This window comes from Typopeltis vanoorti, chromosome 11 (genome assembly GCF_054136105.1).
Source record: "Typopeltis vanoorti isolate ZY-2024b chromosome 11, IOZ_Tvanoo_1.0, whole genome shotgun sequence".
In the NCBI taxonomy this organism is placed as follows: domain Eukaryota; kingdom Metazoa; phylum Arthropoda; class Arachnida; order Uropygi; family Thelyphonidae; genus Typopeltis; species Typopeltis vanoorti.
This window is the reverse complement of record NC_143559.1, coordinates 32,232,975-32,809,690: the sequence shown is the minus strand read 5'-3', so window position 1 is coordinate 32,809,690 and position 576,716 is coordinate 32,232,975. Positions and strand designations below refer to the sequence as shown.

The 576,716-nt window shown below is 35.7% G+C and overlaps 3 protein-coding genes across 6 annotated transcripts in view; 2 read left to right on the top strand and 1 right to left on the bottom strand.

Moving 5' to 3' along the window:
* The window catches only part of LOC150101422 (uncharacterized), a 274,314-nt gene extending 231,891 nt beyond the window's left edge, over positions 1-42,423 (top strand). Inside the window, exons 28-31 of the mRNA XM_090400110.1 lie at positions 1,072-1,216; positions 12,028-12,252; positions 33,901-33,963; positions 39,453-42,423. Of these exons, the coding sequence (XP_090256236.1) occupies positions 1,072-1,216; positions 12,028-12,252; positions 33,901-33,963; positions 39,453-39,641 (622 nt within the window). The 3' untranslated portion in view covers positions 39,642-42,423. The remainder of the gene's footprint in view (positions 1-1,071; positions 1,217-12,027; positions 12,253-33,900; positions 33,964-39,452) is intronic.
* Positions 42,424-103,763: 61,340 nt separating this feature from the next.
* ena (ENAH actin regulator enabled) lies at positions 103,764-351,528 on the top strand. Its single transcript, XM_090400769.1, has 11 exons — positions 103,764-103,933; positions 121,863-122,028; positions 175,355-175,526; positions 200,569-200,665; positions 228,257-228,324; positions 253,935-254,296; positions 270,009-270,103; positions 295,226-295,259; positions 312,225-312,349; positions 342,826-342,962; positions 351,459-351,528. Exons 1-11 carry the CDS (start codon positions 103,929-103,931, stop codon positions 351,485-351,487), a joined length of 1,290 nt encoding a protein of 429 aa, XP_090256895.1. The 5' UTR covers positions 103,764-103,928; the 3' UTR covers positions 351,488-351,528.
* A 50,662-nt stretch (positions 351,529-402,190) lies between these two features.
* On the bottom strand, positions 402,191-575,724 carry LOC150101420 (protein dispatched homolog 1-like). Of its 4 annotated transcripts, XM_090400274.1 has the most exons (8): positions 575,574-575,724; positions 544,981-545,117; positions 440,183-440,282; positions 439,374-439,497; positions 438,836-439,226; positions 422,880-423,674; positions 410,908-411,106; positions 402,191-404,550 (listed from the first exon to the last, which is right to left on the bottom strand). In XM_090400274.1, exons 3-8 carry the CDS (start codon positions 440,188-440,190, stop codon positions 402,531-402,533), a joined length of 3,537 nt encoding a protein of 1,178 aa, XP_090256400.1. In that variant the 5' UTR covers positions 440,191-440,282; positions 544,981-545,117; positions 575,574-575,724; the 3' UTR covers positions 402,191-402,530. The 4 variants fall into 4 exon arrangements, with proteins under 4 accessions (XP_090256400.1, XP_090256403.1, XP_090256402.1 ...); XM_090400277.1 differs by lacking the exons at positions 544,981-545,117; positions 575,574-575,724 and adding an exon at positions 543,534-543,589; XM_090400276.1 differs by lacking the exons at positions 544,981-545,117; positions 575,574-575,724 and adding an exon at positions 507,194-507,243.
* Between the last annotated feature and the right edge of the window lie 992 nt (positions 575,725-576,716).

Sequence of the window (576,716 nt, the reverse complement as noted above, 5' to 3'; positions counted from 1 at the left end):
ATTTGAAGCTTCAATTCTATCAGGTGATAGAATTGAAGCTTCTTGAAGATTGTACTGCTCCTTTATGAAGCAGTACAATCTTGCCTTCCTTCCACTCCTTTGGAACTTAACCCAATGTAAGACTTATATTAAATAAATATGTCAAGGCAGATGTCAACTCCCTGGCACATTACTTCAAAATATACAGTGATATATCATGAAGTCCCACAGCCTTATTAATATCCAGTTTGATTAATTTCACATATACCTCTTCTTCTTCTTCACTCACAGTCAGTCTCTCCTCCTCATCATCAGCTGCTCTCAAACTCTCCATGATGGATGTCACATTCACAAGAATAAAAGATTTATATGAACTGCTCATTAAATATTTCAACTGTATCCTCCACAGCGGTTGTTCTAATACCATTTTCTCCAATCAATGTGATTTTTTTTTTTTTTTTTTTGGCTTCATTAGCTAACTGTTGCTCATACTGAACTTTAGCTACTCTTACCAACCAAGTCATCCTCCTTGCCTGTTGTTTGTATTCCTCATGGAATTGATTATTATCACTCCTCTTATGTTGCCTCCATAATGCTTTTTTTTGTATTGCATGCTTAATCTATTCATTCATCGATTTCACACCTACCTTATTTAACTTTCTTACCTTTGGATTACATTTAGACATTGCTTCAAGTAGATAGTTCTTGAATATCACCCAAGCAGCATTGATCTCCTTTCCACTCCACTCCTCATTCCATGCTACAGCTGCAAGCTGTCTCCTGAGCTTCTCATAATCACCAGCCTTGTAGTTCCACATATATCCTTTCCTCATGGAAGTCCTCACATAGCTGGCAATCACCTGATTCACCACAACTTTAGTAAACAGGTTTTTTTTTTGTTTGTTTGTTTTGTTATTTTTCAAAGTGTAATTATTGTGATAATCCTCTCCGTGTGTGTGTGTGTGTGTGTGTGTGTGTGTGTGTGTGTGTGTGTGTGTGTGTGTGTGTGTGTGTGTGTGTGGAAAGAGAGAAGTCTTCTGTAATGATATCTTCTGTAATTAAAGAATTTCATACTTATAAATAATATTTCAGGCTCTTAAAGAAGGTACTGGAAAATCTTTCTGCAGAAATGGAAGAAAATGATGTCAATCTTCACATTATGCCAAATATCACCAATATTAAGTTTACATTGACAGGAAATAATAAAGAAAATGTTGCCTTCCAATTAGAAGAAATGGTAATTGTTTTAATTTTCCAAAAATTTCAGATACTTGAAATTGGAATGTCTCTTTCCTTTTCTAAAAGATATATTTTTGTAATTTGTAGAATATTTTATAGATTTAAATCTGTATTCTGTGATATATTCTAAATGGATATGTTAATTTAAAAAAAAAATCAGGAATCAAGTAGAAACCTTCTGTGGGACCATAGGTACAAATAAGTCTCGTTGTCCAGTTCCCCATTCTCATATTTGCCCACATCACTCTACTTAAGACTGCCTGCCATTCAAGAAGATTAGCTTCGTATTTTGTGTTGAATACTATGGCTACTCCTCCTTTTCCTTGATTGTCATTGCCTGAATATAACATTTTGTATTTATTGCTCAGAAAGATCTCACCAGTTTTTGTCTTTTTTGTTTCCGTCACCTCTATTATGTCGATCTGGTACTTATCTAATTCCTCAGCTAGCTCTATTTCTTTGCGCTTCTTATGTTGATAGTACCGATCTTTAACTCTGGTGATGATGTTGAGTTGGGGTGTATTTTCAGATTTATTTCAGTAGCTGACTTTTCGCTGTTCGGCCTGGTTCCCTGGCGAAAACAACGGGGGCCTTGTTTAACTGGGAGACGCCCCAGCTGGCATGAAATTTTGTCATGTTGTACCATCAGTTTTTATTTTGGTTTAACCAATAAGAATACAATTTGGTCCGCTAAATCCCAAATTGCCAGCCCATCCTTGTTCGTTCAGTATTCAGGTAGATACCCAACAGGGTGCACCACGAGAAGGTGAGGATTGGACATTAGGTCAGAAGCCCTGGTCGGTTCTCTGCATTCCTTTAAAGGCTATGTGGAGGTCTCCTCTCAGTTATACAGCTTTGACCCTTAAGCATCCCGATCTTGAGATGTAGTTTTCCTTTTTCTGTTAGGAGAAAAGGTACTTCTCCCTACACCTCTTTAAAATTGCATTAACAGTACCAAAACCAACGCCACGCTCATTGGCAATTTGTCTTTAAGTCATGGATATGTGCTGAGAAAGAGTGCATATTTTTGAACACTTTCTTGAAGATGTATCGATTTTATAGCTACACAAAATGAATAAAACACTATGAATGTCAACCAGTTTACACTATTCAAAACGCACAATGCTATTAATAAGCATCATAGAGACAGTTAAAACATGCAGCACTTAACCAAAATAGTGAACTAAAACCAAAAATAGTAAACCAAAACCGTAATTATTGTGAATTGAAACAAAAACAAAACCAAAAACTTGACAAAAATTCAGATGGTTCAGATTAATTTTTCACTACTGTATGTTTTAATTAAGGATCAACATGAAACCAAGATTCAGGACTCCATTAAATACTTTCTTGTCTGTTTATAATTTACTTGATAACCAAGTGAAAAAGTCTTCTACAATAAATGAAATGTGTTATTTATGAGAGATGATAAAATTTATCTACTTTATTAAATTTTGGTTATAAACAAAGTATTTTTATTGGGAAAATTATTTGAGATTACAGTAAAATTCTGATCTGGTTGGATGGAATGAAATAAAATTTGGTATTTAGAATTCTAACTAAAAGTTGTCAATTCATTTCAATTTTGGTTTCAGTCAGACCATTTTTAATGGCAGTATTAGACAAAATAAAAGTATATGTTTATAGCCAAAAAAATTTCTGGGTTCAATTGTGGTAATGAATGACACTGCCATACACAAATACTATTCCACATATCTGTATGTAAAAGGTTGGGCATCTATTTTTTATTATTATTACCCAATACCCCATCGAGTCAGAGACTCATTCTAGGAAGTCCTTTTATCATACACACAGCTCATCTTGCCATGCTTTAAACACACTCAAATTTTCTGCGAACCACACTGTCAGGCAGGGCATTCCAATCATTCACAACTCTCCACAAAAAAAACCTGCTTCTGACTCCCCTACTCACACCCTCTATATACAGTTTCCAGGGATGACTTCTGGTTCTCCCCTGATCTCCCACTATTTTCTGTAGAACCTCTCCAGCATTGATCCTATAACAACCCTTATAACTTGGATGTCTCTATCATATCTCCCCCTCTTCCTCCTATCCACCAGACTCTGCAAATTGCATCTTCTCAATCTTTCCTCATACTTGACATTCCAGAGGTTAGAAACTACCTTAGTCTGTCGCCTCTGGACCCTTTCCAACATCTCTTCGTCCTTCTGAAAACCAAGTGACCAAATCTGGGCACAGTATTCCATGTGTGGCCTAATCAAAGCCTTATACAATGGAATAAGAATCTCCCTACTTCTACAAGTCAGTGTCCTCTGCATCATTCCCAGAAGCCTTTGAGTTGTTTTCACAATTTTGGCAATGTGTCGCCTAAATCTCTCTTTTTTCCTCCACCTCTGAAAATATATCCTCACCAAGCATAAATTCTGCATCCCATCTTTGTTTACCAAATTTTAAAACCTTACATTTTGCAACATTGAACTTGCATCCCCAATTCCATGCCCATTCACTCAATTTATTCATGTCTTCTTGTAAGGCCACAACATCTCTACACACTTCATCACATCTTCATCCAAATCTTTGCCAATATCATTAATATACAAGTTAAACAGTAATGGCCCTAAAACAGACCCTTGAGTCGCACCACTAGTGACTTTCCTTTTCCTGGATATCGCTCCCCCATACACAACTTGTTGATATCTATCAGATAGCCAGTCTCCAATCCAATGCACTGATCTAATATCCAACCCCAACTCTTCTGCTGCATGATAAGTTGACTATCAACTTATCATGCAGTAATCTATCAAAAGCCTTTGCAAAATCTAAGTATATTACTGTGTATCCTTCTCCTCTGTCCAAGGAAGCAGTTACCTTATTGTAATAAGTAGATTACTAAAACATGACCTCCTTTTAGCAAATCCATGCTGTCCATCAAAGATAATACCATTGTTGTCAACCCAGTTCTGGATCCTAGTTCTTATAAGCTTCTCTAACAACTTAACCACACTCCTAACACACAGATAGGCCTATAGTTTGATGCTTGAGTTCTATCACCTCCCTTATGAAGGCACAATCTTGCCCTCCTTCCACTCCTTAGGAACTTGACCCATCGTAAGACTCATATTAAAAATATGTCAATTCAAGTGTCAACTCCCTGGCACATTCCTTCAGAATACGTGGTGAAATATTATCACAAGTCTCACAGCCTTATTAACATCTAACTGCTCTTAATCTCTCCATGAAGTCACATTCACAAGATTGAAAGACCTTTATGAACTGCTCATTAAGTATCTCCAACACATCTTCTGCAACAGCTGTCTTTATGCCATTTTCTACAATTAGTGTCATCCTTCCATAATCATTCTTTCTTTTTGCTGGCTACATATCGAAATAACTCCTTAGGATTCTTTTTGGCTTCGTTAGCTAACTGCTGTTCATATCTCACTTTTGCTACCCTTACCAACCAAGTCACCTGCTTTGCCTGGTCTTTGTAATCCTTATGGAATTGGTTATTACCACTTCTCGTATTCTGCCTCCATAATGTCCTTTAACTCTGTATTGCATGCTTAATCTCTTTATTCATCCATTTCACACCTACCTTATTTAACCTTCTGACCTTGGAATACATTTAGACATTGCATCTACTAGATAGTTTTTGAAAATCCCCAAAGCTGCATTGATCTCTTTTCCTGCTAACTCCTCATTCCATGTTACACCCACAACCTGTCTCCTGAGCTCTTCATAATCAACCACCTTGTAGTTCCACATATACCTTTTTCTCACAGAGGTTCTCACACTGCTGGCAACCACCCAGATAATCACTTCATGGTCACTCTCACCAATTGGTGGGTGATTTGACACCTCATTTATAACTACATCCTCTGATGAGATGATCAAATCCAAGACCATCAATCCTTGCGTGCCCTCTGTTACATGGGTGGTTGCCAGCAGCATGAGGACCTATGAAATGTATAATCAAATTAGCCAAGCAAATAAGAAAAAAGTGATCATTATGGGCAGTTTTAATTATGGCAATATAGACTGGAACGATCAGATAGCAACTAGAAGTAAAGAAAATGAGTTTCTTGAGTTTCTGAGGTAGTTACCCATCAAAAACTCAAGAAACTCATTTTCTTTACTTCTAGTTGCTATCTGATCATTCCAGTCTATATTGCCATAATTAAAATTGCCCATAATGATCACTCTTTTCTTATTTGCTTGGCTAATTTGATTATACATTTCATAGTCACTACCATCCACATTACCAGGTTTATAACAACATCCAACCAAGTATTTCATTCTATTCGCCTCAATCTCACACCATACTGTCTCAAAACCACTGGCACTATTTCCCTCTTGCATCTCTACTTTGTATGGACATAACTCTTTCTCTATCATCAAGAGCACTCGCCCCCTCCCTTTTTATCCCTTCTATCCTCACAAAACACATCATACCCTTCCATCTCTATTCCTGTCAGGATGTCATCCTCATCTAACCATGTCTCACTTATTCCAACAATTTTTGGGTGAACAGACTCAATTAATGTAACCATTTCATCCGCCTTGTTTCTTACACTTCTAGCATTTGTATACAAAACACAGCTCATTCCTGAATCTACAGCTAGTTCCACTGATACCACTCATTCCATTGTATTATTCTCCTTGCTCAACTGGGACCATTTCCCTTTCTGCTTATTCATTTTAAAACCCCTCTTCAAGTCCAACTGTTTCCTGTTGATCCCAGGTCATCCCATTCCTTTCCCGTCTACACATGCATTTACATCCTCTTGGAGCATCCACCTTTCTCACACCCTGTACCCCTGTCCACCCTGAGCCTCCCCATTTTCCTGTTCCTCTTGCACACCCATTCTCTCATTTTCCATACTCATGCAACTCACTTCCTCATTCATAACCACCTTTTCAATCTCTCCTGTCTCACTCTCCTGCCCTTCCACATCACTTACCAGCAGCAGTCTCACCAGACTCACACCAAAATCACTCAAATGCAGTCCACTCTTATATAGTTTGCTTCGTCCTTCAAATGCATTCCACATATTAACCACCTAACGGCCATTATGGATCAAATACGCATCCTCATACGCTTCGTATCCATCATATATTTCAATGTAATATCAGTGTTATTACAATTTTAATATGCACTTCACATCCATGATAAACTTGACGTCTATAGATGTCTTGGCCGGTAGCGTGGTTAACAAACTTTACTCCTTTCTCCTCACACGTTTCAGCTCACATATCATTCATAATCCTTGCTCTCTGCCTCATCTCACCACTGTCATACCTAGGCAACATGCTTACTACCCTTCCTATCACACTATTCTCTTTTTATCCATGTAAGCAGCCTCCTGATATCCATTCTGATGTGCTCTTTGTTCTCTGTCAAGTCATTTGTACCTATTAAAACCATCAACTCCTTTGCTTGCTCCCTCCTCATATCCAGTGCCTCACTCATTTTACTGCCTGGAAAACATACCTTGTGCATCCTCTCATCCAGCACATCTTTAATAATGGAGTCGCCATGCAACGCCACTCGCTCGTCCTTCATTACCTCTTTTATACCAACATGATTTGTTTTAATCATTTTCACACTCCCATACATTTCCCAGATTTTCTTAACTTCATTCCGCATCCATTTCATCTCTTGCCTCATCCTACCTAACTCAATTTTCGAATCTCGCATCACATTCTCTCTGTCATTCAGTCTTTCTAATTTTCAAACTCTCGACCCCTGCTTCACACTTTCACTCTCATTCATCCTTTCGAGTTTCTGTACTTTCGGTCCTTGCATCCAACTTTCACTGTCATTCATTCTTTCGATTTTTCCAGCTTTCGAACCTTGTGTCACACTATTTCCAGTTTCATTCGTTCTCTCAATTTCGTTGCCTTCCACCACATTCCCATCACTTTTGTCCTTTTTACCATCCATTAAGGTTTTCAAATCGCTCGTTTTCTTTTTCAATGATTTTTAGCAATTTTTCACTGTTCTTTCACACCATCCTTCTCTTTTGAACAAGCACTCATTCTCCTCACGACATTCTCGCTACTAATACTTTTTGTCATCAACACATTAGCACTCATCAAATCCTCGTTCAGCTCACACTTTGCACACAGCTTCCCTCCATCCACCCTAAATATCCACAATTCATCAATGTAATCAAACGATTACATGTAGTACACCTTGCACTTCACAAAATGACTAAAGTCTAAGTTAAATTCCTGCAATGACAAAGCTGCCACCATTTTTTCTTTGCCGGTTACTCCTCTAAGATCTAATAACAATGAATTTGTAATTAAATTTAGACAAAATATCCCAGACACTAATAATACTAGTAGCGCACAACTTTTATAGCAGCTCTTACTCAAACACACACTCATATACAATTAATTATTTCAAGAATAACTTATCTGAATCCAGAGTTCTTCTCATACACTGCTACTTCTCTTGCCTCATGAGCACTCTCTATATTATTAGTTAGTTATTTCATGCTTCTGGTTGGATGAATTTTGATTGAAATTCTATATTTGGACTCTGCAAAAATTTGTCACGCCATCCAAATTTCGTTTAATCAGACATTATGTTTCATCAGTAAGTTATTTAAATTCTTTCCAGCCAAAGGAGAATTATATAATTATGTTGTGACTGGAATTTAAATGAAATTTATTATTTAGGATGGACTCTAAAAGGTATCCACTCAATTAAATTTTGGGTATGTCTACACATTTGTCTTTTAAAAATTTATAGATATCATTTCTTTTGGAATGATATCTATAATTCCATTCTAGCTTGATTTAATGGAATTTCATGAAATTTGTTATTTGTAATTTTAACTAAAAGATTGAGATTTAACTAAATGAGCCATCACAATTTTAGTTTCAGCAGAACCACTTTTAGTAGTAAAATTAGTTTAACTTGGGTAAAGATTATAGGCTGGGAAGACTTGGCCGAACAGAAAACGATATAGGAACAGAATGCAATGAATATAGTATTTTCAGAGAGGACAGAGGGAACAGGATCAGAAAGGAGATTGTGCTAATGATAGCAGAAAAATTGAAGCTGGGAAGACTAGGAGTTCAGTATGAAGAAGGAGATGCAGAGGGCTATGTATTTGAGACAATCTGGTGTAAGATGGAAACCAACAGGGCAAATTATACTGTTGTTGTTGTGAGCCAGGGTGCAAGGAAGAATGAGGATATGTATCAGCTAATTAGCACAATAAGCACAAAGGAAGTAGTTATTATAGAGGACTTCAACTATGGGAACATAGATTACTTGAGACAGCATGAAAGCATGCTAGGTTTGGCAATTTCTTTATTGTATGTTGAAGTTTCTGGAAAAGAAACTACATAGATGCTGGAATGCAAATAAATAATTTACTGACCAAAATTTACAAGCTGATGTTTCACTATCTCAAGCTAGCATTATCAGAAGCACTTTTAACAGTGCACACTCAGTGAAGACACAAAACAAATTGACCTCTATAACAAGGACAGTCACGTTAATGGAGGGGGACAGTGATCTCTCTGTGGCAATTCCTGTTATTAATGATAACAGGTAGATAGAGCAGCACACCGAAATCTATCCAAGATCGTACTGTTGCTTCTGTTACAGTTACCCAAATCCTAGAACATGTGCTGCTTCCAGGAATGCCAGTTTAAATCAGTTGCACTGATTTAAACTGGCATTTTTGAAGTAGCCCAGCTTTCTTCTAGCTGATGAAGTGATCTTTCTCCAGTTATATTGTGAGAGTCCACTTTTTGGTTGTCCATTGCAGATATTTTTTTATGTTCATTTTTCCTGACCAAGGTAGTCCCATCCTGTCTGTCTGAGTTCCACACTGGCAGGGATGCTGTAGATACCCAGGAAAGAGAGAGGATCCTGGATATTCTCAGGAAGGTAGATAATTTGTTTAGAGGTTTGTATAATGTTCTGATTCTGTGTTGTTTCAGGAGGGAGTCCAGTTTATCTGTTGTACCTTTGATGTAAGTTAAAGATATGGATGTATGTAGTCTGATTTGGGGATTTGTTGCTCTTTTAAGGAGTTTGGCAAGGTTTTTTTTGTCGCATCCATTTTGTTGGAATGATGTGAGTAGAGACTGTTGTTCCAAGTGCATTGTTGGTCCTGAGGACAACAAAACTTGCTCTTCCCTGGAGGCTAATGTTTTGAAAATTCCAAGTTTCTGGGCAAGATCATGATGTGAAGTGGCATGTAGATCAGCCTGTGCCTGGTGATAGCACCAGAAGATTTGGCTGTAACCAAGTTGGTGACCCCTGAATGGAGAGAAAGACCATCTTAACCTGAGAAATTTTCAGTTAAATGGGGATATATGTGGAATTGCAATACCAGCCTGGTTGGCTGGGTGGTTAGTATACTCACTCTACAACCAACAGGTTGTCGGTTTGAACCCTGTCATGGGCATGGATGTTTATGATTGTCTTTAAGCAGAAGATAAATTTCACTGTCCAGTGTGAAACCACTGTCCTGCTTATTGGAGGCTTGAAGTGGCATGAAAAAATTCCATTTGGTCTCTAGAGCAGGGTTTCTTACTATGTAAAAAATAAATAAATATAAATACAAAAAATATATAAAATTGATAAAAATAGAAACTGCCTATGGTACAAAATGTACTGTAGGTTTGTATATAACCCTTTTTGGGTGGAATCAACATAAAAGAAAAAAAGAGGCACTTATAACAAACTGAAGAGACATCTTGGAGCATTGCATGGGGGATGGTCAAGGATTATTTGAAGGAAAAGGATTCAGACTGTATACCCATAGTCAGGAGGATGAATAGCATCATTAAATAGGAGTGCAGAACAAGAAAAAGTTCTGGAGGAGATATAAAGAGGAAGGCTATTAACAATTCCACAAGCAGTACAAAGCACAAGCAAGAAAAGTGACCAGTATGATAAGGAAGGCAAAAGCCGATTACAAGAGAAAGGTGAGTGAACAGGCTAAAGAAAATTACAAGTAGCTATTTTGCTATGGTGAGTAAAAGAATAACTATGGAAGGATAACTTTTGCAATTGCTGATAGCAGAGAGAAACAGAAACAAATGCAATAGTAACATTATTGAATTATCATTTTGCAAGCATATAGATCTCTACCTGTGTGGAGATCTATATGCTTGCAAAATCTCACATCAGTAATGCCAGATGTGACATTACTGATGTGAGAATACACATAGGTGATTCGAGGTGCTTCAGTTACTGCTGAACCTTAATGCACAATCAGCTATAGGATTAAATGGGATATCAGCCTGAATAATGAGAATATGCAAAGGAATGGGCAGCTCCTCTGACTAAGTTGTTTAAGTATTAGCTTTGGAAAAAAGTGCCAGGGGAATGGAAAGAAGACGAAATAGTTTCATTGCATACAGGATGCTCCAAGACAGAGGCAACAAATTAAAAAACAGTCAGTATCTTAGAAGATACTGACTGGTTTTTAACTGGTTTTCCAATATCTTAACCATGTTCTATAATATTTGTAGAACATGGTTAAGATATTGGAGAAGTTGGTAAAAGGCAAAATTCAGGAATGGGTGGACAGGAATATGGTACTGCAGAAAAGGGGATAGCAGGATTTTGCCGAAACGTAAGGCTCTCCTTAATTCAGGAGAAGACAGGTGACCAGTGGTGTACTCTAGGGCTCTGTACTTTGGCCAGTGCTATTTAATTTGTACATCAGTAATATAGGAAATGATTTATTTGAAAATATCCAGTTTGCTGAACATAGCTTTTTTTGTGCTTGTCTTCAATGATTTCCTTGCTTGGTAATTTTAAATTTTCATATCAGTTAAATAAAACTATTTAAAACATCACACTTTCTCTGATGTTTTAAATATGTACAAAGCTGGCCTTTGTACTCATATTATTTGAATTTTTGTGGAGAAATATGAAAAAAAACTTTCATTTTTTCTTTGATAAATAGTTTAAAAACAAGATGCATATTAAATGTGAAATATTGTCATAATATGTAGGTATAGTTTTTTAGTCATGGATGACTGACATACTTCCTTTTTTTTTTTTTTTTTTCACAAATGATTATTATTATTATTCGTGACACCTCCAAGGAGTCCGAAGACTAATCGCAAGAGGACACCTACTCCACAACTCTCCTTCTTCACCACTACACTGAACTTCTACTACCAATCAACTACATCAGTGCCATCTACTATTCACCACCACCACAACTAGTATTTTTTGTCTGTATGCAGGATGAGAAACTCGAGTTTCTGGGAGAAAAACCCCTGATACCTCCGCGTATGAGATCGGCTAACTCACCTTCAAAATTGAAAAACTCCATATAAAGATTCCTCCCATCACGACGGGAATCGAACTTTGGCCTTTTCTAATTGAAGGGCACAACGTACCATCATTCTTCCAATTGCGCTACAGAGGTGCTTATGGGGTGGGAATTCCTGCATCTTTCCACATATTGCAATTTGCTGATTATTCCTTAAATTATCACTGCATTTAATAACAATTGGTAATCTTACTTGCTTATTTATGTATTTTACTAATTTATCATATGCTTTTATCTTGTTGTTTAAATTATTATGGTTAACTGTAATTTAGCTGATTGATGTTGCATGTTTAAATTACACAATTTAAAGGGGGGGGGGGGGGAACATTGTGCTGATGAGAATGTTAAGTTACAGAATTGATAAATGTCTCTAGATGTGCTTAATTTTTCAAGGTAATGTTTTAAAAGCACTATTAAACTACTTGAAATTTGTAAATTATGATATCTGTTTATGTTAAACCCATTTGAATTTCAATTTACTTATTTTTTTCTGTTCTTACATAGATGAAACATGGCGGCCTTAAATTCCAGTTACCAGACACAGTTCTTCAGGCCAATTATAAAAATTCTCATTTTTATCATGCCACAGATTATGCAGATATGAAATTATCCAGCAGTGAAAGTAAACAAAATGATAATAGCTTTAGCATATCAAGTGGAATAACAATAGTGGGAATTATTGCTGTCGTTATACTCTTTGCACTTATTCCTTTTATTATATCTGTTATTGTAAGTTTACTTGGTGTATTTGCTTATTAAAACTTTTAGTATTCAGTTTACTAAGTAAAAAATTGCATTTTTAATATTTTAATATATGATCTCTTTAGAAAGGAGATCACTTAAATATACTAAATAACACCAAAAAATCATTGTTAATAGACCACCATAGAAGTAAGACTCATAGTAAGAGATAAAGGTTAATAGACTTGATCAGCTAATTCAACATTATCAGATAAGATCTGATAATGTTGGAGTCTTGACAAGTAACAGACTGATTTGGAGGAAAATTGTAGATAGGAAGTTAGTGATGATGTAATTTTTTCATGTAGTACTGTCATATCCTGTACACCCCTTGAGGGTACAAGGCAGGAATTTGATGATGATGATGATGATGACTTGATCAGCAACATATCTATCATGTACCTTGAACTTGTTCACACTCTTCATATTTACAGTATGTTCTGGCACTCACTAACACTTCTTTTTAAAAATGCTCATTTTATACATCTTCAATTAAGAATATTTTTTTCTTCTTTTCTCTCTCCCTCTACTGTATGTTTAATCATCTCCCTTCATATTGATCTAGTAAAATCTCTTCAACTTAAAAGTCTGTCAATATCGCCTCCACTCCATCTATCCACTTATGCAATGTACATTTCCATAACCTATTTCCATAACCAACATTCTTGAGTTCTAATGTTGCTTTAATTATTTGTCTTTGGTCTAGTCCATGGTTTTCTAATAGACTAAACCAAAGATAACTAACTAAAGCTCTCCACACTACCAGCTTTTCTTATTGTGTTATCTATTTCCATCTTTAGTTGGCTGTCTGTACTAAAAACTATGTCTAAGCAATTGAAATGTTGTATTTGCATCTGTAGGTTTTTCCATTGAAAACTTTTGATGTTTTATACATATCTGCGTATTTTCATGGTTTTCATCTTTTTACTGTTGATTTCCATACCAATCTTCTGCACAAAGCAAATAGCTGAGTTTAATAGCTACTCCACTAAAGACCAACCACGTCCCCTAAACCTACCTGGTGTATACCAGGTCCCTTGCAGCTGTAAACTGTCTTACTTTGGCCAAATAGGCAGGACAGCAAATATCAGAATTTCGGAACACAAGGACTACATCCGTTTTCACAAGTACAGCCATTCTGGTCTTGCAGACCATGCTCTGGATACATGCCACAGAATACGGTGGAAGAAAGCTACAGTAATACACTGTAGCAAATACAAATTCAAAAGACTATTTATGGAATCAGCCTCAGCCCTAAGAAACTCTCCAAACCTCAACAAATTTGGTTGTATGAGACTGCCCCAAATTTGGGAGGCTTACATCAGCAGATCTTCAGCCTAATGGCCAAGAACACCTACTTAGCCTGCTAGGGGGGCACCATCAGGAATTTTTTGGAGAACAATAGCTTCATCACTTCATTCTCAGTTACTGTGTTGTAGTGCCGACGTGCACGTGCCTTTTTTGCAAGTTCCTTTTGAAAATGGCAACATGACGTTGGCGAAATATCGGAAATAGTTATTAAAGTGTAATTTAATTTATATTCGTATCTACGTTGTCAATTCCTTAAGTGATTTAGTAACAAATAGCATAAAACGTTGCATGTATTTGTTTTACATCAGATCATGTTTCTATACAGCCTTCCGTTCTGATTGCCACTTACACCTTCAGACAATTTACCGGTTTCAGCCTTTTTTTGAGGCTTCATCAGTGAGTAGCTAGACCTAATACCGAAGTGTATAGCGAAAAGAACTTATGTACTCTGCAAACGAGTTTCCCAAACAGGTGCAACCATTAAGTTACTTAAGAATAAAGAGCTAATAAGCTTCATTAGGTATTAGGTCTAGCTACTCACTGATGAAGCCTCAAAAAAGGCTGAAACCGGTCTGGGTAGTGACCTCCCTCCATAATGTAATAACAGCATACATTTCCAAGAAATGTGTTTTTACATTATGGAAAATACCTAAGAATAGCGATCAGAACTTTACCACCTTTGCAACGAGCTGCCCGGTATTGTACTACGTACTAGGATCACTTGCATTGGCTAACGCTAGTGTCGCCGATACTTTATAGTTTACTATATTCGGCAAGAAACTCTCTGATTCTGATCTTTGAGTTTCTTATTCGGTTTTAAAACTATGCAGGATTTAATATCCCCTTAATTTAAGTAATGTTTTCATTGCCGAAATGAAGCTTATTAGCTCTTTATTCTTAAGTAACTTAATGGTTGCACCTGTTTGGGAAACTCGTTCGCAGAGTACATAAGTTCTTTTCGCTATACACTTCGGTATTAGGTCTAGCTACTCACTGATGAAGCCTCAAAAAAGGCTGAAACCGGTCTGAGTAGTGACCTCCCTCCATAATGTAATAACAGCATACATTTCCTAGGAAATGTGTTTTTACATTATGGAAAATACCTAAGAATAGCGATCAGAACTTTACCACCTTTGCAACGAGCTGCCCGGTATTGTACTACGTACTAGGATCACTTGCATTGGCTAACGCTAGTGTCGCCGATACTTTATAGTTTACTATATTCGGCAAGAAACTCTCTGATTCTGATCTTTGAGTTTCTTATTCGGTTTTAAAACTATGCGGGATTTAATATCCCCTTAATTTAAATAATATAGTACCTTAGTACTGTGGGTGGGATAAGGATTCTTTTTTTTAAATTTTTTATTAATGTTTTTTACTTATTTTTTATTTGGTCCAGAAACCCTGCTCTAGGTACCAAACATGGAACTTTTCCAAGCCATTTCAGGCTTCCATTAAGCAGGGTGCTGGTCTCCCACTAAGTGATGAAATTCATCTTCCACCTGAAGACAATCAAAACATCCATGCCCATAGTGGGATTCAAGTGGTAGCCTGTTGGAGAGAAAATATGCTAACCACTCAGCCCATCAGTTGTTGTTATATACTTCTTATGTTCTTACAACCAGAATTTTAATTCTTGTTTCCGATTTATGCTGAATAAGTCACATTTTTATAACAATTGCAAGTAAAAAATATAAATTCTCTAATGCCTTTTATTCTTGACCTTGAAAATGTGACTATGATACATTGATAGCAAATATGCATTAATCAAATGTAGTATGTTATTCCTAACACTTATGATAGGATGTAATCAGGTCAGTTCCTTCCTTGACTACCTTTTAATATTCCCATGTAATGCTATATATATATATGTTAAAGATACCAAGCTATTTTAAACCTGGTTTTACAATAGCTTGGTATCTTTAACATTTATTATACCCAAGGTAAAATACTTTCTACGCACATATATATATATATATATATATATATATATATATATATTCATTTTTTAAATTAACTGACTTAAACCCGAGAATTATAACACAATGACATTTATTTGAAAAAAACGCAACATGTTTCGTCAAAAATGACTTCTTCAGGCGATAAGAACATAGAAAGACAATAAAAGACACTTAAATTAACATTGACACACTAAAGCTATACAACTATAAAGCCATAATATTCGACTGTAAATTACAGTTATGAGCTTGAACTACAGTCCGAGTTAAAGTTCTATTGTTGTACACCTGTGCGTGTGTGGAATCACGCGATCTCCAGTATCTAATAGTAGAGTTGAAAGAGTCTGCCAAATTATAGCTAAGATTATTATTCAAATGAAAAGGGTCTAAGGTGATTTCCCTTGACTCTACAATGCGGCGCTCTATTTCATCATGGCTGATGTGTAGGTTTGAAGTCAATGTCCAATCTATTTCATGTTGGTGGCCTTCGTTGTTCGTGTTTATTGAAAGCAGGACATGGCCCGACAGAGCAGTAGCTCTGGTTCTCTTATAGGCAATGTCTCTCTGATGCTCTTCGAGACGTAGTAAGATAGATTTTTCTGTCTGTCCATAGTAAGGCTTTCCGCATTCACAAGTAACCTTGTATACACCTGGGAATTGTAGAAGGTTGTGAGGTTGTTTATAGTTGTTGAAGCGTGATCTTATTTTTGGCAGAGTCGAGAAGCACGTTTTTATGTTAAACTTCTTTAGAATTCTGCTCAGCTTTTTGGATAGTGTGCTGATATATGGCAAGACGATATGACCTTTGGAGTCGTCCTGTGTCTCTACGTTGTTACGTTGGTGGCGGGATAATTGGTTGTTAATACTTTTTAGAGAGTAGCCATTGTTTTTAAAGGTCCATTTAAGATGTTGTAGTTCCTTTTTTAGTTCTTCTTCATCTGACAGTACAGATCTTGCACGATTCGCTAGAGTTGATATAATACCCAACTTTTGCGCTGGATGGTGATGGGAGGACGCATGCAAATATCTGTCTGTGTGTGTTGGCTTTCTAAAAATAGAGACTTTAATTGATTCAGGCGTCTTGGTGAGTTTAACATCTAGGAAGCAGATGGAACTATTTTCTTCAATCTCCATAGTCAATTTTATATCTTGATGGCGGTTGTTTAAGTGGTCGAGGAACTTGTTAAGATTCTCAGTACCATGCTCCCATATGAGGAATATATCGTCCACATATCTAAGCCAAATTTTTGGTTTTAAAGTAAAAGAGGAGATCGCCTTTTCTTCAAAGTCTTCAAAAAAAATGTTGGCTAACACAGGAGAGAGAGGGCTTCCCATAGCTAATCCTTTGACCTGTTTGTATAGTTTACCTTCGAATTCAAAATAGCCAGAGTTTACACAGTGAGATAACAGAGAGAACATTTTATTTGAAATCTTGTTTTTTAAAATATGGAGAACGTCCTGTGTCGGAACGTTGGTAAAGAGTGCTACCACGTCAAAGCTCACCATGATATCAGAAGATTTTAGTTTTAGGTCCTTTATTTTAGAGACAAAATCTGTTGAGTTTTTAATATAAGAAGAAGATTTTCCCGCATAAGCTTTTAACGATGACGCCAAATATTTGGATAACCTGTATGTGGGTGAGTCAATGCTGTCTACTATAGGTCTCAGTGGATAGTTTTCTTTGTGTACCTTCGGGAGTCCATATAACCTTGGAATGAGGGGGTGTAAAGAGCGGATGGAGAGCCGTGTATTCCGTGGAATTTCTGTGGTCTTTTGTAGGAGATTATTTGTTCTATTGTGTATTTCTCTTGTTGGGTCTCTCTCAATTTCCAAATAACTATCTGAATTTAACAGTGCTAAGATTTTTTCTCGGTAGTCTATTTTATCTACAACTACAGTTGCATTCCCCTTATCAGCCTTTAAGATGACAATGTCCTTGTTAATCCGTAGATTTTTAATTGCAAGTCTCTCACTAGGGGATATATTATCAGAAGGAGGTTTTGCATCGTTGATTGCAAGAATTGCTTCGATCCGAAGTAAACTCGCGTCTGCGGTAGGAAGTAGCGAAGCTGCCTTCTCCATCTTAGTTAAAAGTAATTCTTTAGGGATGCATTTCGGTGCTAACACAAAGTTTAGGCCTTTTTCGAGAATTTTCTCTTCATCGGGACTTAGCACGTATGACGATTTGTTAATTATTCTTATTTTTCATTCTTAAGACTGCCATAGCAGTCTTAAGAATTTGGTAATTAACAAATCGTCATACGTGCTAAGTCCCGATGAAGAGAAAATTCTCGAAAAAGGCCTAAACTTTGTGTTAGCACCGAAATGCATCCCTAAAGAATTACTTTTAACTAAGATGGAGAAGGCAGCTTCGCTACTTCCTACCGCAGACGCGAGTTTACTTCGGATCGAAGCAATTCTTGCAATCAACGATGCAAAACCTCCTTCTGATAATATATCCCCTAGTGAGAGACTTGCAATTAAAAATCTACGGATTAACAAGGACATTGTCATCTTAAAGGCTGATAAGGGGAATGCAACTGTAGTTGTAGATAAAATAGACTACCGAGAAAAAATCTTAGCACTGTTAAATTCAGATAGTTATTTGGAAATTGAGAGAGACCCAACAAGAGAAATACACAATAGAACAAATAATCTCCTACAAAAGACCACAGAAATTCCACGGAATACACGGCTCTCCATCCGCTCTTTACACCCCCTCATTCCAAGGTTATATGGACTCCCGAAGGTACACAAAGAAAACTATCCACTGAGACCTATAGTAGACAGCATTGACTCACCCACATACAGGTTATCCAAATATTTGGCGTCATCGTTAAAAGCTTATGCGGGAAAATCTTCTTCTTATATTAAAAACTCAACAGATTTTGTCTCTAAAATAAAGGACCTAAAACTAAAATCTTCTGATATCATGGTGAGCTTTGACGTGGTAGCACTCTTTACCAACGTTCCGACACAGGACGTTCTCCATATTTTAAAAAACAAGATTTCAAATAAAATGTTCTCTCTGTTATCTCACTGTGTAAACTCTGGCTATTTTGAATTCGAAGGTAAACTATACAAACAGGTCAAAGGATTAGCTATGGGAAGCCCTCTCTCTCCTGTGTTAGCCAACATTTTTTTTGAAGACTTTGAAGAAAAGGCGATCTCCTCTTTTACTTTAAAACCAAAAATTTGGCTTAGATATGTGGACGATATATTCCTCATATGGGAGCATGGTACTGAGAATCTTAACAAGTTCCTCGACCACTTAAACAACCGCCATCAAGATATAAAATTGACTATGGAGATTGAAGAAAATAGTTCCATCTGCTTCCTAGATGTTAAACTCACCAAGATGCCTGAATCAATTAAAGTCTCTATTTTTAGAAAGCCAACACACACAGACAGATATTTGCATGCGTCCTCCCATCACCATCCAGCGCAAAAGTTGGGTATTATATCAACTCTAGCGAATCGTGCAAGATCTGTACTGTCAGATGAAGAAGAACTAAAAAAGGAACTACAACATCTTAAATGGACCTTTAAAAACAATGGCTACTCTCTAAAAAGTATTAACAACCAATTATCCCGCCACCAACGTAACAACGTAGAGACACAGGACGACTCCAAAGGTCATATCGTCTTGCCATATATCAGCACACTATCCAAAAAGCTGAGCAGAATTCTAAAGAAGTTTAACATAAAAACGTGCTTCTCGACTCTGCCAAAAATAAGATCACGCTTCAACAACTATAAACAACCTCACAACCTTCTACAATTCCCAGGTGTATACAAGGTTACTTGTGAATGCGGAAAGCCTTACTATGGACAGACAGAAAAATCTATCTTACTACGTCTCGAAGAGCATCAGAGAGACATTGCCTATAAGAGAACCAGAGCTACTGCTCTGTCGGGCCATGTCCTGCTTTCAATAAACACGAACAACGAAGGCCACCAACATGAAATAGATTGGACATTGACTTCAAACCTACACATCAGCCATGATGAAATAGAGCGCCGCATTGTAGAGTCAAGGGAAATCACCTTAGACCCTTTTCATTTGAATAATAATCTTAGCTATAATTTGGCAGACTCTTTCAACTCTACTATTAGATACTGGAGATCGCGTGATTCCACACACGCACAGGTGTACAACAATAGAACTTTAACTCGGACTGTAGTTCAAGCTCATAACTGTAATTTACAGTCGAATATTATGGCTTTATAGTTGTATAGCTTTAGAGTGTGTCAATGTTAATTTAAGTGTCTTTTATTGTCTTTCTATGTTCTTATCGCCTGAAGAAGTCATTTTTGACGAAACATGTTGCGTTTTTTTCAAATAAATGTCATTGTGTTATAATTCTCGGGTTTAAGTCAGTTAATTTAAAAAATGAACATATCCCAACCCCGAGTTAATAGTACGTTTCATATATATATATATATATATGTATGCTGAACCCATAATACAAGAGATAGAAGAACTCATTATAAGGTTTAATGGAAACCTGTTACAGAGACATCATCAGGGATAAAATCTCAAAATCATATAAGCATACACGGAAGAACTCAAAACAATAAGTGGAAGAAAATAGAAATTTCCCTTCTGCAGAGAGAGAGAGGGGGGGGGGGGGCAGTAGTGGATCCATAGGAGAACAGATAAGGGGCAGCCAGCTTTAGATGAGGTTTGGATGCAGTACAGAGATTATATATTTATTTAGAGTACTGGCTATTTTTTTGTAGGTGTGCCCTGGATATAGGGAATAGTAATAGCATTACTGTAGTCTGTTTGATGAGAAGAATGTGAGGAGTAACGAGGAAAAACCAGTTTATTAATTTTCTTAGCATTGTAACCATTGGCTACGAAGATCTGGTGAATAAAGGAAAGTTCAGCCGACAGGGAAGCCTGGATGGAACAGAGGTTGGAGGGGCTGTTTTGACAGTAAGAGCCTCCAGCAACTCTCTCTGTTCCAGGTGTGTACAAGGTTCCTTGTTCTTGCAAATTATCTTATTATGATCAAACTGGGAGATATGCCAACATCTGCCTAGAAAAACACAAGAAATACTTCTGCTGCCATAACTATAGTCAGTCTGGTCTAGCTAAATTTTGGATACCGTTGCACAGAATCAAAAAAAAAAAAAAAAAACCTACTATGCTTTACTTTAACAAATATAAACTTGAAAGATTTTCTTAGAACTAGCAGCAGATTTGTTAAACCAGTCCAGTCTTAATAAATATGAATGATTTAATTCTTAGAACTCCCAACATCACTCATAGAGGGTGCTCCTCATAGAACTTTAGGCTTTTGGTCTATTTTCTTCACTTATTGTTTTGAGTTCTTTTGTGTGTGCTTATACAATTTGAGATTTGTATCCCTGACAATGTCTCTGTGATAGAGGCGAAATCGAGAAGTTAGCCACTAGAGGACTACATGGTGTGTAGTGTTTGTAGAGAACTCCTGAACAGATAAGTATTATTTTAAGTAATAATTGGTAAATTTGCTTGAATCTTACGTAGTATTATTTACTTTTTGTATCTTAGCATGTCTGGGTGATTTTTGTTCTGAGTTGTTTCAATTAGTAATTTGATAGATACGATTATTTGTGCACATGGCGCCGATAAGGAGGAATACAATGGCGTCCAGGTCGCCACCTTTGTATAAAAATTTTAATTTAAAGGATTTCATTCAGTGTACCGTTTGTGAAATGTATGCTTTGAGGAGAGTGGTTGGAGTCTGGTTAGACAACGATAGTGGAGTGAATGTGTGCAGAAAGTGTAAGGAATGTGAGGATTTAAAGAGTGTTTCAGGTCGTTAGAGTGATATCGTTGTTGAAAGTGAGAATGTAGAAAATAGTGATATGTGAGGTATGAATAGCGATATTTGCGAGGTAGTACCAGATAGCTATGAGAGTGGCGTTGAAAGTGAGAATGAGAGTAAACATACAGAACGAATGAATGAATTAATGGATAATAAAAATGATGACAGATGCAATGAATGAGATTGTACGGTTATGCGGAACGATATGCAGGGCAAATCGGCAGCTGGAGTGTTGGCAAAAATGTTTACCGAGCCTACTAAATAATAAACGGCAAAAGTATGATAAGAAAAATAAGAATATGATAGTGAGTGTACACAAAATGAAAGAGAGAGTGTTGTACGGAGATTCATTAGTAAGAGGTGTGATAGATGAGAGTTTAACAAAATTGTACCAACCTGGTGGAACGTTAAGGATGTAAGTAAGTCAATTAGAATGCAAAAGCAGAGGGTGAAAGAATTGATAGTGGTCAAGAACAAATGATTTGAAGGAATTGCTTGAGGTAGCAAAAGAGAAGAGTGAGAGAGTTGGGATGGTGAGTCTGTTGCTGTGGTATGACAGTGAAGAGTATAGAAGGAGGGCCAAAATTGCTAATGACTTTATGAGCGGATTATGCAGGAGGAGTGGTGTGGATGTGTGGAGTGAGTTCTATGGGCAAAAGGATTTATATATATAAGATGGATGGTTTATATTTGAATGGATTTGGTGTACGGAGACTTGAAAAGGTGTTGTTGAATGAAGTGGAAGTGCAGAATCAGGGAAACTAGAGTTATTAAGGGGTGGGGGGAGTAGATATGCAGAATTTAGGGAGACAGTTGAGTGTATGAATGTGTGTAATATGCAGAATTTAGGGAGACAGTTGAGTGTATGAATGTGTGTAATATGCCCAAGCAAGTATGAAGAACAACAAATCAGAATGGGATAGTTAGTATAACGCATCAAAATAGGGATGGGATAAATGGGCTTCTGAAATTCATGTATACTAATGCCATAAGTATTAGGAACAAGAAGGAAGAATTTTTGGCCTTGGTTGGCACTTCCAGGCCACAGGTTATTGGCATCAGTGAAACATGGTTGACAAAAGATCATATAGCTAGTGGGATAGAATGTGAAGGGGACGGTGTGTATTAGTGACAGGGAGAATAAAATGGGGGGAGGAGTGTTATTGATGATAGCTGATGAGCTACAGCCAAGGAGAATAGAAGTGGAACTGCAGGTTAGAGAAAATAGCACATTTGAGGCTATTTGGTGTGAGATTGAGACTAGCAGAACAAAATATATAGTTGGGTGCTGCTATAGACCAGGTGATGGAATAGATGGTGGAGATAGTATGCATAAGCAAATAGAAGAAATGAGTGGAAGGAGGGTAATTATTATGGGAGATTTCGACTATGGTATTGGAAGGAGGAGAGGACACATGGGAGGAAGGAATTGGATTTTATGCGGTTATTAAGGGATAACTATCTGCAACAGCATGTAATGGAAAATACTAGGGGTCAGAGAGTGCTTGACCTAGTAATTGCATCTGAGAATTTGGCTGTAATGAATATGGCCGCCTTGCCACCAATTGGTGAGTAAAGTGATCATAGGGTCTTGACTTGGGAGGTGGCTAAAGGTGTGGAATTTACAATTAAGACAGGCTACATGTGGAATTATCAGGTCGGTAAGTATGACAAGCTTAGGAGTGTGATTGGTTCAGTGCCATCGCATGTAAAACTACAAGGGCTGGATGTTGATAGTGCATGGGAGGCGGTTAAGAAGTGTTTGCATGAGGCAATGGCTGATTGTATACCTAGAGTCCAAATAATAAATCAAGTAGGGATTAAATGGATGAATAACACCATTAAGCTTGAGCTGCAAAAAAAGAAATAACTATGGCGGGAATTTAAGGAGAAAGATGAACGTTATAAAGCGCAGGCCAGAAGGGTAATGAGTGTGGTAAGAAAAGCAAAAGCGTATTATGAAAGAACATTAGCCATGCAGGCTAAAGAGAATCTGAAACGGTTTTTTCGATATGTGGCAAGTAAAAGAAAAAATGTATATGGCAGAATGATTTTAAAGAATGCCGATGGTAGGGAAGTAACCGAATCAGTTGATATAGTTGAATTACTGAGCGAGCACTTTGCAAGAGTATATCATCCAGGTGGTGACAGTGAAGTAGGATTGGGTTGTGGTCTGATGATAATTCGTTCAGTGCTTGAATGCTGTGCTGGTATTTGATGTTGTGTAGAATGGCGATGTCTAGGATGTCGGCTGTGCCAGTTGGGCTGTGGTGGGTTGTTTCAGTGGGTCCTGTTATGACAGCGTTGTTTAATCCTGTGTAGCTTAAGAGGATACAGCCATTTTTATTTGTGATTCTGCTGTTCCAGGAGGGATGTTTGGAGTTTAAGTCCCCAGCGACGATGATGGATTCATTTGTGCCTAGTACAGCATCCAAGTCAGAAAATAGCAGGTTCTTAGCAGGGGAGTTGTAGGCGGCGTAGATTTTAAGTCTTCCAGTTGAATTTGTGTGGACTTCTACACCGGTGAGTTCTAGGTTGGGGGGGGGGGGGGTATTCCATTGTGCCTGATGCAGTTCCTGATAAATATGGCTGTACCACCACCTCTGTAGTCCAGTCGGTCGTTTCTGTATAGTGTGTAGCCTCTCAGTTTTGGATTGTCTGCAGGTCTTAGATGAGTTTCATTAATTAGGATGACGTCAGGGTTGTATCTGTGAGAGAATTCTTGAAGTTCCAGAGTCTTGTTTTTTAGGCCATTGGCGTTACAAGCAACGATCTGTAGTGAGTCTGGGAGTAATCTAGTTTTATTCATTAACAAGCATTGATAATATGGTTTGAGTTTCTTTTAGAAATCTTTTTTGTGGAGTTTGGTAAAGGGTTTGACTTACTGAAGTCTTGAAGCATGTTTGCCAATGAGGCTGTGATGACTGTTGTCATTTTTGGAAGAATTTGGTCCTGCTGGATATATTTGGATGAGCGGGCTACTTCGGCGTATGTCCTGCTTCGACGGTGGCTTTCTAGACTGTTGGTATTTTCCACTTGTGAGAGCTCGTATTTTGTTGTCTTTTGTTGGGTGTCAGGCAACTGGGGCGCCGTCAACTCAGGTGCCTGTGGGCAGGGTTCAGAAATCTGCTTCCTTTTGTTGTCTGTTTTATTCTTAGGGTAGTGACTGCAGCCTCTGTAGTTTGCCGGGTGGGGGCCCCCCGCAGTTCGCGCATTTGGCTGGTGAGGTCCTGGGTTTTGAGCAGGTTGATTTGGGGTGGTTTTGCCCACATTTGAGGCATTTGTAGTCTGCTCTGCAGAGTTTCTGTGCATGTCCGTACTTCTGACATCTGTAGCACTGGCCTGACACGGCTCTTTTTCTTAATGGTTCTGTTGTGATTTTCAGACCACAGATCGTTGTTAAGTTGTATATGTTCTTGTGTATGTTAGGTATCTCACCGAGTACTAGGGGCATTGGACTCTTGTCAGCCCGTAGCATTCTGCTAACCTTGATAGGTGGGAGATCGTTGAAGTTGGAGGTCTTCAGTAATTTCATCTGTGCAGATGTTTTCTGTTACTCTCCTGAGTACAACTTTTAGGTTTTTCTCCGACTTCAGTGAGTAAGTATGATATTTAATATTTGACTCCATGGTTTTTGTGAGGAGTCTGTAGTCGCCTACTGTGGTAGGCTGGATTTTAACTCCGTCGTCTACGTTTTTTGCCCATGGATAGGCAATTTGGTGGTTTTGCATAATAGGCCTAAGGGCTGTCCAACGTTCTTTTTCCTGTAGAACAATTGGGGGAACTTTTTCATTGTTGGGGTATCTTCTTCCATCCCCTCGTTTATCCGAGTCTCCGCTGTTTTATGTTTTTTCCGTGCATGGGTTTCTGTATCATGTTTTGGAGTGGGAGCAGAGATTATCAGGTTCATCTTCCCTTCTTCCCCTGATGTTGAGTTGTCCCCTTCTGTGGAGTCGTCTGTTGCTGAATATAGGTTTAGAAATCTTGGCCACTCTACCTCATTTTTCTTCAATAGTTTTTTTGAGGAGGTCGAGTGCTAGCTTCTTATCCAATGATTGGATAAAATCATCGGGACTTAAACTGGTCATGTTTAAAATATTCAAATATATGCTTACCTGAGCTGGATCTCAAGGATTTCCATATAGCATATAAACACAAAATATAACACACTAAAGGACTATCATGAGACCGCAATCACTAATTAACAACACAATCATCAGCTACTTGTTTACCTTCGCTTTCCGCTTATATCAAAAATCTGAATCAACACTCCGTATTATTCATAACAACTATTTAAATCACTGATCACATATATAAACACTCGGCAACCGCCATTATGCACCCAAGTCTGTTCTGGTGATACTAAAGTTGAAGTAATGCAGAAGTCATATTTTCATATACAAGTAGCCAAAAGGTGTCACACCTTATTATTAAAATACTCTGGATTAGAGATAGTTGTTGGAAGTTTTTACACTTGGTAATATTATCAATTAAAGATACCAAGAAATTATATTCTTGTTTTAATCCTTTATCCAAGTGTAAGCAAACAAAGTTTGCACCTGAAGTATTTTCAGGACTGGGCAACTCATATATAAAAGCTAATGGCTTCACATCACTTGCCTTAGTATCCTATAATGCAAAGCACATATCCTTACGGTCATGTATAATGCAATGCATTATAGGAAGGGTGACTAACCAGACTGGTTTGAGTAGTTATTATTGGATATAATCCAATAATAACCCAAAAAATAAATAACCACCCTCCTACAACTCAACCCACACAAGAAGCCCACAGGACTCCTATACCATATATTAAAGGCATCCCTAAACAAAAATTATGTGTGTGGCAAAAATTATGAAAAAGATATCAACTTGTTGCTACCTATAAACCCATCAACCAAATTCCCAGCTTGCCACCTTCTCCAAAACACAAACTCTGACCAATGAGGCTACTTGGTGTATATAGAAAGTACCATGTTTGTGTAACTTGTCTTATTATGCACAAACAGGAAGATCTATAAATAAACATATCTCTGAACATCAAGACCACTTCCTTTTTATAAACATGAATGTTTATATAAAGAAAGTGCTGAAGCCTTACTTCATAGACTTAACCTTAATCGGAATGACTGTTACACTTTGAATTAAATTTCAGTTGTTTGATCATTATACTGATGATGTCTTATGAGTGACATAAGACAAAATATTTACATAATAAAAAAGTTATTTACTGTGGCATACATGTTATTCTATTGTTACGGATACTCCACAAGTTTCACTATATAAGAAAGTTTCTTAATGTATGGAGTAACTACTTTGTAAGACTGCTAAATGAAACTAGCACTGACAGCATGGTGTTGGAAAACACTCAACAGGAATGCCATCTGGAATATATATCTGCACTTGAAGTAGAAAAATTTCACAAACCTGAAATGTGGAAAGGCAGCTGGAGTAGATGATATTCGACCAGAAATACTAAAATATGGAGGGCTACACTGCATAATTCCAATGGTCTGTTCAGAAGGTTGAATTCCAAATGATTAGCCGTTTCTCTAGAATACCCACCGGCTAAGAAAAATTGTGGAGGAGAAGCTTAGAGAAGAACAAGCTGAGTTCAGGCCAAACAGAGGTTATCAGGATCAGATTTTTGCTTTAAAAGACAAACAGTTGAGAAATCATTTGAATTTAACAAGGATCTGTATTTAGGTTTTGTAGATTTGGAAAAGGCAGCATATGATAAGGTGCCAAGAGGAAAGCTGTTCAGAATGCTTCAGTTATATGGTGTAAATGGGACGTTATATCAAGCAATATATATAAAGCCTCTATTTCAGTTGTAAATCAGCAGTTAAAGAATGTTCAGGGAGATAGTAGTTTGATGTTAAGTCAGGTGTGCAACAAGAGTGCATATTATTTCCACTTTATTCATCTATATGATCACATTATGAAGGAAAGTGGTATTAAACCTGATATCAAAATTGGAGATGTTAATCTCAGCTCTTGAATTTATGCAGATGATGTTATACTCAAATGAATTCAGGACAAGTATTCAGGATTCTTTGACCATGAATAAACTGAAATTCAGCAATAACAAAACAAAGATAATGAAAAATGGCAGAAGCCTTGAAAATATCAACTGCATTGTGAATGGAGAACCTATAGAACAAGTAAAACATTTCAGCTACTTAGGCACGATTTTTAGTGAAGATGGCAAATTAAATTTGGAAATAGACTGTAGAATTAGCAAAACTGGTATGGTAAGAAGTAAACTGAATAAATTTATATGGAATAAGAGAGAGATTAGTCAAAACACTTAACTAGCTATATACAAGACAGTGTTCAAACCAATTTTAACTTATGGATCTGAGAGGTGGGTTAGAAATAAAACTTGAACAAAGACTGGAGAGCACAGATATGAGAGTCTTGAGAAAGATTAGGGGACTGAAAATATTGCATCTATTGCAATATCACGTTAAAAATGAGGATATTAAAAAGAAACTTGCCATTGTTAACATTAAGGAATGTGTTAGTAGAGCTAATCTCAGGTGGTATGGCCACTTAAACAGAATGGTAGAGGAAAGATTAGCTAAACAAGTGTTCTTTGCCAGGATGGCAGGAAAATGACCCTGAGGAAGACCACTTTTTTACTGTATTGATGCAGTAAAAATACCTGGTGCCTTAGAAGACAGAAATATAAGATCTGATGATATTGGAATATCGACAGATAACTGGCTAATCTGGAGGAAAATTGTTCATAGGAAGTTAGTAATGGTGTAAACTTTCATGTAGTACTGTCATAAGATCCGGTACAACCGGCCTCCTCCCTGATGACATATGTCAGAAATTTGATGATGACAGTGATAATTTATTATTATGCTGGCAATAAATTTATGTCCACATTTGGCTATAGTCATGAAACGTTTTTCATATACAGGTGAAAATGTAGTATTTCCTTACCTTTTGGCACCAGTGTAATAGCACTAGTGTGAAACAGAAAGAATTCACTCTCCATTTAGTTAAAAAAAAATACCATAACAACAATTAATTTAAGGTCAAAAAAACTGTTTAAAGTAGGTGTGAAATGGATGAGTAAAGGAATTTAGCATGAAATTTGGAAGAAGAGGATACTGTGGAGGCAGCACAAGATGAATAATGCTAGCAATCATTTGCGTGAGGAGTATGACTCAGTTGGTTATAACAGCAAAACTACAGTATGAGTATAAATAACAAATCCGAGCAAGAAAAACCCTAAAGAGTTTTTTAGATATGTCACAAGTAGAAGCAAGAATGATTATGATAAGATGATGTTAATGGATGAAAATGATAGAATGGTATCTGCTGCAGAAGAAATCATTGAGGTATTCAGGGGACAATTTATAATGATGTTTCATCCTTATCAGGGTGAAATCATGACAAACTCAAGTGTAGATGACATAGGAGAGGATGATTTAATCATGACTGAACAGGAGGTATATGAGGAAATAAGGCTTGATGTCAAGAAGGTGGTAGGACTTGATGACATATCACCTTAAGGGAATGTTCCAAGGAATTGACATTAGCATTTGCATGCCTGTTTAATAAGAGTATTACAATGCCACAGGTTCCAAGACAAAAGAAAGTAAAATTGTTCCTCTGCATAAAGTTCATGATAAGGCTGTGGCTACAAATTATAGGCCAGTCTATATATCCAGAGTTGTGGTTAAGGTACTGAAGTGATTGGTGAAAATTGGAATACAGAAATGTGTTGACAACAGCAGTATTCTCTGTGGTTGTCATTATGAGTTTGTTAAAGTGAGATCATGTTTTACCAACTTACGTATGTACTATAACAAGGTGACGAGTGTCTTGGATGAGGGAGATGCAGATACAGTAGTATACTTAGATTTTTCAAAAGCTTTTGATCTGCCACATAACAATCTGTTAAATAAACTGAAACAGATGGAAGTGGATAACAGACCAGTGAGTTGGATCTGTGACTATCTGTCAGATAGGTACCAGAAAGTTGTATATGGGGATGCATTATTCCAAAAGAGAGGAAAACCAGCAAACCAGATGGATCTTTCCATCTTGCCGCTGGTGTTTGAAGACAAGAAGAAGAAGATTATCCCAAAGAGGAAATCACTAGTGTGCCACAGAAGTCTGTATTGAAACCATTGTTGTTCAGTTTGTATATTAATGATAGCGTGTGAGTTTAACTGGTGATATACAACTTTTTACAAATGATGCAAAATTGGGGAGAGCAATGCAGAATCAAGCAGATGTTGTGGCCTTACAGGAGGACTTGAATAGATTGTATGAGCAGGCAACAGTATTGAACTGTCAATTCAGTGTTGCAAAGTGTAAGGTTTTGAAATTGGTAAGCAATGATGAAATGCAAAGTATACACTTGGTGGAGAAACTTTAAAACAGGTAGAGGAGATGACAGATCTGGAAGTGATGGACAAGAACCTGAAATTCAGGGGCACATTTCACAAGTTGTGAAGATGTCACATTGGATAATGGCAATGATGCAGATGACCTTGACCTTTGGAAATAGAGGTTATGATTCCATTGTATAAGTCTTTTATCAGGTCTCATATGGATTATTGTGCACAGATTTGGTCACCTGGTTTTCATGAGGTCTAGAGACGATTCACCAGGGTAAGTGGTCTTGGAATGTGGAGCATAAAGACAGATTGAAAGAATGTAAATTGCAAAGCCTTGTGTCAGAGATAGTTATCAGGTTAACATGGTAGAAATTTTTCATAGAATGAGAGAGGAGGAAGGTAGTAGAACAAGAGGCCATCCCTGGAAACTGTATAAGGAGGGTGCAAGCAGAGTAGTGAGGTTCTTTGCATGGAAAGTGAGTGATGATTGGAATGCATTGCTTGAGTGTGTTGTGAATGTAGAGACAATGAATCAATTTAAGGCATAGTTGGATGTACTCTGCATGTGTGAGTGTGTACCTGCCACAATGAGTCTGTGACTCCATGGAGGTCAGATGTTAATACACTGGTGTCCAAAAGTTAAGCACAGACTAAATTTTTACCTGTATATGAAAAAAATTTTCATGACTACAGCCAAATGTGTACATAAAGGTATTGCCAGCATATTAATAAATTATATTACTACACATAAAATGTGCTATGAATTTTGTACAAATTAAATTACGATATTTTTTGGCAAAAGTTACAGATTTCTTAAGGACACAGTTAGGAATTAACGTACAGAAAACTATGCAGAAAGACATTTCAGTATGGCAAATGTCCACCCCTGAACTGTGATGCAGCTCTCACAACGTCATACCATTCTTAGCACCAAGTGATTTAGTTTTTGAGTCAAACTGGCCTACTCCTTCAGAACAAGGATAAGGCCTTGTTTGTTTTCTGAAGTGTAATTTCAAGCAGCAGTGTGTCTCCCTATTGCATCCCAAACATTCTATGGGGTTGAGATCTGGGGAACGTGCTGGCCACTCGATTCAATTAATATCCTGGTCTCCAGACATATATCCAGTGCTCCAGTAGCATTAATTTTAATATCATCCATTAAAAATTAATTCTTCACCAACAGTATCATATAACAACCGATGATGAGGTTAAAAAACTTCATTGCAATATTGTTTACCAGTTGAAGTCCCTTTTTCCAGTACTTGTAGCTTGGTGTGTTTATTAAGCATAATGCTCTCCACACCATGACCACGACAGTGCTATATCTGTCCTTTCAAGAACATTCTTTGTGATGATAACAGTACCATTTTCATGCCAGATGAAGTGTCATCTAGAATCAGAATGAAAGACCCTGTTCCTTCATGAAAAGAGTTTCCTACAAACACAATTCACTTAGCACAGTCTTTTATCCTGTTTAGTGCTATCATGTGATCTCTTTGCGTGCAATTCGAAAATTTGAATGTGCACATGGTTTCTACTCATGTGTAAAGAGTATATTAGTCATTGGTGTCTTGTCCAATTTTTATGGATACATCACCTAATCTGAAAATGTGCTCTACAATGAGCTGAGGGGGATGCAGACTACAGGTCTTCAGACGTATAGGCCTACTCGTTACAGACATTTTGCCACAGTTTATCAAGATATCCACATACCTGTGTTTGAATGGAGCCGACTGGCAAGCTGACCTGCCATGGTGTGTCAATTACATTTTGCTACTATAACCAAAAATCTGTCTTCATGCTCTGTGATAGAGGGAGGGTGACCTCTCATCAAAAGTCTGGAACACATTCCATTGGTTTGAAATGCTGCCTAGAGTCTGGATACAACGCTATGTGAGATTCTAAACTCTCTCTCTCTGGCAATATCAGAAATTCTCTCTGTGGTCTTCTTCAAGTTTTCCAACAATTCTTCACCCACATGTGAAATCATCTAGATGATATTTGTGAGACATTAAAAGACATCCAAGTTTACAGCTCTGCTCCTTCATAAAAAGAGCTTCCTACAAACACAATTCGCTTAGCTCAGCCTTTTGTCTTTTATCCTGTTGAGTGCTATCGTGTGATCCCTTTGCATGCAATTCGAAAATTTAAATGTGTACATGCTTTCTACTCAAAATTGTCAGTTATACAAATTGCCACAAGTTGATTCATCTGAATTTGTGGTGGTAATCTTCAGAAATAATGTTCATCCTTAGGTTTTGGACACCTGCATAATAATAATAATAAACAATTAGAATGTATTCATGAGTTGATAATCTGAAAGATTTTATATGAGATGATATATGAGGGTTGTAAATTAATTAGTGACAGCATGTTCACAACATCTATAATAGCTTATTTATCAAGTCTATACAGTTTCAACCCTTCAAGGTTGAAACTGTATAGACTTGATCCTGCAGTGTTCTGCACCTGTTTCCAAATTTGTGGGAACTGATGGATATCATCATCTGAGTGTGGCCTGTTAATATAGGTTGCACTCTACTGCTCATAGAACCTCTTGCATATGAAAAAACTGCAGACCTCTGAAGGGTTCTTTCATTTTGGGGAATAAGTCAAAGTATCGAGAACTCATATCCAGTGAATATGGAGGATGTTCCAATACTTTTCATTGCCAACTGTCCAACATCTCTATCACCAATTGCAACTCATGACATCGTGCATTGTCATGCAGCAAACATGGTGGTGAACCAGTGAAAAAAATGTGGTCAATTTCTCCTTAAAGCCAGATGCAAATGGTGCTCAAAATGTTGAAAGTTTTTTACATGGTTATGCTATAAATTAAAGATGTCAAGAAATTATATTATTGGTTTTATCCTTTATCTGAGTATAAGCATACAAAGTTTGCACACAAAGTAATTTCATGATTGCATTACTTGCACATAGAGGCTTATGACTTCACATCAATTGCCTTAGTATCCCAGCTAACAACTGCTTACCTGTGACATTTTTGCATCTCAGTCAAGTGATATGACTCAATGAGGTACAAAATTTTCCACATACAGAGCCTCTTTTTTAGGATGTGCCAAACACTTTGGTGGCTTATCCCAGTTTTCTGGGCTAACTGGTGCACAGTCCATTGCTGATCAACTGTGAGAGTTCCCCTAACAAGCTCAATATGTTTATCTGAAATGACAGGTTGATTATCATCTGGGTGATTCCACACAAAATGCACTGACACATCTTGTGACAGTCCCATACAGTAGGGCTCTGTCACCACACGCTTCCCTAATGCCACGATAACAGTCACTCATAGTTTTATCTCATACAACCTTGATCTTGATCCAGGATCATTGTTCTGATCTTCTGAATATATTGTACATTACAGTGCTGTACATTGAGATGTTGACTTCTCCACTAACCACTTCTCCACACAAGGGCACTTTTTAGAAGTGCTAACTGTATATATACAGTACATACAATTAGCACTTCTATCTGTCAAGAATAGCATTTGAGTTACCAACTACGTGTCCTGAGGGTGTTGCCACTACTTTATTTACAACCCTTGTATTATGGTATGAATGCTGACTAGAGCCTTTAGTTAATGATACCCAAAAGCAAAAAAGGGAAACACATGATTATTATTCAAAGAATAACTATGTCTCTCTCTCTTTAGATCATTTACACCACTAAAAGTAGTTAGTGATTTTCAGAAATCAAATTTTATAAAATGTAAGTATATACACTTTATAGTCATCTAAACCTCTCTGATGCCTATTTGATATATATATTGCAATTTGAAAATAAATTGGTTCTCTAAATTTGTTTCATGTAACATTATTTCTACAGTTCTTGATATCTAGACAGCATGATTTACAAAAAAAAAAAAAAAAAAAAGTTGAGAGGAATTAATTTTTAGTATTCATATTCTGATTAAGTCATCCTTTATACCAAAAGCATAAATATGCTGTGCTCTAGGGAATTTACTTGATCCCATTAAAAGCATTATATATACATCACACTTGTATTATGTATAATGCTTTCAGTCTAATTTGTACATTATACATAATGAAAATGTATTATAATTTTAGCATTTGCTTACATTTTCATTATTTACATTTTTTATAATTGTTGCACATAAAAATAGCAAAAAATAAATTAGTAAATATGTTTATTATTTTTATACAGCACCAAAAAAGAAGGAAAAAGAATTCAGAAGCATCAAAAGAAACCTTATCACATGTAGTGATGGTAAGTTGCAAAACATAAAAAGTGACAAATTATTCACAAATATTGTTTTCAATGTCCATAAACAATTTTGAGCCCAAACAGATTCATGTTTAATTATTATTATTACCCTAAGACCCCATGGAGTCAAGGACTCATCTAGGAGGTCCCTTTGTCATACACGCAGCTCATCATACCACATCTTAAACACATTCACATTCTCTGCAGACACCACACTCTCAGGCAAGGCATACAATTATTAAAACCTCTGCAATCAATAAAACCTGCTCCTCATTCCACTGTTTACATCCTCCTTATACAGTTTCCAGGGATGACCTCTTTTTCTCCCCTGATCTCTCACCATTTTAATGAATTGCATCTTTTCAACCTTTCCTCATATTCAACATTCCAGAGATCAGAAACTACCTTAGTCAATCGCCTCTGGACCCTTTTCAACATCTCTTTGTCCTTTTGAAAACTAGGGACCAAATCTGTGCAGAGTCTATGTGTGGCTTAATCAGAGCCTTATTAATGGAACAAGAAACTCCTTACTTCTACAAGTCAGTGTCCATCATTCCCAGAATTTGTTGTGTTATCCTCACAATTTTTGCAATGTGTCTTCTAAATTTTACATCCTTATCTGCCACCATCACCCCAAGATCTCTTATTTCCTCCACCTCCAACAATATAACCCCACCAAGAGTGAATTCTACATCTCATCTTTGTTTCCCAAATTTTAAAACTTTACATTTTGCAACATCGAACTGGCAAACCCCCACTCACATGCCCATTCACTCAATGTATTCAAGTCTTCTTAAGGCCACAACATGTGCTCTATTCATAATTTGTCCCAACTTTTCATCATTTGCAAACAATTGAATATCCCTATCTAAATCTTCCCCAATATCATATCATTAACATACAGGTTAAACAGCAGTGGCCTTAAAACAGACCCCTGAGGCACACTACTAGTAACTTTTTTTCTTCCGGGGTATTGCTCCCTCATACGTAGCTTGCTGATACCTACTATCACATAGCCGATCTTCAGTCCAGTGCACTTTGTCATATATTCCTATTCTATCCACTCTAGTTTGACTATCAACTTTTCATATGATAATCTATCAAAAGCCTTTGCAAAATCTAAGTATACTACTGTCTTTCCATTTCCTTTGTCCAGTGAAGCCGTAAGCTTATTTTAATAAGTAGATTACTAAAACATGACCTCCCTTTAGCAAATCCATGCTGTCCATCAAAGATAATACCATTGTTGTTAATCCAATTCTGTATCCTGGTTCTCTCTCATCCTCTCCAACACTTTACCACAACTGACACACAGATAGGTCTATAATTTTATGCATGAGGTCTGTCACCTCCTTTATGAAGTGCACAATCTTGCCCTCCTTCCACTCCTTTGGAACTTGACCCAGTGTAAGACTCATATTAAACAAATATGTCAAGGTAGATGCCAACTCCCTGGCCCATTCCTTCAAAATATGTGGTAATATATTATCAAATTTCACAGCTTTATTAACATCAAGTTTGCTCAATTAAAGACTTGCTCACTTACAGTCAGTCTCTCCTCATAATAAACTGCTCTCAAACTCTCCATGATGTCATATTCACAAGAATGAAAGACCTTCATGAACTGCTCATTAAATATCTTAACTATATCCTATGCAGCAGCTGTTCTTATACCAGTTTCTCCAATCAGTGTCATCCTTTTATCATCATTCTTTTTTTTCTTTACTACATGTTGAAAGAATTCCCGAGGATTTTTTTTTTTTTTTTTGCTTCAATAGCTAACCGCTGCTCATACTACACTTTTACTACCTTACCAACAAGTGACCCTCCTTTCCTGTTCTTTGTATTCCTCATACAATTGATTATTACCACTCCTGTTATGCTGCCTCTACAATGCCTTTATCCTCTGTATTGCATGCTTAATCTCTTCATCCATTTCACACCTACCTTATTTAACCTTCTGATCCTTGGAATACATTTAGACATTGCTTCTGCTAGGTAGTTCTTGAATATCACCCAAGCTGCATGGATCTCCTTTCCAGCTAACTCCTCATTACATGCTACACATGCAAGCTGTCTCCCGAGCTTCTCATAATCACCAGCCTTGTGGTTCCATATATATCCTTTCCTCACAGCAGTCTTCATATTGCTGGCAACCACCCAGGTAATCACTTCATGATCACTCTCACCAAGTGAAGGGTGATTTGACACCTCATTTATAATTATTTATTTATTTATTTAGCGTATGATCATACAACGGCCATGAGGCCTTTTTTTTTTAAAAGGGAAGTATGGCACCATCTCAATTCCCCTAATTTTATCAGGGCTCAGGACCAGCATAGCTGACGAATGAGGCCTATGGCTGAATCTTAGGTATTCCTGACTGTAATCCATGTTGTTCACGGGGCCGGTTTGCCCCGTGAACAACAATTCCCTGTACTGGGGAACAAAAAACCCAAGTTTCTGGGTGAAAAAATCCCCTACCTCTATATGAGACTGGCTAAACTCACCTTTCTTCAAATGAGACCAGATAAAGGTTCCTCGCGTCATGGCCAGGAATCAAACCCAGGTCTTTCCGACCAAAGTGCTTTTTCTATACTGACCTAGCTACAGAGGTTCTCATTTATAATAACATCCTCTGATGAGATGATCAATACCAATATCCTCAAACCTCATGTGCATTCCACAATCTTGTAAACAAACTTGGTAGTTTTCCTCCAGACTCTCTCTCTCTATTTCCTTATCAATCATGTATCCAAAACAGATCTGCAGTTGCCTTATATAGTGGTACTCACCTCCTTATTTTTGCATTGGAGACAATGAGATGACCAGGTTGGGAATATCTTAGTGACCATGTCTGCATACAGAAATTCTGATATAGCTAGATAAAGCATTCCACATGTCTACAAGGAAAGTATCTTTTGCATTCATTTAATCTATTTAACTCCTGCTCTCGGGATATTTTGAACTATGACACCTGTTAATGGATTAATTAATGTGCAGTTTGCGTCCATTTTACTTCACTTTCTATCCACTTGTCCAGTCTCCAATAATTATTCAATGCTTTGATTACTCAGGACTGTATTTCTTGTCCTGAATAGGTCTTGTCTGTTGTTGAAATTGTTATAAACTGATAAATCCTACAGCTTGAAAAAATAATAAGTGCATTAGTTTCTCAAGCATAGTTCTAAACTGTTGTGATGAGATGACTTAATGCATTGAGTGCAGTGTAGTTATAATTTACAGTCATCCCTCGACTTACGTTGGGGTTCCGTTCCATCCAGCAGGACATAAGTCAGTCGGACATAACTCGATACATTAAATCAACAGTCATAGGGGTTAGGGACTCAACTATAATAAATATACTGTCATTTTCATTTTTAAAACTTATAAACTGTACTGTGCCTCCACAATCACAACCTCATTACCTTTGTTGTTTTTTTTATGAAAATGTCCAGTGTGTTTTGCTTATTCCTCTTCTTCTTTTGATCATAAATTTGTATATAGCAAACATACACACCATGTACTTTCCTTTCTACTAATGGATTAATTAGTACTAATAAATAGCGTTCAATATTGAGGTCCATGTCTTCAGCCATTTTGAGAACATTGCTAACTGCAGAAAACATTTCACTGTAAATTGTTTAATTACCTCTTCTTGTTTCTCTTTGGCCAACTCTTCAGGGGTACTTTCTATGAGTTGAACTATGTCATCATTATTCACTTTGAGATTCAGATTTTTTGCTAGGCCCACTATTTCTTCACTCAATTTCAAAACTTCCAAAATCGTGCACAAACCTTTTTAATGTCTTTTTCCATATGTTGCTCATACATTAAAAGGTCACTTTGCCTAAAGCCACAGCAATATTTTTAATAGCGTGATAAATATTAAATGCTTTCCAGAATTGCATGAGAGTCTGATCATTTTCTTCAGTGGCAGAAATGGCTTGTGAAAAAGTCCTCTGTAGATAATAAGCCTTAAACACTCCAAGAACTCACTCCCTGATCCATCAGTTGGATCAATGAAGTAGTGTTTGGAGAGAGAAACATGACCTTGATCTTGGGGTGAAGATCACTGGTGTAAGGTGGATGAGCTGGAGCATTATCTAGAATTAATAAAATTTTAAATTCTACGTTTTCTTTCACACAATAGCTTTCCATTTCACTCGCATAACATAAGGCATCCCCAAACAATTTTTGAGTCATCCATGACTTCTTATTGCTTCAATAAACGAACTGGAAGAGTATGCTTCCTAATATTTTTTTTTTAAGGCTCGTGGATTCTCAATGTGCCATATCATAAATGGTTTCAGTTTATATCCAGCCACATTACCCTTAACAGAATCGTAATACAGTCTTTAAGAGCCTTGAAACCAGGCATAGATTTTAGCTTTTTGTAGATGAATGTCTGCTTGCATTTTTTCTAAAGCAATGAGTTTTCACATTATGCAGCACAAATGCTACTTGAGTCTCACAAACCAACCGGAAGAAGTGTTGAATTCTTAGTCATAATTCGGCCCTGCTTTCTCTTTCAACATGTTGAAGAGACTTAGTGCTTTAGCAGTTATGGTCCTCTATCCATGATGCAAGTAGCTTTTCCATATCACCAATAGGACCTTGTTGTTCCTTCATCACTATCGTCAATTTAATGGAAGCAAATCCTTTCACAGCCACTATGATTTTATCCTTATTTTTCAAAATGGTCATCACTGAAGAATGAGACCATCCGAAATCATGTGCAATGACATTAATGGGCTTACCAGCATGTTGCTTTATAACTTGCAACTTCATTTCAAGATCGATTGCTCACCTCTTTTTCCATGATTCTTCACTAGGTTTTTTAATTGGGCATGTAGAGGCCATGTTGCACAAAATATCACAAAATATTTCACGATACACAAATAACCTATTTCTCAAACACAAAATCAATAGAGGAATTGCTGATTGCTGAGAGAGAGGTTGCCGTCGAATGTGCTGGTCCTACTGTGCATGATGCATTGTTGCTAAATAAAAAGCTTTTTACTTTACACTCACTTGCATCTTCTTAGAAAGTATAGTTGAAAATGTTATTTATTCCCTTATGGGATCACGGATGTATCTTTGAGTGGGTGTAAGTCGAGGGATGACTGTATTCTCATCTCATCTGATCTTCCTCTTAAATGCTATGTTCAGTAGCCTCTCACAGATGATTTTAGCTATGTAATAACTAATGCAGTCTGCTCTCACTATAGTAAACACCATTATAACAAACTTACTGAGCATAAGCTACCAAAAACAGTCCTGATTCTATAGAATCAGGACTTTTTTTGGTAGTTTCTCAAGGAAATGGACTATAGCTAGTTGTCTGTTATTTAAAGAAAATTATTTCTGTGGTACCTACAAGTTTGCTGTATTGAGGATTGATTCTGTATGTCAAGTGGAAGAAGGGTATAATTATATATTAATGTTTGATTATCTTTACAAATTGTTTAATACTATTAAATTGTTTATAGGCTTTCAGCAGTCCGATATATGATTTTTTTACAAGAAAACATGTACAGAATTTAGAAATGAAAAAGAATTCTTCTGTGGTTAGTGCAACTGTGGAAGCCCAGTTTGAAAATTTACAGAATGATATGAACAGCAAGATATCGCACATTGCTCTTTCTGAAGAGAAGAAAGATGATTTCACAAAGGTGTGAAAATACATTTTGTGTCATCGGTTTTTGTGTTCCTTATTTATACTGATACCGTTCTCAGACATAAATTTAGATATAATGCAGGAACTTGTATAAAATGACTTTGTATAGAATTTTTCTGAGGAAGTTTAGTCATTACATATTTTCACTGCTATTATTGATGTTGATAAAGGTTATATTTTGTATGTACTTATTGTTGAAATGGTTTTCACCTACTGAATTGCCATTATAGAGAAAGCATTTTGTTATAAAAATATATATGTAAAATAAAAACTGCCAAATACATTTGAAAATATAATTATACATTCTGAATGATGATTAATCTATATCACTGCATAAAAATGTCAAGAATAGTCAAAATAATGAATATAGAAGAGAAAAAAAAAAGAATAGTATATCTACATTTTTTTTTCATCTATGGCTTTAAAAATTAAATTTAACCTGAATATACTTCTTTCTTGAAAATATTAAACCTTTGGTAGTCTTTTAATAAAATATAGATATGGATGCAAAGCAGAAAATTATTATTAATGAATGTAACTAGGAAAGCTTGCCAGTTTAAATTTTTCATTAGATAATTTGGAATACAATAACCAAGAAATAAACTTTTATAATTTGGAATACAATAACCAAGAAATAAACTTTTATATTGTTACTGATAGAAAATTGCAATTTTCTACATACATTGTTAAGTAATTTGATCCCTCTCTCCGATCAGTCCTGAAATACATATATATTACATTATAAACTGTGAAAGCATTACTGTAAGCATTTCAAGTATGTTACTATTTTAGGTTGCTTTTATGTTTTTTTTCTCCCCTCACAGAGCTGCCAAAAGCAATATAATTCAACTTGTAGTTACTTGCATAATTTAACAGGTTATTGCATTCATCATCTTTCTTTAATTCCGAAAAATGTAAATTCGTTGTTGTCCATGATTTAAGAAAGAAAGAGTGATAAATTGACTCGAGTATTATTGTATTGATATGCTTTTGATAAATGGATAACTTAAAAAAAGATGATATAGACTTCATAGGCTGTACTTTACAGGTATTTAATCTCATCTTTGCTTAATTTATACAAAGGATAAAAGACATAAAAATGTAACTTCTGATGAGGCAGAATAGATACATGGAATATTATTCCTAATTATTATTATTATTATCTGAGACCTCCAGGAAGTTGAGGACTCATCAAGGGAGGCTATAAATCAGCCAAACTAGCTATCGTACCTTCCCTTAAATTCATTCACATTAGATGCACTCACTATCCCTAAGGGCAAATTATTTCACTCACTCACTGCTCTCTGTGAGAAAAACCTAGCTCTTATCCCTTTCTTGACTGCGAATAAATTTAACTTCCATGGATGTCCCCGTGTTCTCTCCTCACCTTCCATATAATGAAAAATTTCATCACTTGATGAAATTTTTCCAGATATAGTGTTTGTAAATCTTCTTTGCACCCTTTCCACATCCTCTTTATCCCCTGAACCCAGGAGACCAAATCTTTGCCCAATAATCCAGGTGTGGTCTTTTCAAAGCCTTATAAAGAGGTAAAATGTATTTTTTTCTACATGTCAAGGTTTGCTTCAACATCGCAATTATCCTCTGAGTTGTATTTGCAACTTTTGCTATGAACTTTTGCCTTTGAACTTTAAATTCCTATCCACCATTATGCCAAGATCCCTTGCCTCTTCAGCTTCTTGTAGCATAACCCGCTAATATAATATGCTGTTGGAACTCTAATCATGCCAAAGTGCATAACTTTATACTTAGTAACATTAAATTGACAGCCATTTTCGTTTGCCCAAATTTCCAGTCTATTCAAATCATTTTGTAATTGCTGAACATCAGTAGCATCCCTGATTGCTCTGCCTATCTTCACATCATCAGCAAACAATTGTACAGCTGATGTTGGAGATCCTTCCTGATGTTATTAATGTGTAGATTGAACAATAATGGCCCTGATCATTGGTCACCTGGCATATTCACACCCACTCTATACCACTTTTTGATATCTGTCTGTCACCCATCCCCTGATCCAAGTCAAGAGTTTATATTCTAATCCCATATTCTTAAGTTTATGTAACAGCCTTTCATGTGGTAGCCTTAGAAAAATCTGGCATTATCATACCATATCTATTCCCTTTATCCAACTCGGCCATAACATTGTTATAAAATATGAGCAAATTGCTAAAACATGACCTTCCTTTAGTAAATCCATGCTGTTTCTTGCTGAGTATAGCATGTTTGTCTACCCATTTCTGTATGCGAGTTCTTACCAACTTCTCTAAAATCTTCACTACCACACCAAAGATATTAGGTCAGTAGTTAGACACATCAGTTTTTGCACCACCCTTGTACAATGGAACTATCATACATTCCTTTCATTCATGTGGTGTCATTCCTGAACTTGAGACTCAAGTTATACAAACATATGAAAGGAGTAGCCAATTCGGCTGAACATTCCTTAGCAAATAGTCTGATATTCCATCTGTCCCTATGGACAAATTCTTATCCAGGTTATGCAACAGCTCTTCAACCTCATTTTCAAGAATCTCTAACTCTTCATCCAATGTAGCAGTAATCAAAAAATAAATGAAAAATAAAAATGATAAACAAAAATTTTTATAATGTTTGTTTATGTATTTTATTTGATTATTCATCCTGTGTTCATTGCTGAAAGAGATATATGGTTAAAATATGAAAAAATATTTACTTTGATTCAAAATGCAAGCATTGTGTTAGATTATTAATTTATTGCATCAGATTTGATACTGTGTATAGTATTTATAGTTGACTACATATGAGTTATTGTAATATATACATTTTGCAGTTAACTTTATTTTGTAATAAAGTTTATTTTTCATATTCCAATCTATTATCACAGTGATTGATCAGTTATTGTCCCCCTCTCCCCCCCCCCTCTGAACTACTTGATTTATTTTTGATATTTTTATAAATCAACAATATTTTTACATATAAGTAATAATATTATTCATTTTTCACATTTCTCAAGATGCATATGTGGTCTTCATATGCATCTTGTATTAATTAACAGTAACAAAAGTTGTTTTTTTTTTTTGGTTGCCTGGGTGCACTTTTCTCACAGTAAGTCAATTGTTGTTCAGATAATACCAAGGTTACTAAAGGTGTAAGTGGCATATGTACATAATTTAGAAATGCGTGTTCTCAGATCCACTTCTGTTTTTCACAGGTAAAAACTTGAGTTTATTTATTTATTTTTTGTTTGTTTGTTTTTAACCCACTACTTCCCATATTAGATCAGTCAACAATCAGGTGAAAGCCTTTATAACAGTTACTTACAACCTACACAACATTTGAATTCTGTTTATTTCACCAAAGTGCTTTCTTTCCTACTGGATTGTGGAGATGTGTTGTTAGTGAAAAACAGTGAATATTTTCCAAGTAAAATCAATTGCAATCAATCTTTCTCTAAATCCAGAGTAATTTAATAAAAAAAAGGTGGCACACCTTTTGGCAACTCCTATAGGTAAAGATGACCTCACTAGTGCTTCTGCCGGTTATCTCCACCACTGGGCCTGGCTCCCACAGAGACCTCAATAACGGTCGAAACTAGTCTGGGAATGTAAGTGAAATGTAAATTACACCTTTGAATATTCTTGCACTTATTTAAATAATGACGATTCAGTTGCCTGGATCTGAGCATTTTGTTGAATCACTAGACACCAAAATCTTTATATTCAAGTTATATTGGAGCCTCTGTAGCAGAATGGGAAGAATGACAGTACATTGTACCCCTCGATTCCTGTGGTTTCTTTAAATCTTAAGGAAGTGGCCATAAACAGATAAAAGGAATGTGTGTGCTTTGAAAACCTTGACTCCCATCCAAGTGTACATTAAAAGTAATATTCACATAAGTTCACTTTAGAAGGTTTAAAAAAATATAAAAAAATACATTTCTGAAACAAGCTGAATCTTTACATTTCTCTAATATCTATCTCAGCAAAAATATAAAAACATCAAAGATACCATTGTGATAACATATGTTTGATGCTTAGTAAAGAACCTTATCCATAACTTTATTAGTATTATTATATGACACCTCCAAGGAGTCCATGGACTCATCATAGAAGGGCACTCCACTCCACTACACATGTCTGACCATCTTCCCTATTACTTAATTCTTCTGCTACATACAATTACCGTCAACACCATCTATCACCAATCACTACCCACAACAGTATTTTTGTCTGTAAATTGTGTGTTCTGATGGTTGATTTGTCTGTGTGCAGGATAAAAAACTTGAATTTCCAGGAGGAAAAACCCTTTGTATGAGATTAGCTGCAGTGGTGTAGCTAGAGCTTTTGCTGTCCGGGGCAATTCCTGAGTTTGCCGCCCCTCTCAATACACACCAAAAAATTCTACAAAAAGAAAACTTTAATATCAACATTCTAAAATGTTTTTTTTTTTTTTTTTGCTTTTCTGTAAGCAATTGTCGATGACATTGGCGAAGTCTATTTCATAGTAATGTAGGTAATTCTTAATCACTTTTATTTATAAAAACTCCTCTCACAACTAGCAACACTTACAGCAATTGTGAGGAAATTAATTTTACAATTAACTGCAAAAGTTCAAAAAGGTTCAAAGTGCTGCCCAGGGCAGACTGCCCCCCTCCGCCTCCCCCTAGCTACGCCTCTGATAGGCTGACTTACCTAACAGTTGAAAAAGCACATATGAAGTTTTGTCTCGTCATGATAATGAGAATCAAACTCCAGCCTTTTCCAGTTTGAGGGGTACAATGTACTGTCATTCTTCCCATTCTGCTACAGAGGTCCAATATAACTTGAATATAAAGATTTTGGTGTCTAGTGATTCAACAAAATGCTCAGATCCAGGCAACTGAATCATCATTATTTAAATAAGTGCAAGAATATTCAAAGGTGTAATTTACATTTCACTTGAAGATTCTGATAGTCAGAAAAGTCAGAATCTTCATTTTATTGTTCCATTAAAGATAGTGTTGGAACGTATTTCCTAGTTTTGAATCCACCATCTTGTTGTAAAGTTGTTCTTAATAAAATCAATTAATTGCTGGTTGATTACTATTCAAAATATGGAGAAATTTATATTTATACTGCGCCACCCTATATTTAGATTAGTCTATGTAAAATAGTAGAATCAATCTTCATTTAATATAGCAGTCTCATTAATCATATAGGCTGAATTTAATATTTTACACTTAAGGCTCCCACAAGATCCGAACTTTTTATGAACGGTGCAATGAAAAAGAATCAGGCACACACAATATTGAAGTTAATAAAACAAAACATTTAATACAAGGTTATGTGACAAGTACATAAAATTATGACTCAGAAAATAATATAATACAATTAACTTAGTTCTTCAGGTCAAAACATTCACATAGAATCAAACATCATATCTTCAGGTACTAAATTCATAGTTCTCCTAATAATAAAAATTGTTCGTACAGTTCAAAACTTCAGAATTTCTTAGTAAATAAATTTACTAGTATCACTCAGTTGCATTCTATAATTTTACACTTAGTCAGCAAGCACTTATTGAATTATTAAAGGTGGCAGATATTACTTCAATAGGAATTACTTTTAAGCTTTTGACTTGGCTAAACTCAGCAAAACGCCACAGTAAATGTTAGGATATTTGAGACGGAGCTATCACTTAAATCTTCGCACTGAAATAAAATAAAGTAGGACTGTTCTTACCGGGATTAATCCTTAGCACATCAGATTCGATATGAGCACATTTCAAAACTGTATTCACTTATTACCCCGAAGCAACACTATTCAAAAAATGCTTCACGGAGATAACTGAATTATTATTTATCGTGCTGCTCAAATCTTGATGGACTTAATATAAGACAGAATAATTATTCCATGTTTACTACTGCATAACAGATTGAGATTTGCATAATCCTTCTTCAAAACGACAAAGGAACAAGTAGTAATTCTAGAACTAGAGGAATTATTCTGGATTGCCTATTAACCTTCCGGTCTTTTGTTAATCCTATTAAAGCACTAAAATTCCTATTACTGCGACCACTTGACTTTACTCTCAGCCGCCTATAAGTTTTCTCCTCGTCTCCGTAGTGTTCTGAATGTCCTGCCCTCAAGTGTCCTTCTTTACTTTCACCTCCATTTATATACATTCCTTTTTCCCGCCTAAACTTGTTCACTTGTCCAACTCATATTAATTCCTTACTTCCAATTACCGCAGCTCACGCATTCTATTTTATTTCTGTCTTCATGGCAACGATCAAAACAAAACATAAGCATTACATAAGATTATACCTTTATACTCGGTAATGAAATTTAATAAATAAAACATATGTTACAGTTCACATAAGGCACATAAAAGTTACATACATAGAATATCTTATAATATTATTGAAGGACAAAGTAATAAAATAAATGGCATTCACTACAGAGTCCTTCCATTATCATGACATATCTTAAAATTATATAATTAAATAATAACTGATAAAATTCAAGGAAAATACATGAATAATAAATCTTAAACAAAAGACTAACAAATAATATATAAGCATGTCTTGCTTAGGATATGGTAGATTATGTTAAATGTGAATGAAGAATAAAAACATACAAAATAATTTCATTCACAGTTTAACAGTAGTTTGCAACTTAATTCCAAATCAGCAGTATACTAAATGCTTTGTTTATCAGATAATTTTTTACAATAGATAGGTAGCTAGAACAGTTGAGGTTTGTCTCCAGGAGTACAGAGACTAGATACATTTCCTTAAATAGGTATATCTGGTTAGAATAAAAATAATAAAAATCCTGCATAAACATGACTTCTGCCTGTGAAGACTTTTCAAGGGTTACTGAAGTCTTGATAAAATCTTCCAGCAGTCGAAAATAAAAATGACTGTATGTGAGTAACACATCTGGGGGCTTGCAAAAGGACTTAAAAGTAATGTGTGTGTGTGTGTGTGTGTGTGGAGTGGGGGGGGGGAGAAGAGTTTCTCAACAGCCATATGTGCTTATAAATGTTCTTCACAGCTGCAGAACGTTTGTAACTGAAGGTAATAAGTTAGCTAATATCATACATAGACAAAAGGAAATTCTGGTTTTTCCTCTTGCAAAATAGTCATCAGCAGGAGAACACATACATTGATAGACATTGAAGACTATAGAGATAAGATTAACTACCCTGTCATTAGGTTTATAAGAATCCAAGTTTCCTGACTTCAACAAACTCTTGGGCCTAATATTCAGTAAAGGATATATATAGTATATATATACAGGGTGTTCGGGATAAATTTGACAGTTTCGTAAGGAAAAAGAAAATCTTCTTTGTATCTATTAAATTTAATGAATTGACAAAAAAACATTACAGGCAGAGTTAATTACAATACTATCAACAAGATTTACTCAAAATAACCACCATTAGCATCGATCACAGCTTCAATTCTGCTTCGGAACCTCGAACAAGCTGATGCTACAGTCTCCCTGGGAAGGGCCGCAAAAACTGTTTTAATTTTATCCATTAACTGGGCTTTTGTATTACTGGAAGTGCGATTGGTGTCTTTTTCAACTGCGCCCCATACAAAATAATCCATGGGGTTAAGGTCTGGGGAGTTTGGAGGCCAAACATTTGGACTGGTGAAGTCGTAGAAATTTTCAGACAACCATTTTTGACTTTTCCCAGAGGTGTGGCAAGGGGCCGAATCCTGCTGCCATACATACGGCCTACCATTGGCTACCCTTGTTATCCAGGGCTTGACAACAGTTAGCAACTCCACGAACAAAGCCCGAATTCCAATGCCAGGGTTCTTCAACACCTGTTCCTGCAGATTTGCGAGGAATTCTGCTGTACGAACGCAATCAGATCGTCTGCTAGGGATCTTTCTTCTTGCTACATCCTCGTAGTCACCATTGCAAGTCTCTAGTTCATGCCTGATTGTTTTTACTGTATTCAGGGAGCATTGGGCAGCAGTCGTAATATCCTTATTTTGATGGCGGGCACGAATCATCATGATACAAGTTATTCTCTTCCATGATTCAGGTGGGTTCCAGCTATCCATCCTTTCTGACATCTTGTATATGAATGAAGAAGGGTCCAAACTTTTAAATGAAGAGAAGTGTGTGTTAATACATGTAACTTACGGAAAAATATAATTAATTATAAATATGTCAAATTTATCCCGAACACCCTGTATATATATATCCTTTACTGAATATTCAAATACACGTGAATTCGTAATCCTAACAGCCTTTTTGTCACAAACTTTGCATGACAAAGTAATTATCAACAAGTTAGCACAAGAAAAGTATATTTAATATATTGCCAGATATTTCAGTTTGAAAATAACAAACTATCATCATGGCTTGACAGGAAACAGTCTTTTACAAGGTAGAATACAAACAATTGATCATTCAAAAGCCACGTGATGTTACATTGCTAATCATGATATCATTTCACTGAAGAAAGGTAAACATAAGAGTGAAGAAATAAATTGCATGTATGAATAAATTTACAATGTCATACAAAAAAACTTAATTTATAAAATCATATTAAAGATATCATTAGACAGATATAGTATCTAGAAGGTATTAATTAAAAAAAAAATTAATGTGTTATTCGGATCAAACTTTCCCATATTGTTGACAAGCATATGCAGTAATTCCGATTCAAGTTAGGACATTGAAGTAAGGCCTCAGCACTTTCTTTGAATAGGCGTGCGAATATATATCGACATCTGTGTAGAAAGCGAGTTTTAGACCAGAGAATGTTGTGGTTTTTCTCTATTCCATGTTTCTCCAAAGATTTGAATTTGTTCAAAGTAAGAAAGATGGCAGTCACATGGAACTTGGTATACACCAGGAAGAGACATAGTTGAGTGTTTATCATTAGGCGATGGGAAATAGGTGGATATTTTACTGATAGGAATATAAGTAGCTGTTAGATCATATTTCTTTAGAATTCTTGAAATTGGTTCTGAAATTCTGGAGATATATGGGGTTGGAACTCGACGTATTGATTCTTTGTTGTTTTGGTTTGGCTTGTAGGATTCGAACAGATATTGTGTAGTCCTTTCGGAGAAGCCATTTAATTTCATGTAATGACTGATAGTAGAAAGTTCTTTCTGTAAATGATGGAGAGTTCAACAATTAGTTCTAGCTCGTCAAATTAAACATTTTATGATTCCTGTCTTTTGAGAAGGATGATGAACAGATTGTTAGAGAATGTAATGTAGTGTAAGGACTACACAACATCTGTTCGAATCCTACAAGGCAAACCAAAACAAAGAATCAATACGTTGGGTTCCAATCCCATATATCTCCGGAATTTCAGAACCACTTTCAAAAATTCTGAAGAAATATGATCTAACAGCTACTTTTATTTATTCCTGTAAATAAAATAACCACCAATTTCCCATTGTCTAAAGAAAAATGCTCAACTACGAGGTTGGTCTGAAAAGTTCTCGGCCTAACAATGAAAAAACGAATTTATAATTTTGAAATTATTTTTATTTTTCGACATAATCTTCCTTAAAACTAATACATTTATTCCAGTGATGCTTCAGTGCCATTATCCCATCATAGAAATCAGAGGGTGCCAAATCTGGGGAATAGAATGGATGTTCCAACAATTCATAGTGCAGATCCCTTAATTTTCACATTGCCAAAACACCTTTGTGGGCAGGTGCATTGTCCTGACTAAAGATGATTTTTTCTTCTGCAAACTAGGTCTTTTCTCACAAATTTTTTCGTCTAGCTTGTTTAAAAGATTGGAATAATATTCCCTGGTTATTGTTTTGCCCTTTTCAAGATAATTAATAAACAAAATGCTTTAGCATCGCAAAACACCGATGCCATGACCTTTCTTGCTGATGGAACTGACTTTGTCTTCTTTGAACGCATGGATAGGTTTATGTGTTCGTCAGACATGTTGTAATAGATTTAATGGTATTGATATGAACACAGACGGATTTTAAGTTAATAAATACAATTTGCCTTCTTTGGCACTGAACAACCGGCTTCTGTCCACTGTTTTGATTGCTATTTGGATTCTGGTGTGTAATGGTGAATCCAAGTCACATCCATAGTAATAAATCGAATCACAAAATCAGTTTTATTCTTGTTAAAATGCCCCAAGCACTATTCAGAGATTTTCATGTGAGTGCATTTTTGATCTGCTGTGAGTAAGCACAGCACTCATCTTCCACAAAGCTTTTTCGTATGCAATTCTTCATGCAAAATATATTCTACATGTTCTTTTGTGAAATGTCTATAGTCTCAGCAATTTCACGCACTTTGACTCGCCGGTCATACAATACCATATCGTGCACTTAATCAATGATTTCTGGTCTTGTTACACTTTTTGGACATGGATCATCATCAAGTCTGGTACGGCCATGTTTAAACTCAGCAGTCCATTTCTTAATTGTTGAAAATGAAGGAGAAGAGTGCCCATAAACCTTTATGAACTTCGAATGAATTTCTTTTGCCAGTAAACCTTCTTTTACAAAGAATTTTATAACCACACGATACACAATTTGCTTCAGACAGCTGTATAAAACAAACTACTTGATAGAATGCAATTTCACATGGCTGCTTATGATAGATGTACCAACTCGGGAAAAAAAAATCTTGTTGATAGTGTTGCCATCTATAGTTGAGGCCGAGAACTTTTTGGACTGCCCTTGTATGTCTCTTCCTGGTGTATACTGAGTTCCATATGACTCCATCTTTCTTACTTTGAACAAACCGGACACTTTATAGAAAAAAGAATACAAGAACATCGATCTTATATTCTTCACAACAAATCCAATAAGTCTGAATAGGCATTCGATATAAATTCGAATGCCTATTCAAAGAGAATGCTGAGGCCTTACTTCAAAGCCCTAATTTGTATTGGAATGACTGCATATCCTTGTCAAAAATATGGGAAACTTTGATCCGAATAACACATTAATTTTTTTAATTAATACCTTCTAGATACTACATCTGTCTAATGATATCTCTTTAATATGATTTTATAAATTAACTTTTATGTATGACATTGTAAATTTATTTATACATATAATTTACCTTTCTTCAGTGAAATGATATCGTGATTAGCAATGTAACATCATGCAGCTCGTTCTAATTTTGAATGATCAATTATTTGTATTCTACTTTGTAAAAGACTGTTTTTTGTCAAGCCACTGATGATAGTTTGTTATTTTCCAACTGAAATATCTGGAAATATAGGGTGTCCACATATGTTTGCCCTGATTTCAACTGGCTATAATATTGAAACTAACTTAATAAATTTTGTTGCAGGTAAACTTGGGCACTCATAAAGTTTCCATACTGGTATCTTTAGTATTCTGCTTTTGCCACCAAGAGTGCTGCTGCTCATTTTCTTTAAAAATGGCTTCAGTACAAGAAAAAGTCCAATGTGTTCTGTGACTAGCAGAAACAAAATCTCCAGTTACAGTGCAGTGAATGTTTAGGGCACAGTATGGAAAGAACCCCACCTGATGTCAAGCTCATTAAGTCATGGAAGACAAAGTTTTTAGAAACAGGTTCAGTCCATAAGGGTACAAGCAGTGGCAGACCATCGGTTTCCAAGGGGACAGTTGAGGCAGTTCAAACATTTGAAATTATTTGCATATAAAGTCCAAATTATCCAGGAGATAAAGCCAGATGATCGTCCAAGGTGTGAAGAATTTGCTAACCTCATTTTGAACCGCATCGATGAGGATAATGATTTTTTTGCAGAGTGTTTGTTTCTCTGATGAGGCAACATTTCATGTGAGTGGAGTAGTCAACAGACACAATATAAGGATCTGAAACCCACATGCCATAAGAGAACACGTTTGAGCTAGTCCAAAACTCAATGTGTGGTGTGGACTAATGCATGATCGAGTGATTGGCACTTTCTTCTTTCTTGAAAAAGAAATTAATGGAAATGTGTACTTACGCATGCTCAATAATTATGCCATTCCCCAGCTACAGGAGATGCAACCCAATGTTATCTTTCAACAGGACAGTGCCCCCCCCCCCATTGGTCTCATGACTTTTTTTCTATATGTTATGCATTGAAGTCTAATTTCTTTCAAGTATCCACTGAAGAGTTATAATATATTATAATCAGGGTAATTTGTGGACGCCCTGTATATTTAATATACTTTTCTTATGCTAAAGTGTTGATAATTCTTAATTTCATGTGACAAGTTTCTTTCAAAAGTAGAACAAAGTAATTTATTTAATCTTAAGCTGCATTACATCAGTGGAATGTTAATCTACTAAATAAATAACAATTACAGGTATCCCTTGATTAATGAGGTTAATTAATCCCTCGATGTTACCGCGTATATCAAAATCGCGTTAATCAAATCTAATAATCAATGGTAAAAATTACATTATGTTAAAGATACCAAGCAATTCTGCATTACTAAATCTTGGTATTTCTAGCCTGGCTCCCCACTGATGAGACCTCAATAAAGGTCGAAACCGGTCTGGGTAGTGGCCCCTTGCCTTTAATACAAAACATCATACATCCCCTTCTTGGAGATGTGTTTTGGCATTAAGGGTAAATATTAAGATTAGTGATCAGAGCTTGCTCCACCTCTACCACGAGTTGCCTTGGTCTTGCACTGCCTGTGGGATCAGCTAGTCTTGCATAAATTGCAGGCGCAAACTTGACATTTTGTCTGTTTGCTTACTTGGAAAAAAATGGAGTAAAACCAGGTTTAAAATTGCTTGGTATCTTTAACATAACTATACCCAAGTTAAAAATACTTTCTACGGTAAAAATTACAATTCGCCCATGATCGATTACTGTATTAATAAAGCGTTTTATATGGTACTCTTTTAGGAAAGATAAAAAATGAATGCAAAATAAATGTTTAATAAATACTTGTACCTACATTATTTACTGCAATTTTTTTATCAAAAAAAAGTTATCAAGAGTGGTTTGAACAGTTTTAGTTTTTTCTTATCGGCATAAATTCTATGATAACAAGCAAAATGACTCTCTAGATCTCGGCAAACAAGCAATGAAACATAAAGAAAAAACACTGCAAATATAATACATGATGGTACAAATTAAGTGGATATTGAATCCAACATATATAGAAACTACAAGAGTTTCGTGCCGAATATATAGAAACTAAACGTTTTGGTGGATGCAAGCATAAGCAACCTTATGGGCAACTCATAGTCAAGGTGGAGTAAGCCCCAGATCACTTTCCCGAGTATTTTCCATAATGTAAAGCACATCTCCTAATAAATAAGCCTTTGGCTCTCTATTTCAGTAATACATAATGGTTTATTTATTTTCAGTCACAATCTAGAAATTATTGAATAAAGAATAAAAAAAACAACAACTAAACCATGCTATACTGACATCGGAGGTCGCGGTATCTCTCAGATACAATTTACTGTCAAATATCACAAACTACATGTGTTAAACCAAACTGACAGCAAAAAACAGTGCGGAATATCACTCATAACATATGAATGCACAGCTATTCATGACCTCCAAGCAATACACTGAATTGTGTAAGAATATTTATATTAAACATTTTGCATGTATCTGTCAGATCAGCTGCGAGCTCTGCAGGGTTAAAGGCACGTTAATCAAAACTCTTGACATGTATATCAAGGGATTGCCGCAATTAATTTAGCCGCATTAAGAAAAACTCCGTTAAGCAAGGGATACTAGTTTCTTCAACTCTGTGCTTCTGTATGCTCACCAAACAATACTTTCTCAAGTATTGTTTGGACTTATGTCCTTTCATCCCTAAACTCCACACTATCTTCCCTGCAAATGTGTCAATGCCTGTGCATCGACACATTTGCAATTATGGTCCTTCACAGCTCACTTCTATCATAGTAAACTCAAAATCTTTATGCTCTCAATCTTCTTATTCACTTAAAAATGTGAATAAACTCCCATATTTTCTTGCATACCACACTTGTCACCTACCAGATCATTTGCTAAAATGATTGTCTCTTTCAGTTACCCTTCTCAGCATCCTTAAATTATTGTTACCTAATCATGAAGTCTCAATACAGTCCCATTTACACCATATAGACAAATCGGTCTATATGGTGTAAATGGGACTGTATTGAGACTTCATGATTAGGTAACAATAAATACTAATCTACAAAAAAATACTAATCTACTGCCCGCCACTGGTGTTGCTGGACAGTGCATGTCATCGATGTAGGTGAGGATGGAAGTGGTGGTTCACTGTAGTTGAGACAGAGAGTTGGGGGGGGTGCCCTTCCTCTTTGGACTCCTTGGAGGTGTCACATAATAATAAAAAATAATAATATTATCCCATATACCCTATATAATGTTCTATTTACATCTACTGTAGCATTTTGAATAGTTTTTCTCTTGGCATCTTGTCATATGTCTTTTCCACATTTAGAAAACTTGCAGATCATTGTTATATTCCCATAATTTCTCAACTATTTGTGTTAAAGTGAATTATGACAACTGCTGTTTGGCCCATTAGCTTGTTCTCCAACTTTCTCTTCCACAATTTCTCTTAGCTTCTTCTCAAGCATGCTGGCATAAATCTTACCAGGAGCTGTAGTTCAATCATTTGGGATTTGATCTGCGCCTTCTGAAATATGCACTGAATCCACTGTAAAAGTTTTATACCTCAGTATCTGAGCATTTCTGGGTGAATGGAATCTATTCCAACTGAATTCCACATTTTAGATTTCTGATGGCTTTTTTTCCTCCCTCAGGCATTGATATGTACTTCTGATTTAATTTCTCTTAAATTTTTACTGTTACTGTTCTGTTACTCTCATTTAATAATCTTTCTGAGTTTTTTTATTGTCCCAGATATCCAGAATATTTTTATCTTCAGTTTTTATGTCATCCAGGTCATCTGTAATTCTTTTTATGGCACCCTTTTTTTTTTCCTAAGTTTTTTTTTCCCAATGGCCTCCAGAACATTTTGCCACCTTCATTATATTTATCTTCTTGCCGAAGTCCTTTCCATGAATTCAGTTGAGCTACTTTTACACATAGTTTATTTGTCCTGTTTTTTTTTTTCCCCTGTATTCTCTCAATTTGCTTTCTGACTTATTTGTCAGGAACTTTTGATATCATTTTTTTTTTCTTTTCCTGGATTGCCTATTTGATCAAATTAAATTAAACCTTGGAAATAAGTACTAAAAATTCAGTTGAGTTCTAATAATGTTACATTCTTCTTTTCTCTTCCATTCTCATTATGGGTTGAGGCCTACATGGATATGAGCCTTCCACCATCCTCTGTCTTAGCAAGCTCTTTCTTATGCCAACAGTTTTGAAAGTCCAATGCAGTTCTAAGGACTTTATGTTAACTCATGTTAATCTTGGTCTTGTATCCTCCATAATCTTCCTCTGGGTCTTGTATCCTCCATAATCTTTAATAATATCCTCAAGTAGCAAGCAAGGATTATTCACACAATGCAACCAAAGCAACTGAGTTGATGCTTTTTAGCTGTGTTAAGAACTGTTGAGTTAGGGATATTCAAATCTTGCCACACTTGTGTATTAGCCTTATGTTCTGTCCAATGAGTTCTGTTGATTTTTCCTGAAGCATTTCATTTCAAAAGCCAACATTTTCCTTTTTGCTTGTTTGATTCTGTCAATAGAGGACAACTTATTCAGATATTAACAAAGAAAAATAGACTTTGAAATACTAAGATTTGTTTCAACTATCATCAGAATACCAGTGCAGTAGTTCAGTACAAAAATATCACAACTAAAAAACTGGAAATCAAACAAGGAGTTATGCAAGGAAACCCACTCTCCCCATGTATTTTCAGCATAATGTTTCATAAAAATGTTATCTATTTCTGCAGAGCTAAAATAGGTGCAAACTTGGTGTGCACTACCCTAGTTGCCCATATACCTCTATTTCTTCTAAAGAGAAGCATGAGTACAGGACCCACTGAAAGCTGGTTACATGAAAATCTGAAAATTATACTTGCTCCTTTGTTGTATTCATCCTGTTCATGACAGTGGTTTTTGAGCATTGTTTTTTCTCTTTTCCTCCCTTTTCTTCTTCTTCTCCTTTTTTTTTAGAATATAAATACTCTGAAATTTTCTTTATATTAGTAAACAAAACAGCTCAATTTGATTTATGATAAATTGTATGATATATATATATATATATATATAGAGAGAGAGAGAGAGAGAGAGAGTAGCAAAAGCTAATAATAGAAGAAACTGTTAGATGGTAACAGAAGCCAATAAAAGGCATTCAGGATGAATGGATAACAAAATTTACAAATTTTCGATGAATTGTAGATGAATGATAACACGTACAATCAGTAGCGTGGCATGAAATCGTGGGGGCGCTGCAACTTTAAAAATATACATACACACTGTAAGTACAGTATATACATGTTTGGATAAAATATAAAAATTATGGTAAAAAATTAAAAAAAATTAAACATGAAAAAATATTGTTCATTATCCATAAAATTATACAGTTTGGTATAATTCAAAATTACTTAAAAATAAAATATATTCTCATTTTGTTTCATGAAAAAATATTCTTTATTATAGATAAAATTATACAGTTTAGTCTAATTCAAAATTACTTCAAAATAAAATCCATTCCTTTAATTACAATTAAAGGGATGGATTTACAATTTTTGGACATTACAATTAAATCCTTTAATTGTAATGTTCAAAAATGTAAAGAGACGGAGTAAACACGATAAGCACTACGAACACTCTACTACTGGCGCAAATTGCATATAAACAACAGTGGAACTGTGCGATGGACAGTGCCACATTACGCTAATAGCTTGCATCTCACTATGACGTGTATATGCTTGCGCACATAGCAATATGACACTGTGGTAAACACAGTGCTGCTAGCGTCCTTCGTCCTCCTAAGTACTACAAGATGGATTTTTATTATTTTTATACCAAATAAGAGAATTGTATAAAATTGTTGATGATAAAATTAAATATTACAAGCAAATATAAATAAATTAATAAATATATTCATATATCGAGAAAAATTGGGGATGCTGCAGTTCCGTAGTGCCTATGCATGAGCCGCCCCTGCATACGATGCACAAGTTTACATCTAATTACGAGTTCGTTCAACATAATTATGCTGAATATTTTATGAATGATCCCACCAAAAGGGCAGATCTATTTTTGCCAGTGCATGGGGAACACGGAGAAGAAATTCCTCTTACTCTTGACTCATGATGTTGACAATGCATTATCTATTTATTATTACACCCCAAATACTCACTGCAGGAGGGCACCACTACTGTACTATGAGTGTATATAGTCTGAAAGTGAGTATATAATCTGAAAGACTACATACTCACCGTTATCCCAATTACGCCGAAGCTGGAACTAGGCGAAATTGTACAATTAGAAAAACAGCAAGCCATGATATTCATAAGCGATTTGTTTTATTATTATTAAGCACTAGAATTTGAAAACAAAATCAGTATTTCTCATCCAAGTTGGGCTACTGTTATAGGAGTAAACAACTTTTATTTTTTTTCCATAGTTACTCTTGATAAAGACAGCTGTAACGCTGAAGCAAAACTTGACATAATTATTATTTTGTATTAGGGTGTTTTATATTGAAAATTTATATATTTTTATTATTATCTTCTGCTCTTTGGCCAATAATGTCTCATATTTAGAATATGTGCAGATTTATTCAATACTGGTAATAAATTTACATATTAAAAATATTTCATCCTCACCACGAACAAACACCAATAATAAAAGTTTCGTATCAATAGTAGCAATGACAAGTGCAAACGAATATCGGCGTTCGGCGTTAAATCGCAGTGCATTTGTTTCGTGTAGATAATTGAAAAAATATAATTCTTTTCATATTTTCAACAGTGACACTCGTCCTAATTCAGCCTTGTATCTATAATAAATAAATAATTATATGTTATTTTAACAAAATGAAATAAGATTTGCAAAAAATAGTTCACCACGAACATGCAGCAATAATAAACGTGTTTCATATCTCACAGAAATAACGCGCGCAAGCTTATGATATACTGCCCAAGCGGCAGTGTATCTAATGACGTAACATACAATGACAAGCGCAAACGAATCTCGGCGTTAGATCGCAGTGCATTTGTTTCGTAATCTAAAGCGTTAATCGAACAATTCCAATTATTAACTATTCAATCAATGTCAAAACGTAAGCTGTAACCTTTAACATGTTGTATTGCATTTATATAATGTAAGCATTGTTATTATGTATAAACACAAACAAAATTTAATTTTTTCATTTTTTCCTTGAGGGTGCTGCAGTGTCGCAGTGCTTATGTACGAGCCGCCATTGGTTGCCATGTGTTGATTTTGGAGAAATTCCAAATCAGAGTATGCCAGGACAAGGCCGCCAGTTAAGGTCAAAACCCTTTTAGAAGAATGATCAATATCCATTCTTTTACTTTGTAGAAATATAATCTCGACTTCATCTCGAATTGCATAACTTTTTATTGAAATAAAAAGTTATGCACCCTTCGATTGGAATAGGCCTAAGTTCGATTCTCGTCGCGACGGGAGGAATTTTTATCTGGTCGATTTCAATCGATGGTGAGTTAGCCGATCTCATACGGAGGTAGCAGGGTTTTTTCTCCCGGAAACTCGGGTTTTTCATCCCGTATACATACAAATCGGCCCTTCAGAACACACGCAATTTACAGACAAAAATTACTAGTTGTGGTGGTGTTGGAGGTGGGCGGTAGATGGCGTTGATTGGTAGTAGAGGTAAGGTGTAGAGACAGTTGAAGATGTCCTCCCGCGATGAGTCTTCGGACTCCTTGGAGGTATCAGGAATAATAATAATAATAATAATAATAATAATAATAATAGAAATTTCTCCTAACTTCAAGATTAAAGCAGACAACGTATCAATTCAACCATTGCTCACAAGGTATTTTTAAATTGGTAAGAGGAAGTTAACAAAATCCAGTATAGGAAAAAAAAAAAAAAGATTTAAACCACAGTTTAGTTATTCACTAAATATGTTCAGTGTGCCTAAAATGTTTAACCTTAAATAGTTTTTTTCATTTTTTGATCATTTTAAAGGTTTGAAGAGGAGAATGCAAAAGGAATAATAGAAAGAGACTGGTCCTGTAGTGGCGTACTAAACCCTATTAGACAAAATTAGGGAGGGAATGTTGCCAAATGAAATGCAATGGCTTTAAATAAGTTGGAAAATAACATTTGAAATGATTCATGACTTATTTTTTAACGGTATTAACAACACTAAACAAACTATTTTATAAAACGATGTTTTATTAATTGCTTAAATTTCGCTGAATTTCAAATCAGCATCATCAGAGCACAACACACTTGACAAAAGATCTAAAGTCCTATTTTGGCGCCCTCTAATATTGGAAAAAAATATATAGCTATGTGGGGGGGGGGGTTTGATGTTAAGATTGATCTACATTTTTGGCAAATTAATGGAACCATATTTGTTCACGTTAATTTGCCAAAAAATTTGAGAGACTTATCTTAAGAGCAACTCCCGCATAGCTGTAATTTTTTTCAACATTAGAGGGCGCCAAAGTAAGATTTTAGAACTTTTGTCCATTACAATTGTATTGTTTCACTTACTCACTGCTCTGACGATGCTGATTTGAAATTCAGCAAAATATATCAGCAGTTCATAAAACACCGTTTTATAAAATAGTTCGTTTGGTGTTGTTAATACCGTTGAAAAAAAAGTCATGAATAACCGTCAATCAAAGCTTATCTGTTAGAACATTTAAAATGGAATTAAATGAGAAAAGAAATCTTAAAATTAAAATTACCATAGTTAATTCAATTTTTCATAGAAATGTTAAAAAAAGTGATGTTCAGCCAAAGTAAAGGACACAAATTATAGGAATAGATCGACATAAGAAAATGCCGTTATAAGTTCGATTATAGTCGTTGACTAGAGAATCATTTTATACACCTCTTTTTAGGTGATTCCCAAGTTAGTCAATCCTTGGCACAGGCAGGTAGAGTTTTTTCTTTCCCACATAGAAACTCAAGTTTTTAACCACTATTCAACTTGAGAAAATCAGGCTGTAGAACTCACAATATATTTGGGCATTATTATATAGCATTACTTTTAGGGCCACGAGAATGGGGCAGTTTGTGTACTCTAGTCCCCAGATACCTATGAAATCATTAATAGCCTTGGATCTGCTTAAGGTAGAGTCGGGATCCAATCGTTCTTCAGAAAATTAGGACTAAACAGCCTCTCTCCTGCGGGGAATAAAAGGTGTTAGAGGATTTATTTATTCATATATTATTTTCCCTTGTGGCCAGAGGAGCAACAACCATACCGCAAAATCTTGCAATAAAGAAAGGAGTCAAATTATCAAGCAGATAAGAAAAAAAAATTCTCTATTCAGGAACCCTAGAACAATTTTGTTGCTTGTATGGAGGGGATTATTGTAGGCGGCCAAGTGGCTATAGATTATGATGCATAACATAAAAAAAAGGCATGCTAATACCGTAGGTGCATAGAATTCCTGCAGGAAAGAGAGAAGAGTATGTGACCCCGATCCCCAAATAAAGACATGAATAAAGTTTCCATCAGTGTACTACCAAGAAAAAAATGATGTACTCTTTAAACAAAAAGCTATTTATGTTTCTTTAAGTCGAAAAGTTTCAAACCCTGTAAATTACTCTAAGGAAGCATCTCTTCTTAAAAAGAGATGCTACCTTAGAGTAATTTATAAGGTTTGAAATATTATTACTTTAGGATTAAACATTTTTCATTACACACGGTTCAAATATTATTGGCTAGTTATTAAATAATTCATCAGGGAGTTTATTATTTTTATTACAGGACACTTCCAAGGGGGTCTAAGAACTCATCATGAGAAAGCTCTCTACTGCAGCACGCATCTTACGATCCCTCCAGTTACACAATGATACTATTACCGTCATCTATCGAACACCACCAACAATAGTATTTTTCGTTTGTAAATTGCGTATGTTCCTACGACAAATTTGCCTGTATGCGGGATGAAAAACCCGAGTTTTCGGGAGAAAAAAACCCTGCTACCTCCATATAAGAACGGCTAATTCATCTTCATTTGAAAAATCCCATATAAAGATTCCTCCCATCACGACAAGAATCGACCTCAGATGTTTTCCAATTCCATTTGAGCTAAGAAGGAAGTGTATACACATCTACTGCTGTGAATACTCGATATCCCTTATCGATTTCTGTTTCTGAGTAGGCTTTCAAGAATGCTATTCTCCTCTCCTGAGGTTTTTTTACTCCCCTCCTATAGCACCGAACTGTATTAAATGCATATATGCTCCTAAATATATATATATATATATATATATATAAAATGATAAGCCTTTTTATGTAACGTTTTTGTGTCACGTTTTTTGTCAAGTTATTTGATCAAGTCATCAGAATTCAAGGAGAACCGGCCTACCAGTCCGGAATTCGGGGGGAGCCGTAGGTGCCAGACCCCCCCCTTCGACTTTTCAAAATTCGAGTCATCAGAATTCAAGGAGAACCGGCTACCAGTCCGGGGGAGGGGGGCCGTAGGTGCCAGGGGGACGGACCCCCCCCTTTCGACTTTTCAAAATTCAAGTCATCAGAATTCAAGGAGAACCGGCCTACCAGTTCGGAACTCGGGGAGTTGGGCGCGAGGGGAAGAACCCCCTTTCGAGTTTTCAAAATTCGAGTCATCAGAATTCAAGGAGAACCAGCTACCAATCCAGAACTCGGGGGAAGCCGTAGGTGCCAGGGAGTCGAACCCCCCCTTCGACTTTTCAAAATTCGAGTCATCAGAATTCAAGGAGAACCAGCCTACCAGTCCGGAACTCAGGGGGTTGGGCGCGAGGGGGAGGAACTCCCTTTCGAGTTTTTCAAAATTCGAGTCATCAGAATTCAAGGAGAACCGGCTACCAGTCCGGGAGAGGGGGGCCGTAGGTGCCAGGGGGACGGACCCCCCTTTCGACTTTTCAAAATTCAAGTCATCAGAATTCAAAGAGAACCGGCCTACCAGTTCGGAACTCGGGGAGTTGGGCGCGAGGGGAAGAACCCCCTTTCGAGTTTTCAAAATTCGAGTCATCAGAATTCAAGGAGAACCAGCTACCAGTCCAGAACTCGGGGGAAGCCGTAGGTGCCAGGGAGTCGAACCCCCCCCTTCGACTTTTCAAAATTCGAGTCATCAGAATTCAAGGAGAACCAGCCTACCAGTCCGGAACTCAGGGGGTTGGGCGCGAGGGGGAGGAACTCCCTTTCGAGTTTTTCAAAATTCGAGTCATCAGAATTCAAGGAGAACCAGCCTACCAGTCTAGAACTCGGGAGGCCCCCTGGCAGGGGACGGAGGCCCCCCCCTTTTGAAGACTCGACACTAAGGGGATACTCTGAGTGTCGAGTCTTCGAAATTCGAGTCATCAGAATTCATATAATATATATATACTGTATATAATATATATATATATATAATATATATATAATATATAATATATATATAATATATATATAATATATATATAATATATATTAATATATATATATATATATATATATATATTGCACCATTATAATTATAATTTGGTAATTACACTTCTGTATATTATATAAAGAGCGTCCCATGTTTCTGTAACAGAAGATCGATACGTAAAAGAGATGTGCTGAACACCAAAAGTTTATTTAGAACTATATTCATATAATCTTCTTCAGGGGAGGCTCGTGCATAGGTATTACGGAACTACGCACCCCAATTTTTCTCGATAGATAAATATATTTATTAATTTATTTATATTTGCTTGTAATATTCAATTTTATCATCAACAATCCTAACCAATTCTCTTATTTTGTATAAAAAATAATAAAAATCCATCCTGTAGCACTTAGGAGGGCGAAGGACACTAGCAGCACTGTGTTTACGACAGTGTTATATTGCTACGCGCGCAAGCATATGCACGTCATTGTGAAATGCAAGCTATTAGCGTAATGCGGCACTGTCCGTCGCGCAGTTCCACTGTTGTTTATATTTGTTTTTTATAGTTTGCGCCAGTAGGATGTTCGTAGTGCTTATCATGTTTACTCCGTCTCTTTAATGGACATTACAATTAAAGACATAACATTTGTTATAGTAATTTTTAAATAATTTTGAATTATACTGTATAATTTTATCGATAATAAACAATATTTTTTCATGAAACAAAACGTGAAGAATATATTTTATTTTTAAGTAATTTTGAATTATACCAAACTGTTTAATTTTATCGATAATGAATAATATTTTTTCATGTTTAATTTTTTTTTTAATATTTACCAGCATTTTGATATTTTATCCGAACACGTATACACTGTACTTACAGTGTGTATGTATATTTCGAAAGTTGCAGCACCCCGCACCCCTCCCACGAGCCGCCACTGATCTTCTTTATCAGTATGATTACTGTTACAGTAATCGTTACTTTTATGTGAATGATGTTTAATAAAGTCATGTCAGAAAAGCAACTGATTTTAAAAATAGTGCAGCAACTAGTCTTTTAATTCAATAATCATTATTGTACGGTATTTGTGTCCTAATTAAAGACTATAGTAACCTATTTCGGAAACATGAACGCGAAGTTCTAATTAGAAACCACACTGATTATAGATGTTAAATTTTCTGAAACGAAAAAAAAAAAAAAAAAAAAAAAAAACACGTAAAGATGAAATAAAACACATGCGACATACTAATTCTAGTTTAGTTTAATTTATGTATAATATAGTGAAATATTTTAATATTAATTCATTACCCAACTCCCCCCCCCCCCCCCCATTTACACCGTTATAGATATGCTTGAATGATACCTTAGGCAACTACACTTCCGTCCACGACCATCTGTGCCATGATAAGGTCCAATTATTGTCAGTTTAATAGGTCCAGAACCGTTAAGTTCTTTTCAGGTTTCTGCCTCGCTTTGTTTCTTTTTTTAGGAACTGGTCTAGAGAGTGCTAACAATAAGAAGGAAGCCGAGAGAACAATAATACTCGTAGATAATGCATGTTATTGTTCTGTACACTTAAAAGGAATAATTGTCTGACTGCATTTAATTTCATTTGTATTATTTCAAAACGTTTCTTGCTCAGAAATACTATTTAAATATTGAAGTATGCTAGCATTTCTAAGATAACGACTAATTTCATTGTAAATACCGAAACAAGCGTGTCGTTTAAAGAATGAAAGAGAGATAGTGCTCCACGCTTAAAAGGGTGGAGTGCAACTACTCGAGTGAAGAAATGTAAAAGTCCTGAAGCATTAAAAGATTCAAAAAGAGTTTGAGCACGATCATAATCAGAGATTCAATTGTACTAAGTTGGCCATCAAAATTGTCAAATAAATAAATAAGCAAAAATAAAATTAATAAAAGCAAAAATGGGAAAGTTGTTAAAATAAATAAATAAAAAACATTAGGGATATCATAAGATTCACCATTATAAGACATGCCCATGTCTTACAATATCGATGGGCATTATAAGACATGCCCATCGATATTGTAATTATATAAATGGTCATGGGGAGAATGAGGAAATAAGAAAAACTGAAATTTAGGGTATATTACGATATGTTAATACCTGCTTTGGTCTTTAATTTTTTTCTTCTTCTTCTTTTAGTTAGTCAGCCTCAAATATATGTCTAAATACTTTTCATGTAAGAGTGAGTTACGGAAATGGTGAGGTTTTTGACTCTCTGAACTTCGAGACCTCCCCCCGTAAATGACATCAACCGACCAGAGAATTTACCGACTAGGGAGATAAGATTAACTGCTCTTATTACCAAAATTAGGTTTATAAGAAGTCTAGTTATTTGGCAGTAACAAATAACTTGCCATCTCTATAAAAAGAAGGTGGAATGGACCAAATCAATATTCAGCTTTCAAATTTCTAAAAAGACAGTTTTGAAATTTTTAGTATATGTTTATAGTCGAAGAATTTGCGTAAGGCTGGTTTTAAATCGTGGATAAGTAAGTCAATATGATAACAAGCTTATTATGTGTTAGGGACTCTTTTGTCAATCTCGTTAGTTTAGACCCTGTAGTTTTAGTGATTAAAACTTAAAAATATAATGACTGTTAGAATACAGCACTAGAACAGAAATAGCCAATTTATATTTTTAGTAAAGCATGCCTTAAGAATATACTAAAGGCAGAAAGTCATTCTTTCTTCGTTCTTCTAGTGTCATCATAAACAACTTTTTTTTATATAAATTAAAGATTCTAAGAAATTATATTCCTGGTTTAATCCATTATCCAAGTGTAAGCAAGTTTGCTCCAGAAGTATCTTCACGGCTGGGCTACATGTATATAGAAGCTATTGACTTTACATCAATTGCCTTCAGCATCATTTTTTATATACTGATGATGACTTAGATTGTGTTGAAGCGATATGCAAATGAAAGGCTAACCATATTTTAAAATCAAAGCGGAACTAAACCTCCAATATGAAAGCATAAGCTATGTGTGGGTTTAAAACGAAACGATAAACTGTGAAAGATTAAATGACTGGAAAACTTCATTTAATTCCATCTTTTATTCCTCAATGCGCAGTTAGACCAGTTAAAGTAGGTACAGGAAGATCATCCAATGAGAGTCCATTTGAGGCGGCTGAGTCCCCTGGTTAGAAATTTTTAGGCAATTTAATGCAGCCGGTTTGCTATTCCTCTAAAAGTATGTCTGTAAATATACGGGACCGGTCTGTCTGTTTGCGAGATGAATAACCCGAGTTTTCGGGAGGGAAAAAAAAAAACCCTTCCATCTTCGTATGAGACCGGCTAACTCACCTTCAGTTGAAGGTTCTTCGCGATTCGAACCTTGGTCTTTTCAACCAAAAATGCTTCGTTTGTATAGACAGCTACGGGGCTGCCTGGGGAAGATAGTTTAATGTAAAATCAGGAGGAAGACGAAATAGGCAACAGATTTGATTCCCTGCCATATCCACTTTGCTAATAGCAAAGTGGATATGGCAGGGAATCAAATAAATTTATATGGACTTAGAAATTAGTCAAACACTAAATTAGCTATACAAGACGGTGTTCAAACCAATTTTAACTTATGAATCTCAGAGCTGGGTTAGAAATAAAATAGTTGATCAGAATCTAGATATCACAGATATAAGAGTTCCAAGAAAAATTCGTGAAATGAACAAACGACATTAATGGAAGAATCATATTAAAAATGAAGATATCAGGAAGGAACTTAACACGTTAGCATTCGGAAATTTAAATGAGCAGAGCTGATCTCAGATGACAAAATGGAAAAGGAAAGGAAAGTTAGTGGAAGTATTTGATGTCAGGTAAAAGACACAGAGGAAATGATGAAAATCTTGGTGGACTGATGCAATTAAAAGTATCTTAGAAGACTGAAATATAAGATCTGGCAATATGGGAGTTCTGATAGATAACTTGGAGGAATAATAATATCCACAGGAGGTAGTTTTCATATATTATTATGAAATTATCTTATACATTCCTTGAGGGTAAATAATCAGGAATTCCATGCTGCTCCTACTGATGATGATGATGATATTATTAAATATTTTCCAGTTCACTAGATGTCTGCACTTTAAGTTTTGCACATAATGCAACATATAACATGTTATTATTATTATTACGTGACACCTCCAAGGAGTCCAAGGACTCGTTCCAGGAGGACACTCTACTCCACTCCGCTCTCACACATCTAACAATCTCCACTACTACTTAATTCTCTAACTACACACAACTATCTACCGCCCGTCACCACCACCAACAGTTTTTTTTCTTTTTTCTTTTTGTCTTAAATTGCATGTTCTGAAGACCGATTTGCCTGAACGCGGGATGAAACACCCGAGTTTCCGGGAGGAAAAACCGCATGAGATCGGCTAACTCACCTTCAAATGCCCATATAAAGAATCCTCTCGTTACGACAAGAATCGAATAAACAGTAAAATTTCATTATTGTTTGGAAGATCACGTACAGAATTTAGATTAGTGATACCACTTAACTGGAATTTTTTTTTTTTTTTCAATTTTATTCACGATATGCTACACTGCCCAAAATGTCGAGTTTTTCTTATTACTAAGCAAAGATGAACGCAGCCGTATGTATAGTGAATGAAGCGCATTGAACCTATGAGACAATACAACCCAGCAAAGACAAAACATGGCGCTACATTCCTAAAATATTTCTGTAACGTTCGTTAAGTTATCCTTCTTTGGTGCGTTGATGCATTTCGCTACGTAATTGTAGACAGCAGAACTTTTAGGTATAGTTATTGTTAATTTTCCTAGCTTGTATTGCATTGCTTGGTAGGTTTTGAAACGATGGGCTAAGAAAATATAGCGCTATATTTATATCTAATTAGTCAGTAGAGAATACGAGTCCGTTGTTTCTGGAGAAATTATTTTATCTTTAAACTTCCGCTCTATGAATGAAGCTGTCAACTTAGAAAGGCTATACTCTGACGCCCCCCCCCTCCCTCATACTAGTGAAAAGCTTGCAGAAAGGTATTTCCTACTGTACCAAATATAACACACAACCTGAGCGGAAGTAAGCAGCATGCATTTATACAGCGTACACAAACTCGCTGTGCATTTTCCGGGAAACGGAAAGCTCTTTTAACGTGTTCCATTTACAGTCGAATCGTGTATTGGTCAGAAAGCAGTCGGATTATAGGACTTCACTGTAAAAACGGATACTTCATGTGCGTGTATGGATTTGGTAGGTGACAACGGATGAGGAATATCGCCCGACGAATTTTGTTTTTACACTTAGATATAAACTCTAAAGTTCAGCTGTGCTTATCAAGTATTGCAACGTAATTTAAACTCGAGTATACGACAGCACAACGGTACTTGCTATCTGGCTATCTATCTTAAGAGTTAACGGAACTTTTATGGACTTGTCCATCAACTGAATAACTTTCTTTTAAGGGGTGGGGGAGGTAGTTTGTTACAAATACGTTACGTAACAGAAATGTTTGCACTTCTTTCTCATTTTTTTTAAAAAAATATATTCACATTTGTGTTTGTAATACAGTCAGTGAACAGAAAAATCGGATACGCTTCGATCTTTTAGAAGCGTATTCGTCTTACAGTCTAAAGATTGGGTATTAGCAACAGGATATTCTTAGTACTTTAACACGAAATACAGATCGGAATAATATAACTAATAAAGAAATAAAAGATATAACACTTAAAAAAATTCAGTAAACGCAAGAAACATTTCGATTCACCTGCACGCGTCTTCTTAGAATCAATCGTACCTTGACCTCCCCCTCCTCCTCCCCCAAAAAATGAAGAAAAATGCAAAACCGATTTTTAGTTTTGCGAACTAAGTAATGAATGTGGTGTCTTTCCTAATATATCACCGATTGATTATTTAAACCTTCTGCAGACAAATAAAGTATAATTTACTAATAATATTAAAATAAAAAATTATTACTGTAAGAATTTAGTCAAGTATCTCATAATACATGTCATTACCAGTATTAGTAATGATTAATTATTAAAGCATCATTAGCTGTAATTACAAATTTACAGGATTTTAAATGAAACATGCATTTTATTAAAATTATTTATTTAAATAATTATTGAAACAACCAAGTACAATTTCTGTAGATTTTCACCTTTTAATGTTTTGTGTTCAATAGTGTCTTTTTCGGCAGAAGACTTCGTTGTCTTGCATTTTCAACCGCTTATTGTACAACTACGAATTCCAAATGCATTGCACTTTCCTCTCTTTAACTAGTCTTATAATATTATCGTTTTTGTGTTGGAATTACACGTTTGCGTTGTCTTTTATATGATATTACGCAAATATAAACACCGTATTAAGTTATATCACTTTAAACAAAAATAAAAACAACTTTACCCTGTCACTGACAACGCTGAAACGCGCCACAGCAGGTTGATGCTTAACATAAATTATCCATTAACCTATAAATTATAAACTTATAAACCTTCAATATAAATTATACATACACCTATAGTTATGTATAATAAAATCAGGTTCTTAACTGACCAACATCGATGTGACTCAGTTCCACCGTTAGCTGACACAGATAGTTGAGCTCGTGGCTACCGAAGATTCTGAAGGCATCGGGAAGAGAGAGTACCTCAGGCCGCCATCACTTGATCCTAAACCCTAACTCGTGTTATCTGAAATACTGTGATTCCTACGATCCACTTCACTGAGTTGTGGGATTTCAAACACGAGTTATTTTCTCTTCTTGAATTTTGTGATTCCCGAAGAACGGGGAAGGTTGATGTAGTTGTTACGTAATTTTTGAAGAGTTTATTATATATGACAAAGCAGAGAGAGAGAGAGAGAGAGAGAGAGAGTATAAAACTATAAAATAGTATAGGATAACTTGTGGACAAGCCCTTAGCAATTTGCAATTTTCTAACCTGTATATATTTTAAATGCCGGCCTAGTTGTCCAGGTTAACGTACCCGTTTTCCAACCACTAGACTGCGGGTTTAAATCCTGCCATTGGCATGGAATGTTTGTGAATGTCTTTCGTTCGGAGATCACCAATCTACTTAATGAAAGCTTGAGGAGAGTTGAAAGTGTTTGGTGTCTAGAGCAGTTTCTAGACTATGTAAAAATAAATAAAAATACAAAATAAATAAATATTAAAAAATTCCCGTCGTATAAGATGTTCAGAACTGTTCAATGGACAAATTAAGTCATTAATTTGTTTTTCTAGATATTATTCTTCCATTTTGCGGGGGGGGTTCAAGTTGACTACAAGACACGATTTATTTTCGGTATGTGCCTTTTTTAATTAATAAACATACCTATATTATTCTGGATTCAAGAAATTTTTAACGTTTATTTCACAAAGTATCCCGTAAGTCCGATTCTATAGGAGAATTCGGGCATTTTTAAAATAGAGGCGATGTTGATAGAAAGAGAAGTCGTTGCAGTTGGCATAAACTGGATCAATATTATGAAGTTTTCAACCCAACAACATTCCATGTAGTGTGGTGTGTAGTGGTATCGCTTGCTGCCATTTTTGTTATTGATGTGAGTAGCGACTCCTTCTGGGTGAGGAAAAAAAACAAAAACATTCCAGATATTAAACGAATGCTCTGCAATAACTTTACAATACGATATTTCCCAATTCTGTTAAATAACATTTCTCGTAGTGCCCTGTTTATAATATAAAATTTTAATTTTTATAAAATAAAATTTAAATTAATATAAATATAGTAGGTTATGTAAAGTTGTTATATATATGTGTGTGTGTGTGTGTGTGTGTGTGTGTATATGTATTCCATATGTTCAAGGACTTTCAGGAAAAATAGCAAGACTTCTTCGACAGATTAACTTAAAAGTCTCTTTTGCAAACTTAATATCTCCCTTACCTCACCTAAAGACAAATATCCTCCTCTATCTTATCCTGGAGTTTACAGAATCCCCTGCTCCTGCGGGTTATGTTATTGTGGACAAACTGGTCGATCTGCACAGATTCGTCTTGAAAAACATCAGGAATACATTTCACTTAAAGAACCCAACAAATCCTGTTCAACAAACCACGTGTTATCTACAAAACACAGGATTCAGTGGAACAAAACCAAAGTGCTACACAAAAGTTATTTTCTTCTGGAAAGATTGCACAAGGAAAGCTGTGAAGCACACATTCACAACTCAAACCCGAACAAAAACGATTGCCTAAAATTTTCTCAATTTTGGGAAGTTATAATGACTACTATTCACCATTCATGTGTTCCTTAATTTGTAATTTTTTGTTTATATTTAAAAGTAATTTATTAGCTAAACTCTTTTGATGTAATTTATTTTGAATATCTATTCATGCAGATAGAACTATTCTCTTGCAACCGATAGTGCACGTAATATCACGCACCTCAACTGAATTGTTGCTCTCTGCATCCTATAATTGTATTAACAATGGCTGTGAAATTTAGTCGAAAATTTTATGAATAAAGACATTTAAATTAAATGTAAGCGATTCCAGTAATAATATTTTATGATGAATGTGTAAAGTTGGGCAGTACAGAATGACTTCCCGCAATGAGTCATAGGACTCGTGTAATAATAATAAAAGAAAACATTCGGTACTTTATACAGCTGCCCAATACGTAAACATGGCATTGTCATTATTATGAGATATTTCTGCAGTTGTCAATTGCCATCTGTTTGGGACATGCTTTATCTGAAAAAAAAAAAAAAAGAAAAAGAAAGCTTTAATTTCTTTGCTTCGTCGTATTATATTATTCACCTCTAAGAATATATTAAGGCGAATATTCTCGAGTTACTTTAGTTACTATCTTGAGTAGGATAAAAAAAACTGTTGCCATTTTTCTACAGTAAAACACCACAGAGTTTTAAAAGTAAAAACGTGTGGTATTGAGCGATTTTATTAAATAAACTTAGAAAAAAAGCAGTTTATTTACTTAGTGAAATCAAGAGCATTTATTAAGTAAGCAGCACTTAGTAAAATGCCACGCACACACGCCTGTGTGTGTGTGTGTGTCAGCAATAATTTCACGGTTTGCAACGAACCGTTCGCTTAGCCGAAGCAGAAACGCGTCGGATAGAATGCATATTTACTTCTAGCCTCTCCGCCCCTCCCTCCAAGCGAGAATTGACGATTCAGGCGCCAAGCTTAACATTTTGCGTGCAAGTTTCTAGCATTCCTCACTAACTGACTAATGCAGCAATACTTAAATTATCTAATAAAAATAAGAAGGAAGATAAATTAGAGAATTTATGTAAGTTATCATTTTAAAGCCTGTAACTACTATTCCATTGGTTTCAAATAATAAAAAAAATAATATGGAATCGTTTATTTAATATTTCTTCCCTTCGCTGTTCTTCCATTGCTATTAAAAGCACGACTTTGTCTTCAACAAGCAAATATATCGAAATAAATAGATCAAAAACTTAAAACAGAATAGAAATATTTTTTCTAAAAATATATATTTTGTTTTTTTCTTGTATATTTGTTTTAATATAATAATAAAATTCATTTTAATTATTAAAATTAAAAAATATTATGCGAAGATTATAGAAAAAAAGTCCAGACAAAAGGCTTTTAGCAATAACTAATTTTTGGAAATTGGTAGGTTGTGGACTAAACCTTAAATTGTCACAGATAGTTCAGTGCGTGAATGCCGATGATTTTGAGGACATTGGGACTAGCGTGCAGAAGACCGTGGACACTATCTCGTAATACTACTGTAAATCCTAACTGGTATTATTGTGAGCTGCATGTTAAAAACTGAAGTTTCCCTGATGGGGAAAACAACACAAACCTTACGTGCTATCCAAAGAATCGAATAACACGGGACTCCAATGAAAAAGTGCAAAAAAAAAAAAAAAAAGTTCCTTTAGTGAGCGATTAGAATCGAACCTATAACCGTCTTTCTTCTTGAAGTTTAGTATTATAAACACGTAAGTATTTGGCAGTTGCATCCCCCAACTGCCAGCAGCACTCGTGGGTACTTGAATTCCCTGGGTTCAAAGAGATTACAGTGATATTAGTAATATCACCTTAAAAAGCTCGTATCTTTCTTTTTCTCATACAAAAAAAAAAAAAGTACCATTCTGGTTTAGATTTGTTTCATTATTTGAAAAGATAATAAAATTGGTCAAAATTTTTATGAAACAATTTTTCGGTAAAGCTTAAGATATATTCCAAAAGTGTCACACTACAGAATTTTAGTATGTGAAGGAGTTGTTTTAGCAACAACTAAAAGCTATATGTTAAAAAAAAAAGCATGAGAATTAATTCACCAAGAGTTATTCAGCAGTGTATTTTGTTTGGCATTCAACAGTTAACTAATACTGAATCTATGGTATTAAAAAATAAATAAATAAATAAAGTCCAAGGAAAGATCTGCTGCCAGTGATGATTCAGTAGAGGAGAATTGTAGTAGTGTTCTTACCTATTTCTCGAAAATCGATCATCAGCACCTGTTTACACACATTACTGAGTTTTTGTTTAAAAATATCTCAGTTAAAGAGCTTACTTAAGTACAACTGTAGTATCGTATTACAGTACAGTGTTAAATGCTACAAGTTAAGATTACAGTATGCAGATGGGACTGAAACCTTCGCAATAAATAAATAATAAAATAAATAAATAAATAATATATAAATAAAAAGAAAATGCTTTTCATCTTCAGAGAAAGACAAATCACCATAGCATTCTATTGGGAAAAGTGAAAATTATTCATTCATACTTACGCGAATCTTTCCGATTTGCAGAGACTGATTTTCGGCAGTACATTGGTATATTTTCTGGAAAGATTCAATGTTGAACAATTAATTTCGATGTGTATGCTAATTAACTTATTTAGAAAATGATAAAATTTATAATATAGTTACATTGAACATGTTGAAAGAAGAACTATTTAATTAAAGCTGATTGCCATCAACGTTTTCCAGTAGATGGCATGCATTTGATTCATTGTCCCCCCCCCTCCACATTTTTCAGAAATAGAGAGAGAGAGAAAGAGAGAGAGAGCAACTGGCAACAGACCAGCCACATGTTAAAAGTTGCTAGATGTCTCCGCATGGGCTGCAAATCATATGTAGACTTTGGAGAGATTCCAAGCATCTAACAACCAACACAATAACGCACACAAGGTCATTATAGGTTCACTAGCCTTTTAGACGATCAATATCTTCATTTTTTGTTTTGTAAAATTTGCAGTGCCATACTTCAACACCGTCTAGGCTCCACAGTATAGTGTTGTTTCAGGAAAGTTGGTGCCAGCTCTCAGCAGAATGAAGAGGGGTGGTCTGCCTGTTAGACACAAACAGGCACATTTAGACTATGGGCGACTTGTTCATCTCACTTCTGAATCATCAGTGTACACAAGTCAAGGTCTCGAATTTTCCAAAGATTCACTTGGTTTTGAACTAAAGAGTTTTGGGCTATGGTCATGAAAGTGGCGGCTCGTGGCTTGAAATCGTGAGGGTGCTGCAACTTTCGAAATATACATACACACTGTAAGTACAGTGTATACGTGTTTGGATATAAAATATCAAAATTATAGTAAAAATATAAAAAAAAATTAAACATGAAAAACTATTGTTTATTATCGATAGAATTATACAGTTTGGTATAATTCAAAATTACTTAAAAATAAAATCCATTCCTTTAATTGTAATTAAAGGAATGGATTTACAATTTTTGGACATTACAATTAAATCCTTCAATTGTAATGTCCAAATATTTAAAGAGACGTAGTAAACACGATAAACACTACGAACACTCTACTACTGGCAAACTGCATATAAACAACAGTGGAACTGCGCGATGGACAGTGCCGCATTACACTAATAGCTCGCATCTCACTATGACGTGAATATGCTTACGCGCGTAGCAAATTCTATCAATATGGCACTGTGGTAAACACAGTGCTGCTAGCGTCCTTCGCCCTCCTAAGTGCCACAAGATGGATTTTTATTATTTTTTATACAAAATAAGAGAATTGTATAGGATTGTTGATGACAAAATTAAATGTTACAAGCAAATATTAATAAATATATTTATATATCGAGAAAAATTGGGGGTGCTGCAGTTCCGCAGTACCTATGCACGAGCCGCCCCTAATGACCTTTCTACTTGGAAAATCTCCGATTAAAAAAAAAAAATCAAAATTAATAATTGTTCATCTCATAGCACAAAACCATGACAACTTTTCTACTCTTCTAAGAGTCAGAGCCGGGTAATATAAGAAAAGTAGCCAAAATTGAATTTTTCGTATCAGAAAGTGCCGATTCTGTTAGTCCTTTAGCTTGTATAACAAATGATGATTTTTATGCATTTCATTATTTGAATATGTTTATAACTGTTCCTCCCCTTTTGATTATGTGAACTGTTTCACACCTTTACGCTTTATTTTGAATATTATTGTTATTATTATTATTATTATTTATGATTTTAAAAGATATTCTGTTGCGATGTGATTTTGTACAGTTAAATGGAAAATAGACATAAATTCCACTTGTTTATTAGGTTTTATTTATGTAAATTTCATCCAATAAATGTTATAAACCTATCATACATTTAGTAAGAAGCGGGAAGGTTAAAGGACAATCCAGTTCCCCTGTTCTAGAGAGACCAAACGTGGTTATTTAATCCAACCATTTCTGGTCTCCAGTAAGCGCGGTTGTTACGGTCTCGTATCGAGCGATGAAAGATGCTGGTCCAGAGTGATATCCCTTTATTGCTAAAGATAAAAGGATGGAGTTATATATATATATATATATATATATATATATATATATATATATAGCAAAGATAAAGCCATTGGCATTCTTTTATTTTATAAGATTTTAGATTTTTTATTTAAAAAAAAATTAGCAAATGCTGCCAAAAATGCATTTTAGGACATTTTATACTTTATAAATGGAAAAAAAAAAAAAAAGAGGTGGAAGAACGAAAGAAAACTTCCCTGTTTCTTATTTAGTACAATTATACGCTTATGAAGTGTTTTAATTATTGTTATTATTATTATTATTCAGTCAAAATACTATTCAGAGAAGTATTTTTGATGCGTAAATGATCTCATATTTAATACTTCAGAAAGAAAATAACGTTCACTGGCATCGAATTTAGTTTTTATCTCAAAGAATCCCCATCACATCTTTAGGGCTCTCTTGAGAAACATGAGTTAATTGCTTAAAGCAAAAGTGTGCGAACTTTTTGCATATAGGAACATATTTGCATTCGCAATAGCACAGAGGATGCTATGCGCTCGGATAAAAAAAAAAAAAAAAAAAAAAGCAACTTTGAAGCCTCCCAATCATTTATCACCATACATATGGTGTTTGTCTCCAAGCCAACAAACAAAAGAAAGCAAATAAATTTAATTAATCAAATTAAAATTTTCTCCCACCAACTCCTGCATCCGTTATCAATCTATTTCTCTCGTTTCCAGTCTTGAATGCGTACGAGTTTTTCGATCAATATTTACTCTTAATTGATCTTCTGATGTCCACTAATACTGGAATCAATTAGCTGATTATCGTATCATCATTTCGAACATGCTGGTCGAATAGCCCGGAAAGTTACATATTAGGATACGAAAATTAAAAGGGTTGGAGGTCAGTAAAATTTCAGGACCTTCGTGGTTGAGTCTGATGATGACGACCTTTCGTTGGAAAGACCTGCATTCGGAACTCATTTAGCACGCGAAGAACCTTTACAAGGCCACTGAAAGGTGAGTTAGCCGGTTTCATACGGGGCCTAAACTTTTTTTTTTCTTTCAATACACTGGTTCAATATAGTGGTTGTAGTTCCTTTGTTGTTATTATATTATTATACTTGTTACTTCCGCGGAGTTTCAGGACTCGTCGCAGGAGGCCTTTTTATCGTACATAACCCATCCCTCATCCTTTATGCCTATTAATTGCTTGCATTATTGCCTGACTTGCTTGTTTAGTGATAGAAAAACCTGAATTTCGGGGTGAGCAGCTAACTGGCCTTCAGTTGAAAAAAAGCACATATAAAGATTCTTTCCTAACGATAACTGAACCCACGTCTTTTGCACCTGAAGGATACTTGTCGAGTCGTTCTTTCAACTGAGCTAAGAAGGTGCTAATATAATTTTTGCATTAATATGTACATGAAAAAGAACGATGATATTAATGAAAGGTGATATAGTTGCCTAGCAGGAGAAGCGCCTTTCTTGGATAGTACAATAACCTGAGTGATTCACTATGGCGTCATGATTCGGAAATGTTGCGAACGTTCACATCTAACTTTACTCTTAGGTCAGAAATAAAGATATGTATCGCATTCTGGTTAAACAATGCCAAGCGAAAAGGAGCCTTTCAGATCTTCTTCCTTTTAAACCAAGTCCCACCGAGTTATTGTTTTAGTAACCTTCGTTTTAAACACAATGTCTTTCGCAGTTTCAAAAACAGAAAATCCACACGAAATTATACGTGTGTGTGTGTGTGTAGCGAGGGTGGGGAGGTTAAAATAAGAATTCACAATAACGCTTTTCCTTGTGTTTACGCATTTCCAGTAACATAATACAGAGGATATTTTAAAACTAAAATAGAAATAAACGAATAAATCCTCAAAGGTGTGATTTTATAATGAAGTCATTCTTTATTATGAATTGGAATTCGAAACGTAACTTGTGAATACCTTGTACTAACAGTATCTTGCTATCTTGTATTCCAGTTTCTTGCTATTTTCTGACTTTCTTCAATGATTAAGAACAAAACACAAAATCCAAACTGAAATTATTGATATATCAATGTTTACTTTATAATCCCAGTTATTTTTACTACTTGGATGACAAACAGTATTTTTCCCCTTTTAACGTACACACACATACATCGTGAAATCATTGCCTTTAGCAAAATAATGTATTTTTGCAGAAGGAACGCATCCTTTGCGAACTTAGCAACAATTGTCTAGCGTCTCCTCAAGGGATTCTCCTCCTTCTTTTTGCCTAGAATTATGCGTACAATTTCCTCAGAGCTATAATATAGTTCAACAGTTACTGAATGAAGCGTTTCTCTAGTGCTAATTTTCTCTCTGTGCGTCTCGCTTCGCGCGCGCGCGTGCGTTTCACTGTCTTCACTTAGAGGCATCCCAAATGGCCATAAACGAAATTATTATTTCGCGTACATTCTTGTCTGCTTTTTTTTTTTTTTTAATTTATTTTCTTTTCATTCTTATTATCGTCATTCTCGTTCCCGTAAGTCGTAAATCATCTAATTATTGGTACCCAGTGGAGACCTTAAAGTACATTGAACGATAATATATCTCTAAAACAATCTTTTAAAATATCTTTTGATTTTTAAAATTATTCTAACAAATCTTTCGTAAGTAATCAGAAGCAGTTAATTATATATATTCGGCCGATTCTTATCTTTTTTTTTTTTTTTTTTTTTTTTTTGCGCAGAGCGTGTGCGTGTCTGTTAATCATATATTCATGAACCGGTAAAGTTAACACCACCCACCCACCCACCCACACCCACAAAATGATGTGAAGTCAACTTCAACTTCCTCTATATAGTAGCCAAGACATTTAATGTGCAAACCTTTATTTGCTCAGCTTGAATGAAGACTGAAAAGAATAGCCTATCTGTTATTCCTATGCAGATCAAAACATGACCTTATCATGTCACGACAACTGCACATTTGATTTTTTTTTTTTTTAATGAAAATCCTATCCAGGGTGGTTGCAAACCTTTCGTGGTTGTTCTATCGATTTCTATAGTCTGGTTGTTTCTATCGATTTCTCTGTCTATATTGGTCCTATCCTAATAATGCTAGTTGACACTTCTTGCAAAATGTTAGCTTGTAATTAAGTACCACTCTAATATCTAATATTCAAATCGTCCGTTAAACGAAGAATTATGTTGGACACCTCCAAGGAGTCCAAGGACTCATCGCGAAATAAACAGTTATATAAATTATATAAGATCTATAAAATTATGAAAAGAACTACGATCTGTCGAGCTCTGATTTATGAAACAGATTTTTACAATATATATGGGGAAATAAGTTATTTGTTCGAATCCACATCGCTGTAAAAAGTGTAGAAGCATAATCACCAGAGGGCAGGCGAACAGATGCAGTAACAGTACTCGTATTTCGACCGAGTGGAATTCCCGATGAGTGTACTACTTACGTGACCTTATGATGCATTAAATTCTTTATTTATCTCTTAACGATTTTGTCTATTCTGGTCATTCCTTGAGGTTTTTGATGATGGCTTATCTGAATCTTCCATATTTACGGCTGAGTTCAGATTCACATTTTATGTGGGAAGAGGAATTAGCAGGAACTAACGGGGAAAATTAACATTCTTTGTTCGATATGTGGATCATCCTTAAATGATGCCACATAAAATAAAATAAATAAATAGAATAAAAAAAATTCAAATATTATCTTAATCAACAAATTAATTTTGTTAGATTAGAAATGCAGCATACAATTTTAAAAATTCATAGCACCTCTTATAAGAAAATTATTTAAAATGTTTGCTTATTTAAGGGGGGGGGGATGCCAACATTGTTTAAGGCCCGCACAATTTGGTCTCACTTTGACAAGTGTCATAGATGAAATTGAATATATATATATATATACTTTTTTTTAATGTGACTCACTGATGAAAGATTGTAAACTTATAGTGTATTAGTACTATAGGTGCACTAAGGATTTTTATTATATTCAATTGTATTTATTATTTTAATATTTTTATTTATTTTTTACCTAATCCGAAAACCCTGTTCTAGAGGACAAACATGGAATATTTTCAAGTCATTTCAGCCCTCCATTAACCGGGTAAGTGGTCTCAGACCAGCAATGAAATTTTCTCACACTCTCTCTCTCTCTCTCTGTCTGTCTCTCTAGTAGGTTTTCCCGATCTAACCTTATATACAGAATAGCTATACAATTACATTTTTAAAGGCTGATTTATAAAGTATTATTTAGTTGAGATCTAATTGCTTGTTTCAATACTAGAAAATCTCAATCCTGTCTTATTTCTGAGAGGAAAAAAAATGTAATTTTCTTTCCCTCTTACTTTTGACAATACTAAAATCAGTAGAAGGCGAGATTTTCTGCTAACTCTAGCCTCTAGTCATTTTCCATATAAACATATCATAAGAATTGCCTTTTCTTGGCATCCAAGAAACCAAGTTTTTCTCATTCCCCAGGCGTCACTTTACCTCCGGACAACTGTTGACTCTTTCCAAATCATATATTCATCCATCCATCGAATATTGTTCACAAGTTTGGAGTGGCGCCAGTAAGCTTCCTAAAAATCGTTGACTTTATGTTTAGGCACGTGCGGCGACAGCACAACCTTAGCAGTTCATCTCCAACATTCACGAAACTATTTTTTTCCCTTCCTTTTTTTTATTCCTTGTACTGCTATTCCTTGAAGCAACTTGCCTAAATATTTATTTCATAAAAAGCAATCTGATATATATTCCAATCTGATGTTAACAAGTGTTTTATTTATTCCTGAACTTCTACCCATCCAAGTCAAGGTACTAGTATACTACCATAAGTTCAACAACCTCTTGTCTTTTGGCTTACTATTAAAAAAAAAAAAAAAAGTGTTCGTGCTGATTTTATTCATAACACAATGCGAAATTGGCTCATTATCAATACCGACTTCACTTCAAATTAGTTGTGCGCCATAAAATGAGCATAGCTAATTAAAAAAAAAAAGGGGGGGGGGAATCGGTATTGATTATTAAAAAATTATCTAAGTATAAAATAAGTATATTTCATAGAGAAAATTAAAATTATCTCTATGAAACCTTCTTTAAACAGCAGTCTCGTAGTTTGAAATACAATAAACGAAATTGGTAATTATAAATACCCCATATCTGTAAAATTATATAGTTTTAGACGGATGTGTTTAAAACATTCATGTTAACAGAAAAGAAACAGATAATGTAAATTATAAATCAAAATAAACTGTAAATTGAAATTGAAAAAAAAAATACTATTGATTAAAAAAATAGCAATGTTAAAAAAAATAAACGAATAAAAAAATAAAAAATAAATGCTGAATGAATCCATTCAGCATTCCCTACTGATAACAAAAAAAAAGTGTAAATATAATTTGTGAATTAAAATGAACTGCAGATTGAAATATAAATGTAAATGATAAAATGTAGAAAAGAATTATGTGTATATTTATATAAAATTATTCCACACCCAATATCGTTAATATGAAAAATCTCTCTCTCTTAACATATTAAATGAATCATTGTAAATATATACGTAAAAAAATGTGTAAAATACATTGTTAGTATTTATACACATTTAAATAAGATATTCACTTATCCTGTACTGAATATTTGTAGTGAACAAAAATGTAATAGTAATACTTCCGTTGTATATTTCAAAATATTCTGCATACGTGAAGAGGATAATAAACTGTCAAAAATTATCATCTCACGACATCATCAGTTATTATCGCGCCTAAAATAATAGTTATTTAATAAAATACTGATTTATAGGGAGTACTGGTTGTCCTGTAAGGAATTTTTTTTTGGGGGGGGGGGGGTATGTCTATGTTTATGATCAAGGAACGAATGAGTATGAAAGTGGTTGAGAAAGACTTGGAAAGTTGGAAGAATGACCCTTCTTCTGGGGACTGTATTCATGCGAGGGATATTCAACGCGCATGTGTTTACAGCAAAAAAAAAAAAAAAACGAAAAAGAAAGATACAACTTCAGGCATCTCCACTTCTCAGGCTTGCCTTTTATTGCTAGTGGCAAATTTTCCTATTCGACTGTCTTTATTTAAATTCCTTTCTCTCTCTCTCTCTCTCTCATTGCTTATACTGTTCCTCCAGTGGTTAAATTCTAAACGAATAAGGAGCTTATTCATTTAGAATAAGGGCTTTACTTTAAGGGCTTTACTTTAAGGGCTTCTGGGGCCCTTAAAGTAAAGTTCATAAATGTGAGGCTACAGAAACATTGTCGCAACATTTTTTTAAATTTTATTTATTTATTTATTCTTGTGGAGTTAAAGCCACCAGGCCTTCTCTTCCACATCACCAGAAACATTAAATACAAATACAGATACAGATACAAATACAAAATTACAAATTAAGATAATACTTCTAACATATTAAAAGATAATTTAATTTAAGATAGACAAACATATGCATTTACTCATCAGTAAATAAATTTGAAATATAACTAGTGAAATGTACAGGAAAGTGCACAAAAATATCGGGCTTACCCTTAGTTAACAGTTGCAGGAGGCCTACAATAGTTTCCACAAGACTTCCTTCAATTTGTCTGCCTTTGCATCAAATCTCTTTTTACAATCAGCAAGGGCACTGTTTCTTCCTTGGGACATCCAGAGTTTAACAAATGGAAGAGGATCCCACTGGGAAATTGGTGGACCACAACTATTTACTGTCAGCAAAGGTGAGACATATTCAACCATGACGCATTTCTTGTTGGTGTCACGATATTGTTTATAATGCTGAACCCCAGCTCGCACTCTGCATTGCTCACTGGTATTGTTTCAACACACTTCAGAAGTTTCTTCATGGCGTCTGACACATGTTTCCCTCCACTGTGCTTAAAATCCCTATAAGACTGAATAACCTCACGATAACACAGAAAAAACAAATCGCACAGATCTTTCAATTCTTTTCACCATAGTCCACGGAAATATCATTCTGCCAATACTCAGGTAAAACTACTTTCGTTGTTTCTGAGTACTTTGTGTCCTTATCTGTCATGCACCGACTTGTCAAATTTGTGATTATACTCTCCTAAAATTGTCCTTTATTTATTTCCATTGTGTTGTTTCTATCCCCAAATACTTTCAAGGGAACTCCTTTGAATTGATTTGCTTCTATAGCTTTCTGAAATTATTATTATTATTTGATACCTCCAGAGAGTCCAAAGACTCATTGAGGGAGGGCACCTGCTTTACAACTTTGTCTCAACCACTCAATCCACCAACTGATCACAACTACACCAGCGCCATCTGCCGCTGACCACCACTACTAGTGTTTTCCACTGAAAATTACAAACATCCATGCCCACGGCGGGATTCGAACCCGCAGCATTTTGACTGGAGAGCGGATACGCTAACCACTCGGCCAACCAGGCTGGCCGAGTAGTTAACGTATCCGATAACTTCCCTCCACTAAATACCCCCTCTCTTTTTGTGACTTTAAATACTTCTCTTGTTCTGTGCAGGAGTTGGTTTGCTCTAGGTAACGTCACAGTTTGTTTTTGCAAAGATTCTGAGAGGCTAGAAAACTCAGATAACGCATCCATCATTATTCCTAAATTGTTTGCGAAGTATGTTTCTCCAAGTTTACCGGCTAGCCTTTGAAATGTTCCTCTTTCTTTTCTATCTCGATTTCCATCATTAGCTGCATGTGTAAAGAAACTGTGCAATGATGCATAGTTATTCCAAATAGAATTCACAGCCCGAAAACTTGATGCAACCCAACGAATTGACATCTTTCCCACATTGGTGAGACTGCAAAACGACTGTTCTGCACATTTCCTTAGTTCATGGAAGTTCTTTGGAGACATACTAAAAGTTGAATATACCTTATCAAGAAACACCACAAAATGATATGTTGTCGTAACATCTTTCACTGAATCGTGCACAGCAAGTTCTAAGCGATGCTTTTTTATACAGTGCCATGTTAAAATCTTTCCTCAATGCTGCCAAACCTGCTCGTTTCCCTGGCATAACTGAAGTCCCATCCGTACATAATCCAATTAGAATCTCCTGCAGGATTTATTTTTTGAGACCGTGCTTTTCAAGGCACTTCATAAGTGAGTTCTTAATGTCCATTGCTTTGCTGCTTTCTAACTGAATTAAATCAAAGAATAGTGTTGTAACATCACCACCATTTATTGCACCCTGTATGTATACTATTAGAACAGTCTAGTTAGATATGGATGTACTTTCATCCAGATTAATAGAAATTTTATTTCTATGGTTTATAATGTTGTCCGCAATTTTGTGTTTTATTTGTTTTGCAATGATTCACTGTCTCAGTGCAAGTCACATTACTATGTAAAGCGCACCCCACATCTAGCCCATTAAGAATCTGAAGATCAATTAATTTTGGATGATCTACAAAAGGACGATTATGCTTTGCAATATGATACGCAGTGCGAAACACACGGCACGTGATTTAGTGAGCTAAAGAGTTCTGTTTTTCTAACAATGTAAGGGCGCTCGTTCAGCCATATTGCGGTAGGCGCCTTATTAGGGCAACAAGATATTTTACATCTGATGTAGATGCAATAGATTTATTTGAAGAATTAAAAATTCTCTCAAAAATAATACAAGAGAAAAGTGGTCCTCGTCAAAATTAATCACACACACACACACACACACACACACACACACACACACACACACACACACACACACACACACACACACACACACACACATATATATATATATTATTAAATTTAATTAAATAAATTATTATTTATTTAATAATTTATTCAATAATTATTTAATAATATTTAATAAATTATTTAATAATTAATAATTTAAATTTATCCCAACGTAACCACCGCCCTAAGGATAGTGTTAACAATTCCTTAGCGTAGCATGTGCGGGAAGAAATTTTTCCAAGCTTAAACTGATTAAAAATTATTTACAAACAGCAATGATTCAAGAAAGATTGGTTCGTCTAGCAACTATATCGATAGAGGCGGACATAGCTTATAATTTAAATTTAGAAGAGCTTATAAACAGTTTTATTGTGCGATATCCCCGTAGAACAAACATTTAATTAATATTATTATGTAATTGTTTTGCATTAATGTTTCTCTTGTAATAAAAACAAAATAGCAATTGGAGATTTTCTTATATTATTGTCTTATAATCAATCAGGGGCGATATTTAATTATTTGCCTCAGGGTGCAATCTAATCTGCGGACGGCCCTGATTACTGGTAACTTTTGCTTGAAATAATGGGAAAGAAGATGACGCTATTTGAGTAGGATGCACACAAGGAAACCTAAAGAGCGGTTTCCTTGTGTGCATCCTACTCAAATAGCGTCATCACACAAGGAAACCGCTCTCTAGGTTTCCTTGTGGAAATAGCAGTAGCGAATAGGAGATTCTTGGTAAGTCATATCCATTTTCAGTTTCTTCCAGAAAACTTTAGTTTCCAAAAATTCCAGCATATATCTCGCACCCCGATTTTTTAGACTTAATTTTGGGGAAAAAAGTGCAAGTTATATTCGAGTAAATACGGTAGTAGGCTTACATAAACACAAAAATATTACACGATTTTTTTGTGCTTCCCACAATCACGAGCTCTGATAAACAACTGCTAATCTGCTGTTGGTTACTGACTGTTGCTGACAGTGTTGCCAACCAGGAAAGACAAAATATCGCTACGAGTCTGTCAAAATTCCGCTATACTACGCTGCAATAATGCTTGCATGTCAATCGCTGCAAGATAACGCATTACAGGAAGCTCCAAACCTCCCCGTCCCTTTCATCACGCGTTCGTAATCAGACGACTGTTGATATTGACTTTATATACACATTCAAAACTGTAAATAACTGTTGAATAATAACATAATAATGTAGGCATAATTACTGTAAAGGGAGAAACGTCACAAAACATAAAAATGTTCTGGGTCTAGGTCCGGTGCATAAAGTTCCTGGGCTGGGACCTGGAGGGCCCAGGGTGAATTTAACCACTGTGTTCCTCTTCTCCAAGTTACTCGAGGTTTCCAATGTTTTCTTCTACCAAAGAGATCAATCAAATACTTCCCCCCCCCTTGCCATCTCGTATCTAGCCTTCTAACTTGATCATGCAACCGTAAGGTTCTATTCCTCCAATCTTTTTACCGCAGAGTCGGCCTCTAGCATCTTTTTTTTTTAATGATTTCATTCCGACGCTGGATTCTAGAGATACCACAGCTTCTTTTTATGCCATCCACCTCTACTGTACATAGCCTTTGTTTCTGGCACTATGTTAGTGACTATCCTTCCTTTCCACATATCAGAATACTTTCGATGACGACCGTCATAATAGTCATCTCATGTTCCTTTTCTCCTCTTTTACCTTGCGGTATCGAGGGTTTATTAATCATCGGACTTCAAACCGTTCACAGGATAAGGTGGTCAGCCCTACGCCCCGGTGTATCCTATGTCCGTAGTGTTGAGTTCTCAAGGTCGGTTTGCCTGCTTTGCGGGATAAAAAAAACCAGGATAAACTGGGGAAAACCCTAATTATTTCCAGTAGAAATGTTCCGACTGAACCCAAAATTGAACCACACGAACACTTCTTGTGTATATCCTAAAATCTAAAATTTCTTAAATTGCATTTGCCAAGTGTGGAATTATTACAATGTATAATTTCAATAAATTTTTGTCCTTTTGTATCCTCTTCATTTGATTCTACTGAAAGAAAAACTGAAATAACTTCGACAGTTTTTTATAAGGACAAAACAAATTATTATTATTATAAAAACCTCCATGGAGTCAAAGACTCACCGTGGGCGGTCCACTGTTATACACACAGTTTATCATACCACGCCTTAAATATATTCATTGTCTCTGCGCTCACCACACTCTTGGGCAATGCATTCCAATCACTCACCATTCTCTCCATGCAAAAAAACCCGCTCCTAACACCCTCCTTATACAGCTTCCAGGGATGACCTCTTGTTCTCTTCCTATCTTCACCCATTCTGTGCAAAACCTCCTCGACATTAATCTGGTAATAACCTCTTAACAGCTTATATGTCTCGATCATACCCCCCCCCCACCTTCTATCCACCAATTTCTGCAAATTGCATTTTGTCAATCTGTATTCATACTCTACATTCCAGAGACAAGAAACCACCTTAGCCAATCGCCTCTGAGCTTTTTCCAACGCATCTTCATCTTTTTGAAAACTAGGTGACCAGAAATCCATATGTGGCCTGATCAAAGCCTTATACAATGGAACCATAACATCCTTACTTCTACAAGTCAGTGTTCTCCGCATCATTCCCATTATCCGCTGTGTTGTCTTCACAATTTTAGTAACATGTCCCCGAAATTTTAGGTCCTTGTCTATAATCATTCCCAGATCTCTCATCTCCTCTACCTCTTCCAAGATATTTGCACCGATTCTGTACTTTACATCCCTTTTCTGCTTCCCAAATTTCAAAACCTTACACTTTGAAACATTGAATTGACATCCCCACTCATTTACCCATTCAGCCAGTGTATTCAAGTCCTCTTGCAAAGCTACAGCATCCCCTCTACTCCTGATAGCTCTCCCCAACTTTTCATCATCCACAAACAACTGCATATCACCATTCAGACCTCTCCAAATATCATTTACATACAAATTAAACAGAAATGTACCCAAAACAGACCCTTGGGACAGAGGTGTAGCTAGGGAGGGGGATGTCTGCCCTGGGCGACACTTTGAATCTTTTTGAACTTTTGCAGTTAATTCTAAAATACAGTCTCGAGAACTCGTTTCCAAAGATTGTAATACTACTGCGTTTTCCTCACAATTGTTGTAAGTGTTGCTAGTTGTGAGAGAAGTTTTTCTAAATAAAATTGATTAAGAATTACCTACATTATTATGAAATAGACTTCGCCAATGTCATCGACGATTTTGCTTACAGAAAAGCAAGAAAAAATAACATTTTAGAATGTTGAAATTAAAGTTTTACTTAAACATAGTATTTAAATTTATTTCCCTATACGTCATTTTGACTTTTTGTAGTGTATTGCCGCCCAGGGATCGCCCTGAGCGGCAAAAGCTCTAGCTACATCACTAGTAACTTTCCTCTTCTGGGATATCGCTCCTCCATAGACAACTCGCTGATACCTATCAGGCAGCCAATATCCAATCCAGCGAACTAATCAACTGTTCAGCCACAACCATTCCAATTTAATTACCAGCTTGTCATGTGGCAATTTATCAAACGCCTTTGCAAAATCTAAATATACCACTGTATATGCAACACCCTTATCCAACGCATTTGCCACTTTATTATAAAAAGTAAGCAGATTGCTAAAGCACGATCTTCCTTTAGTAAATCCATGCTGGCCGCCAAAGAGTATTTTTCTGTTGTCAACCCAATTCTGAATCTTAGTCCTAACTAAATTCTCTAATACCTTAATCACCACTCCAGACACAAAGACTGGTCTATAATTCAAAGCCTTACTCTTATCACCTCCATTATGAACTGGAACAATTTTATCCTCTTTCCACTCTTTTGGAACTTGACCCAGTGAGAGACTCATGTTGAAAAGACATGCAAAGGCCGTTAACAGTTAACTCTCTGGCACATCCCCCCCCCAAAAAAAACGTGGTGAAATAGCATCAAGTCCCACAGCCTTATTTACACCAAGTCTATTCAGTTCCTCATATACCTCCTGTTCACTTACTAACAGTTCCTCCTCTTTCTTCTTTCCCACTGCTTTCAAGTTCTGCATGATATCATATTCACGAGAATGAAATACCTTTATAAATTGCTCACTAAATATCTCGACTATATCCTCCGCAGTGGTTATCGTTCCTCCGTTTTCACCAATCAATCCCATCCTACCATAATCATTCTTTCTTCTACTGGCCACATATCGAAAAAACTCCTTAGGATTTTTTTTTGGCCGCTTCAGCTAACTGCTGCTCATACTGCATTTTTGCTATCCTTATCAAGCTAGTCCCCTTCCTCGCCTGCTCTTTGTACTTCTCATGCAACTGGTTGTTATAAATACTCATTTTATGTTTCTTCCATAATACCTTCTTCTTCCAGATTGCATACCTTATCTCTTGATTCATCCATTTTACCCCTACTCTATTTACCCTCGTAACCTTTGGAATACACTCTGATATTGCCTCCACCAAATAGTTCTTAATGTATGGCCCAAGCAGCATTGATATCCTTTCCATCCAGTTCCTCTTTCCAATTTATTATCCCAAGCTGTTTCCTGAGCTTTCGTAATTACCAGTCTCAGTTATTGAGAAGTAAAAATGCAATTAGATAATCCAGAAACATGTTCTAGACCAAACACTGAACTTTTTAAGTAACTTCTGTTCTCCAGTGAGCACAGTTGTGGTCTCACAGCTATACTTATTCGGGGCATCTACTGCTGAAAGAAATAAGTCGTCTGAGTTGCTCTGTCTCAAGGATTTGGAAATACAGTATATGTATGTATTGAACTCATTGCCCGCAACCAAAATCTATAAACATTTGAATAAAAAATAATATAACAATAATTTCCAATTTCGAAAATTTACCTTTGTTTCATAAAAACAGTATTATCATTTTTATATAAAAAATATTTTATCTGCCTGAATGTTTCATCGATTTTGAAGCATTGAGGAAAATACTACTACTACCACTAATAGTACTAATAATAAATAATAAGCTTTGCCCTCTCTTCTCTATTTATCTCATTATTTAGTTTCCTTGGAATTGCTGGAATGCTTGCAATGTTCACACAAACACTAAGATGATTAACACAGACCATTATCTGAGTAAAACTAATCGCTGCTGCTGACTGTTGTGGTACTAGTATCAAGTGACACCTGTCATCGCAACTTCATCAGCTGATTAGAGCGGAGACGTTTACTAAACTGTTGTGGAGGCAGCAACGAAACATTACAGAAGTAAAAACGCTCCAGAAAAACGCTGTCGTTTGGTAGTCAAGTTCAATTACGATTTCTGACGTACTGTACATGAACAAAAAACTAATTGAACATCTTCTTAAATTTTATGAATCACGAATATTTATAATGAATGAAAATAATAAATAAGAAATTAGAAATATATATTCTCAGTTATTGAGAAGTAAAAAAAGTCATAAAACATAAGCAATTCTTGATAACAACGTACATTTAGAAGTACAGTATACATACATACCACTTATGCATTCGACATCATATGCTACTCTCGAAACAGAGGAAATTTATTTCTTTATTTATTGTTTATTGGATCAATTATAGATTGCGTTTTTTGCTATGAAGTAACCTATTTGTAATTGGCATTCCGCTGATTTATTGCTACTATTATCTAATCTGTTCTCTATTTTAGTATTCTCAATTTTTTTAATCCTAACTTACATAGACGAAGACTACAGCGCCTCAAATCAAAGAATCTTTGACCTCCTGAAATGTTTTTGATTAGTTGATTTCAAAATAAAATACGTTTGTAAAGGGATATAAGCAGAAATCTTTTAAGTATTAATATTAGTAATATAAACTGACAAAGTTTCTTATGGTTATACTGATATTTGATATGAAAGTTAAATTTTAATAAATAACATAGTTATAAACGAATCCGACTACTTTTAAATTCGTTGTATTTCAACTTCAGTAAAGGCAAGTGGTATATTTTTCGAAGGAAAAGAAAAACACTTCTGTTGTTTTCAACTGTCTGAAATGTTGATCCACGTGTGGGTTCACTGTCATAACATGTTTCATCGTTATCGGAGGAGGTAATATCTCGTTCTGAGATTACAGAATGTCATCCAAATACTTAGAAGCACGTTGCTTTTCTGAACTAGGCACGGTTCGCAGAGTGAATTTTATATTGCTGTTTTCATTTTAGTTCTATTAAAGATACGAAATTATGAACCTGTGAACTTTCTGATGTTAACAAAAAATAGCGTCGCAGTAGTCGACTGTTTGAAAAAGGAGGGAGAGAACTGTTTCGTCGTGATAGCCATGAGAACGTTCCAGTCGAGCTACTGTGATTTAGTGGGGTCAACATGAAATAAGTGGTTGAGACAGTTGTAGGTGTCCTCCCGCGATGAGTCTTCGGACTCCTTGGAGGTGTCACGAATTTTTTTTATTTTTTTAATAATAATATATTTATTGATTTCTAAAATATTTATACATACAATAACCATCTTGTGTGACATTGCATCTTATAATTTTACAGAGTTCAGCACTAAGTGCTGCAATTCCTACATTGGATTTCAATTAAATTTTTAATAATACTTTTTTGCCTTTAAATTATTTACAACACATGTTCTTCTTTAACAATGAAGATTATACAGAATTTTTTTGTATAATTTTTTATTTTTTTATTTTATTTTTATTTTATTTATTTATTATTATTATTATTATTATTATTATTATTTTAAGTTTGAGAAAGAATGATTATACATACAAATTTCTGCATTTGCTTATAAGGCTAGCTTGTAGATGAGTGAGGCAAGTTAATCCCACCTACTTCGAAGCTTCGGTTAGCTTTTATGAAGAGAGTGGGATTTAGTCTTCACTATTTGTGTTGTTGCTACTGTTTATGTATGGGATGTAGGCATTGGATGCTAGTGATTTGTGATGTGTATATTAGTGTTAATGGTTTCTTAACTTTGTTGGTATATTTTCCAGAGTTCGTTTTTTAATGTTCTGTAGTTATCTACGTGTTTTAACTTTCTTGGTAGGTTGTTGAGTTGCGTGGGTATCTGATGTGATCTCACAAAAGAATCGTATGAGTTGTTGAAGGGTGTGGGGATGTAGAGGGTTGTTGTAGGTCGTGTTATACGATATGTGTCTCTGTTGTTTCGATAGGTGATGTTGAAGTTATTCCTTGTTAATGTCATGTAATGTTTCAGGTTTTTAATGCTCAGAATTCTGTGTATCGCCATGTGCTTGTCGGATATTGGTTGTTGTGTGTAAGGTGTCCAGATCACTGTTGACACGATTTTCCTGTGTAGTGTTTCTAATTTTGTTAGGTGGCTGTTTGGTGTATTTGTATAGACTGTTATTCCGTATCTGAGTAGGGATTCGCAGATACCGTGATATAGGAGTTTTTTATGTTGGGTGGAATAATGTCTTTAACTTGGAAGAGTTTTGCTGCGATGATCCGGAGTTTGGTGTGTAGGTATTCTATATGTTTTGTCCATTTAAGGTGGGAATCTATATAGAGACCGAGGTATTTTGCATGTGTTACAGGTTTGATTTCGGAACATTGGAAGGTATTTTTGTTGTTAATGCAGCGGTATGTGTGACAATGTATCGATAGTGATGCGGGGCGTATGATTCTTGGGTTGTGTATTATCAACATCTGTGTTTTGGTGCCGTTGATTAGAATTGCGTTTTGGTGGAAGTATGTTGTGATTTCGTTTAGGTCTTGTTGTGCTTTGCAGAGAGCTGTGTTAATGTCTGTGTGGATTGCTAATAATAATAATAATAATAATAATAATAATAATAATAATAATAATAATAATAATAATAATAATACATATTATTATCATTAATAGTAGTAGTAAATATTAAAAATCAAAAATCCAACTTAAACTGTTTGAAACTGAAAATCGCAAAGTTTAATATGCAGTTCAGTCAGTCAGTTAATAAAAGCAGTCAATGTAAACAAATTCCTCTTGCTGGATACTTGATTTTTCATTTTAACCATTAACGCTACTGTCAGGATGGGTGAAGCACAAGTGCTTTTACATATTCCTCTTTGTCTGTAATGAGAATTATTTGAAAAAGGGAGTTTTATGAGCTATTAAGCTCGCCCTCTGGAGGCAGTTGTATTAGGTATGATCAGTTGGGAGTAGAATAGACTTTTGTCTTTTATATTTGTGGTAATCTGTTTCATTGTAATTGACAGCTTGTACCATCAGCGAGTTTGAATGTGAACTTGACTTGACGAAGAATTTTTCTGCGAGATCGCGGAGAAGGGAGGAAATGTATGGAATGCCGGTTTCACGATGAATCTGTGAATTTCTGATGAACCATGGAGCGTCCAGGATCATCCTCAGGCATTTATTTTGGATTCTTTGTAGTTTTGAAATATTTGATCGTGAAGTGCGACCCATGCTGGTGAGGTCAAGATAATAACTGGACGTATGACCATACGGTAAAATAGTAATTTATTTTGTAAGTTTAATTTCCTCTTGCGGTTGATCATTGGTTAGAGCTGCGCAATGACTTTGGAAGTCTTGGAGCCAATGAGATTGATATGTTTGCTAAAAAAGAGTTTCTTGTCCAATAATAAGATGTCTTCTTTAATGCAGACCTTTCTTTTGGAGAACAGCATAGCTGAACATTTGATGAGGTCCACCTGAATCCTCCAGTTGGTGAACCAGTTTTCTGGTGCATTGATACTTCCTTGGAGTCTAGTGATTGCTAGGCGAGAGCTGAGCGACCTTGCTAGAATACCGGTGTCGTCGGCATAAAGGGCCGCAATGGTTGTTCTTGAGTTAAGAGGGATGCCTGATACGTAAGTTGTGAAAAGTATTGGGGCCTGGAGAGAACCCTGAGGTACTCCAGCCAGGATTTTGCACCTTGATGACACAATTCCGTCGAGTTTTGCTTGCATGTATCTTTCACTAATGTATGAGTATATGAGTTTCACTAGTTTAATTGGGATATTGTTTTCAATTAGTTTGAAGATAAAGCCTTGATGCCAGACCTTATCAAAGGCCTTGGCAACATCCAAAAATACAGCAGCAGTGTGAAGGTACCAATTAAAACAATGGGTGATATGTTCTGTTAGTGGGTGAATTTGTTGTGCTGTGTTGTGAGCTTTGCGAAACACAAATTGCTCATTTGGAATTATTTTCTGTTTGTCCACTGCTGATTGTAATCTTGATAGGATGACCTTTTCTGTTACTTTGCCGAGGCAGGAAAGAAGACTGATGGGCCTGTAGCTTTGGGCAAGTTGTGGGTTATCACTAGGCTTTTTCAGAGGTATAATGTCAGCGATTTTCCAATCTGTGGGAAAGTACTGGAATCTTAAAATGGAATTGGTGATATTAACTAGATGAATTATGGCTTTCCTTGGGAGTAGCTTTATTATTCTATTAGTAATGCCGTCGGGCCCAGGAGCGTTTTTGTTCTTCAGATGGGATATAATATTGATTATTTCTCTTGGAGATGTGGGGGTGATGATTTTTGAATCATCCTGGGGCTGTGTTAATGCTTTTCTAACTTTATGATGAACTTTAAAAATGAGATTAATATTTAAGTTTTCATAAGATGTGCTGCATTGATTTTCCAGATTGTCAATTAGGGCTTTTACGTTTTCTTCATCTGAGTGTGCAATTCCAAGTTTGGTCTTCACAGGGGGAAGGGGTTGTCTTTTGGTACGATGAAATTTTACAAATTTCCACATGGAGTTAACTTCTGGGTTGATTTCCGTGAGTTTGGATTCCCATTTGGAATTCCTGTGTATCTGGAGGGCTTCTCGAACCTGTCTGTTCAGGTTGTTTAAGGTTGTTTTTGTCCTGCGGGGCTCTAGTGTTGTGATATCGCTTTCTGGCTTTGTTTTTTCCCCCTAATCAGGTCCATTATCTCTTCTGGGATCCAGTTGGATGCATGGAAAAGAGTGGTTTGAGTGACTGATGCTATGGCTGTGCTGATGTGCCTAGTTAAATTGCTGACTTTAGAGAGCTTGTCCCATGCTAAGAAAGAATGATGGGGAGAGAGCTGCTCCTGAAGTTTTAACTTGAACAGGATGGGATTATGATCTGAGTTAAGCTCTTCTAATTGATTTCTGATGTTCCTGAGGATAACTATGTCTAGTACATCAGAACTTCCTAATGAACTGTACTGGGTGGGTCCAGCTACTATTGATGAGTTGAGTAACGTGCAGTTGAATAAGTACAGCCTTTGATGAACTAAACCAAGCCGTATGTTTGGAGTTGAGGTCTCCTGCTATAATTATGGAATCCGTGGAACCGAGGATGGAGTCTAAGTCTTCTATCAATAAAGGGATGCCGAGAGGATTGTATGTTGCATAGATTTTGAGTTTGCCTGTGTTATTTGTGTGCACCTCTACACCTGTCACTTCCAGGTTTACAGTTTGAGTGTTGGTCAAGGCATTGTGGCTCACATAATTTTTAATAAAAATAGCTGTGCCGCTGCCACTAGAGTTAAGTCTGTCTGTCCTATATAGAATATAACCTCTTAGCTTTGGTTGTTTGATGGTCTGAAGTGGGATTCACTGATCAATATTATGTCTGGATTGTATCTCTTTGCGAATTCTTGCAGCTCAAGAATTTTATTTATTAAGTCGTTGGCATTCTATGCTGTTATCATGAGGGAATTCGGTTTGAATTTTTTAAACATTATAGAGAGCTGTTAATATGGATTGGGTTTCTAGATAAAATCTCTTTCTGGAAGATGATGAGGTGCTTGCTTTGGTGGATTCGTGCAGCATTGTTGCAAGTGAAGAGATTAGTGCTGATGTGAGTTTTGGAGCTTGTTTGCGCTTGCGATGAAGGAGTCTTAATTCGTACAACTTCCGCATATGATTTGGACATGGATACAGGTCGAGTGCCTTCTTGTGCTGCTGAATGTGAGGTGTTATAATATGGAGGGCGATCTGCTTGGTTGTTTATGGTGTCATTGCTTGGAGGAGCGTGGTTCGTTCTTGTTGATTCACGGTTTTTTGGATGGAAAAGGCATCCCTTGTAATTAGCGGGATGTGGTCCTCTACAGTTGGCACAGCAGGCAGGTGTGGATCTGGGCTTGGTGCAGGAGTTGGTTTGGTGACCCTCACCACATTTCAGGCATCTGTAGGCAGCTCTGTACAGTTTTGGGCATGCCTGAACCTTTGGCATCTGTGAGACTGCCCTGCCGATGCCTTCTTCCTTAGAGGTTCGGTTGTAATTTTGAGCTTACAAATGTCAGTCACTTCATAAATTCTTTTTTTATGCGTTACTGATTTCGATCAACACCAGCGGCATTGGCCTTTTATCTGACCTCAGCATCCTGCTGACTTTGATTGAGGTCAATCCTTGACTGATGAGGTCAGCTGTGATGTCATCAGTTGAGATGCTCTCAGCAACCCCTCTTAGAACCACTTTTAGATTTTTCTCGGGCTAGCTAGCGCGAAGGTGTGGAACGGCAATTTAGAGTTGTCCAGCATTTTCGTCATCATGCGGTAATCTGAAACAGTAGTAGCATGAATCTTTACACCCTTGTCAGTATTTATTGCCCAGGAGAAATTGATATTTTGTTCTCCTATAGATCTTGAGACTGTGGTCCATTTTCTTTATCTCGAAGGATAACTGGAGGGACATTTTCTTTTCTATCTTGGGTGACTTGAGTGTCGTGTGTTGTTGCATCCTCTTCCATTTCATCTACAGATGTTCTACGTCTTTTATTAGACTGCTCTTCCTGCGAGCAGTCGAACTGTCTGGGAGTCTTCGTAGGGGGAACAGGTGTAAAGTCCCCTTCCGTGTCCACATCATCTTCTTCTTCCGTGTCATTGATTTGAGTGAAAAGATTCAGACAACTAGGATATTCCGTTTCAGATTTCTTTAGGATGAATTTAAGAATGTTAAGTGACATATCTTTGTTTAAATTTTGAATAGCATCCTAAATGTCTTTTACGTTCTCCATCCTTGCACACCGTTTGTAATCAAGGAATATTCCAATGTCTTTAAATATTCCTATCTTCCTTGGAGATAGGAAAATTTTGAGTTTACTGACGAATCCCGTAGACTCATGCAAGAGTCTACCAGCTAAACAATATATAATCACAGAAATAGTTACAAAATGAAGAAAGCTTACCTCTAAATATCATTCGGATATCCCGAAAATATCACACTAATCAAAACGCGAGACTAATAATAAATACACGTAAACGATAGCCAATGCAATCTTGTCTCCCAGCACTCACTTGATTTTTCCTGTTTTAATTATGTTTTTATTGGCAAAATGATCTGAGATTTGAATAATATTTTCTCTCCCCCCCCCTTTTTTTTTCCTATTATGATTGGAACAGTTTTATCGTCCAAATCATCCAAAATGATAATAAATCTCCTAAACTTGATGGAAATGAGGAACTTTTATATTTCTAATGTCACTGTACAAGAATAGTATTAAAACTTAGCTTTTAAAAAAATGTTGTTGCAGTTATTCATTATTATTATTATTATTATTATTATTATTATTATTATTATTATTATTATTATTATTATTATTATTATTATTATTATTATTATTATTTATTTATTTATTTATTTATTTATTATTATTATTATTAAATGTATGGTACGCGTAACCTCATTGTTATCTCTGCTACTTCGAGCTATTGTGATTTAGTGTGGTCAACATGAAGTAAAACATTATTCTTATTAATAGTACTAGTAAATATTAAAAATCAAAAATCCAACTTAAACTGTTTGAAAATCGCAAAGTTTAATATGCAGTTCAGTCAGTCAGTTAATAAATGCAGTCAATGTTGATCTAGCGTTATAACGCTAGATCTACAATGCTCTGTTTTGAAAAATCATTGTAGGTTCTGGCGTTTGCACACCGTCGCGCTAGGCCGCACGAAGGAAGTCTTGGTTTCGAGTCTAGTCGGCCACTAGAGGAAATTTTTCTAAGCCTTTTTTCGACCGGTTCCCGAGTTAGTCGATCTCTGGCACGGGCAAGCAGGTTTTTCCTCCCGGAAACTCGGGTTTTTCGTCCTGTAAACTCAAGAAAATCGACCGTAGAACCCACATTATTTCAGACATTAAAATATATTGTGTTAGGGTTAGAGACCACGAGATGGCGGCACATTTGAGCCGTCTCTCTTCACTGCGTACCGCTTAATTAGTGATAGCCTTGGGCCATCTGTCCCTGATTGGGTACCAGTGGAGATTGAACTGTCCACTCAGTCTCCAAAAAGTTAGATAGGGCTAAATGGCCTCGCCTACTCCCGTATATACGGGAATAAAAAGGCGATAGCTGATTTTTTTTTTTTTTTATTTGTAGGTTCTATTGTTCATCCACGAATTTTCTTCTATCTATCCATCAGGTTTTTTTTTTTTTTTTTTTTAAGCAATTCTAGTAATAGGAAAAAGTAAAAGCAAATATTCGGTTTTAAATTCCTTAAATCAGACAAATGATTCGAAGTGCACACACACACACACACACACACACACACACACACACACACACACACACACACACACACACACACTTATAAGGAACATCACCTCTTATCTAGCACGCCTTGAGAATGTATTTAGTAACCGCTATGAGGAAGGGGTTGAACAGTGAAGTCTGGCTTCCTACTAATTTCACTAAATAAATAAAAATAAAAATAGGGGTAAAACAGTGCTACTGACAACCTTTGGGGAATGAAAAAAACCTCAGAGGATTTATTTAGTTATTCGAGTTATTCGTTATATATGCTTTCCATCGTTCCGAGTATAGGTAAGAAAAAAAGAACAAGAAAAGAATGTTATTATTATTTTCATTCGCTTTTATCGGTAAAGAATTTTGAGAAAATAAAAGAAAGAAAGAAAAAACTAAAACTTGAAAATAAAACCGTTCATCAAGCTTCCAAAGACGTCCTGTGTACTTGTTTATATACATTACACTAGTTTTATATTGGTCAATGTTGAATTTTCGATTATCGATATTTCCAACCGTTTCGATTTTAGGTATATGTTTCACGAAATGCATCTACGAGTATTAGATTTGTTTTGTCCGTTCACCTAGCGACCATTCATACTCAAGTCATTCCGAATATCTGGTTGAAGATTTTATTCATATTTAATATTTGGAATCCTCCCACAAATATTTTGAGCCATCTTGTTTCAATCTGACATTGGTAGGAACCAAAAAAAGGAGAAAAACGCGTAAAAATTACATATTTTAATAATTCTGTTCGTGATTTAGGATGCATACAGGACGACATAAACGTGATTTGTTTTAATTTCAGTCTGTTCATTTTAATCTGAAAATTACTCTGATATTTACAACTCCACATTGATTAAATGGAATTTAACGCAAATTTTTATCGGGGATTTAGTTTAAAGATAGATCAAATCATTACTGTAGTTTTCTTCAGGCCATTTGTAGTTGCAAAATTAGATAAAATAAAATAATGTCTAAATTACATTTGCTAAAAGATGTCATTTGAACGCTATAACTTTTAAACTACTATTTAGGTTTTTATACAAACTTTTAATAGAGACCTCTAGGGAGTCGGGAACCTATTGAGGATGATCACGTACAGTAGCGCACTTAGGATTTAATCTGGTGGGGGGAGCGAGTTAGGTAGACGATTTGAGAATACACACTACGCATTGCATACGACCTATGACTGAGCATCTGCATGATCGCTTTAATTAGAAAAATGTTTTGGAAAAATTTTCTAGTGTTTTTTCCCTTTTTCTTTGGGCCCTCCCCCCCCCCGCTCTGGGTGCGTCACTGATCACGTATCACCAACATCAGGTTTCGGGCCATCTCTTAAACTCATCCACCACTTCAACAGACAAGCTATTTCACTTACTCTCTGTTCTGTGAAAAAAAAATCTGGCTTTCACCTTTTTCTTAACCACATATAAATTCATCTTCCACAGATAATCCTTGCCCTCTGCAGTCCTTCCATATAACGAAGAATTTAATCCAACGGTATCCCATTACACCCTTTCTGAAATTTATAGGTCTCTATTATGTTATCCCTTCTACCTATCAGTGTCTGTAGTCCACATACTCGCAGTTCATCATAATTTATATTCTATAATCCTGATATCACCTTTGTAACTCTTTTTTTGCACCCGCTCTGCATCTTCATCCCCGCGAGACCTAGGTCATCAAATCTGCAGTAGTCCAGGTGCAGTCTTATTATGGACTTGAAAAGAGGCAAAATGACTTCCGATTCTTACTCAATTATCCTCTGAATTTGAATTGGCAATTTTTGCTGTGGCCTTTTAACTTCATCTTCGTATTCATCATAATTCTAACATTAGCATCATCAATTTCTCTAAGCATAATCCCATCAATATAATATGCCATTATAAATTACACCAAAGTTCATACATTTACACTCACTAATATTGAATTGACTCCCATAATCATTTGCCCACAATTCCAGCATATTCAAGTCATTCTTAAGTACTGCACATCATAGTAACCCTGATTGCCTTAGCCTTCTCAGTATCAGTATAATATACATCTTAAACAACAATGGTCCAAGAACTGATCCTGTGAACACCACTGGTCAACTTAAAACTGACCAACCCCCATATACCACTTTTGATTCCTGTCCACAAGCCTCCTTCCCTCTTCTCAAAGTCAGTAGTTTATATTCCAATCTTATATCCTCTAATTTCTGCAGCAGCCTTTCATGTGGCTACCTAATGCATTGGCTAAGTCCATCAGTGTATCCATTTCTTTTATTCAACTCATCATCATGTTCTTATAAAATATGAGCAAATTGCTCACACCTGACTTCCCCTTATTAAACCCATGTTGTTCCATGCAAAACGTAATTTCTAAAATCAACCGATTTCTGTAAGTTCTTAACAACTCTTCTAAAATATTTACCGCCATTCCAGAGATACTGATAGATTGGTAGTTGCATGCATAATTTTTTCAGTACCTTTGTGAACTGGATTATCATATTCCTTCTATTCCTATGGGATCCTGTCTCAGCTAATACTAAAATTATAAATTATGCAACCAGGTCAAGTATCTAACCAGTTTAGATTAACATACCGCATACGTTCTGATATCCCATTTGTCCCTATTAACGTTTTCCCCTCCAACTTATGCAATAGCGTAGAACATCCTTCTCATTACCTCTCTATTATGCACGCACGCACGCACGCACGCACGCGCGCGCACACACACACACACACAGATAAATCGTAGCGAAGTCGGCGCTCATTATTTGAACAATCGCATTTCTTTCAGACAAGAATACCACCTGAATTCAGTAACGTTAGTCTTTCAGCTTAATTTTTGTATTTTATTTGCAGCATAACACGATAAAATTCTTTTCGGTTGCCTTTAGCCTGCACGTGTTTTCATACTCTGACACAATACTTGTAACTTTTTTTTTTTTTTTTTTTGGCTTACGCTATATATATATATATCACATCTCCTCTTATCCTTATTCTCACAAAATGTTTTCCACTTCATCTCTTTTTATGGATTTCGTGTTTAGTAAGGCTGCACATTCATTTCACTTCCAACCTATTTGCTCTTCGAACTCTAGAAACTCATTCAGATACTGCATCATGTATCTAATGTTTTTATTTTATTTTATACTGCACTATAAGCAGTTCATTTTAATGTGCGAAAGGATTCGAACTATCAATTATTTTTTCTTGATTTGATGGAATTTTATGGAGATTTTTAGGCATCTGGTATTTAGCATCTATATAAGTTTTGTGGAATCGATCAATTTTGATTTTGATTAATCAATTGTTGTGATAAAATTAGGCAAAACAAAATTGTCTAAAGCACCTTAGCTAAAAATAGGTTGACCCATTATAAACGCAGTATAACTTTTTTTTATGCAGTCGTTTTATTTTTTCCACTTGTACCATTACTCGATAGAGCTCTTTGAATAATGTACACTGAGTTAGCTTTGCATTAGGAACACCCAACTAATAACTCGTTGGTCCACCTCTCTGTGTAATCATGGCTCGCAGGTGCCTAAGAACAGGTTTTACAAGGTTTCGAACACCTCCATGCATAATTTGACAGAGATCTTCTGCTGCAACTCCGTCATTTTGCGCTCATTCCATGGAGCAGGATCAGCAGCTGTCACACTCCATTCTAGCATATCCTACACATGTTCAATTGGGTTACAGTCAGGGGTGTTTGGGGCAGAAGTAATGTGGCAAATTCGTTGTAGTCGTGTTCCTCCAAAAACTCAATAGTTGTATGAGCCTGATGACAAGGTATGTTGTCTTATTAAAAGATGGCACTGTAGTCAGGATAGACTCCTTCAGATGGAAATAGTCGTCTAACAGGTCCCTGTAGCATTCACCATTCAGTGTTTGCGGGATGATAGGGCATCCCAGGAAAAACCTCCCCAGACCATAACACCACCTCTGCTGGCCTGTTGAACCTTAAATATGCAACCAGGGGATAGAACGTCATTCTATTTATGCCAAATGCAAACCCAGCTATCATCATGGTGTAGCTGGAAATAGTACTCATCACTCCAGACGACCTTTTTCCATCTATCGAGGGTCCATTGCCAATGTTCCTTGGCCCATGCGAGACATTGCTTGCAATGCCTGGCCATCATCATGGGTGCTCTTGTTGGTCTCCAGCTGTGGATCAAGTGAAGCAAGGTTCGGCACATGGTACATGTGGAAATGGGTTGAACTGTCCTGCCGTTTATCCTAGAGGTGAGCGTCGGGTGTCATGACTGACATCCGACTCTCACCTCTAGGATCAACCACGCATGGCTGATTAATGTGAGTCCTTCTACTGGATGTCTTGTTCAAGTCCTGGTACAGCCCTTGATACAGTAGTATGGGAGCAACCAACAAGTGCATCTGTTTCTGAAATACTGGTACCTGCCCTCCTGGCTCCAACTATCTGATCGTGGTCTAATTGGCTTATGTTGCCACGTTTCCCCATTACTGGCTAATGTTTGCTTGTTACGTACAGAGGATAGGTGTGCCCATTTATAGTAACCGCATGTGAAGTTGATATCACGTGGTACTTCATTATAGCGCCGAATATGTAAATCAGGGGAGATGTTTTTAATGCAAAGATACTTGTCAATAGACGTGAAGACATTCACGCGAAATCAAACGGAAATATATAAAACCCTCTTTTGTAAATTATAAAAGGATACTATATATGAACAATTATAAGTAGTGTCAACCTTAATGTCTGTGTATGTTCTATAATTATTACATAGCACATCCATGAAATTCCAGGACTCCATCAAGAGAGACAATTTTTGTCTGTTAACTGCATGTGTTCTTGGTTGGCCTGTTTTACAGAAAGAAAAGTCCGAGTATCTATTATTTTGTATGAAAACGCTAATTCATCTTCAGCTGAAAAATCCTTATAAAGATTCTTTGCTTTCAGTATGGTATTCGAACTCATTTCAACCAAATACTTCGTTGTTTCTCCCCAAACCGAGAAGTTCTATGACAAAAATCGTGTTGCATTTTAATACGAGATCTTAAATACCAAATTTCATAAACATTAATTATTAATTAACGTCCTTCTGGCCATAACAGTTATCCTGTTATGGCCAGTTGAATGGATAGTTTTAAACTATCGATTCAGTTATATCCATTTACAATTGCTTTCATACCAAATCGCATATATGTACATTCAATGTTAAACTTCACTTTTCTTAGCACTCTCGTAATCTTTGCAGAAGATCAGTCTCGATAAATTACTGAGGTCATTCGAACAATTTTCTACCAAGCTTTACATCATCAGCAAAAAAAAAAAAATCTTTTATTTCTAATATTTGAACTCAAGTCATTCATGAAGATATTGAACAACTCAAGTCTATCACCGAACCCTAGGATACTCTGCTCCTAATGACCTTGCTCCATGTCTACTAGGAGCATTTTAACCAGCTTCTTATGTGGAATGCTATTAAAATCTTTTCTAAAATAAAATTAAAAAAACAACAACATCATAGTCATTATATCAATCTCTCTTTAACGAAACGATTCTATGTCTTGTTCAACAAGTGATCATATCAAGAATATCCCGATAACGAGTCTGTAATTCAACTATTTATGCGATAGACTCACCTTATGAATTGAAATAATCGTTACAAATACAAATGCGCTTACCATCAGAGAATGTATATCATTCTTATTGCCTTATGAGTTGTCAAATCATCTCAGATACTAACAATTTTCTACTCTTTGTATATGTCATTAGTAACTTTTGCCTCTTAAGTAGTATTCCTCTCTTAATTGTCCAGTATTCATACACTCACTCGCAAAGTACTTGTTATATCCTTTCTCAACTTCTACTGGATCCAGGGCCGGCTCTACCGACGGTGCATGACGTGCATTTGCGCGGGGCGTCGTTTATTTTTGGCGGAAAAGTTGGCATAAACTACCAAAAAAATAAGGGAGAAGGGGCGGCAAAATTCCTAGGGGCGGCCCTGACTGGATCATTCAAAATTAGAATGATCTAGTAGAGATTAGACCGAGGAGCTAGTGATGCTTAATTCGTTTCTTCTATTTGTACCTTTTTTACGTCGCTATAAATTCTAGCATTCATATCAAACTCTAATCCAATTTTCTTTACGATCTTTACAATTTAGTTAACGCTAGTTGTCGCTCATATCTATGATAGTTAATAGTTGATGTATCATATCTATGTTCTCATAGTTTTTTTTTCCCTCAAATTGCCTCTGAAGATACTCATTTTTTTGTTGAGATTTTTGCCGCATAACTGTACATACATATGTATGTGAACAAACTGTACTATTAAGTAGCATATTATTATTATTATTATTATGTTCATCATCATCATTGTTATTATATTCCGAGCCTCTATGGATTCTCTGGACCTTCTCCAGATTTTCTAGAGACTTCCCTTTTACTGATAGACTCACTCTTCAATAATAGTTTATAGTCGATGGTTGCGTACTTTTTTACATGTTTCTGATATTCATTGCCATGTTTATGAATAAGCATATGCTTTCGGCATGTCCGGCGTGGCGTCAGCTCCAAGCAGCAACGCCCACCCTATCCGAGAAACCTAGGATGAATAATACATGGTATCTTTTCTTTTGAACAGTTGTTATCATGTTTAGATATAAAGTTTGAATAAAGTGCTTTATAGTTGTTTAGCTGTTATTGAATAAATTTTATTTCTGTCTTTTCTATCTTGTTGCAATCATTTTACTTAACCGATTTGAAGTCCGCACGGTTTTACAGATTTCCCATGACCTCATTCGCCAACGATAAGTGCAATGGCGTCTGCTACTTCGTGAACTCCTGCAATCCAAAGGTTGTTGGATAAGATAGAAAGTTCATTAATCGTTATGAATGTTAAGATTTATTTTTATCACCTCTTTGTGAAACGATTAAGGTAGATTGGCTTAATGGCACGAATATTTTATTATCTAAGGTGGTAAAGGAAAAGCATAATTATGAGGTGAGTTCTCTTCCAATAATTGATACAATAGTTTATCACTTGGTGCAGTCGTGGGTAATGGAGGTGTGGGTTAGACTCGTGTTACCTTGAGCAAACAGCCGACTAAAGATGACTGACTCATTTCTTCTTGCAATATCGAATTAATTTTTTCTGTATTTATGCGAATTTGATATGGTAAAGTTTTATATATTAATGTAAATTTCCGATCATTGAAGTTTTTTGATACCATGGGGAGCTGCATTGTGAAAGTTTGCGCATCCATCAAGATTATTCATTTTTGTTTCCCGCAGTTCTTGCATCATGAAGTAACTGGCAGATTTAATAAAATGTAAGATAATTTTTTTGCATTAAATCCTCCCTTTCAAATTCAAGTTATTAGTGTTCTGATTTTTAAGTAATCAGTATGCTTCCAACATTAGGAAAGAATAACTTTCCTGAAACATGAGTCGATTATATAGAGATTGAAATAGTTTTTAGAATTGTAATGGGATCTCTGTGCCTGTTGACAGAGCATCTTAACTCTACTGTTTAGTATTCTTGTTGTAGACTTCTCTTTTACCTTTTAGTATGATTTATTTCGAGTAACATGTAGCTGACAAAACTAATGCATGATTACAAAATGGTTCATATAGTATCACCTTTGGTTAATAGATATTTGGTGATGATTAATGCCAGTTATTAGGTTTGATAATTGTTAAAATTGATATCAGAATTCTTAGGTGATTATAAAATAAGTATTTTCGTTTTTAAAAATCTGATTTTATTATAGCACCTTTTAGATGATTTAGAACATTCAGTTCAGTTTTGATTTGCATTCTTGTAAAGGTTCACAGAGTTGAAGGTGGATTTACAGCATACTTAAGGGGTTAGATGACAGTTTCATTATGTCAGTTGATATTATACAGGCGTTGTCACAAAGCATGATGCATTTAAATTATAGAACAGTTAAAGATTGCTGTTAGGTTGGTGATTGTCGGAATTGCTTTCAAGATAGTTTCTGCATAACATTTTTGAATGGTTACACAAAAATTAATCTTAAGTTCAGTTTAATTTGTTCTATTCCCAAGTTATTTTACATTCTCTGCATATTGAATGGCATTTATTTTATCCACATTTGGCTAAAATAAATGTAAGTATTTATATAATAAGCATTTAGTTCACATTGACACTGAAAGTAACCTGAATTTACAAGATTAAATAGTTGATGAAGTGAGTTGCTCGAGTAAAGAGTATAATATAGAGAAGCAAGCTTATGCTATTCTTATGATTCATTCAGACTTTTTTTTTGCAATGGCTTCATAGTAACTTAACTAACCAGAGTATTTGCGTCTTTCATGTATGTTTAGATAATAGAAATTTGATATTTTCTCAAGGACAAATCTATAAAATTTTTAATAATGTTGCTTTGATAGCAGCATGCTGCCATTTCATGGATTTTTACTGGGTGCTATTTAGAAAAACATTAAGTGCAAAGAAAATCATGGAAGAAAAGTAGACACGGCATAGCATGATTGTTGTTTATCATTATTCTTCTGATGTCTCTTGACATCAGAAGAATATTACTTATATTTATGTCATAAGTATTACTTATATTTATAAGTATTAATTTTCATTGGCCATATAGATTTCAAGCAGATAAGAAAACAAAATTTTGAAAAGCTTTTGAGAGGTAACAACTAATATCAGAGATGCATATTGGCTATTAGGATAGAATGAAAGAATACAGTCTGCAATTTCTGATGTGAAAAGGTTATCCAATAGAGAATATAAATTGAGAGAAGCTCACCAGATAGATAGTATTGAGTTTTCAGAGGGCAGGATGAACAAATAATCATCCTTTCCTCCATGCAAAAATCTCTCCAAGGACAAAATTGTTGAGGTTTTTGCATGGAGAGTACTGAGTGATTGGAATCTGTTACCAAGATAAATAGTAGAATAAATTGTAATATTACTGTAAACCACCCACACCAGATCATTTGACTCTATGATGGTGCAGAATAATAATTAATAATAGACTCAGAGTATGTGTATGCAAGATGCACATCCTTCATGAACAGGAAAGTAGCTGAATTAGAGTATTGTAATAAAAATGAAAGTGCTTAGTTGAAGAGGAGGGTGACTTGAGAGGGATACAGCAGGGAAGTACTCAAGTCATATGTATTAACGATATTGGGATTGGTACAGATAATAATATAACAATTATTTGCTAGTGATGAAAAGCTAGGAAGTGTGATAAGGACCTTTTCTGATATAGAATCCTTATAGACTGATATTAACAAACTGGTCCTGTAGGCAAATTATAATGAATTTTATTTCAGTTTGCTGAGTGCAGGGTTATGCATTTTCAACTGGGAGCAGTGAAGGGCAAGAATGATCATTAATTGATCAAAGATGATCATTAATTGCCGAGACCTGGGAGTGATAGTAGACAGCTCAAGTTTAAGGACCACATTGCTAAGGTGGTTTATCCCCCCCTCCCCCACACAGCATTTGTTTGCTATAGGCCTAGTGGCCTGTTGTGTGTGTGGGAGTAATATAAAAGTTGCTACATCAGAGAGCTACGATGTTGAAGAAGACACCAACTCGTAGAAATGAAGTTATTCTCCCATTTTACAAGGCTTGAATAAGGATCACATCTTAACTACTGTACTTAGATATGGTCATCTGACTTTAACAGAGATGAGACAGTTGAAGAGGCTAAGCATAGGGCAACCAAGATGATATTTGGCTTATGTTTATGTTAGTGCATATGAGGACTGAGGAATTGTGGTTTTGTAGTTGTGAAAGATGAGTTTTTTTTAGCATGATAAGTTTTACTGCTTTTGGCAAGTTTGTGTGTGTGTGGAAGCAGGGAACTAGTTTATCCATGGAAACTGAGTAAGTGTATAGTTAAGAAACATCTTATATCCAGTTTCTTCCTGTGTGTGTGTTGGGGGGGGGATTGGCTGCTAATAGATGTTGTCAGTTCATCTTTGGTGAATGTTTTCACCAAAGATGAACTATATATTTAGAAATATATATTTAGGCATTGTGTGGCTTAGAAGAGGCCTTTCCTCAGTGAATCCTCAACTACCTGGAGAAGGCCTGCATAATAATAATAATAATATAAAAAGAAGAAAATTTATATTTAGTTAGCAATATCTTTCTGCTATGATGGTACTTTGCTAGACTACTTGACAAATGTGCATATTATTATTGTTTGTGCATCCCACACTAAATCTGTATGTTAAAATTGTGGATGGGATGAGGATTAGATTATTTGAAAACTTTATTTTACAGGCTAAACAAGGTACTTTTTCAAGCCACTTAATGCCTTCATTAACCAGTTGTTGTCTTACTGGGTGATTAAAATCATTTCCTACCTAATTACATTGAACAACATCCGTGTCACAGTAGGAATTGAACCTATATACCCATCCTTTGTCAGTTAGGCTAGGTGAATTAGGTCTTGTTCGATGAACCAAATTTTGAATAAATCCTTTATATACTAGTATATACATATAAGCCTCTATATACGAGTTGCCCTGTCCTGAAAATACTTCGGGCATGAACAACTTTGTTTGCTTAGGCTTGGATAAAGGAGTAAACCAAGAATATAATTCCTTGACATCTTTAATTTATAGAATAAACCCTGTTATTGTGACATCTGAAGTAAAATTAAATTTGCATTATACTACTGGTCAGCAGTTATAAATGACAGATTTCAGATTTCAGAACAGATTAAACCATCTAGTCTGTCAAATTTTTCAAGGTATCCATTACCTTGTGATAGGGATTTATTTAATTTTTAAAAAAGTTTGACAAAATTATTTTAAATATTCGAACAAAATTGCATTCCTTATTGTATGGTGCAAAATATTTATTATAGATAACCAAGTTACAATAGCTATTTGATAGTAAGTATTGATAACAATTTAAGCCATTACCATTGAATTATGCTTTTATATATACATACACATACCTGTCTGTATCTACCTATAGAATTGTGTGTGTGTGTGTGTATATATACATACACACATATAGTGTGTGCTGCCAGTCAGTGATCTTTATAAAAAAAAAAAAAAAAAAAGACTTGAATAATAAAATTTCCTAAAATGCATTGAATCTTGACATGGCCTCTCAGCAATGCTCAGTATTTAGTTTTCTGATCACCTACCCTTTAACCTCAGCTTTCATCTCAGTAGAAACAAATAAAGAAATATATTCAAGAAAATATTTACATGTGAAAGCTTCATTCACTTCATGCATTAATACAGAATGAACAAAAGTAAGGTTCTTATTCTTATGTCTTTATATTTTAGAGGAAAAACATACTATACATTAATTATAGCCAAATCATATTAGCATGTGTCCTGTATAGAGTTCAAATTTTTAGGCTCTGCTCTTCACTAATGCTAGTTTTCTTTTCTTAAATAACAGACTAATTTATGTGATAGTTTTTATATATTATAAAATTTTTTGCTCTTGTATCAAGCACATCTTCAGTATGAATTTTAAATTGAACAAGCAGAAGAGACATCTAGAAAACTCAACAATGAAAACGTGAGCTACTTGCAAAATACATTGTCCTATGAGCCAGAACTATCTGGACTTGTGGAACATACAGAACTAACTTTCGAAAAGACTTAAGGTCCTTCACAAAAGTGGTTCTCACTTAGAATGTTTATACAAAGAAAGTTGTGAAGCCTTATTTCATTGACCAGATCTGAATAGAACTGATTATTCCTCGTATCAGAAATAGTTCAACCACATTCAGAAATAGTGCAGTTAGGACCTTAATGCAGTTTAGACTGTACTACTCTCATTTGTGTGCAGGTCATTTGTTAAATCTTCAGTTCTCTTCAGCCTGTTTAATTTAAAAGTTATACTGATGCTCTTGATACTATAGCAAAAATTTTATGACAAATAAGGACTATCTTGTAAGTTAATTTTATTTATTTTTTGTTCTTTAAGGGGATAAAAATATTTACATGAGCAGGTAGATAGTGATTTCACAGTTGTTTTGCAGCTTTCGAAAGGAAGACCTGGATTTCCAAAACAGTTTTTACGAGCTTCTTCTGATGCTTATTTATCTACTTTTCACTGAAATTTTCTTCATCTCCTTAACTGAAATGCTAAAGCTTGCCACGACTATTATCATGTTGCAGGAGTTGATTCTTGTTGAAAGTTTTTTCACTTTGTTACACTATAAATTAAAGATGCCAAGATGTTATATTCTTGGTTTAATCTTTTATGAAAGCAATTGTGAAATAAGCTTTTGTGAAAGCAAACAAAGTTTGCACATGAAGTAATTTCACGACTGGACTACTTGTGTATAGAGGCTAATGACTTCACATCACTTATCTTAATATCCCATAATGCAAAGCACTTATTTATATGGATATGCATAAATACTATGCATTATGGGAAGGGTCAGTTTCAACCTTTATTGAGGACTTATGCATGACTTCAAGCTTGGTATCACTTCTGGGTCTGGCTCCCACTGATAAGACCTCAATAAAGGTTGAAACTAGTTGGATAATGACCCTTCCCATAATGTATAGTATTGTACATGTCCGTATGGATATGTGCTTTGCATTATGAGATACCGAGGCAAGTAATGTGAAGTCATTAGCCTCTACGTACAAGTAGCCCAGTCGTGAAGTTACTTCACTTGCAAACTTTGTTTGCTTACACTTGGATAAAGGATTAAACGAAGAAGATAATTTCTTAGCATCTTTAATTTTTAGGGTTTATTCTCCTAATCTTAGTTGCACCAAAATTCAGCCCAGAAACACTAAATGCCATATTTTGATAACTGAAATGTTTTGGATTGTAATCTGGTTGTTATGTGATTGGACTTCAAAGATTTAATTGGAGAAATAGGTGGTAGAGGTCTCTTGTCTAACCTACTTTAAGTAGGTTGACTGTAGGATGTTTCTAGAGTTTGCATTATTACTGACTTAATTATTTAACGATAATGTTTCTGGTGAAAAGGTAATGGGGAAGTACATTGAATGCATGAGAATTCATTTTTTATATATATATGTATTCATGAGCTTCGACTAGATTGTTATGATACATTTTAAAAATAGAGATTTAATGACTTTAAACCGAGATAAAATATTAAGTTTTAATGAGAACGATACAACTAGTTTCATCTTTTTACAGCCTTCATCAGGTATCAACTAAAGATAGAAAATAATAATAAAAATTGAAGTTTCTAAAAAAACTGAGAACCAATTATGCAATACATAATTGACATATAAAAAACATTGTATTTATTCAAGTTGTTCTATCCAACATGCCATTGTTTATTGCGTGCGTGCTTGTAGGCTCTCGTAAACGTAAACGCCAGATATATATATATAAATTATATATATATATATAATTTAAAAAATAGAGAGGATTTGAAACTAATTAAATTATTAATAAAATTAAGTTAATCCAATTCAATCTAATCATGTATAGTAAACTGAAGGATGTTGTTTAACTTAGGTTTGCTATGTTAATGTAGTTTTTCAAGGAAATTCTGTTCTGAAAATCACTCAGACTATCCATATCCAATTCCTGTATAATGGGAAGAACATTTATTCAGTGTGATTTATTTTGTTTTAAGCATCAACATTTATTGGCAATGGTCACATAAGATTTAGATCTTCAAACAACAACATATTATCCTCTCACAAAATATAAGATGTAATCTTCAGCAAATTGACAAATGTGTTTTAAAAATTTTAACACTGAAATTCAAGCCTATTAAAACATTAACAAGAACCTCCATCACTGACATTAAATGCTCATTAGATGTTTCCAGTTTTTTTTTTAAGCATTCTTTCTGTTCTACTAGTCTATTTAGAACTGAAGCTATATCATGCTTATATAAGCTATATTTTTTGGTAATACTAGCAGATTTGGTAAACCAGTTTGGAATTGACTGAAGCAAGTGAGGTTATTAGGTCAGTTTAGTTTCTTATTAATTTCATCTGCATGTGATAGAAAACTGCCGACCTGTCTGATATATGCCAACTCACCCTCATTTAAAAGGCCATATAAAAGTTCTTTGTATTTCCTTAAAAAAAATTAAAAGTTCTTTAATTCCCTAGCTGGGAATTAAACCCATTTTCTTTCCAACCAAATGTGGAGGATTACAGAGATATGCTTTCCTGAGTACATGGACTGTCTGCTTTCCAAAACCAAAATGTGTTGTCACTGTACACATATCAGCCACATGATTTGAAGAAAGAGAATTAAAAAAAAAAGCATGTTGAACATAGTAATGATTTATTGAAAATTAACAACATATATATCATACATAAAATATCATTACATTATCAATGTGAACAAAGTTTAGTAATTACTATCTAAGCCTTTTTTTGAGAATACTTTACCATTCATCTTCAACTGTCCATCTGGGTCTGCTATGTAGATAATATATTTTTATCTGGCCTCATTCTGAAAATGAACTAACCATCTTACAACACATTAACAGTCTATATTTTCAAATTCAGTTCACTGTGAAAAAGAAAAGCTCTGGAGATATATATAAACCAGTGTTAGTAAACCTACCTTCACTTACAGATATATAATATATACAGAGTTCAACTCATCATTCTTCCCAAATGATTAGTTGTTAAAACTTTAATTAGCAAAGTACAGAACATTTGTTCCTCATCTTTGTAGCAAGAGCTTTTTCCAGTCCTATGCTTAATGGAATAAAATTAAATAGCTTTCATCCCTGACGTGCTCAATGGATTTTGAACTCTTACAATCATACATCTAAGGTACATATAGAATACAGTAGAACACAGCTCCTACCCCATACATTTTGGGCATCTATTGCTCAATATTCTACCTATTGGTAGAATATTTAGATTTCACCTGATAGCTACATATTTGCCAATAAACTATCTCTAGCTATTGGTTATCAGATGATTCTTTGTGAACTACAGTTTAGCATATTTTGGAACTTACTATTCAATGGGGGGAGGGGAGGAAATAGTGAACATCGCTACTGCATTTGGTACTGGAAACCTCATAAGTTGGGTCTTGCACAGCCCAATTCTGAGACTGAACAAACAGTATCTTTTGGAATGATACCTGCATAATTTGCAGAAGCAGTTTTAAATATGAGCATCTGTTCAGAGGAAGTTCAGAAGCATTATTACATTATCTAAATTTAAATCAGAATAATTTCCTCTCACTCCTGAAAATTTGGTAGATTTACATTCCTAGCAGATATCAAAAATGATTAATGGTCTGATATTATCCTTCTAGCTCATGTCACTTGCTTTTACTGATGGTTATTTATGTTGTATTTTGGTTTATATAAATGTTGCTTGTTCCGCACTAATGTACTGTTATTTTCAATACAAAATATCTGTTGCTAATTTTCATTAAGTCATTGCTATATCTTACTCAGAAATTGTTTTATACTCTTTTATCAAGATTTTATTTCTCCATTCTCAAAATTATATTTGCTAGATCTTGACTTTGTTTAGATTGTTTTTTGTGTTACTCTCTTTACTCAGAAGAGCTAGCAGTATATGACAGTACAAAATCAAATTAAATTGTGTGTAGTGATTTAAATTTTTCTTCAAAAAAGTTCATGTATCTTGAGATAGAGGATGAATTATTTCCGGGTTTTCATGGAGTTATAAGACTCGTTATGGAGTCTTATGCACTCGAGTATGTTCATATATATACATGTATTATATCTGCCTATCTTTTTCTCTCTCTCTCTATATATATATATGTTCATATACCTAATTATATACTAATGTAATTTTTTGCATTATTTATAATATTTAAAATATATTAATTGAAATTACCCTGTCCTATCCTTCTTATCCTGATGTCCATTCCCAAGACTGGCTAACTTGGCTATGGCTGAGGAAGATCCTTAAGCTCCTCATGTCTTCAATTAGAATCGAACCTAGGACACTGGTTCGGGGGGGGGGGACGAAAAGCCCCCCCCCCAGCATTTGATTTACTTGTTTGTTTGCTTACTTGGGAAATAGGATTAAAACTAAGTTTATATAAAATTACTTGGTATCTTTAATGTGTTATATATATATATATATATATATATATGACTTCAGCATTATCTCATTCTCAGTATCTCTTGGGTCTGACTCCCATTGAAGTGGTTTTCCATGGTTCATGGGCTTCTGAAGTTAGGGTGGCCAGACGTACCTAATTTTGGGATATAATATTCCATTTACTTAATTAAATTTATAAAATACCCCTTTTGTAAAATCTTAAATGGGGTACGAAAAATACCCCTTTTCGGCGTTTCGGACATAATATCAATTTTTCGGTTTTCTGTACTAAATAAATATTGATTATTGCCTTTACTGTGAATGCCACCAAGTAAGCAAAATATAAATGCTACAAATCATATAATACCAAGTTTAGGTGATTATATAAGAAGATAATTAGCCGCAGGTAAATATTTTGTTGAAATGCATTCTCAAAAGCTCGAAAAACAACTTTGCATCCTACTTATATAGATCGTTATAGGATATTTATATTATGTTTACTTTGTAATGCTCGGCACCTGTCACAAGCCTGACACGAGGGGGAGTATGGGCTCCTGCGGTCACTACTTGAGATCTTTTTTATTTCACTGTATTAACGTAAGGCAATAAATTCTATAAATACTACTTTAAACCTTTTCACAGAATGTCCTCTTCATTGTCATCAAATACAGAAGAAGAAAAAATACAGAGGTTAAATCAAGAGATAAAAAAGAAGATAAAACATCAGAATTATTTCAACGAAGAGTGGCAGAAAACTTACGCATGGGTGATTAAAGGATGAACTGTTGGTAAAGCAAAATGTTTATGGTGCAGTTGTGAATTTTTCATAATAAATGGAGGTGTTTATGACCTTAAAAAGCATATGTTAAGTAATAAGCATAAAAAAGGGAAATATTAGCTAGTAATCCAACTTTAAATTCATTTTTCATTTCCTCGACATTGTCATTAGTTTTGGCTGAAGAACAAAAGATTGTTGCCGCTGAAGCTACGTTTGCTTATCACACAGTGAGACATGCGCATAGCTATTGATCATCGGATTGATATTCGATGATTGATAGCTAACAATCTATCGATCATCGAATTCATTCATTCATTATTCAAAACATTATTTAGTGATTCAAAAATTGCTTCTCAATTGACATGCACGCGAACAAAAATATCTAAAATAATAACAAATGTTTTAGCAAAAGACTGTATATCTACAGTTGTGGGGAATTTAGGAGAAAATCAGCCATTTTCAATTGCAACAGATTCATCAAATAAAGGAAACATTAAAATGTTTCCTTTAATGTGTAGATATTTTTCTAAATCTAGTGGAGGAATTCAAACAAAACTTTTGATTTCTTTAACAGCCAGTCAGAAACTTCAAAAGATATTTCACTTTGCTTACTTCAAAAGTTGAAGGAGCTGAATTTAAATCCTGAGAACATTGTTAGCTTTTGCGGTGATAATGCTAATATAAATTTTGGTATTAATCAGAGTGTATTTACAGAATTAAAGAAATTTAATAATTATTCAAGAACACATGCAATTTACAGACAAAAATTACTAGTTGTGGTGGTGTTGGAAGTGGGCGTTAGATGGCGTTGATGGAGATGATTCGTAGTAGAGGTTAGGTGTAGAGACAGTTGTAGATGTCCTCCCATGATGAGTCTTCGGACTCCTTGGAGGTATCAGGAATAATAATAATAATAATAATAATAATAATTTAATAGATATGGGGTGTCTTTGCCATGTCTTACACAATGCAATAAGAAAAGCTACAAGCTGTTTAGAAGTTGATATAGAATGTGTAATTTTAAAAACATATGATATTCAGATCTAATGCGTCATGTTCCTACAAGATGGTTATCACTCCTTTGAGCAGTAGATAGGCTAAACAAAAATTTTGAGCCAGTGAAAAACTATTTTCTATCTTTGGAAAGATGTCCACCTATTTTACAAGATTTTTTTTCGAATGAATTAGCTGAAGTCTACCTTTCTTTCTTTTCAAATGCAGCAACCTGTGTCCAAAATGTTATTTGTAATCTAGAGCAGGATGGTCCATTTATAATAGAACTATTTAACCTAATGGCCAATCTAAGAAACTCCCTACTTTCTAAATTAAATGATCAATTTTATGGATTCGTTACTATACAAAAATTGAAATCTTGTCGCAAACTAGTAGAGATAAATTTGTTTAAGAAAAGGGCAGACTATTTTCTGAAAACTTTAATTCAGTATGTTGAAAAAAGATTTAGTTTCGAAAATAATAAGTACGAGTATCTTAATATATTCAAATTACATTAAGTGGCACATTTTGATCTTTTCTTAAAAGTTATAGATTTATTTAAAATTTCCAATATTAATATTGATTTGCTATATGAAGAGTGTGTCCTGTTAAAATCGTTCCATAAAAATATTGACACAAAAGAACTCAAAAATATCACAAATGTTTGGATAAAATTTTTAAATGCATATGATGTGCCTAATATTGAAAAAATTATTAATTTTGTTTTTGCTTTGCCTCACTCAAATGCAATGAGTGAGCGAGTATTTAGCTTAATGTTCAACTCTTGGAAAAAGGATAGGAATAGATTAGACCTAAAAACTGTTGAGGGAGAATTACTGGTGAAAACCAATTACAATATGTCATGCAAAGAATTTTATGCAGTTGTATTAAAAAAATGAAAAATTGCTAAAAGAAATTCGCTTGAATACAAAATATTGTTAGGTAAATACTTCTCTTTTGATAAAATAAATCAGGTTTACTGAATTTATATTGTAAATGATTATGCAAAGCATATCATGAGTATATTTCTAAAAGCTTACATTAGTGTTCATAACTGCCAAAATAAAATATTTAAATTTTGTTTAAAGACTTGCTAAGAATTTGCAAGAAATAAAATAATCTTATTATCATTGTTCTTCTTTATGTTTGATAGTACGATTATCCCCAAGGCCAATAATGAATACCCCAAAACCTAATTATGAATATCCCAAATCCTTGCCATGAATACCCCAAAATCTACATATGATACCCCAAAACCAAATTTTTAATCTGGTCACCCTAGCTGAAGTGGTCTTAATCACTGCATTCCATTGGATGTTTGCTTATGGTATAGCTGCTACTTATGTGACCTTCATTGGATCCTTTGGTGGATGTTTTTTCTTGGAAGATGAGTGGTTCTGCTCAGTGGATGTGCTTATTACTGAGTAGAATCACTGCTGAGTATCCTTGAATGATCAAGAGTTAGATTTAAAATTACCCTTTGGGTTACTTTTTAAGGTTAGAGTGATCTGGGGATCATCTGATTTTTGGAGAAGACCTTTTTGAAACACAATACTTATACAGTGGTTGAAACTGGTCTTGGTAGTGGCCCTTCCCATAATACTTTGGGATGAAAAGATTACAATACTGTGTATATTGATGAAACTGGACTGCAGGAAATTAATCAGTGCAAGGATTTGGTGGCAATAGTTATGCAGGAAGTTGAAGTGTAGGTTGAGGGGATAGGATAAAAAAAGTTACTAAAGGTAATTACTAAAAAGAGCCATATGGCTTCATTTCGGCGATGTAAAATTACACAGGCAAAGTAGTTATTAGATCCAACATTATTTCAAAACTGAATGTTTGTAGAACTTAGAGGTTTCTTAAATTGACCAGAGGAGATTTTTATTTCTACTCAGTGGAAGTTATTTTTCTACTTCTGTGCTAACTCAGGCAAATTTCTTATGGAAAAGTGATTCTTTATAAATATATAACAAATAAAATTTACTCACAGGAATTTGTTTTTTAAAACAAGCATCATTAAGGCAATAAAAACAAATAAAATAATTCAAGTACTTTTTGGTCAGCTTTCTCACAGAAAATTAAGAGGTTAAATAGTAGTGGCCTAAGTACTGAGCTCTGGTGTACACCACTAGTCACCTGACTTCTAGATTCAGTATTCTCTCATATACTACTCTTTGATTTTTGTCCATGAGCCCACCTTCCTCACACACTCCCAAATTTTCCCTCATATCATTCTCCATTTGCTCTGATTTATATAAGTGTTCCTGTGGCATCCAGTGCTATTGACTTTTGTGGCAAAATCCAGCAGTATCATTATTTAATAATTTCCTTTATTAGACTTAGTTGTCACTTTGCGACGAATCTTTTGACTTCATTGAGGTCTGGTATTAATAATAATAAGTTAGCAGATTTCAGGCATAGATGGTACACCCTTGCAGAATGATCACTCAGTAATTGAACTATTTCATTCTCTATCAACAATCATTAAAGTCAGTCTTCCTTTTACTTGCCACATATACCTGTCTTCCATAAATTGAGGAACAAAGAGAAAAATAACAATAACTCAAAAACTGTATGATGAATTTCTATGTAGTTTGATGAAAAAAAGAAACACTCATTTATTTACAATGAAAATTGTAAATAAATAGTGTAATTCAGCAATAATATTGTATGTGAAGACAATGGTCAAAATGGGATTATCAAAGTGCCTCTATAAGAAATGTGGTCACCCATCACAGCACTCAGTGATGTTATGTACTGTTTATAATGATATTCAGGAGCTCAGGGTTGGGGGGGGGGGGTTGAGAGCAGCATCACGTCTACTTAGAACATCCCATATGTTCAATGGGATTAAATTAAGGTTAAGAGACGGCTAGTCCATATGTATGAATAGCCCCTTCTTGAAAATATTAGTCCATGAGCTTGCTCAATGATGGCAAGCATTATCCTCTATATTATTCAATAGAGGATAATGCTCTTGTAATGAAGGAAATGGACTTCTATAATCATCCTGATATAATTATCTCTCAGCAGAGAGAGATAATTCATTTCCTCTATATAAATATATTTATATAGAGGCTGTATAAATTCATTTCTTCCCATTCATGTGATTTTCTCCTTCCAATCTTTTTCTCCATAGTTGAAGTCCATAGTCCCTCATATAATTACTCATCCTACATTCATTGCGCTAATTTGCTAATGACGCCATTCAAAATTTCTCTTGTATCCCTCCCATCCCCTCCAGCCTATAGCAGCATCCAACTATATATTTCATTCTGTTGGATGAAATATAACCTCAAATGTACCTGAGGAGTTGCATTCAGTTCATGATTATTCTTCTATTTACTCATCTTTTGGATGCTTCCACTCGTACCTACTCACATTCCTCCCCCCTCCCTCCAACTCTAGTTTCCTGACTTTCACTTCTAAGCAGTCACTGAATAATACTTTGTCAAGACACTTAATTCTGAATCCATTCAAATGCAAACAATAAAAGTCCTTTTGCCAAAAACACACTTCATACAACATCTGCAAACTCCACACTATGGGTTATGGAGGAGGAATCCTGCACTGCTTATGCATTTACTCATTTGCAGTTATTTCCTTCACAACTCACCTCTGTCATATCATGGCAGCAGGCTCACAATTTTATGCTGTTGCTCTTTTTATTCACTTGTACCATCAACTCTTTCACATCTTTTTACATATCGCGCTATCAGGTAACAAAATGATATCTTTTTACGTATCATGCTTGCTACCTGCAAGATGATTTGTTTCTTGCAGGTAGCAAGATATAAATTACCAGTATCATGATCTGTGATATGGTAATCTCTCTTTCTCTTCTCTGCATAAAGTGACATAATTTTTTATTTTGATGAGAGTGAGTTATAATATTGTCATCCTAACATTTTAGATAGAAGAAAGTTTTTTTTTTTTTTTTCCTGGTTGCCTGTTAATTATGGCAGCCATTTTTATTTGGCTTATCTGCAGAATTTTAACAATTTTGGAGGGTTTAAAATTAACCACAGCTTATTTCCAATTTGTTTTTATTATCATTTTAATGTTTTATCTAATTTAATGAGTTCAAGGAGAGGTATGATAGATTGTGTGGATAGTTTGGGTTTCCTGTGATGAGTCATCAGACTCTTTGGAGGTGCCCATACAGTAATAATAGACCATATTATTTCTCTCACTTGAAAATGAAGTGGAATGAATTGTAAAAAAAAAAAAAAATAATAGACTTCCTCTGACTAGATTTTTGATGCTTTATGTAATAACCTGTACATAAATGTTAAATGCTTTTTACATAGCCATTTATTTTTATTCTCCCATTTGCTATTGTCATGTGCCACACACTCAGGAGGTGCTAAAATATTATTGAAGAGTGAATGTGTGAATTTTCAAAAGCTGGTCTAGGTTGAAGGGATGAAAATAACAGTGGACCAATGATCCCTCTAAGCTGTGCATGTGTGCACATGGACACTGGTCAAAAAAGGGAATGCACAAAATTTTTACTTTCAGAGATTCTAATTGACAGTCAGACCACAGGGGATGGAGGGATAAGAGTGTTTCATAGATTGATTGAGAAAGTCTCTAGGCTGGAAGAAATCATTTTTCATACCACTGCACAAGAAGGGAGGTATGTTATATATGCTGAAATGATTCATAAAGCATAGGAATTTATTAGTCATTACATAAATAAATTTCATTGACTAGTTTCACCACCTAAAATAGAATCGGTGGTTTCTTCAGGGTTAGACACATCAAAACCAATATAAATACAAACATCATGAAGTTGATTTAACATAGAAAAACCATCACAATATGAACAGGTAAATTAATTATAGACAGTAAACTTAAAAATGTGTCACATGAAAGATTTACTAAAGATCCTTCTAAACAGGATTGAGGCCAAAGTTGAGGAGGAGATGCCTGAGATTCCTTGACAGAGTTAATGAAATCAGCAAGAATGGAGGACTTAAATTCAACCCTAGCAAGACAAAGATTATGGTTCTCAAAGGAAATATAGAAGAGAAGCTCTTGAGAAACAAGTGTATCATAACAGAGAAATAATTGAAGTCGGCAAATTCATGTACTTGGGATCTGTCATTAATGTGAAGAATTGCTGTTCAGAAGGCATCAGAAGATTAGAAATGGCTAAAATGGTCAGAGACTTTTTTAAAGTGTGGAAGGATGGATTTATTTCCACAGGAACAAAGCTGAGGATTCTAAGTACAGCTGTTTTTTTCAATAGTGACTTATGGATGTGAAACTTGGAACCTAAAGAAATCCGATAGGAAAAACTTAGCTGCTTTTAACCTGGCGTTAGTAAGGTAGGGTGTCACAGACCCCAAAGATTTTAAATTGACTATAACTTTTTAACAACGCTTGGCAGTGTCATGCCTCAGTATAGCTTCCCTTCCTGTAACCCGCTACTCGATGCCATAGATGACAGGCTGTTGCGAGCAACAAGTTTAGTGTGGGACCCCACCTTACCACTTTTGTTACGTTTTCCCACTTTACTAATGCCCAGTTAAGGTGTAGTATTGCAGGAGACTGTTGAGGATATCATATGCTGAAAGGTGGCTAAATGGATGGATGCTAGAAAGGACTGGTAGAACTTTAAGATGCCTCAAGGCTATTGACAGAAGAAAGCTAAAATACTTTGGATGCATTGAAAGAATGGAAGGAGGACTTCTCAAAATGGAATAGAAGTATAAAGTACCTGGAAAAAGAGGAAGAGGTAGACAATAAATGAGACGGGTAGATGGTGTGTCTGAAGTAACTGATCTTTAGAGAGTTGAAGCCTCCAGTAACGCATACAACAGGACCACATGGCAAGGATTGGTGTGACACATCACTGAGCATCTGAGTGACCATACACCATCTACTGATGTCCATTGAACAACTGGATGGATGGAAAATGTAATGGACTAGCTGCGATTCTTCCAAAATCTTGTGGATCTGCTGATTGATGGCCACCATAATTAATAGGATCACAAGAAAAATCTCTCTCTATATATGTATATATAAAACATTCTAACATCCACTAGCTATAGGATAGCTGTATAACTCACTTTCATCAAAATACAAAATCATGCAGCTTTAGTTTTTAATTTTTAATTTGTTTTTTAGTTTTTTAATTTGATTATTTCACATGGAATGATCAGTGGCAAAATTGATTAATTATTCTCTTAATTACCTAGACAATTTTTAATGAAGATAGAAAATCCATTATAGAATATTTTTTTTTTTCAGGATTTATCGTGATCATTTATTATTCATTATGAATAACTATTATTCATAATGAATAATTGTGGAGACACTGCCATGTTAGAGAACTTTAACTATATTTTGAAATTCAATCTTTTGACCTTTATCAGTCATTCTCGGGGATACACACACATACACTGGATCATGCTACATTGGCAGTTACTGTAGTGGGCAGTGTATAACCCTGAAAGAAAGAATATTCTATAATGGATTTTCTATCTTCATTAAAAATTGTTTCTAGGTAATTAAGAGAATAATTAATTAACTTTGCCATTAATCAACCATTGACCATAGTTTCACCTCTGGTGTAAAAAAAAAAAAATAATTCATAAATAATTCGTAAATCTGAAATAAAAATTAATGAAAATAGATGTGATTATTTACTAGACCAGCTTATGTATTGCAAAAAATGTTTATAGAACAGGCATATCATTAGAACTAATAAACTTTTGTCTTTTTTTGTTGTTTCGAATTTTACATGTGAATTAGTGTGATCCCATTCTGTTAGTTATTAGAGCTGTGGTTAGACAGGTTAAGGGTTATCTAATCTAGAAACCCACCTACAGACCACATGTGACAGTTCTTAAGTCACTTCATACCACTAATAAACAGGGCAGCAGTCTGACATGGGGCACTGAAATTCATCTACCACCTAAAGATATTCACAAATGACCATCCTGCACTGAGATTAGAAACCTATTTTTTACTGATTAGCAAACAGAAGCACAGTCCACTTGGTCAACCAAGCCAGCTGTATACCAAAGACAAATATATAATTTTTAATATTTATGGACAAATTTGAGAATATCTTTACTTATGTCTTTAGTTTATAAAATAGTGTTTATCTTTATCTTCTTTTTAGTGAACATTCTATAGCATCTGCTCGTGCTTCAGTAATGTTGTATGATGAGGTTAACAAAAAGTGGGTTCCCAGTGGCACTTCTAGTGGCTTGTCTAAAGTTCACATTTATCAACATACTGTTAATAGTACCTTTAGAGTAGTAGGCCGTAAACTGCAAGATCATGAGGTAAGCTAAGGCAAGTTTTTTAGGAATAAATATTTAGTCATGAGTCTTTATTTAAATATACAAAATCATTGCCTTAATAATTACTGTATATGTCAGTTTATAAGATGAGACCTAAATTTTAGGCTATTTTTAGGTTTTAAGCGTATGTCGGTTGTATATGAAGACCACCCAATTTCTTCTTGTATTAATGCAATGTTAGGTATTGTTGTTATATCCGTTATTTTTATATCTATGCATATCCATTATTTTCTTGCATAGCATAGATTTAGTATTTATGCGAATTACCCTAATTAAAAGTGATTAGCCCCAATTTTAATTATTAATTTTGCATTTTTTTAAATTTTAGGATTATTAAAATTGTTATCATTTAAAATCATGGAACTAGCAACAAAGCGAAGAAAGTATGAAGCTTGATTTAAAATAAGGATAATTGAAAGGCCAAAGCAAACTAATAACTGTGATGCTGCAAGAAAGTTTGACATAACCCAGAAGATGGTAAGAGAATGGAGGAAGAAAGAAGATATTTTAAAAAAATTGCAAAAGAAAAAATATGGCTGATGGCTGCAACTGGAAAATTACGTTGCAGAATGGGTATTCGAACAAAGGCAGAATGGTTATCTTGTTGCAAGAAATATGATTAGAGCATATGCACTAAAATGGTCAAGATTAAATCCGGATGCAAGTATAGAATTTCAAGCTACTTCAGGATGGTGTAATCGTTTTATGAACAGACAAAATCTGGTAATATGACAAAATATGAAAATTGCTCAAAAACTACCAGCAAATCTTGACCACAAACTTACTAGTTTCCATAAATTTATTATTTAGTTGAGACAAGAACATAAATTTCTATTGTCAAATATTGGAAATATGGATGCTCCTATGAGCTTTGAAATGATAAGCAATAAAACAGTGGAGTCTCTAAAGGTAGTAAGAGTGTGCTAGTTTGAAGTACAGGTCATGAAAAAACAAGGTTTACGATTGTGTTGCCATGTGTGGCTGATGGAGCAAAGTTAAAAACAATGATCATCTTCAAACGTAAAACTAAACCTAAGATAAACTTTCCTTCAGGTGTTTTTGTATATTTTCATGAAAAAGGATGGATGGATGAAAATGGTTGAAATTATGGATAAAGTGTGGAACAAGATACCATGCGGTATAATGAAGAAACTCAGTTTACTAATATGGAATATGTTTTGTAGTCATTTAACTAAGAATATTAAAAGTCTTGTAGAAAAAAATAACACAAATTGCTGTTATATCAGGTGGTTTAACTTCTACATTGCAACCACTAGATGTCTGCTTGAACAAACCATTTAAAGATCACATGTGAGAAGAGTGGAATAATTGGATGTTGACTGGTGAAAAATCATTAACAAACGGTGGATCTATGCACTGCATCACTTGATATGTTGTGCAATTTTGTGATCAAAGCATGGAATAAAGTAAAAGTATAGACTGTAATAAAATCATTTAAAAAGTATGGTATCTCTAATCTTATGGATGGTATGGAAGATGATCTGTTGTGAGACACTGATGACGATGAAAACGAAATTAATTCACCCGATTCTAACTGGATGACGATCATTTAAACAATGAATCCGAAGAACTATTTTCAACAGATGAAGAAAATTAACATGAAAATTGAGGTTAATAATTATTTTTTTTTAAGACAAACATCTATTGTAATATTTTAAATAAATTTATGTAACAAAAAATTAATCTTTGTTTATAAACACCCTATTTTCTTATATAACAATGTATTGTAACCACCTAAATGTTCATCCAAGAAATTAAGCTTCCTTTTTTATACTTGCTGTATAAGACTACCCATGATTTCGAGGGGTTTTCTGTAGTATTTGAGAGTTGTCTTATACGCCGACATATACGGTATATATATAATATATTATTATTATATATATATATATTTATTTTTGTGTGTTAAGGCTTAAGTAATAGGGAAAAACTCATGATAAAAGTTTAATGAAGTGAAAGGCCCTAGAAAATGATTAAAAGAGCATTTAATGTTTCCAATATTTAGTCTCGGTTACAGACACATTATCAGGGTGTACAAAATGAGACTTGTAACATACGCAGCACAAAGCAAATTGAAACGTGGAGAAAAGACTAGAATCCTAACTAAGTGGGGGTGTCCTCTTTGGATACCTGTTTGCAGCCTAGGTTGTCAACTGGGATCTGGGAAGTATTACTGTTTCCCATATTTTTGGAAAATTTTATGCAACCATATTTATTTAAATTAGGCTAATTTTTAAGAGCCTAAGCCCATCCACCAAAGGGCCTGATAAAGACCATGTCAGTAGAAGCCAATAACATAGGCAGGTGTCTAATGGAATGCAGTGATTTGAGACCACTTCAGTGGTGTTGAAGTGCAGACCTCCAAAACTTACCTCAGATCACCCAACCTCAGTGGGTGAGCCAAAGGATCATTTAAGTCATTAACTCGATCACTCAAAGATACTCAGTGGTGGTTCTACTCAGTGACAGGCTCACTGAGTAGCGCTATCACCCTGTTACCGAGCAGAACTGTTCATCTCCCAGGAAGAAGTATCCACCAAATCAGCCCCAATAAAGGCCACTTCAGTGGACTGTTTACTAAGTACAGGTCTTCTCCAAAAACTAAGGCAGTCTCTTCTCTCAGATCACCCAATCAATGAGTGACCTGAAGGATCGTATAACTCATTACTCAGTAGCAGGCTCACCCTATCACTGAGCAAAACCACTTGCATCCCAGTGAAGGGCATCCACTGAAGTGGCCCTGATAAAAGCCACTTCAGCAGTACTCTCATCTGCAGAAAACTACATCAGTGGGAGCTAGACTCACAAGAGAGAAAAAGGTTGAAGTTGTGCAGAAGCCACATATTTCCCATATACAAGTAGTGAAAAGGTGTAACACTTTATCATTAAAATACTCTGGATTAGACCTAGTTTGAAGTTTTTTCACATGGTTAAAAATTAAAGATACCAAGAAATTATATCCTTGTTTAATCCTTTAATCCAAGTGTAAGCAAACAAAGTTTGTCCATGAAGTATCTTCACAACTAGGCTACTTGTATATAGAAGCTGATGACTACAGATTAATTGCCTTAGTATCGCATAATAAAGGGTGTTTCAAAAGGATGTATACAACTTTGCAGGAGAATACAGAATTAATTAGATGTACAAAATTTGACTGAGTGTCAAAACACATAACATGCTCACTCTGCACCATTGAAAGTCGCCATTTTCCAACATGCTTTATTACCAAATGACAACACTAGATGGCATGATACATCACACCATTCGCCGACTTTCAATGGTGCAGAGTGAGGATGTTGTGTGGCTTGGTTTTAGAAAACGAAGTCTGCAATAAGAGTCCAGAGGAATTTCCGCATTCAATACGGCAAAGTACCTCCTAGTAAGTGCACAATCTACATGTGGCAGAAAAATTTTGTGGAAATAGGCTGTTCTGTGTGTCATCCAAGGAAAGACCATGTGCTGCTGATGCTGTTGTAGAAGTTCAGGAAAGTTTCCAGAGAAGCTCTGGAAAGTCAACCAGGTGGCATCTCATCAAATTGGAATTCCACATGTAACTGTGTGGCGTGTTTTATGACAGCATCTATATTTAAGGCCCAACAAATTTACCCTCATATAACATTTGAAGAAAGACAATAAGAAGATATGGCAGGATTTCTGTATGGAAATAATCGGTAGGATAGAACAAAATAAGAACTTTTTGGACACGATAATTTTCAATGAGAAGTGCACTTTTCACTTAAGTGAGCAAGTAAACACAATTGCAGAATTTGGGGAAGCAAAAATCCACATGCCATCGTAGAACATGTTCACAGTGAAGAATTTATGGAGACACAACACACGTGTTACAGTAATTACTTATTAGAAAAGTAACATTTGACGTTTAACATGTGTATTGAGGTCATCATCAGGAAAAATACATATGTATAAGATACAAGCTACATGACACTGTACTATACAAAGATAAAATGAATCTAGATGCTTGTTAATCTTTTAACTTAGCCTGATCTCTTGTGGAGAAAAAATATATAAATAAATAAAATAAAAAATTAAAATACAAATAAATTTGAAACGGAACTACATTAAACATTTCTCAAGTCCTCTCATATTGAGATTTCCTTCTGGGCTTGGTCTGGTTATAAGGGTTGCAGATGGGTTCTCCACATTCTTGGAATGATTAATCCATTATTTTTGTTCAGGTTTGGATAATGTTTTAACAAATGTTTGTTTAGTATTTCACAAGCTTCTTTGAATTTTCTCTCAAATCAGGTTTTGGTGTTGTGTAGGGACTTAGTGCCTTTCTAGTTGATTCTGTGGCATGTTTGAAGTGTGTGGTCTGATAGGCCTTGTTTTATCATAGTGGAGGTATTTAATGTGTCGTTTGTGTTTGTCTTTTCTGATTGGGACAGTAGTCCTGTTTCCCCCTATGTAAGGTAGGTTGCAGGTACATTGGATTTTGTAATCTCCTGGATGGACCAGGTATGGAACAGGATTGTTGGAAGAGCTAAGTAAATTTCTTAATTTTGTCTGGGGTTTGAAGGTAGTCTTAATGTTGTATTCGAGTAACGTTCTATCTATTTTTTTTTGAAATGCCTCTAATATAGGGTATGGCTATGCATTCTTGTAATCTTTTTTTGTTTTTAGTGGTATCTTTTATGGAAGATCTTGTAAACTGTTTTTTTATTTTTATTGTAGCCAATTATTTCGAATTCTTGGTTCAAAGATTGTTCGTTAGAGCAAATTGTTAGGGCTCTGTGTTTGAGGGTGCCGATGACCCCTAGTTTTTGTGTTGGATGTTGCTATGAATTTTTATGTATGTATTGGACCGTGTGTGTAGGTTTGCAGTAGACAGAGAAGGAGAGACAGCCTGATGGAAGAAGTGTGACAAGCATGCTTGTCATGCTTCTTCCATCAGGCTGTGTCTAGAAAAGGAAGAGAGTTGTTATTTTCAATTGTTATTTTGTTTGGCTTACCGTGGGGCCAAATGGAGAAAATACCATCAATATATCTGAGCCAGATTTTGGACTTTAGGCTGGCCGAATCTAGAGTTCTTTGCGCGAAGTCTTCCATTTAAAAGTTATCTGTTGTGGGGGGAAAGTGGTGAGCCCATGGCCATACCTTCTTTATGTAGATAAAAATTATTTTGCCACACGAAATACCTGGAGCGGAGTACGTGGGCAAAGAGGGCCGTGATGTCGGGCAGAAATATGTCTCTAAGAGAATAATAGTATCATTGATTATTGTATCATGGGACATTAGTGAAAAGAACAGTTATATTAAAGCTGACTAATAAAAGGGGTGCATAAGGGTCAAAGCTATACAGGGTGTTCGGGATAAATTTGACATATTTATAATTAATTATATTTTTCCGTAAGTTACATGTATTAACACACACTTCTCTTCATTTAAAAGTTTGGACCCTTCTTCATTCATATACAAGATGTCAGAAAGGATGGATAGCTGGAACCCACCTGAATCATGGAAGAGAATAACTTGTATCATGATGATTCGTGCCCGCCATCAAAATAAGGATATTACGACTGCTGCCCAATGCTCCCTGAATACAGTAAAAACAATCAGGCATGAACTAGAGACTTGCAATGGTGACTACGAGGATGTAGCAAGAAGAAAGATCCCTAGCAGACGATCTGATTGCGTTCGTACAGCAGAATTCCTCGCAAATCTGCAGGAACAGGTGTTGAAGAACCCTGGCATTGGAATTCGGGCTTTGTTCGTGGAGTTGCTAACTGTAGTCAAGCCCTGGATAACAAGGGTAGCCAATGGTAGGCCGTATGTATGGCAGCAGGATTCGGCCCCTTGCCACACCTCTGGGAAAAGTCAAAAATGGTTGTCTGAAAATTTCTACGACTTCACCAGTCCAAATGTTTGGCCTCCAAACTCCCCAGACCTTAACCCCATGGATTATTTTGTATGGAGCGCAGTTGAAAAAGACACCAATCGCACTTCCAGTAATACAAAAGCCCAGTTAATGGATAAAATTAAAACAGTTTTTGTGGCCCTTCCCAGGGAGACTGTAGCATCAGCTTGTTCGAGGTTCCGAAGCAGAATTGAAGCTGTGATCGATGCTAATGGTGGTTATTTTGAGTAAATCTTGTTGATAGTATTGTAATTAACTCTGCCTGTAATGTTTTTTTTGTCAATTCATTAAATTTAATAGATACAAAGAAGATTTTCTTTTTCCTTACGAAACTGTCAAATTTATCCCGAACACCCTGTATAACTGAGAGGAGACCTCCACATAGCCTTTAAAGGAATGCGGAGAATCGACCAGGGCTTCTGACCTAATGTCCAGTCCTCACCTTCTCGTGGTGCACCCTGTTGGGTATCTACTTGGATACTGAACGAACGAGGATGGGCTGGCAATTTGGGATTTAGCCGACCAAATTGTATTCTTATTGGTTAAACCAAAATAAAAAAAAAAAAAAAATGATGGTAAGATATGACAAAATTTCATGCCGGCTGGGGCGTTGGCTTGCTAAACAAGGCCCCGTTGTTTTCGCCAGGGAAGCAGGGCGAACAGCGAAAAGCCAGCTACTGGAACAAATCTGAAAACAAACCCCAACTCAACATCACCAGAGTTAAAGATCGGTACTATCAACATAAGAAGCCTGAATGGCAAAGAAATGGAGCTAGCTGAGGAATTAGATAAGTACCAGATCGACATAATAGGGGTGACTGAAACAAAAAAGACAAAAACTGGTGAGATCTTTCTGAGCAATAAATACAAAATGTTATATTTAGGTAATGACAATCAAGGAAAAGAACAAGTAGCCATAGTATTCAACACAAAATAAGAGGCTAATCTTCTTGAATGGCAGTCAGTCTCAAGTAGAGTGATGTGGGCAAATATGAGAATGGGGAACTGGACAATGAGACTTATGTGTGCCTATGGTCACACAAAAGGTTCTAATAAGGTAGAAGTGGAGGAATTTTTTGAGGCTTTAGAAAAAGCAACTGACACAATGAAAAAGGAAAAGTTGGTCCTTGTTAGGGATCTAAATAGCAGAGTAGGAAATGATTGTCAGACATACAAAAATATTTTGGGAAAATTTGGAGAAAAGAGCAAAGTTAATAATAATGGCAAATATCTGTTGGATTTCTGCTCAGGACATGGACTGGTTATTACTAACACCATGTTCCAACATAAAAATGTGTGCAAATTCACATGGAGAGAAGAGGCAAGGAATAAGAAAAGTCTCATTGACTATGTTATTATTGATAGTGATGTTTTCTCCCTGGTGCAGGACACCAGAGCGTACAGAGGATTTGAAATTGGAAGTGATCACTATTTAGTCTTGAGCAAGATAAAATTGGATTTCATATTGAAAAGAATAGCATGTAAGAAGTTTTAAAGCGAATAAAACAGCTCTCAGATGTGAACTGTAGACTAAAATTCACAAATCTTATTGAAGAAAAAATTAAAGATTTTGAGAACAGGAATCAAACCTTGGAGATTCAGTGACAAACTCTGAAGAAAACATTGATTGATTCTGCAAGAGAGGCATGTGGTGAGGTTGTCTTCAAGGGTAAAAAAATCAGAACTCCCTGGACACAGAAAGTTAAAGAGGCAATGAAGGAAAAGAAGAAAGCATATCAAAAGTTCCTGTCAAATAAGTCAGCTTGTGCTCTTAGAGAAAACAGAGACAAATGCAAGAATGCTAAACACTGTGTAAAACTAGCTAAACAAAAGTCATTGGAGGACTTGGGCAAGAATATAGAAAATAAATATCAAGAAGGTGGCAAAATATTCTGGAGGTTTTTGAAGAAGCTTAGGAATGGAGGAAAGAGTGCTGTAAAAGGAGTTAGAGATGATAAAGGTGACATGAAAATGGCAGAAAAAGATATCCTTGAAATATGGAGTAATTACTTTGAAAAACTGCTAAATGAAACAAGCAGTGATGACAGCACTGTGGTAAAAAACACTGTCCAGGCATGCAGTCAGGAATACATATCCATACTTGAAGTAGAAAAAGCCATCAAAGGCTTGAAATGTGGAAAGGCAGCAGGAGTAGATGATATTCGACCAGAAATGCTGAAGTATGGTGGTATAAAAGTCTTACAGTGACTGCACTGCATAGTTCAGAAAGCCTGGACAGAGGGACGAATTCCCGATGATTGGAGTAGAGCTCTCATAGTACCCATATATAAAAAGGGAAATAAAACTGCATGTGAGAATTACAGAGGTATTTCCCTACTGAGTGTTCCTGGCAAGATCTATGCAAGTATACTTGAGAAACGGTTGAGAAGAATTGTGGAAGAAAAGCTTGGTGAAGAACAAGCTGGATTCAGGCCAAATAGAGGCTGTCAGGATCAGATCTTCACTTTACGACAAATAGTCGAGAAAGCATGGGAATATAACAGAGAATTGTATTTAAGTTTTTTCGATTTGGAAAAGGCATATGACAAGGTGCCAAGAGAGAAGCTATTCAATACGCTACAGTTATATGGTGTCAATGGGGCATTATATCAAGCAATACTTAGTCTATATATGAGGTGTAAGTCGGCAGTTGGAACTGAAGGAAGTACAGGGAGATGGTTTAATGTTAAATCCGGTGTCAGACAAGGATGTACATTATCCCTTCTGTTATTCATTATCTATATGGATCACATTATGAAGGAAAGTGGTATTAAACATGATATCAAAATTGGAGATGTTAATGTCAGCTCTTTGCTTTATGCGGATGATGTTATACTTCTAAATAAATCCGCTACAAGTCTGCAAGATTCTCTGACTAAATTGAATAGCTGTTGTAATAGACATGGTATGAAGGTCAGCAATAAATAGACAAAGACAATGAAAATAGGTAGAATCATTGAAAATGTCAACTGTGTTGTGAATGGAGAACCTGTGGAACAAGTGAAACATTTCAGCTATATAGGCACGATTTTTAGTGAAGATGGTAAATTAAGTAGGGAAATAGACAATAGAATCAACAAAGCTGGTATGGTAGGAAGTCAATTGAATAAATTCATATGAAATAAGAGAGAAATTAGTCGGTATACTAAATTAGCTGTATATGAGACAGTGTTCAAACCAATTTTAACTTATGGATCTGAGAGCTGGGTCAGAAGTAAAACACTTGACCAAAGAGACTAGAGACCGCAGATATGAGAGTCCTGAGAAAGATTATAGGCATGAACAGATGGTGTCAATGGTAATATCATATTAAAAACGAGGATATTAGGAAATAACTTGACATTGTCAACATCCAGGAATGCGTTAGCAGAGCTAATCTCAGGTGGTATGGTAAACAGAATGGGCAAAGAAAGAATAGCAAAACAAGTGTTCTCTGCCAGGTTGGCAGCAAAATGACCCAGAGGAAGATCAAGATATAGGTGGATTGATACGGTACAAAGCGCCTTAGAGATGATAAAAATATATGATCCGATAATGTTGGAGTCTTGACAAGTAACAGACTGATTTGGAGGAAAATTGTAGATAGGAAGTTAGTAATGATGTAATTTTTTTCATGTAGTACTATCATATCCTGTACACTCCTTGAGTGTACATGGCAGAAATTTGATGATGATGATGATGATAATAAATCTTCGTTGTTGAGTGTGATGTTTCTAATCTTGTTTATGAAGCGTTTATTTTTTGTGTGTGTGTGGGGGGGGGGGGGACGACCTACCAACTCCTTGAGTGTGGCTGCTAATTTCTTGGCTGAGTGATAATTAGGACTGTTGATCCCTTCAACTATTGGTCGTAATGGTGTGTTTGTTTTGTGTATTTTCGGCAGGCCATCAATTCTGGGAGTGTGGGCATAATGCGATATTAGTTTTTTCTCTCTCCTTCACAGTCTATGGCAAACCTACACACACAGGCCAGTACATACATAAAAATTCATACCACCACCATCCAACACAAAAACTAGGAGTCCGTACACTGTACCAAAACCTAGTTTGAGAGAAAATTCAAAGAAGCTTGTGAAATGCTAGAATATTATCTAAATCTGAACGAAAATGGAGTAATCATTCCAGGAATGTGGAGGACCCATCTGCAAACCTTATAACAACCAGAACAAGCCTAGAAGAAAATCTCAGTATGAGAGTACTTAGGAAATGTTTAATGTAGTTCCATTTTTAATTTATTTGTATTTTAATTTTATTTTGTTTATTTATATATATTTTTTTTTCCACAAGAGCAGGCTAGGTTAAAGGATTAACAAGCATCTAGATTCATTTTACCTTTGTATAGTGCAGTTTCATGTAGTTTGTATCTTATACATCTGTATTTTTGCTGATGATGACTTCAATACAGAAGTCAAAACGTTGAATGTTACTTTCCTAATGTTAAGTAATTATTGTAACACGCGTGTTGTGTTTTCATAAATTCTTCACTATGAATGCTGACCACTGTGTAACCTTAAAAGAAAGAACCTGTTCGTGGCACCCTAAGGCTAACATGTTTTGCGCCATAAGCAAGAAGAAAGTGTATGGATCCTTCTTTTTTTTTTCAGAGTCTACCATTACTGGTGGTGTGTATCTGGACATGCTACAAGGGTGCCTAATACCACATTTAGGGAATGATGGACACAATGGATACTTATATTTCCACAAGACTGAGCACCTCCTCATTACCTGACAGATGTATGGTCGTACCTTGATACCTGTTTTCCAGGCAGTTGAATTGGTAATGAGGCACCTGTAGCATGACTTCCACGTTCCCCCCGACCTAACATCGTTAGATTTTTTCTTGTGTGGCTTTGTGAAAGATCAAGTGTTTGTACCGCCACTACTAACCAATTTGGATGAGCTGCATTCCAGAATTTCTGCTCCATTGTCACTCTTATGACAGATATGCTCTGCCATGTGTGGCAGGAAATTTATTACAGATGAGAGGTCTACAGAACTACTGGAGGCAGTCATATCGAACTTTAACTGTTTGTGTTGAAACTTCATTATGCTACATTTGCAGGGTAATAAAAATTGTTCATCTGTTGCTATTTACCTTCACTGTCATTCAAAGTTGTATACATCCTTTTGAAACATCCTGTACATTCTTCAACCTTGATATCTCTTCTGGGTCTTGCTCCCACTGATGAGACCTCAATAAAAATTTAAACCAGTCTGAGTAGCCCTTCCCACAATGCATTGCATTATACACAACCAAAAGGATATGTGCTTTGCATTGGGATACTAAGTCAATTATTGTGAAACCATTGGGTTTTATGATAGTTGTGAAGATACTTCACATGCAGACTTTGTTTGCTTGCACTTGGATAAACAAGAATATAATTCTTGACATCTTTAATTTATAACCAAACACCTACTTCATTAATACAACCTATGGATCAGGGGTGTTATCATTTAAGTACACTATCTGCACCTCAATTCAAGTAATAACTCATAGAGAATACAGATGAAGGGTAAACAATCCATTAAGGAATTTTGGAGAAACTATAACATTATGAATATCATTGATAGCATCAAAATAGCATGGAATTAAGTTACTGAAAAATGCCTTAACAGAGTATAGAAAAAGATATGGCCTGAAATATGTAAAAACTTGGTTTAAAGAATCAATCATTTGTAACATCGTTGACATGGCTAGCAAAGCAAGACTGGTAGATGTTAATGAAAAGGATGTTGAAGAATTGCTGTGTTTCCATGGTGACCATGCCATTGCTAAGAGTCTTAGCACTGACAGTCTTCGAGAATTGGCTGAACATAACATTCACGCAAATCTGCAGTCTCTGATTATGAAGATGATGTATAAAGAGAACTCAGTACAGACTTTCTTATCATATCATAGTTTGAGCTGGCATTGAAGTTTTCCGACCGGATGCCCTTCCTGACATCAACCCTCGCATTTATCCGGGCTTGGGACCGGCACCCATTGAGGCTAGCTTGCCTCCTTCGGTGGCTGCATTAGACAAAACGACTTAGCAAGATAGGAAAGACTCACCCCTAGCCCTCGAATACTCTAATAGCATCAGGGGGAAGGAGCAAGGAGAGGAGAAAGAAGAGGAGGGACCAGTCTACAGAATAATATAACAGATATATATTACATGAAGTAAGGCATGGTCCAGCATCTGGTACCTCGGGTTTGCCATGCCAGTACTCACTAAAGTGAGCCCTTGAGGTGTCAGGGGAACAGTGACAGTTACGAACTTAGGAGCGAAAATACAGGAGGCAAGGTTGAGATGGTTTGGTCATGTGATGAGGAGGGAGGACGAAGATGTGGGAAGAAGGGTCATGCAGATGGATGTGCAAGGAAGGCGGAAGTGTGGGCGGCCAAAGAAGAGATGGAGGGAGCTGGTAGAAGAGGACTTGAGGATGAAGAACTTGGATGTGGTGACAGCAAGACAGGAATGTGTGGAGGAGACTCATTATCAACAGTGACCCCACTTAAGTGGGAGAAGCTACAGAAGAAGAAGTACCAACTTTCTTAGAGAATTATGATGTTGAGGCTTTCAGGTGACACTCATCCTGGCCCTTCATCTAATATGTAAATACCTTATATAAATATATGTAAACTATAATATGTGTGTGTATATATATATATATAACATCATCATCATCAAATTCCTGCCATGTACCCTCAAGGGGTGTACAGGATATGACAGTACTACATGAAAAATTTACATCATTACTAACTTCCTATCTACAATTTTCCTCCAAATCAGTCTGTTACTTGTCAAGACTCCAATATTATCAGATCTTATATTTCTATCGTCTGAGGCACTTTGTACTGTATCAATCCACCTATATCTTGGTCTTCCTCTGGGTCGTTTTCCTGCCAACCTGGCAGAGAACACTTGTTTTGCTAATCTTTCCTCTCCCATTCTATTTAAGTGATCATACCCTGAGATTAGCTCTGATAATGCATTCCTGGATGCTGACAATGTCAAGTTCTTTCCTGATATCCTCATTTTTAATATGATATTGCCATTGATGCCATCTGTTCACACCTCTATTCTTTCTGAGGACTCTCATATCTGCGGTCTCTAGTCTTTGGTCAAGTGTCTTACTTCTGACCCAGCTCTCAGATCTATAAGTTAAAACTGGTTTGAACACTGTCTTGTATACAGCTAATTTAGTCTTCCGACTAATTTCTCTCTTATTCCATGTGAATTTATTCAATTGACTTTCCACCATACCAGCTTTGCTAATTCTGTTGTCTATTTCTATATTTAATTTACCATCTTCAGTAAAAATCGTGCCTAAGTAGCTGAAATGTTTCACTTGTTCCACAGGTTCTCCATTCACAACATAGTTGACATTTTCAATGATTCTACCTATTTTCATTGTCTTTGTCTTTTTATTGCTGACCTTCATACCATGTCTATTACAACAGCTATTCAATTTAGTCAGAGAATCTTGTAGACTTGTAGTGGATTTATTTAGAAGTATAACATCATCCGCATAAAGCAAAGAGCTGACATTAACATCTCCAATTTTGATATCATGTTTAATACCACTTTCCTTCATAATGTGATCCATATAGATAATGAATAACAGAGGGGATAATGTACATCCTTGTCTCACACCAGATTTAACATTAAACCATCTTCCTGTACTTCCTTCAATTCTAACTGCTGACTCACAACTCAAATAATGACTAAGTATTGCTTGATATAATGCCCCATTGACACCATATAACTGCAGTGTATTGAATAGCTTCTCTCTTGGCACCTTGTCATATGCCTTTTCCAAATCGAGAAAACTTAAATACAGATCTTTGTTATATTCCCATGCTTTCTCGACTATTTGTCGTAAAGTGAAGATCCGATCCTGACAGCCTCTATTTGGCCTGAATCCAGCTTGTTCTTCACCAAGCTTTTCTTCCACAATTCTTCTCAACCGTTTCTCAAGTATACTAGCATAGATCTTGCCAGGAACACTCAGTAGGGAAATACCTCTGTAATTCTCACATTCATTTTTATTTCACTTTTTATATATGGGTACTATGGGAGCTCTACTCCAATCATTGGGAATTCGTCCCTCTGTCCAGGCTTTCTGAACTATGCAGTGCAGCCACTGTAAGACTTTTATACCACCATACTTCAGCATTTCTGGTCGAATATCATCTACTCTTGCTGCCTTTCCACATTTCAATCCTTTGATGGCTTTTTCTACTTCAAGTATGGATATGTATTCCTGACTGCATGCCTGGTCAGTGTTTTTTATCACTGTGCTGTCATCACTGCTTGTTTCATTTAGCAGTTTTTCAAAGTAATTACTCAATACTTCAAGGATATCTTTTTCTGCCATTTTCATGTCACCTTTATCATCTCTAACTCCTTTTACAGCACTCTTTCCTCCATTCCTAAGCTTCTTCAACAACCTCCAGAATATTTTGCCACCTTCTTGATATTTATTTTCTATATTCTTGCCAAAGTCCTCCCATGACTTTTGTTTAGCTAGTTTTACACACTGTTTAGCTTTCTTACATTTGTCTCTGTATTCTGTAAGAGTAAAAGCTGACTTATTTTCCAGGAACTTTTGATATGCTTTCTTCTTTTCCTTCACTGCCTCTTTAACTTCCTGTGTCCACCAGGGAGTTCTGATTTTTTTTATCCTTGCACACAACCTCACCACATGCCTCTCTTGCAGAATCAATCAATGTTTTCTTCAGAGTTTGCCACTGAATCTCCAAGGTTTGATTCCTATTCTCAAACTCTTTCATTTTCTTTTCAATAATCTTTCTGTATTTTAGTCTACAGTTCACATCTGAGAGCTGCTCAACTTTTATTTACTTTAAAACTTTCTTGCATGTTATTCTTTTCAATATGAAATTCAGTTTTATTCTGCTCAAGACTAAATAGTGATCACTTCCAATTTCAAATCCTCTGTACACTCTGGTGTCCTGCACCAGGAGAAAACATCGCTATCAACAATAACATAGTCAATGAGACTTTTCTTATTCCTTGCTTCTTCTCTCGATGTGAATTTGTGCACATTTTTATGTTGGAACATGGTGTTAGTAATAACCAGTCCATGTCCTGAGCAGAAATCCAACAGATATTTGCCATTATTATTAGCTTTGCTCTTTTCTCCAAATTTTCCCAAAATATTTTTGTATGTCTGACAATCATTTCCTACTCTGCTATTTAGATCCGCAACAAGGACCAACTTTTCCTTTTTCATTGTGTCAGTTGCTTTTTCTAAAAATTCCTCCACTTCTACCTTAGTAGAACCTTCTGTGGGACCATAGGCACAAATAAGTCTCATTGTCCAATTCCCCATGCTCATATTTGCCCACATTACTCTACTTGAGACTGACTGCCATTCAAGAAGATTAGCCTCGTATTTTGTGTTGAATACTATAGCTACTCCTTCTTTACCTTGATTGTCATTGCCTGAATATAACATTTTGTATTTATTGCTCAGAAAGATCTCACCAATTTTGGTCTTTTTTGTTTCAGTCACCCTTATTATGTCGATCTGGTACTTATCTAATTCCTCAGCTAGCTCAATTTCTTTGCCATTCAGGCTTCTTATGTTGATAGTACCGATCTTTAACTCTGGTGATGTTGAGTTGGGGTTTGTTTTCAGATTTGTTCCAGTAGCTGACTTTTCGCTGTGCACCCTGGTTCCCTGGCGAAAACAACGGGGGCCTTGTTTAACCGGGCGACGCCCCAGCCGGCATGAAATTTTGTAATGTTGTACCATCATTTTTTATTTTGGTTTAACCAATAAGAATACAATTTGGTTGGCTAAATCCCAAATTGCCAGCCCATCCTCGTTCGTTCAGTATCAAAGTAGATACCCAACAGGGTGCACCACGAGAAGGTGAGGATTGGACATTAGGTCAGAAGCCCTGGTCGGTTCTCCACATTCCTTTAACGGCTATGTGGAGGCCTCCTCTCAGTCATACAGCTTTGACCCTTAACCACCCCGTGTATATGTGTGTGTGTATATATATATATATATATATATATATATAAAAACTAGAAATACATCATATATAAGTTTCTGTATAATAATAATATTAAAAGTTCAATGCTGCTCTGTTCATGTTGGTGTTTTCATTATTCCATATTTATGTCAGTTTAAAACTCTGTTTAATGCTCTAAATTCTAAGAACGTATCCTGAGTGTTAACTGGGGTCTTACTGTATTTCTTAAATAATATGTCATGAAGATAGTAATAACATCCTGGACCATGGGTTGCAGGAGTGAGGTGTTATTCAGTAAACATCTTTATGGAAAGGCCTTATAAGTACTAATGGTCATAAACCATATTCGTTGGAAGTTGATGACTGTCTTATTGAGTTCATTAGGAACTCTGGTCTTGAGACACTATATGAGCTTTTTTTTAAAGTTAAAGGTCTTAAGCAGGGTATGCTCTCACATTGGGTGATGAAATTCATGCACTACCTAAAGATTCATAATCTTTCATGCATGCAGTGGGATTTAAACTCAACTCATTTTGGTTAGAGAAAAGTGCTGTCCTCTTTCCAACCATGCTAGCAAGTAATTAACTTCGTTAATATTATGTTTTTAGAGTAAGGAGATAAGGATTATGTGGTTAGTTTATAATTATCATGATTAGATTAGAAATTAACATTGAGAGGTTTTTTTGTCATTTCCATTAAATGGTTTGACATTAGATTAGAAATTAACATTGAGAGATTTTTTTTTTTGTCAATCCCATTAAATGTATGGAAGTAACAGAAGAAAATATCAGACAAATTTTTTAAGTAATTAAAATCAAGATTTTCAACCTAAAGCAAAAATTGCAGGTCTTAAGTTATGTGTAATATTGCCTAGAATTATAGTTGTGTACTTTGAGTTGAATAGTATATATAACTGTAAGCATGATGAAGCATTTATTTATATATTGAAATTTTCAAGAAAAGGCATCTTAAGTTATATTTCAATAAATTATTTGACAGCTTTCTCAAGCAACATGTGAAAGAAGGAATGCTAAGACAAAGAGAGATTTGTTTGTAGTGTCAGAAGGAGTCTCATTTAAGAATGTGACTGTCTTATCAGCAGTTGGTGATAGTAATCATGCTATACTGCTTCTGGAAGTTTAATATGAGACAATTAGGACCAATTAGGCTACGTACTGATTTACAAAGCTGGAAATTATGACAGGCTCAGAAGAATACTATATTTGGTCTTATTGTATTATTTACTGAATGGAAGGATAGCAGCAGCGGTGCATGGGAAGCTGTGAAAAGATGCTTAAATGATGAAGTATCTAAATGAGCCCTTAGAGTTTGAAAAACAAATGGGGTGAGAATGAAATGGATGTGTAACTTTATTTAAGCAAGAGATCTATACGAAGATGAGGTAGGAGCATTGTGAGAATAAGGATGAGAGGAGTTATGAAATATATAAATCATAGTCCAGAAAAGTTAAGAATATTGAAAGCAAAATCAGAGTGTGAAAAGAAATTGGTGCAGGCTAAAAAAGTCTACCCAAAAGAATTTTTATTATTATGCTACAAGTAAATGCAGGCAATATGCTATGTCAGAAGCAGATGTGATTGTTCATATATTGAGTTCACACTGTGTTAAGATCTGTTAACCTGGTGTATGTAACATGGTGCGCAGTTGGAATGTTCAGATGAACTGGCCAGGCCTTTGAGCTTGTGTAATTCAGGTCTCAGCTCCCCCTTATGTACAATGGTTGTGCAAAAATTGATGTCTAACTACTGGGTTGGTATCTCTGGAGTAGTTGCAAAGATTTTATATAAGTTAATAACTCACATACAGCAATAGATTGACAGACAAGCTATATTTTGCAAGTAACAGCATGGGTTTACTTAAAGGAAGGTCCTGAGCGATTAGTTCAAATTTTATAGGAATGTTATGACTGAATTGGATAAAGGGAATGTATACACTATGTTACTGTTGTAATTTGCTGAGGCATTTGATAGAATACCATATGAACAGCTGTTCCATAAACTGGAGAATGTGGGATTAGAATATAAATTTTTGGCTTGGATAAGTGGGTGACTGACATGTATCAGAAAGTGGTATGTGGGAAGTGTGAAATCCATTAGATTTAAGATGAGTAGTATGTGTACCCCAGGGATTGGTTCTTGTACTCTTGTCATTGAGTCTATACATTAATGATATTGGGAAGGTGTGGAAAGGCTTAAGTGTTCGTTGTACATGTTGATTAATTTTAATGGTATAAATGAGAACACAGACTGATAAGAAAATAACTCTTATTAACTTATTGTGGATTTGCTGGTAATCTATCCAGCATCTTCAGAGCACAAAAGCAGTTTGTTACTGTACTCAAGACAACAATAATCCAGTATAACAATGGGACTAGTTTGAACAATTGTAACGTACAACCCAAAGGCTAAAATCCCAATTAGGTGCCACCTGCATTGAGAACAAAAAAACAGAGAGAGAGAGAGAGAAAGCAGGTATTAATTAGGTCTTAAGATGACTGTCTTCCAAATTTTAGGCAAATTTATACAGCCATACTTGTTGAGGTTTGAAGTATGTTCAAGGCTTCTGTTGATTCCAAGAACAATCTCTCTGAGTTATAAAAGCTTCCGTGCAGCAATTTTTTTTTCCAATTGATCCTGTGAGCAGGGGTATCCAAAGCATGGTCTGCTAGACCCACCTTGTCATAGCGATAATGCCAGATATATTTTTTATGTTCAATGAGGTGGAGGTCCACAGTTCTTGCTGTCTGTCCATCACACAAACAGGGCACTTCATAGACTGCTGGATGTGATAAAGAAGAGATTCTATCCTTGGGTGAACAGATGAGAGTTGCCAATTTGACATACAATTTAAATATGGTGCATAGTTATGTATATTTAGCATTCCAGATATCTTTTCAAATGTGCCTTTAATGTATGGGATGGTGACGGTTTTGTTATAGTCTTCTGTGGTCGACAGGGGGGGGGGATTTCTGGAGAGCATTTAGTATTTTGTCCATCTTATGGGGATTATAGCCATTGGCAAGTGACATAATTGAGTGAGTTCAGCAGTTAGAGCATTGCCATTTGAACATATTGCTCTAGCTTTGTGGGTTAGTGCTTTTGGGATACCATACTGTTGAGAAGAGTGATGGTGTGATTGTTGTGTAAACATCTCTCTTCAGATATAATGGTGAGTTTTAATATCACCTCACTATTCACAAATGTACCATTAATTGAAACCTTTGATTTACACCCTGATGTATTTGAACTATTTAAATTCACAGTACATTGCAGATTATTTTACATGAAAAGGGAAAATATACAAACAATTAGATGGGACAGGCTTGGCTCTTTCCTTTCTACCCCCCCCAGCCAACTTCTGAATGGAACACTTGGAAAAGCTAGCTACCAATATAGGCACTCTCAAACCAAGGCTATAGCTCTGCTATGTTGATGACGTGCTTACTATTTGACCACATGGCCCAGACACATTGGATACATTCTTAGCGCATTTAAATAGCCAACACCCAAAAATCCACTTTACAATGGAACTGGAAGCTAATGACTGTCTGCCCTTCCTGGATACGCTAATCAGACGTCTTCCAGACACCTTCTTGGCCAGTGGCTATAATCTCCATAAGATAGACAAAATACTAAATGCTCTCCAGAAATCCTCCCCCCCCCCCTCCACTGTCGACCACAGAAGACTATAACAGAACCATCACCATCCCATACATTAAAGGCATATTTGAAAAGATATCTAGAATGCTAAATATACATAACTATGCACCATATTTAAATTGTATGTCAAAGTGGCAACTCTCATCTGTTCACCCAAAGATAGAATCTCTTTATCACATCCAGGAGTCTATGAAGTGACCTGTTTGTGTGATGGACAGACAGCAAGAACTGTGGACCTCCACCTCATTGAACATAAAAAATATATCTGGCATTATCGCTATGACAAGGTGGGTCTAGCAGACCATGCTTTGGATAACCCTGCTCACAGGATCAATTGGAAAAAACAAATTGCTGCACAGAAGCTTTTATAAGTCAGATATTGTTCTTGGAATCAACAGAAGCCTTGAACATACTTCAAACCTCAACAAGTATGGCTGTATAAATTGCCTAAGATTTGGGAGACAGTCATCTGAAGACATAATTAATACCTGCTTTCTCTCTCTGTTTTTTGTTCTCATCGTAGATAGTGCCTAATTACTTTAGTCTTTGGGTTGTACGTTACAATTGTTCAAACTAGTCCCATTGTTATACCGGATTGTTGTTGTCTTGCATACTGTGACAAACTGTTTTTGTGCTCTGAAGATTCTGGATAGAATACCAGCAAAATATCCATAATAAGTTATAAGAGTTATTTTCTTATCGTTCTGTGTTCTCATCTGTACCATTAAAATTAATCAACAGATATTGGGAAGATATTAATCAACAGATGTTGGAACATCATTCGCCTGTTGGATCCTTTTTTTTAGTTCATTTGTTGATGATGCAAAATAGGCAGAACAATTGAGGGATGCTACTGATATTCAGTACCTACAGAATGATTTGAATAGAATTGAACTGTGGACAAATGATAATAGATGTGAATTCAGTATTAGCAAGTGTAAAGTTATTTACTTTATTGATGAGATTTTCAACAGCATATTATATTGGTAGAATTATGCCTGGAGAAACTGATGATACTAGTAATCTTGTAGTTATAGTGGATAGGAATTAAAAAGTTCAAAAGTCATATAGCAAAAATTGCAAATATAGCTCACTGGATAATTGTGATGTTGAAACAAAAAATGACTTATTCCTCACCTGTCAATGATTTATCAAGGCTTTGATTAAGACACAAGGTCTAGATACAATCATACCTGGACTACTGTGTGCATATTTTGTCTCCTGGGTTCTGAGGGGATGAAGAAGCTATGGAAAGGATGCAAAGAAGAGTTGGAAAGATGATATTTGATTATGCATTGTAAATCATGAGGATGGTTTGAGAATATGTGGACTACAGATACTGGTAAATGAGAAAAAGGGATGATATTATAGAGATCTGTGAAGTATGTTATAGGTTATCAACTGATGAAAATTTTTGTTATGTGGAGGGTTTGCAGAGGACAAGAGGATATCCATGAAAGTTAAGTGGTTGTGTGGTTAAGAAAGGTACAAGAACTAGAATTTTCTCTCACAGAGTAGTGAATGAGTGGAACAGTTTTCCTGTCGAAGTGGTGAGTTTATCTAGTGTGAATGGTTAAGAAGGTATGACAACTGGTGCGGATGACGTATGACCTCCCTTTATGAGCGAGTCCTTGACTACCCTGGAGGTATCCAATGATATTTTTTTAATTAAAATATCTGACTAAGAATTGTTTTTAAGGGAAGCTCATCAAAAGTGTGCAATAAAGTTTAGCATTCTTTTTAGTAAAATGAAAGAATAAGAATGGGGCATCTTTGTTCGTTGCACTAGTTGGAGAAATAAGACCACAGATGTTTTCAGTAATAAATTTATTATTAGACAGCACCATATTTTTGAGGAAATTACAATATATACTGAATATTAATTACAATAACTTTAATTAATGCTCCTGATATTTCAATAAAGTCAAATTCCCATCATCAGGGAACACAGAACAGTTTGATATGTGCATGCAGGTACCAACACTGAGTAAATGAAGCTGAAAAAAGGCACCAGAGTTGGACCTAAAGTCCTAAATAGTGCCCTTTGTTGGGCTAAATTGGGCAGTCTTAGCTGTTGGATGAAGATCGGAGGATGAGTGCTTCCCAGATTTGGGACTGTTTCATTGCCCAGATTTGTTGAGGTCTTAAGGCTGAGGCAGATTCCAAGAACAACCTCTGATATTTGTCTTTGCTGTGGTGGAGTAGAGTGATCTTCTTCTAGCATATCCTTTGGTGGGTGTCCAAAGCATGGTCAACAAGTCCAGGGTGTCCATAATGGAGGAACCAGATGTAGTCAAAGTGTTCAGAAATTCTGATGTTGGCTGTTCTGCCTGTTTGACTGTACTATGACAGGTTACAACTGCAAGAAACTTCCTAAATGCCTGGCAGATCTAGGGAGTGTGGCTGGTGTTTGGTAAAACAGATAAGGAATGCCAAATTTTTATATGGTCTGTAATGGTAAGGTTGTATTTCCTTAGGGTTTTTGTTACTTTTTCAGATGTTCCCCAGATATATAGAATGGTATAATCCTTTCCACCAGAATTAGCCAGCATCGTATGTTTCATTTTTGAAATACCTTGAATTATTTTTTCATGTATTCTTTCGAAGAAGTTCATTTTTATATTTATTAATAAATAATATGTATATAAAAGAGTTATAATATTGAGGCACATTAAAATTTCTATAAGGAAATTCCAAGTGAAGCAGTTTATTTGAAGTTAAGTGGTCTGAAAGGTTGCATCTCAGTTATGGTTAATCTGTTTACGATCCACTTTAAGGAATTAAAAGCCATTTGGAATAAGTGTGTGATAAAGGCAGGACTGATGTAATTATCACTGAAAAATTATAGTGATTGATATGTAATGATTAATGTGGTTTGAAGAATATATTCAGATAAAAATTTCAGACTGTTTGCCAGAGGCTTGTTATTAAAAAAAGAGAAATAGTGACACAACTGACAATAATTTCAGAAGGAATTAAGTTTTACATTATGATTTAGAAATGAAATCAGATGGATTTTTAATGTGTGATCTGTATGGCTTATAACAGAAGTGAGGAGATCTGATCAATATTTGACAATGTGGTCGATAGGCTTGCTGACTGAAGTTGCTATGGGGGGCTGCAGACAACTAATTTTGTAAATTATTGGAACTCTTCTATGATATGTTCTTGAAACCAAGAACATTTTTAGAGGTCACATGAACAAGCAAAGTTTGTAGAGATTACATGATCGAGCAATTTATTTAATTGTGTTTTTGCTAATAACTGGATGGGTACTGCCAATATAGCAGAAGACATTTTCTCACTGCATTGATAATATCCATGACTGTGGTCATGTTATGTTGTCTTTTATCTGCTTTTACTGCGACAGTTATTTTTGAGATATAACTTTAATTTGACAATCAGTATGTTAAGTGGGGTAATCTGAAGCAGTTAATAACTTAAGCTATTTTGAAAACATGTTGGCTTTGCCACTTTGAAAGTGCTTGAATGTTCAGTTCAACATTATGCATGAAATCAGAATATTAAAACTGTCCATTAGTTCCCTTGTTTTACAATATCAAAACTATATCTCATAACTACATTTAATATATCATTAGTTAGTGTGTACCAAGATGGATTTATGGCTCTTATCTGTAGGTAATGTATTAAAGTGTAGATTACAGCACATTAAATTCCTGATATTAATTTATTAACTTCCTATCAGCAGTTTTTCTCCAAATGAATCTACTGTTACTGCTTGCAGTTTGCATACTTTTAACAAATAATCATATTATTATTATTATGGGCAGCTCCAAGGAGTCCTTAGACTCATCGAGGGAGGCCCAAAAACATGTCAAGAACAACTATTCAACATTCACACAGTAGCTATCATACTTCACCTTGAACTCATTTACAGTCATGGCACCCATAAACTCTGGCAGCTAATTCTACTCATTTACCACTCCAAGTAAAAAACCTAGCTCTAACACCCTTGCTAACCACTCTTACCAAGCTTCCATGGATGACCCCTAGTCCTCCCACTACCAGTCCTGTTCTCAAAAATATCCTCTGAATTAATCTTATAGAAACTCTTCAGTAATTTGAATGTCTCAATCATACACCCCTTTTCTGCCTATCAAACAATTTCTGCAGCCCACAAACCTTCAACCTGTTCTCATAAGGTTCATTCCATAGACCTGCTATTATCTTGGTCACTCGTCTCTGGATCCTCTCCTCCTCCAGATCGAGAAAAAACCCTGGCACCCATATCTGGGCACAGTAGTCTAGATGGGGTCTTATCAAGGCTCAATACAGAGGAACAATAACCTGTTTGTCTCTGCTCGTTAAAGTGTTTTTCAGCAAACCAAGTGATTTGATGAGCTGATTTTGCCACTTTTGCGATGTGTCCCCTAAACTTCAACTCCCTATCCACCAACACTCCCAAATCCCTGGCCTTGTCAATCTCCTGGAGTACATTTCCACCAATGTGAAATACTGCTGCTAATCTTTTCACCCCAAAATGCAAAACTTAACATTTTTCCACATTAAATTGACATCCATTCTCCTTAGCCCAGTCCTCCAAACTATCCAAATCATCCTGCAAAATTTTGACATCCTGAGCATTCACTATTGCTCTACCTAACTTTGCATCATCCGCAAACAGATACACAGTTCCTCTCAGATCCTTTCCTATATCGTTAATGAACAAATTAAACAGTAGTGATCCAAGAACAGAACCCTGCAGCACACCACTAGTCACAGGCTTTCTTTTGGACTCTACTCCTGAATAAACCACTCTCTGATATCTTTCCATCAACCACCCTCCTATCCATCTCACCAACCCTATATCCATTCTCATATGCTGCAGTTTACTGATTAGAATTCCATTTGGTATCCTATCAAAGGCTTTAGCAAGGTCCAATAGAATCACTGTAAACCCATTACCTTTATCCAGTTCAGCCGTCACTGTTATAGAACGTCAGCAAGTTACTGAGGCATGATCTACCCTTCGCAAAACCATGCTGTCCCTCATACAATATCCCATTTTCATCTATCCAGTCTTGTATTTTCCTCTTGACTATTTTCTCCAAGACCTTGACAACAATTCCTGATATGCTGATCGGCCGGTAATTTTCAACAGCAGTCTTGAAACCTCCTTTATGCAGTGGAACTATTTTCCCCTCTTTCTACCCCCTTGGGACTAACCCAGACCCAAGACTCAAATTAAACAAAATGGTCAAAGGCACTGACAATTCTTTAGCTGCTTCTCGTACGACACGAGCTGGTATACCATCCAAACCCGCAGATGAATTGACATTGAGGTTTTGTAATGGACTATTCGCCTCCACTTCATTCACCACAATTCCTGTATAAGCTGTTGATTCTTCCATTTCTGCAATGTCACCACCTGGATGATATACTCTTGCAAAGTGCTCACTCAATAATTCTACTATGTCAACTGATTCGGTTACCTCCCTCCCATCGGGATTCTTTAAAACCAATCTGCCATGTACATTTTTTTCTTTTACTTGCAACATATTGAAAAAACTGTTTGGGATTCTCTTTAACTTGCATGGCTAATGTTCTTTCATAATCCACTTTTGCTTTTCTTACCACACTTGTTACCCTTCTGGCCTGGGCTTTATACCATTCATGTGCCTGCAGGTCACCTTTCTCCTTAAATTCCCTCCACAGTTGTTTCTTTTTTGCAGCTCAAGCTTAATGGTGTTATTCATCCATTTAATCCCTACTTGATTTATTATTCGGACTCTAGGTGTACAGTCAGCCATTGCCTCCTGCAAACACTACTTAACTGCATCACATGCACTATGAACATCCAGCCCTTGCAGTTTTACATGCCATGGCACTGAACCAATCAAACTCCTAAGTTTGTCATACTTACCAGCCAAATAATTCCACATGTACCCTGTCTTAATTGTAAATTCCACACCTTTAGCCACCTCCCAAGTGAAGATCCTATGATCACTCTCACCAATTGGTGGCAATGTGGTCATATTCGTTACAGTCAAATCCTCAGATGCAATTACTAGGTCAAGAACTCCTGACCCCCTAGTGTTTTCTATTACATGCTGTTGCAGATAGTTATCCCTTAATATCAATTCCTTCCTCCCATGTATCCTCTTCTCCCTCTAATCAATGCTACCATAATCTTCTTCTTCTTCTTCTGCAGCTTCTCCCACTTAAGTGGGGTCACTGTTTCTTATGAGTCTCCTCCACACCTTCCTGTCTTGGGCTGTCACCACATCCAAGTTCTTCATCTTCAAGTCCTCTTCTACCAGCTCCCTCCATCTCTTCTTTGGCCGCCCACGCTTCCGCCTTCCTTGCACATCCATCTGCATGACCCTTCTTTCCACATATTCGTCCTCCCTCCTCATCACATGACCAAACCATCTCAACCTTGCCTCCTGTATTTTCGCTCCTAAGTTCGTAACTTTCACTGTTCCCCTGACATAGTCATTTCTCAGATGATCCTTTCTGGTCACACCGCACATCCACCTAAGCATTCTCATCTCTGCTACTTCCATCCTGCTAATGTTATTTTTCCTCAGGGCCACAGTTTCTATAGCATATGTCATAGCTGGCCTCACTACTGTCCTATAAATTTTGCCTTTCAGATTGATCGGCACCCTCTTATCACATAACACTCCAGCCATCTCCCTCCAGTTCCTCCAACCTGCTTGTATCCTGCATCCCACTTCCTTCTCACCTCCTCCATCTTCTTCCACTGTCGAACCTAAGTATCTAAAGTCTCTCACCTTCCTGATGACATTTCCTTCCAGCTCCAGGTCTGTCTCCTGGCCACCGCCCACTGCGCAACACATATACTCTGTCTTACTTCTGCTCAGTCTCATACCTCTCTCTTCCAGTACTTTTCTCCATCTTTCCAGTTTAGTTTCCGCTTCTTCTCTAGAAGAAGAAGAATGCTACCATAATAACGATCTAATTATTATGAAATCTCCCATAATAGTTACCCTCCTTTGACTCATTTCTTCTATTTGCTTATGCATACCATCTCCACCGTCTTTTTCATCACCTGGTCTATAGCATCACCCGATTGTATATTTTTTCTGCTAGCCTCAATCTCACATCAAATGGCCTGAAATGTGCTCTTTTCTCTATCCTGCAATTCAACTTCTATTCTCCTTGGCCGCATCTCATCAATAATACACCTCCCCCCATTTTATTCTCCCTGTCACTCCTGAACACACTATACCCCTCACATTCAATCCCACTAGCTATATCATCTTCAGTCAGCCATGTTTCACTAATGCCAATAACCTGTGGTCTGGAAGTGCCAACCAATGCCAAAAATTCTTCCTCCTTGTTCCTAATACTCTTAGCATTAGTATACATGAATTGCAGATCCCCATTAACCCCATCCCTACCTTGATGCCTTATACTAACTATCCCATTCTGATTTGTTGTCCTTCTTATTCGCTCGGGAATATTATACTCATTCATACACTCAACTGCCTCCCTAAGGTCTGTATATCTACTTCCTCTCCCCCTCCCTCCACCCTTAATAAATCTAGTTTCTCTGATTCTGCACATCCACTTCATTCAACAACACTTTTTCAAGTCTCCTTACACCGAATCCATTCAAATGCAAACCATCCATCGTATATAGATCCTTTCGCCCATCGAACTCACTCCACACGTCCACAAATTCCACACCACTTATCCTGCATAACCCACGTATAAAGTCACTTGCAAACCTCCTTCTAAACTCTTCGCTGTCATACCGCAGCAAAAGACTAATCATTCTAACTCTCTCACTCTTCTCTTTTGCTACCTTAAACAATTCTTTCAGGTCCTCTATCATTTCCATTTTATCTCCTTTCAAATCATTCGTACCTGCCACAACAATCAATTCTTTCACTCTTTGCCTTTGCTCCCTAATAGACTCACTTACGTACCTGAAACTTCATAAATTCATTTGGACAATTATGAGTTTTCAGACTACGAGCAGTAATAGCAGATTATCTACTTTGTTGTGTTACCAACGATGCAGGGTTAAATGCCAATGATTTAGGTTTCTAGGTTTTTGTAATGTTGTCTGATTTGCCTTTGCTCATGCAGAATTGATTCAGTACTAAGGAATGACTTTCTCAAAGATAAATTCTGTATCTGCTTGGAGATCTAATTCTTTAATCTTAGCAAATGTAGAAATAAATTTAGTAGCATGCCATTTAAAAAAAATATATATATATCATTCTTGGAAAAGTCTATGCAATATGGCAATATTAACAAGTATTCTATTTCAGTATGGACTATCCATAATATTGTTATTTGTTAAAGCTGTTTCTGAATATGTTGCTGTGTTATAAACAGTTAGCTGAACAACCATATTCATTATTATTATTACGCGACACCTCCAGGGAGGTAGAAAGCTTTTTACCTTGGGTATAATATATGTTAAAGATACCAAGCTATTTTAAACCTGGTTTTAATCCATTTCCCAAGTAAGCAAACAGACAAGTAAGTCAAATTTGTGCCTGCAAGTAGTGCAAGTCTGGGTGACCCAAAGTAGTGCAACTCATGGTAAAGGTGGAATAAGCTCTGATCACTATTCTTAATATTTACCCTTAATGCAAAGCACATCTCCTTGAGGAGATGTATGATGCTATGCATTGCGCTACTTGCAGGTGCAAATTTGACTTACTTGTCTGTTTGCTTACTTGGGAAATGGATTAAAACCAGGTTTAAAATAGCTTGGTGTCTTTAACCTTCAGGGAGTCCAAAACTCATCGAGGGAGGGCACCCACTCTACAACTCTTTGTCTCCATTACTCACCATCATCATCTACACCTGCGCCATCTACTGCCCACTACCACCATTAGTATTTTCACAGACAGTCACAAGCATCCATGAACATGGTGGGATTCGAACCCACAGCCTTTTGGTTGGAGAGCGGATATGCTAACTACTCAGCCAACCAGGCTGCCATGTTCTTATCTATTAATGAAATCAGCCAGTTATCATTAATGATAACTTTAAAGATAATCCAACACCACGTTTTCTAACTGGAATTTTGATTATTATTATGTAACACCTCCATGGAGTCAAGACGTTGTTGGAGGGTATTCCATGCATGCCACACAAAAGCGTCACTTATATGCTCTATATCCACAATCCACACTATGCCATCTACAGCTTGAAAAGGTCCATATAAAGATTCCTCTCATGATGAGAGTTGAACTTGAAACTCTTCCAATTGAAGGATGCAATGTCTTGTAATTCTTTCAACTGTGCTGGCGGGATTTACATTAGCCTGACTGGTTAGTTGGCTCAGGATTATACCATCACAAAATTCCTGCTACGTATATCTTCAGGGGAGTGGAAGATACACGATTTTATTATTATATGGGAAGGGAATGGATGTGCAATGTGTAATCCTTACAAGTAGGCTCACCTAGCCTCTCCTCTTCAATCCAACTCTTACCTCCACATGGTGAATCCTGGAACCTGAGCAACCAAGTGAAAGCTTGGTACTAACCCCAGTGGGAAGCTTGGGCAGGTACAGACAAGAGAAGGGATACTTATGGAAAGTGTGTGGAAGCCCTAAGGTGACAGCCCCACCACTAAACTAGGTTGTGGATGACTGGTAACTAATCTAGCTGTATTTATTCCAGTCTTAGGAAAGAAGTACTGTAATTCTGGAAAACGATTGAGACAAGTTAACAGATATGAGCCAGAGAAGAAAAGGAAAAAGATTGAAAATAAACAAGAATATTTGGAATGTTACTACTGGAATGTCATAAGTATCTATCACAAATGTTAAGATCTAGACAAAACTCCAATAGAAAGAAATATCAAATTAGCAGTAATAACAGAAATAAAGAAAATACAAAAAGATTCAGATGAAACAGATAATTATAATTACATTTATATTTATTGAGTAATAATAGAAGAAAGCAAAAAAAGGAGTATGATTTTTATTCACAAATCATTTAAAAAACTATCGCACGTTATAAAACTGGAGCAAGAGAATTCTACAACTAAGATTACAAATAAGTTGTGGCTTCCTGCCTATTATTGGTGTCTCTGCCCCAGAGGAAGGAAGAGAGGAAATAACAATGCCTTTTATTCAGATTTACAGAAAATAAAAGATAAAATAAACCTTAAATGATTGTCTATTAATAAAAGATTTCAATGCCAAAGTAGAGAATGTTCCACTTGGTACAAATATAGAAACAAATGGTTGAAATACATGAAATGGATACAGATTTAGGAATTTTTCCATATATAATAACTTAAAAATTACTTATACTAATTTTAAAACATAAAGATTGCCAATAAATTCCTTTAAGTAACAAGAAAACCAAAAAGTATAAGAGATTATATAATAGCTAATAGGAAAATTTGATACTAGATAGCCAGGTATTTAGAAATGCAGAAGAATCTGATCATTATTTATTACAAGGAAAATTAAGAATACCTCCAAGTTGGTTTAAATTAACCAAATCTGTGCAAAGAGAAATCCCCAAGAATCTTTTAGACTCTTGGGGATTTCTCAACTCTTCGATGAGAAAAGTATTAATTACTATTATTTGCAAAGAATAAATGAAAAACTAGAACAAATAAAAGTAAATGATGATATAGAGATAGAATGGAATGTCATAAGAATAATTAAAAAAAACATTAATAAATGCAGCAACAGAATTCCTCGGAATAAAAAGTAAATGGAAGAGGAGAGATGGGTAATCTCTCCCATCTTAAAGATAAGATGGGAGAGATCAACCAAATTAAAGATAAGAAAGAAGCATATGAGCAATGGATGAACACAAAATCACTATAAGCAGAAATTAATCGTAAACAAAAGATCAATGGCAAAAAAGAAAGCATGCTAGGAAAAAACAATAGAGAAACAGGATCACTTCATAGCAAAATAGGGAGGATATCTTACAGTGAAAAGACCAAACAAATACAAAATTCTAAGAAATATGAATAAAGAGGTAAAAGAAAAAGTGAAACTTGAAATAATCAAAGAGAAAACCTAGCTTTAATTGTTCCGAAACTTATGGTGAGATAGTAATGAAACTAAAACTGATATAATGCTAACTATTAACTATACATCTGAAGAAAAGACATTGCAAAGAAATCCAACAAACAATATAGCCAAGTAAATAGGAAAATCCCCTGGAGAAGATGGAACAAATATAGAACTTATTAAATATGCAATGTATCATGTGGATAGTTAAGAAAGTAACAGAATGCCTCGTTATCTGGCAGCAAGGAAAAATCTCAGAAAGTCGGAATAAGGCAATTATCATCACAATATATAAAAAGGTGGGAATACAGAGAATAACTCTCATAAATACTGGTTCTAAGTTATATACACAAATATTAACTTCAAAACTTTAAATCATATGTAGAAGATAAACTTTGCAAAGAACAAAATGGTTTCCTGATTGTGGATTGATCTAGCTTTCACATTTAAACTCTTAATTTAGAATCATTGTGAATTCAACATAGAATCACATAGCATTTGTAGATTATCAAAAAGCTTTTTACAAAATCTTAAGGAACAAATTGTGGAGCATGCTCAAGAATATATAAATTTCAAATTAGCTGCTTATAACAATAACTAACATGTCAAAACAACCAAATAGTTGTAAGAATCAATGAAAATGTTAAAGAATGAAAATCTAAGTAGAGGAGTCTGTCACTGGATATCTGATATCATCACTCACTTAATATCTGTGTAGATGAAATATTAAAGAAATGGAAGAAAGATATACCACCAGCATTTAAATTTTATTGTAGAACTATACTTCATACCCTTTTGTTTGCAGATGGCCAGATAATTGTAGCAAGAACATGGCTGATAGAAGATGATATAGTTAGCAGGATAGAATGTGAAGGGTATAGTGTGTTCAGGAGGGACAGAGAGAATAAAATGGGAGGGGGGGGGAGTGTTATTGATGATAGCTGATGAACTGCAGCCAAGGAGAATAGAAGTTGAATTGCAAGATAGTGAAATGAGCTTATTTGAGGCTATTTGGTGTGAGATTGAGACTAGCAGAACAAAATATACAGTTGGGTGCTGCTATAGCCCAGGTGATGGAATAGATGGTGGAGATAGTATGCATATACAAATTGATGCAATGAGTGGAAGGAGGGTAATTATTACGAGGGATTTCAACTATGGTAACATTGATTAGGAGGAGGAGAGGACATATGTGAGGAAGGAACTGGATTTTATGCAGTTATTAAGGGATAGCTATCTGAGACAGCATGTAATGGAAAATACTAGGGGTTCGAGAGTGTTTGACCTAGTAATAGCATCTGAGAATTTGACTGTAACGAATATGACCACATTGCCACCAATTGGTGAGAGTGATCATAGGATCTTCACTTGGGAGGTGGCTAAAGGTGTGGAATTTACAATTAAGACAGGGTACATGTGGAATTATTTGGCTGGTAAGTATGACAAGCTTAGGAGATTGCTTGGTTCAGTGCCATGGCATGTAAATCTGCAAGGGCTGGATGTTGATAGTGCATGGGAAGTGGTCAATGATCATTTGCAGGAGGTAATGGCTGACTTTATATCTAGAGTCTGAATAGTAAATGAAGTAGGGGTTAAAAGGACGAATAACACCATTAAGCTTGAGCTGGAAAAAAAAATAACTGTTAAGGGAATTTAAGGAGAAAGGTGACCTGCAGGCACACGAACGGTATAAAGCGCAGGTCAGAAGGGTAACGAGTGTGGTAAGAAAAGCAAAAGGGGATTATGAAAGGAAATTAGCCATGCAAGCTTAAAGAGAATCCCAAACAGTTTTTTCAGTACGCTGCAAGTAAGAGGAAAAGCTGTATACAGCAGAATGATTTTAAGGAATGCCGATGGTGGGGAGGTCACTGAATCAGTTGATATAGTGGAATTACTGAGTGAGCACTTTGCAAGAGTATATCATCCAGGTGGTGACAATGAAGGAACCATTAGTTTATATGGGATTTGTGGTGAATGAAGTGGAAGTGAATAGTCTATTACAAAACCTTAATGTGAATACATCTGTGGGATTGGATGGTATACCAGCACGGGTCTTACGTGAAATGGCTAAAGAATTGTCAGTGCCCTTGAGGTTCAATCTGAGTCTCAGGTCTAGTTTAGTCCCAAAGGGGTGGAAAGAGAGGAAAATAGTTCTACTGCATTAAGGAGGATCCAAGGCTGCTGTTGCAAATTACCGACTGATCAGCATATTATTAGTCGTCAAGGTCTTGGAGAAAGTAGTCAAGAGAAAAATACAGGAATGGATTGATGAAAATGAGATACTGTATTGGGGACAGCATAGTTTTGTGAAGGATAGATCATGCCTCAGTATCTTGCTCAAGTGTTATAACACATTGACTGCTGAACTGGGTAGGGATAATGGGTTTACAGTGATACTGCTGGACCTGGCTAAAGCCTTTGACAGGATACCACATGGAATTCTAATCCATAAACTGCAACATATGGGGATGGATATAGGGTTGGTGAGATGGAGAGATATCAGAGAGTGGTTTATTCAGGAGTAGAGTCCAAAAGACGGCCTGTGACTAGTGGTGTGCCGCAGGGTTCTGTTCTTGGACCATTACTGCTTAATTTGTTCATTAATGATATAGGAAAGGACCTGAGAGGAACTGTGCATCTGTTTGTGGATGATGCAAAGTTAGGTAGAGCAACAGTGAATGCTCATGATGTCAAAATTTTGCAAGATGATTTGGATAGTTTGGAGGACTGGGCTAAGGAGAATGGATGTCAATTTAATGTGGAAAAATGTAAGGTTTTGTATTTTGGGGTGAAAAGATTAGCAGCAGTATATCACATTGGTGGAACTGTAATTCAGGAGATTGACGAAGCCAAGGATTTGGGAGTGTTAGTGGATAGGGAGTTGAAGTTTAGGGGATACATCGCAAAAGTGGCAAAATCAGCTCATCAAATCACTTGGTTTGCTGAAAAACACTTTAACGAGCAGAGACAAACAGGTTATTGTTCCTCTGTATCGAGCCTTGATAAGACCCCCATCTCGACTACTGTGCCCAGATATGGGTGCCAGGGTTTCTTCTAGATAGGGAGGAGGTGGAGAGGATCCAGAGGCGATTGACCAAGATGATAACAGGTCTATGGAATGAACCTTATGAGAACAGGTTGAAAGTTTGTGGGTTGCAGAAATTGGTTGATAGGCAGAAAAGGGGTGATATGATTGAGACATTGAAATTACTGAAGGGTTTCTATAAGATTAATTCAGAGGATATTTTTGAGAACAGGACTCGTAGTGGGAGGACTAGGGGCCATCCATGGAAGCTTGGTAAGAGTGTGGTTAGTAAGGGTGTTAGAGTAGGTTTTTTACTTTTAGAATGGTAAATGAGTGGAATTAGCTGCCAGAGTCTCTTGTGGGTGCTATGACTGTGAATGAGTTCAAGGCAAAGTATGTAGATACTGCGTGAATGTCGAATAGTTGTGATGGACATGATGTTCAGGGCCTCTCTCGATGAGTCTAAGGATTCTTTGGAGTCGCACGTAGTAATAATAAGAAGGGAACACCAGAGATCAATATGTTCCTTAAACATAATTGCTAAATAATTTGGAATGCAAGTATCAACAGATAAAATAAAAATTATGACTTTTAAAGGACCATCTGTAGCCAGAAGTAAAATCATGGTTGAAAATAAAATTTTAGAACAAATTAACTGCTTGAAATACCTTGGATGTGTTGTATCATATAGAAAAGAAGCTGACATTGATATTAAAATTTCAAACTTTTTTTTAAAGATATCAGGGATGATCAATAATATTTTCAAACCTAACCAAGCTCAAACGCAAAGAAGAATAAGAGTATATAAGGTTTATGCAAGACATTCTTTACTGTACAGAAGTGAATTATTGACCATAAAAATTGCAGAAGAAAAAATAAATAGATCAAGTTTATTCCCGATGACAATGAATCAACAGCCGATGAAATTCACAAAATTTACAGACAAAAAATGAAAACAGACATAGATACTCCTAACGACGACTTATTTACAGCTAAAGAAATCAAGTCAGTATTAATATCAATGGATCTAAGTAAAACTCCTGGAGAGGACGAAATAACCAGTAATATACTTCTAAGAGTGTTTGTCGAATTCCCCGAATTCATAACAGTTTACAATGAATGCATAAAAAGAGGGCGATTTTCTTTAGAATGGAAACATTCTAAAATTATCTCATCTTCCTTTTACCCTCTTTTACCTTGCAGTGTCGAGGGTTTATTAATCATCGGACCTCAAACCGTTCACAGAATAAGGTGGTCAGCCCTACACCTCAGTGTATCCTATGGCCCATAGTGTTGAGTTCTCAAGGCCGCTTTGCCTGCTTTGCGGGATGAAAACTCCCAGGATAAACTGGGGGAAAAACCCTACTGTCCATTCCCAAAACCGGCTAACTTAGCTATGGCTGAGGAAGATCCTTCAGGTCCTCATGTCACCGACGAGAATCGAACCTAGGACACCCCTTCCCCAGGCACGTGGTTGCGAAGCGCACTGCCACTAGGCTAACCGTGCGGACTCTAAAATTATACTCATAATAAAACCAGGAAAAGAAACATCAAACGAAATTAGCAAATACAGGCCAATCAGTCTCATAAATGTTGCTGGTAAGGTGCAAGAAAAACTTCTGATAAATCAATATACATTTAGACCTCAATCCAGCACAGTAGACACAATTACGGAGATAAAAGAGTTCACAGAAGACAGTCTACAGCAAAAAAAAGATGTACTACTGATCTCACTCGACGTGCAAGGAGTTTCGGTGCTGCAAGGTGGCGAGCCATAATCAATTAAGAGATTTAAAATGTCCAAAAAACTTACTTGATCTTACAAAAAATTATTTTAAAGACAGAAGAGCAACCATTACATTAAAAACCACAGATGTAACGAAAGAAGTCAAATGTGGCTGCCTCTAAGGCTCCTGCTGTGGACCAGGCTTCTGGAACATCCAGTACGACTCGCTATTAGACTTCCTTTCCCTACTGAAACAAAAGTCATAGCTTTCGTCGATGATGCGATGATAATGATTCGGGGACGTGATGGCTTAAAACTAGAAATAGCGGCCAATGAAGAACTCTTTAAAATTGCAGAGTGGGCATGCGAGAAGAAAGTTACATTCAATAGCAGCTAGCAGCAAGTCTAAAGTACTTCACATCTCATGTAAAAAAAAAAAAAAAAAATCAAACAACCTGTTATGGTTCTTCCTAAACGGAGAAGTTCTCGAGGTAGCCAGTGAGCTAAAATACCTAGGAGTAATAGTATATGAAAGATTTCCCTTCGACAAGCACATCTGATGCGTTATATATATATATATAACACATAATATATATATATACTGGAGCTATACTACTATTAATATCTTATACTGCATCTGCCTGAAAACATTCACTAAAATCAAAGAAAAATCGACAAAAGCTAAACAGAGAAACAGAGTTCAACACCTTATAGCCATATGTATAATTAAAGGATACAGGACAATATCTTTCAAGGCAGCTATAAAAGTTTCAGCGGATGCAAGCATAAGCAACCTTATGGTCAACTCATAGTAAAGGTGGAGTAAGCTCCAGATCACTTTCCTTGGTATTTTCCATAATGTAAAGCACATCTCCTAGAGGAAATGTATGATAAATATTGAATCCAACATTATTTCATAGTCGAATATAGAAACTACAAGAGTTTCGTGCCGAATCTATAGAAACTAAAAGTTTCAGTGGATGCAAGCATAAGAAACCTTATGGGCAATTCGTAGTAAAGGTGGAGTAAGCTCCAGATCACTTTCCTTAGTACTGTATTTTCCATAATATAAAGCACATCTCCTAAAGGACATGTATGATAAATAAGCCTTTGGCTCTCTATTTCAGTAATACATGATGGTTTATTTATTTTCAGTTACAATCTAGAAATTATTGAACAAAGAATTTAAAAAAAAAAAAAAAAAAAAAAAAAAAACCATACTATACTGACATCGGAGGTTGCGTTATCTCTCAGATACAATTTACTGTCAAATATCACAAACCTTTACATAACATGTGTTAATCCCAAACTGACAGCAAAAAAAAAACAGTGCAGAATATCACTTGTAACATATGAATGCACAGCTACCCATGGCCTCCAAGCTATACACTGAATTGTGTAAGAATATTTATATTAAACATTTTACATGTATCTGTCAGATCAGCTGCGAGCTCTGCAGGGTTAAAGGCGCGTTAATCAAAACTCTTGCCGCGTATATCAAGGGATTGGCGCGATTAGTTTCGCTGTGTTAATCAAATCCTACATTAAGCAAAACCGCGTTAAACAAGGGATACCTGAATTTGTTTCTTAGGATAATCTCACCTGTTTTTATCTTGTTTCATTAACACGCACCTGTCAAGCTGATACTTACATAGTTTTCTTACTAGTTCAATTTCTTTTCTGTTCACACTTCATATGTTGATGGTACCAATCTTTAACTCTGCTGATGTCAAGCTGGATTTTGTTCCTGTAGCTGATTTTTCACTGCCTGGAAACATCACTGGGCCTTATGACAGAAACCTGCTAATAGGATGCACCACGAGAAGGTGATGATTAGACATTGAGTTAGAAGCCCTGTTTGGTTCTCCACTTTTCTTAAAAGATTACTTGGAGGAGACCAAGTAGCCTTAAATACTTTGATCTCAAAGTGCTGCAAGGATTACACAATGCTAGTTAAACCTCATAAATTTGGTCTTGTACAACCATTGAATGAGTATTATTCACAGGATTTTTTGATTGAATACTGAGTTGCTATGCAGAAATGTATTCAGATATGAATGTTTATTCAGAGAAAGTTTAGAATCATTATTACACTGCCAAAATATCAACTGTAATAGTGAACTTTCATGCTCAAAGGCTGGGAAATTGTCATGTTATGTCACATAAGTAATACAGTTTATATTTATATGCATTATATATATATATATATATATGACAGAATGATCATTGACTCGGTTAACATACATAGTTTTATGAAAAAAATTGAATGACTAGAACCGAGATTTAATTAAAAAGGTTTTAATATAAACACACTACTAGTTTCGGCCTGTAACAGCCTTCTTCAGGTGACATTATAAAAGAAAAAACACTAAACATTGAGGGTTAAAAGACTATGAACAACATAGGCAGTCTTTATACATAATTAGCATTAAAACGTTGTAGTTGTATTTGAAGCTGTTCTTTCATTTGTTGCATTGTTGGGAGAGTGCGTGCTTGCTGCATCACGTGAACGCCAGTACATGATTAGAGCTGAATGACTATCCGGGAGGTTGTAGCTTAAGTTGTTATTTAGATGAACAGGATTGAAGATGATTTCTCTCGATTCCACAATTTTTCTCTCTATTTCGTCACTGCAACGGAAGATGTTTGTAGATTTTTCCCAGCAGACTTTGTGACTTTGGTTATCATCATTAGGATTAGCCGAGAAGAGGATATGACTTGATAATGCACTTGCTCGCTGTCTCTTGTAAGTAATGTCTCTCATGTGTTCTTCCATACGCATTTCGACAGATTTGTCTGTCTGCCCGAAATAAGGAATATCGCAGTCACATAATATTTTATATACGCCAGGGTATTTGAGTTGATGATGACAAGGTTTTGGGTGGCTAATTAGGGAACGGATCTTTGGAAGTGGAGTGAACAAGGTTCTGATATTGTATTTTTTTAGAACTTTTACTAATTTATGTGAAACAGTACTTATGTAAGGAATAGATATATTGCTTTTGAATCTATTTGTTTCTTCTGAGTGATGTCTGGGAGGATTAAGAAGGAATTTGTTAATGATTTTCTTGGAATATCCATTAACTTCGAAAGAAGTTTTCAGATGGTTTATTTCTGTAAGCAGTTCATTTGGATCATCAGGAAGAGAACGGGCTCTATGTCCCAAGGTGGAAATTATTCCAAGCTTATGAGGAGGGAAATGATGGGATTGACTGTGCAGATATCTGTTGGTATGTGTGGGTTTTCTATATATATCGATATTTTTAGTTTACCAGCAGAAGAGCGAGTCAGTTCGACATCAAGAAAAGGCAAGGAATTATCCGTTTCAAGCTCAGCAGTAAACTTAATACTTTGATGTCGGCTATTGAGATGTTCGAGGAAAACCATAAGGGATTCATGTCCATGGCTCCAAACAATGAAGACATCATCCACATAACGTTTCCAAACTTTAGGTTTTAAAATAAAGGAAGAGATAGCCTTGGTTTCAAAATCTTCTAAGTAAATATTTGCAAGAACAGGAGATAAAGGATTACCCATAGCCAGTCCATGATTTTGTTTGTAAATATTATCTTGAAATTTGAAGTAACCGGACCTGATGCAATGTGTAAGCAAGGCTAACATTTTTTTGGATAACTTTTCCTTGAGTAATGTTAGGACTTCATCTAATAGGACCACATAATATATATATATATATATTATGTGGTTCCCACCCATGAAAGGTTATTAGTAAACCTCTGCTACATTTGTATTGTGGGTAGGCTAAGGATTTTTCCCCACATTTTTATCAATTTTATATTTTTTTTGTAATTTTTTATTTATTTTTATGTAGTCTGGAAACCCTACTCTAGAGACCAAACTTTGAACTTTTCCAAGCCATTTCAGGTCTCCAATAAGCAGGACAGCAGTCTCACACTGCGTAATGAAATTCAGCTCCCCACCTTAAAGACAATCATAAACATCCATGCCCATGGTGGGAATCGAGTCCACTCAGTCAACCAGGCCATCAAATAATAATTACAGCCTTTTTTCATTTTAAAATCGTATATTAAATTTGCACTTCTATACAGTGTTGTTTTCCTAAACGTGTGTTGTGTAAGTTGGCATGCAAGCATGAGCGCACATGCATGTGCTGACATCAGTCATTACTTGCATGCGTTTATCTTCAGTTTATACAGTTATCCCCATTCTGATGTTATACAAAATGTATAGTGAAATATTTATACTTCAAACACAATTCTGTTTTGCATGGATTATTCACAAGTGCCATTACCTGTTCATGTTTAATATCTTTTCATCCCAAAATGCATTAACTTTACAGTTTTTCACATTAAGCATCCCTAGGAATACGGAGAACCTGAACCGGCCAGAACTTTTGACCTAATGTCCATTCCTCACCTTCTTGTGGTGCACACTGTTAGGTGTTTACCTTATTACTGACCAAACGAGGATGGGCTGGCAATTTGGGATTTAGCCAACCAAATTGTATTCTTATTGGCTTAAACCACATTATAAAATGATGGTACAACATGACAGAATTTCATACCAGCTGGGATGTTGCCAGGTTAAACAAGGCCCCTGTAGTTTTTGCTAGGGAACCAGGGCGAACAGCAAAACGTCAGCTACTTGAACAAATCCTGAAACACATCCCAATTCAGCATCACCAGAGTTCAAAATCGGGTATCAATATAAGAAGCCTGAATGGCAAAGAAATGGAGCTGACTGAGGAACTGGATAAGTGCCAGATCAACATAATAGAGATAACTGAAACAAAAAAGACAAACTGGTATGATCTTTTATAGTAATAAATACAAAATGTTATATTCATGCAATAACAATCAACGAAAAGGAGTAGCTATAAGTATTCAACACTAAATACAAGGCTAATTTTCTTGAATGGCAGACAATATTAAGTAGAGTGATGGGTACAAATATGAGAATGGGGAACTGGACAATGAGACTTATATGTGCCTATGGTCCCCAAGGAAGGTTCTACTAAGGTAGAAGTGGAAGAATATTTTGAGGCTTTAGAGAAAGAAACTGACTCAATGAAAAAGGAAGAGTTGGTCTTTGTTGGAGATCAAAATAGCAGAGTAAAAAATGATTGTCAGACATAAAGAAATATTTTAGGAAAATTTGGAGAAAAGAGCAAAGCTAATAATAATGGCAAATACCTATTGGATTTCTGCTCAGGACAGGGACTGGAAATGTGCACAAAATCACATGGAGAGAAGAGGCAAAGAACAAGAAAAGTCTCTTGACTATGTTATTGATGATACTGATGTTTTCTTACTGGTGCAGGACACCAGTGTACAGAGGATTTGAAATTGGAAGTGATCACTATTTAGTCTTGAGAAGGATAAAATTGAATTTCATATTGAAAAGAAGAATATGTAGGAAAGTTTTAAAGCGAATAAAAGTTAAGCAGTTCTCAGATGTGAATTTTAGACTTAAATGCACAAACTTTATTCAAGAAAAAATGAAAGATTTTGAGAACAGGACTGGCAAACCCTGAAGAAAATATTGATTGATTCAGCCAGAGAGGCATGTGGTGAGGTTGTCTGCAAGGATAGAAAAATAAGAACTCCATGGTGGACACAGGAAGTTAAAAAGGCAGTTGAAGGAAAAGAAGAAAGCATATCAAAAGTTCCTGGCGAATAAGTCAGCTTGTGCTCTTAGAGAATACAGAGACAAATGTAAGATAGCTAAGCTATGTATGAAAGTAGCTAAACAGAAGTCATGGGAAGACTTTTGTAAGAACATATAAAATAAATATCAGGAAGGTGGTACAATATTCTGGAGGGTGTTGGAAAAGCTCAGAAATGGAGGAAAGAGTGCTATAAAAGGAATTAGAGATGATAAAAGTGAAATGAAAACTTGAATGTTGAGTGGTAGAAAAAAACACTCAACAGGTATGCAATCAGGAATACATATTGGTACTCAAAGTAAAAAAAAGCCATCAAAAACCTGAAATGTGGAAAGGTAGCAGGAGTAGATGATATTCGACCAGAAATGTTCAAGTATAGTGGCATTAAAATCTTGCAGTGGCTGCACTGCATAGTTCAGAAGGCCTGGACAAAGAGAGAATTTCAGGTGAATGGAGTAGAGCTCTTATACTACAGATATATAAAAAAGTGAATAAAACAATGTGAGAATTGCAGAGGTATTTTTCTACTGATTGTTTCTGGTAAAATTTATGTAAGTATACTTAAGAAACATCTGAGAAGGATTGTGGAAAGGAAGCTTGGTGAAGAACAAGCTGGATTCAGGTCAAATAGAGACTATCAAGATCAGATTTTCAGTTTACAACAGATAGTTGAGAAATCGTGGGAATATAACAAAGATCTGTATTTAAGTTTTGTAGACCAGCAAAAGACATATGACAAGGTGCCAAGAGAAAAGCTATTCAAATGCTACAGTTATATGATGTCAATTGGGCATTATGTCATGCAATACTGTCTTTATTTGAGCAATTAGAATTGAAGGAAGATGGGTTGATGTTAAATCTGGTGTCAGACAAGGATGTACATTATCCCCTCTGTTATTCATTATCTATATGGATCACATTATGAAGGAAAGCAGTATTAAACCTGATATCAAAATTGGAAATGTTAATCTCAACACTTTACTTTATGCAGATGATGTCATACTTTTAAATAATTCTTGTACAAGTCTGCAAGATTCCCTGACTAAATTGAATAACCGTTGTAATAAATTTGGTATGAAAATCAGCAATAACAAGACAAAGACAATGAAAAATAGGCTGAAGCATTCAAAATTGTGCCAAGAGAAAAGCTATTCAAATGCTACAGCTATATGATGTCAGTTGGGCATTATGTCATGCAATACTGTCTTTATTTGAGCAATTAGAATTGAAGGCATTGTGAATGGAAACCTATAGAACAAGTAAAACATTTCAGCTACTTAGGTACAATTTTTAGTATCGATAGTAAATTAAATATGAAAATAGACAACCTAATCAACAAAGCTGGTATGGTAGGAAGTCAACTGAATAAATTTATATGGAATAAGTGAGAAATTAGTTTAAATGAGCAGTATACAAGACAGTATTTAAACAATTTTAACTTGTGGATCTGAGAGCTGGGTTAGAAATAAAATACTTGACTAAAGACTAGAGAACAGAGGTATGAGAGTCTGAGAAAGATTAGGGGCATGAACAGATGTCATCAATGACAGTATCATATTATAAAAACGAGGATATTAGGAAAGAACATGACATTTTTGGATACAGGTATGTATTAGCAGATCTAATCTAATAATCTGAGATTAGATCTGGTAATACATACCTGTATCCAAAGAAGTGATCAAAGAGCATTTACAGGAGGTTATGGCTGATTGTATTCCTAAGGTCCGAATAGTGAAACAAGGAGGGGTTAAATGGATGAATAACACCATTAAGCTTGAGCTGCAAAAAAAGAAACAACTATGGAGGGAATTTAAAGAAAGGGGTGACCTGCAGGCACACGAACGGTATAAAGTACAGGCTAGAAGGGTAACGAGTGTGGTAAAAACAGCAAAAGCCGATTATGAAAGGAAACTAGCTATGCAAGCAAAAGAGAATCCCAAACAGTTCTTTCAATATGCTGCAAGCAAGAAAAAAACTGTACATGGCAAAATGATTTTAAGGAATGACGATGCTAAAGAGTTCACTGAACCAGTCGATATAGTGGAGTTACTGAGCGCGCACTTTGCAAAAGTATATCATCCAGGTGGTGACGTTGAAAAAATGAAGGAACCATTAGTTTATATGGGAATTGTGATGAATGAAGTGGAGGTGAATAGTCTATTACAGAACCTTAATGTGAATACATCTGTGGGATTGGATGGTATACCAGCTCGTGTCGTACGAGAAGCGGCTAATGAATTATCAGTGCCCTTGACCATGTTGTTTAATCTGAGTCTCAGGTCTGGCTTAGTCCCGAAGGCATGGAAAGAGGGGAAAATAGTTCCACTGCATAAAGGAGGATCCAAGACTATGGTTGCAAATTACCGACCGATCAGCATATCAGGAGTCGTTGTCAAGGTCTTGGAGAAAGTAGTCAAGGGAAAAATACAGGAATGGATTGATGAAAATGAGATACTGTACAGAGGACAGCATGGCTTTGTGAAGGGTAGATCATGCCTCAGTAACTTGCTCAAGTTTTATAACAAGGTGACGGCTGAACTGGATAAGGGAAATGGGTTTACAGTGATACTGCTGGACCTGGCAAAGGCGTTTGACAGGATACCACATGGAATTCTAATCCGTAAACTACAACACATGGGAATGGATATAGGGTTGGTGAGATGGATAGCTGGGTGGTTGATGGAGAGATATCAAAGAGTAGTTTATTCAGGAGTAGAGTCCAAAAAACGGCCTGTGACTAGTGGTGTGCCACAGGGTTCTGTTCTTGGACCACTGCTGTTTAATCTGTTCATTAACGATATAGGGAATGGTCTAAGTGGGACAGTTCATTTGTTCGCTGATGATGCAAAGTTGGGTAGGGCGATAGTGAATGCAGAAGATGTCAAAGTCTTGCAAGATGACTTAGATAGATTGGAGTTCTGGACTAAGGAGAATGGATGTCAATTTAATGTGACAAAATGTAAGGTTATGCATTTTGGAGTGAAAAGATTAGCAGCAGTATACCACATTGGTGGAACTGTACTCCAAGAGATTGATGAGGCCAGGGACTTGGGAGTGTTGGTGGATAGGGAGATGAAGTTTAGTGGGCACATTGCAAAAGTAGCTAAATCAGCTCATCAACTCACTTGGTTGTTGAAAAATACCTTGACGAGCAGAGAAAAACAAGTTATTGTACCTCTGTACCGAGCCCTGATAAGACCTCATCTCGACTACTGTGCCCAGATTTGGTCACCTCGGTTCCTTCTTGATGGGGAGGAGGTTGAGAGCATCCAGAGGCGAGTGACTAAGATGATAGCAGGTCTATGGAATGAACCATATGAGAACAGGTTGAAGATTTGTGGGTTGCAGAAACTAGTTGATAGGCGAATAAGGGGAGATATGATTGAGACATTCAAATTGCTAAAAGGATTCTATAGGATTAATTCAGATGATATTTTTGAGATCAGGACTGGTGGTGGGAGAACTAGGGGACACCCATGGAAGCTGGGCAAGAACGTGGTTAGCAGGGGTGTTAGAGCTGGGTTCTTTACTTTTAGAGTGGTAAATGAGTGGAATAAGCTACCAGAGTCTGTTGTGGGTGCTATGACAGTGAGCGAGTTCAAGGCAAGGTATGATACTGTGAGAATGTTGAACAGCTGTGTGAACATGATGTTTAGGGCCTCCCTCGATGAGTCTAAGGACTCCTGGAGTAGCCCGTGGTAATAATAATAATAATAATAATAATGTGACTTAAACATAATGCGAGAGTAAAGATTAGCAAAACAACTGTTCTTTGCCTGTTTGGCAGGAAAAAGATCCAGATGAAGACTAAGATATATGTGGATTGATATTGCAAAAAGTGCCTTAGACACAATATAAGATCTGATAATGTTGGAGTCTTGACAGATAACAGATTTATTTGGATGAAAATTGTTGATAGGAATTTAGTAATGAAGTAAGTTTTTCATGTAGTACTATCACAATATCCTGTACACCCCTTGAGGGTATATATCAGGAATTTGATGATGTTTAACATGTAAATAAGTGGATTTAGATTTTGAATAGTACTACAGCTATTGATGCATTGTTAGAAACATTTCTTATGTTTCTAACAATGGGTGGTGGGTGAAAACCCAGTGGGAAATACACGTGCATTGTATGTTAGCCTTTGTGAATTTCATTACTTAAGATGATTTATCGATATTATGGGGCACATTGTGAGCACAGAACTCCACAAAGTACGCTATCCCATGATCTTTCATCTACACACAATACACTCTACTACCAACAAGAGTGTTTTTGTCTGTGAATTGCATGAAAAATGAAAGTTTCTAATGAGTTAGCCAATTTCATACAAAGATTGTCTAATGTTTGTGTGAGATTGGCTAACTCATCTTTAATTAAAAGTACATATAAAGATTCCTCTCATTACAGTAAGAATTAAACTCTGAAGAAATTGTCGAAATTGTCCCAGCATTCTAGCAGTTGCACTATGGATGATATATTATATACAAATTATTTATGTTTATAATAAATACATATATTTAGAGATTTAAATTTAGTTTAAACTAAATAAAAGTCCCTAACCCTTAGTTGATCTATTGTGCTATTATAAGTTTACACCCCTCAATGGGTGGGATTCAAGTTAAAAACAAAACTGATTTAACATGGTTAACATTCACAATACTCTTAAGGTAAATCTGATAAAATTTTATTATGACTATTTAAATTAAATATTGATTGTCATATATAGTTTGACCATAGACGAGATAACCCTCAGCACTTTTGCGTGTGGCAGAAGGCAAATCCATTCTGATAATAGAGTAATCAACCCGTTTCGTAGGATGATTGTTTTTTTTATTAAATGTCGGAAAATTAGCTTTTCTTTTATGAACATTCTGTTTTGCTTGTATGATGGTTGGAAAATTTTACGTATAAAGCATGTGATTTTGCGTGTTGGTGACAAGTTTGTACATCCCTTATTCTTTCCTTCCCTTCAACATGAATGTACTCTTCTTGGCACTCTGCCAACTATGTTTCTCTTAACTGTGAGCAGACTATATATATTAAAAAAAAAAAAAAAAATCAGCTAATGCCTTTTATTCCTATATAGGAAGTAGGCGAGGCTGTTTTAGCCCTATCTAACTTTTGGAGACTGAGTGGCCAGTTTAATCTTCACTGCTAGCCAATCAGAGATAGCTGGCCCAAGTCTGTCACGAATTTAATCAGCATGCAGTGAAGAGATGGCTAACAAGTGCTTCCATCTTGTGGTCCCTAGCCCTAACACAATATTTTTAATATCTGATTTTCTTGAGATTATGGGACGATAAACCTGTTTCCAGGAAAAAAATCCTGCTTGCCTGCGCCAGAGGTGGATTAACTCGGGAACTGGTCAAAAAAAGGCTTAGAAAATGTTCCTATAATTGGCAACTAGATTTGAACCCAAGTTTCACTTTGTGCGGTCAAACGCTGTGGAGTGCAAGCACTATTTCCACTGAGCTATACAGGTTCCAGACTATATATAGAGAGAATAAATTTGAGCATATAGGCTAATATGAGTTTGAGATAATCTCTTAAATTGATTTCCTTTCTTGTATCTGTTTCATTTTTGTTGATAAGTTTATATAGGATAACTCATGAAAAAAAAAAAAATAACCAACCATACTTAGTTTGATGTACATATTTCACTATAATCTATTTTCAGCATCTTCTCCCAAATACATAAATTACATAGACCTATGAACATCCAAGAGGAATTAGCCAATGAGTATGTATATATTGTTTAATTGTTCTTGGATATTTGTAGTTCTTTCTTTGTATTTAGTGGTCCTTAAGATGAAATATAAAATTACTGCACAGTGTGTTGAAACTAACTGTTGACTGGTTGTCCTGTGTAGTCTTTACTTATACCAACTAAGTGCTTGATCTTAAAACTCTGTATATAATATTAATCTTTAAATCTTGACCATGAATTTACATTACCCCCCCCCCCCCAACCGACCACGATGTCTATGGCCAACCAACTAAACAACTAAATCTGGATACAATTCTGCAACATCTTTTGAATAACATGGATAAGAAGTGCAATTTGGTCTTACTATTTCATCCACCTCAGCCAGTAGAAAGGTTAATACATGGTTTGATTCAGATTATGTCCCAAAACTAAGCCTGCAGTATATTATGTCTATGGAACAATCTCACATAATTGTCTTTTACTTACGTTTGTTTTACAGTATTTTAGAAATGGAATGTAAATTTCATAAATCAGATTTAAGTTTTAATACATCATATTTTTTTTTTTTTTATGAAACTTGTTTGTATTTCTTGATACACCTGAATGCCTAGTATTGCTGGAACTGCCATGTGGATAAGCAGTGTCAATACCAAAGGAAACTTAAATATATTTTAAATGGTCTGTTTCCTTACAGTGATATTGTAATCCTAATATATATTTTTTTAATTATAGTAATTTTCCTAATTCATTGTAAGGTGTAATTGCTGAACTGATAGAAGCCTTGTTGTCATGTGAGTGTTGCTTTGAATTTGTAAGGACACATGCATTAGGTGTAAGTTTTAGAACAGCTGTTTTCCCATAGAGGGCAATACTAGCTAGGGAAAGAAAGAGAGGTTGAATCGTGTAATCTCAGAAAATTTATTATACGAGGGTGGTCTGAAAAGGTCTCTGAAAAGTTATAACATCTGTCATAAGCATCCATGTGAAATTGCCAATCATTCTATCAAATAGTTTGTTTTATACAGCTGTCTGAAGCAAAAGTGTTGTCTGTATCACTTGAAATGGATAAAATTGAGTATCGTGCAGTTATAAAATTCTTTGTAAAAGAAGGTGTAATGCCAAAAGAAATTCATTCGAAATTCATAAAAGTTTATGGGCACTCTTCTCCTTCGTTTTTGACAATTAAGAAATGGGCTGCTGAGTTTAAACGTGGCATACCAGCCTTGAAGATGATCCATATGAAGGACATCCAAAAAATGTAACAACACCAGAAATCATTGATCAAGTACACAATATGGTATTGGATGACTGGTGAGTCAAAGTGCGTGAAATTTCTGAGACTATAGGCATTTCAAAAAAACGTGTAGGATATCTTTTGCATGAAGAATTGTATATGAAAAAGCTTTGCACAAGATGGGTGCTGCACTTTGCTCACAGCAAATCAAAAATGAACTCGCATGAAAATCCCTGAACAGTGCTTGGACCGTTTTAACAAGAATAAAACTGATTTTGTGTGTCAATTTATTACTATGGATGAGGCTTGGATTCACCATTACACATCAGAATCCAAACAGCAGTCAAAACAGTGGACAGAAGCTGGTTGTTCAGCACCAAAGAAGACAGTCTATTCCATCAGCAGGAAAGGTCATGGCATTTTTTTTTTTGGGATGCTAAGGCATTTTGTTTATTAATTATCATGAAAAAGATAAAACAATAACTGATCTTTTAACCAAACTAGACGAAAAAATTTGTTGGAAAAGACCTGATTTGTAGAAGGAAAAACCATCTTTCATCAGGAAATGCACCTGCCCACAAAGGTGTTTTAATGGGAAAATTAAGGGATCTACTTTATGAATTGTTGGAACATCCACCCTATTCCCCAGATTTGGCTCCCTCTGACTTCTGTCTCTTCCCAAAACTAAAACTTGCTGGTTAGCGTTTTTCTTCGAATCAAGAGGGAATTAGCTGTAGAGGGGTATTTTGCAGATCTTACTGAGAACCACTACAGGGATGGGATAATGGTGCTCGAGCATCGCTGGAATAAATGTATTAGTCTTAAGGGATATTATGTTGAAAAAAATAAAAATAGTTTTGAAATTATCATCATCATCATCATCATCATGCATATCAGGGATTTAGGCCTAGCGTGGCCTGAATTCGTCGTTTAAGAGGTCAAGCCTTAGAAGTCATCGTTTAAGAGGACGTCCTGGTTTTCTTTTTCCTAATGGGTTGTACTTTAAGGCTTGTTTTGGTAATCTTTCTATTTTTATTCTTTGAACGTGTTCCATCCATTTATGTTTATATTTTTAAATTTTTTCTATTACTGATTCTTGGTTTAATTCTTTCATAATTTCTTTGTTTCTTTTGTGATCAAATAGAGTATACTTTGCAGTTTTTCTCATGAACTTCATTTCTGCTGTTATTAATCTTTGTCTTTTTGTTTTATTGTCCAGATTTCACTTCCATACAATAAGACTGGTAGGCTAATCTATTGTATACTTTTAGTCTGGTTTGTTTTTGAACTAGGTTTGGTTTAAATATAGAATTAATTACACCTGTTATTTTTAAATATTTTGCAATTTTTACATTTATATCTTTTACATTTTCATTTGTGATCATATGTCCTAGGTAGTTAAATGAATTCACCTGTTCTAAGATCTTGTTATCTATTACTATCTTAGTTCTTGCTAGATCTTGTCCCTTAAAGGCCATAGTTTTTGATTTTTCTGTTGATATTATCATGCCATAATCTTTGGCTATGGTATTTAGATCTAAAATAGGTTTCTGTAAGTTATCTTCAGAATTTGTCATTATTATTTGGTCATCGGCAAAAAGGAGAGTGTTTAAGTTCACAGTAGGAGAAGGTTTAATACCTTGATGGAAATTTTTTATTCCATTTTATTATTATTTCATTTAGGTAAATATTAAAAAGAGTTGCTGAGAGGGGACATCCCTGTCGGACCCCCTTGGTTTATCTCTTTCGTATATGATAGCTCATGATTTAATCTTATTTGTATTTGATTATTTTCATGTATACTTACGATAACTTTTAGGATATTATTTGGTATTTATATTTTTCATTTAATATGTTAAATAAAATGCTTCTTTTAACTTTGTCAAATGTTTTTTCAAAGTCAATAAATGCAATATGTGTTTCTAAATTGTATTCCCTTCTTTTCTCTATTATTAATTTTAGGCAAAAGGCTGGGTCTTTACATGATCGTCCTTTTCTAAACCCATTCTGTACTTCTAAAATAAAGTTTTCAGAATATTTCCCTAGTTTGCTATTTAAAATTCTGCTATATATTTTATAAAACAGGAATTTAGTATGCTTATACCTCTATAGTTTTTAGAGTAATCTCTATTACCTTTTTTAAAGATAGGAATCACAATTGCTTTTTTCCATTTTATTGGGGTGGGGTTTGCCAGTTGTATACATTTTATTTAAAAATAATAGGAGTCTTTCTTTGAATCTTGTTCCTGCATATTTATACAGTTCTGAACCTAGTTTTGAAATTATAAATTTGTTATTTCATTGCTAGGCCGAGAACTTTTCAGACCACCCTCGTATATGTGTATCTGCTCTGTAAGTAAGAACTGAAATTCTTATTTAAGGGCAATACAATATATCCTTCAGTATCAGCTGTATTCAAGGACAATACAATATATATACACACTTCATATATCATCAAGTGCACTATATGGTCAAAGTAATTGGAAGCAAGTAGGATATACTTCATAAAATGCGAGATGAAATCTATATAAAATTATTTTTCTTGTATTCATCTTTGAAGCTGTTCAATTAAATATTGCCATTAAATATTATTCAATAAAAATTAAATATTATATTCATGTCCGTTCCAAAAATTAATATATATATATATATATATATATAAGCATAATAGTCAAATGAAATCTTCATCTTTTATTGAGATTGAAGGAGTTTGAGAGGTAAGACAGACTGAATCAGAAACGAGCAAAATTTTTGTATAGACGGTTCTGAGAATTTTGAGTGAAAGTCAAAAGCACTGGTGGCTTAATCCTCCCCAGCTGGCCATGACGTCTATAGACGTTGAGTTAAATCTGGATACGATTCTGTAACACCTATTGAATAACATGAATAAGAAGTACAATTTGGTCTCACTATTTCATCCACCTTGGCCAGTAGGAGGTTAATTAATGTTTGTTCTGATCTTTCTTCACAGTTGGTTGTTGTTGATAATTATTACTGGTGATAAAACTTGATGATTTTGGTATTGACCTTGAAGCATGCAATGGAAAACATCTGTGAATTCATTGAACAAGGACAAACAGTGAATAAGCATTGTTATTTAGAAGTGCTAACATGGTTATGTAAAGCTGTTTGTAAGAAGGGATATGAATGTTGGCCAAACAATTGGATCATCCATCATGACAGTGTCCCTGCACATGGTGCAATAACTGTTTCTTGTTTTAAAAAAAAAAAAAAAAAACATTTGTAAAATTGGACCACCCACTGTATTCACCAGACTTGCCATTTCCTTTTGGCTGTTTCCAAACCAGAAGAATACCTTCAAAGGACACATTTTTTATAGTAAGGCATTTTTAAGGTTAATAATATTAAAGGCAAAAACTTCCTAAATATAGGAAGTATTAAAATTTTTAATTAATATTCTAGTGTATGTTGTCTTTCCCTAAAATTTCTTCATTAAACTAACAGTTTAATGGACAAATAGGTAATGATAACCATTATGCAGTCAGTTACACTGAATATGATATATAAGTTTCAGATCAAAATATTTGGTTATATACTTGAAACTTTGTGTGTGTTCGTATATTGTTTTTCTATTTCACAAGTGTTCCTGAAAATTCATGTTCTTTACTTGGAAGAATAGCAAATGAATAATAAAAAAAAAGTGCATAGTCTTTATAGCTTAGTACTGATGATGCCTTTTGGTTGGAAAGAGGTAGGTTTGAATCCTGTCTATGATGTGAAAAACCTTTAATAGGAGTTTCCAACTGAAGTGAGCCAGCAACTCCTATGTTGTCTTGGCAGGATTATTTTTACTTGTGGAAACTGGAGGGGAGGGGGTGGGGGCTGTTGATAAAATGTTTTTCATCCTACATTACAAATTAACCAGCTAGAGAGTACAGTTAACAGATATATCAAACTATGCAGATAGGATTAGCTGCCATATTATAACATTAATTAGATTTTGTGAAATGGAAGTTATTTGACCATAAGAAGCTTTGGAGTCTCAGACATTAAGAGAAAGATGGAATAGAAAATGTATTGAGTGAAAAAATCACTGGTATTTATTAATCATGACATCTATTTATTTTTGATTAGTTATATATCTCTATCTGAAGAAATAAGAAATCAAGATGGTTTAACTTTGACTTTTTTTTTATCATCATTGATATTCACTTTGTTTTCTAAGTAATTATATATGCTCTACATCAAGTTCTGGATTTCACTATGGGTGTTGATGTTTGAATGTCTTCAGGATAGATCATCACCCTGCTTATTAGAGACCTAAAGTGGCTGACATTCCATGTTTGGTCTTTGGAACAGGTTTCCAGATCATCTAACTCATAGTCCACTTATGGTGATAACATATTATGGATTTCTAGCCTTTCTGGCATCAGATTCAGGTAAATTATGAAGGCGTGAAAGTTTTTGATTTATTATTCAGACAGCTGTTCTCTCCTTTCTCATATGTAAATACACTAAACTGCAGTAAAATATTTGTAATAGCTATCTTTAATTTTTAGTATTTTTAAGGATTATTATTATTATTAAATGATATATTAACACTGATAAAGTTCATTTTGATTATTTAAAACAAGGACAGTTTATAATATTTCTTTGGATAGTCAAACACATCTATTACTATTTATAATATGTAATTCTAATACTGTAGAAAAAGTTGGAGATATGACTGTTTCACTGTATATTAACTTTTGTAAATATTTATCATATTTTATTAAACTTACATTTTAGTTTTTAATTTTGTTTCTGAGTATATCATTCTAGAATTTGGAATTAAGCTTACTGTCATAACACCACTTGGGAAACAAACTGTGTTTCCTTAACATACAAAGCATAACTTCAAACTAAAGGTTGGCTTGCACTTTGTGGCCATACTTAATTATTGGAATGATTATCCCAAAATAGTGTAAACATTATTTTATGTTTTTTTTTTTTTTTTTTTTTAATTTCAACTGGATAGCCTTAAATGCTTTTATATATAGATTGTTGCTTATTTTGAAGTAGAGATTATCATGACAAAATTTATTTTTTATCAGAAAAGCTTGCCAAAGAGGGAGAAGTCAGTGCAAACTCTGAGTCTGAGAAAGGTCACTTTATTTTTATCAGTATAAGTTAGCCACATATGATGTGTATGTTTCCTTGTCATGATGGATAAATTAAAATTGGATAGGTTAGAATGTCATGATTTACCTTAAGTGATACCTAACTGCTCCTTTTTAAGATTCCTTAAGGTGCTTATTCAAGTAATAATTAAATATGATCTTTGTTAAATTTGACCTTGTAAGTCAGAATTCCACAATCTGATGAAAGGAAGTTCACTTATATACTTAATAGCACTAATTTATGTATTCATCAAACACTCAGTATAGTTACATTTTTTCCCCCATTTTTATAGGTAGTAATAAATTGTGCTATATTGAAGGGTTTAAGATATAATCAGGCTACTCCTACTTTCCATCAATGGAGAGATAACAGACAAGTTTATGGATTGAATTTCAGTAGTAGGGAAGATGCTGATTCATTTGCTAATGCAATGGTCAGAGCTCTAGAGATACTTAACTCAAACAGTAAGTGCAGTTGTATCTGATTTTTATTTCTTCATTATGCTTTATCTGCATAAATCACTCAAAGGTTTATTTATTTTTATTTTCCTCCTAAGAAAGGATACATGCAGAGCAAAACTGTTTTGCATCATTTACAATACAAGTCCTACTTGAGATTTTGAATAAATTCTCAAAAATTTCAATTGAATTAAAGTGTGTATATTATTCAGATCATTTAGAGTAAAGATTATATTTCATGTTGTGAAAATTGTATCTTCTGCTTACATGTAAATTTTTTGTAATATATTTCATATTGTCTTGATATAATTTGCTGGCAGAGTAATTAGTTTCAATACTGGTTGAAGAAATAAGTGATTGAGTAGTTGCAAAATTTATATGCATAAAGTTGGGAGGTCATGGAGATAATTTGAAATCACTTTGTGTGATTTAAAATTATGCTGCTGCATATATGCTAACAAATTCAGGAGCGATTGTTGGCCTATATTAAGCAGGATGCGATTAATACAGATATCAAATGAAGCATTCTTAATTATTGCACTTTTCATTATTGGTTATTTCCTATACAGTAGACCCAATACAGAGAACTCATGGGTGCTACATGAATAATTCGATATTCACGTTTCAGTAAAGCAATGAGATTTTTTTTTTTTTTTTTTTTTTTTTTTTTTTTTTTTGTTAATGGTTTTTGCTGTAGTGAGAGTTAGCTGTATTTGTTTTATTCAGCATTTCTATGAGAAATGGGATTCTTAGTTAGCAAGTATTTATGCATTGGTTAATTAATTTTCTGTCAGGTATAAAATTTACAAAATAAATTTTCATTCTGTTGTCGTTGATAATGAATTTAGATTAGATACAATTATGATGGTCGGAGGTTGAATTTCTGACATTTTAAACTTTCAACGTTAGACATTTGACAGCATAACATATTACCATGATTTGTTAAAAAAAAAAAAAAAAAAACACCTTAATAGTAAGTAAAGAATATGTCCTTTCATACAGGACACTTTTTGTCTAAATATTTATGGTGTTTTATGCATAGAGAAAAAATTTTATCTTTCATTTTCTGTGCTGATTGCTTATCAGGATGTTATTTTGGAGATAGCTTTAATTTCAGTCAAGTTATTCTATTCATATCACCTTTATTGAATTTTTAAATAGTTTAAACATTCTGTTGATGCAATTAGTTATTAAATTGTATATATGCTCAGTATTTGTAGACTAATTTTTTGTGTTAATTATGAAGTCTACTGCTTTTGAAGTAACAGGTTCCCACTGTAGCCATATGTCACTTAAAAAAAAAAAATAAATAAAAAAATAATAAAAAAAAATAAAAAAATAATATTATTATTATTATTAAGAGAGACCTCCAGAGAATCAGACTCATCGAGGGAGGCCATGTACTACACCCACTAGCTATCATATTTATTCTTGAATTCATTCACACTGCTTGCACTCGCAACATCCAAAGGCAACCCATTCCAATCACGCACCTCCCTCTGAGAGAAAAATCTATCCCTCACACCCTTCTTGGCGGCATTCATTCTCGGCTTCTAAGGATGCCCTCTTGTCCTTTCCCCATCCCTCCATAAATTGAAAAATACCATCAATTGAAATCCTGTATGACCTTTTCAGAAGTTCGAAAATCTCAATCATATCACTCCTCTTTCTCCTGTTTGCTAGTGTCTGCAGTCTACAAATTCTCAATCTGTCTTCATAATCAGTATTCCACAATCCTGATATCATTTTAAACACTCTCCTTTGTGCTCTCTCCAATATATCAGAATCGCAACAGAAACCAAGAGACCAAACCTGCGTACAATAGTCCAAGTGAGGTCTTATCAAGGCCTTGTAAAGAGGCAAAATAACATCCTTATTTTTACATGTGAACATGATAATTGCAATGTTCGTTTGAGCATTGCAATTATCTTTTGAGTTGTGTTTGCAATCTTTGCCACATGGCCCCTGAACTTCAACTTCCTATCTATTAACACTCCAAGATCCCTAGCCTCATCAGCTTCTCCTAATCTCACCAATATAATACAACATTGGATATCTAATCATGCTGAAGTGAATGACTTTATATTTACTGACATTTTAATTGACACCCATTTTCCGTGCCCACAATTCCCAGCTTATTCAAATCATTCTGCAAAGACATATCAGCAGCATTCCTGATTACCCAACCTGTATTTGCATCATTAGCAAATAGCTGTGTGTCGCTTGTCACATCTTTCCCAATATCATTAATGTACAGATTGAATAACAGTGGACCAAGCACTGATCCTTGTGGTACACCACTTGTTACCTTAAACTTTGAAGACTCAGATCCCCTGTATACCACTTTTTGATATCTGTCAGTTAGCCATCCTCTTATCCATATTAATATTGTATAACCCAAACCCATTTTCTCCAATATATGCAGCAGTCTGCCATGCTGTATTCTGTCAAAAGCCTTAGCAAAATCCAAAAGTATCATGGTGTATCCATTCCCCTTATCTAGTTCAATGGTAACATTGTTATAGAATGTGAGCAAGTTGTAAAACATGCTCCTCCCTTAGTAAACCCATGTTGTTCATTGCAAAGTAGAGATTCACTGTCAACTCATTCTGAATGCAGACCATAACCAATTTTTCCAAAATCTTCACCACCATTCCTGAGATACTAATTGGTCGATAGTTGGATATATCAGTCTTTGCACCACCCTTGTGCAATCGAATGACCATTGTTCTTTCCATTCCCACACAATCTTCTCTTATTATTAAGAGACTCATATTAAACATCCTGGTCAAAGGAATGGCCAGTTCAGCTGAACACTCTTTTAGCACACGTGCTGATATTCCATCAATCCCTATTGCTGAATTCTTATTCAGTTTGTGCAACAGCTCTAATACCTCACCCTCACACACCTGCGTTTCTTCTTCTAGTGAAGAGGTAACAGTGAGCTCAATGTTGCGTTCACCATGTTGATAGTTTTTAACGAAATGAGCACTCATTAACTGAACAACTTCCTCTGCATCTGTAACCCCTCACACCATCTGGATTTAAAAGAGTTATTCTTTCATATTCATTCTTTCTTTTATTTGCTGCATATCGATAGAATTCTTGTGGGTTGTTTAGCACGCAGAGCCAGTTTCTTTTCATAATCAGACTTTGCTTTCCATACAACAGTTTTGACTATTCTAGCCTGCTGCTTATAACTTTCATAACAGACGGCATCCTTATGCAAATGGTATTCCTTCTACATCGTCCTTTTCTTACAAATCTCTTGCTTAATAAGATTACACATTTATTTGACTCCTACTCTATTTATTCTTTGAACTCTCGGGACACATTCTGATATCGCATCATTTAAGTATTGTTTAAATTCTGTCCATGCACTGTTGATATTCTTTCCATCCAGCAACCGATCCCATTCTACTGAACTCTGTATACTCCTCAGTTGGTCATAATTTCCTGCTTTGTAGTTCGGCATATAACCTTTTCTGAATGGAACATTCATAAACTTAGTCACTTCCCAAGTGAGTACTGCATAATCACTGTCACCAACTGCAGGCAGAATAGTTCGTCTCTAACTGAAATGCCCTCTGACACTATAATCAAATCTAGCACTCTTTGTCCTCGAGTTCCTTCTGTCATATGCGGCTTGAGGAAGTTGTCCCACAACAGCTCAATAAATGCATTTTCATTCTTCTCACGAGATTCTAGTGCTAACAATCAATATTTGGATAATTAAAGTCTCCTATTATGATTACTCTTTTCTCACTCACCTTTTCTATTTGGTGATGCATTTCTTCATCACCAGCAACCAATCCACCAGGTCTGGAACAACACCCCCCACTATGTAATTTGTCTTGTTAGATTCCACCTCACACCAGATGGCTTCAAACTCACTGCCACATGAAATATTGTTAGTAGTATTACTACAATCGTAGGTCTCAACTCTAACTGGATTTAAGTCATCCGATATCATTAGCAGCATGCCCCCTCCTCTCCTATCCACTCTATCCTTCCTAAAAATACTGTACCCATGACACTCGATACCAGTTAGTAGGTCTGATTCTTATAGCCAGGTCTCACTAATTCCTACAATCTGAGGTCGCAACATATTGACTAAGGCAACCAACTCTACCCCTTTGTTTCTGATACTCCTAGTATTCGTGTACAGACACAATAATCTAACTGCATGTTCTCTTGTTTGCAGTCTGCCTGACACAGTTGGACAACTTGCAGATCTTTATTCTTCTCTAATGTAGACATCTTTTTAGACACATGTAGACATCTTTGCACACATGATGGGTCCGACTGGACGAACACAAACCCAAAATCGTTCTCACCTCATCAACATTTCCATGACAAAACCCATTCCTGTCATTAATACATTTATATACCCTTGTCGCTCTTACACCCACATTCACACCATTCCTCCCTTTAGAATTTAGTTTCCTTGACTCTCTGTGTTAGGTCTCATACCAGTTATTAGTTTTTTTAGCCTCCTGATACCAAACTCATTCAGGTGTAGGCTATCCCCTCTTATACAAATCCAATCTTCCCTCAAACTCACTCCACACATCCAAAAACTCGCATCCATTCCTTCTACATAGCCTACTCATTGAATCGTTTGCCATCATAGCCCTTCTTTTTAATTTATTTTATACAGATTCTATATATATATATTTTTTTCTTATATTTCTTATATATGTATTATAGAATTTAGCTCTAGAGGATAAATTTTAAGATATCCATTTTGAAACTCATTTCTGCTCTAAGGCAGTATATAGTTTAGTAGTTAGCTTATAATCATAAGAGTTAACAAAGATAGAGGAAGAAGCAATTTCTAGAATTCAGAAAAGGTGGAGTTTATGGGGATTTGAAATGGGTAGTGATAACCATTTTGTCTCCAAAGCTGGATGAAAAATAATCTCATATTGAAAAGAAGAATATTTCAAGAACAAATCCTGAAATATATCCCAACTCAATATCACCACAATTCAAGATCGATACTATCAATGTAAGAAGCCTAAATGGCAAAGAAATGGAGCTGGCTGAGGAAATGGGTAAGTACTAGATTGACATAATAGGGATGACTGAAATAAAAACTGGTGAGATCTTTCTAAGCAATAAATACAAATCAGGGGAAAAAAAAAGGAGTTGCTATAGTATGCAACACTAAATACCAGGATAATCTTCTCGAATGGCAAACAATATCAAGTAGAGTGTGGACAAATATCAGAACGGGGAACTGGACAATGAGACTTATTTGTGCCTATGGTTCAACAGAAGGTTCTAGTAAGGTAGAAGTAGAGCAATTTTTTGAGGCTTTAGAGAAAGCAACTGACACAATGAAAAAGGAGAAGTGGTCCTTGTTTGGGATCTAAATAGCAGAGTAGGAAATAATTGTCAGACATCCAAAAATATTTTGGGAAAGTTTGGAGAAAAGAGTAACGTTAATAATAATTGCAAATACTTGTTGGATTTCTGCTCAGGACATGGACTGGTTATTACTAACACAATGTTCCAACATAAAAATGTGCACAAATTCACATGGAGAGAAGAGGCAAGCAGTAAGAAAAGTCTCATTGACTACGTTATTGTTGATAGTGATGTTTTCTCACTGGTACAGGACACTAGAGTGTACACAGGATTTGAAATTGGAAGTGATCACCATTTAGTCTTGAGTAGGATAAAATTGAATTTCATATTGAAATGAAGAATATGTAAGAAAGTTTTAAAGCCAATAAAAGTTAAGCAACTCTCACATGTGAACTGTAGACTAAAATACACTAACATTATTCAAGAAAAAATGAAAGAGTTTGAGAACAGGAACCAAACCTTGGAGATCCACTGGCAAGCCCTGATGAAAATATTGATTGATTTAGCCAGAGAGGCATGTGGTGAGGTTGTCTGCAAGGATAGAAAAATCAGAACTCCATGGTGGACACAGGAAGTTAAAAAGGCAGTTGAAGGAAAAGAAGAAAGCACATTAAATGTTCCTAGCAAATAAGTCAGCTTGTGCTCTTAGAGAATACAGATACAAAAGTAAGAAAGCTGTAAAACTAGCTAAACAAAAGTCATGGGAAGACTTTGGTAAGAACATAGAAAATAAATATCAGGTAGGTGGCAAGATATTCTGGAGGCTGTTAAAAAAGCTCAGAAATGGAGGAAAGAGTGCTGTAAAAGGAATTAGATATGATAAAGGTAACATGAAACTTGGAGGAAAAGATATCCTTGATGATGGAGTAATTACTTCGAAAAATTACTAAATGAAACAATCACTGACAACACAGTAAAAATCACTCAACAGGCATGCAATCAGGAATGCATATCCATACTTGAAGTAGAAAAAGCTATCAAAAGGCTGAAATGTGGAAAGGCAGCAGGAGTAGATGATATTCGACCAGAAATGCTCAAGTATGGAGGTATAAAAGTTTTAGTGGCTGCACTGCATGGTTCAGAAGGGTTCATGGACAATTCATTGCGGAAAATTCGTTGAATGGACAATTCATCGCACGAACTCTTGATCGCTGAAAATGTTATTCGCTAGAAAACTGAAATGAATTGGATTGATACCAATATCTAAAAAGTAAATGAAGTTCAAGATAAATAAATATCACAAAATATAATTTTATTATGTATCTATGTATTAGTCTGCCCAGTTAGCCGAGTGCGGTTGCTTCACAACCATATACCTGGGAAAGGAGTGTCCTGGGTTCAATTCTCATCACTGATATGAGGAGTATAGGATCTTTCTCTGACATTGCCAAGTTAGCTAGTGTTGGACGAGGACTGCAGGGTTTTAAGGGATTTTTCTTCCCAAGCAAGTAAGCAAATAGCAAACCGGCCCTGAGAAGATAACGCTTCTACAGACATAGGATCCACTGGGAGGCATAAGGCCAATCACCTTATCCTCGTGTAACGGTTGCGGTTATAATTTTGTAAATATTAATATTCCATCAAAGTAGTATCTGTAGTATCAAAGTAAGAAAGAATATTTATACCATTTTAAGACGAAACAGAAATCAGGAAACTCACTAATCAATAAAATATTACTTTCACTGTATAAGAGTAAAAAATATTATGAAAATCTAAATAAATAATATAGATCTATCCCTCTTTTACCTCTTAGGTGTCGAGGGTTTCTATTCCTTATAACCGTTTTGCGAGGATAAGGTGGTTGGCCTATGCCTCCCAGTGTATCCTTTGTCTATAGAAGTGTTATGTTTTCAAGGCCAGTTTGCCTGCTTGCAAGAGGAAAAATCCTATATAAACAGGGGAGAAAAACCCTGCAGTCCTAGCCCAAGACCGGCTAACTTGGCTATGTCTGAGAAAGATCCTAAGCTCCTCATGTCAGCGACAGAAATTGAATCCAGGACACTCCTTTCCCAGGTACACTTGGGTCTCTTTTTATGAGATTTGAAGTTATGCGCTATAGTACGCTCACAGATACGAGACCTTTTGACACTTCTGTGCATGTCAACAGAAGGAGAATCCATTCCGATAATAGGGTATTCCAGCGTTTCCCAAACTTTTCCTATGATGGAACACATCACAAATCCTGAAATTTTCATGGAACACCTTGGTTATTTTGTAATATATTAATTAATAATTAAGTAATTTAGCTGATTTATTATTAATAATTAATATTCATTAATTAATTAAACATTAAATTAATTTGTGCTGATTTTCATTGACATATTCCATTCTGATCACCACAAATTTATATTATTGTTATAAGTACTTATGAGTGAATGCAGACTTTTTCCTCCTGTGTGCTGATTGATAGTTTCCCCCTTCTTTTGTACATCCTGGAGATCGCTTTGTAGGTTGGAGGTGGATAAATCACTATCTGTTGCATCACAAGCACCTTCAGTAAGAGATTTCTTAACACCAAAATTAAACAAAGTCCCTTTTGTCTTATTCATATTAAAATTTAAATCTGTAGGCCTATTACTTTTAAAAAAAATCGATGCACTACGGTTTCGAAACAAGCATGTGGATAATGCCTTAAGTGACGACGATATTTTTGGATATCGATTAACTTTAGATATCGTCGAAGATCCAGAAAATGATCAGGAGCGAATTCTCCATGCTTGCTACGCAAGCTCATTACTTGAGAAAGCAGTAATATTTATTTGTTAATAAATGCATGCATTTATAAGCATTCCGTTTAGGCTTTTATTTTTGTAGACAGAAGAGGTCTTAAGCTTGCGCGACAATAATTGAGCTTTGCATTGTGTATTGGCTGATGCTTGCACGTCTAGTCAAAGCTATCTTGGCATGCTCGGTTGCGGGAGATTCCAGTTCCTTGCATCAGCACTGTGATTTCATGTGCATGCGCATAGCCATTTCACGTCATCTCGCTCTGTTGCTTAAACACAGGCCATACGCAGTCAACGTAGCTCTAGCCAGTGAGCTTCAACCAACCTTTACAAGTGTGCGTGTTGCTTGGGAAAATTAAGTTACAACCAACTTTTTATGACAATGTTATTGACCAGTTCATAAAGAAGGAACCGTAGGGTAGAATTTGTAATCAAGTAGCTAAATTGAAAAATAGAATATCATTTCTAAAATAAATGTTGTGTTTGTTTGATTAAATGTACATAAATTTCTAAATATATAGTTTTAAATGGTCAGTAATTCATTATTCCGCTAATCAGACTTCAATCACACCTCTCACTCCATGAATGATAACAAGAGCAAGCATGAATTTCAAGACCAGCATTCGCCCCTGAAAACGATAGTGAAGGGAAGAAAAACCTCTTCCCCCTCACTGCAGATATAATTCGAAAAGGTCTTGAACTGTGCAATAAATTGGAAAATCATTTTCTTGTTAATGACACAAATTCTGAACGAGCCTTTAAATTCCAATATGAGTTGAAGAACTGCATGTCTGGATATCGCGAGCTGTATAAAAAATTAGTGAAATCATCATTGCAAAGTGTAATCACTGATTACATTGTCAGAAGAAAAAAAAATCAGCATAGAACGAGGGTGAAGCTAATTCTGTTTGTGAAAAAATCATTGCCTTTACCATACAGATCTGATGCGCTGACTATCTCTTCTGGTGGTGAACATAATTTCACACCAGTTCGCAAACGTTGCTGAATATTGTCTAATAGCGATGATAATTCTGATGGGGAAAAAAAAAATAAAAAAATTGTTACTTTTCAATAAAATTAAATGAATAAAGCTTTAAAACAAACTTAGGCATTCTTATTTTCCTGAATTTTTATAACATTTTTATGCAATTTTATTTTAATTCATTGTTTCAGTGAATTAAAATCTACTGCATAAAAGAAACCCGACTGTATATGGTTGTGAAGCAACCAGCCACTCGCCTAACCGGGCAAACTAATACATAGATACATAATAAAATGATTTTTTGTGAAATTTATCTTGCACTGCATTTACTTTTCGTATATCAGTATCAATACAATATCATTTCAATTTTCTAGCGAATAACATTTTCTGCAATCAGTAGTTCGCATGATGAATTTTTCTGTGATGAATTTTCCTCACGATAAATTGTCTTGCCAATGATTTGTCCAGCTGATGAATTGTCCCCACGATGATTTGTTCCTGCAATGAATTGTCTTGGCGTTGAATTTTCCCCGCGATGAATTGGCCAGACATGGTTCAGAAGGCCTGGACACAGGAATGAATTCCAGATGATTGTAGTAGAGCTCTCATAGTACTCATATATAAAAAGGGAAACGAAACTGAATGTGAGAATTACAAAGGTAGGTAGTTTCCTACTTAGTGTTCCTAGTAAGATTTATGCAAGTATACTTTAGAAATGGTTGAGAAGGATTGTGGAAGGAAAGCTTAGTGAAGAACAAACTGGATTCTGGCCAAATAGAGGCTGTCAGGATTAGATTTTCACTTTACGACAAATAGTTGAGAAATCATGGAAATATAACAAAGACCTGTATTTAAGGTTTTGTAGGCCTGGAAAAGCATATGAGAAGGTGCCAAGAGAAAAGCTATTCAAAATGCTATAGTTATATAATGTTAATGGGACATTATATCAAGCCATACTTAGTCTTTATTTGAGTTGTAAGTCAGCAGTTAGAATTGAAGGAAGTACAGGAAGATTGTTTGATATTAAATCTGCTGTCAGACAAGGATGTTCATTATCCCTTCTGTCATTCATTACCTATATGGATCACATTATGAAGGAAAGCGATATTAAATCTGATATCAAAATTGAGATGTTAATCTCAGCTCTTTTGCTTTATGTGGATGATGTTATACTTCTAAATAAATCACCTACAAGTCTGCAAGATTCCCTGACTAAATTTAATAACTGTTGTAATAGATATGGTATGAAGGTCAGCAAGACAAAGACAATGAAAATAGGAAGAAACCTTGAAAACAACAACTGCATCCTGAATGGAGAACTTATAGACATTTCAGCATTTAAAACATTTCAGCTCTTTAGGCACAGTTTTTGGTGAAGATGCAAATTAAATTTGGAATAGACAGCAGAATTAGCAAACCCAGTATGGTAGGATGTCAACTGAATAAATTTATATGAAATAAATAAAGGAATTCGTCAAACACTAAACTAGCTATATACAACACAGTGCTTAAACCAAATTTAAATTATTGATTTAAGAGATGGGCTAGAAATAAAACACTTGACCAAAGACTAGAGACTGCAAATATGAAAGTCCTGAGAAAGATTAGGGGTGTGAACAGATGGCAACAATGGCAATATCATATTAAAAATGAGATATTAGGAAAGAATTTAACATTGTTAGCATCCAGGAATGGGTTAGCAGAGCTATTCTCAGGTGGTATGATCACTTGATCAGAATGGGGGGAGGAGGAAAGATTAGGAAAACAAATGTTCTCTGCCAGGTTGCTAGGAAAAAAGACCCAGAGGAAGACCAAGATGTAGGTGGATTGACAGTAAAAAGTGATTTAGAATACAGAAATATAAGATCTGATTATGTTGGAGTTTTGACAAATAACAGATTGATTTGGAGGAAAATTGTAGATAGGAAGTTAACAGTGACGTAAGTTTTTTCATGTAGTACTATCATATCCTGTACACCTTGAGGGTAAATGTCAGGAATCTGATGATGAAAGAAAGAAGAATATCTATGCAGGTTTTCAAAATCAGTGTTTGGCAGCTTTTAAAGATCAACTTAGATTGAAATATCATTGAGTAAAAAAAAAAAAAATCATTTTCTAAACAAAAACTAAACTGTGAGGACTTAGTTGCAGAATTTCTAAAAATTATTGATTCAGTCAGGGAGGTGTGTGAAGTTATTGTTTGCAATGATAAAAAAAAATCACATCTATGGTATACTCAAGAAGTTAGAGGCAGTCTGAAAGAAGAAATCACATTGAAAGTAACTGGAAAGTCAGCAGGTATCCTAAGAAAATATAGAGAAATAATGTAAGAAAGCTATGTGTAAAAGTAGCTACAAGTCATGAGAAATGGTACGAAGATAGAAGATAAATAGTATGAGGTTTGCATACCTGTTGTTAAATTCATTCATGCTATTTGCACACACAACATCTAACAGCAATCCATTCCAGTTACACACTACTTGATGAAATAAAAATCTAGCTATAATCCCCTTTCTTGACAGCATTGATTTTCAACTTCCATGGATATGGATGCTCTTCCATTCTTTCCCCACCCAACATAAAATGAAAAATTCCATCTACTGAAATTCTGTATAACCCTTTCAGAAGTATCTGATTGGGTTATACAGAAAAATCTGTATTCCACAATCCTGATATCATTTTTGACACACTCTTTCCCTTGTATCAGAATCCCCATAAAGAACTTTTTGATATTCGTCCATCAGTAATCCTCTTATCCATACCAATAGTTTATAATCCAATCTCATGTTCTTCAATTTATGCAAAAGTATCATGGTGTATCCATTCCCCTTGTCTAACTCAGTGATAACATTATTATAGAATGTGAGCAAGTTCTAAAATATGACCTTCCCTTAGTAAACCTATGCTGTTCATTGCAAAGTAGAGATTCTCTGTCAACCCATTTCAGAATGCGAGCCCTAACCAACTTTTCCAAAATCTTCACCACTCCTGAAATACTGATCGGTCAATAGTTGGATACAATTGTCTCTGTACCACCTTGTGCAATGGCATTACCATACATTTTTTCCACTCCTGTGGAATCTTCTTTATTCTGAGATTCAAATTATAAAGCTTGGTCAAAGGAATATCCAGTTCAGCTGAACACTTTTAGCATCCGTGTTGATATCCCATCAGTCCCTGTTGCAGAATTCTTATTCAGTTTGTGCAACAGCTCTGGTACTTCCTCCTCATCCACATGAGTTTCCTCATATGGTGAAGAGGTAGTGTTGGGCTCAATCATTTCTACGTCAGTCACCCGCATACCATCTGCATTCAGTAGAGTTATTCTTTCATATTTATTCTTTCTTTTACTTGCAGCATAATGATAGAATTCTTTTGGGTTGTGTTTAACTCGCAGAGCCAGTTTCTTTTTATACTCAAACTTAGTTTTCTGTACAACACTTGACTTTTCTGGCCTTCTGCTTATAATTATCATAACTGACATTCTTATGCATACGGTATTCCTTCCACATAATCTTTTTCTTATCTCTTGCTTAATTAGATTACACATCCATTTCAGTCCTATTCTGTTTATTCTTCAAACTCAGGGACACATTCTGATATCACATCACATCATTTAAGTATGTTTTAAACAATTCACACACACTGTCAATATCCTTCCCATCTAATAACTGATACCACGGCACAGAACCCAGCATACTCCTCAGGTGGTCATAATTTCCTGCTTTGTAGTTTAGCATGTAAACTTTTCTGAATGGAACATTCATAAATTTAGCCGCTTCCCAAGTGAGTACCACATGATCACTGTCACCAACCAGAGGCAGGATAGTTATGTCTTTAACTGAAAACCCCCTCTTTCACTATAATCAGATCTATTACTCTTTGACCTAGAGTTTCTTTTGTCACATGCTGCTTGGGGAAGTTGTCTCGCAACAGCTCAATAAATTCAGTTTCATTCTTCTCATGCAATTTTATAGCTACCCAATCAATGTTTGGATAATTAAAGTCCCCCATCATGATTACTCTTTTCACACCCATTGTATTTATTTGTTGATGCATTTCTTTGTCACTAGCAAGTGATCCACCAAATCTGTAACAACATCCCACTCTGTATTTAATCTTGTTAGACTCCACCTCACACCAGATGTTTTCAAACTCACCATCATGTGAAAAATTGTTACTAGTATAGATAGCATATATATGTGACTATGTATGAGATCTCTCTATGTGTGCGTGTGCGTGTGTGTGTGTGTGTATATATATATATATATATATATATATATATATATATATAGTCATAGATCTCACGTCTAACTGGATTCAAGACATCTGATATCATTAGCAGCATGCTTCCTCCTCTCCTATCCTGTCTATCCTTCCTAAAAATACTGCACTCTTTTCACTCAGTACAAGTGATCATTTGTTCACTTGTACCGAGTGCATCAGAAGCAGACGTACTACATTTGTTAGTACGTCTGCTTCTGATAGCCAAGTGTCACTAATGCCTACAAATGAGGTCTCAGTATATTAATTAAAGCAACAAATTCTACTACTTTTTCTAATACTCCTGGCATTCATATATACAGACATAATGAATTACCTACATGGTCTTTTGCATACATATGTCTGTGATCTGCATGACATGACACAGTTCAACAACTTGCAGATCTCTGTTCTTATCTGGTTCTTTACTTATGCAGACATTACACATGCTTGATAGTCTGAACCAGATGAACACAGAATCATTCTCTCTTCATAATCATTTCCATAATAATAACAACCATTCCCATCATTAACATAGTTACTTAACATTGTCGCTCTTACACATACACACATTCTCACAATTCCTTCCATCAGATTCAGTTTCCCTGACTCTCTGTGTTAGATCTTATATCAATTAATAATTCTTCTACTCCTGATGCCAAATGTAGTCCGTCCATCTTATACAAATCCAGTCTTTCTTCCCCCAGATTCACTCCACACATCCAAAAACTCGCATCCATTCCTTCTACACATGGAATCATATGTCATTATAGCCCTTCTTCTCGATTCATTTTTATCATATCAAGGTAACATACTGACTATTTTTGCTTTCTCACTCTTGCCTCTTCCAACAACCCTTTCATGTCCTCTGTCATACTGAACTTATCACTAGTTAAGTTGTTAGTGCCTACTACAATTACGATCTCATTTACTTTTCTGTTTCTGAATTGCTTGCATTATATTTTTTATTTGCATCGGGGAAACCTGACATTATAACATTCTCATCAATGACATGTTTTATGACATTTACCATGCCAAATAACATCCTTTTTTTTATAATCAACTTTGCTTACCACATTTTTGTTGTTATGCACTAACTTACCTGATTCCGTGCTTTTTTTCCATTTTGCTGCTGAACTTTTTTTATTCTTCCTGTGTTCCTCTGAATGGTACTTGAATTTCTGTAGTTCCCTCATCATCTGTCTAATAATTTGCTTTAGCCTAGTGATTTTGGAGGTTAAATTATTTTCAATATCCTCTTTAATATCTCTTTAGTGGGGAAAAAACGTTCTTGTTCAAGACTTGGCTGTTTTTGTTAGCATTTCATTTCTCTGCGTTTTAAAATATTAAATTAAAATTTAAATTAATATTAAAATATTACAATAAAAATATGTTATTCAGACACTACATACTCTAAAAACATGAAAATCTACCCTCATATACTATAAAACTCTAATTTTCTATGAAAAAATGCACAATAAAACAGATAAAAATGACCAATTTTACACAAGTGCTAAATTACACCGACCACTCACATTGAAAATTAATAAAACAAGTAATGGTAGAACACTAGTATAAAATATTCAAAATGATTGCATTCAGAAGTATATATAGCAATATTAGAAGTAGAAAAAGCCATTGGAAGCTTGAAATATGGAAAGACAGAGCAGATGACAATATAGTATCCTCTGTAATCCATGAGGTACGTATCAAGAAATCGATCATTAAGATTGTCTCATTTCCAAGAGAAAGTGTGGAAATTCTTGAATCGCTGGCGTTTTTTCTTTTATTTTTTTTCTTTTCTTTTCTTTTCTTTTTTTTTTTTTGTCATAATGAATGTGTTCAGTGAGTAAATGTTAAAATAAATACTTTTAGGAACAGCTTGTTGGCAGATAATTTTGCTATTAAGGCAGATATACTTATCAATTACTTACCAGATATACTTATAGATCTGCCTTACTATATGTTATTAAGGCAGATGTATCAATTGAAATTCAAATGCTTGCAAGAATTATGGTTGATAGATGATAATTTTCATTGCATAATGATGCACCTTTATTTGGAAAATGAAGGTGAATTAAAAAAATAAATAAATTGATCAGAGCAAGGTTTCTTCTAGCTTAATCCTTGACTCATGGTACTATCTTAATGTTTCATAAGTTTCCAACATTTTATAGGCAAGGTATCTACAAAAAAAAATGAACTTAGCTGCATGTGTTAACTGCAGAATGTTTTGCAACCTATAGGTTGCAAAACCTATTAAGTATGTGTGTATGGGTTTGATACATGTGTGTTATTATAAAACTCCCCCCCCCCCATGGGGTTAATATATATATATATATATGTATGTAATAAAAAAGAAATTGGAGCAAAACAAAGCAGGTACTAATGCATTATTTGAAATATAATAAGCATGGCATTTTGCAGTAATAGAAACAATGTTTATGATGCAGGGAAGGAAATCTCAGAAAGCTCTTCAAATGTATGAATACTTGAATTTGCAATATGGGAATGCAAAGGCTTTGTACTTTGTTTACTGCTACATTCCAAAGATGCAGCATTGTATAAAGCATGCTGGTAGAAAATTTACAAAATGATCTGTTGTGAAAAGAAGTTGTGAACAGACATGAAATAATTTTCATTAAATCATGTGACCTGCATTTATATTACATTAAAGTTTGTATTAATATCATTCTTGTATATCTTTGTTACTCAGGTATCTTTTTGATTATTTGATAGCAGGTCATATTGCAAATTAGAAGGAGGTATTCTGAAAGAAATGTTGGATCAAAAAAATAAATAAATAAAAATGCAAAGTCCACTTTATTTTTGTATTTGTACATTATTTTTCAATGTAATCCTTCTTGCTTCTCTTTCAATATATTTTTTACACTACATAACAAATTTTTCAAACCTATCATAGTAAAAGGTGGTTTGTATAAATTTTCTTACTTCTGCTTTGACTTGTTTGTCATTCTCGGAATGGATGCCTTCGAGATATATCTTTAGTTTAGAAATAACCAGACATTCAAACAGAAATTGTTTGACTGCAGGTAGAATGTTTCACAAATTTAAATCTGATCCCTTTGCTAGCTGTTATAATGAACATAAATGTTTGCAACCTTACATTGTTATGTTGCAAAAGCTGTCCCTTTTGAATTATTTCAACTTTCTCAAGGTCTTTGCATATTTTGCTAATTTATTGCCATCCTTTTCACCTCATTGGCTATCAGATTTGAAGTTGTGAAATGTTATCCAATGCTTCATCAGACTTCTGGTTATTTCCTAAACTGAAGACACATTTCATAAGTATTATTTTGAAATTGACAGACATGTGAAAACAGAGGTGTGGAAATGGTTCCAAAAATATGATGGGTGTGACAAATTTGTGATGGAGAAAACATACTGAAAGATTATGTTGAGAAATAGTATATTAAAATAGACTTTAAAATAGCATTTTTATTTATTTCACTTGCTGACTCTTTTGAATGGATGAAATGGACTCTTTTGAAAGAATCACTGTTAGATGGATTCTTTTGAACAAATTGATCCAGATTTAGTATGATAAAGAAAAACATCGGCATCACACAAATTGAAAATTTGTGACATTTCCAGGTGAGAGAGTCAGGGGAACAGAGGCACTACCCATTACAGAGATATTAAACATTGTGGTAAAGGAAAAATTATGAAATTGAAATAATGCCCTGGCAGAATTAGAAAAATTCAGAACTTTGAAAATTTTGGGCAAATTTCTTTTCAATCCCCGCCCTCTCCCTGCAGTTCTTCCTTTTTTGATTCAAAATGTTTAATATCTTTCTACATATATAAGTATCTTAATCTCTATATTTTAATAAATATTCTTTTTTTTTTTTTTTTTTTTTTTTTTTTAAATGTTCAGGTTTTGTGTAATGTTATGAAATAGAATTTTGTGAGATTTCCACAATAATTAAATAAACAGCGCTAAATTGGCTTCTTTTGATGAGTCCTTGACCTCATGGAGGTATTTGATAATAATAAAATACTTCTGGGGGTGCTTAAGGGTCAAAGCTATATAACTGAGAGGAGACCTCCACATAGCCTTCAAAGGAATGCGGAGAACCGACCAGGGCTTCTGACCTAATGTCCAATCCTCACCTTCTCGTGGTGCACCCTGTTTGGTATCTACCTGGATACTGAACGAACGAGGATGGGCTGGCAATTTGGAATTTAGCCGACAAAATTGTATTCTTATTGATTAAACCAAAATACAAAATGATGGTACAACATGACAGAATTTCATACCAGCTGGGATGTTGCCAGGTTAAACAAGGCCCCTATTGTTTTCGCCAGGGAACTAGGGTGAACAGCGAAAAGTCAGCTACTGGAACAAATCTGAAAACACACCCAAACTCAACATCACTAGAGTTAAAGATCGATACTATCAAAAGAAGCCTAAATGACAAAGAAATGGAGCTAGCTGAAGAATTAGATAAGTACCAGATCGACATAATACAGGTGACTGAAACAAAAAAGACAAAAACTGGTGAGATCTTTCTGAGCAATAAATACAAAATGTTATATTCAGGCAATGACAATCAAGGAAAGGAAGGAGTAGCCATAGTATTCAACACAAAATACGAGGCTGATCTTCTTGAATGGCAGACAATCTCAAGTAGAGTGATGTGGGCAAATATCAGAATAGGGAACTGGACAATGAGACTTATTTGTGCCTATGGTCCAACAGAAGGTTCTACTAAGGTAGAAGTGGAGGAATTTTTTGAGGCTTTAGAAAAAGCAACTGACACAATGAAAAAGGAAAAGTTGGTCCTTGTTGGGGATCTAAATAGCAGAGTAGGAAATGATTGTCAGACATACAAAAATATTTTGGGAAAATTTGGAGAAAAGAGCAAAGCTAATAAAAAATGCAAATACTTGTTGGATTTCTGCTAATAAATTTATTACTAACACCATGTTCCAACATAAAAATGTGCACAAATTCACATGTGGAGAAGAGGCAAGGAATAAGAAAGGTCTCATTGACTATGATATTGTTGATAGTGATGTTTTCTCCCTGATGCAGGACACCAGAGTGTACAGAGGATTTGAAATTGGAAGTGATCACTATTTAGTCTTGAGCAGGATAAAATCGAATTTCATATTGAAAAGAATAACATGCAAGAAAGTTTTAAAGCGAATAAAACAGCTCTCAGATGTGAACTGTAGACTAAAATTCACAAAGCTTATTGAAGAAAAAATGAAAGAGTTTGAGAACAGGAATCAAATCTTGGAGATTCAGTGGCAAGCCTTGAAGAAAACAGTGATTGATTTGGCCAGAGAGGCATGTGGTGAGGTTGTCTGCAAGGATAGAAAAATCAGAACTCCATGGTAGACACAGGAAGTTAAAGAGGCAGTGAAGGAAAAGAAGAAAGCATATCAAAAGTTATTGGCAAATAAGTCAGCTTGTGATCTTAGAGAATAAGAGACAAATGTAAAAAAGCTAAACACTGTGTAAAACTAATTAAACAAAAATCATGGGAGGACTTTGGCATTGATATTTATGATATTTCTTGATATTTATTCTTCTTGATATTTATAAAATAAATATCAAGAAGGTGGCAAGATATTCTGAGGTTGTTGAAGAAGCTTAGAAATGGAGGAAAGAGTGCTGTAAAAGAAGTTAGAGATCATAAAGGTGACATGAAAACAGGAGGAAAAGATATCATTGAAGTATGGAGTAATTACTTTGAAAAATTGCTAAATGAAACAAGCAGTGATTGCACCGTGGTAAAAAAACACTCAACAGGCATACAGTCTGGAATACATATCCATACTTGAAGTAGAAAAAGCTATCAAATGCTTGAAATGTGGAAAGGCAGATGGAGTAGATGATATTTGACCAGAAATGCTGAAGTATGTTGATATTAGAGTCTTACAGTGGCTGCACTGCATAGTTCAGAAAGCCTGGACACAAGGACGAATTCCCGATGATTGGAGCGGAGCTCTAATAGTACCCATATATAAAAATGGAAATTAAACTAAATGTGAGAATTAAGAGGTATTTCCCTACTGAGTGTTCTTGGCAAGATCTATGCAAGTATACTTGATAAAAGGTTGAGAAGAATTGTGGAAGTAAAACTTGGTGAAGCACAAGCTGGATTCAGGCCAAATAGAGGCTGTCAGAATCAGATCTTCACTTTACGACAAATAGTCGAGAAAGCATGGGAATATAACAAAAATCTGTATTTAAGTTTTGTCGATCTGGAAAAGGCATATGACATGGTGCCAAGAGAAAAGCTATTCAATACGCTACAGTTATATGGTGTCAATGGGGCATTATATCAAGCAATACTTAGTCTTTATTTGTTGTAAGTCAGCAGTTAGAATTGAAGGAAGTACAGAAAGATGATTTATTGTTAAATCTGGTGTGAGACAAGGATGTACATTATCCCCACTGTTATCATTATCTATATGGATCACATTATGAAGGAAAGCGGTATTAAATCTGATGTCAAAATTGGAGATGTTAATGTCGGCTCTTTGCTTTATGCGGATGATGTTATACTTCTAAATAAATTCGCTACAAGTCTGCAAGATTCCCTGACTAAGTTGAATGACTGTTGTAATAGATATGGTATGAAGGTAAGCAATAAAAAGACAAAAACAATGAAAATAGGCAGAATCGTTGAAAATGTGAACTGCGTTTTCAATGGAGAACCTGTGGAACAAGTAAAACATTTCAGTTACTTAGGCACGATTTTTAGTGAAGATGGTAAATTAAGTAGGGAAATAGACAATAGAATCAACAAAGCTGGTATGGTAGGAAATCAATTGAATAAATTCATATGGAATAAGTGAGAAATTAGTCGGAACACTAAATTAGCTGTATACAAGACAGTGTTCAAACCAGTTTTAACTTATGGATCTGAGAGCTGCGTCAGAAGTAAAACACTTGACCAAAGACTAGAGAGCACAGATATGAGAGTCCTGAGAAAGATTAGAGGCGTGAACAGATGGCATCAATGGTAATATCATATTAAAAACAAGGATATTAGGAAAGAACTTGACATTGTCAGCATCCAAGAATGCGTTAGCAGAGCTAACCTCAGGTGGTATGGTCACGTAAACAGAATGGGCAAGGAAAGATTAGCAAAACAAGTGTTCTCTGCCAGGTTGGCAGGAAAACGACCGAGAGGAAGACCAAGATATAGGTGGATTGATATGGTACAAAGTGCTTTAGACGATAGAAATATAGGATCTGATAATGTTGTACTTTTGATAAGTAACAGGCTGATTTAGAGGAAAATTGTAGATAGGAAGTTAGTAATGATGCAAATTTTTCATGTAGTACTATCATATCCTGTACACTCCTTGAGGGTACATGGCTGAACTTTGAAGATAAAAGTTTAAATAGGAAAATTGATTCAAGTATAATAACACAAGTTGAATAACACAAGTTGAATGTACAACAACTATGATTGTCTTTCAAATAATTTTGAAACATGATCTAAGAGAACAACTATTCAAAACACAATTATGTGGTGTAGATGGGACACATAATATAATGTAGTATATTGGAGGTTACTATTATTGATAATGGCAGATCATTCATCTGAATGAATATTATATTATGAAGGACAGTGGCATTAAACATATCAAGATTGGAAATATTTATCTCAGCTCTTAGTGCAGGTGAAATGAATAAAAATTAACAATGAAAAAACAAACTGTGAAAGTATGCAGTAAAATGAAGAATATCAGCTGTTTCTGAATGGAGAATTTGTGGAACCAATAAAATATTTCAGCAATTTAAGCAAAAATTTTAGCTAAGATGGAAATAGAAAATAGAATAATCAAAGTTAGTATGATGAATACATTTTTATGTAGTAAAAGAAAAATTGGCAAAAATATTAGCACACTATGAGATGATGTTCAAACCAGTTTTAATATATGAATCTCATATATTTAATATATGAAGCTGAATTAGAAATAAAACATTCATCAAAAACAAGAAACGACATATATGGTTTGTGAGAAAAATCATCATTGAAAAATCAAATCAAAGTGTATTGCATCAATTGCAGAATCAAATCATTTAAAATGAAGATATTAAAAAAGAATTTGATTTAAATTATGCATATTTTTGGTCGTAAAATGTTAAAAAATATAATAACACTTATTGATAAACTGACCATTGATTTTTAATTCGTATGTATGTTCGTACAATATTGCCTACCGGTTTCACTAGTAACTGACTAGCTTTCTCGAGGCTTGCACAGTACAAAAAAATGATAAATGCAAAAAAGGTTTAAGAATACAAACAATATTAGTACCTGTTAGGTAGCTAAGATAACATGTTCGCGTGACATGTCTGTATGAATTATGAATTTCTACTGAGTATCATGCAAGCACGTAACATGATTATTCGCATAGTGTAGTTCTGTTGAAATGAGAGAATTAAATAGATTTTTCCAAGTATCGTTTAGTATGGCCCCTTGATTTCTGTTTAGGTTGCTGCCTGTACGTAGCACTACTGCTCCCGCTTTGAATAATTGATGTCTGTAATCATCGTCTACGTAGGGCATAGAGCTGTTATCCCAGTCTATAGTGTGGTTCGAAGTTGAAAAGTGATGTGCTAAACCGGAGGTGATCATTCTGTTGTGATTTACATCGCCAACATGTTCTTTCTGTCTTATTTCCAGGCTTCTCGAAGTTTGTCCAATGTAGGAAAGACCGCACGTGCATGGAATATTATACACACCTGGATATTTATAAAATGGAACACTGTCCTTAGGAGATCTTAGAACCTGTCTGATGCTAGTAGTTGGTTTAAATACAACCCTCATGTTATGGCTTTTAACAATCTCGCAATTTTGGTGGAAATTGAACCCATACAGGGGATGACTGCTGTTGAAATTTGCTGGGAGACTGTTCTTTCTTGTTGGTTATCTTTGTATAGAAATTTGTTGATGATGTTTCTAGGGTAACCATTTTGCGATAGTGTTATAGCGATTTGGGACAGTTCTGTCTGAACTTCATTATCGGAGATAAAGTTTCTGGCTCAATTTCTCAACATGTGGATGATGCTCTGTTTATGTGACCTGTGATGGTTTGAAGAGTAATGTAGATATTGTCCAGTGTCCGTAGGTTTTTTGTAAATGGACAGTTTGAAATTGTTACCTTGTCTTTTAAGTATGTCCAAGAAGTGTAATTGTTTGTTGTTTTCTACTTCTAGAGTAAATTTGATTTTATTGTGGATTGAGTTGATTCTATTGACAAACATATATAGGTTTTCCATGTTGTCCTGCCATATGATGAAGATATCATCCACATATCTCCACCATATTGAAGGTTTAGGAGTAATGTTGGTGAAGATTTCATTTTCAAATTTCTCCATGAAGAGGTCTGCACATGGTGGTGACAGAGGGCTGCCCATGGCTAGGCCTTCTAATTGTTGGTATACCTTAGAAGGGCTAGCCATGGGCAGTCCTCTGTCACCACCATGTGCAGACCTTTTCAAATTTGAAAATGAAAAACAACACAATACTAAATGAAACATGTGGGGGAAGTCCTATCTAGGTGGTGTGCCCTCTTTGGGTGTTTGTAGGTGGCCTAGGATGTAATGTGGACCTGACAATTATTGTTTCCCAAATTTTGGGAAGTTTTATGCATCTGTATTTATTTAATTCGGTATCTTTTCTGACTGATGCTCCATGCTACAGGTTTGTCAAAACAGCTGGCTAACTCTCTCCCTCTCCCCTCCTCCTCACTGGACCTACCACATCCTATATAAAAAAAAAAACTACCTATTTGATAACTTTGATTGAAAATCTAACTTTAAATAATACAGATATATTGGTAAGCTTTGATGTTACTCTGTTTAACCAATATTCCCTTAAATGACACCTTAACACTCTTAAAAAACGTTTTCCCTTCTGATATCTTAGATCTCTTTTCCTTTACCATCAATTCTGGTTATTTTTCTTGGAAGAACAAAATTCACAAACAGAGGGAACTGCTATGGGTTCCCCCTACCCCTCTTTTTACATGGTATATTTTGAAAAACGAGTCATACGATTTCGGGTTTTCTTTGATGAAATCGCACACTTTTGTATGTTAACTTTGCTCAGCCCAGTTTTTGGATGGCCTGGCTTTTCGTTGTCCACAAACGTCTCACGACCACTATATGCTTTTTGAAGCATTTGATGCGTTTCGGTTAAACTTTTACCAAGTTTAACACAAAAGTCAGGTGCAGCTCTCTGTTTGAAACTCATTTTCCAACCGTTGGTCAAAACACACTGTCACTCTTGGCACTATAACTCTGCTTGTAATGAAACAAATGTCATGAACAGTTGACACAACACTAATGAAGGTTGCCGCTTTCGACAACAGAAAGATACAACAGGTGGTTCCACTAGTTTGTTAAATTTTCGAAAAGTTTGGTTTTCTTTTGGACAGAGGGTGTAGAAAACCCACTCACATAGGCAGATACATTCACAAACTTATCCACCACCACTCAACAATATGGCATTATTAAAACTCTAACCATTGGACCCCATAATCTTTGTTCCAGTGGAATTTCTCTCTCAACCAAACTCAACCACATAAACAACACTTTCCTTTCCAATGGCTACAATGATTACAGAATTAAAAAAATAACCAGTTCCTCAGCCATTGCTTCAGAACGATTTTAGAAATTCCATCACCATCTCCTACATCTGTGGGGGATGTAGGGGATGGTGATGAAAAAATAGAAACAATAGCCATTAGAAAAATAGCCAGGTCTTTTTAAAAAAGTACAACCTCTACACAGCTTTTAAGTCCCACTGGAAACTTGCTACCCTTAGCCGTTCTACCAGATATCAGCTCCCTCCCCTCTCTCTCAGTGCCTGGAATATATAAAGTACCCTCTTGCAGCTGGCTTACTTTGGACAGACAGGTAGATCAGCGACCATTTGTTTAGACGAACACAAATCATACATCTGCAATCATGACTGTAGTCAATCTGACCTTTCAGACCATGTATTGGATACAACCCACAGGATCTCCTGGAGAAAACACCATGCTCCACCATAATAAATTCAAAAAGGAAAGACTGTTTTTACAATCTGTGGTGGCACTCAGAAATCAACTAAATTTAAATACTGATGCATAAAATTTACCAAGAGTTTGGAAACAATAATTGTCAGAGGTCCCACTTTACATCCTAGGCCACCTACAAATGTCCACAGAGGACGTACCACCTAGATATATCTTCAGAGTCACCTATGTGTTTCATTCAGTGTCTTGTTGTCTTTGTGTGTGTGTGTGTTACAAGAGTTATTTGTAATCCCTGAAGATGTTTCAGTGACTGAGATGAAATATTGGAAGCATTAAAATTAGTTGTTCATCCTTTTCTAGTAATGTGAATATTCCATTAAACCTTCAACATGATGTCCTCCCAGCACTTAAGCCTTAACACATGGAGTAAGGTAATATTTGGTGAACATGTTATCATATTGCTGTCATAGGTATGAGTGGTTGTAATTCACATATGTTGTAAATTGGGGATTTATCTTTTAAACAAAATATTCTATATCTTACGTGCTAGTCTCTGAGATTTTTTATGCTTGAAATTCCAACTGGAAATATAATTTGTCTGGCTATTTAAATAAGTCATTTTTTTTTTTTTTACTGTTTTTGGAATATGTTAAAAATAATTTTGATTTATTTTTATGTATTTTGTTAGATGCTTCAGTGTTACGGCCACCTGCTCAGCCTCAGCATCAACCAGTGTACCAGACAATTGGTGGTGGAGGACAGGAGGATTATGTTGAATATAGAAGGTTAGCAAAATTTACTTCAGATAATGAAAAAAAAAAAATAATAATAATAGTCTTCTTAAACTCCTATAGGTCACATTTTCACAAAACATGGAACTTGTATAAGTTTTGACTGGAATGTCAAGTACAAATATAAGAAATATGCATTTTCATGTAGTGGTTGGATGTCTACTTAGATACATTGTGTGTGAGTGTAAATAGAGAGAGATGTGTTCTAATGAAGAAAATCAAGAAAATATATTAACTAAATACAGCTGTAAATAACACTTAGATTTAAAAAATAAAAATTTTAACAAAAGTAAGTTTTCATTGTAAACCTGTTCTAAAACAAAACAAACCCATATATAGAATCGCAGTTTATTAACTTGAACAGTGTTATACCAATGAGACAGGTGAGGGATGTATCTTATAAGAGAAAGTTTTATTGGATGAAGTTTCTTGATTATTTTCATGTGACAAACAGTAAAAATATTTTTTTAGATGTGTGTGATAGATTCTTGATATCTTTCTAAAGGTGTTGAGAAATGAGCCACTTTTTTCTTAAAAAATTAGTCATATGAAGATAACGACTGTTTGTGATCCTCAACAGTTTGCTTCAGCTTTTGCATTGTGAAATTGTGGTCTCTCTCTCTATATATGTTTAAAGTGTTTGTGGATTCCAATGTAATATCTTTGGTTTCATGGATTTGCTCTTTAAGGAGGGCTTTGTAATGAAACTGGACAAGGCGACATCTTATGTCATCTCAAGACTTTGCTTCAGAATGTGACAGAATGTGCTCTTTTCAAATTTGGTGTTTGAACCAAACATCTTGGAGATGACAACTATCTCCATACCAATGCAGTGATTTCTGGCTCAAAGTTTTACTTTTCCACAATTTTTTTCATTGTCCGCTTTTCTTTCTGGTATTGCCATTCACAATAGTTCTGAAACATGAGTTTATGATACTCTTTCTTCATGTTTGTGATGACATGCTGATCCATTGTGGTTAAATCAGTGAGGTGGTTGTTTGGGGAACAAAAATTTTACTTATGAATCATGGGGAAAAATGAATATCTAAGCTGTGAAGTGATGCATTATCAACAAATAGGGGAGCCTTCTTCAATTTATTGCTCTGCCACTGATGTAAAATAATTCATGGTTTTTACATATTTTGATTACTACTGTTAAAAATCACTGGTCACTGAGATTTAATCATATTCTTCAGAGCTGTTGTATTCTCAGAATGATAGATAAGGAGTATTCTTGAAATGTGATAATTCCAGCTGGTATATGCCATTATACATTTGTTATTAAGCTATTTTCCCCACATTAATTCCATTCCACCTCTGATATAGTATTGATCTTGCCATTTAACCGATATTCAATAAATTCCTAAAGGTGTGTATAACATGGTAAATGAAACTAGTAGAGAAGTATGAAATTTAAAAAAAAAAACATCTTAGAATTATGTGGTCTTTATCAGAACCTACAAGAATTTCAACATAACCTGAAAATCTCAGTTTTGATAAAGAAGTCTCAAGGCATTTGATCCCAACAAGCAGCATTACATGATATGTTGACCTTGTGTCTTGTCAGCCTCTGTTTATATGTTTTTTTTTTTTTTTTTTTTTTTTTTTTTTAATATCTATCTATCTATCTATCTTTTGCAAGAAGACAGTTTCATCAAAATTTGAACCTAGAAAAGTGTTATAAATAATCTTATTCAAGTTCTTCAAAATGCCACGAATTTGTTAGCTGCAGTTTCATCAGTTAATTCCCTCCCCAGTTCCCATTTTAAATGTGCAAATGTTCATTTTTGATCTTTTTTCAGATTAGAAAATCAGTTTTTTTTTTTTTTTTTTTTTTTTTTCATCTCTCTCTGCATACTTCAGTAGTTCCTTTTCAAGAAGTAGTAAAATTTCCCCTCGTAGTTTAACCACTTTTATGGAGCTTTGGATGCATGCTTTGCAAAAGTGCAACCTTTTGTTTAGTACATCATATGTTTTATTACACCTTTTTTTTTACTTTGGTGTTACCGGTATGATAAATCTTGTTTTGTTCTTTTTCTCTGACAAATTGTAAAAAAAAAGACCATATCTCTAATACATAAATATGCCAAATGTGTATCCAAATTTGGATGTGAAAAAAATATATTAAGTGCATGTTTTGGTTAAATATTTATTTTATGGTTTTACTTTTTTTTTTTTTATTTTTTATTTTTTATTTTATTTTGGTTTAACCAATAAGAATACAATTTGGTCGGCTAAATCCCAAATTGCCAGCCCATCCTCGTTCGTTCAGTATCAAAGTAGATACCCAACAGGGTGCACCACGAGAAGGTGAGGATTGGACATTAGGTCAGAAGCCCTGGTCGATTCTCCGCATTCCTTTAAAGGCTATGTGGAGGTCTCCTCTCAGTTATACAGCTTTGACCCTTAAGCACCCCATGTCATGGTACAACATGACAAAATTTCATGCCGGCTGGGGCGTCGCCCGGTTAAACAAGGCCCCCGTTGTTTTCGCCAGGGAACCAGGGCGAACAGCGAAAAGTCAGCTACTGGAACAAATCTGAAAACAAACCCCAACTCAACATCACCAGAGTTAAAGATCGGTACTATCAATGTAAGAAGCCTGAATGGGAAAGAAATGGAGCTAGCTGAGGAATTAGATAAGTACCAGATCGACATAATAGGGGTGACTGAAACAAAAAAGACCAAAACTGGTGAGATCTTTCTGAGCAATAAATACAAAATGTTATATTCAGGCAATAACAATCAAGGAAAAGAAGGAGTAGCCATAGTATTCAACACAAAATACGAGGCTAATCTTCTTGAATGGCAGTCAGTCTCAAGTAGAGTAATCTGGGCAAATATGACAATGGGGAACTGGACAATGAGACTTATTTGTGCCTATGGTCCCACAGAAGGTTCTACTAAGGTAGAAGTGGAGGAATTTTTTGAGGCTTTAGAAAAAGCAACTGACACAATGAAAAATGAAAAGTTGGTCCTTGTTGGGGATCTAAATAGTAGAGTAGGAAATGATTGTGAGACATACAAAAATATTTTGGGAAAATTTGGAGAAAAGAGCAAAGCTAATAATAATGGCAAATATCTGTTGGATTTCTGCTCAGGACATGGACTGGTTATTACTAACACCATGTTCCAACATAAAAATGTGCACAAATTCACATGGAGAGAAGAGGCTAGGAATAAGAAAAGTCTCATTGACTATGTTATTGTTGATAGTGATGTTTTCTCCCTGGTGCAGGACACCAGAGTGTACAGAGGATTTGAAATTGGAAGTGATCACTATTTAGTCTTGAGCAGGATAAAATTGAATTTCATATTGAAAAGAATAACATGTAAGAAAGTTTTAAAGCGAATAAAAGTTGAGCAGCTCTCAGATGTAAACTGTAGACTAAAATACAGAAATATTATTGAAAAGAAAATGAAAGAGTTTGAGAACAGGAATCAAACCTTGGAGATTCAGTGGCAAACTCTGAAGGAAACATTGATTGATTCTGCCAGAAAGGCATGTGGTGAGGTTGTGTGCAAAGATAAAAAAATCAGAACTCCCTGGTGGACACAGGAAGTTAAAGAGGCAGTGAAGGAAAAGAAGAAAGCATATCAAAAGTTCCTGGCAAATAAGTCAGCTTTTACTCTTACAGAATACAGAGACAAATGTAAGAAAGCTAAACAGTGTGTAAAACTAGCTAAACAAAAGTCATGGGAGGACTTTGGCAAGAATATAGAAAATAAATATCAAGAAGGTGGCAAAATATTCTGGAGGTTGTTGAAGAAGCTTAGGAATGGAGGAAAGAGTGCTGTAAAAGGAATTAGAGATGATAAAGGTGAAATGAAAACCGGAGAAAAAGATATCCTTGAAGTATGGAGTAATTACTTTGAAAAACTGCTAAATGAAACAAGCAGTGATGACAGCACAGTGATAAAAAACACTGACCAGGCATGCAGTCAGGAATACATATCCATACTTGAAGTAGAAAAAGCCATCAAAGGCTTGAAACGTGGAAAGGCAGCAGGAGTAGATGATATTCAACCAGAAATGCTGAAGTATGGTGGTATAAGAGTCTTACAGTGGCTGCACTGCATAGTTCAGAAAGCCTGGACAGAGGGACGAATTCCCGATGATTGGAGTAGAGCTCTCATAGTACCCATATATAAAAAGGGAAATAAAACTGAATGTGAGAATTACAGAGGTATTTCCCTACTGAGTGTTCCTGGCAAGATCTATGCAAGTATACTTGAGAAACGGTTGAGAAGAATTGTGGAAGAAAAGCTTGGTGAAGAACAAGCTGGATTCAGGCCAAATAGAGGCTGTCAGGATCAGATCTTCACTTTACGACAAATAGTCGAGAAAGCATGGGAATATAACAAAGATCTGTATTTAAGTTTTGTCGATTTGGAAAAGGCATATGACAAGGTGCCAAGAGAGAAGCTATTCAATACGCTGCAGTTATATGGTGTCAATGGGGCATTATATCAAGCAATACTTAGTCTTTATTTGAGTTGTGAGTCAGCAGTTAGAATTGAAGGTAGTACAGGAAGATGGTTTAATGTTAAATCTGGTGTGAGACAAGGATGTACATTATCCCCTCTGTTATTCATTATCTATATGGATCACATTATGAAGGAATGTGGTATTAAACCTGATATCAAAATTGGAGATGTTAATGTCAGCTCTTTGCTTTATGCGGGTGATGTTATACTTCTAAATAAATCCGCTACAAGTCTGCAAGATTCTCTGACTAAATTGAATAGCTGTTGTAATAGATATGGTATGAAGGTCAGCAATAAAAAGACAAAGACAATGAAAATAGGCAGAATCATTGAAAATGTCAATTGTGTTGTGAATGGAGAACCTGTGGAACAAGTAAAACATTTCAGCTACTTAGGCACAATTTTTACTGAAGATGGTAAACTAAATATAGAAATAGACAACAGAATCAGCAAAGCTGGTATCGTGGGAAGTCAATTGAATAAATTCATATGGAATAAGAAAGAAATTAGTCGGAACACTAAATTAGCTGTATACAAGACTGTGTTCAAACCAATTTTAACTTATGGATCTGAGAGCTGGGTCAGAAGTAAAACACTTGACCAAAGACTAGAGACCGCAGATATGAGAGTCCTGAGAAAGATTAGAGGCGTGAACAGATGGCATCAATGGCAATATCATATTAAAAATGAGGATATTAGGAAAGAACTTGACATTGTCAGCATCCAGGAATGCGTTAGCAGAGCTAATCTCAGATGGTATGATCACTTAAATAGAATGGGAGAGGAAAGATTAGCAAAACAAGTGTTCTCTGCCAGGTTGGCAGGAAAACGACCCAGAGGAAGACCAAGATATAGGTGGATTGATACGGTACAAAGTGCCTTAGACAATAGAAATATAAGATCTGATAATGTTGGAGTCTTGACAAGTAACAGACTGATTTGGAGGAAAATTGTAGATAGGAAGTTAGTAATGATGTAACTTTTTCATGTAGTACTGTCATATCCTGTACACCCCTTGAGGGTACATGGCAGGAATTTGATGATGATGATGATGACTTTTTTTTATTTATGGTTTTACTTTGCTTTACTCCTAAGTATATATATTTGTTGTTAATGGGTGTTATTGCATTTCATTCATTTGAACTGGGGGGGGGGGGGAGGTGCCTTGAAAAATCAAATCACAGTGAAGCAGATTTTATTATTATTTTTTTGAATGCACTTTAACCAAAGAAAACCTGTACTGATATGCAATTGAAAATCAGAAAAGAAGAGATGGCAATTTTGGTAGATACAAACTATTTAACTACTGTTACATACATTATTATAGAAGATGTGAGAGCAAAGACTGAGAAGGTGAAAATTGTTAATCTCTTACCTGGATATGATAGCATTGAATTAAGAAGAGAGCAAACGGTGATGCACAGCTGTGTAGAAGGAATGGTTGGCAGTTTTTGGATGTGCAGATTGAGATCCTGGAAGAATAGATTTATATAAGAGGAATAGCTTGCACTTGATGGCATTTGGTATCAGGAATCTGAAGAAATTATTGATTGGTATGAGACCTGATATGTACAGTTAAGGAAATTAGTTCATGATATAGAAAATGGTGAAAATCTATGCATAAGAGTAACTAAAGTATGCAATAAATGTTAATTATATGAAAGTACTTAATGGTAGAGGTGATTATGATTAGAGATGATTGTATGCTCATCTGGTTTAGACTGATTTATTATGTACAAGGATGTCTACCTGAGTGAGGAAATAATATAAGATACTATAAATAGAGATCTGAGAGTTGAGTATTCAAAAACACTTGGAGACAACTTATATCTGTAAACATATGCCAAGAGTATATGAACAGAGAGGTAGAGTTTGTTGCCCAGGTGAATCAATGCAAAGAGAAATCTCCAGGAATCTTTTAGAGTCCAACTATTAGATGACAAAAGTATTAACTACCTTTTATTTGCAAAGAATAAATGAAAAACTAGAGTGAAAAAAAGAAAATGATGATATAGAGATAGAATGGAACAATTTAAAAAACATTGATAAATGCAGAAAAAGAATGCCTTGGAACAAGAAGTAAATGGAAGAAGAGATGGCCAATAAGAAACTGGGATGAGAACATTGAAACAGTAATCAAAGACGTGAAGGAAGCATATGAACAATGGATGAACACAAAATCACTGTAATCGGAAATTAATTATAAACATAAAAGAGCAATAGCAAAATGAGTGTTATTGTGTTTCATTAATTTGAATGAAATGCAATGACACTCACTTAGGAGGGAGAGGGGAATGCCTTGAGCATGTTCGAAAAGAATAGAGAAATGCAGGATCGCTTCATGTCAAAATTGGAAGGAGATCTTACAGTGAAAAGACCAAATAAATACAAAATTCTAAGAAATATGAATAAAGAGGTAAAGAAAAAGTGAAACTTGAAATAATCAAAGAGAACACTTGACTGGACTTCTTCCAGAACTTTGGTAAGATAGTAATGAAATTAAAACTTATATAATGCTAATTACAAACTATATACTTGAAAAAATAGCATTACAAAGAAATCCAATGAGCAATACAGCAAAGTAAACAGGAAAAATCTGGAGAAGATGGAATAAATATGGGACTTATTAAATATGCAACATATCATGTTCGTCAAATGATTTTTAAAATTATTTAACAATATCTGACAACAAGGAAAAATCCCATAAAGTTGGAATAAGGCAATTACCATCCCAATATATAAGAATGTGATATCTGTAATTGTGAAAACTACAGAGGAATAAGTCTCCTAAATACTGATTATAAGTTATTTGCGCAAATATTAACTTCAAAACTATGTAGAAGATGAACTTTGCCAAGAGCAAAATGGTTTCCTGATCATGGATTGATCCAGCTTTCACATTAAAAATCTTAATTGAGAAGCATTGTGAATTCAACATAGAATCACACATAGCATTTGTAGATTATCAAAAAGCCTTTTTCAGAATCTTAAGGGACAAATTGTGGACCATGCTCAAGAATATAAACATTCCAAATCAGTTGCTTGCAGCACTAACATGTATCAAAACAACCAATACACTGGTGTCCAAAACCTAAGGACAAACACTGTTTATGAAAATTACAACCATAAATTCAGACAAATCAATTTCTGGCAATTTGTATAACTGATGATTTTGAGTAGTAAGCAGGTATGCATTCAAATTTTTGAATCACATGCAGAGGGTCATGTGGTAGCACTCAACAGGGTAAAAGGCAAAAGACGATGCTAAGCGAATTGTGTTTGAAGGAAGCTTTTTTCATGAAAAAATAAAGTTGCAAACTTGCATATTTTGTGTTTCAAAGATCATCTAGATGATTTCACATGGAGAAATATTGGAAAGCTTGGAGAAGGCTGCAGAATTACTGATATTGCTTGAGGGTTTGGAATCTCACAGCATTGTATCCAGGAAAATTGGACAAGACACCAATGGACTAAAATAAAAATACTCTTTACAGATTAGTCATATTAGTCTTTCCTCCGATTCTAGATGACACTTGATCTGGCATGAAAGTGGTACTGCTTACCCTCATGAGAATGTTCTTGAAAGGTATAGATATGGCAGTGCTGGGGTCATGTTGTGGGGAAGCATTATGCTTAATAGATACACTGAGCTACAAGTGTTGGAAAAAAAAGGGACTATGACTGGTGAACGATATTTCAATGAAGTTCATCATTTTTGATTGTTCCATGGTGCTGTAGGCAGAGAATTCATTTTTATGGATGATAATGCCACACCACATCATACACAAGCAGTGGAAATACTTTTGGAGACTCAGGATATTAATCAAATCAAGTGGCCAGCACACTCCCCAGGTCCCAACCCATAGAACACATTTTGGATGCAATTGGGTATCGCTTGAGCAGTGCTGCTTGAAAAAATCCCTCCAAAAAACAAACAAGTCCTTATCCTTGCTGTGAAGGGAGGAGTGGGCCAGTTTACCTGAAAAACTCCTGAAGCATGGTACGATGTTAATGTATGTTCAGTCTTGTCAGGTGCACCTTTTGTTATACTACGTACTTCCACTACCCTGCTTTTCCTTTGTATCTTCTTTTACTTGACTATCGTTAATGGTTGACTGCGTAAAGCTATGAACTACTGCCATATATTTATTTCTACTATATCTTATTTCTCATGCTCCATAGTCTAAGAAATTTATTTGTTTAAAGACTGTGCCAGTTACATTATATATTGAGTACGAGAGTATAAGATCTTTAACCAAAAGACAAAGCAGATATCATTTATATTCCCCGCTTATATTATTCTTACTTTAAAATAGTCATGGCTTAAATGTAAATCATAATAACTTCTGTCTTATGCAGGTTCGAATAATTTTTTAGGATAATGCATTGACAGAATCAGTCCAGTATGTTGTTTACGAACCATTTAATTAAGTCAAAAGGAAGTATTTACAGAGCGATTTACATATATACACAAAGTCATTACAACTCTCAATTCTCTCTGATCTAATCTTAGTTCTAAGCTACTTCACAATCCAGCATAACATTACTTGAACATAGGACATACCTTGGTTAAGCCAAATTTACCCTTAACATACAATATTGTTGGAACGTACATTCGAGTTTCGAATCCGCCATTTTGTTGTAACGTACTCTTATTAATAAAATCTATTAATTGCCAATTGATCACTAATACAAATATAGAGAAATTTATATTTATACTGCGCCACCCTATATTTAGATTAGTCTATATAAAATAGTAGAATCAATTTTCAATTAAATTAGCAGTCCCCTTACTCATTCAGGCCGAATTCAATATTTTTCATTTGAGGCTCCTGCTAGATTCGAATTATTTATGAACGGTGCAATAGAATCAGGCAAACACAGTATTGAAATTAATAAAACAAAACATTTAATATAAGGTTATATGATAAATACATGAATTCCACTTCTAAATTGAGACATTACAATTAAGTTAGTACATCGGGTCAAATCATTCATATTAATTCAGTCTTCAAAATCTTCACATACAAGTTTCACAGTTTTCTCAGTTACAGGATTCCTTACTCAGATTAATACAACAGAATTTCTTGTTTAATAAGTTTGCTCATATTATTTCAAGGCAAATTATGTTTTTAACTTCTAACTTCGGCGATATGCCACAGTAAATGTTAGAATGAGCAAAATGAAACTATCACTTAAGTCTTCATACACAGAAACAAATAAAATATGACTGTCCTTACCGGAATTAATCTTCAGCACGTCAGATTTGATGTGAATACATCTTCAAATTATATTTATTACACCTATGGAACACATTAAAAAAAGAATTCTTCAAGGTCATAACTAGACTATTATTTGTCGCGCTCCACAATTCTCGACGGCAACTATAGGGCAGATTGATATCCTTGTTTACTACTTCACAACAAATTAAGCTCCGTACAATTCTTCCTAAAAGCAATATAGAAATAAGTAGTAATTCTAAGCTAACTGGATCTATTCTGAATCCTTCATTAACCTTCCAGTTCTTTAATTATCCAATTACGGCACCTAATTCCTATTAATGCCACTGCGGACTTTACTTTCAGCTATCTATAAGTTTTCACTTCATCTTAGCACACTTTTAAACACTACTCTCTTGAATTCCTGCCCTTCAGTCCTTTTTATTTACTTTCACCCCCTTGCTTATATCCTTCCTTTTTTCCACTTCAAAAACTCTCTCTTTTCTTACTCTTATATCACCACTCATATATCTTTCTTCTCTCCTTGTTATCGAAGCTCACGGTCTACCCTCGCGCGTTCCATTTTATTTCTCTCTCCATGGCAACGAACAAAATGTAAACATTCGCATTAATGTTACATAAGGCTATACTTTTACAATGAGTAATGAAAAACATTAATAAAATATTACAGTTACTTAATTTTCTCTTTCATTTCATTTACAATTAATAATAATAAAATATATGTTACAGTATATATATAAGATACATTAAATTATATACATATAATTTCTCATAATATTATTGAAGGAATAAAGTAAATAAAGTAAATGATATTTATCACTGGGTCCTTCCAATAGTAAAATATACATTAAAATTATTTAATCAAATAATAGCTGATGAAATTCAAGAATAATACATGAAAAATAATTCTTAAGCAAGGGATTAACAAATAATTTTAAACAAGTCATGCTTAATATATGATAGGTTATGTTAAATGTGAATGAAGAACAAAATATACATAAAAATTTCATTCACAGTTTAACAAAGGCTCACCCTTTCTCTGAAAAATTTTTCTTTTGAGAAAAATTTTTCACACAAGTTCCTTTCAGTGGAGGACTTAAGTCTTACACTTTTTCTTATAGGTCTTAAATAACTCTTAAATATTGTTCTTTTGGAGTAGAAATCATGTTCTCTATCACTAGAATTGAGTTTTAGTTGTCTCACAACTTGGTGATTTGTTCCATTATGTAAATTGGTTACCTTAGCAACATTAACTTCAACTGTTAGTTTATTTTTAGTGGCAACTTCTGATTCAGGTTTGGGTACTACTTGTTGTGTTGGTTCATCAGTGACAAGTTGTGTCTCAGGCTGATTGTGCACATCAGAATTAGTATCACTGTTCTTCATAGTTGGTTCAGTTATAAACAGCTCTAGCTTATCTGGAGCAATTTTTTTATCAGGTATACAAAATCCTTCTCTCTGTCTCATTGTCTTATCATACACATAATTACTACATCTCCTGATGTTTCTCTTTCTGTTCATTAAAGATACTTCCTTTCTAGAGAAGTTACAGGAAAATTGATACTTTTTCAAGAAATTTGTCCCTAGTATAATGTGGGAGCTTATGTTAGAGGTTGAGGGTATAACAAGCAAATCTTGGCAGACATTTAATTTAAATTCAGGTAAGTAGATTCTAGCATGAACTTTTTCATATGCTACAAAATTAGAATCTGAAAGAGAAGTAATTCTTACAGGTTGTCTAAGTTTGGCAATATTATCTCTTAATTTATGTCTTATACCTTGGATATAGTCCTTTCTAATAGTTGAAGCATTGCATCCTGTATCTAATAAAATATTACATTTATAATCTAGGATTTCTCCCTTAATTCTCATCAATTGTTCATTAGATCCTTGGTGTATCTGCATCCTATCATATCCTCTGTGGGGTATGTGTCCATACTTTGAATCCCAGCTTTTGTTGGAGTAGTTTCCTTTGTTAAGAAAACAATTTCTAGCAAGGTGTCCAACTTCATTGCAATTATAGCATTTGGGAGGATCTCTATGTTCTCTCTTCATCTGAGGTTGAGACATAAATGATATTTGTTGTTTAATATTTTTCATTTCTTGTACTAATTCACTTTAACAACAAATTTATCAAATTTGTTAAAATAGGTTGACTTTGCTTTTCTACTTCCAATTTAATTCTTTTATCAACCTTATCAGTTGTGGGGTTTTGGTCTTCCTTAGATTGTAGAGTGAATGTTGCCAATTGCTTCATCACTTTATTAAGACTATCCATAATAGGTTGATTTAATTTCTGAACTTCCTGGTGAATTAAGCTCTGTACATCTTTCATCAACTCCTTGTTGGTTTGATCGTCATCTTGGCAAAGAACACTTGTTTAGCTAATCTTTCCTCTCCTATTCTGTTTAAGTGGCCATACCACCTGAGATTAGCTCTGCTAACACATTCCTAGATGCTTACAATGTCAAGTTCTTTTCTTATATCCTTATTTTTAATATGATACTACATTGATGCCATCAATGTAGTTCAGTCTCCAAATCTTTCTCAAGTACTCTTATGCCTGTGGTCTCCAGTCTTTGATCAAGAGTTTTATTTCTAACACAGCTCTCAGATCCATAAGTTAAAATTAGTTTGAGCACTGTCTTATATATAGCTAGTTTAGTCTTTGACAAATTCCTTTTTTTATTTCATATAAATTTATTCAGTTGATTTCCTACCATACCAGCTTTGCTAATTCTGCTGTATTTCCAAATTTAATTTGCATCTTCACTAAAAACTATGCCTAAATAGCTGAAATGTTTTACTTGTTTTGCTTTGTTGGGACCACAGAGATATGTAGTAGATGGTTTGCTGTAGTGAATTTTTTTTTAGTAAAGTATCGTATCTATGGAGTGGTTAGTATTTTTAAGATAGTTTTTTAGTATGAGTTAGAATTTTTACAGTACCTTGTAGCAGTGTGTGCCATAGTGATTATCGACTATAATAATGTCTCACAACAACCCCAAATGAGTCTTTGACTCCATGAGGTCTGGGTAATAATAATTGCATTGTAAAATATCTTGCTTCCTTTACTTGAATTTATTTCTGATTATTTATCTGCATTCTTACTTAAACTTATTCTTGCCCCTCTTTTTCTGTGGTTAGCTAGACCTCATGTTGTAAGTCTATCTAACGTAACAGTCCCTGAGCAATCGCACAATATCAATTAATTTATATGATCTTAATGACTGTGCCATTTAATTGATCTTTTTATGTTTGAAAGTCAGGGCGAGAAGATAACAAAAAATAAGTTAATACTTCTATACAATATCTTTATGTGCAAGTCGTGACTCGTTACTGTATTCTACTCCCGCAGGCTCGTTAATATTTTCGGGATAGTGCATTGGCTAAGGAATGAGAACCAGGTAATTACAAAACAAAAACATGTTTATTATCAAACTTAAAGGATATGATACAAAGCACATAAACGTTAAGAAAAGATTAACTTAATCAATGGCACTTTAACACACAAAACAACTTGCTATCTAAGCAACAGAGACTATAGTGCGTTCACTAACAGAAAACCTATTGTGCCTTGAAATAAAAGTGTCTTCTATGACATCACTTGGCTTACAAGCATGCATAAATATTCCAGGAGGGATTACTTTAACTTTCTTCCAACATATTCAATACTTAAATGATATTAATTCAGACACTATCACAAGCAACCTGTAAATTAGACATACTTAATAATACACATTCTTCCGTTATTTCACATTCAATCTTACCCGCCAGTTAATAAGTAACTTCTGTCAATCCTTTACAATTTCAAGTTACATTCACAAACATACTACAACAAAATAATGGCTTACTTGCTAACAACCTCGAGAGGAAAGTCCGACTTATATTCCATAACGCACATTGAAACTGGAACATCTTCCGTCCAGTCAATCCTCGAGAGCTTTCCTTCGTCAGATGCGGTGGGGTTCTGCCGTAGCTATCCTGAGCCTAGACAGAGCTGGCAGCAGAGAAACATTGGGCGTCGGCGGGAAGAACGATCCTACTGGATTGCAGGAAGGAGTCCCCGTAGACCTCGCAGGTGAAGAGTCAAGCATGAGACCAAGGATCAAAATGCCTAGAACCACATGCTGCATTGCCTTTTATTCCATTTTCAATCCTTTGTTCTTAATTAAGAGTATTCCAGGATTAGCCAGAAGCAATGAAAGAATTGGCGTCAACGCTAGCCGCTTGACTTTACGATTTTGGTGGTATTCAGTGGTAATCCGGCTTAACTCCTATTAAGCTTTTACTAAAAAGTCTAAAGTGCAGGTGCATTCTAACAGTAAATTATTCTTTTATATTTTTACATCTTACTAAGCACATTTTTTTCTTATAAATTCAGACCAAAAAAATTGGAAAATCTTTAGCGAAAATTCTCTTAAAAAAATTTCTCGTGAGATAAGAAAATCTTGGTTAAAATCATTTTAAAATTAACAGGGTGTTAATTTCACATGTGATGTGACATACGGACCGGAAATTTTGTCCATTAAATCCGAAGTCTGTAAAATCGAGGGTTTACTGTATATATATATTCAACTCTCCATACAGCTAACTTGTAGGGACCACAGAGATATGTAGTAGATGGTTTGCTGTAGTAATTTTTTTTAGTATAGTATTGTATCTATGGAGCTTCGGTTAGTATTTTTAAGGTAGTTTTTTAGTATGAGTTAGAATTTTTACAGTACCTTGTAGCAGTGTGTGTGTGTGTGCTATAGTGAGTATCGACTATAATAATGTCTCACAACTTTATATTATTTAGTTTATGAATGACTTCTGATATGTTTCTATGTGATAGATATCACATGCTTTCCAAATTCATTATTTCCATATTAGTGGTTATATTTTTTGTTATGCTGTTTATAATGAATGGCCACAGATTTCCCTGATTGGTCAGAATAAGACAAATCTTATTCTGACAAATAATTTACATTTCTACCAGATAAATGTAAATTATCTGGTAGAAAATGGGAAATGTAAGTGTTGGCATTCATTATAGAAAACATTTTGCTGCTTACTACCACATTGGAGTATAATTTCATCTTAGTTACTCAATATTCCAACCTTCACATTCAGTTCATTATGCAAAGTACATATATATAAAAATTGAGATTCAAGTTCAACTGTATCTCACTGTGGCACACCACTGACATTACTAATTAGGCCAACTGGTGAAGGAAAAAAATATATCATTATCAATTTCCTGATATGTACCCCACTATATATGACAGCATTACATGATTATGTTTACATTATTATTAATCTCCTATCAACAGTTTTCCTACTAATCAATCTATTACTTGTGAGCACTCCAATATTGTCATATGTAACCATGCTTCTAAGACACTTCTGACTGGATCAATCCACCAAGACTTTGGCCTTCCTCTGGGTCTCTTTCCTGCCATCTTGCAATCAAATGCCTATTTTGCTAACCTTTCTTTGCCCATTCTATTTAAGTGGCCATACTACCTTATATTTGTTTTGCTGATACACTCTTGAATGCTAGCAATATCAAGTTTCTTTCTAATATCTTCATTTTTAATGATTCTACCATTGATGCCAGTAGTTCACTCCCCTAATTTTTCTCAGAACTCTCATATCTGTGATCTCTACTCTTTGATCAAGTGCTTTATTTCTAACCCAACTCTCAGTTTCATAACTTAAAACTGGTTTAAACAGTGTATATGTTACGGTTAAAGTGATAAATCCGGTTATTATTAATAATTACCGGTTAAAGTGAATAATTTACGAGAATTAATCACTTTAACCAGTTAAAGTGAATAATTCCTAGAGGAGTCTGGTAAATGTAATAAAAACATGTTAATAGGTTTCCATTCTCAATAGAAATTATAACAGCTTAGTTTAGTTTATAATGAAAAAAGTAAGGAAAGTATTTCTTTTCTTACTTTTTCCCTTACTCAGTGAAATCAGAAATCATTATAACCTAAACTAACCTAACCTTTATTGGTTAGGTTGGTTTATAATAATAAAAAAAAAAGTAAGGAAAGTACTGCTTTTGTACTCGATGAAATCAGAAATCACTATAAACTAACCTGGATGTCACATGTCGAACAAGAGTGTAGTCGTAGTTTGTTGTGGGCAGATTAATGAGGATAAAAGATAAACGTTATTGTGGGCAGATAAATGGGGATAATAGATAAATCAGAGAGGAACTGATCAGTGTTTTTCCCCATTGATGAGGAAAGAGGTACAGCAATGACGTTTATCTATTATCCCCATTTATCTGCCCACAGCAACTTTTATTTGTCATTCCCATTTATCTGCCCGCAATCATTAAGCTCGGCCCACAACAACATTTATCTTTTACCTCATTAATCTGCCCACGACATACTACGACTACACTCTGGTTCGACATGTGACATCCTGGTTAGTTTTGGTTAGGTTAGTTTTGGTTATAATGATTTCTGATTTCATTGAGTGCAAAAGAAGTACTTTCCTTTCTTTTTTCATTATAAACTAACCTAACCTAAGCTGTTATAATTTCTATTGAGAATGAATACCTATATGCAGGACCGGCACCTAGTATTTTTCTTGTGCATGCGATTAATGTTCACTGCCTTTCCAAAAACGTTTTTTTTTTTGAATAAAAGTTGATTTATGATACATCAAAAAATAAAGAACTATTTTAGGTATATTTTCGTAAATTTTAATCAGAAATTACAGTGATATAATCGGGTCCAGGATACAATTCCAGAATTTATTTGTTCATTTCCGGGAAGATCTGAAGGGGCCCGAACAGAAGATGATGTACATTCATAATTATATGTACCATTTGTTGTTCGTTTAAACTCTTATCTTATATTTTTTGACATCTTTTAGGCGCCTTTTCTTCTACAGCGTCTGTGTATATTGCACACTTCACAAACGCCACCAGAGTGAGGTTTTCTGTATTTGATTTAAAGTTGGCTGAATTTTTTTGTGTGAAGGAGTGTTGCTAGTATATTGTGAGAGTACTTTAGCTAAGTGTTTGGCTAATTTGTACGTGGGAGAACCAGTGTCATCCACAATAGGAAGTAATGGCAATTTTGTTTGTAGATTTTTGGTAGGCCATATATCTGAGTGCAAGTACAGTGTACATGAAAAATATTTGGTCCCGTGTGTCACCATATGTTTTAGGCAACTATTCAAGAATGCTGCTGGTCATTGATCATCAATAGTGTTAATCAAAATGGATAAAAATATCTTTTGGAGTTTGATAAAGCGCTTATCGTGGGTGCCCATCTGGCTGTAGCCGTGATTTTGAAAGCAGCAGAGCTGACTGGTTTCTCAAAAAGTGAAATAACCTTGGTGTTTAACCAGCGGAAAAATATCCCACATTGTTTGTATAAGAGGCGTAACTGTGATCCTAAGACTAAGTCTGTCATGGACAAGATTGCCATCATCCGAGAAGGCTTGTATGGACTAACATAACTTCCTGTCTGCAGCAGTTAACTGAAGCATTTAATGAAGGCTGTTCCTGACCAATATCTCCAAACTATGCATAGGGAATTGAAGAAGATCAGTATTGGCAATTGCATGCATGTATGTTAAAAGTTTCTTCTTCAGGCTGAAGAAAGTTACTTTTTTACTTAATTATAACCCAACAAAAAAGGATAAAACAGAAAAACTACTAAAGTCAGTCACTTCTTGGCCACCAGACACGGTTAAAAAAGTCAAACCCCACTATGCCCGACCCCCCAGAATATACGGGGTTCCGAAAATACACAAACAAAATGTGCTCCTTCAACCAATCGTGGTTGAAGGGGCACACAAAATGCCAAACAGTCCCAATTACCACCTAGCCAAGAAATTAGCGGCAACACTCAAGGAGTTGGTAGGTCATTCCCCCTCCTACATAAAAAAACACACAACACTTCATAAACAAAATCAAAAACATATCACTCGACAAAGACGACCTATTAGTCAGTTTTGACGTTTCTGCCCTTTTCACTAATGTCCCCATCAATGACACAATTCTCCTACTACAGAACAAATTTCCACCCGACATTACGGCCCTCTTTGCCCACGTACTAAAGTCCGGTTACTTCGTGTGGTAAAACAAACTCTACCTACAAAAGGAAGGTACAGCCATGGGCTCACCATTATCCTCCCCCCCCCCCCAATCGCTAACTTCTACATGGAAACCTTTGAGCAAAGGGCTCTTGATTCCGCCACCACGCTACGACCGACAGTCTGGCTCAGATACGTCGACGACGTGTTCGCGATCTGGCTGCACGGGCGACAAACGCTAAACACATTCCTCAGCCACCTAAACAAACAACACTAATGCATACAATTTACCATCGAAATCGAAAACCAAAATTCGCTCCCGTTCCTAGACACACTAGTTACACGTCTTCCTTCAGGCAGCCTATCCTTCACGGTCTACCGAAAACCGACACACATGGGCCAATACATACATGCGAATTCATACCACCACCCAGCACAAAAATATGGAGTCATTAACACCCTTAAAAACAGAGCCACAACTATTTGCTCCAACCAGCAAGCCCTGAAACAAGAACTAAAAATCATTAGTGACACATTCATAAATAATGGCTATAACAAAATTACTATCAATAAAATACTCTATAAAACCACAACAAAAATGAATCTAGATTACAGTAAAACCATAGCCATCCCGTACATTAAAGGGTTATCAGAAAAAATCAACAGAATCCTACAACATTATAACCTCAATGCCACCTTTAAACCACCCACTAAACTTAAAACCATATTCAGCTCCTCTAAGGATCCTCTCTTCCCATTAGCACATCCTGGAGTCTTTTGCATCTGCTGCACCTGTAACTTACCGTACATTGGTGAAACAGGATGGACAATCCCTAAACGCAAGAAAGAACACATTAAATATAACCATTATGGTGAAGCCGGCCTCTCAGACCACACACTTAACACCTTACACCAAATCAACTGGAAAAGCACCTGCTCCTTACACCGCACAAAAACCTGGTACGAAAGAAAATTTAAGGAATCCTGCGAAATCCTGATAAACCACACAAATATCAATAAGAAAGATGGTATGAAAATTCCAATGATCTGGATGGCACACATTCAGCCAACCTAATATGAAAGATTCAACATAAGTCAGGACTGTAGCCAATCCGCTAGTATTAGAAACCATTCCACTCCAACTGGCTGGAATAATGTTAATATATGTATATAGTAGACAACACAAATAATAGGACTCTAGCGTTGATGTATAATTTTTTATTTTTAATTTGTATTTTTTTTTTTTTTTTCCACCAGAGGTCAGGCCAACAATTGTGGTAGCGGTTGGTCAGTGTCTTTAACGAACCAGTTTGATTGTAGTATAGCTTGTTTCTTGTGTATATTTGTACGCTCCAGAAGATGACCTTGACATAAAGGTCAAAATGTCGAATTGTAGATTTTAGTTATATTAAACTAAAGTTTTTATTCAAACACGGTAGTTGTCTCCATAATTTTCAAAAATGCATTCGGGACACCGTGCAAGCCTAAAAGAAAGGACTCTTAGTTACTTTGGCCATAATTCTGAGCAACAGAGCATACACTACCTGCATCTTTTTTGTATCTGCCATTGTTTTCTTCTGATTTTGTTGGTGTAGTGTTTATTTTCAAACTTTTCACTTTACCTTTTTACATCTTTGTACACTTCTGTATTCAGGACCAATGTACTCTCTAAGCTGTGCACACATGGATGTACACATACTGGTCAAAAAAGAGTGCACATGCCTCATAACTGCATGCACAAAATTTTTACTTTCAGAATTTCTAATTTACAGTCAGTTTTTGAATCCACTATAAAAATGAATTATATGATAAATCATAAATGTGTTACTTGTTTTACTTAGTAATTTCTAGAGTATCTCCACTCCAATATTACTCTTACCCATTCCAGTTTAATGCATTCTAATTTGTTACTTTTAGCCTGTGCAAACCGCACTGACATCAGCAAGTTACAGAGGCATATTGTTTAGTGTCAGTTGTCTAGACTAGAAGTACAGTCACTTGAACTCTTGCCAAAGGTGATGGATTTTTGAAGTATACAGATTTAAAAGAGTTAATTTAGTGTTCACAATTTTACAGGTATAACTAGATTTAAAAAAGGACAACATTAATATAAAAAATATTACATTAATGGATTTAGTGTGTCAAACCTTCAAAATCTCACTATCGAAATTAGTGGTAAACAACTGGAATTTTATTTAAATTCAGGTGGCTGAAAAAATGTGATATATGTTTATAAACTGCATGAATTTGCACAGTATTTTAAGCAGCTGAAGAAATAAGCATTTAGGTTGTTCTAATAGAAATATTGAGAATGCAATATACAAGCTCTTCTAACAAAGAGGTAACCAATTTTAAGCATATCAAATTATGAGTTTTTGACTTGTGACTTTGCCACTGTGAGCACAGGCTACTTCACATATTGAGTCTGAGACTGGAAACTTGTTCACAAAATGTTTTTCATTTCACACGGGGTTAGGCAAAAATTAGAGGGATATTGTCCAAAAGACTTTTGAAACACATAACTGATGTCACAAATTTAGTATGAAAAATCAACATTAACAACATTAAATTGAATTATGAACAAAAGTAGGTGAAACAGAAAACATGAACAAGTAAAACAGTTCATAAAACAATACAATTTATATTGATGGTAATAAATCTCATGTGGAATAGATGACAGAATAGGCAAAGCTAGAATTTGGAGAGTTAAATAAATGAAATTTTATGGAACAGGAAAGAAATTAGTCAAAATACCAAACTAGTGGTATTCAAGAGTGCCAGTAATCTTCACATAATGGAATTGCTAGTTGAAGCAGAAATATTGTTGAACAAAGACCAAATATCAGATATGAGAGATTAAGGAAAAGAACAAATGGCAGTAATAGCAGCATCTTATTAAAAATGATCAGAGCAAGGAACTGTACACAGTTATTGTTCAAGAATGTGCAAGCAGATCTAATTCAAAGTATTAGGTCTTTTTTTAATGCTAATCCCACCCATGAAAGGATGTAAATCTTTCTTGTGATTGGGCTAGATTACATAATATCACTGGTGTTTGAAATGAAAATGCAAGGGGAAAAGATAGAACAACCTAGAGAATAGATCTAGATAGATTGATGCATTTAGAAGACAAATATCACAGCTGGCAATATTGAAGACTTCAGAAATAATACTGATTTTGGAGGCAGTTGCTGATAGAAAATAAGTATATGACAAAATCTTGTGTCAAACTGTCCAGGTATTGTATAACATATTGTACTGTATCACATTAAAAAAAACGTCAGGTGATGTTTCACTGGAAGGTTTGTTTAAAGAAGGCTCCTAGTTCAGATAAGTTTTTTTTTTTTTTGACTAATTGTAAATAAGTGTGTGTTATGTGTAAGAGTTGTGGTAGAAATTGTGTGCTTGCATTGTCTGTAGTATGCGGGCTTTTGTTTAAAAATTTTTTAACTTAGCACACTGATACAACATGGCGGTGAAAGGCAAATCCACAATTTGTCTTTTACGTGGAAAGATGTGGATATTTATGTAGAGTAGCTGAATAAGAGAAAAGAATGAGTGTGGGTATGTAGGGAAATGCGATATTCTGATGGACCATGAGGCTTTCTTGAATATGAGTTTAAACAGTTTAACTATGAGTAGGAACCATGGTGTCATAACTGACATGGTAGTTGTTCAGAGTATGTGTGGAAATGATACTGCAGAAAAAAGTTCAATTGATGATAAAACTGATAATTTATACACGTTAAAAGACAGAGTAAAATTAATGATTAAGTGGGCAATAATGATGTGGAAAAACTGAGTGCAGTTAATGGTAAGGTGACAAGCGGATTGACGATGAACAAGTGTGTGATGTGATAAAATAGCAAGAGTGAATTGTAGTGAAAAAAGGTTGCAAGATTTGAAAGCTGAGTTGGTGAAGATGAGGCAGATGTGGAATGAAATGAAGAAAATTGTAGATATGTATGGAAGAGTGAAGAAGACGAAAACAAATGATGTTGGTATGAAAATGGTAATGAAATACCCGTGAGTGGCATTGTAAGGAGTGCAGTTTGTTAATGTGTGGAATGAGTTTGAAGGAAGAATTGAACTGTATAAGAGTGATGGACTGCATTTGAATGGTTTTGGTGTAAGCCATTTGGAGAGACTGCTGCTTGGAGGGAGAGGAATAAGTGCAGAGAATGAATCTGAGCAAGTAAGAAGTGGTGTGAAAAAAGTGGGAGAGTGAAGGAGAGATTGAAGTGGTGCTTATGAATGAAGAAGTGAGTAGCATGAGTGTAGAGAATGAGAAAACAAGTGTAATGTGCAAGACCAACAGGGTAACAGGGAGACTTAGGGTGGACAGGGGAACATGGTGTGAGAAAGGTTAATGCTCTAAGAGGATGCCAATGTGTGTGTGTGTGTGTGTGTGTGTGTGTGTAGACAAAAAGGGAAAGGGTTGATCTGGGCTGTAGAGAAAACAGTTGGATTTGAAGAGGGTTTTAGGATGAGTAAGAGAAAAAAGAAATGGCTTCAAGAAAGTATGAAAAGTCATATCTAATAAGTGGTGTCAGCGAAACTTGTTATAGATCCAGGAATGAGCTGTTATGTTTGTATACAAATCTAGAAGTATTGGAAACAAGGGAAACAAAATGGTTGCATTGAGTTTGTTCACCCCAAAATTGTTGGAATAAGTAAGACATGATTGGATCAGGATGAAATCCTGACAGGAATAGAGATCATTGAAGGGTATGATGTATTTTGTGAAGATAGAAAAGGTAAAAAAAGGGAGGTGGAGTGCTATTGATGATAAAAAAAAAAAAGTTATGTCCATACAAGGTGGAGATACAAGGGAAATAATGGTAATTGTTTTGATACAGTATGGTGTTAGGTGGAGGTGAAGAGAATGAAATACATTGTCAGGCCTCGCCATCTAGTCCTGTTGTTTGCTTTTCTGGAGGCCTCAACTCTCTGAAGATCAGTCACTCCACACACACACACACACACCATCCATCCATCCATCCATCCATGTCATTGATGGTCTATCCCTTCCTCTTTTTCCAGGAACTTTACCTTCTATTACTGTTCTGAGAGTCCCCTTCCATCCTTTCAATGTGTCCAAAATATTTTAACTTTCTTCTGTCAGTATCCTTAAGGAGCCTTAAAGTTCTACTGATATTTTATAACACCCATTCATGATATCCTCAACAGCCTTCTGTAACACCACATTTCAAAAGCAGATATCCGTTTCTTATCTGACTTTTTTAGGTTCCAAGTCTCACATAAGTTGCTGTTGGGAAAAACAACTGCATCCAAAATCCTCAACTTTATTCTCATGGAGATAAATCCAACCTTCCAGATTTTAGACAGGTCTCTGACTGTTTTAGCTATTCCTTACCTTCTTATGTCTTCTGTACAGCAATTCTTCACATTAATAATGGATCCCAGGTACTCAAACTTGTTGACTTCCTCAATTCTTTCTCCATTAAAGTACACTTGTTTCTCAAGAGCTTCCCTGTTTATATTTCCTCTGAGAACCATAATCTTTGTCTTGCTAGGATTAAGTTGAAGTCCTCTGTTATTACTGATCTTGCTAACTTTGTCAAGGATTAGTCCTAGTTTTCCATGTCATTACAAAGGAGTACTATATCATCAGCATATCTCAGATTACTGATCAAGCTACCTCCTGTCCTAATTCCTGTTTTGATCTCATCCAATGCTTCACACATGATGTCCTCTGCATATATACTAAACAAGTGAGGAGAAAGTAAACATCCTTGCCTAACTCCTTTTCCAACTTGAAGCCAGTCAGTCAATCTAACACCTGTCTTACTGTGGCTTCTTGCTCCTTATACAAGTTAGCTATCAACCTGATAGTGTGATGAGAAAAACCCATTCTTTTCATTACTTCCCACAGTTTCACATGCTTAACACAGTCAAAAACTTTAGAGTAGTCTAAGAAACACATTACCAGAGGGAGTTAGAATTCTTTATATTTTTCTGTGATCTGTCTTAAGTCAATGGGTCTGATCTCTAGTGCCCTTACCTTTCTTAAAACCTGCTTGTTCCTCGGGCATCTCTCTCTTCAATAAAATTTTGCTTGCATGAGATATTAAACTAATAGTTCTATAGTTCTTGCACGCCTTCACATCACCTTTCTTATGTAGTGGTATGAAAACCGACGTCTTCCAGTCTCTAGGCCATGATCCTGTCTCTCATATCCTTTTAATCAATAACACTCTTATCCCTCCATCCCCTGTGACCTTAATTAACTATGCTGGGGCCTTATTGCTGTTAAGCTGCTTAACTGCTCTTTCAACTTCATGCCTAAGTGGAGGAGGTTCCAAATCAAAATTTTCCTGGTTAGATGGCTCCACATTTTCTTTATCCACTCTGCTGTACAGTTCCACAGTATTCTTTCCACTTGTTTTTGATTCCCAACTCTTCTGTTAGTAATGCCCCATTCATGTCTTTTCTTCACATAGTATAGAACTTTTCCTTGTCCCGCTTGATGGTTCTTCTGACTTCTGTATATAATCTCTTATATTCTTCAGTCCCTGTATCTCTTTGTTTTTCCAACTGACTTCTTCTGAAGGATGTTGCTATAGACCTGGAAATGTATATGCAAATGAGCCAAATAAAGGGTGATCATTATGGAGTGATTTTAATTAGGACAGTATAGATTGGGATGATGAGATAGCAACCAGAATTAAAGAAAATGAGTTTCTTGAGTTTTTGAGGGACACCTCAGGCAGTATTAACAGAGAGCACACAAGGATTGAGGGTCTTGCATTTGATCATGTCATCAAAGGATGCTATTATAAATGAGCTGTCAAATCTTTCTCCAGTTGGTGAGAGTGACCATGAAGTTGATTACCTGGGTAGTTGCCAGCTATATGAGGACTTCTGTGAGTCAATGGTATATGCGGAACTACAAGGCTGGTGATTATGAGAAGCTCAGGAGACAGCTGTAGCATGGAATGAGGAGTTGAGTGGAAACGAGATCAGTGCTGTTTGGGTGATATTCAAGAACTGTTTAGTAGAAGCAATGTCTAAATGTATTCCAAAGGTCAGACGATTAAATAAGGTAGGTGTGAAATGGATCAATGAAGAGATTAAGCATGCAGTACAGAGAAAAAAGGCATTATAGAGGCAGCATAAGAGGAATGGTAATAATCCATTCCATGAGGAATACAATGAACAGGCAAGGGTCACTTGGTTGGTAAGGGTAACAAAAGTGCAGTATGAGCAGCGGTCAGCTAGTAAAAAAAAAAAAGAATCCTAGGCATTCTTTCAATATGTAGCCAAGAGGAAAAAAAGAATAATGAAAGAATGACACTGATTGGAGAAACTTATATCTATCTTGGTATAAGAACAACTGCTACAAAGGATATAGTTTAGATATTTAATGATCAGTTCATAAATGTCTTTCATGCTTGTGAATATGACATCATGGAGAGTTTGAGAGCAGTGGATGAGGATGATGAAAGATTGACTGTGAATGAGGAAGAGGTATATGGGGAATTAAGCAAAATTGATATTAGTAATGCCATGGAACTTGATGATATATCACTGTGTATTTTGAAGGCATGTTCCAGGGAGTTGACAAGTCTTGATATATTTGTTTAATATGAGTCTTACATTGAATCAAGTCCCAAAGGAGTGGAGGGAAGAAAAGATTATACCATTTCATAAAGGAGGTGACAGAATTCAAGCATCAAATTATACCAGTCTGTATGTCAGGTGTTGTGTTTTAAAGTGTTGGAATAAAATAATGACGATGATGCCTGTCAACGTTTAAAGCGTTGACAGGCATCATCGATTTGCTAAAGGGACATCATGTTTTAGTAATCTACTTGTTTATTGCAATATGGTGACAGCAGCATTGAATATGGGTTGAATATAGGAGATGAATACACAGTAGTATACTTACACTTTACAAAGACTTTTGATAGATTATCGCACAATAAGTTGATAGGCAATCTAGAGGGGATGGGGTTGGATATTAAACTTGCATTGGATTGGATATTGGCTGTCTGATTGGTATCAACAAGTTGTGTATGGGGGAGCAATATCCCAGAAGAAGAAAACTAGTGGTGTGCCTCAGGGGCTGTTTTAGGACCATTGCTGTTTAACCTGTATGTTAATGATATTGGGGAAAGATTTGAATGGGGATATACAGTTATTTGCAGATGATGCAAAGTTGGGACAAACTATGAGGAGTAGAGCAGATGATGTGGCCTTACAAGAAGACTTGAATAGGCTAAGTGAATGGGTATGGGAGTGGGGATGACAGTTCAGTGTTGCAAAATGTAAGGTTTTCAAATTTGTAAAACAAAGATGAGATTTGGAATTTACTGTTGGTGAGGATTTATCGTTAGAGGTGGAGGAAATAAGATATCTTGCAGTGATGGTGGATAAGGATCTGAAATTTAGAGAACATTTTGCCAAAATTGTGAGGATGACACAATGAATTCTGGGAATGACGTGGAGGACACTGACTTGTAAAACTAAGGAGATTCTGGTTCCATTGTATAAGGCTAAGATTAGGCCAGATATGGATTACTGTGCACAGATTTGGTCACCTGATTTTCAAAAGGATGGAGAGATGGTCCAGAGGCAATTAACCAAAATGGCTTCTGATCTCTGGAATGTTGAATATGAAGAAAGTTTGAGACGATGCCGTTTGCAGAGAATAGGAGGAAGAGGGGTGTTATGAGAGGGATGTAAAAGTTAGTAAAGGGTTGTTATAAGATTAACATTGAAGAGGGTTTTCATAAAATGATAGAAGATGGGGAAGAACAAGAGGTCATCCCTGCCTGGAAGCTGTATAAGGAGGGTGTGAGCAAGGGAGTGAAAAGCAGGTTTTTTTCTTGGAGAGTTGTGAATGATTGGAATGCATTGCCTGAGATCGTGTTGTCTGCAGAGAATTCGAATGTGTTTAAGGCACTATATAGTGAGCTGTGTGTATGGTAAAAGGGATCTCCTGGATGGGTCTGACTCCATGGAGGGGGGGGTCTTAGGATAATAATAATAATAATATTCTTCTGATGATGCATGCAAGGAAATGGTCATATATAGTTTTTTAATATTGTTTTAATAGTTGAATTATAGACAATTTTTTTTTTCATGATTTACTTTTTGATAAAATCCACTTATGGGCTTTGGTTTTTGTGAAAGCATTTTAAAGTAATTGCAGATAAAAGGTACATTTCCTTAATATAATACAAGGATGAGCTCTTTATGTATATCTCATTTTTGATATTCATGATAAGTAAGTTGAAATACAATACATTATGTTTGCAAATTTCCATCTGTGGAGTTTATTATATATATAAATTTATTTAATCAGACCATGCTGATTCTGACTACCCTAGCACTGTGCCCTTAATTTTTCAATTGGGTGAATTATTTGTAATTAGTGTTAATTTCCTCTTATCCTTCATATCTTAATGTTAAAATTATAACTTATTCTTGTATTTTTCTGTTACAGTCTGAGATAGTGTTTTAGTTAAAACTTATATGATGCTTCTTATTTTATTTTCTGCAAATTATCAATTTTCAGGTGAACTTGTTTAGATTTCACCTTGACTCAGTAATATAGAATTATGGTATTAAATACCTTTATAAATAACTGACAGAAACTTCTGTTAATTATTTATTAAAGCATTCCTTTGTTGAAATGAAATGTGTATTTTAAGTATCTGAATATAATATTTTTGTTATGCGGGAGGAGATAATAAATATAAGATAAAGTTGTCTTATTTTTGAAATATTTTGTTTCGTAAACTGAAGTTCGAATTTAAATCAAATCATTTTGTTTGTTTAGAGTGAATAGTGATAACGGTGATAGAAGAATACCCCAACAGGATAATGTCCAGTATGCAAGCAATGCTGGTAAATATTGCAAATGAACTTAATTCAATATTAAAGTTAAAATCATAATTGTTTTATGTATAAGATATTTTATGTATTGCACAGGACAGCAAATACACAAGATTTTCTTTCTTTAGAAGCATTGCAGCCATATGTGTTTTTAAATGTGTGACTATACATTTTTTTTCTAACCTATTGGTTTTGAGAATCAATGCGTGTAATGGGATAATTGTTATGCAATAATGCATTTTAATACACATTATCATATTCTGAAAATAAGATATTCATTCATCATCATCAGAGTTGAACTTGGAAATCTCAGGAAGAAACCATGAATGCAAAGAATGTTTCACCAAAATATTTATTAAAAGCCCAACAGGAAATAGAACATGAATATGTTAACAGACTACTGCTAGGTTTTTCTGATTAGAAAAGCATTACACTGTAATAAATAGATGACAAAATTAATATGATAAGTTAGCGTAATATCTTTCTAATCAGAAAAGCATAGCAGCAGCTGTTAATATATTCTTGTTCCATTTTCCCCTTGAGCTTTTCTGTAAAACAAATACTTTGGTGCAATATTCTTTGTATTCATGATTTCCTCTCTGGATTTCTTTAAGGTTAACTCTGAAGATGAGAAAGAAAGTGAGGAGAGAAATAGAAAGTGTCTTCATTCTTTAGTGTTTTTGTGTTTTGAAGTGTTCATAATTTTGTAATGAGTAGTTTTCCTGTGTTCTCTTTTCAGATTTTTCAAAAATTGTAAACCTAAACCCTATAAATTTTAAAGTTTCAAACCATCACTGTTTATTAGATTTCTTATTGGTGAGTTAATAACAAGAGAACTAATTTACTTTATTTTAGAAAATTCATGTACTGTAAACTCCATTTAATTCAACCTCAGATAATTGGCTATCCCATTTAATTCAAAGTGGATTCCATCCACCCACTCCTGAAAGAGTTTTGTGTGTTTAATATGAAATAATCTTATTTTTTAATTTGAAGTTTATAATGTAACTACTCTGAAAAAGTTTTTTTTGTCTTTCAAAACATTTTGGTCTTCTCAGAATTTCATCTGACACATAATTTCCATTAGCAAGTTGTGATATTCAGGACTGCAAATTGGTTGGCTACTAAATTTCAACTGAGCCATCAGGGTATTCAGCTAAATTAGGTAAGTTGCAGCAGATATTGTGGTGAGATAGCTCTACAAATAATACAGAAGTAGTACATTCAAAGTAAAAAAAAAGTTTGCTATTGGAACAACATCAAATTGAAAAAAATATAGATAGGAACTGTTACCATAAGAAGCATCAGTGGAAAAGCAATAGAAAATAGTGAGCTAGCAGAGTTACTACAGAAATACCATGTTTGAGGTAATCGGTGTGACTGAGATAAAGAGGACTCAAGCAGGTGTGATAATCCACGAATTATTTAGGCAGCAATGATAAAGGAAAGGAAGGAGTAACTTTAGTAATACAACACTGACCAGAATGATGAATTTCATCAATGAAAGGCAATATGAACATGTACTATAAAAATTCTGGACATAAATTGGTACAAAGAGAACACAGAAATTAGGAAAATCTTATGTTACTGTTTGATAGTCATCATCATCATCAAATTCCTGCCATGTACCCTCAAGGGGTGTACAGGATATGATAGTACCACATGAAAAAAATTACATCAATCCACCTATATCTTGGTCTTCCTCTGGGTCGTTTTGCTGCCAACCTGGCAGAGAAAACTTGTTTTGCTAATCTTTCCTCTCCCATTCTATTTAAGTGACCATACCACCTGAGATTAGCTCTGTTAACGCATTCCTGGATGCTGACAATGCCAAGTTCTTTCCTAATATCCTCGTTTTTAATATGATACTGCCATTGATGCCATCTGTTCACGCCTATAATCTTTCTCAGGACTCTCATATCTGTGGTCTCTAGTCTTTGGTCAAGTGTTTTACTTCTGACCCAGCTCTCAGATCCATAAGTTAAAACTGGTTTGAACACTGTCTTGTATACAGCTAATTTAGTGTTCTGACTAATTTCTCTCTTATTCCATATGAATTTATTCAATTGACTTCCCACCATACCAGCTTTGCTGATTCTGTTGTCTATTTCTATATTTAATTTACCATCTTCACTAAAAATTATGCCTAAATAGCTGAAATGTTTTACTTGTTCAACGGGTTCTCCATTCACAACACAGTTGACATTTTCAATGATTCTGCCTATTTTCATTGTCTTTGTCTTTTTATTGCTGACCTTCATACCATATCTATTACAACAGCTATTCAATTTAGTCAGAGAATCTTGCAGACTTGTAGCGAATTTATTTAGAAGTATAACATCATCTGCATAAAGCAAAGAGCTGACATTAACATCTCCAATTTTGATATCATGTTTAATACCACTTTCCTTCATAATGTGATCCATATAGATAATGAATAACAGAGGGGGATAATGTACATCCTTGTCTCACACCAGATTTAACATTAAACCATCTTCCTGTACTTCCTTCAATTCTAACTGCTGACTTACAACTCAAATAAAGACTAAATATTGCTTGATATAATGCCCCATTGACACCATATAACTGCAGCGTATTGAATAGCTTCTCTCTTGGCACCTTGTCATATGCCTTTTCCAGATCGACAAAACTTAAATACAGATCTTTGTTATATTCCCATGCTTTCTCGACTATTTGTCGTAAAGTGAAGATCTGATCCTGACAGCCTCTATTTGGCCTGAATCCAGCTTGTTTTTCACCAAGCTTTTCTTCCACAATTCCTCTCAACCGTTTCTCAAGTATACTTGCATAGATCTTGCCAGGAACACTCAGTAGGGAAATACCTCTGTAATTCTCACATTCAGTTTTATTTCCCTTTTTATATATTGGTACTATGAGAGCTCTACTCCAATCATCGGGAATTCGTCCCTCTGTCCAGGCTTTCTGAACTATGCAGTGCAGCCACTGTAAGACTCTTATACCACCATACTTCAGCATTTCTTGTCGAATATCATCTACTCCTGCTGCCTTTCCAAATTTCAAGCCTTTGATGGCTTTTTCTACTTAAAGTATGGATATGTATTCCTGACTGCATGCCTGGTCAATGTTTTTTACCACTGTGCTGTCATCACTGCTTGTTTCATTTAGCAGTTTTTCAAAGTAATTACTCCATACTTCAAGGATATCTTTTTCTCCCGTTTTCATGTCACCTTTATCATCTCTAATTCCTTTTATAGCACTCTTTCCTCCATTCTTAAGCTTCTTCAACAACCTCCAGAATATTTTGCCACCTTCTTGATATTTATTTTCTATATTCTTGCCAAAGTCCTCCCATGACTTTTGTTTAGCTAGTTTTACACAGTGTTTAGCATTCTTGCATTTGTCCCTATATTCTCTAAGAGCACAAGCTGACTTATTTGACAGGAACTTTTGGTATGTTTTCTTCTTTTCCTTCACTGCCTCTTTAACTTCCTGTGTCCACCAGGGAGTTCTGATTTTTTTATCCTTACAGACAACCTCACCACATGCCTCTCTGGCAGAATCATTCAATGTTTTCTTCAGATTTTGACACTGAATCTCCAAGGTTTGATTCCTGTTCTCAAACTCTTTCATTTTTTCTTCAATAATCTTTGTGTATTTTAGTCTACAGCTCACATCTGAGAGCTGCTCAACTTTTATTCGCTTTAAAACTTTCTTACATGTTCTTCTTTTCAATATGAAATTCAATTTTATCCTGCTCAAGACTAAATAGTGATCACTTCCAATTTCAAATCCTCTGTACACTCTGGTGTCCTGCACCAGGGAGAAAACATCACTATCAACAATAACATAGTCAATGAGACTTTTCTTATTCCTAGCCTCTTCTCTCCATGTGAATTTGTGCACATTTTTATGTTGGAACATGGTGTTAGTAATAACCAGTCCATGTCCTGAGCAGAAATCCAACAGATATTTGCAATTATTATATAGACATTTATTATATAGACATTATATTGACATTATATAGACAAATATAGAATGATGGTACAACATGTTTGATAGTCACATTCCCTATATACAAAAAATATGCAGGGGATTTGATATAAGAATGAACACAATTTCTGAGCAGATGAAAAATGCTTATCACAATGCAAAGGGAATAATATAGGAAGTTTTATAAGGAATCAAATTCAAACAGCTTTTGGATGTGAACTATGTCTAAATATTATTCAGAAAAAGTTACAATTGGAATATGGGAATCAAACCTTAGAAGACTCGGAGAGGGAATCATATGGTGAAGTTGCCTGCAAGATTTAAAAAAAAAATATACTGCAAGGTAGAGATGCCAGCAATTTGTAATGATTTTTCTTTGTAAGTTGGCCAGTCTATGTCCTTCGAAAATGCAGGGGGAAAAAAATGTAAGAAAGCTGTTTGTAGAAGTAGCTAAACAGAAGTCATTGTAAAATAAATAGCATGAAGATGGTGAGGAATAAATGGAGGAGACAGTGCCACAGAAAGAATTTTAACTGATGAATGATAAACTTGAAGAATATTCTGAATGTTTGGAGTAACTATTAAGATAAATAAGATAAGCAAAGACAGAACAGGAATTCAAAAATTCCAGAGGACTGTCCGACCACATGTGAGAATCCTGGCTGGCATGCTGCCAAGAAGAGTCAGTTCATGTTGAAGGGGAGAAAGGAATAAGGCGATATACAAATTCGTCACAACACCCAAAATCACATACTTTATACATAAAATTTTCCAACTGTTATACAAGTAAAATGGTTACCACTTTAAAAACTAGAATTTTCATTAAAAAAAAGCTAATTTTCCAACATATAATAATAAACACTCATCATTGATTACCCTATTATTGTAATGGATTCTCCTTCTTCCATACACAGAAGTGTCAAGGGGTCTCGCATTTGTGGTCAGACAGTACATTTCAGAATCGGAGGTATAAAAAAAATAGCTATTGGAAATCTGAAATTGGAAAGACAACTGGAACACATTTGAGCAGAAATTTTGAAATATGAGGTAGAAAAATTTAAGAGTGGTTACATTGTAAATTTCATAACATAAAATTTTGGATGATTGGAGCACTCATAGTATATATTTATGAAAAGTAAAATGTTAGAATTAGAAGAACTTTGCTACTTTATGCAAGCATACTCGAGAGGAAAAAAAAGTGTTGCTGAAGGCCAAATGGGAGTTGGAAAGAATGGATTTTTAATTTGACATATAGGCAAGAAATCATAAGAATATAACAAGGAACTTGTTCAAAATGCAGATCTAGTGCTAAGAGCAAATGGTACAGTTACATGATATAAATAGAATAGGATATTATACAGGCAATACATATACACACAGTCAGTCATTGACTTATTTCTTGCTTTTCTTCCTGTATTCTTGGCAGGACTCAAGCAAAGAATACAGGAAGTAATCTTGCACTACTTTGGCTTCTGCAAGATGGACAGTTCTGGATGGTCTGGTCAGGATCAATCAGTGATATTGGCCTTGCCTGCAAGGGTCAGTGGTGTTGCAGTAAGTCTCTCATCCCATGGTCTTGAGCGGTCAGGATCCAAGGCGTGCTGTGATGTTGGTATAGTATCCAGGATAGCCCTGGTGTTTCATTTCTGAGTGCATTCATTGCTTGCTTGCTGGTCAGTGGGTGTCCATGTTTGGCTCCGTAGTGGGTGGGGAGTTCTGGTGCCTAACCAACCCCCCCCCCCCCCATGAGCATGAATTCTTTATATTCAAACGTTTCAGAGGTCATAACAGTCTCAAACAAGTACAGAAGCACTGAGAAGTGAAAAACAAAAGATTTATGATACCAGTATAAATGTACCAGTGTTTTTGATTGATCATCCACATAATGGGTGAAAAGCCAACAGAGAAAACATCACCCTTCTTTATTCAAAAGGGTTTAGATGGACTGGCAGGATCTTCTAAAACAGTTAAGAAAATATGTTCTAGTGATATCCTGGTGGAATCATCATGTCAGCACCATTCTGAAAAAATTTGAGAGTACCAATGGGTGGAATACCAATCACAGTAACATCTCATAAGACACTCAATTCTTGTAGAGGAGTGACATACGAATGGGATCTCTTTGATGTTCCCAATGATGGGGATATGTGCAGAGCTTAAAGATCAGAGTGTGATGACAGGTGTGAGGCACATTCTGATATATAGGGATGGTCACTTGGTTATAACCAGGAATATTATCTTTACTTTTCATACACCTAAGTCTCCAACATCTATAAAAAACAGGGTATCTCTCATCTGTCCTGTGAGATTGTATGTCCCTAATCCATTAAGGTGCTTTAAATGTCAGAAATATGGACAAGCCCAAACTATCCGTGTGGCTCTATCACTTGTGCCCAGCATGGTAGTAAAGAGCACGATAACAAATCTTGCTCTGCAAAGAAAGCTGAATGTGTCTACTGTCAGGGAGATCATCCAGCTTACTCCTGTGCATATCAGAAGTGGAAAGATGAAATTTTAATACAAAAGATAGAACAAAATATATCATATCAGAATGTCAAAAGGAAGTTAGCTACCGCTACACCTGTTATGAGATGGTGGCAGTTAGAAAATATCAACTGCATCTCAAGCTTGTATGTCTATTCCACCATCGGATAATTTCACCGAACCGAACTTTACGGTTGCGAGAGCTTCTTTATTGAATCCTTCAGTCATGTGACTTGTGGTTGTTAAACTGTGAATGAAATTATTTTGTATGTTTTTGTTCTTCATTCACATTTAACATAATCTACCATACACACTAGACTTGTAATTAATTAATGTAAATCACTTGTTTATAATTTAATATTCATATAACTACCTTTAATTTTATCTAATATTTAATTAATCAAAGATATATGTGTTAATAATGAAAAGACTGTATTAAATATTATTAAGCTATTTTATTTATTACTATATTAATATTATAAGAACTTGAATTTGTTAATTTAACTGTGCATTAATTGAAATATAAATATTCTCTATTTATTCCTACTTGTAGAAGTTTAACGTTATGCAATAGCTCAGTTTTGTTATGTTTTGTTTTGTTGTCATGGAGACGCATGTAAGTAAGCGAGTGCGAGTTGGAACACTACGTGAGGGAGAAAAGTTGAAAGTTTAGTTAAAGAAATCACGAGAACAATTTAGGCGGGAAGAATGGATATAAAAAGGAAGAACGCTGAAAATATAGAGGAGAGAGAAATAGATTAGAGAGTGAAAAGAGAGAGAGGTTGGCATTCGGTTGGAATTGGAGTATTCAGCATTCGGTTGGAATTGGAGTATTCAGCATTCGGGGAATCAGAGTGTGATATTAGAGAGTCGGCAAGTCACTCAAGCAGCTAATTTAAGTCTACTAGTCAAGAAGCAGTTAGCTAATAAGTTGTAGAATAACAACTATAGCTACGGAAAACAGCTGAGAGACTAATAAATAGACTAGCGATACTTGAGTTGAGATTTAATTTCAGCGCCGACCTTTCAAGGACATACGGAACCTTGAAGCAAAGCACGAAGTTACTAGAGAGTAGTAGAGGCTATAAAGTAGAAGTTTACCGTTAGCTGTGTTTAGGATTATAGTGCCTAAAGAATTATTTGAATGCAGGAGGAATGAACAACTGTGCATATAAAACCTCAAGTTAAGAATTATTGTGTGTTGCCTTAATTCATGAGTGATCAGTAGCACTTCATGCAAGAACGTTTGTTTTGTGTATAGTGACCGATGATTAATTCAGTTATTGCTTAGAAGATTTATTTAATGAGTGCTGTATACTGCTCAAGGCGTTTACAGTTATAAAAAATGTTTGTGTGTAAGTTTATGAAGAAAGAAGTTTATCGGTAAGATTATTCCAACCATTAATATTCCTTTGCAGAGAAGTGTGCGAGTTTCATCCTAGAATTTCCTTATACTAACAGTAACTATTGCGGAAATTAGCTGAAATGTAAATTTAAAAGTGTTTGTTTGTGAAGACGTGTTACTGCAATTTTTATTGTATTTTGGAACTTAAGGAACTGTGAGAAGACTGTATTATAGAGATAACAGATTTACCTTTGTCTGAGTCTGTATGATTGAACTTATCTGAGAAGCAAATGGTTGTGATATCTTAATTACTGATTTGAACTTAAGTGTAAAATTTATGATTTAAAATTAAATGTTTGTTTTTGTTAATCTAAAGTTGTGTTTTGCCTGAATCTCTTTTACAGCACCATTCATAAAATATTCGAACTAAAGTGGGTAAATTGAGTAAGTTAAATATACTCGGCCACTATATAAAATAACAACGTATAAAGGAAGGGTAGTTGAGAGTTGGTTTATCTTCAATTCTCGAACTAATTCAAATATAAAGTGGCGCAGTCTTTAAATATAAATTTTCTTTATATTTGAGTGTTAGAAATCAACTTACAACTTATCAATATTAGTTAAGAACATCTTAATAGTAATCATGTCGGATCCAAAGTATAGATTGAGAAGAAGTAGGATCCAACATGGTCTCACTTAGAAATAACTCCAAAAATGGTTCCATTTGATGAGAACTCGCTTGTCAAAAAATTATTTGATGAGAACTCGCTTGTCAAAAAATTATTTGATGAGAACTCGCTTGTCAAAAAATTATGGCAAGGACATCATGTAAAGATAAACCACCAAACAGTTCATAAAAAGGAAATGCAAATCAGGACTGGCACACGTACAACTGAAACCAAACATCTAGTATTATGGCAGCAAACCAAAATGCAGCACAGAGATTATAATTTTTTCTCAAGACATATTCAAGGAATCAGCTGAAATGATTAAACATCCTCAACAATGTAACTTAAAACAGGAGATGATTATACATAGTCTGGTCTTCTCTAATTCGACATGACATGCAGCTACCAATAGTTCAAGCAGACCGTGAACCAGCAAACATCATCACAGTAAATGCATGCTTTTCATTGTTATTCCTGTTTTTTAAATGTAAAGCAAAATAATACATAATTTCATTATGTATTATTTTTCTTATTCATGTATTTCTCCTGATATTAAAACGAGGCTTTTTCATGAAACTAGTAATGTGATATAAAAATTATTCTATCCCGTCTGATTTTTCCATGTGAAATAATACTGGTAAAAACATTTCTAATAAGAAATTAATATTGACCAACATAGTAAAAAGTTATAAATTTTATTTACCTAAGGGTACTGTTGATATTTAAGGTGAAACTGAGGATATAACAGAAAGATTGACAGAAGCAAATACTGCTTTTGGCATATTGAATGATATATATGGAAAGTCTCCAAACATAATAAAATCAAAATAAGGATCTCCAGCAGCAATGCAAAGACGTTGTTGTTATTATTATTTTGGTAATCTCCATGGAGTGGAGTCAATAGACTCATCATTTGAGGCCAACTCAACCAGCAACACGTCTATCATAATGAGTTTTGAAGTTATTTACATTATCTGCATTCACAGTGCACTCTGGCAATGGATTTCACTTGCCAACAACTCTCCATGCAAAAAAATCTACTCCTCACACTCTTCTTCACCATCTTTATAAAACTTCCAGGGATAGCCTCTCATTCTTCCCATCTTAACATCCACTCTTTTTATAATTTCTTTTGTATTAATCTGATGAAATTCCTTTCATCATCTTTATCACATCTCCTATTTTCCTCCTATCCACCAATCTCTGTAATCTGCATCCTTTAAATGCTCTTCATAACCAACCCTACATCTTTGGACCCTTTCTAGTGTTTCCACATCACAATTAAAACCAGGTGACCAAATCTGAGCATAGCAGTTCACATATTTGGTCTGACCAATGTCTTATATAGACACATCACCATCTCTTTATTCCTACATGCAAGTGTATTTTTTTTTTATCATAGCAGTAATGCGATGTGCAGTCTTTGCAACACTTGCAATGTGCCCTTGGAGCTTCATTCTGCTGTCCATCATCACTCCAAGATCTCAAATCTCATCCGCTTTCTGAAGCACAGCCCTACCATGAACATCAATTGATAAAGAAGCAAGAAAACCAAATTGAATAGTTTTCCAAGTATTTAATTTCAAAATATTTTGAATATTTCGAAATAAAACAATGTAAATAGAAGTGGTTTGGCCATCTACTGAGAATGGACAGAAAAATTCCAAAGATTGCTTTGATGTGGATCCTAGAAGTAAAAAGGAAAAGAGAAAGGTCTAACTCATTTAGTGAAGAACAATAGAATAAGAGAGGAGGATTGCCAATTGGGAATGTTAGAAAGGTAGAATTCTCTCCTCCTCCTCCATTTACTTTGATGTGGATCCTAGAAGTAAAAAGGAAAAGAGAAAGGTCTAACTTATTTAGTGAAGAATGATAGAATAAGAGAGGAGGATTGCCAATTGGGAATGTTAGAGAGGTACAATTCGTTGCAACAAACTGGGTAAATGGAGGAGGAGGTGGATCATAGCTGTATGTTCTACAGCAGGCATGTCAAACTTGGTTACCTCCAATGGCCAAATTAAGAATTATACATCATGCTGCAACAGAAAAAAAAATCTTAAAGAGGAAACAGATTTTTTTAATATTAACATTATAGTATATAAGTACAAAATAGGGGTGCTTAAGGGTCAAAGCTGTATAACTGAGAGGAGACCTCCACATAGCCTTTCAAGGAATGCGGAGAACCGACCAGGGCTTCTGACCTAATGTCCAATCCTCACCTTCTCGTGGTGCACCCTGTCGGGTATCTTCTTTGATACTGAACGAATGAGGATGGGCTGGCAATTTGGGATTTAGCCGACCAAATTGTATTCTTATTGGTTAAACCAAAATAAAAAAAATGATAGTACAACATGACAAAATTTCATGCCGGCTGGGGCGTCGCCCGGTTAAACAAGGTCCCCGTTGTTTTTGCCAGGGAACCAGGGCGAACAGCGAAAAGTCAGCTACTGGAACAAATCTGAAAACAAACCCCAACTCAACATCACCAGAGTTAAAGATCGGTACTATCAACGTAAGAAGCCTGAATGGCAAAGAAACGGAGCTAGCTGAGGAATTAGATAAGTACGAGATCGACATAATATTTGTGACTGAAACAAAAAAGACCAAAACTGGTGAGATCTTTCTGAGCAATAAATACAAAATGTTATATTCAGGCAATGACAATCAAGGAAAAGAAGGAGTAGCCATAGTATTCAACACAAAATGCGAGGCTAATCTTTTTGAATGGCAGTCAGTCTCAAGTGGAGTAATCTGGGCAAATATGAGAATGGAGAACTGGACAATGAGACTTATTTGTGCCTATGGTCCCAGAAGGTTCTACTAAGGTAGAAGTGGAGGAATTTTTTGACGCTTTAGGAAAAGTTGGTCCTTGTTGGGGATCTAAATAGCAGAGTAGGAAATGATTGTGAGACATACAAAAATATTTTGGGAAAATTTGGAGAAAAGAGCAAAGCTAATAATAATGGCAAATATCTGTTGGATTTCTGCTCAGGACATGGACTGGTTATTACTAACACCATGTTCCAACATAAAAATGTGCAAAAATTCACATGGAGAGAAGAGGCTAGGAATAAGAAAAGTCTCATTGACTATGTTATTGTTGATAGTGATGTTTTCTCCCTGGTGCAGGACACCAGAGTGTACAGAGGATTTGAAATTGGAAGTGATCACTATTTAGTCTTGAGCAGGATAAAATTGAATTTCATATTGAAAAGAATAACATGTAAGAAAGTTTTAAAGCGAATAAAAGTTGAGCAGCTCTCAGACGTGAACTGTAGACTAAAATACAGAAAGATTATTGAAAAGAAAACGAAAGAGTTTGAGAACAGGAATCAAACCTTGGAGATTCAGTGGCAAACTCTGAAGAAAACATTGATTGATTCTGCCAGAGAGGCATGAGGTGAGGCTGTGTGCAAGGATAAAAAAATCAGAACTCCCTGGTGGACACAGGAACTTAAAGAGGCAGCGAAGGAAAAGAAGAAAGCATATCAAAAGTTCCTGGCAAATAAGTCAGCTTTTACTCTTACAGAATACAGAGACAAATGTAAGAAAGCTAAACAGTGTGTAAAACTAGCTAAACAAAAGTCATGGGAGGACTTTGGCAAGAATATAGAAAATAAATACCAAGAAGGTGGCAAAATATTCTGGAGGTTGTTGAAGCTTAGGAATGGAGGAAAGAGTGCTGTAAAAGGAGTTAGAGATGATAAAGGTGACATGAAAACTCATGACTTATTTTTTCACGGTATTAACAACACCACAAACACTTTTATTAACAAGGATGTTTTATTAACGCTAATATTTCGCTGATTTTCAAATCAGCATCATCAGAGCACAACACACATGTAAACGCGACAGTGAGTGAAACAATATAATTGCAGAAAGACAAAAGACCTAAAGTCCTATTTTTGGCGCCCTCTAACGGGAGAAAAAAAAAAAAAAAAAAAAAACAGCAGCAGCAGTTATCCAGGAGTTTTTCTTAGGATAACTGTCTCCCAAATTTTTGGCAAATTAATGCAACCATATTTGTTAAGGTTGGGAGAATTTTCAAAAATTCTCAAAAAATAGTCTTTCAGATCTATAACGACTTCTAAATAGCACATTCGTTTTTCTCCATCTAATCCTGTGTGAAGGAGTGTCCAAAGCGTGGTCTGCCAGTCCCGACTTGCCATAGTAATAGTAGCGAATGTATCTTTCATGTTCTTCCAGGCGGATGTTCACTGATCTTCCTGTTTGCCCATAATAGGCTAAGTCACAGTCACATGGAACTTCATACACTCCTGGGTGTGCTAAAGGGTGAAGTTTATCCTTTGGTGAGCGGATCAGAGTTTGTGGTGTTGTTAATACCGTGAAAAAATAAGTCATGAATAACCAGCAACGCCTAAGCTTATCAGTTAGATTAGTGACATGAAAACGGTAGAAAAAGATACCCTTGAAGTATGGAGTAATTACTTTGAAAAACTGCTAAATGAAACAAGCAGTGATGACAGCACAGTGATAAAAAAACACTGACCAGGCATGCAGTCAGGAATACATATCCATACTTGAAGTAGAAAAAGCCATCAAAGGCTTGAAATGTGCAAAGGCAGCAAGAGTAGATGATATTCGACCAGAAATGCTGAAGTATGGTGGTATAAGAGTCTTACAGTGGCTGCACTGCATAGTTCAGAAAGCATGGACAGAGGGACGAATTCCCGATGACTGGAGTAGAGCTCTCATAGTACCTATATATAAAAAGGGAAATAAAACTGCATGTGAGAATTACAGAGGTATTTCCCTACTGAGTGTTCCAGGCAAGATCTATGCAAGTATACGGTTGAGAAGAATTGTGGAAGAAAAGCTTGGTGAAGAACAAGCTGGATTCAGGCCAAATAGAGGCTGTCAGGATCAGATCTTCACTTTATGACAAATAGTCGAGAAAGCATGGGAATATAACAAAGATCTTTATTTAAATTTTGTCGATTTGGAAAAGGCATATGACAAGGTGCCAAGAGAGAAGCTATTCAATACGCTGCAGTTATATGGTGTCAATGGGGCATTATATCAAGCAATACTTAATCTTTATTTGAGTTGTAAGTCAGCAGTTAGAATTGAAGGAAGTACAGGAAGATGGTTTAATGTTAAATCCGGTGTCAGACAAGGATGTACATTATCCCTTCTGTTATTCATTATCTATATGGATCACATTATGAAGGAAAGTGGTATTAAACCTGATATCAGAATTGGAGATGTTAATGTCAGCTCTTTGCTTTATGCGGATGATGTTATACTTCTAAATAAATCCGCTACAAGTCTGCAAGATTCTCTGACTAAATTGAATAGCTGTTGTAATAGATATGGTACGAAGGTCAGCAATAAAAAGACAAAGACAATGAAAATAGGCAGAATCATTGAAAATGTCAACTGTGTTGTGAATGGAGAACCTGTGGAACAAGTAAAACAATTCAGCTACTTAGGCACGATTTTTACTGAAGATGGTAAATTAAATATAAAAATAGACAACAGAATCAGCAAAGCTGGTATGGTGGGAAGTCATTTGAATAAATTCATATGGAATAAGAGAGAAATTAGTCAGAACACTAAATTAGCTGTATAGAAGACAGTGTTCAAACCAGTTTTAACTTATGGATCTGAGAGCTGGGTCAGAAGTAAAACACTTAACCAAAGACTAGAGACCGCAGATATGAGAGTCCTGAGAAAGATCAGAGGCGTGAACAGATGGCATCAATGGCAATGTCATATTAAAAATGAGGATATTAGGAAAGAACTTGACATTGTCAGCATCCAAGAATGCGTTAGCAGAGCTAATATCAGGTTGTATGGTCACTTAAATAGAATGAGAGAGGAAAGATTAGCAAAACAAGTGTTCTCTGCCAGGTTGGCAGGAAAACGACCCAGAGGAAGACCAAGATATAGGTGGATTGATACGGTACAAAGTGCCTTAGACGATAGAAATATAAGATCTGATAATGTTGGAGTCTTGACAAGTAACAGACTGATTTGGAGGAAAATTGTAGATAGGAAGTTAGTAATGATGTAAATTTTTCATGTAGTACTGTCATATCCTGTATACCCCTTGAGGGTACATGGCAGGAATTTGATGATGATGAAGTACAAAATACGACCATGTTACAAAAATACATATAAAATATAAAGTTTACATATTTAAATAAAATTATACATATAATTTTTTTGAAGAAACTTGATGTTTTTCATGAACAAAATCTTCAAAATTTTTGTTGAATTTGTTGAGCTGTAGTTATTTTCAATATTGCTTGCACATGCTGGTCTGTTAATCTTGATCTTTCCACAGCTTTATTAAAGTTGAAAATAGTTGTTCGCATAAATATGTGCTACCGAACATAGATAAAATACACCTAATTGCACATAACACATTGGGGGTGTCGATCGACTGATAAATAATTTTAGTTCTTTGGAATTCCAACATCAATATATTTTTGTTTCAATACAGAATTGCACTGAATTTCGATTAATTTCAAGCGTCAATTGTCATCAACAGTTTCAACATCAGTTGATAGAGGAGAAGTAAATAGGTGAAACTGATTTTCATATTTCTTAAAAATATGAAAATCTAAAATCTTCTTTAAAATTTACTTTCTAATAACTCCATTTGATTGGCATATTCTGAAATTTTCAAATTCGTTGATTTTTGTCATAATGATTGAAACATTTAAAATGGGATAAATTTTCTTTTTGAATTTGTTTTTGCCAAAGTAATAATTTCTGTTTGAAAATGTTAATATTGTCAAATAACATGGTAACTACTTGATGTTTGCCTTTCAGCTTAAGATTAGGTTGACTAAGGTGACTAGTAATGTTAACTGAAAAAGCCAGGTCCTTTATCCATTGATCATTTTTTAATATTTCACATTCATAATATTTAAAAATATTAATTCAATTTTAAAATATTTGAAATATTTTTTAATATTTCACATCCAGCATGGCTGGCCAAGTGGTTAGCATGTCCGTTCTCAAGTCAAGAGGTTGCGGGTTCAAATCCCGCCGTGGGCATGGACGTTTGTGATTGTCTGTGGAAAAAATAGTGGTGGCAGTCGGCGGTAGATGGCGTAGGTGTAGTTGCGGTCAATTGGTGGATTGTGGAGTGGTGGAAGCAGAGTTGTAGATTCCCTCCCTCGATGAGTCTTTGGACTCCCTGGAGGTGACAAATAATAATAATAATAATTTTTCGATTCTAAAAAAATGGTAATTTTGTCCAGTAATTCGAAGAATCGCTTTAAAGCTTTATGACTGGAAAGCCATCTGATTTCTCTATAATAAGGTAGATCGCTATGTTCACTTTCTATATATTATAGAAAGTTTTACTAAATTGGCGATGATTAAGCCCACATGCACAAATATAATTTACAATTTTACTGACATTTTTTTAATGACATAGGACATGTCCAATATTTAAAACTTTGGAGCTTAGTGTTTGCTGATGAATAATGCAATGAAAATGTTGAAAATTATTATTACCTTGTTCTTTGCATTTTTCTTTTAAATTTGTAACAACTCCTTTAACAACACCAGTCACGGCAGGAGCACCATCAGTTGCAAGACAAATTAGCTTTTTTAATGGTAAATTGTGTTCATTCAAAACTTCCATAAGGGTGTCAAAAATATCAACTACAGTGGTTGTATCGTGTATAGGAATAATCTCTAGAAGTTCTTCACTTACTTTTATGTTCATATCACATCCACGAATAAAAACAGCCAGCTGAGCAACATCCTGTACATCTGTACTTTCGTCAATTGCAAGGGAATAGGTCTAAAATGTTGGAATTGTTGATTTTAGTTGATTCTAAGTTTCCACCTATATCATCAATTCTGCTAGCAGTGATATTTCGTGATAAATTATATTTTTAAATTTCTTTAATTGATCAGGACACAACACTTCAACTGCTTTAATAATACATTCACGAATAAATTCTCCTTCATTGAATGGTTTCGACTTGCTTGCAATTAAATGTGATAACAAATAACTGCTTTTTACCATAGCTCTATTATCTTCAATATGTTTGGTAAATACACTTTGTTGATTTTAAAGTGTCAACTTTAATTCTGACAATTTATCTTCATGAAGTTTTGCAACATATTTGTCATAATTTTTTTCTTTTTGATTTGTATCATAATGCCTTTTAATATTATATTCTTTGCAAACTGCAATAGAGTTTCTACATATCAGGCATAAAAATTTTTTTTTTCCCCTTGAATACAAAAATATTGTAACTCCCATTATTTTTGAAAAGTACGATGCTCTTCTTCAATTAATCATTTTTTACTCATAATGGTTGAAGGTTTCGACATTATTTTTATAAATTCTTTATTAATTATAAAGAAATCAATTATTAATTGAAAAGAAAACACTAAACTTTCTTACGACTTGAAAATTGCTTACAGCTAGCCTCCGATTGCTATGGTCAGTGGATGTAGCTGCGTACGTAGACTTGCTCGGTAAAATTCGGTAAAATAAGGTTATTTACTTTAGAGCATTATTTCCTTTAGAAATTGCAGAGTAGTTTGGTATATAAAATAATCTTAAGTGGAATTGTTAATTTTTTAAATATGTTTATTTAATCCAGTGTTGTCAAAAGTTAAATAACTTTTGACGACACCTTTGTAACCATATTGGTTACAAAGTTTGGCAGGTCGCATGTTACTTGTCAGTGGGTCTCATGTGGCCCATGGGCCACGTTTGACATGCCTATTCTACAGGGTACAAAGAGGATAGATTGGCAGGCAAAGCCTCAATTTTTTCCATAGTTTTGAAGGTAATAGTGTACTCCATAATAAATTTAGTTTAATCCTTTATCCAAGTGTGAGCAAACGAAGAGTCTAAATCCATCAAACAAACTAAATCCAGAGTAATTTAATAAAAAGGTGGCACACCATTTGGCAACTCCTATAGGTAGAGATGACCTTGGTAATGCTTCTGCCTGGCATTCCACTTGGGCCTGGCTCCCACTGAAGAGACCTCAATAAAGGTCGAAACTAGTCTGGGTAGTGGCCCTTCCCTTAATACATAACATTATTCATATCTGCAAGGAGATGTGTTTTGCATTATGGGAGATACTGAGATAGGAGTGATGTTAGCTTGCTCCATCTTTGCAACAAGTTGCCCTGTATCGTACCACCTTACCCCAGTCCTGAAGATACTTTCAGGTGCAAACTTTGTTTGCTCACACTTGGATAAAGGATTAAACTAAATTTATTATAGTCTAACCAAGTGAAAAATAACCTTTTAACAAATAGTATACTCCATTCCTCCTCATTAATGCTCAGAAATTTCAAGATCATTTATACCTAATGTCTAAACATGTTTTTGCCATTCTTCAGTAGGTTAGAACAGTTAGTCTTGTCTTTTTCACACAAAATAAATCATTTCACCTCCCTTTACTTTTGTTAATACTTTTTTGTAATTGACATGAGATCATATTGTAGTCAATTTATCATCATTAAACTGATTTTTGAAATTTCAAAGTTGGTAGGGTTTGCCAATTTGTCATCTCTTTAGCCAGCTGAATTATGTACATGACTTCTCTGGAAAAGCTCACAGGGTCATTTAGGCATATGTTTCACAAAATACATCACCTAATACTCTCACTTTCTCAGACATGTGAGAGACATGCCTGAAATGATCCCATGAGTTTTTCTACAGAAATCTTTATTTTGAAATCCCATAAATTGTAAAAATGTAAAGCATGAAAGTTTTTGTCATTGCTCTTGCTTTTAATTTGCTATAGCTCTTCTATAATAGTGCATTGTATGTATTTTAAGTTTTAAAATAGTTATCTGAAATTACTTGTAATTAAACATTTTGAATTAAGATGTTAAAAATGTTATGATAATACTAAATTATGATTAAAATTTGGCAGGAAGGGAAAGAAAAGAAAACCTGATAGCATTACAGAAAAGTTATTTTTCTGACCAGATTGTTAAGACAAAACTGAAAATTGTTGTTGAAAAAGTATCATTAAAGCAGTATCTAGTATATGTGTGTGTTTTATTGCATTTTAGAAATAAGGATAATTGATATTTTCAATGGTTTGTGGGCATTCATATTTTGTCATGTAAAATTTGCTTCAGTGAATGTACCTCTTCTTTCACCCAGTTGTAACACAAACATCAAGTCAATGCAGTTCACATTTGATAATTATTAAAGTCACAGTAGCTTATATTATATCCTTATACACTAAATATTGCTGTCTTGATTAAGATATTTGCCCCATGTGAGTACATTCTGCAAGTTAAGGAAACAGTTGTCTATTTAGAATTTGTTTAAAATTGTTATTGTTGCTGATGTGAGACTTAAAAGGGAAATGCAGTAATATTATGTGGAGAGTTGGAGTAATATCAAGTATAAACTTATTGAGTCCTATTCTCTATTTTTTATTTATTTTTTTGTGAACAATCTGTATTCGCTATTTCAGAAAAGATTTTGTTGGCTCTATAATCACATGGAAAATCTTGCATCTTCATTGATAGCCAGTCTTCTTTAGCAATAACAGTTTTGGCAGAAACAGTCAGGTCATGCATATTAAATTTTACCATTTCTTTTTATCCTTCCAAATTCTTTCTTCACAAAGAATGTACCATTTGAGATTTCCCTTATCTGATCTCTCCACCTTTTCCATGGTCTTTCCCTCAATTTTCATTTCATACATTCTTCTTGGTGTCCTTTCTAAGTTCATTCTCATTAGATGACTCTAAACTGCTTCAAGCAAGAGTTCATAAGCATAGCTAAAAATTTCTTATTCTGTCTTTCTTGTTTTTGCCAGCATTATCCTTAACTTTTATTTCTGTTGCTTTTATTCAATTCATGTCTCTTTTCTCCATGTCTCTGCTGCATAAGTCAAAATGTACAAAAAGTAACTTTTGTTAATCAGTAGCTTGCACTTCAGTGGGATGTTACTGTCACAAATTGGACTACTATTTCCACCATTAAAAAAAAAAAGTTTGACCTAGTGAAATCCTCCTCATCTCCTGGTCTAAACTTCCATTATTACAAAGTATACTTCTCAGATATTTGAACTTTCCACCACTTTCAAATCTTACCTATTGAATCATCATCAAATTCCTGACATGTCTTTATCATGACTTACATACTCTTTATCGTGACTGTTTCTCCTTTTTTTTTATGCGTATCTTTTCCCCATTGAATTCAATGTACCCTCAAGGGGGGGTATACAGGATATGATAGTACTACATCAAAAACTTACATGACCACTAACTTCCTATCTACAATTTTCTTCAAAATCAATCTGTTACCTGTCAAGACTCCAACATTATCAGATCTTATATTTCTGTCTTCTACGGTACTTTTTGCTGTATCAATTCACCTATATCTTGGTCTTCCTCTGGGTGTTTTTCCTGCCAACCTGGCAGAGAATATTTGTTTTGCTAATCTTTCCTCTCCCATTTTGTTTAAGTGACCATACCACCTGAGATTAGCTTTACTAATACATTCCTGGATGCTTAAGGGTCATAGCTGAATAACTGAGAGAAGACCTCCATGTAGCCTTTTAAGCAAGGAATGTGGAGAACTGACCAGATCTTCTGACTTAATGTCCAATCCTCACCTTCTTGTGGTGCACCCTATTAAATATTTACCTGGATACTGACCGAACGAGGATGAGCTGGAAATTTGAGATTTAGTTGACCCAGTTGTATTCTTATCGGTTTAAACCACAATATAAAATGGTACAACATGATCTATTGAGTCTAACATCATTAATTTCCACTACGATTTAAAATCATGATCTCACTCTTCCTACTATTGATATGTAATCCATAGTTTTGTGTCACTATTCCGTTTTCCAGTTTCATCTGTAGTTCTGAATGTGGTCAAATCATCACATCTGCAAACACAGTTGTTATCTAGTCATCATCATCATCAAATTCCTGACATGTGCCTTCAAGGGGTACACAGGATATGATAGTACAACATGAAAAAAATTACATCATTACTAACTTCCTATCTACAATTTTCCTCCAAATCAGTCTGTTACTTGGCAAGACTCCAACATTATCAGATCTTATATTTCAATCGTCTAAGGCACTTTGTACAGAATTAGTCTACCTATATCTAACTCTTCCTCCGGATCGTTTTCCTGCCAACTTGGCAGAGAACACTTCTTTTGCTAATCTTAACTCGCCCATTCTGTTTAAGTGACCATACCACCTGAGATTAGCTCTGCTAACATATTCCTGGATGCTGAAAATGTCATGTTCTTTCCTAATATCCTCGTTTTTAATATGATATTGCCATTGATGCCATCTGTTCACGCCTATAATCTTTCTCAGGACTCTCATATCTGTGGTCTCTAGTCTTTGGTCAAGTGTTTTACTTCTGACCCAGCTCTCAGATCCATAAGTTAAAACTGGTTTGAACACTGTCTTGTACACAGCTAATTTAGTGTTCCGACTAATTTCTTTCTTATTCCATATGAATTTATTCAATTGACTTCCCACCATACCAGCTTTGCTTATTCTGTTGTCTATTTCTATATTTAATTTACCATCTTCAGTAAAAATCGTGCCTAAATAGCTGAAATGTTTTACTTGTTCCACAGGTTCTCCATTCACAACACAGTTGACATTTTCAATGACTCTGCCTATTTTCATTGTCTTTGTCTTTTTATTGCTGACCTTCATACCATATCTATTACAACAGCTATTCAATTTAGTCAGAGAATCTTGCAGACTTGTAGCAGATTTATTTAGAAGTATAACATCATCTGCATAAAGCAAAGAGCTGACATTAACATCTCCAATTTTGATATCATGTTTAATACCACTTTCCTTCATAATGTAATCCATATAGATAATGAATAACAGAGGGGATAATGTACATCCTTGTCTCACACCAGATTTAACATTAAACCATCTTCCTGTACTTCCTTCAATTCTAACTGCTGACTTACAACTCAAATAAAGACTAAGTATTGCTTGATATAATGCCCCATTGACACCATATAACTGCAGCGTATTGAATAGCTTCTCTCTTGGCACCTTGTCATATGCCTTTTCCATATCGACAAAACTTAAATACAGATCTTTGTTATATTCCCATGCTTTCTCGACTATTTGTCGTAAAGTGAAGATCTGATCCTGACAGCCTCTATTTGGCCTGAATCCAGCTTGTTCTTCACCAAGCTTTTCTTCCACAATTCTTCTCAACCGTTTCTCAAGTATACTTGCATAGATCTTGCCAGGAACACTCAGTAGGGAAATACCTCTGTAATTCTCACATGCAGTTTATTTCCCTTTTTATATATAGGTACTATGAGAGCTCTACTCCAGTCATCGGGAATTCGTCCCTCTGTCCATGCTTTCTGAACTATGCAGTGCAGCCACTGTAAGACTCTTATACCACCATACTTCAGCATTTCTGGTCGAATATCATCTACTCCTGCTGCCTTTCCACATTTCAAGCTTTTGATGGCTTTTTCTACTTCAAGTATGGATATATATTCCTGACTGAATGCCTGGTCAGTGTTTTTTATCACTGTGCTGTCATCACTGCTTGTTTCATTTAGCAGTTTTTCAAAGTAATTACTCCATACTTCAAGGATATCTTTTTCTCCCGTTTTCATGTCACCTTTATCATCTCTAATTCCTTTTATAGCACTCTTTCCTCCATTCTTAAGCTTCTTCAACAACCTCCAGAATATTTTGCCACCTTCTTGATATTTATTTTCTATATTCTTGCCAAAGTCCTCCCATGACTTTTGTTTAGCTAGTTTTACACAGTGTTTAGCATTCTTGCATTTGTCTCTATATTCTCTAAGAGCACAAGCTGACTTATTTGACAGGAACTTTTGGTATGCTTTCTTCTTTTCCTTCACTGCCTCTTTAACTTCCTGTGTCCACCAGGGAGTTCTGATTTTTTTATCCTTACAGATAACCTCACCACATGCCTCTCTGGCAGAATCAATCAATGTTTTCTTCAGAGTTTGCCACTGAATCTCCAAGGTTTGATTCCTGTTCTCAAACTCTTTCATTTTTTCTTCAATAATCTTTGTGTATTTTAGCCTACAGCTCACATCTGAGAGCTGCTCAACTTTTATTCGTTTTAAAACTTTCTTACATGTTCTTCTTTTCAATATGAAATTCAATTTTATCCTGCTCAAGACTAAATAGTGATCACTTCCAATTTCAAATCCTCTGTACACTCTGGTGTCCTGCACCAGGGAGAAAACATCACTATCAACAATAACATAGTCAATGAGACTTTTCTTATTCCTAGCCTCTTCTCTCCATGTGAATTTTTGCACATTTTTATGTTGGAACATGGTGTTAGTAATAACCAGTCCATGTCCTGAGCAGAAATCCAACAGATATTTTCCATTATTATTAGCTTTGCTCTTTTCTCCAAATTTTCCCAAAATATTTTTGTATGTCTCACAATCATTTCCTACTCTTCTATTTAGATCCCCAACAAGGACCAACTTTTCATTTTTCATTGTGTCAGTTGCTTTTTCTAAAGCCTCAAAAAATTCCTCCACTTCTACCTTTGTAGAACCTTCTGTGGGACCATAGGCACAAATAAGTCTCATTGTCCAGTTCCCCATTCTCATATTTGCCCAGATTACTCTACTTGAGACTGACTGCCATTCAAGAAGATTAGCCTCGTATTTTGTGTTGAATACTATGGCTACTCCTTCTTTTCCTTTATTGTCATTGCCTGAATATAACATTTTGTATTTATTGCTCAGAAAGATCTCACCAGTTTTGGTCTTTTTTGTTTTAGTCACCCCTATTATGTCGATCTGGTACTTATCTAATTCCTCAGCTAGCTCCATTTCTTTGCCATTCAGGCTTCTTACGTTGATAGTACCGATCTTTAACTCTGGTGATGTTGAGTTGGGGTTTATTTTCAGATTTGTTCCAGTAGCTGACTTTTCGCTGTTCACCCTGGTTCCCTGGCGAAAACAACGGGGGCCTTGTTTAACCGGGCGACGCCCCAGCCGGCATGAAATTTTGTCATGTTGTACCATCATTCTATATTTTGGTTTAACCAATAAGAATACAATTTGGTCGACTAAATCCCAAATTGCCAGCCCATCCTCGTCCGTTCAGTATCCAAGTAGATACCCAACAGGGTGCACCACGAGAAGGCGAGGATTGGACATTAGGTCAGAAGCCCTGGTCGGTTCTCCGCATTCCTTTAAAGGCTATGTGGAGGTCTCCTCTCAGTTATACAGCTTTGACCCTTAAGCACCCCCTTATCTAGTCATTAACTGCTATTCATCACCACAGTGAACAGTGGAGATAATACACTTCCTTGCTGCAGTTCATTTTTAATTGTAAACCACTTCCAATTACCAGATGCAGTCTTCACACAACTCTTAGACTTACATACTCTTTATCATGACTGTTTCTCCTTTTTTTATGCCTATCATTTCCAGACTTTTTCCCATTGAATTCAATCAAAGGCATTTCTCCAAATCAAGAAATGCCATAAGCAGGTCTTTTCCAAATTCTTAGTACCTTTCCATCATTTCTCTTACAGCAAAAATCAGATCAACAGTTGATTGTCCTTTTTTAAACCAAACTGCTCTTCTCTTATATCTTGCTCTATTTCATTTCTTACTCTTGTTGCCATTATCCTTTCATAAAACCTTGCATAGTAACACAATAACATTATTCTTCTATAGTTACTACACTCCCTTTTTGAGCCTCCATTATTTATTGGAACAATAATCCCCTTGGTCCGATTCATCAGGTATCACTCTTTCTCCAGATCGATCTAAAGATGTCATGTAATCATTTTAATATTTTATTACCAGAAGCTCCGATCAGTTTAACAGGCAACCCATTTATTTTACTATTTATTTATTTATTTCCCAACCAATATTATTTGAAAGATGGCTTTCATTCTTAATTAACAGATTTCTAAAGTAATGTTGATACATCATCTTAATCTCTCTTCCAATAGTTACAAAATTTTCATCCCCATTTATTAAAAAACTGCGTTTATTCTTCTGTTTCTCATTAGTACATACGACTTTTTTTTTGTTCCCATTAACATCTTCTTCCAACCTGTATGTAAATTCAGCCCACCTTTTTCCCCCTCATTAATTATTATTATTTTTGCAAGTATCATCATTTGATCTAGTCTTCATGAACCTCCAAAAAAAGCTTTATTTTATTTTTTTTAACTTGACTGATCCTTTAACTCTCATTTCACCAGAGTGTTTCTTGTTCTTCTCTGCTTCCACTTGTTCTTTCATATACCTTCTGCTGTTCTTACCATTACATCTTGAAATGTTTCCCATTCTCATCTACATTATCCATAGTTAACTATATGTGCAAATAGTTAACACTATTTGCACATATAGTGGGCAAATAATGTTTGACCTAATCCGAGACTCAAATTCTTGCTTTACTTCAGACTATTTTAACTTCCATAGCTTCACCTTTCTATCTTTTTTTTTTCTTGCCATATTTATCTTCCACATACACCTTAAAAGTGGCTATAAGAAGCCTATGATCTTTATCTGAAGCAACTGAAGGCAAAATTTTTATGTCTATGACTAGTCTTAGCTTTATCTTTTTGGAACCAGCTGTTTCCAATTCTGAGATCATTTTTGATGCAAAAATCTAATAACATTTGTTCTTCCTCATTTCTTTGATCAAAACCCAAATGGGCTCAAAATTTTTTCTTTTCCAACCTGAGCATTAAGATCCCCTAAAATTATTACGCTTGTATTCTAAATAACACCCTCCAGCTATTCCTCAGTATCTTTTCCTCCATATCTAAACCTTGTTATGGTGCAATATACCTGGATAAGTGAGATTCATTGTCCATTACATTAAAATATACAAGCCTTATTCTACTATCACTAATTCCATCACACTTTACAAGTTTGCCATTTACTTCTATGCTAATGATAAAATTATAACCAATCAAAATACATTAATGTTTCAAATATGATATGCCATTTCTCTCTCATTTTGGCTGGTCTTGCACTTAGAATTCGATTTTTTTTTTTTTTTGCCAGTATGAAAGATGAAAACAGTAATTTTCAACTTTAGTGTTCCAAATTAGTTAAGTATTGCTTTAGAAGATTAATATCTTGAAATTTTTAGTATTTCTTATTTTTTTTATTGTTTTTTTGTATGTATTCTAGTGCTAAATCATTCAAGTCACCCACCAACTCCAGCTACTGTCCCATCACCCAACAGCAGCAGTGGTCACCATAGAACTTCATCTGCTCCTCCTCCACCTACAACTGCTCCACCTGTTCCACCCCCACCCCCACCTCCGCCTGCCCCATCTTCAGCATCAATTTCAGCACCAACTCCAGCACCACCACCTCCACCTCCTCCTCCACCAGCTTGCAACAATTCTATATCTGGAATGGCAACTCTTCCTCGTCAGAGCTCAAGAACAAGCCAGTTCAACAACAATAATAACAATAATAATAATTCTCCTCTTGTATCCTTGGCTTCAGCATTGGCTACAGCAAAACTGAAGAAAACACCACAAAAGGTGAGAAGACAGTAATTATTATTATTATTTTTAAATACCTGTTGTGTATTGATATTTTTATTCACATGAAAAGTTGAATATGTTTTTAAAACTGATTACTTTTAATATACAGTAATACACAGCTTAATACTACCCTGTTCAGTGCTATTTTATTATAGTGCTCATACTTGGTCATTCTCGAGAGGTGGCCATTACTGCATCATCAGTAACATTTATTAATCTAATTTCATTAATACACTCAATGGATCAAGGAGCAATTGAATCTGAAGGCCTACTACCACCAACACACACACACAATACAAGAAACTTGTAGAGATACAGTCCATCATGCCATTTTGGAAAAATCACATTGCAAATGCCACATTACTAGTATTACTAGTAATGTGGCATACCAATTCCTCAGTAACATAATAACTGCAATCAGGCAATCCATGGACCAATTTATGGATAACAATCCTGATTATGATAAGGAGGTAAGTAAATGAAATGATATCCTGCTACCAAGAATTGCTTTTTTGAGCAACAACTTAAAAGATAAATTTCTCAATGACTACATCATCAAGAAGCCAAGGTTCACAAAAGACCCTACAGTCTGGTCTATCATTTAACATACAGTGCAATTAGCGAGTTTCATAAACAATTGCTCAATAAAAACTCATTATATTTATGAATTAAAGATGCCAAGAAATTATATACTTGGTTTAATCCTTTATCCAAGTGTAAGCAAAGTTTGCACCTGAAGTATTTTCAGGACTAGGGCAACTGAAGTATTTTCAGGACTCGTATATATAGAAGCTAATGACTTCAGATCACTTGCCTTACTGTCCCATAATGCAAAGCACATATCCTTGTGCTTTGCATTTTATGACTTCTGCATTACATTACTTTCTCCTTAGTATCACCTATGGGTCTGGTTCCCACTGATGAGACCTCAGTAAAGGTCAAAACCGGTCTGGGTATTGACCCTTCCCATAATGCATAACATTAAAAATGTCTGCAGGGGTATGTGCTTTGCATTATGGGACAGTAAGGCAAGTGATATACTTCTGAAAATACTTCAGGTGCAGATTTCTTGGTATGAAAAACTTCCAACAATCATTATATATTTATGGTATTTTTATTTTTGCTTAACTAATAAATATTTTATAATTACCTCATTTAGCACTTAATTAACAGTGCATGTTTTTGGAAAATATCCTTTGTTGAGGTATTACTGTATATATAAAAGACTTCCACATATGCAGATATTATTCCTTAGGTTATTTTTAATAATAATGTTTTCATATTAGTCCAAGTTACAAAAGTGCATAGAAAAATTTAAATAGGAAGTGACCACCTTCTGATATTGAGCAGAATAAAAATGAGTATCTCATTGAAAAGAAAAATAGGTACTATTGTTTTGAAAAGAATACTTTGAACAATAATAACTCCTTGATGTGAACTGTCAAATGGTATTGGAGAAAAAGTAAATAAGAACCGAATGATAAAGATGTAGTGACAAAATATAAAGAATACATTGATTGACTCAGCAAGAGAAGCATTTAATGAAGGCGTGATGGAAAATGGATACAGAAAATTAAAGAAGCAGTCCTTCAAAAAATTAGCGAATTGCAAAGTTGCTAATCAGAGATTCAGTTATGATAATATTTTGGCAAGAATATATAAAAATTATCATGAAATGTGGCAAAAGGTTTAAGACAAATAAACTTAGAAATGGAGGACAGTAAATGAGGTATCAAGTGACAGAATAGTGATAGAAAAGATTCATGAGGAATACAACCAGGAGTACTGTTCTATACTTGAAGAAAAGCCATCAACCTGAAATATTATGGTAAGAGAGTTTTATAGAAGGTACATTGTATAATTTACAAAGATGAATCCAAGATGATTGATATTGTTATTACCAGAGACCTCCAGGGAGTTAGGGACTCCTTGAGGGAGATCACATATTGGCCACACTAACTGTCATACTTTTGAAATTTGTTCACAATAAGTGCTCAATTCCAATTTATTATTAAAAAAAAAAGCGAGTATTTCTTTCATCAGTGTTCCAGGAAAAGGGGTGTGTGGAAGACTTAAGCAATCAGAGAAAAATCAGTGTCAAATACAACGATTAAGCATCCAAAACATGTAATCATCTTGCTAAATTCTTGACCATGCTTAGGATAGTTTGCACTCCCTGACATTCCTTCTTATCTTTTTCTATCCATGACACATCTCCTACTAATTAAATACAAATTAATTGATGTTCAAAACAGTAAACCATAATAATTAATAGCGGTAACACCACTTATTCAACAACACACCAGGAGACAATTATCTGTAATCATCTACTTTATCTTTACTTAAAAAAAATTTTTTTTTTTACATGCTATCCATAATATTTATCTGTTTCTCTTAAAGCTATTCATGTTCTTCTATTTGCAACACTTTTGGGACGATCATTCCATAGATTTTTTTACCTTAGCATTAAGAATGGGCTTTTTATGTTACTTGGTCATCCTTGTTGCCAAAAAGAGGAGTTCATTGATGGAGGGAGTCAGAGGCTAAGTAAAGAGAATCGGTGGAAAAGAAGAACAGAGATGATGGGAAGTAAACAATGTTGTCATTCAAATGATAAGGAAATGTGCTGCAAATGTATGCTGAAATGATAATTATATTCCAGAAAAAATTTGAGTTTGTTGTGAATGCTAAAGGAAGTTAGAGTTGCACTTGGATTGTTCAAGTAATGTGTTCTCATTCTTTATTTAGTAGTAAGAGAGTGTTACGTTAAAGTAAGCTATTAAATGTAAAGAAATGAACTTGCACATGTTGAGCTAAAATGCTAGATTTAATTGGTAGAATTGTGTTTATTCCTAAATAATGTATAGGAAATGAGGAGTTAACTTCTTTAATGTTAAATTTAAGATTAGTTATATGAAGTTCTTATGATTAGTTACTTATGTTAATAGCTAAATTAAATATTGCCAATTTTTTTATGAGCTTCATTAATTCGTGCAACAGCATTATAAAAAAAGTATAATAAATCAATTTTAACCGCTGATTTACAATTCAAATAGAGACTGTGTATTGCTTGGTATAATGTGCCATTTATTCCATATAAGTGGAGTGTTTTGAACAGCTTTCCTCTTTGTACCTTGTCATATGTAGGCGAGGCCATTTAGCCCTATCTAACTTTTGGAGACTGAGTGGTCAGTTCAATCTCCACTGGTACCCAATCAGAGATAGATGGCCCAAGGCTATCACTAATTAAGCAGTTTGCAGTGAAGAGAGATGGCTCAAATGTGCCACCATCTCTTGGTCCCTAACCCTAACACAATATATTTAATGTCTGAAATAATGTGGATTCTATGGTCGATTTTCTTGAGTTTACAGGACGAAAAAACCCGAGTTTCCAGGAGGAAAAACCCACTTGCCCGTGCCAGAGATCGACTAACTCAGGAACCGGTTGAAAAAAGGCTTAGAAAAATTTCCTCTAGTCGCCGACTAGACTCGAAACCAAGTCTTCCTTCGTGTGGCCAAGCGTGGTGGTGTGCAAACGCCACATCCACTGAGCTACACAGGCTCTTTTTCACCTTAAGACAACTATTTGTCTGAAAGTGAAAATCTGATCCTGACACCCTGTGTTTGGTCTGAACTCAACTTGTTCTTCTTCAAGCCTCTCCACAATTTTTCCTAGCTGTTTCTCAAGAATACTTTCATAAATCTTATCAGGAACACCCAGTAGAGAAATTCCTCTGTAATTCTCACATTCAACTTTATTCCCTTTTTTATAGATGGATACTATGAGCACTACTCCAATCATCTGGAATGTGACCCTCTGACCAGGCTTTCTAATGTGATGAAGTGTGGTCACTGTAAGACTTTTATACCTCCATATTTTAGCATTTCTGGTCGAATACCATACTCCAACCCTTTCCATGTTTGAGGTTTATGGTAGCTTTTTCTACTTGAAATACAGATATATACATTGTGCCCATTAAGTAATGAGACAACAATTATATCAGAACAAAGAACTATATTTGGAATTGTCAGTTACACAGATATAAAATATAATCTCCCTCCAACTCTACACAACATTTACATCTGTTATACAGGTGTTCGAAGCACGGTGGAAGTCCTGAACGGGAACCTCCTTGGCACACCATTCTGACAACTTCTGACAAGCTGTACAGCGAGAAGCCATGTTGGATGTCACTGAAGTGCTCCTCTTTCAAGGCACACACCATCTTTGGGAAGAGGAAAATGTCTGTAGGAGCAAATCCTGTGAGGGGGGGGGGGGATGTTCGATCACACAGATAGACTCCGAAGCCAGAAACTGCTTCACAGGCAATGCATAGTGTGCAGGCATGTTGTCGTGCAACAGAAACCAATTATTGTTGTGGAACAGTTATTTTCCTTACGCATGTGGGTGTACAGATGTTGCATTACTCCTAAATAATACTGACCATTCACTGTGGTGCTTCCAAGCACAACTTTGCAGTGGATAATTCCAACAGCGTCGGAAAAAAACAATGACCATTGTCTTGATAGGGGATTTTTGCAACCTGAGATTCTTCTGCAGGGGAGAAGACATTCCACACCATTCCATGGTCTGGTGTTTTGTTTCCAGATCAAACTGAAAACGGAAACTTTCATCACTGGTAATAGTTCTTTGCAACACATCAGTTGATCTTGATCAACTGCATGGATGAAATTTTGATAACATGCAATGTGGTACTCTCTCTGTTTGTGCTGCAAATGTTGACATAATGTAATCCCTTTCTAAGATTAATCTGGATGTTTCCTTACAGTTACCAAGCTGTACAGTGAGTAGCCTACTGGTTATTTGTCTGTCATGGGCAACAATTTCCCTACCTTTCATCACGTTTTCATTTGTCCATGCAGAAACTGGCAGTCCACAATGTGTTGAAAGTTTTATTTTCCACTTGGTTAGAGTATAATAAATTTAGTTTAATCCTTTATCCAAGTGTGAGCAAACAAAGTTTGCGCTTGGTAGCTTGCTCCACCTTTGCAACGAGTTGCCCTGGTGTGTACCACCTTAACCCAGTCCTGAAGATACTTTCAGGCGCAAACTTTGTTTGCTCACACTTGGATAAAGGATTAAACTAAATTTATTATAGTCCACAATGTGGTTCATCTTCCAGGGGCTCCTTCCCCTCTTTTAACATTGAAAACCAGTGGAACACCTGTGCATAGTTCTGATAGTCATCGCTGTAAATTTTTTTTAGGTCTTGATACACTTCTGTAGTAGTTTTTCCTAATTTACAGTAAAATTTTATCACAGATCTTTGCTCCATGATGCAACTTCTGACACACTCGACTCACACACTCTTACTTCAATGGTTGCCACACAAAAACTACTGCATCACTCAACTCGAAAGTTGTACCTGCAATTACAACACGCTTGCTTTCTTGCATTTTTCTCTGATTCACTAAGATCACAAGCTGACTTACTTGCCAGGAACTTTCGATATTATTATTATGTAAACACCTCCAGGGAGTCCAAAGACTCATTGAGGGAGGGCAATTCTGTCTCCACCACTTAATCCACCAACTACAACAAACTGCAACTATTTTATGAGGTAATCTGCAAGGATTACCTCACCACATGCCTCTCTGGTTGAATCCAAGTTTTCTTTAGGGAACTTTCGATATTATTATTATGTAAACACCTCCAGGGAGTCCAAAGACTCATTGAGGGAGGGCAATTCTGTCTCCACCACTTAATCCACCAACTACAACAAACTGCAACTACCATCATCATCTACACCAATGGCATCTACCACCCATCATCATCACTAGTATTTTCCAGACAATCACAAACATCCATTTATGAGGTAATCCTTGCAGATTACCTCACCACATGCCTCTCTGGTTGAATCCAAGTTTTCTTTAGGGAACTTTCGATATTATTATTATGTAAACACCTCCAGGGAGTCCAAAGACTCATTGAGGGAGGGCAATTCTGTCTCCACCACTTAATCCACCAACTACAACAAACTGCAACTACCATCATCATCTACACCAATGGCATCTACCACCCATCATCATCACTAGTATTTTCCAGACAATCACAAACATCCATGCCCACGGCAGGATTCGAGCCCCCAGCCTTTTGGCTGGAGAGGAGATATGCTGACCACTCAGCCAATCAGGCCGGCTAATGCTTTGAGTCTACAGTACATATCTGATAGCTGTTCAACTTCTTTTCCTTGACTGCCTCTTTAACTTTCCTGAGTCCACCATGGAGTTCTGATTTATGAGGTAATCCTTGCAGATTACCTCACCACATGCCTCTCTGGTTGAATCCAAGTTTTCTTTAGGGGTTTGCCCCAAGGTTTGGTTCTTGTTTTCAAACTCAAAGTTTTTCTTGAATAATGTTTGTGTATTTGAGTCTACAGTACATATCTGATAGCTGTTCAACTTTGATTCATTTCAAAACTTTCTTAAACGCCCTTCTTTTTAATATGAAATTCATATTGTACAGTCTCTTTGTACATCCTTTGTACATTGCATCCTCTGTACAGTCTAGTGTCCTGCACCAGTGAGAAAACATCACTATCAACAATAACATAGTAAACGAGACTTCTTATTCCTTGCATCTTCTCTCCATGTAAATTTGTGCACATTTTTATGTTGGAACATGGTGTTAGTAATAACTAGTCCATGCCCTGACCATTATTGTTTGTTCTTTTCTCCAAATTTTCCCACAACATTCTTATATGTTTGGTAATCATTTTCTACTCTGTTGTTTAGATTTCCAACAAAGACCAACTTTTCCTTTTTCATCGTGCCAGCTGTCTTCTCTAATACCTCGAAAAAGTCCTTCACTTTTTCCTTAGTAGAACTTTTTGTGGAACTATTAGCACAAATAAGTCTCATTGTCCAGTTTCCCCATTCTGATATTAGCCCATATCATTCAAGAAGATTATCCTCATATTTGTGTTTAATATCATTGCTACTTTTCCCTGATTCTTATTTCCTGAATATAAAATCTTGTATTTGTTGCTTTGTTTTTGTTTCTTTGTTTTGGTAACACTATGTGTGATCTGGTACTCATGGGTACAATGGGGGGGGGGACACGTTTAATCGTGTGATTCCCCAGCAGGATGACCACCTAGCAAAAATATTTAGCGCCAACTTGTGCAGGAAAAAGGGTACTAAACCTGAAAAAGAAAAGTAAATTTTTATTTGCTTTTGTTTCGCTTGATTTAGGGCATTTTACGATATTACTACTTTATTTTGCTAAATTAACTCTTCAGAATAGTAAAATCTGTAGCTGATGAATGATTCAATTTTTCTTTTGTCAAAAGGAGTCCATTCATCAAGGGAGTTTGTAGTTGATTTCTTATTTCATTCTTATTTATTATCACTGCTGAAAACATTCTTTCAGTTTCTTTTTCCCCTAAGATTTGGAATTCAATTTAAATTTAGAAAGTTTTTCTTGCCACTTGTCTTTGTTTAAAAGGAAAATCTAAATATTAATATTTTTGATGAAGAACTGAACAAGTTTTTGTTAATAAAATTAATAAAAACACTGTACTGAACAAATACCTACCTCAAATCAAACTGCGACCATGAGCAATGAATTGAAATTTGTGCAATGTTGATTATATCTTTGTTGAAGTTCAAAATTTTTTAAACATCTGACCGTTTAAATATCCTGACAATTCCATTGTTGTGTACTAAGTTTTAAATGTGGAACAAAATTTTTACTAATTGCATGAGTATGGGATGTGGGGGGGAAGGTTAGTGAACAGTGAGAGGTGGGGGAGAGAAATCATGCTTTTGTCATTGAATGTGACATATGGGGGAGGTGAAAGAAGAGAAAAATATTAAACTCATGCCTAACTCTCATGTTATTATTATTATTCGGAAGGAAGAAAGTACTAGATCTGTTGGTGAACGTACTGAAACACTAAAAATTTATAAAAAAGTACTGGATCTAGTACGAAAGTACTAGTGGTGGTCACCCCCCTTTTCCCCAAGTGGCACAATGATGATGATGACACAATATGAAATTCTGTCATATTGTGTCATCATTTTACATTATAGTTTAATCCAATAAGAATACAATTTGGTTGTATACTTATTGGCAGCCCATCCTCATTCATTCAGTATCCAAGTAGACACCTAACAGGGTGCACCATGAGAAGGTGAGGATTGGATATCAGGTCAGAAGTTCTGATCGGTTTTCTACATTCCCCAAAATGCCATGTGGAGGTTTCTTCCCACTTATCCAGCCTTGACCCTTAAGCGCCCGTGTGGTAAATTTAGGCATCTAATTATGAAAGATATCCTTAAATTGCTGCCATTTACTATTAATATTCATTCCATTAAATTTCAACTTCCAACTTCCAATTTATCATTCTAATTTTCTTACTGTTTCTTCAAAATTAGATTTCTTAAAATCCCATCCTTGCTGCTTTATAGCAGCTTCTATCCATAATTTTAATTCCCATGCCAGGGAATTAAGCATATAACATTAAGATTAGGCTGACCTGACCATACATTCATTTTTTTTTATATTTCATGTCCCTGTCGTTTTACTAAAAATGTCAATTTTGTCCCATTTTTTAATAAAAACTATAAATATACTTTAATATTGGTTAATCATAAATTATTATTCATAATCTATAATCATATATCAATATCATGGATACCAGTAATTTGTATAACCATGGAGTTGCATTGTTTGATACTACAGATATCAATATTTAGCGATTTTTTCAGAGAAAATAAAAACTACATGTTGGCAACACTTGCTCATCTCAGATGTGCCGTCTGTTCTGCTATAGTGTTAGTTTTTGTTTTGCCTGTATATATGCTAATCGGTGGCTTTGTTATTCAATGCCGGTTGTTTTAATTTCATATTTTTTTAAAGTTTTAAGTCTATCCTTGCAATATCAAAGAGGCGAAACTGCAATTTTAATGACAATCTCCAGAAAGAATTCAGATTTATTAAACGGACAAGCGGTGAAGTTCTGGAACAAAAGTGGTATGCCAACATGTAATGTCCATTTTTCCGTTGCTCATGGAGGCAAAATTCATGGTACGATTGTGGTGAAATACAGTTCCCCTTTATGTCTACCTAAAGTTTTGTATGGGTTCTGTCACTGAAGAATAACGGTAAGCTGTGTTTATGTAATAAAACTTTTTTGTCTTCTTCATGAATATAGAATATTACATAACCCGTGTCCCATTTTTTCCACCCCAATGTCTCGTTTTTGTCTAAAGGAAATATGGTCAGTCTAATTAAGACCTAAAGAGCTAAGAATTGGTTATATTAGTCCTTTTGTTTGAATGTCCATTAAATTTCAACTTCCAACTTCCAATTTATCATTCTAATTTTCTTACCGTTTCTTCAAAATTAGATTTCTTAAAATCCCATCCTTGCTGTTCATACTGTTCTTAGTTCCTCAGGTGATAATATTAAATCTAAGAAACTTGATCCTACTATCCTTAGCAGGTTCATATTTAAGTTGTAAGTCAGCAGTAGGAATTGAAGGAAATACAAACATGGTTTGATTCGAAATCAGGGGTAAGACAAGGAGCTGTATTCACTGTTATTCATCATTTATATTGATCACATAAAAGTAAGTGACATTAAGCCTGATATTAGAATTGGAGATGTCAAACTTAGCTCTTTGCTTTATGCAGATGTTGTACTACTAAACATATCTAGTGCAAATTTCCAGATTCTCTAACTAAATTGAATAACAGCAGTAACAAACTTTGCATGAAAATCAGCAATAAAAAGACCAAAACTATGAAAATAATCAGAAGCATAGAAAACTTCAGTTGGATTCTGAATGGAGAGCCTATAGAACAAGTAAAATATTTAGGCACAGTTTTTAGTGAAGATGGTTAAATCTTGAAATAGACAACTGAATAAGCAAAGCTGGTATGGTGGATACTGAACTGAATAAATTTATATAGAATAAGAGAGAAATTATACAATACCATGTTTAAACCAATTTTAAGTTATGGATCTGGAAGTTGGGTTAGAAATAAAACACTTGATTAACAATTAGTCTATAGATATGAAGGTTCTGAGAAAAATTAGGAGAGTGAACAGAGTATCAATGGCAGGATCATATTAATATTGAAGATATTATAAAGGAAGTTGACGTTAGCACCAAGAATGTGTGAGCCACTTCAACAAAATGGGAGAAGAAAGATCAGCAAAACTGGTGTTTGATGCCAAAATGGTAAGAAAGAGACCTTAGGAAGACCAAGGTGTAGGTGGATTGATTCAGTCAGTGGTGTCTTAGAAGCACGAAATGTTAGATATGACAATATTGGAGTGCTCACTAATAGACTAATTTGGAGGAAAATTGTTGATAGAAGATTAATAATAATGTCAACTTAATTACCGTATTTGCTGGTATATAAGACGTACCCCCTTTTTTGTATGCAATTTTTAAGGAAAAAGAAAGATTTTTTAGATCCTCTTCCTGATTCTGCCAAGTTCTTATCATTTTCTCAGTTGGGGGTGGCCCGAAATGCCTCTCTGCAGCTCTGTATCCATGTTCTTTAGCTTATGCAATCACATGTAGCTTGTATGCAATACTGTAGCAATGCTGATGTTTCTCAGCCATAATTTGCCAAGAAATTTAGAGAAAATTTAACGGCAGAAATTTATCACCGTTCACAACAACCACGACAACAGTTGGAAAGTTTAAACGAACAGGAACACAGCTGTAATCATCGATGACAGTGCATGCGCATCCACTGAACTCTACGTAACTGGAATACTCTCACACATCACAAGGAAGCAAGAAAGAAATCGCGTAATTCGGAACAGAGAAAATTTCCAGAAATGAAAATAATAAAAAACTGAGTATCAGCGTATAAGATGCACCCTGTTTTTCAGACCTATTTTCAAAGGAAAAAAGTGCGTCTTATACGCCGGCAAATACGGTATGTAGTGCTTTTCTAGTAGCCAAAAATACTTCTTGAGGGTACATATCAGGTAATTGATGATGATTGACTGCAGTAATTATTAAACGGACAAACTGTGTAGTTCTGGAACACTCTAAATTTACATCTAAATGAAACACTAAATTCTTTAGTGTTAATCATACACTAAACTATTTCAAATTCATCCCTGCTACTCATATTTAATGAGTTATCAGTTTGAAAATTTATATCCTTCCTTATTCCTCCCCCCCCCCCCTTTCCTACTAATTTTTCCTGAAAGTATTATAATTGCTCTTGTGTAATTCTTCAAGATCCTCTATGTCAAGCCAAGTTTGAAATTCATCTTATATTCAGTTAAATCTATTAATCTGTTAATTTAAACCATAGATGTTTATTATCAATAGTAGCATTCTTTATAAATAAATGTGTGATAGATTTTATAAGAAATTTGTTTCATCTCAGTGGAAGGAAAGGTGGGAAAAAGTAAGAAATCTGTTGTAATGCACAATCTAACATTTTTAAAAAAGGTATATGGACAACAGAATTTCCCTATTTTTTAAGACTTAAATGGTCACACAACCAGCCACAGTGGATAAAGTATAAAAGCACCATATACTCATTATGCCTGTTATTTCACTATTATTGTGCACTTTGCATTCATGTTCTGATTGACGTGTGCACACATGACCAGTAGGGTAGTTAAGTCTCCTAAACAAAATACATTTAAGGTAAAACTTCCTTTTTTCCCTCTTCTTTGCAAAAAAGAAAGAAAGAATTCATTCAACTGGATTTGCTATCAATAAGCTGAATTCTTTGTTATAAATGAAATTGCTCTTTAGCTAGTTTATCATTAATAGTACTAAACTGTGGACTTATTGATAATATGAAGGAAATTAGAGATAAAAATAAATAAATAAAATACATCATGACATAAATTCCTTATGTCACGATGTATGTAGATTGCGAAAATGATCTTAGGAAAAACTTCCAATATTTACTTGATTTTACCTAAAAAAAAAAAAAAAACGAGTAAAAATTATTCATGACCATACATATAGACAAGCTTGGGTGTTAGTGGTTTCCATAACAGCTCTTTATAGTATAAACAACACCAGAAGCAAAAATTATTTTATTGAATTTGCCAATATTTTTCTGGTTTTCTAACTTGCATCATCAGCTCACAAATTACAACTGAGGTCAACATGCAGCACTCAGTTAGGTTGTCACAGAAACAGTTTAGATTGTAACTGAAAAGGAATATCTTTTCAGTTTTAATATCTTAACGTGATAATTTCTAAGGACCAGATTGAAAAGTTTGCTTGGAGAAGTTGGGTGAAATGTGGTAGTAGAATGATTGCCCCCAGATTTTTGGAAAATTAATGCTTCATAATTGTCCAGGTTAAAGGAGTGTTTCATAGCTGATGCTGTTGCTAAAAAATAATCTTCTCAGACCTATTGTAATTTTGCTGTAGCACAATTGTTTTCCATTTAATTCAGTATAGTATGGTCCACCAGACTTGACTTGCCGTACGGATGATCACTAATTTTGTATTCTTCAAGGCAAAGTTTAAAACACACATCTGCCATTCTCTTCTAGCAGGCACAAGGAACATTCACTTTTGGATGTGCCTTGTGACACATCACTAGTTACCTGTTTTCACCTTGATTCTGCCTCTCCATATACCACTTTTTGATATCTGTCCAGCAGCTACCCTCTTATCCACAACATAACCAGTGTCATATCCATCCCCATTTGTTCTAATTTGCATAACAGTTTCATGTGGTATTCTGTCAAATGCCATTTCAAAATCCAGCAGAATCATTGTGTTCACATTTCCTTTATCCAGCTCAGCTGTTGCTCTATTATGAAAAGTGATTAAATTACTGAGGCATGATTGACCATTCACAAAGCCATGTTGGCCCTCATATAGTATCATATTTTTATCAATCCATTCTTGATTTCTCTTTTTGACCAATTTTTCCAGTAATTTTATCACCACACCTGAGATACTGATTGGTCTATAATTTGCTACTGTAATCTTGAACCACGTTTATGCAAGGGAATTATTTTGCCTCTTTCCACTCCCTTGGAACTCTGCCAGAGCTGAAACTTAAATTAAAGAGCCTAGTCAAAGGTATTGTCAGTTCCCTTTCACATTCTTTCATAACCCTAGCTGATATCCTATCTAATTCCACAGCTGTATTTACATTGAGGTTAATCATTGAGGCTCATTAAGGTTAATCTTCAACAGTCATTGTTCCTCTTACTTGCCACATAATGAAAGAATGCTTTGAAATTTCTTTTGTTTGGCTAGATTCTTCTTGTAATCTCATTTTGCCTTCCTTGCTATGCTGGTCACCTTTCTTGCCTGAGCCTAGTACTGTTCATGAATTTGCTGGTCACCTTCTCCTTATACCCTCCACAGCCTTTTCTTCTTAGCTCACATCCAGCTAACTCCTACCTGCTTAACCCTCCTTACCTTAGGTATACAATTTTATATTGCTTCCTCTAGATGACCCTTAACAATTTCACTACTGACATCCTTCCTTTCCAGTGTTTTATGCCATGGCACAGATTTAATCTTCCTCCTACTTGTCATAATTGCCTGTGTTGTAGTTTTACATAAACTCCTTCCTGACAAAATATTCCTCAACTTCCCAAGTCAAGATCACATGGTCACTTTTGCCAATTGGAAGCAAATTGACCACCTTGGCTATGGATAGCTCTTCCAGGTCCAATATTCTCACAACCCTAGTCTCCTCCATCACGTGCTGCCTCAAGTAATTATCTCTCAGTTCCTGCCATGCCATGTGATCTTTCTTCCTTTCAGTCTATACCTCCATAGTTGAAGACCCCCATAATAATCACTTGACCTGTAATTATACTAATTTGAGGAAATTAGAGGAGTGAACAAATGGCATAGTGATGAACTGTATTAAAATGAAGATGCCATCAAAGAACTCAACATTATTAATATTTAAAAAAAAAAATGTTTAAGTAGAGCTAATCTAAGATGGCGTGGGACCCAGAATGGAAAATAAAAGACTAGAAGAACAAATATTTGAGAAAAAAATGACAGGAAAAAAAAAATTGGTCAATTAAGATATAAGGAAGATTGATTTCAAACCGTAAATTCTCCTAGTTTGAAATAATATACCAGCTTAGGAGAGGGAAAAATATGAGTTGGAAACTAGTTATGAGATATTGTGTTAGACAGCAATATTGAGGGTATACTAGAAAATAACTGGTTTGCCAAATGATTTAAAATCATCAGATGAATAGATATTTCTTATGTCATTATGCAAATACATTTTATATACCACATGCACGCACGTGAGGGTGGGGTCTGAAAAGTTCTCGGCCTCAACCATAGATGGCAACATTATTGGCAAGATTTTTTTTTTTTTTTTTTTTTTCTAAGTTGGTACATCTGTCATAAGCATCCATGTGAAATTGCAAGTCATTCTATTAAGCAGTTTGTTTTATACAGCTGTTTGAAGCAAAAGTGTTGTCTGTATCCCTTGAAATGGATAAAATTGAGTATCGTGCAGTTATAAAATTCTTTGTAAAAGAAGGTGTAATGCCAAAAGAAATTCATTCAAAATTCATAAAAGTTTATGGGCACTCTTCCCTTCGTTTTCAACAATTGAGAAATGGGCTGCCAAGTTTAAACATGGCCATACCAGCCTTGAAGATGAGCCACATGAAGGACGTCCAAAAAGTGTAACGACACCAGAAATCATTGATCAAGTGCACGATTTGGTATTGGATGACCGGTGAGTCAAAGTGCGTGAAATTTTTGAGACCATAGGCATTTCAAAAGAATATGTAAGATATATTTTGCATGAAGAATTGCAAATGAAAAAGCTTTACGTAAGATGGGTGCCACACTTGCTCACAGATCAAAAACACATTTGCATGCAAATCTCTGAACAGTGCTTGGAGCGCTTTAACAAGAATAAAACTGATTTTGTGCATCGATTTATTACTATGGATGAGACTTGGATTCACCATTACACACCAGAATCCAAACAGCAGTCAAAACAGTGGACAGAAGCCAGTTGTTCAGCACCAAAGAAGACAGTCGGTTCCATCAGCAGAAAAGGTCATGGCATTGTTGTTTTGGGATGCTAAGTCATTTTGTTTATTAATTATCTTGAAAAGGGTAAAACAATAACTGATCTTTTAACCAGACCAGACAAAAAAATTTGTGAGAAAAGACCTGATTTTCAGAAGGAAAAAACCATCTTTTATCAGGAAATGCACCTGCCCACAAAGGTGTTTTGGCAATGGGAAAATTAAGGGATCTGTACTATGAATTGTTGGAACATCCATCTTATTCCCCAGATTTGGCTCCCTCTGACTTCTATCTCTTCCCAAAACTAAAACCCTTCCTTGCTGGTCAGCGTTTTTCTTCGGATCAACAGGTGATTGCAGCTGTAGAGGGGTACTTTGCAGATCTTACTGAGAACCACTACAGGGACGGGATAATGGTGCTGGAGCATCACTGGAATAAATGTAAACTTAAGGGAGATTATATTGAAAAATAAAAATACTTTTGAAATTATAAATTGTTTTTTCAATGTTAGACCGAGAACCTTTCAGACTATCCTCATATATATACCTGATAATTTTATTGTATGAAGTATACTTGTTGAATAAAATGGCATGTATTTTGAGATTTGTATTTGCCTGTGATTCATGTAGTTATATTTTATGTAGATTTCATTAGAATTTTCTTAAAGTTTGATATAAATTATTATTTTTTAATAATCTTTTGTTTAGCCTTCCGAAGAAAAGCCCGTTGATCCAAGGACAACAGTTGCCATAGGTGGCATGGCAAGTATGATGGATGAAATGACAAGAACTCTTGCTAGAAGGTTTGACTTATTTTTTTATTTGAATTTTATTTTATTTGAAATAAACTTACAATAACTGTAGTTATTGTAAATTGCAGGAGTTTATTTATTGTAAATTATTATAAATTATTGTATACTATACAATTTACATGCTTCATTTAATGACCCATTTGTTTTAGAGAATGTGGTTTCATTTTAGAATTGTGGATATACTAGTATTCTTTGCATTAATTTAATGCACAACAGAGAAAATTAGCAGATTTTTATACAAATTAATTTTAATTGAATGCTGTCAGCTTTCACTGTTACATGTTGATAAGCATCAAAAGAATAGTCTATTATAATGGTGTAGTGAAAAGTTTGCTATAAATGAATTTCTATATAACATTGATGCTACATGAGATCTTACTGAGGTTTTTTATAGTTTGTCATTGGGAAAAAGTTCAATATGTGATATATGCATATAGTTAACATGGACTATAATGAACTCATGGGACTGAAATAGTGTTTATAGTTTGAAATTTTAAGTTTGGCATAATACATTTTGGATGTAGTATTTCTCTCTGAAATGGAAGAAATAAACTGAATGGTATCAGCATTTAATATATACACAGATAATCAACATTTACACAGATAATCAACAATAGATAATCAACATTTAATTTAATGTAAACTGGGTCTATAGCAACAGCTATGAATAAATCATTTCTTTCTTCCTTGCTTGCTGAACCTCTAAGATTCTTAGTTGCAAAGTATCAACTTCTTTTATTCCTTTCTGTCTTGAGCTCCTCCAGTGCAGTCTAGAATTTCCATCTCAGCTAAGTCTTTTTTGAATGTTTTCCTCCCATTGCTGCCACAGTTTTCCTCTAGGTTGCTTTTCATCAAGTCTCACCCATCCATTCTTTCCACATGTCCAAGCTATCTCAACCCCAAAGCTCTAATTTCATCAGATAGAAGTGGTGATCTGTACAGTTCATATACTTCTTGATTATGTCAAGAATATATCAGTTTAAGTGAAAATAAATTTTGGGTATCGACTTAGTAAGTTAGATTTAAACATTGTTTGAATTCACTAATATCAAATCAAAGGATTTGATATTTAGTGATCCTGCTTATATAATATTTATTGAGAAAAAGGTAAATATAATTCACATGATGAACATATCTGAAGTGCTCTAATCATTAAAAGTGTATCAGATATAATATCAAAAAAAAAAAAAGGATAGTTGAGGAGGTGGAATTATGCTGCATAAACAACATAATTTGAAGCTTTCTTTCAAAACAAATTGGCATCTCTCCTGGGTTGTAGGATCCATACATGATTAATTGAAGAATAAATGTTATCTAATTGATATATAGCCCATTTTACAATGGGCTTGCTTGTTGGTTTCTTAATTATTAAGAATTTCTTTTGTATTGCTGCCTCCATGTTTGTCATCATGGAGTGTAACAGGTGTGTAACAAATGGAACTTATTAAAAATTAATCGATATACATAAATTACAAAAATATTGTTTATTTAAGAATAATGTTACATACAAATTATTTGTATATAATTCATTAACATGAATCAAGATGTTAAATTAATTGTCTCTCTGCACACAAATTAAAAACAAGCAAAGGATGACTGTGGTCTAGGTGGATTTATGTGCTTAGCATTACCTCAGAAGTCCAAAATTTAGGAGGTGACCATATTGGAGATCATATAAACATCACATTAATGTAGGAAAAATAAAAATTTGAAAGCTAATAATAATGAAAACTTGTTTTGTACTGTCATGGTAAAAGGTTGTAATCCTGTATGTATATTGAGTAGTGTATGAATTCCATTGTGCTGGCAACAACTTAGCCTGTTAAACAGACAAGTTTTTCTCTTGAGAACATATCAAGATTATGATGTTTCATTTCATGCTTCATGCAGTTTGCTATCTGTGATGGTATTGTTGACAATTAACTACACATGGTAGTTTTCTCGAGTGACTTGTCTTGGTTTAAGTATCCACTCTGACTGGGAGACAGGAGCTGTCTTTGCTATTAACCTTAATGGTATACAAAGCTGTGTCAGCAGAGCCTGTTTTAAAAAGACACAATAAACCCAAAATATAGTTTTTTTATTTTTTATTCTCAAGTTTAAAAGGAATGATTTCAGTATAGTTTCCTTGTTACTCCAAATAATAGCTTTTCATATGCTTGAATGAAGAATCCCATGAGCAGTTGAACAGTTGAAAATGTTCTTCTTAGTACATGGAAATCTCACAAAAGGTTGTAATCCTGTATAAATATTGAGTAGTGTATGAATTCCATTGTGCCTGCAACTTAGCCTGTTAAACAGATAAGAGTTATCTAATCTTGTAGAACATAAGAAATACATACAAGACCAATGTTATGTCAAGTTAGGATTATCAGATCATATTGTATCAACATAGCCATTCTTCAAACACTTCTGATCACTTGTTCATGAATGATTTTGCTAAACAAGATTATAGAATTGTAAAATTGTTCAATTTTTTTCACTTGATTATAAATTAAGTTAAAAATGTCAAGAAATTGTATCCTTGGCATATAATTTTTTGGCATTTTAAACTTGAGATTGTAGATGTTCACATCCTAGGGTGATTTTTTCTCTCACAGAGCAGCATTCACCCAGCCACTTGCATTGCCTGGCACTATAAGAATGCTGAATGAAATTGATTTTTATGATTATCGTGCTTCATTTTTTTTTTTTTTGGATTGTTATTTCCAGTCTTCTGATGCAATTATTTGCATAAAATGTATAACTGAAAGAATTTTTATATAGAGGAAAGAAACATTCATTCTTCTTTGAATTCTTGTCCTTCATCACAGTTCTCTTAGAAGTATATAAGACCATTTATGAGAAGAATTGCATCAAAATTGGCTTTCATCAAAAGTGCCTCTTTTTTAATAACCTATAGTCAAGTTTGAAATACATGCAAGCAAATTATCATCACATGCAAATCTGATTTTGAAAGATGTAAGTTTGCCTAGATGCAGGCAAACTTACATCATGTCTGAGTGGCAGTCATGTTTTGGGTTCCCTTATTATGGCTTGCCCATAACTTTTGTCCAACCCTGTCTCATCTCTTTTCTGTTCAGATAGCCCTATTCTATTGCATCATTATGTAGTGAAAATGCCTTCTATTGTCTCAGGTTCATCATCTCAGCAAATGTTATCTTACTCAAACCTGCAGTGTTTGAGTAAGATAACAAAGAATTTGTATAACACACAGACCTTGTGCGTTTTACAAATTCTGATGTTTGCACGTTTTCCACTAAGTCACAGAATTATTGAAATATAAAATGTCAACATGTTGTCCCTTTGTAGCCCCGAATATAGTTGATGTGAAAACTGGAACTGTTCGACAAATTCTTGTAAAAGGTTCAAATACCAAATCGGAATAAAATTCATCCCATATAACTAGTGCGTGTGCATGTGTGCATGTCACATACTAATACTCCTATTAATAATAATAACGGAGTCTCCATAGTTCAGTCAGTATAAAGCCCTTTATTTAGAAAGACCTAAGTTCAAATCCTGTGCATGACGTGAAGAATTTTTATCGGTCTTCTTCAGTTGAAGGTGAATTATCTGGTCTCATATGGTGATGGCAGAGCTTTAATTCCAGGAACTCCTGTGTTTCATTCCGCAAACCAGTCTCCATGAACACCCATGTCTATCGACATAAAACATTTACCGGATAAGGAAGAAAATGGGAAACTATCTTGTTCATTGATTATTACCTAGTAAAATAGCATTCCTATCCCACCAACCATTTGGTTGAGGAGAGAGAGAGAGGAGGATAACGGGGAATAATAATTTTAATTATTATAAAAATAAAAAAAATTACATGATCTTTTCCAGATGTGTAAAGCACATTAAATACACAAAACACACATATTGACTTTCCTTTAGTGTTACATGGTGATCAGCATTCATTTTCGAAATTATGGATTTTACAACCTGTTATAACTTACTCTTTTTATTATCCCGACGTTTCGATCTTCATATCAAAATCATCATCTGGAGCATACACAAATAGATAAGCTGAGTTACGTTACAAGCCGTAAGCTAGAGAAACAATGATTTTATCACGTTATTCTACTGGCATGACCTCTAGTGGGGAAAAAAAAATTATAAATTACATCATCATCATCATCATCAAATTCCTGCCATGTACCCTCAAGGGGTGTACAGGATATGACAGTACTATATGAAAAATTTACATCATTACTAACTTCCTATCTACAATTTTCCTCCAAATCAGTCTGTTACTTGTCAAGACTCCAACATTATCAGATCTTATATTTCTATCGTCTAAGGCACTTTGTACCGTATCAATCCACCTATATCTTGGTCTTCCTCTGGGTCATTTTCCTGCCAACCTGGCAGAGAACACTTGTTTTGCTAATCTTTCCTCTCCCATTCTATTTAAGTGACCATACCACCTGAGATTAACTCTGCTAATGCATTCCTGGATGCTGACAATGTCAAGTTCTTTCCTAATATCCTCATTTTTAATATATTGCCATTGATGCCATCTGTTTACACCTCTAATCTTTCTCAGGACTCTCATATCTGCGGTCTCTAGTCTTTGGTCAAGTGTTTTACTTCTGACCCAGCTCTCAGATCCATAAGTTAAAACTGGTTTGAACACTGTCTTGTATACAGCTAATTTATTGTTCCGACTAATTTCTCTCTTATTCCATATGAATTTATTCAATTGACTTCCCACTATACCAGCTTTGATGATTCTTTTATCTATTTCTATATTTAATTTACCATCTTCAGTAAAAATCGTGCCTAAGTAACTGAAATGTTTTACTTGTTCCACAGGTTCTCCATTCACAACACAGTTTACATTTTCAATGATTCTGCCTATTTTCATTGTCTTTGTCTTTTTATTGCTGACCTTCATACCATATCTATTACAACAGCTATTCAATTTAGTCAGAGAATCTTGCAGACTTGTAGCGGATTTATTTAGAAGTGTAACATCATCTGCATAAAGCAAAGAGCTGACATTAACATCTCCAATTCTGATATCAGGTTTAATACCACTTTCCTTCATAATGTGATCCATATAGATAATGAATAACAGAGGGGATAATGTACATCCTTGTCTCACACCAGATTTAATATTAAACCATCTTCCTGTACTTCCTTCAATTCTAACTGCTGACTTACAACTCAAATAAAGACTAAGTATTGCTTGATATAATGCCCCATTGACACCATATAACTGCAGCGTATTGAATAGCTTCTCTCTTGGCACCTTGTCATATGCCTTTTCCAAATCGACAAAACTTAAATACAGATCTTTGTTATATTCCCATGCTTTCTCAACTATTTGTCGTAAAGTGAAGATCTGATCCTGACAGCCTCTATTTGGCCTGAATCCAGCTTATTCTTCAAGCTTTTCTTCCACAATTCTTCTCAACCGTTTCTCAAGTATACTAGCATAGATCTTGCCAGGAACACTCAGTAGGGAAATAACTCTGTAATTCTCATATTCAGTTTTATTTCCCTTTTTATATATGGGAACTATGAGAGCTCTACTCCAATCATTGGGAATTCGTCCCTCAGTCCAGGCTTTCTGAACTATGCAGTGCAGCCACTGTAAGACTTTTATACCATCATACTTCAGCATTTCTGGTCGAATATCATCTACTCCTGCTGCCTTTCCACATTTCAAGCCTTTGATGGCTTTTTCTACTTCAAGTATGGATATGTATTCCTGACTGCATGCCTGGTCAATGTTTTTTATCACTGTGCTGTCATCACTGCTTGTTTCATTTAGCAGTTTTTCAAAGTAATTACTCCATACTTCAAAGATATCTTTTTCTCCTGTTTTCATGTCACCTTTATCATCTCTAACTCCTTTTACAGCACTCTTTCCTCCATTCCTAAGCTTCTTCAACAACCTCCAGAATATTTTGCCACCTTCTTGATATTTGTTTTCTATATTCTTGCCAAAGTCCTCCCATGACTTTTATTTAGCTAGTTTTACACACTGTTTAGCTTTCTTACATTTGTCTCTGTATTCTGTAAGAGTAAAAGCTGACTTATTTGCTAGGAACTTTTGATATGCTTTCTTCTTTTCCTTCACTGCCTCTTTAACTTCCTGTGTCCACCAGGGAGTTCTGATTTTTTTATCCTTGCACACAACCTCACCACATGCCTCTCTGGCAGAATCAATCAATGTTTTCTTCAGAGTTTGCCACTGAATCTCCAAGGTTTGATTCCTGTTCTCAAACTCTTTTATTTTATTTTCAATTATCTTTCTGTATTTTAGTCTGCAGTTCACATCTGAGAGCTGCTCAACTTTTATTCACTTTAAAACTTTCTTACATGTTATTCTTTTCAATATGAAATTCAATTTTATCCTGCTCAAGACTAAATAGTGATCGCTTCCAATTTCAAATCCTCTGTACACTCTGGTGTCCTGCACCAGGGAGAAAACATCACTATCAACAATAACATAGTCAATGAGACTTTTCTTATTTCTTGCCTCTTCTTTCCATGTGAATTTGCACACATTTTTATGTTGGAACATGGTGTTAGTAATAACCAGTCCATGTCCGAGCAGAAATCCAACAGGTATTTGCCATTATTATTAGCTTTGCTCTTTTTTTTTCCAAATATTCTCAAAACATTTTTGTATGTCTGACAATCACTTCCTACGCTGCTATTTAGATCCCCAACAAGGAAAAACCAACTTTTCTTTTTTCATTGTGTTAGTAGCTTTCTCTAAAGCCTCAAAAAATTCCTCCACTTCTACCTTAGTAGAACCTTCTGTGGGACCATAGGCACAAATAAGTCTCATTGTCCAGTTCCCCATTCTCATATTTGCCCACATTACTCTACTTGAGACTGACTGCCATTCAAGAAGATTAGCCTCGTATTTTGTGTTGAATACTATGGCCACTCCTTCTTTTCCTTGATTGTCATTGCCTGAATATAACATTTTGTATTTATTGCTCAGAAAGATCTCACCAGTTTTGGTCTTTTTTGTTTCAGTCACCCCTATTGTGTCAATCTGGTACTTATCTAATTCCTCAGCTAGCTCCATTTCTTTGCCATTCAGGCTTCTTACGTTGATAGTACCGATCTTTAACTCTGGTGATGTTGAGTTGGGGTTTGTTTTCAGATTTGTTCCAGTAGCTGACTTTTCGCTGTTCGCCCTGGTTCCCTGGCGAAAACAACGGGGACCTTGTTTAACCTGGCGATGCCCCAGCTGGCATGAAATTTTGTCATGTTGTACTATCGTTTTTTTTATTTTGGTTTAACCAATAAGAATACAATGTTCGGTAAATTATCTTTCGATGAATTGTTTTCAGTGAATTTTCTGGATACTGTGGGCAATATATATGAAAATTTATATAACTTGTCTTCAGTCCTATTTATAGATAGGACTGGAGACAAGCCCTCGAGTACTAATATATAAATGAGATATTAAATGAATGGCAGTGTGTAAATAACACAGGAATACGATTAGAACCAAATTACTGGCTAAATACATTATTATATGCATATGATCAAATCATAATTGCTATATACAGAAGATGATCCACAGTAAGCTCTATATCACAAAAAAAAATGGTTACCAAATATGGAATGAAAATATCTTTTGAAAAAAAAAACAAAAGTTATGGTATTTAAAGGAAGAGAACCAATAAGAATCAAAATAGTTCTGTATGACAGACCCTTTGAGCAGGTTAATAATTTTAATTATCTTGGCTGTAATATAAGCTACAGTGAAGACAGATCCAAAAACAAAATTATTATATTCATCAAAATTATATAGGCATGATTGAATTAAAGATGCCAGGAAATTCTTGTTTAATCCTTTATCCAAGTGTTAAGTAAACAGAGTTAGACACTAATGACTTCACGTTAATTGCCTCACTATCCCATAATTCAAAGCAGCCCTCCTTTTGGGTGTATATAATCCTATACGTTATGGAAGATTCGCTACCCAGACTGATTTTGACTGTTATTGAGTTCTTATCAGTGGAAGCCAAACAACTTTCAGTAACTAGCTCTAATCCAGAGCTCCCACTTGATGAGATCTCAATAAAGGTCAAAACCAGTCTGGATGGCCCTTCCCATAATGCATAGCATTATACACACCCGAAAGGACATGTGCTTTATATTATGGAATACTAAGACAATTAATGTGAAGTCATTAGTCTATATATACAAGTAGGCCTAGTCGTGAAGATACTTCACATGCGAACTTTGTTAGCCTACGCTTGGATAAAGGATTAAACAAGAATATAATTTCTTGGCATTTTGAATTTATAACCAAGTGACAATACTTTCAACACATAGGCATGATTAATGATATCATTAAACCAAATTTAGTACAAAGAAATACAAGATTAAGAATATTCAATGTTTTAGCTAAATCCATTATATGAAAGTGAAATGTAGTTGATGAAAAAAGTAGACTAATGAATAACAGCAGTAATGACTATTTTAAGAACAACCCAATATACTTAAATTAGATTTTTAAAAATCACAAGTACTGTAATAACAAGAATAAAATTTTATAAGCAAGAGATAATTATAAAAATGAATGGATTCAGCGTGTGAATAGAACTCTCACCAAATAGGTTAACAAAAAGAATTTTAAATATAAACCAAAGGAAAAAAGAAACAGAGGAAGACTCTTAAAGAGATGGTGTGAACCCAGTAGGCTTATTTCTTTGAAATGAAGATAAAATTTATACGGTTTTACTGGAACATGATGTACACCTCTGGTGACTGATTGCAATATTAGCAGAAGCAGTTGTCGAGAGATATTGGTAATGCTTTCTTATGACTTAACATAAGTATGGTGAAATTGCCATCAAGTGTGTATTACATAAATTGTTATTTTTGTGGATGTTTGTGTGGAGGGGGAGCTTGATCATGGCCTCTTCACGAATATTGGTTTTTGAGTTATTTCAGTCTAATCATTTGGCTTTCTGGGAGATCTTTGGAAGAACTAGATGATCCTCAGCAGGCATTATGGAAAAAAATCAGATTTGTTTAATTTGAATTATGTGAATGAGACTGCCTAATATTTAAATTTCTTGATTTTTTTCAATTAAGATTCACTTGGCTTTAGAAAATCAGTTTGAGTTATTTTTTAGCAGTTTTTACATTTATTTGGAAGTATACAACTTGAAATAATATATTATTTAAATTAAGGGGATATTAAATCCCACATTGTTTCAAAACCGAATAAGAAACTCAAAGATCGGAATCAAAGAGTTTCATGCCGAATATAGTAACTATAAAAGTATTGGTGACTACTAGTGTAAGCTAAAGTACGTAGTACAAACTAGGGCAACTCGTAGCACAAGGTGGAGAAAGTTCTAATCGAACTTTAACATATAAAATTCTTAGTATTTTCCATAACGTAAAACCCATCTCCTTGGAGATGTATGATGTTATACATTATGGTGGGAGGTCAGTACCCAGACCGGTTTCGATCTTTATTGAGATCTCATCAGTGAGTAGCTAGACCAAAAATAATACTAAGGGTATAGCGAAAAGAACTTATATACTCTGCTATATGAGTTGTCCAAAAGGTGTTCCCATAAATTATTTAAAATAAAGAGCCAATAGGCTTCATTTTGGCGATGTAAACATTATTTAAATTAAGGGGATATTAAATCCCACATTGTTTCAAAACCGAATAAGAAACTCAAAGATCGGAATCAAAGAGTTTCATGCCGAATATAGTAACTATAAAAGTATCGGCGATTACTAGCATAAGCTAAAGTACGTAGTACAAACTAGGGTAGCTCGTAGCAAAGGTGGAATCACCCAATTCAGTATCTTTTCACCATTTACAGCAGATAAGGGCTATTCAGGAATTTTTTTATATGGTATATTTAAAAAAGGCTTAATTTTCTGCTCCCCTTTGAATCCCTAAACACTCTAGGGATTCAAAGCTTCCCCATCCAAGAGTATAGCAGTAAAATGGCTTTTTTGACAAGTAATTACATAAGTAAAAATTGTCTGAGTTCCAAGTTAATACTCACCCATCTAACTTCGCCTTTATGACTGAATTGTTTTTGACCAATTTGATATTGGTTACGGACAACTGCTCATACTCTACTCAGCTTTCCTATTTTAAAGGACTTTGTGGTGGAATGCATAGATAAAGACAATGGTTATATTAAATAATTGTTGAGGTAAGTGAGCTACAGAAAGTGCAACAGCCTGATAAATAAGTATTGTAATGCAGTGGACCATTATAAATGATACAATGAGATCATAAAGAAATAGAAAGTAAGGTTTTAGTTGTGGAGCAACATTTGTGAGGAATGCTGTTTTAGAGAATTGAGGCAGACATTATTGGAGAAACAGGTACCACCTACTTCTCCTCTTTCATTTTATCTGTCTCTATTCCCTGGAACAGCCTTTCTCATAGTGTTCAACTAAAATCTTCAACCCTTCAAGAAAACTATCAACAATTTCCTTCTTCCTTAGCTCTTGCCTATGCATGGCATCGATGTGGTGTTGATTCTGCAACTAATCATGAGAGCAGTTGATGTCACACTCATACAACATGCCTTCCATTTCCTTATGCAGTGGCTCACATGTAATGACCCATTGAAATGCAATGCTTATACATTGTTTTAACAGGTATAGTAAAAAGTGAAGGGGGTGCCAGTTTGGTGAAGCAGCTTTGATGGAAGTATTTGTTAAAAAGAAAAGGGTGGGGTGGAGGCAGTAAAAGACCACCTGTAAAATAGCAGTCGAAGTGAATTGTTGGGTGGAGGGGGGGGGGGAATTATCGATCAGTTGAGCTACTCTTCTCTGGACAGAATTGAGAACTTTTAGAGAGATTTTTTAGTACACTACTCCAAATATGAGAATAGCTTGTGAAGATTTGCTGGATATGGGATTTTTACTGAGAGTTCTGATGGGCGAAAAGAGGCATCTTGAATGGAAATGGGTGCCAAATTTTTTGAGGCCAAAGACACTGTTTATGTGGTGTATTTATGGTGCCAGGATAGATTAGTGATAATTGTCAGTTGAAGAAGCAAATTGATTCTGTTTGGCAATTTGTGTTATCAAAGGTTAGAGAAAATGAATTGAGATAATTTTTGTAGGGAAAAAAAAAAAAAAAAAAAACAGGACTGTGTTTTGGTAACATTTAAAAGTGATTAAATTTTCCTTGCCCCCATTCATAGCATTTTTTAATGCTATAAAAGTTTAAGGCACTACTAAGGATCTACTAGTTGTAGATCTTCATGTGTTCAGATGTTTGTGAACTGCCAAATGAAAAGAATGGGTGGGAGGTATGGTGGAATGGAGTGTGCTGTCATCAGCAAAATTGTGGATAGGATTATTGGTCAGTGAGAGATCATTAAGGTATAGGAGAATCTGGAACTACAGAACAGCTTGGGGAACTCCTGGGCAGAAAAAACCATGTGTCACAATGTGCAGCGATCAACCAAATATATACAGGGTGTTCGGGATAAATTTGACATATTTATAATTAATTATATTTTTCCGTAAGTTACATGTATTAACACACACTTCTCTTCATTTAAAAGTTTGGACCCTTCTTCATTCATATACAAGATGTCAGAAAGGATGGATAGCTGGAACCCACCTGAATCATGGAAGAGAATAACTTGTATCATGATGATTCGTGCCCGCCATCAAAATAAGGATATTACGACTGCTGCCCAATGCTTCCTGAATACAGTAAAAACAATCAGGCATGAACTAGAGACTTGCAATGGTGACTACGAGGATGTAGCAAGAAGAAAGATCCCTAGCAGACGATCTGATTGCGTTCGTACAGCAGAATTCCTCGCAAATCTGCAGGAACAGGTGTTGAAGAACCCTGGCATTGGAATTCGGGCTTTGTTCGTGGAGTTGCTAACTGTAGTCAAGCCCTGGATAACAAGGGTAGCCAATGGTAGGCCGTATGTATGGCAGCAGGATTCGGCCCCTTGCCACACCTCTGGGAAAAGTCAAAAATGGTTGTCTGAAAATTTCTACGACTTCACCAGTCCAAATGTTTGGCCTCCAAACTCCCCAGACCTTAACCCCATGGATTATTTTGTATGGAGCGCAGTTGAAAAAGACACCAATCGCACTTCCAGTAATACAAAAGCCCAGTTAATGGATAAAATTAAAACAGTTTTTGTGGCCCTTCCCAGGGAGACTGTAGCATCAGCTTGTTCGAGGTTCCGAAGCAGAATTGAAGCTGTGATCGATGCTAATGGTGGTTATTTTGAGTAAATCTTGTTGATAGTATTGTAATTAACTCTGCCTGTAATGTTTTTTGTCAATTCATTAAATTTAATAGATACAAAGAAGATTTTCTTTTTCCTTACGAAACTGTCAAATTTATCCCGAACACCCTGTATATATATATATATATATATGTAGAAAGTATTTTTACCTTGGGTATAAATATGTTAAAGATACCAAGCAATTTTAAACCTGGTTTTACTCCATTTCCCAAGTAAGCAAACAGACTAAAAGTCAAGTTTGCACCTGCAATTGATGCAAGTCTAACTGATCCCACAGGTAGTGCAGGACCAGGGCAACTCGTGGCAAAGGTGGAACAAGCTCCGATCACTAATCTTAATATTTACCCTTAATATTACCCTTAATATTTACCCTTCTTGGAGATGTGTTTTGGCATTAAGGGTAAATATTAAGATTAGTGATCGGAGCTTGTTCCACCTTTGCCACGAGTTGCCCTGGTCCTGCACTACCTGTGGGATCAGTTAGACTTGCATCAATTGCAGGCGCAAACTTGACTTTTAGTCTGTTTGCTTACTTGGGAAATGGAGTAAAACCAGGTTTAAAATTGCTTGGTATCTTTAACATATTTATACCCAAGGTAAAAAAACACTTTCTACATTTATATCTCCTCCAGAGATTTTTATTTAATAAGGTTAAAACACCTTATGGTAACTTGTTTTGGTGAAATACTTACAAGCTCTGTATTACCAAATCTTGGTATTTCTAGCCTAGCTCCCACTGACGAGACCTCAATAAAGGTCGAAACCGGTCTGGGTAGTGGCCCCTTGCCTTTAATACAAAACATCATACATCCCCTTCTTGGAGATGTGTTTTGGCATTAAGGGTAAATATTAAGATTAGTGATCGGAGCTTGTTCCACCTTTGCCACGAGTTGGCCTGGTCCTGCACTACCTGTGGGATCAGTTAGACTTGCATCAATTGCAGGCGCAAACTTGACTTTTAGTCTGTTTGCTTACTTGGGAAATGGAGTAAAACCAGGTTTAAAATTGCTTGGTATCTTTAACATATATATATATATATATATATATATATAAAACTGACTACCCAGCATGTAAATGATGGCAATTTCCAAACCTTTCCATGACATGTGGTGAGTGATGAGAGCTAGGAGATGTGCTGTGGATCAAGATTTGCAGAATCCAAAATTTTGGTCATTAACTGTTGCCTTTCAGATATTAATACAGTCATCCCTTGACTTATTTCTGCGTTCTTTTCCATCCAGCAGGACGTAAGTCAGTCGGATGTAAGTCGATACATTACATCAACAGACTTATAGGGGTTAGGGACTTAACAGTAATAAATATACTGTCATTTTAATTTTTAAACCTTATAAAACTGCACTGTGCGTTACTGCTACTATAAAACAGGAGAATATTCACCCAAATCTTCCTCCACAATCACATTTTCATTACCTTTCCTATATGAAGGACCAAGCTGCAGCTGTTCTGATGTAACCTTTCTCTTTTTGATGAAAATGCCCAATGTGCTTTGCTTATTCCTCTTCTTTTCATCATAAATTTGTTTATAGCAAGCAAACACATCATGTACTTTCCTTTCTACTAATAAGTAGCATTCGACATTGGGGTTCATGTCTTCAACCATTTTGAGAACATTGCTAACTGCAGAGAACATTTCTGCAAGACCCTTCACTGTGAATTGTTTAACTACTTCTTGTTCCTCTTTTCCCTCTTTTTTTTCTGGTTCTTCCTCTTCTTTTCAACATTGTTCCTCCAGTTTGACCAATTCTTCGTTGGTCAACTCTTCATAGGCACTTGAGTTGAATTATGTCGTGATCATTCAATTCAAGATTCAGATTGTTTGCTAGGCCTACTATTTCTTCATTCAATTTACAAAGGACTTTTTTTTCAAAACTTCCAAAATCGTGCACAAACCTTTTTAATGTATTTTTCCATATGCCACTCATACATTGAGAGGTCACTTCGTCCCAAGCTACAGCAATATTTTTAATAGCATGATAAATATTGAATGCTTTCTAGAAGAATTGCATGAGAATCTGATCATTTCCTTCAGTGGCAGAAATGGCTTGTGAAAAAGTTCTCCGTAGATAATAAGCCTTAAACATCACAAGAATTCCCTGATCCATCGGTTGGTTCAATGAAATAGTGTTTGGAGGGAGAAAGCATGACCTTGATCTTGCAGGTGAAGATCACTGATGTTAGGTGGATAACCGGGAGCATTATCTAGAATTAATAAAATTTTAAATTCTACATTTTCTTTCATGCAGTAGCTTACAATTTCACTCGCATAGCTGTTGATTAAGGCATCCTCAAACAATTTTTGAGTCATCCACAATTTCTTTTTGCTTCAATAATGAACTGGCAGAGCATGCTTCCTAATGTTTTTGTAGGCTTGTGGATTCTCACTGTTCCATATCACAAATGTTTCCAGTTTATATCCAGCCACATTACTCCCTAACAGAATTGTAATACGGTCATTAAGAGCTTTGAAATCAGGCATACATTTTACCTTTTTGTGGATGAACGTCTGCTCGGGCATTTTCTTCCAAAACAAGGAGGTCTCATCCATATTAAATATTTGCTATGGCAAATAATTTTCCTCTGTAATAATTTTATCCAATTTCTCCACAAACTCCTTGGTAGTCTTCTCATCGGCATTTGCAGATTCACCATACATTTTTACATTATGCAGCGCAAAATGCCGCTTGAATCTCTTGAGCCAACCGGAAGAAGCGTTGAATTTGTAGTCGTAATCGGGTCCTGCTTTCTCTTTCAACATGTTGAAGAGACATGGTGCCTTAGCAGTTATGGTCATAGTGCTAAGGGGTATGTGCTTTTGGTTCAGGTCCTCAATCCATGATGCAAGTAGCTTTTCCATATCACCGATAGGAACTTGTTGTTGCTTCATCACTATCGTCGTTTAATGGAAGCAGATCCTTTCACAGTCTCTACATTTTATCCTTATTTTTCAAAATGTCATCACTGTAGAGTGAAACCATCTGAAGTCATGTGCGATCACATTGAAGGGCTTACCAGTTTCATGTTGCTTTATAACGGCAACTTCGTTTCAAGATCAATTGCTCTTCTCTATTTCTGTGATTCTTCACTAGGTTTTTTGATTGGCAAGTAGGGGCCATGTTGCACAAAATATTGTAAAATATTTAAAGATAAATACACAAATTACCTACTTCTCAAACATAAAATCAACAGAGAACTGTTGAAGACGCGTGCCGATTGCCAAGGGAGGTTGCTGCTGAATGCACTGTTGCCACTGTGCCTGATGCATTGTTGCTAAATAGAAACCTTTTTATTTTGTGCTTGCATCTCATTCGAAAGTAGAGTCGAAAGTGTTATTTATTCCCTTATGGGATCACAGACGTATCTTTGAAAGGACGTAACGTGAATGGATGTAAGTTGAAAGATGACCGTAGTGAAGAAGTTAACCGATGATGAAATACTTGAGTATTTTAGAGATGACTGAGCTGAGGACAGTGAACTACTAGTTTAATGGAAAACTTTTAATTTTTTTTAAATTTAAATTTGCTTGAATACCTACTTGCTTCCATGCTGCAGAAAGAGGCTGGTTGGGCCAACACCAACTAGCATTGGGCATCAAAGTATATAGATGGTGTAGGATGCTTATGTAGAAGGACAAATTAGGAAGATATCATCAGTGTAAAACTCGATTGTAGCTTAAAAATATCAAAGCGCTTTACATCAATTTTTACATAGGTCAAGTCTCATGAGAACTATAAATAACCTTGTTTGTTTCTATGTATATATTTTGCTAAATATTAATGTAGTTAACCCTATGGGAAGTGACTGTATTTACTGTTTTAACGTCAAAAACAAAGGCAATGCTTTGCCATCAGAACTTTGTATATAGCTATGTGTAAGAGCATAGAAAAGTTTACTAGTTTTGTGTATGAGAAAGTTGCTTACAAGCTCTGTGCATAATACCTTTAAGGTTAGTATCTAAGAGTGCTGCTAGGTTTATAGAAGTTTCCGCTACCCCAAAAGACATGGAACGTATCAAAGAGGTCCGCTAGTTTTAGACAAGTTTTCGCTGCACGGCAAAATACAATCAAAAGAATGCACGGAGGAGAACATACAGCAGGTCGAACTTAAAAGAAGATGAAAGTCATGCCGAATTCTTCGGGGTTTACTACCCTTAGTGCAAGGACCCAAGATCACAAAATAAAAGGGGACTGAGCCGAGCATAAGGGCTTCCAGTCGTCAGCAGAGAGTCATCAGAAGTCGGAACCAGAGCAGAGACGAGCTGCAGACCATAAGCGGAGTCTAAACCAGAGCAGTGGTGGCAGAGAACAAGGAGAGGCAAGGCCCCAGTTACAAAGAGGAGAGTCCAGGTCCAGTTGCTGACAGAGGAGAGCCGAGATCCAAGTGCCAAGAGGGCAAAGGGCTGTTACCGAAAAGAGACAGAGCCAGTCAGCGGCAGTTAGAGCCATCGGCAGTTAGCAATTAGTAGCAGAAGTGGCGGCAATTAGAAGCAGAAGTTCCCAAAGTAAGGATCCAGAGGAGAATTTTCCTGTATGCTGAAACCTCTTGTATGTGCTATTCGAGTACCGCAGATTGCAGTCCAAAAGCCCACTAATATCCCGACGTGATACCGCTGTAGCAAGATACTCCTGAAGGAAGCTTAAAACTCGAGATGAAAGAAAAGCCATAAAGACCTGAGTAAAAGACTCTTGACTGAATGTGTGAATCTAGGAGCTATGATGTATATGGACTGTTAAGAATTAGTTTAATAGTAATAAGTGTCCATAAGAGAGTCAATGGAATGTTAGAAGTTGATATCATATTTGTAAAAATAACTTAACAGAGAGTTAGCTAACCTCTTTGCGAGTAAACTAGAAGTTTAATAAGTTGAATTTGTAAACAGAGAGTAAATAAGTTTTAGAGTTAAACAGATTATTTTTTCTTGAAGTGAAAGGGTTCTAATTTTATGCTAAAGATTTTATAGATGGGTAGAGAAAGCAATCTCCCTGTCGTTTGATTCATGTATATTTCATATTAATGTAAATAAATGTGTTTTAATTATTTGTTAAAAGAGTGCTACCTGATCCCTTATTTTACAACTGCACCATTCCTAAATAAATCAGACTTGCGAGCAGGAAACAACTAAGGCATTAAAAGTGCAGTTTAATTACTTAAGAACCACTACTGTTTATATAAACTTTGTTGACAGAATTTACGCTAGTGAGAGAGAGAGATCTATCAGAAGTTTTGAGTCTTATGCCGAATATTTGATATATTGATGGCACAGTCTGACAAATAAATTTTTTAGTGTTCATAGGCATGCGACTAATAAATACGGAAGGTGGATAAACATAATACACAGTAGAGTAAGTGAGAAAGGTTATGAGAGAGAAAGCGCGCACAGCTAATTAGTAATAAAGAATAAAAGAAGATATTAGAGTAACGGTATATAAATAGAAACAAACACCATACGTTCACATCAGGACCAGAAGACTTTGGTATCTAGGTTAAGAGTCTTCTGATGTCTTTTTGGTGAGAGTATTTTAATAATAGACATAATAGACAATCAATGCAATGTTTCTGGTAAGATGAGATGTGATTTTCCTTAGTTGTTTACACAGGATTTGGAGAAGAGTGATAATGCCAGGAGATCAGCCTTAGGATGATTCTCCTGGCATCATTACTCTCCTATGTGAAATATAAAAACCAGCTGATCCACCCATGGAAGGTTTTAAATGTATAGTACCATGGGGAGGCTAAGAGTTCTTTTAATTTTATTTATTTTTTGTTGTATTTTTTAGTTTATTTTTTACATAATCTAGACACTATGTCCTAAAGAACAAACATGGAATTTTCTCAAACCATTCTAGGCCTTCAGGATGTCTCATTCCAGACATCAAAATTCGTCGGACTGGAAATCCCACCTAAAGACATTTACAAATACCCATACCTCCAACAGGAATCAAACCAATAGCCTACTGTAGAGTGAGTATGCTAAGCAGTCAGCTAAGTGGGCCATAGGTTGTTACAGCAGTTCCATCTGTGTGCATGTGTGAGAGAGAAGTGGGAGCACAGATGAGTAGAAGCAATACTCTTGCCTTTGCAAGGACCTGAAGGCATAACTACTATTTGTATAGAAGACGAGTTTCTGCATTTCCAAGTCAGATTTGAATTTGTTGATGCTGGTTTTCATTGTATTAAAATGTGACTGGAGTTCTTGTCTTAACCTTAAGCATACTATAAGACATATTTCTTTTTTTTTTTTCCCTCTCTGCTTTGGCATACCTATTTCTAAACTGTGGCATGGATAGTAGGCAGGAATTTTGAACTGAGTGAAGAATTGAAGACCTATCAAAAATAGAGGATTCTAAATTTGGCATTCTCTGACATGTAATGTTTAAAAACAGTTATGTTCTTGTGACTGAAGGAATTATACAGAGTGCAATTTTTGTATAGGGAATTTGGGATTTGAGGCTCAGTAAGAAGTGATGGAAACAACTACCATGCTATAGTAAAACTTTCAGTTTAATATAAACCAAAATAATCATTCGATGTTTCAACTTTCATATCAAGGTCATCATCTGGTTCTTCATAAAACGTCATAAAAATGGATATAATATAGATGGCAGCAAAACCATAGCTATTCCATGCATTATAGGGTTATCAAATAAAATAAATAGAATTCTACACATTACAATCTTAATGCTACTTTTAAAACCACCTATAAAATTAAAAAACATATTTGACTCCTCTAAGGATCCTCAGCATACACATTATGATTAATCATGTAAGAATGCAAGCATAGCATTGAATTTGTAAAACAGAATGAAACTGAAATAGCAAACCATAGTGCAAGAACAAGTAAGCAGCTAGAATCTAAAGTAAATCCACCAACACAAATGTTATTTGACATTAATGAATAATCTTAAAAAAAAAAAAAAAATGGTGCAGATTACAAACTGGCAAAATCTTCTTTGCATTGTGCCGTGGCTGAAATGATTCCATTGGATACTGAATTGTTCAAAAAAATAAAATAAAATAAAATTGATTTCCAAATGCTAATTGAATAAATTTATTCTGCAGTATATAGTTTCTCAAAGAAAATTTCTTTTGCAGTAGCTACCAGTGTATTCATCACAAGTTTTTTTCAGAATGGGAAATACAGGTAACCCTCGTATAACGTGGATGTTAGCAGGTTCCATAGAAATGCTGCGTTATATAAATCGTGTAATGTGAGACTCAATCACATAGAAAAAGTAGGGGTAGGTTCCAAAGGTTGTTTTTTTTAAGATTATATAAACCATGGCATATCCAACAAAAATATATTATTTAATTCAGGTAATTCATGTAAGTTAAGAAAACATGAACTATGAAACAAATACATAGCAAAAAAATTATAAATTGTATGTAACTTCATTGCACATAATGAATAAATGTTTTAGGCAAAATAAAAGTGTATATTTTAATCATCATCACTGTCTTCAAAGCTAACATTTCATAGATGTTGCTTATTTACGAATGGCCTGACGTTGTCATCACTTGAAATCTCTTGGACATCATTTGTATAATTCTCATTGCGTACTTCGGCTGGTTTAATTATCAAGAAGTCAGTAATAAGACCTTACTTACCACTATGCTGCAGTTTTTATTAAGTTCATAATATGGAGCAAAACAAATATCCAATTGTCCTGTGAATTTTCCAGAGCACTCCATTGAGAAATCCATATCCCTAAAATAACTTACTTGCCAAGTTCAATCCTTCTGCTAATTTCTTTGAACTGAATTCTTTAACATATTCATCGCAATCAGAATCTTCGGCAGAACTTTCCCTGCTGTTTGGTTCGACATCATCTATTAATCGTACCAGTTCCTCCTCATTTAAATCTATTTCCCCATCAATTAATTCACTAATTTCGTTTTCAACCATATCGTAAAAGCGCTCTAAGTGACCATTATTATAAAAAGTAAATTTTTTACATAAAAAAAGCATTACATATTGTATGTAACTCACCAGAAAATAAAGTGCTCAGCTTGAAATTAAGACACTATGATTTTTAATCCACTTTCTTGGCAGAAAACGAAGACAGTTTTCAACAATAAACTCTTTATACGGTAAACAATTGACGTACATGCGTGCTAAAGGGTATTTCCCCTAATATAAATTCGCTACTTATAACTACATGCATGATACCGGCAGACACAAATTTAACGAAGATAAAATTTGATTTTTAAGTCGCGCATTGAAAAATATATGAAAAGATAAAGAGTTACTACAGTTTGTAGATAGTCTTATATCGAAACCGCATTGTATAAGTACCGCGTTCAACAATGGGATGCTACATATAAACTGTGTTGTAGTACCGTGTTATATGAGGGTTACTTGTATTTATGAAGAAACCAGACACAGGCTTTTCCCAAAAATGCCAAAAAATTTCTTTTTTTACATTATAATTTATCATAAATTCATTTTGATTACTAAGTCCATAATTATTCTCTATATTTCAAATTTAAAATAAAAGTTTGAGGAAATAAGTGCAAAATTTTTTCCGATTTTTTATTCTGTATTTTTTTTTTAAATAAACATTTTCTATAAAATTTATTGACAGTGTTATTATATTGAAATGGAGAAGAATGTTATGGAGGTTTGAAAATTTACCAGAGCTTATGTGAACATAATTTGCAGCATCAGAATTGCCTTGACTTATGCTATTTAAAGGACATGAACTCTGTGCAGGAGCCTGTATATTTACCTCTTATTACTACATTGATTAGGTTTCACTGGCCTGATAGATGTTAGTAACTGTTCATTTTCGTCATAGACCATGCAGAAACCTTAAGAGTAACAAACTTATATTAAATATACCATAACAATCTTATATCAAAAAGTTAAATTCATAAGTAAACTGTTGGAAGCTGTAATAATTCTTCTTACGATTTTGTCATTGATTAGTACTCCATTTTCATTTTTAAGGGTTATTAATTTATTCTGTCCTATGGACAAAATAAATTAATCTTTTAGTTGAAGTTTCTAATTTCTTGTGTCATCCTTTTCTTATTGTTTTATATAGCTCCGAGAATTCTATCATACTTACCTTGTTTCTTCAGACAGTTTTCTAAAGTATGGAGCAAAGAGACTTTAATTTGGAATATACAGCAATCCCTCGATTAATGCATCTAATGCGTTCTTTAAAACAAGCACATTAATCGAAATTGCACTAATTGAATATAATAACCTATGGGAAAATGTATAATTCGTTCCTCAGATTTCTTTTTTGACCCTTAATTTTTTTTTATGAAAGAATTAGGAAATGTCTCATGGCGTAGTTAAAGGAAAACCATGAAGCTGAAAGACAATAAAACATATTCAGAATATAAATTTATTATTCTGCTTAACAACGAATTGAGCTAACATAGTTTGGTGAGCATTCTGTTTCTTTTTTTTCTTACAACTGACGGTATGGCCCTATTGCCTCTTCTGCAAATTTTACTGGTTCTCTCTTCACGGGAGTCTCTAAGAATTGTTGCTTAAAAACTTCGATTGTATGAAAACTATTTTCAAATTGTTTCTGTGAAACCTCTTTGGGCTTGTCAGTGATTAAATTTTCTTCATATTCTTCAGGATCTTCCCGCTGTGCATCTAAATTTAGTAGGTCGAAATCACCCAATTTCTCAAAATGAGATTTAATTAATTAGATTAATTTGAAAAGCCTCTAAAATCATTTGCACAATGTGGAAGAATGTGCTACCAAACGGCTCGCATATTGCTAGCAGTAATTTTATTCGACTTAGCGACTTTATAACCAGGCTGAGATTTCTCTGATTTGGCTAGAAAAGTCTTGGAAGGCATTCACTTCCAAAAAAAGGCCGGTTTCATCGGCATTAAATATTTGTTGATCACAATAGTCCCCTTCTTAAACAATTTTCTTCAAAATCTCTGAATATCTTCTTATCTGCACTTGAAGCTTCGCCTGTGATTAGAATATTATGTAGGCTATTTCTCTTTTTGAAATCCTCAAATCACCCAGCACTAACGTGGGATTCTTCTTCTTTTCCATCATTGATAGTCCTTTCTTTCCAGGTTACAAAGAGACAATGTTTTTGATTTAATAAGGCCAGTGTTTAGAGGGATCCGTTTTTGGTTACAATGTTCGATCCATATAAAATGAAGTCTCTCTAATTCAATCATTATAATACTTTGATTTTTAGTGCATGCATGATGAACTTCAAGCAGCCTTACATTTCTCTTTGTATTCAGCAGTTGATTCACCCATTTTTTTGTTCTTGTTCTATCTTTGCTCTGGACTCACCTTGTTCATTTTTCTTTATTATTTCAAGTATTTCTTCAAATCAGATTACTTTTCAAATCATTTTCACACTTCTGTTTTTTGCTTACTAATTCTTTCACTCATGATTAAAGGTTAGGAAAATAATTTAAAATAAAAAAGTACGGAAAAGAATTGCACGAGATATGATCAGCAAAATGCTATGTAAAGCAGACGACATAAATTTTGGCAGTAAATTTGGAACATAGTGTATATGGAAATAGTGTAGTATGCCATTAAAAAATAACTCTTTAATATGTTTCAAATCGGTAACTAAATTATTTCATCCTGGTGAGTGATTTTTAAAATAGTTAGCCATAAAAAATGTATAGATCGAAAATTTTTAAAATCTGTAACATTTATTTTTAAGATGTATATAAGTGCATTAATCGAATTTGGGTATCGAAAAAAAAGGACGTACTAATTGAATTTACCAGTTTAACTAATCGGGGGTGCATTAATCCAGGGATTGCTGTATAAGATACTACAATAGAGGATGTATCCATTTGTATTTTATAGCCAAAACTTATAGTTTCAAAACTTCACCAGAGAGCTTATGAGAAAGTTATGTTTTCATAAGCTCTGGTAATTTTTTTTTGTTTGGCTATAAAATATGGATGCGATCCATAATATCTTACTTTGATTATTCTAGCTCTACTTTTAATATTTGACAGTTTTATTATATTTACTGTAAGGTAAAATTTTATTTATGCTTTTTATCAATGAAGAGTCTAAAAGTCATCATTTTGGTAGTGTAAAATAATCATTAATAAACAAATAAGAGAGATTAAAGATCCATGTATATTTCATCACCTTATTAATAAAGACCAGAGAGCGCTTATGAGAATACAGTCCTTTGCAGTGGAATTGCCTTAGCTTACACTACTTAAACTTTCCATGTTTCTATATATATGTTCACCTGCAATATATGCATTGATCTGTTGAACTGTTTATTTTACAATGGCAATATAAAAACATTTAGGCTCTTCTCTGACAGCTACTCTTATGCAGTGACTGTGGTTCACTTTTGAAAAATACTCTCTGATACAATATTGCATTGGTAATGAGAGTTTTATCTTCTCATTTTATCTGTCTGATCTCTAATGAAAACCAGCTATGTTGACTTGGTTTTCTAATTCTTGAAATTCAGTCAGTAAATAATATGAATTCCAAGAATTAGAAAAACAAATTAATTTAATTTAATATGCAACATGTTTTGCCGGAATGCTGACTTCTTCAGGCATGAGAACATTAAAAGCAAACATAAAAAAACACCATAAAGAAACATTATACCACCACAATAACAGACTATGAACTGGGATTAAGTTGGAACTGAAGCTACAGTCCAGGCTAAAGTTCTATTGTTAGGCATATGTGAGCATGTGACTTCACGAGTGCACCAGTATCTAATAGCAGAGCTATGTGAGTCTGCCAAACTATAACTAAGGTTACTGTTTATGTGAGAAGAGTCTAGGATAATTTCTTTGGATCCAACTATGCGGCGTTCTACTTCATCATGGCATATATGAATATTTGATGTTGTATTCCAGTCTATTTCGTGTTGGTGAATTCATTATTTGCATATCCTTTATTATTTGTGTTCACCGAGAATAGGACATGGCTGTCCTATTCTCGGTGAACTGGGAATAGGACTGGTTCTATTATAAGCAATGTCTCTCTGATGTTCTTCGAGACGCAGGAGTGTGTATATATATATATATATATATATATATTCATACTTTTATATACTGACTGAGATCCGAGAATTAGAACAAACAATTAAATTTATTAAATATGCAACATGTTTCATCGGTGTGGCCAACTTCTTCAGCCGTGAGAGAACATAGAAAGCCAATAAAAAACACTATAAAGAAACATCACTATAAAACTATAAATTTGACTATAAACCACAGTTAACTTTGAACTGGAGCTACAGTCTGTTAAAGTTCTATTGTTAGACACCTGTGTGCGTGTGGCTTCACGAGTGCGCCAATATCTGACAGCAGAGTTGAATGAGCCAATATCTGACAGCATATATATATATATATATATATATATGCTGAATTAAACTTTATATAATGTAAATTTTATAAACAAATGTTTTGAACAAAAAATACATGCATTAAAATCTATCTGTTTTTAATGAATGTATTATTTTTTCTCAAAACATTTGTTTATAAAGTTTAATACCATATGCTTTGGCTGAATATTCAGTGCTTCAGCCAAATCTCAAACTTCAATATTCGTTATTTGGTAATTCAGCCAAATCATGGTTCATTGTATCCCTAGTAGAAACACTCCTGCTCAGAAAACCAGACATATCAGTCACTTCTCACCTCATTTAAGTCAGATAGTGGTGTTTGACCTAGCAATGAAGGTCATCTTACACATTGAATAAATATGATAAATGTTCTGATCTCAAAATATGAAATAAGTGTACAGTTTTCAATTTTTTTTAAAATTAATTTTTAATTTTTTTCATTAGATTTCTTAAATTGGCATAATCTTTAAGTTGCACATTATTTGTTTTTAACTTTCAGGAGGGCACAAGCAGAAAATAGTCAAAGCAACCAGGTAATTTGCTAACTTGTTCATTAATTACATGCTGTATAATACAGTGATGATGTACTGATAATACAGTGAAATCTTTTTATGAAATGCAGTTGCATGAAAAAAAAAGCTGATGTAAATTAATATTACATTACAGATATTGAAAATGGAATCCATTATGTTCCTCAAATAAGTATAAGAATGAATCCTAATATAGAACACTTGTAACATGTTTGTATGATTTTAGATACATGCTGAATGTCAAGCTGCAGCTCTTTGAATGCATGTGTGTTGTTTGAATACAACTTATTCTACAAACTTTTCATCAAATGAAATATGGTGGGATAAGATGTGAATTTATTGTTGACTATAATCCTTTTGAAATCAAAACTCTCATAGATTTCATAATGCCTTCTTGAAACCAAGGTTAGAATTTTGTGACGAGGAAAATCCATATCTGGAGAATTTGATGGTAGTTGGTGTGCACAATAGTGCAGTTTCTAAATGAGAACTATTATGTAGTCTCATTAAAGAAGGCAGCGAATTCAGAATGAATGAAGTTGCTGTATTGCACAGCACTCCCACTGTTTTAGGATTCATGATTTCAGAATTCTCTTCAGATTTAATAATTCTGAGAACTACACTAGTAAAATTAGAGATATTTGATATGATCTTATTGTAGAAACTCGTGCATCATTTTAATTCTATAGGGATACTTAGGAATCTTTGTTTAGAGTTGCTTATGGTTAGAATATGTTCTTACAGATTTTTCAGATCAAGTACTTTGAATGTATTTATGCTGCTCAGTCTCTTAAGTTTATTCTCTAGAGAAGCTTTTAATAGCAGACTTGTTCAGAACTTCTTCACTACTGTATTGCTTTTCAGATTCTTTGTCACTGGTCCATAACTTCATTTTTTAAATGTAACTTCCCAGAATGAATATGCTTGGCTATGAAGCTCTAGGCTTTTTATTGTTCATGATGTGAAGTAGAAATAAATTTTATATAGGATAGGAAATGGTATTTTTTTTATAATACTTGAAAAAAAAATGCATAAAGAAAAGAGGCATTTATAGTATATGCTAAAACACTTCAGCAGTGTCTATATACTGTATTGATATTCCTGTTTTTCCACTGGTTGTTCCCTTGATTACACAGTACATTTATTGTATTTAAAGAAATATATGGAAGAAATCTCATAACATATTTTTATGAAGTTTTTTTAATAGAACAGATCTACTCATGGAAAATTGCAAAACCTATGGTACATTGAGAATTTGTTATGTGTTTCTTGAACAGTTAAAGGTTATGGGCTTTTGGGAAGGCTATTCTGAAAGACAGAGATGGAATTGAAGAGATGTTATTTCAGAGATTTCAAGATGAACAGTAAATGGATATTAACAAGCAGCTGCCTATGATGTCTACAATCTTAGAGGGAAGTGGAATAATGAGGGTGCTCTGTTCAACAGCATACTGTCTATAGATATCTTTAGGAGAAGCATAAGGCAGAAACTGCACCTATGAAAGAATGAAGTGAATCAGAGAGAGAGAGAGAGAGAGTCATCACTTGATTAGATTGTCCTCTTCTGGATAACATCAGGCATTCTTGGAGAGGTTATTTGGTGCATCACCTCAAATGCATGAACAGTATTTCATAGTCTAGCAGATTTGGTATTTGACAGTGTCAGTAGTTGTACAGAAGAGTACACCTAGTTTTTTGGAGGTTGAAACAGCTATGTCCAGTGAATTGTTATTATTGTCAGGAGGTGGAAATCAGCCCAAGAAGGAAAAAAAAAATTGAATCATGTTTGGAGGATCTAGGTATTATTAAAAGGGGAATAAAGTGAGATTTTTTTTGCAAGAGATGGGACAGAACTGGTTTTGATAACATTGGAATTCACAAGGTTATCCTCATTCCATGGAAGAATGGCAAGGAGGTTGGAATTTAAGGCACTGGTTATAGTAGCTTTTAAACACACGCTATGGATAGGATTTTAGGTCAGTGAGTAAATCCTTGGAATACTGCAGCATTGGTGGAATATCAGAGTATTTTTCTGATACTCTTCCAATGTTTCTCCTTCAATTTCTGATGGAGTGTCAGAAATCAGAAGAGAGACAGCCATCTGTTGTGTCCACTTTCAACATTATTCCATGTATCGCTATATCAAGCTGCTAAAAGTGAAGTCTTTTCTACATGGATCACGTGGTATCTCTATCACACAAAGAAATAGCCTCAGGGTAGAGCCAAAATTCAATGTGACAGAGTCCTCAAACCTTACCTCTCTTAAAATCCTAAGAAATTTATATTTTTAGACTGCGCCACTTAGAATTATTAGATTAAAGATATAACTCAATCAAGAAGTAAGTTAGAAGATATACTCATGTGACCTAGGGTTGTTGCAATCGTGTCCTTAACCTTATTAAATTAAACTTCCGCTCAGATCCGTAATGAGATTCACAAGTGGTGCATCGAATTCTATACACAGACTCATATATTTAGTTGAAATCAAGCAAGGTTTATTTGTTTCTAAGATTACAGTTTAACATACAAGGACAATCATCACTCTAAATAAAACACATTCTAATCTAAATCAATTAATTAGCTTGACTTCATCAGATATGATCTCTGAACACATTTTTTTCTCAAGTAAATTCACACAAAGATAAGTAATTCTATATCATCTAGATTACTACTAAATTCCAGTATTTAAATTCTATACTAATTACTGGTAATATTAACCATTCTTCAACATACAAAGATTCAGTTTCAGTTAATAACCATTCACTCATGACTTTCTATAAAACACATGCGCTACAGTCCTGACCTATACTTGTATCTGAGTCCTTCACTTATGAAGCTTCACATATTAATACATATTCAGATTACATTCATATAAATAACAAACTTTACTTATCTCCACTCAATGGTACCTCTATCCGTCTGCTTCTGCTTTAGTCTATCCTCTGTTTCATTAGGACATATCTTTGTTTCCTTCAATCTACCTCGGGTCAAGACCTCATAGTAATTACCAGCTTAGATTTAGAGATGTGAGCATCAGCTGACCTTTCAACGGCATGGTCTGCCCCTACTTTCCGGGAATCTAGGACAGGGTTACCCACTGTAACATTGTCCTAGTCTAGAGGTATTGTTTGGCCATCCCTGAACCAGCACCAGATTAAACCTTCACTACTCGAGGAAATGTGAGAACTCCACACAACGAAAGACCAAGAGACCGAAAGGGGGGGGGGTTCCTAACCCTTTTACGTTCACCCTATCGGTGAAAAAAAACAACACTCGCTGTTCACCCGGCACCTCGATTTCCTATGTCACATGACCTCACAACGTCCGTTTTCTCTGTGCTTGTTCACTCACGCGACCACTGGGGGCAATTGTCAGCGTGTTCTTGAACTTTGTGTTACACCTGATATCTTAGGAATATAGTATTCTCAGCTATCATGGTGTAACATGAAGAATAAATATCATAAATTAAAACCCCTGCATAAAAAAATGTATTATTTAATGGAAAATTTCTTGCATCCAGTAAAATGTATAAAACGTAAGGGTTGTTGTTAAAGTAGCTGATAAAGGAAGGAATGTATTAATATTGTAATATGACTTAAAATAAGGAATTCTAACTAAATAAGTAGCTAACAAAAGAAAGTATAGATTATTATTGTAATACGATTAAAAATGAGAGAGTTAAGTAAATAAGTAGAAAGGGGTGAGTCATAAAATACGTTATGTGAGAGATTAAGTTAAGTAGAATTCATAGAAAAAGTTTGAAAGGAGATTAAGTCAGGCTAGCACAAGAAAAGCAAAGCTATCGCTTAGGGCTGATCCCCGGATTGAAACATTGAGAACGGGCTTGCCGATAAAATGACGTTTGGCAAGAAAACGCCACCCTAATTGGTCGATGATTAAAAAACATAGAGAAGGAGGAGAAAGGAAGTAAGAAAAGGTGCCGTTAGGGGAGCAGCTATAAAAGGGTTGGTAACCCCCACAAGAAAACTTTTTTTTTTTGGATAGTCGCTTTTGACCTTGGAGTTTGGTTTTGGTTCCGGTGGAGTTCACGGGGTTTTCCTGAGTGGCGACAGGGGTGATATCTCCTCGTCACAACACGGAAACGAAAGTGAGCGGGATTTCGATTCCCGTTTTCCTGAGTAGGAAGCAAAGAAAAAATTGCCATAGCGTCCTAGAGAAGAAGGGATCTTCTTCGTTTTGACGCTAGTGATAACTATGCAAAGCAGAAAGCTGTAAAGAGATCGATGTCCTCGTTGCTAATAGTAGAGCAAATATGTGTGTGTTAAAGTATTCCAGAGTTATGAGAAGTTATACCAGAGGTTCGTTAGAAGAAGGATAAAGGCCCATACGAAAAGCTCAAGAAAGGTACTGTAAATCATAACCTATGTTAGCTAGAAATTTGTCTGTGAAAAGTATCGTGATTCCAATGCAGATCTGTTGAAGTTATACTAGGACTTCAGTATATGATAGAATGTGTTATGTGTAGATTGACTAGTGTTAAAGATTTGTGAATGATTGAGAGTCCTAAGGTATTTTTGCATGTCTATTATATTGCACAAGATATTTAAATGACATATTTGTGTGTTAGTGCAAATAACGGTATAACGGAATAGTGTGAATTAAGTAATTACGTATCCTAAGTATTGAATGCCTAATGTAATGTATAAAATAATTGAAATGTCAGAAGTATGTGTTAGCAGTGAATGATTTGTTAATCTACTTCAGTATGAATAATCAGATAGTGTGAATTGATCTAATTTATTCACATCGGGTGAATTTATGAATTAATGTGTATGGCGGCATAATCACAAATAGCCATATTGCTTGTAATAATTTAATGTTAGTCTATAAGTATTTTAGTTTAGTATTTGAATTGTACCATGTTTAGAAACTTAATAAACCGTTTGTTCAGTGATGGAGTTGTCTGATGTTGCTAATCCAATGCACCGCTTAAAATCATCGTACCTAATCACGCGGGAAAATTTAATGTTGAGGAAAGAGATTAAGAGTCACGACTGCAATAATATTTAAATACTAATAGATATATTCGAGATTGACTTTCTCCCTATTTATGACAACATAAATGGTGCAGTTGATAACCACTTGAAAATATTGTACTTAGTCACGTGGAAAATTTAAGTTGAGAATCGAGTTAAGTGTCACGACTGCAATAGTTACACATTCAGATATATTTAAGTTCTTTCTCCTTGTTTGTGTATGTAATATCCTAAACTAAATATCCCAAAAGGTGAAGTATAAATACAAATATTAGGGGTACTATGGGGAGCAATAATTTAGATATTGGTATAAGTTTTGGTAAATCCCAGGCATAGAAGTTAGAAGAAAATAGATAAAAGGAATTCGTAAGATTAGAGTAGAAATCGTAAATTGGGACACAACACTTGGACTATCTTTCACACAGAATACATTCTAGTGTTTCTTTTACAAAATGTCCTTACATTGGATTTAATATCAATGTAGATCATAAGGTGGAAAGTTACTGAATAGAAGTCATCAACATCAAATTCCTGCCATGTACCAAGGGGTGTACAGTATATGATAGTACTACATGAAAAAAATTACATCATTACCAACTTCTTGTCTACAATTTTCCTCCAAATCAGTCTGTTACTTGGCAAGACTCCAACATTATCAGATCTTATATTTCTATTGTTTAAGCACTTTGTACCGTGTCGATCCACCTATATCTTGGTCTTTCTCTGGGTCGTTTTGCTGCCAACCTGGCAGAGAACACTTGTTTTGCTAATCGTTCTTCGCCCATTCTGTTTAAGTGACCATACCACCTGAGATTAGCTCTGCTAATGCATTCCTGGATACTGACAATGTCAAGTTCTTCCCTAATATCCTCGTTTTTAATATGATATTGCCATTGATGCCATCTGTTCCCACCTCTAATCTTTCTCAGGACTCTTATATCTGCGGTCTCTATTCTTTGGTCAAGTGTTTTACTTCTGACCCAGCTCTCAGATACATAAGTTAAAACTGGTTTGAACACTGTCTTGTATACAGCTTATTTAGTGTTCCGACTAATTTCTCTCTTATTCCATATGAATTTATTCAATTGACTTCCCACTATACCAGCTTTGATGATTCTTTTGTCTATTTCCATATTTAATTTACCATCTTCACTAAAAATTTTACTTGTTCCAAATAAAGACTTAAGTATTGCGTGGCACCTTGTCATATGCCTTTTGCTGGTCTACAAAACTTAAATACAGATCTTTCTTATATTCCCATGCTTTCTCGACTATTTGTCGTAAAGTGAAGATCTGATCCTGACAGCCTCTATTTGGCCTGAATCCAGCTTGTTCTTAACCAAGCTGGATTCTTCCACAATTCTTCTCAACCGTTTCTCAAGTATACTTGCATAGATCTTGCCTGGAACACTCAGTAGGGAAATACCTCTGTAATTCTCACATTCAGTTTTATTTCACTTTTTATATATGGGTACTATGGGAGCTCTACTCCAAACATTGGGAATTCGTCCCTCTGTCCAGGCTTTCTGAACTATGCAGTGCAGCCACTGTAAGACTTTTATACCACCATACTTCAGCATTTCTGGTCGAATATCATCTACTCTTGCTGCCTTTGCACATTTCAAGCATTTGATGGCTTTTTCTACTTTGATGGCTTTTTCTTTCCTAATATCCTCATTTTTAATATATTGCCATTGATGCCATCTGTTTACTCCTCTAATCTTTCTCAGGACTCTCATATCTGCGGTCTCTAGTCTTTGGTCAAGTGTTTTACTTCTGACCCAGCTCTCAGATCCATAAGTTAAAACTGGTTTGAACACTGTTTTGTATACAGCTAATTTAGTGTTCCGACTAATTTCTCTCTTATTCCATATGAATTTATTCAATTGACTTCCCACTATACCAGCTTTGCTGATTCTGTTGTCTATTTCTATATTTAATTTACCATCTTCAGTAAAAATCGTGCTTAAGTAACTGAAATGTTTTACTTGTTCCACAGGTTCTCCATTCACAACACAGTTTACATTTTCAATGATTCTGCCTATTTTCATTGTCTTTGTCTTTTTATTGCTGACCTTCATACCATATCTATTACAACAGCTATTCAATTTAGTCAGAGAATCTTGCAGACTTGTAGCGGATTTATTTAGAAGTATAACATCATCCTCATAAAGCAAAGAGCTGACATTAACATCTCCAATTCTGATATCAGGTTTAATACCACTTTCCTTCATAATGTGATCCATATAGATAATGAATAACAGAGGGGATAATGTACATCCTTGTCTCACACTAGATTTAATATTAAACCATCTTCCTGTACTTCCTTCAATTCTAACTGCTGACTTACAACTCAAATAAAGACTAAGTATTGCTTGATATAATGCCCCATTGACACCATATAACTGCAGCGTATTGAATAGCTTCTCTCTTGGCACCTTGTCATATGCCTTTTCCAAATCGACAAAACTTAAATACAGATCTTTGTTATATTCCCATGCTTTCTCAACTATTTGTCGTAAAGTGAAGATCTGATCCTGACAGCCTCTATTTGGCCTGAATCCAGCTTATTCTTCACCAAGCTTTTCTTCCACAATTCTTCTCAACCGTTTCTCAAGTATACTTGCATAGATCTTGCCAGGAACACTCAGTAGGGAAATACCTCTGTAATTCTCACATTGTTTTATTTCCCTTTTTATATATGGGTACTATGAGAGCTCTACTCCAATCATCGGGAATTCGTCCCTCTGTCCAGGCTTTCTGAACTATGCAGTGCAGCCACTGTAAGACTTTTATACCACCTTTTCTTCAGCATTTCTGGTCGAATATCATCTACTCCTGCTGCCTTTCCACATTTCAAGCCTTTGATGGCTTTTTCTACTTCGAGTATGGATATGTATTCCTGACTGCATGCCTGGTCAGTGTTTTTTATCACTGTGCTGTCATCACTTCTTGTTTCATTTAGCAGTTTTTCAAAGTAATTACTCCATACTTCAAGGGTATCTTTTTCTACCATTTTCATGTCACCTTTATCATCTCTAACTCCTTTTACAGCACTCCCTCCTCCATTCCTAAGCTTCTTCAACAACCTCCAGAATATTTTGCCACCTTCTTGGTATTTATTTTCTATATTCTTGCCAAAGTCCTCCCATGACTTTTGTTTAGCTAGTTTTACACACTGTTTAGCATTCTTGCATTTGTCTCTATATTCTCTAAGAACAAAAGCTGACTTATTTGACAGGAACTTTTAATATGCTTTCTTCTTTTCCTTCACTGCCTCTTTAACTTCCTGTGTCCACCAGGGAGTTCTGATTTTTTTATCCCTCACCACATGCCTCTCTGGCAGAATCAATGTTTTCTTCAGAGTTTGCCACTGAATCTCCAAGGTTTGATTCCTTCTCAAACTCTTTCATTTTTTCTTCAATAATCTTTGTGTATTTTAGTCTACAGTTCACATCTGAGAGCTGCTCAACTTTTATTCGCTTTAAAACTTTCTTACATGTTATTCTTTTCAATATGAAATTCGATTTTATCCTGCTCAAGACTAAATAGTGATCACTTCCAATTTCAAATCCTCTGTACACTCTGGTGTCCTGCACCAGGAGAAAACATCACTATCAACAATAACATAGTCAATGAGACTTTTCTTATTTCTTGCCTCTTCTTTCCATGTGAATTTGCACACATTTTTATGTTGGAACATGGTGTTAGTAATAACCAGTCCATGTCCGAGCAGAAATCCAACAGGTATTTGCCATTATTATTAGCTTTGCTCTTTTTTTTTCCAAATATTCTCAAAACATTTTTGTATGTCTGACAATCACTTCCTACGCTGCTATTTAGATCCCCAACAAGGAAAAACCAACTTTTCTTTTTTCATTGTGTTAGTAGCTTTCTCTAAAGCCTCAAAAAATTCCTCCACTTCTACCTTAGTAGAACCTTCCTTGGGGACCATAGGCACATATAAGTCTCATTGTCCAGTTCCCCATTCTCATATTTGCCCACATTACTCTACTTGAGACTGACTGCCATTCAAGAAGATTAGCCTCGTATTTTGTGTTGAATACTATGGCTACCCCTTCTTTTCCTTGATTGTCACTGCCCGAATATAACATTTTGTATTTATTGCTCAGAAAGATCTCGCCAGTTTTTGTCTTTTTTGTTTCAGTCACCCCTATTATGTTGATCTGGTACTTATCTAATTCCTCAGCTAGCTCCATTTCTTTGCCAATCAGGCTTCTTACGTTGATAGTACCTATCTTTAACTCTGGTGATGTTGAGTTGGGGTTTGTTTTCAGATTTGTTCCAGTAGCTGACTTTTCGCTGTTCGCCCTGGTTCCCTGGCGAAAACAACGGGGGCCTTGTTTAACCGGGCGACGCCCCAGCCGGCATGAAATTTTGTCATGTTGTACTATCATTTTTTTTATTTTGGTTTAACCAATAAGAATACAATTTGGTCGGCTAAATCCCAAATTGCCAGCCCATCCTCGTTCGTTCAGTATCCAGGTAGATACCCAACAGGGTGCACCATGAGAAGGTGAGGATTGGACATTAGGTCAGAAGCCCTGGTCGGTTCTCTGCATTCCTTTAAGGCCACGGAGAGGTCTCCTCTCAGTTATACAGCTTTGACTTTAGAAGTCTGAGACCTGATTAAATGTTCTAGAAATGTCAAGAATGATTGTGGGTTTTCCCAAGCCTTTCTACCTAAATCATCAAAAGTTAGGTGACAGTAGCTTGGGAATTGGCTGTGGAATTAGATTGGTGGAATCCACATTGATTACTAATTAGTTGGTGAGCCTTCAAGTGGTGAAGAAGATTGTTGATGATCTTCTCCGTTATTTTTGATAGAACTGAGGTGAATGCAATGGGACAACTTTTTATTTTGTTTCTTTGGGATGGTGATTATAAGATTGTATATAGGATAGGTTTCTAATTCTGGGCCAGAAGCCAGCTATCAAAGTATTTTAGGATACCATTTGCACTTGTTGAAGACTTGTTGATATCCATGCTGTTCAAATATTCTTCAGATGTCTTGATGACAAAAGACTAAAGAAAGTATATGAGGTGCTTTCCAAAAATTCAGGGAATTGATCATTAAAAAAAAAATTACTTACCCTAACTCCTAGTTTCAAACGTCTTCAAAGTAGTCTCCTCGGGTAATCCAACATATATAGGAAGATTGATTTACTTGGTTGATATACATTTGAAAAAAAAAATTGAATGACTAGAGCCCGAGAAAAATGAAAACAAAGTTTAATAGCGCAACTAGTTTCAGCTTGTATCAGCCTTCTTCAGGTACACATTAAAAAAAAAATAACCAGTAAAACATAGAGGAAATAATATGTGTATATGTTACCGGCAAAATGTGAAATATCTGTTTTATTTTAATATTTTACATACTTTCCCCAGGCATTCTCTAGAATACCTATTCATTATATAGAATGACAAATACTATTTCAGCAAAGTATGAAAAAGGCTTTTATTGAAAAGATGCATGTCAAAATGTAAGAAGTGCAAAATGTAAGATACCGGATTTTTCTATAGAAATAGAAAAAGACCAATGCTGAACTACTTGTTGCTACAAGGTAGACTGGAATGACATTTTGATTTGCACTTAACTGCCTTTTTCATACAAAAGCACTTCAAATTTTGGCACTTGGTCTTGCAAGTACACCTCACAAACCCTTGGCCGCTAGCCGTGGACAGAGCGGAAGCGGCTGACCGGAGAGCTATTTCATGGTCAGGAATGTCTCCAACTCTCAGTAAGTCCTTGGTACATAAAGTGAATTGTGATCTGGCATAGAGTTAGTTTAAAATTTTTCGGCCTGTATTTCCAGATTCAATTTAGATCGAATTTTACCTTCAACAGCATTCTCAATATTGGAGCAAAGAGTACACAAAATATTAACATCATAACCTTCTATTTTCTCATTTCCATCATCTTTACTCTTATGTCCACAGGTGGCATGAACCTAACCTAACCTGAACGTAACCTAACCATTTCTGGTTGGGTTAGGTTAGGTTTAGGTTAGGTTAGGAAGTGCTCTGGCTCTCTGTTTGAGACGAGCGTCGAAATTCACGTCACTTGCCTTGCGACATTAAAAGTCACTGCCGAGAGTATTTTATACTTTGCCGATTTGCCATTCTATAGAATGCCTAGGAAATGTGTGAAAATCTAAGCGTTTCATACTTTAACGTCCCAGTTTCGGCATTCTATAGAATGCCGGTTTCCACACTTTGCCGGTAACATATAATATTTAATGTTGAACCGTTGAAGTCTGCACATTCAAAAACTGTTCTCTTGTTTGCTTCATTGTTGGGTGTATAGCATCTCGCAAATGCTAGTATTTGATCATAGCACAATGGCAGTCTGAAAGGTTGTAACTCAAGTTGTTGTTGAGATTGATTTCTTTTGATTCTATTCTCTTTCTTTCTAATTCATCGTGGCAATGGAAAATGTTATTAGACTTGTCCCATAGGACTGTATGGCTAAGGTTTTCTTCATTAGAATCAGCCGAAAACTGAACATGACGAGACAAAGCACTGGCTTGCGTTTTCCTGTAACTGACGTCTCTTTTATGTTCTTCAGTGCGTAACTTGATCGATTTCTCTGTTTGGCCAAAGTATGGTATATCACAGTTGCACCAAATCTGGTAAACACTGGAATATTTAAGGTTGTGATGTCTAGGTTTTGGACGGGGCTCACTAAGGAGCGGATTTTTGGAAGAGGAGTAAATAAAGTTCTTATGTCGTATTTCCTAAGAACCTTGGCCAATTTGGGTGAGACAGAGCTTATGTATGGTATAGAAATATTACCTTTCACCCTATTGGTCTCTTCATTATTGCGAGCAGGTGGATTTAATAGGAATTTGTCAATTGTTTTTTTGTGAATAACCATTTAGTTGAAAAATAGACCTGAGAAAATTGAGTTCTTTATTAAGTTTTATCTCATCATCAAGAGGAGATGGAGCATGATGTCCTAGTGTAGAAATGATTCCAAACTTTTGAGGAGGATAATGATGGGATTGACCATGGAGATATCTGATGGTATGGGTAGCTTTTCTGTAGACTGAGATTTTTAATTTCTCTGAGGAACAGGTCAGTTTAATATCCAAAAAAGGAAGAGAACCATTAGTTTCAAACTCAGCTGTAAATTTTATGTTCGGATGTTGATTATTTAGATGTTCTACGAAGTTCTGGAGAGATTCACGGCCATGGCTCCAAATCATAAAATGTCATCAATACATCTTTTCCAAATTCTTGGTTTTTTTTTAAAGGATAAAAAGAGATGGCTTTAACTTCCAGATCTTCTAAATAGATGTTTGCAAGTACAAGTGACAACGGATTACCCATTGCAAGGCCATAATTGTGTTTATAGATGGTGTCCTGAAACTTAAAGTATCCTGAGTGGATGCAATGAGTAAGTAAGACCATGATCATTTTAGATAATTTATCTTTGAGTAGTACAAGAACTTCATCTGTAGGAACATTGGTAAATAAGGAGACTATATCAAAACTAGCCATGATTTCATCTTCCTTAATAATAATATCTTTTATACATGAAACAAAATCCGCAGAGTTTTTAATAAAAGACGATGATTTACCAGAAAAACATTTGAGAGATTTAGTCAGATATTTTGAAAGGTTATATGTTGGAAAATCAATTCCTCCAGCGATAGGTCGAAGTGGGGTATTTTCCATTTGAATTTTAGCTACTCATAATCGTGGAATAAGTGGATGGAGAAAACAAAGAGAAAGGCATACGTTTCTAGGTAGTTCAGAGGTAGTTCTCAGTAGATTGTTGGTCCGGTTGTGGAGTTCACGGGTGGGATCTCTCTCTTGAGGATCGAGTAAGTGTCACTCCGTAACAATTCCACCATCTTGTTATGATATTCATCAATGCTAGGAACAACTGTGGCATTGCCTTTATCCGCAGGAAGAATAATTATATTTTTGTTGTTTTGTAACTTCTTAAAAGCCTGTCCTTCCGATGAAGAGATATTGTCTGTAGAGGGTTTGGCGTTATTGATGATGAAAATGGATTCAATGTGGTGTAAGTTTGCCTCTTGGGTAGGAAGAAAGAAGGTAGCTTTTTCAATCTTTGTAAGTAATAATTCTTTAGGAATAGATCTGGGAGATAAAACAAAATTTAGGCCTTTACTGAGGACACTTTTCTCTGCATCGGAAAGATTATAACTTGATTTGTTAATAATAACTTTGTCGGGATGGAGGTGTGGCTTCGAAGAAGTTGAATTTCTTTGTATTTGTTTAAGGGCTTTGAATTTTCTAATAAGTTTCAGTTTATTGTCATTTTGAATTCTGGCGGCTTGAGATTCATTTCTCACTTTAAGAAGATTCCAACTGTCACTATCTAGAGATTGTTAGACACGTTATTTCAATTTTTTGAGATAACACGTTTTTTTACTAAATAAAATAGCCAGAGTGCTTTTAGTATCAGATATCCTCTCGGCGAGAAGATCTAACTGCTCTATGGTAAATCCTTCTAGCCCATTCTGTTGTAATGTTTTCTTTAAAGGAGATAAACTTAGGAAAGACAGCATGGAATTTACAGCACTTGAGAAATACTAACCTGTTGATGTTCAGGTCTATCCTCTTCAAGGTTTTCTGGAAATTCCTGATATTATTGAGAGTTGCCTCGTCATAAAGACTAGAGATGTAGGTTACCTTATTTTCATTTTAAAAAATTTAAATATCTAGAAAGTGTAAATCTGTTTAACGTCTGCTGAATTCATTTTGCAACTGGCTTAAGAATAAATTCAAATGCCTTTAACAAGCAAAGCATTTTTTAATTTGCTCTGTTTTATGAATTCTTGTAGAAAGGCTTATATGTTGGTAACACATAACTATTAAATTATTTAAGGAATTTGCAACATATACTGGAATATTAATTAAAATAAACTTTAATAAATACTTCCTTATTTCGGCAATGTCACATTGCCGTCTTCATGGGAACATACAGCTATATCACATGCACGCAGGCACTACAAAAATTAAATGAGGCAGAAGAGACGAAACTACTGTTGTTCCTAAAGTCCTAATGGTAGGTTATATTGGGTTGTCTTGGCTGTTGGGCTGAAGTTCTCATGATGCAAGTCTCTCAAATTTGGGGTAGTCTCATGCACCTAATTTCGTTGAGGTTTGGACCATTTTTTAGAGCTGAGGCTGATTCTATGAATAATCTTTCATACTTAAACTTGCTGCAGTGTATTATTTTGGCTTTCTTCCAACGTATTCTGTGGCAGGTATCTAGAGCATGGTCTGCAAGCCCAGAGTGGCTGTACTGGTGAAAACGGATGTTTCTTCCTGCTGTCCTGCCTGTTTGGCCAAAGTAGGACAGTTTACAGCTGCAAGGGACCTGGTATACCTCAGGTAGGTCTAGGGGAAGTGGTTGGTCTTTGGTGGAGCGGATAAGGGATGCCAATTTTTTATATGGTTTGTAACAAGAAGTCAGGTCATTTTTTTAGGATTTTGGTTATTTTTTCAGAGGTGCCCCGGATGCAGGGAATGGTGATGTATTTAGTGTAATCTTTATTGTGAGGGGGGGGGGGGTTGTGGTTTACTGGTTTTAATATTTTTTTGGGGGTTGTAGCCATTGGCTAAGAAAGTATTAAGGATGTGGTTTAGTTCTTGTAGTTAGGGCATTGTCATCTGAACAGATTAATTTTGCCCTGTTATATAGTGTTTTAATAACCACATACTGTTGTTGTTGTTGGGGGGGGGGGTTGCTGGTGAATGTATCTGCCTGTATCAGTGGGTTTTCTATAAACAGATAAAACCAAGGATCCATCAGGTTGGCGAGCGATTAGAGTGTCTAGGAAAAGGAGGCCTTTCCAAGGTGAACTGAATTCTGTTCATCTTGGAAAAAGAGGAAAACAACAGCCTCCCTTTCCTAGACACTCTAATCACTTGCCAGCCTGATGGATCCTTCGTTTTCTCTGTTTATAGAAACCCCACCGATACAGGTAGATACATTCACCAGCAATTCCCCCCCCCTCAAAATAATATGGAGTTATTAAAACACTATATAACAGGGCAAAATTAATTTGTTTTCAGATGACAATGCCCTAACTACAGAACTAAACCACATCCTTAATACTTTCTTAGCCAATGGCTACAACCCCCCCCAAAAAAAATCCAAAAAAATATTAAAACCAGTAAACCCCCACCCCCCCCTTCACAGTAAAGATTACACTAAATCCATAACCATTATCTACTTCCAGGGCACCTCTGAAAAAATAACCAAAATCCTAAAAAAATATGACCTGACTTCTTGTTACAAACCATATAAAAAATTGGCATCCCTTATCCGCTCCACCAAAGACCAACCACTTTCCCTAGACCTACCTGTGGTATACCAGGTCCTTACAGCTGTAAACAGGCAAGACAGCAAATATTAGAATTTCAGAACACAAAGACTACATCCGTTTTCATCAGTACAGCCACTCTGGGCACGCAGACCATGCTCTGGATACCTGCCACAGAATACGTTGGAAGAAAGCCAGAATAATACACTGCAGCAAGTTTAAGTATGAAAGATTATTCATAGAATCAGCCTCAGCTCTAAAAAATGTTCCAAACCTCAACAAATTTGGGTGCATGAGACTGCCCCAAATTTGGGAGACTTGCATCATGAGAACTTCAGCCCAACGGCCAAGACAACCCAATATAACCTACCATTAGGACTTTAGGAACAACAGTAGTTTTCTCTCTTCTGCCTCATTTGCTTTTTGTAATGCCTGCGTGCATTTGTGTTCCCATGAAGATGGCAAGACATTGCCGAAATATAGGAAGTATTTATTAAAGTTTATTTTAATTAATATTCCAGTATGCTGAAAGTTTATTTTTCACTTGGTCAGACTATAATAAATTTAGTTTAATCCTTTATCCAAGTGTGTGCAAACAAAGTTTGGGCCTGAAAGTATCTTCAGGACTGGGGTAAAGTGGTACAACACCGGGCAACTCCTTGCAAAGGTGGAGCAAGCTACCAACACTCCTATCTCAGTTTCTCCCATAATGCAAAACACACCTCCTTGCAGATATGTATAATGTTATGCATTAAGGGAAGGGCCACTATCCAGACTAGTTTCAACCTTTATTGAGGTCTCTTCAGTGGGAGCCAGGCCCAAGTGGAGATATCAGGCAGAAGCATTAGCAAGGTCAAACAAAGTTTGCACCTGAAAGTATCTTCAGGACTGGGGTAAAGTGGTACAACACTTTCAGGCCCAAACTTTGTTTGCACACACTTGGATAAAGGATTAAACTAAATTTATTATAGTCTGACCAAGTGAAAAATAAACTTTCAACATCTTTCTCTAAATCCAGAGTAATTTAATAAAAAGGTGGCACACCGTTTGGCAGCTCCTATAGGAGGAGATGACCTTGCTAATGCTTCTGCCTTGGTATCTCCACTTGGACCTGGCTCCCACTGAAGACACCTCAATAAAGGTCGAAACTAGTCTGGGTAGTGGTCCTTCTCTTAATGCATAACATTATACATATCCGCAAGGAGATGTTTTGCATTATGGGAGATACTGAGATAGGAGTGTTAGTAGGGCAACTCCTCTGTCTTTGCAAGGAGTTGCCGGGTGTGGTACCACTTTACCCCGGTCCTGAAGATACTTTCAGGTGCAAACTTTGTTTGCACACACTTGGATAAAGGATTAAACTAAATTTATTATAATATTCCAGTATACGTTGCAAATTCCCTGAATAATTTTAGTCATCCGTTTTATGAAGTTATCACTGATTTTTTCATAATCATTAACGTTTATTCACAAAAATAAAAATGCCTTAACAATTTTGATTATCTGGCCCATGAACCAGCTATGCCATTTAATCTAAGCTGTTTGAGGACCTCTGGTTTAGTGCACATCTTTACGTGCACGATTAAAACTTATTTTCATAAAAGTGAAAGAGAAAATAAACAAATCTTATTTTCTATTTTTCAAAGGAAAAAGATAGAGATAGCTCTGCTTCTGGAAATGATAGTTCAAAACCATGGGAAAAGCAGAATTCAGTGAATGGAGGTAGTCCTAATAAAGGTTCTGGCCCAGAATCACCCAGGTCTTCTCGCAGGTATAATGTTGAACCTCATTTTAATCATTATGAACACAATTATTAATTATTTAGTTATTCTACATAAATATAATTTCAGCTGTCTTTAAAAAAATTCAAAGAATAAAAATATTTAATATATAATCTTTTAATTATGGTGTTTTCTAGTCTCTTCATCTGTCAAGTTTTATTTCAGTAATCCTTGAAAGGAATTAAGCAGAATAAAATTGGATGCAAAAGAATAAAATAGAATATTTAATCTTTAAGCAAATAATTTTGTGAAACTCAATTAATTTAATTTTATCAGATAATTCTATATACTATACATCAGGGGTTGGCAACGTGAGTCTTGCGGGCAAGTGTCGAACAGCCTTCAAATTTTTAGTGCGCATGTGAACCACACATAACCAGTTATGGGTTACGTAGTTCTGTTGCACCAGGCTAGTAGCCTGAATTCTTTTCTAGAGTGATAGTGACATTATCAGTAGTTTATTTGATGTGTTTCTAATAATTTTATATATTTATATTATATTTTTTACAACCCATTATGGATAACATATACATACATATGAATATATTATCCATCATAGGTTGTATTGTTATCCTTTGAGGAGTGCCAAAGAAAAGAGGTTGAATGAAGAATTCACCTTGAATGGATGGCTTATGGGAAAATGAGAGACATATTCAGAAGTGACATCCCTATGAGTCTAAAAAGGAAAGCTTTCGACCAATGCATACTTCCTGTCCTAACATATGGAGGAGAAACATGGACTTTAACAGAAGCCCTAAACAAAAAGCTGAGAACAACACAACATCACATGGAAAGAAGTATGCTAAAAATAACATTAAGAGATAGGAAGACAAATACCTGGATAAGATCTCAAACAGGTGTCATGGATATTGTAAAATACATTAAACAGGCTAAGTGGAGGAGATGGACTGGCCATATTGCCAGATGCAGTGACGGAAGATGGACTAGAAAAACAACAGAGGGGAGACAGATGGATGAAGCAAGACAAAGAGGAAGACCGAGAAGAAGGTGGAGGGATGAACTGGAACAAATTTCAGGAGTGAGATGGATGGGAGAGGCAGAAAAACCGAGTGATCTGGAAAATCATGGGGGAGATCTTCATCCAGCAGTGGACAGAACCAAAAGGTTGAAGAAGAAGATGGATAACATAAATAAAAAGAAAAAGATTTATAACTTAACTCCTTAACATACAAAGACATCTGATGTGACATATCTTTTGTTTATTGCACCAAAATTGAATCTGAATTTTGGTTTCACATATAAATACAACTGAATATAGACACTAGACAATCTTGTGCCTATTTCCTTTCAGCTAAGAAAAGTTGCCAACAGCGTGTATCGGCTATTTTGTTTGCATTTGCACAAATTTGATCCAGCAAATCACCCTCGCCCAAAAAATTGGCAAAAAAATGATCTCTTTCTGATTTTTAATTGGTACGTTAAGGGGTTAAACATAGAGTGGGAAGAACAATTTGGTTTTATTTATTTTATGTGAAAATGTGTATGCTTGTTATGCAATACAAGAGTTGCAGTTCCTACAAAATCTAATGCAGTGAGACATTTCAAAACTGTTCATAAAAACTTTAATACAAACTTTCCTATAAATTCTATAATTAGGGAAAAAAAAAAAGATTTGTGAGCTGAAACTGAACTTAACTAAACAATAAAGCATTTTTACCAAGCCAACTTCACAGGCAAAGAAAGCAATGGCTCAACTATTCTCATTTAGACCACTGCCTAAGAACCAGAAATTCCAGTTACGTGCCAGATTATAATAAGTTAACTGAATATCTGCAGTGCAAAGTATCATATTATTATTATTTTTTGAAGTACAAGTATCCCTTGCTTAACATGGATTTGATTATTACAATGAAATTAATTGCGACAATCCCTTGATATACGCGGCAGGAGTTTTGATTAACACACCTTTAAATTTACCATGCAAAATCATGCTTACGCCACGATGCTGCTAGCCTCAGTCATCCAAATTCTCTTAATGATCTGTGTGAGAATGTGAAAGTTTTATTTTTTCCCACCAAATACGACATGATTGCTACAACCCCATGGGCATCATTGCAACTTTCAAAGCCTATTTTCTTAAAAAGACATTCTCAAAGGCAGTAGAAACAACAACGGGAGAAAATGCAATTACACTCCACGAATTTTGAAAAAAATTTAACATTAAACAGGTTTAAGTAGGGTTAAGCAAAAAGTTTGTATTAAACTTCTAACAATTGAGAACATTCATGACTCGTGGGAGCAAGTGTCTTCTAGTTGCATGAAAACTGTTTGGAAAAACCTTCTGCCAGAATGCGCTAATGACTTCGGTTGTTTTCAAAATCCTGCGAACAACGTGGTCAAAGAAATCGTTGCAATTGGTGAAGACTAATAGTCTTCGCTATTAGTGAAATCTATTAGTTATTATTTATACCTCAATGGTGTTGATGCAGAAGATGTTAAAGAATTATTGGATTCAAATTCAAAAGATTTCAGTGACAACGATCTTCTTAAAATTGAATAACGCACATATGAAGGCAACGAACAAATGGATTGTGAAGATGAGGTTCCAAAGGAAATAACAGTCAAAAGAACTGGATGGAATATTTCGCAGTTTAGAATCGCTTAAGCAGCAAGTAATGGATATGGATCCAGATGTTAATCGAAGAATGCTTGTTTGCCGAGGTCTGGAGAGTCGTTTTGCTTGTTATTGTAGAATTTATGCCGATAAGGAAAAAACTAAAACTGTTCAATCGACTCTTTATAACTTCTTTTGATTAAAAAAAAAAATTGCAGTAACTAATGTAGGCACAAGTATTTATTAAACATTTTACTTCATTCATTTTTTATCTTTCCTAAAAGAGTACCATATAAAACGAACTATTAGTACAGTAATCGATCAGGGAAGAATTGTACTTTTTACCATTGATTATTAGATTTGATTAACGCGATTTTGATATATGTGGTAACATTGAGGGATTAATTAACCATGCTAATCGAGGGATACCTGTACGTAAGTTTTGGTAAGTAGAATTTTGGATTAATAAATTCATTTAAAATAAATATCCATCGAATGTACTTTTAAACTTACAACTTCCAATCCAGCAAAATTGGTAAAGCAAAATTATGGCTGGCTTATGCTCGTTGTCATAAACCTGCCATACATGATAAGGTGCTGTCCTGAACATAATGATTGACCTGAACATAACGTACACTGTAGCTCTTGCTCAATGTCAGGAATGTATTCTTGAAAACTGTAGGGTTAAGCAAAACCATTTTTTTCCATTAGGAAATAAGAAAAAATCAAATATTTTATCCAGCCTCTATAAAATGTATACTATTTTTATTATTACTTAAGTTTATGTACTGCAATTTTTAAATGAAAATATGTCTTTACTATTGGAAGTTTTTCCACTTGGTTATACTATAAATTAAAGATGCCAAGAAATTATATTCTTGGTTTAATCCCTTATCCAAGTGTAAGTAAACAAAGTTTGCGGCTGAAATATTTTCAGGACTGGACAACTCGTATATAGAAGCTAATGACTTCACATCACCTGCCTTAATATCCCATACATTTGGATAAAGGATGTTTGCATATACTTGGATAAAGGATTAAACCAAGAATTTAATTTCTTCGTTATACTAGAAATTAAAGATGCCAAGTGGAAAAACTTCTACCATTTTGCGATACCTTTTGACTACTTATATATGAAAATATGACGTCTGCATTACTTCAACCTTGGTATCTCCTCTGGGTCTGGCTCCCACTGATGTGCTTTTGTGCTGAAGTGGTTGCTTTCCCTGAGATATGAGTAGCTTTGTTCAGTGGTGGGATGAGCCTGCCAATGAGTGGAACTACTGCTGAGTTAAATGAGATTTGGGGTCGTTCATTGTTGGGTAATCTGAGGGATTGCATGAGTTTTTGGAGAAGTATTCCCACTTAAACATACCTCAATAAAGGTTCAAACCAGTCTGGGTAGTAACTCTTCCCATAATGCATAGTAATATATGTCCATAAGCAGCGGTGAGCTATGAGAATTTTAACAAAGGGCTCGCATCGTCGAGGGAAAAAAAGAAAAGCTGCATTTTAAACAAAAACTTTTATTAATACATTTGTGTACAAATTCCAATCAAAAAAGCATGAGAGGACAATCAACCTCTAAGGGCTATCATTTTTAAACAAATATTTCATTATCTAAATATGAAATATTTGCACACAATCAAGTGTGTTAATTTATCTTACATAAGAAAAACATTTTTTAACTATCAAAATACAATAACAATGAAATCTTTTATAGAACATTTGATTGGCTACTGGTTTTACCATAGGATTGGCTACCAGAAAGGAGAAGGGTAAAGATAGTGCATGAGCTTATTTTATTTTCAAACTTGGGCACATTCGTTTTAGAGAAGCTGAAACAATAATTCCAAATAACTTATGCACTGCTGAATAGACTAATTTAGGTCACCGTATGAGTTTGTCACTTAATATGTTTCGAAAAAAAAAATTTTTTTTGAAAAAATAAAAAAGTAAACAAGAAGAACAAGAGACTCGCAAATTTGAGAAAAATTTAGCAAAGGGCTCGCGCAAGTCTCTTATACCTCACCACTGTCTGTAAGGATATGTGCTTTGCATTATGGGATACTAAGGCAAGTGATGTGAAGTCATTAACTTCTATATACAGTTGCCCAGTCCTGAAAATACTTAAGGCACAAACTTGGTTTGCTAACACTTGGATAAAAGATTAAAACAAGAACATAATATCTTGGCATCTCTAATTTATGCCTTGACTATATTTTGCATATTACAATACAATCAGATGTTTTACAATTATTCTTACACAAAATACACACAACTTAAACCATTGAACCTTTGTCTCAGTCTGAGTCAAAGAAAGCATTCATTGTAGAGCATTTGATGCTTTGCCTTCCATAACATTTCTGCAGACATTTTGAGTTACATTCTTGACTAATGTCTTCATCAGTCAGCATCTGCAGTCCCTTTATTAGTATAGGTTGAATGTAGCAGTCATGCTTTCATCATTAACACTTATTTGGGCTCATTCTCAACATTTTCACTGTTTTGTGCCAGTAGTTTCAAGTCCTCACGTGTGATTCCTTCAGTGTGAGATGCAAGTGCCTCCTTGATATCCTCACTTTACAATTTTCCCAATCCTGATTCTCAAGTGATGTTAAGAGTGTCATGTGGCACAATAATTCTGGTAGATAGGCATATACATTGGTTACTAACTATTATTTTTCAGGAAATAACAATGTATACTAAAATATTAATTATAAAAACTTTAATACTTTCCTCTATGTCAGCAACGTTACATTGCCATCATCAAGCATCACAAAAAAAACTATGTGGATGCAGGCACTAACACTGGGCAAATGAGGCTGAAGAAAGGTAACAAAGTCGGGTCTAGAGTCCTAAATGGCACCTCTTAGTGGGCTAAATTGGGTAATGTTGACAGTCGGACTGAAGATCTTAGGATGAATGCTTTCCCAAATTTGGGGCAGTTTCACGCACCCAAATTTGTTGAGGTTTGGAGGGGTTTTTCAGGACTGTGGCAGATTCAAGGAATAGCCGTTCATATTTGTATTTGCTGGGTGCAATAGAGTGGCCTTCTTCTAGCTTATCCTGTGGTGGCTGTCTAAAGCATGGTCAGCAAGTCCTGAGTGGCTGTATTGTTGGAACTAGATGTAGTCCTTATGTTCAGAAATTCTGATATTGGCTGTCCTGTCTGTTTGACCATAGTAGGACAGTTTACAACTGCAAGGGACCTGATAGGTCTTGGGAATGTGACTCATCTTTGCTGGAGCAAATAAGGAATGCCAATTTCTTATGTGGTTTGTAAGTGGTTGTAAGGTTATATTTCTTTAAGATTTTTGTTAATTTTTCATATGTGTCCTAGATGTATGGAATGGTGATAGATTTTGTGTAATCTTTGCTCTGAAGGTTGGGGGGGGGGGTTACAGGATTTTAATATATTTTGGGGATTGTAGCCATTGGATAAGAAAGCATTGAGGATATGGTTAAGTTCAGCAGTTAGGGCACTTATCAGAACTGATTAATTCTGCCCTTTTATATAGGGTTTTCATAATCCCATATTGTTGGATGTGGGGAAGGGTGAATGTATCTACCTATATGTATAGGTTTTCTGTAAACTGAGAATGCCAGAGATTCATCAGGCTGGAGTGTGGTCAGAGTGTCAAGGGATGGAAGACTGTTCTTTTCTTTTTCTAAGGTAAACTGGATCCTGGGGTGTTGATTGTTTAGAATAATATCCTGGAATCCCCTGAGTTTTCCCTGATATGGTTTAGTGGAAGTTAGGCATCACTGTCACCATAAGAAGCTTCAATGGAAATTGGGGGCGCGCAAAGATTTTTTTTTTTTTTTTTTTTTTTTTTTTGCCATTGTTGTACCCACCATATTTCCATCTACTTAGGTTATCTTCATCAGTTGCAAGGTGCTAAGCAAATTATATGGTATGAATAATGTACCTTTTTTGCAAGCTTGATATTGTACCCTGCCGCTACCCACACTCACAAGGTGCTAATTGCCATTAGGAATTGCAACAGAAACACTTCTTAATGGTTATTTAGAGACCATAAGTAAATTGATGTTTATGTTCTAAGCAGAATTCCATTAGTTAATTGTTATTAAATTTTTCTCAAATCTATAGGTTGAGAAAACTTAGTTTTCTCAAACTGCTTTGTTTATTCTTAATGTCATCATCATCAAATTCCTGACATGTGCCCTCAAGGGGTACACAGGATATGATAGTACAACATGAAAAAAATTACATCATTACTAACTTCCTATCTACAATTTTCCTCCAAATCAGTCTGTTACTTGGCAAGACTCCAACATTATCAGATCTTATATTTCAATCGTCTAAGGCACTGTGTACAGAATTAGTCTACCTATATCTAACTCTTCCTCCGGATCGTTTTCCTGCCAACTTGGCAGAGAACACTTCTTTTGCTAATCTTAACTCGCCCATTCTGTTTAAGTGACCATACCACCTGAGATTAGCTCTGCTAACATATTCCTGGATGCTGAAAATGTCATGTTCTTTCCTAATATCCTCATTTTTAATATGATATTGCCATTGATGCCATCTGTTCACGCCTCTAATCTTTCTCAGGACTCTCATATCTGCGGTCTCTAGTCTTTGGTCAAGTGTTTTACTTCTGACCCAACTCTCAGATCTATAAGCTAAAACTGGTATGAACACTTTTTCAACTTGTATACAGCTAATTTAGTGTTCTGACTAATTTCTCTCTTATTCTATGTGAATTTATTCAATTGACTTCCTACTATACCAACTTTGTTGATTCTGTTGGCCTATTTCCATATTTAATTTACCATCTCCGCTAAAAATTGTGGCTAAAATGTTTTACTTGTTCCACAGGTTCTCTGTTCAAAACACAGTTGATATTTTCAACGATTCTACCAATTTTCATTGTCTTTGTCTTTTTATTGCTGACTTTCATACCATATCTATTACAACAGTTATTCAATTTAGTCAGGGGATCCTGCAAACTTGTAGTGGATTTATTTAGAAGTATAACATCGTCCAATGTTAAGCTGACATTAACATCTCCAGTTCTGATATCATGTTTAATACCACTTCATAATGTGATCCATATAGATAATGAATAACAGAAGGGATAATGTACATCCTTGACTCACACCAGATTTAACATTAAAGCATCTTCCTCTACTTCAATTCCAACTGCCGACTTACACCTCAAATACAGACTAAGTATTGCTTGATATAATGCCCCATTGACACCATATAACTGTAGTATTGAATAGCTTCTCTCTTGGCACCTTGTCATATGCCTTTTCCAGCTCGACAAAACTTAAATACAGATCTTTGTTATATTCCCATGCTGCTTTCTCAACTATTTGTCGTAAAGTAAAGATCTGATCCTGACAGCCTCTATTTGGCTGAATCCAGCTTGTTCTTCACCAAGCTTTACTTCCGCAATTCTTCTCAACCATTTCCCAAGTATACTGGCATAAATCCCGGAACACTCAGTAGGGAAATACCTCTGTAATTCTCACATTCAGTTTAATTTCCCTTTTTATATATGGGTACTATCAGAGCTGTTCTCCAATCATCAGGAATTCATCTCTGTCCAGGCCTTCTGAACTATGCAGTACAGCCACTGTAATACTTTTATACCACCATATTTCAGCATTTCAGGTCGAATATCATCTACTCCTGCTGCCTTTCACATGTCAAGCCTTTGATGGCTTTTTCTACTTCAAGTATGGATATGTATTCCTAACTGTATGCCTGTTGTGTGTTTTTTACCACTGTGCTATCACTGCTTGTTTCATTTAGCAATTTTTTGAAGTAATTACTCCATACTTCAAGGATATCAGTCAGGGTTTTCTTCAAGGTTGGCCACTGAATCTCCAAGGTTTGGTTCTTGTTCTCAAACGCTTTCATTTTTTTTCGATGATCTTTTTGTATTTTAGTCTACAGTTCACATCTGAGAGCTGCTCAACTTTTATTCTCTTTAAAACTTTCTTACATATCATTCTTTTCAGTATGAAATTCAATTTTATCCTGCTCAAGACTAAATAGTGATCACTTCCAATTTCAAATCCTCTGTACACTCTGGTGTCCTGCACCAGGGAGAAAACATCATTATCAACAATAACATAGTCATTGAAACTTTTCTTATTCCTTGCCTCTTCTCTCCATGTGAATTTGTGCGCATTTTTATGTTGGAACATGGTGTTAGTAATAACCAGTCCATGTCCTGAGCAGAAATCCAACAAGTATTTGCCATTATTATTAGCTTTGCTCTTTTCTCCAAATTTTCCCAAAATATTTTTGTATGTCTGACAATCACTTCCTACTCTGTTATTTAGATCCCTAACAAGGACCAACTTTTCCTTTTTCATTGTGTCAATAGCTTTGTCTAAAGCCTCAAAAAATTCCTCCACTTCTACCTTAGTAGAACCTTCTGTGGGACCATAGGTACAAAAAAGTCTCATTGTCCAATTCCCTATTCTGATATTAGCACACATCACTCTACTTGAGACTGCCTGCCATTCAAGAAGATTAGCTTCGTATTTTGTGTTGAATACTATGGCTACTCCTTTTCCTTGATTGTCATTTCCTGAATATAACATTTTGTATTTATTGTTCAGAAAGATCTCGCCAGTTTTTGTCTTTTTTGTTTCAGTCACCTCTATTATGTCGATCTGGTACTTATCTAATTCCTCAGCTAGCTCCATTTCTTTGCCATTCAGGCTTCTTATGTTGATAGTACCGATCTTTAACTCTTGTGATGTTGAGTTGCGGGTGTGCTTTCAGATTTGTTCCAGTAGCTGACTTTTCACTGTTCGCCTTGGTTCCCTCGCAAAAACAACGGGGCCTTGTTTAACCAGGTGATGCCCCAGCTGGCATGAAATGTTGTTAGGTTGTACCATCATTATGTATATTGGTTTAAGTGAATAAGAATACAATTTAGGCGGCTAAATTCGAAATTGCCAGCCCATCCTCGTCCGTTCAGTATCCAAGTAGATACCCAACAGGGTGCACCACGAGAAGGCGAGGATTGGACATTAGGTCAGAAGCCCTGGTCGGTTCTCTGCATTCCTTTAAAGGCTATGTGGAGGTCTCCTCTTAGATATACAGCTTTGATCCTTAAGCACCCATATTCTTAGTGTTGAGTCCCTCAAAAGAACCAATTTTTCATGTTTCAGCCGTCCTCTGTAATGATTAAAAAAAAACCTCTAGATTTTTCCTGCAGAAGTATAGATAAGTGTTGCATTGTTCAGTTTCTCATTTTGAAATTTATCCACATCTAAACTCTCATTCAGGAATTTTTTTCTTCATGTTTAATGTCATATAGTATATACATTTCACTCTATAGTAAACTTGTGTGGACCAAAAGCATACTTGGTTATTCTGGATAGTTTGTTATAGAGAATTCTTTTAGCACGGCACTGTGACTGCTACTTTTCAGTAGTTGATTCTCATTAGAACAACCACCACTATAAACAACTCATTTCTGATACTTTTCAGTAGTTGATTATAGTGGTGGTTGCTCTACTGAGCATCAGCTATAGCTACTCATTTCTGATACTTTGTGCTTGAATAAATTATCTTATTTAGAATAATTTCCTCTGTTTTTTTTTTGTTAGTGATTAGCACTAAATATGCTTTACTGTAATTCCTTTGCTACTTCAATTGATTGTCCCTGTCTTCATTTCTGTTGACGTTTTTCCATGAGCAGATCTTCCACATTGTGGACAGGCTTAGGTGTTAGATGTTATTCAGTCTCTGCATTTTCCTCTGTATTACACCACAACAAAACAGTAATTAATAAAGATATTTATTAACTGGCTTATACTGGCATCTTTCTTGTTACAGCAGACAAGTAATAATGAACATTAGGGAAGAGTTCAAATTGTAACACACAAAGTTTTCAAGTCCTAATTTGGTGCCTTTTAATGTTGTATAAGTGAAAGATTTTTTTTTTTTAACATTTGTTGAGATGGAATTGATCTTAAGATGACTGTCACCCAAATTTTGGCAGATTAATGGTCATTTAGAGACTACATTGATAAATAAATTGATGTCCATGTTCTAAGCAGAATTCTAGTAGTTACTTAATTATTAAATTTTTCTCAATGATCAGTGTTAGGAAAGTGTTTAATTGCTATTGCTGATTCTAAAAAAAATTACAATTCTCTTAGACTTGTAATGACTTCTGTATAGTTCCTAATTTTCTTCCATCTAATCCAGTGTGAAAGGATGTCCAAATCATGTCATGATGTGCTAGTTTCGGCTTAAGATAATGATGGTAGTGAATGTATTTATTGTGTTCTCTGAGGTGAATGTTATCAGATCTTGTCTGGCCATAGTAACAGTTACAGGCCACTTCCTATACTGCAGGATGTGATAGAGGATGGAGTTTGGTGAGTAGATCAAGATTTCTAGTTTGGTTTGAATGTTATTTCTTTAGTACTCTAGCAATCTTTTCAGATGTACCCAGGATATATAGGATAAGAATGGCATTGCTTTGGGTCTTGTGTGTTTAGGAAGGGGGGAGGTAGAGGACAAGTAGCATTATATCTGTTGTGCAGAGGCTAGAATCTTGATGAATTATGGATTACTTGGCAAATACTGCAGCCACTAAATGTTTGAAAGTAGCTTTGCTATGTATGTTGTTCTCCAAATGCTCGAAAAAAAAAAAAGCCAAGAAATTAGGAAGAAAGTGTGTGTGTGGTGGGGGGGGGGGATAGCCATTTGCAGTACCATTAATGTGTTGATTTTTTCCTTGCCATGTAATAGTAAATTTGAATAATTAAATGTTGTGTGTGTGTGGGATTTAACTTCACTGAATCAAGAATCTGTTAATGTTACATTAATAAAGAAAGACATGGTATGAGAACTAACCATGGTGTCCAAATATTTAAGGATATGATTTTTTTTTGCTAAAGATTTGAAATGAACAGAATATTTAATGAAAGTATAGGAGTATATGTGAGGGGAGCAAGTGACACCTGACTGTTGGGTAAGTTTATGTGGGACTGTACTATCAATTATAGGATATAGGTGAGTATTGGATTTGTGAATTTTTGGGACCCCATGAATATGGCATAGTTCAGCTTGAACATGATTTTGTTTGTTAATGATTTCTTTGAGCCAAGAAATAAACTTTTCTTTTGAGACAATGATATCTTGATCTATAATTTAATAAGTAGAATTGTCATTTAGAAAATCCTGCAATTTTGTTTTAATTAATTATTATTATTTTATGTATTCTGCTTTATTTACAATGACAGTTACATTACTATTATCAGCTTTAGTTATAATGATTTTTTCATTCTTGTATAACTTACTTAAAATGCTCATGCAGATATGTGTTAAGGCCATTTTTTTCCTGTGGTATATATGCTTTTAGGCAGTTTGAATTTAGTCAGAATGCTTGCTGTAGCTAAGCAAACATTATTGGCTATTGTAGAAGGTAGATCAGATCCCATTCACCCACTTTCTTTTATTATTATTATTTATCTATATTCATCATAATTTCTAGTTTTGGTAATCATTTACTGTGATAGCTAAGTTATGAACTTGATTGAGAAACACTAGCAACTTATTCTCTCAATCATTGTGATAATAAATATAATAAACTTATAATTACATTACTTACTTAATCTTCTTCACTCCACCTGGGAGCATAGGTCTTCCACCACCATTTTTCCACTGGACTGTGTTCATCCGGTATCACATTTTGGAAGGTTTCAGTTTGCATAGCAAAGATTTTTTTTCTGAGACTGGGTTCCTGGCCCTGCGCTCAACCCTCCCCATTTATCTGGGCTTGGGACCAGCATATCAAGTTTTCACTAAGCATGGCTGGGTTTATAATTACATAATCTCAATGAAATTGTTGGTGACACATATGTTGTTGGAGGAATTCAATTGTTTCAAATGCTGGCTTTTTACTTTTCTGTTTTTTTGCTTAAACTTTGTAGATGCAGTATATAAAGAAACTAACATTGTACAGGACTGACAACAGAATTTAAAACATTAATCAGTTCTTCATGTAGAGAATTGACTGTTTTATTTATTTTGATACTCTATGCAGGTAGTATAGTACGCCCACCATTTGTAAATCTCTGCTTGGTGTTTTGCCAAGAATAATCGATTCTGCTGAAGGGGAGAAAGAAATGAAGGATGTACGGAATTGGTCGCCAACATGCGAAATCACATGCTTTCTTGTCTGTCGCTGTACTAGTAGTAGCTTGATTTTTGATGTTGTTTTGTCGCTTTTTTTGCATTTTTTTATTATTAATTTGTATGGTGGATCCAGTATAGTCAATAAGTTCTGTTATTAAATGTTTCAGTAGCTCTTACAAAAGAATATTGAATAATGTGCTGACATTCTACAAAAAATAATCATTAAAAGGCAGTCTCCTTGTTCCCCTTTCTCAAGTCATAAAATGTGCAAGTGCAATTGTGGGCGTATCGGGGTTGACTGTTAAAAGAATTCGTAGGAAATCAAAAGGTGAAGGTAAGCCACCATTTCATTATCATTAAATTCCTGACATGTACCCTCAAGGGGTGTACAGGATATGATAGTACTACATGAAAAATTTACATCATTACTAACATCCTATCTACAACTTTCCTCCAAATCAGTCTGTTACTTGTCAAGACTCCAACATTATCAGATTTTATATTTCTATCGTCTAAGGCACTTTGAACCATATCAATCCACGTATATCTTGGTCTTCCTCTGGGTCATTTTCCTGCCAACCTGGCAGAGAACACTTGTTTTGCTAATCTTTCCTCTCCCATTCTGTTTAAGTGACCATACCACCTGAGATTAGCTCTGCTAACGCATTCCTGGATACCCACAATGTCAAGTTCTTTCCTAATATCCTCGTTTTTAATATGATATTGCCATTGATGCCACCTGTTCATGCCTCTAATCTTTCTTAGGACTCTCATATCTGTGGTCTCTAGTCTTTGGTCAAGTGTTTTACTTCTGACCCAGCTCTCAGATCCATAAGTTAAAACTGGTTTGAACACTGTCTTGTATATAGCTAATTTAGTGTTCCGACTAATTTCTTCCTTATTCCGTATGGGCAGTCAATTTATTCAATTGACTGCCTACCATACCATCTTTGTTCATTCTGTTGTCTATTTCCATATTTAATTTACCATCTTCACTAAAAATCATGCCAAAGTAGCTGAAATGTTTTACTTGTTTCACTGGTTCCCCTTCACAACACAGTTGACATTTTCAGTGATTCTACCTATTTTCATTGTCTTTGTCTTTTTATTACTGACCTTCATGCCATATCTATTACAACAGTTATTCAATTTAGTCAGGGAATCTTGCAAACTTGTAACGGATTTATTTAGAAGTATAACATCATCCGCATAAAGCAAAGAACTGACATTAACATCTCCAATTTTGATATCAGGTTTAATACCACTTTCCTTCATAATGTGATCCATATAGATAATGAATAACAGAGGGGATAATGTACATCCTTGTCTCACACCAGATTTAACATTAAACCATCTTCCTGTACTTCCTTCAATTCTAACTGCTGACTTACAACTCAAATAAAGACTAAGTATTGCTTGATATAATGCCCCATTGACACCATATAACTGCAGTGTATTGAATAGCTTCTCTCTTGGCACCTTGTCATATGCCTTTTCCAAATCGACAAAACTTAAATACAGATCTTTGTTATATTCCCATGCTTTCTCGACTATTTGTCGTAAAGTGAAGATCTGATCCTGACAGACTCTATTTGGCCAGAATCCAGCTTGTTCTTCCCCAAGCTTTTCTTCCACAATTCTTCTCAACCGTTTCTCAAGTATACTTGCATAGATCTTGCCAGGAACACTCAGTAGAGAAATACCTCTATAATTCTCACATTCAGTTTTATTTCCCTTTTTCTATATGGGTACTATTAGAGCTCTACTCCAATCATCGGGAATTCATCCCTCTGTCCAGGCTTTCTGAACTATGCAGTGCAGCCACTGTAAGACTTTTATACCACCATACTTCAGCATTTCTGGTCGAATATCATCTACTCCTGCTGCCTTTCCACATTTCACGCCTTTGATGGCTTTTTCTACTTCAAGTATGGATATGTATTTCTGACTATATGCCTGTTGAGTGTTTTTAACCACTGTGCTATCACTGCTTGTTACATTTAGCAATTTTTCAAAGTAATCACTCCATACTTCAAGGATATCTTTTTTCTCCTGTTTTCATGTCACCTTTATTATCTCTAACTCTTTTACAGCACTCTTTCCTCTATTTCGAAGCTTCTTCAACAACCTCCAGAATATCTTACCACCTTCTTGATATTTATTTTCTATGTTCTTGCCAAAGTTCTCCTATGACTTTTGTTTAGCTAGTTTTACACAGTGTTTTGCTTTCTTACATTCGTCTCTGTATTCTCTAAGGGCAAAAGCTGACTTATTTGCCAGGAACTTTTGATATGCTTTCTTCTTTTCCTTCACTGCCTCTTTAACTTCCTGTGTCCACCATGGAGTTCTGATTTTTCTATCCTTGCAGACAACCTCCACATGCCTCTCTGGCTGAATCAGTCAGGGTTTTCTTCAAGGTTTGCCACTGAATCTCCAAGGTTTGGTTCTTGTTCTCAAACTCTTTCATTTTTTTTTTCAATAATCTTTTTGTTTTTTAATCTCAGATTCACATCTGAGAGCTGCTCAACTTTTATTCGCTTTAAAACTTTCTTACATGTTATTCTTTTAAATATGAAATTCAATTTTTCCTGCTCAAGACTAAATAGTGATCACTTCCAATTTCAAATCCTCTGTACACTCTGGTGTCCTGCACCAGGGAGAAAACATCACTATCAACAATAACATAGTCAATGAAACTTTTCTTATTCTTAGCCTCTTCTCTCCATGTGAATTTGTGCACATTTTTATGTTGGAACATGGTGTTAGTAATAACCAGTCCATGTCCTGAGCAGAAATCCAACAGGTATTTTCCATTATTATTAGCTTTGCTCTTTTCTCCAAATTTTCCCAAAATATTTTTGAATGTCTCACAATCATTTCCTACTCTGCTTTTTAGATCCCCAACAGGGATCAACTTTTCCTTTTTCAATGCGTCAGTTGCTTTTTCTAAATCATCAAAAAAAAGTCTCCCAATTCTACCTTAGTAGAACCTTCTGTGGGACCATAGGTACAAATAAGTCTCATTGCCCAATTCCCCATTCTGAAATTAACCCACATCACTCTACTTGAGTTTGTCTGCCATTCAAGAAGATTAGCCTCGTAATTTGTGTTGAATACTATGGCTACTCCTTCTTTTCCTTGATTGTCATTTCCTGAATATAACATTTTGTATTTATTGCTAGAAAGATATGTCTGGTACTTATATAATTCCTCAGCTAGCTCCATTTCTTTGCCATTCAGGCTTCTTATGTTGATAGTACTGATCTTTAACTCTGGTGATGTTGAGTTGGGGGTGTGCTTTCAGATTTGTTCCAGTAGCTGACTTTTCGCTGTTCGCCTTGGTTCCCTGGCAAAAACAACGGGGCCTTGTTTAACCAGGCGACGCCCCAGCTGGCATGAAATGTTGTTAGGTTGTACCATTATTTTGTATATTGGTTTAAGTGAATAAGAATACAATTTGGTCAGCTAAATTCCAAATTGCCAGCCCATCCTCTCGTTCGTTCAGTATCCAGGTAGATACCCAACCGAATGCACCACGAGAAGGTGAGGATTGGACATTAGGTCAGAAGTCCTGGTTGGTTCTCTGCATTCCTTTAAAGGCTATGTGGAGGTCTCCTCTCAGATATACAGCTTTGACCCTCAAACACCTCTAGCCAAAATTTAAATCTCGTAAAAAAAAAAAAAAAAAAAAAAAAAAAAATGCCAGAGAAAGAAAACCATCGAAATCATAGCTTTGAATGATTTTGATGCAGATGTTATAAGAAGAACTATTCATGAATTTTACGTGGTCGAGAAAAGAGTGCCAACTGTTCCGAAATTGATTCCTGTGTTTAAAGAAAAAAAATAAATTTTTCTTGGGAAAGAGAAACTTTAAGGAAAATACTTCATGAGATTAGATTTTGTTTTAATGCTATTGAGTATGTTTGGGCAGAAGTGAAAAGTTTCAACAGAGGTGGAATTATCGAAGAATTATGCGAACTTTGGTGATCAGTTTAAGTGAAAGTGATGGCGAATTGGACACCAATTCAGATGACTATGAAGATTAAAAGGATTTGATAATGGTATTTTTTTCCAACTTTTTTTTTTGCATTGGTTTGTTAAAAGAGTCACAACAAGTCATAAATAATTAATCAGTTTAGGACATTAAAGTGTCTGTTCTCTCAACTGTAAGTTTAGAATATCTAAGTTCATTTGAAAAAAATTTCTGTTTTTTTGTATAACTATTTTTATTTTATAGAAAACTTTCTTAAAAATAATTTCGGTAAATTTTTGTTTTATGCTATACCTTTTATTTTAAATTTTGTTAATATTCTATGTACATTTTTCCAACTGTTATACAAGCAAAATAGTTGCACTTTAAAAACTACAATGTTCGTAAAAGAAAAGCTAAATTTTCCGACCTGTAATAATAAACAAACTCATCTCAGAAGACAGATTGATTACCCTATTATCGCTAATGGGACATGCGCAGAAGTGTCGAAGGGTCTCTGATCTGTGGGTGAACTATAAGAGTTTGCTCATGTAAGAGTTGAAACTTGCTTGTTGGTAAATACATTGTGCTTTGGTTGATTGGAACTTTTCCTTGAATTTTGGAAATGTGGGAATTGTATTAGTATCCTGCCATTGTTTTAAAAAAAGTGAACCTGTTTAGATGGTCATGCCAATTTAAGTTTCTGCTTACTAAATTGTAATGCATACATCATCCCTGTGGAGGATCATCAACTTTGTAGACAGCCTTAGGTGTTTATTTTTTATCTTTTGTTGTTTATCTCTGCCTTTCACAGTATTAACCACAGTATATAATAAAAAGATATTTATTAACTTGCTGGATTTCAAACCAGCATATTTTTTTCTATAACCACTTATACAATACACAAGTGAGTAAGTATAGGAAACAGTTCAAATTTTAACTGACAAAAGACCTTATCTGATTGGGTACTCTAATGGTGTATGAATATCAATTTTGTATAGTGGTTGGGTTGAAGTTGATCTTAAGATACTGTATCCCAAACGTTTGGCAGACTAATGCATCCCTTCTTGTTGAGGTTAGTGTTTCGGAGCTGCTGCTAGCTACAAAAAAGTTATGTTCTGAAGATGCTGTTCAAAATCCAGTGAAATATGAGCCAGTTAATTGTATTTATTGGAGATCCACATTTTCACGTTAGTTTCCTCATAAGGACTTGTATTAAGCAATGCCTGAGTAGCATGATGTGACTTTTGTGCTGTTGTAATGTATGTATCATTTCAGCTAATACAGAAGACATTTTGGGTCGTGTGTGTGTGTGTGTGTTGATTCAGTGGGTATGATGCTAGAATTGACTAGTACTTGCTAGTCAACATCGATTTATGTGCAAGACTTCAGGTTTACACTCCAACAGATTTACTATGGAAAAATTATGGTAACATCTTCTCCAGTGTGGTAATTGTTTGCATAGGTTTCCCATAATGATAAAATTATCATACAGTAACAAAATAGCACTTACATTAAGAAAATATTTATTATTTATAAAATTTTCAGCTAGGTTTCCTATTGTCAAAATGGTGAAAATATTATTCTTATTATTTAGGTCTCCAAGGAGTCAAAAGACTCATCGCGGGAGATACTTCCTAAGAAACAAGTCTATCAAGACTTTGTGGGAGGTCTCTCCTAGGAAACACAAAGTCTATCATACCACTCCTTAAAAACATTGACAGTTCTCGCTCTCACCACTCTATCAGGCAATGCATTCCACGGTTCAACCACCCTTCATGCAAAGAAACCACTCTTCACCCTCTTGCTCAGTTTCCTTTCGTAACTTCCAGGGATGGCCCTGTTGATTTTTGAATGAAAATATTTTTACTAAGAAATATCTCATTCAGAATTTAACAAGAAAAAGAAAAGAACTAAAAGGGGAAATGCTTGTAAATAAGTGAAGATACCAATTTTGTTTAAAGAATTGTACTAATACAAAGTTTTTGTAATATTAATTAAAAGTGAAAAAAGGTCACTTTTTTTGTAAAAGGATTATAATGTAATAAGTTTCTCTATAAGATATGTTAGAGCATGATAAAGAAGGATCAAAGTCCATTAACAACAACCTCGGATAAATTGTAGCCCACGGCAATTTGCTTACGTGCGAACGACACGCGCACAATGTTTTTTCCGGGAAGACGCAGAAAACGTACGGAAGATAGGAATGAATCAGGAGTCGGGCAGAAAGTTTTGAGTGAAAGAGGGCACTAGAGATATGAGGTATCTCTAGCACCCTCTTTCACAAATGGACAAACCCGTTTTATACCTCGTATAAAACAGGTTTGTCCCCCCCCCCCCCCCCCAAGGCTTTTTAGGATTTTTTGTTGGGAGTTGCTGGAAAAGTTCCGGTAGAGTCTGGAAGAGTTCGAGATCTAGTTGTAGTTGATAGCGGACAGCTATTCTCTGCTGTCGGAAGGGAAGGATTAGACGAAGAAATGTCGGGTATCTTTCTGAGTAAGCCTGAAGAAACTGGCCACCACGTGCATCGATTCAATCCATGCTGTTTCCAGTCGAGAATGTGATGAAAGGATAGAACAAAGAAGGCCAAACCTAGCCATGAGTTATAATCATCAAGGACGAGATCGATCATTTGGAGGGAAATTATAAAGAAAGGATAGATGGAATAAGTTACAGGAATGTGGTAATGTAAAACCCTTTATAATTCCTTTGTTAACAAAGAACGGAATAATGTGTCATGGAAGAAACGAGATGTTAGGTTATATAACTCTAAACTTGTATGAAGGACTATAGTGAGATTTTAGATACCAGTGTTTAGAACCAAATAGCTGTTTCTTTAATGTGTGTCTGAATGAGTAGTAGTTAATCTGTCATAAGTAATGATCTATAGAATTATCGATGTGAATGTTTTAAGAATATGGGTAAGATAGTAAAGATATTTAAGGGATGCTAGCTAGAATTTGTGTAGTGAGATCAGTTGATATGTCTAACCATATAACTTGGGATAACTCTATTCCTATTGAGTATTTTTATTGTAAATGTGTAATCCTTTGAATCTAATAAATGTATCTCGATTATCTTAACCTATTTTGTGCCTTGATTTGAATCCAATGCACTGCTTGCTAATATTTGAATCTGAGCAGGAGAGAAATATATGAAAGAGACCATGACTGCAATCTAAAGTGTTTTAAGAGGGATAGATAGTATTGATATAAGGAGTAATTAATAGATTGATTTACTTTGTATATTTTCTGAGGGTTACTTCTGGGTTAAAAGGAATTTCTAACCTAGGGATCTGGCTGGCGCAGCATGAACAAATAAATATTGCCTGAACTTGAATAGGAGGTAACTCCAGACCGTTATTGCAGAGGATCAGACTCTATTCAGAAGTCAATCCTTTGTCAATTTATTTAATATACGTAATCATTCTAAGAAATGGTCAAATTGTGTTGATATAAGTGTGGAAAAGGTAAGTGAGATAAGAGATATAAGCAGAAGAACACACCAACTTAAATCATAAATTAAAGCCAGCAGGAGCATTCTCTTTGTCTGCAAGAATAGTACATGTGATCCATTAGAAAGAACGGTGTCTGATAGAAATTGGCTCTAATTAAGACTAAGCATTGTATATTAGCGACTGGAACAGCAAAACAATTGGTAGAAAGAAGAAAGAACTATAGATAAGATTTATAAAGGACAATGAGGCACGACATACAAATATTTAACAATGGTGCAGATGACAGGATTTAATTCACACAATCAAAACTGTGAATTAAGGTGAGCAGGTTTTGGCTTGAGATTAGGTGGTTTTTCTTAGTAACAAATTTAGAATTAGTAGTACTTGTGTGTGAAATTAAGATAGTAAATTTGTAAACTTATATACAAGCATGAATCAACTCTTCAAACTCGGGGATGGAGGATTGCGAGCTTTTCAGGACCATCAACCCTCAACAGGTTATTCCGCAGTTTTCTGAAGAGGAGAATGACGGTGTTTTAAGCTTTTTCAGCTACGTCGAGGAGTTGAGGAAGGCAGGGAGGTGGACAGACTTCCAACTTTTGATCTTGTTGCGTAGTAAGTTGGTGGGGAAGGCTAAGAATTTCCTCTATTCTTCCCCCATACTTAAGGAAACACTAGACTATGCAAAATTCAAGTCCTCATCTCTCAGTTTTCTAGGTTAAGAAGCCTTGCTCCAAACTTATGGAAATTACAGAGAATGGTGCAAAAAGACCGAGAGAACGAGAGAACGAGACTGACTTTTATCACAGGTTATTGAGCCTCACTCACACCCTGCAAGTATCTGACGAGGATAAGCCTCATCTGGAATGGGCGATCTTTCACCAATTGAGGCTGGGAATGAAGCAAGAGCTCAGAGAAACAGCCTACAAAAAGAAAGTAACTAACTTAGAGAAGTGCCTAAATGCAGTGAGAGAGAAAGACCAAATGCTTGGTCCTGCATCTGCTACTGGCTATGTAAACCTAATTAATAAGGAAGGGAATTCTAATAACTTTGGTTACGACTACTGATTGAGAAATAAATAGGGTATAAATAAATAATAGATTCTAAGGTCGTGTGATTATCTGCCTGTTAACTCTCTGATAGGAATATCCTTCCTGTATAGCAATCAAGATGGCACAGCTATATTAACAAATAAATTTTTCTTGATTCTGAAAAGGAGCGAACTCCACATCCACAACAATAGAAGGATTTGGCTCTCGCCTGGAGCATTCTCTTTGTCTGCAAGAATAGTACACGTGATCCATTAGAAAGAACGGTGTCTGATAGAAATCTGCTCTAATTAAGATTAAGCATTGTATATTAGCGGCTGGAAACAGGAAGGAACAGCAAAACAATTGGTAGAAAGAACTATAGATAAGATTTATAAAACACAATAAGGCACGACATACAAATATTTAACAGCCCCTTGTCATCACTCTTTCCCACTGTTCAACCAAGTGAAAGAACTCCCCAGTGTCAATCCTGTAACCACCTCTCAACAGTTTAAAAGTCTCAATCATATCACCTCTCCTTCTTCTATTCACCAAACTCTGCAATCCACATTCCCTCAGACAATCCTGATAACTAACATTGTACAGCCCTGAAACTGTCTTTGTTATCTGCCCCTGTATCCTTTTCACAGTTAATTTATCCCCTTCAAATCCTGGGGACCAAATCTGAGAACAATAGTCTAAGTATGGTCTGATCAGGGTCTTATACAACGGAATGATAACTCTTTTATCTCTGCAGGTCAGCGTCCTTCTTATTATTATTGCAGCAATACTCTGTGTTACCTTCACCACCTTTGCAATATGTCCCTTGAATTTCAGGTTTCTATCAATCATCAACCCAAGATCTCGTCTTCTCTACTTCCTCCAGTATATCTTCTGCAATAGAGTAAGCAGCATCCCAAACCTCAAGACCTTACATTTTGCTTCATTAAACTGGTATCCTCATTCATTTACCCATCTGTCTAAACTTACTCAAATCCTCTTGCATGACTACCACATCTGCACTATTACTAATAACCCTTCCCAGCTTCACATCATCTGCAAACAACTGAACATCCCCCTGATCTACTGACAATGTCATTGATATAAAGGTTAAACAATATAGGTCTCAGTACTGAGCCCTGTGGGGCCCCCACTTGTATCCCTCCTTGAAACTGCCTCACCATACACAACTCTCTGATACCTATCAGACAGCCAATCCTGACATACAAACCCATGTGCTGCAACTTAAATAGCAGCTTATCAAGTGGCACCCTATCAAATGCCTTCACTAAATCCAAGAAAATGGCAGTATATGCCTTTCCCTCATCTACTGCTCCTGTAACTTTATTATAAAAGGCTAGCGTATTACTAAAACAAGAGTGCCCCCTAACAAATCCATGTTGACTCTTACAGATAACATTACCCTCATCTGCCGAATGTTATATATGGTCTCTAACTAATTTCTTCAAGATCTTAACTACTGATGACACACAAACTGGCCTATAATTAGACACTTCCAGTCTGCTACACCTTTTATGCAATAGCACTATCTTACCTTCCTTCCATTCCCTGGGCTCCTTTCCCATAGCCAGACTTCATTGAAAAGCCAGGTCAAAGGAGCTGTTAGTTCCTTTCCTATCCCTCTAGTATTAAAATTTACTTCTCCAGGATGAAATATACCAATAAAGTGTTCATTGAACAATTCCACTATGTCCTCTGCATCAGTCACTCTATTCCCATTTTTATCCCACAATGTCGATCTTCCACAATCATTTCTCCTCCTACTGGCCACATAGCTAAAAAATTCCCTAGGATTTTCTTTGGATCTTAGGGCCAATCTCTTCTCATATTCCAGTTTCACCTACCTTACCATACTAGTCACTCTCCTGGCCTGTGTTTTATATTCTTCATCCAGTCTGCTACGAATTGTGTCTTCTTCACTTGTGGAATACTGCTTGCTATTGCTGCTAACAAATATTCCTTCACAATTTCCCAAGCACTAATGATATCCTGGCCTTCCAATTCCTCCCTCCATGAAACTTCCCCAAGTTGATGTCTAAGACTATTGATACTCCTGCATGTCTATTCATCTTCCAAGTCAAAACCACATGGTCACTCTCTCCAACTAGTGGGAGAGATGTCATCTCAGTTATTATCAACTCTTCTGATGCTATGATCAAATTCAAAACTCTTGAACCTCTTGTTCCCTCTGTTACATGTTGCCTAAGATATTTGTTCCTTAAGAATTCTAGAAATTCCATTCCCTTATTGCTACATGCATCTTCCTTTCCCCAATTTATACTGCAGTAGTTAAAATCTCCCATAACAGCCATTCTTTTTTGCACTTGCCAAGCTCAACTGTCTAAACATCTCCTGGTCCCCACCACCTGTGCTCCTTGGTTTGTAGCAACACCCCACTAAATATCCTCTTTCCCACCTCTACCTCACACCATATGCTTTCAAAATCATTAGTGTAACTGCCTTCCAAAACCTCCGCTCTTAGAGGACATAAGTCATCACTTATCATAAGCCGTACTCCACCACCACGCTTTCCCTTTCTATCCTGCTGAAAAATGCTGTATACCCTGCTACTTCTATTCCTGTTATTATATTCTCTTCTGTCAACCACGTCTCAGTGATTCCAATAATCTTTGGCCAGGCTGATGCTATCAGCACCACCACTTCCTCTCCTTTATTCTAGATACTCCTGACATTAGTATAAAGCATAAAAATGCCGCTATTTCTATTCCCAGCATTATTCCCCACTGGGCTCAGCACTACCCGATGTTGTCCCCCCTTCTCACAAGAGGCCATCCACCTTCGGCATTCTAGTTTCCTTGCATTGACACACTGACTTGTTCAGAACAGCAATCTCTCCAGATGCCTACGTCCTTCCTCATTCAAATGCAAGTGGTCTCTCGCATACAATTCCTCTCTGTCCTCAAATGCTCTCTAAACATCCACATAATCCAATCCTCTCTTCTGACACATTCTAACTATTATGTTATTCAATATTACTGCTCTTCTGCTCAGCTCGTCACAATCATACCTAGGCAACACGCACACTATCTTTCCTCCCTGTGTCTTCTTTCATACTACCTCAAGCAAGAATCTCATATCTCTCGCTGCCCAATTTACATTGCCTCTCAAGTCATTTGTTCCTACCACCACAATCATCTCGTCCACCCTTTCACCCCTCTTAATTGCCATAGCCACACTTTCTATTGTTCCTCCAGGCAAACACTCCTCATGCATCCTATCTTGCACACCACGGATCATTGAGTCACCATACATTACACCTCTTACCATTCCATCTCTCCTACTGTTTCCATTCTCTCCTCTTCTATCATTCCCACAACTCTCTCTCATTCCCTCTCTTCCACTTATCCTATTCATCCTATTCTCTCCTCTTCTATCATTCCCATACCTCTCTCTCATTCCCTGTCTTCTACTGTTTCTATACTCTCCTATTCTATCATTCCCAAACCCCTCTCTCCTACTTCTATACTTTCCTCTTCTATCATTCTCAAATAGAAAGAACAACACTTAAAATTGCAAGTGTGTGGCAATATATGCTATCAGCTGCAGGAGGTTAACTCTATCCACAAACTATTAGAATTCAGAGAAATACATTTAAATAATTACAATATTAAGAAACATAGAAAAATGAGGATTGTTACTTAAAATGACTCTCCAAAATTGGGAAAGTTTAAGGTAATAATTTTTGTTGAGGTTTGGACTGTGAATGTGGGAGTCAACTTTCTTTTTTGTAATACAGTGGAACCTCAGTTGTCGAACGCATCTGTTCTCGAACAATTTGGTTCCTGAACATATTTTCTGAACAAAAAACGCTCTGGTTCCCGAACAGGCAAACACGTACTCTGTGTGCAAAGCGTCAGTTATGAGGCAGCCTTCGTTCAGTGCAGACACCTGCTCGAATTTGCAGTGTTTTCTTGATTTTCTTTGTGTTTTTTTTTTTTTTTCCATAAATTATTATTAAGCAGCCATGGGGCTGCAGAAGAATAGTGATAACAGCAAAGCAAAAAGAAAAGTTGTTAGGACCACGATAGAGATGAAAAAAGAAATTGTATCCAAACATGAAAATGGCGTTCGTGTCTCGAATCTTGCTATGCAGTTCGGTATGGCGAAATCAGTGATATGTACAATACTCAAAAATAAAGAGGCGATCAAGGGAGCTGATGTTGCAAGAGGAGTGAAAGTTCTTACTAAACAAAGATCGCATACGATTGAAGAAGTAGAAAAATTGTTGCTAATTTGGATAAATGAGAAACAGCTGGGGATAGTGTTTTTGAGGCTATAATTTGTGAAAAAGCAAGCTGATTACTTGATGACCTGTTAAAAAAAAAACCCTGGTACGAGTGCTGATACTGATGTGTTCAAAGCTAGTAGAGGGTGGTTCAAGAAATTTAAGAGGAGGAGCGGCATACATAGTTTGGTTAGGCTTGGGGAGGCTGCAAGTTCGAACCGAGAAGCTGCTGAGGAATATGTGCAAGAATTTAGTGACTATGTAAAGGCTGAGGGTTTTCTTACCCAACAAGTGATGAAACCAGCCTATTTTGGAAAAAATTGCCAAAGAAGACCTAGATCACTCAGGAGGAAAAAGCATTGCCAGGACACAAGCCAATGAAGGACAGGCTGACTCTTTTGTTATGTGGAAACGAAGTGTGGACTTTAAGGTCAAGCTATTGCTTATGTACCACTGAGAAACCAAGGGTGTTTAAGAAAAATAACACGATGAAAAGTAAATTGTGTTATGTGGAGGGCTAATAGTAGGGCTTGGGTAACCAGGCAATTGTTTATTAAGTTAATTCATGAAGTCTTTGTCCCAGTTGTGAGAAAATACCTTCAAGAAAAAAATTTGCCAATTAGATGACCTCTTGTGATGGACAATGCTCCTGCTCACCCTCCAGGCTTGGAGGACGAGTTAGTGGAGGAGTCTGATTTTATCACAGTGTTCCTGCCCCCTAACACAACTTCTCTAATTCAGCCCATGGATCAGCAGGTCATTTTGAACTTGAAGAAACTCTACACCAAAGCACTGTTTCAAAGGTGCTTTGAAGTGACCTCTAACACAGAATTAACACTCAGAGAATTCTGGAAAAATCACTTCAACATCCTCCATTGCTTAAGTATCCTTGACAAAGCCTGGGCGCAAGTGACTTATAGGATGATGAACTCGGTCTGGAGGAAAGTATGGCCAGACTGTGTAGCAGACAACATTGAGGCTGAGCATGTTGCTCTGGTTGATGATATTGTGTCTCTGGGCAAAAGCATGAGCTTGGAAGTTGACGATGCTGATGTGGAGGAGTTAGTGGAGGATCACAGAAATGAGCTCACCACGGAAGAACTGGAACACCTTCAGAAGGAACAGCAAAAGAAGGAGGTGGAGGAAATGTCTTCAGGCACAGAGGAAGGGATTGAGGATGTTCCTAGTTCTTTGATGAAAGAAATGGGGTGAGGTGCAAAGTTTTGTGGCAAGATATCGCTCTCACAAAGCTGTAGCAAACCGCACATCATAAACCATTTCAATGACAGTGCCATGTCTCACTTCAGAAACATTTTAAAATGCAGGCAAAAACAAATGTCATTGGACAGGTTTTTAGTGAGACAGAGTCCCAGTGTGTCTCAAGCAGAGTCGAGTGGTGCCAAGAGACAGAAAAGAGAAAGAGAAAAAACCCAAGAAGGACAGTAACCTGATGCTTTTATGGAAGGGGACTCCCCTTACGTCATCAACTCTCCTCCTTTTGTATAGTTAAAGGGAAGTTAAATTTTCGTTTTTATTTTATCTATTTATTGTGTTTATTCTTTTTTATGTAAGATTTTATGCATTTTCATTATGTTTGTATACGATCTTATGCATGAAGTACTGTTGTAAAGGGTTAAATAAACAATCATCTGGGGTTCGGGAACAGATTAATCCATTTTACATTCATTCTTATGGGAAAATAGTTTCAGTTTCCGAACAGCCTTCAAGAACGAATTAAGTTTGACAACTGAGGTTCCACTGTATTTCAAGAAGAAAATGATTTTTATGTAGGACTAGTTTTGTTCCAATGAATTCTATGTTTAGTGGATGGATAAGGTGTGGCTGGCTAAACCAGACTTATCAGACTCTTGAAGTTAAAAAGCCAAACGGCTATTTTTTATTTATTTTTTTTTTTTTGGGGAAGTTGATTAAATTTGCTCCACCTTTGCTTCGAGTTGCCTTGGTGTTGTACTACCAGGTGTTCACTTACGCTTGGATTCACCAATAGTTTTTCGGCGTGAAACTCTTAGATCATAGTTTTCGATCTTAGAGTTTCGCATACTGGCTGTAAAATAATAAGGGATTTTTATTCCCTTAATTTAATTAACTTTGCCAGAAAAAATAGCCGTTTGGCTTTTTATCTTAGTTATAATATATGGGCACACCTTTCTGGCATTCGTATAGTGAAGGTATGCAAGTTCTTTTCACTTAAAGTTTGATATCATCCAGGTCTACCTACTCACTGATGAGAACTCAAAAAAGGTTGAAACCGGTCTGGATAGTGACCTTTCCTCATAATGTAAGGCAGTATTACATCTCCTAGGAGCTGTGTTTTACATTATGAGAAAATATCAAGGATAGTGAGGGAGCTTGCTCCACCTTTGCTTCGAGTTGCCTTGGTGTTGTACTACCAGGTGTTCACTTACGCTTGGATTCGCCGATAGTTCTTCGGCATGAAACGCTTAGATCGTAGTTCGCGATCTTAGAGTTTTGCATACTGGCTGTAAAATAATTTAATACTCTTGAAGTTCTTCTAGACTAGTCTGAGCTGAACAAGAGATCCTGTAAACTTCAGGATGAGAGAGAGAGAGAGAGAGAGGATATTTGTCTTTTGAAGAGGCTAGGAGGGAATTTAGTTTACTTATGGAAAGAAACTTATAGGTTAATCTGACTGAAGAAGTCATAGTTTTCTCTGATATGGAATTGAAATTCTAGAAACTCCTTTTCAAGTAGGATTAGGATGAAGGCTTTAATTATTAATTATTTTATCAATTATTCTTTGTATTATAACCATTAAAGATGAAAGTAGTTCTAATGACAGTTCATTATTTAAAAGAGTTGGTACAACATATCTTATGTGTACAGTGAACTAACATTTTCATTACACCATATTTTTGTTTATGACATTGAATAAGAACATCCTGAAAGGGGTGTTCTGGATATCATATTCTGCTTTGAGTGTAAACTTAATTCTTGGGTTTACTGAATTAATTTTCCTAAGAAATTAATGAAATTCAGACAAGGAAGAGTTCCATATATCAGCAAACTTAATAATCTCCTAGATGAAGAAGCCATCAAAAAGTTAGGAATTCATCATGCTAGACCTCTCCAACTTTATGGTCTTCCCAAGACGCATAAAGAAAATATTTTATTAAGGACAATTGTAAATTGTATATATTAAGGACAATTGTAAATTGTATAGGCTGTCTGACCTTAAACTCTCAAAATATTTGTCAAATCTTCTCTTCACATTTACATGTAATTCTTCCTCTTTTATTAAAAATTCCAAAGACTTAAAGAATAAAATATCACGATTATCTTTACAGTCCACATTTCACTCTTCACAAACAAACTGCTGGCTGATACAACAGAATCACTACATAATGATTTTCCTCCTGATATTGTAAAATTATTCAAATTTGTCGAAACAAATTATCCAAGCAGATAGAACCTATACTGCTATGGGTCCTCCTATTTCCCATATTCTAGGAAATTATTTTATGGAACATTTTGAACAGCATATTCTCAATGCTGATGACGTTTTTCCTGTATGGAACTCTTTTGTCTGAACTTCATGGATTTCATGGGAAAATTAATTCAGTAAGCCTAAGAATTAAATTTGTACTCAAAGTAGAATTTAATAATTGTTTTCCTTTTCTGGATGTTCTTATTCTACGTCAATCTAATGTCATCCTACAGTTGTCAATATACAGCAAACCAACTCATACTGATAATGCTGTTTCTCATCATCACCCATGTCAAAAATATGGGGCGATTAAATGTTCACTGTGAACATAAGCTATGTAGAACTTGACCCTCTTTTAAATAACAAACCATCATTTATATGAATTACTTTCATCTCTAATGGTAATAATGCAAAAATAATTGATAATTATGACCTTCATCCTAATCCTCTTTGAGAAGAAGTTTCTAGAATTTCAATTTCATATGTTAAAGGACTATCAGAGAAAACTGCGAGACTTCTTCACCAGTGCAAGTTTCTTGCCGGCCAGTTCGTAAACTAAATTCCTTCCTAGCCTCTCCAAAAGGCAAATCTCCTCCTCTCCCTCTCTCTTTCTATCCTGGAGTTTATGTGATCCCTTATTCATGCTGCAGCCTTTGTTATTATGGACAGATAAATTGTTCAGCTCAGATTCGTCTAGAACATCAAGAGTATATTTTATTTTGAGAGGCTGGTAAGTCTGGGTTAGCCAGTCATGCCTTATCCACTAGACACAGAATTCATTAGAACAAAACTAAAGTTCTTCATAAAAGTTATTTTCTTCTTGAAAGATTATATAAATAAGAAAGTAAGTAAGCTCATATTCATAGTCGAACCTCGACAAAAACTATCGCCTTAAACTTTCCCAAATTCGGGAGGTCTTCTTAAAGTAACAATCCTTATTTTTCTGTGTTTCTTAATATTGTCATGTACTTACAATTTTTTAAGTGTTGTTCTTGTTGTGTTTAATTCTTTTCAACTGTATTGACAATGACTAGGAAACCTGAAAATTCTACAAATAATAAATATTTTCCTAATATAAGTGAAAATCTGTTACTGTATATTAATTTTATCATTGTCATCCACTTACATTTCAGTATTTACATCTTTCGTTTTCCATAATGAATGTTGATCACTGTGTAACAGTAAATGAAAGCACCAGTAAATTCAAATCCTGTTTGAGAAAGCCAAATGCAGAAAACTTGCTTCTTACTCAAATCTTCCATTTGTGGTCACACAGACACAAATACTCACTGTGCCACAAGTGAGTATTTCGGAACTTTTAACTTTAGATGTTGTATAGGTGATATTTTTGTACATTTTTCTTTAAAAAAAAGTATTAGACATAATCTTAATATTGTGTAATAAGAGAATGCATAACTTAGACTTTAGAATTTGTGGTTACAAAATATGTTTACTACTTGCCTCAGATAGAAATAATGCCACTGGGTATTACTTGTTGTTTCATTATAGGTTGCATTTTTAATTGGATAATTATGAAAACTTGTTATTTCAGGCAGAGATTAGGATCGACTGGGGATGGTGATGCTAGGGGTTTCTGCTTAGAAACATGTGACATGGATAAGCTGAAACAAGAAATAATGGTTGAGATCAGGAAAGAAATGAATAAAATGAAACAAGATATTATTGAAGGTAAGTTTCTAATACAGTATTGCAGTAGAGAAAAAAGTGAACATAAAAGATTAGAGTATAAAGTGAAGTATTCTTTAATAAAAATGAATAATAAATAATACTTATAGACAGTACTTAATTTAGATGCATATTGGTGTGATTTACTTTTAAACTAAAAGTCAGTCTTTTGGGCTCACACTTTATCTTCCATTCTGAAACACCATCTCCCTCATTGTAACAATGCAAAATCCAAAAAAGAAATCCAAGGAATATTATGAATGGAAAATTATAATATACTTTGTTTTTTGTGTGAGTGTATTTTGCAGTAAAGTGCAATTCAGTGACGAAAAATAGGAGTTAGGTTCCTGGAAAAATAGTTTTTTGCATATAAAAACTTCAAAATACTCAGTAATTTAAGTATATTCCTGTGTTCTTTTGTTCTGTTAAGAATAAAGATATGTTCTTTAGTTTGCCAATGATGGTAAAGGGTACAATTTTTCTACTAGGGCTGAGTTATTTTAATATGTATAAATGATATAATAAATTCTTTGCATAATCATTTTAGTTTATTTCTTGATGTGTCAGAATTTTGTGATTGCATTAAAAAAATTATTTGCAAATTACTTTTTTTTTGATTTGCAAAAGAAGAAACTTAAGAAATAAGGAAAATAAAATAGAACGTTTTTTTTTTTTTTTTTGGTGGGGGGAGAATTATTTATCATTAACATCTTTGTTCTACTCCCGGGGATGGGAGTATACCAGATATCATGTGAGAGTCCAATATAATTTAGTTTACTCATGTTGAAATTTTCTGAAAGAATTACTGTTGGAACAAGAATGAAAATAAGTAAATTAATAACTAAATTAAATGTTTACATGATACTTTGCCACCTCGGGCTAGCATTATCTATGCACTCAAAGGCACACAAAGTAAAAGTTTTTTTTAAAAAAAAAGTCTGTTGCATGCATGAAGCTAGAGTGTTTAGTTTTATGTCTGTCATGCATCACAATTTGTTTAGAATCACATCATTTTTGTTGTAATGATTGGGGTTTTGTGTAACTTAAGCTGCTCAAGTTACACAGAAATCTGATTTGAAGTAAAATTTGTAGTAATTGGCTTTCTTCCACCTGATGAAGTTATCTTTATCCAAGGATTGTTGTGCAAGTACAATTATTTGTTTTTCCATACCATGTTTTTTTTTTTTCTCCTTGATTAAGGTGCACTTTATCTGCCCATTCAAAATATTAGGCACCTTGTTGAGAAGGGATACTTGTAAAGGAGAGAGAGGACTGTGGCACTCTTTGATCTGCCTTGGAAGTGTAGAAAACAGTTAGTGGTTTGTAGACCATTCTAGAGATGGCTCAGTCTATCTTGAAAAGATAGACTGGACCATCTTTTATTCTTGTTTTTTTTGTATCTGGTTTTTTGTTTGAACGATGTTAGCAGAACCTATTGTTCCAGATGCATAACTGGTTTTCTGAGAATGAAATTTGTTCTACCCTGGAGGTCAAAGTGTAGCATATGGGTAGCTGTCTCTGTCTGGGTTTATGGAAGACTTGAGCTGAAGAGAGAGCCATGTGAATTACATTCTAATGAAGGTATTCAACAAGACTAAATATTCTTTTCTAATTCATAGATGAAACTAATGAGAGCAGATCTTCTTAAGGAATTGCAGGAACCTGTGGGCCTTAGGAACAAATGAAAAAAATATTGTCTGTAACAGTACTTCAACCATACTTTGAGTTTGTGTGGGAGGAGAATGAATTTAGCACCAAAGTTTTAAAAAATTCCATTTATAAGCAAGATGAAAGTGAGGAGACTCCATTGGTATATCTTAAGTTTTAGAACTGGTTAATCTAGCCTAGATAATGCCAGCTTGAGTTGATGAAATGTTGGAATGTATATATTTAATTTAGTTACTAAAAATATCTACATACCAATGCTTCATGTAAATCTTCCAGAAGACTAACAATAACAATTAAGATTTCATGCTAATTTAATCCTTTCAGATTGGTCTGTTGTTTGTCAGGTCTGATTTGACCAACTCAGAGTATAATCTAAAAATGGTATTAAGCTCTTTTCCTTTGTTTCTAATATAATTCTGACAATGATATTATTTCCCCCCCCCCCTGCAGTTTTTTGTTTTTGATCAACTGTTTCATTTCTAATCATCCAACTTTCAGGTCCATAAGTTAAAATCAGTATGAACAATCTTGTAGGTTCCTACCTTTGCTTATGCTGTTATCTATGTCCATCTTCATTAAAAATTGTGTGTAAATGGCTGAAATGTTTTACATATTATTATGTGGTATCTCCATGAAGTCCAGAGACTCATTGTGGTAGACCCACATTAATGTTTATACACACGAAAATCATATCTCTCCTTAAACTCATTCACTCTCAGGGCACTCAACTAATTCTGGCAACTCATTCCACTCTTTCACCACTCTTCATGCAAAAAGTCTAGCCCGCATATCCTTACTAACCACATTCTTACACATCTTCCATGGATGACCCATGGTTCTTTATTTGTCATATATTGAAAAATTTCCTTTGCATCAGTTTTTCAAAACCCCTTTAATATCTTACAAGTTTTTTTTGTCTCTTCTTTTCCACTTATCAACTAAACTTTGTAACCTACCCACTTTCAACCTATTCTTGTAGGGAGCATTTTCCACAGGCCTATCACCAGCTTGGCCACTCATCTCTGAATCCTGTCTATCAACTGCTGATCCTCAAGAAACCCAGGTGACCAAATCTGTGCACAATAGTCAAGATGCAGCCAAATCACAGCCTCATAAACAGGAAATAGTAACTTCCCCGTCTTTATTATCATGTTTTTCAACATCCAAGTAATCATTTGAGCTGCTTTACCAACTTTTTCAATATGCCCTCTGAACTTCAGCTCTCTGGCCATCATCCCCAATCCCTACCCTCATCAATTTCTTGCCATCCAGTACCATCAGTATGAGGTACTGGATGGCAAGGTTGCATCATACACAGTATGCAACCATTTCAGTCCATAACTTTACATTTTAACACTAAATTGACAAACATTATACTTTGCTCACAATGTCAATTTATTTAAATCATCCTGCAGGATATCTACATCACCTTGATCAACTATTGCCCTCTTCAGTTTTGCATCATCAGCAAACAACTAAATACCTCCCCTTAAGTCATTCCTTAATGACTTATTATCCAAATTAAGCAGCAGTGGTCCTAGCAAGAGCCCTGAGGCACTCCATTAGTCACTCTCATTTGCCTTGATTCACAGCTTTGCCATACACTATTCTCTGTCTGTCTATCTGTCAATCATGCCATTTACAACACACTCAATTGCCACTCTTGCTTTTGTATTATAACCTATTCACTCTTGGCAATGAATACATAATTCCTAATGCTAAACTCAGTGAATAAGGAAGGGAGCCTTGGTTGCTATTTTCCTTTTACAAATTGGTGCCATGAAAAGAATTGCTTTCTAAACGATATCCCATATTAAATTTCTGAAACACACACTTAAGTTTACAGTCTAAAGTAAGATATAACCACAAATAATCACTATTATTCACTAAAATAAGACATTTGTAGGATATGTGCAACACTGCTTCTATTCTGTGGCATGCTAGCGCCATCTAGCAAGCTGGTGTTAGTATAGCATAATCTTTCTCTAGGTTCTCTGTTTTCAAATGAAAAATGTGAACATGAAAAACAAGTTCCTGTTTTCCATGTTCCTGTGTATTTTCTTAGTTTCTATATGTGTATGTAAAATCATTTTATCTACTTCACTGACTTTTTTAAGACTAATCTTATTTTCTAAGTCTGTTTATGCATGGTCTGGTTTTCTGGTGTTGTGTCCCATTTTATGATTTTTATTCTATCTAGTTATTTCCCTTTTATCTATGTTCAACTATTATCTACGCACAAGATATCACCAAAAAATTTACTAATACTTAAGTTATTTCTCCCCTTAGTACCCCTAATATTTGTATTTATACTGTGCCTTTTGGGATATTTAGTTTGAGATATTATATACAAAAACAAGGAGAAAGAACTAAAATATGTCTGAAAGTGAAACAATATTGCAGTCGTGACACTTTATCTCGTTTCTTAACACATTAATTTTTCCCGTGTGATTAGGTTCGTATTTTTCAAGTGGTGCATTGGACAGCAATTTCAGACAACTGTTTTATCATAGAACAAAAGGTTTATTAAATTCCTTAACAAGGTACAATTCAATTTTTGTGAGTACTCAATTTAATGCTAAACTAAATACTTACACACTAACATTAGCTTATCATAAATAATTAAGCTATGATCCTATAATGGGTATTACGATCATGCCGCCATAACAATTCAACACATAACTTCATATGACATGGACATATAAGATTAATTCACACTATTTAACTATTCAAACTTAAGTAGATTAACTAAACCTTTTACTAACACACAACTATGACATTTTAACTTTCCTATACATTACAATAGACATGCAAAATTCTCAGGACACTTAATTATTCATATAACATATTCATATAACATATATCATATAATATATTCTGTCAGATACTAAGGTCCTAGTATAAATTTTCCTTGGTCACTTCAACAGTTCCGTATTAGAATAATGATACCTATTACAGACAAATTTTAGTTAACATTAGATATATTTTACAGTACCTTTCTTTCTTGAGTTTTTTCATAAGGGCCTTTACCTTTTTCTGATTGAACTAGCTTGGTATAACCTCTCCGATAATCTGTTTCTCCTACGTTCCTTTTGGAATTGAACTTTGTTTACGCGGTCTTAATCTCTCGTAACTTAGGACACACTTTGAATCATCTATATAACGGCTGTACAACTTGCGACGTGGATATCGATATCTTTACAGCTTTCCCTTTCTCGTGGTTGTCACTGAAGTTGAAACACAAAGAATATATTTCCTTTTCTTTGACTCTATGGCATTCTTCGCTTCTTACATAGGAAATCCGGAATCGAAATCCCGCTCACTTTTGTTTCCATGTTGTGACGATGGAGATATAACCCCAATCTCCACTCAGGGAAACTGTGTGAAACCTATGCCACGGAGCTCGTAGAGAACTCCTCGGGAACAGAACCAAAACAAAAACCAAAAAGCCCCCTCCTGTGGGGGTTTCCAACCCTTTTATACTTGCGCTCCTAACGGCACCCTCTTTAACTTCTTTTCTCCGCCCCTACTTGTTTTTACTTCACCGATCAATTAGGGTGGCATTTTTTTTCTGCCAAACGTCCTTTGGTCGGCGAGCCAAACGCTGTCTCAATCCGGGAATCGGCCCTGAGCGATAGTCTGTTGTTTTTCTTCCTCTAGCCTCTAACTTAATCCCATTTCCAAATTTTTTTTATGAATTCACTTAATATTTTAATCTCTAGCCTCTCACATACCATCTCTTATGACTAATCCTTTTCTGTCTTATTTATTTAAATTTTCTCTTTTATATCATATTACAACATTAATATATTCTTTCTTTTGCTAGCTAGTTCAACAAATACCTTTATGTTTTATACATTTTATTGGATGCAAGGATATTTCTTTTTCTTTTAAATAATTCATTTAAATTAGCTATTTAAATGAATATTAGTTTATTGCAGGTTTTTTTTTATTTTTTTTATTTGCTCTTCGTGTTACACCATGATAGCTGAGAATTCTATATTCTCAAGATATCAGGGTGTAACACTGGGAACTAAATTTACTGAATTCCTTTCTATTCATCAGTATGTCAAAATCTAGAGGCTAAATATGTAGATCTAAATTAATTTAAAAGCTGGTATTCTGCAGTACAAATGCTTGGTTCCTTTTATAGAATTAAATGTTATAAAAGCATATTTTAAAGCCTTATTTAATTTTTTATACATACTATTTCTTTAGGAGGTAAGGTATCATAAAAATTTCTTTGTCTGGTTATAATGCCAAGTTTGCTCTTTGACCAAACAATAGTATTTGTGCAGTACCATACTCAGAATATGTGTATTTAAAAACTTGCTTGATCCTTTAGCAGTTTGTGTGGAAGGAAACTTGAAACTGTTTAAAATTTTTCAGAATATTGATTATAATTTTGTTTTTGATGTCAGTCTCATAGGGTTGGGCTGAAAGAAATATTTGAATATTTCTTTAGATTACTTGTAGGTTATGTTCAGAAATCTTCTAGTTGGATAAATCACTTAACTTGTCTTCTAATTGCCTACAGATATCCAATCCTAACTTAACTCTTTACTCTTTACAGAACTTAGTTTTATTGATTCTATTTCTCATTGTCTTAAATTCCGTTCCATTCATGTGTCGTCTCCTATCTAGGAGGTTGACTACCATGATGTGACTCATCATTAATAACCATTGTAATGACATGCGATGAGGACCCTATCTCTTCCACATATTGTCGTAAGTATTCATGACTGTAATTCATGTGTGTTCACAGGGCCGGTTTGCCTGTTCTGAGGGACGAAAAACCAGAGTTTTGGGGTGAAAAAAACCCTCTACCTCCATATGAGACCGGCTAACTTACCTTTAGTCGAAAGAGATCAGATAAAGGTTCCTCATGTCATAGACGGGAAGCTAACTCAGGTGTTTCCGACCAAAGGGCTTCGTCTATACCGACTGAGCTACGGAGGCTTCCTAGCTCAGTCTTAAATACCTGATAATATAAAATTTAACAATAAAATTATTTTAATATAGTTGATATTCATTACTCAATTGATTACAAAAAATCTTGATGATTAGCATTTACTCAGTGTTAATAATCTAGTAACTAGTGCATTTCAACAAATTGCCACAAAACTATATTATTTTTTCACTTATTTTAGTATTGATTATATATTACATATGCGCATATGTTGAAGCAAGTATTGGGACATACTTTTTAGGATGAAATATTTTGATAAGCTTTCTTATCACATTGCATTGTGGTTGTCATGAATATGACATGGATATATTCCTAGAGTCAACAGTGTATCTATATATTGCCAGTGGCTGTAATTTCAGTGGTCTCTCTAATAAGAGATTGAATCACCCAACTAGTTTTCTTTATTAACCAGTGGAATTGTGAGGATATCACTTAAGCTAGGAAATGACAGGAAGACTTGAATCTAAGCATGCTTAGAAGGATGGTATGAAAATCTGCAGCCTGTTATAGAGATGATCATGCAGTGGTTTTAGGTTAGTAATACAAGGGGAGGAAGGCTGAAAAGGTCTGATAAACACCTAGAACAAAAATTAATTTTCTCTTCCTATATATATCTTAAAAGAAAAAGAACAAATTATTACAGTTTGATGAAACACATGGATTAAAGGGTTTAACATATGTTTTTTCTTGTGGTTATTATTAATAAGAGAGACCTCCAGGGAGTCAGGGGCTCATCAAGAGAGGCCACATACCACACACACACACAGCTATCATACTTGTTCTTGAATTCATTCACACTGCTTCCACACATAACATCCAATGGCAATCCGTTCCAATGATGCATCACCCTATGAGAGAAAAATCTATCTCCCATCCCTTAGCAGCTTTCATTCTCAGCTTCTAAGGATATCCTCTTCTCCTTTTTCCACTCTTCATAAATGAAAAATTCCATCAACTGAAATCCTGAATGACCCTTTCAGAAATGTGTAAGTTTCAGGAATATCACCTCTCTTTCTCTTGTTTGCTAGTGTCTGCAGTGTATAAATTCTCAACCTACCTTCATAATCAGTACTCCACAATCCTGATGTCATGTTCAGCACTCTTCTTTGCACTCTCTCCACTGTATCAGAATCACAACGGAAACCAGATTTGTGCACAATAGTCCAAGTAAGGTCTTATCAAGGCCTTGTAAAGAGGCAAAATGACATCCTTTTCTTTACACATGAAAGTTTGTTTCAGCATTACAATTATCGTTTAAGTTTGTATTTGTAATCTTTGCTATGTGGCCCCTGAACTTCAACTGTTGAAGTTTGACGGCAGAAGTATGATGCTATTGAGCTGTTTCTTAGATCTACCTTTGATTGCAGTATATGGAAGAATGAATACTGATGGATGTGCAGCATACATAATATCTCTTCCTATGTGGCGGCAGCAGTTTTATAGACAAAGCCCATACCCTCTTTGAACACTACAGTGCCCAATATCATCTTCCAGGTGTTATTGCAACATGAGTAAAATGGTGTGGAAAACTTTGGCTTACACAGTATCCCAAACTCCACCCAACAGAACCTTTGCAATGAATTGGAAATAATGAATGTAGACCAGACCATTGCATCCAATTTTATGTGGACTGGTTGTCATATTTGAGGAAAAATGATCAGAATGTATGACATTGTTATCTGGCATAGTGTGTTTATAGGAGTTGAAAGTGTGATCATGGCCAAAGGAGTGTCTACACACTATTGAAGTGTAATTTGAATTTCTTTGGAATGTCCCAATACTTATTCAACATGGCACACACATTTAAGTATTATGTATTATTTGGAGAAAAACTGAGTTTTAAATTTTTGTAATTTTTACAGCTATTAGAATGGAATTAAACAGGAGGTAAATGTACTAAAAAGCGGGTGTATAAAGTGGACCATGAAGATGAGTGCAACAAATTAAGAGCCTTTAATGTTCCAGCATTCCAGAACTTATTTTTACTTGTTTTTATGTTGTTGTTACTTGCATTTTTTTTTAATGTTTTTAATTAAATGGCTCACTAGGATGAAAATTTAGTCTATTTTTGAATAGTTTTGTTTTGGGCAAGTTTATTTAAAGAAATGTCCATAAAGATGTAAGGAAAGATGGAACTTAAGATCTCTAATAATTATTGTAATAGTGTTCGACATTGAGTATTGCCTATCTATAGTGCATAGGACTGCAATGATAATCATGGTTATTATAAGTGGCCATACTGAACATTACAAAATACTCTAATCAGAGTGTGTAAAGCTGATGTTGTGCCTGGTTGAAGTTAAGTGAAAGTCTACAAAAACTGTTAAGATTGGCTTACTTATTATAAAAAGCAAAGCATGGACACATTTTTAAATAGAAACCTCCTTTTTATATGAGATCACGTCTTTCAGTATTGAGTGTATACAATTTTAATTTTTTTACTGTGTTCATTGAATTTTAACATAAATACTTGAATACTATGATATTCAGGCAAGAAAATATTGCATTTGTTTAGATATGGATATCTAAAAGAAACTTTACAGCTTCGGGCACGTTTCCATGTGTTATAGACTGTAAAAACCAAAACCATCTTATTGGTATCTTCCCCAATTTTGGGGGGAAGCATACCTGACCGTGTGCATTAAGTATCTAACTGAATATTTATATTGCATGGAATGATTTGATACCATATAATGGTATTACTCATCATACAGAGCCAAACTAGTTGAAAAAACAAATGTTGAAAGTCATTTTGGGTAGAGTTGAAGCAAAATAATGCTCAAGATAGTGCTTTCAGTTTTACTCTCAGTGCATAATTATTCATTTGGTGTTTTATATAGGAGAAGCAGTATTTATGCTACTTCATACATTATAGTCTAGTCTGATCATTATTACTTTCTAGTTATTAGAAAGCAAAATTTTGTCTTCATTGTATCATTTCATGAAGTAATTGCTTACGAAACAGAAGATATGTGTTGATTTCCTTTTTCTGTATGATTTGTCTTTATGAATGAAAGAAGATTATTTATTTATTGTGAACAGTTTCAAATTTATGAATTTTTTTTTTTTTTAACTTCACATGTAGTACAGTAATATCTTAAAATTGGCATAACTTTGACTGCAATACATTTTCTTTGAGTATAGTTCTTTTAATAACTTATTTATAATTTTTTAAATAATTCATCAATTGTGCTTTTGTTGTATTTATAATCTACCAAACTTGATAATGTGATGTAAAGATTCATTATGAGCAATTCTGAAATCATTTATCAAATGCTTAATATTAGTTTTATGTCAGCATCATCTATAAGAAAGAACAACTCTGCTCATAGCATTATGGGCCGAATATCTTTCTTCTGAGAGCTAAAGATTCCTAGTTCTTCCATATTTCTTCCACAGACCAATTCTTGAGAAATATTCTATCCTAATTTTTTGAAAAAGTGTGAGGAATGCATACTATTCATAATGAAAAGAATGAAAATGTTTTCTAGTTTATTGCATTTGTATTGATAGAAATGTAATCATGCATAAAATGTGCAGTGCCTTGATTGTTTGATACACACTTGCCAACTATCTCTTGTCCCTCAATCCACTTTTTTCTTTTTTTTAAATTCTACCTCATTTTTCCTGTTAACAGATTTGCTTCTTTTCTGTTATTAATTTTGCATACATAAAATCAGTGAACATTTCCCTTATTGATTAGAGTTTATTCAGATTATACAATCATATCTAAGTTGTAATGAATTATGAAAGTATTTTATAATAAATGGACATTTGTTAGATTAATTAATAAAATGCTTAGTAAAATTTGTTTCATGATAATTAAATGTACTGCCTTGTAGCTGTTAATATCATTAGATTAAAAGTAGTTTTATAATTCTAAATTCAATGTCAGATCAATCTGAAAAAATTACAAGGAAACTATTCTTAGATAAATGAAGCATTGGAAACTGTATTTTCAAGCAAAGTTGAATAGTTTGCATTGTGAGTAGCATGCTGTTAGGTTTTAAGTAAGTTTTTAAGTTGAATGAAAAGGAGTGGCAGTTGAAAAGAAGGGATCCAGTGAAAATTTTTTGCAATTTTTTATAAACAGTAATTTGAGAGAATTATTTTCATTAATTGCAGAGCAACTGTTAATACAGAATGGCCCTTTTTAATTTCAGATAAATACTAAATCTAAAACAAATTAATTAGCATTGTAAATTATAATAATCATCTAAAAACAATAGACTTGGACCTATAGAATCATGACCTTAATTCCTAACTTTTCTCGTAGATAATGAAATGAGTTTGAAAGGAGGTATTTTCCTGTTTTTATTGCAGATTGAAAACATCCAAAAGTAAAAGTTTCAAACATCCAGAAACTAACAAACTTTCCTTTTTGATGTTTAGTTAGTGAAACAGAAGATGGAGGAATATCTTTAGACATCTGTTGGATGCCATCCCATATGGGAAAATGCCTCTCTGCCAACTCATTTCATCCTCCACAAAAAAGAAACCAAGATATTTTTAGTATTGACATTATTATTTATCATTATCCAAAAGGAACCTTGTATTAATGCTCAGGTTACATTTTACAAAGAGTATTATTGAATTCAGTTTCTTGTGTCTTTATTCCTCCAGCTTAACTAGTTGTAATATAAATGTTCTGTTAGGTCATAGTCATTGTTGGGGTTGAACACTTAAATTAATCTGGCTTCTGCAGAGGTTGGAGGGTACCAGCCAGCTCTTTTTGTCGCTGTGGCCATGATCAAGAGTGATAGTCAAAATGACTATTCTTGTTTTCATAGATTGAAAAATCAAAGATCTCTGATTTTTCAACCTATGAATGGAAACTTCCTATACAATGATGTGATTGATTTCTGTTATATAGTGTGAGGTATATTTCTATGACAAAATATTTCAAAATTATATCATTCTGTTTTCCCTGTTATATTGAACTCATTTTCTTCATCGGTTTGGTACTAGCTGGTATTATCACATTTGCACTTTAAACAGTTCGTTATAATAGTACTTCTATTTCCAGTTTTGTTTCTAAAGCATTTAATTTATAAGCCTTATTGTTTTCTATTAACATGGTATAACTGGTGTTTTATTTATTTCTCATACGTATGTTTGTCACACCACTGAAAAACAAAATAAATTAGACCATAGCTTTTGGTTATGGCTCCAATAGTACTAACAGTGGACATCTGGTAGCTGTAAAATAATATTTTAAAATATTATAAGATATCAAAAGTAATAGTAAAATTGTATTTTAAATTGTATTATTAACCTATTTAAAACTGCTATAGTGAGATATCCATCTGATTTTGCTTCATTCATGAGGAGGGGGAAATTGGATTTTAGAAATATTGGGTCCAATGTTCAGCTGATTGGTGAAAATGCAAACTACAAAGTGGAAAATATATCTCACTCGTAGCTCACTCAATAATGATGAATTTCCCGTTTGGTTGAAAAGGCGTGGGTTTGATCCTTATGATGCAAAATTCTATGGACTTTTTCAATTGATAGTAAGCAGGTCTCATGCAGATAGCATGGTTTTTCCTTCCTGAAACAAATCAGCCAGAAAACATGCACGTACATGTATAATAGACAGACATATAAATTGCAAGGTAGATCAGTGAGACTACTCCACACAAGATAAATCTGTATAGTGTGTAGTGAGCTCTTGTGACGAGTACCATGATTCCATGGAGGTGCCATTTAATGATAATAAAAACAGATGTAGCAATTTTCAGACTTTACCAGTATTATATAGGAGTGCCCTTCAGGTATGAAACTTCAAATAATGGATATAGAAGGATCAGTTTTGTGTTTAAGTTTAAAAGGGATAATGTTAGTAGGTTGGATGTAATACAACTGTGTGCGTACAGTGTGTGTGTGTGTGTGTATATGTATTCCCCCCTGCCCCAAATTCTTGTTATTATTGCTGTTATTAATATTTTTTTCTGTTGTTTCTTTAAAGATAATAATAAACTGTGCCTGGATTGCTAAATCTTTATAGCTTCCTACATTCTGATGTTATTTGGTTTCCAGTAGTACTCATTTATTTTACTGAAAGTTAATTTGTTTTTGTTTTTTATTTTATCATTATCATTATTATTATTATTTATTTATTTGTCTCTTTTCAACAGACAAGCTATTTAAACTTTTTTCATTCCCTTTGTATAATTAGTCCTCACATGTTGATGTTTTTCATATTTGCACTTTTCAAATTTGAGCATATGTCTTTACACATTTTGGTTTTTTCATGGTTTGTATGAATATTTTTGGGACCAAATCACTCAGACTCTGGAATAATGGCCATTACTGCTCTTATGGTTTTGTTTAGCTTGGATATAATTGTTTTTGGTATAGAAAAATACACTGTAAGGTAGCTGAATATTCAATTTTTCTGTTCTTTTCCTGATTTTTCAAGTTACAGTTTGTGTACGTGAAACAAAAACTTACATATTTTTAATAAAACTTACATGTTTTTAATTTACATTTCTGACATATTTCAGTATTTAAATGTGAACTTTTTCTTTGTCTAGTTTTAATAGACTATTACTTTGAGTTATAATCATTTTACATTTGGGTTAAAAAAATCATTTTAAATGAAATTAAAATCTAGGCTTTTAACACTGTGAGTGCATCATGCATTTGTCCTTTCATTCCAGGTGAGTTAGCTATATTTATATCAAATGGCAGAGCTTTTCCTGCTGGAAATTCATATTTTTCCTGTTTTTGCAAAACAGGCAGACTGACCTGGCTAGAGAACAGGTGCACCACACTTGCTTTGGCTGTTTAAATTCTGGTTACATTTATTAAAATGCTCTAATCAACATGGAAAACTCATTTTTATTTACTTTCACAAGTCCATTGTAACTTGCAATTTACCATATTCAAAATTCAGAGCTTTCATTATTTTTACTTTGCATTATTTTCTGAAATTACTGAGAAATTAACTTGGCATATTGAAAATATTCTTGAGTGCAGAATACGCCATTTATATATCACTTAAAGCATTTCAGGCATTTATGGTATGCCTAATTGAAGTAAATGTTTATCCCAGTGAAATAGTAAATTTTAATAACATACCTGTAATTAATAAGATCTGATCTCTCAAACTAATATAAAATCTTAAAAAAAGTTTTCTTATTAGATCCCTACTTTAACTGCTGTTAAATGATACCTGTATACTGAGGCATAAAGAAGCTTCAAGGATGAAAAGTGGTGATTTATTTTTTTAATTTCATTTGTTTTTGTTATTGTGTATTTGTAAACAACATGGAAGAGTCTTAGGCATTTAAAAAATATGGTAAATAAGTTTGTGACCTAGATTTGTTTGAATTATGAATTTATAATCCCATAAATTGAAATCTAAATAATTTATTAAATTATTTATAAAAAAATAAATAAAAACTAAATAATTAATAAATCAAATAATTTATTTAATAAAGCTCACTGATAAAAATACTTTTTTTTTCTTCTTCCAAGAAGTTTGTGTGAACTGTTGGAAACAGGAAACTACTGAATCACAGATTAGTAATTAATATATATAACCTGGGAAAGGTCATGTTGAGTATGAAAAACAATTGATATATCAATTATCTGACCACAACAGAAAAGCAGTTTGCTGTTCTGATAATTGTGAAGGATCATATAATTGAAGATACAAATACAGAAATCAGTTGATATACTAACACCCATTCAAGGATTGGTTATTTGAAGGTCAGATAAATGGTAGAATACAATGGGCAGATGTGTTATTTTTTCTGTTATTAGGTCTGCATCTTAATAAGCAGGGGTTGGCCACTCAAATTTATGTTGAGTATAGTTTAAGTTAATTTCATTTTGTGTATATTTGTTTAATGGAGAATTTCACATCTTAAATTATGCCTTGCATAATGGGAGTTTCAGTTATTTAATATTATTAAAATCACTGTAAAAAAGATACTGTTGTTGTTGCCTCATAACAAATGTTTCTTGTAATGAAAAACAAATATATGGATTCAGGTTGTCAAATCTCAAGCATGTATGTACTAATTAAGGTGATCCTAGCCCAGGTTAAGTTAGATTTGAAAAAAATGTAAGAGCTTTCATTGTAACTTTCATGAATATAATTTTTGTATACTTAATTAGATCTTAAGATATTTTATTAATATTTTAAGTGCTATATTTAAATTGCCATTTGAATAAAATAATTGTTATATAAAATTTCGATGTAGGATATGCATCCAAAATTTTTTGTTATCTTTGTTTTTAGATATTTGTTATTTTAAGGATTAAAATTAGTGCATTTATTTATCTTCTCACGTTTCTTTCAACTGAAATTTAAATAACGTTACTTAACACAAGTTGAAATACTTAGCTTAAAACTTTGTAATAGAATAATTGATGTATATTGTATTTTGCATTTTATTTCCATGCTGATATATTTCAACATTTTTTTTTTTTTTTTGCTTGAATCATTTTGTTGATCATTAAAGTTAATGCAACTACTCATTTACAAATATACAATTCTAAAAGTAACAATATCATTTTGATATTTTAGCTTTTTGTTTCAGATTATCAGTAATGAATTAATATTAATGAAGAGGGAACATAAGTACACAGAAAACTCTTTTTGTTGTCTTTGAATGCAAATAATTATAAAATGAAGGAGTTCAGAGAATTTATTGATTCATTCCAGATGACCTTTGAAAAAATTCAACAGTATACTTTATTTATTGGAATATTTTAAAGTATTATTTTTCAGAGGATATGCACCCTCCCTCTCCTCCTTTTTTTTTTAATTCTGTGGTCTAATATATATATACAGAAAAGTAAAAATTTTGATTTTATTTTTCAGCATGGTTGCACATGCTTAATTTGCACTTGCCTTATGTTCAATTTTAAGTATTCAAGTTAAATCTTTTATGCATCATAAGTATCTATAATATTCACATAAGTAATAAATTTAGTAAGTTATTGCTAACTAGTTTACAATAAGAATTCCATTATTATTATTTCCTGGAGTGTACGTAACCAGTACATTTCATAATTAGTTTATCACCAGTTCTGAATTGGATTATATATTAGGCTCTTAATCTTATTAGATTTGTTTTCTCTCTTCTGTAGTGGTCCTAAATTTCTTCATTTCTTTTGAGCAAATGTTTTGAATAAGAACAGGGAGGTGCAAATAGTGAAATAAAAATTTGTGTTACAAGTTGGATATTTGCAGATATTTCAAAACTTTGCTGATTTTTTTATATAGCTCCCACCCATGAAATTTTATTTTGTAAACCTGTAGTACATTTGTACTGTGGGTGGGCTAGGGATTTTTTTCTCATATTTTTATTAATTTTGTTTATTTTTCAACTAGTCCAGGAACCCCACTCTAGATACCAAACATGGAATTTTTTCAAGTCACTTCAGGCCTTAAGCAGTGCAGTGGTCTCACAGCAGGCAATGAAATTCATTTGTTATCTAAAGACATTCACGAAATATCCATGCCCACAGTGAGATTTGAAACCACACCCTTTTAGTTGGAGAGCAAATACACTAATCAGTTTGCCAACCAGGACAGCAAAAATTGATTTGCAAGTGATTGATTTAAGTGTTCAACTTGAAAATTAATACAGGATGCCTTACGTTTTTTCCAGGAAAGGAAAGCTTTGTTATCAGATTTATTTATTTTTATGACCTAGATCTTTAACTTACGTAAATAACTGGATGCTAAGAACTGTAAAGATACAGTACAATTGAGCTGCTATATGTTTTTTCATATTCCTTGGATACATAATGGATACATTTTCATTATGCTATATCCAAATTACAAAAGAAAGAGGGAAAAAGTTAAACCATAAGAAAACTATTAATGTTAGGATAAGGTATTTGTGTGTTCTAGGCAGAGTTTGAGGATTGTTCCCTTCCCAAAGATACAGTACAGTGTTACTTACAAAAGAGTATTATACCATGCAGATCAAAATGTAAATAAATGAGCAAGATAAAACATTGACTACACTATCTCTTTTAACTAATAGTTTTATCTATTTACTGATGTGGTTGATTATCTCTGATCTAAGCAGTACCACAGGTAGTTGCTTAAGAGAGCCCACATATATCATCTCTCCTCTCGGGTGGCATGGTGATTTTCATTGTCTTGTGTGAGATCATTGTCACATTTATGAAGGTCTGGTGGGTTGAAAAGGAAATTTATGATATAATAGTGGAACTCCTCTAAAACAGGGTTATTTAACAGTTTTAGACTATATGTATCAAAAATTAGATGCACATGAAAATCTATCAGACAATGTTTTTTTACGCTGTCATATGTAATTGAATGATGATGATCATCATCATCTTAAATAACTTTTGTTTCACTAATGCTGCTTTCATATTTCATGGTAGCTTTATTTTGTGAAAGAGTAATTAGATTTCTATGTTTGTACGATAACCTTGAAATTAAAATATTATCCAATTGGTTCTTCACCTTCTCTGATGGCTAGATGAAGAGAGTGACTTTCTCAGTTGCTACCCTGAGGGTGAAAGGTATCAGTCTTAAAAACAGAACTTTTATCAGGTAACTAATGTATGGTTTACTTCAGTTTCCTCTCTGTTTTCTGCATGTTTATGTCCAGACACACAAATACACTAGAAATTGCCTCATATTTATTCATTATTATATTATATGTTGGAAAGGTTTTTTGGGTTCTTTTTAACAATAGTTACTTGTCTTGCAAAATGTCATGGAGGAAGTTATCTGATGTTATACACACTAAAAATATGATTATAACTTCACTTTTTGTTGCATCCTAAATGGCTTCTCTTAGCTTTGCAAGCAGATGAATGAGGAACTAAATCATATTATTATATGCTGAATATAATTATATAGAAGCTTAAGCTAATTATTGAAGGTAATATATAGCAAAAATTGCATACATTAGAAATATTTAAGCATCATATTCATATGGTGCATAATTTCCCAAATTGTGCTATCAAGATAGTCCAAATATAATTAGGTTATTTGTTATTCTTAACAGTTTTCTCAAACTGGTGTGTAATGTTTCCAGTTTTATGTACTTTTTTGTGCTAAAAAAAGTTGATTTAGATTTTCAAGCAATTTTAAATATTTGTTTGATTCACAAAGTGTTTTTAGTATTTGAATCTTTGCAGAAAATGGGAATAGAAATTGATATTTGCTCAATTTGATGTCACTTGAAGGGATTTGCTTGCTAACTAATCAATGATTTTTTATCTGTGCTTATGTTCCTTCTTCTTTTTATCAAGAGCTGCAAATGAAATTCTTAAAGCATTAGTTTTCAGCCTCTTCTGTTATGTAGAAGAGAGGGCAGGGAAAATGATTTTTCGTTAATTGTACTGCCGTATATAGCTGCCAATAAATGAATCACTTATTTGTTTAACTTATTTCTTCATGATAGTTAAAGTGATTGAGCAAAATTCCTTTCATTATCAGAATTTCACCCCATGGGAAATAACTTTGTAGTATTGCTGTAAATTACTTTCCTCTTTTCATTTAATTGTTTATACAAAATAGCAAAAAATTTTCTGCCATCTGTCTTGATGAAAAATATAACTTTCTCATTATAATACCCATTGACACTGTTAACTGACTATTTCATTAGTACACAAAGCCAATTAAAATTAATATTATTTCTGGAAAATTTCCATGTCACTCCTCTAAAATTGTTATTGATACTTTAAGCTATTTTACCTATTTTCAAAAGGAGTATCCCTTAAATTAGCTGATTAATTAGTTTATGAATACTTTCTCATCAATGTCCAGTTTACTGGGATTTTATGCACCAGTACTTTGATTGTAATAAATTTGCATGAGTATACATTTCTAAGAACAAAAGTGAATATTTAGTATTTATTTTTAGTTGTAAGAAATCCAGTTTCACTTTCATCATTATGAAAAGGTAGTATCTCAGGCAACTGGTATCTCAATGACATACATTTTTCTCTCCGAGAATCCAGCCATGGAACTAAAAATTGCAAATATTATATGGAGACAAAAATGGTGTGACTTAATATGCATGGATATGAAATGTGCCGTGTAGTAAGTGTATGATACAGATCATTTTTATTTATGATACCTTTTATGTTAACCCAATACTTAATGTAATTTTGTTTAATGACTTAATGTATGTGTAATAAAAATAGATGTATATAATTTACTGTATAACTACTCGCTTGTGAATTAGACTTTTAATTTACTTATAGGAAAACCTGTACTTAACACTGTGGTTTGAAAAGTTGCATTTATATTTGAGAACAACAAAAATTTATTATATTTGCAAAATGTGTATATTTGAAATGTGTTATCACAGTTTCTAAAGTAAACATTAGTTAATAAGCTAGAAATTCCTGTATACAACTTTCAGAGTTGCATTAAGAATGTATAGTGTGTGTATGTGTGCACGTATGTGGTAAATTAAAATAGATTTTATAAATTGCTCATGTGCCATTTGGCTTGAATGCATATTTTGTTAATCACCAAATACTTGAATTTTAGGCAGCCATCACATTGTCATTAATGGGTGCTAATTTTTGATTATTGATTTGGAAAAAATTCTCAGCAGTTATATTTTGGGTAACATAATTGAGTTTTATAAGTCATATTGTCATGAGCTTATGACATTTCACTGTGACTTAAAATTGTACTTTGTATTCAGAACTCATGTATGAATTAACTTTTTTAAAGATAATTGAAGAGTTTTTTTTTTTTTTTTATAACCATGACATAAATGTTGAAAAGTGGTGTTAAGCACAAGTAATTTGATCTCAGATCACTTGAGAAGATGTTAGTATTCCTAGTTAATGATATAATAATAATAAAAAAACGTTGGGGAAACATCCATTCAAAATCACTTTGTGCCAAATTTTCTTATAACTTGGATTAAATTCAGTGTTAAATTAATAAAATTATTTTATGGAATGGCAATGAGCATGCAGTATTATGTTTTGCAAATGAATAGCTGAATGTTTTCTGAAGTAAAAGTTTTATTTTTTTCCAGCTATTGTTCTTCATCCTAATAAAAAATGTTGCAAGTTATCAAATTTCATAAGCATGCTTTTTTTTTTTTTTTTTTTTTTTTTTTTTTTTTCTCTCATATGGCAATCAGAAGGATGCATATCTCTTGGTTGGAAATACCTTGTTTGAATTCTATCAAGGATGCAAGAAATTTTATAGGTAGGCCTCTTTCAAGTAAGGTTGAGTTAACCTCAATTGAAGGTTTTGGGGGATTTGCTGTAACAGATAAATCAGCCTAAGAACATGAGAAATGCCTCATGGCCATAGTTGCCTCACACTGATCTCACCAATTATAACTTTTTTATCTTCAAGATTTCATTTTCACTGAAAATTAGATCTTGAAAATAAATTAATTTGTACAGTATATAGTTATGAACTTTTTATAATTAAAAGTAAAAGCAACTTTAATAAAATGAAATGGCTGAATTTGGAAGGGTAAAAAAAAAAGTAGTGTGTATAATTGTGCATAAAGCAATTCTTTGAACTGTAGTTTTATAAAACACAAATATCTTAGTTTTATATAAGAAGTACTACTTAGCATTTTAAAAACTCACTTATTTGGTATTTATCATTTTTGTTTTTGCTTTCACACACAAACATATATATTCAGAATTAAAGAATAAACCTCATATTAAAAGCTATTTTAATACAAAATTAAACTAATTTTAACTTGTTTCATAAAATTTGGGACATCTTAATGAAATGCAGAAATATTTATTTTGCTATGAGATTAAGTAATACCTTAGATGCCTTACTTTTGTAGAGATTCTTATTAAACACACCTTGAAAGATTTCTTTAACAGTAAAATTTATATATAAATAATAAAGATAACTTTTGTATGGCAATTCTTAAATTTTAAGAGTGTAAATTTTTTTTTTTTTTTTGAGTCTGGTGCTGTATATATAAATACTCTTCTTGGTATGTGAATATATTCACTATGTTTTTTTTTTTGCTCATTGCCATACTTTTTGTTATTTAAAAAAAAAATCAAAAAAGGGTGCAGTATTATTTATGGTTTTCCTTGTCTCTGGGTTCCTTTGATATACCTAGTCTAATCCCAAAGACAAATTATTTGCACGAGTATTTGCAGACCAGTAGATAGACATGGCCTTTATTATAATCTATTATGGCAAACATTTAATGCAGTGGACAGTGCTTGTACATGTGGTGTAAGATTAATTTTGTACAGTTTTTTATAAATACAGAAGGCATTAAAGCTTTTCAAGAATGTTGAGCATAAGAGCTTAAAATGGCCTTTATATATATTGTAAATTGCATTAGGTTCTTTGTACTTCTCTCTGAGGAGGAATAAATTGTTCACTTCTGATAGTATAGCACTTCTAGTAAAAGTGCTGTTTGTCTACCAAATACAGAATTCCTGCTAACAACTTAAAACTACATGTTGCATCCTATACATTTTTTAAAGAAATAATTTCTATAAAAATAGAACAAATTTATAAAGAACTTTAACTAAACTCATTAATACACTAAATAACAAGGACATTTTTTGTTACAAATTCTATATTAATGTACACATTTTTTGAAAACATATATTGCTGTTGTTTAGCCACCTGTGCTGCATACTGTAATATTTAATGTGGTTAGTAAGTGGCAAATGAAATTTGTAAATTATATTCTGATCTGTGATTTTTATTTTGATTTCCTGAATTTGTTTGCCTAATTTCTTTTTGCTGTTTGTATTTTCAAATCAGTGAGTTAGTTTTTCTGTGTATTGATGTAGAAGGATGGATTATCTTCATCGTTACTTTATGTAAAGTATATTTGTGTTTAGTAAATACTGTGATTCTGTAGTAAACTGTCTTATTCTAAATTTGGTATAATAAATGATATATTGAAAAGAAATTAGTCTTTCAGAATGATTTTCTCAGATTTAGGCATGAGAATTTGTTATTTATCTTGATTTTTCCCAAATATTATACTTTGATTATTTTGTATCTTGGGACCAAAGCAGGAACTCATAAATCAGCACTAAAAATATTTTCAAATTCATTGTTTTTAAAAAGGATCAACTTTATTTCAACAACTCATCAACTTTATTACATCCATAAAATTGAGGTTGAGCTTTGAATAACAGTTATATGTTTTTTACATTTATATTTTATTATAAAAGCAGTATAAGAAAAGTGCCATTTCCTTTTAAATTTTAACTTGTTTTCAACATGTTCAGTGATAAGAATAAATTAATTCTGAATAAGAATCTGTGCCACTTTTGGGGATATATATATATATATATATATATATATATATATATATATATATATATATATATATAGTTTTTACTTAACTTGTACACTGTATCTGCTAAATAGTAGATCTCATTTCCATCTCCAAGTATAGAGATTGTATAAGCAAAATTGCTTATATTAGCATGTTTGTATATATAGAGGCTACTTTTCCCTTCCCCAAATTAAGTGGTCACCTTGTGGTCAGGAACTCCTTTTTCTTTTATACACATGTTCATTGAACTTAGTTACTGCTAATTTTTTAAATACCCAGTAACTTTTTTTTGTATTTTGAAACTCGATTTATATTTATTCTCTCAATGTACACTTTACTTTGCGTTTGTTATACATAGAACAAAGAGTTTTATGGTTTTGCTACTGAAAATTTTTTAGTGATTATTTATTTTCTTGAAATCACATTGGTATGACAAACTGCACAGGTGGCTTGGTAGTTAGTAACAACAGCACAACTCTTTTTTATATTTAGTTATTCTCATCATAGCAAGTTTAAATAAAGACTTAATTGATTTGATAGTAATTACTTGAGCATCCAGGATACCTTTTGGAGAGTAAATTTGAATGTAATACATGTGCTCTGCCTCGGGGAAGTAACCTTGTGGTGTTAGTTTGTAGCCTGGTAATTACTGATTGTCATAAAATCTTGACTTTAAGCTTTAGCTCATGACTGTTGAACTGCTGTAGTTTTATATTTGCAACCATTTTTGTACATTTTCAAGAGACTGAATAATACTTCAGGCTACATTTTTCTATAATAAGAGAATAACATATTTCAGCCATGTAACTTAAAAAAAATATTGCTGTTTGCTACTTTTTAATGTTAGAAAATACATTCATATGATGTCCTTGTAAGGTTTGTTTTGTACCTGTGAAAATATTTTCTTTGAGTTGTAATAATAGTAAACAAATAAAACATTCAGAATATTAATTGTAATGTCTTTGTATATATTAGGCATTGCATTGATTGTTCACTTAAAAATTAGTTTATTTATATAGTAGCATTGTCTTATAGTAACTTGATAGGACATTTCTTGTTTTGTAGGATGGAAAATCTCTATATGTGACTGGCTAACTCACCTTCCGTTGAAAAGCTTAAAAAAGATCGCTTGCATTCTAGAGTGGAATCAAACTTGGGTCTTTCCAGAGGGCATTATTATTGACTTAACTATGGTGAATAAAAAGTGCATGCTTTAATATCCCCCCCCCCCCCACACACACAACCACTATCGAATTAAATGCATCTTTGTTCAAGCTGACTTTGCCTTTTTGCACCCTTGGTATAGTAATGTATAACTGCTGGTATTTATCACAGTTCTATCCTCTGATTGAAGTACTTTTGTTTAATTTAAAAGCATGTTTCTGTACAGCAATATTATGTACTAACTGAAACTACACTGAGTTGAGTATTAACATATAGGTTTCAATGTAATGCATTCCAAACAGACAATAATATTCATGTGAAAAAACAAACATGATTAGATAGATTCTTAACAGGCATTATTTGATGTAATGTTTAACATAATTAAGCGGATTGATATAATCTCCCAGGTTAATTAAGACGCATTTCAAACAGATTACCTCCTTTTATTTTACAAATTTTACATAAAATTTGTAAAGCAGACACGTTTTTGCTGCTGTAATATTTCAATGCATCAATATGAAGAAGAACGTTCAAGAACTTTCTGGAGTGCTTGGAAATTCAAAGTTTGAGACATTTCTTGCAACACTCACTCGTTCTGCCTTAATTTTGTAACATATTGCTGAGCCAATGCGATGAATATTATTAATAACTATTAATGTAAAATATAAAATAGAATGTCTTTCTGACAGAATTGCAATTGATGTGCTTGTAATGCATTCTATAATGTATCGCAAACTGCATTATAGTGAAACCCATGCTGTTTGAAACTTTGTTATACAAGGTTATCTGTTCTGGTAAGATGGATAGTGATTGGACCTGCGGTCCTTTATTCCTTTGTTAGATTTGCAACAAAATTTCTAGATTAAGAAATGTTATTGAGCCTTTGGATAGCCCGTCTTGGGCTTCTAGCAGTGGGTTTTAAAAAACTTACTTGTTCAGTCTGGTTTTGGAATGTTTGGGTCATGCTCACTGAAATCTGCTGCTTGGTGGATAGCAGCATTTGCAAGGAATATTGCAGCCTTTTTGGGTAGGAAAGTTTTGATCTCAGGCATATTGACTTCTTGGTAAAGTTATGTTTCTTACAAGCCATAGTGCATTAATTGCTATTCATAAAATTACTGACATCTACCCTCAAGAGGCATAGAGGATGTTAAGATAGTACTACATGAAAACTTACATCATTACTAACTTCCTATCAACAATTTTCTCTTCCAAATCAATCTGTCAAAATTCCAGCACTATCAGATCTTATATTTCAGTCTTCTAAGGCAGTTTTTACTGTATCAACACCTATATCTTGGTCTTCCTTTGGGTCTTTTTTCCTGCCAGTGTTTTGCTCTTTTTTTACTCTCCCATTTTGTTTAAGTGACCATACCTGAGATTAGCTCTGCTAACAATGTCAAGTTCTTTCCTAGTATTGTCATTGATGCCATTTTTTCATGCCCCTAATCTTTCTCAGGAGACTCATATCTGTGGTGTCTAGTCTTTAGTCAAATGCTTTATTCTAATCCAGCTCTCAGATCCATAAGTTAAAATTGGTTTCAACACTATCTTGTTGATAGATAATTTAGTGTTTCAACTAATTTTCTATCTTATTCCATATAAATTTAAATTCAATTGACTTCCTACCATATTGGCTTTGTTGATTCTATTGTCTATTTCCATATTTAATTTACCATCTTCACTAAAAATCATACCGAAGTAGCTAAAAATGTTTTACTTGTTCTATAGGTTCTCCATTCACAATGCAGTTGATATTTTCTTTCAAATATCATCAACTTTTGATGGCTTTTTCTACTTCAAGTATGGATATTTATTCCTGATTGCATGCCTGGTCAGTGTTTTTTATCACTGTGCTGTCATCACTGCTAGTTTCATTTAGCAATATTTTGAAGTAATTACTCCATACTTAAAGGATATCTTTTCTCCTGTTTTAATGTCACCTTTATCATCTGTAATTGCTTTTACAGCACTCTTTATGTTTTGAATATTTTGTCACCTTCGTGATATTTATTTTCTATGTTCTTACCAAAGTCTTCGCATGACTTTTTTTAGCTAGTTTTACGCAGTGTTTAGCTTTCTTAAGTTTGTTTCTGTATTCTCCAAGAGCACAAGCTGACTTATTCGCTAGGAACTGTTGATATGCTTTCTTCTTTTCCTTCCTATGTCCACCATGGAGTTCTGATTTTTCTATCCTTGCAGACAACCTTGCTACATGCTTCTCTGGCTCAATCAATGTTTTCTTCAGGGCTTGCCACTGAATCTCAAACTTTCATTTTTTCTTGAATTATTTTTGTATATTTTAGTCTACAATTCACATCTGAGAGCTGCTCAACTTTTATTTGCTTTAAAACTTTCTTACATGTTGTTCTTTTCAGTATGAAATTCAATTTTATCCTGCTCAAGAGACTAAATGGTGATCACTCCCAATTTCAGATCCTCTGTACATTAGTGTCCTGCACCAGTGAGAAAACATTGCTGTCAACAATAACATTGTCAATGAGACATTTCTTATTTTTTGCCTCTTCTCTCCATGTAACTTGTGCACATTTTTATGTTGGAACAACCAGTCCATGGCCTGAGCAGAAGTCCAACAGCTAATAATAATAATGGCTGTATTTGCCATTATTATTAGCTTTGCTCTTTTCTTCAAATTTTCTCAATTTTTTTCTGTATGTCTGACAATCATTTCCTATTCTATTTAGATCTCCAACAAGGACCAACTTTTCCTTTTTCATTGTGTCAGTTGATTTCTCTAAAGCCTCAAAAAATTCCTCCACTTCTTAGTGGGACCATAGGCACAAATAAGTCTCATTGTCCAGTTCCCCATTCTAATATTTGCTCACATCACTCTACTTGATTGTTGCCTGCCATTCAAGAAGATTTGCCTCATATACTATAACTACTCCTTCTTTTCCTTGATTGTTATTGCCCAAATATGACATTTTGTATTTATTGCTTATAAAGATTTCATTAGTATTTGTTGTTTTTTTTTGTTTCAGTCACCCCTATTATGTCAATCTGGTACTTATCCAATTCTTCTGCTAGTTCCATTTTTTTGCTATTCACACTTCTTATATTGATGGTACCAATCTTGAACTCTAGTGATGTTGAGTTGGGATGTGTTTCAGGCTTTGTTTCAGTAGCTGACCTTTTGTTGTTCGTCTTGGTTCCCTGGCAAAAAAAAAAAAAAAAAAAAAAGCACAGACCTTATTCAACCAGGCAACCCCCCCCCAAGCCAGCATGAAATTTTGTCATGTTGTACCATCATTTTACATTGTGATTTAAGCCAATAAGAATACAATTTGGTCGCTTGAATCCCATATTGCCAGTCTGTTCTCATTCATTTAGTCAGTATCCAAGGTGCACCACGAGAAGGTGAGGATTGGATGTTAGGTTTCTGCATTTCTTTAAAGACTGTGTGTAGGTCCCCCTCTCAGTTATACAGCTTTGACCGTTAAGCATCCCTTAATACTATTCATAAACATTTCTTTTGGATTGTCTGTAGTTTGCTAACATGTGATTCCACATGGGGACTGGTCTGATCAGCATCTTGTATGTTATGGCAGAAGTTCTGTGCTTATCTGGCTATGACATTTCAGTAAAGGTATATCTGTCCTATTTGCTTTTGAGCAGACATGATCAATATGAATTTGAAGGAAAGCCCTTTATCTGGTTGTACCTGTAAGGTACATTGTTGCCATGAACAGGGTTTCCAAACACAACAACTTTGCCATGTGGAACACTTGTCTTTCTGCATCAATTTGTTCTTTTTTGAACTATTGTTCTAGTGCTGAAACTGCATTTTGCAGTTTTTTGGTTGCAGTATCATTTGTATATAGGGCCCCCTGTGGTGACAACTGGGCATGAGATGTCAGCCACACAGCAGGGAACCTTATGGGATATCTAATGTGATATTCTGTTCAGACGTTCTTCCCTCTAGCTTCACTTGGAGTTTGCGATTGCTGAGGTATGATTTGGTAAGTTTGACCTACAGGAGTTTAAAAAGTCCATTATGCCATATTTTGTTGAATGCTTAGGCAATGTCCAGGAAGATTATTCCTGGACATTGCCTGTTTCCAATTGAACCCTATGCTGATGTTTTCCATAACTGTGAGAACTTGTTGTTCTGTGAGATAGATCTCCTGGAATCATCAGGGATTAGATTTAATTTTTTAGTGAGTTTCTGCAGTCTTATTAGTATTATCCTCTCAGCTATTTTTCCTAGGCAGAAAAGAAGGCTGACTGGTTTTGTGGATGGTGTGCTGCTTTTCTTGTTTTTTGGATTAAGATTACATCTGCTAGTTTCCATTATGCAGAGAGTAGCAATATCTTAATATTGCATTAATAATAGCAACGATGTGCATTATGGCATTTGATGATTTTGTTAGAAATCCTGTCTGAGCCTGGTGCTTTCCTATTCTTAAATTTAGTGATAATTTTACATACCTCAGCAGATGATGTCATTTTGACAGGGCTTATTGTACTCTATGCATCTTAGCATACAATATACCCAGGTGTGTACTTGACAGATGAAGTCTAGATCTACATGGGTGTAGTTTGGATTACGTTGCTTCAACTTTGTCTACGTCACGGTAAAACAAGCCACATTCACCGTGGATCAGTGGAAGTGGTTTACAGTCTATACATACAGCTTTGATCATTTTCCAGAATGTCTGATCCTCTGTGTTTAAGGACTAAAGTTTTGCCTCCTACTGTTGATTTCAATAGTTTTTAAACACATATGGAACCTCCTCTGTAGCCCTATTGAGTTTTATTGGTGTTCTGTGGTATCGATGCCTAGCTCTGTTCTTTTCATGGATCATGCTTTTAATCTCATCTGGAAGTCGGTTGGAGTTATGTATGGCACATTCACACTGGCAGCTGTTAATGCAGTTATCTGCTTTTCTAAGCTTTAAATTGAGTCCTCAATTTTCTCCTTGCAGTTGATAGCCGGAACTGGGCAAACGGGTTTGTGTAGAGCAGTTGTTAGTTTTGTCCAGTAGATGATTACCCGATCTGGGAGATTTTCATGTGTAAATCCAGTTGGAGTAAAATAGGGTTGTGGTTAGAGCTGAGGTCACCCATCACACTTGTTTGGTGTTACTTACTTATCCTCTTCGTGCCTGTGGCACATAAGGCTAAGATTCATTCTTTCCACAACTTTTTCGCTTCTAACCAACTCGGCCATCCAGCTTCATTTCTCTCCTTCACCATGTAAGCTTCGATCTTCCTGTTTTACATCTTCCTTCAGGGGGGGGGGGGGCGTTCAAGTCAGAGCCACCCTTGGGATGTCGTGGTTTGACCTGGGCACATGTCCTGTCCATCTCCATCCACACAGTTTGATTTCCTCTTGAATACCTTTTTGTGTTAGTTATTTTATATAGTTCTTTATTAGATATTTGGTTTAGCCAATAAATTTTTAGAATTTTTCTAAGTTTCTGCTCCATAGAGTAGGACAAATCTAGTATTACTTAAAAAGATCTTCAGTTTTATTTTTAATCTTTTATGCTGCAAATTTCCATATTGGCTGTAAACTTGTGAAAGCATTGCATGCTTTGGTTATTCTCTGTTTAATTTAATAGCTTCATCTGTGCCACCATTTTGGCTGACTATTGTTCCAAGATATTGAAAGTCTGTGACATCTTTCGTTTCTGTGTTATCTATTTTTAACCCTAAGAAGGTTTAAAATGCATTCTCTCTTAATCTTTCTGTTGCAAATCAATGAAACAAGAAATCAAAACAATGTCATCTGCATAAACTAGGTCTTCAAGATATGTTGAATTCCAGCTTTCATAACCTAGTCTATCACTATTGAAAAGCAGGCCAGACAGTACACATCCCTGTTGAACTCCAGTTACAATGGGGAAGGCCCCTGTCTCCGAGTTCTGTACCAAAACTCAGATTTACTGTTTTCATACATTTGTTTGATAACATTAATTATCTTATTTGGTATACCATATATGCTTAAGATTTTCCAGAGGATTTCTCTGTTAATGCAATCCTAGGCTTTGGCAAAAATCCATAAAATTCACAAGGAGACCAAATTCTAGTGTTTGTTCTATAATGTTTCTCAAAATGCAGATCTGTTTTATTGTTCCAGCTCTGGTTCTGAAGCCTGCTTGTTCATTCCTCAGTATATCTTCGATTCCATTAATATTCTGCTGAATACCTTTCCTGGCACAGATAGAAGGCTAATTCCTCTCCAGTTTTTCACATTTTGTTAAGTCTCTCTCTTTTTTTTTTTTTCACTATCACTGCTTTTTTTTCACTGATCTGGTATTTTTTCAGTTTTCAGAATGAGACTATAGTTTAGTTAATTCATTTACAGCAATATCTTTATCTACTTTTAATAATTCAATGTATATTTCCACATGCCTTTCTGGACTTTTGTTTTTTTTATCAATGCTTATGTGCAACATTCACATTGCAACACTAAAAGAAAGGATTACCAATGCTTATATTTAGTTTGTCATTCTAACTGTTTTAGAAGTTCTTGTGTGTTAACTTTGTCACCATTTTCTGTTACATTAAAAGTTTCATGTTTCCTGCAGTTTTTTACTTCCTATTCCTTTGATAAATTTCTGCTTTTATCTTTTATGCAAGTTTCCAATTTTCTTGTTATTCCATATACTGTATTAACTTGTCCCATGTCTGTTGATCTTTGTGCCTCCATTGCCAGGTTTTTCTGTGCAAGACCTTTTGTCTATTCTGGCTGATTTCTTTACTTTGTTGAGAGAATTATATTTTTCTTTATATATTTGATAAAGCCTTTCGGACTTCGTACTGTTTTGTAGTATTTTTATTCTTTTCCTTTCCTAAATTAAATTCCAGGTTTTTCGTGTTATCCATTCTTTGTTTATTTTTCCTCCAGTTAACTTTAAATGTTCTGTAGCACAATCATTATAAACATCTTGAAACGTTTTCCATTTATTATTATTATTCAGGCCTCTATGGAGTCAAAAGACTCATTGCGGGAGGTCCTTCCTAAGAAACATAGTCTATCAAAACTCATCATGGGAGGTCCCTCCTAGGAAACAGTCTATCATACCACTCTGTCAGGCAATGCATTCCATGGTTCAACCACCCTCCATGCAAAGAAACCACTCTTCACCCTCTTGCTCACAGTTTCCTTTCCTAACTTCCAGGGATAGCCCCCCTTGTCATCACTCCTTCCTGCTGTTCAACCAAGCAAAAGAACTCCCCAGTGTCAATCCTGTAACCACCTCTCAACAGTTTAAAAGTCTCAATCATGTCACCTCTCCTCCTCCTCCTCCTATCCACCAAACTTTGCAGTCCACATTCCCTCAGCCGATCCTCATAACCAACATTGTGCAGTCCTGAAACCATCTTTGTTATTTACTCTTTTTTGACAGTAATTCTCTTCTTCCTCCATTTGCTCTGATTTCGTAAATCTGTTTCTAATTGATGTGATGAACTGTTCTTTTATTTTTCTATATCATATCTCTTTCTATTCTTACTTTCATTTGTTTTATGTGCTTTAAGTTTTAATCTTAGTTTGGCTAGTACTAAGAAATGATCTGACCCAATATCTGTTGCTCTCCTTACTTTCACATCCAGAAGTGATCTGTGTTTTCTGTTTATTAATATGTGATTAATTTGTTTTTTCCATCAGGGGAGTTCCAAGTAAATTTATAGATATCTTTATGTTTAAAAAGGCTACCTCCAACTATTATGTTGTTTATCTTGCAAAATTCTATTAATCTTTTGCCGTTTTCTTTTTTTCTATTACAAGCTTCTTTTCCTATTGCTTTACTGTAAAAATCTTGAGTGTTATTCGTTTTATTCATTATTTTCATATGTATGGTTTTTCTCATTTGTTACTAATCTGCCATCTAGTTGGACTGTGCCATTATGTAAAAGCTTATGCTGTTTACTAAGTTTTGCCTATTCTTGTTGATCTCTAACTCTTCCTACTTTCTTTGTTCACTAAGCCCTTCTGTCTTAAAATTTTGTCCCCCACCTTTATTTTTTGCACTTTGCTCCTACCACACACATAAAGCTGACTCTATATCTGACTATCACCGGCTACATGATTGCGGTATACTTATTTTCTCAGACTCTTCTGCTAGACAAATTTATTTTTTATTTACGACTGCACTAGTCTGTAAGAAATAATAGAGTAAGAATTATAAGAACAGGAACAAAGGTAAGGTCTCAGCTAAAATCTTCCTAACCATAATTAGGAAGTACGTCGTGGCTATACTAAATCAAAACATACACACGGGTCTGAAATTTATTTGAGATGGTGCATTGATAAATGATCAGATCATATTGTTGTTTAAACAAATCATTTTATTCTAACTAAGTAGTTGAGATTACAACATAGTGGGGAGTAACTGATTCTTTCAACATATCAAACTCCAGCAAAATATTTTACCATTAAATTATATATATTTTGCATTCACTCAACATAGCATTATAAAATAGATACTTTACAATAAGTAGAGAATAACTGTTCCCTTTTACATAACTTCCTTCAGAAATTTCCTTGCACCAGCATAACATATACACTTGCTCTACCCTGATACTATACAAAACTTTACCGCTGACCTTTTGTAACATTTATATACAATTCTTACTTAATAACATCACTTGTTTACTCACAGTTCTTTTTTTAAAAGCACAGTCCTCTTTCATGAACAAAGCCTCTGTTGGGATACTTGGATGTTACACAGGACACGTTCTTGTCTCTGACATTTCTGTACTTTATTGCTCTTGCTCCACTGGTGGCTAATCATTGACCTGACATCAAAACTTTTGTAGGAATCACTGTCAGCTCCTTGGAATTCCTTCCAGAACATTCACGTTCTGGAAAGAATTCCAAAACCATCTCTGAACTACAGACGTAGTTCAGACGATGGGTGCCAACCCTCCAGTTACGTGCTCCAAGTCATTCTCTCTACAGCCGGCAAGGGAACCAAAACAGCAGCAGTTGTCATCCTTGTAATTCCTTTTCTCCCCCTCATGCTCCTTGCTCCCAACTTTGGAATATCCATGTTTACCTGTTAGTGCGGTGACATCACTCTGGTCATCTCGCTGAAAGTCTTTGCTTCAGGCACTCAGTTTGTTTGCAAGTTTTTGCAAACTTTTCTGATACACTATTCTTTTTGCTGACTTACAATATTAATATCACTTAAAAGAATCCTCCCAGTCAAAAAAATGGATAAGTACAACATTCAACATATTTTTCAAGACAGTTAATTTATATTCAGACTAAAGAAATCTTGCATCATTTTTTTCTACATTATTTAGGTTTGAAGCTCTGTAAAATCGAACCCAATAAGTTAATTATGTTAACTTCTCAGGCGAGATTTTATATTACAACTGTCTTGAGTTTTTCTTCCTATTTTTTTTTGCATTAAATTCGCTCAGCATTATGAGAATGTCATTATTATTATTTGTGACATCTCCAAGGAGTCTGATGACAATGCATTCTCCCCCACTGCACCGAACCTCTACTACCAAGCAACTACATCAGCGCCATCTACCACCCACAAGTATTTTTTTGTCTGTAAATTGCATGTGCTCTGAATGGCCGATTTGTCTGTATGCAGGGAGAAAAAACCCTGCTGTCTCCGTATGAGATTGGCTAACTTGCCTTCAATTGAAAAAGTCCATATAAAGAATCCTCCTGCCAAGAGGGGAATTGAACTTGAGCCTTTTCTGATTGAAGGTTTTTTGGTGTTTGGGTATTTTATCTATTACTTTTTGCAGTTCATAACATTTTCCCTTTTTCTCATCATATGTTTGAATTGAAACGTGCAATACTGGTTCCCATTTGATAAGGTAACTTTTTAGCCTTTCTATCTAGATTTAGTGCTATTCCTTTTGTGTCTGTTTTCATGACTATAGTCCCAAACCATAGACCATGACCAAAGGATTGTATGCTTATCTCCAGTTACCATCGGTCCAAAACCTATTCATCTGAGCTCACTGATTCCCAAAATGTCTATATCATAAGCATCCATTTCTGAGATAACCTGTCTTGATTTTCCAGTTTCATGTAAGGTTCTTACATTCCATGTTGCAAATTTTAAGTTATATTTTGGTAACACCAGCTGACAATTTTTTCATCTTTGAGCTTTCAAAAGGCTTTCACTCTCAGACTTCATTTCTGCTGTTTTTATTCCCCAGCTAAGATAGTCACTATCTGGTGTCTTGCAGATATTCCATTTCTTTCATCAGTTATGATTTGTTCAGGATTCTTAGTTTCCATTGGAGGGGGGGATTAGCCCTTTGCCAAAACCCCTCCTTTCTCAACGGCAAATCTAATTATAATGAGTAAGAAAGTTAAACGTTTAAACCCCTTAATGATTTATGGACCACCCTGTTTGTGTATGTGTGTGTGTATATATATAAAGAAGAAATTAATATGCTAAATTTGTGATATAGTACCTCAAAGAAATAGTTAAGTGACATGCCTTTGCTAGCTTGAGTATCTGAGAATCAGGAAGCATATGAAAGAATATACAAATGATTAGTATGGAAAGTTGACAAGAAACAGGGAAAACTGGTCATACTGGAAATTACAAAGGATTAATCTGTTAATAGTAAAATCTCTGGTGCTGTATACACATTCTTTACTGTCATCTTCTGTTGCTTTGAAAAGGAAGCAGTATATGGAAATTGGGTAAGTGTTGTAATTTTTAAAAAGCAATTTTTTTTTTTTTTCCCTAGTTGGGTGTACTTAAGTTTCTGCATCATAAAATACTTCAGTATTTTTTATTAAGGACAAAGACCCTTGCATAGGCCACAAATTATTTATGCAGTAATCAGAAAAGATTACCAGAAACTTACAAACTCTAACCTAGTGATAAAAAAAGTATGGAATAACTTTTCAATCTGAATCCATTTGACATTTAAGACTGAAACTGCAAACAGGAATACATATCCATACTTGAAGTAGAAAAAGCTGCAGATATTCGACCAGAAATACTCAAGTATGGAGGTATTATATAGTTCAGAAGGCCTGGATAGAGGGACGAATTCCAGATGATTGGAGTAGAGCTCTCATAGTACCCATATATAAAAAAAGGGAAATAAAACAATGTAGAATTACAGAGGTATTTGTATTTCATTACAGTGTTCCTGGTAAAATATATGAAAGTATACTCGAGAAATGGTTGAGAAGGATTGTGGAAGAAAAGCTTGGTGAAGAACAAGTTGGATTCAGGATCAGATCTTTACTTTAAGACAAATAGTCGAGAAAGCATGGGAATATAACAAAGATCTGTATTTAAGTTTTGTCGATTTGGAAAAGGCATATGACAAGGTGCCAAGAGAGAAGCTATTCAATACGTACAGTTATATGGTGTCAATGGGGCATTATATCAAGCAATACTTAGTCTTTGAGTTGTAAGTCAGCAGTTGGAATTGCAGGAAGTACAGGAAGATGGTTTAATGTTAAATCTGGTGTGCGACAAGGATGTACATTATCCCCTCTGTTATTCATTATCTATATGGATCACATTATGAAGGAAAGTGGTATTAAACCTGATATCAAAATTGGAGATGTTAATGTCAGCTCTTTGCTTTATGCGGATGATGTTATATTTCTAAATAAATCCACTATAAGTTTTCAAGATTCACTGACCGAAGTGAATAACTGTTGTAATAGATATGGTATGAAGGTCAGCAATAACAAGACAATGAAAATAGGCAGAAGCATTGTGAATGGAGAACCTATAGGATAAGTAAAACATTTCAGCTACTTAGGCACAATTTTTAGTGAGGATTGTAAATTAAATATGGAAATAGACAACAATCAACAAAGCTGGTATGGTAGGAAGTCAACTGAATAAATTTTTATTGAATAAGAGGGAAATCAGCAAAAACACTAAATTAACTGTATACAAGACAGTGTTCAAACCAGTTTTAATTTATGGATCTGAGAGCTGGGTCAGAAGTAAAACACTTGACCAAAGACTAGAGACCACAGATATGAGAATCCTGAGAAAGATTAGGGGCATGAACAGATGACATCAATGTCAATATCATATTAAAAACGATATTAAGAAAGAACTTAACATTGTGCGTCCAGGAATGTGTTAGCAAAGCTAATCTCACATTCTGTTTAAGTGATCATACAGGTAGTATTGTCACTTAAACTATCATTTAAACTTAAATGATAGTTTAAGTGACTTAAACTGTCATTATATATAATATGATGTATTATATATAATACAAACCATGTATCCAGTCTGGAGGAAAAGGCTTTTATTCTAGGTATAAAAACAACTCAATTTTGGATAGGGGATATCTCCATGCAAGATTTTCAGCAAAAAAAAAATCTAACTTATATCATACATATTCTATCACTGTGACATAGCTGTTGCTATGTCTCATTGATTATCTATCGTTTTCCCTCGATTATTTTGTAATCAATACACTGGCTACAGAAAAACGGTTCCACTCAGACATCATTCAAGATAATAGTCTCAATTATTTTATGCATACTTCGGAATAACAGAATGCTGAATAATTACTTTGGTTAACTTGTCCTTGCATCCCTTCCCGAGTGTTTGTGGTTTGCAATTGCAGGAGATTTTTTAACTATAGCACTGGTCTAGCTTGCACCTAAAATTTGTAAATACAGTAGATGGTAGTAAATCAGGAATAGCACAGCATAACTGATAGCAGACATCAGATTCCACAGAGGATAAGTATTTTGCCCACACAGCATTTATTTGCTGTAAGCCCTTTTGCCTCTTGTGTGTGGGAGTAATATGAATACATATCTTTTTTTTTTTTTAATCTTTGGCTGAAAACAGAATCTTTCATTGAAGGATATGTTGCCATCTAAAGATTAAAAAAAAAAAAAGAATAGTAATATCGATATACACAGTGAAACCTTTGGTAAGGAAGATGAAATATTTTATATATAGGTTAAATTGCAAAATGTCATCCAAGCATGCCTGGATAGGGTCCATGAGTTGTCAGACATAAAAATGAAGAAATTGTGTGTGGACAGACAAACCAACTTCTTTCTGTGTTCGGTGGAGGAATTGAATGGGAAACTGCTAGATCATTTCTTGTAGGAATGCAGGTATTATGGCATTTTTGGTTTTTTCCTCAAATGACATGATGGTAGTATTGCAAGTTAAGAACTTCTTGCTTGAAGGTAAGATAAAATGCTTCTCTGTATACACAAAAATGGCAGAGTATTTACAGAGTTCCCACTAAATTTAATCAGATAAGAAATTCATTTCAGTTTAATAGTTATTTGCTTAATCAATTTAGTTCTTGAGCTATATATATATCAGAGACATATATTCAGGGTGTGCAGCAGTGCACACCCAGGGAATAGTAATATCGATATATTTTTGCTGCAAATTGTTTCCTGGCTATGCCTGATTACCAAAATTAAACAATAGACCAATGCTTCATGAAGAGGACACTTTTTGATGTGTTAATAGCATGGGTGTGCATTGAGACAGCACCCAGCCGTCGTGATTGGTTATTGTCAACTAATCCAATTGGACATCATGAATTGCTGTTTTTTTTTCCTTCTGAATTTCATTTGTCTAGCATGCATAAACTGAATTGGTGTCCTAAACATGTTTAGGACACCAATATGCACAAGTCATTTTATATAAATAATTTGACCATATTTATAATGGGAAACAGTGCTGACCATCTACTCAATATCCCATTTGTCTGCCAGAGCTTTCACGGATTGTATGATAATAGTTGAAGGAGGTAGGAACTTGTGTATAAATAAGTAAAATGAGTTATTTCAGCCTTTCTTTGATTCAATCAGGAAAATTAATTTTCCAATTTCTGTGCATATTGATGTATTTAAAAATTGCATCAAAATTCAAATTAACCATGTCTCATTCTAGTATTTGCCAATGATAATCCAATCTCACCATGAAGCTTAAACTCTATTTTTATATATACAGCTGTGTGAAGCATAACTATCGTTTATTTGACCTTTATACTTTCTATATTTAAAATTATATTAAAGCATTCAAAGTTATCCTACAATTGATTGCACTGGACCAATTAAGATGAGCGCTATGCACTTTACCGTCAAATTGATATGAATTTTGTAGTGCAGGTTGCATAAACGACTGATATATATTTGTTAGCCATGATAAACTTTAGCTAAATCATGATGCTTGCATTGCGTTATTTTTTTGATAAAGCTTAAACGTTGAAAGAGGTTTCGCTATGAGTTGTTCGTATATAAAATGCATCATTTTGGGAATAAATGTTCATTCCCAATAACATGCATTGTGTTGTGAAGCATTTAGTTTCATTTAAATGTCCAAAGTAATTATTAACATTTGACCTCCATGGAGTCAAATGCTCATCCAACCGTGCCTTAAACTAATTCTACACCCATAACATACTCAAGCAATGCATTCCATTCTCCATGCAAGGAACTCGCACCCTCCTTTCCCATTTTATGAAAAATCTGCAAGTCAACTACTCCTGCCTAGCTTATATGTCTCACGAGGCTCTGCAACTTGCATTCTCTCTCAGTCTGTCCTCAAAGACCACTGCCTACCTTTGTGAATCTTCCCTGGACCCTTTACAGTATATCCTCGTCACCAAATCTGTGCACAATAATCCATGAGGCATGCTTAAGGCCTTATACAATACAATGGCATCATAACCTGTCTATTTCTGCATGTCAGGGTCCTCCGCATCATTGCCATTATCCAATGTGATGTCTCCACAACTTGTGGAATGTGGCCCCTGAATTTCAAGTCCTTGTCAGCCATCAATCCTAGATCTCTCATCTCCTCCACTTCCTTTAAAGTTTCCCAACTAAGTGTATACTTTGCATCCCAAATCTCAAAACCTTACACTTTGCAACATTGAACTGATAGTTCCACTTACCTGCCCAGTCATGCATTCTATTCAAGTCCTCTTGTAATGCCATAACAGCTGCTCGACTCTGCGTTGCTCCCCCAGTTTTGCATCATCTGCATATCACTAGTTAAACCCATCATTATTGAACAATGGTGGGCCCAAACACTAGTGGTGTGCTGCAGGGGTCACTTTTGAGACACCCCCCCCCATATTTCTGATAACTCTGAACAGCCAGTCCCATCTGTTTCATTTTTTATTTAAGAGCTTGTGTGGCAGTCTAGCAAAAGCCTTTGCAAAATTAAAGTACACCACTGTGCATGCATTTCCCCTGTCCAAGGTATATGTCACCTGTTATAGAACATAAGTGTCTGGTTGGCCTAGTGGATATGCGCTTCCCAACCATATGCCTGGGGAAAGAGTGCACTAGGTTCGATTCCCGTCGACGATATGAAGAGCTTAAGGATTTTTCTCAGCCATAGCCAAGTTAGCCAGTCTTGGGCATGGATAGTGGGGTTTTTCATCCCACAAGCAGACAAACTGGCCATGTGAACGCACAGGCTACAGTCATATGATATAATACTTAATCCCTCATTAGGAGGGCTCAACCAGTATAAGGCCAGTGGAGAAATCGGGGGGAGGGGGGGGGGCACACGAGTAAAATAAAATATAAGTTAGTAAAATGTGATCGCCCCTTAACATGGATAACCACAGTATTCTCTGTGGTTATCCATGCTGATAACCACAGAGAATACTGCTGTTATCAATTCATTTCTGTATCCTGCTTCTCTGCAGTACCTTCACAACTCCAGATTTACAGACCGTTCTATAATTTGAAGCTACAGCCTTATCATCCCCTTCATAGAGTGGAACAATTTTACCCTCCTTCCACTCCCTTGGAACCTGTACTGTTGCAAGACTTATTTAACAGGCATGCCATTGCTACTGCCAATTCCCTGGAACATTCCCTTAAGATGTGTGATATGTCATCAAATCCTATCGCCTTCTTGGCATAAAGTTTATTTCCTCAAATACCTCCTGGTCATTCACAATTAAGTTATCCTCTACACTTACATTCCTCAAGATGAAACACCCTTATAAATTAATCACTGAATATCTCAATGTCTTCTGCAGCAATTACCATTCTGCCACTTTCATCCGGTAACTTCATCTTACCACATAACTAAAAACTCGAGGGTTTTTCTTTGCCTGATATGCCAATTTCTGCTCATATTGCACTTTTGTTTTCCTTACTGAGCCACTCTCCTGTCTTGTTCTTTCTACTCTTCATGCGACTTGATTATTTAGTATTTTGGCCTTCGGAATACTTGCACACATTGATACTGTTATGTATTTCTTTGTCAGTTCCCAAGCAGCACTAAATTCGTTCCATGTTATAGCTTCAAGCTGTCTCCTAAGGTTGTAATAATTATCAGTCTTATAATATAATCTGCATATGACTAGCTACAATCCAGGTAATTCATGATCACTTTCACTAATTGGTGAAAGCGTGAAACTCCTCTCACAATCACAGTCCCTGATGAAATGATTAGATCCAGAACTCTCAGCTTTGTTGAACTACAAAGCTGAGTAGGGAAAAATTTAAGCACTTTGTTCAAAGATTCATGGGAATCTTTGAACAAAGTGCTTAAATGAGGTAGTATCTGAATTTATCCATAATGTTCGAAGAATAAATAGGTTGGAAGTGAACTGGATATGTAGCCTTATTAAGCAAAAGATCCACAAGAAGCTGACCTGAAAAGAACATGGTGAGTATAAGAGACGTTAAGAAATATATAAAGCGCTGGGCAGAAAAGTAATGAGTTGTGCGGAAAGCAAAAGAAAGAATAACTGAATTAAGTCCTATAACCCACTCTAGCCCTATAAAGGAACTTGTTCACTGACTCATATTACTGGCGAAATCAATGGTCAGGCGTCCCTGCAGGACTGCCAACGCGTTCACTATTACTCGAGTCAGAAAGTAAATCTCTACGATTGGCGACGCCATCAAATGGTCAATTTCCCCTCATAGGCATACAGGTACGCCACTGTTTCTAAGAGTAGCACTCGGCATTTTCTATACAGAACCTTAAACGAAGCGTTCTGGGCCTTGTCTTCCACCAGGATTAATTGAACCCGAAGTGTCTACACCCGACCTTGATTGATATTCTTTCACTTGAACATTCAAACCACTGACCAGAGATCGCACTGGCGGCAACACCTCTCGACGCCCATCAAATTGCTTTAAATAGACGGATGCCTCTGGTCCATAACAGTTCTGAGTCAGCTGTTAGTTACCGGCCAAAACGGTCGCGCCGCACAGCTGAGAAACACGGGAAGGCCCCAACGCCGGCCAGTTTCGCCCAATCCTGGTGCAGTGACATAACCACTTTGGCCAAGTCCTCAGAGCTAATGCTTTTCCCAAGGGTTACGGATCCGTCTTGCTGCGGATATGGGTATGGTCCGGCACGAAAATCATTCTCTTCCCATAGGATTTTCAAAGGACGACAGAAGAGCTAAGGACACCGCAGGAAGTGCGGTGCTTAAGTAATCTACGATATACCCTACAAAAAAATCATATTTGGAAATGCTTGAGAACGAAAACAAATTGAAATAGTGAATTCATGCAAATATGCGGACAAATAACAAACAACCATAAACTTGATAATGAAATTTCAGAGAGAATAATAGCAAGATGGAAAATTTTTTAACCATTCTAGAGAAATATACTAAAATGCCTAAAAAGAAAGATCTAAACAGTATCTATGTACTCTCAATGATGACCTACGAAACTTGAAGTCCGACAACAACAAAAAAAAAAACAGGGAAACTGAAAACAGCATGGAAAGAGCAATTTTGGGAATAACCCGATAAGGAAGCAAAAAAATTGTTGCCTTTTATTTTATTACTATGACAACAAGATGGAACGATGAAATAAGAGTTTGTTGGAGAGATGCACAAGACCGGCTAAAATGGAAGCAGTATAGAGGCATTCGTCCAGCAGTGAACTTTAAAGGAAAAAAAAATCGGTTGATGAGAAAGGGTTAGTGTTGCACCCAGAGGGGGGGGGGGTGGCAAAGGGACCTGACCCCAAAGAAAAGGGGAAAAAAATCCCAAAAATCTTTTCCTAATTAAAATTCTTTTTTTTTTTTAAATTTATGTTGTGTCGGGTCTTCTATTTGTATATTACTTATGAATTAGCGATCATTGCAGATGCTCAGTCATAAGTCGTATGCGATGCGCAGTGTGTATTCTCAACTCGCCCCGCCAAGATTAAACCCTGAGTGCGCTACTGACTGAGCATATCCAACTCTTGTTACGGAAGAAATTCATTTCGATAGATAATGGTTGCAAAAAGAAGTACTGATTTGTGGGACAAGATTTACCTAACGAGTAATGGGAATGGGCTAACAAATAGCGGAGAAAAATTAAGTTAGGCCCGAATTGTATTCCGCTGTAAAAACTAATGTTTGTCGTTTCCAAATAAATTGCACCGCTCTACTTTTCCTTCCTCAAAAACCAAGGCAGATCTGTCCTTAACGAAATCGTGCTGCGTCGTGAGCAAAAAAGTGATTCAGAATGTTGTGGATTCAAATATTCTCTTCACGGATGAGGTGAAGCTGGATAAAGAAGTCAGCTGTGCGGATGACTGAATAGAGGTATTTGGTTCAAAATGAAATTTAAACAATTGCCAGGATTTGAGAAAGAGTAAGTTTCGGTAAGACAACTAGTAAAGTTAAGCGGTTTCTAGTCTGAATTGTGGATACTATTCTATAAATCTCTTTAATGCAGTGGATTGTGGTTCATAGTTTTATTTCCTAAGTGTTAATGAACTGTAAGAGAATAAACAGTATTCAGAGAACATTAACTGCGTGGAGAAACTTATGACGCTGAGAATTGATTGGCTCGTTGTAGTCAGGGAGCGCGCGCGCACACACTGTGCAGTCCATAGTTTTACGACAAATTAAAAATGCTTCAGAGAAAGGTAAAACATTTGTTAGTAGAAATACGATCCACTGACATCCGGTTTTCGAAGAGGCGCAGAAAATTCTGCTTGTTGGAACATCCACAAATTGGTGGTGGTGGTAAATCTGGTGAACAAAGAGAGTGACTCGCTTGTGTCAAAAATAACGCAGTCTTGGAAGCAACGCCTTATTTTGCTATGGGATGGACACGTTGAATGCATTTCAGAAGACGATCCATAACCTCTATAAAATTCAGCATTCATTGTTCTCCACTCCACTACGAATTCTTTGTCCAACCCTGTCGTGTTTTGGGATTGTAGCCGAAGCATTTGCTAAATACACTCTTATCCAACTTTCAGGGATGACCTCTTGTTCTGGTCCCTCTAGCCAAGTGATGAAACATCGCTCCTGCATCAATTCTACAAAATTCTTTATGTAACTTAAATGTTTTTATCCTACCCACTTTTGCAATGAACAGACCATTCTATCCTGATATGATACATTCCCCAGGTGAGTACAGCAATCCAGATTTTGCTGTTAGCCAAGTCTCACTAATGCCTGTACCATTTGTCGAGGTTGCTCTACCCAACGCAACAAAAACTCTTGATCTTCTAGTATATGGAAATTGTAGCATCCTCTTAGGTCCATAACCTACTAAACCGGATATTGTTACCTGAGAGACTAGATTCCACCCCCCCCCCCCCGCTTCATGGGTGTCTCTTTCAGATATACACGCGTCTGCATCCTCCCTAATTTCTTTAGTTTTTCTTTGTGCATCCACACCAGATGAGACAAAAAAAAGTTTTATAATGTTAAAATATGTTCGTAGAATAAATTTATGAAATTTGAACATTAATGGATCCCATTATGAGAAATGCTGTAGCAAAGTTTTAACGGAATCTGTTCAACGACTGATCAATATGGGGTTCGATTCTAGTGGTCTACTTAAGGAACTTTTCTTGACCTTTTGTTTCCTTCTTTTCCAGCCTATTTCCCTCAGAAATCGAATGAGCTGTTCAATTTTATTCCTGTAACTGAATATATAAACTTGACCATAGAAATATTTCAAACAAAAATACATCTATTAGGAGTTTAGAATCACGAGATAGCAGGATGGACTTCAAGTAGTCAAAACTGATGGCTAAAGGAGCTCTGCGTACTCAAAATCACTAATGAACAATATACGCAAAAATTAAACGGAATAGGACGTACTCAGATATAACTCTAGGAAACAGGATAGATTATGGATGAGAGTTGAGGCACGATAATTATATATTAATTATTGTGCCTCCTTAACTCTTATCCAACAGTGTTGATAAGCCTTAATAGTCAAAACATTTAATTTAAGAAATTATCATGGATGTTTGGGATTACGTCAACAATTCAATTATCAATCTGTCTACAATGATGTTCGATTTAATTTTCCGCACTGGAAAATGTGCTGACAGACATTAAGGGTTGCTTCATGTATCCAGTATGAGATGTGGTGTTACATCTCGTATTTGTAAGGATGAAGACACTGTTGGATCACAAAAGAAGACTTATAAATACGGTACTTGAGATCACCCGCTCTGTAACTTAAATATGTATAAGTTACAGAGCGGGTGATCTCAATTAAGTATTTATAAATCTTATTTTATGATCCAGCAGTGTCTTTACCCTTACAAATACGAGATAACACCACCAGTGGCGCACCCAGGGAGGGGGGGGCCTTTCCCCCCTCAAAAAAAGAAAGGGAAATAAACACCAGAAAATGTTTCAAAATCTTTTCCTAATTAAAATTCATTTTTTATTTATGTTGTGTCTTCTATTTCTATACTACTTATGTATTGTATTAGCGATCACTGCAGATGCTCAGTCATTGGTCGTATGCAATGCGTAGTGTGTATTCGTAAATCGGCTACTCAATTCGCCCCCCCCCTCCCCAGATTAAATCTTTGGCGGGGGGGGGACACCACATCTCATATATTGGATACATGAATCAACCCTTAATGTTTTTCGGTTCACTATCTAGAAAACAACAGCAAAAGATATGCACAACTTAGATGGCGATAACCATTTTCACCAAGTGGGAGAAACTAAAACACGACAATTCCGATCTAGTTGAAGGAGCCAGAAACAAAATGTCTCCTTATGAAGTCCTTGGTAGAATAAAAACTTGAAGTACTTTCTGATTAAAATTTTGAAGCAAAGGAAAGTTAGTTTATTGAAATGAAATCGTTCTTTCATCAAATGAAACCGCTGATAACTGCTGTCTTAGCGGTTATTTAAGCTTAAAATAGTCTTACTTTATGTAATTAATTATCGTGATGCTTCTTTTTTAAGTATTATTATAGTAACAGTAATGATGATCAGAGTAACAAGGAGTTTATTCTCTACTTATACGGAACAGAAATGGATACCGCACACCCCAATCCTCATATTTCTCTTCTAGTCACGTCTGATTAACAGAGCTCCCTTTTAAATTGATCAATCTGCTCTACTATCGTTTATTCCCAAAAGAGAACAGGTGGATTTCTGTGCAGCATCATGGTAACGCTATATCGTTATGGGATCAATTCTAGTCGTCGGGTAGTGGAGCTTTTTTTCCCTTTCCCTTTCTAAAGCCGATTCAGGAGTTAATGTATCTGTATCAAAACTATATTTTAATACACTGAAATTCGTACTCTTTCGGACCGTGACAACATTTAGGGCTAAGAATGAGATTATGACAGACCTATATGTGGTATCTGAAATCAGCAGAATTCACACTATCGATATATATATATATATATTTTTTTTTTTTGTGGGATTAAATACTCCGCAACTCAGAAAAATTTATAGTGGAGGATTCAAATACCACGTGCTTGTGCTGAAGATGGATTAATTCAGGATCAAGTGAAAAAATGGCCCAGGAACAAATCCTCTAGCTGGAGAATAGACGTTACCGAAATATACAGAACTTGAAAAGAGAGAGTTGTCATTTGTAAATTAATGTATAGCAGTGATACATATACTACAGTATATGTATTTATGTATCAAGATCTAATAACGTTATTAATGCACACGAGATGGCGCCACCAGTAACTCTTATACGAAATGAATATTTGTCCAATCAGATTTTTTTTTTTTCCCGCACAAAAGAAAAAAATTCCTGCTTACTAATATAGTAGAATTAGAAACACAATATAGTCTCAACTTAGATTCGATGCTGTTGGCGAGAAATGTTTTAGATCTTAAAACAGCGCTGAATTTTTTTTTTTTTTAAATGGCAGAGGCCAGATGATTATTTCATTTCTGGCAACTGCAGAGAATGCTATTAATTGTTTGCTTATTCTTAATTTCGTTTAATAGCAGCTGATAATCATCACACGCAAACAATTTTACAGCAGCAAAAAGAATGTATAGCGTACACAATGTATCAAAAGGGTGATTTGGACGGCGAGTTCAACTATTCCCTCCATAGCTGAAGTTCGTAACGACGCTGAGTTAGATTCTTGTCTGGGATGGAAAGAACTTTTATAAGAGCTTTTTAACTTTTTCTTATCTCATGAAAAATGAGGTAGCTAGAATCTTAAATATATATAACTATGTAACGTGTGTGCGCGGAGAAGTTACAATGAAAGTACCTAACAAAGTTGAACACAGATAGAAAATACATCAAAGGAAGACTACCTTCCCACCACTACTAAAATAAAGTATAAAAGTGCAGGTAGTAGGGGGAAATCAGAAATATTAAGTAATCACTTTAGAGGATAGAGAACACTGGTGGCAGACCAGCTGCGTATCGATTTCTAGAAAGAAGGCTAAAACACTTCCGCTTACTTCCTCTGGTGAATAAAATGGCGTTAGAGAATTTTCTATCAACTCACGCACACGAGAGGCTGCGAAGCCAATAAATGCTGGGGGTGAGGGGGCATTTATACTTGCATATCAAACCAGTGAGCAGAAAAATGCTGACTTAAGAAACCAGCGATATTTTCAGCAGATTACACAAAAGTAGTGCTTCTATTCAAACGTAATGGCGTTTCCACTAAATACGTTTATTGTTCGAGACTCAAAATGTTACAGTTTTAGTATACACCCACCGGACTATTTGGCATTATCTGGGGTTAATTAATTACAACATTTTCCTCACATTTCAGACATTTAAATATAAATCATTTGCCAATGGCTAGTTCTTTTAATACTCCTCTTTAATTGTTTCCACATACATAAAATTTTTTAAGTGAAACGTCCACGTAAAAGATTTCAATTTGGAGTTGGGCTCTGGAACAAGGATACAGTGCCAGATCAGAGCTTATCAAAATATTAATTTGTATATAAATTAGCATTTGGTAGTAAGGCTATTTTACTGTTGAGTATTTAATAAAATTTATTTTATTTGAAAATAAAATGCATCTAATTACAAGTTATCTTTCGATTCGTTCGCAGCCATCAGAACGACTTGTAGCACAGAGCAAGTTTGCGTAGCGAAAGGACCCAGAGGAATGCAGAGAGTGGCACAAAACGAGTACAACATGGAACCAAAATTTTGGCACAAATGTGTTTCACATGTTCGTATTTAGCAACGAGGGAAAAAAAGCAGATTTTTTTTTTCCACTTTAGTTTCTTTAATTTTAAATTTACCAAACTCGAAAAATTATTCTATTCCTGAACTCAAAGATGAGAACAAAAAAAAAAACAAAACGCAATTACAATTCATTCAGGACTGAACAGTCCTCACTGCACTTTGAGGACAATGATAAACATAATGTACAAGTACTAAAACATTTTCTACAGTTCTCTATTGAATTAACAGAAAATCATTATCTTTCTCGATATCTAGGAACATCGCTCCTTCTCACTTTTTTTTCTCTTATGCCACGGAATAAAAAGCTGTTTGAAGGGTTTCCGTTTTAGGGACAGGAGAGATTGAGAGAGAAACTACACATAACAGCATTCGTATTTATTGACATAATTTAACAGTGTAAATGTTTACTAATAACACTTTAGATTTTAAGATTTGTATTATAATTAAAAACATATACACAAGCTTTATTTTTAATATAAAGAAATATTCATTTTTTTCCCTCTAATTTCTTTTGGATTATCGGTAGTCTCCCTGGATACACCACTGTCAGGCAAAAGTAATATTTTTCAAACTGAAGTTTGTCTCAATGAAAAAAGTACCGCCTTTACTTATTAAGAATAGGGGCGGCTCGTGCATAGGCATTGCGGAACTGCAGCACCCCCCCACTTTTTCTCGATATATAAATATATTTCATTTATATATGCTTGTAATATTTAATTTTATCATCAACAATTCTATACAATTCTCTTATTTTGTATAAAGAATCCATCTTGTAGCACTTAGGAGGGCGAAGGACGCTAGCAAGCACTGTGTTTAACTCATGTCATATTGCTACTCGTGATATGTTGACTGCATTTGACGTCTGAAATATGAAATTTTTTTTAGTAGTGAGGGAAATATGGGGAATAATGTAGAATAGCAATGGTTCCATCTTTGATAGAAATTCTATGAATCGGACAAAAAAAAAAAAAAAAAAAGATCGGAAGTATTGTCGTGGTTGAGAAACAAATGTGTAACTTTTTCCCCCCCTCTGGAAATTCTCCCATAGGGCATCTTAATAAAAAAAAAAATCTTGGCAATGGTTTCGAACCAATTGATAATTCTACGAATGCCGTTGCACTTCTGAAACCCAATCAAATGCTTCGGTTCTGCTTACTTTCCGCCACTAAGTTTGAACATCTCAAATGTTTCTTCGCCCCCCCCCTCTCTCCCTTCCCCAAGTATGGCACGTATAGTATTTTGTGCCGTATGTAATCACACTTGACAAGATATTACACCTCAGCAACGCATGCCACTACTTTGAAATAAATGGCAAATAACAAGTACATTTATTTTACTTAAGTCTTAATAACCAACAACACATACGATTAAGAGTGGGTACTTATCTAGTATTGCAGACTAATTTTTGGCCTATTCGAACTTAAATCAAGGACTGCGTTCAAGTTTTGGGAAGTGAAAAGTAGACTAGCAATGGAACAATTATTTGTGGGTTACATTTTTTTTTACTTGCCTCTCAATGAACCGGCTGAGTAACGCATTCTACTCCAGCATATTTTAAAGCTCGTAAGGTTACTTCTAAAGGCAGCATTCAAATGCGCGAACTGCGGGGGCCCCCACCCGGCAAACTACAGAGGCTGCAGTCACTACCCTAAGAATAAAACAGACAACAAAAGGAAACAGATCTCTGAACCCTGCCCACAGGCACCTGAGTTGACGGCTCCCCAGTTGCCTGACACTCAACAAAAGACAACAAAATACCAACAGTCTGGAAAGCTACCGTCGAAGCAGGACATACGCCGAAGTAGCCCGCTCATCCAAATATATCCAGCAGGACCAAATTCTTCCAAACATGACAACAGTCATCACAGCCTCATTGGCAAACATGCTTCAAGACTTCAGTAAGTCGAACCCTTCACCAAACTCCACAAAAATATTTCTAAAAGAAACTCAAACCATATTATCAATGCTTGTTAATGAATAAAACTAGATTACTGCCAGACTCACTACAGATCGCCGCTTGTAACGCCAATGGCCTAAAAAACAAGACTCTGGAACTTCAAGAATTCTCTCACAGATACAACCCTGACGTCATCCCAATTAATGAAACTCATCTAAGACCTGCAGACAATCCAAAACTGAGAGGCTACACACTATACAGAAACAACCGACTGGACTACAGAGGTGGTGGTGGTAGAGCCATATTTATCAGGAACTGCATCAGGCACAATGGAATGCTCACCCCCCCTCCAACCTAGAACTCACCGGTGTAGAAGTCCACACAAATTCAACTGGAAGACTTAAAATCTACGCCGCCTACAACTCCCCTGCTATTTTCTGACTTGGATGCTGTACTAGGCACAAATGAATCCATCATCGTCGCTGGGGACTTAAACTCCAAACATCCCTCCTGGAACAGCAGAACCACAAATAAAAATGGCCGTATCCTCTTAAGCTACACAGGATTAAACAACGCTGTCGTAACAGGACCCAGTGAACCAACCCACCACAGCCTAACTGGCACAGCCGACATCCTAGACATCGCCATTCTACACAACATCAAAATACCAGCACAGCATTCAAGCACTGAACGAATTATCATCAGACCACAACCCAATCCTACTTCACTTAGGGAACAAAGATCAGTCACTTCCCCCCCCCCCCCCAAACCTCCCTCATCTCGGAGAAACTCAAGAAAGTGCTGCCAGAACAGATTGGTCCGGTTCCCCATATAAAAGCCAAGGAAGAAATAGACACGGCAATAAAGAACCTCACCAATCAAATCAATAAAGCCATAACAGCAGCCACGATTACCCACAAACAAAATCGTCTCCCGGAAGAAATCATGGACTTAATAAGGGAAAAAAACAGACAAAGAAAAAGATATCACAACACTCGTGCTCCCCTGGACAAAACAGCCCTCAGGAACCAACAATGGGACAACAAGCTCACCTCCATCTCCACAGCAGATCATTCTATATGGAAATTCCTAAACAACCTCAGGATCAAGCGCAAATCCCTCCCTCCCTCTGCAAGCAGAACAGCACCTTGCATACACAGATGCTGACAAAGCCGAAGCCATAGCAAGAAACCTAGAGAAACAATGCAGTCCTGCATATGATAACCTAAACATCAGCCACGTATACAAGATCTATCGTAAAGTCAGGTTCACAGTAAATCGTCCCGATGTCAATCCAAGTCCTATAATGCCTACCTCACCTATCGAAATAATCGGCATCATCAACCATCTCAAGATCAAAAAAGCCCCAGGTCCTGACGGTATCACTAACCAAGTCATCAAGGCACTACCACGCAAAGCCATAGCACATCTGGCAAACATCATAAACTCCATCCTCAAATGGCAGCACTTCCCCCAGTCATGGAAAATAGCTGACATCATCCCAATTCACAAACCAGGCAAAGACCCACACCTACCTGAAAATTACCGTCCCATCAGCCTGCTATCCAATTTAGGGAAAATAGCTGAGAAAATCATCCTCATCAGACTCCAAGATCATGTCAACCAATTAAATATCATTCCAGAAGAACAATTCGGCTTCCGTCAAAATCACAGCACCACCCATCAAATCCATAGACTGGTAGAATACATCACCAGAGGATTCAATTGGAATCAACACACTGGAGCTGTCTTCCCAGACATCTCAAAGGCCTTCGATAAGATCTGGCACCAAGGCCTCCTCTACAAACTTATCATCGCTAACCTTCCACTAAACATGATACACCTGATCAAATCATACCTCTCCAACAGGAGGATGCAAGTCAAAATCAATGAAACAGTCTCAACCCAACGGAAAATCCTCGCTGGAGTTCCTCAAGGATCACTGCTAGCCCCGATCCTGTTCAACATCTATATGGCAGACATCCCTCAAAATCCTCTCACATCCACCATCGCCCTTTATGCTGATGACACGGCTATTCTAGCCAGATCTCGTCAACCACTTCTCGTCACCAAAAAACTACAAGACACCATCCTAAATCTAGAAAAATGGTTTAAAGACTGGCGACTACAATTAAACCCCCAGTAAAGTACAACGATACTCTTCACAAGACATCACCCTGTTCAACTCTAAAATTCCCTGGAAAACTGAAGCAAAATACCTCTGAATACTTCTCGATAAGCGATTATGCTTCAACAGCCACATCAAGAGCATATGCACCAAATCTTCAAAAGTTATCGCCCAGCTATACCACTTGATCAACAGACACAGCAAACTAAGCTCAACAAATAAAATACTACTGTACAAGACAGTGATCCGTCCCACAGTCATATACGCCTCCCCAGCCTGGAGCCATACCTCCAAGACAAACATCCTCAAGCTACAACGACTACAGAACAAATGCCTGTGAATGATTCTGGACGCCCCTTGGTTCATCAGGAACGCCCAGATCCACCGGGACATAAATATCCCCTACATCTCTCCACTACTATGCTCCCTAGCAGAAAAATTCTTTATGAAGACATCTACCCATCCAAACCAACTGATACAACAAGCCGGAAACTATGACGGTAATGACTACTGGAAACATAAAAGACCGAAAGCCATCTTAATCCTAACACCCAACGACGAATAACCACTTCTGCCCACTCAGGGCGAGCTAAAATAGCTCACAAATCTCTCCCATCAGTGCTCCCGAAACAGACAACAGGGAATATGAAAAGCGTCAAGCTTCACCCTCTGCGCCATACATGTCCTGCGTCCTGCATGATGTTAAAAATTCGCATATGATTTTAAATTAGAGAGAGTCTGATTAATGCACTTTTGACTTGGATGATTTTATTATCACGTATTAATAATAAGAGGATTCTGATATTTAAATATCAAATTTTCATTTTGGATTTACACAATTTATTATCTATAAAAAACATTAATAAAGTAATGTTCTAATTTCTCTCTTTTGAGGCGGGATGTGTAATAAATAAATGCCTTGTACGCGAATTTTAATATCACTAAAAAGAAAAAAATCTTCATACATATATATATTTAAACATGAACTGGAACCATTCTGTGTTTTGCGAACATATATATATCACACAAAGCATTTCTTTGAGAAATAGTCCATTTTCAAGGCATAAAGTATATATTAGTTCTGTCAAAATGTTGCACTGTTTGGCGTCATTTGAAAGTCTTTAACAATTGAGCTTTACCGTATACAAAAATCACCTGACAAAATTACCCGATCATCTTCAAGGATTTATTAAAGTTTGCTATATGCTTACGAAAACGAATAGTTGCAAGAATAAATAACGTCTACCATGAATTTACATGTTTGATATTATATATAAGCTATCGCTTAATTAATCCTTCACAATTTTTAACGCTCTCTAGATTTAAAAAAATCCTTTTTATTACTAATAAAATTGCTTCCTTGATTCATGAATTTTAATAGTTTACTTTAGAAAGCTGCATGCAAATTCGATTTTTTATTGCACAGGAAAAACAATTACAAACTGATTTATAATACGCTGTTAATGTTAAAGAAAAAAATTATCGATCGCTGTTGGATATACATAAACGTTATGTTGATACTCAGCTTTCTAAAATTAATGGAAGGGGTAAACTCCAAACTTACCGTACCAACCTCTCATCCTCTTCGTTATATATACTTGTCTTGTGTCCTTGCATATATCCAAGCAAGATTAAAATAAAAGTTCTTCTAGTTAACAAGATTCGAATACCAAGAATTGTATTAACGGTAACATTACTATTACATTTACAGAAAATGTTCAAGTGATTTTTTTGTAACTGTGACGTTCAATTTTTAAAATAAACTTAAACTATCCAAACACATTTCAAAAAAATACTTATACTTCTGGAAATAGCCCTTAAAATATCACGTATAATATTGACGAGAACTCAGTGAACCGGCCTGTACTTTTTACTACAGTTGGTATTATCATTTTTTTTTTTTTTTTTTTTAGTTGTGCATAGATCATTAAACACAAATCTACAAAATATTTCAGTATCACATTTTCACATTTGATCCTTATTAAAATCTCAAGTACTGGATTCTTTCTTGGTCTTTCAATTATTATGCGCACTATTTTTAACCGCGGCTGAAAACACATGGCACTGCAACTTAGCGCCCCTAGCGTTGAAAAAAAAAATAAACAATTTGAATATTTTTTTAGATAATCCTCTTTTAGATTTTTTAGATAAATTTTAAAAAAAATATTTTTTTGTCAAAATTATATAATGCATTTTGGATCGTCACACATACGGTTTGCACAAATGCATATTTCGTTTGTTTGTTCTAACATGAAGGAACAAAGTTTCTCTTTAATTATTAGACAAATCTCTTAACATATTGAGGCAACCAGAAATGTAATAATATCGACACACCTTCCACTAGATTATATGATTTCACACATTTTCTTCTGATATGGCCTATGTAGTGATAGTATAAGCTTTTTTTTTTTTTTGACAATAAAGATAAAATAAGAGGTTTTGTTTCAATAGACTAGCAAACAACATTACCTTCCCCCCCCCCCCATTTTACATCTTGGCAGAAATACAGTTACTGAATTATATATCTTTTTCCCGCAGTTCGTTTTTTTCAGGAAAATTTACTAGAAATAATAAGGAAACAAAGTTCGTAAATAATTGTCATTATATTATTAACAAAAAAAAAAGGGCTTTGCGCATTGTCGTCTGCTGTGTTATGTTTAGAAATAACTCTCTCCTTAGTTTCGTATTGATTTCACATAGTAACATGCATTGAATCACTCGTATCGGTTGACTTTATACATAGAAAAAAAGAAGGGACAGCATATATATGTATATATATATATATATATAAGGTCTCTTCTTATTCAACAGAGTATCTCGAAGGAATAAATTCTGCAAACAGTGTAATAAGAGAACATTTTACAAATTAGTAATTAGTCTATATTCGCTTAAAAATATTGGGTGCATAATGTCCCGCCAGGGAAGAAAAAATAATAATGGAGTAAATAACACGAGATTTATGTTACATAGACGATTCAGACTACTATGATAGAATTCGATGAACAGCAATAGAGAGAGAATAAGGGCATGGTGTTTGACAGTGAACGAAGGTAGGGGCTGTGAGAAAAGATAGCAAATTGTTTCTTAATTAGTGTGCTAGCTTAATTAGTGTTCTTAGCAATGTTTCTTTGTTTGGGGAATGTATGATTGCTTATCAGCTAATTTTTTTTTCTCATTTAAAAATATAATTACTTGCGAAATCAGTTCAGATCCGGATTTAATACGATTTTCATAAAACAGTTTATAGTGGGATAAATAGAGGAATGTATAGTATATGGCGGCGTTTTTCTTGATATATCTAAAGCATTCAACTATGTATATTATGACTTACTTCTGAAAAGGTACGACCTTAGGGGCGTTACAGTTAACTAGTTTTAAATCATATTTAAATAACAGAAAACAATATACAATAAAACAACATATATTATAATATCTATTACATTATATTATAATATATTATATTACCTACAGGTCTTTCAATATAGCAAAAAAAAAAAAAAAAAAGGGCGTCCCACAAGGTTCGGTGCCAGAACCTATGCTATTCTGAATATACAGAGTGACCAGAATTAAAGTATCCCCTTTTAAGGCCTTGTGGAGCGCCACCCAGTTATTCAAATACTGCGAAACTGTGCAGATTTGAATCACTTGGTGGCTAGACAAGCATAAATAACACATTTTTATTCAATTTCATTATGCATTCACGTCTGTGCTGTCCTTCCAGGTATGCCACAAACCACATCCTTTGCACAGAGTGTACTCCACGGCAGAACTCAGCTAGTCAGGACTGATGGGTTATGCTGTCTTACAGCACTGGCAAGTTAACAGGATAATCTCGTAAATCCTGTCTTTGAGAAATCCCCACAGCCAGAAGGGACAAGGGGTCAGATCAGGTAAACGAGGCATCCATGCAGTGGCAAACGCACGGCTGATCACTCTGGCTTGCATGAAATGTTCTCGAAGAATCTCCACACGAGGTTCTTCGCGACTAATGTATGGAGGAGCCCCATCCTGCACGAAAATTTCGGAATCCATGCACATGGCACACCAAAATTGTTTATCCTGTCGTGATACCTCTCGGCAGTAATTGAGCAGGTTATACGACCTGACTGGAGAATGTCTTCAAGGAAGAATGGTCCAATGATAAACGAAGCTATAAACCCGCACCATACAGTAACTTTGGTTGAATGCAAAGGAATTTGTTGGATTGCATAAGCATTTTGCGTAGCCCATAGCTGTGAATATGCACAGTTGTGCATATTCACAGCTTCGTTCAGGTGAGCCTCATCTCCTCACAAAATCATCCATGGTTGCGCACGTCCAACTCCACTCGGGCAAGGAATTATAGCGATTGTCAGTCGACTTTCCTGCGGGCGCAAAGTTTACCCTGTATTAAGGTTAACTTAAATAGACAGCAATGCAGAATCTTCCGTAGAATTTTCCAGACAATTGAACACAACTGTAAGGCGCATCAGTGTGTTTTGCTGCAGCACGTGCACTGCAGGAATTAACGCTATTCGTGGCCTGCTCCACAACGGCAGTAGCAACTTCATTTACTTGTTGGGAACCGATTGGTTTTCGACTTCTGCCAGGTCTAACTCTCAACGATTCCGTATTCGTCGCAGAGCGTGGAGATGGTGGACCTCGTCGACATTTTTTTCAGGCGACGAAATTCGTGGAGTGAAGCAACAGCGTTGCAATTGTTTAAGTAGTATAGCTTCAACGAGCAAAGGATGTTGACACAAGGTTAGTGGCATCACTGCGGACGGTATTAACAACCAGATGAGAAAAATCCCAAGTCTTTTTAAAACCATCTGACGAGTTTGCGTAATATGCAAATTCCATGTATTTGGTGTTCACTATGCCCTAGGTGGTGAATTTTGGAACTACTCCCCCCCCCCATATAACGCATCCACATGATTCACAATGTATTCCGGCAATGTTTCTCAGCATTTTGGATGACTTGGTCGAGCTCCAGAAGGTCTTAAACAAGAATATTTTAATTTTTATCAGTCTGTATATTAATGATCTATGTAAATACAAACCCTTTGGCAAAATGCTATGGTTCGCTAATGACACGTCATTAATATACACTGAAACCCTTTAAGATTTAGAAAAATTGGATTAACCATATGTTTATTTTGAAACTAAATCAGTGGTCTAGTCACAATGTTCTTCAAATTAATATCGATGAAAATAAATACAGTACATATATTTCGCCTTAACAGATAAGCTAGATCACGATATGACTATAGAATGGCATGAACGACTTTTAATGTTAAAATTCTACTGTAGATTAGTTAAAAAGCAAAACCAGTAAAGTATTTGGTTGACACATTGACAGCAACCTGAAATGGAACTCCCATATCTCATTTTTAACTAAGAAGTTGAGGTTCGTAATTAACAGAATATATTAAGGGGATAAAAATCCCTTATTATTTTACAGCCAGTATGCGAAACTCTAAGATCGAAAACTACGATCTAAGAGTTTATTGCCGAAGAACTGTCGGCGAATCCAAGCGTAAGTAGTACAACACCAAGGCGACTCGAAGCAGAGGTGGAGCAAACTCCGTCACTATCCTTGATATTTTCTCATAATGTAAAAACAAACAGCTCCTAGGAGATGTGGTACTGCTTTACATTATGAGGAGAGGTCACTACCTCTCCTCATAATGTAAAGTTTGTTCCACCAAAGCAAACAAAGAAAATTTTCACAAATCTTTTCGCACTTAGCAACAATAAACTGACTAGCGAAATAAGTCTGTAATATCAGAATATGATTTTAAAAAAATGAGAGATTATGTCCAAGGATTAAATAATATTGACTTTTATTTTATAACGTATATTATTAGGAGATTACTTTGTCATGTGTCTCAACATATGCTGTGTGTTACGTGCGCCTTCATGGTATTCATTTTTGTAGTGACTGTATCGCCTACATTTATATTTTTACAGCAGTATGGCTACGCCCTTGGTTACACGCATTGTACAGTTCCTTCTATTTCCATTTTCTTTTCTTTAACTATCGATATCTGCAGTATATTACCACTTGAACAATAATTGTAATATATATGTAGCATTACTTTTACTATCTCACTTGTGTTATATATTTTACTTTTTACTACCTTCAGTGTATATCAACAAATACTGTCTACTTTGTTAATAAGAATAATAATATCCAAAACATGGAACGGTACGGAGAAAATTAAAATCAACTTAGAGATTTTTTTAATGTTACATACAAATAGCAAAGACAGCCTCTGAACCATTGCATATTTTACGTCTTTAGTAGACCTTTTTTTTTTTTTTTGAAGTAGAATTTCTGATAAATTCAAAGCAAAATTTAGCTGCGCCATAAAGGGTAATTTTGCAATTACTGCGATACGTATTTTTTTGCGAAAATAACTTACGTGTTGCTTAGCCTGTCGAATTGATACCGACTTTTTTGAGTGGACATCGATGCTTATGAATGGCTTCAAACGGAAGATGAATTTCATTTCCCCGTGGAAGACCATCACCCTGTTTACTGAAGCACCTCGTATGATCATCAAACGACTTCTATAAAATTGTAATCACGGATTGAGAGGTGGATGCGAATGCTCATGACTGCATGGAGAACTACGGGAAATGTGAGAGATCGATGCCTGCAGTGGTCGTACGGTGGATGTCAGCATTTCTCAAAAATCCTGATGGCGTACATGATCAGGCACATTCAATTTCCTCTCATTTTTGACCAACGTGTGGCATTCCTACGGCTGCATGTAGATGGCACTAAAGTTAACACATCCAAAGTGACAGTTCTGCACACGATGCACATTTTGTGTGTAGAACTGTCTAATAATAACTGTTTAATAGAAAATTCACAACCTTCCCCCCCTCCCCCCGTGTTCACTGAATGGATATTAATCCCCTACTCAAGTATAGTTATTAGTTATGATTATTATGCATATAATTGTACTCTAGTTATGAGAATTACAAAAAAAAAAAAAAAACAGGGTTGTCATTAACCACTACTTTATTCTGTTTCTGGTATATTTAAGCTTATTGATAACTTGCAATGACTGAGTTATAAAAATCATAGTGCCTCTATTATTATTTTGCAGCTTGTGGGAGAGGGGGAAAGACCACCTCTACTCTACCCACCACCATATCACACTTATACCCGTTAGTTGTCCGCGCGGTTAGCCTAGTAAGTAACTTTGCGCTTCGCAACCATATGCCTGACGAAGGAGTGTCCTAGGTTCGATTCCCGTCGCCGACGAGAGGAGCTTAAGGCTCTTCCTCAGCCATAGCAAAGTTAGCCGATCTTGGGCGTGGACAGGGTTTTGTCTCCCAGTTTATCTGGGGTTTTTTATCCCGCAAGCAGGCAAACCGGCCCCGTGAACACACACGGATCTACAGCCATAAATACTTAACCTCCCCATGAGGGGGGCTCAACTCTCCCCATTAGGGGGGGAGAAAAGGGAGTGAACTCCATACGAATAAATAAATAAATCTGTTAGTTTTGCAGAGGAAAAAAAAAAACTTGATATCTCCGTTTGAGACGTATTAAAATTTTCTTTATAGGTCCTTCAAACTTTTTAGCATTTTGATAGCTATGGAAGATGTTTGATGGAACAATCTGGGAGGATTGCAATTACTCTATTTTTCTCTTCAGGATTGGTACTTTTCAATTATTATTCTTGATCTTCATGTAGAAATAGCTTCCTACAGAGTTATTTCCCTCATCGGATTACCATTATATTTAGGACTATATTCTCTTACATGCGAAATTTGGCACAGAACTACAGTGGGTAGAATATTTGCACCAAGAACACGCAAAATGTAAATAAATTATTTCTAAAAACTTAGTCTTTATGGGACAGCTTTTCAAATTTACCACTTGTATTTGAATTAACTTATACAGAATTATTATTATTTTTTGTGTGTGTGTGTGGGGGGGGTTCCAATTTCACGATATGCCAGTAGTTCATGGATAATACAGAATTTTGCACAAGTACTTTAAAATAATGTTATCGATCTCATTCTCTTCCAGGGATGTTTTCATTCGATAATAAAAAACCGCACAGAGGAAGATGGCTTTAATAATTAAAATACCATACGAGACAGCCTAAACACTAGCGGATGTCAAGTAACGATTTGTAGACGTCAACTACTACTTTCAGTCAAATGGCGCGCACACATAGTAGCAAGTATGGTTTTAAAGAAATAATGTTGTTCTGGGCAACGTCGATAAGGCCACTTTCTGATAGTTAGTATGCTATAAAAACCAAACTACTTTAAGACTATCATAACGTATCATTTCGTGAATAGATAAAATGAAAAACTCAGCTTTACGATCACTAATTTGGCAGAGTACTAGTACATATGGTAATTGTATCATCCTTAAACATTCGACTTCTCTAAGTGATTGTGAAATCAGAGCTAATGCATGAGATGAAGCTTCTTGGGGGGCCATGCTAAATGCAAGTTTCTAATATTATCTTTCTGGCACAGTAGCAAAGCTGAGAAAGAGGTACACGTTTCTGTTGTTTTTGGTTCCTTCGCCATAAAATAAATACACATACGGGATTCAGGACACTTGGAAAAAAAGCACATCATACTTAATATACCTTTTCTCACACTTGGAACTTATATCATCTTTTAAAACGTAAAATCAAAAGTTCTCAAGTTTTGCTTCCATATTGGTAAAATGGAACTTCAAAGTAATATGGAATACACCCATATGAATTATAGTTTCAAGATCGATGCCACATCTTGATAAAAAAATTATAACAAAATGTGATCTGTTTTATATATCTATTTATCTTTATAGTTGTTAGCAGTGGGCTTATAAGTTGGTATTTACAGTTACCAAAGTTACTTGGAGCGAACAAACAGCAACTTATTTTAACAACCTATTGCAGTTTCATATCTGCTACAATCAAAATGTCCTCCTTTATGGAATGATGAACCATATAGTTTTAAAATGTCAACAACAGTCACACCATGCTGCAATTAAGACTTCATCTGTTTGGTGCAACTTTTCCAGGAACAGTAAAACTTAAATTTCAATGCACTTTTTTTTAGACAACGACTATTGCAGCCAGAAAAATTCTACGGACAAACAACAAAATTTATTGGCTCTTTAGTGACGTTTCCAAACTTCTACTTCCTCTCCATCATCCTCTTTCCTGTCCAATGATGCTGGTGATGACGCATCTTTTTCTTCATCTCCGCCTATAGTGGAAGAACTTGTTGCGACAGATATGTGTCTTGGGCTAGGATCATCGTGGAAGGTGATACTTACAATGGGCAGACTAACTTTTCGTGGATGTCTGTTCGCATTGGAATCTCTTACTTGGCAGAGCGCAGAAGAACAACTCTCTGACCTCTGTCGATATATTCTTGTTGACATTTTCTTACCCGTGTATTTCATCGTGTCTTCTTTCACTTCTCTTATAATACCAAGAGGTTCGAGTTCGTGATTTTCATTTCGAGGAGGTGGTGAAGTTGGGGGATAGCCGGCACTACATGTTGACAACGTAGATTCGAGAACGGCATAAGTAGTTTTATCTGTTGGAACACTAGGAGTCTCACAACAGTGGACGGTTGGATAGTTCAACTGCAGTTGCCCTTTTTGAGGTCCCAAAAGGCTCAGTAATGACTGAAAGAAGAAAGTGGCATACACCCAGCTGACTGCCATCACAAGCATTAGAAATGTGCCAATTTGAAGGTAAGCGAGTACCACCGAAGGAAATACCAAGGCCCCGGCTGTAAAAGTAGTAAATGCAGCCATCGCTACTGGACTTCCAATCCGGGATAGAGAATAAACAATTGACGACTCCCGGTCTATCTGTGGAGACAGTCGGTAGGCAACAGCATAATGAATGGTAAAGTCCACTGCTAAACCCACTGACACAGACACCATTATGCTCTCCAACACACTGAGTTTCCACCCTAAAAGTACCAACGATCCTACAACGACTAATATAATGAAGGATATCGTAATAATAGCATATAAACTGACTAAAAGATTTAAAGTGGTGACCAACAGGGCCAAGAAGGCCACACTAACAGCAAGTCCGATGGCAGTTAGAGTTCCCTGCGATAGACTATCCTGTAGGTCAAAAAACTTCAGGTCACTAGTAAACCATCCATTTTTAAGTCCTTCTGGAGCCGTCTCCATCATGGACGAAACCCACGTCTCAACTGACGTTTTGAATTCGTACATATCGGTGTAAGAATTTGAGTGAGTGAAGTCGCTCAGATATTCGACAACAAATGCTTTTATCTCGCCAGTCTGTAACGAGAAACGAGGCCCAGCCACACCTCTCATCAAGTAGTAGCTGGATGACTGAGTTAGGAGATAAGCAGCCTTCTTCATGCATAAAGAAAATATTCTCTTAGAATAAGGAAATTTAGATGACTCGCAACATGGGTAGCGGTTGGCATTGGAAAAATCATCTGCACATCGTCTTTCCATCCAGGATTTGAAGGTGTCTATGAAACAATTAGGAGACAAAGAACTCGAAACTGATTGATAGAATGTTTGGTTGCGCAGCTTTCTGCAGAAGGCCAGTAACCACTTCTGTGATTCGGGAGCAGCAAGGTCAAAGGAAGAATCAAAAACCAACTTCCCTCTATCGAAAGGATTCAAATAATTACCGTTGTCCACAGGTAGGACACCCCACACTATTCTAATCGGCATTTTATGGAACAATTCTCTCTCTTTCGCTTTCTCAAACCAAAACAACTTCTTGAGAGACAAGTCATACTTTTCGAAAGGGTGGTTGGCACTGAATATCTGAAACTCCGTTGACACTGGAAGACATAGCTTTGGAGAATAAAACACAACCACAGCGCCACCAGTGGCGACAGCTGTAAGCACGACAAGCCAGAAATAGCGAGGTTTGACTATAAGACAAGGTAGGATTTTCTCGAAGAATACTCTGGCGTAGTCGGAGAAAGTGTAATGCAGTATCCACAGTAGGTTGCACACTGATGAACAACACCAGAACTTCTGAAACTGTGGTAAATAAATGCCAAAGGGAGGAATGCACAAGCAGCAAGTAGACGAACACCATTTTTCTGCGATGATCACCGATGCTGGTAACCACGTGACTGTGAAGATAAAGTTTGCCAGAACTGCCGTTCCTGAGAATATGCTGCGAAAAAAAGAAAAAAAATATTAAAGCTAGAATAAAATTATAAAGTTTAAATTATAAAATTATTTTTAGGATATAAAGCTAGTGTTTCATTTATAATAAGTATTGAGAAGAAATTAACATTTTAACTGTTAATATCTTCTCAATTTCTTTTGGCACCAGTGCTTTATAATCCTTACGTATTACACTTTTATTCCTTACAGATTACTGACGATATTCCCCTATCATCAGCTCATTACTCATCGTAATCCTTGTTTATTAAATTTTAACCATGAAACTAATTAAGTTTGGTCAGGCTTAATAAACCACTTATATGATCTTGCAAATTTTATGCATGAAACATACATGGTCTGATCAATAATATAATTTAATAGATGGCGCTTTATACAAAGGAACTACTTTGCTAGCTAGCTTCGTTTAGCATTTCATGTCATGTGACAGCTATTCTTCGTGGGTATTATCATTAACAAGAGCTCTGTCGTCAAAGGTTTTTCTGCAGCGAAAACGTATATAAATTCCCAAAATCCAAGAGACTCAGGCTCCTTTGGTTTGTGGGAAGTCACTGTGGGGATCTGATTCGTCAGTGGTCTAATTATGGTGTAAGGAATTAGGATGGATGTACAAGTTGCTCCACGTTGGCAATGAAAGGTCACAGCCTGAATAAGTAGGCTGTGCCTTGGCAGCGATTGTATACTTGTACATACATTATAAAACATCATAATAACTCAACAACACTGGTTACGTACAATTATTTATGGTAATTTGCAGTGCACAGGATAACTGGAATGGTAGATGAACTGTCTGTTTGGTAAGGGAGAAAGAAAAAAAAACGCTGCTTCCATCCGAGACCGGTTAACAGCTTCGTTATTTAGAAACATTTCTCACATAAGTATTTTAAGGTGTTTCTTTCCCATTAAACGCGCCACAGTTCTTTAATCTGCACCACGAAGTGCGTAGGATATTAAATACACAACTTCTTATATTGATGTGATGAGACCAAAGTAAGAGGGATCTAATGAAGGTGTTTTGTTAAATAAAACATTAAATAACTTCTTGGGTAAGAAACGGAGGAGACAACTTGTAAGAATCAAGGGTAGCGCTCACGTGCATGTGAGTCTCCCCTCAACTGTGGATGGCGTAACCAAGATGAAGAGTTGTGTGTGTTCGTTGGTTAGCAGGATATTAATCGCACGGCTTGTACGACGGGAATTCACACACTGCCATTCTTAATTCAATTATAAGTCTGGCAAGTTAATTGAAATCGTCAGTAGAACCAGCTGGGAGGACGAAGAAAATCGATCGGAAACTAGATGTTTTCGTTCAAATCCACTTAAGTCGGTTGACAGAGCAAGCAGGAATTATGATTTTATTAACAAATATCTCGCATACAAACTTTGGTTTGATTTCATACGAGGTAAGGAATACCAAGAAGATGATGATGAATACTAATCTCGATTGTAAAAGTGCCACTTTCATCATTGAATCGAAATTTATGAGTAATATTTTCTGATCAGCCAGCGAACGTTATTACAAGTGCTATTGTTAAGCACTTTTTAATTACTTGGCAAAAGAATTTTGTGTTTTTGAATTTTGCCGTTGACTTTTAATAATACTGTGTTGTTGCAACTTTGTGTATTATACTTGACAACACAAATTAGACATGATTAAAACAAAAATATAATTTATTGTCAAATATATTATAATATATTTGACAATGTGTATTATTATAATACACATTGTCACTAAATGAGAAAAACTTTCGTAACTGACTCTCATTCAGAACATTTAGTAATAAGGTGATACCCTTTTTCCCTACTTGTATATGGAAAATCTGCATCGATTTAATCCCCTAATACCGAATTCTTGGAGGGAATTAATTCTGAAAAGGGTTCCTTAAGTTATTTTTGATGCGATCGGACGTGTTATTTTAGGCTGTACCTGATTGAATTTTATTTATATAAGATTATTCGGGAGACTCACATTGCACTGGAGCTAGTACAGTTTGAAACTTGTCTCTCCCTCTGCATGAAAAATGCACGAGGCATGATGGCCATGTAGGCCATCACACCTCGAACATACCCCACCCGAAATGAGGACCAGTGGTGGATATATGGCATTTTATAGTAAGGTAGGTTTTTACTCTGTGGCCAAGAGAGTTGTTGACACTCCTTTTCCCATTTATTAGGGTACTATAAATTGCTGTTACTTAGCGTGTTTTTCCAACGCTTGGTTTTTCTGGAAGTCTTTTGCGGCTGCGGGATTGTCTTTGAGGGTAGGCTACTGATTGGGACTACGGGATGTCTATGCAGACTCAAGGATCCACGATCTTAAGCAGTGATTTCGCACTTTTTTCTCTCAGCATGAATGAGATTGACGCCCTGGTAGAGTCACTGGACAAAGGACTAGTCATAAATATAGTAAAAAAAGATCCTCAAAATTTTTGAACTTAATCTATACTCTATGTCGAGGGATGACGACAACGATGCTCTAGCAGATGAGAGGCGGGACTTGGTGATCTACACCCACTTAGACTTCACGGAGGTCCGCGCGAGTAAGAAGCGCAGCACCACAGTCTCAGAACCACCAGAAGAGGAAGGAATGGAAGAAGACGGTCCTATTTCGGATTCTTATACATCCACTAGAGAAAAGATACCTTATTCTGCGCGAAAAACAAAGATGGATGTCTCTAAGGACTACCATGTCCAATCCAAACAGATCTCTTATAATTACACAAAAAATGTCACTGACGGCAACAAGATTCAGCCTGCCACAGTGATGGACTACCGAAAACTCACAGGTGAAATGAATTCAAGAGGCATTTAGTGTCAAAACCTTCTCACTTGGTTCAGAGAAAAATCTGAAGGTCTTTGGCTCAGAGGAGTGTCTGAAGACGTATCCACAGAAGTGGCTGCTGATATACACACACACAAAAAAAAACATGACTCCGAGGCCACTAGTATTACTAGAGATCAGCCAAGCTCACAAACATATATATGACCTGATGTCCATCTATGGCCTGAAAATCACCTCAAAATCCTTAAGGAAAAGGGTTTCAACAGCTCAGTGCCACAGATGTCAAAATTTTGGCCATGCCCAGAAAATGTGTAAGACTGAGTTTAAATGTCTAACATGTAGGAACAGCCACCCAACCAATATCTGCAAAAAGCCGAAAACCAACTGCGGTGGCCCTCACACAGCCGACTATAGGGGTTGCATTCAAAACCCAAAAAACAGAAGATCGGAGAGAGACACTCTTTCTCCCCGAGTAGACCCACGGCAGAGGCCTCAGAATCACAGCCTCTTAAAGACCAGCAAAAATTGTCAGAAGCCGATCTGCTGCAGCCAGAGGCCTTCAAAAGAACAACTCAGCAACGACAGAAAAGGACATATGTGGATGTAGTGAACAGATAACCCATGAACAGGATCAACTAGCACCACACACACAAACCTGACAACTATTATCACCTCTTCTCTGGCAAATATGCTGCTAGACTTTAGCAGATCCAACCCCCTCACCATCCTCTACTAACAGATTACTGAAGGATGCACAAACCATCATAACAGCGCTCACTCATGAATAGGTATAAACTAAATCCAGACTCACTACAGATTATTGTGTGGAACGCGAATTGCCTCAGAAATAAGATCTTGGAGCTCCAAGAGTTCACCCAAAGACATCAGACGGATGTAGTTTTGATAAACGAAACGCATCTGGGATCATCGGACAACCCCAAAATCAGGAGATATCAGCTGTACAGAACTGACCACAGAGGCTGCGGCACTGCCATTCTAATCAAGAAACACACCAGTCATCACTCTGTAAATATCCCACCTACTACTAATCTAGAGGTTACAGGTATAGAGGTTCTAAAGAGTCTGGTTGGTAGACTAAAAATCTTTGCAGCATACAATCCTCCACTAAAATCATTACTCTCCTCGGATTTGGATGCCATCTTGGGCATCAGAAAGCCTGTTATCATTGCCGGTGACTTAAACGCTAGGCATCCCGCCTGGAACAGTCGAACTACCAATAAAAACGGACACATACTTGCTAACTACACAGGATCCAACAATGCGGTTGTCGCAGGTCCCACTGAACCTACCCATCATAAGATGTATGGCAGGGCTGATGGTGTCTTGGACAGTCATACTGCAGAATGTGAGACTCCAGTACAGTTTAATGACACTTAATGATCTTTCATCTGATCAAAACCCAATACTGCTACAGTTGGGAAACCAAGAAAAACTGTTCCCCCCACACACTCATTCATATCATGGGGAAGGTTGACCAAAATACTCCCGAAACATATTGGTCCAGTTCCGCTTATAAAATCCAAAGAAGAAATTGAAACAGCTATTAAAGATATGACTCAACAAATCAACATAGCCTTTACAGCAATCACTACTTCTACAACTACTCTCAGGCCCAATCACTTGCCAGAAGATATCATGAACCTGATCAAGTAGAAAAATAAGACCAGAAAAATTAGAAAGATTGACTTCTATCTCTCATGACAATCAATACATTTGGAACCTAATCAGAAAGATCAAATATCTTCCCCCTCTCCAAACGGATCTAGGTCTCATCCACACTGATGCAGATAAAGCTGGAACAATTGCAGAAAATTTAGATAAGCAATGTAAACCCTCATATGAACATCTAGACTTCAATCACATCTACAAGGTCGATCGACATGTCAAATGTTCGTGAAAATCTTCTATAACATGCTTCAATCAAATTGCACCCACTTCATCAGCAGAAATATATGATATAATCAAGAAACAAAAAGATTCCTGGACCTGACGGCATCACCAACAAGATGATAAAACTGCTACCACGTATAGCTATTGTATATCTGACCAACATAATAAATTCCATCCTCCGTTTCAAACATTTTCCTTCCTGCTGGAAGGTCGCGGATATAATCCCAATCCATAAGAGACCCGCATCTGCCTCAAAGTTACAGACCAGCCTCATCTCAAACCTGGGTAAAATTGCAGAGAAAGTTATTATTACCAGATTCCAAGCCTCCGTACACAAGTTAAACATTCTTCCTAATGAGCAGTTTGGGTTCCGTTCAATTCCATAGTACCACACTACAGATACATAGATTAGTCGAATACATCTCCACGGGATTCAATTGGCATCAATGCATTAGGGATGTTTTCCTTGACATTGCCAGTGCATTTGATAAAATTTGGCATTACGGACTACTACATAAACTAATCTCAACTTGAATGCCATAGGAAATTGTTCACTTAATTAAATCATACCTATCTGACAGGCATGCAAGTTAAGATCGGCGGTGCGCTATCAACACAGAAATGCATCTTGGGTGGAGTCCCACAAGGATCCTTACTGGTACCGATTCTGTTTTCCACATGCATGTGTGATATCCCGCACAATCCATTGTCATCCATCAACGCGGATGATACAGCGATATTAGCCATATCTCTACAGTCGCATCTTGCCATCAAGAAACTACTGCAAGAAAACCTACTACTGATTGAAAAATGGTTTGCCAAATGGGGACTGCAAGTAAATCCCAAGAAGAGTATAGCCATGCTATTCTCCAGAAGACCGATGCTTCCTAAAGGGGACATCTTCCTATTTAACACAAAAATCCCGTGGCAAACAGCAGTCAAATACCTTGGTGTACTACTGGACAGAAGGCTATCTTTCAGCTACCATATCAAGGCTCTCTCTGTGTAAAGGCATCAAAAGCCATTGCTCAACTCTATCCTCTAATCAACAGGAACAGTAAACTAAACGCCAGAATCAAACTACTTATCTACAAACTGATGGTTCGTCCTATACTCTCTTATGCTTCTCCGGATTGGAGCCATACCGCTGATACTAATATTCTCAAGTTACAGCGAGTGCAAAATAAATGTCTACGAATGATTCTAAACGCTCCATGATTCATAAGAAATGTGCAACTCCATCGAGACACAGATGTCCTCTATATTTACACTTTCCTGCAGACTACAGCAACAAAGTTCTTTTCAAAAGCATCTGTACACCCCAACAAACCGGTTCAACTAGCTGCAAATTACGAAGTAACGAATTACTTCAAACATAAAAGACCAAAAGCTATCTTAAACTCAAATTCTGATGTTTAATCTCCAAGCCCGCTCAGGGCGAGCAATTGGCTCAAATTTTTCCATTCACTGTTTCCGTATCAGATAGCGGGGAGTATGTAAAGCATTTTGCTTCACCCTTTATGCCAGAAATGTTAATCATTAAAAATCCACTAATAATAGATCTTAATAAAAGTGAAGAAGAAACGTTGTGACGTAGATTTTACAGAATAAATTGCTGATAAAGCGATCTATCTTTTATAAGGGATATCATACCTAAAGCATCTCACTACTGTGATGCTACTAATGACGCTTCCAAAGAAGGCAGCAGCTGTAGTCACGCTGGTGATGAACATAGAAAGGCAAGCATGATGCAGCGTGTCTCGCACTAATTTCACCAGAGTTCCATTGTTTTTCTCGGCTTTGGCACAAGTCCAGATTTTACAGTAGATAAAGACGTCGTCTGCTCCAATCCCTGTGCAGGAAAACATAAATTTAACATTAAGCAGTCTTCAACATACGCTTTTATAAGAATATTTAAACAATACATGATGTATTCAATGAAGATTTAAATAAAGCTCGGAAACCGAGTGGGAAGACATCAATTCTGAACAGTTTATAAACACATTTGATAATGCATGAACATACACGTGTGTGTATCATATTTAATACAAATATTGGCAAACAGACTCTATATACCAGATAAGTGTTTGCCACGCTGAATAATTAACTGGTAGTGCGTGACCAATTCACATTTGGTAGGAATCATTTGCGATTTCATCCACGTTTACTTGAATTACAAAATTTACGTTTTGGTCGTTGGTCACATATGGGAACGTCTGTAATAACGTTTTCGACTGTTGCATAGCTGGATTCGCACCTTTTAAACGACTAACGGCATTATGGAGAATAAAATACGTAATCATTACATAATAATGATTACAACTGGTGTGGATCCAAGATATTTCAAACTGTAATTCGTTTGTCATCGAACCGAGATAATTTATTCGCTTTATTTCCGATTATGATAATTGGAAGATCTTTCGAAATCGCTGTTTAATTATCATCCGGGGGTAAAACGTGCTGAACAAAATCATTAACAGAAAAGTCAGTTGAGCGGACAATAAAAGCGAATGCGATCGCGTAACAACCAAACGAAGAATGTCACGTGATACGCTTAACTGCATAAAACGCAATAATTTTCGCTTCCCTCATTAAACGTTAATCATTTTAATTAATATGAAACGGGTTTATCAAATAACTGAAAGCAACGAACAAACAACGTCTGTCTGTATAAATGAAAAAAGTAAAACCTTTCATATTAATTTGCCGGTGAAGTTGGTTCTCACTTTTCACCGTTAATGGAACCAGCGGAAACGAAATAGTCCAGTGGGCTGCAGTTTGAATCGATTAAAGGTACACTGATTTACTGTTCTCAACTTCGTATTCAGAGAGGGTGGGAGTGAGAAGGATGTTTGTATAATTTCGGAACAATGACGGCTGTTGGTAAAGACGTGGTATGTATCAGTGTATATCATCTGTCGTATGGGATGCATAATTTCGGTTTTATAAGTAATGTTATAGTATTATCATAACCAAACTGCTGTAGAAGTAGACAGTCATATCGTTGAGATCCTGCTGTGCTTTGGAGAGAGAATTGCGCAGATTGTTGGTAATACGACATCATTTGCATATTGATATTTGACTTGGTACGGCCAGGTTGTGTATGTTGAACAGAGCACGGAGTCCTTGCGTATCTGTTTACCTCCGCTATGATTTGTCCCTATTTTTGTTGTGTTCTGAGTGACAGATAATTTCTAAACCAGACATGGGGTGCCTCTCTTAACGCAACTGAGTATAATCTGGTCAGCAGCATTTCGTAGTCAAGTGTGTCAAAAACTTTGGTTAAGTCCGGGAGTATAAGCATAGCGAATTTATTTTTAACAAGTGCTTCATTTACTGCGTCTGTAATGTTTTTTTTTTTTGAAACTGTAATGTTTTTAAGAAATGGTGTATTTCTATAAGTAGGTGTGAAGTCTTGTATGCATGACTTTTTTATTTTTAAGAAATTGAGAAATAACTGGTGTGTTTATAGCAGTTTTTAGTGTTGTCAGGGAATTTTGTTGAATGAGGAAGCTAGCCACAGTGGAACGAAGTTGATAATGTAATGGTTAGCGATTTTGGTATTTTTTATGTAATTTTTTTTATTATTATTACCGATGACATGACGATGATATTGACATGGTCCACTGTTTAATGTATGTTAATGAAGCACAGGTTCAAGGATAATTATATTAATGTCTCCTATTAGGATAAGTTGATCTGTTGTGATATCATTCATGCCACTTAGACATGTTTCTACTAACATAAAGTCGAGTAAATTTGTATCAAATATGTATCTTTATCATGAATTTGTGCCTATATTTGTCGTCTGCTGCGATTCCCAAGGATAGTGTTTCGGCATGCTATAAAAAGTTAAGATTTCGTCTGTCTTCTTTAACGAACACCATAATGCTGCTTCGTTTGGTCAGGAGTTAAACTATTACCATAACCATTATGTCGTACTCAGAGAAATTTCAGTCAAGATGAGTTACAAGAACATCTGTGAGGATGTTATCACAGCAGTGTTGTCAAATGTAAGCTATTATTTCTTATATTATTGCATAAGATGAGTTCGGAATTGGTATATATGTAAACTCTCCACTTGTTTAAACACTTATGTTTTTCAGTTAATTTTTTGGCTGAATATGTTCGTAGAATTTATGATAAGCATGTTTTAGAGTTAGTTTTAATTCTTTCTTCTCTGAAAGGGGAGATGGATGAATCAATATCCGCGAGTCCTTGCTCAATAGAAATTTAGTTTTTTCTTGCTTGTTACAATGCATTTTTTGAAGTACAGAATACCGTGTGTTTGTGTGTGTGTGTGTGTGTGTGTGTGTGTGTGTATACACACACACACAACGGCAAACTTGACATAATCAGTACAGAAATATTATTATTATGTGAGAACTCCAAGGACTCATCGAGGGAAGGCATCCACTCTACAATTCGCCGTGTCCACCAACTACTGTCCGACCACAGATACGAGAACCTCAATTGGAAAGGTGCCGAGAAGAGTCAATTCATGTTGAAGGGAAGAAAGAAAAGACGATGTACGATTTGGTCACCAACACGCAAAATCACGTGCTTTATACGTAAAATGTTCGAAGTGTTATACAAGCAAAATAGTTAGCACTTTAAAAACTACAATGCTCATAAAATAAAAGAGAAGTTAATTTTCCGACGTGTAATAATAAACTCATCCCACAATACGGATTGATTACCCTATTATCGGAATGGATTCTCCTTCTGACATGCGCACAAGTGTCGAAAGGTCTCGCATCTTTGGGCGTAAGTACAGAGAACCGCAACTACCATCATCATCTACAGTCCACCACTACTAGTATTTTCACGAACATGCATGCCCACGGCGGGATTTGAACCCGCAGCCTTTCGGCTGGAGAGCGGCCAACCAGGCTGGCACGTGATAAATACATTTTGTGTGTATGATTTTAGTTCATAACATCAAACACGGAAAGTAATATACGAAGAGAAACATTAATTGAAACAACAGTTTAAAATGAAAAAAAAATCATCATAACAACATAAAAGGTCTAATGGAACTCGTGGTCAGAATCATAACGCATTCTTTAATTGTTAAATTCATTTGCAAAAATTATTTGAGTCAATTCGTTTTGCGCGACCGTACTGGGTTCAGTAATTTATCATGAAAAAAACAAACAAACAAAAAAAAACAGCTTTATTTAAGATGGTAACTTACGTGTCCCAAGAAGAAGGCATCTGCTAGGATTGAGTGGAAAACAGATCGATAACACATACGGGAAAAAAAAGGGGGGGAGAGGACAAACAATCCTAACCTATCGATGAACAGTGTAGAAATTAAACGCTTACATCATTACTCCAGAGTCTTCATCTACTCAAACTCATGTCTGTTGGATATCAGCGGCCAATGTTACAAGCCGCACATCATCGCTGACATACTCTCGACAGCCAGACTCGATGTTATCAACTCTTTCTTTCTTTCTCTCTCTCCCGTGTATTTGTGATGCTTGTCGACGAAAATGGGCTGGCGGTAAGAACTAGGTTTACAGAGGGTATACGTGGACAGACTTACGAGAGGGTACTCTTACGGAGATAATTAGTTCATAGTATCGTCAGACACCGTTGGGTATAATCCGTCACCTGTAGCCTCCCACTGCTCTGCCGATGTGTCAAATAAATATGACGATTCACTTTAAGAAACTGCCTAGTTTTAGCAACAACAAAAAAAAAGTTATAATTTTCTAGAGTTAAAAGAACCAAAGTTAATTGTGTAAAACAAACTTTAGAATATTTATTACTCGGAATAATTTGTTATGAAAAAAAAATATTGTTAAACATTTTAATACCGAAGAGAAATTGAAATTCACTGGTATACAACTTCCTAACGTTAAATATGGTAGAGGGCGCCATTCACAAGTTTTCGATTTGTGCTGAAGGTGGGAATTATTTTTATTAAACTTATCACCGCAAACGATAAATAATGCCAGTCTTCAGGCACTTTACTTGAATTTATAATCTTACATGCAATTTTATTTATGAGCAAAAGATAAATGTTTTCGTGTTAATTCCAAAAATTCATTTGCATAGCGAATATGAAAGCAGACTAACAATGATGTTTGTTTAAAATATATTAGCTGAAGTTGGTATAGTTAAAATTTCCGCAGGCAGGTGGAGTGACATATATATTTTCAAAACAGTTATATTACCTGAAATAAAACTACTAACCGAGAATCGCTAAAATTAATGACATCGCCAAATTCTTTTTTTTTTTTTTTTTTACTGGAGATATTGGAAAGGGAAATTGTGAACTAATTAAAGTACGAAGATATAAACAAATATTTAAATTATATACGACTTTTCAAACTGAGTTTAGGATGATAGAACAGATATATTCTTTCCTTCAGCCACTAGCCAAAACGGTATTCGCCCTCTCTGTAGAATATACACGCACTTTCGGGAGCTATTGCTCGGAGGGCATGATTGATCAGCAATTAACAAAACACCCTTTACGTACTAATGCATTAGCTTAATGAGGCTGTCGTGTAAACAGCTCCAACTTTTGTCACTTAATTTGCAGCAAAGTTTAGTGACGTCCAAACAGGAGATGAGGGAATAGTGCAATTAAGTTTTTTGTTAAAAAACAAAACCGGATAATTCATTGCAGTCAAGCGACACATTGTTCATGGACTGGCTTCGAATTTATCATTTCCAATCGGCAATTTATTCAGTTATTTCAGTCCGATATCAACCGAAAAAGGGTGTTAATTAATAGTTAAATTACAAATAATAATGCTAATTAACCAGCTTATTTACTTCGTACTTTTGATTTTTTTAAATACATTTATTTTTATTAATTTTTAGGAAGGGAGGAAGAAAAATAATCTAATTTTGATTAATTTGCAAGAATTAATTTGAATGAATGATATTCATTTATTGTTTAATATTCTTTTATCGTGTGAATATTTTTTAAAGAAAAAAAGCAACAAAACAAAGAGGGCGCTGCGTCAAACTTCGTTCTAACGTAGTTGTTTAGCGATTAGTAGTGGCAAAGGAGACAGTGTCAACTAATGGATTCCTGACAAACAAATTTATCTTGATATTCCCTATGGATGTTCGCAAAAGGTCACTGCAAATGACCTCAGTTTGAAAAGAAGCAAAGCTCGACTATCACGAGTATAAAAATTCAACAAAAGACAATTTTCTCTAGGAGTCCCGGGCTGTAGTCATTAAGTTCATTACTTCATGTTAAGTAATTAAAGTGATAAATTGTCATTAACTACCATAATTACTATAAACTAATTACTCGGTATAGTTCGACTAACACCGGTTGTTCGAACCACAGCACAGGTTCAAATTTTACTAATAATTTTTGATTAATATCGATGGCTGGACGTTAAAAGATCGCTCACAAGGGCAATTTACAGTAAAATTGTATGCTATTGTAATAAATAATAATATTGTAATAAATTAATGATATTAGGATCATAAAGAATGGCAGAGATGTTATAAGAGCATCATCTGGTACATTCTCACCTCTAAGGGTGATGTTGCTATTTCTTCTCATTATAAGTGACTGTTTTCTTATCTCTCCGAGAAGTGGCGAAGGCAAGAGTGGTGGTGAGAAATCAGACTTCAACTAAGTTTTGTTCTGTAGTGCTTAGAGATAACAATTTCAACTGAAACGTATTGCACCCCCCCCTCTTTTTTTTTTTCCTGGAATGGCTACGAGATGATTGCGTTTTCTTCGACCGTGCGCGCGGAGAATGCTAAGGCATTCGGATGGCGTTTATAACTGAAAGTTTTTTTTTTTTTTTTCGTTCGTCAAATATAAATCTTATATAAATGTAAGTTTCCCTGGATGTTTCCGGATTGGGATCTCAACCGAATGGGCTACATTAAGACAGTAATAACCCTAACGTAAGGATAAAGACATTCATTTTTATGTGGAATCTTAAATATATTGAATGGAGGAGGATTCTGAGATGTCATCCATGTTGATAAAAGCTGACACGGTATATTGCCACATAAATATTGTTTATTATTATTGTTATTCTTGTTTCGCTGGTACTATGACCAGTTCCTTCAGGAACAAGTGCAGACAATCTAATCAAGTTACTGCAAACACAGCAAACAATATTTATATGTAAACTGTGAGAAAGGGAAAAAATACCTTTACAATTCTTATTATTAAAACAATGTATAAGTATATTATCAACTGGGGCCCGATTCCTAACTGAGTGATCGAGTAGTAGATGGCATATATGTAATGTCGTTTCAATGCTAAGGCAGTTGTGTTTGTCTTAGTTCATAGCCGTTGCTTTTTTATATTAATGTAAATAATTTCCGTAACTCCTTCTTTAGGACGTTGATGGTACAACTAGCGAAATTAGTAGAACAACAACAAATGTGGTAATAAATAGTGCTTAAAATAGTACTGTAATATGGAAATATCCCGAGTCGAAATGGTCAATGCATATTTTACTCTTTCAAATAAATCACTGTAAAAGTCCACGTGATAAGTTTTACATAAAACTTACGCATCTTTATATCATCACACGGTAATAGACAGAATACTTTTCTAATTATGCCAGTGTGTTTTTTCATAATTTTCTAACTACACAGATAACCATTACTGCAACTGTTTCAATTTCATATATTTTTAAACTGTAAAAAAACAAAACAAAAAAAAATCCCCTAATTCGTCCTTGACCAACGTTCTACCATCTGCATTGCATTTCTCCGTAATCATCTACACGACCTTGGACTGTGTTTCCAAAAACTCTTTTTAAAACTGTAGACAGACGTCTCACGTACATTACATCACCTCAGACATTTCGAAATGCTTGAATGAACATCCAAGGCTACGAAAACAGACATCTCATCGAAAAAGATGAGCCGCAAAATACATCGTCAACATCCACTATATCACACGCATCTTTAAAATGAGCGACAGACAACAGCTAAAAAAAAAAAAATTACAAACACGCGTAAGTTATGAAAATCTGCGTCATTATTTGTTAGTAATAGCAGGGCTAATTCACTCTAATGCAACTCCAGTCCTAGTTCTCTATCAATGTGTTTTGCAATTGTTTCAGTGGCATCTCCGATATATATTTTGCTATGTTCATCTACCTACAAGCGATTCTTACCAAAGCTGAGGAAGCGAAGCGCTTTTGTTCCATTTGAATTGTCTTTTCTCTTTTGACAATGACAGAGGTTATTTCTTGTAGCTAAGGAAGGAAGGAGAGATAGATGCAGTTAGCAAGAAACAAACGCACAACAGATACAATGGAGGTATTGATCTGAAAGGATGAAAATGCAACCATTTATGCGACACTAATTGTGTGTGATATGCTTTCTCTTTTCTTCCGATGAAGAAATAATATTTTTTTCTTCTTTCTTCAACTAACTATTGCGAAGAAAAAAGTTCTACCTTTATTTCTATTTCTTAGTACATATAAAAAAAAATCAATCTGATACTGGGAGACTCTTCAAATATATAAGAAAAGACTTCAATAACTGTCAGATAATGGTGTACTTCGATACGTGTTTAAGTAAAAAAAAAATCAGTTATATTTCAATATTAAGCATAATACTAAAAATTCATGTAGACTGAGCTCATTTTAGAAGCTATTTGGCGTGGAATAAGAAAGATAAAAAGGAAACAGTTTCGTTTGTATTCAATATTTTCACTTAAAGATTGAGTACATTCACCCTTCTTTCTTGACTAAATGCAGTATCGCCTATAAAAAAATATTCCTTTAGAATTCATGCTCAAGCGATGTCTTGATTCGAATTGTCGTCATACATAACACTGACGGATTCCTTGATGTCGAAGAAAAATCCCTCTGCAATTATCTTGTCGATAGAAATCCCCGTGTGACAACAGTATTTGCGGAAAAACACGAGTTTTTGTGCTTTCAGTTCTTGGGCGGTCACCATGGTGACAGTTTTTTTTTTTTTTTTTTTTTGTATTATACTCTGGTACAATAAATATATATATAAACGACTCCTTGGAGGTTTTTATTGAAGAAATAACAGACCTCTTGAACCATAAGACATACAAGAAAGTCTTGCTTGGAACCAATTAAAAACACGTGACTAAGAAAGTCATAGAAACTGAATTATTAAGAGCTGTGTTGACCAACACAAGAAAACTTAAGCATTTTATCTTATAATAATAGCTCCAACTGGCACTTGGTTGCAATAAGAATAGGCGTTGCAGCGGTTGGATAGCAGTTGAATTTTTTTTTATTTATTTTATTTTTTTTTTTTTATGTTGGGCCCCATATACGAGAGGTTGGCTGGTCAATCTATAGTACGTTAGTACCGTATATGGGTAGTGGGTTGGGAAAGGAGAAACTTGTTTACATTTGATTTAAGGGCCTGTATGTTATATTCCTTGGGAAATACGTCAGGGGGAAGACCGTTCCACAGTACTGCAGTAGCAGGGATGAATGAGGAGGAAAGGAAACTTGTTCTGTGGGTTTCAAGGTGTACCGTGAAAGGATGTTGGGTAGCAGCTGTACGTGTTTCAATGGACATTATTATAGATTACAGATTGTTACAGAGTGGGGAATTATTGATGCTGTTTCAGATGAACATTTCCCATAGAAATATTTATAGAATACATGCGTCCCATTTTAGTAGCCTCTTACGACACGCATAGGTTATTGGGGCTATTCTTATCCCGGCCACCACACGGGGTACATTAAACTATTCGAAGTCCAGTCTTTTATTATAATATCTATGATTGTAAAAAAAAAAAACGGTAGATGATCCAATATATAAATGCAAATAATATTTCATCTTACAAGCATGCTTTTTTCATTAGATTTGATAGTAGATTATACTTAAAAAATAATATTCATGTTTTCATCTATATTTTACTCTAACGAAAGCAAACAATATAAATATGCGCACGACTTTGTATCTTCATGCATAGAAATATATACAAGAAAACCTCGCTTAACGCGAATTCGATATGCGCGATAATCAGAGCGATTGAGTAAAATGGTGCTATTTCCCGCTTTAAGCGAGTGATTAATTAGTTAACGCGAGTTTTTTACGTTATGCAAAATTATTTATCTCCAATCTGCAACGAGTGGAAAATCTGTAAGTCATTAGTAGTAATACAATGATTGTGCGAGACCTGGGATAGATGGAGCCTACAGTTTGAACTATATTAAATAAGAGCAAAGAATACAAGTAAAGGAAAAGTTGCTTGCACCTTTAAGCATGCAGATCGCCCAAAATAGAAGCCATTTAATGATCGAGATGGAACGTATTCTATCACTCGATTGAGGATTATAACCAAAAGAGAATACTTCTTAATACAGGGAATAAGGTAAAAATATAGAGAGCAAAAGACGCTCTCTATATTTTTACTTTATGGAAAGAAACCAAATTTCAAGAGGAATGTGAAAGACTTACTGCGAGTTTAGGATGGCTTGACCGTTTCAAAAATCGAGCTGGACTGCATAACGTAAGAATAACTAAAGAATCTGATAGAGCTAATAAAGATTCTGCGGCCAAGTTTCCGGAAGAATTTGCAGTTCTTCTGGAAACTTGGCCGCAGAATCCGCTAATATATAGCTTATGCTGTAATTTTATTTCCAAATTTACTCTAACTGTGGATGAATTACAATTATTCCTATTGTTTATTGTATTTGCTTAACGCGCATTAATTGATGGATTAATTCAGGAGGATGATTATGACGATCGGCAAATAACACTGGCCAACAAAAAAAAATTTATTTTCTGCTGATTATGATATGACACTTTTTTTTACTAATTTGGGTGCGCTGATTTCAAATATCAAACCCATTTTTCTCTATCACGTCAGGTTTTCCCTCTATGGCATTTTCTTTTTGCTAATTTGTAAGTTTTTGATAGTTTTTAGGAGGCAGTACTATTTAGAGGATCAAAAAAATCGATTTTTTAATATTATTTTCTGAAAGTATGTACTTTTAAAAATCTGTTCCTAACTTTTTATCAAGAAATTCGAAACATTCCCGAAGATATAGCCTATTATTCAAAGCGGTGCGCAGATCAGAATCGGAGAGCTCACCGCTCTCGCTTGTCAAGACTTAAAAACTATGGAAGATCGGTACCAAGGAAGATGGGATTCTCACATGATGGCCGACTACTGTTGGAGTATTCAAAGGGATTGCCAAAACAGAACACACAGCAGAAATTGTTACAAACAAAAATTTATTCCCCGAAACTCATGTGTAAGTAAAATTGTTATTTTTTTATAAATATTCTTGTAATTTTTAATGAATATTGGTAAGTAGTTATGTATCTAATTATCGGCCTCTCTCGCATTCAAAGCGCCAGTACGTACCGTTGCAGGTTCTTACGCATTTATTCGTTTACTAACAAGCGAGAGCGCTCCGATTCTGATCTGCGCACCGCTTTGAATAATAGGCTATATCTTCGGGAATGTTTCGAATTTCTTGATAAAAAGTCAGGAACAGATTTTTAAAAGTACATACTTTCAGAAAATAATATTAAAAAATCGATTTTTTTGATCCTCTAAATAGTACTGCCTCCTAAAAACTATCAAAAACTTACAAATTAGCAAAAAGAAAATGCCATAGAGGAAAAACCTGACGCGATAGAGAAAAATGGGTTTGATATTTGAAATCAGCGCACCCAAATTAGTAAAAAACAAGTCTCATATAAAAGTCAGCAAAAATTGTGTTGGACTGTGTAATCAAAGTCGACGAAATTGGTTTCTTTTGGAAGCGTCTGTTAATAGAAACTTTCCTAGCTAAAACTTAAGCATCCCAACCAGGATACAAAGTATCTTAAGATCATCTTACGCTTTTATCAGGAGGCAATACAGAAGGCGACTTTAAACTCAAGCCTATGTTAGTTTATCGTGCACAAAATCCAAGATTTAATTATTGAAGAAATCAGCACAATTGGAAAAGAACTTGGATTTAATGAACTGGATAATGAAGATGTGAGAAGCTTGCTCGATTCCCATTCAGAACAGTTAAGCGAGCATAGTCTGCTTCAACTTGAAGAACAGCGTGCATATGAAGAAGAAAAAGATAATGAGAGCAAACAAGAGAGAATGTTACGACTAAGAAGCTAGCTGCAAAAGAACTTGAGCTAGTTTTCAATCACATTGAGTTTGCTAAGGAGATTTTGTTTGATGCTGATCCTGATATGGAACGAAGCTTCGAAGTCCACCGAAAACTTGATAAGGAGATCGCAAATTGTATGACAGGATGAAAAAGTCGAGAACGATTCAAACAACTTTACTTAATTTTTTTGTGAAAAAGTAGCTCAATGAAATGTTTAGACATTAAATAAAAATTTAAGCAATTGCTTTTTATTAACTTTGATTTTATCCGCTAATATAGCTTATGGTGTAATTTTATTTCCAAATTTACTCTAACTGATAGATGAATTATAATTATTCCTATTGTGTAGTGCATTCGCTTAACGCTATTTCGCTTAGCGCGCATTAATTGATGGATTAATTAATCGCCTTAAGTGAATTTTTGCTGTACTTTATAATCAGACAGTTGTGACACTCGTCGCTTTAGGTAAGGCATTAGGCTGAATTATGGAAAGAGCTATTATATCAAAAATATGATAAAATAATAAGATCAATCAAGCAATCTACTTACCTATGATTATGATAAGGGTGAGAATATTCATGAACGGGAAAAAAGGAACTTGATATATGATGGTATACATGAAATAGGCAACTGTCACAGAACAGCCTACGGCCATCAGAGTCATGAGAGTCACAAAGAACGAAGTGGTGTACATCCAGATGAATAGGAAGATCAAAGCACCTGCCAAAGCCACATAAACAGTATCATGGAGGAGGCACTGATTGAAGAGGGTGTATTTCAGACCCAGCTTCATAGCTACGATCTGAGTGATACCATCTGATAAATGCATCCTATCCAAGTCCTCAAAGTAGCTTAGAGTAGCAGGACCTTGAGCTATGGGGAGGAAAACACTCGTGTAAGATACTTTGGGAGTATCCCCATCCAAGAGAGACTGAGGACTGAGAAATTTAGCATCGGTTAAGAAATGCAGGATGTTATAAACGGCATTGAATTTTATGCACCTTTTCGGAACGTCCCGGCAGAGGGCGCGATCCGTGGTGCAGTCGTGACTGAGTTTCAAGTGATGGTAGAAAGGGGAGCAGATTTTAAGCAGCTGCAACGTAAACGACACATCCTGTTCGGTGATGTCATGGCAGGAGCTTCTGTTCCTTAAAAGGGCCACATAATTGCCGAGAGACCAACTTCGACAGCACTTGTGGTTGGAGGTTCGTTGGCAAAGACTCGGAAAATGAGGAGAGCTTCGAAGTTTTTCGTCTTCTATCTGACACAGAGATTTCAGGGCGCGATGAGTGAACAAGTTGTCGCCGTCGGTGGATTGATAGATCACGTGAGCATACTGGCGACCTGAAAAAAGAAAAATGTTGTTGGAAATCAAATAAATGGATACTATTGCTAAATCTCCCCAAGAATTCTTTAGTGGAAATTATTACAGATTGTTTAGCTATGCTGACCTTTAAATATTCGAGTATATTGAGAAAATTCTTTTAATCCATTTAGTATTTTGATCAATTATTCTTTTTATGTTCAAATTACATTTGCAATATTCTGAAAGTTTCTTACATCCGGAAATCCCTTTAGATGGGACAGTCTTAAACCCGCTGGGAAAAATGACTTGACAATCATTTTATCTTGTGTGCGTCTATCTCTGTACACAGATTTCAGATCTTGGCTATGATCCAAAAGTGGCACATTGTTTGGAAGGGTGCACCAGACGCAGTGTGCTTATTCTCTGCTAGTTCACAGCACTAAAAATTATCTCTTTTTTTTTTTTTACGTTTGTAATAATAAAGATGATTTTAACAGCTATATTTTAAAATCTGACGGTTATGTAATCCCAGTAATAAAAGCACTGAAATAGATGTTGATTCTTTGCCAACAATCTTTAATTTTATATCCGATATGGTTGTGAACATGTTAGAATACACAAATGACACATTCTTAAATCATTTATCAACATAACTTACAAACGCGATGGGTCATTTGTTCCATCATTTCACGAGGTTTTAGTGTCTTAGTGTTTTTATATTATACCAAAGGAGGAAAGTGTACTGCCTGTAAGCTGTGCGATTTACTCATTTTCGCGGGGGTGGGGAGAGGTTCTATAGTAAATTTTAATATCATCAGCAAAGTCTTCTTGCTTGGAAGAGAAGAATCAAAGCAGCAATGTTTTCCTAAGTCGTTGAAGTTTTCGTCGGTTCAAATCCTTCCACGCCACTTCAAATTCTTAAACTGTCACATCAATTTATTGTTCGAACCTATTTAAATATATAGCCTATCTGACGGTAAATGGCATTCAGTGGATGGAGCGATCACGGCCAGGATGGAAGATATTTCGAATGCCATAACAGCCGGTACAGTGTCGCTACCTTTCGGGGGTGAAATCTTTAAAGGAATTACGAATCATGTTTCATTTCATATACTCTAAAATATTCAAAACTTTCGAATTACCCTAGTATTTATAAATACTAGAGTAATTCGTCTTAACTACATTTGTTTCTTCACCGCCAGTTCTGCTGCCAAATATAAATTTATACTCATGATATATTGATGTCGAACTAGCGCACATAAACGAAAAAAACTGAAGTGAAATTAAAAATACGTTATTGCTTACAATGCGTACTAAAATCGCACTATTTTATTATTATTAATCGAGAATTGTTAACAATTAAATTCATCATCAAATTCCTGACATGTACCCTCTTAAAGGGTGTACAGGATATGACAGTACTACATGAAAAATTTACACCATTACTAACTTCCTATCTACAATTTTCCTCCAAATCAGTCTGTTACTTGTCAAGACTCCAACATTATCAGATCTTATATTTCTATCGTCTGAGGCACTTTGTACCGTATCAATCCACCTATATCTTGGTCTTTCTCTGGGTCGTTTTCCTGCCAACCTGGCAGAGAACACTTGTTTCGCTAATCTTTCCTCTCCCATTCTATTTAAGTGACCATACCACCTGAGATTAGCTCTGCTAACGCATTCCTGGATGCTGACAATGTCAAGTTCTTTCCTAATATCCTCGTTTTTAATATGACGTTGCCATTTATGTCATCTGTTCATGCCTCTAATTTTCTCAGGACTCTCATATCTGCGGTCTCTAGTCTTTGGTCAAGTGCTTTACTTCTGACCCAGCTCTCAGATCCATAAGTTAAAACTGGTTTGAACACTGTCTTGTATACAGCTAATTTAGCGTTCCGACTAATTTCTCTTTTATTCCATATTAATTTATTCAACTGACTTCCTACCATACCAGCTGTTGATTCTGTTGTCTATTTCCATATTTAATTTACCATCTTCACTAAAAATCGTGCCTAAGTAGCTGAAATGTTTTACTTGTTCAACAGATTCCCCGTTCACAACACAGTTGACATTTTCAACAAATCTACCTATTTTCATTGTCTTTGTCTTTTTATTGCTGACCTTCATACCATATTATTACAACAGTTATTCAATTTAGTCAGGGACTCTTGCAAACTAGCGGATTTATTTAGAAGTATTACATCATCCGCATAAAGCAAAGAGCTGACATTAACATCTCCAATTCCGATATCATGTTTACTACTACTTTTATTCATAATGTGATCCATATACATAACGAATAACAGAGGGGATAATGTACATCCTTGTCTTACACCAGTTTTAACATTAAACCATCTTCCTGTACTTCCTTGAATTCTAACTGCTGACTTACAACTGAAATATAGACTAAGTATTGCTTGATATAATGCCCCACCGACACCATATAAATGTAGCGTATTGAATAGCGTCTGTCTTGGCACCTTGTCATATGCCTTTTCGAGATCGACAAAACTTAAATACAGATCTTTTTATATTCCCATGATTTGTCGACTATTTGTCGTAAAGTGAAGATCTGATCCTGACAGCTTCTATTTGGCCCGAATTCAGCTTGTTCTTCACAAAGCTTTTCTTCCACAATTCTTCTCAACCGTTTCTCAAATATACTTGCATAGATCTTGCCAGGAACACTCAGCAGGGAAACACCTCTGTAATTCTCACATTCAGTTTTATTTCCCTTTTTATATATGGGTACTATGAGAGCTCTATTCCAATCATCAGGAATTCGTCCCTCTGTCCAGGCATTCTGAACTATGCAGTGCAGCCACTGTAAGACTTTTATACCACCATACTTCAGCATTTCTGGTCGAATGTCATCTACTCCTGCTGCCTTTCCACATTTCAAGCATGGATATGTATTCCTGACTGCATGCTTGGTCAGTGTTTTCTTACCACTGTGCTGTCATCACTGCTTGTTTCGTTTAGCAGTATTTCAAAGTAATTACTCCATACTTCAAGGATATCTTTTTCTCGCATTTTCATGTCACCTTTATCATCTCTAACTCCTTTTACAGCACTTTCCTCCATTTCTAAGCTTCTTCAACAACCTCAAGAATATCTTACTACCTTCTTGATATTTCTTTTCTTTGTTTTTGCCAAAATCCTCTCATGACTTTTGTTTAGCTAGTTTTACCTCTGTATTTTCTAAGATGAAAAAAACCTGACCTATTTGCCAGGAACTTTTGATATTATTTCTTCTTTTCCTTCACTGCCTCTTTCACTTCCTGTGTCCACCATGGAGTTCTGATTTTTCTATTCTTGCAAATAACCTCACCACATGCCTCTCTGGCTGATTCAATCAGGGTTTTCTTCAAGGCTTGCCACTGCATCTCCAAGGTTTGATTCCTGTTCTCAAAAGCTTTCATTTTATCTTCAATAATATTTGTGTATTTTAGTCTACAGTTCACATCTTTTCAATATGAAATTCAATTTTATCCTGCTCAAGACTAAATAGTGATCACTTCCAATTTCAAATCCTCTGTACACTCTGGTGTTCTGCACCAGGGAGAAAACACCTCTGTCAACAATAACATAGTCAATGAGACACTTTTCTTATTCCTAGCCTCTTCTCTCCATGTGAATTTGTGCACATTTTTATGTTGGAACATGGTGTTAGTAATAACCAGTCCATGTCCTGAGCAGAAATCCAACAGGTATTTGCCATTATTATTAGCTTTGCTCTTCTCTCCAAATTTTCCCAAAATATTTTTGTATGTCTGAAAATCATTTCCTACTCTGCTATTCAGATCCCCAACAAGGACCAACTTTTCATTTTTCATTGTGTCAGTTGATTTTTCTAAAGCCTCAAAAAATTCCTCCACTTCTACCTTAGTAGAACCTTCTGTGGGACCATAGGCACAAATAAGTCTCATTGTCCAGTTCCCCATTCTCATATTTGCCCACATTACTCTACTTGAGACTGCCTGCCATTCAAGGAGATTAGCCTCGTATTTTGTGTTGAATACTATGGTTATCCTTCTTTTCCTTGATTTTCATTGCCTGAATATAACATTTTGTATTTATTGCTCAGAAAGATCTCACCAGTTTTTGTCTTTTTTGTTTCAGTCACAACTATTATGTCGATCTGGTACTTATCTAATTCCTCAGCTAGCTCCATTTCTTTGCCATTCAGGCTTCTTATGTTGATAGTACCAATCTTTAACTCTGGTGATGTTGAATTGGGGTGTGTTTTCAGATTTGTTCCAGTAGCTGTCTTTTCGCTGTTTGCCCTGGTTCCCTGGCGAAAACAACGGGGGCCTTGTTTAACCGGGAGACGCCCCAGCCGGCATGAAATTTTGTCATGTTGCACCATCATTTTTTATTTTGGTTTAACCAATAAAAATACAATTTGGTCGGCTAAATCCCAAATTGCCAGCCCATCCTAGTTCGTTCAATATTCAGGTAGAATACTCAACAGGATGCACCACGAGAAGGTGAGGATTGGACATTAGATCAGAAGCCCTGTTCGGCTCTCCGCATTCCTTTAAAGGTTACGTGGAGGTCTCCTCTCAGTTATACAGCTTTGACCCTTAAGCACCCCACAATTAAAATCTAAGATTAGAAATGTTTTATTACATAGAGTATAAAATGTGACGTATAGTTTAATGAATAGATAGATTCAAAACAAATGTTTTAATATATTTTTTCAAAATAAAACATTTATAACCACCAATAAAATGTTAAGATAAATTAGAATAAGTACGGCCTAGTGACAAAACTCTGAATAATGAAGGGTAATAGATGGCAATGTAGCCAATGAAGTTTTAACTGAGGCTCGGCTATTGCCGTTACGCAGCCATGACCAGAGCTTATAGCTAAATAACACCACATCCATACATTTTCTTGTACAGATAAAGGGGAATATGAAAAGCATTATTGTCTAGCCAAAACGAAAAGCTCTGAATAAGTTCGTATTAATATAAGGAAAAAGACAGATGTCGCTTCAGAGAGTTTCCCTGTCAAACATTTGAAGCTGGCAAAGTATCACCACCATGTTTCTGGAGGACAGAGACAGAACCACACAGCAATGATACTCAGCCCGCTTTCTGTAATTATTTTTCAATAGAAAATTATTTTTTATATATCAGAAGACATATTCCGAAAGAAATTACTGTACCTCTAGCTTGAAGTCCAACAGCAATCGTCTCATACGAGACAGGTTAAGTAGCTCATTAAATTATTCGCAAGTTCTTAACGCAGATTTCGGTGTTTCAACAATGGCCACTGTTGTTTTAAGTTATTATGGAACAAGCCACAACGGCTGTGAGGCGAGTGTATTATGTGCGTTAACTGCACGTGTTCCTCTGACTTGATGAAAAACCCTTCCGCCTCTGTGTGAGACTAGATAACTTATCTTCAATAGAAAAACCTTTTATAAAAGTTCCTCGTATCATGGACGAGTTTCCAACCTGGGTCTTTTCAACCGAAGAGAAAATGAAGTCAAATGCCCTATAGAGGCACTCATAGGGGTTGGCATTATTTACAAACTGGCTGACTATCTAGGAATTGTTGATTTTAATTCAACGATTAATATAATGAACAGAATTGTTCTCATTATCGTTGATTTCAGTCTATAACTGAATTCGTCATATGTACCTAATAACAGTATTTAGCCTACTTCACACTATAAAATGCCCTCTGGTGGAACAAAAAAAAAAAAGAGAAAGAATGATACGGACCAATTATTACAAATCATCTTTCGTTTGTTTGTCGACTAAGACAATATTACGTCATACAGAACTTCATTGACCTCATTTCAGTTGCCTCATTGCATTTGAAAGTTCGTTAATTTCAGTTTAACTACATCATCGCGTTCTTTGTTTATTAGAATAGTTTCAGAGTTTAATGGCTGTCCTTACAAGGATCGTTTGTCACTTTTTCGCGTTCTTCAGTTTGCATTGAGCAACACGATTCCATACTTTCGTAATAATATTTCTTTCGTGTTTTTTTTAAATCAGTGATCGGAATAAATTCACCGATAAAACTTTGTTGTCAAAGTTTTATCGGTGATGTGCAAGATGTACATCAATTTTCTTCCTCCATTGAAAGAAACTTTGAAATAAGAATCTTTTTCGACATCCAATTTCTAAGTGAGAAATGTAATGTTTATCAATAACGTCTTCTATGCTCGATAGCGGCAGATGTCATAAAACTGTTCCATTATCCAAATATGTCCTTGAAAAAAAAACAAAAAAAAACGATTTAGTTGCTTCGACTGCAGCAAGTGCTCATAATTTCAGAGCTCTTGTGATGTCCTACATTCACTCTTGCAAAGTGAAAACACAATTGTTACGTTAATCCCAGGAATGCGAAGAAATCAGATTTGAAAGGAAATAAACACAGTAATGAAATACGAAACTTGCGCATTAGAATACTTAAATATCCTTGACTTCGTTCTGAACTGGACTTTTCTGTTGAAAAAGCGACTTGTGTTACGTGATTATTTCTTTTGACTAAATAAATGCTACGAAAAGAACGTCTGCAAAGTTTTTATTATTGAAGAGCCTTCGTAGCTGAGTCGGTTTCGACGATGACCTTTACTTGAAAAAAAAACAATAACAACAACAACAACTTGAGTTTGAATCTTCTTAAGGGGTTTTCAAATGGCTACAAAGGTTGTTTTTTTTTTTTTACCCCGCGATAAGGCAAATCGACAGAAGAAAACACGCAATTTGCATAAAAATGATTAAATTTATGGTTACGAAATTCCAGGATACTTGGTACGACATAGAATAGTTGGAATGAGTATAAGGGGGGGAAGCACCATTGATTAATGAATATTTTGTTATGAACGTGTTTCTTGCGATTTTTCCCTGTAAGTTGCAACACTGTGCTTGCCATTACGGCAGACATTCAAAATATGACTCGTCTCCTGGTCTTGTCCACACCATGGGGAAAACGAAATGTGCTGTATTTTGTATGACTCAGAATGGCACGTCACGTGATATATAAACACATTACCATTCATTGTATACACTATAGGTTAGACCGAATATCAATGCGAAGTTGGTGGGGATCTTATCGCGATAACAGGGCGATGTTTTCATGCAGTCATCTAGTGCTTCTTTTCATGACGACACGGTCTGTCTTAGTTTCTTAGTCTGTCTTAGACAGACCGTGAATGCCACACTTGACGACTGAACAGTCGTCAAGTGTGGCATTCTGTGACCGCCAACTGCCGAACGGGAGAAATGCAATGCGGTAACAGTTTTTGCAGTGCTGCCACCTGCCGAACAATAATAAACAACGCATCAAGGGTTAATCTTTCATTTTCATATTCTGAAATGATCGTAACAATAGAGTCTGTCCAATAAAATGTTCGATTTAATGAGAATTCTCCTCCTGCAATATTACGTTTCCATCTGGCAAATAAAAGGAAAACCCGTGTTAATAAAACATGCAATTACCGTTTCGATTTCCAGAAAATCGAGGAAATCCAATCTCGGTAGAACTGGAATCGTAAAATACTGAATCTCAGATTAATGGTTTTTTTTTTCTTTTCCCCCCATGTTTGAAAATTGCACTTTTTCTGAACATCTTTAAGGAGATGCACGTAACGCTGCACTTCATGTATTACACACTTGCGATCGGAATAGTTAATGGAGAACAGAATATAAAGCTTTATTGTCCCAACTAACGTTTAGAAACCTCGAGTTCGTTTATTTAGATTGCAAAAGAACGATCTTCGAGGTAACGAAAAGAATAATTTTCATGCAGTCCGGAAAGGTGAACAACCTTTCCCTGCCGCTATACGAGATCACTAAAAGATACTCGGTTCTCATCGCTAAGGAAGGCGGAAGATGAATTACAATAAAGCAGCGGCTATTATTTGGTTCTCAAATGCCTCTGCGACGCCGAAATTTATTTCCTTCGGAAGCCCTTAAATTGCCTCAAGAAACACGCAGCGATTACAATTCTGGAAATACTTGAAACATCATTTCATTTCACTCGTTTTTTCTCTCCCCCCCCCTTAATTTTTCAGGTAAATTAAGAAAATCTTTTTTTAGTTCATTAGAGGTCGCATTTCAGGCAGAAAAAATGCTATAAGAGAGCAAAGGCTAAGTTCGTAGCACGAGCTATATTTATTTCAATTTTTTAATGTGAATCTGCCAGGGTGGGATGACAATGAAAATCATTTACTATGTAAGTTAAATGTCATATCTCCCCACTCCTGTTGGCTTGCCATAACAAAGAAAGGTAGTGTAATTTTTTCGGGGGGGGGGATGGGACGTTTCCACGCCACTCCCTAAGTTCACTTATATGGTGCACACCATAACAGAATTGTATGTCATTGAGCACGTGTCGTCCAGGAATGGATACTGGAGCGTAATGGCTTTATCTTAACGAACCCGCCATTCTCAGTCACGGGATTTAAACCCCATTCAGCATCCAGTCTGGGGATGTGGTGAGGCGAATGTTTGTGAGAGGGACTCAATGGTGTCAGAAAATCACGTCCACCTGAGTAGAAGGACTTGTGTAGGGAGGGAGGGATGGAAACTTGCGAATCAATTGAGCAATCACGTCGATGATATTCCGATAGGCTCAGGGTCGATTCATTTGCCAGTTTATTAGTACGCTAATCAGTACTTCTAATAAATTGGAAACTCGATGCATACGATAATACTTGATAGATGTGATAAGGGACCAATGGTGCATTATTGAGATTACTAATAGCGTTAGCATTGGCTTAATAAAGTACATCGATTTTATTTAGCATTCTCCCTGAAATATTACGATAGAAAAGCTTCTTTCATATGAAAATAACTATTACTATTGTTATTCTGCAGTGGTTAGTTTGAATACGGATTTGGAGAGGGTAAGTTGGAGGGGGGGGGATTTTTCTTCCATTGTCGATGCTTACAGAACTTCCAGCTGGTACCTGCACTATTTGCGAATCTCCAGTTGTGGAAACTGATAACTCTTTGATGTTCTACTTAGTTGCTCATCTGTGATTTTTTTTCTTCTTAGAATGTCCTCTGGAATTAATGTTGCTGTTTAGACCCTTTCTATGCCATATTTTTCCTCTATTCTACTAATGAGTACACTTTATAGCGCGCAATACAATTCTGAACGCAAAAATATCAGGTACGCTAAAATCACGATTAAGCCAAGTAGCATTATGATGTGCATGGAGAAGGATTATTATTGTGCATAACTGCTATTTAAAAAAGAGTGAAAATGTGATACTGCTTTTTCCTTAAAATTTTATTTAAGGTAGGTACAATTTTAATGATATAAGTAAATTTAGAAAGCGAATTGTTCAAAAATGGTCTGGATCTTCAAATAACCTCTTGTTAGCCAAAAGGAGCATGCCTTCTATTTGTTGCACATTTAAAAAACAGCCTAAACAAAGTAGAAAATCCATACAAATTCAATGAATATTATCTTTGAATTTACTTTACAAATCCTTATAAGGACTGGCTTAAAGGGGAGAAGCACGAATGCTTTTCATCTTCCCCGTTATCTGTAGAGGACAGTGTAAGGATATAAGGTGTTATTCAGCTATTAAAGCTCTGACCATGGCAGGAGGGTAACAGCAATAGCCGAGCCTCAGTTAGAACTTCATTGGCTACAGCATTGCCGTCCATTACCCTCCAAGGGTATTAATCACCGCATTATCTAAAGGTAAAGCCGTCTCAAAAAATTCGGATGATCCCTAGGCCACTCAATCGTGGGCAAAAGACCGTCCATCTCAGCGGTGGCTCCACTCAGTGATGGCCTTCCACCTACCACCACCAAGCAGAACCGCTCAAATTCCGAAGAAAAGCATTCACCGACAAAACTCCCTCACCGGGCCGTGCTGGAGAACGCTTTCCCCGGAGACTAAAATTGCTCCCTTAAGCCAAAAACCTTATGAGAGCGTACTCATATTAGCAATAGCCGAGCCTCAGTTAGACCTTCATTGGCTACAACATTGCCTTCCATTACCCTCCAAGGGTATTGGATTGAATGAATCAATCACCGTATGTTTAAGTAAAGGTGAAATCTCAAAAAATCGGACGATCTCTAGGCCACTACATAGTGGGCGAAAGACCGTCCATATCTCAGCGTTGGTTCCACTCAGTGACGGGCTCCCCGACCACTGAGCAGAACCGCTCAAATTCCGAAGAAAATCATTCACCGACAAAGCCCCTCAGCGGGCCGTGCCGGAGACTCAATTGCTCCCTTAAGGCAAAAACCTTAAGATAGCGGACTCAAAACTCTCGAATCTCATCGCCCAAGGGGGTAACAGCAACAGCCTAACCTCAGTTAAATTTCATTGGTACAGCATTGCCATCCATTACCCTCCAAGGGCATTAATGAGTCAATCACCGCATCTCACGGTCGATTCAATTCTCCATCTTCCTTACAACTTTACAAATAGTCCTTATGAGGACTGGCTTAAAGAGGCGAAGCAAGAATGCTTTTCATCTTCCCCGTTATCTGTAGAGGACAGTGTAGGGATAAGGTGCTATTGAGCTATTAATTAAAGCTCTGATCATGGTAGGAGGGTAACAGCAATAGCCGAGCCTCAGTTAGAACTTCATTGGCTACAGCATTGCTATCCATTACCCTCCAAGGGTATTGGATTGGATTGAAAATCAATCACCGCATCTCACGGTCGATTGATTCCTTCGTCTGACCAACTTTACAAATATCTTTCCACTGTGTTTTAATTACTAAGAAATAATAAAGTCTTATTGGTGTCTTTATATGAAATATTTTTAAAATTATGAAGTAAATATGATCAAAACTTATAAGAAAAATAATATAAATCTTATTTATGTTTCTACATTATTTTATATCAAAATATAATTAAAAAACGTTCAATTATGAAGAGCATATTATAAGCTGTCAATCTCAATGTTGTCGACTTCGTTTTGAAGTTATGAAATACAACACTGAGCTGACCTCTGGTAGCTAGATTAAGTTACAACTTTGGTGACGTCACTAATGGAAATTGTCATAAAGTTCATAGCTTGAGGTTAACACGGACCATTATTCCCATTACAGCCCAGAAGCCTATTTTTATATTACAAGAGTGATTTTAATTCACTTATAATAATTCAAATAAAAATCACTCTTGTAATACCAATGTACTCAAATCGCACTTTAAAATCACCGCAGTTAAATGAGAACTGGCACACAAAATCGAAATCCTTCATTGATGTGGAAGTTTGTTTTTATTTCCCAGTTATCTGATAATCCTTTCTTATTTCTTAAATTTAATCCTTTTTAGAAGCGAGCCACCATTATTCTGAAACGTTGTTAACCGAAGCGCCCCCTTTATAAGTGCATATCACCGTAAAAATTCTCTCTTGCTGTAATAAAAGGTAATTCCATATTTTGAAAACAAAATGCACTCTTATCTGTCTGATCTGACATCCGGAAGTGAAATCTCGTTTCCTGATGAGCGAAACATTGAATAAACACATATTTGTTTCATTGGCTATTTGCTAAAGAACATTATAAACCTAATGGTTAGAAGTACTTTTGAAATGGATATCATACTTTAACAAACAAATATCCCAAATAATTTGAAGTGTCTGTTATCGTTTTAAGAGGATTACTTTCATTCGTTTTTTTTTTCCACCAAAGTAGCTCATGAGAATGAAATCTAGCTATAACATCTTTTGGCAAAAATATAAAAAGAAAATACGCTGAAATTATAAGATCTCGAAACTTAACGGCGTGGTTACAACAGTAGCAGAGATAATTGTATTACTCATATAAACATCGTTAAAATTTAATCCAATTATTATTTTTTTGGAATTTCCTTTGTACAGAGATCTCTATTTAGATAAAAAAATAAAATAATATTCAAAAGTTAAATCTCATAATATAGCGCGAAAGAGAATCTGATATTCCACTAACTGATTCTGTTAGTAGGTAGTTTAACTGGTTTTTTGTTATTTCGTTTTCTTTTCCGTATTTACATAGACCATTGGTATCTTAATCCAGCTGATTATGTGGGCTTTTTTTTATCCCGCAAGCAGGCAAACCGGCTCCGTGAGCACACGGATCTACAGCCATAAATACTTAACCTCCCCATGAGGGGGCTCAACTCGCCCCAATAGGGACGGGGGAGAAAAGGGAGGAAACTCCATATGAATAAATAAATAAAATCCAGCTGATACCTCTACTGGGAGAACTCAGAACAAGTTTGTACTGTTCTGAAAGTTAGGCGAAGTGCTTGTAATTACATAAGTGATCTGGCCGAATCTAGTTCGCAAGATCGTTCGTCCATCAGATACGCACCTGGCAGTGTCCGAAATAGTCAACTGCATGCAGCTCTTAAAAAAAAAAACGTTGGATGACAGACGATCCAAGCACCAACCATTTGGAGTCCTCATTCGGCCCGAGACCGTTTCGGATTATCGTGATATCGTAAAATTCGTGGATGACAAGACAGTCCCATTCAGGATTTCTATGCCTCTTTTCAATGGTCCAATTATTGCTTCCGTTCTCCTAATCATCCGAGCACTTGTCCTGAGAACCATTCAAAATTCCGACTCTTATCCAAGCCTTGGTTTTCCAACAAATGTGCCAAAGCCATCTAAGATAAAAAGTGCAGCATACATCCAATGTTTCAAGCTAAGAACTCCAGCCCCTCACTCAACTTTAACTAAAGTCCATAACAACTGAAAAAAAAAAATCAATAAATCTGAATACTTTGTTGGGCCAGATGCGCTGCTCAAATGGTAGGCGAACCTTTTGATCCCTTGACATAGCTGTTCGCTTAGCTCCTCACTTAGCAACATCTCGCATCCTGGTTGTTGAACCAGCCCTTTTGAGGTGCATGTAGTAAGATGAAAAAGCATGTGACTGATAAATACCGAACGTGCAGTGTTATCGAAACAACAGATCACAGTTTTTTACACAAACTTCGGGAGAAGACAAAGAAATCAATATTGTAATCACCAGTTTTTCTATAGGCGGAACTGATCGAGCATAGCGGTTTTCGAATATCAGCAGAAATGGTTTTATGAAGCATAAAACAGAAAGGCCTTCTGATTTATCTTTATTATTATATTTTATTATCTAAGGATTGCGCCAGCTTAGCAAATTTGGAGAGGAATCCTTTCCAAACCAACGTTGTCAAAGCACATATTTTGTGCTTTTTTTTCTCACCTAATCAGTTAAATTGATTAAAAAACTGAACTAGCAATAAATATTAACATTTTAACTATAAAGAAACTATTCTAATATAATAGGTGTTCAATACTGTAGAAATTCAGATCAGGTTGTAACGTTGGACATAAGCGTGCAATTAATTTGCAAGGATAATAAAATATGTACGTCAAACAGGATTTCTTTTTTAATTACAGACTTTTAAGTGAATATACTCTTTTGGAATACCATGTTATTAAGGATCTATTGAACACTTCTATAAACGACATTTCTCAAATTAAACAGGGAAAAATATTACAAAGCCAACCATACGGAAGCAAAATCAATCAGATATGATATACCTCTAACTTCAATTAAGTATGGGTATAGGTGGATTTGAATACACTTTATTCAGTCCTGAGAGTAGTATAGCTATCCCTAATTCATACTAACAAGGATGGCAAACGATGATAAATATGGTGCGATTCTCGGCCAAACAAGAAAATTAAAAGAAAATGAAGACGAGAGGCTTCTAATGAGTTCTTTCAAGCGCCAGTAGGAAAATTTGAAAATAAAACACCGAAGAGTTCCCACAAAGGATAGCCAGGTGGTCTGACATCAATATGGGAAAGTGGAGGGGGGAGGAGGGGAAACGGTCCCCCACTTTAGTCATGATGTTACCATTCATCTTATTTGCTTATCGATTTTTCAAGCTTGTATATTTGTGGCTTAGTTACCATGAACTTCACCATTCTGTTAATTTTACATTTAAGTTATCACTACTTTTGTTGCTTATCAGACTTGGCTTCTTTCTATCCAACTTTTTAGAACAAAAAATATTTTATGGAAAATAGAGCCTCTAGAGTGGTACAAAGAAAGTAAAGGAAACAAATAAATTTTTTGACGTCAGCTATATTAATTCTTATATAAAGATTCTAGTGTGATAAACTATCGGCGAAGGCAATTCGAAGTAAATTTATTTCGAATTGCCTTCGCCGATAGTTTTTCGGCATGAAACTTATAGATCGTAGTTATCGATCTTTAGTTTCGCTTACTGACTATAAAACAACAAAGGATGTTTATCCCCTTATTTTCTATATTAAGGTGCCAGAAAACTAGCCATTTGGATTTTTATCTTAACTAAAATATAATTACACCTTTATGGCATTATGGCATTCGTTTAGTGAAGGTATGTAAGTTCTTTTCACTAAGCTTTGATATCTTCCAGGTCTACCTACTCACTGATGAGACCTCAAAAAAGGTTAAAACCGGTCTGGGTAGTGACCTCTCCTCATAATGTAAAGCAGTATTACATCTCCTAGGAGCTGTGTTTTACATTATGAGAAAATATCAAGATTAGTGAGGGAGCTTGCTCCACCTTTATTTCGAATTGCCTTCGCCGATAGTTTTTCGGCATGAAACTTATAGATCGTAGTTATCGATCTTTAGTTTCGCTTACTGGCTATAAAACAACAAAGGATGTTTATCCCCTTATTTTCAAATAGGTCTGGTCGGCTGAGCGGACGGGACATCCATCCTTCAACCAATGGGGTTTAAATTCCTACTGAATACCTTTTAGTGGTAAAAGAATTTCACTAACTGGTGTTACTACTGGCGATCCGAAATGGCTTCAAGCAGTTCATTTTTGGTCTCTATCTATAAAACAAAATACCTGACTAAATAAAAAAAAATATTCTGAATACACTATAGAAACCAGAATGTAAGAAAAAGTTGTCAACATTATTCAACAATAAGTACATTTAAAATATTTCGCATTTTTAACAATATCCAGATGATAGTACGCAAGCAAAATACAAGCGTCAAGATAAAAAAATAAACAAATTTTAGAACTGTTTTTAACAGCGACAACGTATCGACAATTTGTGTTGTACAGCCGCCAATATCTGGAAGTCAGTTAATGAGAGTAAATAAAACAAAAACGTGCGCTAGGGTACCAATCACAGTATCAAAACAAACCAAAACATAGAAACTACTGGAAGAATGATCATGAACCCATTTTAATGAGATCTGAATCTAATTATCCTCTTACCTGGATCATTGCAGAAGAAATGATTTTCCAAATCCTCATTATGATTATTATTATTGTTGAGAAAGGGATTCTTCATGCCCAGAATACTGCTGTAACTTTGATCACTGCGATTTCCAAACTGAAAGAACTTCCAAGCACTCGGACGATTACCGTCTTCCTCCTCTTCTTGAGCATCTGATGTTCCATTTGTTTCTGCATCTTCCTCCTCCGCCGTCTCAAATTTTGGCGAAAGAGCCTCTTCACTGTTGCTTCCGTTTTCTCCTTTGTTGCTGGAGATATCGAAACCATCTGAAGGGGTCATGACCAGTGGGCCTTTCGGGCTGGTATTTTGCTCGAGGTTGTTCCAGGCGGTGTCTCGTTGCGCTAGTATTGTACCTCTAGGCTCGAAACCCTATTGAAGAAAAAGTTCCATTTGCTCTCCATCAAAATCTGAATTACGACAAACACGTATCTTTTATTAAATAAGGAAACAAAGCGAAATTCTTTAAACATTCGCAGTAGATAACCTCCTCACCTGTGTGATGAAGGCAATACTTACTAGTAAGGGATCAGTGAGAGCAGGCAAGCGATGAGTAAACAAAGGCACAACAATGCACGCTCCGGCTGCTAAAAGTACAACCAGAATCACCATTCCTGGATGGTTGGCCACCTGTCGGGCGTACCTAGAAAAAAAATACGAGGCGTTTTCAAATATATAACTCAAAGAGAATTCGTTAAGAAGTAGATCAACATGCTTAAATTAAATAATATGGAAATAGCCATAAATGTTTTATCATTATCTTAGGCTTAACAATATTCATTCGGTATTTATAAATTATAATACTTAAGCACATCAAAAAAAAAGTGGTTTGTAGGTCCAAAAACTGTATACTAATTATCCTTACATGAGATGAAACCAATCAATGTTGAAAACTCGAGGTCGTCTGAAGGACTGAATTTTATTCACTATAACCCACTTTCTCTTCCAAACAAACAAACAATTTAAAGTTAATTACTTCTTCGTGTTTCCAATTAGCTTTTAGAAATACGCGAGAAATTGCAGGAGATTTCTCCCCACCCTCCAAACAAACTCATTGAGAGAAGTAGATTCGGTCTTTAAGTTCTATCGATTAGGCGACAGAACTCTCATTTGAATTGCATGAGGGGGGTCTCTCGAGTATTCAGAAAAGGGAGACATCCAATTGGACCGCTCCCATCAGTGCTGCGATTCTAATTAATGTGTGGAAGTCTCTGGGAATCACAGTTGTTTTGAAAGTACCACTGCCTTTAGCACGCTGTTTAAGTAATAATAGGACAAAGCTGTTTAAAAGCTCCGCTATGCAGTCCGTCTCATTTTAATGAACTTACCAGTGCATGGTGAGAGGATGGCTGAGGTACAACGGGTAGCAGATGCGGAAAGGGTTTGACGGTTTTCTCTCCCTTTTGTATCAACTCCAATCTTGGATTTCTGGAAGAAAACAATAACTATTACACACGCTGCGATGAAATTACTTAACTGAAAGTTACATTTAACAATTTAGATCGCTAGAGCATTACTGTGATTACCATACATCTCAAAGTATTCCATATACGAAAACAAATTTGCAATCTCTAAAGTAACTTGGTAAGTTTATGTATCTTACTCTATCCTGTGAAACCGAATGAAACAAAGGCTTTTTATTCAATCTAGTGATCAGAGTGCAATCATAAACTTAAAAAAGCAGTCTACTACACGCCAACTGTTACTTGACAGCAAATGCATGAAATAATGACGTCCCGTATTGTATACATGCAATGTGGCATGTACACCATGCTGAAGCTTATGATCATATATATACGACAGTAATACTTCTAATAATTACTACATCTCTCTCTCTCTCTCTCTCTCTCTTCGACAAGACTATTTAACAACAAAAAAAGTTATCTAGTACAGAATTTTTCTCGCATTTTTTAAAAAACTTTAAGTGTTGATTGTAGGAAATTATTGTTAATTTTAATTTATTCGCAACTTATTCTACTCAGATCTTGAATAAAACCTTCCGATGGTATGTTATTTAGTGTCCCAAACTTATCTGCTGAAATACCATACACTTCGGAACCAGTATTGATAAAATATACAGGCAAGATATCGAAAGTTATACTTGTAACCAGCATGTTCAATCTTCTAGAAAACATCTTTCTAGGACAACTGGCGCATGGTCTTGTTGCCATGGAAACTGGTTGTTCTACTATTTAAAATGAAAAGGCCCAGCACGCTCGCTCGAGTATTTTTGTTGGAATAAAAAGTAATTTGCATTTGAAAATATCGTGACTATACGGTTGGGATTAGACAACATGGTAAAAGATCGAAATGGAGAATTGTCGGCCACATATTTATGCGTTAAATAATCTCAAAGACATTACTTAAATACACGCGAGAACAAAGAAAAATGTGGGACATCATCAGCTTAGTATAAATTCCCAACATTGTCAGTATTGTACAACCGATGCCTACAGTATTGTAGGCATCGGTTTCAATTAACACAAACTTATGCGAGCATTTCATTATCATTTGGATTAACCTCAGTTCGTTCGTTTATAATCATTGCTTGGGATACATGCGTGCCTAGGCAACCTGCATCTGTAGAAAAAACATTGCGTGCAGCTTACCTGATAACTAAGTTCCTCTTCACTCTATTCCTTGGCTCCGACCACTAGCTAGCTTCTCCAGTCGATTTTTACAACCGTCTACAAGTGAGCATGCGTTGTAAGCGCCTGACGCTTCCAAGAAAAGTCGTCATCCAAAGTTAATATTACGTTACTGAAGTCCCCCCTCCCCTTTTTTTGTGGTTTCAACAATACCCAGAGGCGCTTTCGACTATCCCCTGATATTCGTAAGCGTTTGAAAACAAAGTTTATCTTGAAGTCTCCTACTAGCTTCAGGAGTAGTGCGATTCCATCGTGTCATTTATAACTCCTTTGCCACCCACACAATATTTTGAGCCACACCACTAAAAGTATCGCATAAACGACAATAAAGCGGCCGCACATTTAATAATCACCCCACAGTCAATCCCATCAACCAATTATTAATCCCTCCAGTTTTCTTAGACATCTCCCCCTCCCATCCTATTTTCGTATGGGATTATTCCGCAGAAATCCATTTGACATTTAATGAGACAAAGATTGCTGAATAACCTCAGACCTTTCACAAGGGATATTTCTACAACCTATTCCAAATATATTACAACAAAAGCTTTAATTTTTAGTGCTAATACTGTGTGCACTTTCACAAACAGTTGAAACTAAACAATTTTTTTCTTCTTTCTATAAAACACATCTAGTACTCAATGTAGATATATTCAAAGGCAAATATTATTGACATTACAGCTCCGGGAATGTAGGAAAGAATTCTAGGTTAAGATCTCTCTCTTCATACAAAATATCATATACGTCGAATATACAATTATTTTTATTGCTAAAGCCCGAATGCAAAGTTAGGGCAAGTGATATGCTGAGCAAACATCTCTTCTGAATAAATTCCAACTATATATTTATATATAGTTATATATATATTTATTTATTCCAACTATATAAGGGAACTTATTTAAAATTTCATAAATTTATTGGTCAGAAGTACAGTTTACATTATTTGGATTCATTCTTGATTTTAATGGTTTTGAACTGGAATCAATTTATAGAATGGCCTTCACTTATTAGAATCAAGATAACCTAAGCTTTTTGTAGGCATTTGTAATTTTTATAATTCATTTTGAAAAGTATAACTAATTACTACAACTGTTGTAATTATATTTTTCATTTTTAAATTTTATATTTTTCTATTATAAAATTAATATAATATAATAATAATTAATATAATACTTAGCAATTAGTATTTTTAATTCTCGTTTTAACACACAACAATAAATAGTTATACACCTTAAAATTTTATTAATATTATTATGTAATACAAGTTCTGATCCTATATATGCAATGAAACCGAATGAACAGTCATGTATTTCATAACCATATTGAAATGCATCTGCTATATGTATTTTGTTTTTCAATACTGCAATTCTTTCACGATATGCAACACCCCTTATATTTACAGAGGATCATGGCGATGTAGTTAAACCATTCACTCTTACGAAACGAATATCTGCTGAAATCCCCTTCGCCGCGCTATAAATAACGTGAGTATATCTTCTTTCATAACACGGAATATATGAGGATAAACTATAGGAGTGAAAAAAAGGACTCGAAATGGCACGAGAGACAGTGAAAATTCTCCAGAAATAACAAAAGTCTTCGAATAAAGATGAGAGAGAAAGCGAATCGATGTTAAACATCGTAAAGTTCCTGCATTGGCGAGAAGTCCATTTCTGTTCAATATGGATGGATTTTATTGCTTTATTTTAAACTAACTGTGAGTTTAACTGAAGCGTATAAATTTCAGCGCTGCAAAGTTAGAAATTAAAGGATTTTTTTCAATAACAATGAAATTGTAAGATTTTATTAGTACAATTAAATGCAATTTACTGTAAGAGCAATTATTTAAGGTTAATATAATACTTAATATTTTGCATTGAAGCTATTAAGTGAATACGCAATACACCATGAATGCTATTTTAATAAAGAAAAGGTGTATTTATAAATTTCATGAAATGTTTTCAAATTTTATTATTTTAAATAAAACGTTGAAGAATTCGTTTAACTAATAATCTAATTTAGTATTTTATATGCAACATCTCACTTTTATAAGTGTTAATATTATAAAAAAACTCATGGTAACAAGATAGCAGCAATCCAGAAAGAAAATACTGCAATTAATAGGCATATTACACAAGCCTCGAACCATTATTTGCTTCAGAGGTAATTCAAAATACCGTAACCAGTCTACAGGTATAGTTCTGTGTTAAAAGAAATTTACTGTCCGTTATAACACTTTTTACAATTACCAGTCTGCTATATTCTCACTGCTATCAAGATAATCGATCGAATTAAGTTATATTCACCGATGACGACGATTTGTTTTTTCACAGAGATAATGAAACTATATAAATAAATAAATACAACTATACAACTAAACGACTGCATAATGCAACATAAACAACTCATTATGTGCTGTTATACTATGAACATTATATTAAAAAAGAAAAGGTGTATTTATAATTTCGTCAAATAATTTAAAAGTTTCTTTTATAACACATTCAAAAAAGTTATTTATGACCAACTTAAATTATATATTAGGAATTTATTATTAAAATTATTTAGTCATACAAATTTGATGTTTCTTTTTCTTTATGGCGACTCTTCATATAATAACTAATAGTGTAATTAACGCACTATGAGGTTTTCGGTAACAGTTTGAGTACCGTTGTTTTGTTCTCAGAAATAGAACATGCTTCGCGATGCACTCATTATCCTTGTTACATATGATAGCAAAATTTAAAGGGGTATTTTTCTCCATTATTCTATGTGATTAGAGAGAGATCGCTGACAACAATAAAACGAATTACTTGTGATTTGGACACTGTGATAGCGAAATATTTTCATGTATTATGCAGACGGTTTGGGCATAAGTGGTATAAATGACATGCATAGTGCTTTAAGGAATATCTGAATTTCTTAGGGCAAGGATTGTTTTGCAATCTTATAGAGAATACACACCCATCATGATACATAAAGAACCAACCTTTAAGCTGACTATCAAACTCACTCTTTCTTTGCAGCACTCTCGTCGATATTGTGTCAGAAAGTGCTTTGCAATATACGTATAGCGACGAACGTATATTTCCCCCAGAGAACCTATCTATAAAATAAATTGCTAAAACATTCTTAGGATCATTTTATCTTTTGAAGAACATCGCCTCGCAACAAACAAAAATCGGACAGTGAACACAAGCATCGCTATAGAAGTCACACTCCATACATAGTTTTAGGTAAACAACTTCAAAGGATGATGTATAGCGCTGGTAATCATGTCTTCAAATGCTAACGGTTACATACGTCAATTTTGCTTTTTGAACCAGATGATCTTGACGGCACTCTCTACACTTACTGACTTGGGTAGATGTTAGCAAAGGTTTTAATCTTCACAAGTTCAAGAAAAAGAAACTCTTTTTCCTTTTAAAGGATACATTTGATGATGACTTGAGTTTATTCCCTCCCATACATAAAATGCTTGTTTATTTATATTTTTTGCTAAAGATATGCAAGCAGCTTTGTGTGGGCAATGCCTACAAAGCCACCTAGGGTCGTCAATGACTGAAAGGGGAAAACCACTACCAACATGCAAGCAGCAGAGAACTAGAATTGGTTTTTGGAGAGCTAATACTGCTTAAATATCCTCGTTTTTGTTTCCGCAAAAAAGCAAACACGGTGGCTTGATTTTTTTTATTCCCCCAAACTCAAAACTTTAACTTGCTATAAAAGTAGTAAATAAAATATCAAGAAATGAATTATAGATTGTCTCCCATCTCATTTTGGCATTCTTTGACTAAACAAAGGAGATATATTAAGACCCCACGATCATTTATGAATATATCAAACATTTTACTGTCGACACAAATAAAAATAACGCTGGCTATACAACCTTGCTGTCATAAAACGTCTAAGACTTTAGCTTTGGTGTCGTATTACTTGAAAAGATATTCTCCTATGAACCCAAATATTCCCCTTATATTAATGCATTCTTTAGTCCAAGCAGCCCAATTTCAGTAGGAATATTTGCAGTATTTTATGTCGAAAGTGAAGATGATCAGAACAAAGAAAGGGTATTGATAATAAAATATCTTTTTAGGGATTTTCGCTATTTAAATATCAGTGCAATTGGTACACTTTAAGGGATTTTGTTTACAAGTGGGATAACAATTCACAGTCCGATGCGATGCTTGTAAGTAAATAATTACAGAAAACAAAATATAGAAGACAGGTATGAGAAGTACCTTTATCGTTATAAAAATAGTAAATCATTAAATTCTAAATAATTTTAAAGCTGTAGTAAGTGAATACATTTGCATTCCCAACGATTAAAATGTTAATATCAACCCATTAAATTGCGCTTCTGAATTTCAAATCAAAGCAACTCTCTGCTTCCTCAGTACTTGGCTTACTTCTTTTTCATATGATATTTTCACTTATTTTTAAAATAAAGCAGCTAAACAGCCGAGAAATGACTGGTGGAACACTTTTAAAAGTTGCTACCAAAAGGAATACACTTTTTATACATCCTTTCAGTTTTATTCTGTTGATATTCTCAAGAGAACTAAAAATAAAAAAATTATATATTTCAAATTTAGATTAAATCGGAACAATGCGGTCTGCAGAGGGTATTAATATATTCAACGCTAGAACTAGAGTTGGGGAATTCCAGTCCTAATGATTCTTGCGATAAGCGCAAGTGACTCTTAGGGTACTTGCGTAAAAAGATTATTGATACAATACAAGGGAATTTTTTTTTAAAAAAAAGCACATTGGATGGCCTCTCTAATGAATAAAAGATTCCAATATTTATCCTGAGACTAAAAGTTTTCATAAAATTTGCAGTTACTGTACTTTAAAAAAACTGCAGTGTACGTGGATAGCTTCCGAAGTAAGCAGAGTAATTACAATTCCAGGGGCAATATTAAAAAAAAAAAGAGAATTCTTTTTTTTTCTTTTTTACAAATAAAAAAAAATCAGCTAACGCCTTTTTATTCCCGTATACGGGGAGTAGGCGAGGCCATTTAGCTCTATAGAATTTGCAAAAAATGAAATTAATTTAAGAAATTTGTATTTATTTAGTATATAACAGTTCAATCTCCACTGGTACCAATCAGAGATAGATGGCCCAAGTCTATCACTAATTAAGCGGTACACAGTGAAGAGAGACGGCTCAAATGTGCCGCCATCTCGTGGTCCCTAACCCTAACACAATATATTTAATGTCTGAAATAATGTGGGTTCTACGGTCGATTTTCTTGAGTTTACCGGACGAAAAACCTGCTTGCCCGTGCCAGAGATCGACTAACTCGAGAACCGGTCGAAAAAAGGCTTAGAAAAATTTCCTCTAGTCGCCGACTAGACTCGAAACCAAGTCTTCCTTCATGCGGCCAAGCGCCGTGGTATGCAAACGCCACATCCACTGAGCTACACAGGCTCTTTTTTTTATACAGATAATCCATATTCCATATATATAATCCAATTTCCCTGCTGTAGTGACCAAACAGAGCTTTAAAAACACTCAAACATTAAGAGGAAAGGTGGTCTCAACACCACGAGTGAAAAAAAAAAAACGTCCACCTTTAAACCAACCACGCCCATGGTGGATTCCAATGCACAACTAATTGGGGAGTAGACATGTTATCCACTTGGCCAGTTACGAATATAATTTTGGAATATTTCTTCAGTATTGTGATACTTAAAAGACACGGTGTAAGTGGAACTCGTATTTTTTTTCCCCGCGCTGGTGAGTTGGTCTTCTAGTATGGTACATACCCAAAATCATGCCTATTTATGACTCTTCATATTGGCTCTCTTTCAATCAGATTTAGTTTCAGTAATTTTGATTCATATGGCCACAATTTTTTTTTGGCTAGATGGATGAAGCAAGAATGCTTTTCATATTCTCCGTTATCTAGAAGAAAATGTATGGATGGGATGTATTGAGCTATGAGCTCTGGTTATGGCGGGTTAACGGCAATAGCCGAGCCTCAGTTAAAACTTGCCATCTGTTATCCTCCGAAATTCTTCCCCATATGAATGAAAATAATTTAATAAATGATTACACTGATTTTTTTTTTTAAAAGTGTTTAGCATTTGTTAAACACATATTTTTTTAATTCTGAGGGAGGAAATTTTTTTTGAGGATTAACAATGGAATATTAAGGCTTGGTTTAGATATGTTCATTGAAATTTGAGAAAATAATTCACGTACCATCAAGAATTGATAGTTTTAAGTCGTTAATTTTCTAAATATCCAACTGCCAATAAGTGTTGAGGAATCCTTGAGTATTGTCCAATTTATTTCTGTTTTTCTATCTGAACCATTTAAATTACTAATACAGAGGTCTGAAAACAAAATATTAGCCCTTTCCTTTACACGAAAAGTCATTTTTTCCTGAAAATCTAATTCATTTTCTCTTTAAACATACAAATTCAAATGCTTTGATACATTAAATTGTCAAGTAGCAAAATTGGATATCTCTGCCTTGTTAACATTTCCGATTCAGAGGTAAACTTCGCTGCTGTTCAAGTTTGAAGGATTATCCTTCATTACACTTTCATTTGTGTAATTTTCATAGCGAATTAATGCGCGCTTAGTGAAAGAATACGCGATAGGTTTCTATCTCGTAAGGTTTGTAGTTACCATAGTTAGGAACTATTCTTAAGAATTACATCTCATCAAATGTTACAATTGCTGACAAGGTTATTCAAGCATGGATTTGTCGACGAAAGACAAAAGATTGAACTTAGAATGGAAGCTGACAATATTCTATGGGGAGATTAAACCTCTTACAAATACAAAGCACAGAAAATTATAATGGGATGAAGGGGAAAATAGTAACCTCTCTGGACAGACATGGAAGATTAACGCAGACACAAAGAGGATTAGGGGAGAATACGGAGGATTAGGTGGACTATGAAGAGGAGAAAAGGAGCACAAATAGACAGCGGGAAGCAGAATTAGCACTTGTAATTCTCCCTGCAATAATTATACTAAGCGCACGTGTAATATTCTCGGAATAATATAAACGAGATAGTTTGACTATTAGTCAGTAATGTCTGATCAATGCAGTTGATGTAACCAGATGGCCTCAGCGTTCTTTCCGATAAACCAAACTCCAGGAAATTGTGTAGAGAATCACGATGAAAGATTCTGTCTCATGTTTACCAAAGGAATGAGTAAAACTGTGACTTAATTTGAGCCGTGTTGTTTGATCCAAAATACAACGATTTTGTTGTATTTAAAACATGAGATGACGGTAGTTGTCTTTTGTATTCTCATCTTTAACCTAGCCGGCTACAGATAGTGCACTGAACTGCTGAAAAAAGTGAGTGAAAGGGAAAGACTAAACAGCCCACTGATTTCAACAAATGCTAGGACTAGAACAGGACTACCCGATAAACTTGGGGAAATGGCAGGAATGTCTGATTATAAATGTATTTAATTTCAAAAGTAGCCAGTGCAGAAATGTAATTAGATCTCTCTTCACCTCTGTAATCTTAAAACAGAGATGAAGGTGGCTGCTCCTTCCTTTGAGGCACTTGATGTTTAATATTTTTTATGAACTTCAGGCATTTCTTTTCCGGCGTTTTTTTGTTGGGAATTCATCGGCTGTATACACACTCGACTCACGATATCTTCCAATGCTTTTCAAGGTTCCAAGAATGTGAAATACTTAAAGTAAAAATTCTGTTTATCATATTTTAACATGTTTAAAATTGCTGAAACTCAGTGAAATACATCGCGATCACTTTCACTTCAACCTTGGATTGACAATTATAAAGAAAAAAATTGGAAGATGAACGAAGGTGAGGTTTGCCTAATATAATAAAATGCACGCAAATACAGGAAAAAAAAACACACAGTTGAACTGTTGTTAAATTTGCATACAAAACATTCGATTATGAGTAGTTATATGGGGTTGTATATTTGCCACAATTTTTTTTAACTAAGGTTATATAAAGATGCGCCAATAATCCATAATCAATGATTGTCTGATATCCTATTTTTAATCTAGGTTTGAAAAAAAAAACACTCATGAGAAACATGTGCTTGCCAGTGTATGACGATGATGCTACAGATGCAATGAACGAACTGTTCTAAGCATGCTGTTACTGGCATTGAACCTTTATGTCTGCTCGTGTTTTGATTACATGCATACGCAATCCTGGCACTCATGGTTTCATTTAAATAAATAGATATTTTTGAATGGTTTCTGATGCATTCTTATAGTGCCAAATACATATCATTGGTGCAGAGTTATTCACTTGTGACGTTTAGCCTCCTTGGAGAAAAAAAGGTGTGAAGAGATGAGATTTTAAGTATTTCTGTTTTTTTAATATTTGATATTCTTACGCATACTAATATTAAATTGTGTATTCTTCATACTTCTCACTGTTATAGACGGGCATGCAATTTTACTCTTTCCTGAATGGCTAATATATATTCATCTATTCAGTCATCTTGAAGGCCAATCCAGGGGATAGGTGCCTTCTACATTTAAATGGCAGTGTAGAAGAATACTAAAATAGCTCAAGCTATCAACACATGAATATGAGTTTAATCAGAGGCTATGAGATCAGTAACTGGTGAATTTGGAAGATATGAGGCTAAAGAGATGTTTCACCTCTTACAATTCTTGCGCATCTGTTCTTTGTAAAATAAATGCCAAAAGGGACATGTATTTTATTATTAATATTTGCAATATTAATAAAATACTGTAGTCTATTTTTTCCCAGGATTATTATTAATTTTACCACAGACATCTACGAGAATAAAATAAGTACACACAGCGTTGGTAGTGTAGCTAGATATACAGCAGGAGACAGAAATTTGATTCCGACATAACCTACGACATTTCCAATATTGCAATGAAAGCAATACAAAATTTGGTGCGAGTACATGAGAGAGACAGAGCAATATCATATTTTGAAATACGAAAAAAGTATTGCTGACTAAAAATGTATTATAATTTTTTAATGTTTAAAATGTGAAGGAGACATATTTTGAGAGTAAAATTCAAAATTTTAAGGAAATGCGTAGATTTACATTATTTAAGAACAATCTTTAATTTTGAATCCGAAAGTAATCTAAAGGATGCCACTTGTTTAGTGGTATCTAAACAAGTGGTTCAGTTTGGACAATGAAGTACACTTCATAGAATAAACCGTGGAATGAGTCGCGATTTAACTGTAAAACTGCAGGCAAGTTACCTAGAGTTAAGCGCAAGGATGTAAGGCTGTTTAGCGTTCTAAGATGGGAAAGTGGTTTCTAGTTTTCGAATTGAGGCCAAAATGAAGACTATGAAGCCAATATGTTCTATGGCTATTTTGTAAGAAAGAAAAACCTTTCCCTGTCCGTATGAGACCGGCTAAAACTCAATCTGAAGTGGAAAAAAATGTTATAAAGGTTTCTTCCCAATCTTAGATGGATCTTTCCAACCAAAGGACATCATCGTCCAACCAACGCAACATTGCAATCTTAATAAATATTATTATTGAGATAAAAGTTTTTTTGTGCCACAAAACAGGAAAATCTGTCAGAAGAATACACGCAATCCACAGACATACACTGACCTAATAACCTTAGTTACACAAACAAGTGGCCATTTTTTGGAGAGGTACGTCTTATATATATATATATATATATACATATATATTATAAAGAGATTTAATGACTAAAACCGATAACTGTAAGGCTTTAATGATATAAAACACTACTAGTTACTAGTTTAGGCTTTTGACAGCCTTCTTCAGGTGTCTTCTGAAAATAGGAAACAGCAATAAAAACACTGAAGTTTAACACTGAGAAGGACAGAGAATTGACATGAAAAAACATTGTAGTTACATTTAAGTTGGTCTTTCAAACGTGGCATTGTTTGGTGAGTGCGTGCCTACAGACTCCCGTGAACGCCAATACCGAACAACAGCAGAGTGTGGCTACAGTTCGCCCACCGTTTGTAGGTCCCTGCTTCGCGTCTTTCCAAGAATAGTCGATTCATGCTGAAGGGGAGAAAGAAATGAAGGACGTCCGAATTGGTCGCCAACACGCGAAATCACGTGCTTTATAGGTAAACTTTTCCAACTGTTATACAAGAAACATAGTTAACTACAATAATCATAAAAGAGAAGTTAATTTTCCGACCGGTAATAATAAACAACTCATCCCACAATACGGACTGATTACCTATTATCGGAATGGATTCTCCTTTTTCTGAGATGCGCAGAAGTGCCGAAGGATCTCTAATCGGTGGGCGAACTATATCAGGGATGTTGTAGCTCAAATTGTTATTTTAATGTTCACGATTAAGAATGATTTCTCTGGACGCCACAATTTTTCTTTCAAACTCATCATGGCAACGAAAGATGTTTTCGGATCTATCCCAGCAGACTGAATGACCTTGGTGTTCATCATCAGGATTGTTCGAGAAAAGAATATGACTAGACAAGGCACTGGCGTGTGTTCTTTTGTAAGAGATGTCTCTCTTGTGTTCCTCCATACGTAATTCAATAGATTTATTTGTTTGACCAAAATAAGGGATATTACAATCACACCATATCTTATATACGCCAGGAAATTTCAGATTATGATGATGAGGCTTTAGATGGCTTACTAGCGAGTGGAGTTTTGGAAGTGTAGTGAATAAGGTCCTAATGTTATACTTCTTAAGAACTTTAGCTAATTTTTTGGAAACTGAACCGATGTATGGGATGGAGATGTTACCCATAAAATTGGTTATTTCTTCATTGTGGTGGCTAGAAGGATTTAGAAGGAATTTTTGTAATGGACATAGAGAGCGTGCTCTATGTCTCAAGGTAGAAATAGTTCCAAGTTTTTGTGGAGGAAAATGATGGTCACGTTTAATTGTGAACATTTAAATAACAATTTGAGCTACAACATTCCTGATAGCCACTGTGCTGTTGTTCAGTACCGGCGTTCACGAGAGTCTGCAGTCACGCACTCAACAAACAATGCCACGTTTGAAAGAAAAACTTAAATGTAAATACAACATTTTTTCATGTCAATTATGTAGTGCAGTTTTCCTGTGCTTCTCAGTTTTAAACTTAAGTGTTTTTATTGCTGTTTCATATTTTCAGAAGACACCTGAAGAAGGCTGTCAAAAGCCGAAACTATAGTAGTGTTTTATATCATTAAAGCCTTACAATTATTCTCGGTTTTAGTCATTAAATCTCTTTATAAAAATGTATCAAAACAACCGAGTCATGTTCCTGAACGCGCACACACACACGATATGTATATCATGTGGCTTGTTTATGGGGAAATTAAATGGAATTGACAGCCAGGCAATTGTGATAAAGCAACCAGGACGAAGAAAGGATTTTTGCTCGTTCTATACGAATAAATATATATAAAACAGTTTCAATGCAAAGATGGGTGTTTGAAAGGCTTTTTCAAACCGCAAGTTTATTCATGAACTTGCTAATTATATTTTACTTCACCGCCTTCGTGTATTCGCCACTAATTTAATTACGAAATCAAATAGTTTTTGTAGCCCTACCAAAAGGAAGCACATGAGAACCAATTAGTAGCCTGTTAAGGTATTCTAATGAGGCTTTTAACTAACATTTTCGTTTAATAAGCCCAGCGCTGATTAATTTTGCGCTGAGCTAATAGCGTGGAAGATTAAAACATCGCTATGAAGCTGAACGCAATTAAGGAATGGGCCAACGGCAAAAACGTCGTGATGAAGGCGAGTTGAGTCAATGAGTTTTGATCGAATCAAATAAAATGCAAGAGGTGACTATGCACTTATCTAATTTTCGAGGTGATTGTATTGACGTATGGAAACCAAGCAGCTGAAAATAATTATATGTCATTTATATAACTTGAAGAAAGATATTTGCTCACTCCTTAAAAAAAAAGGCATTATTTTTAGGAAGCACGGTCTGTTGGAATAATATTGGAATAATAACTACATAATGTTTTGCTTTCCAGACTAATATATGATTTCTATAGAAAGGTGTGTGTATTTTAATTATAACCACTACCGTAATCTTACCGTAAGTTATTGGATTCATTTATCAAATCGAAATTAACGCAGGAAATACGCCGCATTATTAGAAGGAATTTATTTTTACCGTTTGGGAGCGCTGCAAACGCAAAAAGGTTATTTTCGTTTGCAATGAATATCTTACAAGCTTACTGTTTGCTTTTAGAGGGTTGATATTAAGTGAAATCAATGCTGTTAAAACTTTCCAATAAAAATAAAATGAAATGTTCAATTTTAAAATATAGTATAAACCTATTAATTCAGCTGAGTAAGCGTATTCATTCAATGCTTCTTTTATCTACATCATAAAATAATTTCCTTTTAGTCAACAGCAACAGACGGATGTGACGTCATGTCTCCAGTAAATGACGTCGCAGAGAAAGAAACTGACGATAAAACGTTTGCAACAGCCTGTGCTCCTGACGATATAACTTCTGTTTACGAGTATGATATGTGCATAAAACAGGAAGGAGACAGAAAAAAAGTTACTTTATCTCAAAACACCATTACAGTAAGCAAAAGTATTTGCTTAGTGCGATGATTTTATTCTGATGCTGACTGTAAAATTTTACAAAAATTTTTCGTCTGCCGTGCGTAATTTTAAAAAGCCACAATGTAAAAGTGAAAAAAAAAAAACATCGGTTAAAAAAATTATTTTTTCACTCAGTCACTCTTCTTTTGAAGAATTAGGTACTTAAGCCTTAAATGAAAAATCTTTACAATAAAAGAAGGCAGACAGTATTCTGTTTTACTCTTCACAACTTATTTCTCCGCGGAAAGGCCAAATATGCCGATACACGAACAAGCCTTAAGGTAGACTAATTACCAGTTGAAAAACCACAAATTAGTTTACATCGATTGCACACTAATTAAAGCACTTGTGCTTTATCGCTTCGGTTATATTTTTCGAAGAGGATATATTAAGGCTTAATTAACACATTAGCGATATGAAGTTGGATTTCTTTACGTCTTGTGTCCGTCTTTTAATAGAACTTTCACAGAGGGTTACTGAAGTTGAACTGATAAAGTTAGAAAACAAAGAGCTGATTGATTAGCCTGTATGATGAAGGAAGTGATTAAGAACAGCCTTTTTCGAATTCAATGTTCTGATCGTTTGTATCAGTGAAAGTTTCTCCAACGATCAGTTTGTGTGGGCAAACAAAATCAATTGAGGCTGAACTTCGGCCAATTGAAGACATCATTAAGTAAGTTGCATTTGAAGCATAATTAATCTAAATGCGGAAATATCGCCCTAAAGAACTACACTTATCGACGGTTTTTTTATTATTATGAATACGTTTTTTTTTTTTTTTACTTTAAACATCCTAAATGACATTTATAGTTAAATATCGAATATCGGTTTATTTAGAAGTTTAATATTACTAATAATTAATTTATAGGTAGGAAAGATTTTTTCTTTAAAGACAATGAAAGTTCCTTAGATGCTCAAATGATCGCCTATTTCGTTCTTAACAAAGTAATGTGTAGGACTGACATGAGAAGGCATAATTTTTCCCACTATGTATAAGAGAACCTTTTCTATATTAAAACGGATACATTTAACAGAGGTTTTAGAGATACATTTGATTAAATTCCAAGCAGCCAGCGAATTATCTGATTAACAAAAACGATCCGACTGATAGTAAAACTGATTTATCAAAAACATCTTGTATAAACCTAATTCCTAATTTTATTAAATTTCATCTAAACAGACAGATAGGATTTGCTAGAATATATAACTGGGATTTTGCCGCTTTGAACTCTTGTAAATTGCCCGCCTGGAAACAAAAATTCGGACAATTTCTTAGAATTCGAAATAATGCAACTAAAAAAAATGACAGGAGAACGAAGAATGTCTTAAAGTAATCCACAAGGGAAGAAAAATCTGGAGATAAAAAGCTATTAATGATCACAAACAAGTAATATTCGAAAGAAAAACGATTACTTTAAAAGCAAACAGATCATAAGATGGAAGTCTGCTTGGATCTTCATGATCAATTAGACAGAATGCTCTGGAGAGCGAGGAAAAAAAAATTAAAACGACAGTCAAACCATAGGTGAGCGGCAAAATCTAAAGTATCGATTGATTCAGCCAGGGAAACAGAATTAATTTGTTTGCAAAGATAGAAAAATATTCGACGAAATTTTTTCCCCAACCTAATCCTGAGTTAGTCGAATTAGTGCTGACAAGTAATTAAAAAAAACTATCGTACTCTCTTTCTCTCTTTGAGATCTTCAAAATCATCAGTAGCTAAATTTAACTATTGGCACGACTAATTGTGGTAGCTGGACACTAACTACTAATTTCCCGAATTAGTTGCCTACAACCTACTTACTCCCTATGTGCACCTCCGAGACTCAAACAGTACGAAATATATCACATGTTTTGTTTTGGTGGATAATATTAGCGAGAGTTTGTTTCAATTTTATTCCCTGATACTGTATATTATTGAGTTTCTCATATTACAATATTGTTTCCTTTTGGACAGCTGCGGAGTGATGTAAAAAAGTGGCGGAAGTCGATTACATAGTGCAAAACAAACAAAAATGTCTTTACTTGTGACATATCTTGGGGCGATACGTTATTTGCTATTGTACAAGTAATTGTACAATAGCAAGTATTGTACATGTATTTATTCATGCAAACCATAAGTATGTTGTTTGGTTCTCAAGCTAATGAGTAATTTTTTAAATATAAAAAAGATTCACAAACTCAGTTAATACATGTATCTATTTTGCTTTAATTTATCTGATTGTCGAACTTTTCTTGATCTAGGTGCAAATGTATCCAGTACGCAAAATCGTCACTACGTGGCGTAATACAGTTGATGAAAAATGCCTGCTTTAAATTATATTAAATTATATTTATTTGTATCGAACGTAGAAAGGTCGTTTGGTAAGCGTCATTCTCGATAGAATCGTTATTTTTAAAACTATTCCTAGCGAAGCTTCTTAGCTGCTAAGAATTACTCAAATTAGTTAAACAGTACAGGATAGGCGGCTTGGGGCGGGGAGCATTTTGTAAGACGCCTATTTTCATTAAAGCTCGTGCATTGTCAAAAGGAATATTTTAAAAATCTATGTTATTTTCCTCATACAATAAAAATTAAATCATTTTGCAATATCCGATCCGAATAATACCTGAGAATTAGCAAAATAAACAGCTTAGCGCTGAAACGCGAGGGAAATAATGCAATATTATATTATATAAATCACATAGCCATACAAAATAAAGTACTTAAAAATCTTCTTAGTAATTTAATGTGAAATATTAGAATTGATTAAAATACTTTAAGAAAATCATTTAAATAGGAAAGGAATAAAAATAATCTTTGAATTGGAAGAAACACCCAAAGTTTTTAAATATTGCAAAACTAGGTATTAAAGAATGGAAGCCAACAAACAGCAGAGAGAGAGGGGTGGACATGAAAAGTCCTTTTTAGGACTTCCAGGGTAACAAATGGCAATGCTGCAGCCAATGAAGTTTTAACTGAGGCTCGGCTATTGCCGTTACCCAGCCATGACTAGAGCTCTTTGCTCAATAACACTCCATCCACACAGATTCTCTTCATTCAGATGATGGGATAAAGAGTCAAGGACTCAGTCCATCGCCGAGTTCTTTTAAGAGCTTTAAGAACAAACAGCATCACGGCGTACAGTTGTATCTGTCAATGTGAGTTCATTAGGAGATGGATTTCTATATGGCGTCTGTGAAGTACTCAGTGAATTCGGTGATGTAATTTGATTGATATATAGAGGTAAGACTTTGATTTAGTTGCAATTTAGAAATTGTCCTGATTTCTTAAAAGAAAATACGTTATTGGACTTTAACGGTAGCTATCGCAGAAAAGCTAACTTGTGGAAAACTTTTCCAGTTGCATTCGATACAAAGGAGTGCATTTTGATTGAGATTCACGCAGCGATAAGTGAGGTTTCGCTACTAAATTTTCAGTTTTGGCAATCGACCAACCCCGAATCAAAACCTACTAGTCGTAACTATGACTGACATAGATACCGACGCCCTGATAGAAACACTAGACAAAGGTCTGGCTCTAAGCCTACTCAAAAAATTACTAAAAAAATTTGAAGTGGAATGGCCAGGTTATTTGAACCTGTACTCCACAACAAGAGATAGTGAGGATTCTGCTAATACAGAGGAAAAATTGAATTTGGTGGTCTCCAATCCCCCCCCTGGATCAAGGAGAGTCCCACCCGCGGAAAAAACGCAAAACTCAGTCGAAGAACCACATACAGATGAAGGTATGGAGGAAGATGGACACAACTCTGACCCTCCTACCTCCACTAAAAAGAAATTGCCTCCAATTATCTTAAGAGAAAAGAATAGGTGGACAGAACTACGGGCCACTATGACTAGTCAACAGATAGCATACTCTACTGCAAAGAATTTAGACGATGGTATTAAAATCCAACCTGCCACTATAATGGACTACCGCAGACTCACAAAGGAGCTAGACGATAAAGGTGTACAATATCATACCTTCACCCTTGACTCCGAGAGGAACCTGAAGGTGGTTCTCCGTGGAGTATCAGAGCACATACAAACAGAAGACATAGCTGCCGATCTCTGCTACCAAGACCTACCACCCATGGAGGTCAGTAGAATGACCAGAGCAGACAAAAGTCCGATGCCACTCGTCTTAGTGGAGATTCACCAGGCATATAAAAACATATATGACCTAACTTCAATTTGTGGGCTAAAAATCAGGCCAGAACCGCTAAGGAAAAGAACCTCATCAGGACAGTGCCACAGGTGCCAAAAATATGGTCATGCTCAGAGATTTTGTAAAGCGGAATACAAATGTTTAAAATGCGGAGAGTGCCACCCCACAATATACCTGCACTAAGCCAAAATCCACCCCGGCTAAATGTGCAAACTGTGGGGGCCCGCATCCAGCAAACTACAAAGGATGTATACAACACCCAAAAAACAGACGATCTGCTTCCTCTACTAATCTACAAAAACCAGCAGCAGTAGCTCCAACTCCTCAACTCTCCAGAGGTCGACAAAACACAATACAAAACCAAATGCCGCAACCAGAAGCCCGGATCGAAGCAAATCTCAATCGGCAGACAAAGTCCTATGCAGAAGTAGTCCGCTCAACAAAGACCACTCAGGAGCAATACAACCCAAATTTAGCAGCAGTCATCACAAACTCCCTTGCAAATATGCTGCAAGATGTCAGCAAATCTAACCCCACATCGGACTCCAGAAAAAGATTTCTGCAAGAAACCCAATCCATCCTAGTAGCTCTCATAAATGCATAAAAATAAAAGCACTCCAGTTTCCCTACAGATCATTGCTTGGAACGCTAATGGATTTAAAAACAAGATTCTGGAACTCCAAGAGTTTGCACAAAGATACAACCCGTCTGGGTTGTATCATCTTAATAAACGAATCCCACTTAAGACCAGCAGACAACCCCAAAGTTAGAGGATACCTTCTCCACAGAAATGACAGAATAAACTACAGAGGAGGAGGCACTGCCATTTTCATAAAAAACCACATCGATCACCACTCTGTAACTAGCCCCTCAACCAAAAATCTAGAGCTCACAGGAATAGTAGTACCCACTACCTCAACTGGGAAACTAACACTTTATGCAGCTTACAACCCTCCATCAAAGAATCTATTATATTCAGATCTAGATGCCGTCCTAGGCAATAATGATCAAGTCATCATTGCCGGTGATCTAAACGCGAAACACCCGGCATGGAACAGTAAAACTACAAACAGAAATGGCTACACACTCCTTAGCTACTCCAGTTCAAATTATGCAGTGGTGGCAGGCCCTGCAGAACCAACCCATCACAGTACGTATGGCACAGCTGACATACTTGATATTGCTATATTACAAAATATTAAGCTACAGTATAGCCTAGTCTCTTTAATCGAGCTGACATCTGATCATAACCCAATCCTGCTCCAGCTGGGAAAGCAAGAACAACTGCTGCCTCCTCCCCACTCCTTTGTCTTATGGAAAAAACTTCCAGAAGTACTATCAGAACACATTGGACCTGTCCCTCACATCATCTCCATAAAAGAAATTGAAAATGCTGTCAAACGTCTGACTCAGCAAATCACCTCAGCCATAAAGGTTGTCACCTCTACCAAAACCACTTTTAAACCAAACCGACTTCCAGAAGACATCATGGATCTAATTAGGAACACAAACAAAGCAAGGAAAAGGTACCACAACACCTATGCACCTCAGGACAAGGGGATTCTCAATAAACTGAACAATGAAGTTAGAGAAGCGCTCAAAGCTTATAGGAACAAAACTTGGGAAGCCAAACTAGCCTCTGTATCACCCGGCGATCACTCCATCTGGAACATATTAAGAAGTCTGAGAAACAAAAGCAAATCTCTTCCCCCACTCAAGTCAGACACGGGACTAGTACACACGGACGCAGAAAAAGCTGATGAAATAGCAAAGAACCTAGAAAAACAGTGTAGCCCTACATATGACAACTTGGACTTCAAACATGTCTATAAAATCCACCTCCATGTCAGACATGCACTCAAAGTCACCGATACCTGCAACAACATACCTCCAAACACCTCACCAGCGGAAATCTATGAAATTCTAAAGAAGCCCCTGGCCCAGATGGCATAACAAATAGAGTAATAAAACTGCTGCCCCGAAGAGCTGTTGTACATCTCACCACCATAATCAACGCCATGTTCCGATTTGACTATTTCCCCAGCTATTGGAAAGTCGCAGATGTAGTCCCAGTGCATAAACCAGGTAAAGATCCACACCTGCCTGAAAGCTATCGATCCATCAGCCTAATCTCAAACTTAGGCAAAATTGCTGAAAAAATCATTCTCTCTAAACTCCACGCCTCAGTAAATGAGTTAACTATCATTCCTAAGGAACAATTTGGATTCAGATAACATCACATTACTACTCAACAAATTTATAGGATAATTGAGTATATCACCACCGGATACAATTGGCACCAACACACCGGAGCAGTCTTCCTTGAGATAGCGAAAGCTTTTGACAAAATATGGCACTTGGGATTACTACACAAACTCATTTCAGCAGGTATACCATCAAGTATCGTCCACCTAATTAAATCTTACCTCCAGGACAGACACATACAAGCCAAAATAAATGGTACAGTTTCAAGTCAGCGACGGATCTCTGCGGGAGTTCCTCAAAGTTCCCTACAGGCTCCGATCTTATTCTCAATATATATGGCAGACATCCCGCACAACCCAATGTCATCCATCTTAGCACTTTATGCGGACGACACAGCAGTTCTTGCTAGATCTCTACGACCTCATCTTGTCACCAAAAAGTTGCAAGAAAACCTGCTACAACTAGAACATTGGTTCTCCAAATGGAGATTACAAGTGAATCCCCAGAAGAGTGTAGCAATACTTTTCACCAGAAGAATGGCAACTCCCATAGGGGACCTTTATCTTTTCAACACCAAAATCCCCTGGCAAACAGAAACAAAATATCTTGGAGTAATTCTGGACAAAAGATTAACGTTCAACCCACACACCAAAGCCTTATGTACGAAAGCATCTAAAACTATTGCACAACTTTACCCTCTAATAAATAGAAAAAGTAGACTGAATACCAGAATCAAAGTGCTCCTCTACCTGTTGACGATCCGCCCAATGTTGACATATGCCTCTCTAGCCTGGAGCCATACATCCAACACCAACATCCTCAGACTGCAGAGAGTGCAAAATAGGTGTTTACGCATGATATTGGACGCACCGTGGTTTGTAAGGAACGTGCAACTGCATAGAGATACAAATATCTCTTACATCTACTCCTTCCTATTAACTACAGCAGAAAAATTTTTCTCAAAGATCTCTACACACCCCAACTATGAAGAGACTGACCTCTTCAAATACAAGAGGCAAAAAGCCATCCTAAATACTTGCAACAATGACCAATCTCCGTGCCCCCCAGGGCGAGCTCTCAGCTCATAAATCTTTCCTTCAATTCATCCTCCTTATCAGACAACGGGGAATAAAAGCATCTTGCTTCACCCTTCTGGCCAATGATGTTATGTTATGTTTACAAACAGCATGGGAACAATCGACCGTGAGATGCGGTGATTGATTCATTCAATCCAATACCCTTGGAGGGTAATGGATGGCAATGCTGTAGCCAATGAAGTTCTAACTGAGGGTCGGCTATTGCTGTTACCCTCCTGCCATGATCAGAGCTTTAATTGCTCAATAACACCTTATCCCTACACTGTCCTCTAGAGATAACGGGGAATATGAAAAGCATTCTTGCTTCGCCCCTTTAAGCGAGTCCTTATAAGGATAAGGACTAACAAACAGCATTGTGAATGGCATTAAGTATTTTAATATCCTATTAATTCATAAAAACACTTACGAAAATGTAATTTACTTCACGGCATTAACCATAACGACTTTGCAGTAAAACGATTTTATCCTCAGAGAAAATAAAAAAGATTTGAATTCAAAAAGAAAATAAGATTAACAGAGAAATTTTCGTTACATTAATTGGAAATAATGGAAAGTATACATCGGAACTAAGGAAAAAAATTAAATTACAATATATCCCAACCATGATCGCTGAACTACACGCGTATAGCATCAAGATAGATAACTGAACTATCAGTAAACATTAGCGTGGTCCATGGTAGCTTAAGTGCAAGGCGCTTGATCACGAAGTTGAAAAAGCTGGGTTCGAATCCAGCGAGAGGCTTTTAGAAATAATTCGTGCTGAGTTAGTCAGTCTCGGACCATGGAGTAACGTTTCCTCTGGGCACTCTGGTTTCTCCCTCACAAACCGACCAAAGAACAGACAAGTACACACAATTTCTTGAAAGTCCAACACACCTTTTTTACGGTGTGTTGGACTTTCAAGAAATTGGCCGAGGAATTACCCTCTGCGGAATATGATGTGGTTCCCCTATATCATCCTAATGAACTTTTATATATATATATATATATATATATATATATATATATAAAATGTGAACAGTAATTTCACTAAGGCTGATAAAAAAAAAAACAAATGTCTCCATCTAGTGGTGACCTTGGAAATGTACTAACCCATAATCCTTTGCCATGAAACAAATACGCATAATATATATAACGCGCATGTCACTAACTGATACGTTCGTTCCAGCTTTAATTTGGCCATTTTTAATTTTATAGAAAATTATTTGCGTATAAAAACTAATTCGACTCATTTACGTTAGTGTGCGCCATCTATTAAATGGATGGAATTAAATTAGCTTTCGTAATATTAAATATTAAATTAGCTCTCCCTCATCTTCATGCGGTGAGAAATGAAAAGCCAGTAATTTTCTTTTTTCGCCATTAATCGGAACCACCTGTCATTTTTGCAACTGCTTAATAGGCACGGTACTTTTACTACATGCAATTATTCCTCAGAAAAAAAAAAGCTTAAATCCGCTAAGCAACAATGAAATAATACTCTTGTAATTGCAAGTATTTGAGTAACTGCTTTTAATATTGGATTACTGTCCCGTTATTAAAAGTGAAAAACACTAAATTCGTACAATTCTGGTGTGATTCTTTAATTTTTCAGTTGCCCTACATTTATTGTTCAAAAAGCGGAAAATTCTCTTACAAAAATTTAATTAAAAGGGAAGAAAAAAAAGTGCACACAAATATGAAGAAATGCAAGCACGTTTATAACAATCAATTTATAGATGTCGCTAATTACAAACTAAGCATACCACTTTGGGTTTTCGTCGTATTTGTACGTTTAGTATACTTTATAAGTACATTAAAATATATTTATTCTATCATAAGAATTAATTTATGAATGAAATTATAAATATCCAATAAACAGAATATTGTACATGTTTCTTTGACATTCTTTCTCAGTTGCATATTCGATTCAGTGTACCCACATAGGAAGGTTCCCCAGCAGCATTAACTCTCCGTTTCTGCAGAATTTTATTATCTACTAGCATGTAACTTTTATTTCATTTCTTATGGAACTCCCCCCCCCCTCTCCCCACTCGTTTTTACATTATCTCTGTTCGGTCGATTTTTCAAGCTGAATCAATGGTTTTTGCTGCATAAAATGTACTTGAATTTTACGCTCTCTCCCCGCTAGTGTGCCCCCCCCCCCATTTTTTCCTCCGTCATTTCAAGATAATTCGAATCTATTTTTTTATATGAATTCCAAGCTAGTATAGTATGAAACTTTTATCGGAAATAAAAATGAATTACTATTCTTTCTTACAAACATTTTTTTTTTATTATTCTTTTCAGATTTCTGATTGAGTTTTTTAAACTAAATTTCGGGTGGATGGTAAGTCGACTGTTATTAATGAACTCAATGACAACGACGCGATGGGAATATTTACGGATATAGAATAAGGAAAGAATCTCTTACGTCCCCATGAATGAGTTATTTTCTGTTGCATTTTAAAATAACGCTTTTACTTTAAGGATGTCATCTAGCGAAGTAATAATGATAACATTCCTAGAAAAAAAAATCAACCCGAGCTATTGATAATGTTGGAAATCCATTAAACTTGTTATGCCTCAATTAATATCCCCAAATTAAACAAAATAAAAAAGAAAGAAAAGAAATATGTGCCCATAAATGGAATACAAAACTTGTTCCTTTATTATACACGAATATTCAGGTAAAATAAAATGGCTAAAATTAAACGCATACGTGTAATTAAGTTTGCAACATAATTACATTTTGGGCATCACAACGTTGTGATGCCCAAAATTGCGGAAGTATGCTTCCGTAACTTTGGGATGCTTTATTATCGTCATTATACTAATTTTGGATACGTAATGCACTTTGATTTTACGCACCCAGCCACCCTCTCTGTCGCTCGGGATTTAAAGTATTATTTACCTCAGAGAGCGAAAACCAACTAGACGAAGAACCCAGCACACAACATCACACAAATGACCTACAACCGTGTTTGCTGTGGACGTCTATTTCTAGAAGCTTCGTTTATCAGAATTTACAAAATGGTTTTGTTCTTTGAGCAAACGAAGTTTTAGAAGGATAAGGAAGGCTTAGTTATGGGTTAGGTGTAGCGCCTCTTATTATCGCAGAATTTACACGGGAAGAACGGAAATACTGCACGCGGGAATAGAGAACGCCGTGTGAAACAAAACAGATGCCCTCCGTCTAATAAATATTACTCAAGTGGTTTAAACTTATAGTGGCTGCGTTCTTATGACCTTTTGTAAATATAGGAATGGATTAAACTGCCTGAATTATGGGGAAAGAGTTCGTTTGGTAACTCCTAGCAACAGGTCCTTCATTTAGCTGCCCAGTGCTACTCTTTGTGCTCATTAGCCAACAAGGAGATCCAAGGAGTGGGTGGAGACAAAATAAACAACATAATGAGATCTATGGGAAGAATTAGAAGCAGTCCCTTAATTAGAATGTTAAGACTTTGGCAACAGTGATCAAGCATGTTGCTTCTTTGTTCTCTTTAATCAAAATCTTGATAACGTAATCCCCTTGCAACAAATCTCATTAACCCTCCCCCACAAAAACGAGGATGGTTTGGTGTTCTCCCACTTTATTTTTCTTGAAGATCATGAAGCAAATATATTCTGTCAATACGTGTGTTCTTTGGATGGTTTGTTTTAGGAGGAAAGAAGGGAAATTTATTTATTTATTCGTATGGAATTTCCTCCCTTTTTCTCCCCCGTCCCTATTGGGGCGAGTTGAGGCCCCCCCCCCTCATGGGGGTTAAGTATTTATGGCTGTAGATCCGTGTGTTCAAGGGGTCGGTTTGCCTGCTTGCGGGATGAAAAACCCAGATAAACTCGGGGGGAGTGGGGTAAAACCCTTCTGTGTATACGGTTGAGCAGCGCACAGCCACTAGGCTAACCGCGCGGACAGAGGGAAAATAGAATCTACTGATAGGCTCTTTCCTTTTGATAGCTTTATCAGATTCGGACACAAACTCACATGCACCACATTTAAGTCAATATTTATATTCTTAATAATAAGTCAGTTTTTTTTTTCCGTAGTGTCTTTCGGAAATTCCTGATAGCGCACACCTCTTAATGTGTTTTTATCAACGATATCCAACATTAATGTTTTTTTTTTTTTTTTTTTTTTTTTTTTTTTTTTTTTTTTTTGTTTCTTTTGATGTTTTCCTCTTGAGTTTCGCCGTCCTTTAACACCACTCATTACTGATTCTTAAAACAAACTAAAATCGTCGTCTCCAACTGTTCTCTAAATCTTCGGCATTTGTGCTAAAAGCTTTCTGTTTATGTCTTTTTCCTTTTAAGAAGATTAATTAGCAATAACGAGAAGTCGCCCCAGGTTTACAACCATATTTCGAAAATAAATTCGTTTCAAAGTTTGTCAGAACTCATTTTTCTACTTGGACAATCGGTGAAAGCAAAATAATGTTCCGATGCATTATGCAAATATGTTTTACCGTCAAGTAGAAGAGCTTACATCACTTCGGGAAAGCTTCAAATTTTTATTTTATTATTATTTTTTTTTTTTGAAGTCGAGGTTAAGGAGTCCAAAAATTGCAATTAGAGGTAGAAACATTCTCGTCGATTTTATTTTCCACTTAACGTTCGGTGCTTTACTTTTTGGCGAAACTTTTTATGCACTACATTACTGTAAGGACTTTAAACTCTCCCTGTTTGTTTCCATATTCCAATCGCTTACCATAAATTCATATTCATGGTATTCATTTTGTAGTGAACAGCGATAACTGAAAATATTTGATTCTAAAATGGTAGCGTAAATTTTATTTTTAGAGCAATTTTTCTGATTTTTTCTCCTCAAGTCAAACAGTCAATTTTAACCGAAGTCGCAAATGTTCAATTTCTGTTGCCCTCATTTAAAAATCACTGAAGATAGTGCACCGCACCGTTCAAAACAAACGAAATTTTATAGTCCAAGTAATATCATTTCCCATGTTTTTTTTTTTTTAATGATAGGGGAGAAAAAAGTGCTTCTTATTCGACGTAAGAGCTTTTTTTTTTTTTTTTTTCATACTCAGGAAACGTTAGCTTTAAGAAGCTTAATCTTTGCGAATGCACTCAAGTTACTCGACCCCTGGGTGTATTTTCCCTTGTCATGAGCAAGTTCATCTGCAATTAAGGGGTAAAAGGCTTTGACATGAGCTTTGTTATGGAGACGCATAAAAAGTGAAGATGGGCTTTTTAAAAATACAGGAATTATAAGTTCAAAGAGGTCTGCAGGACAGAGACATAATATTCAATATACATTCCCGAGAGGCAGTTGTAGAGACGGACAATACACGAAATAGTCGTTACAGTAATAATCCGTGATACTTTAGAGGCCCTTAAGGCTTTCGATGCGCGCAGCATGTTAACACAACGCCTTTGACTATTCATGTACGCACGACATATTTAATACACAATCTGTTCTTTAAAAAAATAAAATAATCACACTTTTCTTACAATATAATTTCATCAACAAAATAAACCGGTAATTATAAACACAAAAATTGACAATCTAATTAAATACTGCAGTATCTTATTCTTCGAGCACTTTTACCCCTAAGTAGCTGATTTTCACAGCTCACAACACGAATTAGCGTAGAATAATTAAATGCGCCAAAATTTTACTTAATGAAAATGCTTTTTAATATTTTTATTTAAAAAAATACAATTATCTTGCAAATACAAGTCAAAGCCAGATCATGTGACTGAGTGCAATGTGAAACGTGGGTCTGTCTCCACATCAAGTGCCACCTACGTTCTTGTTTTTGTGAATTTTATTGTCTTCCCTGTTAAATTGTTCATGGAAAATATGTATAAATCCGCTCTTCATCATGAACAACAAAGGAAAGAAAACACAAACTGAATTGTGATGAGCTGTGGTTGTCGCATACATTTTAAATCCACCATAAAGAAAGCAAATTTCAGTGTAATTAAGTTTGATATATAGTGAGAATTTAAGTTGTATTTTTAGAGCCTTGCTTCCTGTTAATTTTAAAATCATTTTTGATGTTCTCAGCTACCGTTACGTACGAAGTGATGTTATTTTAAACAAGTTAAATATTTAATTTCTGGCTTAGTGGACAGAAATACCTTCGCTCTGCAATTTACAGACCGTAGGTGCGAATTTCACTGTGGCAGGCATGTTTGTAAATATCCTAAGGTGACAGATGATCTTCAATGTCCATTGCAAAACGAAACCATCATCCTACTTAGAGTAACAGTCTTGACTCGGCGGAATTAACCATAAAAAAAAAAAAGAGGTAAATTTTCATTTAAGAATTTATGCCATATTGTATCATTTTCTGTTATATCGCGAGATGGAGGAATTTTTCTTATTCTTCGAAAGTATTTCCAGTTATATAACGCGGGTAAACAGCATTCAATGTTGAGTTGTAGTTTTCTTCAGATGGGGGAGGGAGAGCAGCGAATCGCAATACCGTTTGCTGCATGGACTACTTCACGTGTCCAGTAGTGTCCTCGACATCGGTGTTGCAAGTGGACGAACTGCAATCTAGCAACACTTCAACTTGTCTTTATATTGCTCGGTCACTTTCTGCATTAAATACCAACGCATGCGTTAAAACTGTGGCATACCATCTGCGTTCAATAGTCATCCGACTGTGCACGGCATGCATTCTGTCGGATAACGTTTGGATGGGTCGATGTGATCGTTCTTCAAAACAGCATCGCCGCGTGGCTCTCCCAGTCCTTAAGATTTTGTATTCCTTCCGCGTTTGCAACTTCAAGTTTTATGAATAGGCTGCGTGCTTTGAAAAATTGAATTTTTAAGGAAGTGAATGCGCTATAAGACACTTTAGCCCACAACAGCCGGCATCGACCTTTCAAAGTGAAAGCATCAAAAAGGTGAATTTTAAATTAAGGGAAATGGTTCAGGCCCTTTTAAAAATTAAATTTTTAGGAATGGAACCTTTATAATTTTGAAAGTGGGGAGAATATCTCATGTTCTCCTTTGATGCTAAATTTCGATAACTAAAATCCGAAATTACTGACATAATTCCCCATTTCGACACTTTGTCATTAGAGGAGCTCTGAAGCAACACCTATTTATCAGATATATAATTGTATACAGTGGTATGTCGCTAATCGGAACCTCTTTAGTCCGAACCCTCCAGTAATCCAAACTGCGGTTTGAAAGAAAAAATGTTTTATTACTTATTATTTCGTGTACTATGATTTTTATTTAATAATTATTCTAACTATTATTATTTATTTTATTATTATTATTATTACAGTACAGTATAAGCACGGTGATACATAAAAAGAGGAAATTCTAAAAGTGCATAAGTTGGTTAAAAATATAAATCCAGATGTTGAAATTCACAAACAGATGTTACGGAATGAATTACAGGTAGAACCGAAAGTGAATTCGAAATCAAATCAGATGCTGAAATTATAAATATGACGCTATAGAATGAATTAGAAGACGATGAAGAACTCGAAGAAAAAATAGTGAAACATGGAGAGGCAGTTGACAGTTTAATATGAATATAGGATGGTCTAAACAGAATGATATGCCATTCCACAAAATTTTATTGCTAATTCAGCTCCGAGAAGAAGCATTCGGAAAAAAGTTTACCTTCCAAGAAGCAAAAGAAAATCGGTGACTTTTTTTTTACAAAGAAATAAAAAAAAAAAGATTTGTGTGATTTTGTGAAACTTTTGTGTTGTGTACAAGAAAGTGATATTTTTACGCAAATTAAGTTATGTACTGAACTATGCAATTTTATTAAATCAGAGTCCTCAACAATAAGGTAATTTTTTACTAAAATAAACTTGTGTACTGTATTATTTTTTAAGTTTTACATTACAGTAGCTTTTTTTCTATCAGTTACTTCATATCTACAGAACTTACCATTAGAATTTGATTATTTTTGTCTTAAACGCTAATTGTCTCTTGGGTGAAAATTCGCTAATCCGAACGAGGACGGTTTTTATCAGTTCGGATTAGCGAGATACCACTGTATATGATATGACATAACCGAGAAACAAAATCCTCTTAATAGCTTTTCTCCGCAAGAATTTGTGAATGATGGAATAGTTGGAAGACTGGTTAGCGAAAATGACTATTCAAAACCAGCATTGTGTCTCAAATTATCTATATTACCACAATATGAAAGCTTTAAAGGTGAATATCATCTTTTTTTAATTTTAGAAACAGATAAATTTTTTAAAAAATATTGCAATTTATTTTAAAAACACGTCTGCACCGTTAGCCTAGTGGCTTTGCGCTACGTAACCATATGCCTGGGAGAAGGAGTGTCCTAGGTTCGATTCCTATCGGTGATGTGAAGAGCTGAAGGATCTTCTTCAGCCATAACCAAGTTAACCGGTCTTGGCGTGGATAGTAGGGTTTTTCCCCAGTTTATCTGGGGGTTTTCATCCCGCAAAGCAGGCAAACCGACCTTGAGAACTCAACACTACAGACATAGGATACACCGGAGCGTAGGGCCGACCACTTTATCCTGTGAACGGCTTGAGGTCCAATGATTAACAACCCTCGACGCCGCAAGGTAAAAGAGGGGAAAAGGAAGATGAGATAGGATGAGATTTTAAAAACACAATATAAATTACATTACTATTTCTGAGGTTACACCGATAAATAATAAAAGTATTATACATTACCGTCACACATTCATCTCAAATTACAGAACGTTAATTCAAGGACATTATTTCAAGCAGCGTTAATAGCGGTATTAAAAAATCGCGACTTGATCTGAAATATTTATGCTTGTTTCATCTTTTACCACTACTTACAATTTAAAACTTGCATTTTGGATTCAAGAAGTTAAAGAGAGTCGGAGAAACCATATTATCGCAATGTCTATTGTCGGCAAGTAAAAAGGTGTGTGTGTTTAGAGAAGACAGAGGGCAACATAACAACGCCTTTGGTTCTGAAGGCTGTTCACAAGAAACAAATGGAGGAAAGACTGTTGTAAAAGAAATCAGAGATAAGGATGATATGCAAACTGAAGATAAAGATATTCTAGATGTCTGGAATAATTATTTTGAAAAATTGATAAACAAAAATACGCGGGGACAGACACGGTGGTCGAAATATTCCAGTGGAACGAAAACAGGAGTAATATCAATACTTGAGATAGAAAAATCCATCAAAAACCTCAAGTGTGGAAAATCAGTTGGGGGTAGATGCTATTCTACCGGATGCACTCAAATATGAAGGTATTAAAAGTTTTACAATGCAAGCACCACATAATTCAGAAGGCGGACTTTTGGGTCATAGCACCATCTATAAAAATAGAACAAAATGAATCACACAGGAACTTCCCATCTGATTTTCACTTTACGACAGACAATTAAGATATCGTAGGAATATATTGAGGATGTGTGTTTATGTTTTGTAGATCTCGAAAAGTATATGACAAAGTGCCAAGCGAAAGAATTCACAGAATTGGTATGGGATTTGTTTTCTTTATAATGTCCCATTAACACCATAGAGAAAAGTGCCCCTAAGTTAGCAATCAGAGAAGGGTGATTTGCAAGAGGTTGTACGCAACGTCCAATGCATCAGTTAGTATTTATATTGATCACATTATAAAGCAAAGTGGTATTAAACCTGATATGAAAATCAGAGTTCTCCACTATTTTATTTATGCAAGTTACATAACTCCTCTCAATAAATACACAAGTATTCAGGACTTGATTAATACTTCATAACAGATTAATATGGAAAAAAATTATGAAGTCATGATGTAATCTTCTCCTATAGTAATATCATAGTAACCTTTACGAATCAATGGGTACACGTTAGGAATTGAACATATCTGAATAGCTGTTTAGTATAATATCGGTTCAGATCAAGTGTTCATCAGAATAAGTTACATTTATAATATATTTAAGGAAAAAAGGCTAATTTATTTATCTTGTTTAAGCGATCATTTGGAACTTGTAATTAAACAGACCTTGCCATTGTTGATATCATTACTGCTTGTGATATTATAAACACCTGCAACAGAACGAAGAAAATGCAACCTTGTGCACTTTGGTTTGCTTTTATACTGCTTGAGCATTTTCTCAACCAATATCGACGCATGCAGTTCAAAACCCCAAACATAATCGCTGCTTATTTGTTTCTGCTTCCCTTAACGTGCGCAACAGGCAATTGAGTTGCGTACACAAGTGCTTTGATTCTTTTCCCACAACTTCTGCCAGCCTCTCAAGTTTCGCCTTTCTTCCACGTACAATAAATACTTGTCCGTGCTTTAAAAAAAACGAATTTAAAGGCAGTTGAATGCACTATGATAAATAAAATTAGGACCACTTTGCCCAAAGTTACTTTTCAATGCAGAATTTACAGCCATTAGGACTGGCATTCTTCGACGCCTTTTTCTAAACCGAATTTTAGCTAATAAGCTGAAAACTGGTCCTCGAAAGTATTATTATTATATTAGATGTATAGAACTGAACTTTGAATGTAATCCATTATACTGCGTAAATTTAAACAACTTTCCTGGTTACTGCTCTTTCACTTGAAAGAGCAGTAACCGGAAACTTGCTTTATATTGCGAGTACAAACCAGTCCAAGATGTTTTTAATTATTTGGTTCAAAATACAATACCAGATGGTTGATATGTATTTGCATCCAACTTAAAAGGTCTCACATAGAAATATTTTCTGCCTAAGAAGCAGATAATTATTTGACACCAATATATTTTTGTTAGTTTTAAATTACTGTCATTTGAATTTATACAATTTTAAATTTTATAAATAAAAAAATTCATAAAAAATGAAAAATTTTAATATAAGATTTTGCCGTTTCCACGTGTGGTGGTCGGGATAAAAAATAGCTCCACTGCAGCCCAAGCATGTCGTACGAGGTGACTAAAATGGGTACCCAGAGAGGGTAATGAATGGCAATGCTGTAGCCAATGAAGTTCTGAGGCTCGGCTATTGCTGTTACCCTCCTGCTATGATCAGAGCTCGTAGCCCTATAACACCCTATCCATACATTTTCTTTGATACATAAATGCCTGTGATAAACTGTTTATTATGCGAGTTCTGGAATTTTGCTCAAAAACTATATATTTCTATCGAAATTGTCATTCAAGGTGCTTATGACCATGTATAGAATTCCTGTTACCTCATACATTCATGTATTGTAGCATCGCTGTAATTCATAAATCGCTATTTGCTCTGCAGGTTTTCCGTGTATGAAATTTGCTTTAATTTCCAATTAAATCAACGAGCATATATTGATCGATTGATTAATTTTATCAGTACAAAAACTGCAAAAAAAAAAATAATAATAAATAAATAAAATCGTCCATATTTTTTTAAATGGCAAAAAGAAACCAAACTATAAACTAAGAACTTAATTTTGGCTAACGAGGAGGAAACTCTACAGGCTATTTTTGTTTTTAACGGACGATGGATTAAGTAAGCTTGCCGGATATTACAGCACTAATCTTCGTCTCAATGAGAACCTCGTAACCAGTAAATAGGAAAATAATTATAGTGGCTTAATGGATACTTGAAATTTAATGAAATGAGATTAAATATCTCAATTTTTTTTCTAATAATTCAAAGTGGTTCCTGTGATGTAATAAGAATTCCTTCGTTTCTCCATTTAAATTAAATTACGATCTGCTTAAGGCCCATCTTCCGCTTATGTATGGTTTAATCGTGACTACAATACATAGCGGACAAATATTACTCGTGCATTATTAGTCCAGAATTTTGAACACGAGGATTAAAAAAAAAAAAAAAAAAAAATGTTGATAGCATTGTGTAGTGCAAATTAAAAATTTTTCTATTCAGTCCTCTGAAGGATATCAATATCAGTTTTTTAGACTATAATCAGCATCGGTGTCGCAATATCTCACAAAAGCACTGCGTCTGTCTTTATCTGTATTTACAATTCAAAAACGCGGTTATAGGTCATGGATATTCAATTCCTGGAGTGTATTGTTAGTCAACAACGAAATTTTAAACTCTTTCTAGCCTTTCTACAATATTAGATTTAAATTCATAATCTTCCGATTTTTCTCTAGTTGAATTGATAACTACACGAAAGTTTTTTTTTTTTAACCTGTTTTCGGTTTAAAAAAACTGGCGATGTTTAAGTAAAGCCAACTCTAAAAATTTGGACGATTCCTAGATAACTCAACAGTGGACGAAAGACCGTCCATCTCAGCGTTGGTTCTACTCAGTGATGGCCTTCTCCCCCCCCCACTCATATTCCGAAGAAAAGCATTCACCGACAAAGCCCCTCACCGGGCCGGGCCGGAAAACTCAAATTGCTCCCTTAAGGCAAAAACCTTAAGAGAGCGAACTCAAACTCTCGAATCTCTGCGTTCCAGGGGATAACAGCAACAGCCGTGCCTCAGTTAGAACTTCATTGGCTACAGCATTGCCATTCATTACCCTCCTACTAATCCTACTCACATAAAAAACTGGGAATTTAATTGTGTATTAAACAAAAGAACAAATTTAAAAGGAACACCGGAAAAAAAGTTAATTTGTATTTTTAAATAAAAAATAAGAGAATGGTGTCTTTGGATATTTACACTTCGTAAAGAAAATTCTTAAAATATTCGCTTTAAAATATTTCAAAGCAAAATATTTAATATTTCCAATAGTGTTTAAGGGCGAGTAGTCAAAAATACAAACCTGGTTGTGCATTTTTAGAAGATAAAAATGATAAGTTATTCGGAGCCAAACTTGATAGAGCCTAAAACGCACTAGAAGAGAAAGATGTTGAGGATGAAAGTATACTATAATTGAGTTGCATTCTCAACATCTACTTATTTAAACATGTTTAATTTTCTCTTTGTTTTATTGTTAATTTTTGAGAATTAGGATCGTGAGTAATAGCCCATGACGACATTACGTTAAAGCAACGATTTTTTTCTAAGCTTTCGCATGATTACCCCTGGTATGGTGACGTAACACTTGCGACATCAGGATAAGAAAGCTACTTGAGGTGTTTTAGTTCGCTCCGTGAGATACCTAATCAAGGACAAAATTGGAAAACGTTTTTTGAACCGTAAAATTGCTGAATGGCATGAAATACGCGCAGTGAATTTGCTGACCACTGAGAACAAAAAATGCATTTTTGTTCTCAAAAATATATTTTTTTCTTATCCTTATAAGGACTGGCTTAAAGGGGCGAAGCAAGAATGCTTTTCATCTTCCCCGTTATCTGTAGAGGACAGTGTAGGAATAAGGTGTTATTGAGCTGTTAAAGCTCTGATCATGGCAAGAGGGTAACAGCAATAGCCGAGCCTCAGTTTGAACTTCATTGGCTACAGCATTGCCATCCATTTTTTGAAGCATTGAACGTTCTTAAATTTAATAAGTTTAATAAAATTTATTTGGTGTCTTTTGACACTTTAAATTTTATAAGAAAGTTTGATATTAAAAATTAGAAGGGTAACTTCATACATAGTGTACAATTAGTTACATTGTTTTAATTAATTATTCGATTTGTTAACGTCTGTCTAAACAACCCAACGCCATTGAATCCTTCAGAGAGCATTCTTTTAATTGAATTCTTACTTTGCGCGAGCATAAGATCTCAGTCAATTTAAATGATTAACGAAGCAATTCTCGTTATTCAATACGTCAATTTGGTTAAAAATTAAGCTTCATACTTTTTAAGTAAACAAGTTGAATTTGTCAGGTTCTCGCTGGTAAAAGAAACCGTGCGCGCGCATGCGTGCAAATGAGATAGAAATTTCGGTTCTCTCTCACTCAAAAAAAAAAAAAAAAAAAGCTACGATAAGATCCCGTGTTCCTTTTCGCTCTATTTTTTATTCGCAAAATGGAGTGAAAAAAAAAGAATTAAAATTCTTAAGTGCAGCATTAATCTTCATACTCCTCTCTTAATTCTCGAACCAGGGATTTATAAAAAAAAAAAAAAAAAATCAGCTAACGCCTTTTTATTCCCGTATATACGGGAGTAGGCGAGGCCATTTAGCCCTATCTAACTTTTGGAGACTGAGTGGGCAGTTCAATCTCCACTGGTACCCAATCAGAGACAGATGGCCCAAGGCTATCACTAATTAAGCGGTACGCAGTGAAGAGAGGCGGCTCAAATGTGCCGCCATCTCGTGGTCTTCTAACCCTAACACAATATATTTAATGTCTGAAATAATGTGGGTTCTACGGTCGATTTTCTTGAGTTTACAGGACGAAAAACCCGAGTTTCCGGGAGGAAAAACCTGCTTGCCCGTGCCAGAGATCGACTAACTCGGGAACCGGTCGAAAAAAGGCTTAGAAAAATTTCCTCTAGTCGCCGACTAGACTCGAAACCAAGACTTCCTTCGTGCGGCCTAGCGCGGTGGTGTGCAAACGCCACATCCACTGAGCTACACAGGCTCTCCAGGGATTTATACGAATTTATACAAAAATAGAAAGCCATCTATGAGTCAACTGCTGAACTATCATAGATTTTCCTACTCGACTAAGTCAGATGGGTGAAAGAAAATTTGTTATTCGGAGAAGTTCGAGCTGAGGGGAGGGGTGGGGAGATATTCCTAATAATAATAATACATAATTGTGTGAATTGTGATCCCTAAGTATCGTGAATGAAAGTGCGAGAAGTAAAATGTGTACTTACAGAGTCTGCACGTGTGCGCCTTGTTTAAATTTCCTGTCACTGCTGCTGGAAAGAAACTCTTAAAGTTCAGTGGAGCCATTCTAGCGAGTATGAAGGGGATCCGCATTAGCGAGACAATATTTTTGGCCAAAAATAAGAGCACAAGTTTAGTGTGCAAGGACGTTGTCGTGGCGAGGTCTCCATTCGCTCTTTGTCCACTTTTGGTGGAAGCTACCACTGTGGATTATCGTCTGTTGTTCTAAAATGAAAGTACACCAGTTCTTCAGGAATCTTCATCTGTAATAGTTGAAGTTTGCTCATTTTTCATCTTTAAAGCGGCGAATTATTAATATCTGCGCCAATCCACATGTTTGGATATTCATACAAAAATTTGACGGTCTAATACATTTTAATTTATTTGATGTTATTTCTAATAAATTTTAATTTGTTCAGACATTTCGCAACATCGGTCATGCGTTAATTCGTGAAGAAACAAAATCATTCGCAGTACTCCACGATTCAACTATTGCAATAGAGGGATTTTCCATTATTTCTGATCCCACTAACGCTTTGGAACAACACACTCGTATAATCCTTCGTTTTTCACGTTAAAGATACCCGTCCATAGATGCCGATCGATGTCCACTAAAGTTATCTTCAACCTTTATGTCCACTAAAGGTAGGTCAACTGGTTTCGGAAGCGCCAGGGCTTTATCGTTCCGAGAGACTTGGAGGGAGAATCCATCCCGCATAACATGCAAACCGGCCATAGAACGCCCACAGTTCATAGGCATAATGTGGCTTAGAGCTTCAATTGCTTTAGCATCAACTAAACATAAATTGAGGGTTATTTCAGAATTGAGTCAATCTTCAATTAATTGTGATGTCTTATAAAAACAAAATGCATCCTGGAAACAATTAAAAACTAGGAAGTACAGCCCGCTGCTGCAGCTCCATAACATGTGCATCTTTTAGAGCTATACGTTGATGAACGCTTTTCAATCTACTGCATGCAATATTCTTCGGTTTCCTATATTTCCTTCAATAGAAATACTGTTGGAAATGCTAAAATGAAACGTGTTTGTATCACGAGGTATGAAAAACCGAGTCCTTTCTCTTATGAGCACAATTCTAGATATCGACTGAAACCAATTTATCGGGGATCAAACAAACTAAATTTCAATGAAGCCAATGCAAGCAATAATCTCAAATGCGTGCAACTCGATTAGACTTTGAAAAGCAAACTTAGTACAAGGTCAGTAAATCAGCAACGTACGCTGCATATTCCCATTACGACACCGACAGCAAAATCCGTGAATTCACGTTAATGTGTCCCTGATGCACGATAGGCCAAATCATTGCCAAACTTTGCACTGAGAAGTCAACATTCAAAGTATCCCCTAGCTGTTAGGCGATCTCGTAGTTGGCTGGACGATGCAATTGATCACCCCCCCCCTCCTTCCCACCAGTAACTGAAACAAATATCGATAATCACCTCACCTGTTCGGCATCCAGAGTTCAAATCACGGTAGGAGTTGACAGTTGCACTACACCAATATCTACGCTTCATCCCCGGGAAATAACCATCCCACAAACTGACTCCAAGGATTCTAGCGACGGGATTGTTCGGGTAGCGGAGAACGCAGTCTCTCGCTCTTCGTTATCCTCGATGTGCCGTCGTCATGGCAACTAATGGCAATGGGCATCCCAATGTCCGCCAGGGAGTTATGTACGGCAAACCCTTGTTATGCCAGCACGCCGATCGAGTTATATTACGGACAATTTGATTGATTAGTGCCAGTGGCGTCCCCGGCCACTGGTTTCGGCGAGATAGCAACAGCCACGAGACCGAAATTCCCACCTTTCAACCGTCTCATTTCTGGTTTCTCTCCCCTCTTTCGTTCGTTTTTCGGCAGACCGAGGGGAGAAGCCACATCATAGAAAAAGGGAGGTGAACTCCCGTCGATCAGAACAGCGTTTGTTACGGAAGGTTAGTGGACGGAAGTTGTGATTTAATTGTATCCGACAGAACCGTGTCATAAGGGTCCAAGCAATTGGGTCTTCGTTGTTCTAGCTATCGCGGTCGAGAATTATCATCGCTTTTCTGCCTCCCTCCCTCTTTCCCTTCTGGACGAATGGAGTTACTGTGGGTGTGTTATCAAGTTTGTATCGATCCTCCAATAATCTGGTCCGCCTCTTTGGAGAAATAGCGCAGCAACAGAGATTGATTGGTGACGTGCTATCGGACGCAACCTAAGAAGCGAATGCTAATTTTTTATTTTTCATTTTTGCTCCGCTTGCATGACATTTTAGTAACATTATAGATGCGATACGATGGCAAACAATCCTATTCGTTAAAGGTTCTCGCCATCCACCAAGAGACGTTTGACAAATTTGTTTACGTTTTTCTTTTGGCAGCATATATTGCAATCTAGTGTCGTTCATTAGTATAGAAACGCACTTGGGATAACAAGTTACGCAACTCGAATAGAAAAGTGGTAAAATCGCGGCACCTGCATCAAAACAAAAGAACATTAAATAAGAGAAAAATTCTCGTGTTGCAATCTACACTTTAACTTTACTGACTCCAAGGGTCAAGGAAGATGCTTTTCGTCTTACCCGCTGTCTGAATGGATACAGTGAAGAAAAACGTTTATGAGCAATATGCTCGTCCTGAGAGCGCAAGGGGATTCTTGATCATTTCTTGATCTCAGGATGGCTTTAGGTCTTTTGTGTTTGTACAGATCCGTTTCATCTCATCATAGTCAGCAGCTTGTTGCACCAGTGGATTGGGATGTGTAGACTTTTTTTTAGGAAATACTTGGCTGCAAGAGACTGAAGGAAAGAGTAGGTATAAGGGATGTCTGTGTCCCGATGAAGTCGAACATCTCTGACAAACCATGGGGCGTTCGGAATCATACGAAGGCACTTGGTTTCCACTCGCTGCAGTTTGAGGATATTAGTATCAGCGGTATGGCTCCATGCTGGCGAAGCATATGTGATTACAGGACGACTCATCAATTTGTAGAGGAGCAGTTTGATTCTGGTGTGTAATTTATCGTTTCTGTTTATTAGGGGATGGAGCTGGGCGATGGCTTTTGATGCCTTTGCACACGAGTCCTCGACGTGATGGTTGAAGGTTAGTCTTTTGTCCAGCACCACACTAAGGTAACTGGCTTTTCTGTTTTCCAAGGAATTTTGGAGTTAAACAGGAAGATGTCCACTGTAGGAGATACTGTTCTTCTGGAGAAGAGAAAGGCCATGCTCTTCAAGGGGTTTACTTGTAATATTAGAAAAATTGGAGAACCATTTTTCTAATATTTGTAGGTTTTCTTGGAGGTTTTTGGTGACTGGGTGTGGGTGAAGGGATCTGGTTAGTATTGCTGTGTCATCAGCGTAGAGGGCCAAGATAGATGACATTGGATTGTGTGGAATATCTGCCATAAATATCGAGAACAGAACTGGGGCCAGTAAATATCCTTGCGGAACACCAGCCAGAATGGGGCGTTTGGTAGATATAGTTCCGTTTATCTTGACCTGCATAATTCTGTTGCTGAGGTATCATGGGATCAACTGGACCATCTGTAGCGGGATGTCAAAGGCGATGAGCTTGTGGAGATGATAATGCCACACCTTATCGAAGGACTAGGCCATATCCAGAAAGATATCTCCGGTAAGTTGATGCCAATTGTAGCCTGTGGTAATATATTCAGTTAGTCTATGGATCTGTTGAGTGGTGCTATGATGTTGACGGAATCCAAATTGTTCATTTGGAAGGATACTCAGCTTATGTACGGATAAAGATTGCCGAAAGGATGACCCTTTCGGCAATCTTTCCCACGTTTGAAATCAGGCTGAGACGATAATTCTGTAGTAGATATGGGTCTTTACCTGGTTTATGAATGGGGGTTATATAAGCAGTTTTCCATGGGGAAGGGAAATATCGGAATCTAATGATTGCGCTGATAATGTTGGTAAGATGCATAATGGCTCTGCGAGGTAGTAGTTTAATGACTTTATTGGTGATGCCATCTGGACCAGGAGCTTTTTTGTTGTTAACGTTCTTAATGATCTCGTAGATTTCTGCTGGTGAAGTAGGGACGATTTGATTAGTACAAGCATTAGGAAGTTTTAGTACGTGTCACATGACGATGAATTTTATACAAGTGGTTGAAATTTAAGTTTTTATAAGCAGGTCGACACTGCCCTTCTAAATTTTTTGCAATGGTTTCTGCCTTCTCTGCATCCGTGTGCACAAGGTCCAGAGATTTGTTCTTGTTTCTGAGATTCCTCAAGAGTCCCCAAATAGAGTGATTCGCAGGTGAGAAGGAAGACAACTTATCCTCCCACAGCGATCCCTGTGGGCTTTGAGGGCGTCTCTCACAGATCCATTTAATCTGTTAAGGATTCTTTTGTCTTGAGGCGCGCGAGTATTGTGAAATCTCTTTCTAGCTTTACTTTTATCTCTGATCAGATTCATAATATACTTCGGTAACCGATTTGTTGTGTAGGAAGTTGTGTAAGAGGTAACTGCCGTTATGGCTGCATTAATTTGCTCAGTAAAATTTTTGACCGATGTTTCAATTTCTTGCCTTGACCTTATAGAAGGAACAGGGCCAATGAACTTTGAGAGTGCTTTTGCTAATTTTTTCCCAGGATATGAATGAGTGTGAGGGGAGATAGGTTGTACTGCGTTCTCAGCTGTAATAGCACTGAATCATGATCTGATAACAGTTCGTTTAATGTTCTTAAATATATTGGAATTTAACATTTAGCAGGATGGTTATATCCAAGATGTCAGCAGTGCCATTCGGGCTGTGATAAGTAAGTTCATTGGGGCCTGCGACGACAGCGCAATTGAATCCTGTATAGTTGGGAAGGATGCGTCCGTTGTTGCTTGTGGTTCTACAATTCCATGCCGGGTGTTTGGAGTTTAAGTCCCCAGCAATAATGATGGGCTCTCTAGCATCTAGGATGGCATCCAGATCCGTGTGCAGTAATGTGTTTTCCCGGTGGGTTGAATGCTGCATAAATTTTCAGTCTGCCAGCCGAGCTGGTAGGAACCTCCACGCCAGTAACCTCGAGGTTAGTGGTTGTTCACTGTATGGTATTGGATATAATTTTTAATGAAGATTGCAGTGCCACCGCCTCTGTAATTTAGCCTGTCAGTTCTGTAGAGGTGATATTCCCTAATTTTGGGGCTATCCGATGGCCTCAAGTGTGTTTCACTTATCAAACCAACGTCCGGCTGAAGTCTCTGAGTGAACGCTTGGAGCTCCTTAATCTTGTGTTCGAGGCCATTGGTATTCCATGCCACTATCTGTAGAGAGGCTGGAGCTAGTTTATTCCTCTTCATCAATACGTGCTGAGAGGATTGACGTGTTTCAAATAGGAATCTTTTTTTTTTAGCAGCTGGTGAAGGATTGGACCTGCTGAAATCCTATAGCATATTTGCCAGGGAGACAGTAATGAGAGTTGTCAGGTTTGACTGCGCTGCTGATTGATTCTGTTCCTTCATTGTCGTTTTTGCACGCGCCACGTTCGCACAAGTCCCTGCCTACCATTGGTAGTTTGTTCTGTTAAGGGCCTCAAACTGCGGCGGTGGGACTTCTGTCGCATATTGTTGAACACTGTGAGACTGTGGTGCAAGAGGTGTAGGTGTTCGTGAGCTCATAGTGGCTGGGGTTGTCTGTTTGTTTTGGACCGTCTGTTATTCGGGTGTTCCAATCCTACACTTTAATAAATAATGTGAATATCAACAATTATGACAACTACAAAAATGTGTTGGAAAGATTAAAAAATAATTCAAAATATTAAAAATTCTTATAATTATTACTAACATCTCGTACATATTAACTTTCAAAACTTATTTCAAAGGGAAAATATCCATTTAGCTTTATCTATGAATAATTTAACCCCTCTGTTTTAATGATACGTAAGGTACTAATAGTGTTAAATATCTCATTTGTTACCACTGTAATATTTTTATATTTAAACTAGGGGGCTACGGCGCCCAACCCACCGTGTTCCAGACTAGTAGGCCGGTCCTCCTTGAATTCTGATGACTCGAATTTTGAAAACTCGACACTCAGGGTAGCCCCTAAGTTTCAAAAAACGTGACATAAAAAAAGGCTTATTTTATATATATAGGGCAGATATCAAGTTATAATTTACTAAAGAATATTTTTTACGTTAGTAGGTACTGTACAGGAATATTCAGGTTAAAATATTAAACACCAAATGCTTTAATAAAATCTACTTCATAAGCTGCAATATGTTCATTTGTTTGACAGGTCCCCGTGTGGTAGTCGGGATAAGAATAGCCTCACTGTAGCCCATGCATGTCGTACGAGGCGACTAAAATGGGTACTTAGGGAGAGTAATGGATGGCAATGCTGTAGCCAATGAAGTTTAAAACTGAGGCTAGGCTATTGCTTTACCCTCCTACCATGATCAGAGCCTATAGCTGTATATTATCCTATCCATACATTTTCTTTACAGATAATGAAATTGCGCATGCTCGTAAAAGCGAATCTATGTTTTTACTATCGCAGAATCTATTTTGAAATTGAAAGGTCCAATTGCCAAAACATTTAACTTCTTGATGTGCTGTCAATCTAATCGAGTGAGTAATATATTTCACCAAGAAGTGTTTCTTCGTAAACCGAATGGAGCAGCGAAATGGACTGGATTACTAGTTGTAAGCACAGTGTTTGAGTAAATGGACCGTGAATGATACACGCGGGCACTTGGTTCTCCCTCTTAGTAAAGGCGAATAGCAAAACTACTTCTGTTTCGCATGCCACCTGTTTGGTGATGTGAAACACCACGAAATCATTTAACAAGGTTGTTTCCGGTTTTTCTGGACTGTTACGTCACTAACTAAATCAAAAGGATCCCTACGAATTGATATCTACACCACTCACGTAAACAAACTGAAAATGCATTGATATATATTCTGAAAATAAGTGATTTAGATAACATAAAAAATGGGATAAGAGTCTTAAGTTATTTTATTATTATTATATTATATAATACTTTCATCAGTTTTCATATGGTTTAATTATTGGTATTGAGATGCCTTTTTATCCCTGAAGGGAAAGTCCTTATAAGGACTCACTTAAAGGGGCGAAGCAAGAATGCTTTTCATCTTCCCCGTTATCTGTAGAGGACAGTGTAGGGATAAGGTGTTATTGAGCAATTAAAGCTCTGATCATGGCAGGAGGGTAACAGCAATAGCCGAGCCTCAGTTAGAACTTCATTGGCTACAGCATTGCCATCAACATTTTAATTGGATTGAATGAGTCAATCACCGCATCTCACGGTCGACTGATTCCCTCCTAGTCCCTGAAGGGAAAGAACTGTTTTCTAGTATTATAATATTAAAGCTATACTATAGAAGAAAAGGTGTATCAGTAAACTGCAATTAACGATTTATAAAACATTGTTAATAGTAATGTTTTTAATTTTAATTTAGGTTTTTATATGTAATTTATTACTACTTTAACACTCTATATATGAAATTACCTTCTGAACCTTTTTATGTATAGTATTTTTTTTTGTAAAAAGTTCAGGATGCTTCTTAACCCTACCCGAATTAGTCTCCATTTATTTCGACTCTCCGCTTTTCTTAATGATTTAAATTTGTTAGAAATCCGAGATTATTAGACAAAGAAATACTAGCAATTCTAAAAATATTAACGAAAATTCAAAGGAGATGTATTTCTGAACAACACATTTTTTTTCATATAAAAAAATTAGTAAATTTAAAGGAAGCAATGCATCTCATCAAGGTCGAAGTAAATTTAAACAAATAGCTAGACCGAATTTACGCTTGATAACTTAGACGTCTTTTAAGCAGAAAATAGTGTTTGCAACTTTTAAACATAATTTAAATTATAAATGTGTAATAAATGCTAAAATAATAAATTTTATTTACTATTATGTGAACTAGAAGATCAATTTTTATCCCCATTCCAAAAAAAGACTAACAATTTTAGAACGATAAGTCATAACTCACACAGCAAAAATTTTGGCACAAATAATTTTAGAGAGAATTAAGAATAAAATAGAAAAAGAAATGAATGAGGAACAGTTTGGATTCCGAACCAACAGAGGAACTAGATTTTGAAAAGGCATTTGATACAGTGAAACATAAAAGGCTTTTTGACATTCTAGAAAATATTGATATCGACTCTTATGACTTGGAAATTTTAAAGAGATTATATTGGTTACAAACAGCGTCAGTATGTGTAAATGGAGAGGAAACAGCAGAATTCCGGGTGGAGAGAGGAGTTAGACAAGGGTGCAAGTTATCACCATTATTGTTTAACCTTTATAGTGAACAGATGCTTAGAGAGACACTTGAGGATGTAGAAGAAGGAATAAAAATAAATGGAAGAATCATTAATAACTTAAGATATGTGGATGATGTAGCGGTGATGGCAGAAAGTGAAAATGGATTACAACAAATTGTTCAAAGAATTGAAAACTGTTGTAAAGAGTACGGACTAAGGATTAACACAAAGAAGACCAAGATAATGTAAAGATATGATGTGGAAAGAAGACTTTAGAAGACGTGGATAGATTTCAATATTTAGGTAGCTGGATCTCAGAGAAAGGAACTTCAGAGTTCGACATTAGAAATAGAATAGGCAAAGCTAAATCGGCATTTATGGAAATGAAGACAATTTTAATAAACAAGAATATTAAAATAGGTGTTAGAGTTGGAATAGTTAAAGCAACAGTTTGGAGTATTGCAAGTTATGGAAGTGAGTCATGGACACTCAGAAAGAGAAATATGGAAAGAATTAATGAATTGGAAATGTGGTGTTAGAGAAAGATGGAAAAGATTAGCTATACAGAGAGAATATCAAATCAAAAAGTTTTAAGAAGAGTTGGGATGGAAAGAACACTGCTCAAGAATATTATGCAAAGAAAGACCAGACTTGCAGGACATCTTCTGAGAGGTTCTTCGGGACACCTGACAAGAACTATATTACAAGGAAAAGTTGAGGGGAAGAGAAGCCGTGGAAGACCAACTGGAGAGTGGTTCAATGACATCGTGGAATAGACTGGTTTAAGAATGATGGAGGCAACAGACAGAGAAATGGAGAAGAGCTGCTCATCTGCTGCAACCCTCTTGCTCGAGGATGCTACCGGACGACGATTATGAGAACACTATATTTTGCAAATTAGAAAAAAATATTTGCAAGAATGATCCGATGGTGGTAAGTTATTTTGATATATCAGTTTTAATATGGTTTGATCACTAGTTAGAACTATTTTAATTTATTAAATTTTATATTATAAATATTAGGATAAAAATATTGCGACTGTTAAATTTCTCGTCGTATTATTTATAAATAAATTATATAATAAAACATAATTTGAACATTAAATTTCATCAATACATAGCATGCATTTTTTTGTAAGTTGTTACGTCTGCTTTTTTAGGTTTAATTTCACTGCGTATATAGCCTATTTTACTACGAACAACACCCACTTTAATTGCTATAAAAAAACTTGGCATTTTCGATTTTTTCATTACGAAAAATTTGGAGAAACCTTAAGACGTCGATGTTTGCATTGCTTTGAGACATTTATCAAAAGTAATTACTTTGTAAATCATTCACAGAACAATTCGCAACAAAAATTAATACTTACATCGTTTGGTTTTGGCAAGCAATGACAGCGCCCTCTCACACAGCTAACTGGAGCGTTAATTACGTAATCAATGCAGTTAGTTTTAACTGTATCACTATGTTATTATAATAAAGATTTCGGAAGCAAGAATCGATATTTTATTAAACAGTTATTCTTTACAGATTTTTTTAAACAGTTCTGTGTTAGACCTACCTATCTGATACTGACCAATCTGAGCTCGGAAACTAATGTAGCGTGATGAATATGACCAGTAAATAACAGCACATACTTTATTAGTTCGACCATCGTCGCATTACTCAACTGGACGATTAATTGGTCTTCATCTTGTTCAAAAGGGGTTGCTCAAGTTTCCGTAATAAGCACATGACTTCCGATCGATCTTTAGTGAGTAGAATCTACATTTCAGGCCAAATACGCAACCGTGAAAAGCTATGAAATTTAATCTTGTATAATAAATTATTTTTCCACCGATTTTCTTGGCAGTAATTTAAGTGGACGGTGAGTTTGCAGTCCTTCACGGCAAGGTATTGGGATGACGAATAAACGGCATTAAAAAACAAGAAAAAATAAAGTAAAAAAAATGCATTCTGGTATTTTGGCAAAACTGCTACATGGACCGTAGTTTTCCTATTGTACATAAGTTCCTAAATATAAAACAAACCGGATCAACAAACGAACCTGGAAAGCTCAAATGCGGTAGAATTGATCGCAAATGAGGGAAAACGTCTTACATTAGCTTAATCACCCCTGCAGAATACTGATCCCGACCACCGCAGAGAATGTTTTGAATACGAATGAAGGATGCGAGTAAAGAGATGTAAGAGGATTAAGACGAAGTAATATTGTGCACCTTTCCCAAACAGCACCTAATGGACGAATGGTATCTAAGTAAGGGATAAGAGGCTTACACATGAAAAAAAAAACGATAGAATCCATTTGATAAATGACCCTAGTTGGGTGGAGAAAGAAAGCCATAGAATATACATGATCAGGGCTAGAATGCAGTTAAATATCTGCTTTCGTGCTGTTCGGTATTATTTGCTTTTTTTTTTGTCAAAATAAAAATAACTACAGAAAGATAAAGGTCACAAGTTGAAACCATTAATATAAATAAAATAAAAATCTGCCACCAGATATCTTTTCACTTTAGATACTGATTCATAGAGTTCTATTCTACATAGAATCAAATAATTCTTTTACAACTATAAAGAAAGCCCACTTAAGAAAACATTTTCTGACTGCTGGATTATTTAAGAGTATAAGAACAGTTTTGTGGTATCTGAAAAATAGCTTAACGATTGGCCGAAAGAGGCAAAGCTGCATTGGCTTTAATACTCGACTGGTGGACGAGTGGCAAGTGTATCCCTTTCTAGACTGCGGGTTCGAATCTTTAAGTCGTTATGGATATTTTTGAATGTCTTTAGGTGAGATGTGAATTTTATTGTGTGGTGTGAGACCACTGCCTAGCTTATTGGAGGCTTGAAAAGTTCGATGTTTCGTATGATCATCCCAACCGCGGTACTGATGTCATCTAGATTTATAAGTTTTCGTGGATGCAAGTCACAAAACAGCTATCAAAATGAGTATTATTACACAAGGAGCATCAAACAATGCCCATTTCATTAGATTTCCGTTTAATAGTAGAAAAACAGAAATCTTACGATCGTTTGGTATTAATGCACTCAGATTTCAACTATTTATTCAATACTCTTAGATTTTGACATCCTTCGACGATGTTTTGCAGATCCAACTGCGCTAAAACACGCCAAACTGATACCGATGAGTATATAAGTGAGAAGAATAAAGAATGGGTTGACAAAAAGGAATTTCCGGGGGAAGATCACAGAGCAGTCGAGGTAAAGAACGGAATAATCTTCAAGTTTGGTCCCTTCTGTTAGTATATTCATTAACAAATTGAATATTACTAGCAACATATCTTTGTTAACGTGAAAATAGATTAGGAAATTGTCTGTAGTATCTCAAATACTCATTGCAAGATTTTCTAGTCGGTTAGTATACAACTAAATGTGATTTCCATGGATATAAAGTGAATACAAAGATATAGCAAAGCATTACCGAATGTAATGATCTAAGTTAGGAATTTAAATCATAACTCATGCAGGAAAGACAAATGGTAAAACTCAAATGTCGTTTACTTAAAAATAAAATGTGATACACTCGTATGTAAGTTGTTAGTTATGACAGTGTACGATTACCGCTTCAACTTCCGTGATCCCCATTTCAAAGATGCTAAAAGAATTGAAGCTAATTCAGAGAGGAGTCGCTAAATGTGTGGAAGGTTTGATTTTATTCTAATAAAGATTCAACTAATTCTTGTAATTAGTGTAACTAGTAGGAAATGAGACTTATGTGAGGTTGACACATTAATTAAGGATTATACAATCACAGACAGCCGAATTCTGTTGCACTTGGATGGATGAGGTCACAGTAAAGGGTAATATAAGCTACTGAAGAAAAAAATTACAACTCTTATAAGGAGTTTCTTTCTTATAGAGTCGGGAATATTTGGAGAAAGGGGAAACTGTTCAAAGAATGGCGTAGGAATTATTAGTTTGCAATTAGAAATTAATATTATCTTAATGCTAGATTTAAAATATTCAAAACTGAGTAAACTATTGAATAATAAGGATAATTAATGTAATTAGAATAGGATTCAATTTGTTCAGTTAATTATTATCCACTGTGTTAATTACTGACGTTTAATTTTAGAGAACAGCTAAATAAATGATTAGAATTGGTGGAATAGATCGTTTGTGCATTTTGAAAATAAATAACATGAATAAAAGGAACAATCTAGGAGTTATTGAAACACAAGCAAGCCAACCTATTAATGCTTTGGGGATGTTCCAGGTTTATAATAGTAACATAAAAGTGGCCTTTCAACACATTCTCGACGCGTTTGAATTACCTTATTATTCTTTCCTGCTACTTACAAAAGAAAAACAACAGGGAAAAAAAGTGATTAAGTCGTGGACGACAATAATCGTATTTACCATAGATGAACTAACGTCTCTTGGATGTAATAATTGTTATTGGAAGATAATCCCAACGCTTATGCGCGTGGAATCTTTGTGTTTTCGTGTTGCTCACGTCACTGATCAATAAATCTTAAAGCAAAAATCTAAATACCATCTAGTCACTAAATACGAATATTTACTATGCAGAGTAATTAATGTAATATTATTCTTCCAGTATCGCTACATTCTTCCTGTAAGTCGCCTTTAGATCAGGATTTTCAGCCGTCATTACTTGAACTCTACTCAGTCAGACACAGCGTACATATCTAAAGATAGCGGATATCCCCCCTAGAGATATTTTCTCCTCAAAAGGAATGTAATATTTTCAGCTATAATCCTCCTAAATTTTCATTCCCCGAAGGCCCTAACATAGCAGTTTTAATCACTGCCATGCCTGAGTTAGCAAACTGCACTCTTAGTTGAAGAGCTATGAATACATTTGAGTTTGTTAACTCAGGAAATATATTAAATTAATTTTTTCATACTTTTTGTGAAGTAAAGAATGTCATTAAATACATATAGAGGACATTATTAATTCAGGTTGGGTACATAATTAACATTTTAATTTACGAGCCTCTCCTCAATATGTGCCGGTATGCCAATAGTTGCAAATTACGTTTTTCTATTATGACCTACTACGACTGTAGCAGGGTTACTGTTTTCCATTTATTATTCCTTGTCGAGATTATAACATTTATGCAGAGAAACTTTTTTCCCCAAACAATTCTGGGCAGTTTTCTAAACCACGGCTGACACATTCCTGCATCTAAGAAATTTCTTTTGTTATCAAGATGGTGATTCTGACGTCGTGAGTAACAAGGAAAAATGATACAAAGTGACGCACTGTTGTAACAGCGAGTTCGCTATAACTGCGTGCCTGCATTTCAGTTTTTCTTTTAAACTAAATGAAAACAAGATTCCAACCAAGGTGGTTGGTTAGTAGGAAATGTAGAGAAAGAAAAGAACCATAATTAAACGACTACATTTCTGAAAGAAGATTCAAATTTCTGCGTGTAGTATAATGTGACAAGACACTAAATAGTTCCGCATCGTTACTTTTATTCCGATATGAATTTTGACATTTTCTAACTAAGCAACAACAACGCTGAATACTCAAAATTTCTAATTTCTTTAATTAAAGTAAAAAAAGTTCGGTTATGAGTTTGGTTAAAATGCAGGAATGTTTGTCCCAAGGTTTCATTTCATGGTTTTTGAATATCAATTGTTTTGTCATTAACACGTTCATAATCACATGACCAAAGTTATCACTGTTGGCAGGTAAAACTCGTCTGTAATTTTTAAAGCTTGTCTATAAACATTTTCCTATATTTAACAGACTGGATGAGATGGAACGAAAATTAATGCAAACTGTTGTTTCTCCAGAGAAAATAATATTTCCATTGATTAACTGATGTACTTAATTAGTTAGCAACACGCTACCCGTTTCTTTCCCCCCCCCTTAACATGGGGTAATCCGCGAAAATGAGTAATTCGTTTTAAGAGCCTGACAGTGTAGTAAATATAATTAATGAAACGATAATTACGAACGTACGAGCTTAAGTTTAATTAATGATTAGGAAGTATCAAAATCTTTTTAAATTAATCTTAGCCACCTGCTAACTTCGTTACGGGAAGCTCGGAGGTGGCGTAAAGTAGAAATCAGTTGAGTCAAGTTTGATACAGAATCCAACAAAGTTATGTGTGCGAGTCGCTATCACCAACCAATCATTCGGACACTTGATAGCCTCCTTCAACCAATAGTAGCCGCAAATCCAGTCTATAAGATGTTCCGATAAACAAGAAAGAAAAAAATATATACTCGTATGTGTCTGTGGGTATCCATAATGATAGGTGCAAGTTGGACCGCCTGCCTTTCCTCTTAGAGAAATAGCCATCTGCACACAATCCTCGCCTACGTGTACATCGCTTTGCACATGCTTACGTTAATTATTTTGTCTTTATAAAGTCGGCTCGGGCTGCAAAACGACCATTAAAACTACTTATCTTTGCCATATTATCCAGCGTGTAGTGAGCTTCCACAACCATTTCCATAAAGCAATTAAAATCAGTGTTAGATGTGACTTAATTGTGTCGAGTCGTCCTTTAGGCAGATATAACAACCATTAGAGACACAGGATTCGCTCATTGTCTAATTACCCTTCATTTGCGTCTTACAAATGAACCTGATTGTATCTCGCAGCAGATGCCGGCCAAGATAGCAGCTAATGGACTTTTGGTCACGATAAACACAAGGAAACCAATTTATGACGTCAAATAAACACTGAAAATTGGCGTTATAGTTAGAATAGGAGCGGTAATGAGCAAGTGTTACTCACATAGTTCAGATTCGAAGAGCGTTTTGGTTAAATGCTGGTTGATTTTGGAATATGCGAGCAAAATCCTTTTAATGCCACTTAAGTGACACTAATGTTAGTACGGCGTATCAACGCCTAATGGACGCAAACTTGAACCGAAAGCAGATTCAGAGAACGCTTTCAAGCCCTTCAAAGGAAGGGTTTTAATTAATAAGAAATAGTCCTTGAAGATCCACTACTTTAGGGCTGTAGAGAGAGCCATCCTCCCCTCCCATCTCTCTCTATCGTATGCTTAATGGCCAACATGTTTACTGAGAACGTGTAGCGAACCATAATAATATTACATAATTAAAAAAGTATAAAACCAGTATTTTATCATATCGAGTGTAGCTCTATATGATAGAATATCGTTGTTATAATTTGACACAATCAATCGGAGATTTTTGTTTATTTTAATCTTTATAATTCATTAGAAATTTTGATTCACTTCGACATTTAAACAGTCAAACTTTACTCTGAAAATATATTTACTTTTCCATTGGTTCAAAGCGAAAGACCAATTAACAGAATGGTTCGAGAAGAAAAAAAAGCAAACGATCGGTACTGTATTGTGTTAAATGCGGAAATTATAATACGGAAATTGCGTATTATACTAGCGTTTGCTAATTACCATAGAAACAAAGCAAATAATAGAAATAGCCATAAAAATCCAAATTTAAATAATCACGGTATACAAACAATTTGCAATGAATATCTTTCGATTATCATAAAAAAACTATATTGAAACGATGACGCAATTCATTGAAAGATAGCCTGAAACTAAGCATTTATTACGTTTTTATTTCGTTTTAAAGTCTCATAATAAAAGAAACATTTCAGTGTAAGATATAACCTAATATCTAAATGACCAGTAGCAGACCTAACAAAGCATAACTTGCCTTCCATACCAAACATTTTGAAATTAAACATATCGCCATTAAAAACCCCTCAAATGAAGACTCTCTGCCAAGAATGTTTTAGAGTTAAGCATAGATCTCTATAATGCATTTAGATTAATCCAGGGACTTTATTTACAAAGTAATAATACCGATTGATTACCAGCAGTATTTTTTGAAATAACCGGAATCCCAGATGCTTGTCTAAACAATGCAAGAATTTTACAAATATCATATGAACGCATATACAGTATTATTATTATTATCATCAACACCCGACCTCCATGGACTCATTGTGAGAGGTATTCACTATTGCATGCAATACTCATCCAACCGCGTCTTAAACTGATTCAATGTGTCCGCATCCACAACACACTCAGGCAATGCATTCCACTCACCAACCACCCTCTATGCAAAGAAGCTGCTTCTCACTTCTTTGCTCACACCTTCCTTATATAGTTTCCAGCAATGGCCTCTTGTTCTACTTCCCTCTCCAATTCTATGAAAAATCTCTTCTATATCTACCTGATAACAACCCCTGACCAGTTGATGTGTCTCAATCATATCCCCCCCCCTTTCCTCCTATTTACGAGGCTCTGCAACTTACATTCCCTGAATCTGTCCTCGTACTCCAGATGACTTTAAAAAGACCACTGACTACCTTTGCGAATCTTCTCTGTACCCTTTCCAACATATCCTCGTTACCATGAAAACCCGGCCGGCGACCAAATCTGTGCACAATAATCCTGAGGCCTGATCAAGGCCTTATACAATGGAATCATAACCTCTATTTCTGTATGTCAGAGTTCTCTGCATCATTGCCATTATTCGATGTGATGTTTTCACAACTTGTACAATGTAGCGCCTGACTTTCAGGTCCTTGTCCATCATCACACCTAGATATCTCATCTCCTCTACTTCTGTAGAAGTTTCCCCACCAATTGTATACAAATCCCATCGTTTCTTATCAAATCTCAAAACCTTACACTTTGCAACATTGAACTGACACTTCCACTTACCTGCCCATTCATGCAATCTATTCAAGTCCTCTTATAAGGCATTAACATCAGCCTGACTATGAATTGCTCTCCCCAGTTTTGCATCATCTAGAAACAGCAGCACATCACCAGTTAAACCCATCTCAACAATATCATTAACATACAAATTGAACAACAATGGTCCCAAAACTGACCCCTGTGGCACACCACTGTTGACCTTTCTTTTTCGAGATACTGCACCCCCATATACAACTTTCTGATACCTATCTGATCAGTGACTGACAGCCAGTCACTGATCCAACACAGAAGTCTGTTATCCAATCCCATCTCTTTCAATTTAATTAACAGCTTTTCATGTGACAGTCTATCAAAAGACTTTGCAAAATCAAAGCACACCGCTGTATATGCATCTCCTCTGTCCAAGGTATTTGTCACCTTGTTATAGTACATAAGTAAGCTAGTGAAACATGATCTCCCCTTAACAAACCCATGCTGATAACCACAGAGAATACTGCAACCCATTTCTGTATCCTACGTCTCGCCAGGACCTTCACCACAACTCCAGATATACAGACCGGTCTATAATTTGAAGCTACAGCCTTATCACCACCTTTATGCAATGGAACAATTTACCCTCCTTCCACTCCATTGGAACCTGTGCTATTGCAAGACTTTTATTAAACAGGCATGCCATTGCTACTGCCAGTTCCCTGGAATATTCTCTTAAGATGCGTGGTGATATTTCATCAAATCCTGTCGCCTTATTAACATCAAAGTTATTTATTTACTCAAATACCTCCTGTTCACTCACAATTAAGCCACCCCCCCCGTGCCCTCTGCACTTAATTTCCTCATGATTCCACAAAGATCGAGCTGAAACATCCTGATCATTGATCACTGAATTCAGCAATGTATTCTGCAGCAGTTACCATTCTACCACTTTCATCGATTAACTTCATCTTATCGTGATCATTCTTCCTTCTACTTGTCGCATATTTGAAAAACTCTAGGGTTTTTCTTAACCTGATTTGCCAATTTCTGCTCATGCTCTACTTTTGTTTTCCTTACTAACTGAGTCACTCTCCTGGCTTGTTCTTTATACCCTTAATGTGACTGATTATTACCATCATTCATCTTGTACTTCCTCCAAAGTATTCCTTTTCTAGATTTAATGCTTAAGCTCCACATTCATCCATTTTACACCTACCTTATTCAGCCTTTGGGATACATTCGTACATTGATGCTATTATGTATTTCTTTGTAAGTTCCCATGCAGCATTTATTTCCTTACCGCTCAACTCCTCGTTCCATGTTATGGCTCGAAGTTGTCTCATAAGTTTGTCATAATCACCAGTCTTATAATTCCACATATATTCTTTCCTCGTAAAAGCCTGCATATAATTAGCCACAACACAGGTGATTACTTCATGATCACTTTCACCAACTGGAGGAACATGTGAAAACCCTCTAACAATTACATCCTCTGAGAAAATGATGAGATCTAGTACTCTTGATCCTCGCGTGCCTTTCTTTAAGTGCTGCCTGAGATAGTTATCTCTCAAGAACTCGACAAATTCACTTTCCTTATTCTCAAATGCTATCTCTTCATTCCAATCTATACCACCATAATTAAAAGCACCCATAATAATTACCCTTCCTTTGTTCACTAATCCAAGTTGTTTATACATTTCATCACCACCTTCCACATTCCCAGGCCTATAGCAACATCCAACTAAATATCTTCCTCTCAACACCTCCACATTACACCACATTGCCACATAACCATTTCCACTATTTCCTCCTTTCATGTCTACCTTATGTGGACTTAATTCCCTTGCTATCATCAGCAGCACTCCCCCTCCCTTCCTGCCCTTTCTATCCTCACGAAAAATACTGTACCCTTCCATTTCTATTCCGGTTACGATATCATCTTCATTCAACCATGTTTCACTTATTCCAATGATTTGGGGCGAATAAACTCAAATTGAAACCATTTTATCCCCTTTATTTCTTATACTTCTGGCATTTGAAACAAACACAACAGTTCATTTTTAGGTCTATAGCCAGTCCTATCTAAGCCATATGTTGGTTGTGATTTCCCCACTACACCTGCCAAATCACCTTTATTTCTAGACTTGTATTGCATTGTGGGAAATGGCAAGTACCGCGCAAAAAATAACTGTATAAAAAATTAAGTGGAACATTAAATTCTTAAATTTAAATTATATGAAGTTGTAAAGATAAATATACAAAAGTACACGATATATTCGCTAAAAGGATTTGCTTAACGTATAAGAACTAAGCACCTACTACAGAAGAGAATATCCGATCCGGCTGTTCAAACATTTTATGTTTAAACGTGCTATGGCTTACTAATATTCACTTACAAGACTGGAGTTCTCACATTAAAATAAGCAGCGATTCCAAACCCACACCATTCTGTAATATAAAAGGATTATCATGCTCGGTGGGAGGACGCTCAGTAATCCGAAAACCCGATTATGTTCAGATGTCTGCGTAGGAAGAATCTCCTCTATAAGGTTAGGTGTTTCATCCATTACATCAACACCAATTTCGATTATCTACTTCCACCTTAACCTCCCCCCCCCCCCACCCCGACTAACCTTATCCTTCGACACGAAAAGCGGTCCATCTCTAAGCGACTATAATCACCATCTCAAGTAACTATGGCAACGCAGTGGGATTTTTCCGACCATTTACTATTTCTAAACTGATCAAATGCACATTTAAATTTTACTTACTTCTAGAAGGCGCGAATTTTATTATTTAAGTAATAAATTTTTTTTTCGCTCTCGACTTGCTTCGTATGGAAAAAAATCATGCATAATTTTTTATCATTTTAATTACTTATATTAAACTGGCAAGTGATGATAAAGTAGACTCCTATACTTCTAAGTTAAAATTAAAACTCCGAATATGAAAAGGAAAAACAAAAACTAATTATACGCTTCAGCAACACCTTCTCAAGTCAGCTATCTTGTTAAGTCCAGCATACAATAAAGAAATTACTAATTTTTGTTATTCAAAGCGCTTACTCTCACTGCTACTTAAACCACGTATAATTACGCAGTGTACATAAACGATTAATTATTTTAATAACAGACGGCCGTATTGTGATTAGTGGACGATATAGGATAATAAACTTCCCCTAAAAGATACAGCTGTAACGCAAAAGGGATCAAGAGAAGACAAATGTTGTTAGTTGACCCAAACTGTCAGACACGTAATCGATTATAGTAGAGAAATGGGTATAAATGACTTTAAGAAGTCTGAAACTTCGATAGCTCCTGTAGTAGATTTACCCTGAAGGATCTTGAACTAGATATAGAGGGCGCATTGTTGTGTATACTAAAAAGATTTATTTTGTCACTAAAGATTACATAAATAAAAATCGTTTGTCTTGAAATGTAAAGTTAATACGTAATTCAAACTATTTAAAGAGGTTTACTTATATTATTTTATTTCTCTTAAAAATAATAATGTAACTTATATTTTACTCATAATAATCATTAAATATTTTAAATCAATTTAAAATATTTTTTGTAAGTCTAAAGACTGAAATACACCTTTCTGTATTCCATATGATAATCATATTACAATTAAAGAGTTGTAAAACAATTTGTACGGGAATGGATGAAAAGGGCTTTCGGGTTTTAACTGAGAGCCAAAAGTCCTTTTTAGGACTTCCAGGGTAACAAATGGCAATGCTATATATATATATAGCCAATGAAGTTTTAACTGAGGCTCGGCTATTGCCGTTACCCAGCCATGACTAGAGCTTTTTAGCTCAACAACACTCCATCCCACACAGATTATCTTCATTCAGATGACGGGATAAAGAGTCAAGGACTCAGTCCATCGCCCAGTTCTTTTAAGAACAATTTGTACGGGGTGACTTTGAGAGGGCGCTGGTGCGTAATGGCGGTTGCCAAGTGTTTATTTATTTATTTATTTATATATGTGATCAGTGATTTAAATAGTTATGATTTTCTAAAGAAAAGTTTATTTTGTAAAATATTTGCTACTGATGCTGGTAGATCGATTTGATCTACGGGATATTTATATATAGAGGAAAGTGTTCTTCATTCTGTGAAACATTTACTACCTTTGCTGGTAGATCGACTTGATCTACGGGATATTTACATTGGGCTCTAGGTCCCACTTCTCAAACTTTATTTTAATAGAGTTGTTGCCTTCTGTTAATCATGACAAAACCTCTCAATGAAGGCATATTTGAAGATTTGAAGAAGTTTACAAAGAATTCCTAAGATTAGGAAAACTTTTGAGCGACAACTGGCCAGGGAAAGTAAAGCTCTTAGATACATTCCCCCCTACAGCAGTCACAGAAGATAGGATGGATGATTCTAATGAAGGAAGTATGTTGACTGAACCAGAATCAAGTCACTCCACGAATACAGAGAATGCTGCATCTCAGGAGAATACTCCGCAGTTTGTGAAAACCAACACAGAATTTCAAACAGTCAAAAAGAAAAGGAAAATCTCCTCTACTGCAGATACACCCAAAACAGTGGAGATAGAACCAGATAATGTAATTAAAGAAAGGGTACCCCCAGTCGTCCTAAGGGCCAAGGAGCACTGGACGTCCGTTGCATCCACACTGAAATCTTCAGATATCACCTTCATTAAAGCCACAAACACAGAAGAAGGGATTCGCATACAACCTAAAACATCATCAGATTACAGAAAAATGACCAAACTTCTAGACAACAACAACTTGCCATATCACACTTTTGCACTCAACAGTGAAAAAAATTTAAAAGTAGTGTTAAGGGGAGTAACTGAAACATTACAAATAGAAGACCTCACTGCAGACCTCCAACTTAAGGGATTTAGCCCAATTAAAGTCAGCCGAATGCGGAGGGCTGATAAAACACCCTATCCTCTAATTCTAGTGGAAATAAGCAAAGACCAAAATCATATATACAATCTCCAAACCATCTGTGATCTAGTCATAAAAGTTGAGGCATTGAAACACAAATCAACTACAACCCAGTGCCATAGATGCCAGAAGATTGGGCATGCCCAACGATGCTGCAAGGCTGAATTTCGTTGCGTTAAATGTGGTGGCAAACATGCATCAAATGAATGCCATAAACCTCGTACACTTCCAGCAAAGTGTGCAAACTGCGGAGGACCACACCCTGCAAACTATAGGGGCTGTATAGCATTTCCTCAAAACCAAAAATTACAACTCAAAACCAGTAAACCCCTCTTCAAGAACAAGCGTCTTCCCATCAAACCATAGTCTCCACAACGGATGGAAGATCGTATGCTGAAGTTACAAGATCAACCTTCCAAAAAAGACCCAAAACCAAAGCAGTCACAGCAAACCAACAAACCTATCCTACTGAACATAACAAGCCACTTAGGTGAAATGCTTGCTGAACTCCAACAAACCAACCCAACTCAAGAAGCCAAAGATATCATCTTAAGGCATACACAATCACTCTTTATGGAAATTCTTAATGGATAAATCTAAAAGAAAACCGAAATCATTACAAATTGTTTCATGGAATGCAAATGGTTTATCTATCAAATTAAAGGAGCTGCAGGAGTTTGCAGCAGAAACTCAAGCAGACATCATCCTCATAAATGAAACACATCTTCGGCCAAGTGACAAAATCAGAATCAATAGTTATAGCACTTACCGAACAGACAGATGCTTTGCTAGAGGTGGAGGCACTGCCATCTTTGTGAAAAGTAACATAAAACATAATTCAATAGCAGAACCCCAAACAGAACACATGGAAACTACAGGAATAGAAATACATATGGAAAATACAAGCAGCATTACGATATATGCAGCCTACAACCCCCCAAATAAAAAACTCCTTGAATCTGACTTAGAGGTGATACTAAATACAGGCAGAGCAGTGATTATAGCCGGAGATCTTAATGCCAAACACTCAGTCTGGAATAGCAGAAACTCAAATATTAATGGAAGAATACTCAACTCTTACACCACTTCAAGAAATATAACAGTAATAGGACCCACTGAACCCACACATTATGGAGCTACCGGTCGTCCTGATGTACTAGATATAGCTATATTAAAAAACATAGCGCACAGCTATCAGATACAAGCAATCAACGACTTAAGTTCTGATCATAACCCCATCATATTACAACTAGGCACCATACAAGATATAACAGAAAACACCACCGCATTTATAAATTGGAAACAACTTCCCTCAGCCTTCCAGGAAAACCTTGGTCCAATACCGCATATAACATCTGCTGAAGATGTAGAAAAAGCAGTGAAGACTCTTGAAAAACAACTGCTGACAGCTATAACGCAGGTAACAAATATAACCCAATGTACACCATCAAATAAACTTCCACAGGATATAAAACGTCTTATCCAAGAGAAAAACAGATTAAGAAGACAATATCAGAGAACAATGGACCCAGCGGATAAACAAGCAGTCAATAGAGCAACAAACCAGGTTCGATATGCCCTAAAGGACCACCGTAACCAACTCTGGAATAACAAAATTCTCCAATTAAACACAGAGGATCAATCAATATGGAAAATGATGAAATCACTCCGTTCAAAGCGTTTTACATTTCCTCCAATCCAAGGTGAATCTAATGTTGTCTACAACGACGAGGAAAAAGCTGAAGCATTTGCTGACAGTTTAGAAAAACAATGCAGCCCCAATTATACCAATACAGATATAAATTTCATAAGTAAAATTCACACCCAAGTGCGTAAAATAACTCAAAATGCCTCATTCCAATCCAATAACAAATCCGTATCACCAACAGAAGTATATGAGATTTTAAGAAAACTAAATAACAAAAAGGCTCCAGGTCCAGATGGAATAACAAATAAGGTACTCAAGTTACTTCCTCGCAAAGGGGTTATGCATCTAGTAGCCATCATTAATGCCATCTTCCGGCTAAATTATTTCCCACAACGATGGAAAATTGCCGACGTTTTCCTAATTCCCAAACCTGGGAAAAATACACAGTTCCCTGTAAATTACAGACCAATCAGCCTTCTTTCATGCATAGGTAAGATAGCCGAACGTGCTATTCTCACACGGCTTCAAGAGGCAACAGATATCAACCATATAATTCAAGATGAACAATTCGGCTTTAGGAAATATCACTCCACAACGCTACAAATTTATAGAGTTATCGAACATATAACCCAAGGGTATGAATGGCACCAACACACTGGCGCAGTTTTTCTAGACATCACTCAAGCATTTGATAGAGTATGGCATCATGGACTAATTTTTAAACTACACGAAGTTGGTATTCCATTGCCACTAGTGCTACTTATCAAATCATATCTACACAACAGAAAATTTAAAATAAAACTCAACGGTATCAGATCCACGGAGAGGAGAATCACGGCCGGAGTACCTCAAGGCTCTCTACTATCTCCCCTACTCTTCTCCATATACATGGCAGATCTCCCCAAACTGTCTCCAGCTATCACCGCTCTGTATGCCGACGATACAATCATTATAGCCAGATCTCTCCGTCCACACCTGGCCACAATCAAGCTGCAGAGAGCAGTCAATGAATTGGAGGATTGGTACACCAAGTGGCGTATCGCAATTAATCCAAACAAAAGCTCTGCAGTACTTTTCACCAGACGTAAGGCAGAACCGAATACAAGCATACAAATGTTTGGTAAAATCATCCCTTGGCGCAATTCTACCAAATATCTGGGAATTCATCTTGATAGACGTCTAAACTTCAAGTCACATATGGATAGTGTTACCACTAAGGCAAGTCAGACTATAGCACAGCTATATCCACTTTTGAACAGGAACAGCTTCCTAAGCATAAGCAACAAAATCTTACTTTTCAAATCGGTAATCAGACCGCAACTAACTTATGCCTCTCCAACCTGGGGTCACACGACTAAAAGCAACATCAACAGACTTCAGATAATACAGAATAAATGCCTAAGAATGGCATTTAATGCCCCATGGTTCATCAGAAACATCCAGTTACATCAAGAAGCCAATCTTCCAGATATTAAGACCTACATGACAAACATTGCAGAGAAATTCTTCACAATCACGGATAATCACCCAAATCAGTTAGTTCGACAGGCAGCGGACTACAAGCCCTCAGATCGTTTCAAACATAAAAAACCGAAATCCTCCATCGCAAGAGAAAGCTGATACAGCCTCAATGCTCACAATGAGCGGGTAAATTACCCACAATAATCTCATCACCCACAATCTAAAATCCAGATGAAGGGATAAAGAGTCAAGGACTCAGTCCATCAACCAATTAAGTTCAAGTTCAAGTTCAACAATTTGTACGGAGGAAGTAGAGAAAAGTCCTTTTTAGGATTTCCAGGGTAACAATAACAATTAGCAATGCTGAACCAAGGAAGTTAACTGAGGTTCGGCTGTTGCTGTAATCCTGCGTGATGAGTTTTTGAGTTCGCTCTCTTCAGGTTTTCGCCTTAAGGGAGCACTTTGAGTTTCCGGGGAAGGTGTTCTCCGGCACGGTCCGCTGAGGTGTTCTTGTCGGTGAATTATTTTCCTCGGAAAATTTGAGCTGTCCTGCTCAGTCGGGGTGCTAGGACGGGGAGCCCGTCACTGAGCGGAACCGACGCTGAGATGAGATATGGACGGTCTTTCGCCCACTATGGAGTGGCCTAGAGATCGTCGGATTTTTTGCGATTTTACCCTTTACTTCCTAATCAGGGTAACAAATGGCAATGCTGTAGTCAATGAAGCTTTAACTGAGGCTCAGCTATTGCCGTTACCCAGTTATGATTGGAGCTTTTTAGCTCAATGACACCCCATCCACACAGATTTTCTTCATTCAGATGACGGGATAAAGAGTCAAGGACTCAGTCCATCGGCCAGTTCTTATAAGAACAATTTGTACTCAAAATCTACGCAGCGTACAATCCTCCCAGTATTCCACTATTGACAGCAGACTTAGAATACATCCTCGGCTCCACGGATTCCATAATTATAGCTGGAGACCTTAACTCCAAACATACGGCCTGGTTCAGTTCGTCAATCAACACCAAAGGCCGTACCTTATACAACTACACATTACTCAACTCATCAATAGCAGCTGAGCCCATCAGGAAATTCTGATGTATTAGACATAGTTATCCTCAGAAACATCAAATATCAATACCAGCTGGAGACAGTAGAAGAGCTTAACCCGGATCATAATCCGATCCTACTCAGGTCAGGACTTCAAGATCAGCTCTCTCCCCATCATTCTTTCATACCATGGGACAAGCTCTCTAAGGTTCTCCCGGTCCTCCCCCTGTCATTCGTAAAAAAGAAGAAATAGATCAAGCTGTAAACAATTTAACTAGGCAAATCAACTCAGCAATAGCATCAGTCACTCAAACAACTGTCTTCCACGCTCCTAATTGGATCCCAGAAGAGATAATGGACCTGATCAGGGCTAAAAATAAGGCCAGGAAGCGATATCACAATACTAGAGCCCCGCAGGACAAAGCAACCTTAAACACTTTGAACAGACAGGTTCGAGAAGCCCTCCAGATCCACAGGAACTTCAAATGGGAAACCAAACTCAAAGAAATCAACCCAGAAGATAACTCCATGTGCAAGTTTGTAAAATCTCTTCGTACCAAAAGACAACCACTTCCCCCTTTAAAGACCAATCTTGGAGTTGCACACACAGATGAAAAAGTAGAAGCCCTAATTGACAATCTGGAAAATCAGTGCAGCCCATCTTATGCAAATTTAAATATCAATCTTATTTACAAAGTTCATCGTAAAGTTAGATATGCACTGAGTCAGCCTAAGGATGATTCAGAAACCATCACCCACACATCTCCAACAGAAATAATAAATATCATTTCCCATCTGAAGAATAAAAAGGCCCCCGGACCTGACGGCATTACCAATAGAATAATAAAGCTACTCCCACGGAAAGCCATAATTCATCTAGTTAATATTACCAATTCCATTTTAAGATTCCAATGCTTTCCCTCTGATTGGAAAATCGCGGACATTATACCTCTGAAAAAAACCTGGTAATAACCCACAACTTCCCCAAAGCTACAGGCCCATCAGTCTTCTTTCCTGTCTTGACAAAGTAACAGAAAAGGTCATCCTATCAAGACTACAATCAGCAGTGGACCAACAGAAAATAATCCCAAATGAGCAATTTGGGTTTCGCAAAGCTCACAACACGGTGCAACAAATTCACCGACTAACAGAACATATCACTCATGGTTTTAACTGGCACCTTCACACTGCTGCTGTGTTTTTGGATGTTGCGAAGGCTTTTGATAAGGTCTGGCATCAAGGCCTTATCTTCAAACTAATTGAAAACAATATCCCAATTAAACTAGTGAAACTCATATTCATATATTAATGAAAGATACATGCAAGTAAAACTCAACGGAATTGTTTCTTCAAGGCGCAAAATTCTGGCCCCAATATTTTTCACAACTTACATGGCAGATATTCCTCTCAATCCAAGAACAACTATTACAGCCCTTTATGCCGACGACACCGCTATTCTAGCTAGATCACCGAGCCCTCGCCTAGCAATCACAAGACTCCAAGGAAGTATCAATGAGCTAGCAAACTGGTTCACCAACTGGAGAATTCAAGTAAACCCCCTCAAAAGCTCAGCCATGGTGTTTTCAAGAAGAAAAATCTGCAACAAAGAAGATATCCTGCTCTCTGGTCAAAAGATCCCATGGCAATCAGAGACCAAATATCTTGGGGTATTATTGGATAAGAAACTCCTTTTCAACAAACACATCAATCTCATTTGCTCCAAATCTTCCAAAGTCATAGCTCAGCTCTACCCATTGATCAACCGTAAGAGCAAATTGAACCTACATAATAAATTGCTTCTTTACCGGATGGTAATACGTCCAGTCATTACCTACGCCTCACCACCATGGAGTCACACTTCAAGATAAAACATTTCAAAATTACAGAGAATCCAAAATAAATGCCTTAGGATGATCCTGGATGCACCGTGGTTCGTCAGAAATTCACCGAGAAACCGGCACTCCATACATCTCCTCCCTTCTTCGTGATCTTGCAGAAAAATTCTTCGTGAAGTCAAGTTCACATTCAAACCCACTAATAGTACAAGCTGTCAATTACAACGAGACTGATTACTATAAACACAAAAGACCGAAGGCTATTCTTCTCTCAACCGATCATAGCTAACACAACTGCCCTCAGAGGGCGAGCTTAATTGCTCACAAATCTCCTGCTCCCAAACAACTCTCATTATGAAAAGCACTAGTGCTTCACCCATCCTGCCAGTAATGTTATTGGTATTGGTAACAATTTGTACTGGTGAATTGGATATGGTAGGGGCTGTCGTTGTGATCGGACGTATTCCTTTAGACTGCCTAGTTGAATTTTATAAAGGGTGTCCCAAAATTCACGCAAGATTTAAATTTAGCGCCATTTGTGCGGTAAAGTGTTGCCAACGAGAAACAAAAGACAGCGTGACAGCTGACAATTCAGGGTTATTAAAAATGGAGCGCTATACGAAAGAACAACGCATTTTCATTGTTGAGCAATATTTTAAAAATAATGAAGGTTTGGCAGCTGCAGTTCGCAATTTTCGTACAAAATACGGTCGGAATAGTGATTTAACTTCATTAACTGTGAAAATATTAATTAAAAAATTCAAGGAAACTGGATCAATTAGTGATCTTATACACTCTGGCCGTCGTTCAACAGAAAACATCGAAGCAGTTCGTGAGAGTGTTGCTGAGAGTCCAGGAACATCAATTCGGCACCGTGGTCTTGAATTGGGCATTTCGAGAAGCTCACCACGGTTCACCAGCGTGGAGCCACACCTCCCCTAGCAACATCAAAAGATTACAAATAATCCAAACCAAATGCCTCCGAATGATCTTCGATGCCCCATGGTTTGTAAGGAACACTATCCTCCACCAAGACGGAAACCTACCTGCCAGACATACCTACCTTTCTCCTTCAGATAGCAACCAAGTACTTTTCTCAGGCATCACTCCATCCCAACCTACTCATTCGTGAGTAATCATATTACGATAAAAAAGACAGATGGAAACAAACGTCCAAAGGCGGCCCTGATCGCAGATTGCAATATTTCTACACAGCCCTAATTAGGGCGAGCCAAGTGCTCAAAACTTTCTTTATTTAAACAATTAAAAAATACCGATTACGGGATAAAAATCAAAGGGATTGATGTCCATCCAGCCATAGAAGTTAAAAAAAAAAGTTAAACAACTTGTATTGAGATATGAATTTGGCCTGCGGTGGTAGGCCAGAGAAACACGGGGAGGGTAATGGAAACCAATGAAGTTCTGAGGCTCGGCTATAGTGTTACTCTTTTGCCACGATCAGTGGTTTAATAGCTCAATAACACCTTATCTCTACACGGTCCTCTACACATAACGGGGAAGATGAAAAGCATTCTTGCTTCGCCCCTTCAAGTCAGTCCTTATAAGGACAACTTATACTTTAAATCGGTTTTCGTATCTCAATTGGCATTTTCTACTAATATCTTCTGATATTAGTAGAAACTTAGTAGAAAATTAATTAACTTCTGATATTATATTATAAAGCTAGTGCGTGTATTTAATAATATCATATTATAACTACGAAAAGCTCTCAGCATGGCTGGTTTTCACCAATATTTATGTTTAATAAGACATTTTCAATTTCATGTTTATGTATTTCGTAATTTGCCAGAAGTATCAAAATAACTAGTCCGTAGTAAAAATACATTTCTTGCAACATTCTACTACACGTCAAAGGAATCTTAATATAGATCCGTGGTTCTTCATAGAGTTGTTTGTACGTTGCTGTAAGTGAAAAATCACTCAAGTTCCATCCAGTAAGAGAAACAAAAAAATCTCCAAGGAAGTATCCATCACTACTACAGGGAAGACCATCATTAGTCATGTGAAGCAGCGGGGGTTTTCGTGGAAAGAAAAACCAATTTATCACTCTTTTAAAAACACAGTACTAACATTAAAAGTTTGTGACACCATTCTATTTACTGAATGCATTTAGTGCCTCAGATCTCAATCGGAAAACTTTCAAAAGGACAGGAATGTGACAACGAAGAAGCAAGAGAATGTCATCATTTCACGTTATGTCATAAGGGATGTCGTTCTCTCCAAGGAGATAGAAACGATATCTGACAATAGACTTCATTGGAAATATGTAGCGTCTGACAACCCAAAGGTCAAACGACACCTTTTATTCCCATAACTTATGAAGCCAATTCAACTGTTTTTTTACGAAAGATCTGCAAGTGTGGCATTTTTGCGCGACGACACTAAATTTAGTGCCAACCAATCTCTTGTGATACGAGCACTTACTGCAACACAAGTTGCAGCAGGTGCTCATTTACATATAAAAACATGTAAAGTGCACTAGAAAAAGGGATTAATGGGATACGGAGTTTAGAGAGTGCTCTAAATAAGATCCATTCCTTTTTAAAAACCAACGAAACAGGTCCACTATCCATCGCGCAATCTCCATATACTATTTTCAGCAAATCACATGCGCACTGACAACCCGTTTTGCGAATTTAAAAATATAAAACACGTTTCTCCATACTTCGATACTCATGCATGTACATTTTGCACACAGACGATAGATTAAATTGTTCTAAGCACTGTGTGATAACAAGAGTATACTTGAAATCCAATCCCGATCCTTTGACAAATTTCGTGTTATATTTTACTTATAAGAACATTGATCAATGACGTCACCGTAGGTCATAAATTTCTCGTATTAAATATAATTTGTAGTTTTCACATAATAAAATTCATGGTTTCAACAACTGTGCTTTTCTAGAGTAAAGTAATGGGTATCATGGATGGCTCATACCCCCCCCCCTTGGATAAAAAAAAAACGTTTTTGTATAAAATTTAAGACTTCTCATCAAAAACAAGAAACAGTAAGCGAATTCCAAGGAAGCTCTTTCTTTTAGAATTTCGTGGCCAACTCTGCTTCTTCGTGGCTACAAAACGGTTGTGTGGGAAGACGTGACGCACGCGGACGTCACTAACAACTGATAAATCCACTCTGACAAGTAATCATTTAAAACCTCACATACATCAACAAACACACGGCCTTCTCCTAAGCAACTAAATAAATAATAAAGAAAAGATGTCTGCGATTCACTAACCTGACTTCACTCATTTAACTCGGAAAGGCCACCAGTCTAAACCGAACACAAGCGGAGCAAACTAGTTCGTGAAAGCAGCAGAAAAAAACTTGTAAAAACTTCGAAACCGACTATCTCATCATTGCATGCTTCCCAAACACAACTTCCGGGGGGGTCACGTGATTTCCTTCCTTAAAGGAATACAGATAATACCATACGCGCATCCTATAGTTATGTGAAACACTTGCACATAAAAAAAAAACGTAGAATTATGTGGATTTCTTATTAAGACAAAGATATATCACGTAAGAAATTTCTAAATTTTCGCTGAATAAGTAATTATGAATAAATATTAAGATTATTCTCAATTTGATTATGGCTGGCCTAAGGGATAATTATTTCCTAACAATAAAACATGCTTTGTTTGTATTAAATTTTGACTAACTTTAAAATAAGTTTCTAACTAACTAAATTATACACAGAGTTATTATATATATAAAAAATGGCATACGCAATTTTAGAGGAAAGTATTTAAACCAAATGGATTTGTTTTTCAGGCGAGCCTATTCCAACACCGAATTTTTTAATTTTAAGGAAATATAGAATAGGCAGGCTTATGGTTGCTTCGTTTATTGAACGGCGGTGATTAATACCCTTGGAGGGTAATGGATGGCAATGCTGTAGCCAATGGAGTTCTAACTGAGGCTCGGCTATTGCTCTTACCCTCTTGCCATGATCAGAGCTTTAATAGCTCAATAACACTATCCCTACACTTCCCCCTACAGATAACGGGGAAGATGAAAAGCGTTCTTGCTTCGCCCCTTTAAGCCAGTCCTCATAAGGACTAAGGCTTCGTTTATTGGCTTCTCCAATCAAACGTGAGATGATAATCTTCCTTATCGAGATTGGAGTAGAAAAAATGGAAGTTCGGTTATAGAGTCATAAAACTAATATAAGAAGACAAGGATTAACTTCCGATAAAAAAAGAACTCCGTATTTAAGAAGCGGATGTTTGCAATAAATACAAAAAATTTAACCAGAGCAGTTTTAAGGCTGAATTGTAAGGGATTAGAACTACAAATACAGAAAATTTCACATAACTCAAATAAGATGTTAACCGGAAAAATTAATGAAATGAAGGAATTATTTATGTACACATGAATAACTAAATTAATCTTGAGGGAAAGAGAAGTTTTGTTCTCATTATGGGGAAAAATCCCAAAATAACAGAACTTTTCACGTTGTTGAGGGCTTGTTTTCAGATATCGTTTTACCCTTCATACTGTGCAAATCTTTTCCCCAATAACCTCTTAAAAGTACAATTTTGTACATAAATATCAGTTAGACTTAGTTCTTACTTGGGATTACGGCCGAAGAATTGGTTTCTTTGGCCTAGAAAACAGAATAAATCTCTTGTCCAGGTGATTGTGAGAGAAGGAAAATCAGGACTGTGCAGTGATAGTCCAGAACTCTTCTCCATTACGATGAAGATCTCACACTTCTCATTACATTGATTCATCGTAATCTATAATTCATCATTACAGATAAAATATTATTACTAAAAGTGAATAAAATATTCCAAAAGTTCAAACAATTGTCAAGTTAGGGAAACCCATAAGAGGTATTTAAAAACTCCTGAATGCATTTTATGTTCTTCAGTTTAATGGATATGACTTGAAATTGCAGTTTCCCAGAAGTGACAGACCAAAGATCGCTGAGTGCGATGTCATATTTGCAAAACTGAAAGCGGAAGAGTTTGTTTACACTTCCGCTTAGCTGACTAACACAATCCTGCCTTCAACGTCTCCCTTTCAGCTTGTAACGCAATTAATGCGTCTAGCAGAAAGTTTCGAAAAGTCTTCAAATTTTGCCACATACTGAGTAACAGTTGCTTGTTTACTTATTTCTGACCCACTTTCTTCCGTTTCTTGAAGGGTATTGTACGCATGAAGTTATGGAGACATTTGTCGCCAAGAAACGTATTCGCTGCGCTCTTTTCCACGCGACAACGCTAGCTTTCCTTTAGTGCATTACGTAGTAATCCCCACAAGCAAAGTAAGCAAACACGATGAAAGATCACATCAAGTATTTCAAAATGAAGTTTAGGTTAAACATCAGGACGGCGAAAAGCGATGGTTAGTCCTATTGGACCCATTGATCTGAGCTAAGGAAATATTTTTTGACTTGGGCAAACAAAAATCTGTTGGAATGTGTCAAAAATTCTTTGATCTATTATGTAATATCACTTACGAATTATATACTGACACGACTAAGGACAAACAATTTCTATAATGGGAACAACGTCACATCCCATTCACGCAGAACGATACTGTTTTGATGGGTGAAGCATAAATGCTTTTCATATTCTCCTCCATCTGAAAAGGAAACTTCTTTGGGTGGAGAATTATTGAGCTTTAAGCTCGCCCTGAAAGGGCAGTGAGATTAACTGTGTTCAGCTGAGCATAGAATTGACTTGGGTCTCTTGTATTTGCAGAAATCTGCTTCATTATAGTCTGAAGCTTGCTTGATCAGTGGATTCAGATGACTAATTGTCTTGATGAAGAACTTTTCAGCTAGGTCATGAAGAAGAGATGTGATGCAGGGAATGCTGACGTCTCTGTGAATTTGGGAATTTCTGATAAACCGCAGAGCATCCAAACTCATTCTCAGACATTTGTTTTGTATTCTCTGCAGCTTTTGAATATTTGTTTTAGAAGTATGACTCCAAGCAGGAGATGCATAAGTTATGACTGGGCGTATTACCATCTTGTATATGAGCAGTTTTCTGAGTATCGAATTTACTTTTTCTGTTGCTCATGGGGGTAGAGCTGCGCTATTATAGTTCGCCCACCATTTCTAGATCCCTTCTTGGCTTGGTGCCAAGAATAGTCGATTCATGCTGAAGGGGAGAAAGAAATGAAGGATGTACGAATTGGTCGCCAACATGCGAAATCACATGCTTTCTTGTCTGTCACTGTACTAGTACTAGCTTGATTTTTGTTGTTCTCTTTTTTGCATTATTTTTTTTATTATTAATGTGTATGATGGATCCAGTACAGTCCACAAGTTCTATTGTTACACGTTTCAGTAGCTCTTGCAAAAGAATATTGAATAATGTGCTGACATTCTGCGAAAAAGAATCGTCAGAAGGCCGTCTTCTTGTTCCCTTTTCTCAAGTCATAAAACGTGCAAGTGCGGGCGTATCGGGGTCGACTGTTAAAAGAATTCGTAGGGAATCAAAAGGTGAAGGTAAGCCAAAATTTAAATCTCCTAAAAAAAGCGCCAGAGAAAGAAAACCATCGAAACCGTAACTTTGAATGATTTTGATGTAGACAGAAGAACTATTCACGAATTTTACGTAGTGGAGAAAAGAGTGCCAACTGTTCCGAAATTGATTCCTGTGCTTAAAGAAAAAATTAATTTTCCTTGGAAAAGAGAAACTTTAAGGAAATTACTTCATGAAATCGGATTTTGTTTTAAAAAGTCACAGAATAAAAGGAAACTTATCATGGAGCGAAGTGACATTGTTTTATGTAGAACGCAGTATTTGCACGTATTAACACTCTACGTACATTTTTCCAACTGTTATACAAGCAAAATAGTTACACTTTAAAAACAGCAACGTTCGTAAAAGTAAAGCTAAATTTTCCGACATGTAATAATAAACAAACTCAGTTTGTTTATTATTACATCCCAGAAGACAGACTGATTACCCTATTATCGGAATGAATTCTCCTTTTTCTGACATGCGCAGAAGTGTCGAGGGACCTCAAATCGGTGGGCGAATTATACTTTGGATGTCTTTCAACTTATGTGTTTTATATGATTGGTGAATTGCAGTTTTTTTATCGAGAATTACTCCGAGATATTTGACTGTATTCTGCCATGGGATTTTAACACCTAGTAAATGTATATCTTCTTGATTTAAGGCTTTTTTTCTAGTGAACAGTATGGCTGAACTCTTCCGTGGATTGGATTCTCCAGTCCATCAACCATTTCTCTAATGTGTGAATACTGTTTTGAAGTCTCTTGATAGCTAGTTTTGGGCTGAGAGATCTTGCTAATAATGCAGTGTCATCAGCATATAATGCACTGATTGTTGAGCTTGGGTTTTAGGGATATCAGCAATATAGATAGAAAACAGCAAGGGGGGGGGGGCAAGAGTGAGCCCTGCGGCACTCCCGCCAGAACCTTGCGTCTGGTTGACACAGTTTCATTTATTTTGACTTGCATGTATCTGTCTCTGAGGTTATAGTGAATTATTTTAACTAGATTAGGAGGCATATTGAATGCGATGAGTTTGTAGAGAAGACCCTGATGCCACACCTTATCAAAAGCCTTTTCAGCATCTAAAAAGACTGCAGCTGTATGAAGGTTTCGGTTGAAGTCTTCGGAGATGTATTCGATCAGCCTGTGGATCTGCTGAACGGTGGAGTGGTTTTTTCCAAATTGCTCGTTTGGGATTATACGTAGTTGGTCCGTTTGTGATTGAAGCCTAGTAAGGACTACTTTTTCTGCGATCTTTCCAAGATTAGACAGAAAACTGATAGGTCTGTAGCTTTCAGGGAGTTGGGCGGTTTTTCAATCTTTTTGATTGGTGTGACATCTGCTACTTTCCATGTTAAAGGGAAATACTTGAGTCTGAGGATGGCATTAAATTATGTTGACTAGATGTACAATGGCTTCTCTGGGGAGTAGTTTATTTTGTTTATAATTCCATCTGAACCTGGAGCTTTATTATTGTTCAGGTGGTTATAATGTTTATAACTTCTGTTGGAGAAGTGGGTGCGAGAGGTTCTAGCTCATCTTTTTGTTGTGTTATGGCCTGCCTAACTCGGCGGTGAATCTTGTAGATGAGATTGATGTTCAAATTTTCATACGAGGGGTTGCATTGAGTTTCCAAGCTGTCGGCCAGAGCCTCTGCCTTTTCCTTGTCACTATGAGCTATTCCTTTCGTGGTCTGAATTGGGGGTAAAAGTTGTCTTTTAGTGCTGAAGGTTCTCAGAAACTTCCAAATGGAGTTGTCTTCTGGGTGTAATTTCGTTAGCTTAGATTCCCATTCTTGGTTTCGATGTGTTTTTGGAGGGCTTCACGGACTTGTCTGTTTAATTTATTCAAATTTGTTTTATCTTGAGGGGGCTCTTGTGTTATGATACCGCTTTCTAGTTTTGTTTTTCAGTCTGTAGTTTGGGTAATTTACTTTATTGCATTTTTGATTTGACTGGTAAGGTTGTTTGCAGCCAATTCTATCTTCTCTTTAGTGTGAATAGTAGGGACAGGGCCAATGTGATCAGGTAGGATTCTGGAGAGTTTGTCCCAAGATATGAAAGCGTGGAGAGGGGAGAATTGTTCTTGTGTTCTTGAAGTAGAATAGGGTTGTGATCGGACGAAAGTTCGTTTGTTCCCATCTGATATTGGTATCTGATGTTTTTGAGGACGACTATATCAAGTACATCTGAACTTCCGGTTGAGCTGTGATAGGTGGGCTCTGTGGGTCCAGTTACAACAATAGAATGTTGCGTTGAGTAATGGTTTAGAGTTCGACCTTTGTCGTTGATTGTGGAGCTATGCCAAGCTGTATGTTTGGCGTTAAAGTCACCAGCCATGATGATGGAGTCTGTAAAGCCGAGAATGGAGTCCAAGTCAGATACTAGCAATGGAATGCTGGGTGAATTATATATAGATTTTGATATTGCCAGCATTGTTGGTATGAACTTCAATGCCTGTTATCTCTAGGTTCTTGGTTTGGGGATTGGTCAGAACATTGTGACTTAGGTAGTTTTTAATGTATATAGTTGTTCCTCCTCCACTGCTGGTGAGTCTATTTGTTTTGTACATAATATAGTTCCGTAATTTGGGATTATTAGCTGGCCTGAGATGAGTTTCATTTACCAGTATTATGTCAGGATTGTGTCTGTAAGAGAACTCTTTCAGCTCCAGAATTTTGATATTGAGTCCGTAGCATTCCATGAAGTGATCACGAGAGAGTCGGGATAGAATTTTCTTTAATTCATTATTGAGGGCTGTCAGAATTGAGTGGGTACCTTGTAGTAATCTTTTCGTGGAGGACGGCGAAAGATTCGTCAAACTGAATTCTTGTAACATGGTAGCTAGTGAGGCAGTTAGTACTGATGTTAGATTTGAGCTTATATGGTCATGAGATGGAGTAGCCTTTGTTCGTGCTGCCTCTGCATAAGTTGCATTTGTTTCCTTTCTTAAGTTGTCGAGCTGGAGATAATTTGGACTGGGGTGTGACTTGCACGGCTGTCTTGAGCATCGCTGAAATGTGTTGGAAGGGTAGTTTTCCTGACCTTCGGTTATTTGGGTGTGTAATGCATCCCTTGTAGTTGGTGGGGTGAGGTCTTCCACAATTGGCGCATTTAGCTGGAGTGGATCTTGGTTTTGTACACATGATGGTTTGGTGGCCCTAGCCACATTTTAAACAGCTGTAATTTGCCTTGCAAAGTTTTTGGGCATGGCCAAACCTTTGGCACCTATGGCACTGCCCAGCTGTTGACTTCTTCCTTAGCGGTTCAGTAGAAATTCTGAGGCCACATATCGTTGTCAGTTCATAAATCTCTTTGTGTCTTATCAATTTCTACGAGTACCAGTGGCATTGGCCGTTTATCTGCTTTGAGCATCCTGCTCACTTTCACTGGTGTTAGGCTCCGACTCATAAGATCAGCAGTGATTTTTTCACAGGTGACACCCTCGGTCAATCCGCGAAGCACTACCTTGAGATTCTTCTCACTGGGGAAAGCAAAAGTGTGATATGGAAGACTTTCGTTGTCCATTAATCTTGTCAGCTGTCTGTAGTCAGTGACTGAGGCTGGCTGGATTTTGACTCCATCTTGATTTTTAGCCCAGGAATATGAGATTTTATGTTCCCTAAGGGCTGATGTGACAGTGGTCCATTTGTCCTTGTACCTTAGTATTACTGGTGGAATCTTTTCGGTGTTCTTCGGGACATCTAATGTTGTTATGTCTTCATCCATCTGGTCTTCTATAGTTCTTCTTTTGTTAGAGTGCTCCCCTTGAGAGATGTTTTTCCAAGGGGATTTTGGTGACAGAGCAGCAATGAGTTCATCTTGCTAGATCTCATTCTCCTCCTCCTCTCCATCCTGATCATTAGAATGAATATATTGTTTTATAAATCCTGGCCAGTCAGATTCTAACTTGCCTATTATGAGTTTGAGTACCTCTAGGGACTGCTCCTTATTAAGGATCTGGATCTGTTCTTTGATGTTTTCCATGTCAAATTGGCGATTTCCTCCAGCAGAAATTAGTTAATAGCAGTATAAATAATCCCGCAGGACCAGGGGCTTGCCAGCAAAGTATCCCGTAGACCTAGACGGACTACTAGCAGTGTATAATCCCACAGGGCTTGAAGCCTGCCAACAAATGTCCTGTAGACTGAGTTGGTCTACTAGCAAAGTCTTGTTAGAACCTACTAGTTGGGGAAAAGGAGTATCAATATCTCCCTTGGCCACAGTTTAGAAACCTACCTGCCTATAAAACCTTAATACCACCACTGGTCCTCATTGCGGGTGGGGCCTGTCGGCCATTTGACCTCTTGCACATTTCGTGCAGAGGGGGGGAGACAATAGGAATCACACTGTGTTAGCACCAGTGCAATGTGAGATTACCGAGAAACCTTGTATGCAATGTAATCATGCTCAGTCTAAAATAACACGTCCTCATCATTCTCATCAAAATCCTCATTCCTTCTCTCATTCACGCAAACGAAGTTTTATTACATGAATGGTAGTTATGAGAAAAAAAATATATATATATAACCGTTCTTCAGAAAAGTTATTTATTTCACAGTATTTTTAAATAACATGCAACTTTCAATAATATTGCCATGTAGTATATTATTATCTCGTAATTTATTAATGAATTTATATTTTCCAAAATCACTTTTGTTTTAAATACAGTGATAATTACCATACGAAATATAAAAACTATTTTTAACAGCCATCTGCTTAACAATTGATAATAATGTAATTAACTGTATGGAAGAGTTAAAATAAAGTTATGGGAGAAATAAGACATATAATAGAAACCATTCTATTATTGTTCAATTATTATAATATTTGTGCAATGCAATATTTTTACGAAGTAGGAATTAAAATAATAAGAGTAGCACTAGAAATAATAAAAATTCCACAAGTATTTAACCACGTAACTCAAACACAGTGAAAGCGAAACCTTTTCCGTTTTAATTTCCCAACACACATACACTAACACCAGAAGTAGGTTTGAAACTGAAGACGCCGTCTGTGTTTACCATTCAATTATCTGTAACTGGAGCCTGAAATACCTTAAGGATCCATAAGTTTTCTTTGTCCACAAATAACTTCTTTGGGTGCGTTTTTTTTGGGGGGGGGGCCTCGTAATCAAGAGCTTCGATCCAATCTTTATATTTAATCTAGCTTTAATAAATTAATTAAAACTATATTAGCGTGTTTTGGTATAAAACTAAAATCCTACAATAATATTTATCTAATTTAAATGTTAATCGAATATTTTTTTTTTTTTACCGACGAGAACACTAAATTACCCGTCTATCCTCTTCCGCTAATTGCCATATTTGCAGTATATAATAATACATCAACAAGCAGATTAGGTGCATTATTAACATTGGCTTAAACCATGAAATTTTCTGGTACGATTGTTTCACATTTGTGCATCCCACAATACCAAAAACCAATCAGGTGTCTATTAACATACGGGAACATGAACGTATGTGCTAACCGGGGACATCAACTGAAATTGCTGCACCGCAGGAGTTAATGAGCCCCTCATCACGTGAGTTATTACAGCTGTGAACAGTGTCGTTTGTTCTACAGGTTAATTAAAGTCTTGGTCTACAATGAGTACATGGATATTCGCATCTGTATACGTTGTCTGCCCTTTGGGGAAATGTAGAGAGCGTAGTCGTTCTGTCACGATGTGTGTGTGTGTCAGAATAACCGTTCGGATCATTTACATATTTGGTGTCAACGCTGTATCCAGTAAAGCGTATATTCCCGTAAGTCTGGTTTGACGACACTCGAATATTAACAACGTGTTCTGTGTGGCGAGATATACGACCTTGTAAAGCCTCAGACACGTACTTTATTCGGCCACAGTCATTCCCTTTAACGGGTGTTAAATCTCCCAACGTATCTCTTCGTCTTCGCGAAGGCAGTCCCTTGCATCGCTGTTGTAAATAATGAGATATAAATGTAAAGTTCCTTACGTCAAGGATTACGAAAATTACTTACGAACAACAGCTGCAATGCCATTGATAATCAAAGATATTTTTGTAAGTATGGAATGTGCAAATCATGTTGAGTTTACAGTTGTCAACATTACCACCGCTGTTTACAATTCTACAGCCAAATTAAATTAAATTAAACAATTAAATTAACTTTTTTTTTCGTGAGCTATTAGATTACATAATCATTTATAGGAAATTTTGTTTAAAAATTATGCAGTCTCATGCTTAAAAGTTTCAAATGCGCCTTTTCTTACACAGTTTAAATCTATCGTTCCTAACTGATCCTACCAATAAGAAAATTAATACATTAATTTAGTAAAAATTATGTAACCAATAATTGATCTTCCAAACGATAATATGCAGGCAGTTATGAAATTAAATACTATGAGGTGTCGCGTGCAGCGCTGCACGCGACACCTTGTGTCATAGTCTGACAACGCAAATGCTAGCCTTGTATTAAATAAAAAATACATTCTTTGCTTATATAAATGAAATAATTTCCATTTTAATTATTTAATTTATAATAATTTCGCAATAGTTAGTTTTCACAAAATGCGTATTTTACATTTGAATTTTAGTACGATTAATTTAGCTGTCATTAACAAGTAAAAAGAAATCCAATCAAGCAGTGCAGAATATTAGATGAATTTTGTTTAATTATATGCCAGGATTTTTTCTTCCTGGCACGCTTGGTCATTTTTTTGAGATATCGCAAAAAAACTTCGATAATAAAAATATAATAAAGATTGGTACAAGGAAGGTGGTTACAGGACTTAATTAAAACGCAACGTTTAATGAGCTATCAAACATCAAAAGATGTGCTGGAATACATTATCGCGAATTAAATAAAGAAAAAAAAAACGTTATCACGTAATCCTCAGCGCCTCTTTCTTAAGTAGGTTACTGCAAACCATGAAAAGTCGTTATGATTTTAAGAATTGGGAAAGATACTTTCTTACGTTTGCTAATGAATCCTTAGTTCGTTAGCAAACGCAAAAAAAAAAAAAAGGTCAAAACTTGAGCCAAAAACGATCAAGGAAGATAAAAATGTGCGATAATTCAAGTTCTACGAGCATTGTAACCTTAGTAACTCGATGGCCCAATTACTTTTATTGCAGAAGACTAATAAATCCAACTGGGGGAAGCGAACCTTAACGGGGGGGGATATTTAACGCATGGATCTGTGACTATCGACTGAGCTGACAGGGTTGATGAAAAACATACTTAGGGTCGTTAAAGCGTTGATCGTTGGTGAACTGTAGCCGGTCAATACGCAAGCGGTAACTTGGAAGAGGATGAGGCTACAGACCCATTGACCTGCATGCTTCACATGAAGTGCTAGAATGTCACTAATGGGTGGGAAGCGACCTTCATGTAATAAAAGGATATACAGGCAATCCTTCAGTTGAGCAGATACTCTGGTGAAAAATAAACAATGGATAAAAGGTGTTTCCATGGAAAAAATCACAGAGGCTTGAAGAATGTACTTTTTGAATAATGTCAAGTCTTTTATTATATAAATTTTCCGTGCAATCTTATGAGAAATTAACCACAGAAGACTGTTCTACGTTTAATATTTGGACAGATCAAATCTCAAGTTGGGGTTCACTTTTATTATACAATAATTATATACGAAACTCTTAAAGAAGAGAATACTACTGCATCAATAGTAGAAGGAAAATGTTTACCGTGTTTGTGTATTTAATATTAATCAAGTTTATTGCTGTTTAATATTTTAATCATGATTAATCAAACTACAATAAACAGATTACGGGTGATTTAAGGGCAATTTTTCTCTAATTATAAAATTCAAAGTGAATTAGAGGGAAACTATCAAAGTACACGCGGTTGAGGGCTTTTTTATCAAATTAATTCCAAAGTTATCTGAATAATATATTATTGCCCGGTGGTAATCAATTATTGAGAGAATTGTGCTGTTATTTTAATAATTAACTGTTACCAGGGACTGCAATGGCAACTAACAATAAGAGGGTTGTATGCTAAAAGTTTTACATAAATTAACAATATTTTTTATATAAAAAAGATAAAAATCAATCCAAGTTCCAGATAGGCAATGGCAATACTGAACACGTGACATTGTCGGCATGAGTTGCCTTGGTATTTCTGCACTACTTACACGGAACAAAAAGAGAAACAACCGCATTTTCGGGCTGGGAGATCTAAACGTTAAGTCTGATTTTAAGTTCACAAACAGACTGGAAATATTTCGAAATACACCTCAACCCACGCCATTTCCTTAAAAGTGTATTAAATCCCTTAGATTTCACTTTCATTTGTTTCTTCGGAAGTTACTTAATTCGCGACGCAATACTGGCGACTATCTTGTTCCGACTAGAACAAAAGGGTATCCTCTTTCTTAATATCCAAGCTCATTGTGCGTTACTTCCCACTCAACAGCCAACACAATCTGCGCTTTGCACCAATAAGAAGTGATTTATGGTGTTCCGATCAGGTTACATGTCGTCGATGTGCAGCCCCGGCTGCGAGCTGTCGTGACATTTTCTGTCTAAGTAATCTATTAATACAGAGATTTTTTCGCTGTACTGGAAAAATAAGTGGAAAATTCCCAGTCGATCGGGGATTTTATTTCACAGTATCGAAGTGGAATGGACAAAAATAAGTAATCCAAGCGATTTATTTTGCAGAAAAATCCACACAGTTCCGATATTTTATACCATCAACCATTTCTTGGTCAACGCCAGCTTGATTGACCTGACGTTGCCCTGAATAAAATTGAAACGCAATCAAATTAGTGTTGTTGTTGGAAGAATTGTATCTTGATTGCAGTTGCTAACGTAATTTCCCACCATGGGATATAGTTTGTCTAATTTCTTATTTCTTTAGCGACATCCGGTCTCCAGGATATCGCTTCAGAAGTCGGATCCTTGGCCCGGGAGATTGTTTCTATTATTGGTACTCCAACGGCGATTTCTTTTAATGGCGAAAGCTCGGTGATTGGGACTTTTCAACAGTATCATTTAAGTGGAAACCACGAAGTATTTGTCCCCATATAAATTTTAGTCCAAGCCGGATATTTTATATTAAGATTTTGAAAAGATATCGTAACCTTTTCTATTTCAAGTTTGCCCCTTTTATCGAGTGAAAAATCCAAAAAGAGAAATTGAATAAACACTAAAAAGTTTCACAATTTGTCAACGAATCATATTAAAAGAAAGAATAATAAACACCAACTTATTCTGTATATACTAATTCAGAGACTGAAATTATTCAACATTATCCCAGTCCAAACCATTCGTCCCTCTAAAATGATACACCCCAAACGGAACCAAACAACGTGTTTAATTTTTTTTTTGCGCTTTTTATACTTGACATTAACATTTTTGTATGAAGATTTTTTTAAAATGATGTTATGTTTATAATCTTTAAGTGTTTACTAATGTCTGGAGTCGTTCGGCGTCTTATTAATATCTCAAAAAATTTCAACATCTGTTTTCACCACCTTAAGCTGCCGTTGAAGTCAGCCTAACACTGCTTATCGTCAACAGACGTGCTCCGGGTGGGTGTTATCCATGGAAGATATTTATTTAGCGGCATATGGTAGAGACAGAACTTGTACAAGAAGAAAAAAAATTGCGACAGCAACAAAAGCAGGTTAATTACTATGTTGGGTTATCCATAAAGGAATAGCATCAGTGAAATATGATGAGGATACGTTCTATATAAAACTGTTGCACATTCATACTTTTAAAAAAAAAATTCTATGATAAATATCATGATAATTAAAAAACGTAGCAATAACCATTCATTCCTGTTGTGTAACCAATTCCCTTTAATCTCCTCTAACCACTGCATGATATCCTTACCGTAAAGCTCTATTTCCCGAATTTGTAAATAAATCTGAAAATATTTCGAAATTATTTTCAGTACCTAATTCCTTTATAGAAGTATCCCAACTAATTAAGTTTAGGGGCCCCTTAACAAAGACACGTTGCGCTTCACGTATAATTGTCCTGACATATGAATGCCTCTGTAAGCAATACGTAACTAAAGACTTGATCATTGCAGACTGCTCTGCTTTCCATTTATTATTAAAATTAGCAAATAAAAGTAATATTTAGAAATGCAGTCCATCTAAGGCAACGATAAGTTTTAGATGCTGTAAATATTTCGATTCTCATTATTAATAAATGTTTACGGTTTGGCATCATTTGCATATATTAAAAAAAGGGAGTTTGATGTATTAACAAAATCAACGGCCTAATGGAATATGAATAGCACAAATTACATCTTAGTTTATTCCTTATCAACAAAAAAATTAGTTTCGTATTTGGATAATTACAGTTTTTAATTTCAACGGACCATCTACTGCTTCCATCGCTTTACTTATAATTGATTCAGTGCATCAACAGTTCAGGTAAACCACAAATAATTATCCACAACAGAGTTTCACATAATTATTACCTGTTTTTGTCTTGGCCCTTATTTTCGATGTAACGAGGTACATTTAAAAGAAATGAGGATGGATCCAACTGCGATTCTTAACAGAAGTTTAATAATGCATTATAAGGAAAGCTGCAAAATGAATACGTTTCGATACTAAAAAAAACTCTAATCACTATCTTGTATTTATTTAATCAACTTAAAATGATTGGGAAATAATGCCTAAGGGTTTTAATTATTTTTTTTGTTCATTATATCAGACAATCAAGAAATGGGATTTTTTTATATATAATTATCGTAAATTTATAGTGAGTATGCACGCATTAAGAAAATTATGCAATCTAACTATTTACGCAACCATAATTACTTGAGATTGAAGAAACAAATGTTCGCTCTCTTTTAAAACAGAAATTCAAAAGTGTTATCCTTATAAGGACTGGCTTAAAGAGGCGAAACAAGAATGCTTTTCATCTTTTCCGTTATATCTGCAGTGGACAGTGTAGGGATAAGGTGTTATTGAGCTATTAAAGCTCTGATCATGGCAGGAGGGTAACAGCAATAGCCGAGCCTCAGTTAAGACTTCATTGGCTACAGCATTGCCCTCCAAGGGTATTAATCACCGCATCTCACGGTCGATCCTTCTCTCCACCTCAAAAGTTATCAACAACAACGTTACTGGCTTGCTGGGTGAAGCATAAAATGCTTTTTGTTTTCCCCTTTGATCTGTGTCGATGGATCTTTTATGTTTGTGATAGTCATGTTCACTATAACTGGAAGCTTGTCTGATTAGTGGGTTGGGATGAGAGTGTGCCTTGCTGAAGAACTTTTCCGCATGGTCATGAAGGAGAGAATGGATGTCTGGGGTTCCGGTTTCTCTGTGGATCTGCGTGTTTCTGACGAACCATGGGGCGCCCAAATCATCCGCAGGCATTTGTTTTGTATCATCTGTAGTTTCAGGATGTTAGATTTGGATGTGTGACTCCATGCTGGGGATGCATATGTGATTACTGGTCGTATTACCATCTGATATAGTAGCAACTTGTTGCATGTATCCAATTTGCTGTTGATCAGGGGATAGAGTTAGGCTATGGTTCTGGATGTCTTTGTGCCCATGAGCTTGATGTGGCTGTTGAAATTTAGCTTTTTGTTTAGCTGTACTCCAAGGTATATGGTTTCTGTCTGCTATGGTATCTTTTTTCCGAGAAGTTGAATGTCATCTTGGATGAAGGCTTTGCGTCTGGTGAGTAGTATAGCTGAGCTTTTGATGGGATTTACTTGTATCCTCCAGTCCGAGAACCATTTCTCTAGCTTTGTAATGGTGTTCTGGAGACGACTGATCACCAGGTGTGGGCGGAGAGATCTTGTCATTATAGCTGAGTCATCAGCATACAGGGCTGTGATGGTAGTCCTCAGGTTCTGTGGAATGTCAGTCACGTAGATTGTGAAAAGTAAAGGAGCCAACAGGGATCCCTGTGGTACTCCTTCCAGAATTTGGCGCCTAGTTGAGATGGTGTCATTTATTTTTATCTGCATGGATCTGTCGGTAAGGTATGATTTTATTAGACGGATAAGGTTTGTTGGAATGTTGGCCTGAATGAGTTTGTAGAGTAATCCTTAATGTCATACCTTGTCAAAGGTTTTGGCAATATCCAGAAAGACTGCAGCTGGGTGAAAGTTCCAGTCGTATCCTTGAGTGATATGCTCCACTAGTCGGTGTATTTGTTGCACTGCGCTGTGTTCACAGCGGAAGCCAAATTGTTCGTTTGGAATTATTGCTAATTGGTCTGATTTTTCTTGCAATCTTGAGAGGATGATTTTTTCAGCAATCTTTCCTAGGTTGGAAAGCAGGCTTATTGGACGGTAGCTTCCGGGGAGTTGTGGATTGTTTCCTGGCTTTTTTTATTGGTATGATGTCGGCTGTTTTCCATGCAGTGGGGAAGTGTTGTATCCTCAGTATTGCATTGGTTATGTTAACCAGGTGCACAATAGCCTTTCGAGGAAGTAGTTTGATGATTCTGTTTGTAATTCCATCTGGACCTGGGGCTTTTTTGTTGTTTAGATGTTTTATAATGTTAGTTATTTCCATTGGAGTAGTGGGGGTGATGCTGTCTGGTTTGTCTGAGGTCTGTCTTACGGTACAGTTGACCTGCTGGTGGACTTTATATATGTGGGTGATGTTTATGTTGTCATATGATGGGCTGCATTGTTTTTCTAGGTTTTCTGATATTGCTTCTGCTTTTTCTTTATCAGTGTGCGCCATTCCATATGCAGTTTGCATTGGGGGTAGAGGGTTGTGTTTGGTGCGCAGTATCTTCAGAAATTTCCATACTGTGCGATCTTCTGGGTTGAGTGATGAGAGTTTATTGTCCCAATCCTGATTCCTGTGGTTTTGAAGTGCTTTTCTGACTTTGTTGTCCAAGTTGTTCAATGTTTTCTTGTCCTGTGGGGCTCTTGTGTTGTGGTATCTTTTCCTGACTTTGTTTTTTGTTCTGATGAGGTCCATGATGTTTTCTGAGAGCCTGGTTGGGTGATTGGTTGTGGTTTTAGTGACTACTTCTAGTGCTTTTTTTATTTGGTTTGTTCGATTGCTTACTGCTTCATCTATTTCTTCTTTTTTGTGGATGATAGTTACAGGGCCAATGTATTCTGGTAGGATTTTGCTAGCCTATCCCATGATATGAAGGTGTGCTGGGGAGCCAGTTGGTCTTGCGTGCCAAGTTTGATCAGGATTGGGTTCTGGTCAGATGATAATTCATTGATCGTCTCTAGTTGGTGTTGATAACTGATGTTTTTAAGGATAGCTATGTCAAGTACATCTGATCTGCCATGAGGGCCGTAATGAGTGTGCTCAGTGGGTCCTGCTACCACAACTGAGTTAAGTGTTGTGTAGTATGCGTCCACTTCTGTTGTTGGTGGTGCTGAACCATGCTGTGTGTTTGGCGTTCAAATCTCCTGCTATGATGGTGGGGTCTGTGGTGCCAAAGACGGCATCCAGGTCTGCTGTCAGTGGAGGGTTGCTTGGCGAGTTGTAGGCGGCATATATCTCGAGGCTTCCAGCGTTGTTTGTGTGGACTTGTATTCCAGTAGTCTACAGGTTAGTAGTCTGTGGGTTGGATATGGCATTGTGGTGGTGGTACGGTTTGATGTAGATGGGGGTGGTGGTGGGACCTCCACAGTTGGCACATTTGGCTGGTGTGGATATTGGTTTTGAGCATGTAATAGTTTGATGTTTCTCACCACACTTCAGGCATCTGAATTCGGATTTACATAGTCTTTGGGCATGGCCAAACTTTTAGCAACGATGGCACTGCCCTGCTGATGCGCTTTTCCTGAGTGGTTCTGTGGTTATCTTTAGTCCACAGTCATATCGTAAATTCGTCTTTGCATGTTCTGAATCTCAACTAATACTAATGGCATCGGTCGTTTATCGGATCTGAACATCCGGCTGACTTTGAGTGGTGTTAGGTCAGCCGCGATCTCCTCGGAGGTAATGTCTTCAGTGACACCTCGGAGCACAACCTTGAGATTTCTTTCGCTGCTTAGTGCGAAGGTGTGGTATTGTAGTTTGTTGTTGTCCGTCATTTTAGTTATCCCTCTGTGGTCTGTGACTGTTGTTGGTTGAATTTTTACTCCGTCGGTGTGGCTGGCCCAGGAGTAATTAATGTCATATACTCTCAGGTTTCTTGCAACTGTGGTCCATTTTTCTTTTTCATGGAGAATTACCGGGGGGACCTTTTCCTTTTTTTCCATCACTGTTTGTGAGGGTGTTTCGTTTTCCATATGATCATCCTCGGTTCTGCGTCTTTTATTCGTGTGTTCCTCTGTGAAGTCTGTCTGACTATGGTTCTCAGGTAGGGAGATGGACGTGTTGTTGATCTCTTCAACTTCGTCCTCGATATCTTCGTGTTCATCTGGTTAAGTGTACAGGTTTCGGAAACCTGGCCATTCCGTACCGAATTTTTTAAGCAATGATTTAAATAGTTTTAGTGCTTGATCTTTGTTTAAATGATCTAGAAGATCATTGAAGTTATCCATATCTGTTCTGTACGTTGTTAAATCTAGTAGGTGGTGATTGGGGAATTGCGTATGAGCGTAAGTAGAAACCCCGTAGGTCTAGAGACCTGCCAGCAGAAATTCTGAGAAATATTTATAATGGCGAAGAGAACGGGCTAGGGCCAGAAAATTGCATCAAAAGTCAAAGTCTTACCTTGTATTCCGCTATCAAAGAAGATTCACAAAATCTAAAACTCACTAATCACCACTGAAATCAAAAACATTCTTCGCAACAACACCAACCATCATACCGGTATTCATCTTCCTCCATCTTTTCTGATCCCTCAAAAACGTTCACATAACATAACATCATTGGCCAGAAGGGTGAAGCAAGATGCTTTTATTCCCCGTTGTCTGATAGGGAGGATGAATTGAAGAAAAAATTTATGAGCTGAGAGCTCTCCCTGGGGGGGGGGGACACGGAGATTAGTCATTGTTGCAAGTATTTAGGATGGCTTTTGGCCTCTTGTATTTGAAGAGGTCAGTTTCTTCATTGTTTGCTGCCTGTTTAACTAGATCGTTGGGGTGTAGAGATCTTTGAGAAGAATTTTTCTGCTGTAGTTAGTAGGAAGGAGTAGATGTAAAGGATATTTGCATCTCTATACAGTTGTACATTCCTTACAAACCACGGTGCATCCAATATCATGCGCAAACACCTATTTTGCACTCTCTGTAGCCTGAGGGTGTTGGATGTGTGGCTCCAGGCTGGAGATGCATATGTCATCATGGGACGGATCGTCAGCAGGTAGAGGAGCACTTTGATTCTGGTATTTAGTTTGCTTTTTCTATTTATTAGAGGGTAAAGGTGTGCAATGGTTTTAGATGCCTTCGTGCATAAGGCTTTGATGTGTGGGTTGAACGTTAATCTTTTGTCTATAATTACTCCAAGATATTTTGTTTCTGTTTGCCAGGGGATTTTGGTGTTGAAAAGATAAAGGTCCCCCATGGGAGTTACCATTCTTCTGGTGAAAAGTATCGCTACACTCTTTTGGGGATTCACTTGTAATCTCCATTTGGAGACCCATTGTTCTAGTTGTAGCAGGTTTTCTTGCAGTTTTTAGTGACAAGATGTGGTCGTAGAGATCTGGCAAGTACTGCTGTGTCATCCGCATAAAGTGCTAAGATGGATGACACTGGGTTGTGTGGGATGTCTGCCATATATATCGAGAATAAGATCGGTGCCAGTAGGGAGCCTTGGGGAACTCCTGCAGAGATCCGTCGCTGACTTGAAACTGTACCATTTATTTTGGCTTGTGTCTGTCCTGGAGGTAAGATTTAATTAGGTGGACAATACTTGATGGTATACCTGCTGAAATGAGTTTGTGTAGTAATCCCAAGTGCCATATCTTGTCAAAAGCTTTCGCTATGTTAAGGAAGACTGCTCCAGTGTGCTGGTGCCAATTGTAACCGGTGGTGATGTACTCAATTATCCTATGAATTTGTTGAGTAGTACTGTGATGTTGTCTAAAGCCAAATTGTTCCTTAGGAATGATATTTAACTCATTTACTGAGGCTTGGAGTTTAAAGAGAATGATTTTTTCGGCAATTTTGCCTAAGTTTGAGATTAGGCTGATGGGTCGATAGCTTTCAGGCAGGTGTGGATCTTTACCTGGTTTATGCACTGGGACCACATCTGCGACTTTCCAATAGCTGAGGAAATAGTTAAATCGGAACATGGCGTTGTTTATGGTGGTGAGATATACGACAGCTCTTCGGGGCAGCAGTTTAATTATTCTATTTGATATGGCATCTGGGCCAGGGGCTTTTTTATTCTTTAGAACTTCATAGATTTCCGCTGGTGAGGTGTTTGGAGGTATGTTGTTGCAGGTATCGGTGACTTTCAGTGCATGTCTGACATGGAGGTAGATTTTATAGACATGCTTGAAGTCCAAGTTGTCGTATGTAGGGCTACACTGTTTTTCTAGGTTCTTTGCTATTTCATCAGCTTTTTCTGCGTCCGTGTGTACTGGTCCCATGTCTGACTTGAGCTTTAATAGCTCAGATCATGGCAAGAAGGTAACAGCAATAGCCGAGCCTCAGTTAAAACTTCATTGGCTGCAGATTGCTATACATTACTCTCCAAGGGTAATGTCCTTTAGTCCTTATAAGGACTGGCTTAAAGGGGCGAAGCAAGAATGCTTTTCATCTTCCCCGTTATCTGTAGAGGACAGTGTAAGGATAATAAGGTGTTATTGAGCAATTAAAGCTCTGATCATGACAGGAGGGTAACAGCAATAGCCGAGCCTCAGTTAGAACTTCATTGGCTACAGCATTGCCATCCATTACCCTCCAAGGGTATTGGATTGGATTGACAGTCTTGTTCAAGGGTAATGTTCGATTTCGTAAATACTAATTGTATTATTATTATATGCAACATTTAAAGGTGTATTCTAAGATATTTATAGTTTTATAATATATTTCATTATTTACAATTTTAATTAAATAATTTTAAGCAAGTTATAAGTTACATTTTTTTTAAAAGGAAAATAATGAATTGCATAAAGTATTCATGACATCGCCTCCATTTCGACAGACCAGGCATATACAGAGAAATGTTGACCTCCATTTTGCTTTACCAAAAGAAGCGAACAGCACATTACCAAAATTGAAACAATTTTTATATCCGACGTTAGAGGGTTTCCGTATGGACAGCATCAAACGCTAGTCGTAAAAAATATATAAAGTAATGCAAGTTTAATAGGATAAAATATTATGATAGCTTTTAAAATAGTGTTTGAACAAACTACTAAAACCTTTGATGGGATATGACATTCGCCAGTGTTTGGCGCAGCTCCCGACTTTTCACTGGGGACATTAAAATAAAGTACAAACCACTATCGGATCAACTGAAATATGTTATAATTTTCCTGTAAACCAAAAATGCCTAAACTCGTATCTTCATTATAGATGGCGCTTTTAAGGACACAGAGTTGCTTTCGTACCAAATCTCTGCAGTAATTTGTAATTTATTTTTCCTCTTTCAATATTTATTTCCTTCAAACATCTTCCAACTTCTCAGAACATCATAAATCTTATAATTTCCATTCCAATCTAGATCATTCTTGGAAAAACTTCACCACCAGAAGAGTCTGAAGATTTTTCTGATTTTACTACCACGTCCTGTCTTGTCATTCTAGTTTACTAGACGGCATCTGTTTTGAAAGTCTCATGTTTGCTTTCAAAACGTCCTAACCATTCGTATCTCGGCTACTTTATGCGTTATATTTTCTATCACGATTCCCTAGCATGTCGTCTTATTTCTTCTTTTATGAAACCGTTCTTATCAAAACAGAATTCTTAAAGTGCTGATTCAAAAACATCTTTCTACTATACATTACTACTACTTTGGACGAGACTTTAGCAGTTATACCGCATGTTGTACTCTTATAGTCCTTATAAGGACTGGCTTAAAGGGGCGAAGCAAGAATGCTTTTCATCTTCCCCGTTATCTGTAGAGGACAGTGTAGGGATAAGGCGTTATTGAGCTATTAAAGCTCTGATCATGGCAGGAGGGTAACAGCAATAGCCGAGCCTCAGTTAGAACTTCATTGGCTACAGCATTGCTATACATTACCCTCCAAGGGTCACGAAAAAACAGAATCTTCCGCATGTTGCACATCTAGTCACTGACCCACTTATTTAAATGCTAAGTTAAAAAAAATACTTTACATACTTAAATAAAAAATTTTTTAAATATTAATTTAAAGTATAAGTACTTCAATACTGATTATTGTTAATCTTTTAAAATGCCATTTTTTTATATAAAGACTTAATATTGCATGGGATATAATACATTTCTTACCATCATTTGTTGTACTTCCAGCTTACTGAGAATGTTTCTTGGTAAAGATTGAGATACTATCCGAAATAAAAGCATCCCGCTCTAGATAGGCAGAACAGCGAAACAATATTTTAGTTTCTATACTCTCTCTTTCACTTTCAGATCAATAAGCCCGGTTTCCCATGGCGCATCCGTTTTACCAAGGAGACGGAGAATTGAAGAGATACTCCGAGGACTGCTGGATTTTTCTTAAACCGAAATTTTTGCTAAGAGCTAAATGGCAGAATGGGTTCCATCTATTCGACATGTTCCTTACAGAGGAATACATTTACCAGTGTAACCTCGCTTGAACTTTTGCTGATTATCGGTGACTTCTTTAGTTCGTTTTTTCCAAAGAAATGGGAAAATTTGAATTTGGATAAAACATATTAAAAAAAAAACATATGTACATTGGAAGATAATTGCTTGAACAGAGGCGAGTCTGTGTGGATATTCTCTTTTTAATATACTGAAGGTTGCACCGTTGACTTTGATTTATTAGAGAAGGTTTATTTTACGCGAATGGTGCTATTTATATTATTAGAAAAAAAATAATACGGGATCACGCAGTTTATAAATTTTTGTCGCTGCACAACGTAATAAATTGGATTTAACATCGTAAGTGATGTTCGGAGATGCACGATGCAGTTCTACGGTATAACGTGGAGGTTCTCAACTGGACTGTAATCCTAGAGAATGCTATTTTTAAAAGTACTTAATTCTGTACATTTCGGATAAATTACTGAAAATAATTGACGCAACTACGTTTATAATTATTTCATCATTTTTTTTTGTCACATTGCCGTCGTGGTCACTTCCAGACCTTTTAAGGTTTGAGAAGACGACGTGGAAAGGTCGCAAACACAAAATTAATATGACAATTGCAAACGCCCATTTCTATAATTGATAATCATCTTTGAGATTATCTCGAATTCAAAAGCCACAATTTCGTCTTAAAGAGCCTAACTCAGTTATATTCCATTTCTCGCTTTCCAGTCATTGATATTCCGAGAATGTACACCAATTCTCAGAATACTCTACGAAGTGCTCGCAGAGTGCCACCGCAAAATCAATGGGGGGGGGGGGGGAAGAGAAAGGGAGGGTACGAAGGTGACAACACGAAGAGAGGAACTAAGTGTTCTCTGGGCCAACAATGTGAACCACTAGACTTGAACGATGCGCGTGCTTCAGCGACAGAATGGAGTGCCAGCGGGATAACAAAACCGCGCCAGTAGGTCTACTGCTGCGAACGAAGGTTGTGCTTTTATACGAGAGACCTATTCAGTACAAAATGACGGAACTGAACGGTAGTCGGAGACAGCCAACGTTTTCAGAACTGTGGGGAACGAATGTAAGTTACGTGACTGCTCTTTCTTACCGAGGTTGTTTTTCCTGGGAGAAAATTCTGACTTTCGAAAAGTAGAGGAAGTTTTCTCCATAGGCTAAGCTGGAGTCATCTGAAGTGTCAACTATTGTTGCTCTTACAACTTTTCGGACTATATAACGCCCCCTGCCTACGGTACCAAATGGGCCATAGACTTACAGCGTTTCCTGGTGGATTATTATAAAAAATATTTAAATGATAGAACTCAACGGATGACGATGCATATTCGAAGAACCGCGGTTACCATGGTAACCAATGTTGGAAATGCACCAAGTTATTTAAATTCACGATTTCCGTGCTAGCACAGAATTTCAAATAATTCTAATGTAATCAACTGCTTTTTCTGTCTCGATGTTTTAATGCCAACATCTGAGCCTTTGTGAACCAGTTCAGCTGCCACTACTGTGCGGTAGTTATTTTCTCCACCAACCACATGTCAAGCAAACTCTCTCTGCAAAAACTCCGATATTCTAAATATCCGCACTATAAACAGCACTTATTGATCTCACAAAGAACCTTTAAGTCGGCAGTAATAAATGAAGCGAAGACATCCCACGTTAACTTAAGTTGGAGGTTTTCTGTTAAGAACAAAAACCAGGCAAGTCTGTAAACAACGAGAAATTTATCTCCACGTGCCATCGGTTGCCATGCCACTGGATATTTGTGCTACATCCTCCCCAAGTGTCGGATTAACGATGAAAAGAAGAGAGATAATGAAAGGGGGAAAAACAAAAAATGGAGAGAACAAGTACAATGCAGAAGCAACTGAAAATTGGAAAATAGATGGGAATAAAGCAAAAGAAGAAAAACGAGGTCAAGACCCAGATAATTGGCAAAATACTGAGATGCATTGAAACATACAAAAGAAAAACAGAACGAATCAGACGTCTATCCAAATTGCCTTTTTCTTCAGTTGCTTCTAATTCTATTTTGATTCTTTAATTTGTGCATGACTTTTAGTTTCATGAAAGACATGCTATTTTATGCAGTAAATAAATAACCTAGAGTTTTCTATGATTATTACGACATCACTCGGAACTTTAATAGCGAAAAATCTTATTAAGGTTATTTATTTATTTACAGTATACTGATTGGCTGTTGTTTTGTTTTTAACAAGATGGGATGACGTCCAACTGTACAAAGTTGTATGTATTATTAGATGTATGGAATTCTGTTGTCGATAGATGATGGGTTGAATCGAGTTGTTTGGAATTATTGCCGAGGCAGCTAAGACTACGAGGCCACTATTTATTGCCTGTTGGTTGCACGTTGTTCTAATTTGAGTGGTAAAAGTCAAGTTCAATGAAAGGGGAAATCCTGGGACCACCATATGAGACTGACAAACTCGTCTTCAGTTGGGGTGTCCTTGTAAAGATTCTTAGCATTCTAGACGGGGGTGAATGACAGAATCTTTATGGGTCATAGCTGATACGAAACACAACTAAACCATGAGCTGTGTAAAAATAATGTTAGGCATCTTCTCAATCGTTAGCACTTAAGATTCTTGAGAACGTGGTCTCTATAATGAAATTATTTTTGCCATCATACTCAAACGCCACCGCTAAGCACTTTTTTATAGGAATTGTACTTTTGTCTTCATTTTCTTTCATGTGTACAATAGGTTTAAAACATATTTCGGGTATAGAAGTATGAATATGATGTCCTGTTTGAAGAACTCCATGGTATTTAACTCTGGTCTGTTCCCATCTCAAACGTATCTGAAAGATGTCAAAAGTAGAAAAGCCCAGAGAGAAATTCATCCCACAGATTATCACCATAAGGATTTTACAGTTCCTTACATACTGATTTGACTGCAACGAGAAATGATACATTGCTCTCTCCATAGTGGAACATTTTCAAGATGCTTCATCTTTCTGTGATGGATGGAAGGATGAAGCATCATTTTTGTGTTCCTTACAATTGCAGTTAACTGCACTAAGGGATTTGGTATGTGAAACATAAAACAAAACTTGACTTCAGTGTCCCTGAAGTGCCGGTCTCAAATAGATCTGTTCTTTTTTGCCTCTGTTAAGTTACACGCCAGAGAGAGGCTTCGATCCTTGAATTTTTCTCAAAAATATCTTGATCAGTTTAATACTACCACCGCTGTCCTCATTTTCTTAAAATTTATGTTCCTGGGTAAAGCTCGCAGGTCCCTAACCAATTTTCTTTTCTATCAACATTCACAGTTTTAAGGTTTATCCATCGAAAGTCGCAGCAAATGAAATACGATCCACGGCAGTAACCAAACCTTTAGGGGGGGGTTCTGTTTTAAAGCCTTTGCAAAGCACATACAAACATCACTAGGCAGAAGTATGTAATATAACAGCATTTTTTCCATGGCGTTGTTTGTTTTCAAAAATTTATTCTTAATAATTATTAGCTTAGTTATTCCGAGGTAAAAGAATAGTTATAAAAAAACAACACAACAGCGTGAAATCTTTTCTTGTTGTTCTCAAGAGGAAACTTGTATTAATTGGAGACTTAATACTTCCACTAATGCTTCAACTCTAATATTACAAAATAACGTTAGAATTTACTCAATTTTTAGAGGTAGATTTATTGCAAGATAACACTGATTTGATAATCCAATATCTATTCGGTTTAGTTACCATACGGACACCAACAGTTATTTAAAAAATTACTATTACTTTAACTCTACCAGTTTCGTATGCCATGTGGTATAACTAATGAGGGAATTACATAAAATCTTAAGATAGTGAAGGCATTTACTACATACAAGTCAGATGGTATTGTAGTACTGAATAGAAATAGATTTAACGATGAGAACGTGATAGATCCTGAATGGAGAGCTTTACAAGTAAATTCTTTATTCAGGATTTAACATGATACCTACTACTAATTAAGGGGACATCTGCTAATAATTATGAAGTATTGTTTTATGTTTTGTAATAATGTGTAGTCCATGTGTGCCATATAGGGAGAGTTATTGTTAGGTTATTTGTAATTCCCAAGTAAGCTGTCTAGTACTTTGCGAAATTCTGAGAAAAATTATAAATAGTAATCCGGAATTATCGGGTATAATCTATACGAGTCGAGCGTAGCGATGGAGGCTATACCAACGCGGAAAAATGACGTCAGAGCGGCTACCTAGAATAATGTAACCTGACAGTTTAGGGAGAGTGTAGGTTCACCCAAGGGGCATGAACGATGGGGTTCGTGGGTGAAAACCACATCGAATAGAGGACGCCCGAATAGGGCGAATAAAAGACGAAGCACGCCGTTTTAGGGGGCTTTTTGACCTTTTGATCTTCGGTTGCTGGATTAGAGTTTGGGGGGGGGGGGTCGGAGGATTCGTGAGAAAGCGGTGGGCCGACTACGGTAATTAATGACGGACGGCAGGTTCTTTTCTTGAGAATGCTTGAAGATTCTCAAGCGGAGCTGATCGCGTAATCCAGACCTACACGAGATGGCGGCATGAAATTTGAAAAGATCCGGTAACGTAAAAGTTTTCGTTCTATGTTAAGATTCGTTTAGAAGAACAAGAAAATTGTGTGCATTGTAACTAAAGGACACTAGTAGAGAACTTTTAGTGAGAATTTGACTGAATTAATTAAGCCCTTGTGGACCAAAGAAGAGTTGTTAATAGGCAGTAATTTGTGAATGGCTAGACTTGCTTAAATGAAATTTAGAATTAAGATAATTATTGATAGAGTATTAATGAAAGTATTCAATGCGTGTTCTGTGAATAACTTGTGAAAGGAATTATATAGTAGTAGTATTATGCTTAAACCTAATCTTATCCTTTCATAATTGAAGGATTTAACTTGCTCTGATTTATTGCGACTTACTATCACCTTTAACTTAGAGTGAATTTTGATCCATTGAGTATTTTAACTTACATAGCTGTAAATATTTTTTGTTTTCCGATACATGTTTTGTACCTTATACCTGAGTTTATGCCTGATTACGAATTCAAACCACCACTTATGAAATAGAACCTTTTTGGCGGGAAGGAATTCAGATATATTTGCTTAAGTGAGATTCGGTCTACGACTGCTAACTGAATCTGCACAGCGCTAGCGTCAGATAAAATATTGTGTGTATCCTTCAGAATTTAGAATTATTTCCCTGAACAAGAGTCTCTTCTGTTATAGGATATTGGCTGGCGCAGCAAAATATAAATTTTGCCAATATCCGAAGAAGAAATAAATCTGAATTAATATTTTAGGGGCACGACAGTAGATTAGAAGGAGAGTTATTATAGAGGTGGAACAAGATATAATATAGAGAAAGCAGGGACATAACAATAGAATAGCCGGTAGGATTTTGATTGTATAAGGTTTTAAGTAAGCAGAAGGATAGATTTAAGAAACAAGTAAATTAATGTATAATAAGAATAAACAGACGATATAAGATAGAACGACTATTTAACAAAGATAGAACAAAGATTAGAATCACGATTTAACAATAGATTTACATTGTTGTATCGTCTTAAAGCCTCCGTAGTAACTGAGTGAGTATACGGGAAGCCCTTTGGTTGGAAAGCCATAGGTTTGAATCTCGTTTAGTACGCGAAAAACCTTTAAACGGGGCTTTTAAGCTGAAGGTAGGCGAGATAACAGGATTGTACGGCCTGCAAACAAGCAAGGTGAACAGACATGTATAGACAAAAATACTCTCACTTAGAGGGATGCAGCAAAAGAATGGCGAGTCGCTGCATTAAATTCCCCAAAACTTCCTAATCCGAAAGATTCAACTTGTCTCGAAAGGACAATTGGATGGATGATGGTGTAGTGTTGAAATATCACCGTCACAGTAATTGGAGTCATATGAGAAACAAGCTTCATTTACAAGAAAATATTGGATACGTGGCGTAAATGAGATCTCGTATGGCATGAACCATGCAGAACACCCACATTTTAGCAATTATCTAAATAACTTTTATCTTCTTATAAACTTCTAATTAGAAAGTAAGAGATCGCTGCTTTTCTAGACTAAACATATTCCTGGAGGTTTCTGAAGTAAAATAATATTATATAAGAAGATACTTCCACGCAACATCCCACCTAGAGTGAAAAAAACACCCAAAGAAATTAAATACCTCAGTCTCAAGATATTGAAAACAAATAAAAGCAAAAAATGATAAACGATTTTCTACAACGGCACCTTGAAAACCAATAATCAGGATAAACGTAACAGAGGAGCTACATTCTTCTTTTATATTCAATCGATAACAAACAGAATTTCGAAGAGAGATACTAAGAAAACAAGCAAAAAAAATATCATTTACTCCTTTAAGCAAAAAATTATTGATTCTTCTGCGCCACCTCAAAGCTTGCCATCCACCACTCAAAATCTTTTGCTCATGGGATGTGAGCTATGTTTGATAGATCCGGAGAGAGAAAGAAAGATGCATGCCAGAACATATGCAAGCCGAGGAAAAAAAAATAAAAACAAATCCGGAATAACATTTCATATAACAGAAGCTAATTATCAGATTCTATGACAATGGAGAGAAATGGCCCATACTGACTGTAAGAACTTCGTTAGAACAATCAAGTAGTTTTCAAAAATGTTTAAAAAATCACGATCGATGCAATAAAAATGATCCCAGATCTATTTAACTGTTCGATAATAAAAACTGTTTGGCTACGTGAGGTAAATACCATTATTGTAATACTACGCACTTGATATAATTTTCCTGATTAAGTATACCACAACGTATACGAAATTAGAAGAATTATACTCAGTACTCATTAGCATTTTGACTAATAGTGTCAACTAAGAGTATACCGATATGTGATTAACATCTATTCAGGCCACAGAAGTCTGATAATCATTCATACGCTCTAAGTTTATTTGCTTTAGCCGAAGAAGAGATTTTAAAAAAATGCAACACCTAGAAAAATGTGTAAAATAACGGCTGATTGTTTAAGACGTTCGGTATTGCATCACTTAAGATTCTTAAAGGCAGCACTATTCTTTTCTACTGACAATTCCTACGATGATTAACAAAAAAAAATAGTTTTCTTAATATTGTCTTTTCTTCCTCATGATAAAAAGAACAGCAACAGAGATCAATCATCAGAAGGCAGCCGTACTGTGTGGATAACAATCCGGGTGTTATGGGTTGCTGCACGCTGCTGGCATTGAATGAAGAGTAGGTAAGAAGATACCGAGAACGAAATGAAGGCAACGATAATACGAGTAATATGCACCACGAACTCAATACGGACAATGTGTGCAGCCTGATGTCGAGTAACTAAATGATAGGTCAACTAGGGTACGGTTGGAGTATGATCGAACAGTTTTTCCAATGTACTTAAAACTGTCAACACATTTTTTATTATTATTTTGGTAAGAAAAATTTGCTCTCCTAAATACCGATTACCTAAAGATCCAAACTATCTTACCGTTACTTTCTTTTTAGTGTTGTTATAAAAACAGTGTTGCTAAGGTTCGTAAAATTTTCTCGCTGGAAATCAAGTATCCTTCAAAGGGGAAATATATATTCGATCTTTCAGGCACTACGCGAAAACAGTGGCGCCACCACTCAAATGGTACAGTTTCTGATACAGACCGTTTCATCAATATTACAACTGCAAAAGCTAATTTAGGTTGAGTGCAGAAACGCCATTTAGCACGGGGTTTGACAAAGTTTCTAATCCAAGTGATGCAAGTCATAAGAATTCTTATAGGCGAACCTGTGGCAAAAACGGCAAATACTCAGTTTTTTTTTTTTTATTGAGCCCATAAACGAGAGACCTATAAGCACAACAGTGGTGTGCAGATGAAGACAGTTAGTTGGATGGGGACAGAGGTGAATGGAATAAAAGTGCAAGAATACAGGCATATTCGGTTCACGATGTCCACCGTTCATGAATAAAAAGCATTACCATTACGTTTTGAATAGTCGATGATCACGTGCATCGCCTGTCATGTCATCAGTTCTAATCACAGTAAACAGAGCAGAGGATTGTCTTTAACATAAGAAATAAACACTTGTGTTCCTTTATCAAATGCTAATTGGGAAGTTTCTTTTTCGTAACATGACTTCGGACTACGATTGGTATCGATTTACAGATGGGTGCTGAAAAAGGAAATCAGAAAGAGAAGATTTAAAAGCATAGCCCGAAGCAGCACTTTCGACTGTTTGTCTTATTTCCTTTTGAAAGGCGAGAACGCCTGATTAAAATGAGAGAGAGAAGGGAATACAAAGACGATAAACGAAGTGGAATCGCGTCTTTTCTCCAACTCTGATTAACGCACAAGGTTAAGGAAGTTCGCACCTTCCGCTAAAGGGAAAGCAGAGCCACGTTAAAACATTCTCATCTTTCACAAGCTTTTAATATCAATTCCATTCCCTTAGGGTTATACCATTTATGCGTATTCTCTCCGATTTGATCTTTCGTTTCAGCGAAATTTTTACCGACGATCCAAATCGTTGAGCACTTTCCATCTCCTATGAGGAGAGAAAGAGAATCCATATCGTCTTGGTTTTAGCCTAAAATTTCCTTTTGGAAAAGGAAATATTAAGTCTCGATGACAAGGTATAGAGATGATAGGTTAATAAGTGTACCAATATAAAAAGCAAATGGGTATATCTAAAACAAATTACAGACTTCGAAAGGAGGTATTAAAATAGGATGCCATACAGTGGTCTATTGTTTCTTCTTCATATGGGTAAAAACGCACCATCCAAAATTAACTGCAAATAACGATGTCATTCAATGGAAATGTAAAGGAGCCAACGAAGAACAGGATGACCGAATAAACCGACACTAAGGAATCAAAAGATTCTCGGAATACTGCTACAGAAATTTCGGTAGTCCGATCTGGAATCGAACCAGGAATTTTAAGAGCCTATGGAAGGGTTAGTTTCGTTTATAACTATGTAAACAACTGAAAAGATATGGAAAGGCAGTCGCACAAAAGCCAAACATAAGTTTTGCACACAATACTATCATAGAAACGCATCCCTGGTCCTGGAGAGTTGGACGTCCGTAATGGACTCAGGATGCATGCCTCCACCTCATATCAGTATATACAGACTGGTGACAGAAGTTTCTCCTGATTCGGTTGAAGCCTAGAAGGATGAACGCCGGCTTAATGCAGTGCCTCCTATATTGTGTCAGTTTTATGGAGCTAACCTACACTATATTATACTGCGGGTGTTATGATGGCACGATTTGAGGGAATGAATCGATGTGAAAAACTTGAGTAGCCCGCAGAGTCCAATAAACAATTTTTTGGAAGAAGTGGAACGTCTGTTGCAGCTAGGCTAGTGCACAACATTATCTAGATCAGGGTTTCTCAATCTGTGTTCCGCGAGAAGTTCTGGAATTTGTCATTTCAGTTTTCTAAGCATTTTTCATGAATAAATATTTTATAGTAAAAATATTCTCAGGAGAATAATATTCGTGAATATGTCGAAAAGCTCAGACCCAGAAAGCCTAATAACATCTGTGTATCGTTAATTTTCACACATCGAAACCTTTCAACATTTGGGAAAGGGAATGCCGCTGTTTATGACCGGTCATAAAAATTGCCTGCAAGCCCATTACAACAATTGGTGTCATATCCTCTGTTCTCAAAAATGAAGGAAATGACATCTGTGTAACAAATGTCAGTGACCAAGCAGCATATTTTTAAACATGGAAATATTCATGAATTATCGTTAATTTTTACACACTGAAATCTTTCAACAATCGGGAAAGAGAATACCGCCGTTTATGACCGATCATAAAATTTGCCTGCAAGCCGATTACAACAATGGGCGGCGTGTTCTCAAAACTGAACGAAATAACATATAATAATATCGAAATAATGGCGTTGCAAATGTCAGTGACCAATCAGCAAGGAAATATAAAGAAAATTTTTCCACTGAAATTGAAGATCAAGGTAGTCTGTATCTGGTTCTAAGATCTAGTAATGCTGAATACTTTATTCGCAAGTTCGTATTGCAGTGTGTAAGTGCTTGTTTTGAAACCGGAGTGCTGTGATTTTTTTAAAAGTAATAGGAATGCAGAGTTAAAATCTAACATGAATAAGAGACAAGGCACTTTGTTTAATTTTGGTATTAAGAAATCTCTTATTGAAGGTGTTTGTGACCCAACAGATAGTGAGTCATCCACCTCAAGCCTACAAAGATCTCCAGGATGTACAAAAGGAGGGGAAAACTACCAGCACACAGGAGAAAAAGTCTGCATTCACTCGTAAGTACTTATAATAATATTATAAATATATTTGGTGATCAGAATGGGATATGTCAATGAAAATCAGCACAAATTAATTTAATGATGGTTTAATTAATGTTTAATTAATTATTAATGAATTATCAATCATTAATAATTAATTATCAACTATTAATTAACAATAAAATAAGCTAAATTACCAATTAATTTTTAATTAATACATTACAAACTAATCAAGGTGTTCCGTGAACATTTCAGGATTTGTGAAGTGTTCCGTCGTAGAAAACGTTTGAGAAACCCTGCTCTAGATGGTATACAGAAAATTTATTGAAAGCAATTAATCGAACAATAGATTAGAACCAATGGATCTGCTGGTTCGAAAGCGAAATTTCCACTCAGCAAACCGGATTGGCATCTTCAAGTCGTCAATTGAAATTTTCAAAACTCGAAGCCATTTATGTCGATATAGCCACTCCTGACCTCACATCCGCCCCCCCCCCCCTCAGACTAACAAAAAATGAGCAAATGAAAAACACTCAGTATTGTCCTTTGTAGATCGCCCGATTTACAATAATCACGACAAGCGATGGAAACTGATAATACCCAACATTTATTCATAACATACAACAGCATCATGCTATCCCATTACGAGCAGCTGGATGACAATTCGTTTTTTTTTTTAACTTTGTAAATCAAATGTGTCTTTAACTAAAGTTCTCATTGTTATTCCACTTTCAGCACGCGCTGTCAGCAGAACGTCACCACAAAAATCTATGCGTGCGCAGATAGATCAGAGATTCGATGCGATGCTTCCAATGATTGGTGTCGTCATAGAAACAAAGCATTATAAAAATATATTTGTTTACTGCAACTCGTTTCAACATATTGATTCGCTTACAGCAAACTCTTGTTTTGAATAATGTATGGGTTCAAAGCAATTCGGTCCTCCAATGTTTGTAAATAACTGAGCGAGTACGTCACCAAATACACACTAGATCATGCACAATTCGGAAAATACAAAAACACCTTTTAAATAAATGTATCCGAAGCAACTACGGTTGAGAGACCACTTATGATTGTTAATTCCCTGTGTTCTTTGGCCTGTTTGTTTTTGCAGAAGAAAAACCCTGCCAATGTATGACATCAGCTAAGTCACCGTTAATTGAAAAGTCCTTGACGGAATTATAGAATTGAAAACAAGTCTTCCTGACCATTGATAGAATACTACTTCTCAATCGTAACTTGATAATTCTTCTCCAAAGAAGGCAAGGTCATTTAGCGGATCTTATAAGATATCTATAGGGCATTAAGGTATTTTTCTAGTTTTGGTAAAGTAATCCGTTTATTTACTTGCAAATATTAAGATGCAAGTTGCATCTTTAAGTGACCATATCTTTACGTTGTTTCTCGATAATCTTCTATTATTTATTAACCGTACTTACTTCAAGTTCTCTGGAGCTAATTTCTGCTATTTCAGAACAAGCCTCAGTAGCTTAGTTCGGGTTGTTCGCACCCATCAATGACATAAGGGACCTTTATTAGGTATCTTCAATCAAATAGTGAGTTAGATGGTCTCAGACGGAGAGGGGGATGAGTTTTCCCCCAATGGAAACTTGGGTTTTCCATCGTCCCTCAAAACGGGAAAACGGGTTCGTTAACACACACTTTAACAGAAGTAGGAAGATGGAAGGGATCAGAGCCTCAACCTCCTGGATGAAGATTACACTTGATTGGACGTCAGAACAATAAAACTGTTAGAATCAAAGTGGGAACATGACGTAAACTTTAAATTTTATTTGTTCAAAGTTAAATTTAATTTTAATTTTAATTTAAAATTAAATTTATAATTTTGTTTTTCGTTGTTGGTTTTATTTTACTTATGCTTTATTTCAGCTGTTGGATAAATCTTTTTACGCTCACTTATTATGTACGATCTGGGTTCAATCAATTCCTTTGACAAATAGTAATACCACGCCATTCTTACCTTCAACCGGCACACACACGTATGTTAACATAATAATCCTTTTTAATATAATAAATATCACTCAGTTAAATTTACTTTTTAAACTAGGCGAGTTTATCGGGGTAGTTACGCAAGTTTGGCTTTTTCTGGTTTATAATCTAAAATAAATTTTTAGTACTGTGAAAACCAGTTAGCTGTAAATAAATTTCATTCTTTTTGTAATGTAAATGTGAAGTTCGTCTATAGTATTCAAATTAAATATGGTGAAATTTAAAAGCAGCCAAAAATAAGTACCGGAACACAAATCAAAAAAACTGAGTGGACTCGAAACTTGTTGTGGTAAGGGCACCAAAACTATCCTTTTAAACCGATGAGCGTCCAAACTGATTTTGTTCCACTTCTATGGCATTCCTGTGTTAAGTGAAGACAGATTAATGTTGTAGTTAATGAATCATGTAATTGTATACTGAAGAGAAACGTAATGATGCTGAAACAGAGCCCTTAAGCTTAATTTAAAACACTTTATAACGTAAAGGAAGAATAGCTCCTCTATAAATGCATTACTCGACCTTCCTGGCGAAAACGAAATCTGATCTGGGACTGGAAGTGTCTCACAGGCACATAAAGTGAAATCAGACAGATGAAACATTCATCTCCGATTTCGCGCTGGGTTATTAAAGCACTCGCGAATCCGTATTGGAGGGTGGTTATCTGAAATGAAAGGGTGCGTCCTTGAACAGAACTTGAATGTTATCGGGGGTGATTTATTGCGTTAAATGAGACCCTTGCAGAGAACGACAATGAACCAGTGCATACACAATCGCTTGCAATCGAATTTCGACAGCGATTTGCTTAAAATCACAGTTATTAATTATAGAATTCCAGAAGATTTCTCAATTCAACAAGGGTAAAATATTCCCCTTTTCGGTTTTGGGTGTGACAAATCTCCATTCAACATTATTAATTGGGGATCAACTTTCCTCAGGAAACTGCCGTAAGCAAACCCATCTTAATTCGCATGCCACGATTGAATTAAGAGTGGGCACTGCAGCTCCCCCAAACTAACATTAATCTTTCGATCCACGACCTCTCAGAGAATTCGAGGAATTAGGATGGCCATCGCGTAACAAACCATCTTATTATAAGTGGAAGCGACGATTTTGCATTGATTATAATCATTGTTTATAACAGCAATAACGCAGAAGTTTAATACTCAATAAAGATAATTAAGAATCACAACACTGGCGAAATTCTTTGCTTTAATTTGAAGTGAGTTTAATTGTAAAACACAGACTATGAATATCATCGCACTGTCTTCGAACTCTGGAACTTTTACGTTATGTTTTTAACTGGCTGCGTATTTTACTCCAAGGCTGAAAAACGAGATGGTATTTTAAAACGTAACGGAGAAATAAATAGATAAAAAAACTGGATTGTGTACATGTGTTTTAACAGTTGAAGAGTTTCAAATATTTTCTTGGGTGAAATTCCTTTTCAAATTGTAAAATGCCAAACATTTTCATTTCTTCGGATAAAAGTAATTTAACTTAGGTGACAATATGAAATGCTAGAAAAACGTGTTGGATGGAACTATTTGCAGATTTTGTTGCTAGGCTAATAAAGACGAGAAAGATTATATGGAAGAGATTTTTTGCTTAAAATAGTGTCACATTCTGACTGTGAATTGGTATGGAAAAATCGACAAACAGAAACCAAAATTACATTTTTGGTTCAAGTTAAAATGTTGAGAAATAAGTATGACATAAAAAAACAAAGAAACAAAACGATTATCTCTGAGACTAACTTGCTTTACAGAGTCTGCGCAGTGTAGATATTTCATTACATGAAATCTTCCATGCGAAAATAATGCATTTACATTACATAGAAAAAGATTACTCGTTAAAACCAAAGTGTCTCGGTAAAACGCAAGCGGGAGCACAAACTATATTACAAGTAACAGCTGTTTCTTCAAGTGCATCAACTTTCCATTTGTCTCAACTGTCATTTCCACCGTATGGATATTTATATACCAGTTCAGTTTTTACTTAAACATCGGAACATCAAAGTCAATTTTAAACAGTATTTACCGAGTAAGAATAAGAAGTGCGTAGAATTACATTTCTGTATGGTAAGTAACTACTCTTATCTTCAGCCATTTCTTGAAATGTCTTTCCGTGACAAAACAAACTAAAGATATCTGATCGTTATTAACCGGAGTTGTTCTGCGGAAATAATCAATGATTTCGCTTTACGTTCTGTGAGGCATGTCTACAGTTCGTGTTGAAATTCTGCTTACCTGCCATCCATTATTCGACTCCTCTCATAATCCCTGTCTGACCGTAGTGATAATTTAGTCAAATGCTAACCCGCATCTTGATCATCCAAGGAGCACTACTCGCTCCAGTGACTTGGCAAGCTGCCAATCCTCTCCCCTTCACATTCTATGTACTTTTCATGTCCGATTCCAAGGTGAGATACGCTCGGTACACTGGCAAGTGAACATTTTCCCCTAAAGTGTAGCGGTTCTATTGGCGCTCTTGTTACTATGGCAATAAGAGCCGATTGCTCAACTGGGACATAAACAATAAAATGATAAATGTTATGATAATATCAAAAGAGAGGCCTCGTACGTTATTCTGGATTTAAAATCACGTATTCCAAGGAAAACTTAAAAAGAATTCATTCCAAGCTGCTCTCTTTATAGATGGATATTAGAACTCAATACAGCAAATGATTATCCAAACGGCGTGCGTACAAGTTTATCAGTAATAAATTTATGAAAAGAACTTTTGATGCGAAATACTTCCCTGTATAACACCAATCCTTGCAGGGAAGCAGCTTTTACCGGGTATTGATCTTATTTAACATTTTGATTTTGTCTCTTCATAAGTTAATGAAAAATGCAAACAATTGAAACATTATTGCTAATTAAAAGTTGCCTTCTAGCAACAATAGAATCGTGGCTTGCCTGCTTGGGTATTTTTTCCTCAAGACTACAAGTTAAACTCTCTCTAGAAATAGATAACAAGAATAGGAAGCCAGAGGAAATAATTGGAAGTGGTATAAGTCGTATGATTCTTCCGTTTTTATCATTCCGAATGGAACGTAGATAACTTGAAAGGCGATACAATTCTTTCGTCTGCCTCCTTTTGGGTTTCACTTCCTCAACCGAAACATGGATATTCGATTAAGTACCAACACTTTTACGAAGAGCTGACAAACCATGAAACTTTCATGAGAAACTGAAGCAGAGTACGGGTTTATACATAATGCGATACTAAAATTCGAACACGTGGTTTTTCAAACGCATCTTGTGGATACTGCGTCAGCTTGAGATAGAAGAGCGGGTTAGATTGCCTCTCCTCTGTCTGTCTTGGTTTTGAATATTTTACGTTGCTTGTCAGTTTCTGCGTAATGCATGCACTAATGTGAATAAAAGAGAGCCCTTGTTTCCACGCCAATCGATAGAATTCCGGGAAAAGTCGAGAGAAAGTTACCTCATGCATTACACGCGTTACTTAAAAGGCCAAGATGGAAAAGTCGAGATTTAAGGTATTGTAAATATCTGGAAAATATCAAGTTTTGCACATCCAGAATGATTTTGCGAAAGTCTTTCAGCAGGTCTCTTATGGGGGATTATTAAACACTGAATGCGCGATCCCAAATTATTGACAAGGATTCATTACAAATTCAGCAATATCTAATTTAAAAAAAAAATCTTTGACACTCATCAATCTACTTACTTGAATATCGGAAAGAGCTTTCTATCGATAAGGCGGAAATCCATTTACTAAAAACATCATTTTTCACTATAATTAGTAAGTCCGTGCTGTTTGGGAAGCATAAAAAAACCAGACACCCACAGTTATTCTCGATACACCTGTAAAAAAAATCTGTAGTTTCAAGACGAACGTAATGTTACGCATACTTATTATACAAAATTTATTTTCTAATATAAAATTAGTAATATAAATTTAGTAAAATTTATATTACTAATTTATTTTCTCTGTTTCTTATAAATAAGAATATATCTTATATTTTACTTTCATTTATAATTAAAAACTTTTAAATTAATCAAAAGTTTTAAAATAATAAAATACACCTTAATATTTTATATCATATTACATTAAGAAAAGCATACGTTCTCCCCCCCCCCCAAACTAAAAAGACTGCGGTTCAGTCCTTTTTAGGACTTCCAGTGTAACGGAGCAATGTGTAGCCAGTGAAGTTTTAACTGAGGCTCGGCTATTGCTGTTACCCAGCCATGAGAGCTTTTAGCTCAATAACACTCCATCCACACAGATTTTCTTCATTCAGATGATGGGATAAAGAGTCAAGGACTCAGTCCATCGCCCAGTTCTTTTAAGAACTTTTCAAACTAAAAAGCTAGAAAGAGATATCATAACACAAGAGCCCCGCAAGATAAAACAATATTGAACAAATGCTATAGCCCATGAAGTTTTAACTGAGGCTTTGCTGTTACCCTGGGGCTTGAGCATGGGGGTAATGAATGGCAATGCCGTAGAGCCTGTGAAGCTAATTGCGGCTTGGCTGTTGCCCCTTAGAGATACGCAAATGAGTTACTCTGCTCGGTGGTGGGGAATCTGCCACGGTGCAGAGCCTACCAGTTCTCCGAGATTCCAACTTGGTCCTGCGGACCGCTCATCCGTGGGATCTTACACCGCACCTTAACATTACCGTGAAGCTCTTCAAAACACAGAAATCATGATTGGGAAACAAAATTGAGTAGTTTAAACTCAAAAGACAACTCCGTCTAGAAATTCTTGAGAACCCTACGCACTAAAAGCCAACCCATACCGCCCCCCAATACAAACCAAGAAGGGAATTGTTCACACAGACAAAGAAAAAGCTAAAGCTCTAATAGACAACCTGGAAACACAATGTAACCCCTCTTATGAGAATTTAAACATTAATCTTATCTACAAGATTCACTGCCGTGTCAAGCAAGTCTTAAGACAAAAGGATAATCCAGAACCAATCACACCCACTTCTCCAACAGAAATAACAAGCATCATAACCTACCTGAAAAACAAAAAGGCTCCAGGTCCAGATGGAATCACCAAGAGAATAATCAAATTACTTTAAAAGTATAGTTGGAAAGTACAGTACAGTTAGTCAACGCCATCCTCAGATTCCAGTACTGTACTTTCCCATAACTTGGAAGACTGCCGACATCATACCTATCAAAAAGATTGGAAAGAACGCTCAACTCCCCGAAAGCTACAGACCCATCAATCTTTTATCCAGCCTTGGAAAGGTAGCAGAAAAAGTTATCCTCATAAGGCTCCAATCTGAAACGGATAAGCTGGAAAATTGAAAGCCAAACGGCTATTTTTCTGGCATCCTTAAGTATAATTAAGGGGGTACAAATCCCTTGTTGTTCAACTGCCAGTAAGCAAAACTCTAAGATGGATTACTACGAATCTATGAGTTTCATATATACCGAAAAACTATCGGCGAATCCAAGTGTAAATGACCACTTGGTAGTACAACACCAAGGTAACGCGAAGCAAAGGTGGAGCAAGATCCCTCACTATCCTTGATATTTTCTCATAATGTAAAAACACAGCCCCTAGGGGAGATAATACTGTAATTACATTATGAGGAGAGGTCACTACCCAGACCGGTTTCAACCTTTTTTGAGGTCTCATCAGTGAGTAAGTAGACCTGGAAGATAACGAGGTTTAAGTGAAAAGAACTTACATACCTTTACTATACGAATGCCATAAAGTTGTGTTTGTATATTATAACATAAATTGAAAGCCAAACGGCTATTTTTCTGGCATCCTTGATAATAATTAAGGGGGTAGAAATCCCTTGTTGTTCAACTGCCAGTAAGCAAAACTCTAAGATCGAGAACTACGAATCTTATATAGAAATACTTGGATTCGTCGATAGTTTTTCGGTGTGTGTGTGTGTGTGTGTATATATATATATATATATATATATATATATATATATATATATATATATATATATATATATATGAAACTCATAGATTCGTAGTTCTCGATCTTAGAGTTTTGCTTAGTTGAACAACAAGGGATTTGTATCCCCTTAATTATTATCAAGGATGCCAGAAAAATAGCCGTTTGGCTTTCAATTTATGTTATAATATACAAACACACCTTTATGGCATTCGTATAGTAAAGGTATGCAACTTCTTTTCACTTAAACCTCGTTATCTTCCAGGTCTACTTACTGATGAGACCTCAAAAAAGGTTGAAACCGTTCTGGGTAGTGACCTCTCCTCATAATGTAATTACAGTATTACCCCCCCCCCTAGGGGCTGTGTTTTTACATTATGAGAAAATATCAAGGATAGTAAGGGAGCCTGCTCCACCTTTTCTTCGAGTTGCCTTGGTGTTGTACTACCAAGTGGTCATTTACACTTGGATTCGCCTATAGTTTTTTGGTGTGTATATATATATATATATATATATATATATATGAAACTCATAGATTCGTAGTTCTTGATCTTAGAGTTTTGCTTACTGGCAGTTGACCAGCAAGGGATTTGTACCCCCTTAATTATGGATAAGCTGGAAATTATTTTCGGATTCAGAAAAGGCCATACCACTACACAACAAATACATCGACTGGTTGAATATATTACAAAAGGCTTCAACTGGAATCTCCACACCACTACAAAGATAGATATATGCAAATTAAAATAAATGAAATTGTATCAACCAGACGCAAAATCCTGGCAGGTGTGCCACAGGGCTCACTTTTGGCCTCTCTTCTATTTTCAATCTACGTAGCTGATATCCCTCAAAACCCAAGTACAACCATCACTGCACTATACGAAGATGATACTGCTCTACTAGCAAGATCTCTCAGCCACCGACTGGCAATTAGAAGACTCCAAAGCAGTATTCATATACTGGAGAAGTGGCTGATGGACTGGAAGATCCAAGTAAATCCCCCAAAAAGTTCAGCCATACTGTTTTCCAAAAAGAAAGTCCAGAGCAAGGAGGACATACATCTATTAGGAGTTAAGATTCCATGGCAGACTGAAGTCAAATATTTCGGCATGCTGTTGATAAAAAAAAAACTCCAATTTAGCAATCACATAAAACACATAGGCTTGAAGACACTCAAAGTAATCGCGCTACTCTACCCCATGATCAACAGCAGAAGCAAACTGGATATACGAAACATATTTACAAGATGGTAATACCCCAGTCATCACTTACGTATCTCCTGCATGGAGTCATACTTCGGATATGAATATACAAAAAACTACAGGCGAATACAGAACAAATGCCTGAGGATGATGCTGGACGCCCCATGGTTTATTAGAAACTCCCAAATTCACAGCGAAGTCAACATTCCTTTATATCTCTTTCCTTCTCCATGATCTAGCAGAAAAGTTCTTCATTAAGGCAAGTAATCATCCAAACTCACTGATCAAACAAGCTTCGGACTACAATGAAGCAGAATGCTACAAATACAAAAGACCCAAGTCAATCTTATGTCCAGCTGAACACGACTAATCTCACTACCCACACAGGGCGAGCTTAAAGCTCAATAACACTCCACTCAAAGAACTTCCCTCACAGACAAAGGGGAATATGGAAAGCATATGTGCTTCACCCATCAAATCGGTAACGTTTTGCGTTTCCCAAACTATTAGCGGAAGATTTTAAGTCGTCTGTTTGCGGCTGGGTTTTCAAGAGTTATGACAGTCATTAACGTTGCTGAAATTTTTTGTCCCTTAGCGTGTCCACCAATGAGAGTTCAAAGAGTTTAGTAGTGATTTTGGTCACTCAGTAAGATTCAAAGTGATCTTGTAGGTCACTTTGAATAGTTTTTGGTGACGTTGTCAAATAGTTGATATATGGCAAGATGAGCACTAATTTTCCTATTCTATGCTTAAATTCTGACTGACGCCACAGAGCTTTATTCTGGACGGGCGGAAAACGAAATCGTGCTCGTTCAGTGGCTAGTGATAATTACATCAAGAATTTCAAACACTGAAAACTTACGTTAAATGTTCGAGATATTCTTAAAGCTCACTTCGTTGATCGCTTTCATTTCTCTACGCACGTCCGGTTTTTGATTTCAAATAAACAATATAATGAATATAGGACATTACTGGGGCACCAAAGCAAATACCGAGAACTATTGGTTCTAATTGTTACAAAATTTGGTTGTTAAATTTAAAAATAAAAGCGTTTTCAATGCGATACGATTAAAACCATTAACCCACACACTGAGAAGCGTGCTTCACAAATTCGAATGGGTATCCAAATACTCCTGTTAGTAACGAGTATTTACTCTGTCTCCAAATTGTCTTTTGATACCTCTGTAGATCCAACAGTAAGTAAACAAAGTCAGGAACTTCTACGATAAGAGCAGGACCAGCCCTGCGAGCAATCTAGTAGTACTTCCCAAAGAAGATCAGACACGCGATTCAAGCGGGAGAACAACTAGTGTGCGCGCGACACAGAAAACAGGAGTCAATGGAGAAGGAATTTATCAACAAAGTAACGATGTTCGGGCTTATCATTAGCACGCACTCGTATGTTACGTCTTTATTGATTCCAATTGCACGAATCAGCAAGCCATAGAAGACAGACAATAGACGTGGGGTCATTAAAAGCTGCTTAGAGTCGTTTTCTCCTGTTTACGTCTTCCTATTTGAAATTACCCTCCGGAATCTTAAACTGGTGCTGAAAATGATGTTGTAGATGCTCGGGAAGAGAATAGAATTGGATAAAGTAAAAGAAGACCAGCGCTGCACATAGCGAGTGCATGTCGTAATAATCACCCTACCTAGACGAAAGTGTCAGGCGCGACTTTTAATGGGTTACTAACTTTATTAATGCTTGTAGTGTACACGCCTCAGGAATTTCACCACTCAGTTGCCCTTATCTGAGATGTTTTACAACACCTGAAGTGTGTAATGCGAGCTCTTCAACAAGATAATTCCCAACAAGAGCAAACAATATTTAACGTTAAATTCTAATACGTTGCCATTTTAGTGCCCAACACGGTCTATAAACAATAAATCTAGCTATCAAGGTGAGCTAATTAGAGTTAATTGACCTAATCCGCGGCTGTATTATGGGAATTCGATATTCTTACATATCTTGCGCTGATGCAATTAATGAGGTTACTCGAAATACGATGGTGAATCTCATCGATTGGAAGAATGGATGTATCCTAGTATTGGGACAACAGCTACTGACAGAGTTCCAAGTTTGGATCTTTGGTTGCTGTTTAACTAAGCAGATACGTAAGTTGACACAAATGACTAAGATATATTTTTACCATGTCTTTTACCAGTAAGAAAATGCAATCTAAGATTTTATTATTTCGTATGGATCGGTGACGTACTTATTTGCCTGTTAGGGCTATTCCATATCGGTGAAGTTTTCTTCAGCGAAAAAAATAATTTTAATTTTCTTTGAGTTATCGACTCGAAAGATAATTCATAGTTTTTATGTAGACAAAAAGAAAAGCTTAAGTAAGAATTTAACTTCAATTTTCTGGTGTAGTGAAATGTAAACAACATTTGCGATAGCGAATGACGTCATAGTTTGTTTAAATGTTACAGTGAAGCGAGTTTTTTTTTCCCAGAAAACTGCAACAACACTTTTACCATTACCAACTATTCCAATGGCTCGTTAGTAGATATTAAGGGGAAAAAATCCACGGCAGGCTAACGTAATAAAAAGATAATTCTGGGCCATAATTGCTCAAAAAAAGGGGTCTGGTGCTAACAATAGAAAGTATTGATTCTTCTCGCACAGTCAGGCACGGAGGGTTAAGTACATGGAATAAAAACAAAAAGCCTTTCTTTACTAGCCGAACTGCTTCGACAACAGGGGGAAGTTAACAAGGCGTGTTAGTTCTACTGAAAGTAGCACACGGTTGTCATCAGCATGGTCGTATCGAGGCTCGTGAGGTCAGGTCATAAATCATCGCAGATTCATTTCCATTCATTGACGGATGGATGATACGATGAAGACGCGCAAATGACCAACAGCGGGCACATTCAGAGCACGCACAGCTACTATAAATGTACGGAAGTCGTTTTTTTTTTTAGACGCTTCTTCCACACTAATTTTATTCTATTTTATCGAATTCTGTTTGACAGAATCGAAAGAATCTATTTATATTTATTTCATGTGTAAACTCAAATTACAGTTAAGGCAAATCCCAAGAATAATTTCGAGATTTTTCCCTTAAAAAAATAAGACTCGAATGTTGAACTTGACATCCTTCCCTACGGATGTATTCCAAAAATCGAGTCTATAAGAGTTAAGTGCAGAAAGAATGAAATTCTAAACTTAAAATACGAAAGCGGGCAAAAGAGTAACAAGGCAATATTTCAAAATGTCGATTTTAAGATATGGAAAGCAGCAATTTACCCAAATTTCTTGACTACTTCACAACGTTGAACATTTTTGCAGATTGTTTTCGAGTGTAGAAACGTTTCGAAGTATTGTACAAGGAAGGATGTTATTTCTTCCGTCAAGTTTTTCATTTCGAGTACCAGAAACCATTTTATTCTTTGTCTATAGCATTTCACGAAACCGGATTCAGTATGAAGAAGAGATACGCATGTTCACGTTCATAACAGATGCGCGAGGCTTTTTGTCCAAATATATACGTTAGATGGCCGGTATTCGAAAGTACACTGGTATTCAAAAGCTAAGAACGAACTATATTTTTACCTGTATATGGAAAAAAAAATTATGATTATAGCCAAATATGGAGATAAATTTGTCAGCATATTAATAAATTATATTACACAAAACGTGTTATAAATTTCGTACAAATTAAATTTCAATACGTTTTTGGCAAAAGTTACAAACTTCCTAAGGATGTAGTAAAGAAATTAATGTACAGTGCTCACCTATGCAGAGAGACATTTCAGTATGGAATATGTCCGTCCGGAACTGCGATGCAGCTCTCAAAACGTCGTACCGTGTTTAGTACCAAGCGATTCAGGAGTTCTTGAAGCAATGTCTTGTTTGTTTTATGGAGAGGAATTTCGAGCAGTAATGCGTTTCTCTATTGCGTTCCAAACGTGTTCTATGGACTGAAATGTGGGGAGCGTGCTGGCCACTCGATTCGATTAATATTCTCTGCCTCCAGAAGTATCTCCATTGCTCGTGTACGGTGTGGTGTGGCATTGTCATCCATGAAAATGAATTCTTCGCTACAGCACCACGGAACAATCGAACATGACGTTAAAGAACTTCGTTGCAATATCGTTCACCAGTCATAGTCCCTTTTCCAGCACTTGTAGCTGGGTGCGTCCATTAAGTATAATGCCTCCCCACACCATGATCCCAACAGCACCGTATCTCTCCCTTTCAAGAGCATTTTGGCGATGATAAGCAGTACCACTTTCACGGCAGATCAAGTGTCGTCTAGAATCGGAAGAAAGACTAAAACGACTCATCTGTAAAGAGTACATTAGTCCATTGGTGTCTTGTCCAAATCGTGCTCTACAATGAGTCGTGTATAAAAGGACGCAGACTACAAACCTTCGGACGTATAGGCCTACTTGTCGCACAGGTCTAGCCACAGTTTGTTCAGATATCCGCATACCTGTGCTTGAATGGAGCCGACTTGCAAGCTGACCTGCAGTGGTGCGTCGATTACATTTGGCTGTTATAACCAAACATCCGTCTTCATGCTCCGTCGTAGAGGGGAGGGTTATCTCTTAGCAAACGCCTGGAACGCATTCTAAACGCTTCCCAGGGCCTGGATACAACGTGAGATTCCAAACTCTCTGGCAATATCAGTAATTCTGCGCCTTCTTCGAGCTTTCCAATAATTCTTCCCGGCGTGAAAACGGTTCCCAACTTATTTTAATTACGGAACCCTTTTCATCTTGATAAAAAATTTTGCAACCCTGACAATTTTTACTGATTATAAATAAAACAAATCAAAAATTATTTATTCAACATTAAAAAAAGAAGATTAATAATGGAAAAGCAAATATTAATTCAAACTGGTAAGTAATGTAAAGGATTAACCTTCCTTATTCTTTTGAAAAAAATATTGAATCTTTCAATATTCTTTCAAAATGTGGTTTAATTGTGGACAGCTCAATTCTAAAATCAGGAGCGGCATCCAACTTAATTCTGTATTTTGTTTTTGTCGCAGTGCGGAGCGAAAATCCGCTTTCACAGAAATATGTGGTAATATACGGAAACAAACAACGAATTGCCTTTTTGAATAAATTTGGATCTTCTTCTTTCAAGTCACACCAAAACTTGCTTAATGAAACTTCATAAAATTTAATTTTTATTTGGCTTTGATGTCAGGTCGACGAGATTTTCATATTCTGAAGTAGACAGTTCCTCTGGTTTTTCTTTAATATTGGAAAACCCAATAGTTTTTGTCATATTTTAGTAAATTATCCATTTAATGCCACATTTATTGATTTTAGATGACAAATAATTTCGTTTCGAATTCCTCGTCAATTTCACAGTTCGATTCCTGCAAAAAAGTCATTTAAAGTTGGAAATGGATTCATATTATTTTTTCAACAGCCATTGTCCAGTATTGTAACTTTCATAATAAATTATCGTTTGTGTTGAAATATTTACATTTCCTTGAAGGGAGAGAGAAACATCATTCAATTTCGTGAATATATCCGTTAGATACGCAATTGGACTCAACCACTTTTCTAAAACGATCTGCTAATAGAAATGTCATCCCCTCAGTCACTCCATATACACCCATCCATCTCATTAAGGGGTCTACCCTCGTTTTCAGGGACTTTGCCTTCCATTACTGTTTTGAGAAGTCTTCCTTCCATCCTTTTGTGTCCAAAAATATTTCAACTTTCTTCTCAATATCCTTAAGGAGTTTTCAAGTTCTATCAATCCTTTCTAGCACCTATCCGTTTGTCCGCCTTTGAGTATATGATCCTCAACAGGCTTCTGTAACACCACATCTCAAAAGCAGCTTCCTGTTTCCTATCCGACTTCTTTAGGTTCCAAGTGTCACATCCATAAGATGCTGTTGGAAAAACAGCTGCGTCCAAAACCCTCAACTTTGCAGTTAATACAACATAAAGCTGATTAAGTTTTATTTGGCGTTTTCATTTGGCTCTTTTTCTAGACATGTTTTCTGAGAAGATGGTTTTGATGTTCTTTTTTAGACAAACAGCAATATCTGTTAATCCTAAATAACACTCTCCGGATGTTCTTCGGTTGGTTAGTTTATTTTACAATAAAAATAAATTGAGTTTCTGAAAAGAAAAGTCTAACAGAGAATCTAAGTGAAGCAATTGACGTTCCCAATAACGTTCAAAGTGAAGCGGAAAGATTTTTCCCCCCTTTACGTAGTCTAGGCTATTGTCGCTGTTTTGAGTGCGAGGTGAAACAAACGGCTGATCATTTATCTGCTCCTAAGTTAACAGATTAGGAGACGGTGAAAACAAATTCACCATCTGAGCTCTTATTGCTGGTATTCTGTTAGCGTTGACTCTGGTTCGTCTGAACGTAACCAGTTCTAGTTTACATTTAACCCGTAACTTGTCCATCTAAGTAACTAAGACAATTGTGGCAAATAGGATTTAGAAAGATAATCAGGCCAAATTAGTCAAATATATACTTGAAAGATTGGATGTTAGAGATGGGGACGCTGAAACTGTAATTTTAACTTAAAGAAATTCATTTCTATTTGAAATGTGAAATCAAAAGGTGGTGGTTGTTCTTTGGGATGATGATTGAATCAACTAAGACTAAGCCCAGTGTATGCCTGGTAAATAGACGTACTCTTTTGAACGTTTGCCTGTTTTATTAGGATGAAAAATCCAGTCAACTCCGTACGAGACCGGTTGGATTTGCCTTCAGTTTATTGAATGTGTCAAGACTAGAGACAACTATTAAAAATCATACTTCACAATGCATAATACTTCATTTTAATAAGTTTATTTAACACCAGTTATGCTTTTATTAAATTGGTGTATTCGCATTCTGCTCGAAATCTGTGACAGAAGTCTAAGTGACTAACCTTTAAGCTATTCTTTCCATACTGTAAAACTGCCTTAAGATTAATTACTTACAAACCGTCCCCATATATACAAAACATTTCTTTGCACAAGCTTTATTTTCAGTCCCTTTTACGTTCCAAAAAAGACAGCCACACAAGCCAAATTCCCAACTGCAAACGAAGATATATGGCAACTAGAATTCAGTGATAACCTCGTAGAAGATGAGCTGAAACCCTACTAATATTTAGTTACTCTATTCTGCCGGCCATCAATTGAAAGAAGAGTTTCAATTTTCTTTTTATACGAGTTATGTTCAATTACGTTTACATGAACTTGCTTACACTACGGAAATCCAGTGCGAGATGCCCATAAAATCCCCCAGCTCCTCCATCATTCCTTTAAAAACAGTGGTCTCGTCTCCAAACTATGATTTCGCGAATGTCTGTCTGTCTGCTAAGTAATCAGCTTCACCGCGGCAGGGAAATAAAAGACGAAAAGTGTGGAATCAACAATCCCCGGATGATGAGGTAGGCAAACACGCAGTTAACGACTTATTCTTCGAGTGTTTACGACATGCGCCAGTGTCAGGTGGTAAAGTTTTCTGTGGCAGAGGTAGTTTCAGCTTAGGAAAGCCGTTGGAAGATGCAAAAAGTAATGAACTGCAGTGTGCGATCTTCCTCTAAAGAACAATACGGTGGCCGTTGCGAAATCGCGAGCATCACTTGACTCTAGGGTCGATACAGCCGATTTAATGACACGCTGGAGAATTGTGTTTAAGAACACAAAATAAAATCTTTCCTTAAGATATCTTAGCTGGAGACAGAGGATGCGTAAAGGTCGGATAACACAGTTACAGCTGCACGAAGAAGGAATGAAGTTCAGTCCACACACACACACGGGTCCGGTTCTTACCAAGTTGTGAACTGCTGATCTCGAAGACATCGTAATTTCCTTCTTGCACCAAAGAGTTTAATATATCAGGAAGCAACCAACAGATGGAAGTTTTTAAAAATAAAACAAATTGATTTTCATTATTACTGCTTTGTTTATTTAAAAAAAATAAAATAAAATTGATTTGACAAGTTTTGACATTTTAGGCTTCCTTGTTGAAGTGAAAATTAATTAAAGTGTGCATAGAAAGAAAACACATTCCTATATTTAACTAGTAGATTAACACCAACTTAAATTTATCTTCATGCCTACTAATTATGTTTTTATTATTGCTGCCATATTCATTACAAAAAAACTAAAGCGCCTCTTGGTATGACAATACTTGTGCCACATGATCCCCACCTTCTGCCTAAATTTATCATTATTATTTGACACCTCCAGATAGTCCAAAGACTCGTCGAGGGAGGGCACCTGCTCTACAGCTCGCCATCACTCAATCCACCAACGCCATCTACCGCCGACTACCATAACTTGCTTGCACTTCTGGTTTTATAATGCACAATCAGCTGAAAACGAAGATGATCCCAGCCTTTTCACGACCAATTACTTGACTAATAACTAAAAACAATAAGAAATTCACGTCTTTTTTTTTTTTCCATTTACCAAATCTTGTTAGTGCCCAAACATAACCAAATGCCTCCAACTCCGATTTGCTTGCCGCATTCCAGTGAAGGTGATAACAAACTTGAAAGCTATGAAAATTTTTCGAATTAATACTTGGTGGAAGTACTGTTTGTTAAAAGAGGAAAAAATAAATACTTTAAGTTGGTTTTTTTTTCATATGTCAATGGAAGACAGCAAAACCTAAAGCAAAAGAGTGCGACGACATGGATTAGTGGTGAAGATGAAAAAGTGAGCCTGTTGGTATCACCGGTTGACCCTTGCACAATCCAAGACTAAGAATCATTACGTTAAAAGAAAAGAAAAAAAATAACAAAAACGAAATATTTAACTTTCACAAAGGCAGACTGGTTTTGATCGTTAATTTCTAACCGGCATGGCAGCGATCAACCTTTCGTATATTTGGAGGCAAACAAGCATTAAGTGAAATGGTCAACTGGAAAATTGCTTGATCCGAAGTCACGAAAACAAATCCCCGCAAAGAGAAAAAGTTGAGTGATTTAGTTGCGATGTTTGCTGAGAAAAGTATTATCCACCCAGATAAGCCTCGTTTTACTTCTGCTTGCCTTTACTGAAACACAATCCTCAAAGTCATTTCTTTGTGAATCCTGGCGCCAGAAAAATCTTTATAACCAAGCATTGAATCTTTTAGAACACGAGAAATAAAATTCTTATTCTAAGTAGTTTATTACCGGGTAATAATTTTTTGAAATTCAACTTTCTCTAAAGAGAAACCTATCAAACTTACAATGGTTAACAATACAAACTCCAACAATATCACTGAAATCACGTGATGACTAAACCGAACCTAATGATTGGTGGGATAGTAAATGCTATTACATTAGGGAATTATTATACGACAAGGTGGTTTCTCGTTGCCTTCCTTATCTAATAGTATTCTCTGCCTGTAGATTTACGTGTTCACAGAGTCGGTTTGTCTGTCTTGAGGTACGAAAAAAAACTCCGCAAAAAAGCCCTGATAAAGGTTCTTCGCGTTAGACAGGATTTGAACCAACTCTTCGTTGAAACCAAATGAGCTACAGAAGCTCTGACCAAACAGAAGAGGATTACTGTTAAAGTGACAAATATTCGACAATTTGTGAGAATTATTTGAATTAAGACGTTGAATTACTTAAACAAAATCACATTCGGAGCATTTGCCTCTCAAAATGGTACATTTTGGATAAGACAGATCGCATGATATTTTAGAAAAAATATTTTCTTTGGAAAAATGAACTTTTCAGTTTAATGCAGTAAAATGTTGTATATCGATTTCAGAAACTTTTCCTTTTAATGTCCCCCCTTAATGATCTATTCATTTAAAAAAATATTAAACTACATATGATACAGGATCTATCCAATGTTCACATAACGATCGAAACAAAAAATAGACAAAATAAAAAATCCTAAATATACTGCCCGATCAATTTTTCCGAATGTGTACAGAAAGAAATAGTGAAGTCCAAAGACGTGCCTGGAAAGCTAACACTTAAGATCATCAGCTTTCAGCTCTAACAGAGAAAGACATCGAAGCATCCCAAACGACATTCATCAACCTGTCTTCAGATGTCAAAGAGCAACGAGTGCTACAAGCAGTGGCGGATTACCCATTAAGGTAATGAGGCACGTGCCTAGGGGGCCCTCGAGCTTTTTTTTGGGCCCCCCCAAGCCAAGACATTTTCCTATAGTGTTTTAAAATAGATTGTTTTCGATTAACATCGTAAAAATCTTGATTATTTTAAGCGAGAATTTTTTCAAAACAATTATTACGTTTTAATACGTATTTTGAACAGCGCGCACTATCTACGCTTTAAATAATGCCGCAACACAATGTCGGCGCTAGTTGACAAGCTTCGTATTTTGAACATTGCTCGCTATCTACGCTTTAAATTAAACCGCATTACCAATGTCGGCGCACGGCGCTGTTGACAGCTTCAACGTCACGAAAACGGATTGCATTGCCGAAATAGGAAGTTTCGCCTGGTTGCTCCTTAACTTCATTTGTTATTGAATCGTGAGGTGTTTGTTTCAAAAATAACTTTTCGTGCGACTTTTCGTGTTTTCATTAGTTGAGTGTAGTGCAAGTAAAAAAAATGTAAAAAAATGATAAAAAATTAAAAAAAGTTTTATTATTCATCCAATAGTTCAAAAAATTCAAAAGTACAAAATTTTATTTATTTGCCACCTAACTTTTACTTTTTTAATTTTCTTTTTTTAAATTATTTTTTTGGGTGGCCCAAATATAATTTGCCTAGGGACCCCAACTATCTCTTAATCCGCCACTGGCTACAAGACATTCTTACAAATGAATTTCCTTTCTACGCAAGCGAAGCAACGACGACACATTGTGCCGACTTTAATTATCAGTTTGTCTATCAGAAGTGTCTGCATTGCGTAATCGCCGTTATTAATAATAATAACGGGCTTATTAATCTTTCACGTGTTTCATTGATGACAAACACAGTCTCCTTTTCATCTCTAATATCGTTACATAGGTCTTGGGGGTTCTAGAAATTGGCAATTATCGGCGTTAATGATGGAATCCCGCATTTTAACAGTAGGGTACGTTGTCTTTATATAAGACAAGATGGTTAATGTTGCTTTCGGAAGTGAGATGTCCATTCGTCTGTATGGGTTTAATAAGTTTGTTTTAATTCTAGTGGAATTATCTTTAAGCGTTTGTGTCAAAGGAAGTTCAACAATGTTCAACGCAGTTAATAACAGCAGAAGAATTTTAGGTTAACAATGAAAAAAAAAAAACAGGTAGTAACAGTTAAACAATGAGAAGAGCAACAATGAGAATTTCAGTGACTGAATAGCAAGACATTTCAAATAAATAATTTAGAACTAATCTATTTCTTTAGGCATCATATTAAAAAAAAAAAAATAGGGCACGCTCTGCATCTGCAAACAACGAAGTCTGCTGATATTTCCCAATCCAATATCACTCTTATTTTAAAATCCAAAATGGTCTTTAATATTATAATGAAATTTTGAAGAGGAATATTGTTAATCAACACGAGTAGTTTTAATGTTATATTGATGCGATTAATGTGTGCATCACTGTTCTTATTTGTCTCCCTTGATAGTCTCTATTATCTCAATTCACTCAGGCTTGAAATATTACAATTTTCCATCCAGTAATGCCAGCTGTTTGTTTTGTTTTCTCAGTTTTAAATTGCTCCAACTCAGTGCTTATATTTCGCATTTCTTCATTCCGTTCTACGGAGTGTTATTTTTAGCCGTTTCATTTGTACCCGGCTGGATTTGCACTGCTTTTGTCTAAGCTTTTAGATGATGTCTGTTTAGTTTTCTGATCGCTTCTCTGCATCTGAACTGGTAAACAGAAGTTTCTTTTTGATTCATCTACCAAAGAGGTGACTGCTGAGTCCCCGAGAAAAAGAAAGTTATGAAAAATAATCCTAGGAAACTCTCGTTTTTCCAGATTTCTGCCGTCTATTCTAACGATCGGTTTCTTCTGAAACGAAATGGAGCGACATCTACAGGCAAAAAATTGATTAATCATTTCTAAATGCACAATATGTGCTTTAACACTAATAGCTTAGTTTGAGAAAAGGGATTTAACGCAAAAAAGTCAATATTTGGAGGAAACATTAATTAGTTTCTTTCAAAGAAAAAATAATAATCCGGAAACTCTTCAATTTAATTTCTTTAACTCTATTGACTGCGTTGATTGTACCAATAAATACGGAACATGATTTCATACAAATGACTTTTTCTTTGGCTGTCAAAGCGCATTGGAAATATTCAAAACTCTCGCTCAGTTCAAGTCCCGAAATTTCAATTTCAGTGCAATCGCTTTTTCTTGTTGCTGTTTTATTCATTCAGAGAACTACTTATCGTTTTCTTTTCATACTCCGTGTGCCACGTCTTATTTCCGTCCCTTTTTCATTTTAATTCCCCGTTTCTAAAGAATACGAAACGAACAAAAAAAGAAGTGGCTCATTTAATATTCAAATGCTCCTGTGTTGGTTATCGAAGCATTTCATGCAGGTTCAATGGCGAGGGCATCTCCAAGCAATATCCCCGCGTAATGTCCGCTGTTGCAACAATTTGTTATCTCCCGCAGGAGATCCCTCGGAATTATTCCTAAACACATTCTTTAGATAAACAAAATTGGAAATTTTATTATTTTAACGCTCGCCAACCATACGTTTTGAAGGAAATGTGTTTAGACATATTTTTAGAAGAGCATTTGTTGCTATTATGGTTGCTAAGTGGCGTCGTTTATGCAGTAAAATAAGTTTTTCAATTTAACTATAATATTTTCATCCATATTTCTGAATCCGCGTAACTGAGTGTGGGCGAAAAGACTTGAAATGTCCGTGAACAGTGGCGCGTGATTCACTGGGTCAGAGAGGTAATAGAAGCGTTTCAAGCAGCCTGGGAAATGAGAAAAAAAAAAAAAAAAAAAATTGAAACCTCAACCCAATAATTATTTTTCAATCTCAGCGCGGTTCACAATTATTCTTTTAAGGACTAAAAAAAAGTTTCGCTGAATTTTACATCACGTCATTATCCAATAGATAAACAACTGTTTCTTCTTACTTCTAATAACCTGAGTTCATAAGAAATAGCCTTCAGCATCTACAAAATTTAACGTACGACCCAACATCGAACTAACATGCCGCCCAAACTAACCAGACAATACGTTTACGACCCCAAAACGCTCAAAGTAACAAGTGCAGCAAAAAATGATGGCGCAATCATTAAAAAGAAACTAGAGATCGGTTAGCAGGCACGCTTTCTTCTACTTGTAATCAGCTACTAAGATGGTCGCCTAGGCAACAAAGAACAGTTCTAAGAAGGAGGCAACTGCAATAGATTGGACACAGAATTGCTTTATTGCTTTAGTTATAACCAGAATGTGATATGTAACCCAACGAACTTCCCAAGTGTCTTTTCATCTCCCTTCTTTTAATGAGGAATTATAAAAAAAATCTTTAAGCATACTTTGTCAAATGATTGTACCGGTTGTCTAATAATACCAGGACCGTCATGGCCGTGATGAATGTCAGTCCAATAACATTGTCATCGTAAAAGCGAAAAGAAAAGGTGGTTAATCATTTGAAATCCTCGCATGTCCTTCGCCTGGATTCAAATGACCCTTCCCCATATAGTATTGGTCTTGATGACCTGTTAAAGCTAACTAACTTGCTTCGTGTAAATCTCATTGATGTTTTCAAAAGACGAATCCGATCCCATTATCTGCCACCAACTTTTCTACTGCACGTGATCCGATCGAAACCAAAATTGAAAGCATAGAGGGATCTTTTGTGTTCTAAATCTTATTAAATCTCGTTCATCCACGGAAAAATTATGACAGTGGATAATTTCGACGCATTTTGCCCCTTTCAAGCTCACAAAATAAAATGTATTAAGTTCTTATTAGCGCAGTTTGATAGATAGCACTGCCCTATGCCTATATAAAAAGTTTCATATCGCTGGAAGCATTTTCCAGCTTGTTTTCACCCTTACAGCACGCATATGCGTGCTGTAAGGGTGAAAACAAGCAGATTTTGACTAAAAAACACGAAAAAATTCACTTTTTGCAAAATTTCACGGAAACGTTATTTTCGTGTTTTACACACACAAACGCTATCAGATGAAGCTATTTGAGTGTATTTAAGTGTATTTCGTTATATGGCACATAATTCAACGCAGTGGTTGTTAAAGAAACCAGCAATACATAGTATAGTGCATTATACCTTGTTTCGACATTATGTCGTTAGAGGGCGTTGTAATCGAACTAATGTTGAATTTTTAAAAAATTTGCATATCACCCGACCAGAGTTCAAATAATTTGTGTACGGCTATACATTAAAAAAAAAAAAAAAAAAGCATTTTCTAATCCCCACCCGTCGAAAGGCAAAAAAAAAAAAATGAAACAGCCGATATACAATGCTTCTGTTTGGAAATAAGTGGACAGTCGATCACCCCTTCACACCATCGCCGAGCCTGAGTGCTTCCCACGGCGCTATAAGAAAATGTATAAACTTCGAAATATTTTTAAAAAATATTTAGACGTTTGCATAGTTTTGTCTGCGTTCTCAGTATTCCATTTTTTCCCAATATATCAACCGACAATGTTCTAACTGGTTATTTTTCGTTTGGTGACGTCGATCATTATTTTCCTTGCAATAACAATATAAATTAAATTATTTCATCGATTCCTATTATTCCAGCAAGCAGGCGAAGAAATTTAATAATTATTGAATAAAATAAAGTGTTTTTGATTTAGATAAATAGGATTTTTGTTACAGTTTCGAGTGCGTTCTTGTTTTCCGAATGGCTGCTTACTCTGCGAACACGAAAGATGTGAAATAAGACATTTCGGCATCGCGACAACCCCAACTGTTCCCAAGTCATGTTTGCTTAGCTAAGACAGGTACGTTACCTCCTACAGCAAGCGTCGTCTGTCCGTGACAGCGTGCGTAATTTATCTACATTCTGTTTGACGTCTTCGATCGAGTTCTCGAAAGGGCAATCACAAATGGTGGGGTGGGCGGCAACTAAAAATAAACCGATAAGGTTTATTCCTGGTGCATTCCTTCATAGATAAGCGGCACCTACTGTCCAAATCATCGGTTACTTGCGGATATTCTCGGCAGTTGTTGATAAATTCTTGCCGTGGGTGCCTTTTCGCAAAATGCGATCACGTCATGTGTCGTTAGTATTAACTTTGCCACCTTCGTTGTTCGAGACATTTGTTAAGCGTACTGGGCGATATTTGTTTAATCTCTCACTCAAAACAGACGGAATTTTTTATATTTGATTGAATTCCACGGGTTTTAAAACGTTATTCCAACTTTTCTTAAATATTTGGACAGCAATTGGTATTTTCGACTTTTGATGGCTTAATAAGATGGATGACATACGAAACACTGACGAAAGAAAGGTAAAAATTAAACAAATATTACTGAGCTCTCTCTCTCTCACACATTGTTACTAAAAGTATAGAAATAGCAAAGCATTCACAAGAAAACTTATGTAACTGAAAGCACCTTGAAAGTGCATTCAATCTGGACTCTTGAATTTCTCTGAAGAGACTACGAATGAATAAAATATTATTTGAAAAGGTAACTGCGTGACTGGTATTGTTCGCACCGAACATGGCGCGGTTCTTTTCAAACCCCACAGTTCAATTTTACGCTTAACTTTTAAGATTTAAAGAAACGTAATGCACTCTTGGAGTCTTACGTGCGTAGAAGCCATCTTACTAAAACTTTAAGAACAGTTCTTGGTGATGTGCATAAAAAAAGAGGCTGCTATCTGTTCAGATTTAAGTTCGTTCAACCTCGCACGCGGATCGTTTTGTTGTTGTTGGCCAGTGCGTGCCACTCACACAATGTGCTTTTGAATTCCACGCTTCCCCAAGCTTAACTTCAAATGCAACATCACGCCCCTGTGAGTGTGTGTGTGTGTGTGAATTACTTAACAGAATAGATATTGGTTGGTTGAGCCACTGTCTCCTCCACAAAGTTCTATAACCCCTTTTAGGCTGAAGAACTAAGTGTCGGTGGTCAATGATTTTAGTCAAAAAAAAAGTGCACGCGCACACACACATACTAAATTGCGCCTCAAAGTTTCGGGCGCAGCTCAGTATTGATGTGGCACAGCTATGAATGCTAGCTATCGAATAGCTATGACATGACCGGTGTCCATGCGAACCCTTCAGTCTAAACGGATAAAAACAGTAGCCCATACAAAATCTATCGGCTGCACACTCTCAGCCACAAAGGCTCACGTATCAATTACGTTTTCATCTGGACAAGGAATGAATTACTTGTCAAAAACCTACCCCCCCCCCCACCATTAAGCCGGCGAGTTATACATTATAACAGTCGTAGTGTCGAGTTCGGCACATAATACGCCCCTGTAACTTACCTATTGTATTAATTGATGAATATAAGACAGTTGCACATAATACTACACATTAAATACGATGACATTCAAAAATTATTTATGTGCACATCGCTTGCTGTTCTTGGAAATTAATCCCCCCCCCCCAAATGTTTAGTGAGGGGAATGATAAAAGAAAATATCTAAATTTTGTCTTTAAAAATAAGCAATATCACGATGGTCTTATTAAAACAGGGCAAACGCTCATCTAAAGGTCTTGTGCGATTTCAACGGATATTATCATACGACCGAGTTTGATAACTGCACAAAGCGAACGATGCTTTTTGGTTTCCGTACTGGCCTTTCAAACCCAGGAACGTTATCTTCTGAAGTCATCTTAAGAAGAAAACTTCACTTTTTATTACAAGTTTCATTTACAAAACACATTGAAAAGTGCACCTGCTGACTTCACTATTTTACTGTCCGAATAACAATCACCTGTTCATGCCAATTTTTCCTCATTAACCGCAAACTAGCTTTAAGATGTTAGCAAAAATGTAAATAAATATAATTTGCTCCAAACTGAATCCCAATACCCTCCGATATTTTACTTATAGAAAGGGCATATTATCCTGGGTAATCTCGTACACCAATCCCTAAATAAATGTGCCCTAATATCTCCAGGAAGAATAACAATAGACTAAATTAATTCCTGTTCCAATACTCCAAGTTCCGATTTATTTTTATGTGATCCCACCCATGAAAGGATATACACCCATAATATTAGTATCATGGAGGGATTAGTGGTTAGATAATTCAGAAACTTGACTCTAGAGACCTTTTCCCTGCAGGAAAGTCGGATTTTTCATCCCGCAAAAGATAAACCTGCCATAGAACAAACTCACTTAACAGACATAACATACTGGCCTAATAGCATTAGCTGCTTCGTTCATAACTCCGTTCCCACAGCCCTGGTGAAAAAAGTAGAAATATCCCTTCAACTCAAATTCTTCTTTTCCCTTTAAGTTTTATAAACTTAAAGTGCACTTTTATTCGTGAGAATAGCAGCTCAACGAAGTATGAAATCTCATCGCTCCCTTTGGCACTTTCTCTAAACAATAACTTGGAACTTTTAAGTACTCTAAAATTAGGTTCAACTTATTGTTTTATTCAGGAGAACGATTGCATTTTCCCCTACTGGACAAAGTTCCTGAAATATAATGAAAGAATCTCAGTTGCATTTCTTTTTTCCTGCAGTGTTTCGAAAATGTATTATTTCACTGGGCCATTTTCATACAACTTAGTCTTAGGTAAGAATTCCAATTTTCTTACGACATATTCGCGTGATTTCAATAGTCCTTTATATAAACCAGCGATAATTAATCCTTATCAATGTTTACGGTAAGTACAGTACCCACTTAATGATCAGCCATTTTTTTAAAGATCTTTGCGAGGGTGAAAATTGAATGGAGTGAGACGTCTTTTTGCATCCAGGCTCTTGGGAACAATCTCCCTCTCTAAAAAAAAAAACCCTGATCATTAACGATACCCTCAATGAATGTAGTTAATGATACAGATGTTCTTTTTTCAAAAAAAAAAGTTTATCAAAGTCTTCAAATTCACGAGCTCTTGTAAATTTATTTTAATGACTACCAGAAATGAATGTTTTCTCCCTTTAATATAAGTTCTCAACTATGTTGTCTATTGCTGAAATATTCTTTTACTCAGATACCACGGGAATAAACATGAAACGTACCTAGTAAATTCCACCCAGTAATTCACGTTCTGCCGGACGAACGGACAGACAGACAGACATGGCATTCTCTAGTGATTAGTCAAGTTTAAGTGTACAACACTTAAAGGATTTCGCAGTTAATCGCAGACACGTGAGCGTGCACCGCATGTTGAATGAGTGGTGGCATTATTCCTAACGCGAGTTGACTTTTTTCCCTCTTAAGAGGCTATTTCGGTCCCGCTCTCCATTGATGGACGCCATTGTTGCACATCTTACGCAAGTCCGATGGGCGCTCTAATCTTATGTGCTGTTCGACATTTGCTCCGAAGATCTAATGAACACGGTGATTGTTAAAGTGGTGCTTGGGGGGGAGGGGGGCACGTTCTTAATCTGGGCAGATAGACACAATTACGTTGCACGATGGAATCGACTAAAAGAGATTTTCGTTTTCTCCAGGAGTCGTAAAGGCGAACCAGATTAGAAGAAGTTCGCTTATCTCAAATCGTCAGTTTTTAAATGGGTCAACTTTCCAATACTTTTTTGGGTAACGGCAAAATCAAAAACACGATACAACAATTAATTTGAGTGTGAAAAAGAAAACGAAATTTTCACAGTTTGATTCACTTTATACAACATATAAGTACATATTTTTCATAAGAAAAAAAAATAAAAACATGCCAGTCATTAAATACGGGATGGAATCTTACATTTAAATACTATATTCACATAAATCAACAGAGAATGGGTCCTTTGGTGGCTCTTTACGCTTTCGGACGATTAATAGTCATTTAGTTTGTATTTTGGACTAATCCTTGTACTGCGGCATACGATGGCAAAGCTTGCAAACAGATGCTATGAAAGCCGGTCATGTTTTTCTACATTCAGCCAATACAACCGAACATCAAAGTCCACACCTGGAAAAATGCTTCGTTGTACTTCAGCGACACCAGTTATTCACTTCAAATGTTATTCAGTCATACTATAGCTTTTATGAAAGTAACTTGTGAGTTACTTTATGACAAAGGATTAAAAACAAGATAAAAAATCATCATCCTTCGTTGTATCTTAACTACAACTCGTGTAAGCCATGAAGGGACTGGGAGTTTCCAAATAACTCAACTTTATGCAATAACCAACTACAACAGCGATATACTGAATGGTTATTGTTCTCTGGGTGATGTTTCTAGTTGCACGGTCGATCTACCAAATGGCATAAATGCTACTTCTTTCATTGCTTCGTTATTTTCACATAAGTGGCTCCAGCAGAATGGCAGGCAAGTGAAAACGTCTACTGAAAATTCTTCCTAAATGATTCGGCCAAAGGATAAACGATCTGCAATGTCCAAGGACTTAATTATTAATCCTTCATCTCTTCTCTTTCCTTCGTAAGCTGGCTACTGCAAAAGTTATTCCGAGTATTTGAATTCTTCGAAAAACTACCAAAAGAAATAACATACTGGTATTTACATCAGAAAAGAGCACGTGTGTGCACACACATATAGCCGACTTCTCCAATTGAATCAATTTTTGATGCGCCCTCTATTGTATAGGCTTCTTCATCTGCTTCGTTATGTTCCCAAACTTCATTTACTGTTCCCTTTTATCTCGGAATCAAATGAAAGGCGAACGTTATCAAGTAATCGCGAAGCCTTCAAGAGAACCCGCATTCAAAATAACACCAGAAACTGTTCGACCTTCTACAGAGCGAACGTACAGTAAAGATTCAGTCCCTATAAAATCATCGTAATGTTACGAAAATTCCATATTTCAAAAACTCGTAACCGAAGTTCACGAGTATTACCGTACAGGATACGTAAGTCACAGATGATTGGAGTCATGAAAGATGGAGAATCGGAGGCTGAAGAAACATCACAATTATGCAGATGCACACACAGGTGATATGTACATCCACCCAGTTATTTGATAAAGAAAATATTGTTATTTAAGCTTCAAGTACGTTACAGAGTACGATGATATGCTTGGAAGGTATTTTTTTCTCTTTCTTTTTCATATGTTTTTGGATGTGAAGAGAACGTCTATTGTTGGAAAACTTGGGTTCGAATCTAGAACCTTCTAAAGTTTTCCATCTCGTAAAGAGAATATACGCTATTTAGAGATCCCAATAACAATACTTAGGTTTAATAAAATGGTAATTTACTAATGATGTATTAAGGTGAGAATGATTCAAGTATCGACTCTCTGCCCAGAAGAAAAAAATTAAATGCGATCTTAGGCTAGTCCATAAATTACAAGATGTCATTTCGAATTTAAGATACTCCTTAACCCAAAGTCTGCCGTAAATTTATGGACGGGCCCTGCGTTGCTTCGTTATGCGAGCAAATAGATGTTACCAATTTTAGGAAAAATTCCGTGTGTAAGGCACGTACAAGTCTTTCCAAGGTCATCTACAATGGCACATTGTGAACAATCCCGGCTTTTTCCATCAAGTGTGTGCGTAGAATATGTAATTAAACAACGCAAAAGAAACATTGCTCCTTAATTAAAAAGTTTACGATCTTTACTTGGAATCGAAAATGGGGGATTAAGTTCTCTTTAGTGCTTGGAAGCTTCGTGTAGCCTCAATAAGAGAACGTTAAAAGATTTTGTAGCATCTGTAACGCCCTGAAGAGAATAAAAAAAAAACAATTTCAAGTTTCACTGTTGTTCAATTGATATTAGTGGTTTTTCTTGGAAATTAAGAAAGAAAATTCGATTTCCATCCTTAGGATACTTTAGAGAGCTGTTCAGGATATAAAAAAGTTAAATGAGCTTCAAATTTCCAATTAATCGGATTAAACGATGGTTTTCTTTTTACATTTATACTTGGATTGGAATCATCTTTGAAATAATTTAAGAAAATTCTTAATAAGAAAAATATTACAGAAATCCTGACACGCCAAAAAATTGAATCTGTTATTTCATGGATAAAAATACACAAGAAGATGCCTGTAAGATGTATTGTAATCACGTGTATTGTGACGTAATTATTATTTTCGTGACACCTCCAAGGACTCCGAAGACTCATCGCGGGAGGATACTTATTGTACAGCTCTCCATCTCCACCGAACCTCATCTCATCATCCACATCAGCGCCATCTACTGCTCATCATCACCACCACAGCTAGTATTTTTTGACTGTGAATTCCATGTGTTCTGAAGGGCTGTTTCGTCTGTATGCGGGATGAAAAACCCGAGTTTCCGGGAGAAAAAACCCTGCTACCTCCTTATGAGATAGCAGGGTAGCAGGGTTTTTCATACGGAGGTATCCTGCTAACTCCGTATGAAATCGGTTAACTCACCTTCGATTGAAAAAGTCCATATAAAGATTCCTCCCGTCGTGACGAGACTCGAACTCAGGCCTTTTCCAATTGAAGGGCACAACGTACCGTCGTTCTTCCAATTGCGCTACGGAGGCGCTTCATTATCACAAAAAGCTGAACTCAAAGCTTTATAGTTTTTGAATATGTAAATATTTTTGTCGACAAATACACCAAACGCGTCCTAATATTATCTGAGATTAATTATACAAACGGAAAATATAAAATGATTAGGTGCAGAGCAAAATCATTCGGATATGGGCAACATAATTTGAGAACTCATCTAATAATAAAACTTACATTCTATTGCGTTTATATCGAAGAAATTGAGCATCTCTCTTAATAACAATAAAAATGTATCATAACCACTTACTTTCCCCCTACCCCAACACACACAAATTAATTTTATAACTCTAAAGTAGAATGCTCTTTGTTCTATCGTGATAAAAATCAGAAAAGGATTGAAAGGCACTAAGATGCTAACAAAGTTAATTCTGCAATTTATAACCTTTATAAATGAAATTCAAACGGAAGGTAGTTCCAAGCCAGTGTTATAATTTAAAACCCATCGTAGACCAACCAATCAGTGGAATATATTATTGCCAAAATCATTTGTGAAGTACGTACTCAAGCTTACTAACGTAGTTAATTTTATTAATGACAAAGACGATGAGTTTCTTTGTAAGAGTCCAGCAAAAAGAAATGAATTATCCATGGAATCTTAAAAACATTTTATCACAGTATCATTTTTTATTATCTGGTATACATTTTTGTTCCTTTTATATTTCACTCGTGTCTTGAAAATCTACGATTTGAAGTTCAGGATTTGTATTATTGCAATAAACAAGGCACAATCTTTCTACAGCATTTCGTATCCTTCTGTTTTATAGCCATTTCGTGGAACAAACCAACACTTATCTTATTCAAAAAAAGGAAGATGAATCTTGTTAATTCAATAACTGTCTTAAGTCATCCATCTTCAGCCCTTGGAATTTCGAAACAGTATCTAATACGGTAACAGATTTTAGAAGTTTTTTTTCACTTGGTTATATAAATTAGAGATCCCAAGAAATTATATTCTTGGTTTAATCCTTTATCCAAGTGTAAACAAACAAAGTTTGCACTTGAAGTATTTTCAGGACGAGGGTAACTCGTATAAAGAAGCTAATGACTTCACCTCACTTGCCTTAGTATCCCTTAATGCAAAGCACATCTCCTTGCGGACATGTATAATACTATGCTGTATGGGAATGGTCACGGTCCGCGAGGTTAGCCTAGTGGCTTTGCGCTTCGCAACCATATGCCTGGGGGGAAGGAGTGTCCCAGGCTCGATTCCCGTCGAAGACGTGAGGAACCTGAGGATCTTCCTCAGGCATAGCCAAGTTTGCCGGTCTTGGGCGCGGCCAGTAGGGTTTTTCCCCTACTTCCCGCGCCCAAGACCTGCACTGCTACAGTCAAAAATATATCCACCCCAGCGGCAGACTAAGCGACAGGTCGGTTGGGAGTGGTACTAACAAGAAGTAGCATCTAAGTAACACGCGGATCCTGCATAGGAAGCGGGAATAACGCATAGTGAAAGAAGTATGGGAAGGGTCACTACCCATAATGCATAGTATTATACATCTCCGCAAGGATGTGCTTTGCATTATGGGATACTAAGGCAAGTGAGGTGAAGTCATTAGCTTCTTCATACGAGTTACCCTCGTCCTGAAAATACTTCAAGTGCAAACTTTGTTTGTTTACACTTGGATAAAGGATTAAACCAAGTGTATAATTCCTTGGGATCTTTAATTTATAGTAACACGATTTTTTAACGTCCCCGAAAAGCAGTAATCCTATTATATATTAGCACCCCGGGTGGGCTAAGAGTTACATAGTCTGGAAACTGCTTAGAGATCACAAATGGGATATTTTCAAGCCAACGCACGACGCCTCCGATAAAAGAAGGCAGTGGCCTCATACTCTCTTGCTTATTGACCCACGAAAATCGCCTGAATACATTCAGACATTACCATATCCACAGCTGGTTGGAGATCAGAATACGCTACCCACTTGCTTTGCTATTGCCTTCAACTACCTCCTTAATGCCAACCCTCTTATTCACAGTTGTGATAAGATTTTTTTTTTTTTGCTTCTCGAACAACCCTCTTTTCTTTCTGAAGAGTTCATAGTACGTTATCCGTACCTTCTGACCCTTCACTCTATGTACACCACAACTTAATTGTCACGTAATTCCCTTTCTATCATATCTGCCTCAAAGCTTTTTTCTTTGTGTTTATTCTCAGCGTCTAAGATCGTTACTTCATCACTTCAAGTTCACATCAAGGACATTTCCTTGAGGGGGAAATTTTGCAAGAAGCTTTATTTGCCGAATAAAACAAATATCGCCCCGAAGAGTCTTTTATTTTTAGAGAATCTTATCACTAAAGTAATCTTCGTCCATTAAAGAGAAAGACATCTGTAAGGAATGAGTTGCCATTTTTTTTTCTTTCAGCACACACACACTTTCTCGAGTTCTTTAATCTTGTCACGATCTCTCGGCAGTTGTCACCTTAAGCCTGTCAAAAACTCCTAATTCTTCTAAGATCAAATATTTACAGCAACTGCAGACAGTTATTAATATGATTATGCTACACTTAGACCACCCGATCTTCCTCGCTATGCGTGTTCATTGAGTTTTTAGCGCTGTAATTAATTCCCTAAAACATGAACGTTTTAATCTCGATGAATTTTTGCTCACAATATCATGTTTATCTTACTTTTGTTTTCATATCAAAGCGATTAAATACACCCAGAGCAATATCTAACTAATTTTTTTGCTGCGAGTTCCCACCTTTAATATTCGTACTGTCAATCTAAAAATTTAACGATCCGATAAAAGTGTTTAACGTTGTGTACATATGAATTTTCAGTAATTTCAAAATTTTTCTCAAGAGATAAATAGGATGATCTAATTTTCCAATGTCAAGTGGCACTTAACATTAACTTAAAATTAGCCAATGTTAAGTGCCACCTCTTTTTCCAGGATATAAGATCCATATTAATCAAAACATAAATGAGCTTTTTGATCCCAATTACAGTTTTATCCCAATGCAGAGTGTTGACGATTTTTGAAACGAATTATTTTAAATGTTAGTCGAGTTATGTTTTTTTAAATCAACTATTTCTTTGTGTATAAAAAGACCTGACTTAGTGTTCAGAAATCGATGAATCGTGCGTCTGGAAATAAAATTGATCGCAAATTCGATCCAAAGCTGTTTTGTTCTCAAAACATCCAAAAGTATTCTTGCAATCCACCACGGTTTGTATAGAAAACGTAATATTTTTATGATAATCTCACCCCCTCCACACACACAAAGGCTGGCAACCTACAGCAAATTAGTGCTACAAATGGACTAAAGAATCCTGCTAGACTAAGTCAAAAAGCTTGAAAGACGAACTCGGTCAAGAAACTTCAGGCTTCCAAGTGAAGCATCTCACAGTGAGATGCGAATGCATGGTTTGTGGGTTAGGAAGAGGATACGATATCCACTTGGCCAACTATTTATCTACGGAGGTATTGGAAATCCAGAAGAAATTAGGTATCCGAAAACTGACACATCAGTAATACACAGTACGCATAATCCTATCGTAAAACTTAAAATTAAATTTACTGTAGCGAATTAATTTAATTGCATGAAATATATTTAGTTTTTAGTATTTAAAATTTAACTACGCCTGGACACACTTAACATGCCCATTAGTGACGCCAAATGATATTTCTGATCTCTTCATGAGTCCGTATTTATTATGCTAAACCAAGCTTCAATCTTTTTTTTCGGGGGGGGGGGGGGGGATAACAATAAGTTGCACACATTCGTGACTTCAAAAAAAATTGTATTCTTTAACTGGTTCTCTTTGTTCTATGACCTAACAAGCTTCTTATGAAGCAAGACTAACATTAAGGATGTCGCGATACGGCGATAGGGTCCAAAATCACTGGCGCTATCCCTCTAATGTAATTGATCCAGCGGTTAGTGAGCTTAAGACGCGTACATGCGATCATCCATCATTTAGAAGTACGATGGAATGCGACCCTCATCACACCCTTCACTGACCAGCGGTCGAATCCTTCCATCCACAACACTAATTGAGGCAAAGTTAAGAGGTTTTCGATCCACACCACTGACTAACAGAGTTCGCCATGTTGCAATCAATACCTTGCAGCTTTTTATTCTGATTTCTCCTCTCCTAGCAACCCATGCCGTTAACAAACTTGAACATGGAATTGCATGGAGTGAATGTGTTGCTGATGAACATTAAGGGCTTTCATATTAATGCCGATGGTTTCAGAGATAAGTCAACAATAATTCGCTGACATCGATCACTTACCCAGGTTACTAAACATCTACGACTGTCAATATTTAATCTGGAGTGCACGTTCACTGTTTATCGGAAACATGAAACCTCTCGAGCACTAATGATATCTTTTATACGCGCAATTATCGTAGAAATATAAATCTTGCAATACAGTACCCAGTGTTATCGTGATTAATCAGATGGTAGATCCGAAACACGTGTAAGAGACGTTAAATTGGAGAAATCACAATTTCTGTTGTAAATAAACTACACAGTTCGGGGGCAGGCAAAGGCCTACTCCTGAAATATTTTGGAGTAGGCCTTTGCTGTTATGTAAACCTTTTCATAAACAGCAACTCTTTGCCACACCCTACAGTAGCTATTCAAATCATGCGACTATCGTTTAGATCAATATTAACGAATCCAGTCTCAGTAATTGATACAAAACATTGTACACACACCACTCTCGTTAATCATCGACTTGTTTGGTCTCCTAACAACGACAACTGTTATATTTTCCAGATAAACGATATATTCTTCATAGCAAAAACTCCCTGCATGTTATCGTTTTTATTTTAAGAATTTTGTTTTTAAAATCCATTTCAGAGTTTCTTTCCAAGAGTTCCATCTGCATTCAGTAACCTGTGCTTGCATCCCAATGATATCTTTACATTTCGAATAAAAAAAGGAGAAAATATTCAACTCAACGCTGCCGGTAAATCCTAGTTTGACAGGTACATTCAAAAGAATTGATTACCTCTTCGCATACAAAGAAATTCGCCTTTGACAGCTTCTTCGGTAGTCACTGCGGTTACAATCTTTCTTTTTTTTAAAGATGGAAGTGTCTACAACTAAGACTACTGACATTATCAATAAAAAATAGCGGATGAGGTTGAGTGCCTAGTGTAAACAGCTAGTTTTTGTTGAAGGAAATTTGACTTTTTTGCGATCGTGGCTGAAACATACCAAGGAATTTGTAAACAAAACAAAAAAAAATAATAATTTCGAAACAGTTTTGAAGAGGTTTTTTAGCAATCTTTTTCAATCGTCTGAAAAATTTCCTCTTAAAGGAATTTAAAAAAAAGTACTAATTGTAATGAAGCATTTTGCACTACAAAATTTAAATGCATACATTAAATTTAAAGTAACATTAAGAAATGTGGATTTAAGCCAAAAAAGCATCTACCGACCTAAAACAGCAACTGGTAAATTAAAACTGAATTAATCAAAGAAAATTGAGAATTGTTATGAATGCGATGATATTTATTGTAGGGAAAAAAAAACAGAAGTTGTTTTGTTTAATTCCAATTTAAATGCCTCCCCCTACCTCCCGGTTCCATGTGGTTTTTCTCAATAATAGTATATTACAAATATATAATAGAATCTGCGCTTGAATTCTCTTGCCATCCTCTTAGCTACTTTTCTGTTGCATGCTTGTGAATAGGGGTGATGAAAATATCACAATAATCACTATTAAAAAGACATGCACACGAACCAAAAAACAGAATCTAGACTTACCCTGTAGTTAATTACATCTCGACGTGTTCACTTTCCATCTTTAGAATTATTATACGGACCCTCAACTGCTTAAGTGATGTTCCTGTTAAGGAATGGAGGGAAGATGAACTCCCTCCCCCATTCGCATGAAATCAGCTATCCAAACCCGGTCATTTCGACGTCTATAAAGTGACAAGTTTATCCAACATTCCTCTTTAATCTTCTATCATCGGGCGATTTTTACGTTGAATTAATCGTAGATGCATTACCACGTGCTAGGTGTGCCATTTCGATCCGATGTCGCTGGCCGCTTTTGCGGCGAAACTCACAATCACCGAGGCTTAGCCCAAAACAAGCTGCAGTTCAGTTTTCCAAGAGAATCAAGTCCTGCCCTCTAACGGGAGAGTATTGGACTACATCGCTTCATGAAAAGAGATCGCTGGAAAAGAGAAGGTGCTGTACCTAGTGCTGGCCAGCAATGTTTCGTTTGTTAACCTTGGGAGGGGAGGATAATATACGTTTCCGAATTCTTCGTCAACTTAACGTTTGATTAGTTTAAACTCAGCAATGAATTCAGTAAGGGGGTTGGCTAACTTCCACTGTAAATTTCCTTTACTGTCTGATTGCCCTCATCAATGAAGTAGAGAAATAGAGGAAAGGTTCACAGTTTAGATCTTAAGAGCAACCGCAATAAAAAAAAAGTTGATTTTCAGTAATTTATTCGTTTTGTATTGGCAAAAGTACTATGTTCGAAACTTTATATAAGTTTACTGCTTATTTGTGAGTAATGCGGTTTTCACAATCAAATTTAGAAGGTCAAACAAAATTTGAAGTGGTAGATCAAACAATGGACCTCCACTGGATTATCTTAATTTGTAATTTAGGCCTATATATAAGATAACTTGCAAAAGTCTTTGGGTTTAATAAGGAGCAAAAAAGTTGAACTTTTCACTGTCTAATTAAGAAGCTGTTGCTCTTGGCTATTTCTCCCATATTACCGTATTTCCAGGGGTAGCCCGCCTGTAACGCGGGCTACCCCTCGAAACGCGTGAAAAGATTAGCTACTTTCTTTCAAAAGCGTCGCTCACAACAAGGATTCAACAAACCTCAAAAGCGCGGATTTCCATAAAACAAAGGTGATATTTGAAACGCAATGTTCGAATG

Coding starts and splice junctions, on each gene's coding strand:
- LOC150101420 (XM_090400274.1), bottom strand. Junction 439,227..439,373: donor CTCTCACTGATCCCTTACTA/GTAAGTATTGCC, acceptor TTTCTTCAATAG/GGTTTCGAGCCTAGAGGTAC. Junction 423,675..438,835: donor TTTCTTCTGCAATGATCCAG/GTAAGAGGATAA, acceptor TTCTTTTTTCAG/GTCGCCAGTATGCTCACGTG.
- ena (XM_090400769.1), top strand. Junction 175,527..200,568: donor AGAGATACTTAACTCAAACA/GTAAGTGCAGTT, acceptor GTATTTTGTTAG/ATGCTTCAGTGTTACGGCCA. Junction 228,325..253,934: donor CCAGTATGCAAGCAATGCTG/GTAAATATTGCA, acceptor TATGTATTCTAG/TGCTAAATCATTCAAGTCAC.